This window comes from Melospiza georgiana, chromosome 26, assembly GCF_028018845.1.
Source record: "Melospiza georgiana isolate bMelGeo1 chromosome 26, bMelGeo1.pri, whole genome shotgun sequence".
NCBI classification, from domain to species: domain Eukaryota; kingdom Metazoa; phylum Chordata; class Aves; order Passeriformes; family Passerellidae; genus Melospiza; species Melospiza georgiana.
The window spans coordinates 4,339,643-4,878,499 of record NC_080455.1 but is presented as its reverse complement, the minus strand read 5'-3'; the positions used below and the strand labels follow the sequence as shown (position 1 = coordinate 4,878,499).

At 49.7% G+C, this 538,857-nt stretch overlaps 33 protein-coding genes across 48 annotated transcripts; 16 read left to right on the top strand and 17 right to left on the bottom strand.

The window, feature by feature from the left end:
• The first annotated feature begins 9,432 nt into the window (after positions 1 to 9,432).
• Positions 9,433 to 19,176, top strand: RNF126 (ring finger protein 126). Its single transcript, XM_058040733.1, has 9 exons — positions 9,433 to 9,518; positions 11,884 to 11,942; positions 13,900 to 13,963; positions 15,535 to 15,779; positions 16,888 to 16,956; positions 17,040 to 17,109; positions 17,407 to 17,500; positions 18,006 to 18,121; positions 18,342 to 19,176. The coding sequence occupies exons 1-9, from the start codon at positions 9,444 to 9,446 to the stop codon at positions 18,492 to 18,494; spliced, it is 945 nt and encodes a 314-aa protein (XP_057896716.1). The 5' UTR covers positions 9,433 to 9,443; the 3' UTR covers positions 18,495 to 19,176.
• Positions 19,177 to 21,227: 2,051 nt separating this feature from the next.
• On the bottom strand, positions 21,228 to 25,124 carry FGF22 (fibroblast growth factor 22). Its single transcript, XM_058040734.1, has 3 exons — positions 24,857 to 25,124; positions 21,974 to 22,077; positions 21,228 to 21,779 (listed from the first exon to the last, which is right to left on the bottom strand). The coding sequence occupies exons 2-3, from the start codon at positions 22,001 to 22,003 to the stop codon at positions 21,585 to 21,587; spliced, it is 225 nt and encodes a 74-aa protein (XP_057896717.1). The 5' UTR covers positions 22,004 to 22,077; positions 24,857 to 25,124; the 3' UTR covers positions 21,228 to 21,584.
• A 156-nt stretch (positions 25,125 to 25,280) lies between these two features.
• Positions 25,281 to 41,366, top strand: POLRMT (RNA polymerase mitochondrial). The gene is made up of 21 exons (XM_058040732.1): positions 25,281 to 25,348; positions 25,893 to 25,988; positions 26,692 to 27,305; positions 28,250 to 28,380; positions 29,400 to 29,586; positions 30,009 to 30,158; positions 30,272 to 30,439; positions 30,764 to 30,934; positions 31,695 to 31,934; positions 32,506 to 33,285; positions 33,550 to 33,672; positions 35,281 to 35,403; positions 36,792 to 36,971; positions 37,067 to 37,153; positions 37,424 to 37,537; positions 38,216 to 38,265; positions 38,514 to 38,612; positions 39,148 to 39,220; positions 39,692 to 39,774; positions 40,128 to 40,207; positions 40,770 to 41,366. Exons 1-21 carry the CDS (start codon positions 25,291 to 25,293, stop codon positions 40,817 to 40,819), a joined length of 3,657 nt encoding a protein of 1,218 aa, XP_057896715.1. The 5' UTR covers positions 25,281 to 25,290; the 3' UTR covers positions 40,820 to 41,366.
• Positions 41,367 to 42,741: 1,375 nt separating this feature from the next.
• Positions 42,742 to 53,576, bottom strand: HCN2 (hyperpolarization activated cyclic nucleotide gated potassium and sodium channel 2). The gene is made up of 8 exons (XM_058040803.1): positions 53,107 to 53,576; positions 47,799 to 48,222; positions 47,000 to 47,161; positions 46,191 to 46,409; positions 44,701 to 44,847; positions 44,213 to 44,453; positions 43,903 to 44,067; positions 42,742 to 43,780 (listed from the first exon to the last, which is right to left on the bottom strand). The coding sequence occupies exons 1-8, from the start codon at positions 53,574 to 53,576 to the stop codon at positions 42,828 to 42,830; spliced, it is 2,781 nt and encodes a 926-aa protein (XP_057896786.1). The 3' UTR covers positions 42,742 to 42,827.
• A 1,610-nt stretch (positions 53,577 to 55,186) lies between these two features.
• Positions 55,187 to 73,220, bottom strand: BSG (basigin (Ok blood group)). Of its 2 annotated transcripts, XM_058040939.1 has the most exons (9): positions 73,139 to 73,220; positions 67,919 to 68,266; positions 65,924 to 66,080; positions 63,550 to 63,638; positions 62,603 to 62,730; positions 60,937 to 61,210; positions 56,906 to 56,930; positions 56,118 to 56,186; positions 55,187 to 55,987 (listed from the first exon to the last, which is right to left on the bottom strand). In XM_058040939.1, the coding sequence occupies exons 1-8, from the start codon at positions 73,218 to 73,220 to the stop codon at positions 56,129 to 56,131; spliced, it is 1,161 nt and encodes a 386-aa protein (XP_057896922.1). In that variant the 3' UTR covers positions 55,187 to 55,987; positions 56,118 to 56,128. The 2 variants fall into 2 exon arrangements, with proteins under 2 accessions (XP_057896922.1, XP_057896921.1); XM_058040938.1 differs by lacking the exon at positions 67,919 to 68,266.
• A 3,604-nt stretch (positions 73,221 to 76,824) lies between these two features.
• On the bottom strand, positions 76,825 to 83,129 carry CDC34 (cell division cycle 34, ubiqiutin conjugating enzyme). Its single transcript, XM_058040847.1, has 5 exons — positions 82,913 to 83,129; positions 80,535 to 80,621; positions 79,602 to 79,699; positions 78,627 to 78,761; positions 76,825 to 77,725 (listed from the first exon to the last, which is right to left on the bottom strand). The coding sequence occupies exons 1-5, from the start codon at positions 83,087 to 83,089 to the stop codon at positions 77,515 to 77,517; spliced, it is 708 nt and encodes a 235-aa protein (XP_057896830.1). The 5' UTR covers positions 83,090 to 83,129; the 3' UTR covers positions 76,825 to 77,514.
• A 1,112-nt stretch (positions 83,130 to 84,241) lies between these two features.
• TPGS1 (tubulin polyglutamylase complex subunit 1) lies at positions 84,242 to 85,604 on the bottom strand. Its single transcript, XM_058040933.1, has 2 exons — positions 85,279 to 85,604; positions 84,242 to 85,196 (listed from the first exon to the last, which is right to left on the bottom strand). Exons 1-2 carry the CDS (start codon positions 85,602 to 85,604, stop codon positions 84,668 to 84,670), a joined length of 855 nt encoding a protein of 284 aa, XP_057896916.1. The 3' UTR covers positions 84,242 to 84,667.
• Positions 85,605 to 86,431: 827 nt separating this feature from the next.
• On the bottom strand, positions 86,432 to 89,750 carry MADCAM1 (mucosal vascular addressin cell adhesion molecule 1). The gene is made up of 5 exons (XM_058040949.1): positions 89,693 to 89,750; positions 89,279 to 89,545; positions 88,454 to 88,774; positions 87,703 to 88,248; positions 86,432 to 86,859 (listed from the first exon to the last, which is right to left on the bottom strand). The coding sequence occupies exons 1-5, from the start codon at positions 89,748 to 89,750 to the stop codon at positions 86,747 to 86,749; spliced, it is 1,305 nt and encodes a 434-aa protein (XP_057896932.1). The 3' UTR covers positions 86,432 to 86,746.
• A 2,720-nt stretch (positions 89,751 to 92,470) lies between these two features.
• LOC131093683 (hippocampus abundant transcript 1 protein-like) lies at positions 92,471 to 104,039 on the bottom strand. Its single transcript, XM_058040954.1, has 12 exons — positions 103,886 to 104,039; positions 103,021 to 103,116; positions 101,840 to 101,902; positions 100,770 to 100,897; positions 100,247 to 100,361; positions 99,487 to 99,705; positions 98,541 to 98,654; positions 98,036 to 98,107; positions 97,737 to 97,849; positions 97,534 to 97,631; positions 95,818 to 95,984; positions 92,471 to 95,733 (listed from the first exon to the last, which is right to left on the bottom strand). Exons 1-12 carry the CDS (start codon positions 103,967 to 103,969, stop codon positions 95,524 to 95,526), a joined length of 1,479 nt encoding a protein of 492 aa, XP_057896937.1. The 5' UTR covers positions 103,970 to 104,039; the 3' UTR covers positions 92,471 to 95,523.
• A 2,839-nt stretch (positions 104,040 to 106,878) lies between these two features.
• Positions 106,879 to 113,343, top strand: SHC2 (SHC adaptor protein 2). 2 transcript variants are annotated; one of them, XM_058040788.1, is made up of 13 exons: positions 106,879 to 107,373; positions 107,783 to 107,853; positions 108,272 to 108,332; positions 108,464 to 108,583; positions 108,687 to 108,740; positions 108,879 to 108,930; positions 109,685 to 109,811; positions 109,932 to 110,097; positions 110,175 to 110,241; positions 110,330 to 110,494; positions 110,631 to 110,932; positions 111,957 to 112,095; positions 112,258 to 113,343. In XM_058040788.1, the coding sequence occupies exons 1-12, from the start codon at positions 106,885 to 106,887 to the stop codon at positions 112,083 to 112,085; spliced, it is 1,803 nt and encodes a 600-aa protein (XP_057896771.1). In that variant the 5' UTR covers positions 106,879 to 106,884; the 3' UTR covers positions 112,086 to 112,095; positions 112,258 to 113,343. The 2 variants fall into 2 exon arrangements, with proteins under 2 accessions (XP_057896771.1, XP_057896770.1); XM_058040787.1 differs by having other exon boundaries at positions 111,957 to 113,343.
• A 1,957-nt stretch (positions 113,344 to 115,300) lies between these two features.
• Positions 115,301 to 119,073, top strand: C2CD4C (C2 calcium dependent domain containing 4C). Its single transcript, XM_058040813.1, has 2 exons — positions 115,301 to 115,318; positions 115,639 to 119,073. Exon 2 carries the CDS (start codon positions 115,658 to 115,660, stop codon positions 116,915 to 116,917), a length of 1,260 nt encoding a protein of 419 aa, XP_057896796.1. The 5' UTR covers positions 115,301 to 115,318; positions 115,639 to 115,657; the 3' UTR covers positions 116,918 to 119,073.
• A 21,381-nt stretch (positions 119,074 to 140,454) lies between these two features.
• On the top strand, positions 140,455 to 156,582 carry MIER2 (MIER family member 2). Of its 5 annotated transcripts, XR_009115593.1 has the most exons (14): positions 140,455 to 140,492; positions 145,128 to 145,215; positions 146,283 to 146,431; positions 147,249 to 147,374; positions 147,987 to 148,110; positions 148,759 to 148,868; positions 149,468 to 149,537; positions 150,303 to 150,469; positions 151,330 to 151,411; positions 151,858 to 151,952; positions 152,741 to 152,868; positions 153,850 to 153,986; positions 154,578 to 155,957; positions 156,046 to 156,582. XR_009115593.1 is itself a non-coding variant. In XM_058040772.1 (13 exons), exons 1-13 carry the CDS (start codon positions 140,484 to 140,486, stop codon positions 155,051 to 155,053), a joined length of 1,746 nt encoding a protein of 581 aa, XP_057896755.1. In that variant the 5' UTR covers positions 140,455 to 140,483; the 3' UTR covers positions 155,054 to 156,582. The 5 variants fall into 5 exon arrangements, 4 of the variants coding, with proteins under 4 accessions (XP_057896755.1, XP_057896756.1, XP_057896754.1 ...); XM_058040772.1 differs by having other exon boundaries at positions 150,318 to 150,469; positions 154,578 to 156,582; XM_058040773.1 differs by having other exon boundaries at positions 152,741 to 152,844; positions 154,578 to 156,582.
• A 2,910-nt stretch (positions 156,583 to 159,492) lies between these two features.
• On the top strand, positions 159,493 to 165,320 carry PLPP2 (phospholipid phosphatase 2). Of its 3 annotated transcripts, none has more exons than XM_058040777.1 (6): positions 159,493 to 159,609; positions 161,286 to 161,437; positions 162,141 to 162,418; positions 163,308 to 163,365; positions 163,473 to 163,649; positions 164,277 to 165,320. In XM_058040777.1, exons 2-6 carry the CDS (start codon positions 161,402 to 161,404, stop codon positions 164,412 to 164,414), a joined length of 687 nt encoding a protein of 228 aa, XP_057896760.1. In that variant the 5' UTR covers positions 159,493 to 159,609; positions 161,286 to 161,401; the 3' UTR covers positions 164,415 to 165,320. The 3 variants fall into 3 exon arrangements, with proteins under 3 accessions (XP_057896760.1, XP_057896758.1, XP_057896759.1); XM_058040775.1 differs by having other exon boundaries at positions 159,493 to 159,613; XM_058040776.1 differs by lacking the exon at positions 159,493 to 159,609 and adding an exon at positions 159,967 to 160,044.
• An 8,040-nt stretch (positions 165,321 to 173,360) lies between these two features.
• On the top strand, positions 173,361 to 187,714 carry LOC131093638 (transducin-like enhancer protein 1). 3 transcript variants are annotated; one of them, XR_009115603.1, is made up of 21 exons: positions 173,361 to 173,414; positions 173,696 to 173,816; positions 174,581 to 174,729; positions 175,393 to 175,456; positions 176,082 to 176,126; positions 181,526 to 181,588; positions 181,694 to 181,768; positions 182,199 to 182,394; positions 182,917 to 182,939; positions 183,096 to 183,203; positions 183,333 to 183,377; positions 183,676 to 183,831; positions 184,217 to 184,340; positions 184,424 to 184,602; positions 184,676 to 184,752; positions 185,328 to 185,577; positions 185,778 to 186,025; positions 186,261 to 186,404; positions 186,487 to 186,637; positions 186,921 to 186,997; positions 187,155 to 187,242. XR_009115603.1 is itself a non-coding variant. In XM_058040895.1 (21 exons), the coding sequence occupies exons 2-21, from the start codon at positions 173,793 to 173,795 to the stop codon at positions 187,260 to 187,262; spliced, it is 2,307 nt and encodes a 768-aa protein (XP_057896878.1). In that variant the 5' UTR covers positions 173,361 to 173,414; positions 173,696 to 173,792; the 3' UTR covers positions 187,263 to 187,714. The 3 variants fall into 3 exon arrangements, 2 of the variants coding, with proteins under 2 accessions (XP_057896878.1, XP_057896877.1); XM_058040895.1 differs by having other exon boundaries at positions 184,427 to 184,602; positions 186,257 to 186,404; positions 187,155 to 187,714; XM_058040894.1 differs by having other exon boundaries at positions 186,257 to 186,404; positions 187,155 to 187,714.
• A 651-nt stretch (positions 187,715 to 188,365) lies between these two features.
• TLE2 (TLE family member 2, transcriptional corepressor) lies at positions 188,366 to 204,444 on the bottom strand. The gene is made up of 20 exons (XM_058040752.1): positions 204,353 to 204,444; positions 204,183 to 204,268; positions 203,539 to 203,602; positions 202,468 to 202,512; positions 200,767 to 200,829; positions 200,487 to 200,561; positions 198,794 to 198,977; positions 196,796 to 196,812; positions 195,772 to 195,864; positions 195,427 to 195,471; positions 194,278 to 194,370; positions 193,125 to 193,266; positions 191,975 to 192,117; positions 191,594 to 191,670; positions 190,213 to 190,462; positions 189,765 to 190,012; positions 189,387 to 189,534; positions 189,155 to 189,305; positions 188,964 to 189,040; positions 188,366 to 188,883 (listed from the first exon to the last, which is right to left on the bottom strand). Exons 1-20 carry the CDS (start codon positions 204,374 to 204,376, stop codon positions 188,776 to 188,778), a joined length of 2,133 nt encoding a protein of 710 aa, XP_057896735.1. The 5' UTR covers positions 204,377 to 204,444; the 3' UTR covers positions 188,366 to 188,775.
• A 7,390-nt stretch (positions 204,445 to 211,834) lies between these two features.
• On the bottom strand, positions 211,835 to 219,521 carry TLE5 (TLE family member 5, transcriptional modulator). 2 transcript variants are annotated; one of them, XM_058040750.1, is made up of 7 exons: positions 219,413 to 219,521; positions 219,008 to 219,105; positions 217,555 to 217,618; positions 215,411 to 215,455; positions 214,224 to 214,286; positions 212,712 to 212,786; positions 211,835 to 212,089 (listed from the first exon to the last, which is right to left on the bottom strand). In XM_058040750.1, the coding sequence occupies exons 1-7, from the start codon at positions 219,437 to 219,439 to the stop codon at positions 211,868 to 211,870; spliced, it is 594 nt and encodes a 197-aa protein (XP_057896733.1). In that variant the 5' UTR covers positions 219,440 to 219,521; the 3' UTR covers positions 211,835 to 211,867. The 2 variants fall into 2 exon arrangements, with proteins under 2 accessions (XP_057896733.1, XP_057896734.1); XM_058040751.1 differs by having other exon boundaries at positions 211,835 to 212,086.
• Positions 219,522 to 228,027: 8,506 nt separating this feature from the next.
• Positions 228,028 to 238,832, top strand: GNA11 (G protein subunit alpha 11). Its single transcript, XM_058040746.1, has 7 exons — positions 228,028 to 228,185; positions 232,052 to 232,236; positions 233,258 to 233,412; positions 234,049 to 234,177; positions 236,030 to 236,159; positions 236,881 to 237,034; positions 238,550 to 238,832. Exons 1-7 carry the CDS (start codon positions 228,050 to 228,052, stop codon positions 238,738 to 238,740), a joined length of 1,080 nt encoding a protein of 359 aa, XP_057896729.1. The 5' UTR covers positions 228,028 to 228,049; the 3' UTR covers positions 238,741 to 238,832.
• A 9,813-nt stretch (positions 238,833 to 248,645) lies between these two features.
• Positions 248,646 to 252,729, bottom strand: LOC131093469 (kallikrein-11-like). The gene is made up of 5 exons (XM_058040626.1): positions 252,666 to 252,729; positions 251,825 to 251,969; positions 250,088 to 250,229; positions 249,743 to 249,943; positions 248,646 to 248,783 (listed from the first exon to the last, which is right to left on the bottom strand). Exons 1-5 carry the CDS (start codon positions 252,727 to 252,729, stop codon positions 248,646 to 248,648), a joined length of 690 nt encoding a protein of 229 aa, XP_057896609.1.
• Positions 252,730 to 257,978: 5,249 nt separating this feature from the next.
• Positions 257,979 to 259,807, bottom strand: LOC131093674 (mast cell protease 1A-like). The gene is made up of 5 exons (XM_058040941.1): positions 259,737 to 259,807; positions 259,508 to 259,655; positions 259,167 to 259,302; positions 258,665 to 258,916; positions 257,979 to 258,424 (listed from the first exon to the last, which is right to left on the bottom strand). Exons 1-5 carry the CDS (start codon positions 259,798 to 259,800, stop codon positions 258,290 to 258,292), a joined length of 735 nt encoding a protein of 244 aa, XP_057896924.1. The 5' UTR covers positions 259,801 to 259,807; the 3' UTR covers positions 257,979 to 258,289.
• A 3,644-nt stretch (positions 259,808 to 263,451) lies between these two features.
• On the top strand, positions 263,452 to 264,657 carry S1PR4 (sphingosine-1-phosphate receptor 4). Its single transcript, XM_058040956.1, has one exon. The coding sequence runs from the start codon at positions 263,452 to 263,454 to the stop codon at positions 264,655 to 264,657; it is 1,206 nt and encodes a 401-aa protein (XP_057896939.1).
• Positions 264,658 to 266,114: 1,457 nt separating this feature from the next.
• NCLN (nicalin) lies at positions 266,115 to 281,995 on the top strand. The gene is made up of 15 exons (XM_058040916.1): positions 266,115 to 266,320; positions 269,825 to 270,015; positions 270,862 to 271,006; positions 271,610 to 271,704; positions 271,888 to 271,968; positions 272,246 to 272,349; positions 272,622 to 272,710; positions 272,841 to 272,980; positions 274,480 to 274,658; positions 275,361 to 275,448; positions 275,548 to 275,586; positions 275,679 to 275,842; positions 276,437 to 276,490; positions 276,582 to 276,660; positions 277,746 to 281,995. Exons 1-15 carry the CDS (start codon positions 266,140 to 266,142, stop codon positions 277,803 to 277,805), a joined length of 1,689 nt encoding a protein of 562 aa, XP_057896899.1. The 5' UTR covers positions 266,115 to 266,139; the 3' UTR covers positions 277,806 to 281,995.
• A 5,482-nt stretch (positions 281,996 to 287,477) lies between these two features.
• CELF5 (CUGBP Elav-like family member 5) lies at positions 287,478 to 329,551 on the top strand. 2 transcript variants are annotated; one of them, XM_058040714.1, is made up of 13 exons: positions 287,478 to 287,766; positions 294,480 to 294,562; positions 307,139 to 307,187; positions 316,292 to 316,420; positions 316,974 to 317,053; positions 318,481 to 318,627; positions 324,109 to 324,253; positions 324,797 to 324,943; positions 325,149 to 325,211; positions 325,299 to 325,382; positions 326,378 to 326,521; positions 326,617 to 326,781; positions 327,626 to 329,551. In XM_058040714.1, exons 1-12 carry the CDS (start codon positions 287,478 to 287,480, stop codon positions 326,742 to 326,744), a joined length of 1,488 nt encoding a protein of 495 aa, XP_057896697.1. In that variant the 3' UTR covers positions 326,745 to 326,781; positions 327,626 to 329,551. The 2 variants fall into 2 exon arrangements, with proteins under 2 accessions (XP_057896697.1, XP_057896695.1); XM_058040712.1 differs by having other exon boundaries at positions 307,139 to 307,190.
• A 369-nt stretch (positions 329,552 to 329,920) lies between these two features.
• HSD11B1L (hydroxysteroid 11-beta dehydrogenase 1 like) lies at positions 329,921 to 335,982 on the bottom strand. Of its 2 annotated transcripts, XM_058040716.1 has the most exons (8): positions 335,962 to 335,982; positions 334,981 to 335,289; positions 334,177 to 334,307; positions 333,142 to 333,253; positions 332,691 to 332,782; positions 331,698 to 331,791; positions 330,680 to 330,845; positions 329,921 to 330,506 (listed from the first exon to the last, which is right to left on the bottom strand). In XM_058040716.1, exons 2-8 carry the CDS (start codon positions 335,063 to 335,065, stop codon positions 330,320 to 330,322), a joined length of 867 nt encoding a protein of 288 aa, XP_057896699.1. In that variant the 5' UTR covers positions 335,066 to 335,289; positions 335,962 to 335,982; the 3' UTR covers positions 329,921 to 330,319. The 2 variants fall into 2 exon arrangements, with proteins under 2 accessions (XP_057896699.1, XP_057896698.1); XM_058040715.1 differs by lacking the exon at positions 335,962 to 335,982 and having other exon boundaries at positions 334,981 to 335,743.
• Positions 335,983 to 336,219: 237 nt separating this feature from the next.
• Positions 336,220 to 338,877, top strand: MICOS13 (mitochondrial contact site and cristae organizing system subunit 13). The gene is made up of 4 exons (XM_058040717.1): positions 336,220 to 336,285; positions 337,300 to 337,456; positions 338,187 to 338,238; positions 338,685 to 338,877. The coding sequence occupies exons 1-4, from the start codon at positions 336,257 to 336,259 to the stop codon at positions 338,780 to 338,782; spliced, it is 336 nt and encodes a 111-aa protein (XP_057896700.1). The 5' UTR covers positions 336,220 to 336,256; the 3' UTR covers positions 338,783 to 338,877.
• A 1,878-nt stretch (positions 338,878 to 340,755) lies between these two features.
• On the bottom strand, positions 340,756 to 363,082 carry LOC131093524 (scaffold attachment factor B1-like). The gene is made up of 21 exons (XM_058040711.1): positions 362,762 to 363,082; positions 361,453 to 361,540; positions 360,438 to 360,502; positions 360,148 to 360,354; positions 358,092 to 358,151; positions 357,477 to 357,504; positions 356,072 to 356,576; positions 355,592 to 355,641; positions 352,651 to 352,751; positions 350,077 to 350,226; positions 349,905 to 349,981; positions 348,888 to 349,027; positions 348,513 to 348,604; positions 348,060 to 348,166; positions 345,981 to 346,274; positions 343,998 to 344,135; positions 343,494 to 343,536; positions 342,503 to 342,624; positions 341,526 to 341,638; positions 341,358 to 341,409; positions 340,756 to 341,120 (listed from the first exon to the last, which is right to left on the bottom strand). Exons 1-21 carry the CDS (start codon positions 362,948 to 362,950, stop codon positions 340,991 to 340,993), a joined length of 2,751 nt encoding a protein of 916 aa, XP_057896694.1. The 5' UTR covers positions 362,951 to 363,082; the 3' UTR covers positions 340,756 to 340,990.
• Positions 363,083 to 363,332: 250 nt separating this feature from the next.
• Positions 363,333 to 382,066, top strand: LOC131093557 (scaffold attachment factor B1-like). 3 transcript variants are annotated; one of them, XM_058040765.1, is made up of 21 exons: positions 363,333 to 363,643; positions 365,157 to 365,244; positions 366,236 to 366,300; positions 366,391 to 366,669; positions 367,810 to 367,872; positions 368,694 to 368,721; positions 369,675 to 370,179; positions 370,636 to 370,682; positions 371,082 to 371,182; positions 371,479 to 371,628; positions 371,726 to 371,826; positions 372,287 to 372,423; positions 372,963 to 373,051; positions 373,530 to 373,666; positions 374,267 to 374,560; positions 375,166 to 375,303; positions 376,460 to 376,499; positions 378,631 to 378,743; positions 379,440 to 379,552; positions 379,747 to 379,813; positions 381,137 to 382,066. In XM_058040765.1, exons 1-21 carry the CDS (start codon positions 363,449 to 363,451, stop codon positions 381,780 to 381,782), a joined length of 3,396 nt encoding a protein of 1,131 aa, XP_057896748.1. In that variant the 5' UTR covers positions 363,333 to 363,448; the 3' UTR covers positions 381,783 to 382,066. The 3 variants fall into 3 exon arrangements, 2 of the variants coding, with proteins under 2 accessions (XP_057896748.1, XP_057896749.1); XM_058040766.1 differs by having other exon boundaries at positions 363,334 to 363,643; positions 381,662 to 382,066; XR_009115592.1 differs by lacking the exon at positions 379,440 to 379,552 and having other exon boundaries at positions 363,334 to 363,643; positions 381,137 to 381,158.
• Positions 382,067 to 386,126: 4,060 nt separating this feature from the next.
• Positions 386,127 to 392,654, bottom strand: SLC35E1 (solute carrier family 35 member E1). Its single transcript, XM_058040968.1, has 6 exons — positions 392,255 to 392,654; positions 391,513 to 391,583; positions 391,085 to 391,222; positions 390,210 to 390,335; positions 389,414 to 389,659; positions 386,127 to 387,938 (listed from the first exon to the last, which is right to left on the bottom strand). The coding sequence occupies exons 1-6, from the start codon at positions 392,652 to 392,654 to the stop codon at positions 387,708 to 387,710; spliced, it is 1,212 nt and encodes a 403-aa protein (XP_057896951.1). The 3' UTR covers positions 386,127 to 387,707.
• Positions 392,655 to 393,660: 1,006 nt separating this feature from the next.
• Positions 393,661 to 417,225, bottom strand: MED26 (mediator complex subunit 26). The gene is made up of 3 exons (XM_058040966.1): positions 417,123 to 417,225; positions 399,171 to 399,245; positions 393,661 to 397,921 (listed from the first exon to the last, which is right to left on the bottom strand). Exons 1-3 carry the CDS (start codon positions 417,195 to 417,197, stop codon positions 396,242 to 396,244), a joined length of 1,830 nt encoding a protein of 609 aa, XP_057896949.1. The 5' UTR covers positions 417,198 to 417,225; the 3' UTR covers positions 393,661 to 396,241.
• A 1,984-nt stretch (positions 417,226 to 419,209) lies between these two features.
• On the bottom strand, positions 419,210 to 421,827 carry SMIM7 (small integral membrane protein 7). The gene is made up of 5 exons (XM_058040834.1): positions 421,773 to 421,827; positions 421,062 to 421,103; positions 420,923 to 420,975; positions 420,255 to 420,345; positions 419,210 to 419,853 (listed from the first exon to the last, which is right to left on the bottom strand). The coding sequence occupies exons 1-5, from the start codon at positions 421,796 to 421,798 to the stop codon at positions 419,838 to 419,840; spliced, it is 228 nt and encodes a 75-aa protein (XP_057896817.1). The 5' UTR covers positions 421,799 to 421,827; the 3' UTR covers positions 419,210 to 419,837.
• Positions 421,828 to 421,926: 99 nt separating this feature from the next.
• TMEM38A (transmembrane protein 38A) lies at positions 421,927 to 429,424 on the top strand. Its single transcript, XM_058040967.1, has 6 exons — positions 421,927 to 422,156; positions 424,102 to 424,258; positions 425,174 to 425,358; positions 426,902 to 426,989; positions 427,096 to 427,213; positions 427,459 to 429,424. Exons 1-6 carry the CDS (start codon positions 422,033 to 422,035, stop codon positions 427,672 to 427,674), a joined length of 888 nt encoding a protein of 295 aa, XP_057896950.1. The 5' UTR covers positions 421,927 to 422,032; the 3' UTR covers positions 427,675 to 429,424.
• Positions 429,425 to 446,284: 16,860 nt separating this feature from the next.
• On the top strand, positions 446,285 to 461,570 carry SIN3B (SIN3 transcription regulator family member B). The gene is made up of 19 exons (XM_058040942.1): positions 446,285 to 446,392; positions 446,922 to 447,028; positions 447,909 to 448,062; positions 449,102 to 449,368; positions 449,733 to 449,876; positions 450,084 to 450,206; positions 450,690 to 450,779; positions 451,024 to 451,142; positions 451,764 to 451,971; positions 452,575 to 452,691; positions 453,133 to 453,371; positions 453,831 to 454,014; positions 454,217 to 454,811; positions 455,716 to 455,885; positions 456,678 to 456,851; positions 457,130 to 457,222; positions 457,516 to 457,610; positions 458,017 to 458,221; positions 459,056 to 461,570. Exons 1-19 carry the CDS (start codon positions 446,285 to 446,287, stop codon positions 459,284 to 459,286), a joined length of 3,423 nt encoding a protein of 1,140 aa, XP_057896925.1. The 3' UTR covers positions 459,287 to 461,570.
• Positions 461,571 to 467,089: 5,519 nt separating this feature from the next.
• F2RL3 (F2R like thrombin or trypsin receptor 3) lies at positions 467,090 to 469,506 on the top strand. The gene is made up of 2 exons (XM_058040962.1): positions 467,090 to 467,165; positions 468,437 to 469,506. The coding sequence occupies exons 1-2, from the start codon at positions 467,090 to 467,092 to the stop codon at positions 469,504 to 469,506; spliced, it is 1,146 nt and encodes a 381-aa protein (XP_057896945.1).
• A 4,102-nt stretch (positions 469,507 to 473,608) lies between these two features.
• On the bottom strand, positions 473,609 to 532,490 carry CPAMD8 (C3 and PZP like alpha-2-macroglobulin domain containing 8). The gene is made up of 43 exons (XM_058040625.1): positions 532,393 to 532,490; positions 529,351 to 529,502; positions 528,226 to 528,248; positions 527,184 to 527,349; positions 527,019 to 527,071; positions 525,991 to 526,008; positions 524,947 to 525,001; positions 524,691 to 524,804; positions 523,676 to 523,760; positions 523,294 to 523,402; positions 521,969 to 522,196; positions 521,664 to 521,834; positions 521,183 to 521,311; positions 518,343 to 518,532; positions 516,993 to 517,165; positions 516,744 to 516,893; positions 516,468 to 516,629; positions 513,937 to 514,079; positions 512,965 to 513,030; positions 509,706 to 509,931; positions 508,365 to 508,518; positions 507,688 to 507,830; positions 507,196 to 507,247; positions 505,616 to 505,914; positions 504,279 to 504,504; positions 503,556 to 503,732; positions 501,470 to 501,551; positions 499,535 to 499,691; positions 499,027 to 499,101; positions 496,029 to 496,194; positions 494,599 to 494,685; positions 493,620 to 493,756; positions 493,138 to 493,293; positions 492,708 to 492,770; positions 491,179 to 491,411; positions 487,534 to 487,621; positions 483,561 to 483,635; positions 482,866 to 482,971; positions 482,672 to 482,782; positions 481,443 to 481,658; positions 480,865 to 480,939; positions 475,204 to 475,372; positions 473,609 to 474,075 (listed from the first exon to the last, which is right to left on the bottom strand). Coding segments are annotated over exons 1-43 (5,559 nt in total). The 3' UTR covers positions 473,609 to 474,074.
• Positions 532,491 to 538,857: the final 6,367 nt, after the last annotated feature.

Below are 538,857 nucleotides of genomic sequence, written 5' to 3'. Positions count from 1 at the left end.
CCCCGCGCCTTCCCCACCCATCCTCGCATGAAGCCGGACCTGCCTCCTCCTCCTCCTCCTCCTCCTCCCCGAGCAGCCCCGGCTGGCAGCAGCGGGACGGTGTGGGCTGTCTCATCCACGGCTCCTCTCATCTCTGCTCCCCAAACGCTCCCACAGCTCGCCTGGTACCCAAAATCACTCCCAACACACAGAGGGAAACTGAGGCACCGCCCTGAGCCTTGCCAGGCTAGCAGAGGAAGGAGAATTGTGGGGCCGTACCCCTGTGGCATGCGCTGTCCCTGTCCTCCAGAGATGTCCCCATCACCATGAGGACTGCTCCATCTGGCTCCTGAACCCTTCCCCTGGCTCTCAGGGCCTCCCAGGCTTTGTGGGGCTCCTACAGGACAGGGAAACGGAGCAGAGACCCCAGGGCAAGGCAGAGCAGCTTTGGCTTTGCTCCTTGCTTGGTGCCACCACAAAGACACCACCCACCTGTTGGAAGGTGGGTCAGGATGCACCAGGGACCGTCACCCCGCTCCCGAGGCAGAGCTTTGGGGACACAGCTGGACACAGGGGGCTCTCCAGCCCCCAAGGCCCGTCCAGCTCGCAGGCACGCAGCTGAGGAACGTTTCACCCCGTGCACTGGCCCCAGCTGAGGTCATGTTTTCGGCAGGGCTGAGCTTCAGAGAGGGGCCGCAGGGCCCAGGGGAGCCTGCACCACCCACCCGGCCCTGCAGCAGCCTCCTGGCTCTGAGTGGTGCCAGCACAGCACGAGCAGCTCGGGTTTGGCTCACTTTTGGCGTGGGATGGGGCTGGACACAGCTTTGGTGCTCTGGGGACAGGGGCAGCGTGGGCAATGCACCGACACAGAGCAGTGCCACTGTCCCTGCCACATCTCCGTCCCTCCAGCCAGCAGGCAGGCTCTGAGCGAGGCAGATCTTCGTTTTCTTCTCCACTTACAGCCTCTGAACCCCCAGGAGGGGTTGGCAATGGGAGAGAGGTGGGTTTACCCTGGGTGGCATCGGTGCCACCCGCGGGCACAGGAGCCCTGCAGCACCTCCGGGCACTGTGAGAAGGGACAGTGCTGGGGGGAAGCACAGAGCCAGCAGCTCCTGACCGCCCTGTTCCCGGCCTGCTGCTGGCCCTGGGCTGCTCGTGGCCCTGTCCTGGCTGCCGTGACCCGGGCTGGCTCGGAGCATTGCCCATGTAAGGGCAGAGGGCTGGGGAGCCAAAGCTCCGAGCGGGATGGCCGTGAGCGAGTGGGTGGTGATGCACTCGCTCCCTCACACGCTCCAGGATGCGAGAGCAGCTCGCAGAGGCCAGCCAGGGATTTTCCTCGGCTGCCAGTGGGGTTGCACAACCGCAGGCTCTGCCAGGGAAGGGGTCAGACCTCGCTGCTGCATCTGTAAGGGAGCAGCCAGGATGCTGCTGGAAAGGCAGGAGGAGGCTGGTGGCCAGGAGGGGAGCGGGTCCCAGAGCCAAAGGGTGCTCAGGGTCCTGTTGAGGCTGCCCTGCTGCCAGGAGAACCGTGCTGGGGGCTCTGTCCTGCCTGTGGCTGAAGCAACTTGCCTGTGCTGATCCCATAGTGCTGCTTCTCAAGCAAAGCTGGGAGCAAAATTCTACTCCCAGTCCCACACCCAGGGCGATGCTGTCTCCCTGAAGCCCACGGACACCCCAGGGTGTGAGTGAGCCCCAGCAGCACCCACGGAGTGAGTGGGGTGGGGATCTGGCCTGGGAGCTCTGCAGCACCCAAAGGGAGACAGAGGAACCCCTGGGCCAGGGCTGGGGGTGGCTGAAGCCGCTGGAGAGGGGACAAAGGAGCCCTTTGGAGCACAGTGAATGGTGGCTTCACATCTGACCTTTCCTCTGGGCACTGCTGCCACGCTGGCTCAGGCCGGCAGCAGGATTTCAGCACAAGGTTCACACCCAAACATTCTCCCCCCTCAGTCCCCAGCTGCTGCTGCTGCCGCTGGGCTCCTTTAAGGAGGGAATCTCGCCTCTCTCATCAGTTCAGGCTAATTAAACTCCGCTAAACCAATTAGAGCTGCAATTTGCAACTAGAGGTTCTATTGAGGAGAAGAGCCCAGGGTCAGGGCAGAGGTTTCATAGGTGGATCTGCGGGCAGGTGTTGGCCAGGGCCCTGCCTGTTGCCATTTCCCCGTCAGACAGAGGCGATCCTGGCCCCGTTCCTCCTCTCCTCACCGCACTGGGATGCCTCAGTTTCCCTCCTGCAGGCAGAGATGCTGCCAAACACCACGCTGGGGACAGGGGGGCTCCACAGGGTTACCCATGGGGACAGCACCGAGCCTGGTCACACCCTGGAGAGCGGCCAGGGCCGGGTGTGAGCCCTGACCCGGGGGCGGGATTTTCTCCCGTACGCTCACAGCTCTTCCAGCCCAGCGAATTGACTCAGGGCTTGTTTGGGGAGAGAGTGTCGGGCCGGCACCTTGATGGGCTCACTCCACCCCCAGCGCTGACACCGAGCTGCGCCCCGAGCCCCGCGGCGGCAGCGTCACCGCTCCGTGCCTCAGTTTCCCCATCTGCTGCGGAGAGATAAATGCTCCCTCCGCTTGATCCTGCACTATCTCCCAGGAAGGTTGCAGGGATTAGTTTGCTAATGTTTGCAGGGAGCTTTGAAGATGAAAAGCCGCGAACAAATGCCAAGAAGTGCTGAGCTGGATTCTCCTCGCCGAGTAATCGTTTCATGTTGCTGGGGCACTTCCACGTGTGTGCACGAAGGGAGGCAGGGCAGGAACGCTCAGGGAGGGATGGGAGCCTGGCACACATTCCCAAGACCTGCCCCTCCAGGTCTGATCACCCATCCTGTTTGATTGCTGATCAGATTCTGATCCATACATTCCCAAGACCCGCCCCTCCAGATCTGATCGCCCATTCTGTTTGATTGCCGATCAGATTCTGATCCCTCCTGCTGATGGCCAGAGCCAGACCCCCTCCAGACCCCCTCCCCAGCACGCTGCAGGCTCCCCAGGAAGATCACCCTGGGGGGAGTCACTCCCTCTCCCCTCCTCGGAAATGTCATCTTCTCCAGTGCTGTGGGTGCCCCCAGCGAGAGCCACACCTGCCCAACACCTCTTCTTCCCAAATCTTTGCTCTCAGTGCCAGTCTCAGCTCACTCTCAGCTCTGCCCTGAGCTGATGGGAGATGCTCTGAGCTCTGTCCGTGCTGGGAAATGCCAGTGCTTGGAGGCAGGAGGAGCAAGTGACATGGGAAGGCAGCAACCAGAGCCAGCAAGGTCATTGCATCCCATCCCATGGGTCCCATCCCATCCCATCCCATCCCATCCCATCCCATCCCATCCCATCCCATCCCATCCCATCCCATCCCATCCCATGGATCCCATCCCATCCCATCCCATCCCATCCCATCCCATGGATCCCATCCCATCCCATCCCATCCCATCCCATCCCATCCCATCCCATCCCATCCCATCCCATCCCATCCCATCCCATCCCATCCCATGGATCCCATCCCATCCCATCCCATGGATCCCATCCCATGGGTCCCATCCCATCTCATGGATCCCATCCCATCCCATGGATCTCATCCCATCCCATCCCATGGATCCCATCCCATCCCATGGATCCCATCCCATCCCCTCCCATGGATCCCATCCCATCCCATAGATCCCATCCCATCCCATGGATCCCATCCCATCCCATCCCATCCCATGGATCCCATCCCATGGATCCCATCCCATGGATCCCATCCCATGGGTCCCATCCCATGGGTCCCATCCCATCCCACCCTGCAGAAGCCCCAGCTCATGTCCCTCTCAGCCAGGAGCAGCTCCTGGCTCCACTTCCACCCCTCCTGTCCAATTTCCCACCACCTCAGCCAGCTCCTTACGGGCTGTGATCCTGCTGCCCACATGGCTGAGCCCGGCGGGGTTGGCTTGGCAGTGCCACAGGCTCTGTGTGTGTGTGTGTGTCTGTGTCTGTGTGTGTGTGTCTGTGAGTGTGTGTGTCTGTGTATGTGTCTGTGTGTGTGTGTCTGTGTGTGTGTCTGTGTGTGTTTTTGTGTGTGTCTGTGTGTCTGTGTGTGTTTTTGTGTGTGTGTGTCTGTGTGTGTGTGTCTGTGTGTCTGTGAGTGTTTGTGCGTGTCTGTGTCTGTGTGCCTCTGTGTGTCTGTGTGTGTGTGTCTGTGTGTGTATCTGTGTGTCTCTGTGTGTCTGTGTCTGTGTGTCTGTGTGTGTTTTTGTGTCTGTGTGTCTGAGTGTTTGTGTGTGTCTGTGTGTCTGTGTGCCTCTGTGTGTCTGTGTGTGTGTGTCTGTGTGTGTATCTGTGTGTCTCTGTGTGTCTGTGTGTCTGTGTGTTTTTGTGTGTGTCTGTGTGTCTGTGTGTCTGTGAGTGTCTCTGTGTGTCTGTTTGTGTGTCTGTGAGTGTCTCTGTGTGTCTGTGAGTGTTTGTGAGTGTCTCTGTGTTTGTGTGTTTGTGAGTGTCTCTGTGTGTCTGTGAGTGTCTGTGTGTGTGTTTGTGAGTGTCTCTGTGTATTTGTGAGTGTCTGTGAGTGTCTGTGAGTGTCTGTGTGTGTGTTTGTGTCTCTGTGTGTCTGTGTGTCTGTGAGTGTTTGTGAGTGTCTCTGTGTTTGTGTGTGTCTGTGAGTGTCTGTGTGTGTTTGTTGGTGTTTGTGAGTGTAAACAAGCCGTGACTCAGCGCCGGCGGCCGTGCGGGCTCCCGGCTCCAAGGCTGGGCGAGCCTGCAGGGAAGGGCCGGCAGCCCCGGGAATGTCGGGCAGCCGTGAGGGGCTGAACCGGGTCCAGCCGAGCCAGGAAAACCTCCCGGGTCATTCAACCCTCCTGCTTCCTTGGTGAGGCTGGGGAGAGGCGCTGCTGCAGGAAGCAGCACTGCCTGCTCCGCTGATCTTTGCTCCCGGAGCAAGGTGCTGTTATTGGGGTGGGACGGACAGACAGACAGACGGCCTGGCGGATACTCCCAAACCAACCACACCACGGACCCCATTGGCACTGCAATCCCAGCATCCCAGCCTGCTGGATCCCCGTGCCATGGGCCTCTGAAGGGCAGAGCCACCACAGGTCACATCCTCGCCGGAACCCAACATCTGCCACACAGCCCTTGTCAGCCTCATTGCTTGGCCCGGGCTGGCAGTTGTTAGAAAAGCATGTTTTTCACATTAAAATCTCCCTTGAAGAACAATGGTTTAAACCAAGCATAAAAAAGGAAAGAATCCAAAAAGCAAAAAAAAAAAAAAAAACCAAAAAGAGAGAGAAAGGAAAATTTTTGGTGGAGCCTAAAATCAGCCCCATGGGACCGTGAACTTCCCCTCTGCCTCGGCTGCTCCCAGGGGAAGGTGAACCATTGGGACAGCACAGCTGGGCCAGGGATGGACCACCAAGATGCCAGCAGCCTTTCTGAGGCAGGGAATCAACCATGGAGGGCTGGGACCACCCTCCAGCAGCTTCCCCAGGGGCGCTGAGGATGGGGCTCAGCCTGTGCCGCTGCTCCTGGGTCACCCTGAGCTGCTGGATCCCGGCCAGATGGGATCCAGCCCCACAGCCCCGAGGTGTGAGGCTCCAGGAGATGAGCTGGGGGATGTAAATCTCTCGATCTGTCTGAGCAAATTCAAAGGAGACCGATTCAAATGCGCCGTGACACGACTGGCTCGGGGCGGGCAGACAATCCCCGGCAGTGTCTGCGAGGAATCTCGCAGCTTTCCTTTGAGTGGCCTCCAATTTATTAATTAAAATAGGCAATTATATATATGATGTGGGGTGGAGGGGAGCAGGGAGACCAGCTGCACCAGTTCTTCTCACTTGGCAGGAATTGCTCTGGCTCCAGGAGGTGCTTGTGCTTCCCAGGGCTCAATGGGATGAGCTCGGGGCTGCCCCTGTTCCTCCAGCACCTGGAGAATGTGGGGGGCTTCAGATCCAGCCCCCAATTTCTTTAGAAACACAGGAGGAATCCTTTGGACCCCTGTCACTATAGGATATGAAGTAACTCGATGTGGACACGCAGCTTTTCCAAAGCAAAAAGAAAATTTTTAATTTCTGACTCCAGCATTTATAGATTTTCCAAAAGTGACAGCGGATTGGAGGGTGGCAGTGCCACCTCTCCAATGACACTGGTCAAACCAACAGCCCATCAAATTCCCCCTCCTCCTCCATCAAAGAATGCAAAACAATGAGTTATTTACATAAAGTGTGTGAGAAAGTTCATTACAAGAATGTCAACATCCGAAAGCTTAAAAAAAATTTAAAAAATCAGAGTGACAACACACTGCTCAGCCCAGGTGGGATGGTGGCTCTGAGCTGCTGGAGGAGCCTCCCACCCCTCAAACATTGGGAATTTGCCCCGGGAGATTTTCCCCACACCCCTTTCCCGAGCGGGGTGGCCGATTTGGGAGCGGGCTGTGCCTCAGGATGACTCCATCCCACCTGGGCAGGTGTCACCTCCTCGTCAGCCCTCCCAGCTGAGTTTGCTGCAGTTTTGCCTTTCTGCAGCAACCGTGGGAAAAAATCCCTCACCTGGGTGACTCAAATGTGCTCCTGAGCACACACACAGCTCCCTCAGAGGCAGCAGAGGGAAAGGGGGACAGGGAAATACACCCCAAGCTTGGGATTTTTGTGCCCTTTGTGGGGAGGAATCGTGGCTGGGGCCAAAAGAAGGGGATGGGGCTGTCTCAGCTGCCAGAAAATGGGAATTTCCTCTCTATGATCAGCACGAGCAATGAGGGATGGGCATGATTTTCAGTCCTGACATGGATGCAGACCCCAAAGATGAGTGAGGGGTTTTTGGGGGATCCTCAGCTGCTGGAGGAGGGTGATCCCCTCTCCATGATCAGCACCAGCAATGAGGGATGGGCACAGTTTGCAGGCCTGACACAGAGGGAAACCCCAAGAGATGAGTGAGGGGCTTTGGGGACCCTCAGACCCCAGAAAATGGCAATCTTCTCTCCATGATCAGCACCAGCAATGAGGAATGGGCACAGTTTTTAATCCTGACGTGGAAGGAAACACCAACAGATGAGTGAGGGGATTTTGGGGGACCCTCAGCTGCCAGAAAAGGGTGATCAGCAATGAGGGGTGGGCAGGGGCTGCAGTCCTGACATGGAGGGAAATCCCAAGGGGCTTTGGGGGGACCCTCAGCTGCCAGAAAAGGTTCCCCTCTCCATGATCAGCACCAGCAATGAGGCAGGGGCACAGTTTGCAGTCCTGACATGGATGCAGACCCCAACAGGTGAGTGAGGGGCTTTTGGGGAACTCTCAGCCCCCCGAGAAGGGCAATCCCCTCTCCATGAGCAGCACCAGCAATGAGGACTGGGCAGGGATTGCAGTCCTGACATGGATGCAGACCCCAAAGGGCTTTTGGGGGACCCTCAGCTGCTGGAGAAGGGCAATCCCCTCTCCATGAGCAGCACCAGCAATGAGGGATGGGCAGGGATTGAAGACCCCAACAGATGAGTGAGGGGCTTTTGGGGGACCCTCAACACCCAAAAAATGGCAATTCCCTCTCCACGAGCAGCACCAGCAATGAGGCAGGGGCACGGTTTTTATTCCTGACCCCAACAGATGAGTGAGAGGTTTTTGGGGACCCTCCCCACTGCTGCGCGCCCATTTTCCTCCCCTTATCTCCCTGTGCATCCTCATCCTCTGCCATCTGAGCGCTGCCACGCTCACCTTGCACGGCTCCTGCGTCAGGGAATTCCAGAGGGACAAAGTCAGTGCAGCCGCATCCTTCCCCCCTCCACCATCCCACACCATTTGATCGAGTGCTGACTCGTCCTCCGACGGTGAAACGGGAGGGAAGGAGCTTCCCCAGGGGTGGGAAATGCCCCATCCGGAGCCGCAGGGCTCTGTCTGGCTCTGTCTGGTCCCACCTCCTGAATTACACGAGCAGCAGTTTCCTCATCGCCTGTAAATAAATAAACCTCATCACCCTGTAAATAAATTAATAAATGTGTCCAGCCCCTGTCGCTGCTCTGTTGAGATTTCCAGGGCTCCTGAGCTGCTCCGTAAATCCCTCCCCGGCTGCTCCAAAGCTGGAGAGGCAAAGGCTGGGATGAAGATGCCACCTGCTGGGAGCGGGGCTGGCGAGAAACCCTAAAAATACACAGCCCCGCTGTGCAGAATCCTTAAAATCCCACAGTTCTGTCATTCCAGTCCTGCCCGGCAGCCTCACTATCTCCCCCTCCCCAAAATCTTATAGCTGCAGTGCGTGGATACCCCAAAATCTCCCAAAAAAATCACCCCAAAAAAATCACCCCAAAATCACTCGTATTACGTGGATACCTCGAAATCGCGCCAAAAATCACCCACATAATATGGATACCACAAAATCACCCCAAAAATCACTGATGTCACGTGGATACCCCAAATATCCACAAAATCACCCCCAAAATCTCCCCAAAAATCACCCCAAAATCACCCATATTACGTGGATACCTCAAAATCGCGCCAAAAATCACCCATATAATATGGATACCCCAAAATCATCCCAAAAATCACTGATATCACGTGGATACCCCAAATGTCCACAAAATCACCCCCAAAATCTCCCCAAAAATCACCCCAAAATCACCCATATTACGTGGATACCTCAAAATCGCGCCAAAAATCACCCATATAACGTGGATACCCCAAAATCACCCCAAAAATCACCGATATCACGGAGGATACCCCAAGATCTCCCCAGAATCACCCCAAAAATCATCCACATCACAGGGATACCCCAAAATCTCCCCAAAATCACCGATATCACATGGATACCTCAAAATCTTCCCAAAATCACCCCAAAAATCACCTATATCAAGTGGATACCCCCAAATCACCCCAAAAAATCCCCCATATCAAGTGAATACCCCCAAATCAAGCCATATCACGTAGACACCCCGAAATCTCCCCCCAAAATCACGTGGATACCCCAAAATCACCCCAAAACCCTGGCTTGGCAGTACCACAGAACAGCCCCTGAGCTTTGGGACCCCAGGGATTCCAGTTCCTTTAGGGCTATTGCATCTTGAAGCAGCTCCCGTGATTTTCACCGGGATTTATTTTTCACTCCCCTTTTCCTCTTTTTGGGAGACTCAACCTCTCCCCAGCTCATTTTTTTCCCCTTTTCTTTTAAAAATTAAATTGATATTTTAAAGCTCGGGGTTCCGTGGGGCTGAGAGAGGGATCAGGCCGGGGCGAGGAGGGGGTGCAGGAAGGATTTGGTGGGGGGGGAGCAGGAAGCATTGGGGGGTTCCGGGAATACCGAGGGGTTCCCGGAATCGGGGATCCATCCCGCCACTTCCCTAGCCACGCCCATCTCCTTATATGGGCAAACCACGCCTATTATTTAACATTTAAAAGCCACGTCCTCGTTTAGCCACGCCCCCTCAGCACTTTTTTCCCCTCCGCGTTTCCGCCGCGCGCTGTCCCTTGTCCCCCCTCGGCCGCCGTCGGCGCCGCGGCGCGCGCGGGGGGCGGGGCCGGCGGGTAGGGGAAGATGGCGGAGGCGTCGCCGCAGCCGGGCCGGTTCTTCTGCCATTGCTGCTCGGCCGAGATCGCCCCGCGCCTGCCCGTGAGCGGAGCACCGGGGAGCGCCGCCGGGGAGGGCCGGGAGAGCGGGCAGGGCCGGCTGGCGGCTCCGAGGGGGCGGGCACGTGGGGGGCGAGGCCTGAGGGGCCCAGGGGGGCCTGAGCGGCCGGGGAGGCGGGGGCTGCCCTGAGGGGCTCCGCCCGTGGCTCCGCGGCTCGGGGGCGTTGAGAGGGGCTCGGTAGCGAGGGAACGGGGCTGCGGCGGTGGGAACGGGTCGAGGGGCGGCGGCGGCGCGGCGGGAGCGGCCCTCGGGCCCGGTGAGCCCGATGAGGGAGGCCCGAGGCGGTTCGAGCGCTCCGGGCGCCTCACGGGGAACCGGGCTGGGACGGGAGGCGGTCAGACAACAGCCCCGGTACCGGCTGTGACACCCCCGGCCCGAGCAGCCTGATGCCAGCCGGTACCCGTGAAGCAGCGCGGGGTGTGGGGGTTTTTCGGGGTTTTTCGGGGTTTGGGGTTTCTCCGTGCTCTTTCGAGAGGTTTAATGAACACCATAACAGCCCGGCCGTGGGGGCGGCTGGGGCGCAGGGAGGTGCACGGCAATACGTGGGTAGAAACGCTGTGTAGGCACCTGGGCAGGTGCTTGAATCACGCACCAAAACGCGGTGTGTGAGCGTGGAGCTTGCGCTGGTGTGGGTGGAAAAGGAGTGCGAGGATCTGCTGGATCAGTTGTGCCCCTGCTTGGCTTCCTGAGGTGTTCGGTGTGGTTTGGAGAGTGCTGCTGGTCTCTTTGTCCTGCCCCAAAAGCCATTGCTGGGCGCTGGCACTGAGCTTGAAAAGCCTGTGGGGACAAGCAGAGCTGTCCCTGCCGGGGGTGGCTGCTTTGGGACGTGTTTTTTGTCCTTTTGCCCTCTCCTTTGGGCCAGGGTGGGCCATGCTGGAGCTCCCAGCTGGTGTGGGAGAGTGAGGGCGAACTCACCGAGCTGTGGGGCCAGGAGGTGACACGGGAAATCTGGTTTTTATTTCTGTTCAAACAGCTGGTGCTGGGCTGTGCTCACAGCTGCTTGTGTGCACATCTGGCTGTGCCAGCTCAGGGTTTGGGGGCTCAGATCTGTGAGTTTAGGAGCTGGTTTTGGGCATTTAGGTTTCCTCTCAGGTTTCACTCCCCACCTGCAGGCGCAGTAACCAGCGCTGCCAAAGGAGGGACTCAAACAGCCCGAGAAACAACAAACTTTGACATTTGTGCTGTTCCAGCTGCAGAGGAATGTGCTGATCATAGAGACACACAGACACACTGCAGCTCCCTGGGCAGGGTGCTCAGGCCATGGCCACTCACCCTCGTGCCATGTGTGTCCCTCACCAGTTTGTGCCACAAATGGGGTTTTAATGGGCAGGGGGATTTCATGGGCTACAGCTCCCTGTGCTCACCCAGCAGAGCCTGATCTGATGTCAGTGGTGCAGAGATGGTTGTTCCATCTCAGTCCTGTGTGGGAGAAGGAGCAGCCACCTCTCCCAGGCTCCTCCTGTATCTCCCTGAGCAGACACAGCACGTTCAGGGGGTGCTCCAGGCTGTGCTCATTCCCTTGGGCCTTATCAGGGTTGGCTCTGGGGGCCAGAGGAGCGACCCCAAGGGCTTTATCAGCCTCAGCTCCTTGGGGGAATCCCTCAGTCTGGCTCAGGGCTGTGCCAGTTCCAGCACAGCAGCAAAAGGAAGTGGCAAACATTATTTTTAGAAGCTCTTAAATGCCTTCTGTGCTGAGCCTGGCTGTGCCAGCACAGGGGTTTGGGGTGGTGCGGGGCAAGGGATGGCATTGGCTCTGTGCTGCTTCTTGAAGTGAAGTGAAACAGTTCCATTTCAGGGTGTCCAGAGTCCTGGGCTGGTTGTAGAGGATAAATTCCTCCTCACTTAAAGCCCAGAAATGTGAGGAGGGGCTGCACACTCAGCCTGTGTGTGCTGGCACGCCCAGGGATGGTGACAGCTCTCTGTAGTGAGCTCTGGGTGTGACAGTGTGAGGTCCTGGCTACACAACAACTCAGAGTGTCCCTGTGAGCTGTGACCCTCAGGCTGTGTCAGTGACAGGGACCATTCAGCCTCCCTGAGCACCACCACCTCCCCAAACCCCTGCTGCCATTCCCACGTTGTGTCCTGCTCCTCAAACACGCAGCTGGGCCAAAGTTTGTGGCTTTGTTGTTTCACTTTCACTTCACTGGAGCTGCATCAGCTCTGTCTGTACTGGGGATTCATCAGCATCACCCTCATCGTGCTGAAGCTGAGCTCTGGAAGGGAAATGTTGGGCTTTGGGGTGTCTCTGGCTCTGGGGCTGTTGCATGTGCACCCTCCCACCCTGTCACAGCCTGCAGCTCTGGGCTGCCACCTCCTCCTCTCACCCAGTGTGTGTCTTCTCCTGCAGGACTACATCTGCCCACGGTGTGAGTCTGGTTTCATTGAAGAGCTTCCTGAGGAGCCAAGGTACTGTGCTGCTCCACTGAGCCCACGTTGCTTTGCTCCCTTCCTAGTTCAATGTTTGCTGTAAAATGCACTGTTTTATTGCTTCTGCCCCAGCTTTAGCTCATCTTTCCTCACTTTTGGAATCCAGTGCTTTGTTGGCAGAGTTTGCATCCACAGGCCAATCTGAGCAATGCTGAGGGGTGGAGCAGGAATGGTTTGATTTCAAACAAACATAAAGAAGTGTTAGGGAGGTTTTCTCTGTCCTGTGTGGTGGTTTTGACCTGATCAGAGCAGAGATAACCCCAGAGAGAGGGATCTGGAAATGGTGAGTGCTCCCTTCCCAGTTTAGAGGCAATGTTTGATGTAAAATGCACTGTTTTAGTGCTTCTGCCCCAGCTTTAGCTCATCTTTCCTCACTTTTGGAATCCAGTGCTTTGTTGGCACAGTTTGCATCCACAGGCCAATCTGAGCAATGCTGAGCATCCAATGTCTCTGCTGAGGGGTGGAGCAGGAATGGTTTGATTCCAAACAAACACAAAGAAGTGTTAGGGAGGTTTTCTCTGTCCTGTGTGGTGGCTCTGACCTGATCAGGGCAGAGATAACCCCAGACAGAGGTTTCTATTGCTTCTGCCCCAGCTTTAGCTCAGTTTTTCCTCACTTTTGGATTACAGTGCTTTATTGGCAGAGTTTGCATCCACAGGCCAATCTGAGCAATGCTGAGGGGTGGGACAGGAATGGTTTAATTTCAAACAAATATAAAGAAGTGCTAGGGAGGTTTTCTCTGTCCTGTGTGGTGGCTCTGACCTGATCAGAGCAGAGATAACCCCAGAGAGGTTTCTATTGCTTCTGCCCCAGCTTTAGCTCAGTTTTTCCTCACTTTTGGATTACTGTGCTTTGTTGGCACAATTTGTACCCACAGCCCAATCTGCCATGGCAATACTGAGCATCCAATGTCTCTGCTGAGGGGTGGGACAGGAATGGTTTAATTCCAAACAAACATAAAGAAGTGCTGGGGAGGTTTTCTCTGTCCTGTGTGGTGGCTCTGACCTGATCAGAGCAGAGATAACCCCAGACAGGGATCTGGGAACGGTGAGTGCATGAACACCTCAGTGTAAGCAGTGACTGTGTTGGGAATGAGCAGCAAAACGTTGTGGCTGAGACTTTGGACTCTGCCCTGGAGCAGTGAAGTCCATGTTTCTGTGCTGCTCTGCTGCCACTGGTGGCAGAAGCAGCAGGAATGTTTTAAAATGTTTCACTTTTGTTTGTGAGGCCCCAGCTGTGACTGGCAGTGCAGGGGCCGGGGGCAATGGGTGTTGCTGCCTAATGGTTGTGGTGCATGGCCTGGGGCTTCTGCACTGAGCAGGTGATGGTTGGTTTGATCACCAGCCCTGGAGCCAGAAAATCCATGCTGGCTGATCCTGACTGTTTTGGTGATTCCCTGTGACCTTGGGAGAGTCCCATATTTGCTGAATCTCCGTGGTTTCAGTGCCATGAACTTGGCTCTGAGCAGGAAATGTTCCTGCAGCTCTGAAAGCAGAAGTCTGACAAGAATTAGAGTTTTCCCAACATTCTGAGCTGTTTGGTTGTGTGCTTCTGCAGTAGAGGAGTTTCTTTGATTCAAGATTAGACTTCTGTGTCTCGGGGTCACAGAGATCAGCGTTTGTGCTTTAAGTCTTCCTGGTGCTCTGGAGGATTAGCTGGTGTGTTTGAGATGGATTGTTGGGCAAATCCTCACTTGACATCATGGTTCAGACACTTCTGTGAAGCCTGTGAGCTCTAATAGAGTATGGAGAAGTGGGTGAGGATGTGGGAAAAGGAAAGATTCAGGGAGGGAAAATTGATTGAGGCAATCAGAAAATCAGCAGCTGAGGGAGGACCAGGCTCTGTTGAGCTGCCTCTGCCCTGGGATGGGAGGGGGGGGCAGAAAAGCCTTGGAAGCTGCTGTGAGAAGATTACCAGTGCTCTTCATTCTCCACAGGAATGCTGACAATGAGACCAGCTCCTCCACGTCAGCCCCTGATCAGAGCAGACATCCTTTTGAGGTGAGCAAGTCCTTTCTCTCCTCCACCACCTTCTGCTTTGCTCTTGGATTGAATATTTTTCCAATAGTGCATCGTTTAAACATTTCCCAGCTCATGACAGAACTTGGAAAGGGGGAATTCATATCCTCCACATGCTGCTCCTGCAATCTCCACATCCCATATTTTTGCTGTGTGTGTTCCATGGGACCATCACTCAGCTGATTCCAGTTGTGAGGGGGCTCAGCAGGATTTGGGTGTGTTGCTATGCAGTAGCCTCAGCTTGGAAGCAGCAGTGACACACCGAAGAAAAACCAGGGAAATGTGATTATTTCTGCCTTTGTGTGCAGTTCCAGTGTCTGTTCCTCACTGAGCTGCTGCTGAGGGTGCTGATCCCAGTGTCACCCCAGGCTGTGACATCTGTGTGCCACCTCCTGCTTTTGGGGTCTGTTTGGGAGTGCTTTAGCTGGATGTGACATGGACTCTGCTTAGCAGTTTGTCCTCTAGTGGGAGAATATTCCCTGGTCATTGCCAGGTGTTGCAGAAATGTACTTGCTGTGAGGGGAAACAGAAGAGGACATCAGCCAGTGTGGAAGTGCATCCTATCAGGAATTGCCATTGTGTCAGGAATTGTCCCCTTATGAATCACTTTGATCCAAGCATCCCAGAACTTTTAGGGGCTGTGATTTGGAACTGACCTTCCCCTTTCACTACAAACTATTTACTCCAATCACTCATATTAGAGAAAATATTAGCACACATGTATTTACTCATAGACTTTGGAACTGCTGCTGCAGGTATGTCATGTTCCAGTTAGAAGTGGCCATGAAGAGCAATGTCAGAGTGAGATCAAACAACTTATGGGTGTTTATTGGAATAAGGCTCCCAATATTACCAGTTAGATTGTGCCTGGGCCAGTCTGACCCTCGCTGCTGGGCCAAAGGCAGCAACTGCGGTGTATCACCCCAGAGATACCTTGGCTTGCTGGAGATTGCAGCTGGGCACTGAACAAGTCCAGGCTTGTTAGGAACCCCGTTTACCTCAGGAGGAATAGCTTCAGGCGATGGTGAAGAGAAAAAGGAGAGGATTCTGCTGGAGGGTTTAATGTCCAGAGGTTTATTCCATGGTTACAGAGGTCTGAACGTGAGCAACTGCTCCAACAGAATCCCCCCGCATGGTCTGATGACCTTTTTAAGCTCAGGGACAGGGGGAGGGGACAGGTGAGCACCAACCAGGTGAGAGGGGCAGGGTCTCAGGGGAAGGTGACACCCAGACAGGCCAATGACCCCTGGGCCTGAGGGGCATCCTTTGAACTTGACCAACCACACGACGCCTTGCTGGAATGTTAAGCCTGATTGACAGGACTCACTCAGCATGGGGGCAAGGGGGAAGGGAGAGAGGCATAGGCACACCTGGGGAAGTGACCTGGAAGGCCAAAATGGGACATTACAGCACACCACAACAGGTGTTGGGTCAAGTGTGGCAGACTGCAGGGGCTGGGGTGGAGGTGGCCAGCAGCATCTTTGTCCTGTTCTGAATTTTACTGTCATTCCTGTTGTTACAATCTGTCCTCTGCATTCCCTCCCTCCCTCCAGAACGTGGATCAGCACTTGTTCACCTTGCCCCCGGGCTATGGCCAGTTTGCTTTCGGCTTCTTTGACGACAGCTTTGAGTTTCCCTTCGGGTCCAACGTGCAGCAGGCAGAGGACAACCGGGACTCGGAGAACCGGCGGGAGCGCGAGCACCAGTCCCGGCACCGCTACGGCGCCCGGCAGCCCCGCGCCCGCCTGGCCACGCGCCGGGCCTCGGGCAGGCACGAGGGAGTGCCCACGCTGGAAGGGTGAGGAACATTCTGGAACCTCAGGGGGGATCCTTGGTGTTCCTCACCTTTCCTCCTGGTTTGTTGGAGCGGCATCACAAAGATTTCCAGCGCTGCCGTGGGTGACGTCTGTGTGCCGCCTAAGCGTGTTGGCGGCTCCTGCTTTTGGGGTTTGTTTGGGGTGTTTTAGCTGAGTGGTGACATAGACTGTGCTTAGGAGCTTGTCCTCTAGTGGGAGAATATTCCCTGGTCATTGCCAGGTGTTGCAAAATTGTTGTACTTGAAGAGAACACCAGGCAGTGTGTAAGTGCATCTTGGGAGCCACTTGCCATTGTGTCAGGAATTGTCCCCTTATGAACAAGAAGCTCTTAAAAGAGAGCTCTTAAAAGTTTCAAATATTGAGACTTTATCAGTGGCTGATCACTCCCTAAGCTGCCATTGCAATTTCTGTAGGGTATTTTTGCCATCTGTGTCCCACCTGAGCCTGTTGGGATCTGTTTGGGGTTTTTTAGCTGAGTGGTGACATAGATTGTGCTTAGGAGCTTGTCCTCTAGTGGGAGAATATTCCATGGTCATTGCCAGGTGTTGCAAAATTGTTGTACTTGAAGAGAACAACAGGCACTGTTTGTGTAAGTGCATCTTGGGAGCCACTCACCATCATGTCAGGAATTGTCCCCTTATGAATCAAATATTGAGACTTTATCAGTGGCTGATCATTCCCTAAGCTGCCATTGCAATTGCTGTAGGGTATTTTTGCCATCTGTGTCCCACCTGAGCCTGTTGGGATCTGTTTGGGGTTTTTTAGCTAAGTGGTGACATAGACTGAGCTTAGGAGCTTGTCCTCTAGTGGGAGAATATTCCATGGTCATTGCCAGGTGTTGCAAAATTGTTGTACTTCTGTAAGGGGAAACAGAAGAGAACACCAGACAGTGTGGAAGTGCATCTTGGGAGCCACTCGCCATCATGTCAGGAATTTTCCCCTTATGAATCAAATATTGAAACTTTATCAGTGGCTGATCACTCTCTAAGCTGCCATTGGAATTGCTGTAGGTTATTTTTAATTGCCCCCAACAATGTGACAGCCAGCAAACTTTAATTCTTACACAATCCTGGTTTTCTTACCTTTCAGAATTATCCAGCAGCTGGTCAATGGAATTATTGCACCGACCACAATTCCAAACCTAGGCCTGGGCCCTTGGTGAGTTGGAGGATGTGCTGCTCTCTGTGACAGTGTCTCCTTGGTGCTCCAGGATGAACTCACTTGCTGTCCTTGCTCCTCAGGGGAGTCCTGCACTCAAATCCAATGGACTACGCCTGGGGTGCCAACGGCCTGGATGCGATTATCACACAGGTAAAACTGGGGTTCCCTGCAGCTCCATCCTCCTGTGCAGTGCTGCAGGAGGGGCAGCACCTCTGGGGGTGCAGGGAATGAGGGGCTGGGGGACTGAAATGGGAAAGGATCCGCAGTGGTCACTGCCAGGTGTTGTGAAATTGTTGTACTTGCTGTGAGGGGAAACAGAAAAGAACACCGGACAGTGCTTGTGTAAGTGCATCTAAGTCCAGGTGCCCTGGCTCAGGAAACGAGTGGATTCTGTGTGCTGCTGAGCTCACCTCTCTGTTCTGCCTGCCTGGCTGGTTGTTTTTCCAGTTACTGAATCAGTTTGAAAACACTGGACCGCCGCCAGCGGACAAAGAGAAGATCCAGGCCCTCCCCACCATACAGATCACACAGGAGCACGTAGGTACGTGTCTGCTCCATGGAGTTGTGCACTGGAAGCTCTCTGTAATACTTTCTTGAGACTTAAAATTTGTCTGTTTGTACCTTTGAGGCATAAAACATTTCAAAGCTGAAGGGGCTCTGTTACACTCACACAAAAAAAAGAACAATATAGGTTGGACGGATTTGCTCTGGGGAGGTTTTGAGAAGTTCAGTGTGGACAGAGATGGAAAAGCAGAAGGGAAAGGAAGGATGAGGCATAGCCTGGGCAGTGGGAAGTGGGGTGATGGTGTGAGGACTGCAGAGAACCAAGCATTCATCCTGACAGGAATGGTGTGGGGACTGCAGAGCTCCAAGCTTTCCTCCTGACAGGAATGGTGTGGGGACTGCAGAGCTCCAAGCGTTCCTCCTGACAGGAACAGAGCCATGCTAGGGAAGGGGAGAGGGATGACAAGTCCGGAGTCAGGGGCTTTGCACCTCGTTCTCTCCTCCTTTGCTCAGCTGGGCTTGGCTTTCTGTGTGCCATGCAGATTCCGGGTTGGAGTGCCCTGTGTGCAAGGAAGATTACACAGTCGGGGAGAACGTGCGGCAGTTACCGTGCAATCACCTGTTCCACGACGGCTGCATCGTCCCGTGGCTGGAGCAGGTGAGTGCCTGGGGCCTGCAGCACTGGGGGCTTTGTCTGCTCCTGCTCCCCTCTGTAAATATTTTCCTACCTCCACGATGAGGCCTGAGCACCTGTGGTCAGAGGATGGAGTGTCATCCCAGCCCATTCCTCGAGTGCTGCTCCCCTGTTGTGTTTCTAATCCCGTTTCCCCTATTTCTTGTTTTGTTTTTTTTTTTTTTTTTTTGTCTGCTCCCCAAAGCATGACACGTGTCCCGTCTGCCGGAAAAGTTTAAGTGGACAAAACACTGCCACAAACCCCCCAGGACTCACAGGGATGAACTTCTCGTCATCCTCCTCCTCCTCCTCTTCCTCCAGCTCACCAAGTAATGAAAACTCATCGAACAACTCATGAATCTTAACGCACCCTCTGTCCCCGGGGCCCTTCCACTGTTCCCCTTCCCTCCCTGGGCACCGCGAGCAGCCAAAGGGGCTTCCAGAGCAGAGCGAGGGGAGGGGACGAGGCAGGAGCAGTGCCCCCAGAATTTCCTTTTGATTTCTGAAGACACGGAGCCTCTGGGTCCTTCAGAGATGAGAAGCCTCAAGTTCTGTGATGAAAAAAAGGGGGGAAAAGAGCTCTGTCTGTCAATAAAAACATCCTCTTTGCGTGGACTTTACCCATTGCAGTGCGAGGCTGCTGCGCTCCCCGGCTGGGAACCCCGAGGTGCTGAGCGAGTGGTTGAATCCCGAATGGAAATGTTGTTTGTATGGGTTTGAATTTGAGATCCCTTTCTTTTTATTTCTTTTGCTCCTCCTCCCCCTTGGATACTATCTTTTTTTTCTGCTTTGGAGATTGACGTCTAAAATGGAAGTATAAGGATGCTGCCTCCCCCCCCCGCCCCAGGATCACCAGCTGGGGAGGACCAATAGCTGTCACTGAAACAGGAACTCTCAAGTAGACCCCGGGATCCTTCCCTGTCCCATCTCGAGTCCCTTTTATTTCTCTTTATAACCTCGCCCGCTGATACTCAACACTGAAAGGGGTTTTTATAATCTTAAATTATTACTGTTGTCAATAAATGGACATTTCAGCTCTGCGAGCCATTATGCATGATTTGAGGAAAGCTACAGGGTAAGCTCTGAGGCCACCAAGCTGTCCTGCCTTCGCCAGGGGCAGGCTGGGCCTCTCTGAGCCCTCCTGCGTGCTGGGAGTTGCTGTGGGAGCCACTGCCAGCCTGTGGATCACTGCACAGGTAGCCAAGGATCGCAGCTGGAATCATCCTCGCCTGGTGTTTTCTATTTTTTACACCTTTTTCCCCCCTTACAGTCCTGCCCCCCTCCTCACAGCTGGGGCAGGCTGTTCTGCTGGGCCGACACAGGACTGGGTGTGCAGCAGAACGAGGACCAGCAAATCTCATTGTGACTGAGTAATTACCAGGAAAACAACATTTTGGAGAGAAAAAAAAAAAAATGTATTGCAAAGCTACTTAAAATAGAGCTGATTAAAACAAGGAGAGAGAGAAAAAATATCCAGGTATGTTTGTGACTCAGTTTCTGTGACAGAGCTGGAGCTCGGAGAATGACAAGAATGTCACCAGAGAGGGCAGTGACTCCCTGCCATGTCCCTGCTTCCTGGGCCCTGAGGCATGAGAGGAGAAGCTCTCACCATCATCACTGGGAGCCCCTTCCCCTCACAGGGACTTGAGGTGGTCAGGAGGTTTCCTGGAGGGCTGGGGGTCTCTGATGGTGCCACATTTGGGACTGCTCTGTGCCAGCGGCCAGAGCAGCTAAGGGAGAAGCTGTCCCCATGGGAGAAGTGGGTGGAGGGTTTGGCAGTTTGGGGGTTCCCTGCCTCTCCCTCAGCTTTTGGGGCTGCTGGGGAAGGTGCTTGCTCCTGTAGAGCTTGGGTGTCTCTTCCAAAGCAGCATCACCCCATGGTCTGACTCCCTTCCATGAGCTTCCTGAGAAGAGAGGAACCTCCTTGGGTGTCTCTTCCAAAGCAGCATCACCCCATGGTCTGACTCCCTTCCATGAGCTTCCTGAGAAGAGATGAACCTCCTTGAGGAGAGGGAAGGATGGTTTGGTCTTTCTTGAGCCATTTCAGAGCACAAGAAGTTGGTTTGTTGGAGAAAGTGTCCCCAGCTGTGGGCCAGGGGCTGGCAGGGAGCGACTTGCCCGGACTGTTTTTCTTCCTCAGCTTGGCTGGGCAGTGTGGCGGCGCCTTTCATCTCCCAGGAGGGTTTATCTCAGGACTGGTGTGTCGGGGTTAATGGCTCATCCTCTGCCAGGGGTTGAGCCACAAGCCTGGGCTGCTGAGGTGGGTGGCAGCAAAGAAGGTCCCAGCTGAACCTGCACGTGTCCGTCGGCTGACCCCACACCGAGGAAAGGCTTTGCTGTTTAGTCACCAAAACAAGAAACCTGGAGAATCCTTCCCTCTCCCACTGTTTCAGCTGTGGCAGGGGCATCCTGGCTCCCCCAGGTGTTTGGGGATGGTTTCTCACGTGTGAGCAGCGCCCAGATGGGTTTCAAGTGGGCTGAGCAAAGTCCCGGGTGGGTGCATGGCAGGTGCTGCCCACCTAGCAGGGGCTCACCACAGTCAGCACATGGTTAATACAGAGCTGTTCCCTCTCAGACTCATTTGGAGCTGGTTGGGTCAGAAATGGAACGAGTTTGGTGGTTTTTGCTGGGGCCATTGCTCTGTCTGACGTGACAGTGACCGGGATGCTGGGCCTGGCCTGGTGCAGGGATGTGCCCTGGCCACACGCTGAGGTGCAGGAGCTGTTCCTGGCCATGCTGCCCTCCAGCTGAGGGGCTGCTCCTCACCACTGTCCACTGTCCCAGCTTGTTGGGGATGAGGATGCAGAGCTGGGCTGCAGGACTGGCTGTGGCCAGGGACAGCCCTGGAGCTGTGTCTGCCTGAGGATCTGAGCTGCCTCCTGCTCCCTCCTTTGTGCCACTGAAGCACCGTGGCTGTTCTCCTGCAGGGTGGGCGGGGGTCAGTGAAAAGCTGGATGTGGCAAAGGACCGGCTGGGCTCCCTGCCAGTGGCAGCAGTGACACTGGTGGCTGCAGCCACAACCACACGGGAGCCAATCCCTCCCATGCCAAGCCAAGTTCACCATCAAAGCTCCAAGACCTGCTCCTGTTCCATACCACCAACACAGCTTTAATTGCCATGGAAGCTCGGACACAGACAGCCTGCTGGAACATCCCAGCCCTGCAGAGATGCCATAAGCAGATTCTGGCCCCTGCTCCAGTCGTGTTGCCCACATCAGCCCTGTGCCAGGCTGTCCTGGTTTAGGGCAAATTTGGGAACACTGGGAGAACCACAGCCCTGCACGGCTGAGCCTGGAGCATCTACCTTCCACATCCCTCTGCCGTGCGTTAAAAATAAAGCAATAAATAGCAAAAAATAGATATGTACATAAATAAAATAACTTTTTTTGCTTGTTTTTTTTTTTTTCTTTCTTTCTTCCTACAGGACCGTCTGGAGCTGCCCACGGCGTTCAGCTGACGAGCATGGGGAGGAAGTGTGTGGAGAGGTGCTGCCGGCTTGTCCTGCCCCCTCTCTGTGGCCGGCCCTTGCTGTTGAGCGACAGGAACATGGGGCGGCCGCGGTGCCGCCAGCGCAGCGACGCGTACGTGTTGTAGCCGTTCTCCTCGATGCGCTCCGTGAACTTGCAGTTGGGGCTGAACTCCTTCTGGCAGGAGAGGGAAGGGGGTGAGGAGGGGGTGGCTCTGCTCAGCTGGAGCCCCTCGCACCCCCAAGAGCGAGGCAGGGCAGGACCCTGGCTCCTCCGTGGGTGCAGGTGAAGGAAAGCAGGAGCCTGTGGCGAGCCTGCCCTGAGCCTGTGACTCTGGAGCAGTCCCTGCCAGGAGGCAGCGTCCGACCTACCGAGCCGTAGAGCCTCCCGCGCTTGTTCATGGCCAGGTAGAAGCCGGTGTGCACCGCCCGGATGGCCACGACGCCGACACGAACCGACCGGATCTCGACGATGCCTGCGGGCCAGGGAAGCGCGGCGTGAGCCAGGGAGGGACAGGCGACCTTCCCTGCCCCTGCTGGCTCTGTGGGCACAGTGGCCTCCTTCTAGAGGGAGGGAGTTGCTGCAGCCCAAGCTGGGAGTGGGAGGAGGAACCTCTGATCCAAGCAAGGTTTGATCTTTACTCCTCTCCTCCCCAGGGTCCAGCCACTTCGCAGAAGCGGGAGCGATGCCAAGCACAGCCTCGTGTGTGTCCTGCCCTCCCTGGCAGCTCTGCCCGTTCATCCATCCCCAGCACGGTGCCCCGGGGCCCTGACCCGCCTCCCGCAGGGCCAAGTGGGCATGGGGGTGGCAGCGACAGCACTCATCCTGTTATTGTGGACAAAGGCACACAGCAGAGCTCTGTGGGGCAGGAATAAGCCTGCACAGTGCTGTCCATGGATGCCAAATTTCCTGGTGGAAAGTGAGGACGAGCAGCCCCATTCCCAGCGCTGTGAGCACTGAGGATGAGCCCAGGGGGCGGCCGTGAAGCCACAGCTGGGCTGGCGTGTGTGTGCCCCGACCGCCGAGCTCCGGCTCGGCCGCTAATGGGAAAGGCATGCGGTCAGACCAGCGGCTCTGGCACGGGGAAACACCCAGAGCATCATCGGGGCCTCTGGATTCCTGCACTGCCTCACGCCGGCCGGCCCCGAGCGCCGCTGCCCGCCAGGCACGGAGGGAAGGGGAGAAGGAATGTCCAGCGATGTGGGCAGGGCAGCAGAAAGCGCTGGAGCCGCAGCAGGATCGGCCACTGGGCACCACTGCAGGGCTGGACAGGGTGGGAGGGCACCCTGCAGCCTCTGGGCAAGGGGTTCTCATCAATCTCCTGGCATCGTTGGCATTCCCTGGGCATCACCTGCCTGCGGGAGGCTGGCAGTGGGCAGGGTGGATACAGCACCGGGGCAGCTCCCCCGGGCTTTGCAGCCCTGCTGCCACGGGAAGGACCGACAGGGCACTAACTGAATGTCTGTGAATCCATCCCACTTGATCACTGTGTGAAGCTGCTGCTATTTATAAGGACTTGTGCTTTTCTAAAAATAACCCCCTTCTGTTGCCAGCGCTCTACCGCCCTTTGTTTGCAGGTGCCTGCCCAGTACCTGGCCAGAGCCGGCTCCCAGTGCTCCCAGTCTCACTCAGCCCCAAAGGGGTCTCAGGGAGGATGGGGCAGATGCAGAGCTTGAGGTGGGGGAGTCCTTGAAGATCCCCTGCCACCCCAGAGCTGCCAGTGGGGCTGGTCCAGCAGCTTCTGCGAGGGCTGTGGAGCAGAGCCCAGCCCAGGCGCTCACAGATAAGCAGAGTGAGCCTCGTGTACAGCCCGGAGCTGCTCTGCCTGCCAGCTCCCATGGCCACACCATGGAGGGAACGTGTTGGGGTGCTTTGTGCTGGCACTGTGCCTGCTCGGGACTCCCGACAGCCTCCGACACCGCAGGAGGGTTCCCTGGGCTGGGCTGGGCTGGGCTGCCGTGTCCTGGGGCTGTGCTGGAGCAGGACATGGGCTGGGGGTGCTGCAGCCCTCCTGCCCCAAACCCCAACACCCTGTCAGGACATCTTTTCCAAGGTCCCCCTCCTTGTCCAGCTGCTGTCCTGCCAGCCTGCTGCCCCCATCCGTGTGCCAGGAGCTCAGACCCTGCACCCCGATGGGATACCTGGGCATTTGCAGCCCTGCCACATCCCTGGGGACCCTGTCCCTCTGCCCACCCGGCTGTCTCGAGTCCCAAGCTGCTCTGACAGGGATGTTCTGCTGTCCCACATCGGACAGATGCCCCATTCTGGGACCAGCATCACCGCAAAGCTTCCTGCATCCCCCCTCCTCCTCCTCCTCAGCCTTCATCCCCCGCAGTGTGTTAATGGGGGAACCATCAGATCCTCCAGCCCATGGGGAATGCAGGGCAGGGGGACACCGTGAACCGGCAGGACAAGATGGGACAAAGGACCCCCGAGAGACCCCCTGGAACCCCCCAGCCGCTGGTAGAGCACCGCCGGGTGCCCGGGTAGTGCCCGCCGGTGCCCGCGCCCCTCTTACGGCTCCTACAGGGCAGTGACGGGGGCAGCCGGTGCCGGTGGCGCTCCCGGAGCGCCGGGGGACAGCGGGGACAGCGGGGACCCGCCGCTCTGGCGCTCCCGGAGGAGCGGGCACTGAGATTTCCCCAGAGGGAAGAGCCGCGGGCTCTCCCCGGGCAGGGCATGGAGGGTCCCGTCACCGACCCGAGGCGGCTCCGCCGCAGCCCCAACACCGGCGGGATCGCGCCGTGGGCGGGGGGCGGCCCCAGATCCCGGCTCTCCCCCGTTCCCGTTCCCGTTCCCGGTCCCGTCCGCACTCACTGCCCGGCCGCTCCCTCCAGCGCGTTCCCTCCACGCCGCCGCCGCCGTCGATGCGCAGGAAGAAGCGGGTGGCGGAGAAAAGCCGCCGCCAGCGCACGTCGCCCTCCAGGTGCCCGTAGCTGCGGGGCGGCCGCCGGCCGGTCCCGGTGGCACTGCCCGCTCCCGGTCCCGGCCCCGCCAGCACGGCGAGAGCCCCGGCCAGGCAGGCGGCGATGGCGGCGGGGCCCCCGCGCCTCATGGCAGCGGGCGGCGGGCGACAGGCGGGCGACGGGCCATGGGCCATGGCCACGGCGGCGACCGGCGACCGGCCCCGACGGCGCGAGCGGCCGGGATGGGCGGCCGGGGCGGGGCGGTGGCGGCGAATGGGCGGGGCGGGGACCGGGGCGGTGCCTCCCATTCATAAATCGGCGCCCCGACGGCTGTCCCGGGTCACTTACTGCCCGCCGTCACTCGCCCACCACCGCGGGGACAGCACGGTCCGGTATCCGCCGTCTGCCGCGATGGGCGGGCTCGGGACGAGAGCCGCGGGGAGAGGCGGAGGGCGCGGGGCTGCTGTGGCTCAGCCCCTGCTGAGGGTGGCGTCCATCCGTAGCCCCACCTGAGATGCGCCGAGCTCGGGCCGGAGAGGCGCGGGTCAGCCGGGCTCCACCGTCTTCCCCGGCTCCGCCACCTCCGGGAGCCTCCGCCGCGTCCCGGGCTCCGCGCTCCTCCCGTCCCACCCCGTCGGGGCCGCCGCGGCCGCCAGGGGGCGCAGAGCGCGGCCGCGCTGCACCATGGGAGTTGTAGTCCTGCGCGGCGGGACTCGCGCTCCCGGCGTGCCCCGCGGCGGCGCGGCGCATGCGCGGGGGCGCGCGGCGCGCGTGGCCCGGGGATGTCGCTGCTGAGGCTGCGGGCGGTGCTGAGGGGCCCGGGCGGGCTGAGGGGGCCCGGTGAGCGGGAACGGGCACCGGGGGGACACCGGGGCTCCGAGGAGCATGGGGGGACCGGCGGGGACACCAGGAGAGCGGGACACGGGCGGAGTGTGCGGACGGAGCTGGGCCGGGACGCCCCACGGTGCTGAGCGTTCTGTGGGATACGCCTGGAACATGGGGGGCGCTTTTTGAGTCGTGAGCACCCCAGGGGTAGAGTGGAGGCTGTGGAAGTGCTGGGATGTTGTTGCTCTTTCGGGAGCTCTGGGTCGTGTCCCAGGTATGGGATAGCACCCACATGCTCCGGGGGTCTCGGGGTGCTGCCACCCCATTGACAGCGCTGGGGTTTGTGGTGTCCCTGGGGTCGTGTTCCTTCTGAGCCTCTGGTTCCTGAGGGTGAGGGGTGGCCCTGTCACTCCTGTGCTGCTGCTGGAGCAGCTGAGCTGAGGAACATCCCTCACTCACCCTGTCCATGCTGGGCCCATGAGGCAGAGTGGGGGACATTGAGTGTTTGAGGGTGTGGAGCTTTCTCTGACCCCCCACACCTCTGCGTTCCTCATGGCAGGGATTCCATGGAGAATCTTCAGGAGCTACTCCTCTGCCAGCACCAAGGAGAAGGCGAACAGAAATGTCCCCTGTGAGAGGACAGAGCTGCTGGAAGGTGAGTGCTGGGAGAGATGCAGTGAGCAGACAGCAGGCAGAGCAGCCTGGGCTGTTGCTTTTTCCCTGGCAGTGACACTGCTGGGTTCCAGGGGTGCTGGGGTGGGTTCCTGGGATGCAGGGGTGGGTTCCTAGGATGGGGTTCTGGGATGGGGTGGGTTCCTGGGATGCTGGAATGGGTTCCTGGGATGCTGGGGTGGGTTCAGGGATGCTGGGGTGGGTTCAGAGATGCTGGGATGGGTTCCAGGGATGCTGGGGTGGGTTCTTGGGATGCTGGGGTGGGTTCAGGGGTGCTGGGATGAGTTCCAGGGATGCTGGGGTGGGTTCAGGGATGCTGGGATGGGTTCCAGGGATGCTGGAGTGGGTTCCAGGGATGCTGGGATGGGTTCCAGGGATGCTGGGGTGGGTTCCTGGGATGCAGGGGTGGGTTCCTAGGATGGGGTTCTGGGATGGGGTGGGTTCCTGGCATGCTGGAATGAGTTCCAGGGATCCTGGGGTGCATTCCAGGGGTGCTGAGGTGGGTTCCTGGTGTGCAGGTAGATCTTAGAGAGACAGAGGTTGGTGTCTCTGTTTTGGAGCCAAGAAGAGATGAAGTTCTTGTGTGAACCCTTTTTTTTGAGCACGATGCTGGTGCTTCCAGGGTGAGGACAGGACAGAGATTTTTGCTGTGCCCTGTCTCACATCACCTCTCTGTTTCCCACTAGTGCTGAAGGCTCGAGCCAAGCAGCTGCAGGGCAGTAGCGTCCCAGAGGTGACAGTCAGCAAAGTGGAAGTGGCTGCACTGGACAATGACAAGTTCCAGGAGGCTGTGGTCCCTGGCCCCAAGGAGAAGCAGCCCATTCCCAGGGCACAGGGTGATGGCCTGGCTCAGTCCAGCACCTGGGCCAAAAAGCTGCAGAAGGAGATGTACAGCCAGCAGCCAAAGATGAAGCAGGAGTTGGGCAGTGCTGCCTCCCAGCTGGCTCTGGAGGCCAAGGGAGAGGCCACACCCAAAACAAAAACCACAAAGAGCCCAAAGGTCCCAAAGACAAAAGCAGCCCCTGCCTGGACCCAGAGCTCTGGCAGCCCCCACAACAAGCCCAGGGTGGTGGAGGTGAAGGGAGCTGCGGAGCTGAAGAGGCCTCAGAAGATGCCAAAGGACACGAGCAACCAGCAGGTGCTGCAGCAGACCATCCAGGCCAACCTGGAGTGCTTCCTGTTCCTGCAGCAGGCAGAGGAGGCTGAGAGGTACCTCCTGCTGTGCCACAGCTCCCCCGTGAAGAGGAAGGTGATGGATGTGGGTGCCTTCAACATCGTCATGCGCATCTGGGCCAGGAAGGTACCAAAGCCTGCTGCTCCGGGTGGGAGAGGGGCTGGCTCGTGAGGAGCAGCCTCCAGCTGCTTTGATCTGTGCTGGTCACTGCAGCAAGTGTCCAAGCAGGGCTGCTGGCAAGGGGGACTGAGCTGGCGTGAGGCCACAGATCCCTGTGAGGTGGCTTTGAGAGAGAGGAGTGGGGAAAGGGTAGGTTAGATCTGACTAAATCTGAAAAGTAGAGGGGCGTGGAGCTGTGATTTTGGGGGTGTTTGTGTCGGTGTGCTCAGCCTCCTTTCCCACTGGCTACAGTGTCCACAGCCCCTTTCCTTTCTCAGTGACTGCATGGCCTCCTTTCCTTTCTCCATGTCCACAGCCTCCTTCCTTTCTCAATGTCCACAGCCCCTTTCCCTTCTCAGTGACTGCATGGCCTCCTTTCCTTTCTCAGTGTGCACAGCCTCTTCCCAATGTCCACAGCCTCCTTCCCTTAGTGTCCACAGCCCCTTTCCCTTCTCAGTGTCCACAGCCTCCTTTCCTTTCTCCACATCCACAGCCTCTTTCCTTTCTCAGTGTGCACAACCCCCTTCTCAGTGTCCACAGCCCCTTTCCCTTCTCACTCCTTCCTTTCTCAGTGACCCCAGCCTCCTTTCTTTTCTCAATGTCCACGGCCCCCTTCCCTTCTTGGTGTGCACAGCCTTCTCCCCTTCTCGCTCCTTCCCTTCTCAGTGACTTCCCTTCCCTTCCCTTCCCTTCCCTTCCCTTCCCTTCCCTTCCCTTCCCTTCCCTTCCCTTCCCTTCCCTTCCCTTCCCTTCCCTTCCCTTCCCTTCCCTTCCCTTCCCTTCCCTTCCCTTCCCAAACCTTCCCAAACCTTCCCAAACCTTCCCAAACCTTCCCAAACCTTCCCTTCCCAGTGACCCCAGCCCCCTTTTCCTTCTCAGTGACCCCATTTTCCTTCCCCTCTCTCCTGCAGGGCTCTTTGAACCGCCTGGAGCGATTGTTTTCCATCCTGGAGGCTGCAGGTCTCCAGCCCAACCTGGACTCCTATGCCACGGCCCTGGAGTGTGCAGGAAGGACCCAGTCACCTGCCAAAGCTGTCCTGAGGTAACACCTGCCTCAGGAGCTCCACATGCTGGCACATGCACTGGGTTGGGGTCAGGAAGAGCTGTCCCCTCTGTGTGCCCACCTGGATGCTCTGAGCCACTTCCCATGGCCGGATTTTGGGGTGGGTGGAGCACATTCCCTGCCACCCCCACTGCTGGGGAGTTTGTGTGAGGTTGTGCAGGGAGAGGAGATGTGGAAGGTGAGAACAGGCACTGTTCCCCCCAGAGCTGGGCTGGGAGAGGCCCTCTCCAGTCAGGGATTCCTTGGTTCCACAGCCATCCCAGGCACCTCACTTCTGCTCCCTCAGTTTGCTGCCTAGTGGGAATGGCTTGGCTCCTTGCTTTATTTTATGGCTCCTCTGTTTGTTTTTATGGCCCTTCTGTGGGGTTTGCCCATTTTGGTGGGCTCAGTCACACAGCTGGTTCCTGCAGAGCTCTCCAGAGGAGCTTGGTCAGGAGATTCAGGTAGATTTTATAGAGAATAATGGACAGGAAAGTGTCAGTGCTAAGGATAGCAAGGTAGGATGGTAGATTTCATGGACAGGAAAGTGTCAGTGCTAAAGAGAGCAGCTCAAAGAGCCCTGGAAGATCCCACAGGCTGGGCCTAGGGGCAGTGCCTGAGGCTGGAGGCACAGCCAGCTCCTCTCAGAGGATGGAGAAAGCTTCTGATGCAGTCGTGTGAACCTCAGGGATGTATCACTGCTCTCTGTCCTCTGGCTGCTGACACACTCTAGATGCCTTCAGGGAATATCTCCAGTCAGCTGCCTCTGAGGGGGCTGTGCTGGATGTGTGGAGCCGTGGCAGGGCAGCACAGGCTGTGGGGCTGCCTGTGGGCAGCTGCAGAGGCCTCCCTGCCCAGGAAGCTCTGCAGCAGTGCAGGCTGAGGGATGGACACCTGATCCCTGTAACCTGAGGCTGCTGGTGACCTTGTGGGACAGACAGGCTGTGCTGAGGCAGCTCCTCTACAACATGCTCAGGCCCCTGGGGAAGATCCAGCCTGTCCTGTCTGCCCCTCCTCAGATACCTGCAGCAGCTGAACAGCAGTGGCTTCCATGTGGATGAGCTCTTCCAAAAGTGCCTGTTTGAGGAAGATGAGAAGGAGAAGGTGCTGTTTGCCATCAGGACTGTCCAGCCCAACTACCAGCTGCCTCCTCCACCCAGCCCCAAGATCAGCAAGTCTTCTCTGCTCCAGGACTTCTATTCCAGAGTAAGCCACAGTGCTCAGGGAGGTGTTGAAGGTGGGAGGTGTTGAAGGTGTTCTTAGGTACAGCCCAGGGGAGGGCTAGAAAGAAAAAACCTTTTAACCTGATCTGTGCCCAATAACCCACAGGAAACATTGAATGGATGACATTACTAATATTAATAACTAAGAGGAACAGCAAAGCAGAGGGTTTGCAGGGGGCTGGAGATGGCCTCCATGCATGGGAGGGGGTGCTTGCAGAGGTGCATAACACAAGGAGCAGAGCAGCCTCTGGGATTTGGGTGTGAGAGACCTCTGGGCCCAGAGATCCCAGCGAGGTGCTTTCAACCCAGAATTGTATCACCATTGTTCCTCTTGCAGGGAAGCTGGGAGAATGAGCATGGCTTCTCCTCCCAGTTTTGGCACTGACTGCCTCTCTCCCATGGCAGGAGACGATGGGGGCGTACCCCAAGCTGGATTTCTCCGTGCAGGAGCTGCAGGAGCGCTTCCAGCAGCAGCTGCACATGGAGCTGAAGAACACTGTGACCATCGAGTCCGTGGAGGCAGCCAAGCCCCTGACCCCACAGGCCATCAAAGCGGTAAAGTTTGGGTTTGGGACAGCCCTCAGGAGCTGTGGGTGAGAGCTGAGGCTCCATGAGGTAGAGAGCAGGCTGCTCATGCTGACCAGCTCTCTTCCTTCCTTTTCCTGCAGCGTGAGCTGCTGGGCACGCTGCGCTCGCAGTGGCGCGATGCCATCCTGCAGGCCCTGCACAACTCCAAGCGCAGCATGGCCAGGCCCAAGAGGATGTCCAAGTACAACGTCCTCTACCCCTACCTGTGTCTGCTGCCAGATGAGGAGTATGTGGACATCATGCTGCAGGTAGGAGCCTGCCCTACCCTCCCAGGAGTGGGGCTGGACTGTCAGCATGGGGGTGTCACAGAGCACTAATGTCCCACTTGAGCAGAATTGGGATTTCCTGAGAGGTTTATGAGGTTATTTACTTCAGGCTGTCTGCTCCTTTTGCAGAGCAGCCAGAGAAATCCATGCTCTGTCCTGGTTGTTTTTCTTTCCTCGCCATCTGTTCAGTATCATGGAAATCAGCATCTTTCTGTGCTCCCTGCACAGCACCTTTAACTCCTGCTCTTTGTGCTGTATCTCTCTGTTCCTCCTTCCTAAGACCCTTTTTGCCTTCCCCTTTCCCAGATCCTCAATGACCTGTCTCCACAAGGTGAGTCCCTGGCAGTGCTGGCCAGGGAGCTGGGCTCCAAGGTCTATGACAGGTACATCATCCAGAGGAAGCTGCACAGTGGCCAGCTGGAGAAGGTGCAGCAGATCTATGAGAGCTACATCCAGCTGCTGGCAAAGGACAGCCAGGTAGGAGCCCTTGGGGCCAGGAGTCCATGCAGGAAAGCTCTGGGCTTTGCAGAGCAGGAGAGGACAAGAGGGGAGAAGGGGCCAAGCCTGCTGCTCTGGGTAGGTGAGCAGATTGTTCTCAGAGCTGGGTGCTCGTAGGGGCAGGCAGGGCTGCAGTCTGGGCAGGATGATGTGGGGACAGGGTGTCAGCACTGGGCTGTGGTGCAGTGCCACTGTTCCCATTCTCACTGTTGGGCTCAGCCCACCCTTGTGACAGTGTTCACAGGGGTCTTAGGATGTGGGAAGAGATGAGGATCTGACTCCATGTTTCATAAGGTTTGATTTATTATTTTATGATATATATTATATTAAAACTATACTAAAAGAATAGAAGAAAAGGTTTCATCAGAAGGCTAGCTAAGAATAGAAAGGAATGATAACAAAGGTTTGTGGCTCAGACTCTCTGTCTGAGCCAGCTGACTGTGATTGGCCATTAATTAGAAACAACCACATGAGCCAATCACAGATCCACCTGCTGCGTTCCACAGCAGCAGATAATCAATGTTTGCATTTTGTTCCTGAGGCCTCCCAGCTTCTCAGGAGAAATAATCCTAAGGAAAGGATTTTTCATAAAATGTGTCTGTGACACAGCCTCCTCAGCCCTCCTTCCCCAAACACCTCTATCAGGAAGGACCTTTGGGGACACAAAGATAGGAGATTCCTTCTCAGGGCCATATCTCAGGTAGATTGATCCACTCCAGCTGACTGTATTTTCTCCCAGCCTAAGCAGTACTTGCCACGGGAATACTGGGAGAAGCTGGTGGCAGAAGCAGGCTTTGGGCCTTCCCTCAACCTGAAGTCCTGCACGTGGCCCTGTGTGCTCCTCATGCGCCTGGGCATGCACATGCTGGAGCTCCTGGTGAAGGCTGTGAAGGTGCCCAGGAACATCCTCAATCGTCGCCTGGAGTCCAAGCCTATCCCCGTCCTCTACCACGTCTACTCCTTCTACAGTAACTGGCAGGTGAGCCTCATCCTGGGGGCTCCTGTGCAGGGCCCCCCTTTCTCAAAATCAGACCCTTGCAAGGCTCTTTTGTGTCTTTGCTGCCATTCCTGCTCAGGGATGCTTTAGGAGCCCTTGATTCTTCATTCTCAGAAGGAGGTGAGGCTTTCTGTTCCAGAGTGGATGTAGATTGTTATTGGGATTAGGCTGATAAGAAGGAAGTTTTGACTGTGTTTGTAATTGTGTTCTTGAGGTTGTTGGATAGAAGTGGAAATAGGATGGAGGTGGAGAGGGTTACTAGGGTTAAGAGTATGAATGTGTTTAGGACTGGTGAGAGGTTCATTACTTTCACTTGGCCTTGCACCAAGATGAGTGGCTCCTAAGACCACTGGATTACTATTGTCCTTTGAAAGTAAGGAGACTGAGGTTTTATACTCAGATAGCAGAGTTAGCAGTTCTTGCTGATTTTACCTCTCCTCAGCAGGTGAGAAGGGTTTAACCTTACTTGGCATGATCCTTGTGGGATGTCTGACTGACCACAGGCTCTCCCACACTCCAGCCCTAACCCTCTGCTGCTGATCCTCCTCTCCAGGTCGGGCTGATAAGGCCCCATCCCATCTTCTCCCAGCTCGTGTCGAACGCTGCAGAGACCACGCTGACCTTCAACTCCTCTGCCATGCCCATGCTGTGCCCCCCTGTGCCCTGGACCTCCCCCACTTTTGGTGCCTTTGTCCTCAGTGACACCAAACTGATGCGTTTCATGGATGACACCACCCACCACCAGCTGCTGCTGGAGCAGTGTCCCCTGGTGAACCTGCACCCCGTGCTGGATGCCCTCAACCAGCTGGGCAACTGTGCCTGGAAGATCAACCAGCCAGTGCTGGATATCATCATCTCCATCTTCAATGACAAAGGGGATGAGAAGCTGGACATCCCACCACCCCTCTCTGAGGCTCCCAAGCCTCCCACTCCTCCTGGCAATTCCTCCACCTGGAGCAAATCCTTCAAGCACGAGGTGTTCCTGTGCAAGAAGAAGGCTGCAGAGATGCACAGCCTGCGCATGGATGCTCTCTACAAGCTCTCCATTGCCAACTATGTCAGGGACAAGGTGTTCTGGTTCCCTCACAACATGGATTTCCGTGGCAGGACTTACCCATGCCCACCCTATTTCAACCACCTGGGGAACGATGTCACCAGGGCCATCCTGCTGTTTGCAGAGGGGAGGCCACTGGGCCCCAAGGGACTTGACTGGCTGAAGATCCACCTCATCAACCTGACAGGGCTGAAGAAGAAGAATGCCTTGCAGGAGAGGCTGGAGTATGCCAATGAAATCATGGAGGACATCCTGGACTCGGCTGACCACCCGCTCACGGTACGTGAAGTAAAATAAAATGGAAATCAGAATGGATTTTGTAACAAAAACATTAGGAAAGATGTTTGAGAGGTAAAAAGGGAGAAGGCAAATAACCTAAATTCCTAAATAACCTGTTCCTGTCTGAAAACATGATGGGAAGTGGAGGCATGGTGGGGAGGTGCTGTGCCCAGTGTACCCCAGGTGCTCAGGGGCTCCTGCTTGTGATTTGAGGTGCACAGGAGCATTGCCTGCTCCCACCAGCCTGGCCTTTCTCATTCCCAGGGCAGGAAGTGGTGGATGGACACAGATGAGCCCTGGCAAGCCTTGGCATGCTGTATGGAAATCGCCAAAGCCTCGAGGTCCCCAGACCCTGCAGCCTACATCTCTCACTTCCCAGTTCACCAGGTAGGAGCCTGGCAGATCCTCCTTCCCAGTTCACCAGGTAGGAGCCTGGCAGATCCTCACAGCCTGTGTGAGGCTCAGCAGGGCAGGGAAGGAGCATCCAGGTCTCCAGCTCTGCGATCCCTGCTCCACGTGGCTGGGTTTTCTTAGGAATAGAAATGCAGTGTGGGGCATTTTGGCATGAGAACTCTGGTGATTTGCTGCTGCCTGCAGCCATCCATGAGCTGGAACATCTGAGGGCTGCCTCACTTCCCTTGGCTCGAGCAGAGCCCAGCTGGGAGCTTGCTGGCAGCTGCTGCAGGGTGAGAGCCAGGCCAGTGTCACCTTCTGCAGGCACAGGATCAGGACTGGAAGTTGGCCCAGCAGGGCAACACCTGGCTGGCTGGAATGCTCAGAGCTGTGCTTTGGAGGCCTTTCTCCACTCCTGCTCTGTGCCTGAAGCCAAGCAGCTCTGCAAGAGCCAATATGTTAGGTCTGGAACTCTGAGGAAGGGCACAGGGACAGAGGTGATTGTCCCCCACCTTCAGTGGCCTGTCACAATGTGCCCTGTGCCTGCTCAGGTGCTCCCTGAAGGCACCTGTCCCCCCTGGCTGCACAGCTTTGAGGCTGATAGTGGCCATAGGTGAGGGGTGGCTGCTCCTTTTTCTTTTGAGGAGATCAGGTGGCCATGACTGAGTGAGGAGGGCAGCAATTTTTCTGCCTGGAATATACATGAGACAGTCAGGTCTGATATTTTGATGACAACAAAAGGTCAGGAGAGCAGCTGGGGGCGTGTGGAGGGTGCAGTTTATGAAATATCATCAGCAAGGACTTCTGGAAGGTGCCAGAGTCTCGTTCAGCCTGAGTCATCAGTGCTCAATTAACAGAGCCATCAGGTCCTGGTGCTGCCTTTCCACACTGCAGGGAGTGGGGAGAGAAAGGGGGCCCTGCTTGAGGAACCTGACAGTCCTGGGGTGTCTGGGAGATCCTGAGCACAGGGGGACAGGAACAGCAGCACATCTGTGAGAAACGTCATTGCCAGTGCAGTCTGGGGAGAACCAAGATGTTCCTGCACCATCCTTCAGGTCCTGTCTGTCCCACCTGGGCTGCTCTTGGTTCCAGCAGGGCTGCAAGGGCAGCTGCTGTGGCAGACATTCACTGTGCCTCTGGTGCAGCTTTGGGAAATCTGGATGGGAGCTGGTTTCTGTTTTCAGAGCCAGCTGGGGCTTCCTGGGGGATCTCTGCCTTTTCCTGCCTCTGATCCCACTGCTGAGGTTGTTTTGACTGCTGCCTCTTGGGGCTGCTTTTAGCATCCCAGATATATTCGGTGTTTTCCCAATTTTCTGGTTTTCAGTGTTTCCACAGAGCTCTGATGTCTTTGGAAACCCACAGAGGTTGAGATGTGAGGTTTCTGATTTTAAACCTCCCAGGTCACAGCAGCTGGGGATGGACCCAGGCAGGAAACCTGTCCAGAAGGCAAATGGTCACTGCTGGGAGATGGTCACTGCTCTGAAGAGTGGGGAGGGGAAATAAAAACCACCTGAGGCCGGGGTGGCTGTGCATGGGGAGGGGGCAGATGAGCAGGGCTCTGTCCATGCATTAACCCCTTGTTTCCTGGTGCTCTCCCTGCAGGATGGCTCCTGCAATGGGCTGCAGCACTATGCAGCGCTCGGCCGGGACCTCAGCGGCGCTGCCTCCGTCAACCTGGTGCCCTGTGGGCTCCCTCAGGATGTCTACAGTGCAGTGGCCCAGCAGGTGAGGCTCTGTGGGGACACACAGGGTCCTTTTGGACCTGCCTCCTCCTCTTGGTGTGCACAGGGTGTCATCTCCCAAGGAGAAATGTGGGGGGATGAGTGTGCAGAGAGCTGGGGAGGCATGAGTGGATCTGACTGGAAATCTGTCCTCGTGGAGAAATCCCCTCTGTGTTCTGCTGTCCTCACTAGTCCTGAATGAAGCCTGGGAGAACTAGGCTGAAGAGGTGGAAGAGAGCAAGGGATGCTCCTCATCTCTTGGTTACAGCTGGCTGGCCCATGGGTTGTGAGATTTTTCTTCCTTGAGCTGAGTTGGAAGGAGTGGGTAGAGATTCAGCCTTGGTCCTGCTACAAAGTCTTTGGTTTCTTTGCAAGATGTGATGTGAAATTTGCCACTGGGAGAGTGCTGAGAGGCTCATCCAGGTGGCATTGGACCCTGCATCTCCCATTGGGTCTCAGCAGGTTTTCTCTAGAGAGCAGGAAGAGTTCACGGGGGTGCAGAATTTGCTCAGTTATCATTGGGGGGCAGAGGCAGGAGAACCAAAGCTCTGAGCCACAGTCAAGCTGTGTCCTTGTCCCAGCTGGCACCAAGGGACAGTGCTGAGGCTGCAGGGAACGCTCTGCAGGCACTGTTATCCATGCTGGATCCCTTCAGCAGGTGCCTTCTCTTATCCAGGGTGGTGAAAATGGGCTGAAGGGATCCTGATGGGAGCTTGAGCCAGGCAGTGCCCAGCTGGGAGGGTCTCACCAGCCACAGAGGGTGCTCCAGCCAGCGTGGCTCATGCCAGCCCTGACTCAGAGGCACTCTGAGCCAGGTGGAGGAGTTTCAGAAGTTCCAAAGCAGCAGGGAAGGCTCTGCAGGCACTGTTATCCATGCTGGATCCCTTCAGGAGCTGCTTTCTGTTATGCAGAGTGGGGAAAATGAGCTGCAGGGATCCTGAGGGCAGGCAGTGCCCAGCTGGGAGGGTCCTACAGGCCTGCAGCCAGTGTGGCTCATGCCAGCCCTGACTAGAGGCACTCTGCTCAGGTGGAGGAGTTTCAGAAGAAGTTCCAAGGCAGCAGGGAGGGATCCTGATGGGAGCTTGAGCCAGGCAGTGCCCAGCTGAGAAGGTCCCCAAGCACAGAAGGGGCTCCAGCCAGTGTGGCTCATGCCAGCCCTGACTAGAGGCACTCTGCTCAGGTGGAGGAGTTTCAGAAGAAGTTCTGAAGCAGCAGGGAAGGCTCTGCAGGCACTGGATTCCTTCAGCTGGTGCCTTCTGTTATCCAGGGTGGGGAAAATGGGCTGCAGGGATCCTGATGGCAGCTTGAGCCAGGCGGTGCCCAGCTGGGAGGCTCCTACAGGCCTGCAGCCAGCGTGGCTCATGCCAGCCCTGACTAGAGGCACTCTCTCAGGTGGAGGAGTTTCGGAAGAAGGATGCTGAGAGGGGTTTGAAGATTGCCCAGGTGCTGCAGGGCTTCATCAGCCGCAAGGTGGTGAAGCAGACGGTGATGACGGTCGTGTACGGGGTCACGCGCTACGGCGGCCGCCTGCAGATCGAGAAACGCCTCAAGGAGATCGATGAGTTCCCCGAGGTACCATTGCTGTGTGTCCCCCCTCCCTGGGTCCTGGCACTTTCCTCTTTTTGGCTGTCCCTTTGTATGACCCGTGGCTCCCTGCTCTGTGCCAGGAGTATTTGTGGGAAGCATCTCATTATCTGGTGAAGCAGGTGTTCAACAGCATCAAGGAGATGTTCTCAGCGACTCGAGATATCCAGGTAGGGAGCCTGTTGCCCTTTGTTTCCACTTTTTCTCCTTCCCTGGTCCATTTATGCATAGACAAGGGGATGCTCCATGGGGAGAGATGGTTCTCCTGGCTCCTGGCCCAGAGAGGATCCTCCTGCCCCAGCCCAGAGGTGTGGGATTGTGCCAAACCCCCCAGTAAGCCCTGGGGAGTTCTGTGGCAGGAGTGAGGGTGGCCTGTGCTGGGAGGGGATGGGGTCTCCCAGCTCCACACTAACTCAGCTCCTTCCTCTCCTTTTCTGAAGAACTGGCTGACAGAGAGTGCCAAGCTCATCGCCCAGTCAGGCCGGACAGTGGAGTGGGTCACACCTCTGGGGCTGCCCATCATCCAGCCCTACTATCGCTCCAGGTCCACTGTGGTGAGTGTCCAGGGGCAGGACTGATGGCCCCCACCCTCCCTGTGCCATGGTGGGAGCAGGGAGAGGACAACCTGGGCTCCAGTGGCAGGTTTCATGGTCCCCATCCTCCCTGTGCCATGGTGGGAGCAGGGAGAGGACAACCTGGGCTCCAGTGGCAGGTTTCATGGTCCCCATCCTCCCTGTGCCATGGTGGGAGCAGGGAAAACACAGCCTGGGCTAAGGCCTGGCAGGTTGGCATCACTGGTGGGTGAGCCTGCAGAGCAGGTAGGATCCCCGAGTGCAGGCACATCCTCCAGCCTCATGGCTGCCTGCAGAGCCTGGAGTGTGTGGGTGAGCTGCTGAGGAAGCTCTGTGGCTCCATCCCACTCAGGCAGCTGGGGCACGGGCCGTTCCCCGCTCCGAGAGCCTCCTCAGGGCTCCTGTGACTCAGTCTCAGTGCTGGCACCTCCCACGTGCTGCTGTGCTGACTCACAGCCCCCCCAGCCCAGCTCCTTCCTGGGCCAATTCACCCTGAGAGGGTGAAGGGGTTCAGATGCCTGCCAGAAGCCTCAGGAGGGGAGCTGGGCAAAGTGTCACTGGGCAGTGGCACTGCTGTGGAGCTGGGACACTCTGGAGAGGCACAGGAGGGGGGCAGTGCCCAGCCCAGCAGGGTGACACTGGTGCCCTCTCTCCCCACAGCTGAATTGTGGCATGCAGCGCTTGAGTGTGAAAACCCCCAACAGCAGCCAGTAAGTACAAAGCCATGGCCTGCACCAGCCTGTGCTCTGGGGATAAAGCTTTCCTATCAGGGAAGCTCTCAAAGAGTGCCAGAGCTCCTGTTGTGGCTCCTGAGCTGCAGAAGGACAGAGCAGCAGGGCTTGGGGCTCTTCAGGGCAGCCCCCTCACCCCCAGGCTGGGTGTCACCATCTCTGTGCCACTGCTGTCATCTCTGGCCCTGAAATGCCCCAGCTCCTCTGTGCCCTGCTTTGTCCTGCAGGAAACCTGACACTGTGAAGCAGAAGAATGCCTTTCCCCCCAACTTCATCCACTCTCTGGACTCCACACACATGATGCTCACAGCACTGCACTGCCTCAGGTAGGGAGTGGGCAGCTGGGCTCTCACCTGGCTCAGAACTCTTCTGGAAGAAAATTTTTGGGGCAAAGCATCACATGGGACTGAGGAACCCCTGGTGGGTGGGAATTTGGGGCTCCTGGCAGAGAAGGAAAGGAGGCAGCAGGACAGGGAGATCTTGGAACTGGGAACTCCCTCTGAAAAGCTGCTGTGCAGGGAGTCTCCCTCTTGTGTGGGGATGCTCCTGTCCCAGCCAGAGGTTCTACATGGGGTGGGTCCATCACAGAGGGGTCTCAGCTCTGCTTCATGGCTCCTCTGCCATGGACTCTCCTGGGAGAGAATTTTTGGGGCAAAACATCACATGGGACTGAGGAACCCCTGGTGGGTGGGAATTTGGGGCTCCTGGCAGAGAAGGAAAGGAGGCAGCAGGACAAGGACAGGGAGATCCTGGGATTGGGAACTCCCTCTGAAAAGCTGCTGTGCAGGGGGGTCCCCCTCTTGATTGGGGTCACACAGAGGGGTCCCAGCTCTGCCTCATGGCTCCTCTGCCCCCTCCCAGGAAGGGCCTGACCTTCGTCTCAGTCCACGACTGCTACTGGACTCACGCGCTCACCGTGGATGTCATGAACCAGGTAAAAGTGTCCTCCTGGCTCCCTTGGGAGCAAATCTTGCTGATCTGTGCTCTGTGCCCACGCCAGGCCTCGCCTCCCCTGGGCTTTGCTCCATAGGCTGATTGATTCACCCTGAGGTGAGGTGAGCCTGGGATGTTTGCTGGCGGTCACAGCTGATTTCATGGTACCCGTTCTCCTCCCACTCTGCAGGGAGTGTGTGGGAGAATCTGTGGAAACAGGGAATAAACAGCCCAGAATCCACAGATTCTGGCAGCCAGTGCCCCTGCCCTGCCCTGGGTCCTTCCCAAGGCCTTTTGTGCTAATGAGGGTCGACCTGTGCTTCACACCTCCCCAGGCTGATTCCCTTCACCCTTGTCTGGCAGCTCCCCCTTCCCGCTCCTGCTGCTCTCCCTGCCCCTCACCTCTGACCTGTCACTGGGAGGAGAGAAAACACCTGCTAAGCTGCTCCTCCCTGTTGTCTCCCTGGGTCAGGTCTGTCGGCAGCAGTTTGTGGCTCTGCACAGCGAGAAGATTCTGCAGGATCTGTCTGAGTTCATGCTGGAGAAGTACTGCAGGTATTCCTGACCTGTTGGGTTTTCCCTTCCACCTCACAGGGGTCATGTCCAGGTGCTCACAGATTGTGTCACCTGCCTGGGTGGGGAAGCTGTCCTTCCTTCTTGCTTGACACCCAAATCACCTTCAACAGCTGTGTAAAACCCAAGGGTTCTTCACTCTCTTGCTGCAGAACCAGGGGAGGGTTTGGCAGCCTTAAAGCCTGGCCTGGGCTGCTAGGGCTGAGCTCCTGCTCTCACTCTGGGGTGCCTGGTCTGTTTTGGAAGAGCTGAATGCAATTGTCAGAGGCTGCATTAGGGAGTAGAGGAGGGTGTGCCTGGTTCCAGATAACCTGTGTTTATTTGCTTCCTTCTAGTTCATCCAGCTCCAGCACAGAGCCCATAGCCCACTGGCAGAAGAGACTGAAGGAGCAGCTGTCAAATGTCCCCAGCACAGGTAGGAGCATGGGGCAGGAACATGCACAGCTCAGGAGCATTTTGGAAACAAGGGGAATGAGATGGAGTGGCCCCCAAAACCACCAAAAGGCAAAAAGGCAGAGCTGTCTCCTTGGATCAGGTTTCCTCTCCTGCAGTGCCATGGGGCAGAGCAGTCCAGCATGTCCACATTCCCCTGTAGCATTCCTGTCAGAGCTCCCTGCCATCCTCCCTGCGTCCCTGGGATTTCCCCCAGGCTGACCCAGCTCTTCCCATCCTGCTCTTGTTCTGCTCCCATCTGTTTCCAACCCTGAGCATTTGCTCAGAGATGGGAGCGAGGGCCTGGGCATGGTAATTGCCAGGATCTAGATGATATACATGCAATGGGATTAAGGCAATTAGTTTAACTCCTTCTAATCCCTCAGCCCTGTGTCTGCCAGGCCATCTGGCTCTGCCTGACCTCTCTCTGGAGTGGCTCCATGGGCAGCACAGTGCAGGGGCAGGGATCCTTCATACATTGAACCCACTTCCCTCCCTTTGTCCATCCCCACATCACTCTCTGCCCTCTCCTTTGCTCCCCTCAGGTGAATTCAACCTGAAGCAAGTGATGGATTCCACATATTTCTTCAGCTGAGCCTGGCAGCCCACAGGGCCCTGGGATAGCTCTGGACCTGCAGCCATGGTGGGCACTGGCCTGCAATGCTCTTGTGTCCCACATCTCACAGGGAAGAAGCTGCAGCCTCCAGCCCTGCCTCACTCTGAGGAGCTGGGGCAAACTGGAAGGGGACAGGGGCTCTGCACTGTTTGCTGTCACTGCTGTCCCAGCACAGGGACAGGGCACCAAGCTCTGCAGAGGGCTGCAGCTCTGGGCTGGGGGCAAGAGCCAGGGTGGCTCCCCTCAGCTTCACCCCAGTGCTGTGAGCATGGCCTGGTGCCTGTCCTGGGGTGCTGTCCCTCTTCTTCCCTCTCCATCAGCAGGGTTTCAAATTTGGCAGGGCAGGCAGCTCTTGGCCACAGGGCAGGTGCTGCTCTGTGCTCTGCTCCAGCTCTGGGCACTGTCCTCACTCTCATAGCACAGCTCTGCTCTTCACTCTCTTTTGCAGGGATGAGTTTTGCTGCTGCTCATGGGCTCAGGCAGGGAAAATCACTAACTTGGGGGTCAACGTGTACAATATTGTAAATAAAATGGTTTTTTGAAATATAAGATGGGACCTGTGTCCTCTGAAATCTTTGCCAGGGGCACAGGGAGGTGGGATTGCTGCCTCCCAGTCTGGCCGTGTTCTGCTGACTGGCTGGGCACAGGGTGTCACATTCTGAAAATGCTTTTGTAGCAGAAACATGGAATTGTGCCAGTGCAGCTACAGCGGGAACTGGGCTCTCACAGGGACCAACTGCAGCTTTTCCAGGCAGGACCCTCCCTTTCTCACTGGACTGTGGCTTCCCAGACCTCCTCTCCACCAGGCTGGTGCTGGAGATGTTTGCACCTTGCAGCTGGAGCTGTGCCCCATAACCACAGGCTCACAATCAGCCTGCACCCAGCTTCTTCCAGGCTGCTGCTGGAGCTGGCAGAGCCTTTTCACCTTGTGGCTTTCCTGGCAAAGTCACACGTCTCCAAAGGACAAAGCTGCATCCCACAGCCTGAGCTGGGGCTGTGCCCAATGTTCCGGCTCCTGGGGCGGGCACGAGGAGCAGGAGGCGCGGCGGGGAGGGACGGTGGCGAAGAAGCAGAGCCGGAGTCGTGCGTAGCTCTGTCAGCTGCTGACGTTTATTGCACAGGATGGGCTGGATGGGAAAGTGGACGCTTGGAGTGGGGCCTTGTCCCTGCGGCGGCTCGGCCGCAGGGTGCCGGGGCTGGCACGGGCCCCGCGCTCGCGGTACATTCAATGTGGAAGGCTCCAGAGTGCGAGGCAGCGAGGCACACGTGCACACACACACCTGCACGCACACCCACACACGCACACAACACACGCACAGGCACCTGGAACGCTCGGCAGGTGCTGCCCCAGCCCCAGGGCTCGGGCTCCAGCGCCTGCCTCCGTCCTAACGCTGCCTATGGGGACACGGGGCCGTGCTCACCCCCAGCCCCGGAGTGGGGGACAGTGTGTTCGTGGGTGCTCAAAAGCCTCAGGGCGACCATCCCTCAGACCCTTCCCAACTTACCTCCAGTCCTGGACCATCGCCCCTCGCCTTGGGTCTGTGAGAGGGGCGCAGGGACACGCGCGGCGCCGGGGCTGTGCCGCCAGCCCCAGGGAGGTGTCCTGCGGGTCACACACAGGGATGTGTTCAGGTCATAGATATCATACACAGAGTTGGTCATGGCGAGAATGCAGCTGTGGCTTCTATGGGCAGCCGGGGAGGCCAAGGGGGCAGCGGGACTTCGGGCAACAGGGTCAGACTTTGGTCGGAGACGACACACCCGGGGGGCTCAGCCCGGTGACCCCGCGGTGGGGAGAGGGCCCGGCGGCCCCAGGCCCACCCTCGGCAGCTGCCCCGCTCTGCAGCGGGCGGCAGGAGGGACCGGGGAGCGGGGCTGGCGCCGGGGCGGGGGGCGGCAGCCGGCGGTGCGGCCGTGGCCCTCACCCGGCGGCGCAGGGCGAGCTGAGCTGGGGGGGCTCCCCGCCGCCGCCCCTCCGGCGCGGAGGTCACAAGTTGGAAGACAGCCTGGACTTGGCCGGGTCCGTGTCGGGCGTGCTGGACGCCGAATCCTTGCGGGCCGCCGCCGAGTCCTGCGGCAGGGCGGGCGGCGCTGTCAGCCCCGAGCCCGTGGGCGCCGGGTGGGCCGGGGCCCCCCGTGAGGGCGCCTGGGCCCGCAGCCCGGCCGGAGGGCCCGGGCCCGGCGAGGCGGCGGCCGGGCCGCCTCCGATGGAGGTGCTGGACTCGCGGGCGGACGCCGGGGGGCTCTGGGTGCTGCCGGCCGCCAGCCCGTGGGGCAGCGAGGGCTGCGAGGCCGAGAGGGGCCGCGAATCCTGGCTGAGGCTGCTGGTGTGCAGCGCCTGTGTGCTCTTGTGGGCGGCCAGGCGCTGCGGCGAGCCGGGCGCCGGCTGCTGGCTGAGGGACAGCTGCGAGCCCAGCGGCCCGGGGGCACCTCCGTAGGCGAACGTCCGGCTGGCCAGCGGGCTTTGGGACGGAGGGCTGGCCGCGGCCGCGGCGAAGGCGCTGGTGGAGGCGGGCAGGGCCGTGGGCTGCGCCGGGTCCTGCGAGGGCGAGGGGTTGGCGTGGGGCACGGGGGGCTGCGGCTGCGGCGGGGGGCTCTGCTGCAGCAGCACGGGGGACACGGCGAAGGGGCTGGGCACGGCCTGGGCGTACTGCAAGCGGCGCATCATGCGGGGCGAGCCCAGCGCCATGGAGCCCACCAGCGGGCTGGCCATCTGCGGGCAGAAGCTCATGGCCACGGCTTGCTGGAGGGTGGCGATGGCAGAGGTGACCTGGGGCTGCACGGGGCTGTACATGGCCGTGTGCTGCTGCAGCTCCGCCTGCTGCACCATCTCCCGGTCGTACTTGACGATCTCCTGGATGATCTCGTTCTCCTGGTTGTTGAAGACACCTGAGTTGAGGTCGTGCTGCACTTTGTGGAGCAGGATCGAGTTCTTCTTCCCTACAGAGGGAGAGGAAGCACCGTGAGACCCTGTAGTGGGGCTATGCTGGGTTCCCATGGGGACCACAGCTTTCCTCTATGCCAAGACACGCCTCTTCCCCCCAGGTCCCCCTGTGTCGTACCGATGCGGTCGAGACGGTCGATGGCCACAGTCTCGAAGGCCCGTCTCATCATGGGGTACTCCTCCAGCACCTCGTTGAAGTTGTCCACGGAGAGCGAGTAGAGGCGGCAGTAGGTGTCGGCACGGACGCTGGCCGTGCGCCGGCCGCGGGTCAGCAAGCAGATCTCTGGGGGAAAAAACACCAGGGCCAAGGTCAGAACTCCGCCATCGAGGAGAAAACAGGGCAGGGTGTGAGAACTACCATACACTGGGTGTACAGCAGAGGCGTCCCTGTGACTCACACACCCAGGCTCAGTCCTGCCAGTGCTCACCCCCAAAGTAGGAGCCGTCGGAGAGCTTCATCTCCTTGTTGCCCTTGGTGAGGATGCTGACCACCCCGTGCTGGATGAAGTACATCTTCTTGCCGATGGTGCCCTCTCGGATGATGTAGTCGCCCGGCTGGAACACCTCAAACTTCAGCTTGGTCAGCATGGCCGTGACAAAGTTGGGGTCGGCGTTGGCAAACAGCGGCATGGAGGCCACCAGCTTGCGGCAGTTGAAGTTCACGATTTCCTGTGGGGAAATGGGTGAGCCCAGGAAGCTGGGACGTGTTTCCCCAGGGATATACTCCCCACCCCAGTCTCATGGACACCCTGGCATGCAGATTGTGCATGGACGTGCTCCCACACAGAGTTGCAGAAAGACACGTTTGACCCCAAGCATGTGCATGGCTGGTGGGACCCTCAGCAAGGAGCAGGGAATCCCTTCCCTTGGCAAGGGGATGTAATCCCCATCCTCCTCCCAGCTCCCCTGCCCTCACCTCACGCAGGGGCTCGTTGAGCTCCCCCAGGATGCTATCCTCATCAAACATCTTGCCCTGGTAGCGATGCTCGTAGTAGTCGTGGATCTTCTGGCGGAAATCAGCGGGCAGCTTGTGGAAGGACATGTACTGCTCCACCTGCTTGTACTGTGGGGAGAGCTGCTGTCAGCTGGGACATCCCCATCCACGGGGCTAGTCCCACTCCTGCTCCTGTTCCTGACTGGCAACCTGTCACAGACATCTTTTATGAAAAATCCTTTCCTTAGGACTTTTCCTTCTGAGAAGCTGGGAGGCCTCAGGAACAAAATGTAAACATTGATTATCTGCTGCTGTGAAATGCAACAGGTGCATCTGTGATTGGTCTCATGTGGTTGCTCTTAATTTATGCCCAATCACAGTCAGCTGGCTTGGACAGAGTCTGAGCCACAAGCCTTTGTTATCATTCCTTCTTTTTCTATTCTTAGCTAGCCTTCTGATGAAATCCTTTCTTCTATTCTTTTAGAATAGTTTTAATATATTTTCTTAATATATATGATATATATGACATATATTATATATATAATATATAATATATAATATATAATATATAATATATATAATATATAATATATAATATATAATATATAATATATAATATATAATATATAATATATAATATATAATATATGATATAATATATTATATATAATATATTATATATTATACATATCTTAATATATTTTCTTCTATATGTTTTCTTTTAGTATAGTTTTAATATAACGTATACCATAAAATAATAAATCAAGCCTTTTGAATATATTATATTACCTTACATTACATTATATTACATTACATTACATTATATTATATTATATTATATTATATTATATTATATTATATTATATTATATTATATTATATTATATTATATTATATTATATTATATTATATTATATTATATTATATTATATTTTTTTCTTCTATATATTTTCTTTTAGTATAGTTTTAATATAATATATATCATACAATAACAAATCAAGCCTTTTGACTATATATTATATTTTCTTATATATATATTAATATATTTTCTTCTACATATTTTCTTTCAGTATAGTTTTAATATAATATATATCATACAATAATAAATCAAGCCTTTTGACTATATATTATATTTTCTTATATATATTAATATATTTTCTTCTATATATTTTCTTTTAGTATAGTTTTAATATAATATATATCATACAATAAGAAATCAAGCCTTTTGACTATATATTTTCTTATATATATTAATATATTTTCTTCTATATCTTTTCTTTCTTAATATAATATATATCATACAATAATAAATCAAGCCTTCTGATTAGAGTCAGATCCCCATCTCTTCCCTCATCCCAAGACCCCTGTGAACACGATCACAGGAACCCTCACCCCACACGGGGTGTCTCTTCCTGTCCCCTCTCCCTGCCCAAGAGGGGACAAAGCTGTGGCCCCCACCCAGCCCAGCCCTACCTTCTCCTGGTACTGGCGCCGGGAGGAGTCCAGCGACTGGATGAGGGCGGTGGCGTGGCCGATGAACATGGCGTAGCAGGTGGCCCCCACGATCATGCTCAGCATGGTCAGCCAGATGTCTGTCATGCTCTCGGGCGCCTGCTTCCCGTAGCCGATGCACAGCATGTGGCTCATGGACTTGAAGAGGGCGAAGGAGTACAGCTCGCTCCAGGAGTCGTTCTGCAGCGACAGGGACAATGTCAGCCATGCATGGGTGTGTGTGAGCATTGCTGAAAGGCCTTGGCTCCATCGACAGCCCCGGGTTGTCTCCCAGCGATAGGGATTTGTTGAAAAGCAAAGTTTTCAAACTTCCCAAACTCCCCCGGCGAGGTAGGCAGGGAAGGAAAAGGGTGAGACAGGCAGGGGAGGAAGAGGAGGAAGCCAGGCAGAACAAAGCAGAGATGGAAATTTGATGAAACAGGATGAGACAGACGGGGGAAAAGGGCCATTTGCAGGAGGCTGCAGGGCTGAGAGGCAGCAATTAGAAACAGGAGCCATTATTTATTAATAGCAGCTTTGTGGCTAATGAGCAGGAGAAGGCGGCAGGGGACGGGGCCAAGAGCCCCATGTCAGCAAATTCCTCCCACCCTGCTCCAGGTCCTGTGAGACCTCACCAGGGTGACACCAGCACCTGGGGCCGAGTGCTCTGTGCTCCTCTGCCCTGGCCCATGGGGGATGGCATCTCCTGGGGATGGAGGATGGAGGATGTGGGGATGGATGGGAGCCCTGGGGAGCAGGCAGGAGCACAGTGTGGGGCGCGTGGAACTCACCACCATCCCGTTGATGGACACCCAGCAGTTCTGGGGGAAATCCTGCAGCATGGGCACCAGGAACTGGAGGCAGCCGTCCCAGTGGCACAGCAGCAGCATCATCCCAATGAGGTTGATGATCCTCATCACGGCACTGGCCAGGTCGTACGTCATGTGGAAGATCTGTGGGTGGGTGGCACGGCAGGAGCTGAGCCTGGGGACTGTCCCCCAGCGCCCAGCCCTGCTCAGGGCACCGACCTGCATGGCCTCAGCTGGCAGAGGCTCCTGTGGCTGGCCTGGCTCTGGATTCAAGGTGGTGGCTGAGCTCCACCTGCCTATTTATAGCCGGCGAGTGCCGCCGCGCTGCCGCCCGGACAGCGCTAATGGCAGCGAGCCTTGACGAGGATCAGGGACACACAAACACCCTGGGCACTGAGGAGGGAGCAGGGCAGCTCCCAGGGCATGGCCAGAGCCACGCAGCAAAGCTGAGTCTCCCCTCAAAGCAGGGAGGACCCTCAAAGATGGAAACCCCACAGGGCTGGGGGTCCTGCTGTCCTCCCCGAGCTCCTGGTGGGGTAGGGAGGCAAAGGGGCAGGAGGTGCTGAGGTGGGCAGGGACACGGGGTCCTACAGGGATGGTGTGCCAGTGATGCTGGTACCCATGGTGGGTGCTGTATCACAGCTCAGGGATGCCCCAGACCCTCCAGCGTGGGTCACAGCCACCCACCAGCCCCACAGGTCCTCTGCACCCTGCCAGCTCGTCAGGGAACCCAGCTCCCCCTCTCTGCAGCCACACAGGGGCTCCTGGAGCAGGCCCTCACCTCCTCCCACTGGTGGATGTAGCGGATGAGGCGCGAGAGGCGCAGCAGCCGCAGCAGGCTCAGGATCTTGGTGAATCTGACGATGCGCAGGGCGCGGGCTGTCTTATAGACCTCCGAGTCTATGCCCTTCTCCACAATGAGGAAAACGTAGTCCACGGGGATGGAGGAGACAAAATCCACCACGAACCAGGTCTTGAGGTACTTCTTCTTGATCTTCTCGGGGTCCAGGATGATTTCGGTGTTGTCCTCAATGACAATCCCAGTGCGGAAGTTCAGCACCAGGTCCATCAGGAAGAAGGTGTCAGAGACCACGTTGAACACGATCCAGGGGGCCGTGGTCTCCTCCTTGAAGAAGGTGATGCCCACGGGGATGATGATCAGGTTGCCCACCATGAAGAGCAGCATCGTGAAGTCCCAGTAAAATCTGGGGAGCGAGAAGATGTTTGGGGGAATGTCACCACAGTCCCCTCCGTGCCAAGGGGGCCATGCCCTGCCCTAAGGGACCCGTGCCACCGGGCTACTGTCACTATAATGCCACCTCAGCCACAGGAACCCCCTCCTCTCCCCAGAGACCTCATCCTGCTGCTCCAAACTGCCCCCAGGGTGATCTGGCAGCCAGCAGAGCCCCTGACTGAGGCAGAGGATGGGACTGAAGGCTCCTGCTGGTCTGATTTGGCCCATGACAGCAGATCCCGAGGGAGGGGACAATGATGGCACCACGCACCAGAGGGGGACACGCTCCAGGGGCATCCCACGGGCTGGGGGACCCCCAAACCACCGGGGTGGAGTCAGAATCCGAGAGTCTTGGGAGCAGCTCCCTCTTTCTGCGCTCACAAAGTGGGGACCCAAGGACAGGGCACAGGACAGGGGACAGGACAGAGGACAGGACAGGGGACAGCCGGGGCCACCTCACCCCGGTGCCACCGGACTGGGTCACGGTTCGGGGGTGCCGGGTGGGCTGTGCCCGCAGCGCGGGGGCGGTGCAGGAGCGGCCGCGGCTCCGGTGCAGCGGAGCACGTACGGCTGCAGCGGCGGCAGCCCCGGGCAGACGCGCGGGCGGAGCGGGGACGAGCGGCCGCTCCCACCCCCAGGCTGCGCTGCCCCTCTCCCCCTTTTCCTCACCCCATCCTTCTCCTCCTTTTTCTCCTCTCCCTGCCACCCGTGACCTTTGTGAGCATCTGCAAGGTCACAGCGGCTCTGGCGCGGCAGGACGAGGCGAGGCCGCCTCGGGCCGAGGGGGCAGGACTGGGGGGATGCTCTCGGTGCCACGGACACGGACACGGGACCCTCCTCACCCACACACCCTGCTCAGCCCAGCCGGGAGCGCGGGAGGATGGGCGGGGGTGCCACGGCCACGCTGTGCCCTGCGGGATGGGGAGGATGAGGAGGATCAAGAGGAGACCCCCACGCACACGGGAGGGGGCGGTGGGGCAGATCCTCACGCCCTCCCACCCCCCCCACACTGCGCAGACTAGCGCAGGACCAGAAGGAGCCGAGCATCCCAGCTCCTGACCTTTCTCCAATGACACCTTCCTCATGTGAGGCATCGCCGTGGCAACCGTGAGTGATGTCACTGCTGCAAAACGATGACTTCACACCAGGGCGGTCCCCAGGGTCCCCCCGGCAGAGGAGCCGTGTGCCCCCCTGCACCCCCACACCGAGCTCGGGCTGCCAGCTGCACCCCTGGGCTCCCACAGCCTGCCAGCGATGCTGAAATCAGCATCTGTGGGGCTGGATGTGCCCCTGAACCCCCCGAGAGCTCCCTCTCAGGCTGACCCTGCTGCGCTGCGTGGCTCCCACAGGGGCATTAGCCATGCAAAGCTGCGAAGAACTGAGATTAAATAACCACGCCAGCTGGGCAAAACTCCCCTCTGGCTCCAATCCCTGTGCAATCTGGCTGAGCCAGGGCAGAACTGGGCCTGCAGAGAAAGATAAACTGCTCCTGGTCCCCCCCTTGCACACAGCTGACCCTGTGTGATCGCCCTGGGGTGCAGCGTGCCATGCCAGATCTTGCTTCCTTGCAAGGTTCATGTGCACAGAAAAAAAGATCCAATCCAGGCTGCTAAAAATATCTGCAAACAAATTAATCAGGATCCTCGACACCCCTCCCTCGCTTCTGACCCAGTTGTGTGACAGTGATGATGACAGGAGATGCCCAAAGCCCCTGCAAGAGGCAGCTGCCACCTCCCTGCTCCATCACCCGCCCAAGGCCTGGCTCCGTGGTGCTGCTCTGAGGTGCTGGGCAAGATAAGAGTCAGGTCCAAGCACTAGAGGGGAAAATGCATGCCAGGGTGGTCCCTGTTAACTCCACTGGCAGCACTCAGAGCTCCAGGGATGATCCAAACTCTCCTGTTGGTGCTGATCCCATGGGACAGAGGTTGGACAGAGCTCCTTCAGACCCCCTGAGCCCTTTGGGGCCCAGATGCCAACCAGGTGGGCAGCAGCAGCACGGGATCAGTGAAGGATTGTGCGGGATTGAGGCAGGAGCAGCACTTTGCAAACTGGCACTAAATACATTCTAAAAATGAGATTGCTGTGAGAAGTGGGCTGTGGGGCCAGTGGCAGAACTTTGCCCAAACTGACGAGCAGTGGTGGCCAACACAAAAATCCCAGTACAGTTATAAGGAATGAGTGCTGCCCTCTCCCCTGGAAAAGCCTTTTACCCTGGGGAATGGGGTATAAAAGCTTTGCCAGCTGCTCAAGGACCCAAACCTTCACCATGGCCAGGTCGGTCACAGCCTGTCCTCCCCTTGAGGTGGCTGACGCTGCAGAGGGAGGGGCCCAACAGCCTCACCACGGGGAATGGGAGCACCAGAGCTGCCACACACACCAGGAGCAAGAACGGCTCTGAGCCACGTCCCTGTGCTCAGGAGCCCCCGTGGTGGCACATCCAGGCAGAGGGAAGCATTTAAACCTGGGTGAGGAAGGCTCCAGCCAAGCAACGCCAGGGACGTGCTCTGGATGCATCTTTGCCCCTGATTCACAGCAGAAAATCCTCATTTCACAACAGAAAAATCACCATTAGGGAGAACCTCCTGCTCAGCTCCAACCCCAATCCCTGCCCAGCCTCGTGGAGTAACCCCTGAGCAGTCCCTTGGTGGTCACAGGGTGATGGGCACTGCCACCACCACCAAACCTCCACCACCTCCCAAAGCAATGCCCCAAAAGAAGCAAAAAAACACCCCAGAAAGAAGCAGAAAGCCCAAAAGAAGCAATGAAGGAGCTGGCATGGCTTGGCTGCTCCTCCAGCAGTGGCAAAGTGGGTGACAAACATTGCCCAGCACCCAAAAGGAGGTGGCCCTGCTCCAGCACACACTCACAAGGTCTCTTTGATCAGATCTGCAGCTCAGCATCTCACCAGCCGCCCTGATTGCTTCCTCATCATTCAATATTTATGTAAATAGCAACTTTGGTTCCTGGAGCAAACCTGCCCTGAATTGTGCGTGAACGACGGCAGCACTAGGGCCGTGAGGAGCCAGGATTGCTGAACAACCCTGATTACGAAATGATGTCACAGATGGGGAATGATTTTCTCTAAAGATGGGAAATGCAGGGCAAACACGGCCAGGTCACGCTCCATTATCATCAGTGGATAAATGCCTTTTTTTTTTTTTTTTTTGATTACTTTGAGGCAGGGCAGCATGGCAGGGATGCACTGGTGTCCCCAAGGGGGCACAGCCTGGCTTCCTGAGCCCAGCCTGGCGTGGGCTGATCCTGTTCCTGTGCACGGTTGTGGAGCTGGAGGATGCCATGGCTCTGCCTGCAGCTCCTCCCCACTGGGCAGGGAACTCTCCTACGCCACTTCCAGCATCAAAACACAGGCAGCCACTCTGCCCCAATGGCTTTCCAGTCCTCCTGGCTCCAGGAGGATGAAGCCCGTGCAGGGCAGGACAGGCAGGGTGACTCGCCAAGGTCACCCCAGCACCCACCTGCCTGCTGCAAGCACCGGCCCGGGCGGTGATGCTGCTGCTCTCTGGGGAATCCTCTGAGGCCTCCAGCCCACTGCAGGCCCACCAGAGGGAGATCCCCACTCCTGGCAGCTCTGTGGGCTCTGCCACGGCTCTGCCAGCTCAGAGAAACGGGGCAGGCTCTGCCCCAGTGCAGGAACGGGGGTCACCCCACTCCCAGCCTCCCCCAGCACCTCACAGCTGCTGAGGGTGAGGAGGGGAGAGAGGAAGGGTGAAGTTCTCCTGCTCAGCAGCCCCCAGGATCGCCCTGGCACTGCCACCTCTGCTCTGTCACGGCAGGGACAGTGGAGATCCCTCTGCCACAGTGGCCAGGCAGTGTGAGCAATCTCACCCCAAACCTGCAGCAGAGCCCAGTGCCCAGCCTGTGACATGAGGAGGGGGCTCCCCTGGGTTCCCTTCCAGGGTGGAAGGGCTCAGACCCACCCCAGTGCAGGAAGCCAGCCCTGAGAGGTGCCCAAAGGCCTCCAAGCGCTCCTCTGGAAGATGCCAGAGCAGCCCAGGAGCAGCACAAGGGGGTGAAAGCAGGAGGGGAAGTGAAGGTGCTGCTCCCTGCCCTGAGCCCGTGGCCACCTCACCTGCCTCAGGGAACCCCAGGGGGACCCATCAGTGCCACAGAACCTGAGATCTGTGCGGGTTCCCCACTCAGGCACCCAGCAAACCCTCCCTGAGCCCCCCCAACCTCTCATCAGCACAGCAGCACAACGATGTGGGGCTGAGCCTCTCCAGCCCACGGCCAAAGGCTCCTCCAGCCCTTTTGGGGTCTCTGGAGCAGGGTGCTCCCAGTGCTGGCTCAGCAGCGATGCCAGCTCGGGGTGCCCATCCCTGCAGGATGCCGTGCTGCCTGCCCCAGCCAGCGCAGCCATCCCTGCCGGTGCCTTTCACACGACTCGGGAAGCGTTTGCCACTCCGGAGCTCGCCAGGGAAGGAGATGGAGCTGCAGAGCCTTCCTCCCCGGTTTGGCATTCCCCGCCCGGCAGCCAGGCTGCATTTGGGGGCTCGGGTCCTCCCAGGAGCCCCAGAATCCCCCTCAAAGCGGCGGAACCCCAGGGACAGCACCAGGCCTCGTCGGGGGAGCCTTCCCACCGCTCTGCGAAGCGCAGGGATGGGGACACCGAACCCCAGCGAGCTCCGGGGACACAACCAAGGCCCGCCGGGGCTCGGCAGGGCCGAGCCGGGCCGAACCCGCCCGGGAAGGACAAGGGGACGAGGGGATGCCCTTGCTCGGGCTGCCGGCATCGCTGGGGCCGGGGGTGCCCGGCTCGTCCCCTCCCGCACCCGCCGCGCCTCAAGGTGCCCCCGGCCCCGCAGGATGCGGCCGAAGCCCGCGGGTCCCCCCGCACCTGAAATCGCTGTAGGGGTGGATGATCCAGGCCCCCGCCGACTTGACGCGCTCCTGCTCCCTCTCCACCGCCTTCTGCGAGCCGAACATCCGCAGCGAGAACTTGTTGACGCCGGGCTGGAGCATGGCCCCGAACTGCCGCTGCATGAAGCTGGCCTGGCTCCCGCGCACCTCCTCGGCCGCATCCTCGCTCGCTCCCTCCTCGGCCGCCTTGGCCCCGCCGGGGGACGCCGCTCCGCCGCCGCCGCCGCCGCCTCCGCCGCAGGAGAACGAGACCTTGGGCTCGCGGGGCGGCTCCGGGCCGGGGCTCCGCGGCGCTTCCCCGCGCCGGCACTCGCCGTTCGGGGACCCCTTCCCGCCGCGGGCCCGCGCCCGCCCCGCCGCTCCGCCGCGCTTGGCCCCATCGGCCGCCGCCTCCTCCTCGGCCGCCGCCGCCGCCTCCCCGCCCGCCGCGCCGCGGCCCGCCCGCATCCTCCCGCCGCTGCCGCCGCCACCGAGGCCACCGGCGGCCGAGTGGCGCCCGCCGGCGCGGCGGGGGCGGGCCGGGGCGGGCCGGGGGCGGGCGGCGGGGCCGGGCTGGGCTGGGCTGGGGGCCGGGCGGCTCCGCAGCTCCCCCCGCCGGCACGGCGCTCAGCGGTGGGATCGGTTACCGGGAGCGGACGCCGGGATGGGACATCCACCTCCAGCCCCGACGGCCCCGCAGCTCCCCCCGCCGGCCTTCGGGAGGTGGGATCGGTTACCGGCACCGAGCACCGGGATAGAACAGCCACCGCCCGTCCGACGGCTCCGCAGCCTCCCCCGCCGGTGCGATCGGTTACCGGGAACGGACATCGGGATGGGACATCCAGCTCCCGTCCGACGGCCCCGCAGCCTCCCGCCCCGGTGGGATCGGTTACCGGGAGCGATCACCGGGATGGGTTATCCACCTCCCGCCCCGGTGGGATCGGTTACCGGGAGAGGACACCGGCACGGCACATCCACCTCCCGCCCCGACGGCACAGCACTTCTTAACACTTTCTGTAAATAACTTATTGTTTGACATTTGTCACAGACATCTTTTTATGAAAAATCCTCTCCTTAGGATTTTTTCCTCCTGAGAAGCTGAGAGGCCTCAGGAACAAAATGTAAACAGTGATTATCTGCTGCTGTGGAATGCAACAGGTGCATCTGGGATTGGTCTCATGTTAGTTGTTTGTAATTAACGGTCAATCACAGCCCAGCTGGTCAGACTCTCTGTCCGAGCCACAAGCATTTGTTATCATTCTTTGCTATTCTATTCTTAGCCAGCCTTCTGATGAAATCCTTTCTTCTATTCTTTTAGTATAGTTTTAATGTAATATATATCATAAAATAATAAACCAAGCCTTCTGAAACACGGAGTCAACATTCTCATCTCTTCCCTCATCCTCAGACCCCTGTGAACACCGTCACACCCAAAGGTTTCACACTTTGCTCTCTCCAACCATAAAGGGCAGGAAAAAACCAAATAAACCTAGAAAACCTACTTATCAGATAAGTGTGAGACAGGAACAGCAGGGCCTGGGAGGGCTCCTCGAGGCTGGGGCTGATCCTTGGCCCCACAGAGCTGTGTCCCATACAGTAGAGTGGTTGTTTTACTCTACACATAGAGCAGTTGTTTTATGATGATATTTTAGTCTCTGCCAATAGTTCAGTTCAGAACAGACTGCCATGGAAATGTCATTTAAGCCCAGCAGTGTCCTCCTCACCAAAAGCTGTAACATGAACGTAAATTACTGGAACTCTTAAAAGTCCTGAGTGAATGCAATGGTGTGGATTTGGGAATGGGTGCATCCTAATATTTGCAATATTTGCAATGTTGTTCTCAATCTCTCAACTGATGCTCTAAAATCCTCAACTTAGATTATAATAATTGCTGCCGTGAAACCCAGGCTCTGCAGAGCAGGGAGCATTGTCCCTCCTCTTCCTCCCCCTCCTGAAGGTTTTACAGCCACGAAGCTTCATCTCCTCAGCAATTAAAGAACAGCCAGAACTGGCCCCAAACCCAGACACAGCACCGTGCTCTGCAGCCAGAGGGTCAGACAGAGACCAGAGTCCAGAGGTGGAAAAAAGAGAGAGGAATCATCTTTATTTGTGAAGTGTTAACAGATGGAACAGCTCAATGCTAACCAGCAGTAAAGGTGTTAGACTCCCCTGAGCCCCCGTCTGCTCACAGCCCCCAAATCACAACGGCTCAAGCACAAAGCACAAAGCTGTTAAACCTTAAAATCACCCCCAGCCCCAGCTCAGCCTGCCCCTCCCCACTGCACAGACACCAACAACCCATGGAATAAGTTACAGCAATCATTTGTCCAGCAATCATTTATCCAGCAATCACTTATCCAGCATCCAGCCCCTGGCTGCACTGTAACCAAGAGCAGCTTGGCAGGAGCTGACAGGGATCCCTGGCCAGGGAAAAGGTGCAGCCTTGCTCCTGGTGATGCACTGGGAAAGACACAAAACCCCTTCCTGAACCCTCTCAGGGCATCTCCCCACAGCCACCAAAGCAGCTCCTCCCTCATTCCCATAAGCAGGTGGGACACAGCTGCATTCCCACCCCCCTTCCCCATCACTCTGTACCAACATGAAATAACCTAGGACAGAGACAGTCAAGAGATCTAGACTACCAGGAACAAAGGGTTTTACATTTTACAGGTAGAAAAAAAAACCCTCCCACGACTCTTAAAAAAAAAAAAAAAAAAAAAGTGTATTTTATATTTCTACAACTTAAAAGTTTCCTTAGAAAGTGAAGTAACTGAATCTCAGGGACGCACTAGAATATTCCATGGTGCTATTTTACCAAAAAAAAAAAAAAATTAAAAGAAAATAAAATTGTCCAGATGAGTTCTTCATCTACGCATCACCTGGCAGGAGAGAAAGGAAAGCCAGTTAGATAAAGTGGAGTGGGGTGGCAGAGCTGGGCCAGGAGGGGCTCTGGCTCCTCCCAGGAGCCTCAGCAGGGTCAGACCAGCAGCTCCTGCCCCAGGCACCCACCTGGGCCTCTCTCAGTTGGCGTTCCTCTGGCGGACGTTCTTGTCCTTGTGGTTTGTGGCATTGCTCTTCCTGGGGAGGGAGAAGGGATGTGAGGAAAGGGAGAGCACAGAGTCCCCCCAGCAGCACCCCTGACCCATAAAATGCCCAAGCAGATGGGGAAAATCAGACCCCAGAGCAGGGTCAGACACTGGTGCCACCCCAGGGATGTGTGGGGACATCAAATGAACCATGGGGGGACATCTGCCCACACTGAGGATCATCCCACACTGTCACAGACATCTTTTATGGAAAATCTTTTAAGATTTTTTTCTTCCTGAGAAGCTGAGAGGCTTCAGGAACAAAATGTAAACATGGATTATCTGCTGCTGTGGTATGCAACAAGTCAATCTTTGATTAGCCCATGTTGGGTGTTGGTAATTAATGGCCAATCACAGTCAGCTGGCTCAGACAGAAAGCCTGAGCCACAAACCTCTGTTATCATTCTTTCCTTTTCTATTCTTAGCTAACCTTCAGATGAAACCTTTTCTTCTATTCTTTTAGTATAGTTTTAATGTAATATATATCATAAAATAATAAATCAGCCTTCTGAAACATGGAGTCAACATTCTCATCTCTTCCCTCATCCTCAGACCCCTGTGAACACCACCACACCACACCACACCAGCTTTTATCTTTACATATTTAGCTTTTATCATTGCATAAAGCTTTTATCTTCAGAGCAGATTCCCTGGCTGGGTGAGATGTACCAGTACAAATCTGGCTAAACAGGAACAGGCAAAGGTACTCACAGTGGTGCAGAGCCTCCATCATCATCTTCACATTCAGGACAGCACAGAAAAAAAAAAACAAAATATAAATAGTCAGGGGAAGAGGACATTCAAAGTGACCTCTGCCTGCCCTTAAAGCAGTGGGAAGTGAACTCCAGGCAGCCATTCTCACCATTCAAACCTGGGATCAGCTGCCCTGTGCTCACCCCCAGGACCTGTGATGGCTCCCAGAGCCCAGCACACTCCCAGCAGGTACAGGGGAAGCCAAACAGGATGTTTCAGGACGAGGATTTAAGCAGCAGCAGCAGCAGCAGGAAGCCCTCCCTCCCTCCCCACAACGCTGTGCTACCAAAACAAACACTGCACACCACGTTCTGAGCAGCACAGCTAAGGAAACACCTCTAACAAGCCCTGCAGTCTTTCACCAGCTCCCTGAGGTCTCCTTTGGCTCCTCCATCACCTTTTCTCCAACCCTGGGCACTGGAGCTGCCCATGGCTGGCGAGGGGACAGGGAGGGACACATCTGGAACTGCCTTTACTTACCAGGAGAGGTGGCACCCAGCAGCACAGAAAGGAAGAGTGGACAGGTAACACCAGCAAGGAGATCACCCTAAGACAGGTCAGACTGTCCCCATCCCAGGCCAGATTGTCCCCACCCCATCCCAGCAAGGTCCAGCTCACACAAAGTTCTGGGGGGGAATGTGTTATAGGAGCCTTCTTGAGCTAAATCTAATTAAAGTTCTCAGAGGTCTGTAACACAGCCAAGATAGCTCAGCTGCCTGTGGAGGCACAAAAATCACCAGGATGGCTGCTGTGGCAGTGTTGGGAACAAAAAGGTTTAATAAAAACTAAAAAAGGAGGTCCTTGCTCCTGGTAAAACACCTCACAAAAACCATTAGTTTATTTGTTCACCTCTATTTCTAGTAAACTGCCCAAGCAGGACTTTTTGATGTCTGTCCAATTGGCCACCCTTAAGATTGAGGTGAAGTTCCCCAGGTCTATGAGGTGGCTTTTTTTTCACCTAAATGAGGAGAGAAACTTCTGGACTTCTTTCCTTTTTGAGGGGAAAAAAAATAGTTTTGTGACTCCATCAACAGGAATCACATTCCCTATAGGAACTGGCTCAGACAGGTCTCACTGTCACCCCTCAGGAGGGCAAAGCTACAGAGATTTTGGGGCAGAAAAAAACCCACTTTATACCAGGGAAGTGGGGGCAAAGCCAGAGAGATTTGGGGGCAGAAAAAACCACTTTGTGGGGGCAAAGCTACAGAGATTTTAGGGCAGAAAAAACCACTTTATACCAGGGCAGTGTAAAGCCAGGTGTGGTTACCAAAGGGGTGTGATGCTCTCTTCTCATCTATGAGCATTTGGGAACTTGAGCTCCTCTTGCCAAGGAGCATCAGGACATTTCAGGACATTTATCTGTCTGTCAAAGCATCTCCTACAGCTCTGATCACAGTGTGCTTTTGCTGGGAGATGCAGACACAACATCTTTAGGACATCAGGGGTGTCAGAGAGCAAAACAGCTGCTTGTGGAGCCGCCTCTGGTGGAATTCCAAGCCCTGCAGTCAGGGCAGGGATGTGACATTTTTCCCCTGTGCTGCTCCTGCAGGGGTCCAGGGGCTCTGCAGGGTCCCGGGCAGGAAGGATGCAGAGAATTCACACCGCATTGTTAACAGCATCAGATAAAGGAGCTGACACAATGCAGATCCTCAGCGATAAGGAAAGGGAGGAGCTGCTGCTTCCAGAACAGATTAAAGATAGCACCGGGTCTTTGAGATCCAGGATGTGCTGGATCTGATGACCCAAAACATCCTGAACTGAACACAAGTTTTACAGTCACAGACACAGCTCTCAGCACCACAAAAGCCCTGGTAACTTATTTACAAACCACCTCGTGCAGGGTGGGAGCTGCCAAAGCAAACCCAGCCCTGCAGACACTCGAGGAGAGGAACTGGAGAGACCAAGGGTCAGGCTGACCTGCTCAGAACCCTCTCCTGCTCCAGACACACTGCACACAAACAGTGGCTGAAGCACAGATTGGCTCCTCAAATGCCCTCAAACCACCCCTGCTCTGAGAGAGGGACCTCAGAACCCCCCAAAAGCTGCAAACCACTGATCTTCCCACACTATTGCATTGTGATGTCAGGGTTTACCTCAGAACCTTGGGTCCCACCCCTGATAATTCCCTCCCAGGTGTGTCAGTCCCCTCTCCTTTGCCCTCCCAGCACTGTCTGTCAGTCCTGGAATTCCAGAAGGGATTGGCAGATTCAAAGGATGCCCTCTACCCCTGGGTATGCTGCCCAGAAAAAGGTACCTGGACTACCTGTAACTCGTTGTTTCTACTGTCTCATATTGTCCTAATCCAAATTGTCCATATTATTATTATTCTAACAATATTACTATAGTGTATAACTTATATAAATTATAAAAAAATGTATATACACTATATATACAGCATATAAATTGTCCGAATTATTATTACTCTAACTATATTACTACTTTTATAGTGTATAAATTAGAAAAAAATATATACACTATATATAATATATAAATTGTCCAAATTATTATGACTCTAATTATATTACTATTTTATAGTGTATAAATTATAATATATATACACTCTATATAGTATATAAATTGTCCAAATTATTATCACTCATATTATAATTTATACACTATAAAATAGTAATATAATTAATCTACACTCTATATAGTATATAAATTGTCCAAATTATTATCACTCTAATTATATTACTATTTTTATAGTGTATAAATTATAAAAAAATTATATACACTATATATAGTATATAAATGGTCCAAATTATTATCACTCTAATTCTATTACTATTTTTATAGTGTATAAATTATAAAAAATATAAAATATATATCCAGATTATATACAGTATATAAATTGTTCAAATTATTATCACTCTAATTATATTACTATTTTTATAGTGTATAAATTATAAAAAAATATCTACACTATATATAGTATATAAATGGTCAAAATTATTATTACTCTAATAATATTAATATTTTTAGCGTGTATAAATGATAAAAAATATACATTATATATAGTATATAAGTTGTCCAAATTATTACTCTTATACTATTTTTATAGTATATAATTTATATAAATTTTATATATAGACATATATTAAAATATCGATAAAAATTTATATATGAAAAATTTAAATTTTATAGATAAATATATAATTTCAATATATTTTATAGATACGTAACATATAACTTTTAAATATTTTATAGGTATGCCACATATAATTTTTAATGTATTTTATAGGTATGCCACGTATAATTTTTAATGTATTTTATAGATATGCCACGTATAATTTTTATATATTCTATAGATATGCAGCGTATAGTTTTTATATATTCTATAGATATGCAGCGTATAATTTTTATATATTCTATAGATATGTAGCGTATAGTTTTTATATATTCTATAGATATGTAGCGTATAGTTTTTATATATTCTATAGATATGTAGCGTATAATTTTTATATATTCTATAGATATGCAACATATAATTTTTAATATATTTTATAGGCATATAAATATATAATTTTAAAATATATTTTCATAGGTATATAAATTCTGTATATAAATATAAAAATAAATATAAAAAATACAAAAATAAATACAAAAATAAATACAAAAATAAATACAAAAATAAATACAAAAATAAATACAAAAATAAATACAAAAATAAATACAAAAATAAATACAAAAATAAATACAAAAATAAATACAAAAATAAATACAAAAATAAATACAAAAATAAATACAAAAATAAATACAAAAATAAATACAAAAATAAATACAAAAATAAATACAAAAATAAATACAAAAATAAATACAAAAATAAATACAAAAATAAATACAAAAATAAATACAAAAATAAATACAAAAATAAATACAAAAATAAATACAAAAATAAATACAAAAATAAATACAAAAATAAATAAAACTTTTTATATGTTAAAACCCAAGTGCCCAGCCATTTCTCACCAACCCCATCTCCCTCTTACCGTCAGGAACCTCATCTGGCTTCCTCCTCTTCTCGTAGATGAAGATGATGGTGACCAGGACCAGCACCTCGGCCACGATGCCCAGGAAGGGCCAGAGGGCGGCCAGGCGGCTGCGCACGCGCAGGTTCACGGTGGCATCGCCCGTGCCCAGCGGGTTGGTGGCGTTGCAGAAATAATCCCCCGTGTCCTGCTCGATGTCCAGCTTCAGGATCCTCAGCTCCGTCTTGTTGCCGCTGGACTTGATGATGTACCTGCCAGAGGCGTTCTCCAGGCGCTGCAGGGAGGAGGAATGGGGGGGAAAACGGGGGTTTGTAGGGTTGGGTGTTCACAAAAACTGAAATTAATACTCTGGGTGTTGTGTTAGAAAGTTATGCTGTGTTGTGAAAAATGGTTGGTTCTTCACAGAGATTAAAATGAATATTATATGTGCTATGTTAGAAATTCGGCTCTTCGCAAATATATTATATGTGTTATATTAGAAAGTTATACAATGTGAGAAAAGTGTATTTATATGATTGGCTCTTCACAAATATTCAAATTAATATCATACGTGCTATGTTAGAAAGTTATGCTGTGTTGTGAAAAATGGTTGGCTCTTCAGAAAGATTAAAATGAATATTATATGTGCTATGTTAGAAATTCGGCTCTTCACAATTATTAATATTATATGTGTTACATTAGAAACTTATGCAATTAGAAAAATGTGCATTTATATGATTGGCTCTTCACAGAGATTATAATGAATATTATATGTGCTATGTCTTCACAAATATTAATGTTATATGTGTTATATTAGAAAGTTATGCATTGTGTGAGAAGTGTATTTATATGATTGGATGTTCAAAAATATTTAAATTAATACTGTACGTGCTATGTTAGAAAGTTATGCTGTGAAAAATTATTGGCTCAATTTAAGCTGTGTGAAAAATGTGCATTTTATGATTGGCTCTTCACAAATATTAAAATGAATACTATACATATTACATTATAAAGTTATGCTGTGTGGAAAACGGGTACTATAGGATTGGGTCTCTAAAATATTCAAATTAATATCATATGTGTTTTATTAGAAAGTTACGCTGTATTGTGAAAAATGTGTATTTTATGACTGGCTTTTCATAAATATTAATATTATATGTGTTATATTAGGCAGTTATTCAATGTGAAAAATGTGTATTTATATGATTGGCTCTTTGCAAATATTAAAATGAATATTATATGTGTTATGTTAGACAGTTATGCTGTATTAATTTTCTTAAGTAGCGTGTGTCCTTTTTCATGCTTATTTTGCCCAGAAAATGTCTGTAACTCTTTGTTCTTATTGTCTTGCATTGTCCTAATCGCAATTGTCCAAATTATTATTACTCTAATTATATTACTATTTTTATAACCATTTTATTACTATCAAACTTTCAGTGAATTACCTGGGCGGGACCAATTGGACAGCCCCAGGTCTGAGGTGTCTTTGTACCAAATCTGGAGAGAAATTTCTGGGCTTTTGGCCTTTTCAAGCATTCAAATAATAATTTAGTCACTCCACCAACAGGGAGAACATCAGGGCAGTGCTGAGAAAATCCCCTTTTTCTGGGGAGCACTGAAATTTGGAATAATTCTGGTGCCTCAAGGGCTGGGCAGGAGGGGAGATGGAGAAAATAACAGCGCTTACCCCGTGCCCACTTTTGTGCCAGGACCAGGTGGTGACAGCAGGGAAAGAGGGATTCTTGCAGGTCAGCACCCCTGTGTCCCCCTCATTGCCATGCTCTGACTTCTTGTATGCTGTCACCTGGGGGGGAACTAGGAAAAAAATGAAAAAAAAAATTAAAATTTGGACATCTCATTATAGAAATCACGTATTTGTGCTTGCTGCAGCTCACTTCAACAGAATCAGCTACACCAAAAACCTCCGTCAGGTTGATCCTCTGACTAGTTTGGCATTTTTTTAAAGGAGGGAAGTGCTTCAAATTGCTTCAAGAATGGCTCAAACAGATTTGTGCAGGTTTTATCCCTCTATCCATTATTCCTATGGGAACATAACCACAGAAAGGTGGTTTAATGCCAGATCTCAGGGCTGGGAGCAGCTTTCTCAAGCTGAAAAGACAATTTCTGCTTTAAAATCACCTTTCAAAGCAGAAATTCAGTTCCAAATATTTGTTCCAAATGCACCTTGTTGACCTTTCAAAGGCTTGTGAATGGATGGTGCTGTCAGATATATTTTAATTATAAAGCTAGAAAGCTCTACCAGGACAGGGGATCTTGACCATTATGGAGCAGCATGATGTAAAAATCTTCCCAGGGAGTCTTTGGGTCTGTTAGAAATGGGAATTTCAGTATAAAAGTAATGTATCTGACAGCACACATAATGAGAGCCCAATTTGTCAGAATTTGTTTGATTGTTTGCATCATGAAATACATGAATATGCAACAAGCTATTGCTTTTTAAAGCGTTTTTTAAAACACTTTTTAATTGGTGTTTTGTAAAGGCCTGGTTGCAAATAACTTGTACAATAATTAGTTCTGAAATATAAGCTTTTTTATTTAGTCATCAACCTCCAGCAAAGTGCTCAGGAGGTCACAGCTTCCCCTCAGAGCCCAGGAGCAAAGAGATGAAATTACCAGAAATATTCAGTTGTCCTCTGGTCTGTGGGTTGCCTTCAAAGATGCACTCGTAGATGCCAGAGTGCTCCTCCACCGTCCCCTCAAATCTGCCAAAAAACAGGACTCAGGTAAGTAAAATTTAACTTATCCAGAGATTCTGAGCTCCACACTGAGGGAATCACACACCAAACAGCATCAGCCTCCTCCATAGCAAATTAAATCACTATAGGACACAAAAAAACCATGAGCACACACTGCGGCTCTCAAAGAGAAGAAAAAGGAAGTTTATTTTCTGATTTTAACATTTATAGTTTTTTAAAAGTGACAGTGCCACCTCTCCAATGACACGGGACAAACCAACAGTCCATCAGATTTCTCCTCCATGAAAGAATGCAAAATAAGAAGTTATTTACAGAAAGTGTGTGAGAAAGCTTGTTACAAGAATGTAAACATCAGAAGGCTTAGAAAATCCTTAAAAAATCAGGGTGACACCCCCAGGGCACTGGCACAGGTGTGAGGTGTCCCCATGTCACTGCAGGACATGAGACAACACACAGCTGATCTCAAGGTGAAGAAAATTGAAATTTATTTTCTGACTTCAACATTTACAGTTTTCATTACATTGGAGGGTGACAGTGCCACCTCTCCAATGACCCTGGACAAACCAACAGTCCATCAAATTTCTCCTCCTCCATAAAAGAATGCAAAACAATGAGTTATTTACAGAAAGTGTGTGAGAAAGTTTGCCACGAGAATGTAAACATCAGAAGGCTTAGACAATCTTAAAAAAAAAAAAAAACAGAAAAAAAAATATCCCCCATTCCAGCAGAATATTTATTGTGCACCTACAGCAAGCCAAGCCTCCTCACACACTGAGGGTGGCAGAAGAGGGTTTCATATTCACCACGTCTGACAAGTTCTGATCACTGTTCCAGCTCAGTGAAACACATGGCAAAGATCACCCAGGCCGTGCTGCTTTGGATTGATCCCCTCAGAGAAAAAACCTCACATTCTCCTTCCTGTAAAGCTGCTGCAATGAGATTTAGTGGATTATGCAGCCCTGCAACAAACATCCCATTCTGCTGCTCAGTAATACCCACTCGAGGGAAGGGGCCCACGCTTTGTCCCATGTCTGCACTGGGACAACGAGCTGTTTGTTCACTCTGCCCTGCACGGCTCTCCCCACTTCCAAAAACCACTCAGCTGAGGAATTGAGGTCACACGAGGGAGGCTGGGTTATAAATACTTTAATCCTTGTTCAGCTCCCTGTTGCTATGGGGAGACAGGCACGTCTGCAGTGCCACACAAAGGGATGTGAGGCCTGCACAGCTGCTGGGTCACTGCCAGCCAGCCCTGAGTGTAATCAGAAAGGAAAGCTCACTGCACTGCCACAATAAGGCTGATATTCCTGCGCCCAGCTCCTCCTGGGACTCTGGGAAGGGAAGGCCCACTTAGAAACAACATATCTCACCCTGATTTTTTAAGATTTTCTAAGCCTTTTGATGTTGACATTCTTGCGACAAACTTTCCGTAAATAACTCGTTGTTTTGCATTATTTATAGAGGAGGAGAAATTTGATGGACTGTTGGTTTGACCAGTGTCATTGGAGAGGTGGCACTGTCACTTTTAAAAAATTATAAATGTTAAAGTCAGAAAATAAACTTTGATTTTCTTCACCTTGAGAGCAGCAGTGTGTCGTTTCATGTCCTACAGTAACATAGGGACACCTCACACCTGTGCCAGTGCCCTGGGGGTGCCACCCTGATTTTTTTAGATTTTCTAAGCCTTCTGATGTTTACATTCTTGTAACAAACCTTCTCACACACTTTCTGTAAATAAGTTATTATTATTTTATGGAGGAGAAATCTGATGGACAGTTGGTTTGTCCAGTGTCATTGGAGAGGTGGCACTGTCACCCTGCAATCCACTGGCACATTTAGAAATCCATAAATGTTAAAGTCAGAAAATAAACTTCCCTTTTTTTCACCTTGAAAACAGCAGCGTGTGCTGTTTTGTTTTGTGTCCTACAGTGACAAACATGCACTGGAGCTTCTCACCCCACACACAAGGAGTGAGCAGCTGCTGGCCTGCCCCCTTCAAAGCTCTGGAACACCCAACAGCCAGAGCCCAGCTGAACACCTGCTTAAAACCAGGAAATCTCCTTCTAAGAGGATATTTGTGGCACTAAAAGTGCCCCTTTCTCCTCCTTTTCGCTGCCCACAAAGAAAGGAGAGTGCTGGGCCTCACCACAACTCTGTCAGCCCCACCCCTGCAAGAACTCAGCCCTGGTTCCAGCTGAGGCAAACACCAGCTGCTTTCTGGGATAAAAAAACCTGATTTTTTTTTTTTTTTTTTTTTTGTGCCCAGGTTCTGACCTTGCCCTGACACTCACGTGTAGCTGGTGGAAGCACCAGGCTCGTTGTCCTCCTTCAGGGTCTTCTCCTTGTGAATCCACTTGTGGCCAGTGATGGTGTGTTGTGGTTCAGACATGTTACACCACAGGGTCACCTTGCCATCACCCACGATGAAATTACCAGAGATATCTGGACCTGCATTGATAAAAAATTGGATTTTTAAGTTAACTCGGGGTACAACAGAGCTGACGTGGTGCCCCAAGAACCTGCAATGCAAACCCCACAGAGCTCCTTGTCTCTATTCCCAGCTCCCACTTACCTTCAACACAGCTCCCTACCAGACCTGGCCAGCACCAGGGTGTCCCCAAAGGCAGTGCCCAGCCTTGGGATGGCCCTGCAGCTGCTGCACACCAGGAGCTGCTATGTCCTGCATCGCTGCAACCTCTGCTGTGTCCTGCATCACTGGGTGCGGCCCCAGTGCTCAATAAGCAATGGAAAAGGTCACTCTGAAGGGCAGAGCACGGCTCTGCTGCTGCTGGGAGCCACCACAGAGCTCGGGTGGCAACACCTCCCAGCACCTGAGCAGCTCCAGACACCTGCAGGGAGCACAGAGGGCAGCCAGGAGCCTCTGAGGTGACACAGGATGGTGGGGCAGCCCCAAAGGGTTTGGGGAGAATGGCTCCAGGGAGAGCACAGAGCCACGGCTGCCAAAGGTCCTGGGCCTCCTCCATGAGCCAGGCAGCAGTAAATTATGCAAGCTAAGATGACTCAGGCATTTCTGCTTGCAGGAGGATGTCCGAGAAGGCAGCTGCCATCAGCAGCACCACTGCACAGCCCCGGTGCCACTACAGCCCCTGCCAGGACATTTTGCGTTTTCTCCTATCCAAACTCCACTGCAAGAAGGGTTCTGCTGGAGCTCTGCACTCCATTCCTGCTGAAAATGCAGCTCTCCTAACTGCAGCACTCACAGGGAGACCTCAGAAGGATTTTATCCTCCTCCCAAGTTTCTAGCTCTGGAAGCAGCAACACTCTGTGAGTGGGATCCTGTCACAGACATCTTTTTATGTAAAATCCTTTCCTTAGGATTTTTTCCTCCTGAGAAGCTGAGAGGCCTCAGGAACAAAATGTAAACAATGGTTATCTGCTGCTGTGGAATGCAGCAGGTGCATCTGTGATTGGTCTCGTGGTTGTTTCTAATTAATGGCCAATCATAGTTTGGCTGTCTCGGACTTTGTGTCCGAAGCCACAAGCCTTTGTGTCCGAAGCCACAAGCCTTTGTTATCATTCTTTCTTATTCTATTCTTAGCTAGCCTTCTGATGAAATCCTTCCTTCTATTCTTTTAGTAGTTTGAATATAATATACACCATAAAATAATAAATCAAGCCTTCTGAAACACGGATTCACATCCTCATCTCTTCCCTCATCCTGTGAGCACAGGAACCCAGCCACATCCACAGGACAAGCAACACCACCAACACTCAGGTGTCACACAGACACGGCCATTTCAAAAACGGTTGCATGTCTCAGACCTCAAAAAGCAAGATTTGTGGGGTTTTTTTTCCCCCACCAAGAGTCTGGGTTCACCATAACACGGAAGCGAGCTGAAAGCGGGGCTGCTGCAAGGAGAAGGAGCTGGATGAGCTGCAAGGAAGGGCTGCTGGTCAGTGGTGGTTGGGGAAGAGTCGACCACAGAATGAAGGTTTAATTCTGCAGCCAGGCGCTCAGGGAAGCAGCAACTTCCAGGTTCTTTGGCTCCGGAAAAGGCGCGGGATGGCCGGAGGGCGAAATTTTATCAATCGGGGAGAAGCCACAACCCTTTTTGAGCAGCAGGGTCAAGTCACAGGTAGTGGTGGTGGTGGTGGTTTTGGGGGGACACATCAACACAGGGTGGGAGCCTCTGACTTCTACAGCCGGGGTGGGAGGGTGGGGAGAGCTTTCAGGACACGGGTGAGCACGGGGGTGAGCACGGCGGGAGGACTCGAGACACCGGTGTCCGAGCAAAGTGCCAAGGCCTCGGCGTGTGGCCACTCACGTTCGATGACAAAAACGTTCGCCTGGGAACGGATCCACTTGACTTTGGGGCTCTTCGACAAGTGGTTGCGGTCGGGGTCGTTGCTGGCCCGGCACTCGTACATGCCCGAGTCGTCGGCCGTGAGGTTGGCGATGGAGATGGTGCTGGTGGAGTGCAGGTTGTAGGTGGCGTTGATTTTGACACGGTCCTGCCGTGCGCCATCCCAGAGCTGGGCATGGGTCTCATTGGGGTCGTTGCCCTCAAACCACCACTGGATCTCGGGGATGGGATTGCCAATCGCCTCGCAGTACAGCTCCACGCTGTCCTGAGCCAGTCTCTTTTGAGACAGCGGTGACTTTATAAAGCCAGCTATGAGTTGGAGAGGTATTAGTGCAAAGTGTTAGTGCAAAGCAAGAACTCACCTTCCAGCAGCAAAAAACAACACTCGGTGGCTGAGGAGAGGCTGCAGGGTGTCTGCACGTCAGCGTGCTCATCCCTCCCTCCCCTCCACACTCTGAGCCCTGCCTGGCTCGCTGGCATTCTGCATCTCCACTGCAAAACCAGCACTCAGTGAGTGCCACCATCCAAACTGCAAAACCAGCACTCGGTGGGTGCCACCATCCAAACTGCAAAACCAGCACTGAGTGCCACTATCCAAACCAGCACTCAGTGAGTGCCACCATCCAAACAGTAAAACCAGCACTCCACATGTGCCACCATCCAAACAGCAAAACCAGCACTCAGTGAGTGCCACCATCCAAACCAGCATCCAGTGAGTGCCACCATCCAAACTGCAAAACCAGCACTCCACGTGTGCCACCATCCAAACAGAAAAACTAGCACTCAGTGAGTGCCCCTATCCAAACCAGCACCCAGTGAGTGCCACCATCCAAACTGCAAAACCAGCTCTCAGTGAGTGCCCCTATCCAAACCAGCACTCAGTGGGTGCCACCATCCAAACTGGATGCCCCACCTGCTGTGAGACACAGCCCAAGGCCCCTAAGCATAATAAAAAACACTCAATTTGTGTTTCAATGGCTTATGCAGCCCCCACACTCCCCAGCCTGTGCTGCACAGGTCACATCACCATGGAAGGCTGGGGACAGCAGGACCCTGAGCCCGCTCAGAGCCAGTTTAATTAAGACAACAGCAATGAGAAAAGAGCTTCCCTGTGGCCTCAGGAGGAACGTGTCTGTTCCCCCTCAGTGCACAGCCCCGGGCTGCCTGACTGTAATTGGGAGCTGGCCGGGGTCCAGACCCCCCCTTGCTGAGCCATGGCACAGCCACACGTACCAGCCACAGCCACACGGACCAGCCCACACCCTCCTTCCATCCCTCAGCCCCCAAAATGCCCAGCAGGAACCTCTGAGCACAACCCCGAGCTCAGAACTTTTTTTGGGAGAGGCGAAAATCCTCACAGACCGCAAGATGCCACGAGGCAGGTGAGGAAACGCGTAAATTTGTTGTCATACAAACAGAGAAATCTGATTTTTCATCTCAGGCGAGACCAGCCTGCAGAGCTGAACGGGCAAACAGCAGACCAGAGGCACAGGCAGCAGCTGCAGGCTGGAATTTGGGTGTTTTTCATTCTGCCCTTGCTGGAATCAGCCAGTCCAAAGGTCGGTCCCTATTGGAATTAAATACCTGCCAAACAACCCTGGGGCTCCAGGGCAGCAGCCCCAGCCCCAGGAGCCCTTCCAGGGGTGGGCAGGAAGGGAGGCTCAGCAGCTCCACTTGGGGAAAATGCATCAGGCACAAGCAGAGCTCACTACGTGACCCAGCCCCAGCCAGGTTTCAGATGGAATTGAGATTGAGACACATCCTTCCTGTACTAACAGGCACCCCAAGAACCTTCCAGGAATTAATTTGCTCAGTTAAAAGCGCTTTGTGATTACACACAACCCTCCATGGACATACAGGCAAAGAGGAACTGGGCTTAGGAGAAGTTTTTTTGGTGGGTTTTTAAAGCCTGAAGATGTTTCAACAGGAAATCCTAAGAGGAAGAAATCAGTGTCACAAACCCAAGTTCACTCAAACTCAATAAGCCACAAGTTAGCCCATAAGCTAAGCTTGACTCCTAAAGAAATTAATTCCATATTTTCTTAAGGAAAAAGTAGCTTTTCCTACTAAAGCTATGAAAGTTTTGAAGACTAAGCAAGGCTGAAAGAGAAAGGATCCCTAATTGTGGGGTGACTAAGGCACTCTTAGGAGAAGGCAGACGTGAATTTTAACTGAGTAGGAGGTTCAGGGGTACCCATAGATGTTATGGGATGGGGATATCAGCTGGGTTACACTCCCAGAACCATGTCAGAAAGGGTTTTTCCACAACACAGGGAAGGCAGACACCAATTTATCCAAACAGGAGATTCAGGGGTACCCATAAATGTTATGGGATGGGGCCACCAGCTGGCTTCCACTCCCACAACCACACCAGAAGGGTTTTTTCCACACCACAGCCCTGTGATCAAACACTCCCAAGGGTGCCAACAAGCCCTGGAAGTGCCCCCAGCACTTTGTGTGAGCCCCGTCTGCTCCGAGCGCAGCCCGAATTAAAGCGGGAGCTGGTAAAGATCAAGGGGTTTTACAGCCACAAGGTGATTACTGCACGCTGACAAAATAAGCCCTGCAAGGTTATTTGCTGCCAGTTAGAGGGTGCCTCGTGCAGTTCAAACAGGTTAAAAGGCTCCAGCAAGCAGCAGCAAGCAGCACTCGCATTCCCATGGGATTAATGCCCTCCCTGGGCTCTCTGGGCTGGGGAAAACGTCTGTAGAGCACAAGAGAGAGGAGAACGAGTAGCACAAAACCACTGGGATCGATCAGAGCTGCTGCCACATTTTCCAGAGGGTACAGGCTGCAAGTGGGGCAGTTCAAACAGGTTGGAAAGCTCCAGCAAGCAGCACCACTCACATTGCCATGGGATTAATGCCCTCCCCGTCCCAGGAAATCCCAACCATGGGCTGGGGAAAGTGAATATAGAGCCCAAAACACAGGAGAATGACCAGCACAAAGCCGCTGGGATCGATCAGGGCTGCTGCCACATTTCCCAGAGGCTGAGAGGTTGCAGGTTAAAAGGCTCCAGGCAAGCAGCACTCACATTCCCATGGGATTAATGCCCTCCCTGGGCTCTCTGGGCTGGGGAAAACGCCTGTGGAGCACAAAACACAGGAGAATGACCAGCACAAAGCCGCTGGGATCGATCAGAGCTGCTGCCACGTTTCCCAGAGGGTACAGGCTGCAGATGGGGCTCAGCTCCCAAAGCCCACACGATCCCCATAGATCTGAGCCCGGATGCCTCGCCGGGCACAGCGCGGTATCCGAGCCAGCAGGACAGCAGGGGAGGCAGGCAGAGAGCAGATAACATTCTCCAGAGTCACCTTCAGACTAAAAACAACCTCTCCCCCCGCAGAGGGAGGAGTGCCCGGGGTGTTCACAGCAGCGGGACGTGCTCAGGGTGGCAGAGCCCCGCTGGGTCCACGCTCCTGCCTGGCCTGAGCTTTGTTTTTCGCTTTGGGAAGGGGGTAATTGAGGATCTAACCCTCTTTTTTTTTTTTTTTTTTGCCATTTTAAACAGGTATAAAAGCTGCCCTTAAGCTTTGCACAGCCAGGTCAAAGTCAGGGTTCCTCCCACTGAGGGAGGGCACAGAGTCCAGGCACAAACTGACCCGTGGTCCGTGGGGTGAGCTGCTACCCAGTCTGCTCCATAAAACCAAACCTAAACGTTGCTCAGAGGCCAAACCCCACTCTGCTCCATAAAGTCAAATCTAAATATTGCTCAGAGGCCAAAGCCCATTTTCCAGCTCCTAATCTCCATAAAGCCAAGCCTAAACATTGCTCAGAGGCCAAACCCCACTCTCCAGCCCCCAATCTGCTTCATAAAGCCAAACCTAAATATTGCTCAGAGGCAAAACCCCACTCTCCAGCCCCAAATCTGCTCTATAAAGTCAAACCTAAGCCTATTCAGAGGCCAAACCCCATCCTCTAAACCCCACTGTGCTCCCTGGAGGCACCAGCACGGCTCCACACCAAGCCCAGGCATGGCCAGGCAGGACATGGGCATTACACAACCCAAGGGCCAGCTCGGTTTTTCCAGGGTTTTTCCCACCCAGGGCAGGAATTGCCTCCTCTCCATCCCACTGGTGCCAGTCCCAGGCTGGAGAAACCCTCAGGAAACCCTCGGAGGCACAAAAGGAGCGGGGATGTGGCCAAGCTGGGTAGCTCCAGGTGATAAATGTGAGGTTCAGAAGGAGAATTAAAATGCAATTCTGTAAAAAGAAACTATTAGAGCACACTCTTTCCACGATCCACCCACTCCTCCAGTCTCAAGTTTCGGTTCTACTGGGCTGAATTAAGTGCGAATAGGCTAAAAATTGTTAAAGAATTCAAAACGCCGAGCAGCCAGGACCGGCGACCGAACCGGGGCAGGGGGAGAGCCCGGCCCGGTTCGCCGTGAGCTCCTCCCGAACCTGCGGGGGTGAAAGGGGGAATCCGGGGGGAAGAGCTCTCGGTGCCCACCGGGGCTGCGGCACCACCGGACCCGCTCAGCCCTGCGGGAAGAGCTCTCGGTGCCCACCGGGGGTACGGAGCCACCGGACCCGGGCAGAGCTCTCGGTGCCCACCGGGGGAAGAGCTCTCGGTGCCCACCGGGGGTACGGAGTCACCGGACCCGGGCAGAGCTCTCGGTGCCCACCGGGAGCTGCAGAGCCGCCGCCCCGCACCGGACCCGCCCCGCGGATTATCCTGAGTATCTTTAAGGTTTTTTTTAAAGCCCGGGGGAGTCGTTGCTGCTCCTCAGCCGCGGAAACCGGAGAAGCGGCTGCGGGGAGTAAACTCTTGGCTTTTCCTAAGGAGAAAACAACCCAGCGCGGTCCCGGTCGCCGCTCCGGTTTAAGAGATCACCGGGCACGCGGAGCATCCTCCGCTCGAGCTCCGGGACTGCCCGATGGCAGCACCGAGCCCAGCCCGGCCCGGCCATTCCCGGATAACCCCAGGGCGCCTCCGTTCCCGCGGCCCCGCCCGCCGCGGACGTGCCCCGCCGCAGGCGCCCGCGCCGCCGCTCCTCCCCCCATTCCCGCCGCTCCCGGAGCCGGCCCGGAGCCCACCCGCGGGGCCGCGATCCCGGCCAAGGCCCCTCGGAGCCCCCGCGGGACTCCCCTCGGTCCAACCCCCTCCGCCACCCCGGTCCGCCCGAACGGATCCCCCCCAGCCCGGAGCCATCCCGGCTCGCCCCGGTCCGGTCCGTACTTGTCCCCGCGGCGCCGGCGGCCATCGAGCACAAGACGAGCAGCGCCAGCAGCGCGCGCGTTCCCGCCGCGCCCGCCGCCATCTCCGCACGCGCCCCCGCCGCGCCGCGCGCGCGCTATAACCGCGACCGGGGGCACCGGGGGAGGCGGGGCCACGCCGAGCACCGCCCCCTCGCCCCCTCCTTTCAGCCAATCGCACGGCGCTGCGCCGCTCAAACCCCGCCCACTCCGCGCGGCGCGGCCAATCAGAGAGGAGATCGAACCGAGCGCCTTCTCATCCCTCCTGGCCCCGCGGGCAGAGCCGGTTCGGGCCGGTCCCGCCCGGCCACGCCCACTTACCGGGACAGCCAATGGGAACGCGCATGGGGGCGGGGCTGTGGGTCCCGGGGGTGCCCCCGGTGGGTCCGGGAGCGCGGGGGGACGGACGGGGGGGAGGCGAGCAGGTCCGCACGTGTCCGTGCCTGCCGAGCCGGGGCACGCACGCACCGGGGGCAGCACCGGGACGCGCCCGCCCGCCAGGCCATGTGGCTCCGCGTGGGCAGAGTCACGGGGGAGCCAGCGGGTCCCCGGTGTGAAAGATGCATGTATTTTGATTGGCTTTTCGTGAATTTTAAAAAAGAATATTATATGTGTTGTGTTAGAAAGTGATGCTGTGTTAATTCTCTTAAGTAGTGCGGTAAATACAGTTTTAGGCTATAACAAAATGTTAAAATAGGAACGGTGCTATGTAAGATACTTTTCTTTAAAGAAAGGACTCGCAGTGAGGTAGCAGCCACAGGACACCTCAATCTTTCAAAGAATTTATTGCTCCATTATCAGAAGAAACGAACTTCTTCCCACCTCGAAGGCGCTGATGGGATTCAGATGAAGAAGTCGATGATGACCAGACAGAATCCTGTGTTTGAATGGAATTTATGAATCGTGTATGAGGTGTATGACTATGCAACAGGCTGTTGTTTTAAGGGGTTAATCCTTTGTTAATGGGTGTCCTTTTTCAGGCTTATTTTGCCCAGAAAAAGGTACCCGGACGCCTGTAACTCTTTGTCTCTATTGTCTCATATTATCCTAATCCAAATCGTCCAAATTATTATCACTCCAGTTGCATTACTATTTTTATAACCATTTTATTACTGTTAAACTTTTAAATTTTCAAAAACAAGTGATTGGGCGTTTTTCACCCCGGTGGTTCCCGGCGGTTCCCGGGGGCACAGCGGGACGCGTGGGAAGGGAAGCGGGCGGCGCTTCCTCAGCGCGGGGAGTCCGGCACGGACAATGGGACAATGGGACAGTGGGACAATGGGACGATGGGACGATGGCTGCTGCGGGGACACCGCTACCGGGACAGAGCAGATCCACCCGGCCCTGTCCCACAGCCCCCTCCGGTTCTCGGCACAGCCCCGCTGCCCCCCGAGCTCGGCCGGACCCTCAGAGTTCCTCAGGTTTAGTCCTGTGGCTGCTATCTCGCTGCGAGTCCTTTCTTTAAAAAAGTATAACCTAAAACAGGACAAGAACAGCCGTAAACAGAGGATTAACCCTTAAAAACAACAGCCTGTTGCGTATTCATGCGCATCATACATGATGCATAAATTCCATTCAAACACAGGATTCTGTCTGGGCATCATCAACCTCTTCCTCCAAATCCTAACAGCACCTTCGAGGCGGGAAGAAGTTCATTTCTCCTGATAATGGGGCAATAAATTCTCTTTCTCTGAAAGATTCGGGTGTCCTGTGGCTGCTATCTCAGTGCGAGTCCTTTCTATAGCATAGTTTCTATTTTAACATTTTGTTATAACCCAAAACTATATTTACCACACTACTTAAGAGCATTAATACAGCATCACTTTCTAACACAACACATATAATATTCATTTTAATACTTGCGAAAAGCCAAGCATAAAATAGGCATTTTTCACAGTTTTTAAGCCGTTGCAGAGCACTGGGATAAATCAGCCCGAGGGGCTGAGCAGGCAAAAACCAACAGGGCAGCTGGGCAAAGAGGCCTCTGCAGGACAGCAGATTTGCCTCCACCTCTTCTCCATCCCAGGGGTGAATTCTTGACTGAGTCAGCCGTGGGTTCTGGGCAGGGGGGCAGGAAAAGCCAAAACAATGGGGCCACAGGCGCCAGCCCCCACCAGGGGCTCTGCCAGCTCCTTCCTCCCAGAGCGTTTCTTCCTCACGTCCTGTCCATCCTCATCTGCTGGCCAGGCTCCCCCTGCACTGGGGGGATTTGCAGAAATTTGGGGGGTTTGGTACCCCCAAATGAATCTGGGCAGCATGAGCATCAAACACTGGGGGGATTTGCAGAAATTTGGGGGGTTTGGTGCCCATGGCACCCATGATCTGGGCAGCATGAGCATCAAACACTGGGGGGATTTGCAGAAATTTGGGGGGTATGGTACCCCCAAATGAATCTGGGCAGCATGAGCATCAAACACTGGGGGGATTTGCAGAAATTTGGGGGTTTGGTGCCCATGGCACCCATGATCTGGGCAGCCTCTAGCACCCTGCACTGGGGGGATTTGCAGAAATTTGGGGGGGTTGGTACCCCCAAATGAATCTGGGCAGCATGAGCATCAAACACTGGGGGGATTTGCAGAAATTTGGGGGGTTTGGTGCCCATGGCACCCATGATCTGGGCAGCATGAGCACCCAGCACTGGGGGGATTTGCAGAAATTGGGGGGGTTTGGTGCCCATGGCACCCATGATCTGGACAGCATGAGCACCCAGCACTGGGGGGATTTGCAGAAATTTGGGGGTTTGGTACCCCCAAATGAATCTGGGCAGCATGAGCATCAAACACTGGGGGGATTTGCAGAAATTTGGGGGATTTGGTACCCATGATCTGGGTAGGGAACTGGCCACCACAAAGAGCCAGCACAGGGCACGGCCACGCAGATTTGGGGTGCACACAGCAGCCCCCCAGGAAAGGAAGGAGAGGCTGGCTGTGAGCAAGCAGCCAGGGCTGCTGCTGCTCCGTGCTGGGTGACCTTGGAAGCCGTTTGCCAGGCCTGAATAAAGCGACAATAATCCTATTCACCTTTTAGCCTCATTTCCTAAGGCAATAAAGCACATGCCCTCGCCGCGTGCACTCGCAGGTGTCACTCAAGCCCTGATCCCGTTTGCACGACTCCAGCCCCGGGAAGTTTTGCTCATTACCCCTCTGATGAGCTTTGTGCAGCAGGGGCAGGAGCCCCAGGCAGGCTCTTTGCCAGGGCCTGGCCCTGCCCTGGCTCTGAGGCTGCTCAGCACAGTCTGGGCAGCTCCCTGCAGCCTCCTGAGCTCACATGTCCCAGCCAGTTCCAGTCTGTGGGCTCAGGGCACACCCAAATGGGATCAGAGCAGCCCTGGGCACCCGTGGGGCGCCCTCAGGTACCACAGAGCACAGCCAGGCACTGCCCAGGCAGGTCTGCTGCCTGCAGAGGAGACAGGAGGCAAACACCTTCTGCAGGGGTGGCCCAGGCACAGACTGAGTGCTGGCCAAAGCCCCAGGGCAGAGGCACTGATGTAGCCCAGGAAGGGCAGAGATGTTCAGGCAACCCTGCCCAGACCCTCCTGCCCACTCTGCAAGGTGGAAAGAGGGTTATTGTGAGACCCACAGCTGCCCACTGCTCCATGCCAGCCCATGTCCGACACAAATCCCTTGTAGCCTGCACAGAACCTCACTCGTGCATCACAACCTTTCCCTGGAAGAACTTTATTAAATAGTGTCCAAAAAAAAAAAAAAAAAAACAAACACCAGAAGCAGAAAAACTCAGCATGACCCCATCCCTCCCAGCGAGTTAAAAACCAAAACACCACAAACTGATCATCCCCACATGGTCAGTGCTGGTGGCTGCTGGACAAATCCTCCCTGGTGCCCCTCTCCCTGTGAACACAGCTCCAGCATCAGGGCAGGGAAGGCAAAAGGGTCCTGTGGGACAGCCCAGATGGCTGCAGGGTGAACCCTAAAAGGTGTTGAAAGCCAAGACAGCACTCACATGTTGTTCTCCCACCAAAGCAACCACTCACCACCCCCACAAGTGCCCCAAACTGCTCCTACCCCGTGGGGCTGAAGAGAAGCTGAACAGACCCAAATGAGGGGCAGCCAACACCAGGCCTGGTTGTCACTCCTCAGCCAGGCAAAGCCACCAGCACCTCAATTTCTGTGGCTTTGTGAACACCCCAACACAGCTTCCCCCTCCCTGGAAGTTTGTAAATAAGGGGTTTTATCTTTTCCTACAAAGACAGCCATGGGATTTCCTTTGCAACAGCAGAACAGTCTCCCTGCGAGGTAGAGAGTTAATTTCAGGGCTGACAGATCCTAAATTCAAACCAGTTTGTCCTAGTTGAGGTAAAATTCAGTAGTTTATAGGAAGTTTTGCAATGCCAGAGGGCCATCAAGATTCCTCATTGCCGGAGTCATCCTCATCACCGTAACAGCTCTCTGCTTCCTCCTCCAGCTCATCATCCTCATAATAGTCATCATAAAAGAGGTCTGAGCCCTCATCTGGGGCTGGAGTCTTGGTCTTCACACAGTACTCAGCCAGCGTGGTGGGGACCTTCACTCCATCCCGCTCAGCATCCACCTTGGTGCCCAGCACCTGCTTCCTGCAGGGTGAGAAATGGGGGGTGAGAACAGAGCTGTGCACCCCAGCCCTCCAGAGCCCCTGTCCCACAGGATCCCAGCGCTGGGGAGGAGGAAAGCCTTGTAAATATGATTGCCTGGCAAAAGATTTTGAGAATATGGAAACTATAAGGGAGACTGAAATGAAAGCAAGCTTTGAGATCCCTCAGTTACTGAACAACTGGAAAACAATAGAGTGGCTGACTGAAGGTAATCCCCTTTTGATGGAACAACACCCTCTGCTTGCAGACAGGCCCAAGGGTCAGAGCAGACCCTACAGCTTGGCAGAATGGGCCCAAAGAGGAGTTTTTAGGGTTTAAAATATAACACAGTGTGGTAATGTAGTGATTCTTATAGGCAGTATGCAAATGCTATAGGATTTGTATATTGTACTAGATTGGTTAGTGAGGATCAGAATATTCAACACAGAAGATGATTTATTGTATTGGAACGGGAACCTCCCTCTCTTACCCCTTTTACTCTCTCACCCTCTCATCCTCTCTCCCCCTCTCAGTCCTGCTCTGAGCTGTGGCTGCAGCTCCCAGCAGGGCCCTGCACCCAGGCCCTTTGCAATAAACCTCAAATTCCACGACCAGAAGAAGATTTATTGTATTGTAACAGGAACCTCGTCCTGTTTTACTCTCTCTTTACCCTCTTTACCACGCTCCTGCCTTCTCTCTCTCTACCCCTCTCTCCTCTCGGGCCTGCTCTGAGCTGTGGCTGCAGCTCCCAGCAGGGCCCTGCACCCAGGCCCTTTGCAATAAACCCCAAATTCCATGCCCTGGCTGCAGAGATCTCTCGTCTCCATCCATCCTGACCATCCTACCCCTGACACTCCCACATCCCAGCACAGCCAGGGCTGCCAGGGCTGGGCTCAGCACACACCTGATGATGTCTGTGTACTCCCGGTCCTTCCCTTTGCTCTCCTTCCACTTGCGGTACATCACCGAGGCGTCCACGTTGGCCGGGGAAAACGTGTTGGGCTCATTCAGCAGCGAGATCACACTCAGCAGAATGGTTCTGGTGTGGATAAACATGAGCAGGTCAGGGCTGAGGAGACTCAGCAGCACCCCAGCAGTGCCAGCAGCCCAAAACCTTGTGCTGTGCACAGCAAGAGAGGTCCCAGCAAAGGGGAGCAGGCTGGGCACGGACTCTTGGGCTCATACACTCAGTACATCCCTCTGGGTGTCCAGGGTTGCCAAGGGGGGCTCAGAGACCCTGGCATGCAGCCCAGAGCACCTGGAGATTTGATTTTGACCCCTGGAGCAAGTTGCCAGCTTTGTATGAGGACCTGAAAGTCACACAGGTTTGAATAGTGTAATAACAAAATAATCACAGGGTGAAAAGGTAGATTTTAGGATTTTTGGTATGGGGGTTATGGGGACAAGATGGAGGAACTTGGGTGTGTCCATCCTTTCTCCTTCTTCTTCTTCTGGTTCTCCATTTTCTGCTGTGATGTTGGCACTTTGGGATTGGTTTAGAGTAGAAGTGCACTGTCTAACATAGGTGATAGGTATTGGGAATTAAGTGTAAATATGTTATATGCAGTTTGTAGTATAAAAAGACAACACAGAGAGCGCCTGTGGCTGCCCTGCTGAGCAGACCTCAGCTGGGCAGAAAGAAAATATTATAGATAAGAATTAATAAACAACTTCAAGACTGAAAAGTGAAGAGTCCAGACTCGTTCTTCAGGCACAGGCTGAAGCAAAGACATCCTGCACATCTTGAGGCAGCAATTATCAAACAGCAACCCGAGAATACACAAGCACTGGCTGTTCTTCAGCCAATCCAACAGCCTGAGAGCCTTCTCTAGCCCCCTGGCACCTCCTGTCCCCAGCCTCCCACCCTGCCATCCCTCACCGCACGTTCTGGGTGGGGTTCCAGCGCTCCGAGGGCAGCTCTCCACTCTGAGGGTCATCCACAGGGGGGTGCAGGATGGAGATGCAGACATCACCTGTCTGAAAGCACCAGAGAGACAGAATCCTCAGGAGCTGCTGCCCCAAGGATCTCCTCACTCGCTCTTCCCTTTGGCTGAAGCCAGGTGAGGCGACTGTCACACACATGTTTTATGGAAAATCCTTTCCTTAGGATTTTTTCCTCCTGAGAAGCTGAGAGGCCTCAGGAACAAAATGTAAACAATGATTATCTGCTGCTGTGGAATGCAACAGGTGCATCTGTAATTGGTCTATGTTGGTTATTTCTAATTAATGGCCAATCACAGCCCAGCTGTCCAGACTGTCTGGGTCAGTCACAAGCCTTTGTTATCATTCCTTCTTTTTCTATTCTTAGATAGGATTTAATCAGAAAGCTTTCTTCTATTCTTTTAGTATAGTTTTATATAATACATATCATAAAATAATAAATCAAACCTTCTGAAACATGAAGCCAACATTCTCATCTCTTCCCTCATCCCAAGACCCCTGTGAACCTCACCACAGGTGACCCCAGCCGTCCCTTCAGTCCCATAGGAGGGACACAAAAGTGGACAGGCACCCCATGACTGCCAGCTCTGTCCAGGCCAGGCTGCCCAATGCACATTGCTGGCCCTGCAGCCACTCTTGGCACAGGCACAATGTCCCCAAGCGTGGGAGCCAGCAGGCCTGCAAAGCCTGGCTGACCTGGACGCTGCTCTGGGACAGCAAAATGCTGTCGTGAGCTCATTAGCGATGTTCCCTGTGCCAGGCACCGAGTGCCCAGTGCCAAAGGCTGGCATTTGCACCCAGTGCCATCACAACAGAGGCACACGTGTCCACTGGCTGTCCAAGAGCCTCCTGGCTGTCCCAGGGGACCTACCTCGTAGATATTGGGGTGCCACATCTTGGTGAGGAACCTGAAGGCAGGAGGAGAGTAGGGGTAGTCGATGGGGAAGCGGAGACGAGCCTGCGAGGGAGCAACAAGGAGATGTGAAAACTTGTGAGAAATAAGGGATGGAAACCACAGAGGGAACAACGAGGAGATGTGAAAACTTGTGAGAAATAAGGGATGAAAACCACAGAGGGAACAAGGAGGAGATGTGAAAACTTGTGAGATGTAAGGGATGGAAACCACAGAGGGAACAACAAGGAGATGTGAACACTTGTGAGAAATAAGGGATGGAAATCAGAGAGGGAACAATAAGGAGATGGGAACACCAGCTTGTGAGAAGGAAGGGATGGAAACCACAGAGCCTCTGATAGCTCTGGTAAAAAGGAATCTCTGCCAAGCCCAGCTGGGCACCTGCTGGGACAGAGCCTCTGCACCAGTGTAGAGTGTTTAAAGTGTTAAAATACAGCCCTGGGGGCAGCCTCTCACCACACAGAGTGTTGAGCAAAGGGGCTGTGACCAACAGCAGCTCCTTGCCCCCCATCCTGCCCACACCCCCTGTCCAGCAGGGCCCTCTGGTGCTCTCCAATGCAGAGGAACCAGGGGGAGCTGGTGGTGCTGGCACCCAGCACAAACCCCACAGCAGCACAGAGAGCCATGCAGAAAGGCTGGGGCACCCCCAGAGCTGCTGCCAGGGCCAGACCATGGCTGTGCCACTGGTTGTTTACCCTCCAGAGCCCACAGGAAGGAAGCATCAGGTGTTTGGTGCTCTGATGAACGCACCAAACCTAAAAATAGCCTGTCACTGCTGAGAAGAGACCCAGTCCAAACTGGCCGCAACGCGCAGCTTGGGGGCTAAAAATAAAATCACATGAAGCTCAGGCTGCAGCCCAGGGCTCCAGCAGGGACACTCAGCCAGCACCAGCTCCTCCCACAGCTGCCAAACCCACAGGGCTGAGTTTGGGCAGAGAGGGGCTCCCTGTCCATCTCTGAGTGAAGCCTGAGGGGGCACAGGGACCTAGAGCAACGTCCCCCAGTCCTCAGAGGATTGCCCCAACCCACCAGCACCAGGAATCCAAAAAAAATGTGGGCAGCTTCTCCCTGTGTGGCTGCACAAATTCCCAGGGACTGATTCAGCTTTCAGCTGTTTCCAGGCCCTGGGAGCAAACTTGCAGATCAAGACTCAACACGACAACTCCCTGAACGCTTCTTGCTCCCTCAGTTCATCCAAAAGAAAATCCAGACAGTGGATTCTCTTGTACATGAACTGAGAAAAATCCATGGCACAGGACAGGGGGTGGGAAAAGGAGAAAGTGCAGTGGGGGCTGTGTTGTGTGTGTGTGTGTGGAGTGCAGGGCAGTGACACACAGCCCCGTGCTGGGCTCTGGCCAAACAGCTGAACATGGCAGAATAATCCCCTTTGTTGTGTCAGAGGGGATCAGAACAAAACCAGCCGAGGCAAAGCGATGCCAAAGGGGGCTTGGACAGCAACAACCCCACCCTGTGTGTACAAACAGGCTGGGCAATGCTCTGCCCCTCTGCTCTCCTCTTAGGGCACAGCCTCGCCAGCACTGTGCTGAGTTTGGAAGCTCTCAAGCACAAAACAGGAGCATGAGTGGCTGAAAGGGTGAGAGTTCACAGGGTTTCATGCTAAAATGCTGTGGGGAAAAAAATCCCTGCACTCCAGTGAAGAGACGAAACCCGGCTCTGGAGCGTCAGGAAAACAAACACAGCTAACCCTGGGTGAGTCACCCTGTGCATCCCCACCCTGACAGCAACAGGATGAAAACACAAGGGCTCCACGGAGGAGGGAGCATGAGAAAGAGGAAGAAAACAGCTAGCCCAGGTTGCACAATACCTGGGAAGAGCACACACACATCCTGCCGAGGGGGGGCTGCGCAGTCAGACCAACAAACATCTTTTTCCACCCCAAACCAAGCCACGACACTCTCTCACTAACCCAGCCCCCTGCTCCCACCCTGGGCTGTCTCTGGGGGGACTCGGGGGTCCTTTATCTCTTCCCTGGTCTGGTGGCAATGCCTCAGATCCCCTCCAGGAGAGGGAACCCCAGTGACTGCTGTCCACCCTCAGACCAGGAGGGCAGGGGGGTGGTTGAGCCCCCCATAAGGGGACCCTCGGTAGAAGGAGCCATCTCCCTGCCAGGACCACCTTGAAGCCCCAGCGACCCCCAGGTGCCCAGTGAAAGACCCCACTCACCCCTAAGCCTGGGAGCAGCTCTGTCACGACCCCCACACCCACTCGGGACACCCACATCCCCCTCACAGGGTCTCACCCCTTTCCAAAACTGAGAAACTCCTTCCCATACCACGCTACCACGCAGCACATCCCCCGACACCCCCGCCGCTCACCTTGAAGTATCCGCCCTCGTAGTGCGTGTCCGGGGGTCCGAAGATGGCCACGTCCCAGGTGTACAGGTCCCCCTCGTCCACCAGCCCGACGCGGAACCCCTCCACGGGCTCCTCCTGCAGCCCCTTGAGCTCCAGCAGCAGCGCCTTCTGCGAGCTGGGCACGGCGGGCCGCGCCATGCCGCTCTACCGGGGCTCTCGGCGGCGCCACCGGGGCCACGCGGGGCACGGCGGGGGCTGGAGCGCCGGGAGGGGCGTGGCCTCAGAGGGAAACGCCCCTAGGGTGTAGCTGGCCAATCGGAGCGCGGGGTGGGGCAGGTGGGCGGGACAGGTGGTGGGCGGGGCGGCTCCGCCGGTGCCCCTGAGGGCGCTCCCGGTGGCACCGAGCGAACCCAGCGATGAGGGGGCGCCCCGGGGCTCCCGGTAGCACCGGCCCACCGAGCGTATTCAGGGATGGGCGAACGCCCTGGGACTCTCCCGGTGTCACCGGCCCACCGAGCGAATCTAGCGATGGGCAGGGCGGCTCCGCCGGTGCCCCCGGTGACGCTCCCGGTGTCACCGGCTCACCGAGCGAACCCAACAATGGGCAGGGAGGCTCCCCCGGTGCTCCTGGTGGCGCTCCCCGTGTCACCGGCTCACTGAGCGAACCCAACAATGGGCAGGGCGGCTCCCCCGGTGGTCCCGGTGGCGCTCCCGGTGTCACCGGCTCACCGAGTGAACCCAATAATGGGCAGGGTAGTTCCGCCGGTGCCCCCAGTGACGTTCCCGGTGTCACCGGCTCGCCGAACGAACCCAACAATAGGCAGGGCAGCTCCCCCGGTGCTCCTGGTGGCGCTCCCGGTGTCACCGGCTCACCGAGTGAACCCAATAATGGGCAGGGCAGCTCCCCCGGTGGCACCGGCCCACCGAGCAAATCCAGCAATGGGTGGGGCGGCTCCCCCGGTGCTCCCGGTGGCACCGGCCCACCGAGCAAACCCAGCGATGGGCGGGCGCTCCCCAGCACACAGAGCCCCGGCCAGCCTGCGGGTGTCACCCCTGTGCGACAATCCACAGCAGCAGAGGCTGCTCAGCTTCAGGAATCCCCGGCTCGCAGCCGGCTTTGTGTCACATCCCGTCAGCTGTGCCCGCTGCCAGCCGCAGCCTCACCCAGTCCTGCCCGCGGGGAGCGGAACATCCGCCCCAACACAACATCCCGAGCCCGCGGGGATCCTCCCACCGGCTCTGCCACAATCCTGCACCTGCTGCCGACACCACCCCCAGGGCTCTGGGCACTTCTGCTGCTCATTGTGGCACTTGGTGCTGCCAGGAGGTAAGAAAGTGGCCACTAAAAAATAATAAAAAAAGCTTTAATGTCTTACAGCAAACCAGGAATTGAACAGTATAAATAACGATCAGACAAGTTTAAATAAATAACCCCCGGCCCGACACGCAGCTGGTCCTGGAGGAAGGGGATGTGTCTCACATCCCAAACCACCTCAGCCCTCCCCAGCTGCCCCTGTGCAGCCACAGCCCAGCCCCACACTTTGTTCCTTCTGGGTCACTTCACTGCCCAAAGCAGCTCCACGGGTCACAGCCTCCACATGAGTCCTGGATAATCCCTGAGAGGGATCTCCCAGCTGGGACACGGAGCTGCTGGGCACCATCAGAGCAGGCAGGGAGTGTGAAACTGGGAATCTCTTGCTGGGCTCTCCAGCCAGCTCCCCGTGCTCACCGTCCAGCTCGGAGAGAAGCCCCAGCCAGCGCTGCTCCCACCCTCCATCACTCCACAGGCTTCACCTTGGCTATGAACAGCGCCGTGGCTTTGCTCAGGAACTCCTCCCTGCTCATGGAGGAGCCCATCTTCCTCTCCTGCAGCGCCTGGTCCATGGCCAGCGCCAGCCTGTCGGGGCCCAGCCTGGAGCCCGCCTCCAGGTAGCGGCCGGGCCGCGGGCCGTGCCCGGCTCCCAGCGCGTCCTCCAGCGCCCGCAGCACCGCCTGGCACAGCCGGCTGTCCGCCGAGTCCCCGGCGCCCAGCACGGCGAACAGCGCGTCCGCTTTGGCCGCGAACTCCAGCAGCACGCAGCAGGTGAGGACGCCGTAGCGGAACACGTCGAACGGGACGGCCTCGTGGTCGCGGCACCGGACGCGGCGCAGCAGCTCGGCCGCCGCCTCGGCCGGGGCCGCCCCGCGCTGGCAGATCCGCCTCAGCAGCTCGCTGTAGAGCCGCCCGTCCACGCCCGCCGACCGCCGCCGCCCTCCGCAGCCCAGCACCTCGTAGGCCGCGCCGGTGTTGCTGTCGAAGGCCGTCCTGTCGCGACATGGCACACACACACACAGAGGCGGCCTCGCCCCCCGTCCCCGCCGCCCCCCGCCGCCGCCGCTCGCCGCACCTGTGCGAGTGATGAGCCAGGCACACGTACCACAGCGCCCGGGCCAGGCGCTGCGGCGGCCCCGGGGGTTCCGCCGCCGCCTCCGCCAGTACCAGCCGCTCGAAGTACTCAGCAAGGAAGGACACGGGCTCGGCGGGCCGCGCCTCCAGCACCTTGAGCAGCGCCTCCCGCACCATGGCCGTGACGCCGGCTCGCAGCAGGAACTCCGCCGCGCTGCCCTCCGCCGGCCCGCCGCCCCCCGGCGCTGCCCGCCCCGGTTCCGGCAGCCCGCTACCCCCCGCCGGTACCGGGGCGGCGGCCGCTCGCCGCTTCTCGTACGCCGCCATCTTGGACCGCGCTTCCGCCCGGGCCGGAAGTTTTGATGCCGCCATCTTACAGGCTGGCAGCCAATGGTGGGCAGGAAGGCTGCGAGGGAACGCCGCCATTGGGCGAGGCCGCTGCCGCCATCTTGAGTGTGGGCAGAGGGTCTGCGTTATCAACGCGGCTGGCGCCGCGGCCGCCATGTTTGCTGCGGGCAGGCCGGGGTGCCCTGGGGCCGTGGGACAGGGCCCAAAGGACACTGTGAAAAATGCATGTGTTTTATGATTGGCTTTTCTCAAATATTACAATGAATATTATATGTGTTCTTGTAGAAAGTAATGCTGTATTAATTCTCTTAAGTATTGTGTTAAATATAGTTTTAGGTTATAAAAATTGTTAAAATAGAAACGATGCTATGTGGGATACTTTTTTTAAGAAAAGGACTTGCAGCGAGATAGCAGCCACAGGACACCTAAATCTTTCAGAGAAAAAGAATTTATTGCTTTCTTATCAGAAGAAACGAACTTCTTCCCACCTCGAAGGCGCTGTTGGGATTCGGAGGAAGAAGTTGACACTGACCAGACAGAATCCTGTGTTTGAATGGAATTTATGCATCATGTATGAAGTGTATGAATATGCAACAGGCTATTGCTTTTAAGGGTTAATCCTTTGTTAACTGTGTCCTTTTTCGGGCTCGTGCTGCCCAGAAAAAAGATACCTGGACCATCCATAACTCTTTGTATTTGTTGTCTCATATTGTCTTAATCCAAACTGTCCAAATTATTATCACTCCAATTGTATCACTATTTTTATAACCATTTTATTCCTATTAAAATTTTACAAACAAGTGATTGGGCGTTTTTCACAGACACTTTGCTGAGGGGCCCGAACAGAAACAAGCCCTTTATTGGAGCACCGGTGCTGGGCCCACGCTCCCCCGGGACCTCCATGCTCCCGCCCGTGTGCCGGTACCGGGAGCTCCACGCACCCGGTGATCGGTGCCAGCCCGCGGGGATCCAGTCCTGTGTCACCTGTGCTCATTGTCCTTTCAAACTTTGCCTCCCGCGGCAGCTGCTCCCCTCCTGCTCCTTCAGCGACAACCGGGGATAGCAGGGACACCCTGGAGGGCCAGGGCTGCCACCCGGCTGTCCCTGTCCCGGGACAGCGGCTACCGGGATCGGAACCGCTTCCACAGGCGTCGGGACACGGCAGCGGTGGCGATGAGCCCCAAGAGTGATCCCGCTGTGCCCATGGCGATGGCAGGGCTGGAGCTGAAGGAATCTGCAAAGACACGGTGGGGTTATTGCATGGAAATGCCGAGGGGTGAGCGAGTCACAGAATAATTCACTGAATAATTCACTGAATAATGCACAGAATTCATAGAATAATTCACAGAATAATTCTCAGAATAATTTACATAATTCATAGAATAATTCACAGAATTCATAGAATAATTCACAGAATAATGCACAGAATTCATAGAATAATTCTCAGAATAATTCACAGAATAATTCTCAGAATAATTCACAGAATTCATAGAATAATTCACAGAATTCACTGAATAATTCACTGAATAATTCACAGAATTCATAGAATAATTCACAGAATAATGCACAGAATTCATAGAATAATTCTCAGAATAATTCACAGAATAATTCTCAGAATAATTCACAGAATTCATAGAATAATTCACAGAATTCATAGAATAATTCACAGAATAATGCACAGAATTCATAGAATAATTCTCAGAATAATTCACAGAATAATTCTCAGAATAATTCACAGAATTCATAGAATAATTCACAGAATTCATAGAATAATTCACTGAATAATTCACTGAATTCATAGACTAATTCACAGAATAATTCACAGAATCACTGGGTTGGAATACACCTTCAAGACCCAGTCCAACCCATGCCCCAACACCTCAATTAAACCACGGCACTCCAAGCCCCAAAACAAAGTGCAGCACAAGGTGTGGGGTTTTCTGGTAACTTAATTTCTTGAGGTCTTGGGAAGGTCTGGAGAAGCCTCCTGGACATCCCCCCAACCGTGGCACGGACACGAGGGGCTGCAGCCCACCCCAGCGATAAGCACAGGGGTCCGCAGACCAGCAGCACTCACCATCCACCACCATCACCTCCAGGCTGGCCACCTGTGCGCGGTGGTGGCCCCGCAGGACGCACTGGTAGTGCCCCTGGTGCCAGGGCTCGGCGCTGTCCAGCCGCAGGGCGGAGCTGCTGCCCGCAGACTCCTCCCGGTACTGCCCGAGGGCTGCGGGGGTCCGCAGCCAGCGCACCGTGGCGTTCCCGGTGCACCGAGCGTGGCACTCGATGCGCAGAGCCCTGCCACGCGTCCCGGTGGGTGGCAGCGACCGCATCTGCAGGCTGCAGGCTGGCATTGTCCCCACAGGTGGCTCTGTCGCCGCAGGGAGGGTGCTGGTGGCCACATGTGCCCTGTGGGTGCTTGCCGTGGGGTCCTGGGGCACTGAGGGCTCCGTGGAGGGGGCATTGGTGACAGCAGCCAGATCCTGAGTGGTGCCAGCACTGGGGTCCCGTGTTGTGGTGGGGTCACCTGTGGGGACACCTGGCCCTGGAGGGAGGGCTGTGGTGGCCACGGTGGCTGTGCTGGGGCTCCCCGTGGAGGTGGCCACGGCTGGTGTCACCACAGCTGCAAACACAGCGAGCCTTGGTCACAGGGGAGCTCAGCTCGCTGCAGCCCCGAGGTCCTCCAGCCCCAGAGCAAAGGGGCAGTGCCAGGAGGGACGGGGATGGGAAATTCAGGAACGGTGCAGCTGCTTGGCAGAGCTATTTTGAGGAGCGCAGGGCACCGGGGGACATGCAGGTTGTGGTCCCCAGCCCCTCCTGGCACTCACCCTCAGCCCTTGCCACCAGAGATGCCACCCTGCTGAAGGTCTCCTGCCCGACGCGCAGCGTCACCTCGCACCTGAACTCCACCCCTTCTGCCACCTCTGTGCCCTTCACCGGCAGGCTGGAAACGATGCTACACAGCTCCTCCTCATCAGGATCCTCGCAGTCAGGGTCTGTAAGGTTCTCCAGCACGTGGTGGCCCCGGTACCAGGTGAGGGCCAGCCCAGTGGGGGGGTACACCTGCGTGGCCGTGCAGGTCAGGGTGGCAGGGTGCCCTGGGCGCAGGGTGTGGGGAGATGCCTCCAGGCTCAGCGTGTCTGGGAGGGCTGAAAAGGAGTCAGAGCAGGGTCAGGGGTGATTTTTAGCTCAGGAGGAAAAGGGCTGCCCTGGGGATGCAGGATTGTGCTGGGAGGAGGCAGTGAGGGATGGGCTGGGGAGTTGTGACAGCGTTCACAGGGGTCTGAGGATGAGGGAAGAGATGAGGATCTGACTCCATGTTTCAGAAGGCTTGATTTACTATTTTATGATATATATTATATTAAAACTATACCAAAAGAATAGGAGAAAGGATTTAATCAGAAGGCTAGCTAAGAATAGAATAGCAAAGAATGATAACAAAGGTTTGTGGCTTGGCTCTCTCTGAGCTCTGATTGGCCATTAATTACAAACATCCAAAATGGGCTAATCACAGATGCACCTGTTGCATTCCACAGCAGCAGATAATCAACGTTTACATTTTGTTCCTGAGACCTCTCTCAGCTTCTCAGGAGGAAGAAAATTTCTAAAGAAAAGAATTTCCATAAAAGATGTCTGCGACAGGCAGTGCTTACCATAAACCTTCAGCGTGACACTTTCCTTGTAGTCCTTCCCATGGCATCTGCCCTCGCAGAACGTCGTGCCCTCCATGGCCACCGTGGCGTGCTGGATGTGCAGGATGCTGTGGGTGGAGAAGGAGGAGATGGTGCCCAGGGCTGTGTCCAGCCCCCTCCACTCCACCTTGCCCCCTGCACATGCCAGGGAGCAGTTCAGCTCTGTCGAGCCCCCAAAGGGCACCACGGGCTCCCGAGGTGTCACCACCATCCTGTCAGCAGGGCCACCTGGGCAGGAGGAGAGTGCAGGGTCAGGGGACAGCCACCAGCGCTGGGACAGCCGCGGTTTGGGGACAGGGAGCTCCTGAGGCTGTGGGGTGAAGCGAGGAGAGCAGCTCGGGGGTTTAGGGTGGCTCTCGGCCCCATGGCACTCACCGCTGCAGCCCCACAGCGAGCCGAGGAGGAGGAGGAGGAGGACAGGAGCCGGCTCCATCACCCACAGGGCAGCAGCAGCGCTGGTTTTCCCTTCTTTCATTCCTTCCCCTCTTTCCAGCTGCTGGCCGGGGCTGTCTCCTTCTGGCCGCCGGCTCCAACCTCAGCCCTTCTTAAGCCCCGTAGGAACCGCCCCCAGGAGCAGCGGCCCCAGGATCTCCACAACTTCCCGCCCGAGGGGTATTTCCAGAGGGAGATTTCTGATTTTCTTCCAAGTGCAGCTTTTGCACAACACCCAGCCGAGGGCCAAGCCGGCAGCCCCTCCAAACCCAGGAAAGTCCCTGTCCTGAAGGGTCCCTGTGAAACTGCAGGGCCCTCATCACCCCAGCAGGGAGCCCTGCCAGGCACTTTTAACACCCCAGGATGTGGCTCAGATCCAGCTCTATCCCTGTTTTTTTACAGGGATCACTCCCTCAGAGGCTCTGGCAAACCAAACTTCCCCTGACCCCAAGAGCTGCTAGGGCATTGTGGAAAGGGCCCTGCCAGCCCCTGTCCCAAAAGCAGAGCCAGGATCTGTGGTCAGATCTGTGCTGAGCTGATTATTCCTGTTATTCCTAAAAAAATGGCATTTTCAGGGATGGAATCAGGTGTTCCTGTGAGGCTTTGTACAGATGGAGAAAGTGTCACCACAGAGAAGGTGTTGAGCATCTGCATTATCCAGCATCTGTCCTGAATCTGGCATCACTGGATCTGTCCCTGCTGGGTCTGGCACCACTCCCTCATTCCTGCCCAGCTCCCCATGGAGGAGTGATGGCCAGCCCTGTTGGGGAGCTGATTATTCCTGTTATTCCTCAAAAATGGCATTTTCAGGGATGGAATCAGGTGTTCCTGTGAGGGTTGATCTTGTTCAGATGGAGAAAGCGTCACCACAGAGAAGGTGTTGAACACCTGCATCATCCAGCATCTCTCATGGGTCCCTGCTGGGGTCTGGCATCACTCCCTCGTTCCTGCCCAGCTCCCCATGCAGGGATGAGCCCTGTTCTGCCCCATTCCCACCCTGCCAAAGCTGGGAAAGGTCCCAAAGGGCTGAGGGAGGGACGTGCCCATCTCTGCACCCAGTGCCACCACAGGACTTGGACATTTTGGGACATTTCCCAGCTGGGAACTGCTCTGAGAGGCAGCTCCATGCACTGGGCGTGCCATGCATCATTTTAGAAGGTCATGCCATTAATTCTCTCGAGGGTGCAGGAGGCCTCAGGGCAAGGAAAGTGCTCTGTAAACACTTCCCACCAAATGTGCTCACTCAGCCGAAGCAGGTGATTAATGGAGCTGGGCTTTTTGTTCCTTCCATCCTGTGTTAACAGAGCCACATCCCGGATTTTCCAGCAGCCTCCAGAGCCCCCCTGGCCAACCCTGGGACAAACCATGGCCAGGGCTGCTCCCACACTGCCAGGATCTTCCCAGAAATTTGTTTGGGAACCTTGGGGACACACACAAAAGTGGTGCCAGGGTTTCACTTGCCTCTCCCACAACCCTGATTGTGGCAGTGATGCGATGAGAAAAATCCCTGAATCAATTCTGAATGAGAGCTGAGCATTTAGGGAAGCACCTCATCTTAAAAAGAAGCTTTTTCAGACTTTCCTGGACCTTAAGAAATTAGTAGTTACAAGAACCTTGTGCTGCACCTTCTCTGTTTTGGGGCTTGGAGTGCCACAGAGGGGACAACACAGTGGAAAATGGAGTCAAAACCTGAAAATCCTCCAGTTCCAAGGGCTCAGCCACAGAACCAGGGGACTGGTCCAGCTCAGAATGACGTGGCAGAGCTCCCAGAGCAGCTCTTGCTCACTCTGAGTGGTGAACCCACCATAACCCCTGCTCCACCTCCTGCTTGGTGGAATTCAGACCTTCCCCACAGGAACAGCACCAGGTTGCGTGCACAGGGCACAAGGAGCAAGATTACACACCGGGAGCGTTTTGCAACCCACAGGAAGCCTTTGAAGGAGCGAAGGCAATGCTGCTTTTCCAGACTCGGGGGCCTGAACACCTTTCCTGGAGGCAGATTGTGCTTCCTCCCTCAGGGGCAGGCAAAACTTTGTGCAGAGATGCTGCTCAGGAAACAAAACAGCTCAGTGTGGAGACACAGAGCAGCAAGGGACCAGTGCTGGCTGCAGCACAGGATACCCCCAGAGCCCCTCGGGTTGGGGTCTGTCACCAGAAGGGACAAAGCTTTGCCCCAAGAGCCACCACACCAGTGCAGGATGTTGTTGAAGGTCAACACCTGCCCTCTGTTCTCCAGCCACCACACGTGAGACGAGTCACAGGTTTTCTCTCAATTAAAGATGGAAACAATAAAACAAAAGCTAATTCAGTCTGGAGGAAATGCATACAGAAGCACCAGGCTGCGTAATGGCTCATTTTTCCAGGATACCATCCATCAAGCACCAAGAGCTGGCTTGGAAGTGTTTATATATTTTTTTGGATTATATTAGTCACTTAGGACCATCCTCAGCCGCCACAAAGAGTGTTTAAATGAGTCAGATAAGATCTAAATTAGGCCTGGCTGAAAAATTAAGACAATAGGAGTTGAGATGACTAAAACCAGGCCAGGAGGAGGCTGCAGTGGGGCAGGGACTGCTTCCCATCCTGGGCTGGGGCACGGACTGGTAACCCTCACCCAGCTCTCCCAAATCTATCCCACACCTTAATTCTCAAGGGGAATTTAAATTCTGGGCAGAGGCTGCCTGGTACCACAGGTGATGGAGAGGAATAAGGACAGAGACCTTTGACACAACAGGAAAGCAGCAGTTTAATAAATAATCCATCAGAGGGAGAGATTAGCCAGTTCCAAACACAACCTGAACCAAAATAAATACATTTCATCATTAGCTTAAAAAAAAAAAAAAAAAAAAAAGAGAGACAAACACACGTGATGGTGAACAGTGAGAGAGCAGAGGTGGGGCCAAGTGCCCACGTTTTAAAGATACCACAGCTGTCAACAGCCTTTGGAGTGCAGAAAAAGAATAAAAACAGGGAAGTAAAAAGTTCCTACTTTGCAAAATTAATGGCAGAAGAGAAAGCAATGGTGTAACTCAGGTTTTTAATGCAACGAGATCAGCTGAAACTCACTCGACCTGCCAGGGCTGCCGACAGGCAAATTGAGATGATTTTTGCCTCGTGTTTGGGCATTGCTGTTACCATCCCAGATTTTGAAGTCCCTTGCAGACAAATCCTGGGAATCCCAACATTAAACAGCCAGGCTCAGGCACTGCACAGCAGATCAAGCAGATTTTAAGAAAAAAAAGACTCCTTTTTAAAAAGTTGCTTTTTCATAGAAAGTAACGAGAATTGGCAAAAACCAGCTGAATGCTCCACGCAGCCTTTCCAGCCTCCACGTGGGATGCTGCAGAAGCACCAGCCCTTCAGAACAAGCTGTTCTTCATCTGGCTCTGGTGACTTCAGCTCCAGCACTGCCTGGCCCAGCTCCTGCTCTGTCCCGTGGAGGCAGAGCAGGAGGGAAGGGGAGGCACCGGGCTAAGGCCCCACCAAACCAGGTGAGAGGAACCCCAAGAGGGTAAAAGGGGGATCCCTGCTTGCTCCCTGCACCTCAGAGCCCCTGCTGCCAGCTCTGCACACCAGCACAAGCCACTTTTCTGACGGGGATGGCACCTGTGAGGTCCTGCTGCTGCCTGGTGCTGTGCCCCCCTCCATCCACCCACTGCCATATCCCCACCCCAGCTGCACCAGTGCCATCACTGGTGACCAGTGGCACCAAAACACTCCAGGCCCACCATGTCAGCATCACCAGAAGCTCAGGGGTGAGGGACATGAGCTGGGAAAGAACATTCTGGACAGTTCTGGGGTCTGAGGGGAAGGAGAGGCTGAGAGGCCACAGGCAGCAGCAGTGGTGAGAGGGAATGAGATCAGAAACACATTGGTTTCAATAAACTATAAGGGAGAGGATTTTTAAAAATATATCTCTATATACTTTATATCATATAAATTATGCTCATCTTTTTTGTAACGTGTCGCTGTATCGTACCCGTGAAGCTCTGAGGTAACAATTCTATTTTTACTTCATCTGTGTGTGAGGGAAAATCCTACTTCAGCTCACTTTATCCCATATAAATCATCAGATTGCCAGGACTTGGGAAAAGTCCCGTCTAAAAAAGGCATTTTTGTGAGGAACAGAGGTGGGGGAACTGCTGCCTGGAGGTGCAAGTGACAGGATTTCCTTCAGGATAAAAGCTTGCCATGCACACACAGTATACTGACCATCCCACTCTTGTTTGGGAATTGGGAGTGTCACCACAAGGAGCTTGTGGAAAGGGAAAAATGGAGTCATGGCAGGTCAAGGAAGTTTCTGCTGGCTCTGCTCCTCCCCAGACCTGCAGCCAGATCCATCTCAGCATCCCTCAGTGTCCCAGCTGCTCCCAGCTCTGAGCACAGCAGCTGCCACCAGGCCAGATCAATGCAGAACAAACTGTCAATTCTTTCATTTAAATACCCACCTCTGATGAAATGGCATTTGCAGTCACTGCTGTGCCAGTCACTGCCTCCCTTTTGGCTGCTCTCCCCTGGGGAACCTTCCCCAAACCCACAGAGAGGAGACCCCAGGCAGAGAACAGCCAAGGCAAGACTGGTTTGGCTGCTGCACCCTCAAATCCTTTAACAAAAGATTCCTGAAGTGTCCTTGGTTTGGTCCTTACTTCCCAGAACTGCTCAATGCCACCACTTCTTATTTACTCAAATCAGAACAATTGTTTCCTGCCCTCTGCCACATTTCTATAAACAACCACACGTTCCCTGTTTGCCTCAGCTCCTTTCAGCACCTCCTGCTCTTTCTGAGCACAGCTGAGCCTGCAGCAGAGGCTGCACTTCCACTGTTCCACCAACAAAAGCCTCCACAGCAGGCTCAGAAATGCCACGTGGAATCCAAACCAACACAACCTTCACCATCAGGATCAATCAGGTTGAGAACAAACCAGCTCTGGACGCTCTTTGGGGTTAGCATCAGATGGAAGGAGCCCAGAGGCAAACCAGCATGCTTCACACAATGCTCAAGGCAAACAGACATTTCTGTGACCTTTCTCCCAGGAAACCACTCGTCTCCAAAGTGCTCAGCACAGCCAAGCTGTTTCTCCAACCTGCCAGAGAATTGTATCTCCTAAACAACCCTCACAGCTCCAGGAAAAGATTTCTGAAAATAAATTCTTCTACCTACTGCCAGTGGAGGCAACAGGCAAATGCCACCTCAGAGTGACAAGAAAAAAGAAAACCAAACAAACCACAGCCATTGTGGCCATGCAAGTGTTTGTAATTCGTGGAGTTGCCCTTCTCAGCTGCAACTTCTTCATTTTTCTCCTCTTCATCAGAACATGAAGTCAGCAGATTTAGATTCTTTTGGTCTAAGTCTCACTTGGGGCAGAGAGGAAGCTCAGAGCTGCACCCCCTGTGCCTCACACACCCCCTGTCCCCTCAGGGTGCCACCACAGCAACAGCATGGAGCAAATGCCAGATTTGATTCCAGGGGCAGCTCCCACCAAGGCAGAGGGTTTGGCAGGGCACACAGGGCTCACTCACAAGGGCAGGTTTGCCTTCCAGAACAATCCCTCCAGTGGAGCAGCTCCCTATCTCCCCTCTCCATCAGCACCAGGTGATACAATTCCATTTTTTTGCACCAGCTGGGTGTATTTGGCTCAGAGGGACACCTCATCCCTCCTCAGTAGCTGTTAGTGGCACAGTCTGTGACCTTGGATCCCTCTCCCCTTCCCTGAACTCCTGCTCAGTCCATCCTCGATGCGGAGTCGAGCCTGGGGCAGCTCCCCTGTCCCACCTCACACACTGCTGTCCTCCAGGAGGGGCTCCTTGCCATCTGACCCCCCAGCTGGCGGGCTGTGGGGGTGAGCCTGAGCCCCTGCACTGTGCTTCTTGTGGCTGCCTGACCTCAGGGCCAGGTTGTGTTCGGGAATGAACAGAGCCACCAGCAGCGACAGCAGCACGGAGCACGCCCCGAACAGGAAGGGTGGCCCAGGGATGATGCTGCTCTGGAGAGAGACAGAGAGACAGGAATGATTCAAGCACGAGGGCAAACCCAGCCCAGAAAACAGAGCGAGAAGCTGAGCAGGTACCTCATCCGTAGGGTTGGCCATGTTGGGTTTGGAGGCCTTGCCCAACGTTTCCACCTCGGCCATTTCGTTCAGCTCCACATGGAAGAGATAGAAGACAAAGCCATAGAGTGCTGGCCCCAGGCCATTGCACAGACCCCGAATTCCAGTGATCATCCCCTGCACCACACCTGGGGACAGAGGGAAAACAGGGGAAATGCCTCCAGCTCTCCAAAGAAAGCCAGTTTCTTGTTTAATTCAAGTGAGTTTCCCTTGTTTTATTCCAGGATGCGTATTTAGAAACAAGACCAAGCACTTGGATCTGGGCTGATGTGCAGGGGAGGGGTTTGCAGATGAGCAGCTTCACTCAGTGCCAGGTTCTAGAAAAATCAGTAATGCAGGGCTTGCTGCTTTGCAGGCTGAAATAAGCATGGGCACATCAAGCAATAATTTCCAATGAGCTAGAATTTAATTGAGGACTCAGATGTACTGTGAGGCAGGCAAAATGCAGCAGCCTCCTCTGGGTGTGTGGTGTTGCCCTTCTGAGGCATTTTCATGACTTGGGAGTTCCCCAGTAAAGCACCAGCCGTGGTCAAAGATAAGAATGTGAATATTGCTGTGAGCACAGCTGGCACAGATGTTCCTGCCAACCCCTCCCCTCCTTGTGCCAGCTCCATCAGATGTGTGTCACTGTCATATTTTCCCAAAAAAACTCTTTGCCCAGGATTGGCTCCTGGGAAGCTGAGAAGCTTCAGAGAAAAATGAAAATAATAATTATCTGATTTGCTTCTCCTGTCTTTTGCTGCTTTGGAATGTGGTTTGGACATTGTTAGATTTGCTTCATGTGAATTGTTTTGACTTAATGACCAATCATGGTCAGGACTCTGTCAGGACTCTGTCAGGAGTCACAGGTTTTCATTAGTACCTTTTTTAGCCTTCTGTCTGTATCCTTGCTCTATTCTTAAGTAGAGTTTTAATTTAGTATTCTTAATATAATATATTAAGAATATAATATATAATAAAATATTATATTTTAGAAATTATTTTAATATTATTTATATGTTCAATATTTTCATTTATATTATTTATCTATTTTCTAGATTTTATATATAATAAAATATTTAACAGGATATATTATATTCTAATATATTATTCTAATATAGTATTATATTAGAATATATATTAATATTATATTATAATATATTATATTCTTTATAGATCATAAAATAATAAATCAGCCTCCTAAGAACATGGAGTCAGATTCCTCATTCCTCCCTTTGACAGGGTCTCAGAAAATATTTAGCCTTCTGTCTGTATCCTTTCTCTATCCTTTAGTATAGTTTTAGTTTAGTATTCTTAATATATTATATTTTTAATAGAATATATTCTATTCTAATATATTATTACATTATTATATAATTATATTATTCTAATATATTGTTATAGTATAATACATTATATTCTGATATGTTATTATATTCTTATATTAATATTATAATATTATATATTGTTTTATATTAGAATATTATATATATTATTATTATTATTAGAATATTATACATTATTTTATGATCTATAAAGAATATAATACATCAGAACATAATAAATATTCTAACATATAATATTCTTTATAGATCATAAAATAATAAATCAGCCTCCTAAGAACATGGAGTCAGATTCCTCATTCCTCCCTTCGCCAGGGCCTCAGAAAATCCCCCAGATGTGTCCCCAGGCACTCACCCTGCTGGTCAGGGTCTGTGCTCCTCGACACCATGGCACTGATGGCTGGGAAGGTGATGCTGGACATGGCAGCCACAGCTCCTGCTGCCCACATCATCCTGGGGAGGAAGAGGCAGCTGTGAGGAGCAGCCCTGAGCCCTCACCCTGTGCTGCTGCAGGGTGGGAGAGGCCACAGAGGGACAGAAATGTGGGCAAACCCTCACCAAGGCTGTGATCCAAAGCCATACCAGGCAAGCTGCAGGATCTGGAAGCCCAGGCCCAGCAGGATGGTGTTTTTATTCCCTATGGAGCGCATGAGAATTCCCAACACCACTGTCTGCAAAGAAAAACAGGAGTTTTCAAGGCAGGGGCAAAGAAAGAGGGCAGGAACCTGAGGGATCCTTATGGGATCCCTCCCAATTTTACATCTTTGTTTCAAAAGTCTGTGTTGCCAGAGGAATTCTGACAACTCTCAACTCAGAAATTTTGGACTGCTCAAGCTAACACAGAAATTGCTTCTCACCTGAGCCAGTATAGAGAGAATTCCAACGACACCAATAAAGGCTGCTACAGTCTCTGAGGAAAAACCAATGACCTGTGAAAACATCAAAGAGGGATTTTCAGGCAGATTTGGAACAAGAGCCCCTCTATCAATGTCACTGATGTTTACTGAACTTCCTTCTCAGGGGCCTGCACATTATTAACTGGTCTGACATAGGAATCAAATAGAAGATTTTCCTCTGGCTGAAAAATGGTTTTAAATCACTGCCTGAAGGTGGCACAGCCAGGATGGCCAGGCAGGCACCAGCAAGGAGCCAAGCCAGGCTTGCCCCAGGCAATGCCCAGAGCAGTCAGCACTCACACATTCCTCAGGAGAGCTGGAACAAATCACTATTTCTTACAATTTCACTATTTCTTACAATTATTGGCCAAGAAAAGCCACCTTGGGACAGGTGGCACAACTCTGATTGTATTTATAGAGCTCTGATTGTATTTATTTCCTGCAGCCAGAGCTTTGAGAGACTGACCTGTCTCAGGTAGAGGAAGAAGCTGGAGTACTGGCCGGCCTCAGGAAGGTAGGAGAGAAAAACTGTGATGCAGATGAGCAGCACTGTGGAGTCCTGACCCACCTTCCTCAAGGACTGCAGGGAAAGGGGTGGGGAACAAGAAACAACGTTTTAAAATTTGACTTTATATCAGTGAAAAATCTCCAGGTACAAAACCAGCAAAACCTTAAAAATCAGCAGGACTAAAGCAAAGATTAAGCATTACCAGCACATAGGAAAAGAGAAGTGTTAGATTTTCTACAAATTTTCTACAAATCCATTTCCCACACAGCAGCAGGCTGTGAGCAGCACTGTGGAGTCCTGACCCACCTTCCGCAAGGACTGCAGGGAAAGGGGAGGGAAACAAGAAAAAACGTTTTAAAATTTGAGTTTATATCACTGAAAAAACAGGTACAAAGACAGCCAAATCAAGGACTTAACACCTTAAAATCGACAGGATTAAAGCAAAAATTAAGCATTGCCAGCATATAGGAAAAGAGCAATGTTGGATTTTATACAAATTTTCAAAAAAAATTCTACAAATTTTCTACAAATCCATTTCCCACACAGCAGCAGGCTTTGAGCAGCACTGTGGAGTCCTGACTTACCTTCCTCAAGGACTGCAGGGAAAGGGGTGGGAAACATTTTTAAAAAATGTTTTTAAGTGTTTAAAATGTTTAAATGTTTTAAAATGTTTTGACTTTATATCAGTGAAACATCTCCATATATATAAAATATTTGTATTTTATATATAATATAATTTTATATTACATATAAAATAGAAAGCCAAACCAAGGGCTTAACACCTTAAAAATCAACAGGATTAAAGCAAAAATGAAGCATTACCAGCACACAGGAAAACAGCAGTGCTGGATTTTCTAGAAATTTTGGACAAATGCATTTCCCACACGGCAGCAGGCTCACTCACAGCGAATGGGTCAGCTTGTTCCCAGGAGATTGGGGCTCCCCAAGAGACAGGACGCATCTCCTCAGGCAGGGACTCGGGCACAGCCAGCAGGATGAAGCCAATATCCAGCAGAGCCACCCCTGAAGCCAGCACAACCACCAAGGTGTCACCGTAGGCTTGGGACAGGTACGCGCCGATGGCCGGGCTGGTGACCAGGCTGGCAGCAAACGTGGCTGACACCTGGAAAAATAAAAATTCCCTACAGCTTCTTCTTCCTACAGCACATTTCCTCCTCCTCAGTGAGCCAGGGAAATCTTTTTGGCATCTTTGATGGAAAACCCATTTCCTAGAGCCCATTTCCTAGAGCCCATTTCCTCCTCCCCAATAACCCAAGGAACTCCTTCTGGTATCTTTGATAAATAAGAATTCACAGCTGACAGATTCTCTTGGTGCAGCTGGGCTAAATTCTAGCAAAAAGGGAATCAAAGGTGTCCTAGGAATGCCTGGATGGTGCTGTAAAGCTAAATTGAGGGCAGGATCATAGCAAGCATCACAGGCTGCCCTTCCCTGGTGTGGAAAAGGGAAGGGCCAGGCTGGTTCAGACACAGCCAGCACTAAGAGTGGGCAGGTATCAGTCTCCCCCTCAGAGCTAAACCACAAACATAAGGACAAGGAATCTGTATGATCAGTCAATAATCTCCCACCCTAATTTTATATCTCTCCTACCTTCAAAGCCCCAGATATTTCTGTCAAGAGCCAGGCCAGTGACTCAGCTCCTTACCAGGCCGTACGCCGTGCTGCGCTCATGCTCCTGCGTGATATCAGCAACGTAGGCAAAAATCACGGAGAAGGTGACAGCAAACACTCCAGACATGGAAATGACAGCAAAGTACCACCTGCAAGAGCCCGAGGCACAGTCAGAGAGCAGCCACACCATGGCCCACAGCTGCTGAAGCTGAGCCTCTGCTTTGTTTTGCCTCCAGTCCATCCTGTTCCAGTGCACCAGAACATGGAGTCTTGTCTGGAGACCCCTGAAGTTTTATCATTTATTTTCCCTAAATAATGCTCAGTGTATTATTTCCCAGAAACAATGCACTGAGTGAGGAACAAGCACAGAGGACAGAACAACCCTTAATTCCCAATTAAACCCTCCAGAAGCAGACAAATCAGTCTCTAGGCTGAGCATCCTCCTCCATTCTTGAGATGGATGAGATTCTTCCATCTCACCCTGAAAGGAGCAGCTGCAAACCCTCATCCCTCAGCCCCTCCTCAGACCCCTGGGGCTGCACTGAGGGGGAACTCACCAGGGGCTGATCTTCATCAGGGGAATTGGTGCACACGTGAAGAAGACGGTGAGGAGGAGGAAGGATTTCCTGCCCCAGACATCAGAGAGAGCACCAATCAGTGGGGCACTTAGGAAAGAGAGCAGACCCTGGGATGGACACACAGACAGACCAGAGGACAGAGAAACCCCTCAGTGAGAGCTTCCAACAACATCAGGAGGAAACAACCCATTCCTGATTGCTCCAACGCTGTTACAACAACAGAGCAGTTTAATAAAATCCCCAAAACCAAATCCTGAGCACTCCTGCTCCCTCAGAGCTCTGCTCTGGGCACCCAGGCAGCCCTGCCAGGACCTGGAGAGCTGCTGGCACAGCTCCAGCATGGCAACAGCTGCTGCAGCTCTGGGGAAAGCTTTCCCTTGTGTGTGGAGTATGTGGAGACAGGACAATGAGAAGACAGGGCCATTAAGCACAAATAAAATTATTCAAAGCCTTGCCACGTCTCCCAAGCCTGCAGGGCAGAGCCTTTCAGTGCTGGGGCTGTTTTCCAAGATCCTGTTGGCAGAGACAGTCAAGAATTGTCTGTGCTGCCTAATTCCTCAGTCAGAATTCAGGAATATTCCCTGTTCACAGGGAATATTCACTCAGGAATATTACAGGGAATATTCACTCAGGAATACTGCCTGTTCACAACTGTTGCCTGCAATGCTGCTCTAGTGCAAGAAACTCCCCAGTCCCACAGCACATCCCAGCCTGGAGGTCACTGAGGCCACTTGGTTTTAATTTCTATCACCAATAAATTTAGAAATCACTGATTTTCACTCTGTTATGCTCCAGAGGATGGGCATAGTGCTGATCTCATGCTGGTGAGATTAATTCCAGCTGAAACACTCATTCTGTTGTAACTCCACATTGTCACTGCTGCTTGGTAAAATCAGCTGTCCCATATCTGTGTCCTCCCTTTTGCATCAGGTTTGCCAGAACCCTCCCAAAGTGGCCAAATATTGGCTGGCATCAGCAAATTATATAAATAAATAATGGCTTGTTCTTCTTGCAGATTTAAAGGAAATCCTGGAAGGAATATTCCTCACCTTGACTCCATGAATCAGACCATTCATCAGGAATGTGTGCTGAGGAAAAGTCTGGTGTAAGACCTGCAAAGGAAAACAAACAAAAAGCAAATGAAAAAGTCAGAGCTAGCAACTTCTGCAGAATTTCTGCGAGCCAGAGGACTGGAAGGGCAAAATCCAGGGAAAAGGGGAAATATCCTGCCAACAATGCCTCTATGTGAGGAGCCTTTCCCAGTATGGGAAATCACTGCCTTTAAATGCCTTTAACCATAAAAATAAATGCCTTTAACACTTTGCAGGTGTATAAATCACTCCAGCATGCTCAGAAAGCCTTTCCCCATCACCTGAACTCCCTCTGGTTTTATTTTATGTCACCATATCCCTTCTCTGTGTATCCCTTTGTGCTGTTTGCTTGATTTTATATTAAAATATAAATAATATTTCTATTTTAATATAAATGTAATATTAACATAAATATAATATTGGATATAATATTCGTATTTTAAAATTCTATTTATAAATATATTTTCTATAAATATATAATAGATATTTTTAATAAAATTTATGTTAATAAATATAATTTTAAATATATTTTACCACAGAATCACAGAAATTCAAGGCTGGAAGAGACCTGTAAGATCATCAAGTCCAACCCATGTTCTAACACTTCAACTAGATCATGGCAGCAAGTGCCACTATTATATTATAATATATATTATAATATATATTATAATATTATATATATATCTATTATATTATAATTCTATTAAAAATATATATGAATTATATAAATTATATAAAAAGATAAATTAAATAAATAAAATAAAATTTATATGAAATTATAAATTATATATATAATATATATAATAAATATAAACAATATTCTAATATATAATATATTTATATTTTTATATATAATATATATAGACATTTCTATATAAATATATATTTAACATAAATATACATATGTATTATATATTAAAAATTATATATTATATAATATATAATATACATTATATTATATATTTATATATTAAAATAGATATTTATTTATTTATATTTTATATTTAAATATAGATTTATAGACTAATGTATCTAAATGTATTTTTTGCATAACCAAACCCTCCTTTTCCACAGTTGCCCAGTGAAAGGTGGTGCTAAAACCTTAATTCTCAGGAGAGCTGCCATGGGCACACACTCACCGTGAGCATTGGCGTGGTCAGCAGCCCCCAGGCAAAGAACTCCAGGAAAATCACCACCACTGCATGGTACACACTGGGCTCCCCAATCCCCTGGCGCTGTAAAAACACAGGAAAATAAAAAATAAAAAATGAAAACCTTTCAGCAGCCTCAGAGAGGGCTCACACAGCTGGGGGTGTGGTGGTGATTTCAGGGCTTTCAGAATGAGGGAAGAGATGAGAAGCTTGACTCCATGTTTCTGAAGGTTTATTTATTATTTTATTATATGTATCATATTAAAACTATACTAAAAGAATAGAAGAAAGGATTTCATCCTTGAAAGGAATGGAATGACAATAAAATCTTGTGACTGCTCAGAGAGCCCAAGCCAGCTGACTGTGATTGGCCATTAATTAGAAACAACCACATGAGGCCAATCCCAGATGCACCTGTTGCATTCCACAGCAGCAGATAATCAATGTTTACATTTCATTTTTAAAGCCCCTCAGCTTCTCAGAAGGAAAAACTTTAAAGAAGTGATTTTTAATAAAATATATCTGTGACAGGGGGATCCCGGACACGAGCGGAGGCAGCGAGAGACGCTGCTCTGAAATGATTTTTTCCGTTCACAGCCAGCCCAGGGCGCTTCAATCCACCCTGGCCGGTCGGTGCGGGGTTCCCTGCCCGGTGCCGCTCCGGTTTTGCCGCCCAGGAAGCGGCGCAGACCGGCAGGTGCAGCGCCCATCACGGCATCCTCAGCATCCGCCGCAGCAGCGGGGCCGCTTTGAGGAGCGCGGCCCACCGGGGCCAGCCCGCACCGAGTACCGGGTACCGGCACCGCTCCGGTGCCCGCCATCCCCCCGCCATCCCCCGCAGCCCCGCGCTCACGCCGGCCCCGTCCCGGATCACGATCTTCTTGGCCAGCAGGACGCTGCGGTTGAGCCGCTTCTTCTTCTTCTTCTCGCCGGTCATGGCGCCGCCGGGCCGCTGCCGCTCACCGGCCGCCGCGGCTGCCCCATCCTCCCCGTGGCGGGCCGGGCCGAACCGGAGCGGGCCGCGCTGCGCAGAGGCCGAGCCCGGGCCCGGCACCAGCACCGGACCGGGACCGGCACCGGGCGGGGAGCGCCGGGCCCGGCGCTGAGGGCGGCCGTGCGGAGCGGAGGGGGCGGCTCCGCCCGCTGGCCCCGCCCCCCAACCGGGAACAGCCACTTCCGCCGCGCCGCTCCTCGCGTCTCATTGGCTGCTCCGTAGCTTCGTCGTCGGCCATTTTGGTCTGTGATTGGCTGAACTGGTAAAGGGGGCGGGGATTTCTCGGTGGTTTGGGCGGGGCCGTGACGTCACGGTCCGGCGGTGGCACCGGGAACGGGCGGTGGCACCGGCTGCGACCCAGGGCCCCGGGGAGCCTTGAGGGGCGGCTGCTGCTCCGCCACGGGCACCGCACCCGGCTGGGGCAGGCCGGGGCAACAAGGACACGCGGCCGCCCCGGGGCTGGCGGCACCGGCAGGGCCGCGTCTGTCCCGGCGCGGCTCTCCCGGTACCGAGCTGCTGGCTCTGAACTCAGCTCCGGCATCCCGGCGTGGTGACAGCCAACCACCTTCCCAGGACGATCCCGTCTCATGGATCCCATCCCATCCCATCCCATGGAACAAATCCCATGGATCCCATCCGATTCCATCCCCAAAAATCCCATGGATCCCATTCCATCCCGTTCCATCCTGTCCCATCCCATCCCATGGATCCCATGGATCCCATGGATCCCATCCCATCCCATCCCATCCCATCCCATCCCATCCCATCCCATCCCATGGATCCCATGGATCCCATCCCATCCCATCCCGTCCCATGGATCCCATCCCATCCCATCCCATCCCATCCCATCCCATTCATCCCATCCCATCCCATCCCATCCCATCCCATCCCATCCCATCCCATCCCATCCCATCCCATCCCATCCCATCCCATCCCATCCCATCCCATCCCATCCCATCCCATTCATCCCATCCCATCCCATCCCGTCCCATCCCATCCCATCCCATCCCATCCCATTGATCCCATCCCATCCCATCCCATGGATCCCATCCCAAAGAAAGGACTCACACCAGACAGCAGCCACAGGACACCTAAATCTTTCAGAGAAAAAGAATTTATTGCCCCATTATCAGGAGAAATGAACTTCTTCCCACCTCGAAGCCGCTGTTAGGATTATGAGGAAGAAGGTGATGATGACCAGACAGAATCCAGTATTTGAATGGAATTTATGTATCATGTATGAAGTGTATGAATAAGCAACAGGTTATTGCTTTTAAGGGTTAATCCTTTGTTAACTGTGTCCTTTTTCGGGCTTGTGCCGCCCAGAAAAAGTTACCTGGACTGTGCATAACTCTTTGTTTCTATTGTCTCATATTGTCCTAATCCAAACTGTCCAAATCATTATTACTCTAATTGCATTACTGTTTTTAGAACCATTTTATTAGTATTAAACTTTTAAAATTAAAAAAAAAAACACAAACAAACAAGTGATTGGGCGTTTTTCACAAAAACAAAACCAAGGGGAGCGATCAGAGAGCAGGGAAGCGCTTCCCAACATGGCAACGGCAGATGTAATTCTATTACCTTGATTTATTGATCGCACTTAGAGCAATTACTGGCTCTCACCCCGGCACCTGCCGGGGAGCAGGAGACAGCGAGGATGAGAGGAGACAAAGGCGGCTGTGCCGTCCGGGGCACGGAGAGGCTCCGGTGTTGTTTGTGCCGGCCCCCGGGGAGGCTCCGGTGCTGTTTGTGCCGCTTACCGCGAGGGCTGGGGGGTGTTGGACCAAAAAGCGACCCGAGAAAGCTGAAAACAAGCGCTGAAAGGAGGCTGAGATGCTGCGAGGATGCAGCCCTAACATTAAAACCACTTTGGGGATGGAGGGGATGCAGGGCTGGGGAAAAGTGAGGGAGTTCCAGCACTCCAGTCCTCTGAGCCGCTCGGAAAACGCCGCAGTCCCGGGGCAGGAGCAAGGGCGAACCGCTCGATTGAGGTCAGAAAATCCCTTTAAGGGTTTTATGGGATTTTTCTCCCCCCCTCCCCGCTTGCTGCAGTTACAAGCCGAATAAAAAAAACAAGAAAATGTTTGTGCTGTTCGCTGCCTGAGCCCTCCAGACAGATATAAACAAAAGAGTCAGATCTGGCTGCGGATGAGATCACAGCGAGAGAGACACACACAAGTAGGGCAGCCCGCTTGTGCATCGAAGCCTGGCCGAGCCCTCCCCCGCCTCCTGCCCGGCCAGCCCTGGGCATGCAGAGGTGGAAAGAGCAGAAAATGGCCCCGTTGTGGGCGAGGGCAGCACCGGCCCAGCTAACGCACACCGAGAGCGGCCACAGCCCGCTGGCTCCGGGAGGGGCTCCCGGTCACCCTCCGCTGCCTCATCCCCCATCCCCTCGCTCCCAACGCTTGTGGCAAAGCTGGAAACGCTCAGGGTCAGTCCCACGGTTCGGAGCAGGATGGAGGGCACAGCGTGGGCAGCTCCGGCCCCACGGGCCGTGTCCGCGGGGGCGACCCGGCGTGGATGCTGCTGCGTGCGGGGGATGCTCCGCTGTGTGCGGGGGATGCGGGGCAGGACGGGGATGCTCCGCTGTGCGCGGGGATGCGGGGCAGGACGGGGATGCTCCGCTGTGTGCGGGGGATGCTCCGCCGCTGGGCGGGGATGCGGGGCGGGCCGGGGATGCTCTGGAGGCCTCGGGGGGGGTCAGGGGCGGAGGATGCGGGGCCGGGCGGGCGGCGGAGCAGCGCTCTCACCATGACATCAGCGCGGCGCGGCCCCGGGGGAGCGGGCGGGGGGTGGGAGCCGGCGCGGCGGCGGCGGCGGCGGCGGCGGCAGCGGAGCGGAGCGCGGCCCCGGGCATGCTCCCGGAGCCCAAGTATGATCGCTTCCGCGACGAGCCGCTGACCGCCCCCATGCCGTCGCCGGCCCCCGCGCCGTGCCCCGCGGCGGGCGAGGAGCCCGAGCACGGCACCACCTTCTGCGCGCTGCTGCCGCGGATGCCGCAGTGGAAGTTCCCCGGCTCCAGCGGCTTCCTCGGCCGCGGCCCCGCCGGTGCCTCCCGGGACGCCCCCGCCGCGGCGGCGGAGCCTCCCTCGGGGCTGGCCGCCGTGCTGGGCGCCTGCGAGCCGCTCTGCGCCGCGCCCTGCGCGCTACCGGGCGGCGAGAGGGCGCGGGGAGCGGCGGGGCGGGCGCGGGGCGCGGCGGCGGCACCGGCACCGGCACCGGCGGGGGCCCGGCCCGGCGGGGATGAGTGGAGCCGCAAGGGCAGCTTCATCCGCAAACCGGCGCAGGGCTGGCTGCACCCCGACGAGAGGGTGCTGGGGCCCGGCGTCTCCTACATTGTCCGGGTAAGTCCCGCCGGTGGCGCGGGAGGGCGCGGAGAGCCCCGGGCCCGGGCGTGTGCGGGGCTCGGGGGATCCGGTTCGTCCAGCTGAGCCCTCGCTCGGGTCCCCCGGCACGGCTGGACCGGGGCAGCCCCTCAGGTGCATCACAGCCGTGATGGGGCCGGGCCCCGGGGGCTTGCTGGGCCCTGGAGCCCACGCTGGGACTCCAGCGTGTCCATCCCCTACCAGGCATCACAAGCTGGAGCACACAGATGAGATTTTGGGGTGTTAGCACAGGGTTTGGGAGTGTGATGGGGCATTCTGGGGTAGGGATTGAAAGCTGCTGTGCGATGCCTGGAGCTGCTGTGGAAGATATCCCTGACACCCTCTCCTGTCCCTTTCCTGCCCTGCTGTGCTGCTCTCCCCCCCTCAGTACATGGGGTGCATTGAGGTGCTGCGCTCCATGAGGTCCCTGGACTTCAACACGCGGACACAGGTCACCAGGTAGGGCCCTGCAGTCCCACTGTCCCACATCCCAGTGCCACCCCAAGCCCCTGGTGGCCCTGGATGTTCCCTGGTGTCTCTGGGTGCTCCTCGGTGGCCCTGGATGCTCCTCAGTGTCTCTGGGTGCTCCATCATCCCAGGGCCCTGTGCAGAAAGGGGAGCACAGGCCTGGAAGAGCTGTGCCCTGCACCAGGGACACAGAGGAAGGGCACTGCTGCAGATCAATGGGTGGAAAGAGAAGAAGGGAGGTGGCCCCAGCCGGGATTACGTACCGGGGCCGGGGCCGTGACGTGGGGCAGCGCTGCGGGGACGCTGCAGTGCCCGGGGATGTGGGGCCAGCAGACCCCACAGGGCAATGTGGGGTGGGAAAACAGCTGGGATGTGGAGCAGAGAGCAGGCCAGGCTCTGTCCATTGCAGGGAAGCCATCAACAGACTGTACGAGGCAGTGCCGGGTGTGAAGGGCATCTGGAAGAAGAAGGTGAGTTTCCATTTATCCTGTCCGTCCCTGGGACAAGCCAAGGCTGTGGGGCAGGGAACCAGGGGTGTCTGCTCAGTTTGTGGGCCTGGCCCTGGTGGTTTCATTGCCCCCAGCACCCTCTCCCCTGTCAGGCTCCCAACAAAGCCCTGTTCTCCATCCTGGGCAAGAGCAACCTGCACTTCGCCGGCATGAGCATCGCTGTCAACATCTCCGTGGATGGGCTGAACCTCATGATCCCCACCACGCGCCAGGTGAGCGCTCCTGGGCATCCTGGGCACACATTCCTGCTGCCTGCCAGCCTGGGAGCCGGCAGCCCCTTTGCTGATCCCTCCCTGGGCCGTGTTCTCCATGCAGATCATCGCCAACCACCACATGCAGTCCATCTCCTTCGCCTCCGGCGGGGACATGGTGAGTGACACACACACAGGGTGGTGGGGACAGGTTCTGCCAGCTGAGCTGAGCACAGAGCGGCCTGGCCTGGCTCAGGACGTGGGGCTGGGGCTGAGAGCAGCAGGACATGAGTGCTGGTGTCCCCTCTGTCTGCAGGATACCACGGATTACGTCGCCTACGTGGCCAAGGACCCCATCAACCAGAGAGGTGACACGGCCTGGGGGCTCTGGGGGAGGGATGGAGGCTGGAGGAGGAAATCTGTGACCGTGTTCAGGGCTCTGAGGACGAGGGAAGAGATGGCAATGTTGACTCCACGTTTCAGAAGGCTTGATTTACTATTTTATGATATATATTACATTAAAACTATACTAAAAGAATAGAAGAAAGGATTTCATCAGAAGGCTAGCAAGGAATAGAAAGGAATGGAATGATAATGAAATCTTGTGACTGACCAGAGAGTCTGAGACAGCTGAATTATGGAAAAGGGAAAAGGAATGTTCCTCACATCAATTGTGGTGGTGTTCACAGGGGTCCCAGGATGAGGGAAGAGATGAGGATCTGACTCCATGTTTCAGAAGGCTTGATTTATTATTTTATGATATATATTCTATTAAAACTATACTAAAAGAATAGACTAAAGGATTTCATCAGAATGCTAGCTAAGAATAGAAAAGGACAGAAGAAGAATCATAACAAAGGCTTGTGGCTCAGACTCTCTGTGATTGGCCATTAATTAGAAACAACCAATCACAGATGCACCTGTTGCACTCCACAGCAGCAGATAATCAATGTTTACATTTTGTTCCTGAGGCCTCCCAGCTTCTCAGGAGGAAAAAGCCCTAAGGAAAGGATTTTCCTTAAAAGGTCTCTGTGACAGAGATCCCCCGTGGGCTCAGGGTGGGGGAAACACTCAAACCATCCGTGTGTCTGTGTGTCTGCGTGTCTGTCTGTCTGTCCCCAGCCTGCCACATCCTGGAGTGCTGCGAGGGGCTGGCACAGAGCGTCATCAGCACGGTGGGCCAGGCCTTCGAGCTGCGCTTCAAGCAGTACCTGCACAGCCCCCCCAAGGTGGTGGCACCCCCAGAGAGGTGGGGACCCTGATGCTGCACCCCCCTGTCCCGGGCATGTCCCCCCTGCCTGGGGGTGGCTCTGGGATGCCCTGTCCCTGCAGGGTCACCCTGTCCGCAGCTCACCCATCCCTGCTGCAGGGCGCTGGCTGCAGAGGAGTCAGCCTGGGGCGAGGATGAGGAGGGGGCGGCAGAGCACGATTACTACAACAGCATCCCGGGGAAGGAGCCGCCTCCAGGGGGCCTGGTGGACTCCCGGCTCCGCCACATCCGCGCTCAACCCTGCAGCTCCATCCCCTGCAGCCAGGTGAGCCCCTCAGAGCCTCTGCTGGCCTTGCCCTGGGCGTGCAGAGCCCCCCAATGCTCTTCTGCCTCCTTCCCTAGGGTGGGTCAGCAGCCAGACGAGACCCGAGCAGCCACCTGGGGCCACCCTGGGACGTGGAGAGCCAGGGTGGGTACTGAGCCCTGAGCCGGGGGGGGGTCCCTGTGCCTCTGGGCAGCTCTGGCCAGCAGTGATGGGGTGATGGTTGTCCTCGCAGGCCAGCCCTGCGATGGGTACCTGCAGGCTGACAGCCACGCCCTGGGGCCGCGGGAATACGAGGAGCACATGTACGTGAACACGCAGAGCCTGGACACCTGGGAGCCCGAGCTGGTGGCTCATGGGGCAGCAGAGGAGAGCCCCAAAAAGGATCTGTTTGACATGAGTAAGCCATTGCTCGCTGGGGGAACGGTGCTGGGTCACCCAAAACAGCTCCAGAGGTGCTGAGCTCACCGCAGCGCTCTGTGGGCTGGGGTCTGTGTGCCCTGGGTGTGACACCCCACAACCCCTGCATCCCACAGGGCCCTTCGAGGACGCCCTGAAGCTCCACGAGTGCATTGCAGGGGGTGCCAGCAGCCCCCCCATGGAGGACCAGTGGCCGAGCCCCCCCACAAGGAAAGCCCCCATCGCCCCCACGGAGGAGCAGCTGCGGAAGGAGCCCTGGTACCACGGGAGGATGAGCAGGAGGGATGCCGAGAGGCTGCTGCAGATGGACGGGGATTTCCTGGTGCGGGACAGCCTCACCAACCCCGGGCAGTACGTGCTGACAGGAATGCACAGCGGGCAGCCCAAGCACCTCCTGCTGGTGGATCCCGAGGGAGTGGTGAGGGCTGAGGGCAGGGGATGGGGTGGGCGGTGGGGATGCAGCTATGGGCAGGGATGGGGTGTTGGAAGTGGGTGCTTGTCGCTATAGGGCACAAAACAACGCACACACCACTTCCCTTTTCTTCTCAACGCGAAGAAAATTGAAGTTTGTTTTCTGACTCCAGCTGTGACGGCGTTCACTGGAGTCTTGTGTTGAGGGAAGAGACGAGGATCTGACTCCATGTTTCAGAAGGCTTGGTTTATTATTTTATGATATATGTTACATTAAAACTATACTAAAAGAATAGAAGAAAAGGTTCTCCTCAGAAGGCTAGCTAAGAATAGAATAGCAAAGAATGATAACAAAGGTTTGTGGCTCAGACAGAGAGCCCGAGCCAGCTGGGCTGATTGGCCATTAATTACAAACATCCAACATGAGACCAATCACAGATGCACCTGTTGCATTCCACAGCAGCAGATAATCAATGTTTACATTTTGTTCCTGAGGCCTCTCAGCTTCTCAGGAGGAAAAAATCCTAAGGAGATGATTTTTCATAAAAAGTTGTCTATGACAAATGCCAAACAAGTTATTTACAGAAAGTGTGCGAGGAGGTTTGCTACAAGAAAGTAAACATCAGAAGGCTTAGAAAATCTTAAAAAATCAGGGTGACACCCCCCAGGGCACTGGCACAGGTGTGAGGTGTCCCCATGTCACCATAGGACATGAAACAACACACAGCTGCTCTCAAGGTGAAGAAAAAGTTGGAATCATGTTTTATAATTCCAATATTTATAGTTTTCCAAAAGTGATTTATAGTTTTCCAAAAGTGGATTGGAGGGTGACAGTGCCACCTCTGCAATGACACTGGACAAACCAACAGTCCATCAGATTTCTCTTCCTCTATAAATAACGCAAAACAATGAGTTATTTACGGAAAGCGCGTGAGGAAGTTTGCCGTGAGAATGCAAACATCAGAAAATCTTAAAAAAATCAGGGTGAGAGGCAGCTGTGCTGAGCTGAGGACTGCTGTGCCCTGCTGCAGGTGAGGACCAAGGACGTGCTGTTCGAGAGCATCAGCCACCTCATCAGCCACCACCGGCAGAACGAGCAGCCCATCGTGGCCGCCGAGAGCGAGCTGCACCTGCGCCAGGTCGTGCAGAGGAAGCAGTGACACCACGGGGGTATGTGAGCCCCTGATCTGCTCCCCCGGCTCTGGACTCGCCCCAGGGCAAACCTGGGGTCTCTTCGTGCTCCCCCTCTCCAGTTGTGCCTGGATTTTGAGGTTTGGGGTCAGGCTCCCCGTTTTCCTCCCCAGTGAGGCTGGGTGGTGCCTGAGCCTGCAGGTTCTCCCTTGGGTGCTGCCTGCCTCCATCACCTGCACGGGGTGCCCTGCCCAGCTGGACACACGGAGGTTTAATTCCACACCTACAGGTGAAAAACACTCTTGGGGTGGGAACTGCTCAGCGGCCTCAGCAGGAGGGACAGAGCCTGAAGCCACCTCAGGCAGGGCTGTCCCCACTTGCCCCAGCACTGCAGTGGGGCTGGTGGATGTTGCTGCAGCCCCTGGCTTGGCTCTGCCTGTGGGGCCAGGCACAACCATCTCTTGGACGCTGCTGTTGGATGTTCCTGTTGGGGACGTCCCTTTACAGCTGGATTCTCCCCGGAGTGGCTGCCACAGGATGATGCTCCATGTGTGCCCAAGCCCCTGCAGCCAGGCCAGGGCCAGGATGGAGCTCACGAGGGCTCACGAGGTGTCCCATGGCCAGCTCAGGGTTTTTGCCAGGTTTTTGTGCCATCACAACCCCCTTTTACCCGCCCTGTGTCTGGTGCTGGGCATGGGTTTGTGCTTTGGAATACATTTCTAATTGAACCTGGAGATGAGCAAGGAACACAGGTGGTTCATGCTGGGGACAGGTCTCCATCACCACCAGCTCCTGCCTGGTCTCACCTTGGCCAACCCATCCTGTCCAGTCACACTTATCCCTGTCCCTACGGGTCACCCAGTGTCCCCCATGGGTCACCCAGTGTCCCCCTGGCTCCAGAGTGGCCTTTGGCACCCAGGGCTGGCCCTGCACAGCCTCTCCTCCTCTCACCTGGCACTGGCTCTCCCAACCTGCCTCCACCTGGAGCAGCCACCCCTGGGGTGGCTCTGAGTGGCACAAACCCAGCTGTGACCCACTGTGGGTGACAGCAGAGCCAGAGCTGTGGGTGGGTCTGGCTGTGTCTCCTGTGTCACAGACAATTGGGGGGTCCAGCACCAATCCTGGCTCTGCTCTGCGTCCCCAGCACCCATCCTGGGGAGCAGGGTCACCCCAGCACCCTCAGCCCCTCGCTGGGGATGGCCCCTGCCAGATCTGGCCAGTGCCAGCCGAGCCAATGAATAAAATGAGCCCCTAAATAAAGCCCAGTAATGAATGTGTAATTTTCCATTGATAGCTGGATTCCGCGGGGACGACGCGGCGCTTCCATCTCGGCTGCTATTTTCTGTCGAGGAGTGATGTGTCTGCAGAGATAATTGCACTGTTCCCTCAATAGAGGCAGGGAAAGGCAGTGAGGGCCCCCGACTTTCTTATTTCACAGCTGGAGAACCAACCGAGCTCCTGCGGTTCACCTGCTGGCGGTGCCTCGCCCTGCAGCAGGGGGATGCTGCCCTGGAGGGATGGAGGGCTGGTGGGGAGCTTGTTTCAAGGGTTAAACCACTTTGGTTGAGGTTGATTTGTGGTGCCGATGGGTGCAGGGGGCTCTGTGCCTCAACCCAGAGCTGGGCTGGAGGGCTGCTGCTTCTTCGTCCCCTATGAAGGGAAGGCTGAGGTGTTTTGGGAAGGTTTGGAAGGCACAGAAGAGCAGCTGCAGAGAACGCGGCCTCCTTGGAAATCTCCCTGACCAACCCATCCCCTGCACCTCTCTCAAATGTCTCAGACCACAGACACACCCAGTTCGATTTTTCAGGGCACAAACCCTCTCCCACAGCAGCTCTCCCTCCTCCTTCCCAGCTTCCAGCAGGTGGTAGCACACTGCCAGCTCCACCAGCGATGTCCCCAGCCCTGCCGGCGTCCCCAGCCCTGCCGGTGCTCAGCTCGGAGCCCCCCGTTCCCCTTCCGTGCCCCGCGGGCACCGGCAGAGCTGGCCCGGCCCCGGCGCTCTTTGTTATCTCAGGGGAACTCAACCATTCGTGCTCCGTGTTTACCCGCAGTTTCGCAGGGTGGAGGAAAAGCAAACATCGGCCTTTTGTTCGCCAGCTTCCCCTTCCGTGAGCCTCCTCCTCCTCCTCCCCCGGGTTCCATCTGCCCTCTGCTCCCTGCGGAACCCCAGGGTGATGTCCCCATCGCCACTGCTGTCCCTGGGACACCCCAGCCCTCGGGCGCCCCTTTTTACCAGCTCCGAGCGCGGATGCAGAGGGAGCCGAGGCCGCGCAGCCCCCGCGGAAGGCGCTGGCCACACCGGGCTGTTCTTCCTTCCACCGCCAGCCCTGCACTGCTCGGGGATGATGATGGAGCTTCCTGACGGCACCCACAGGGCAGCAGCCGGGACCCTTCAGTGGCACTGTCCCTGTCCCCAAGGCTGTAAATCCCCGGGGAACGGGCCGTGCCCGATCCTCGGTTGAATCTCCCGACCCCCGCGGCTCCGGGGCTCGCTGTGATGCTCCGTGAACCCTCCCGATGTTTTGTCCCGGTGTCCCCAGCCCCGACCGCATCCCTGGGTTGTGTGACACGGGGGAGTTGGACATGTGGCACTGTCCCATCTCCCGCAGCTCCTCCAGGGCAATATTAAACCACTCGATGAGGCAACAGCTCAGCCCCGAGATGCTGCTGGCTTCATTCAGTGCTCGGAGATCAAGAGGTGGGAGTGGAGAGAGGCAGCACCCAGAGGGGGCACCGGGAGGGGCGGAGCGGGGCTGCTGCCGTCCCGATCCCACTCCTGGCCCCATCCCAAACCCGACACTCCCGTGGTAACGCGGCCGGGTGTCCGGGGCTCGGGTTCCTGCATCTCCCGAGCATCAGCACCCGGGGGCTCACGGCGCCAGTCTCGGAGCCGTTCGGTCCCGGTCCCGGTTCCGGTCCGGCTCGGTCGGGGTCCCGGTCTCTGTCCCGCTAGGTCGGGGTCCCAGTTCCGGTCCCGTTCGGTCCTGGTCCCGCTCGATCCGGGTCCCGGTCCCGGTCCCGTTCCCGTTTCCAGCCCTGGTTGCGGTCCCGGTCCCGGTGCCGCTCGGTCGGGGTCCCAGTCCCGGTCCCGGTTGCCCGGTCCCGGTCCCGTTTCCAGCCCCGCTCGGGCAGAAATGAGGGGGCGCCGCACTCGGAGGATTACGGCGCGGACGGGAGCGGAGCCGCCGCCACCGCCGCCGCCGTATAAAAGCACGTCCGCTCCCGCCCCGCCCGGGCTGCGGCGGCGGCGGCTCCGCTCCAGGTGCGGCGGCTCCTGGCAACGTCCCGCTGGCGGCGGCGCCTCTCGGTCGGTCCGTCCTTCCGTCGGTCCCGGCGTCGCGTCGCGTCTGCCCCGTCCCATCGCATCCCCGTCCCCCGGGTCCCCGCTCCCCGCGGCCGCTTCCTTCGCGCTCCTCCCCGGGCTGGCGCGTCCCCCGGTCCCTCCGGTGCTTGTCCCGTCCCACCCGCCCGCCCGGTCCGCGTCTCTCGGTGCCGCCGGTCGCTCCCGGTGCTTCCGGCTTCGTCCTGCCTCCGCCGGTGCCCGGCCCCCGGTGACAGCGGTGCCCCTCGGGTCTCTTCCAGCCCCGCATCTCGCAGCAACATGTGGCTGCTGGAGCGGCTGCGCGGGGTGGCGGAGAACGGCGGCTCCCGGGGCGCGGGGACGGACGAGTCCTCGCGGGGATCCCGCTACAGCAACGTCCTCACCCCCGACAAGATCCCCGACTTCTTCATCCCGCCCAAGCTGAGCGCGGCTCCCGCCGAGGCCGAGGGCTCCGAGGCGCCCGCGGGGGCCGCTCTGGGCGCCTCGGTGTCGGAGCAGGACCTGGCCAAGCGCAAAGCCCCGCGCAGCCCCCGCCCGTCCGGCCGCTCCCGGTCCCGCACCCGCGGGCGGCACATCATCCAGATCGAGACCGCCGAGGACTGGACCGAGGGCGGCACCAACGTGGACCCGCAGGCACAGACGGCCATGTCGCTGCCCTACGTGCCCAAGGCTCAGACCTCGTACGGCTTCGCCACGCTGATGGAGAGCCCGCACACCCGGCGCAAGGAGTCCCTGTTCCACAGCGAGCACAGCAGCCTGTGCCCCTCGCCCGTCACCTCGCCCGGCGCCCAGCGCAAAGCCAAGCTCAACGGCGACAGCGGCCGCCGGACACCGGCGGATCTCGGCGCCGCCCTGATGCACCCGGGCCGGTATTTCAGCGGCGGAGAGAGCGACACGTGCTCCTCGGCCGAGTCCTCACCCTTCGGCTCGCCGCTGCTGTCGCGCTCCGTGTCCCTGCTGAAGCTCTTCAGCCAGGAGAGCCAGTCCAAGGTGATCAAGCTGAAGCACTCGGTGGCCCGCAACAGCTCGCTGAGCACCGACGACAGCTCCGCCGACACCAGCCCCAGCGCCCAGCGCCGCGCCCGGAGCGCCCCGGCCGGGACGCAGCAGCCGCCGACGGCCGTGCTGCCCCTGGAGCTGCCCGCGGGCCGGGACCGGGACCGGGAGCACAGCCTGCGGCTGAGCCGGGGCGGGAGCCTCCGCCTGGCCGCTGAGTACGACCCCTCCAATGCCCGGCTGCGAGTGCGCCTCGTGTCCGCCGAGGACCTCTACGATGCCCTGGTCGACCTGCGCAGCATCAACTGCTGCGTCTCGCTGTGCCTCAACCCCGGCAAGCTGCAGAAGCAGCGCAGCACCATCGTCAAGAACAGCCGCAACCCCGTCTTCAACGAGGACTTCTTCTTCGATGGGCTGGGCCCCGGGCACGCCAGGAAGATGTCCCTGAAGCTCAAGGTGGTCAACAAGGGCAGCAGCCTTAAGCGGGACACGCTGCTGGGGGAGAAGGAGCTGCCGCTCACCGCCCTGCTCTCCTGCCTGTAGGTACCTGCTGCCAGCCCCGAGGGAGCCCTCCCGCCTGTGGGGCCGGCGCTGTCCCCCAGCCCCGCTGCAGGAGGGTTTGGAAGGGCCCCCTGAGGAGGGCCGGGGTCGTGGCAGAGTGTGGGGGTCCCCAGGAATGGTGCAGAGTGTGGGGGTCCCCAGGAATGGGGCTCTGCCAACTCCAGCCGGCAGCCACAGCCTCTCTGCCCCTGCTCCCTCCCTGCTCCTGCCCCGGGTGCAGCAGAAAACGGGGAGCCTCCAGCCCATTCCCCACCGCCAGGGAGGATGGAAGCACCTGTTGGAGCCTTCCCTCCCTGTGGTCTCCAGCTGCCACCAAGCAGGTTGGAGGTGGGTGAATCTCTGCAGCACACTTAGGGCCACCTCTGAAAGCCCCAGCACCTGTAGTTTGGTGACAGCTTCAATTTAAAAGACAAGTTTCTGCTCTTGGAAACTGCAAAGAAAATACTGCAGAGGTGACCTGAGAGTGGTCAGCCTGGGGGATGAGTCAGGGTTGTGGCTTTTGAGCCTTTCCTGGGCTCGGCCCAGCCCTGTGAGGCTGCAAGGTTGGCTTGGTCTGAGCCCTGCAGCCTCCTGGGCTGCCCTCCCTGCCCACCCCAGCACTGTCCCCACTGCTGACCCCACTGGAAAACTGCTCATGGAGCTTGGGGGGGTTTGTTTTGCCCAAATCCAGGAGGCTGCCTGTGCCTTTCCCACAGGAGGGAGATGCCAGGGGCTGGCACCCCTGCCCTGGGCACAGGCAGTGTCCCAGCAGATGTACCTGCTGACAAAAGCTGAGGTGACAGGAGCGGCCCCACCTGAGTGCAGGTGAGGCTCCAAAACCCTCCATCCCCCCTTGTCTATGAAAGGATCTTCCAAGTGGCAGCAGAGACGTGTCCTGTGGGACCACCAAGCCCCTGTGCCCAGCAGGATCTGACATCCCAAAGCACTGGCCTGGCTTTCAGCTTCCCTCTGGAGCTCGGTGCTGCCGACCCTCCCCATGGCACCGTGTCACCCTGCAGAGTGCCTGGGGACACTGAGGGCGGGGAGGGCCCAGCCGGGGCATTCCTGCGGGCGGATCAAACACTCTGCGTCGTTGTTCGGTGTGGTGTCAGCCTTTGTGTCGGGCTCTGCATGTTTCTGTGCGGGGAGCAGGACACACACACACACACACACGTGTGTCCCCTCTGTGTTAACAGTCCGTGTTCCTTCCTTGTCCTTTTGCAGCAGATGGCAGATCTCAGTGTTGACTATTTATACCCGAGGCTGATCTTTTTCGCAGCAGTTTTATTTTGTCTGTAAATACGTTCCAGGTAACAGAGGCAGAGCCGTTGTTTGCACGGCGGGGCGGGGTGGGGGGGATCCAGGGTGACCGTGGCTGTTTGCTGAGCTTGTGGCTGAAAAGGAGCAGGACACGAGGAGCTGACACGTCCATCCTTCACGGGGAGTTTCCCACTTGAGGTTTCCCTGCACCCCAGCACCAGGGATGGTTCCCCAGCCCCAAAATGCCCTGGGAGGAGGGCTCTGGGGACAGGGAGAGGGGTCACAAACAGGCTCTGGGGTGACCATTGTGCCCCTGAGGAGCTCTGGGGCAGGAAGGGGACCCTACCCAGCTGGCAGCCCCCACACACCTCACCCTGTGCTCCCTGGGGGTGCTGGGGGTACCCTGGAGCTGCTGGGATGGAGGGAAAGGCCGCAGGAAGAGGAGGAGTGGGAGCTGGGATGAAGGCTGTGGTGCTCTGAGAGGTGTGAGGGCTGACATCCCCTCAGAAGAACCGTGTGCCTTTGGTTTTGGGGAGGAGGATGCTGAGAGCAGGAGCCCAGGCTGACCCCAAAGGGAGACCCAAGGGGTTGGGGACCCTCGTCCTGCCCCAGCCCAGCCTGTGCCAGGGCTGGATTTGGGTGTGTGACCATGCATGGAGCCCTGGGATTCACTGCTCTGAGCTGGGCTGGTGGTGTGGCAGCCAGGGCTGTTGCTTGGATGAGTCTCTCTCTGCTGCTGGAGCTGTTTTCTGTTGTCCCTGCTTTGATATTTCTGTGGCTGGATTTAACGATGTATTTTTTTGGAGTGAAAAAAACCCCCATATATTATTACCTGAATGGAATGTTTGTTTACAGATGATTTCCTCTTTTTAGTGCAATAAAGTCATTTCTAAAACAGACGCAGGTGTGGCCCTGGCTCCTGCTTTCCCCAAAGATATTTCCTGGCATTATTCTTCATGGCTCCCTGTGTGCTCCCCTTTCCAAGCAGCTTTCCAGGGGCTCAAGGAGCTTCTGAAACCCTTCCCCATGGGGTGAGGGGAGATGGGGAAAGGTGCTGCTCCTGCTTGAGGTTGGACTCAGGGCTGTGCTGAACCACGGCATTGCCAGCTCACAGCCAGGGCTGTGACACTCTGTGGGTGTCCTTCCTCCTCCTCCTGACCCCTGCAGCCCTCCTCAGCGCTGGAGATGAAGAAAATGGTGATGGTTTTGTTCTTGCCACTCCCCCTGCCCAGCTGACAGCATTCAGGTTGCTTTCTTTTCTCCCCCACCTGCCACTTCCAAATCTGTTCCTAGCCAGATGCTGCTGAAGAAAAAGAGGAGTGTTTGCCTGTTACCTAAATACCATTTTTCTAATTTCCACAATTCTGATAATTTGTCATTTTTTTGGTAGCTACAGAGGCTGGGTGGGAACAGATCTGTTCTCTCACCTCTGGCCCCCACAGGGTTGCTGAAAGCAGCTTGGTGGGTGCTAATAATTTAAGTCATGCTTTTTCTAGAGGTCCAAACCTGCAGCAGTAACAAAAACGAGGCTGATTAAGTTAGTCTGAACCAGAGTGGATGGGGTCAGCCTGAGCACACGAAAATCCCTGGAAAGTGTCCAACACTTGAAGCAGCCAGAGGGGTGGAGAGAGGGGCATCTTGTGGGGGAAGATTTCACTCTGAATTTGTAATTGAGACACCGTGGGAAGGAAATGTGCGTGCCTCGGTGGACCTGGGAGGGCTTGGTCATGCTGAGAGCTGCGAGGAAGAGGATGAGGAATCCTGTGAGGAAGAGTCTGACACATCCCCACTGCACAACGCAGCCGCTGGGGTCGGGTGGGTGCCCAGGTAAAGAGCAGCCAGGTGAAATTCAAGCTCTGCACACCAAGTGATGTCTGAGCCCTGGGAGATTTCCCCTGCACAGGGGTCCTGAGGAATGCGTGACCCAATGTGTGCGGGGAAACTGAGGCAGAGCTGGATGAGGAGGAGCCCTGATCTCCCGAGAGAGGCACTGAGCCTCACCTGGCTGAGAGGCACACACAGGCCACGGCTATTTTTAGCCCTGTGTTCCCTCAGCGCCGAGGACTCAACTTCTGAGAAAATTGCCTGGAGCTCATTTAGCCGTGGCGTGATGGCTGGCGAGCGAGCGAGCGAGCGAGCGAGGGAGGGCAAATTAGGGGTTCAGTTTCATCCAGGGTGTTCTGCAGGGCCGAGGCTGCCAGGAGGGCTCTGCAGCGAGGAGATCAGCGAGATTGTCACTGCTGGGGACACCCTGGCCCTGCTGGGGACACCCTGGTCCCGCTGGGGACACCCTGGGGCTCCCAATGCCGAGGTGTGCGGGGATCAGTTTTGGCTGAGCCGTTTTGCCCTCTCCTCTGGGGGTTTTTTGGGTGCTGTCGAGGCTGGGGGAGCCTGGCGTGCTCCAGCCCAGCCCTTTCCCTCCCCCAACCCCCGACTCCGCTGCCGATTTCCCGTTTCGGTCAGAAAAGCATCTTCCCGTTGCTTGGCAACGCTCGGCCGGTGGCGGGGGGGGGGCTCCGGGCGGGGATGGGGGTGGCCCTGAGGTCGGAGCCAGCTCGGTACCGGTGGTGACTTCGCCACACGGTTCTGGACGCCGGGACCGGGGCGGGGAGGGCGCGGGGAAGCGGCGGGAGCGGTGCGGGTGCAGGGATGGAGCATCGGCCTCCCCCCGGCTGCAGCGCTTTATTGAGAGCATTTGTCTTCCATGGCAGCGTGTCTGCCTGAGAGGGGAGAGCAGAGACTCCCACTGTTACTGGGAGGAAAACAGAACTTAATCGAATCTCGCAGTCTCTTCAGTGGAGAGTGACGCTTCTGAGTTACCCCCGGCACCAAGCAGCCTGTGCTGCTCCTCCAGGGGACACAGAAACCTCCCCAGAGCCCACCGGGGGCTGAGATGCCCTCCAGGTCCTTGTGAGCCCCGAGGCTCTTGGCTCTGTGCTGAAATGCAGCTTGGTGGCAGCAGCTGCCCCAGCAATGCTCCCTCTGCGCTGCTTTTCCATCTGCACTTTGCTCTCCTGCCTTGAGGCTGCCAATCCAACAGGGATCTGGGCTCAGATCGTGAGAGGAGCTCCCGAGCTGGGAGGAAAAAGATGAGGCATCCTCTGAGGAAGAGGGTGACACATCCCCACTGCACAACGCAGCCCCTGGGGTCAGGGGTGCCCAGGTAAAGAGCAGCCAGGTGAAACCCCAGCTCATGCTCCCTCTATTCTGCTTTTCCACCTGCACTTTGCTCTCCTGCTTTGAGGCTGCCAATCCAACAGGGATCTGGGCCCAGACTGTGCCTTCATAACCAGGAAAAGGCAACCAGAGGATGGGAAATGGCAATTTGGTCTCCCCCTCATCGTTAATTCCAGCCCCTGGATCCAGCTTTGAATTGGGGATGGGGTAGGGTGGGTGTACAGAACACGAGGAGCTGCAGTGGGAGAGTGCAGGGATGGATGAGGGTGAGAGCAGCAGGGTGGAGGATCTTTGCAAGAATCCGTGTATTTAGTGGAATACAACAGATCTTCCCTGCCTCTCCTCACCCTCTCTGGTGACCTGCTCCTCGCTAGCTGCCTGGTGGACTCTGAAATTCTGCCTTTAAAATATTTGCAAAATTGCCAAAGCACCAAGAAAGCCTAGGTGGGAGGGAGAAAAAACAGCATAAATAACCGGACAGGAGGATTTGTTAAACACCAGCAGCTGCTGGCAAACACTTCAATATCAGTGCAGCCGGGTGCTGATCCAGGTGGCTTTGGGGGCCAGGGGCTGGTGCCAGCCCAGGAGGGCTGTGGGGCACAGAGGGGCTGTGACCGTGTTCACAGGGGTTTTCAGATTGGGGAAGAGATGAGGATCTGACTCTGTGTTTCAGAAGGCTTGATTTATTATTTTATGATAGATATTACATTAAAACTATACTAAAAGAATAGAAGAAAGGATTTCATCCAAAGGCCTGCTAAGAATAGAAAGGAATGATAACAAAGGAGAGTCCAAGCCAGCTGACTGTGATTGGCCATTAATTAGAAACAAACATGGGACAATCCCAGATGCACCTGTTGCATTCCACAGCAGCAGATAATCATTGTTTACATTTTGTTCCTGAGGCCTCTCAGCTTCTCAGGAGGACAAATCCTAAGGAAAGGATTTTCCATAAAGGATGTCTGTGACAGAGGTCCTGCTGAGGTGGGAGGCACCTGGCTGGACACAGCAGGGCAGGGCTGGGAGATGCTCCAGGTGCAGAATCTCCTCTCTGTGCTTCCCACCCAGATCTCACCTCTGGGGTAAGGGGACATGTCCATCTGCATATCCCCAGAGATTTGGGGGTGTGTTAACCCTGCTCCCCGTGCTGTGGCCGTTCAGGGGAGTGGGCTGTGGTGGGAGGGGGCTCCAGCCTGGCCTGGCACCGCTCCTGCCTGGCAGAAGCACTGTGTCCATGCAGTGATAACCGGGCTGGCATTGCCATGGCAATGAGATAACAACAGCGGCTGCCAGGCGGGAGCAGAGAGGGCAGGGATCTCCAGCAACACTCACCCATGCCTCACACTGGGATCCAGCTCAGGCCTGTCCTCTGTGTCTTGGTTTGGAAAGACAGGAGTCTGCTAAGGAAGGCAGGAGCCTCCCCTGAAATGGAGAATGTAAACCCTCCCCGCCCCTCTGAATTGTTGTAAATTTTAAATTAAGGGGCTCTCAGGCAAAAATATGGGAGCAGGAAATAACAGTTCTTTAATAGGGAAGAAAAAAAAAATAAAAGGATAAAATAAACAATGCAGTACACTAGAACAACACTGACAGAGTCAGAACACAACCTGGCACCCTGTGGCTCAGGGTGTTGGCAGCAGTCCCGTTGGAATTGTGGCTCAGACCTCCTGCAGTGTCAGGGGTGGTTCTGCTGGAGCAGGGATCCTGGAGAAAGGTGTATTCTTCCTCTGAAGATCCAGCGGAAGAAGAGACAGCTGCTGTTCCTCTGGGAAATCCAGTGGAGAAGCTGTGCTGGTGTTCCAGAATCTCCAGATTATATCCTGGTAGGAATGCTTGGCTGGTGTTCCAGAATCTCCAGATTATATCCAGGTAGGAATGCTTGGCTCCTCCCTCTGGGCTCACATCTCCCAATGGGATGCTGTAGTTCTTATCAGCCATGCAGTGACATTCAATAGCTGTTATCAGCAGATGTCCCCTCCGGAGGGAGGAGTGATTGTGGTCACTCAAAAAGAGAGAGATAAGGCAAACTGCCCACCTGACAAAAGATAATCTGCCATACAGATGGTAATAGAAAACATCTTGCAATGCAGTCTGGACCACTGTGACATCCCTGTCCCACCTCTGCATGGCCTGGACAGCACTGAGCACATCTTTGCTGAGGTGAAGCCCTTGGCACCCTTCACACCCAGAGGTTGCACTGAGAAATCCATAAAAACACAGATTTAAACTCTCCAAGCTGTCCATTGCCAGGTTATAATTAATCCCCGTTTGCGTTTCCGTGTCCAATTTCCCTCTCACGGCTCCTGACCCAGACCAATTGTGGCAGGAGGTTTCTGTAGTTGCTAATTGCTAATCTTATCAAGGTGAGAACACTGCAATCAGCCAAAGGTGATCTGCTGCTGGGCCAGCGTTTGCCTCACCTGTGCCAGGGCAGGATGCACAATGCCTGCAGCGCTTGCCAGGGCTGTTCCTTGCCCATCCTGGGCAGGATGGGATCCTCCAGGTGCCCTCACCTTTCCCAGCCCCACATCATAATGAAAAATCCCTAAACAGCCCCAGAGCCTCTGAGGGGGCTCAGACAAACAAGGCACAAACCCTGGGGAGATCCTGCTCCGCGCCGTTTGGGAGCCGAGGCGCTTTTTTGCGGGCAATCTGTTCCCTCCCACTGCCGCTGGCTCCCTGCCCGCCCCACTCCCGGCAGAGGCGGCCGTGGAGAGAGCGGCTCTGGCCACCAGGACAATTCCATGGATGTCCCCAAGTGTCACAGGGCCAGGCTGGGCTGAAGGGGCACAGCTGGCAGAGCCCGGGAGCAGAGAGCAGCCAGGTGTTCCCCAGGTGTTCCCCCAGGTGAACAACGCCAATCACTTGTTTTTAAAATAGTAATAAAATAGTAATAATAGTAATAAAATTTTAATAGTAATAAAATGGTCAGATATAATATGTAGAGATATATAAAGCATATATATAAAATATATTAAATATGTATACATGTATATAAATTTATATGTGTCTATTATTATATATTATGTTATATTATATTATATTATATTATATTATATTATTTATTATTATATATTATTATATATTATATATTATATAATGTATTATATATTATATATTATATATTATATATTATATATCAAATATATCAAATATACCAAACATAGTTAGAGTAATAATGATTTCGACAATTTTCATTAGGACAATATGAGACAATAAAAACAAAGAGTTGCAGACAATCCAGGTACATTTTTCTGGGCAAAATAAGCTCGAAAAAGGACACAGTTAACAGAGGATTAACCCTTAAGAACAACAGCCTGTTGCATATTCGTACAGCTCATATATGATGCATATTAAAAATGCCAATCAGTTGTTTTTAAAATTTAAAAAATTTAATAGTAATAAAATGGTTAGAAAAATAGCAATACAATTAGAGTAATATTTTTTTGGACAATTTGAATTAGGACAATATGAGACAATAAAAACAAAGAGTTACAGACAGTCCAGCTGCCTTTTTCTGGAAAAAATAAACCCAAAAAGGGACACAGTTAACAGAGGATTAGCCCTTAAAAGCAATAACCTCTTGCATAGTCATACAGCTCATACATGATGCATAAATTCCATTCAAACACAGGATTCTGTCTGGTCAGTGTCAGCTTCTTCCTTGAATCCTGACAGCACCTTCCAGGTGGGAAGAAGTTCATTTCTTCTGATAATGGAGCAATAAATTCCCTTTCTCCTAATGATTCAGGTGTCCTGTGGCTGCAAGTCCTTTCTTTAAAAAGATACAACCTAGAAGTACATTTACCACACCACTTAAGGGAATCAACACAGCATCACTTAGTAACACAACACACACAACATTCATTTGAATATTTGCAAAAAGCCAACCACGAAATATTTTTCACACCCCGCATCAGGCAGGTGACTTTCAGATTGGGGCTCCCAGGTTTGTATGGACGCATCACGGGTTTTGGGGGGCAGGAGGGGGCTCGGACAGCCCAGGCGAGCATCGCAGCGCGGGTGGCACCGTCAGGGGGTGGCAGGGGTGGTGGCAGGGTCCCAACCCTCGCCGTGTCCCTGGCGTGGTGTGGCACGGGCGCCTCCCGATGCCTCTGCTCTCTCTCCGCCGCCCCCAGCCGTCTGTCGCTGCTGACACTCGCCGACAGGAATAAACTCCAACACCTACCATATGCTTTGCCACTTCTGCTGCCCGCGCTCACTTGTTGCTATCTATTTTTTCCAGAGCTGGGGCAGCCTCTGCGTGGGGCGGCGCTGCCAGCAGTGGGGAGATGAGCTGAGATGGGGTGCTGGTGTTTATGGCACAGGGGAGGGCAGGGGGTCTGTCTCTGGTGGGCTCAACCCTGCTCTGGGGGCAACTCCTGCTCCCCAGCACTTCCCACATGGGCACCGGCTCTGGTCCTGTCCTACCCCAGCTGCTCTGGCAGTGGGTTTGGGGCTGGTGGAACCACTGGGTCCTTCCTCAGCTGCTCTGGCAGTGGATTTGGGGCTGGTGGAACCACTGGGTCCTTCCTCAGCTGCTCTGGCAGTGGATTTGGGGCTGGTGGAACCACTGGGTCCTTCCTCAGCTGCTCTGGCAGTGGATTTGGTGCTGGTGGAACCACTGGGTCCTTCCTCAGCTGCTCTGGCAGTGGATTTGGTGCTGGTGGAATCAGCTGTGGCAGTGGATTTGGGGCTGGTCGAGCTGTTTTGTCCTGCCCTGGCCCAGTTGCTGTGGCAGTGGATTTGGTGCTGGTGGAGCCAGCTCTGGCCTTGTCCTGCTGTGGCAGTGGATTTGCTGCTGGTGGAACTGTCTGGTCCTTCCCCAGCTATTGTGGCAGTGGATTTGGTGCTGATGGAACCAGCTGGTCCTGCCCCAGCTGCTCTGGCAGTAAATTTGGTGCTGGTGGAATCAGCTGTGACAGTGGGTTTGGTGCTGGAGGAGCCACCTGGTCCTGGCCCAGCTGCTGTCTCGGTGGATTTGGTGTTGATGGGATCAGCTGGTCCTGCCCTGCCCCAGCTGCTGTGCCAGTGGATTTGGTGCTGGTGGAGGCACTTGATCCTTCCTCAGCTGATCTGGCAGTGGATTTGATGCTGGTGGAATGAGCTGGTCCTGCCCCAGCTGCTATGGTGATGGATTTGGTGCTGGTGGAACCACCTGGTCCTGTCCTGTTGTGCCAGTGGATTTGTTGCTGCTGGAGCTGCTCCCTGCCCTGCTCCAACTGCTGTGCCAGTGGATTTGTTGCTGCTGGAGCTGCTCCCTGCCCTGCCCTGGGCCCAGCACTCTGGTGGTGTGACCCTCCCACATCACCCATGCCATGCTGTGCCCAGGCACTGCCCACTGGGTGCTGTCACAGCTCACTGGGCACTGACAATGCTCCTGCTGGGGCACTGCCCCGAGCTCACATCCTGGCCTCCATCCAGCCCACTCATCCCAGCCAGGAGCAGTGCTGTATTGCACTAAATCGTTTATTAATTATTGTTTTGCACTGGGTGATTGGAGATTTGCACTGGGTAGATTTTATATTGCACTGAACAGTTTATGTTACATCTCATGGTTTGTTCTTCCCTGGCCAGGGGCAGGACTGGTTTGTTATTCCCTGGCCAGGAGCAGGACTGGTTTGTTATTCCCTGGCCAGGGGCAGGACACCAAAGGCTGTCCCCTGAGCTGGCACAGGGACAAGAACCAGCAGGATCGTTCTGGGTTCTGGGTTCTGGGTGTGGGATCTGCATCCTCAGGGCTGTCCCCAAGGAAAACCACAGGGAAGGGCACAGTGAGCATCACTCAGTGCAGGGATGGGCACAGCCTCCCCTGGCACGATGGAGATTCAATCTCAGCGTCTCCTCCCCACCGTGAGCTGCTCCGTGTGTTTACCACTCGCACAGCCAGGAAAATTCATCTCCTTTGGGGAGCGAATGCATCTCGGCTCATCCTCCAGGTGCCAGAGCTGCTGATGACGCTGTAAACGATGTAAAATCTTCACAGTTGAGCCTGTCCTGCCCCCTGGCACTGTCACAGCTCCCCGGGACAGGCAGGGATGTGCATGAGCCCCGGGGCATCCCGCATCCCTTTAATTGCACCACGCCGCTTTGATTCCTGGCTTTAATTGCAGCCTAGCGAGGCCCGGGCAGCAGGAGAGGAAAACATCAAGCTTCAAGGGAAACAAATCGGGAGAGGAAAAGAACATTTACTGGTGACTAATAGGTCTGTGGCTCGGTTGTGTGTGTTTGCCTGCCACAGCGCGGGACGGTGCCAGGAGCAGAGGGGATTTCTTCCTTCTTGGCAAGCCCAGCTGAGCGGTGCAGGGCGAGCAAAGAGGATTTTTCTGGGCCCATGCCGTTTCTGGGATATTTTTAACGCCCGTTGCACAAAAGCTGAAACACATCTTGAGCTAAACAGAGAAGATTTTGGCTGTTTTCAAGGCAGGGTTTGGGCTAAACAATCCTGTGGTGGCAGATGGGGACGTTCACACGCTGCGCTGGTCACAGCAGAGGAGATGGAGGCTGGTGAGAGGAAAGGAGGAGAGTTCATGGTGCTGGCACCCGGAGCAGCCACCACCCTCCCCAAAGTGCCACCACCCTCCCCAAATGCCACCACTCTCCGAGTGCCACCAACCTCCCTGAGTGCCACCACCCTCACTGAGTGCCACTGCCATAACCAAGTGCCACCACCCTCCCCAAATGCCACCACCCTTCCCATGTGTCACCTCCCTCCCTGAGTGCCACCACCCTCACCGAGTGCCACCACCCTTACCAAATGCCACCACCCTCCAAATGCCACCACCCTCCCCAAATGTCACCACCCTCCACAAATGTCACCACCCTCCCTGAGTGCCACCACTCTCCAAGTGCCACCACCCTCCACAAATGCCACCACCCTCCCCAAGTGCCACTACCCTCCAAGTGCCACCACCCTCACCAAATGCCACCATCCTCATCAAATGCCACCACCCTCCAAGTGCCACCACTCTCCCCAAGTGCTACCACCTTCACTGAGTGTCACCACCCTCCAAGTGCCACCACCCTTACCAAATGCCACCACCCTCCAAGTGCCACCATCCTCCAAGTATCACCACCCTCTAAGTGCCACCACCCTCCCCGAGTGCCACCACCCTCCAAGTGCCACCACCTCACCAAATGCCACCACCCTCACCAAATGCCACCATCCTCATCAAATGCCACCACCCTCCGAGTACCACCACCCTCACCAAATGCCACCACCCTCCAAGTGCCACCACTCTCCCCAAGTGCCACCACCCTCCAAGTGCCACCACCCTCCCTAAATGCCATCACCCTCCAAGTGCCACCACCCTCTAAGTGCCATCACCCTCCCCAAGTGCCACCACCCTCTCTGAGTGCCACCACTTTGTGTGAGGATGGCACAGGACAGACAGATCCTGGTGCTGGCATCCCTGAGCTCGAGCCCATTTCCCTGGCAGGGCTCTGGGCACTCTGCCTGGCACTCCCTGGGTTTTCCTTGTGCAGCAACCCAGTGTCCCCAAGAGCTGCTCGGGGGTGGCTGAGGTCCCTTTGTGGCTTTGCTGTGCTGGGGAAGATGAAACAGGAAAGCTTTATAAATATGATTGCCTGGCAGAAGATTTTGAGAATATGGAAACTATGAGTGAGACTGAAATAAAAGCAAGGTCTGAGATACTTTAATTACTGAACGACTGGAAAACAATGGTGTGGTAAATCTGTTTTTGATGGAACAATACCCTCTGCTTGCAGACAGGTCCAAGGGTCAGAGCAGACCCTACAGCCTGGCAGAAGGGGCCCAAAGAGGAGTTTTTAGGGTTTAAAATGTAACACACCATGGTAATGTAATGATTCATATAAGCTGTATGGAAATGCTATAGGATTTGTATTTGTACTAGTGAAAATTAATGTTCCTACAGTGAGGGGTGGCAGGGCCAACCCCACAGAATGGGACATGGGGATGAGGATGTCAGCACGGCTCTGTGGTGTTCCCCACGCCCACCTTGGCCCCACAGACATTTGTGTGGCTCCAGCACGGCTGCCTGGGCTGTTCCCCCACAGCAGACAGAGCTGGGATCTCGTTAGTGAGCTCCTGGACTTTGAGCATGTTGGAAAACAGCGCTGGCTAATAAGAGAAAAAGAATGACAGCAAATAAGCCCAGCCACGGGAACATGCCCTTTTCATCCAGCATTTTTTATTCCCCCACGTTCTCCCCCCCTTCCCTTCTTCGCCAGTGGATTGAAGCCACTGTAATAAAATTATTAAATATAAAAAATAATAAAAAAAAAAATAGGATGTAGCCCCCACCTCGATGCGGCAACCATGGAAACTGGATCAAGGGGACACCTGTACATTTCCATTCCGGGCTCCTGCCTGCTGAATATACAGAGGAGCACTAATTAAAACCCCAGTGAGGATGGCAGGTGGAGGGAAGGAGGCAGCCCTGGCAGGGGGGCTCTGTGCTGCAGGGATGGGCCCTGCCAGGTGCCCAGCGAGCCTCAAACACCACCTGATGTTTCCAGCTCCTTCCAGCTCTGGGATGTGGAGCAGGTGCTGGCTGCCCCCCAAAATCTGTGCTAAAAAATTCACCCCAGCCCTGATGCACCCCTGAGTACTGAGAGGCCTTGGGGACCCCATTTCAGCCATGGGGATGATGCTCAGCAGGGCAGGGCAGAGCTGATCCTGTGTGATTTTATAATTTTTAACCATTTCAGCAGGAGGAGGAAGCTGCCCTGATGTGGCACGTGAGCAGCCAGAAGGAAAAAGGCTGTGTTGAACCTGCGGGGTTTATTTTTACCGACAGCAAATGGCAGCGCCTGGAACATTCCCCTCTTTGGAGAGTTAATTTTTACTGAGGCTCAGTTTTAGTCATTGTTGTCTAAATCTGACTCCTCCACACTTATCCCACGGAAAGGCTCCCGCAGCTCAGCCCTCAGGGTTTCAGTGCCCCCAGGGCTGGTGCCCGGTGCCAGCTCCTGCCAGCCCACGGCAGGGATGGATGGATGGGGAAAGATTTTCCTTCCAGCAGAGCAGCATCAGGCCATCCCCTTCCTGCTGGGGGTGAGCAGAGCCCTGAAACCCTCTGATTGCCACGGGAGGGTCTCAAATCACACCCCAAATGTCCTTCCCCACTCTGATTGCCCAGGAGGGTCTCAAATCACTCCCCAAGTGTCCTTCCCCACTCTGATTGTCCAGGCAAGATCTCAAATCAGTCCCCAAATGTCCTTCCCCCATGATTGTCCAGGGAAGGTCTCAAATCACTCCCCAAATGTCCTTCCCCGCTCTGATTGCCCAGGAGGGTCTCAAATCACCCCCCCAAATGTCCTTCCCCCTCTGATTGCCACGGGAGGGTCTAAAATCACTCCCCAAATGTCCTTCCCCCCTCTGACTGCCATGGGACTGTCTCAAATCCCTTCCCAAGTGTCCTTCCCCCCTCTGATTGCCCAGGGACCATCTCAAATCAGTCCCCAAGTGTCCTTTCCCCCTGTGATTGCCATGGGAGGGTCTCAAATCACCCCCCAAATGTCATTCCCCACTCTGATTGCCCATGGACTGTCTCGAATCACCCCCCAAATGTCCTTCCCCACTCTGACTGCCCAGGAGGGTCTAAAATCCCTCCCCAAATGTCCTTCCCCCCATGATTGCCCAGGAAGGTCTCAAATCACTCCCCAAATGTCCTTCCCCCTATGATTGCCCATGGACTGTCTCAAATCCCTCCCCAAGTGTCCTTTCCCCCATGATTGCACAGGAGGGTCTCAAATCATTCCCCAAATGTCCTTCCCCACTCTGATTGTCCAGGGAAGATCTCAAATCACTCCCTGAGTGTCTTTCCCGGCTGGAGCCCGCAGCAGGGCTGGTTCCTGCTGTGTGCCCATCACTGGCTGGGTCTCACGATGGACCGAGGGCTCTCTGGTCACTCTGCCGGGCTGTTTTTTTCAGCAGGCTGCTCATTTTCTCTGCCTGATCTGTGGAGATGACAGAGTGCTGAGAAGGTGACAATCCTCCTCCTCCTCCTCAGCTCTGCCCCACTCAGGACATCCCGGTCTGGCACGGAACAGCCCGGGCACGGCGCCTGGGCTGCTCTGGCTGCACAAACACCGAGGCACGGTGCCAACCAGACCAGCAGCTCCCCGTGGGTAAAGCACCGTGCCGTGGGTCTCCGAGGAAGGGGCTCCCCTCGGGCACAGAGCTCGGGCGCGCAGCTCAACTTTGGGGAGAAGCAAATCCCCGGTTTCCATGGGAACAGCAGGAGGAAAGTTTCTGGGTGGGATTGTGCCAGCCAGGCGAGGCAGCGGGACCCCGGGGCAGCCATCCCCCCCTCTGGTGGCATCCCAGCTGCCCGTGCCCCCAGAGGTGCCCCCTGAGATGAGGAGGGCACCGGGACTCCTTGCCTCCCCCTCGGAGCGGTGTCAGATGTGAGCTGACATTTAGCTCTCGGCTCAGATAACTCTAATCTGCTTTTCTCCTCCTCACGCTCTCCCTGGAGGCAAAAAAAAACCACTGCTGGGAGAGCAGAGGGGGGGACTCTGGAACCTTGGCACAAAGGGGTCTGGATGGTCCAGAGGATCCAGAGGTGTCCCAGCATCACCACGGCCTCCTCAGCCATGCCCTCCCATCAGGACACGAATTCCAGGGGTTGCAGCTCCTTGGGGACATCCCTAAAGCTGCAAGGACAGAGGTACAGCAGCACCCTGGGCATGGCAAAAAGCTCCTAAATACAGGTGGCTGTGTCCCCTGCCAGAGGCTGCAGCTTCTTGGGGACATCTCAAGGAATGCCAGGGGCTGCAGTTCTTTGGGGACATCCCTAAAACTGCAAGGACAGAGGTACAGCAGCACCCTGGGCATGGCAAAAAGCCCCTAAATACAGGTGGCTGTGTGCCCTGCCAGAGGCTGCAGATCCTTGGGGACATCCCAAAGGTGCCAGGATAGAGGTACAGCAGCACCCTGGGCACACAAAAAGTCCCCAAACCCTGGTGGCTGGGTCCCCTGTCAGGGCCTGCAGTTCTCTGGGGACATCCCTAAAGCTGCAAGGACAGAGGTACAGCAGCACCCTGGGCATGGCAAAAAGCTCCTAAATCCAGGTGGCTGTGTCCCATGCCAGGGATGCAGCTCCTTGGGGACATCCCAAGGAATGCCAGGGCCTGCAGCTCCTTGGGGACATCCCAAAGGTGCAAGGACAGAGGCACAGCAGCAAAAAGCCCCTAAATCCAAGTGGCTGTGTCCCCTGCCACACCACAGCACCCATCACCGCCTGCAGAGCCACCCTGGCCTGTGTCTCTCTCTCTCTCTTTCCTGGTGTCTCAGCTCCAATTAGCGAGGCCCCCATTAATTTTTTCCACTTAGCAGCTCCCGTCAGTGTCGAGCCGGCAGCGGGAGGGAGCCGGGGTGGAGGGGAGAGAGGCAGGGAGCTGGGATCAGCCCAGTAATGAGGCACACAGGGGGCTGAGCCTGGCTGGGGAGGGGTCCCTGAAGAGCAAAACCATCTCAGCATCACCCCTGGGCTGTCAAATCTCATAGCTCGAGGCACAGACCAGGTTTGGTGGGGATTTGAGGCATCTTTGGAGGCTCCTGCAGCTGCAGGCAGGGGCTGATCCCCAAAACCCCCAGAGCAAGGGTTAACCCTCAGCACTTGGCCTCTGCCCAGGCCAGCACCGCCCTCCCCCTGCCCACCCCCTCCCCGAGACCCCCGAGACCCCCCCTGGCCGCTGGAGATTGCCTGGAGCAGGGTTAATGATGCATCCACATGGAGCTGACCTTTCCACCTTCCCACCTTCCCAGCTTCACCTGCAACTCCCGTTTCCCTGCCATTATCTGCATGGATGCCTGTGGATTCCATTTCCATATTCATGGCGTTTTAATGACCCTGTAATATCTTTCTGCAATTAAACGTGGAATCTTAAATGTGGAGTCTTAAACGTGGAATCTTAAATGTGGAGTCTTAAATGTGGAGACTTAAATGTGGAGTCTTAAATGTGGAGTCTTTCTATTTTTTTTTTAATTTTTTTCCTCCTTCTGCAGATTAGCATCTGCAAAGGATCATTTGTGGCATTTGAGCAGAGGAAGGGAAGCCTGTTCAGGGGGGGGAGATGGGGTTAATTAAACTTCAGAGCACAGCAGGCTCCGCTGCCAAATATCCTTCTTGCAGTGGGACTGAGGGTGAGGAGGGAGCAGCTCTGGGCAGCTCCTGGGGGTGTTGGATTGCCTTTAAATCGTGCAAGCACACTCCAGGCACACGTGTGCATGCACAGAGCTCCAAATCTGCATCGAGAAGCTCTCTGGTGTCACCCCAGTGCAGCGGGGGCAGCCAGGCTGTCATCAGAGCCCTGGCGAGGCCATTAGAGCTCCTATCGCTCCATCTCCATCCCCGGGGCTAATGGACATCTGTGCCGCTGCACCACCCCCTCCCCGGCACCCTAATTGGGTTTCAGCCCCGAGAGATGGATGGGGACGGGCTCAGAGTGGAGCAGGGAGGAGCAGGAGGGGGCAGAGGCAGCTCTGAGAGCCCCCTCACCCTCCATCCACCTCCTGCCCTTCTTCTCCACCACCCCAAACCCGGTTTGAAGCATCTCCCACGGCCTTGCAGGATGATTGGAGCGGTGTCCAGGGGCTCTCAGCTCCTCCCTGATGGGACTTGGTGACCACAGGCAGCCCCAGCACGCTCAGTGCCTCCCACACCAGCTCCCCGCTGGTTCTTTTGAAGCTGCAGCTGTGAACAATATGCTGTGTGAGGCCCGTGTTTGGCACATTGAATAAAGATGGGGACGAGAAATGCCTTCTCCTGTGGCTGTCTGATGTGAAGGGCAGCACTGAATTCATTAGGAGGGCTGGCAGAGGCCAGGCAGGCAGGGCAGCACAGAGGCTGGTGGCCTCTGAAGGTGCCACCCTGTGCAGTGACACACCATGTGCTGGCCATGCCAAAGCAGCTGTGTGTGCTGGGGGTGGAAAGGAGGGAATTGTTTCTGTTCCTGGGGTTGGAAAGGAGGGAATCATCCCCATTCCAGGTGCTGGAAAGGAGAGAATCATCCCTGTTCCAGGGGCTGGAAAGATGGGCATCATCCCCATTCCAGGGGTTGGAAAAGAGAGCATCAATCCCCTTTCATGGGGCTGGAAAGGAGAGCATCATCCCTGTTGCTGGGGTTGGAAAGGTGAGCACCATCCCTGTTCCAGGGTTTGGAAAAGAGGGAATCATCCTGTTCCTGGGGCTGGAAAGGAGGGAATCATTCCCATTCCAGGGGTTGGAAATATGGGTATCATCCCTGTTTCTGGGGGTGGAAAGGAGGGAATCATTTCCATTCCAGGGGTTGGAAATATGGGTATCATCCTTGTTCCTGGGGTTGGAAAGGAGGGAATCATCCCTGTTCCAGAGGTTGGAAAGGAGGGAATCATCCCCATTCCAGGGGCTGGAAAGGAAGGAATCATCCCTGTTCCTGGGGGTGGAAAGGAGGGAATCATCCCTGTTCCAGAGGTTGGAAAGGAGGGAATCATTCCCATTCCAGGGATTGGAAATATGGGTATCATCCCTGTTCCTGGGGATGGAAAGGAGGGAATCATCCCCATTCCAGGGGTTGGAAAGGAGAGAATCATCCCTGTTCCTGGAGCTGAAAAGGAGAGCATCATCCCCACTCCTGGGGCTGGAAAAAGTCATTGCCCCCATTCCAGAGTCTGGAAAGAAAGGAATCAACCCTGTTCCTGGGGATGGAAAGAAAGAAATCATCCCTGTTCCTGGGGATGGAAAGGAAGGAATCATCCCTGTTCCTGGGGCTGGAAAGGAGGGAATTATCCCCATTCCAGGGGTTGGAAAGGAGAGCATCATCCCTGTTCCTGAGGTTGGAAAAAGGCATTACCCCCATTCCAGGGACTGGAAAGGAGGGCATCAATCATCCCCGTTCCAGGTGCCACCCAACCCTTCCAAACCCTGCTGCTCCAGGATTGCAGCTGTGGTGGGCACGGTGCCTGCACAATCCCACCTTTACCCACACCACAACACTCCCACCCCTCCTGGGTGATCCAGGGCTGTGTGTCAGGACCCAGGGGTGCAGGATTTGGGGCTGGATGCAGCTCCATGTCAGGCAGAAGGTGCAGGATTTGGGGCTGGATGCAGCTCCATGTCAGACAGAAGGTGCAGGATTTGGGGCTGGATGCAGCTCCATGTCAGGCAGAAGGTGCAGGATTTGGGGCTGGATGCAGCTCCATGTCAGACAGAAGGTGCAGGATTTGGGGCTGGATGCAGCTCCATGTCAGGCAGAAGGTGCAGGATTTGGGGCTGGATTCAGCTCCAGGCTGCTCCCTCCTGGTCCTGCCGCCACCTCCCGCTGCTCCAGAAGGATGCAGCATTTTATCATCATCACCCCGTGAGGCTGACAGGCACCAGAATTAACGAGTTCCTCATCAGCACTCCCTCATTTAGCTCCCTCCCTCGGGGTTACACCCCCAGCAAGCACAGAGGGAATGGGGAGGGCGTTGTTTGCAGGGCTGAGAGTGCAGGACACAGGTGAACAAACACACCTGTGTGCCCAGCCAAGGCCTGGAGGGGTTTAAGGTGCCCATCCAGGTGAGGGAAGGGTTCCTGGGATGCCCTGAGCCATGGGGACATGGAGAAACTGCCCTGGCAGAGGGGCATGGGGACCTGGGCATGGCTGGCCTCCACACACCCCTCATCAGGGCTATTAATTATTTCCTCTCATCTGCTATTAATTACTGACACCAGCAAAACCACAGCACATCTGCCAAATGCAGGAGCTTCACCACCTCCAGGATTGACCCCATGGAAGCCAAGGAGCTGTGGGGCAGCAGCAGGACAGGGGGACACTGCCACCAGCAGCCTTTGTGTTGTGTCCCTCAGCAGCAGAGGCTTCGTGTGGCTGTGCTGTCCCCTGGGTGTCCCTCTGGCTGTCACCACACAGCAGAGCACGGAGGGAAAAGACATTCCTGTCCTCTCTATGCTGGCTTTTTTGGAATGGTGACATCCTGAAAAGGATTGGCCATCCCAAGGGGGGGTTTATTTGGCAGCAGAAAAGCTGTGAAACTGCAAGGCCTCCTTGAACTGCTGTCAAAACACATTTTCCTACCTGTGCCCTGCGGTGCCAGCTGGGATTTCAGCACATGGGGTGGCAGCCTGGGCATTGTCTGACCTGCAGGATTCATCCAGAGTGTGCCAGCCCAAGCCTGCAGTGTGGATATCACACCCATTTTTGTGAGCCCTGCAGAGATTGTGATATGAAGCATTTTGATTGTAAATAAATTACATTTGCGCATTGTGATGATTTGAATGGGAAGAGGAAGGGAGGGAGGAGAACAGGATGAGAAAGGAACTCTGTAGCCATGATGCTCACCTTGACCCAGCCATCCCGGGCTCAGAGAACCTGGAAAAGAGCCCTGGAAGCTGCGTTGGGCAGTGACAGGCACGGTGGATCCTGAAACACCAGCTCAGAAGTGTGAACACTCCTCGGAAAGCCTGCACGGGTGTGGGGTTTGGAGTAGCAGAGCTCCATCTAGCATTGGTGAGAACTGATGCTTCACCAAAGCCTTAATTCACAGCTGCTTTGTTGAGCCTTGGAGCTGTTCTGTCTGTCTGTCTGTCTGTCAGCAGCCTCAGACCACCAGAAACACTGAGGTTTTTAGAGTTTTTTAGAGTCTGAGCTTGTCTGTGCCCTCCCACCCTGCAGGACACAGCTCCACTGTGAAAAACGCCCAATCACTTGTTTTTAAAATTGTAAAAGTTTAATAGTAATAAAATGGTTATAAAAATAGTAATACAATTAGAGTAATAATAATTTGGACAATTTGGATTAGGACAATATGAGACAATAGAGACAAAGAGTTATGGACTGTCCAGGTACCTTTTTCTGGGCAAAATAAGCCCGAAAAAGGACACACATTAACAGATGATTAACCTTTAAAAGCAATAGCCTGTTGCATATTCATACACTTCAAACATGGTGCATAAATTTCATTTAAACACAGAATTCTGCCTGGTCAGTGTCAACTTCTTCCTCTTAATCATAACAGCGTCATCCTGCCCAAGCAAGGTGGGAAGAAGTTCATTTCTTCTGATAATGGGGCAATAAATTCTCTTTCTCTGAAAGATTCAGGTGTCCTGTGGCTGCCATCTCCATGAGAGTCCTTTCTTTAGAAAAAAAAAGTATCCTACACAGCACAGTTTCTATTTTAACATTTTGTTATAACCTAAAAGTAGACTTACCACACTACTTAAAAGAATTAATACAGCATCACTTTCTAACACAACACATATAATATTCATTTTAATATTTGTGAAAAGCAAATCGTAAAATACACATTTTTCACTCCCATTTCCCAGGCAGAATCAGTCCTTTAGCAGTACTGACACCTCCTAGCAACACTGCTTTTTAACCCATGTAAACTTTTAAAATCTACAATCTGTTGTGGCTGAGCTGCATAAAAAAAAAAAAAAAAAAAAAAAAAAAAAAAAAAAAAAAAAAAAAAAAAAAGAATTTGCCCTTTGTCTCAGGGCTGCAAAGCTTTTCCAAGAAGGAGAATTGCTTACCAGGCAGGGCACAGGTGGAGGAGAAAAAGGAGGGCAGGATTTAGGGCTAAATCAACCTCAGATTCAGCCAAAGCCACTTCACCCATGTGGGATTTGTTGTCTCTGTCCACAGAGCAGCAATTGTCCGAGAGCTGCTGTGGGAGTGTCCTGACAAATCACTGCCAAACACCTGCAGAGCCTGAACCACCTGGAATTCCACTGCCCTTCAGGCTTTTTGAAAATCTCAGAATACCGAATGTCAGGCGCTAAAAATCTCTGATTTAGGATGATGCCTTCAGCAGCAGGGGTGGGTGATGTGCTGCTTTCAGAGCCTGGGGGGCTGCAGGATGTGTTACCTGGTCATTCTGAGGACAAAAATCGATGTCCTGGGCAATGGAGGTGTCTCCTGCCAGGTGCTTCACTGCTCCCTCAGGGAATTGCAGCTGCTCGAGGAGACTCAGCCTGGAGCTGTCAGTGCAAGCACTAAATGGAGAAGCAGAAACAGGGATTACAACGAGTGGGGATCTCCCCAAATCTTAACCCAAAACCCCAAGCCTTGAGCCAAACCTCAAGCCTCAACCCGTCTGTTTTTCAAACCCTCAGCCTCTCTGTTTTTGTGGTGACAGAACACCCAGATTTTGAGAGCAAGGAGAAATCAGCAGTTTTTGTGAAGCTGGAGACGAGGTTACTCTTTTTTATTGAACAAACAGCATCTGCAAACTGTCAGTCCTTTGAGAAGAGCCAGACAGCTCCAAGCAAGGCAACAAAGGGCTGCTGAAGTGCTTTGGTTCTCAGCTCGAGGGCCACCACCACTTGAGAAGCACTTGATAACACTTTGCTTCCCGAGCTCAGGAGCGTGAGCAAAAACCCAGCATGGAGCCAGCTGCCAGGGTGGAGAGAAAAATCCAGCCTGGAGAGAAAAATCCAGGCTGGAGAGGCTGCTCCAGAGCCTGAGGCTGCTGTGGGCACAGCCAGAGGCAGATCTGGGCACAGGCATTGGCACGAGCTGGGTGATGCCCCACGGGACCCATCAAAAGGTGACAAATGTCCCTGTAAACCAAGTCACTGCACACCCCGAGGATTTTTCATAAAATATGTTTTTTATATATTTTATGAATAATCCTTTTGCCGGGTTTTTTACCTCCTGAAAAGCTGAGAGGCCTCAGGAACAAAATATAAACAATAATTGTCTTCTGCTGCTGCGGAATGCAACAGGTGCATCTGTGATTGGTCTCATGTGGTTGTTTCTACTTGATGTCCAATCACAGGTCCAGCTGTGTTGGGACTCTGGTCAGTCACGAGATTTTATTATCATTCCTTTCTCTCTTTCTTTAGTATAGTTGTAGTATATATCATTTTCTTTTAATATATCATAGAATAATAAATCAGCCTTCTGAAACATGGAGTCAAGATTCTCATCTCTTTCCTTGTCCTGGAGACCCTCAAACAGCACCACAGGGCTCAGCCAGGAGTCCCTGAGGGGCTGTGGGAATGGAGGGGAGCTCCATTCACTTCAGGAATTCCTGGAGATGTGTTCCTTCCCTTTGCTGTGTGAAAAATGCATATTTATACTATTAACTTTTCACAAATATTAAAATTAATATTATATGTGTTGTGTTAGAAAGTTGTGCTGTATTAATTTTCTTAAGTAGTGTGGTAAATGTAGTTTTAGGTTCTAACATAATGTTAAAATAGAAACTATGCTGTGTAGCATACTTTTTTTAAAGAAAGGACTCGCAGTGAGATAGCAGCCACAGGACACCTGAATCTTTCAGAGAAAGAGAATTTATTGCCCCATTATCAGGAGAAACGAACTTCTTCCCACGTCAAAGGCTGTTAAGATTCAGAGGAAGACGTTGACGATGACCAGACAGAATCCTGTGTTTGAATGGAATTTATGCATCGTGTATGAAGTGTATGAATATACAACAGGCTGTTGTTTTTAAGGGTTAATCCTCTCTTAACTGTGTCCTTTTTCAGGCTTATTTTGCCCAGAAAAAGGTACCTGGACAGTCCATAACTCTTTGTCTCTATTGTCTCATATTGTCCTAATCCAAACTGTCCAAATTATTATTACTCTATTTGTATTACTATTTTTATGACCATTTTATTATCTATTAAACTTTTAAAATTTTAAAAACAAGTGACTGGCGTTTTTCACAGGAGTGATCGGTGAGGATCCCTCAGAGTGTTTCCTAGAGGTACAAACTTCGTTATACCGTAAGGCCGGGGGTTGTGAACTCGGTTTTCCTTTGACCTATGCGGTCCCCGCTGTGTCCCTGGGCCCTCGAACCGCCTGTGGGAGCCGGCCCAGGGGAGCGGGACCGGCCCCGCGGGGCCTCACAGCCGCGGTCCCGGCAGCGACCACACGGCCCGGCCGGTACTCAGGGAGCATTGCTGGGGGCACCGGCAGCGTGCAGCCTCCACTCCCTTCCCTCCGTGCCGCTCCGCAGGGACAGACAAGAAAAAACAAGGAGAGACAAAACCAGAGCCCAACCAAACCTGCACCGAGCCCGGCCCGGCGCCGACTGCGGGCCCCGAACCGGAGCCCCTCAGACCGCCCCTGCCCTGGCCCCGCCCCCCGCGGTCCCAGCCAATCAGCGGCCGCCGCCGCATCCGGGGCCCGCGCCCCCTGCCGCTCGCGCTCGGCCATGGCGGAGGTGAGCGCGGAGCCGCCGCTGGGGTCGCGCCGGGCCCGGGGCCGCTCCCGGCCGGGCGGGCGGGAACACCGGGAGCGCCGAGCCGCGCCCGCCCGGGGCCGCCGTCCTGCGGCAGCCAGCGCGGTGATGGGCCGGTGTGGGCTACCGGGGCGGGGGCCCTTGGGCCGGGGGACGCTGAGGCCCTGGGCGGCAGCGGGCCGAGGGGCGGGGGCGGCGGGGCCGGGCACGGGAAGAGGCTCCTGGGCGGGAACGGGCGGCGCCGGCGCGGGGACCCCGCGGCCTGAGGGCGGTGCAGAGGGGCGTGAGGGGCCGGGGGCTGCGGGAAAGGCCCCGGGGGCAGAGCGGAGCGGGAGCACCGGGGCTGCGGCCCGGCAGGACCCGGTTTGGGGTGGCTGGAGCCGGGCTCGGGGGTGCGGAGCTGATGGAGGGGGCTCTGAGGTGAGAGGCGGCCTGAGCAGCGAGGTCGGGATGCTGGGAATGGCAGAGGGTGGGGATGGTGTGAGGAAATGTTGGTTTGGGTGGCCGGGTTGGTTCTCACCACCTTGCCCAGGGGCCAGAAGGCAAAGAGGGACCAGGTGGGGACTCCCCATTGCCTCCACCGTGGCCATGTTGTGTTTGCCTTGGTGTCTTGTGCTGAAATGATTTTGCTCTATTGCTCTTTGAGCTGGTGATGCCCATCGAGCTGTGCCATGTCCCTCAAACATCCTTGACCTGTTGGGATGGTTGTTGTGACACATGCACGCTTCATTTCTGTGGCGTGACCCTCGTGGTGGCCACAACACGGAACAAGGCTTCCAAGGGGAAGACTTTGAGGTACTCTGTGAGTACATCTTGTCCCAGGGCAGGGCTTCTCTTCCAGGATATTTCAGCATTCTGCAGGAGGGCTTCTCTTCCAGGATATTTCAGTGTTCTACATGACAATGGTCTGTTTGCCCACCCACCATGCTTTGGCCTTTGGTGGAACACCAAGCTTGTTGCATTCTTCACTTGTGCCAAAGTGTTGTTTGGGCACGTTTTTGGGTTCAAGTGGTGCCTCAGCACCCTGCCCAGCTCACAGAGCTCAGGGGACATCCAGGAGCTGTCATTGTCTCTTGGGTGAGGTTTGGTACAGGTGTGGTGGGGCCCTGATCTTCTTGGCAGTGCACAAGGTGGGTTGTGTGTGGTGTCATCTGTTCATTCTTTGGTTTTTCAGAGGCAGAACTTGCAGGACAAATCTGTTTCCATCCCTGGCTACATCTGGGGTTTGTGGAAATGGCCCCATGGCCAAGGAGTGTGTACAAAACAGGAAGGTTTCTCACTGAATCTGAAATATTCAGATTTAGACTGGCTCAGGAAACTATGTTAGTTATTGAAGGGTGGCACTGGAAAGGGGAATTTTGGTTTTTCCTCACTTTTTTGCAAGAGTGATTTCAGTCTGGAAGGTTTTTCTCAAGGTAGGCACCATTGGCCTCACACTGGGAAACAGCTTTGTCAGGGCTAAAGCTCAGGCTCTGCCTCTGTGTGTCCTAAATGATGGCTGAGCTTCATTCCATGTGCTCAAAGCCTTGAGTCCACACCTCAGGAAGGAGGGCAGGAGTCACCCAGAAATACAAACATGAGAGTGAGTAGTTACAACCTCAGTGTAACCTCTGAGAGGAAAGTTACTCCTGTGCCCGAGCAGCAGAAGCTGGCAGGAGGAAAGCAGTGCTGGGGATGGGAAAGTGAAATTAAAGGAATTTAATCTCCTTTTTTCCCCCACCAAGATTCAATGTCCCATGGGCACAGGAGCAAATTTCCATGATCACAGTGCAGTGGGAGAATAACTGGAGAATAACCCATGGAATCTCTCACCAGCAGCAAGAGCAGTGACACTGTGGTCTAGAGCTGTTCTCTGTGTTTCTGGTGCATGCCAGGCTCTTGCATTTCAAACATTTCAAACCCAAACATCACACAGGAGGCAGAAGTGTTGGGCTGCACCTACCTCACCTTCAGACCAAGAGTAACTCCACTTCCCATGGCATTGCTAATCAGGGCAATCAGAAATATCAGCTGCATTTTTAACCCAAGCCTTCCTTTCTCTTCTATTCCTCTGGCTCTTGTTTCTTCTGGATTTTGAGTAATCTGAGGGATTTTTCTGTTCCATGTGTGTTCAGCTTTGGGCATGGAATGGGCAATCAAAATATTCTGTCATCAGTTGCATTTTTAAGCCAGGCCTGCCTTTCTCTTCTATTCCTTTGGCTCTTGTTTCTGTGATCTTATGGATTTGTGAGTGATCTGAGGGATTGTTGTGTTCCATGTGTGTTCAGATTTAGCCATGGAATGGGCTGTTTTCTTTGTCTGTCACTTGTTTCTTGTTCCCTCAGCCCAGCAGAGCAGTGCTGGTTATTCCATGGTGATTCCATTGCTCTGGTGCTCTGTTACTGCTTTGGAGCATTAATTCTTGATTATTTATGGAATTGTCACTCTGCTGTAGTGGCCAAACCTCCTCCTTTCAGCACCTGGTTATTAACAGGAGATCTCATTGTTCCTGAGGTATTTCTGAGACCTTTTCAAGCCAGCCCATCCATACCAACAGCTCCAATCTTTGTTTTCAGAATCTTCATTGACCCCCAGGCAAGGAGGTGCCATTGATCATTGCCTGAACAAATCTGAGTTCTGCAGGTTCTCCAGGACCTGGAGGGAGTCAGGGCACACCACACCCCTTCCAAGGAACCGTGTTTGTTTGCTTGGAAGGATTTATCCAAGAGGGTTTTGTGCTTGGTCACATTCCAGCAAAGCCCAACAAAGGCACATTGACACTTTCCTGACTTACAGAGACATTTCCTGGTATGACCATCCTCAAAATGGAGCCTGTCCCCTTCTCCTTTCATCATCCCATAATTTCTCCCTTCTCTTTTTGTGGGCATGGCTGCAGGGCTCTGTTTGGGGGGATTCACTTGGGGCATGGTGGACTGGAGGCATCTTCTTGGTTATTATGGAATTTCCAGTCTGTGTGTTGGTGTCTGAAGGGACTCACTGAGAACTCACAGTCTGTGCTGGCTTTTTGTGGTGAATACTTTGCTTTGTTGTTAGAGGATAGATTTTAATGTGAAGTTTAATTTTAAATTGTGAGAGGCTCCTGTGGAAGGCTGTGAATGCCCTGGTTCCAGCTGAAGAAGTGAGGAGTGCTGGTGCCCAGCTGAGCTTGTTGATGGCTGAGTATCCCACAGAGATGTCACTGGGGACTGGGGGACTGACTCTGGGATTTTCTTCTGCACTCAGGTGCTGTCACTCACCCCAAAGCTTTGCTTGTTCACCTGTTTGCTCCCTGCTAGGCTGAACTTGATCAGCAGCACTTCCAGGCACAGCAGATGTTCTGTCTGGGTTGTTTTCCTCAGCCCCTGCTGCTGCCTGAACTTGTGACCTGGCACCAGATGCCACCTGCAGGTGCCTGTGCTGGGGTTGTGCCTCTCCCACCTCACCTGTGCCACTTCTGGTGCCACCAGGCTCCTTCTCTACTGTCTCTTTGCTGCTGGGTGCAGTGAAGCATCAGGGAGATGTGGCTGGCTGCTCCCTGAAGGGTCAGTCCCTAAAATTGCTGTGCTCAGACACAGTGTGTGTGTTTAAAATGACAGCTGAGGGTACAGGTCCTTAGTTTAAGTGAAGTTGTAAACCACAAAGCTGTGAGATCTCAAACTGGTGTGGGGGTAAGAAGTGAGCAGAGTGTTTCTGGTCCTTCCAGGCTCCTTCTCTGCTGTCTCTTTGCTCCTGGGTGCAGTGAGGCATCAGGGAGAAGCCAGGGTGTTGTGCTGGCTGCTCTCTGAAGGGTCAGTCCCTAAAAATGCTGTGCTCAGGCACAGTGTGTGTGTTTAGAATAACAGCTGAGGGTCTAGATCCTCCTTTTAAGTGAAGATCTGAGATCTCAAACTGGTGTGGGGGTAAGAAGTGAGCAGAGTGCTCCTGGTCCTTCCAGGCTCCTTCTCTCTGCTGTCTGTTTGCTGCTGGGTGCAGTGAGGCATCAGGGAGATGTGGCTGGCTGCTCCCTGAAGGGTCAGTCCCTAAAAATGCTGTCAGACACAGTGTGTGTGTTTAAAATGACAGCTGAGGGTCTAGATCCTCCTTTTCAGTGAAGTTGTAAACCACAAAGGTCTGAGATCTCAAACTGGTTGGGGGGATAAGAAGTGAACAGAGTATTCCTGATCCTTCCAGACTTCTCTGCCTGCTCTGCTGTTTCTTTGCTCCTGGGTGCAGTGGAACATCAGGGAGAAGCCAGGATGTTGTGGCTCCCTGAAGGATCAGTCCCTAAAAATGCTCAGGCACAGTGTGTGTGTTTAAAACAACAGCTAAGGCTTCAGGTCCTTTATTTAATTGAAGATATAAACCACAAAGGTCTGAGATCTCAAACTGGTGGGGGGGATAAGAAATGAACAGAGTGCTGGAGGTAAAATAGATGGAATGGAAACACATGGATTGAGAGAAGGTGGAGAGAGGAGGCCAGGAAAAACTGCTCAGTACCTGCTGAGCTCTTTTGAGCAACAGTTTCTGCCACTGCCCTCTGGGGCTTCTGGTAACTTTTGTTTTGAACTTAAATTGAATTTGCTGGTGGGGTGAGGCGTGTGGAAAGGTGGTGTGTTTTAAGGAGAGCTGTCTCAACCATGTTTTTCTCTTCTCCTGAAGGCCTCTGTTGGCCGGCAGAGCCCCAGGGTGGTTCCATACCCAGCCCGTGGTCTGTGTCCTGGAGAGCCCTCCCTTCAGAGCGCTGCAGGTACCTCCAGCCCCACCTCCCTCTGCCTCCTGCTCTGCTTTCCTGAGGAAACAAAGTTTCTGTGATAATTTCCCTTCTCCTTGCAACATCTCCCCAGCCTGTTGGTTGATTCCCATGCCGTTTGACAGAGGAAGAAAGTGTTAAAGATGCCAAAGATCCTACAGGTGTCCATTTGGCCATTCTTCTTTTTGACTAAGGGGTGATTACCCTTTCCCCCCCAAGTTTTCCTCACTTTTATTCATGTATCCCAAGACCCCTTCCCAGATTTCACAGGATTTATCCTCAGGTGTGGTCATGGCAGGTATGGCAGAAAAGCATCTCATGGGGCTGCAAGGACAGAGAAGGGAGAAAGGGAAATCCATGAAAGTAGGGGATAAAAAGGAATATTTGGCCATTCTTGAGTAAGGAGTGATGCCAAAGCTCCTACAGGTGTCCATTTGGCCACTCTTCTTCTTAACTAAGGGGTGATTACCTTTCCCCCCCATTTTTCCTCCCTTTTATTGATGTATCCCAAGACCCCTTCCCAGATTTCACAGGATTTATCCTCAAATGTCATGGCAGGTAAGACCCTGGCCAAGGTGCAATGGCACTGGCAGCAATCCCAGAAAAGCATCTCATGGGGCTGCAAGGAGGGAGAAGGGAGAGAGGGAACTCCATGAAAGTAGGAGAAAAAAAGGAATATTTGGCCATTCTTGAGTAAGGGGTGATGCCAAAGCTCCTACAGGTGTCCATTTGGCCATTTTAAATTAAGGGGTGATTACCCTAAAAATGCCCCCAGGTGAAGGAGAGGCTGCAATGTGTGCACACATATTGTGAGAATCCAGTGAGGACTGACACACAAATACTCAGAAAAGCTTCAAATTCAGCTTCCAGTCAGTTGTGGGACTCAAATGTGCACAGAACCTTTGTGCTGATGAAGTGAGTGCTGCCAGTTGTGATCTCTGTTCTGCCTAATCTCTTCCTCTGGCTTATCATGGCTGCACACACACAAGGAAGGGATCATCCCTGGCTTTGTTGTTGCATCTCAAGATGTGTTCCAAGTGTCCAACTCCTTCTGATCCCTGCAGTTGTGTCAATGGGCTCAGCTGATCATCGACTGAACCTGGCAGAGATCCTTTCCCAGAACTATGGTGTGAGGGAAGAAAGGGAGGAAGATGATGCTCAGGAGAAGCAGAAATCTTTAGAGGAGCTGGAGAAGAGTTTCAGTGCCTCTCAGGTAAAGGCAGCAGGGGAGGGGAAGGGGAATTACCTGGAGGATTTGGTTGTTTGCTGTGTGAAGCTGTGGGTGGTCCCAGGGAGACCTGAGTGGAACACAAACTGTTCTTGGTGACAGGGAGTGTCTCTTCAAGCCAGGTACAGGGGGTTTGCTGCTCCCCTTCCTCTGCTTAAATACCCTTGTGCTGTCTGGCATTTGTTTGAAATCTAGAATAAAAGATAAAGATATTTTAAAAAATGCTTTGGAGTGAAATGTGACCATGTTCACAGGGGTCTTATGTTGAAGGAAGAGATGAGGATCTGACTCTGTGTTTCAGAAGGCTTGATTTATTATTTTATGATATATATTACATTAAAACTGTACTAAAAGAATGGAAGAAAAGGTTCTTATCAGAAGGCTAGCTAAACTAAGAATAGAAAGGAATGATAACAAAGGTTTGTGGCTTGGACAGAGAGTCTGAGCCAGCTGTGCTGATTGGCCATTAATTACAAACATCCACATGAGACCAATCACAGATCCACCTGTTGCATTAACAGCATATAATCAACGTTTACATTTTGTTCCTGAGGCCTTTCAGCTTCTCAGGAGGAAAAAAAATCCTAAGGAAAGGATTTTTCATAAAAATATATCTGTTACAGTGAAAGTTCCTGGCTTTTCCATACCTTTGAGAGGCACAGGTTACAGTGGGTCCCAGCAGTGTCACCTGAGACTGCTCCGAGCCCCCAGAGGAGCTGAGCTGCCCTGTCTGTGTCCCAGCTGCTGTGCTGCCCTTGTGGTTGTTCTCTTCCTGATGCAGCTTTGTCCTCCTCTTGCTCAGAGCAGTGAAATGCCATTTGAGGAGCTGCTTGCACTGTATGGCTATGAGGCATCAGATCCCATCTCGGAGCAGGACAGTGAGAGCAATGACATCACTCCCAACCTCCCTGACATGACTCTGGATAAGGTGAGAGCAGCTCTCTGCCTGGTGGCTGCACATGGGGTTGAGGTTCCCCCCCATTTCAGAGGGCTTGGAAGGGGCCTGCCATGTTCTGGGGAACACCAGGTGCAGCAATAAGAGTGTGAAGTGTTTAGAGAAGAAGGGACAAAGGATATCTGTTTCAAAATGTAGAAACTGTATGGAGCTTTGGTTACAAGTATTTGTACATTGATGGGGGTGTGTCAAGAGCCAGGGAAAGTTTGTATCCTCTTGTTCTAGCTCAAGTCTATAGAAAGTGGGGTTTTTTGGAGAGGGTTGGGTTTTTTTTTCTTTCTTCCTCCAGGATTTTTGAGTTGTTTGCTATGAGTGCAGCTCTACAGAAGGGGATGCTTGCTCATACTGTCTGCCTTCCATAGGAAGCCACTGATGACACTTGTTAAAGTGCTTCTAGGGAAAATAGTCTGGGTGTGGTGGGAGTGTGAGAGAGAATCTGTCTTTGGACAAGCTGTGGGAGGGTGAAGAGCTCTGTGGATGTGACCAATGCTGGCCAGAAAATGCTTTTACTCTAGTCCTCACTCCCTCTCTTATATATTTTTTTTTTGAATTTAAAAATATTTTTCACTTTCTTGTTGTTAAAAGGAACAAATAGCGAAGGATTTGCTTTCAGGGGAAGAAGAGGAGGAGACACAATCCTCAGCTGATGATCTGACTCCATCCGTCACGTCCCACGATGCTTCGGACTTATTCCCAAACCAGCCTGGCTGTATGTGTCACTAGTTCCTAAGTAGCTGCTGTTCACTTTTACATATGATGTGCAGGGGAGGGTGAGAATGCTTCTCTTAATTTTGTCAGTCTCCTGACATCAGATTTTCCACTTTTCCTCCTAGGGACTGTCTGCATGGCAGAGGCGTTACTGGGCTTTGGGTAGGACAGGACAGAGCGTTGATGAGCAGTGGGATGAGGGGAGAATTTGCTCAGAATACTCAGAGAGAGAGTGGGAATTGTTTTGCTGCCTGCTGTAATTGCAGTCTGAAAGATCAGTACCTCATCTGACACCTCTACAAGTGAATAAATTCAGTAGTAGTAATGGAGTGATGTGTTGTGGCAGTTCCTAAATGTTGGAATATGTGGGAAGCCAAAGCACGTGGCAGGGACTCTGCATGAAGTGATGTTATTTCTTCTGCTGTCTTGCAATAATAAGGAGTCTGAGCTTCCCCAAGTTGGCCATCCATGTGGCAAATGTCCAAATTCTTTTACCTAAAGTGAGAAAATTAAAATATAGGTAAGTTGTCATTGTAGACCATGCTGAAAGGGACTTGAGGACAGAAAATGAAGGGAAGGAGAGGGAATAGAATAAAAAGGAATAGAATAAAAAAAATCCTAACTACAGATCTTTTCCTTTCCCACAAAGCAAACAACTTCCTTGCTGATGAAGACAAAGAGCCATGTTCATCACCATGTGCTTCCTCCATGGCTGAGGACTCAGAGGTGGATTCCATCCCATCCAATGAGTGTAAGAAGGTAAATGACCTGAGTGTATTGGGAAGGGGGACTCTTGAATTGGAAAAATGCATGACACCAAAGCACTGTGTTATTTCCCCAATTGGCTTGCATTTTGTGGGGGACAGTGGCAGATGTGGGTAACAAGAGGGGTTTTTAATACAATCTTGAAATTATCTTCTGATAAGGGAAGTCTGTTGTGCCTTGGTAAATTAAATCTGCAACACTATAAAGGTGAAATGCTGTGCAGTATTCCCAGCAGGATTTACTGAGGGGGAACCACCTTTCTAAAGAGAGGAGCAGGTTTCCAAATTCATCTTGGCTGTGAAGGTTGCAGGAGAACCTCTGCATTGCTTTATTTCCACCCTTAGCTGCTTGCCATAGATCCTTTCCATTAAAACTATGTAAATGCTGAAGGTCCCCACAGTATTATCTGGTTGATAATAAATCTTCTTAGTTACCCTATAAAATAGTCAGGGTTCACCAGAAACAACAGTGACAGAGGGGGCTACCAGTAAATAAATCAGCCTTGTAGTGGTGTAGCCCCTAAATCATGAAGTACAGCCTGCATGGAGCATTTCCCATTTCCATTTTCTCACCTCTCTCTTGTGGGATTTCAGGAGATCATGGTTGGACCTCAGTACCAGGCCACTGTTCCCATCCTCCGTTTGAACAGGCACAGGCAGAAAGGTAAGGCAGCCTCTTCTTTGTGCCTGGGCTGGGCTAGGGCTGCTGGCAGGGGGTTCTGATGGGCTCTGGATCTCCAGTCCTTGCTCTGGATCTCCAGGCTGGGCAGCTTTCAGTGCTCACATTCAGATTTACTGGCTGAGTTAATAGGGATGGGAGCACAGGGACAGAATTAGTGAACCTCACTGAGATCTGGGTTGGTGTGACAGGTTTGCAGGAGGGGGTCTCAGCTGTTGCCAAAGAGAAGGAACACTCATCTGGGGATGCTCTGATTTATTCTGACATCTTCCTTAAGTAGTGAGCACCTCCAGTGCTCCCTGGAGATGATCTGTTTCTGATTTTGGGATGTCTGCAGAGCAGACAGAGGTGCCTTGATTTGCAGATTGTGTCCAATAATGAGTGCAGTATGAGTGCCAGCTTGTTGAGCTTCTGGACAAGAAAGCTAAAACAGTTTTTATTTGCCAGGATTAATTAATCAAAACAGCAATCTTTGAGAATATGATAACAAAAACTTTTGTCAGCCAACCTTTCTGAAACAATGGAAGCAGGCTGAGCCTGTGCCAAAGGCCCTAAAAGAGATATAAAGAGCTTATCTGCCTCCAAAATCAGGAGGGAACAGGCAGTGCCTTGAGAGATGTTTGTCATCTCTGGTGCCAAACTGGAGCAACCAAGCAAAGATTTCCTCCCTCCTCTGTCTTCCCCATGCATGCCCGTGCAGACCACTTCTCAAAAAGCAGCAGAATTCTCTGTTTGATTATCTTATTTCAGTGCTTTTTCTGTTAGCCTATGAGAATGAAGATCAGCTGCTTTGGGACCCAAACATCCTCCCTGAGAGGGAGGTGGAAGAGTTCCTGTACCGAGCTGTGAAGCGCCAGTGGGACGAGCTGGCTGGCAGCAGCCTGCCTGAGGGAGAGGTGGTCAAAGACAACGAGCAGGTGAGCCCAGGGCTTCCTGCAGCCCACACAGACCCAGCAGGTGCTGGCCCAACAGTGTCTTGTTCCCTACAGAGGGCAGAATAAGGTCAAACTCCAGTGATCCTAAGTGAGGGTGTGAAATACGGGTCCCCTCTACCCAAATCTCGTAACCTTTTTGAGATTTATTTCACACCCAAGATAGCTCAGCTACTTTAGAAGGCATAAAATCAGCAGGATGGCTTCTGTGGTAATGTTGGAAACAAAAAGGTTGTAATAAAAGCCAAAATAGCAAAGCTCTTTACAGAGAAAAACCAAGTCAGGGCAAGAGGTTCTTGCTGCTGGTAAAACTCCTCACAAAAGCCATTAGTTTCTTTGTTCTCTTCTTTTTCTAGTAAGTTAGGTGGGACATTTTGGCTTCTGTCCAGTTGAAGTGAAGTCCCCCAAGTCCTATAAGATGTCTTTCCACCTAATTGAGGAGAAAAACTTCTGAGCTTTTTTCCTTTTTAAGGGGACAGTTTTGTCACTCCATCAACAAGGGGCACATTCCTGTAAGGGTGTGTGCCCAGCTGTGCTCTGGGGAGATTGGTTACTCTCCCATTGGGTGGACTGGGAAAGTCAGCAGATCAACCATTTCAGAGCAGCTGTGTTTACTTCAAGCTAGCCAGGTTAGATTCTGGTGGGATTGCATCTGTTGAGTGCCAGGGTTTGTTACCCAATGCCTTAAAAAGTGGGGTAATCTCTGCTGATGGTCAAGGTGGGGTTAGCAGCAAGGTGGCTCCTGGGAAATGGAAATTTTACAAGACAAATGTGAGTCATGAGCGGGCTGGTTTGTGGTGTGTTGCTCAGGTAGGTGCTGGGAGTGATTTCCTTCTGTTCCCCAGGCTTTGTATGAGCTGGTGAAATGCAACTTCAATGCAGAAGAGGCACTGAGGAGGTTACGGTTCAACGTGAAGGTTATCAGAGGTAAGGACCCCCTTTTTTGGGTTCATCATGGCACCTAAAACTCCTTCTAGATTCTGCACATCTCCCCCAACTCTTTGTTTCCATCTCCCCCAACTCTTTGTTTCCATCTCCCCCAACTCTTTGTTTCCATCTCCCCCAACTCTTTGTTTCTATCTCCCCCAACTCTTTGTTTCCATCTCCCCCAACTCTTTGTTTCCATCTCCCCCAACTCTTTGTTTCCATCTCCCCCAACTCTTTGTTTCCATCTCCCCCAACTCTTTGTTTCCATCTCCCCCAACTCTTTGTTTCCATCTCCCCCAACTCTTTGTTTCCATCTCCCCCAACTCTTTGTTTCCATCTCCCCCAACTCTTTCTTTCTTTCCATCTCCCCCAACTCTTTCTTTCTTTCCATCTCCCCCAACTCTTTCTTTCTTTGCATCTCCCCCAACTCTTTCTTTCTGTTGCAGATGAGCTTTGTGCCTGGAGCGAGGAAGAATGTAGAAATTTTGAGCATGGCTTTAGGGTCCATGGGAAAAACTTTCACCTTATCCAAGCCAACAAGGTAAGGCTGCTCCCCCCAGGTGAGGAGCAGGGGAAGGAGGAAGGTGCTTGGGCACCACAGGTGTGTTTTGGGCCTGGGCTGACACAGGGAGTTCAGGATGGCCGAGTTCCAATCCCAGGCTTTGTGTTGACTCATGCCAGCAGGTGATGGGCTGTTCACTGCCCTGCTCTGCCTTATTTTCCAGGTGGGAGAAGTCACAAACACCACTGACCTGCATGAGTGATGTCAGTTAATTACTGATTAGCCCTTTCTGGAGTCTCAAAAGTTCTTTCCAAACTCTCAGCCCTTGCAGTACTTCTGTGAATGAGTGAGTTGAGCATGTGGATGTTTCGTAAAGTCCCCTGGGGTCCTCTAGAATGGCAGATGCTGTTGTAGGGAGAGCTGGGCCCCGGGACATGCTGCTGTGCTGGGAGTTGGCAGAACCAGAGAGTCCAGTTCTACCACTGGTTAATTGTAGGCATGTTGACGCTGGCCAGTGCCAATGGATGCAGGTTTGCTCTCTCTCTGCTAAGTGTGCTGCTGCTGGAAGCACAGGAAAGTCCTGCACGAGTGTGTGTGGCCCACAGGGGTCTGTGCCAGCAGCTGTGTGCTGTGGGGAGTTCCTTTCTCTTGGCCACCTCGGAAACCTCAGTACGTGCTTCTGTTCTGCAGCAATGTGTCCATAGCAATGTAAATCACTGTAATGCACTTCTAACTTTCTGTGCTGGTTAAATGGGAATTTAGCTCCTTGCTCCAGGAGATGCAGAGGATGAGGGTGGGCTGTCCTGACTGGGGGTGTTTCTCCTCAGGTCCGCACGCGGTCGGTGGGCGAGTGCGTGGAGTATTATTACATGTGGAAAAAATCAGAACGTTATGACTACTTCACTCAGCAGACTCGTCTAGGAAGGAAGAAGTACGTCCTCCACCCTGGAGCCACGTGCGTGGAATATTCTCACACTAAAATTAGTAATGTTAACCTCCCCATGAAGATTCCTGCTGCAAAGCACCTCCGCTTAACAGACTGCGCTTTCTTCTCCAGAAGGTTTCTGGGGTGGGAGGATGGAGGGATGCACGGGGAGTTCTCAGAGCACAAACACTCACTTGGTGTGGGGAGGGAAGATAAAAGAACTCTGGACTTTCTCGTCCTTTTCTGTGTGTCAAAAGTAGTTTTGTTCCAAGCACATCCACAAAAGGCTGGGGACAGGGATTCAGAGCTGACTTTGAAAGAACTCTGCTTGATGAGGTTTTGGGAAGGGAGCTTTTTAAATTCCAAAAATGCATTTATTTCTGGTGGTTTGGAACCTGAATTAATTTCCCTTTGAGGCAAATTCTTCCCTTTGAAATGTATGCTAATTACCGAAAGTACTTTTCAAAATACACCTTTTCAAAAAAGTTGAAACGGAAATCTCTTAATAGGTCAAAATGAAATATTGAAGCTGAATCAATTAAAAATATCAGATGAAGGCTTAGAATTTTTTCTTTTAAATTCTGATGCAACACAGGAAAATACCTGAAACCTTAAATCTTCCCAGGGTGGAAAAGCATATTTCTCATCACTTGCTCTTTGCTGGCACACTGAGGACCCACCGCAGTCATTGCATGAAACTGGGTGTTCCCACCCAAACTGGGTGTTTGTTCATGGATTTATTTCCCTTTGGAACAGGCTGAAGCTCACAGAATTGGGGGCAAAGCTCTTTAGGAAGCTGGAGAGTTCATTTTGGTTTATCATGGGCTGGTCTTGGCCATGCTGTTACCTGAGATCACCTCCTCAGGGCTCTGAGAGCAGGGAGGGATGGACATTCATTCCAGCGATGTCTCTACAGTGCCATTGCTTTATTTGTTGATGGGTTTTAGTCCCAGTCACCTTTCTCCTGCCTGCTCAGCACCTGGTGGCAAGGCTCTCTCTGTTTCCCCACAGGGATTTCACTGACAATGACCTGGATGGGGTTGAAGTGGAAAACACAAATCGTTCTCGGAGCTCCCCACCAATTCCCTCTGCAGCTGGCTGCCTGGATGCTCACTTTGGGCAGGATCAGATTGCAATTGAGAGCACAGGTAATTCCTTTTTGTCTGTCTGCTATGGGGTTTTGGTGTCAGCAGGAGTCTTGTTTGTCTCTGCACTTGACCAGGGGTGACTGTAAAAACAGTTCTGGGCTAGGAGGGGTGGCCTAGATCATTCCCCAAACAAAAGGATCACCTGAATGAGCTGCTTCCAAAGCTCTGACACAGACAGCTCCTCCAGAGGCTGGGTTAAGGCCCCAGAAGTGAGGTGCAAGCTGCTTTCACACAGAGCTGGCTGTGAGAAGATCTCCAGGGAGCCCCACATGGGTTCATTCCCTCACTGTCCTCCTGCAGATGAAAGCTTTGTGTTGGCAGCTCCCAGGGGTTGTTGGCACGAGGGGATAGGATTTAGGGTTTGGCTTATCTTGCAGTGTGTCTGTGAGGTTTCCTTTAATTTCCATAGAAACACTGATGGCCTCCCATCTGCTGTGGGCACCTTGCCTTCCCTCGGTGGGGGCTGACGGGGGAATCTTGGTTGCTGTAACAAAGAAACACTTGTGCCACCTAACAAATACCATCTTGGGCGTTGTGGACTCACTTTGAATTTGACTTTTTTTGTTCTTCTCTCCGTCCCCACCTGAGCAGAGCCCCTGAGCGTGGAGAGCACAGCCTGCAGCCTGGGCAGCATCAGTGAGTCAGGGCAGGGCTATGAATGCAGCACCCCCTCGGAGACAAACTGCTCCTTTGACCCCTCGGAGGAGACACCCTCAGGGGCTGTCCCTGTGCCCTGCCCACGTCGCTCTGTCACCCCCTCCGAGCCTGAGCTCTTCGCTTTGCCACCCGCGGCACCAGGACTGGCAGAGAAGCAGGAAACGTTGCAGAACTCTGGTGAGACAATAACCATGGACTTCACTCTCCCTGCAGACATTAATGAGGAGTTGCCTTTAATTGCTGGAGATGTGGATTTGGACAGAGACCCTGAGGCAGTGGTGGCCCCTGCTCAAGTGTCCTTATCGGTCACAGATTTCGGTCTCATCGGCATTGGAGATGTAAATACTTTCCTGACTGCTCATCAGGCTTGCCCAGCACCTGTGGCTCACTCAGAGCCTCTGTCACAGTGAAAGTCTCCAGTCACAAATTTGTCACAGACCCAGCAAGGACTTTGACCTGACTGAGTGAAATTCTGGAACTTCCACTGTCCTGTAGGGACAGCTTGGAGCTGTCGGTCGGAATCCGTCTTTCCATCCTCCTTGATCCAAGGCTACAGTGAAACCAAACACCTTTCTGCTCCAGTGTATCCTGACACAGTTGTGCAAAGTGGTGGCTGGCTTTCCTGAGTGGGGAGGTCCCTCACCCCCCTCCTGTGCTGGCCATGTGTCACCCTGGGTGATGCCAGTCTGCTCAGACAGTCCCTGCCTCGGGATGGGGACGTGTCCCTTGGCCCCAGAGGGACAGTCTGAGGTGCTTTGAGAAGAGAGATGTGTCACCATCATGGTGAGGGTGCAGGCTGGGGGTCTGAGAGCTTGGGAGGGCTGCAGGGCAGTTTCCTGCAGAGATGGGCACGGTGATGCCAAGGGAGGCTGATCCCTCCTCCATGGGCAGCGTGCTGCAGAAGGAGCCACTCACCCTGTCCTCCTCCCAGCAGCCATGGACAGGACAGACACACAGCTGCTGATGGATGGAAACACTGCTGTGAGCAGTGAGTAAGGGGGTCATGCTGCTGACAAGTGCTTTGGATATGCTGGAGGGGGGAAAATAATCTAGGACATCTCCCATCACCTGTGCACAGCCCCTGGGACCACAGCAGGCTCGGGGAAGGGGTGGCCTGGCTGGCAGTGTCACCTTGAGTCCTGCCTGGGACACTATCCCAGGCTTTAGAGAGAGGATTGGGACAAGCTGGGCCTTAAGGACCATGACAGCAGCTGGGCTCTCATGCCAGGAGCTCTGGCAGCAGCCACGTGTTCTGACTCTCCACCAGCTGCAAGTGGGACATGGCCTGGCCCAGCCCTTGGGCAGAAATGTCAGGTTTTGGAAGGGGGTGGCAGCAGCCACGTGTTCTGACTCTCCACCTGGTGGGACATGGCCTGGCCCAGCCCTTGGGCAGAAATGTCAGGTTTTGGAAGGAGATGCTGTGTGTGCAGCAGCATCGTGTGCACTCGAGTCCTTCTCACCTCCCTGTGCAGTGCTGGGCCAGGGAGAATTTCTGTGGGGAGGAACAGGAGGTTCTGGACTCAGAGTGCTGCTGGCCAAGAGCTGCTGCTGCTGCTGCTGGCAGGGGATGACCTGATCTTGTCTGGACTGAAGTGCCAGAGGGTAGAATGCAGGTGAAAACATCTGTAACTTCCCAGTTTGTTCCAGCAGTTTGTCAGCAGAGGGAGGAGGTTGCTCAGCTCCCAGGGTGTCTGGGATGTGGGTGTTAGCACAGTCCCACAGCATCCCTGTGCCACAAAACAGGCTGTGCTGAGAGGAAGGTGTGTCTTCTCTGCCATGGAAGGTGCCAGGTGCTGTGCAGAGCCCCAGCAGCCTGTCCTTGGCTGTGCTGGAGTCCAAAGCTGCTTCAGTTCCCAGGTGTGTTGCAGGTGTGGGGTTGGCCATGGCTCAGTTGTTCCCATTCCCCTTTTCCCATGCAGGGAATTCTCTGTGCTCTGCAGCTGGGAAGGGGCTTGGGTTGAGGGTTTTGGTGAATTTGGGGCTGTGATTTCAGTACATTTGGCAGGTACCTAAACCCAGGAGGCTGCACCTTCCTTTACCTAGCTCTGGGAAGTCGTGCCCAGCCCTGCAGCAGGAGCAGGAAGACAGCATCAATGGGATGTCAGGATTGGAGCTTGTCTCACCTCCTAAGGCCCAGATGTGGTCTGTGTGCTTTGCCAGGGGTTTGCTTTGGTGCCCAGCTCTGTGCTGAGCCCCAGGCATGGCCAGAGGTGCTGAGCAGGGGCCTCCCCCTGTCCTCTGCTGGGAGCAGAGAGCAAACACGAGTGCCTGCTCCACAGTGGAACTGCCCAGGCTGTGATTCCCCTTTCCTGGGGGTGAGAGGAGGCTCCGTGGCTGGAGGGAGAAGAGGAGGCAGGGTGAGAGCTCAGGCAGCCCTCCCAGGGAGGGCCAGGCCTTGGCATCTCCTCCATAGGCTGAGAACATTCTTACTTTTCCTGAAACCATTTTTTCTTTTGGTTTATTTCAAGCCCTAGTGAAAGGAGAGGGGAGCTGGCTGAGGCAGAAATCTCTCGATGTCCTTCAGTGTTGTTTACAGATTTGCATGGGGTCTTTCAACATGAGTGCAGCGCTTTTTCCACATAACTTTGAGAGGGGTGAGAAAGGCTGGGACAGGGAGGGGGTTTGGTTCTGGTTGGTTTTTTTTTTTTTTTTTTGGTTGGGGTTTTCTTTTTTCCTTCTTACAAAGCACATTCACTTTGAGCCGCTCCCAATGCTGGACTCTTTTCTCCCTTGCCCCCCAGCCCTACACTGTGAAGTGACACTGCCTTGAAGACCCCTCACCATTATTTATTTAATTAAAAACCTAATTTGAAAGTGAGTCAGAAGTCTGTCTTCTTTTTAGAGGCCAAGATGCAGCAGTCCAGCGTACAATGATGGCAAAACAAGAACAGAGGTCCCTGCCTCTGCTGTCTGATCCTCTCCTGCCCTCCACAAGCGCTCTCCTCCAGGCAGGGCAGGATTCCCTGTGCCAGGGGTGCCATCCCAGCCTGGGAGGAGGCCCAAAGTTTTCCCTCCCTGTGCTGGAGCTGGAGGGAGCTGTTTGTTCCTCTCACAGGTCCCCCAAATGCCGGTGGCCAGGTCTGAGTTGTTGAAATGCAGGGGTGCCTCCAAACTTCAACCACAACAAGCTCCTAGAGGCAAGTGGAGTGTTCCTGCTGCAACTGCGTTGTGTTTTCCCACCTCAGTCCCTCTGTTCCATCACAGACTCCTTAAATTCTCTTCTCTTGCTTCTGCCTGTCCTGAGGCTGCCCTGAGGGCTCCAGCTCTGCCCAGATACGAGGCAGACTAAGAGGTGGGTACGAGGGTGGGCACAGCCCAGGGCAGGAGGGACAGGAGCGGGTTCCTCCCTTCTTTAAGGCCCCGATGAGCAGCGGGAACCGCGGGTTGGAGTTCGGCTGGGACCGCGATCCCTCCTTGGCATCCTTGGACACCAAACGCTGGTTTCAGCCCTGTGTGACCCGAGGCGGTGAGAGCAGCAGGACCGGATCTCCAGGACACTAAAGACCCCGGGACAGGATTCCGCAGTTCCGCAGGGTCCGGGCTGGATTCCGCAGCTCCGGGGCCGGGTTCGGGCTGGATTCCGAAGTCCTCCGGGATCCGGGGCAGATCCGGGCCGGTTCCGCCGCCCCCGGGATCCGGGGCAGATCCGGGCCGGTTCCCCCGGGCCCGGCTGCAGCGGCGGCTCTCGGACAGCAGAGGGCGACACCGCGCCACGCCCGGGCCCGCCCGCGCCCCCCGGGACCCGCCCGGAGCCACCGGAGCCGCCCGGGCCCCGCGGCACCCCCGGGACCCGCCCGGTCCCGCTCCGCTGTCGCATCTGTGTCCCCACGGGGCCTTTAATCTTCACATCCTCGACACAGCCTGGGCATCCCCCCAGCTCTCCTTCCTCGGGGCTCTCAGTTTGCTTGGGGTCTGCAGGCAGCGTGTGTGGGGCAAATCCTGCCCCAGCCGTGTGCCAGGAACCCCGCGGCACTTCAGGGCAGGGGAAAGCTGTGACAGAGCCGCTCCGTGGTTCTGTTCCCTCTCCTGGAACTCGAGAGTATTCCCAGCTCTCTCGGCTTCCCACAAACAGCCTTGACATTCCGCGCAGGCCGCTCAGCCGCGCTTCAATCACCCGCATTATCAGCCATGGGTGGTTTCTGTGTTATTTGTTTCCTTCCCGACATCCGGCCTGGAGCAAACAGCCGGGATGCGACAGTCCCTGCTCCCAGCGGGGAATTGCTGCGCTCCAGCCCTTGCTCCTGTCCCCATTCTGGGTTTCAGCACGTCCCCAAACCCACCGGGAAGCACCGGGAGCCCCCAGGACGTCGGAGGCTCAGAAAATACAGCCAAATATCTCAGCGGCTGAATCAGCTCGCCCTGTGTGCTCACCCCGGTGTGTGCTGCATCCACAGGCTCCTGGACATCCCTGCTTCCCCTCAGGAACCCATCTCGGACCGAGCCAAGCCGCTTTGTCCAAGACTGTCCCGTCTGTACAAACCCCCGCCAGCGCACCCAGCGCATTTCAGGGGCAGAATTTTCCTTTTTGCCCCTTTTTTTCTCCTCGGGACATAGCCCCGAGGCGGGTGGGACTCGAGCGGCTCCCGAAGCGGCCTCGCTCGCTTTCTTCTCCCCCTTCCCCTCGGTAGGGAGCCGGGCCAGGCGGGGTGGGCACCGGGGGGCTCCGGAGGGCCGAACACCGGAACGGGGCCGGAGGAAACGGCGGGGAGCGAGCGGGGTTTGGCTCCAGAGGGGTCCCGGCCCCACCGAGCCCCACACCTGCCCCGGGCCCGCCGCTGCCGCCCCGCCCCGGCCCTGGGCGGGGGCACCGGGCCCCGCCCCGCCCCGCCCCGCCCGGACTTTACCTCCCGGCCGGGCCCGCGCCGTTCCGGGCCATGTGAGGCGCGGGGCCGGGCCGCGGGGCCGCAGCGGCTGCGGGATGGAGCGCAGGAAGGTCTTCGTGGCGCTCGACGTGCTGTGCCTGGCGGTCGGTGAGGGCTCCGTGCCGCTGCTCTGCCCGCCGCGAGCGGCTCCGGAGCGGCTCCGGTGGGGCTGGGCTGGGGCCGGGTCCGCCGGAGGTACCGCGGCTCCGCGATCCCGCCGCGCTCTGCCCGGTGTCCGCCACCTGCCCGGCGGGGTCCGGTGCTCCGGGCCTCCACCGGGACCCACCGGCGGCGCTGGCGCCTCCCGCCCTACCCCAAGCGGGACCCTCCCGGTTCTCGGGGCCGTTCCCTTTTCCGGGAACGGTCCCAAGGGAGGGTGGGAGCCCGGTGTGTCGCTGTCGGGACGATCCCTCGGCTCGGGCGGCACCGGGACGGCTCCGCCGCCGCCCTGGCCGCCTGCCCGCCGCCGAGCGCGGCGCTCCGCGGGGCCGGTGGGTTCGGAGCGCCCCTTTAGGACCCCCCTGCTCCTTCCAGTGCCGGTAAATGTTTCTAAAAGTGCCGTGCAAGGAAGTAACGAATTAAGACGGACTAAAAATAAAGGCCCGGCTCGGGATCGCGGCTGGAGCTTCCCCGGCTGCGGGGCGGCGGCACAGGCCGGCTCCCGGTTTCCCCTCCCGTGGGCCGGCCGGTGCTTTATATTTTTAGGGGAGCTTTTTTTGGGAGGATGAAATTATCCGGGAGGAAAATTGGTGTCTAATTTGAGCTGAAAATGGACGTCTGAGGTGTGCGGGGAGGGAGGAGAGACTGGGGCCGGTTCCGTGCCCCCGGCGGGGGTGGCGGGGCAGCCCCCGGTGCTTCATCCCCCGCGGTCGCTCCCGTTCGCTCGGTGGGAGCGGGCACGGGCGGGGACAAAGGTGCGGGCTCCCGGGAGACGGAGGAACAAGGGGAGGCGGAAACCACCGGGAAAGGCGGAACTGGGAGAGGAGCCCGGCCTAAGGTGGCCTCCGGGGAGGGGGGGGGGCGCTTCCCTGGGGAGCGTCCTGGGCTCGTCCTTGGCTGTGCCTGAGCAGGGATGGAGCAGGGGCTGGCGCGACTGATATGCCGCACAGAGACCCCAAAACCCCTCTGGGTCTGGGGGTAGTTCCGTCCTGGCTGAGCTCACAGCTGCCCCAGCGTGCTGTGTGGAAAATCCTCCTTGTCCAGGCTGACCCAGCCAGCACAGCCTCTCTGCAGAGCCCGCAGGAGCTGGGGGAGAGGAGAGGCTGGCAGGAGGATGAGGGGAGCAAGCCAAGTGCAGTGAAGTCCTGTTGTGCCTGAGTTGGGTCATGTTCAGCATCTCCCAGTGCCACCTCTCCTGGAGCTGCTGTGGGACCATCTGGGGGCCCTTCCCTGCCGTAAAACACGTTTACAAGACGCCTGTGCTCGTTAATTTTATCAGCTCTGTCTCCCCAGGCTGGGCAGTGTGAGGAGAGGGCACGGGCTCGGTTCTTGTCCCTGCTGTGCCTGGGGAGGAGCGGGGCAGCCCTGGAGGCTCCGTGGGTGCCCGTTTGTGGCTGTCCCCTGTGGTATCTGGGTGCTGCAGGCATCTGGGAGCTCTGATAGGGCCCTATCGCTCTCAGGGCAGTGCGCTGGTGGGTTCAGGTCCTGCTGCCCTGGGTACAGGTGGCTCAGGAATTAATTCTTTGGGGGGATCCCTCCCTGGCATCGAGGAGCAGAGACTTAGGGGTGAGAGATGCGTGCTGGCTGCTGTCCCCAGCCCTCACCTCTGTGTGCCTTGCAGCGTCTCTGCCCTTCATCATCCTCACTCTGGTGAACTCCCCCTACAAGCGAGGCTTCTACTGCAACGATGACTCCATCCGCTACCCCTACAAGGCTGACACCATCACCCACGGCCTCATGGCCGGGGTCACCATCAGCTGCACCGTCATCATCGTAAGGAGCTGCCACCCCTTCCCTCCAGGACAGGGTCAGGTTGTGTCTGGGGGCTCAGCAGAGCCACCTCCAGAGCTCTGGATGGGGCAGCAACACCCTCAGCTGAGCCCTGCTCTGCTTTGGAGGTGGGAGAGGCGCATCCCATGGGATGGAGAGAGGGTCTGTGGGCTCCTGTGCAGGTGGGTGCCAGGGTGGATGCTCTGCCACAAACCCAAAGCATCCTGCACCCCTGGGGAGCTGCTCAATAGCCCCCAGCCCTCACCTCTGCACCCCTGGGAGCTGCTCATTGCGACCGTGTTCACAGGGGTCTCAGGTTGAGGGAAGAGATGAGGATCTGACTTTATGGTTTAGAAGGTTTGATTTAGTATTTTATGATATATATTACATTAAAACTGTACTAAAAGAAGAAAGGATTTCATCAGAAGGCTGGCTAAGAATAGAAAAAGAAAGAAGAATCATAACAAAGGCTTGTGGCTCAGACTCTGTCCAAGCCAGCTGACTCTGATTGGCCATTAATTAGAAACGTCCAACATGGGCTAATCAAAGATCCATCTGTTGCATTCCACAGCAGCAGATAATCAATGTTTACATTTTGTTCTTGAGGCTTCTCAGGAGGAAAAATCCTAAGGAAAGGATTTTTCATTAAAGATGTCTGTGACAGCTCACAGCCCCCAGCCCTCACCTCTCCCCCTGCTCTCTGCAGATCTCATCAGGGGAGGCATACCTGGTCTACACCGAGCGTCTCTACTCCAAATCAGAGTACAACAATTACCTGGCTGCCCTCTACAAGGTGGTTGGCACCTTTCTCTTCGGGGGAGCCATCAGCCAGTCCCTGACTGACCTGGCCAAGTACATGATCGGCCGTCTGAGGCCAAACTTCCTGGCTGTGTGCAACCCTGACTGGTCCAAGGTGAACTGCTCCATCTATGTGCAGCTGGAGAACGTGTGCCAGGGGGAGAGCAGGAATGTCACCGAGTCCAGGTGAGCCAGGGTGACACAGGATGGCTCTCTGCCACCTGCTCACAGTGGCAGCCCCAGGGCAGGAGTCTTGTGGGGACCAGCTGGGGGCTCGCGTGTGGTGGGGTTCACAGGATGAGGGAAGAGACGAGAATGTTGACTCCATGTTTCAGAAGGCTTGATTTTTATTTTATTTATTTTATTGTTTTATTTTGATTTTGATTATTTTATTATATATATGATATTAAAACTATATTATATATAATTTAATATATACATATTATATATGTATATATTCATATAATATATATATTATATATTATATATTATATATTATATATTATAGATATATATGTATATATTATATATACATATATGATAATATATATTAATAATATATAATATGTATTATAATAATATGTATATTATTATAATATATAATATTATATATTATTATAATATATAATATATAATGTATAATATTATTATATAGTATAGTTATATATATGTATATTAATAATATATAATTGAAATATTATATACATATATAATAATATGTGTAATATATACTATATAATATACATTATATTATATTAAAACTATACTAAAAGAATAGAAGGAAGGATTTCATCAGAAGGCTAGCTAAGAATAGAATAGGAATTAATAACAAAGGCTTGTGACTGATTGAGACAGTCTGGACAGCTGGGCTGTGATTGGCCATTAATTAGAAACAACCACATGAGCCAATCACAGAGGCACCTGTTGCATTCCACAGCAGCAGATAATCAATGTTTATCTTTTGTTCCTGAGGCCTCTGGGCTTCTCAGGAGAAAAAATCCTAAGGAAAGGACTTTTCAGTAAATATCATGGCTACACTCACTCATGGCCTGAGCCATCTCTTTTTGCCCCACAGATTGTCCTTCTACTCGGGACACTCCTCCTTTGGGATGTACTGCATGATGTTCCTGGCGGTGAGTGCTGTGCCACGGAGCCCCCACATCTCCCACGCCCCAAATCCCCCATCCCTGGGTGGCTGCTGACCCTGCCCTGGCTGAATCCTCCCTTCTCTGCCCCGCAGCTCTATGTGCAGGCCCGCCTGGTGGGGAAATGGGCCCGGCTGCTTCGTCCCACCATCCAGTTCCTCCTCATCGCCTTCGCCATCTACGTGGGCTACACGCGGGTGTCCGACTACAAACACCACTGGAGCGACGTGCTGGTGGGGCTGCTGCAGGGGGCTCTCATTGCCGTCCTCACCGTGAGTGTCCCTCTGCAGCCTCCTGTCCCTCCTGCCTCTGGGAGCCCCTCAGGAACCCCGGCTGGGGACACTCTCTGTGCCCTGAGGGTGCTGAGAGCAGCCAGGCTGCTCAGAGGAGACACCAGGAGAGGATAAAAGGGCTGACTCTTAGCAGGGGTTAATCCAAGGTTTTATTTGGAGCTCCCACACCTCAGGGGGCTCCTGCTGAGAGCCTCCAGAGAGGTGCCAAGGTTGCATTTAAAGGGAGGTGGAAATCTAAAGTAGATAACATTTACTGACCAGTAAGAAAAATTAAGGTATGGATAATGGGAAATGGACATTTAGGTCAGTGTATGGGGTAACACCTGGGGGGCTGACCCCTGGCCTCTGGGTAATCATTTGATGTCCTGGAGGAAAGTTCTAGATGGAGAGGATGGGATGCTGAGTGATTGACACAGAGCCAGGGTGGGATTTGGGGGTGATCTCGGCAAAGGGAAGGGATCACACAGGTAGAGGGAGGGGGTACATTTGGGAAAAATATGGGGATACAAACCCAAAACTATTACAAAGGATAAAAACCCACTACAACGAGCTCATAAGCTCCTGCCTGGCCCGACCAAGTGTCCCCAAACCATTTTTTTTTTTCAGGTTCACTACGTCTCTGACTTCTTCAAGCAGCGTCCGCCCCGGCAGTGCGAGGAGAAGGACCCGGAGCGCAAACCCAGCCTGCCCCTGACCCTGACTGACCCTGAGCACAATCACTACAGCTACAGGGGAGCCCCGTGAGCCAGCCCTGCCCCTTGCCGTGCTCCTGGCTCTGGGCACAGCTGGCTCTGGGCACAGCTGGCTCTGGGCACAGCTGGCTCTGCCTTCACCACTGGCCCCACGGCTCCGGTGCCTCTGGCTGTCACTGGCCACGGGTGGGACAGCCCTGCCTGCTCCCACGTGCCCATGGTGCTGCCAGCACCCTGCCCATGGGGAGGGGATGTCCCCCCCCTCTGTGCACCTGAGTCACACCCCAAGGCTGCTGTCCCAGCCCTCTGTGAGGAGGGAGGGAGGGGAGGGTGGCACGTGGGGATTTTGGATTTATTGGGCTGGCGGAGCACAACAGCAAACTCCTGGGGTGGGAAGGCTGAGCTTGCCTGGGCCCAGCGTGTGTTGTCCCTGTCAAATGATCCAGCCATAGACAAGTACAAATCCTCACAGGCACAGGGGGAGCAGGAGGGCTAGCTGTAGTGTTTTGGAGAGGATTAAAGCAATCCAGAGCTCTTCTCTGCTCCATTGATTACCTTTAAGAGCAGCCCTGCCTGCCAGCAGCTGCTGAGAGCAGAGGGTGCCTGGGCAGGCTCTTCTCTGGCTGTGCCCAATTCTGCAGTGCTGGGAGCCAGAGCTGTTTGCCCCCTGCCTGCTTCACGCCTGGCTTGGGCAAGGAGCTGCTGCTCCAGCCTTTGTCCCTCCTGCAGCTTCAGCTGATGCTTTAGGGTGTGTGGCGGGGCTAGGGGAGACATTTTCTGTGGTAAAGGAAAATAAAAATGGGGATGTGGAGCTGTCCAAATGTCCTGGGAAAGCGGGGGCAATGGGTACAGAGCAGTCCCATCACTGACATGTGGCACTGCAGTGCTGTGGGTCTCTTTTTAAAGTACATGCATTTTCATTATGATGTTGTTTTTAAATTAGATCATCCTTAAAGAATGTCTGTGTCAGGCCTGTTGTCTTTTTTTTTTCATGGATGCTCCTGGCCTTGGGGTGGATGGGTTTAAGTGTTTGGGGTTTTTATTTCCTACAGAAAGGTGTCTGAAGCCCCTCAGATGTAGGTGGGTGTGATGGTGTTCACAGGGGTTCTTGGATGAACCAGCCAGATCCATCCTGGTGCTGTGTCTCTGCTTCAGCTTGTGCAACTGAAGAACGAGTCTGGACTCTTCACTTTTTGGTCTTGAGGTTGTTTATTAATTCTTATCTATAAAATTTTCTTTCTGCCCAGCCAAGATCTGCTCAGCAGGGCAGCCACAGGCGCTCTCTGTGTTGTCCTTTTATACCACAAACTATGTATTACATATTTACCCTTAATTCCCAATATCTATCACCTATGTTAGACAGTGCACTTCTACTCCAAACCAATCCCAAAGTGCCAACATCACTGCAGAAAATGGAGAACAAGAAGGAGAAAGGGTAGACATGCCCAGATTCCTCCATCTTGTCCCCATGACCCCCATACCAAAAATCCTAAAATCTAGTAACTTCTGTTACTTTCAGGTCCTCGTGCGGAGTTGGCAGCTTGCTCCAGGGGTCAAAATCAAATCCCTGGGTGCTCTGGGCTGTGTGCCAGGGTCTCTGAGCCCCCCAGCAGGGTTCTGGGCACCCAGAGGGATGCACTGAGTCCTGACAGTGCTGCCCTGATCCAGGAGCCTCCTGCACTTCCCAGCCCTGGCGAGGGAGGAGGGAAGGGAAAGCAGGGAGAGGCTCTTGGAAAAAGTGACGCTGTGTGTGCCTGCAGCTCCTTGGCTGGGGGAGGCAGGGAGGGATTTGGGAGCTTGGAGCAGCTGCCCTGTGTCCCTCTGCTGCCCAGGGGCTGGGGCAGGTGACAGCAGGGCCAGGCTGAGGGGTCCTGGGGGCACAGGGAAGGAATGAGGGACAGAGAGGCAGCACCTGGAAGCCTGAGGGTGCCCCCAGTCCCTTTGGGGCGGGATGGGCAGTGCCAGGGTCAGCTCTTGCCCATGCTGAGTGCAGCTCCTGTGTCCTGCTGGGATCAGAGGGAGCCCCGGGCTGGCTGTGTGCTGTTGCTGTGCTTGTGCAGTGTGGGTGACTCCAGTCTAGACAAGCCCTGATCAAAAACAACCTCCCTGCGTGCGGGGAACTCCCTTTCCCTGACGCTGCTTCTCTGTTTTCCTCCAGAGCTTTCTTCCCACCACCACCACCACCACCACTTCCCAGGGTCCTTCCCCCATCCCAGCCCTCCAGGCTGGTTCTTTAATGTCTGTTGGTGTGAAATAAAGCTGGAGGAAGTGCCAGGGTTTGCAAACAAAGCCCTGCAGAGGCTCAGCAGCTCCTGGAGGCACAACCCAGGTTTGGGGAGCTGCCTGCTTGATTTTCCTTTGGTTTATTACGGTGCCCAGCAACTGCCCCAGTTCCTGGCACTGCCTTGACAGCTCCCGTGCCCAGCCAGGAGCGTGCCTGCTCCCTTCCCTGCAGATCTGATTGCGCCCCGTGGATGCAGCTCTGGAAAAACCAGCCAGGCCACAATGCTGCAGCGTGCGGTGCTCCCAGGGGCAGGGCTGGCTCTGCATCCCCGGCTGGCAGCTGTGCCCTGCTCGGGGATGGGCTGGGACCTGACCAAACCCGTGGCATGCCAAGCCACATGTGAGAGCTGCAGGAGCTCCCAAACCCTGTCCAGGCACGGCTGCCTGCTCCAGGTGTGTGTGGTGGTGTTCACAGGGATGGGAGAAGCGATGAGGATCTGGCTCCACGTTTCAGAAGGCTTGTTTATTGTTTTATGATATGTATTACATTCAAACTATACTAAAAGAATAGAAGAAAGGATTTCATCAGAAGGCTAGCAAGGAATAGGAAGGAATGGAATGATAGTAAAAACTTGTGGCTGACCAGAGAGTCCAAGACAGCCGAACTATGGAAAGGGGAAAAGGAATGTTCCTCACTCAGGGTCACCACTTGTAGCGGTGCTCACAGGGGTCCCAGGATGAGGGAAGAGATGAGGATGTGACTCTGTGTTTCAGAAGGCTTGATTTATTATTTTATGATATATATTACATTAAAACTATACTAAAAGAATAGAAGAAAGGATTTAATCAGAAGGCTGGCTGAGAATAGAAAAGGAAAGAAGAAGAATCATAACCAAGGCTTGTGGCTCGGACTCTCTGTGATTGGCCATTAATCAGAAACAATCACATCACACCAATCACAGACCCACCTGTTGCATTCCACAGCAGCAGATAATCATTGTTTACATTTTGTTCCTGAGGCCTCTCAGCTTCTCAGGAGGAAAAATCCTAAGGAAAGGATTTTCCATAGAAGATGCCTGCTGCAGGTGTGCTCCCTGGCCTGTCTCTGCAGGGACAGGGGTGCGGGCAAGGAGCCTGTGCTGGCTGCTCAGCCCCAGAGCTCCTGGGGAAGGCAGAGCAGGTCTCTTGTGTGCTGGGAAATTTGGGATCCATCCTAGACCTGCTCAGTGCTGCTGCAGCTTCCTTCCCTTCCCTGCAGGGTCTGAGCTCCTGGAGAGGCTGGGTTGGGCTCCTGAGGAGCTGAGGGGAAGGGAAGCAGAGTCCAGGGCTGGGATGAGCCCTGCGCGCCTCTTTCCTGCTTCAAGGCTCCAGTTTGTCCAGTTTGACCCTCGCTGGATGGCTCAGAGCTGTCGGGAGCTCCGTCCATCCTGTTTGGCGAGTCCCAGGAAGCCCCTCCGGTGTTCGGGGTGAGCCCTGGGCAATGTGCTGAGCGTCCACCCTGCTCGGGGGGTGACTCAGGAGCTGGGGATGCAGCCGGGAAGGAATCCCTGATTCTGCCGCGGGCTGGAGGCACGGCAGGGACCCGATGAGAGCCGTCCCTGTTCCCCGGCAGCGTCAGCAGCTCCACACGCACACCCAGCGCTCTGCCAGCGCGCCTCCCTTCCAAAATAAGCCGCTCCTGGCAGCGCACAGCCGGGATCTGGCTCGCAGCCCTGCTCTGGAGGGGGCCCGGAGCTGCCTCCCCCAACCTGCGCCTCCTGGCTGCTTCCCACCGTGCCACGCAGCATCCTCAGCATCCTCCCTCCCTCCCTTCTCCCTGGCACACGAGTTCCTCCTCGCTTTTTTGGCTCCTTCCCGCGGCTGAGGGAGGCGGGCGAAGGGGCTGAGCCGCTCAGTGCCTGCAGCAGCCTCCAGGAGCGGGCAGCGGCGCTGCCAGGAAGGATGTTACTCATGCCCCAAACATCCCCCAAACATCCCCCAAACATCCCCCAGACATCCCTGCCCTGGCCGGCGGCCACACCAGCCTGAGGTTGCCCCGGCTCGGGGATGTGCTGGGGGGCAGCGATGCCATCGCGGCCTCGGGTGGGATCGCGCAGCCCCTTTTATCCCCCCCGGGATGTGGGGGGCACCGGGCCAGGACATGCGGAGGTGGCAGCGCTGGCCCGTGGGGGTTTGGGGGGCTCGGAGCGATGGGGACACCAGGGATGGAAGAACCCGGGCTGGGGTCTCGGAGCGGTCACCGGCCAGGAGCGGGCACGGTCCCGTCCCGCCGGGGCGGCAGGGGGCAGCAGGAGCCCGGCGGAGCGGCGAGCGGAGCCCCGGTGACCCGGGCGGAGGAACCCCCGGTACCCCCGGTAGAAGAAGCCCCCGGTGCCCCGGTGCCGGAGGAGGCCCCGGTGGCCGGGCCGGAGGAGGCCCCGGTCCCGGCAGAAGAAGCCCCCGGTGCCATAGGAGCTCCGGTGCTCCGGCTGGAGGAGCCCCTGGTGCCCCGGGTGGAGGAACCCTCGATGCCTCTGCCGGAGAAACCCCCGGTGTCCCGGTTCCCCGGCAGAAGGAGCCCCCGGTGCCCCGGTACCGGAGGAGCCCCCGGTGCCCCGGTTCCCCGGCAGAAGGAGCTCCCGGTTCCCCGGTACCGGAGGAGCCCCCGGTGCCGCCCGCGCTGCCGGGACACTGCCCGGAGCCAGCTGCTCCTCCAGCCTCTCTTCCTCTCCTCCTCCTCCTCCTCTTCCTCCTCCCCCTCTCCTTCAATCGCCGTTTCCGCCCAACTGCGCCGGTCCCGCGGATTCCTTTGATCTCGCTGAGGGAAGAAGGGAGCGATGGAAGAAATGAAATGAAATGAAATGAAATGTGCGCAGGAGGAGGAAAGGGGAGAGGAAAGCACTCTCGGGGGAGGCTGCTCAATGCCGCCTCCTTCTCACCAGAGCAAGAAAGAACCGTGCCCGGCCCGTGCCTGGCCCGGGTCACCTGTGGGGATGCCCCTGGGCAGGGCAAGGCTTGGGTTGGCACCGCTGGCATGCGGGGAGCTGGCAGGCGAGCCCGGGGAAGCAGCCAGAGGCTACGAGCAGCAGTTTTGTTGTGTTCCCTTTGCCAGGGGCGCTCGGAGCTGCCAGGGACGCCTCGCTTGGCAGCCGAGCCCCGGCCCTGCGGGTGCCTGGCTCGTCCCTCCGGCCCTGAGGCAGCTCCGAGGGGTGAGGGGAGGCTCTGAGTCCCTTAATGATGCGCTTTTATCATGGTGTTTCTACGGAACCGGGCTGCCGATGGCTCCGGTGATGGCGGGGATTGCCCCGGTGCCACCGGGAGCTGCTGCCCTTGCTGGGAGCCGGGTGGTGCCAAAGCTGGGCACACACCCTGCTCAGGGCCAGGTCGTGCCAAATCTGAGCCTCTCCCCATCCCTGTGCCCATGCCTGGATGCACAGCCCTGCTGATGGATGGCACTGCCAGGGATGGGATGGGATGCAGTGAGGACAGTGACAGGATTTTCCTCATCAGTGCTGCAATGGTGTTTCCCCACTCCTGGGGATGGCCTAGCCTGTCCCAATCCCATATCCTGAGTGCCACAGGAGTGCCAAAGCTGGGCACACACAATGCTGGGAGCCGGGTGGTGCCAAAGCTGGGTACACACCATGCTGGGAGCCAGGTGGTGCCAAAGCTGGCACACACTGTGCTCAGGGCCAGGTCCTGCCAAATCTGAGCCTCTCCCCACCCCTGTGCCCATGCCTGGATGCACAGCCCTGCTGATGGATGGCACTGCCAGGGATAGGATGGGATGGGATGGGATGGGATGGGATGGGATGGAGGAGCTGCTGGTGAGGACAGTGACAGGATTTTCCTCATCAGTGCTAGAATGGTGTGTCCCCACTCCTGCCAACATCGGGACAGCCCAGCCTGTCCCCAATCCCATATCCTGAGTGCCACAGGAGTGCCAAAGCTGGGCACACACAATGCTGGGAGCCGGGTGGTGCCAAAGCTGGCACACACTGTGCTCAGGGCCAGGTCCTGCCAAATCTGAGCCTCTCCCTGTCCTCTGTGCCCGTGCTGGGATGCACAGCCCTGCTGATGGTGCAATAGGATGCAGGAGCTGCTGGTGAGGACAGTGACAGGATTTTCCTCATCAGTGCTAGAATGGTGTGTCCCCACTCCTGCCAACATCGGGACAGCCCAGCCTGTCCCAATCCCATATCCTGAGTGCCACAGGTGTGCCAAAGCTGGGCACACATCCTGCTAGGAGCCGGGTGGTGCCAAAGCTGGGTGCACACCTTGGTCAGGGCCAGGTTGTGCCAAAGCTGAGCCTCTCCCCACCCCTGTGCCCGTGCTGGGATGCACAGCCCTGCTGATGGTGCAATAGGATGGAGGAGCTGCTGGTGAGGAAGTGACAGGATTTTCCTCATCAGTGCTAGAATGGTGTTTCCCCACTCCTGGGGATGGCCTAGCCTGTCCCTAATCCCATATCCTGAGTGCCACAGGAGTGCCAAAGCTGGGCACACATCCTGCTAGGAGCCGGGTGGTGCCAAAGCTGGGTACACACCTTGGTGGGAGCCAGGTGGTGCCAAAACTGAGCCTCTCCCCACCCCTGTGCCCGTGCCTGGATGCACAGCCCTGCTGATGGTGCAATGGGATGGAGGAGCTGCTGGTGAGGACAGTGACAGGATTTTCCTCATCAGTGCTGCAATGGTGTGTCCCCACCCCTGCCAACATCGGGACAGCCCAGCCCGTCCCTAATCCCATATCCTGAGTGCCTGAGGCCTCCCCAGCTGCTGCAGGGGCTGAAGCTGGAGCAGAGAGATCAGCAGGATCCTGCCAGGGCCCTTGCTGGGGTCCCTGCTCTCTTCTGCCTTGGTCTCTCCACTCAGCCAGGCCCTGGCGTGTCTCTCAGCCCCATGCTGTAATGCTGTAATGCTCTCTCTCCTCTTTATTTTCACAGCAGGGCAGGGGGGATAGGATTCCCAGGCTGGGAGAGAGGTTTAGAGCAGAGATGGTGCCTCAGTCCAGCTCTAAACTGCCTTTTTTTTTTTTTTTAATTTATTTTTTCTATTTTAATATTTTGCCTTAACATGACCTTGGCCAAATTATTTCCCCTCTGCTTGAGATTTATGGGCCTCTTCCAGAAACGATCTGTTCTGTCTACCAAAATAGACATCTTGGTGCTGTTATTACATTTTAAAATATAATAAGGCTTGGGAGAGTGCTCTTCTGCTGCTGCTGCTCTCCCCAGAGCACAAACCCCACTGGCTGCAGGTGTGGGGCAGTGAGAACGGGGGGCAACATCAGATCCAGAGTGGGGCAGAAAATCCTCAGAAAATCCTGGGGCTGCCAGGGAACAGATGGGGCAAACTGGGGCAAAATGGGCAAACGAGCAAAATGGGCAAAATGGGGCCAAACGAGCTGGGATTCCTTGAGGGCAGTCCCTGACTCGGTAAAGGCAGCAGGACCTGGAGGAAGCTGGAAAATCCAGCGCAGCCCATCGCACCCAGCGCTGCTTGGGGCAGGCTCGGGGCGGCCCTTGCACGGTGCTGCTCTGTCTCCGAGGGTTTGCCGAGGTTGTGATTGTTGATTGTTGTTGTTTTTTCTCTTCCAGGGGGCTGGAGGCGAGTTCCTGTCTCTGAGGAGGGGGCTCTGCTGGTCTGTGCTGTGAGGGGATGGAGCTGCGGGGAGCAGGAAAGCGCTGCCGGCCTCCTCCTGGATTGAGGTTAAACACGGGGAGAGGCTCCTCGCAGCTGCTGCTGCTCCGATGTTTTATTTCCTGCTCGGTGTGAGCCCGGATTGACCCGCAGCAGCAGCAGAGAATGTCCCGAGCAAGCACCGACCGCCCTGAAAGGAGTCAAAGCAGCAGAAAATCCATGAGGAAACCCAGAGTGGGTTGGGGAGCCCTGGGAGGAGGTGACAGCGCTGGGATGGGGACACGAGCGTCCCTTTCCCGTTCCGGGTGTGTGCCCATCGCAAGGAGCACGGGGGTGTCAGAGCCCAGGAACTGCCCTGGCCCTGAGCCTTGCCCAGAGCTCTGCCGGGCACAGGGACGCTGCCGCTCGCTCCCGCCATCACCCGGTGCAGGGAATTCCCGGTGCGGCGGGCGGGACCGGCGGCCCGGGCAGGGCTGCGTGGGTGCCGTCGGGTTCCTTTATTTTCTTAATTAATAAAAAACAACAAAGAGGCGGCGTGGGGGGTGGAAGGACACGGAACGAGACATGAGGATTTCTTGTGTTTACTACCGAAAAGCTGCCCGGGACGGCGGGAACTGCGGCTCCGGTGCAACCTCCCGGTTCCGTTTAGCGGGCAAAGCCGCGGCGCGGAGTGCGGGGCTGGAGGGTCCGTGCAGTGCCGGGGATCCCGCGTGGGGCGGCGGGAGCGGCCCGACCCCGATCCCGATCCCTTCTGGTTCCCCTCCGGTCCCGCAAGGGTTAAACCGCGGCTCCGCCCCCTCGTTCTCCGCTCGGCCTCCCTTGATTGACACTCGCGCGCCGGCCGGGTTTGTGCTGACCAATAGGAAGACAGCTCGGCGCGCCCCACGTGGGGACGGCCGCGCTGGGCGCGCTCCCATTGGCTGGCGGCGGGGGCGCCTGCCCGCACGGGCCAGGCCCCACGTGGAGCTGGCGCTCGCGCCCGTTCATTGATCGCGCTCCGCAGAGCGGCGGCCGCGCGGGCGGGGCGGGGCGGGGCGGGGCGGGGCGGGGCGGGGGCTCGGCCCGGCTCGGCTGCGCTCGGCTGGACTCGGCTCTGCCCGGCCCGCCTCGGCTCGGTTCGGCTCTGCTCGGCTGGACTCGGCCCGGCCCGGCCCGCCCCGCCTCAGGGGTGCGCGCCTGGGGCCGGGGCCGGGTCTGGGACCCTCAGCGCGGTGAGTCCCGTCCTGTCCCGTGCTGTCCCGGTTCGGCTCAGTTCGGCTCGGCTCGGTGTCCGCCGGCCGCGGTCCGGCCGCGCTCGGGGCTGGGTGTGCGGCCGGGCCGGTGCCGCCCCGCGGCCGTACCTGCGGCGGGCGGCGCGGGGCCATTGTCTGCGCGGCGCGGGGGGCCGGGGCTGGGCGGCTCCGCCGAGCCCGGGGGGAGCCCCGGGGCCCTCGGTGCCCGCGGGAACGGGGAGGGGGCTGCGGGCGGGCGGTGACCCGCGGTTCTTCTGCAGGGCCTGATCCGGAGCTGGGAGCGGTGTCCCGGGCCTGTCCCGCGCCTGCGGCGGGGCCCGCGCGGCCGGAGGGTGCCGGGCCTGTCCGGTGCCGAGGATGTTCCCGCAGAACAGGCCCCCGGTGAGCCCCGTTCCCTCTCAGCTGTGCCGGCACAGCCCTGCGCCCCCGAGCCCGGTGATGCTCGGTGCTGACCCGCAGCCCGGTGCCGGTACCGGGGGTGATGCTCAGAGCGGTGCCGGTACCGCGGGTCATGCTCGGAGCGGTGCCGGTACCGCGGGTCATGCTCGGTGCCAGTCCCGGTAGCACGGGTGATGCTCGGAGCGGTGCCGGTACCGCCGGTGATGCTCGGTGCTGACCCACAGCCCAGTGCCGGTACCGGGGGTGATGCTCGGTGCCAGTGCCGGTACCGCGGGTCATGCTCGGTGCCAGTGCCGGTACCGCCAGAGTCATGCTCGGTACCGCGGGTGATGCTCGGAGCGGTGCCGGTACCGCCGGAGTCATGCTCGGTACCACGGGTGATGCTCGGAGCGGTGCCGGGGCTCTTCCCCAGGCCGGTCGGGGTTTGTGGGGTGCCCGTAGTGGGATTCACCGGGCTGTGATGGATGGTGGGACGGGCATGGGCAGGCACGGAGCTCAGTGTGTGGTGGCCGCCAGCTCCGTGCCATGCCCGGTGCCACCCGTGGTCATTAATCCCTTCTGGCTCCGTGTCACACCAGTGCTGGTGAAGCCCTTGGTGCCTGGTTGGGAGCAGTTTCCTCTCCAGCAACTCCCTGTGCACCCTCCTGCATGTGGGATGTGCCCTGGCGTGCAGGGATGCCCTGGGGATGTGCCAGCCTTGCTGGGCAGCAGCAGGAGGTGACCCTGGAGGTGCCATCTCTGTCCAGGCCCATCTCCAGGCACCCTCTGCTGCCTCAGGAGCCGCTGTTGCTGCCAGTGCCATCCCCAGCACCCCCCAGTCCCTCAAGCTGACTTACCCAGAGACCTTGGATCGCATCAAGGAGGAATTCCAGTTCCTGCAGAACCAATACCACAGGTGAGAGGCTGCCAGGGCTCACCTGTGTGAGCTGGGCACTTCAGCCAGCAGCAGGCTCCTCCTGGCACTGGGCAGCACCATCCAGGGTGGACTGGTCCCTGCAGAGCATGGCTGTGCCAAGCATCACCTTGGTAGCTTGAAATGAGAGGGGGAAACTCAACCTTTGCCTGCCAAAAGCTCCAAAAGGAGGTGCTGGCTTCCAGTAGCCAGCTCCTGGGCTGAGCCAGAGCCATCTCTGAGACCTGGAGTCCCTCTGATCCGTGAGGTCTCTGCCCAGGATCACCTCCCCATTCCCTTTTCCCTTTTCCCTCTGATCCCTGAGGCTGTCCAGGATCACCTCCCCTTCCCCACACTGTGCAGGTTTAAATGCAGCTGAGCTTTGCAGCTCGCTCCATTTGGGAAGCAGATGCTGGGGAGGGGGTGAGCAGTCCGTGCAAATTGCTCCCTGATGCCCAGATCCCTTTGGTGTCCACCTCCTCTTCATCAGCCCCTTCCTGCCCTCTTTCAGGTGGTTTTTCTTGCCTTGTGCTGGGATTTGGGATTGGGGCTGAGAGGAGGCTGAAGCACTGAGAGGGCTCCTGCTCTGTCCATCCTCTCACTTGGGAGGACCAAGGGGGGGGGATTTGCTCCTTCTCCCTCTCTCTCTCCTCTTTATTTTCACAGCTTGAAGTTAGAATGTGAAAAGCTGGCAACAGAAAAAACAGAAATCCAGCGTCATTATGTCATGGTTAGTGAGCTCCACCTGAAAGGAGAAGGGTGGTGTGGGATCTCCTCTGAACCATCAAAGGCCGTGCAGGGATGCTTTGCCTTCCCTTTGCTTTTGGGTTGTGTGGCCAGGCCCTGAGATTTGGTTTTGTGGCTGTTCCTGTCTGGTTTTCCCCCCAAAAAGATCCGTGGTGTTGGAGCAGTTCTGCCTCAGCTTGTGGTGGCAAATCTGCTCCTTGGGTGGGTTGTCCCAATTTCTGGAGGTGTCCTGGGGGGTCTGTGTCCATCCTGTGGGTGCAGCTGAGTGCCAGAGCCACCTGTGCTGTGCCACAGACCCCTCTGCTGTGTAAGGGCCACCTCTGGTGTGCCACAGACCCCTCTGCTGTGTAAGAGCCACCTCTGCTGTGCCACAGACCCCTTTGCTGTGCCACAGACCCCCTCTGCCATACCAGGGCCACCTCTGGTGTGCCACAGACCCCTCTGCTCCTGGGAAAGGATCTAGGGACCCTGCTGTCCCCATGGCCTGGCCACACCACGCCTGTTTGTGGCCAGGCTGAGCTGCTGTGCCAGCAGCACAGAGGATTTTCTGCTCTGGGAGCTCCCCTGGTCTCCAGAGCTGAGCTGGTGCTGCTTTCTCTCCCTCACAGTACTACGAGATGTCTTATGGCCTCAACATCGAGATGCACAAACAGGTGAGTGTGCCTGGGTTTGGAGCTCTCTCCACCTCCTTTTTCCCAGCTCCCCAGCCCCATTTTGCCACCTGGGCTCTTCAGGGCTGTCCCCACAGTGAAGCTGCTCCCTGCTGCAGCCCAGGGAGCTCAGTGTTTGTGGGGGACGTGTCCTCATCCCTGTGCCCTGGCCTTGGCTGCTTCCTTAGGTCCCCACACAGCTCTGTGCTCTGGTTTTGGGTTCAGAGTGGCCCTGCCTGGGTTGTGGTGCCTCCTTAGGTCCCCACACAGCTCTGTGCTCTGGTTTTGGGCTCAGAGTGGCCCTGCCTGGGCTGTGGTGCCTCCTTAGGTCCCCACACAGCTCTGTGCTCTGGTTTTGGGTTCAGGGTGCCCTGCCTGCAGTGTGGTGCTGTTGTTGTGTCAGGCAGGGAGGGGTGGTGGAGGATTTGTGTTTGCATGGCTGCTCACACCGATTGTGAGTGTTGTGAAGGAGATATTGGTTTATTCCTCAGGACAAGGGAGACTGCAGGGTCAGAACAGGCTGAGGGGCTCTGCATTAACACCTTTCCAAGTGTCTGCTGCCCACTGGCCCAGGGGCCAGGACTGAGGAGCATTCTGAGGAGAAAGGAGGGTTTGTTTTGGGGCTGGGTGCAGGGTGGGCTCTCCAGGGGCTCCGCGCTGCGCATCCTCCCTCGCTGCTTCCCCTCCCTCCCTCCCTTCCTCCCCTGAGCCGAGCTCCGGGTCACACCAGCTGCTCTGAGACAGAAGGTTTCTCCTCATCTATTTTTAAAGAGGCTGCGGAGGAGCCTGGCGAGGAGGCGCCGCCGCCTTCCTGCCCGCCCCGCGCCCGCCGACGCCAACTGTTGCACGGGAGGGCAGAGCTGGCCCTGTCCCCATGCCAGGGCGGGATGTCAGCCGCCCCTGCCAGCTCTGTGCCCGCTGAGAGGGTGTCCTGCCCCTCTGGGATGCCCTCCTTACCCTGGCATCCCTGCTGGTGCTGCTTTTGTGAGGGCAGTTCTGGGGTCGGTTCTGTCCCTGGGACAGTTCTGGGGTCATTTCTGTCTCTGGGACAGTTCTGGGGGTCTCTGGGACAGTTCTGGGGTCGGTTCTGTCCCTGGGACAGTTCTGGGGTTGGTTCTGTCTCTGGGACAGTTCTGGGGTCGGTTCTGTCCCTGGGACAGTTCTGGGGTTGGTTCTGTCTCTGGGACAGTTCTGGGGGTCCCTGGGACAATTCTGGGGTTGGTTCTGTCTCTGGGACAGTTCTGGGGGTCTCTGGGACAGTTCTGGGGGTAATTTCTGTCCCTGGGACAGTTCTGGGGTTGGTTCTGTCTCTGGGACAGTTCTGGGGTCAGTTCTGTCCCTGGCACAGTTCTGGGGCTGGTTCTGTCTCTGGGACAGTTCTGGGGTCGGTTCTGTCTCTGGGACAGTTCTGGGGTCGGTTCTGTCCCTGGGACAGTTCTGGGGTCGGTTCTCTCCCTCAGACCCTTCAGCTTTGGTCTCCTACGGAGGCTGATAAGGGGGTCTGGGTTCAACCCCCACCTCTCAGCCCTGTGCTGGCTCCGTGGTGTTTCCATCGTGGGTCTTGGGGCAGCCTGCCCAGGCTCTGCCCAGCCCTGCAGAGCTGCGAGCTGCTCTCTCCTCTGGCTGCTGCTCCCTCCCCGCGCTCTCGGGCTGTGTTTGCTGCCAGCCCCAGGTGCCGCTGGCCGCCGGCCAGGGAGCTGTCGGCACTTTTAACAAGGGCCCTGAGTCTGCTCTGACAGCCAGCGGCCATTGTGTGAGAGCAGAACGGGCTCAGCGCTGCCCTGGGGGGGATCGGCTCTGTCCCTCCTCCCCTTGCCCCAAACCCTGCCCTGCTCACGGCCACAGGCGGGTCCTGCCTGCCCCAGAGCCCCCATGGCCACGGGCTGAGGCCATGCTGTGGTTTGGCCTCTGTCCTTGCTGTGCTCAGTGTCCCCAGGTGCTCATCGGCAAGAGCCAAGTGTGGGGTTTTGCTCTGCTTTGTTCTGGGGGAAATGGGGCTGAGACCTCCTTGGGAAATGGGGCTGAGGTGTGGGGTTTGCTCTGGGTTTGTATGGAGGGAAATGGGGCTGAGGTGTGGGGTTTTTCTGGGGGGAAATGGGTCTGGGGGCTGGCTGTGCTGTGCTCTGTCCTTGCTATGCTCAGTGTCCCCAGGTGCTCATCACCAAGGGCCAAGATGTGGGGTTTTCTCTGGATTTTTTGGGGAGGAAATGGGTCTTGGGACTGGCTGTCCTTGCTGTGTCCCGTGTCCACAGGTGCTCATCACCAAAGCCAGGATTTGGGGTTTTGTTCTGGGTTTGTTTGGGGGGAAATGGGGCTGAGGCTCCATTGGGAAATGGGACTTTGGTGTGGGGTTTTGTTATGGGTTTTTTGGGGCTGAGGTTTGGGGATTTGGTCTGGGTTCTTTTGGGGGGAAATGGGGCTGGGGGCTGGCTTTGTCCTTGTTGTGCCCTGTGTCCCCAGGGGCTCATCACCGAGAGCCAAGGTTTGGGGTTTTCTCTGGTTTTGTTTGGGTGGAAATGGGGCTGAGGTGTGGGGTTTTTTGGGGGGAAAATGGGGCTGGGGGCTGGCTGTGCTGTACCTCTGTCCTTGCTGTGTACCCTGTCCCCAGGTGCTCATCACCAAGGACCAAGATGTGGGGTTTTCTCTGGATTTTTTTTGGGGGAAATGGGGCTTGGGACTGGCTGTCCTTGCTGTGCCCCATGTCCCCAGGTGCTCATCACCCAGGGCCAAGATGTGGGGTTTTGTTCTGGGTTTGTTTGGGGGGAAATGGGGCTGAGGCTCCATTGGGAAATGGGGCTTTGGTGTGGGGTTTTGTTATGGGTTTTTTGGGGCTGAGGTTTGGGGATTTGGTCTGGGTTCTTTTGGGGGGAAATGGGGCTGGGGGCTGGCTGTGCTGTGCCTCTGTCCTTGCTGTGCCCCCTGTCCCCAGCTGCTCATCACCAAGGGCCAAATGTGGGGGTTTGCTCTGGGTTTTTTTTGGGGGGGGAAATGGGGCTGAGGTGTGGGGTTTGCTCTGGGTTTGTATGGAGGGAAATGGGGCTGAGGTGTGGGGTTTACTCTGGGTTTGTATGGAGGGAAATGGGGCTGAGGTGTGGGGTTTACTCTGGGTTTGTATGGGTGGAAATGGGGCTGAGGTGTGGGGTTTTTTGGGGGGGAAATGGGGCTGGGGGCTGGCTGTGCTGTGCTCTGTCCTTGCTATGCTCAGTGTCCCCAGGTGCTCATCACCAAGGACCAAGATGTGGGGTTTTCTCTGGATTTTTTTGGGGGGAAATGGGGCTTGGGACTGGCTGTCCTTGCTGTGCCCCATGTCCCCAGGTGCTCATCACCAAAGCCAGGATTTGGGGTTTTCTCTGGGGGAAATGGGGCTGGGGTCTGGCAGTGCTGCTGCAGCTCTGCAAGCCGCCCCAGCCTTGGCAGGAGAGGATCAAAACAAGAAGGAGCGGGAGACGTTAATTTATATTTTTTTTATTATTGTTGCTTTGTTTTTGGCGTGGAAAGGGGCCTGTATCTCTCTCTAAAAGCACCTCCCCGAATGTGCCTGGCCTTGGACTCGCTCACCGAGAGCCGGAGGGGAGGCGACGCCGGTGCTGGTGGCTGGGGGGGGGCTGCAAACAGCGCGATCGTTTTTCATGCTGAGAGCGTTAAAGTGCCAGTAAATTGCACATTAACGAGTGCGAGTGAATTGGAGGCAGCTCTCCCCAAGGAGCTGCTGCCCATCAGTGCATTAGGGAAGAGAATCCATCACTGCCGGCCCCGGGAGACAGCTAAATCCTTCCCAGAACTGCCGGCTGCCAAATCTCCTCGCTCCCCCCCTCCTCCTCCTCCTCTTCCTTTCTTTTCTTTCTCTTTTTTTTTTCCTCCCCTCCTCAGAAGGGGAAGTGAGGGCAGGTGCCAGATTTGTTTCTGTGCTTTGGGGCTGGCGGGAGCAGAGCAGCTGCTCTGGAGGGCAGCAGGGAGTGACCCTGGGTGCGTGTGCCCACCCCGGCCGTGCCCCCTCACCCTGGCACTCACCTGGGCATGGCAGATGTGCTCAAGGTCCTGGCAGGGAAATCCAGGGGTCAGTTCTGTCCCTGAGGTGTGCCCAAAGTCCTGGCAGGGAAATCCAGGGGTCAGTTCTGTCCCTGAGGTGTGCCCAAAGTCCTGGCAGGGAAATCCAGGGGTCAGTTCTGTCTCTAGGGTGTGGGAGATGTGCTCACAGGGAAATCCAGGGGTCAGTTCTGTCACTGAGGTGTGCCCAAAGTCCTGGCAGGGAAATCCAGGGTCAGTTCTGTCTCTAGGGTGTGGGAGATGTGCTCACAGGGAAATCCAGGGGTCAGTTCTGTTCCTGGCAGGGGGTGCCATGGGAACATGGGGCTCTGGAAGGTGGCAGGGGATGCCACATAGGAACATAGGGCTCTGTCAGCTGGCAGGACGGTGCCATGGTGCCCCTAGAAGCTGGCAGAGGGATGCCACAGGAACATGGCACAGCACAGCACGACTCTGCTCTCCCTCCACACGCTCGGAGCTCTTGATTGCCGGCGGCACTCGAGTGCTGCAGGAAAACAGCAGCTGGAAGGAAGGAGAGCAGCTCTGCAGGGCTTCCTCCGGGCTGGGAGGGCGGCAAGGGGCGGGTGTGGTGCCACGGGAGGGCAGGGGGAGCCTGCTGGGCTGGGGGCTTGCTCAGGGCTGGCCTCGGTGCCATGGGCCTGGGGGGCTTTGTGTCCCTGCCAGGGAGGAGCTGGAGCCACCCCAGAGCTCTCAGGGTGGGGATGGAGTGTGCTGGGGTTGAAGGAGGTGTTGTGAACAGGAATTGTCACTCAGTTCTGTCCCTGTGTGTGCCCAAGGTCCTGGCAGGGAAATCCAGGGCTCACTTCTGTCCCTGTGTGTGCCCAAGGTCCTGGCAGGGAAATCCAGGGCTCACTTCTGTCCCTGTGTGTGCCCAAGGTCCTCACAGGGAAATCCAGGGCTCACTTCTGTCCCTGTGTGTGCCCAAGGTCCTGGCAGGGACATCCAGGGCTCAGTTCTGTCCCTGTGTGTGCCCAAGGTCCTCACAGGGAAATCCAGGGCTCACTTCTGTCCCTGTGTGTGCCCAAGGGCCTGGCAGGGACATCCAGGGCTCAGTTCTGTCCCTGTGTGTGCCCAAGGTCCTGGCAGGGAAATCCAGGGCTCAGTTCTGTCCCTGTGTGTGCCCAAGGTCCTGGCAGGGACATCCAGGGCTCAGTTCTGTCCCTGTGTGTGCCCAAGGTCCTTGCAGGGACATCCAGGGCTCAGTTCTGTCTCTAGGGCAATGGAGCAGCCCTTGGGCTGGGTGTCAGCACCCTGAGGTTGCCCTCACCCCCACAATGAGGGGGCTCTGCTGGCAGCACGGGGGTCCCTCGGGGTGGCCCTGATGGGCTCTCTGTGTCTCTCTGCTCCCCTGGCAGACGGAGATCGCCAAGCGGCTCAACGTGATCTGCGCCCAGCTCATCCCGTTCCTGTCTCAGGAGGTGGGTGAGCCCTGGGGCCCAGCCGGGTGTGCAGAGCTCCTGTGGGGCCCAGGGGAAGGGAGCAGGCTGGCCCAGGCTGCCCCAGCCCCCGTTGTGTCCCCACAGCACCAGCAGCAGGTGGTGCAGGCTGTGGAGCGAGCGAAGCAGGTGACTATGACCGACCTGAACGCGGCCATCGGGGTACGTGAACCCTCTGCCCGCCTTCCAGGGCCACCCTGGCATGCTGGCACCTCCCGGGCTCCTGCCATCCCTGCCCCTGGTGCAGCTGAATGAGAGGAGGAGAAAGGCAAACCATGGTGGTTTGGGGTGCAGATTTGGGGTGAGGGTGGTGGCTGGGGTTGTGTCACTGTGTCCTGACACCCTGGGTGGATGGGGGCACCACCATCCCCACTCAATATTCCCTGGAGACTGCAGCAGGTCCCACATCCAGCCCAGGGTGGGATGCATGGGGTGGCCCCCAGGACATTATTGGGGACACCCTGAGTGCATGCCCTGCTCCCCCACACCCAGACCCCATTACTGACTGTGCCAGGGCTGCCTCCTGCCCCTCACTTGCCCAGCAGCTGTGCTGGCACAGCCCTTTGACTCTACCCTCCCCTCTCCTCCCCAGCACCAGCTGCAGACCCAGCACCTCTCCCACCACGCTCCCCCCATCCCGCTGACCCCACACCCCTCTGGGATGCAGCCTGCTGGCCTGGCTGGCATCAGCAGTGCCTCGGGGCTGCTGGCACTCTCGGGGGCACTGGGGGCCCAGGCCCAGCTCCTCGCCAAGGATGACAGAGGAGTCCATGACACAGAGCCCAGGGGTGAGTGTGGGGCAGTGTCCTGGTTTGAAAAGTGAGTTTTTTGGCAGTTTGGTGGTCAAACCAATTAATGCTGAGATTTGAATGTTGCCACCTGGTGTGGACATGGATACCATGGCAGGGAGACAGAGTTTGGGGTGGCTGAGGGGATCTGAGTGAACCTGGGAACAGATGGTGCTGACTTGGGGCTCCCTCTGCTCCCTGTGCCCTTCTTCCCTGGGCACTTCCCTGGGCTGGGGGTACCTGGCCATGCCTCAGGGCTGCCAGCTGGGCTGGAGGGGCAGGGGGCTTGGGTGGGAACATCCTCCAGTGAGCAGCACCCTCGTGGGAGGGGGTGAGGTGGGCTGGTGGGGTAGGGTCTGGGACCACCCTGCTGCTGTTGTGCTGCTCTGGCCCTGCTCTGAACACCCCAGCAGCCATGGGTGAAGTGGGTGGCATTCCTGGGGGGCTCTTGGTGGTGACACAGTGTTCTCCTTTCCCTCCTCCTCCTCCTCCTCCTCCTGCTGCTCCTCTGTGTTGCCACAGCGTCAGACCGAGACCCCGGCCCCGTAAGTGCATTTCTCTTCTCTTGCACCATTCTGTGGTGGCACCAGCTGTGCCCAGGACACAGGGCTGTGCTGGGGCACTCCACGCTCCTGGAGGCAGCCCTGCCAGTGCCAGGAGCTGGGCAGAGCATCCCAGCCACTGGCACTGTCCTCACCCAGAGCTCCCTGGCGCTGTCGAACGGGGAGCGCGCGCGAGCCATCGCCGAGTACCTGAGCAGCAGCAGCAAGAAGAGGAAAGTGGAGGAGAAGGATTTTGTTACAGATTATGTGAGCCCAGGGCTGGGGGGCTTGGGGTGACCCCATCCTGCCCTGTGGGGTGAGGAATGGAGCTGCCTGGCAGGCAGGAGTGGGGTGGCTGCAGCTGCTCTGGCTCCAGCTGTGCTCTCTGCATTTCAGGGCAGCGATGCTGACAAAAGTGAGGACAACCTGGTGGTGGATGAGGTGAGTGTGCTGGGACACTGGGAGGGGTCTGGGGTCAGTGTGCTGGGACACTGGGAAGGGTCTGGGGTCAGTGTCCTGGGGCCCTGGGAGGGGTCTGGGGTCAGTTTGGGCTGTCCATCCCCGAGGGTGGCACTTACAAGCTGCTCCAGGCAGAGGTGGCATCACAGGGAGGTGCCAGTGGCAGCAGTGAGCCCCAGGATCCAGGCTGGCAGCCTGGCCCTTGCTTGAGCCACCATAATCTGGTACATCCCTGCTCTCCAGCCTGCTCTGCTCCCTGCTGATTTCCCTCCCTCCCCAGGACCCCTCCTCCCCGCACAGCGTGCACTCCTACTCGTCCCGGGAGAACGGGGTGGAGAAGGCCCCGCTGGGCAGGAAGGAGGCCGTGCCCCTCAGCCCCACCTCCATGGCCTCCTCCAGCAGCACGTCCCCATCTCGGAGCAAGGATGCACCCACGGTATGTGTGACCCACTTGGGGCTGTGCTTGTGTCCTTGCTGGGCTCAGTCACAGAGTGGCCATGGGTCCCCCCACCTCCAAACCCATGGGTCCCCCCACCTCCAAACCCATGGGTCCCCCCACCTCCAAACCCATGGGTCCCACCACCTCCAAACCCATGGGTCCCCCCACCTCCAAACCCATGGGTCCCCCCACCTCCAAACCCATGGGTCCCACCACCTCCAAACCCATGGGTCCCCCCACCACCAAACCCATGTGGCAAAGTGCTGGAGCGGGAGGAAGATCCCACAGACCCTTCAGCACTGCCTGGGCTTGGCTGTCATTGAGAGGGACTCCCTGGCAGGGACGTGGTGCAGATGCCACCTCCCCATTCTGTTCCTGGCAGGTGGAGAAGGCAGGAACCCCCAGCCTGAAGTCCAGCACGCCAACCTCTCAGGGTGACACCCTGCCAGGCTCCAGCAGTGCCCAGTTTCGCCCCACGGCTGCCAAAGTCCCCGTGGACCCTCTGGGTGAGCTTGGCCCCACTGAGGCCTGGGTGGGTGTCCAAGCTCTGTCTGCAGGACCCCATCCCTTCACTCTGCCTCTCCCCCAGCAGCCCTGGGCCTGAGGAATCCTCTGGGAGTGCAGAGCCCCTACTCTGCTGCCTTTGGCTTGGCCCACCCTGCTGTCAACGGGGACGTGGCCGGGAGCGGCGCCTACGCCAGCCTGCACCTCATGTCCCCGCAGCTCAACGGCGCCGCGGCCGCCGGGGGCTACGGGCGCTCGCCCCTGGTGAGTGAGCCCGTCCCCGAGGGGCTGTGGGGGCACAGAGTGACAGCCACCCTCACCCCACTGTCCCCTGCAGGTGGGCTACGACCCGCACCCCCACATGCGCGTCCCGGGGCTGGTGGCCGGAATGCAAGTGGGGAGCTCGGGCAAGCCGTAAGTGGGGATGGGATGGAGGGGATGGGCTGGGGGAGGAGGGGATGTGGTGGCTTCTGGGGGTGAATTTGGGCTCTGTGGACAAGCTGGGGGCAGCAGGGAGCAGAGCCTGGGGGAAAGCTGGGCTGTGGTTGTTGTGTGCCCAGCTGGCATCGCTGGGTGTGTTCTGCTCATGGCTCTGACTCCAAACTGTGCTGCCTGGGTTGGACCTGTGTGGCACCAGCCCCTGTCCATGCAGGATTCTGCTCTGCTCCTCACTGCTCTGCTTCTCACTGCTCTGCTCCCTTCCAGTGCTTTCTCCTTCCATGTCCTGACTCCAAACCGTGCGGTTTGTTGGTGCCATGTGCCCGTGGTGCCTGTTGGACCTGCGTGGCACCAGCCCCTGTCCGTGCAGGATTCTGCTCTGGTTCTTGTTGCTCTGCTTCTCACTGCTCTGCTTCTCACTGCTCTGCTCCCTTCCAGTGCTTTCTCCTTCCATGCCCTCTGCCTCCAGACCATGCTGCCTGTGTTAGACCTGCATGGCACCTGCCCACGCAGGATCCTGCTCTGTTCCTCACTGCTCTGCTCCCTTGCAGTGCCTACTCCTTCCACGTCAGTGCAGACGGGCAGATGCAGCCGGTGCCTTTCCCCCCCGACGCCCTGCTGGGCTCCGGCATCCCCCGGCACGCGCGGCAGCTGCACACGCTGAGCCACGGCGAGGTGGTCTGTGCTGTCACCATCAGCAACTCCACCAGACACGTCTACACCGGGGGCAAGGGCTGCGTCAAGGTCTGGGACGTGGGGCAGCCGGGCACCAAGACGGCCGTGGCTCAGCTCGACTGCCTGGTGAGGAGGAGGAGGAGGAGGAGGATGAGCAGCAATGCCTTTGGGCTGGGGCTGGCAAGGGGAATGTGCCCCTGCTGCAGTGCAGGGCACAGAGGGGCCTTTCCCAGCTGCAGGGGGAGAAGGAGAAGTGTCTCCTGGCAGGCCCTGTGTGCTCACCATGTGCTCCTTGCCTTGCCCTGCTGCCCGTGCCCCCCGTGCAGAACCGTGACAACTACATCCGCTCCTGCAAGCTGCTCCCCGACGGGCGCAGCCTGATCGTGGGGGGGGAGGCCAGCACCCTGTCCATCTGGGACCTGGCAGCCCCCACGCCCCGCATCAAGGCTGAGCTCACCTCCTCTGCCCCCGCCTGCTACGCCCTGGCCATCAGCCCTGACGCCAAAGTCTGCTTCTCCTGCTGCAGCGACGGCAACATCGTGGTGTGGGACCTGCAGAACCAGACCCTGGTCAGGTGAGTTTGGGCCAGGGGCTGCAGGGCAGCACTGCTGGGGACTCCTCTGGCCCAGGACAATTCCCTCATTGTCCCCTGCAGCATGTCCCTGCCTGTCCCTGTGTGTGAGCCTGGCCGTGGCACAGTGCCTGTCCTTGCACTCCTCACTGCTGCCCTGCCCTCGCTCCGTGCTGCAGGTGCTGCCTGTCCTGCCAGCTGTGCCCTCTCCCTCTCCATCCCCCTCTTTCCCAGGCAGTTTCAAGGCCACACAGACGGTGCCAGCTGCATTGACATCTCCAACGATGGCACCAAGCTGTGGACAGGGGGGCTGGACAACACCGTGCGCTGCTGGGACCTGCGGGAGGGCCGGCAGCTGCAGCAGCACGACTTCAGCTCCCAGGTAGGGCTGGAGGCCTCTGGAGCACCCTGGGCCAGCTGGCACCTGCTGCTGGGCCACCCTGTGAGCCTGTGTGTCCCCTCAGATCTTCTCCCTGGGCTACTGCCCCATGGGAGAGTGGCTGGCCGTGGGCATGGAGAGCAGCAACGTGGAGATCCTGCACGTCACCAAACCCGACAAGTACCAGCTGCACCTCCACGAGAGCTGTGTCCTCTCTCTCAAATTCGCCTCCTGTGGTAGGCAAACCTCTCCTGGCTTCCCCCTTGCTCTGCAGCTTCATAGATGCCACCTCTACTTCTGTCTGTGTGTCACAGGGCTCGTTGCACTGGGGACAAGCCAGTGGTAGCCAGCCCTGTCCTGGTGGTGATGGTCAGAGAAGGGGTGTCCGTCCATCCCTTTTGGAACAGTGATGGCAGCCAGAGCCAAACTCCTCTCTGTGTTTCCTTGGCTGCCTCTCTGTTTGTTGGATCTGCTGCTGGCTCTGGTGAGGTGACACGAGGCTGTTTTGTCCCTGCACAGGGAAGTGGTTTGTGAGCACGGGCAAGGACAACCTGCTCAACGCCTGGAGGACGCCCTACGGCGCCAGCATCTTCCAGGTGAGGGCTGGGGGCTCCTGGGCTGAGGCTGCCCAGCACAACCCAGCTCTAATTATGTGCCAGCCCCATAAAGCCACCCCTGCAGCCTCCCCAAGGAATGGCAGGGTTGGGACCTTGCTCTGAGGCTGCTGTTTGTGCTTCCCCCTGTTCTCTGCAGTCCAAGGAAACCTCCTCAGTCCTCAGCTGTGACATCTCCACGGACGACCAGTTCATCGTGACGGGCTCAGGGGACAAGAAAGCCACAGTTTATGAGATCATTTACTGAGCCCCAGAGGTGCCAACTGCAGGACAGGCAGCTGTCCATGGGGATGGACAGGTGGACTCTACCTGCCCTGCTGCTGACTTCCCAAAGAACGTGCAGCCATGGCTGTGGCATCCCAGCTGGAGGAGAGAGGAGAGGGGTGGAGGTGGCCCTGGCACCGTGGCCAGGCATGGTGCAGGCTGCTGCTCGGGGTGGATTTCCTGGGGACTTTCTCCTTGTTTTGTTCTTTGTGGGTTTCTTTCTAAATCTAGACTGTGGGAGTTGGAGATGAGGGGGGGGAGGTCTGGCATTGTTAGGGAGTTTTGTTTGGGTGCTTTTTTTTTTTATTTTTGGTTTTTAAACTTTTTGTTGTGGGGTTTTTATTTGTTTAAGGCTCTGGGCTTGCCAGGGTGGATGGGCTCTGGGTTTCCTTCCCTCTGTGCCTCCCAGGGTGTATTTAATAATAAAAACAAACCAAAAAAAAAAAAAAAAAAAAAAAAGGCAGCTGTGCCCTGTCCTGGGCAGTACCCTCGATGCTATGTGTGGGTGGGATGGAGCCAGGTGGGAAGGGGTGACACCACAGCAGGAACTTTGTCCCTTTTGGTCACAACTTGCTGATCCTTTGCTGTGCTGAGAAGGGTCTGAGGGGGCTCCTCAGTGGGCAGAGCCCATCCCTGGCCCTGCTGGAGCAGCACTGTGGGCACAGCGTGGTGCTGGCTCTGCCGTGCCCCAGTAGAACAGCCTGGGGCTCTGTGGGTGCGGGGGAGAGGCGAGGCCAGCCCTGGAGGAAGTGGTTTGTGAAGGAAATGAGATGTGAGCACTCAGCGCCTGCCTTATCGGTCTGGCCGCCTGCCAGCACTGCCGTGGGCGAGCCGGGCTGCTCCCAGGAGCCCGGGGCTGCCCAGGGCTGCGGTGTGCCAGCTGCTCTGGGCTCCTGCCCCAGCCACAGCTCACCACAGGCACCACAGAGCGCTGCAGGCCAGCAGCCACACCTCTGCCATGCTGGGAGTGGCCTCTCCTGTGCTGCTGGCCAAAATCAGCCCCCCAGGACACCCTTCAGAGCCCAGCCCTTGGCACAGCTGGCAGCACTGGCTGGCAAAGGTCCCTGCTCAGAACGAGCCCAGCCCTTCTTTTGTTCATTTTTATTAGTAAGGGATTGAAAACATAGTTAAATACATTTCTTTACTGATAATTTACAGCTGTTAGTGCAGCAGAAAGTGGGTGCTGTTAAGTCAGTAGCAGTAACCCAGGAGACACAGGCTCTCAGGCTTTGGCCAGCTCCCTGTAGGACAGACAGACAGAACCCAGGCTGTCCAGTCCAGCCCTTGCCCAGCCTCAGAGGATGCCAGGCTGCACCCAGCCCTCAGCTCCTGCAGGAACCAGGGCAGGAGATGGGGCTGGAGCCTTGGTTGGGTGCAGAAAGCAGTTGAGGAGGAGGGAAAGTAGAGCTGCAGGAGGGCAGGTCCAGCACTGGAGGCCTCTGTGAGCCATGGTGGCTTTGGGCAAGGTGTGTCCCCATTGCTGATGGTGACAGCAGTCAGTAAACCACCTCATACACTGTGGCCTTCTTGTCACCAGAGCCCGTCACGATGAATTTGTCGTTGACAGAGATGTCACAGCTCAGGACTGATGAAGACTCCTTAGACTGAGTGAGAGGGCAGGAGGTGAGAGCAGGGCTGCTGCCTGGAGCCACCACAATGCCCCTGCAAAGATTCTTGAGCCCACCTGGAAGATGCTGGCTCCATAGGGCGCCCTCCAGGCGTTGAGCAGGTTGTCCTTCCCCGTGCTCACAAACCACTTCCCTGGGACACGAGACAGAGTGGGTGTCAGCAGCTGGGACACCATTCAGGGGCTGAACCACAGGGATAAATCTGAGGCTATCCACAGCCCAGGCAGAAAAAAGGGCCCTTGCCTACCACAGGAGGCGAATTTGAGAGAGAGGACACAGCTCTCGTGGAGGTGCAGCTGGTACTTGTCGGGTTTGGTGACGTGCAGGATCTCCACGTTGCTGCTCTCCATGCCCACGGCCAGCCACTCTCCCATGGGGCAGTAGCCCAGGGAGAAGATCTGAGGGGACACACAGGCTCACAGGGTGCCCAGCAGCAGGTGCCAGCTGGCCCAGGGTGCTCCAGAGGGCTCCAGCCCTACCTGGGAGCTGAAGTCGTGCTGCTGCAGCTGCCGGCCCTCCCGCAGGTCCCAGCAGCGCACGGTGTTGTCCAGCCCCCCTGTCCACAGCTTGGTGCCATCGTTGGAGATGTCAATGCAGCTGGCACCGTCTGTGTGGCCTTGAAACTGCCTGGGAAAGAGGGGGATGGAGAGGGAGAGGGCACAGCTGGCAGGGCAGGCAGCACCTGCAGCACGGAGCGAGGGCAGGGCAGCAGTGAGGAGTGCAAGGACAGGCACTGTGCCACGGCCAGGCTCACACACAGGGACAGGCAGGGACATGCTGCAGGGGACAATGAGGGAATTGTCCTGGGCCGAGGAGTCCCCAGCAGTGCTGTCCTGCAGCCCCTGGCCCAAACTCACCTGACCAGGGTCTGGTTCTGCAGGTCCCACACCACGATGTTGCCGTCGCTGCAGCAGGAGAAGCAGACTTTGGCGTCGGGGCTGATGGCCAGGGCGTAGCAGGCGGGGGCAGAGGAGGTGAGCTCAGCCTTGATGCGGGGCGTGGGGGCTGCCAGGTCCCAGATGGACAGGGTGCTGGCCTCCCCCCCCACGATCAGGCTGCGCCCGTCGGGGAGCAGCTTGCAGGAGCGGATGTAGTTGTCACGGTTCTGCACAGGGGGCACGGGCAGCAGGGCAAGGCAAGGAGCACATGGTGAGCACACAGGGCCTGCCAGGAGACACTTCTCCTTCTCCCCCTGCAGCTGGGAAAGGCCCCTCTGTGCCCTGCACTGCAGCAGGGGCACATTCCCCTTGCCAGCCCCAGCCCAAAGGCATTGCTGCTCATCCTCCTCCTCCTCCTCCTCCTCACCAGGCAGTCGAGCTGAGCCACGGCCGTCTTGGTGCCCGGCTGCCCCACGTCCCAGACCTTGACGCAGCCCTTGCCCCCGGTGTAGACGTGTCTGGTGGAGTTGCTGATGGTGACAGCACAGACCACCTCGCCGTGGCTCAGCGTGTGCAGCTGCCGCGCGTGCCGGGGGATGCTGGAGCCCAGCAGGGCGTCGGGGGGGAAAGGCACCGGCTGCATCTGCCCGTCTGCACTGACGTGGAAGGAGTAGGCACTGCAAGGGAGGAGAGCAGTGAGGAACAGAGCAGGATCCTGCGTGGGCAGGTGCCATGCAGGTCTAACACAGGCAGCATGGTCTGGAGGCTGAGGGCATGGAAGGAGAAGGCACTGGAAGGGAGCAGAGCAGTGAGAAACAGATTAGTGAGGAACAGAGCAGTGAGAAATAAAACAGGATCGTGCATGGGCAGGTGCCACACAGGTCTAACACAGGCAGGATGGTCTGGAGGCAGAGGGCATGGAAGGAGAAGGTACTAGATGGGAGCAGAGCAGTGAGAAGCAGAGCAAAGGGAAGCAGAGCAGAATCCTGTGTAGACAGGGGCTGGTGCCATGTGGTTCCAACAGGCACCATGGGCACGTGGCACAAACAGCAGCATGTTTTGGAGTCAGAGGGCATGGAAGGAGAAGGCATTGGAAGGGAGCAGAGCAGGATCCTGCATGAACAGGTGCCACACAGGTCCAAAAGAGGCAGCACAGTCTGGAGGCAGAGGACATGGAAGGAGAAGGCACTGGAAGAAAGCAGAATGGTGAGAAACAGCAGAATCCTGAGTGGGCAGGTGCCATGCAGGTCCAACACAGGCAGCACAGTTTGGGGGCATAGCCATGAGCAGATGCCAGCTGGGCACACAACAACCACAGCCCAGCTTTCCTCCAGGCTCTGCTCCCTGCTGCCCCCAGCTTGTCCACAGAGCCCAAATTCACCCCCAGAAGCCACCACATCCCCTCCTCCCCCAGCACAGCCCCCATCCAGCCCAGTTTGGAGTCAGAGCCATGGAAGGAGAAGGCACTAGAAGGGAGCAGAAGAGAGGCCTGAACAAGCCCTGTGTGATGCCAAGGGCAGGAGGTGACCTCTCTGTTAGCCACACTCAAGGCAAGGTGGAATGTGCCCAAGGCAATGTGGAAGGTGCCAAAGCCAAAAGGTGGAGAGTGCCCAAGCCAAAAGGTGGAAGGTGCCCATTATGCCCTGGCTAATTAAAGGTTTAATTACCCAGCTCCAGCTGCCAGGAATGAAATGGCAGAGCTGGATTCAGGATTGGAGAGCAGGTCCCCCTCAGGTGAGCCCTTGGGAGGGAGATGCTCCCAGCTCCCACCTCAGCCCCTTGTCCCCACCCTCCCTGCAGCCACTTACGCTTTCCCTCCAGGGACGGTGGGGAGTGAAGAGGAGAGGGTGGAGGCCCTCAGGTGAGGGTGAGACTCAAATGCCACCTGCACAAAACAAAGGGCACATGAGGAGCAGAGCACAGGACACCAAAGCTGTGCTCTGGCCTTTCCCTGCACACCCTGGGACCAGCCTGGCTCTGTGCAAGCCTCCTCCTCACACAGAGTGACAAAGACCAAAATGTGTTCCCACAAACACCAGTGGAAGGAGCAGAGACTTCTCTCAAGATTCCACCAGCCCCACATCCCACTAACATGTGCAAGGGAGCCTTTCCTATGGCTGCAAGCCCAGATGGTGCCCAGGGCACGGGCAGCAGAGCCAGCACACCCAGACCCCTCCTCAGTGACTCACCAGGGGTGAGCGGCCGTGGAGCAGCGTGCTGCTGGCCTGGGGCACTGCCAGCTGGGTGCCCATGCAGGGGCTGGGGCTGGCGTGGGGCACCATGGCCAGGGAGGACGTGAAGGGGCTGGAGGAGCTCAGGGGGCTGCAGAGAGCTGCACGAGGAGAGAGCCACGGCTTGGCCCTGGTGGCACCCAGGGGAGAGGGGGGGACACCTGGTGACTGCACAGACACCCCCTCCGACCCCACAGGCAAGCCCTGGAGCAGCCAGCTTGTGCAGCCCCACCAAAATGACAACTGAGCAGAGAAAAAGAGATTAAACCCCTGCTGTACCCCAACCACCATACGAGCCCAGCAGGTGTGTGGAAATGGCAGAGGGGCTCCTCTTGGCCATGGTTCATAGCTCTGATCTTGTGGAGCAAAATGGCCCTGCCAGCTCTGCTGGTGGCAGACAGGGCCTGAATCCTCCATCCCATCCCACCAGAGCAGAGCAGAGCAGAGCAGGCCCTGTGCTGTCCTGGACACTCAGTGACCCCCCTGGACACACTGAAACGCCCAGTGCTGTCCTGGACACTCAGTGACACTCCTGGACACTCAGTGACACACCTTGTGCTCTCCTGGACACTCAGTGACCCCCCTGGACACACTGAAACCCCCAATGCTGTCCTGGACACTCAGTGACACTCCTGGACACTCAGTGACACACCTTGTGCTCTCCTGGACACTCAGTGACCCCCCTGGACACACTGAAACCCCCAGTGCTGTCCTGGACACTCAGTGACACTCCTGGACACTCAGTGACACCCCCATGCTACCCCTGACATTCAGTGACAACCCCTGTGCTCTCTTGGACACTGACACCTCTGGACACCCAGTGACCCCCCCCATGCCGTCCCTGTCACTCAGTGACCCCCCTGGACACTCAGTGACCCCCCTGGACACCCAGTGACCCCCCCATGCTGTCCCTGTCACTCAGTGACCCCCCTGGACACTCAGTGACCCCCCTGTCACTCAGTGACCCCCCCATGCTGTCCCTGTCACTCAGTGACCCCCCTGGACACTCAGTGACCCCCCTGTCACTCAGTGACCCCCCCATGCTGTCCCTGTCACTCAGTGACCCCCCTGTCACCCAGTGACCCCCCCTGCTGTCCCTGTCACTCACTGGCGCTGTCGGTGCCCGGTGCCCTGCCCGGGGGTGGCCGGAGCACGGTGGCCGAGCTGGGTCCGGGCCCTGGCGTGAGGGAGCCACGGGCTGGTGAGGAAGAGGAGGGCTTGGAGGTGGCAGCGCTGGCCACTGAGCGGGTCTGTGCAGCAGAGGGAAGAAGAGCAGCTTCAGCTGTGGGAGCAGAGCCTGGGCCAGGATCTTGCACACCTTGGAGGGGAGAAGGAGCTCCTGGATGGAGCTGGACAAGGATTGGCCATCCAGGTCCCCTCTCCTTTGCCCCTCACGTGTCCCTGCTCTCCCCACAGCTGCAAATGCCCCATCCAAGCTTTGAATCACCCCAAACTGCCCCAACCCTGCACTGGGCACATCTGCTGCCCCCTCAAGCAAATTTCCCCTGGCACCAAGAGGATGCCTGGCATGAACTGGCCTCTCCAATCCCCACAGCTATTTCATTCCTTGCCTTTTTTTTTTTTTCTTTTTTTTTTTCTTTTTTTTTTTTTTTTCCCTGCCTGCCTCTCCTATTTCTTCTGCTTTTTTTTCTGTCTGGGGATTTTGTCGACACCAGCAAAGGAGAGGGAAAAAAAAAAAAAAATTAATAACAGAGAAAAGCTCCGTGCTGTGCTGGCAGATTGCTCAGGGCGCTTTGTCTGCTCTAATCCGATTGTGCTGGGGAGCTGCTGCTCGCTGCTGCCCACAGCCCCCAGCTGGCTCCTGACCCCAGATGGGGGGACAGATCACTCGGTCCCTGCGGTGGCTGGGAGGCCAAGGAGTGGCAGAAACATCATCCCTCCCTCCCCCTTGCCACATGCTGATGTTTCAATCTGAGCGCTGGACTGGTGCTTGGCAAGGAAAAAGGGAAAAAAAAAAAAAAAAAAAAAACCAAAAAACCACAGAAGCAGCAAAAAAAAAAAAAAAAAAAAAAAAAAAAAAAAGGAGGAAAAATCAATTGCTGTGAGCAGCTCTGGGGAATCCTGCAGGCAGATGGGTGGAGAGCACTGCAGAGCTGTGCTGTGCCCAGCAGTGCTCGCCCTGCCCCGAGGGCACGGATCTGTCCGCAATGGGCACAAACCCAGCATTCCTATCCGGCTGTTTTTGGCATTCCAGACTGGCCAGAATGAGAAATTCCCACCCCAGCCCCGGGGCTGCTCACCGGGCTCTGCTCCCGGTGCTCCCCGCTGGAACCCCCGACGGACGCGGGGCTCGGGGGGCGGCTCCGGGGGCTGCCGGGCTCCGAGGGCGGCTCCTGGGGGGAGAACAGCGCTGTGGGAAGCAGGAACACCCCCGGGTAGGAGGGCAGGGTCCCTGGGGAGCCACCACCACCCCATCAGTGCCCTCGGTCTGATGAGGAGCATCCGCGCTGCGTTCTGCTCCCCTGGATGAGAAACGGCCTCGGTTTTGCTCTTTGGATAAAATGAGAGGTGACAGCAGCTTCAGAGGACACTGGTGGCCAGGGATGCTTTCACAAGGAGGGATGGGGATCAGCACACACGAGGAGCTGAGACAGGGCTGCCATTTCAGAGGCAAGGCCACCCCTCAGCTCTTGCACTGCCGTTCAACCAGGTCTGTGACATTTTATCAGCACAATGAGCAGATTTCATAAGCCTCATTTGCTGCAGAAATTCCTCCTGATCTTCCTTTCAGGGCTTGCATTTCCTTAGGAAGTGGCACAAAAAGACCTCATATCTTTCTCTCCCCTCTGTCTTCTGAAAAGGGAATAAGCACATCCCCAAAAACATCTTTTCTACCAAGAACAGTGGTGGTGGCTGGGATCAAGATCAAGGTGTGCCTCAGTCAGGAAAGGCTGTACCAGAAGCAGAATGTGGCAGTTCCATGGCAGAAGACTGGAATTCAGTGAGGTGAGTTAAAGCTGAGGCTGCTCAAGGGCCAGGCAGGGCAGGAAGGGGCTCAAGGCCTGGGGCTGGCAGTGCCAGGGTGTGCCATGAGGCTCCTGCCACCTCCACCCACAGGAGCTGCCAGCAGTGAGCCCAGCTCCATGGAGCTCTCATCCCAGCTTATCAGCCTCCCCATATGGGATGCTGCAGCAAAGGGGCTGACGGGGGACTGTGAAGCAGAGCCAAGCCTGTGGCTGGCAAAGCTGAGCCCTGGCTGGCACAGCCCTCCCAGAGCAGTGGGAGTGGAATCAGTCTTGGCTGGCACAACGCACTGGAGCAGGGCTGGCACGTGTTCTGGCTGGCCACAACGAGCTGCAGCCTAAAGAACCCCAAAGCTGGGCAACCAGAGCCCTAAACCCAATCCCTGCAGCTAGAGGAGGATGCCTTGGCAGGCTCTAAGGACTCACCTCATCCACCACCAGGTTGTCATCACTCTTGTCCCCATCGCTGTCCTGTGAGGAGGGAGAAACCCAGGAGGGCTCAGTCAGCACAGGGAGATGCTGGAGCAGGCTCTGTGTTCTGCCCCAGAGTGACCCATTTTCTCCTGTACATCACTCCCAGGACCCATTTTCTCCTGTACATCCCTCCCTGGACCAACACCAGCCAGTTCTGCTGGCAGTGACCCAGCCCAGGGCTGAGGGGCCTCCCTGGGGCTCCCCGTTTGCTTTGTTCTTGCTCCCAGCACAGCAGCCCTGAGCAGCAGGGTGGGCACAGGGCTGCCCAGCCCCCTCCCCAGCCCTTGGGGCACTCACAGAATGCCCAGGCAGCTCCTTCTCCTCCCTCTTCCTCTTCAGCCCTGTGCGCTCCTCGTCGGGCAGGCTCTCGGCAGGGGAAGATGAAACGCTCTGAGGGAGAGGGTAAAAAGGTGAGAGAGCCACTGTGAGGGCAGGCAGCCACCCCTCAGCTCTCAGTGGGGCCAGACCCTGCTCCACTACCACCTCCATCCTGTAAAAGCATCCCCCAGGCTGCTGGGAAGGAGCCCAGAACCCCAAGCTGAGTGAGGGAGACCCAGCCCTGCAGAGACAACAAGCAGAAAATTCCCACTGGAGCTGTGTTGGCTTCACCTCAACCCTGCCAGGAGGTTTTGGAAGCAGAATGGGGCTGAGCAGGAAGAAGAGCCCTCCCCCAGGTGCTGCTGGCAGCTGCAGGGGTGTCACACGTGCCCTGGCATCCCCACACTGGTGACAATGCAGCCAGAGGTGACAGAGATGCCCCATGGCAGGGCTCCCTGCAGCTGACTGCTCCTGGGTGTGCCTGGGCACTGATGGCATCACAAACGCCTCCTCTCCTTCCTCCTCTCCTTCAGATCGATGCCTGCAATTCCCCAGCAGAGATCATTAACCCTTCCTTCCCCTGCCTGGAGCATGGATTGTGCAGAGCTGCTGTGGAGCTTGGGAAGGGACTCTCAGAATCACAGCTCTGGGACTGGGGGGATCCTAAAAGGATCCTCCTAAAAGGGAGGGGGCAGCCAAGGACTGCAGAGGGGCTGAGAGCTCTGAGCCCTGCTCAGAATGATTCCTAAACTGGAAACTCCTTGAAAAGGACAGAGCTGGTTATTTTGGGAGCAGCCCTTGATCTTTAGCTCCTTGCATCAGCAAAGACTGAATTGAGGTGGCCCAGAAGCTGCAGTTACAAAACCCTGATGCAAACACAGCCCACCCAGGCCAGCAAAGCTCACCCAGCAGCCCCATCCCTTCCCAGGAGCCAGTGGCCAGCTTGGAGCACACTGGAGATGCCACCAGGGCCAGCTGAGGCCACTGGCCTGCCACAACTTACCCTGCTTGGGGTCAGCTCTGGATGCAGGCAGCAGCAGGGAGAACATCCCAGGTCCATGTCAGAGCAGAGGGGAGGACAGGGAGAGGTTGTTAATGCCAAGCCTGTGCCACTCATACCCAGGCAGGAAGGACAGAGGGGCACAGCAGGGCAAATCAGGAAACAACAGGACAGATGTTTAGAAAACAAATAAACAAAAAAAAAATCACAACTGATTTCCCAATTTGCCCACCTGAAATGTGGATTTTGTGCTGTCTGAAGGGAGGTCAGCACTTTGGTGCTCCTCAGGGAAGCAGGGGAATCTCTACCCACCCACCTCCTTCCAAGAGCTCTGAAATCCCTTCCCCAGACATGAAAACAGATCCAAAGGCCCCAGGAGGGGAGAGCTGGCCAGCTGAGATCCCCTGAATCACACCCATCCCATTTCCTTAGGAAGCCATGCCTAAAAGCCCTGCTTGGAAACTCTCTGAGGCTCTTTGGACATGAACAGCAAAGCAAGTCCACTTCCCTGAGCCCAGGGAAGGAGTGCCAGGCATTTACTGCAAATCCAAGCCCAGGGAACACATTTACTGCAAACCCAGGCACAGGGCTGTGGGCTGGCCTTCAGCAACCTTCCCTGGCTGATTTTTGCTCCTAAAGATCCACCAGCATTTAGAGAGAATGAGTCCAGGTCTCTGCTGGCAAGGAGAGGCAGGCAGGGATGGGAAGCTGAGGGATTCCTGTAGGCACTGCTCCAAGGCCATGGTCTGGAGTGGGACCAGATGCCTGCCATCAACCCTGTGCACCCCTGGCTCAGCTTGACTCACACCAGCTCTATGGCAGAGCACTGAGGATTAACCCCAGACAGATGGAGCATTTCAGTCTTTTCCTTTTTTTTTTTTTTTTTAATAAGGAATGGCCCTCACCACAGCCAGACACCCAGGCTGAGAGAAGTTCTGGCTGCCTGGGCTCTGAGGGTTAAGCAGGCTCAGCACAGCACAGCCTGCTTTTATTCTCTCTCTCTCTCTCTCTCTGGACTTTGTTTTCCTCCTTTGTGGAAGCCATCCTTAAAGAAACACGGGCAGGATTTGAGCTGCAGACAGCTGTGTGCAGAGGGAGGGGGGGCAGAGCTGCCACCAACAGCTTCCTGCTGCTCTTTTCACCACCTTGAAATCCTGCAGGCCAAGCCAGACCATGAGAACCTGCAGCAAACCCCACCCATGCCTGGCTTTGCTGCTGCTCTGGGGTCCTGACCCAAGTGCATTTCAGTCAGCACCTTCCCCAGGGGAGTGTGCAGGGAAATGTGCAGGGAAATATCACTCCTGCTAAATCTGGCTGCCTGTTCCCAGCCCACAGAGCCTCTCTCCTTGTCCCAGCCTCCTCTCAGCACAACCACTGTGCTCTGAAAAGCTGATTTGAGTTCAGAGCAGCTCCTCCTTTGTGCAACAGGCCAGGAGGAGAGCTGGGCACAGTTACTCATTTGGCCCAGGCCTGCCAGTAGCATTCAGAGCACTGATTTAATGATGATTAAATATTGATGATGTTTGGAAGGCACTCGCTGATCCTGACAGGAGGAGGCACCCATCTGGACTAGGAATTAGTGTAATTTACAGGGCACAGCACACCCAATGAGGCTCTGCTCTCTGAATTCCTTGCCCCAGGCTTGTGGCTGTCACAGTTTCTACCAAGGGCTTGCAACAGAATTTTCCTTAAAAGTCTCATCTTTAAGTATCAGATCTTGGTGTAAAAAGAGAGGATTTCTTTGTGGTGGGGATCTCATGCACTGGAAATACCCAGGGGATCAGGGAGAGCTGTGTGTGGGCACAAACACTTGCCCAGGGCTGCACACACAGCATCACTGCAGAGCAGCCACAAACACAGCCAGCCTCCTGGGGCTGCAGGCATTCCATTCCCTGAATTTGCCATCCCCGGGGGGGATGCAGCAGCCAGGAGCCTCGGCAAAGAGGCAAAACAGCATCCCAGCCTTTCAAGGGTTAACCCAGCTGTGCTTCTTCCCCTTACCTCTGCTCTCCCCATGCTGGGCCACTCTGTGCTCCTTGGCCAGCTGAACCTGAGCCATCAGCGCCCCGGAGAGGGCCAGGAGCCCCGAGCTGGCCGTGCTCAGGCTGGGGGGCTGCGTGCTGGAGGGGCGGGGGACCAGCGGGAGGGGGGCTGCGTGCTGGGAGAGCTGCTGGAGCTGCTGCTGCTGAAAGAGAAAGAGCAAACGCTCCTGGATGTGGATGTGGAGGAGGCAGCCACGGCCCGGCCCTCCCCTCCCCTCCCTGCAGGGTGCAAAGCTCATGGGGTGAGACAGGGATGGGAATGGGGAGGGGGCAGCAGAGCTCTGGGGGCTGCTCAGGCTGGGTCAGAGCCCTGCCCCTTCCCCCGGGGCTGTCTGGGCTCTGCAGGCTCAGCACAGCCTCTTTTATTCTCCCTCTGGACTTTTGTTTTGCTCCCGTTCCCCTTCCACCCTTGAGTCTCTCCCTGCAGAACGACCCCAGGCCATGGCTGTGCCACAGGGCACCCAACACCTTCAGGACACTGTGGATAATCCCTTCTCCTCAGTGGGTGTATTAAAATAGTAAAAACCCTCAAAACAGTAAAAAATGGCTGTTTCAAAATAGTAAAAACCCTTAAAAAGTAAAAACGGGTGTACTAAAATAGTGAAAACCCTTAAATAATAAAAAATGGGTGTGTCAAAATAGTAAAAACCCTTAAATAGTAAAAAATGGGTGTGTCAAAATAGTAAAACCCCTAAAATAGTAAATAATGGGTGTGTCACCTAGTAAAAACCCTTAAATAGTAAAAAATGGGTGTATCAAAATAGTGAAAACCCCTAAATAGTAAAAAATGGGCGTATTAAAATAGTAAAAATCCTTAAATAGTAAAAAATGGGTGTGTCAAATAGTAAAAACCCTTAAACAATAAAAAATGGGTGTGTCAAATAGTAAAAATCCTTAAATAGTAAATAATGGGTGTGTCAAAATAGTAAAAGCCCTTAAATAGTAAAAAATGGGTGTGTCAAAATAGTGAAAACCCTTAAACAATAAAAAATGGGTGTGTCAAATAGTAAAAATCCTTAAATAGTAAATAATGGGTGTGTCAAAATAGTAAAAGCCCTTAAATAGTAAAAAATGGGTGTGTCAAAATAGTAAAACCCCTTAAAAAGTAAAAATGGGTGTACTAAAATAGTGAAAACCCTTAAATATTAAAAAATGGGTGTGTCAAAATAGTAAAACCCCTAAAATAGTAAATAATGAGTGTGTCACCTAGTAAAAACCCTTAAATAGTAAAAAATGGGTGTGTCAAAATAGTAAAACCCCTAAAATAGTAAATAATGGGTGTGTCACCTAGTAAAAACCCTTAAATAGTAAAAAATAAGTGTACTAAAATAGTAAAAACCCTTAAATAGTAAAAAATGGGCGTGTCAAATAGTAAAAACCCTTAAATAATAAAAAGTTGGTGCATCAAAATAATAAAAACCATTAAATGGTACAAATGGGTGTATCAAAATAGTATAAACCCTTAAAAAGTAAAAAACGGAAAACGGGTGTATCAAAATAGTAAAAACCCTTAAATAGTAAATAATGGGTGTATCAAACTAGTAAAAAAATGGGTGCATTAAAAGAGTAAAAATTTCCCCCATCACTGCAAGTCCCAAAGCCCAGGCAGGGAGGAGTTTTTGCCCCCAGGCAGGGCAGGCAGTGCAACTCACCCCGACGATGCTGTTGAGCTCGCCCATGGTCACCTGCTTGGCCCGTTCCACTGCCTGCAGGACCTGCTGCTGGTGCTGGGCAGAAGAAGAGCACAGCGTGGTCACACCCTGCTCCTGCCCCAGGGAGCTCCACACTGCCCCACCCTCCCCTGCACAGCCCCTTCTCCCTCCCCTCCAGCCCAGGCTTGAAGTTTTCCTCCCCAAAACCTCCCGTGGTTCAGGCAGGAGTTGGGTCTGGCTTCTTGGGAAGGGGCAAATCAATCTGCTGAATCCTCCTTACCTCCTGTGTCAGGAAGGGAATGATCTGGGCACAAATGGCACTCAGCCTCTTGACGATCTCTGCCTGAAGGAGGACAGCAGGAATCAGCAGCTATCACCATGGATGGAGGGCTCTGATCCCCATCCTGTCCCCCCCTCCTGCAAACACAAGCTCTGCAGAGGATGAAACTCTCCCCCACCCAGGGAAATTCTCCTGCTGCCTCTGCATCCCTGTGGGATTTCCCAAACTGCTGCCAGGCACAGGGGAGGGAGCCCAGGCCTCAATCCCTGCGTGGCCCCAGGCCAAGGCAAGCTCCAAGCTGTCAGTCCCTGCAGCCCAGCTGCCTTTGCTCAGCCCAAACCCATCCTGGCTTTGCGGGCAGGGACAGAGGGGAGCCGAGCCACAGGAGCTGGCAGGGAGCCCTCCCTGTGCCTTCCCTTCCCAAACATCCAGCTCCAAGCCAGGCAGAGCAAGCAGGATGCAGAGCTGCACAGATTCAGCCCTCTTGGAACGGCACCAGTAAATCCCTCACGGCTCTCTGGTTGTGCCTGCCCTGGTCTGGAGCAGGACTCCACTCCCAGCCTCACCAAACCCTGGGGCAGCTCCCTCTGCTCCTTCAGAGGCACAAAACACCCCCAGAGCTGCCCCTGCCCACGGGGGAATGCAGAAAACCCGGTGCATCCTCCGAGGAGAGGCTCTGTGGTCGCAGACAAACCCACAGCAGGGCAAGCAGCACTTCTGAGGAAAGGGGCTGTGACTTCCAGCCCGGCCTCTCCAAGAGAAAACCCCCACATTTCCTGGGGAGAAACTGTAAATGCAGCCCGAGGCTGGCTGCTCTGAAGGGTTTTATCAGCTCAGGTTTCTGACAATCCCCGCCGGTGCTTGCAGAGGTCAAAGCAGGCTGGGAGCCAAGGGAGAACAAAGGGAACATTTCCCTGCCGTGCCCCAGAGCCAGCAGCACCCTGTGCTCACTCGCAGCTCCCACTGTGCCCACAGATCCTGAGAGCCCCTCCTGCCCAGGCTCCCCCTCCTCAACCCCTTGGCCACCACCTCTCATGGGCAGAACCCCCATCCCCACCCTGGCTTTGGCCACCCCTGGCTCAAATTCCCACTGGATTTTGGGGTGTGTAAGGGTGGCAGGAATGTGGTCCCCAGCAGGCTCCCTGCTAACAAAAGGAGCAAACTCGGAGGGGCTGAGCCAGCTGGAGGGATATGGCAGTTGACTTGCCACTTTGTCAGGCATTGGTCCAAACTAATTTCCCTGGCAGAGAGCCCATGATGACTAGATTGATAAATCTGAAGAGGGAAAGCAAATTAAGGCTGGAACAAAAGGGGAACCAGGGAAGGGTGAAAACACTCCTCTGGCTTTGGGAAAGGAAAAGGGGATTAAGGAAAAAAAAAAAAAAAAAAAAAAAAAGAAAAGAAAGACAATCCATTTGCCTCTGGGCTCTAGCTCCTGCTGTTTCCTCCACGTCCCTCCTTCAAGTGGGGCCCCAGGGAAGCACTGCAGGGAGGCACCAGGGCTCACAGCAGGGCTCTGAGTGCTTCTCTTTGGGACGGGGAACTCAATAACACATCCTGACAACTGCTGCATCCCTCTGCAAGGCAGCCCCTGTGTCACTCAGAGCCATTAGAGCTACAGGGCTCAAGGGAGATCATTTTCCAACAAAGTCTCCAAGCTCAGCCTCTAGCCACCCTCCCTCCCAGCCCCCCTGCACTTACCTGCTTGTGCATTTCAATGTTGAGGCCGTAGGACATCTCGTAGTACTGAGAGGAAAAGCAAAAAGCACAGCACAGCCTGGTTAGGAGCTGTCCAGAGCAGCTGGCCCAGGACCAGCCCGGGGTTTGGCTGCCTGCAGCCCTGAGGAATGGCTGGGACACTGTGCCAGGAGCCTGGGATAAGGCAGGGAGCAGGCACAGGCTGTTTATTTACACCTGCAATTTGTGTAAGCCAGGGGAAACCAGTTCTGCTGCCCCCCCAGATCCTCTCCTGGCTCTTGGAATCTGTTCCAGGATTCACTCACCATGACTCTGACCCCAATCCCCACACCTGGGCAGAAAAGGACACCAGAGGATCTGCTGTCCTCCAGCAAAACCTGTTCCAAAGGCAGGAAAGCACTTCTGGAAATCCCTGTGAGCCTCAGGGATGTGGGGAGGGATCCCAGCTGAGGGGTGAGAGGAACATGCCCTGCAATATCAACACCCAGCCTCACAGGCAGGGCTGTGCTCACCCCTGGGATATTCTTTGCCCAAATTCACATCTTTTTGCCTCTTGGATGGTGCCACTTGGGTCCCCCCTTTCCCCAGAGGGGCCAGTAAGGTCAGGTGATGAAGGAGAAGGAGCTGCTGTGCTGTCCCCCCATCCTCTTCCTCCCAGCAGCTCCTGGCAGGCTCTGAGTGATGGTCAGTCTGTCTGGGGCCTTTTAACCCTTCATTGGCAAGTGCTCCTTCCCCTTCCACCCAAACCACGAGCTCTGGAACATCAGTTCTTAAATATCCACCCCTTGGGAGAAAGAGAGGGAAGAGCTGGGAGCTCTCTTACAAGGCCAGATAGAGGAAGGTTAAAAAAAAAAAAAAAAAAAAAAAAGAGAAACAAAACCTATGGCAGGATTCCCGGGCTCAAGCAGCACTGAGCACCAAGAGAAATGGTGATTAACTCCTTCCTGCCCCACATCTCCCCAGCCTCAAGGTGAGCACTGGGCAGGGCTGAGAGGAGCCCCAGCAGCCAGATGTGTGTGAGGGCAGCAGAAGTGGGGACAGCCCTTCAGGGGACACGGCAGGGGGACAGCTCACCATGACATAATGCCTCTGCATCTCTGTCTTCTCGCTCACCAGCTTCTCACACTCCAGCTTCAGGCTGCAAAGAGGAGCCAGGGCTTCCATTCATGGACCTGCAGCAGCTCCTGCCCCATGCCTGGGGCAAGCCCAGCACATCTCCTGCCTGTCCCTGCGTGCTGCAGGGGTGTCACACACCCACCCTGCCCGGGGCACCTGCAGGGCTGTCACACACCTGTAGCACCCACCCAGAGCTCTGTGCCCTCCTGCCCCTACACCCAGAGGAAATTTGGCTGATCATCCCCTTGGGACCCCCACTCAAGACTGGGCTTCCCCAGCTCTCACTTTCACGCTGTCCCCCAGCCCAAACCCCTCTCTCACCTTGCTCCTTCTGCACAGACGAGGCTCTGTCCCCACCATCCACCCCTCCAGAGCCTGCTCCCAAATCTGATCCTTTTAGGACTCAAGGTTGGGTGCCACCAGCAGAGCAGCAGCTCTGGGGAGCGCCTGGCCCCAAAGCTGCTCCTGTGACAACTCTGATGGCTTCACTCCGTCCTTAAAGAGCAGATTATGGCCCTGAAGGAGCTCTCCACCTCCTTCTTCCCCCGTTATCCCACCGCACTCAGCCCAGCCCATCCCGGTCCCACCGGCCCTGGTCCCACCTGTGGTACTGCGCCTGCAGGAACTGAAACTCCTCCTTGATTCGCTCGCAGATTTCCAGCACCGAGAACTTGAAGGGCTGCCCGGGCTGTAGAGGAGAGACAGCCCGGCTGTGGAGGCTGCGGCTCGGCCCCGCGGCCCGGCCCGGCCCCGCCGCCCCCGCGGCACTTACCGGGTGCCGTCCCTGAGGGAACATCCTGAGGGCTCCCGGCCCCGCCGCTCCCGGGGCGCTGCTGCCGCTGCCGCTCCCCCGGGGCTGCCGGGGCTCGGCGGGGAGCCGGGGTTTGGCCGAGCGGCGCTCCCGGGGTCTCGTTCCGGGGCCGGGGCGGGGCTGAGGCGGCCCCGGTGCGGGGGGGGAGCGGCCGCTCGGCCCCGCGCGCCCCGGCCGCCCGCGCCCGCTTAAGGAGGCGCGTTCCCGCGGGGCTCGGGACACCGGAGCTCCCGCGCCCGCCGAGGCGCCGAGCGACCGCGGCAATGCTGGAGATCGAGGGGAGCTCGGGGAAGGCGCCGGCTCTGGAGATGCCGCTGCTGGTCCCGAACGGAGCCGCTCGGGAGGTGCCCGCCTGCACTGCCGCCCCAGGCCGGGGCTCACCGGGCGCTGCCCCCGGACCCGCCACGCTCGTGTCCCCCAACGCGGTGCGGAGCTTCCCCCGTCCCCAGAGCAGCTCGGTCCCCGGGGAGTGACGCCGGGCGCTGCCACCGCCCCCGACGCTGCGAGCGGAGGTGGCACCGGCCACCGGCGGGGCAGCGCCCGGAGGCGGACATCACAAACAAGTGCAGCCGGACAGTGCCTGCCGGGCCGGGGACCGCAGGACAGCGGGCTCCGGTGTACAGTGGGGCCGGGGTCCCTAGGGACCAGCCCTCAATGTGCCCGGGGCAGCCCCACCGGGAGGAGCGGGCACGGCGGGGCTGCCCCATCCCGTCCCCTCCGCCCGCTCCACCTTAACCGGCCCGCAGCCCGCAGCGGCGGCGCTCGCACCGGCCATTGGCTGCCGCTGCGGGAGCGCCAGCCAATAGCCCTGCGCGGTTCCCACATGGGCTCGTGACGCAAGAAAGCATATCCACCAATGAGAAGCGAGCGGGCGGCCAGAGCCCCCAAAGAGGCGCCGCGGGGCACGCTGGGAGTTGTAGTCAGCCCTTGGCTACGCCCTCACGGCGGCGGCGCCCCGGGCCGGTCCGTGCGGTCCCTGCCGCCGCCGCGGGCCCGGGGAGCGGCTCGGACCGGCTCTGCTGCGGGGGCCCGGCCCAGCACTGAGAGCAGGCGGGGCTCCGACCGCGGGCGGCGCTGGCAGGCGGACTGCGCGGCCCACGAGGCCTTGCGGCTGCCGCCAGCTGCCACTCAAAGTAACGTGGGGCGGCTGAGGCGGGCGGACGCGGAGCCGCCGGGTTCGGGCTCCGCGGGGCTGCTCCGCCCCGGGAACCCACCGAGAGCCCCTTCCCGGTCCCCAGAGACCCCTCCGGCCGCGGCTGCCGTGAAGTGACCGCGCTCGGGGTCGGTAAAAGCGAGTGAGGAGCAACCTTTAAATATTGCAGGACCCAGCTGTACCTGGGCGCTGCGCGAGGTTAAATATTTAATGCCTCACATTTCAGCCTGATATTTTATTCATTGTGTTATTTACGTGCTGCATGGTGGCAGGGACAAGGTGCTGGGCACTGGAGGCTCTCCTTGTTTTTGCCCTCATGGCATCCATCCATCCATCCATCCATCCATCCATCCATCCATCCATCCATCCATCCATCCATCCATCCATCCATCCATCCATCCATCCATCCATCCATCCATCCATCCATCCATCCATCCCAGCCGTTTTTCCCCTTTACCTTTCCCTGGCCACAGGTGTTCACTGACTCAGTGATGGACACCAACTTAAAACCCTCCAAAACTCTCCTTTCTATTCAGTCACATAGATATTTTCTGTATTTACATCATATATCTGCATATTTTAATCCAAATGTAAAGTTTTAAAGGTGTCCCCTCTCCCTCTGTTGCCTTATTGGGAGAGTTGGGGTTTTTTTTTTAAAGTGTATTTTCAAAGGCTGGAAACATTTCAGATCGTGTTTCAAGGGGAAGGATAGACTGGAGGGAGATGTTTTGCAGCGTTTTTCAAAACTCCTTTCTGAAAATCGCCAGTTTTCCTTGGGCAATCTCTGTGCTCCTGCCTCGGGAGAGTGACACAGGTAAAGCTGGTGGAGTGACGGGTGTCACACGCGTCCTGATCAGCCTCCAGCAGAGATTGACACGAGCCCTGGAGCAGCACAGCCTGTAACCCAGAGATTAATTTGTGTTTGGATGGCAGAAAACAGCGGCGCTTAACCCTTGGCACGCCCAGCAGCGAGAGGAGATGGTCCTGCTGCTGTCCCGGGTGTGGGGAATGTGAAAAACGCCCGGGAAATTTAAAAAATTTGAAAAGTTTAATAGTAATAAAATTGTTATTAAAATAGTAATACAGTTAAAGTAATAATAATGTGGACATTTTGGATTAGGACAATATGAGATAATAAAATTTAAGAGTTATGGATGTCCAGGTACCTTTTTCTGGGCAGCACAAGCCCGAAAAAGGACACAGTTAACAGAGGATTAACCCTTAAAAGGAATAACCTGTTGCATATTCATACAGCTCATACATGATGCATAAATTCCATTCAAACACAGGATTCTGTCTGGTCATCGCCGACTTCTTCCTCTGAATCCTAACAGCGCCTTCCAGGTGGGAAGAAGTTCATTTCTCCTGATAATGGGGCAATAAATTCTTTTTCTCTGAACGATTTCAGTGTCCTGTGGCTGCTATTTCCCTGCAAGTATCCTCCATAGCACCGTTTCTATTTTAACATTTTTTTAATAACCCAAAACTATATTTACCACACTACTTAAGAGAATTAATACATCATCACTTTTTAACACAACACAACATAATATCCATTTGAATATTCGCAAAAAGCCAATCATAAAGCACACATTTTTTCACAGGGACCGTGCTGGGCAGTGGGCACAGCCCAGAGATTGCTGTCACCACTGCAGGATGCTCAGCCACAGCTTGGGACTGGTGGTGGCAGAGCCTGGAAGAGCCCCAAGGGATGAAAGTGTTTGAAATCCATGCTGGGATCGAGAGGGAAATGCTCTGAACAGCAGCAGAGGAATCAAACCAGCACAGGGACACCCAGGAGCTCCATCTGAGGCTGGATCCCAGCAGGAGAAGCTGCTGCTGCTGGGGTTTCCTCAGGGATTTTGTGTTTCAGCTCTCCCTGAGTGCCAGCCTGGCACAGGGCAGCTGTGGGTGCTCCAGGGCAGAGCCCACCTCGCTCTGCAGAGACGCCAGGGGTGGCTGTGGCTCACAAACCATCCCATCCTCAGCTTGCCTGCTTGAATGAGCTCAGCACGGAGCGGTTCCTGGCACCCTCAGCCCGTGTGAATCTCCCAGGGCAGCTGGCACAGGCAGGGACCTCATCCTGGCTGGAGTCAGTCCTGGAATGAGCATGAGATGGGAAGGGGAGCTGAGGAAAGGATCTGGCAGCAAAGCAGCGAGATCTGAGCCAAAGCTGTGCTGGAAATTAATATTCTGCAGTTTCCTGAGCTCCCCTTCCAGGACCAAACTGCAGCTCCTCATCCCCGAATCCTCAGTGTCCATCCTCCAAAGCCACATATTTCTGAGCCCTTGGGGACAAGTGTGCCCTCCAGGTGTCCCTGGGTTCCAAACCAGCCAGATCTAAACCAAAGTGTACTGGAAATTAAGATTCCCCAGTTCTCCTGAGCTCCTTTTCCAGGACCAAACTGCAGCTCCTCATCCCCAAAATCCCAGTGTCCACTCTCCAAAGCCACATGTCCCTGAGCCCTTGGGGACAGGTGTCCCCTCCAGGTGTCCCTGGGTTCCAAACCAGTGAGATTTAAGACAAAGCTGCACTGGAAACCAAAATTCCCCAGTTTCCTGAGCTCCACCTCCAGGACCAAACTCGAGCTCCTTATCCCTAAAATCCCAGTGCTGGTGTCCAGCTGGTGGCTTCTCCAAAGCCACACACACATCTGTCCCTGACCCCTGGGGACAGATGTCCCCTTCAAGTGTCCCTGGGTTCAACACCAGTGAGATCTAAGCCAAAGCTGCACTTCCAGGACCAAACTGCAGCTCCTCATCCCCAAAATCCCAATGTCCACTCTCCAAAGCCACATGTCCCTGACCTCTGGGGACAGGTGTCCCCTCCAGGTGTCCCCTCCAGGTGTCCCCGGTTCCAGGGCCGCAGAGGAGCAGTGGGAGCCCTCAGAGCAGCCCAGCTCTGCTCTCTGCCTTCGATCTGATCCCTGTGCTGGCTGCTGTTTGCACTTACCAGCTCTGAGTGGTTTTTAATTATTGATGCCTCCTTTAGCTTTTATCTGGCGCTGCTGCTGCAGCCGGGAAGGGCTCGGCATTCCTGCATTAGCAGCAGCTGGGAAGGGAGCCCTGCTCCTCCTGCATTCCCTTGCCCTTGTTTCAGGCAGGGCTGAAAATGAGGAGGGTGGGAGGCACAGATTCTCCCTCCGGGGCTTCTGCCCTGCAGGAAGGACCCAAAAAAGGTGAAATCCAGTGAAAAATTCCCAGCTGCTCCCTGCATGGGGGAAGGAGGCTGGGTTTGAGCCTCCAGTGCCAGGCAGGTGGAAGGGAGGATGTCACAGATGTATTTTATGAAAAATCCTTTCATTAGGATCTTTCCTCTGAGAAGTTTCAGCTTCTCCACGTTTTGCTGCTTTGGAATGTGATTTGGAGAATTGTTTAACCAGCATGTGAAATTGTTTTTACTTGATGACCAATGACAGCCACCTGTGTCGAGGCTGTGAGCAGTCACAAGATTTTATAATAATTCTTTTCTTTTTAAGTCTTCTAATGAAGTATTTTCTTCTATTCTTTAGAGTAGTTTTAGTGTACCATTTTAATATAATATAATAAATATAATATAATAAATATAATATAATAGTATAGTATAGTATATAATAGTATATAATAGTATATAATAGAATAGTATATAATAGTATATAATAGAATAGTATATAATAGTATATATATATATAACCCCAACTTTATTAATTTACAACTATATGTATATAATAGTATATAATAGAATAGTATATAATAGTATATATATATATATATATAACACCAACTTTATTAACTTACAACTATATGTAAAAAGAAACACACACAGAACTCACAATGAAAACCTTCTAAAACATTCCTCCTCCCCCCCCACCAAATTTCTAACACATCACAGTAAGACAAAACCTTGGATTCTCAATTCAGTTACCACCCCTCAGATAACCAACTCTCCGTCCATCACCACCCTCCAGATAATCAATTCTCAGTTCATCAAGAAGAGAGGAGTCTCTCTTGTACTATAGGCTCCTAAAAAAATCACTTTTCTCTCTCTGTAACCCTCCTCACCTCAGTGCTGGGTGCTCCAGGACTCCCCCAGCACCCGATTCCTCCCCAGAGGAAGGAAATCTTCCCACTCCAAGTGGCCTAAGAGATAGCAGAGGGGAAGATGTTATCGGGGTGGAGCAGGCTCTGAAGCCAGAGGACAGCTCTAATTATCGAGAGCCAATTCCATTACAGCAATCTCAGCCCCAGGGCACCGCGGGCCGGATTTTCCAGAGGGGCCTGAGAGCCACAGAAGCAGTTTATCCTCAGTGCCCAGAGGAAAAATGAATTATGCACAGCAGAGCAGACCTGTGGCAGCCCCAGGGACCTTCCACATGTGTTACCAGAGCGCCTCGGGGGCACTTTGCTCCTTGCTTTTCTTCTGGAGAATCCCCGCTCCCTTTTCACCACCCACCACTTTTCACCTTGAGCTCCTTGGTTCTGGCTTTGCCCGAGCATCCTCCTGGCCCTGGTTCCTGCAGATTGAAGATGTGGCGCTGCCCTCACCTCTGCAGGGGTGTCCCAGAGCCACAAAGGCCACAGGAGCTGCCCCTAGAAGAGAAGGCAGAGGCAGAGCTGTGAATGTGAACCCTGCTCCCAGAGGAACCTCCAGGGATGGAGAGCAGCACATCCAACAGGGAAGGAATAATCTGGGATTTGCTGCACCTCCAGACACCTCCCACACCAGGAAAACTCAGTTCTCCCCTGCTGATTCTGAAGGGACAGGAGGCACAGGGAAGTGTTTTAAAGGCAACAAGAAAGCAACAGCAAGTCATGGTTTTAACCATATTTTAACAGCAAGTCTGTTTTAACCAGCCACAGGGACAGACCCATTCCACCAGCCCCTAGAAGGCAGAGCTGTGAATGTTAACCCTGCTCATCCTGGTTCCCAGAGAAACCTCCAGGGAGGGAAAGCAGCACATCCAACAGGGAAGGAATAATCTGGGATTTGCTAGCACCAGCAGACACCTCCCACACCAGGAAAACTCAGTTCTCCCCAGCTGATTCTGAAGGGACAGGTGACACAGGGAAGTATTTTAAAGTCATCCCAAAGGCAATAAGAAAGCAGCAAGTCATGGTTTTAACCAGCCACAGGGACTGCCCCATTCCATCAGCCCCTACAAGAGAAGGCAGAACTGTGAATGTTAACCCCAAACCCAGAGAATCCTCCAGGGAGGGAGAGCAGCACATCCAAGAGGAAAGGAATAATCTGGGATTTCCTAGCACCTCCAGACACCTCCCACACCAGGAAAAGTCAGTTGTCCCCAGCTGCTTCCCCCGTATGAAAGGACAGGAGACACAGGGAAGTATTTTAAAGCCATCCCAAAGGCAACAAGAAAGCAGCAGCAAGTCACTGTTTTAACCAACCTTCTTATTTCTTTATTTGAAAGGCACAGCTTGTACGTCCTTGATACAGCATTTTCAGTTCCTCTTATTATAGGTCAAGTGATTAAACACAAAAAGCAAAACAAGATCTTTCTAAAGAACTATATACAAACACCAGATTATTATTTATTTTATTTTTTTTTCTTTTTTTACCATTTTTGTTTTTTAAGAAGACACGCTAGCGCACGGAGATAAGAACAGAGAAAGCTGCTGTATCCTCTACACAGGGCAGGGGCACAGGGAGGGGGAGGCTGGGGAAGGCTCTTGGTCTGCCTGCCCCCTCTGCCCAGCCCACCTGGACCCCCCTCCAGCCCAGGGTGAAGCCCCTGGTTGAGAACAGGTACATGCAGAACAGCAAGGCTGTTATTAGGCCTGGTATTAGTGCAGGAGGGACGTGGGGGACACGAGACCAAGAGCACCTGGGGGAGGAAGAGGAGGAGGATGTTCTGGGCCAGGGATCCTAGCAGGGAGTTGTGCAGAACCGTTAGGATCAAGGGGCAATCTTTAAATACCGAGAGGGGGAGCAGCAGGTGGAGGGATGGGGCCACATGGCACCGAGGGACAGCCAGGGGGCAAAAGTGGCCCCAGAGCAGGCAGAGTCTGCTCTGTGAGGAGGAGGAGGAGGAGGGCCAGGGAAGGCAGGCTGGGCACAGGGACAGCACGATTGGCCACACGGGTAACGCTATGGCGCTTTGCATCGCTGTGCAGCAGCCGGGGGCGGCGCTGGGGACAGCCCCAGGCGCTGCCACCCGCCCTCGGGGACGGGCCTTGGCCAGCTGCCACCCAGCGCGGGTCACCACGGCCCTGCTGCACAGCGAGCAGAGAGAGATACTGCATTTTGCACTAACCCGCCCCTCCCTCCCTCCCACCCTCCCTCCCTCCCCCAGCCCAGCCCCTTCCCCCGGCCCCACCGGCGCTCTCTAATCCGATTTCTCGCCGTCATCATCTTGGTGGGCGTCCCCATCGTGGCCGTTCTTGTCCTCCTTGGAGAGGTGAGCCTGAGAGCCCAGGGCTGACAGCGACAGGAGCCCGGTGCCAGCGCTGACAGCGGGCAGAGAGGGAGGCTGGAGCCCCACGGGCAGCGGGGTCAGGGGCAGAGCGAGGGCTTGGAGCTGGGACAGCTGGTGAGCCTGGAGCTGCTGCTGTAGGGAACCATGGACAGACACACAGACACAACGGGGCTTTGTCATTCTGAGTGCACTTGGTTAAAACAGGGGTTTAAACAAACTTGAAGCTCTTTTCCCACCCAACCCTGAGGTGCTGCTGCTGTAGGGAATCATGGACAGACACACAGACATGACAGGGGTATTGTCATTCTGAGTGCACTTGGTTAAAGTAGGGGTTTAAATAAGCTTGAAGCTCTTTTCCCACCCAACCTGAGGTTCTCAGTCCTGCTGCTGTGACAGCCTCAAGGGCAGGCTCAACACTGTGTCCCCAGCAGGACACACAGCCCCTACCCCACAGGACATCTGGCCCCAGGCTCTGGCACGTCCCAAGGCTGCAGATAAAGCCCTCAGCCACAACTCTGACCAAGAGCAGATGGTGTTTTCATGCTGAGTGCCTGCTCTGCTCCTGCTCAAAACCAAAGCTCCTCTGCTGGGGCAGAGCAGGGATCCCTGCACACACCATCAGGCTGCCACCAGCCCTGTGCCAGCCCAGCCTTGCAGCCTCAGCACCAGAGCAGGGTGCCCTGATGTCCCCAGGTGAAGAATTCACATCCCAGAGGCCAGAATTCCCTCCCAGCCCAACCCAACCCTCACGTACACGGATGATGGAGTTCAGTTCTGGTGCTGTGACCTGCTTAGCTCGTTCAATGGCTCCCAAGACTTGCTGCTGATGCTGCCAAGGAAAAAAAAAACAGAAGAATTTGGGGTCACTTGGAGTGCTACAGGGAAGCAGAACAGGGATCAAGTCCACACAGTCAGGCTGGTTACACCTGCACACACCCAGACAAGGAAACACCTTTGTCTCATCCTCTTCCTCACCACAGGGTCAAACAGGTTCCCTCTTATCCCCACCCTTGTCCTGCTCTCCACACACCCACAGATCCTTGGCCAGAAAGCTCCAGGGTGGGCAATGCCTCATCCTGCCACCCTTCACCTACACAAAACAAGCCCTAAAAATCAGAATCCCTTGTGAAACTCCTTGAGACACATCCTGGAGACCAACTTCAGCAGCAGCTGGATGTTCCAAATACAGGCAGAAAAAAAATGGATGGATCATATAATTCAAAATAAATAAAGGAGAACTGTACTTGCTCCTTGAAAAGCATGAGGTCTCTGAAACACCAGGACTGCCCACTGCACTTCAGCAAGGGGATTTTTCTTTTCATTTTGGCAGCAGGACAGGGTTAAGGATTGCATTAAGATGCACAAGATTTAGCTGGGGCTTAGTTATTAGGCAACCCTGATCTGATCAGCAAGAGACTTTGTCTGTCCTAAGAACAGGTGGGTGGGAAAAGCAGAACCTGTGCCCCAAGCCCAGCACTGAGCCCAGGCAAGAACCCTCCAACCCCCAAAGGGCCAGGAGAGCTGCTCAGGGCTCAGCCTCCGTGGGGAGACAGAAAATGCAGCTCTGGAAGTGCTTAATCCTCCCCTGCCTCAGACACAGACTCCCAAGCACCCCCTCCCCCAATTAATTTCTCAGGGGAGTGGGAGGAGCCCATCAGCTGCATTAATTAATGAGGCAGAGGAACCAGATCTCAAAGAGGATGAGAGGAGGTATCCTCCATATGGAGGTATTTTTTTTAAGTGTCCTTCTCCCACAATTACCACCCAAAGCTGCCACTGCTGACGTGGCTGATGGAGAGGGCAGGAGCAGCTTGGTCCCACAAAAGGGAACTGGAGTTCTGGATACTGAGAATTTTACACTTTCTGTGCTGACAGACTCTGACCCCACTGCATTTGACCTGAGAGTGTGGAGAAACCTTCCAAAATTGATTGATAACACTGAGATTATGGGTGTGTAGTTTGATTTGAAGTGTGGAATATCACAGGGTAGAAAACTTAAGAGTTTAGAGTTTTAGAATATAAAACTCTAGAATAAAAATACAACTTTAGAATATAAAACTTCAGAATATATATAGAGCAAGACAGAAGTTTTAGGGTGGATTAAGAGAGCACCACACAGTGCTCCAGGAGCCAACACTGCCCTGAAGGGCTGGGCTGAGGGCAAGCAAGGGTTTGCCAGCCCAGGGGTGCCTGTGCTGCAGGGCTGTGACACTGCAGAGGGACAGCAGCCTCCATGCCAACACACCCCCCCAAACTGGGGACTCACCTCTTGTGAAAGGTAGGGCAGAACCTGTGCACAAATCCCATTTAGCCTCTTGACAATTTCAGCCTAAAAGGGGGGAGAAATAGAAAGGAAAAGTGAGAGAGGTCAGGATTGAGCAGGCACAGCATCAGCTGCCTCACCTTCCCTCCTCCTCTGTGACAAAACCCACCCTCCTGGCAGCACCCTGGTGCCATGGGGATCCCCTTGCCCCCCTGAGGCTTCTCCCTGCATGGTTAAATGAAGGGATGCTGCTGACTGCAAAGAGCAAGGTTTCATTATTCCTCTTCCTCTTCAGGTCCCCAACATTTATTTAATAAATTGGGAGCAACCAGAGAGCAGAGTTCCTGCAGAGCCAGGTGGGGATGTGCTGAATTACATCTGCCATGTGGACAGACAGACACACTCATGGCTGTTCAGCCTCCTCAGGACCCTCACAGCAGCACTGGCACCTTCTGGGCTGTTAAATGTTTTTTTCTCTAAATAGTGAAGCTTTCAGTTCTTTACAAATCACTTTCTAAAGGACTCAAAACAGAGCCAAAGGCTATAGGTACACACCAAAACCAGCTGAGGGGACCCCAAGAGCAGCACAGGGAAGAGATCAGGCTGGGAGATGTTTGTGGGAGGATTTGTGGCTCAGATTCTTCTCCAAGATCCAGGTTTTCCCAGGGAAGCCAGTCTCATGGGCTTAGCAACAAGGGCAATGGGATCAGAAGCACCAAGTGCCTTTGTGAGGAACAGAACTGTGCTAAGAGGCTTAAACTGAGCCAGGACTTTGTGGCTGGAGCTGAAGCCAGATAGAGACAGGCTCAGAGGAGGGCTCATGTTGTTAACACCACAGGTAATTAGTCACTGGGGATAATTAACAACTTAACCACCACTGAGGGTAATCAGCAAACTTATCCATCCAGGCTGCCACAGAGTCTCCAAGCTGAAGCTCCAGACCCTTCCTGGTGCTCAAATACCTGTTCAGGTTCTGGGGAGAACCACAGGGTGCCCAGAGCCCAGGATGGGATCCCATTGTGATCCTGAGATGTGGGGGGCCCTGCATCTCAAAGGAAGCTCTGACATTCTACAGGCTGATGGCATTTCTAGCTCCTGAAAGGCAGCTGAAGTGACAGAGGGAAGCTCAGAGCAGACAGCCCACCTTCCCCAGGAATTGCAGCACTTGGAGATGCTTTTACCCCCCCTACCTGTTTGTGCATTTCAATATTCAGCCCGTAGGACATCTCATAGTACTGCAGAGCAGGAGAGAAGAGAACAAAATGAATTTTAAGTGCTGGGAACCACCACTGAATCCCTGGCAGGGTTTTCTACAAAGGGGAGCAGAGGCAAGCCCCAGGAAACAAAGGCAAGCACAGAGACCCCCTCCAGGTGCTCCCTGCCCACCCTGCTCCAGACTGGAGTTTTGCCCCACAGGATTCCCCTCACAGACACTTTTCCACAGTCTGCACCGAGGTGAGAGTGAGTGATGCTGCATCAAACCTGGAAAAAGGCTCAGGGCTCCAAACTCCCCTAAGCACAGCCAGGAGAGAGAGAGAGGCAGCCTGGCTCTGCGAGCTCTGCCTGGCCAAGGTCCTAAAGCCCACATGACTCCTTCAGCAGCAAATGGGAGAGATCACAACTGGACTTCAGCTAGCAAGTAACACATCCAGCTGCACACAGCTCCAGCTGTTTAGGAAGGAGTTATGTGGAAACCTCCCCCCTCCACACACAAAAACAATCCACCCAGAAAACCCCTGCACAGCAGCAACAGGCAGCTACAGACAATCTATTGCCACAAGCAGCTAATTCCTGACCCCTGGAAGAAGCTGTTAGCAAGCTGATGTTTTGAGAGTTTAGAAACCTCCTCCTGCAGCCTGCCATCCTGATTCTTGCAAAGGGAAAAAAGGAACAATCCACATCTGTGCTCATGTAGCAGAAGATCACCGGCACCCTAGTACGGGCGACGGGGCCCGGCTCGGTATCAGGATGATCTCAGCCTGCTGCGGGCTCTCGAGGCTTCTTTGCATTCTGAAGACCGAGCAGGAAGCAGGAGCCCGTCCCCCAAGCTGCCAATTGTGACTTTATTCAAAAAAAAAAAAAACCAGAGCAGCTGTGGCAGCTTTGCACATTCACAAGAGCCCTCCCCGTGCTGGGGAGCGGCAGCAGGAGCTGCTGTGCCTGCAGAGCCTCCAGCACTGCACCACGAGCAGCAGCCCTTCCCTCTGCTGCTGACAGCAACCTGAATCAATTCTGGCGACTGCCAGCATTAAGGGGGAAAAAAAAAATAAAAGTAAATTTTAAAAAATGTATCTTGGCCACTGCTGGAGATGAGGGTTTCCGTGCAGACTGCACAGGAAGCAATTGTTTACCAGTGAGAACGGGGCAGGCATCCCCATGAGCACACCAGGAAAGCTGTGAGCTCTTCTCCTTGTCCCCAGCCCCAAGCACACCTTGCTCCCCACAGCCTCAGAGTCTGGCCACAACAGCAGAGAAGGGGCCAGCTAGCTTCCCTTATTTCTGCTTTTTTAAGTCTTAACTCTGCTCTGAAGAGCTGCTCTATTAATTTCAACATCTTATCTCTTCTTTCCAGGGCAGGTGCAGCAGCTGGCAAGCAGGAACCAGCTCATCTTCATGGACAGTACTGCAGCCTCCTACCATTAACTCCATGACAGGAAAGGAAGAGACCACAGCCCTGCCTGGCTGTGCCACAAGGGCTCCTGAGGCATTACCTGGCAGGCAAAACCCTCACCCTGCTCACCAGAATGTAGCTGCTTGCTTGGAAAGCCACAGCCAAGCCTGCTGCCCACACGTGGCACCATTCCTCATGCCTGGGACGCACGTGCCAGCACTCAGCACCACGGCTCAGCAAGGCTGTGGGGTCACCACAAGGTGCACAGGGCACAGAAGTTGATTTCTGCTTCGAACTCACAGCTGGCTTGTGGGGTGTTCCAGTTTCACGACTTCTCAGAGTATTGTTTTATCTCCCACCAGGTGTTTTATCCCCAAACACCTGCACTGGCCATGACCTTCCCAGAGTACTGCTTTGTCTCCCACTGGCCACGACCTCCCCAGAGTCCCCAAACTCCTGCACACCAGCACCTTGCATCACCTCCTCAGGTGTGTAAGAGCTGTCACTTCCTTTGAGCCAAGCACCCACCAAGCAATCCATCAAAAAAACTCCCTCCCACCGTGCATTTCAACAACCCCCTGCATGCAGCCAACACAAAACAACCCCATTTTCAGAAAAGAGCCAATTCCAGCCCTGCTGAGAGCCCTGGAGCTCTGGCACAACCCAGGCACAGGCACCTGCTGGTGTTGCCACCCACACACTCTGCTCTGGGCTGCTCCTTACCATGACGTAGTGACGCTGCATCTCCGATTTCTCGCTGGCTAGTTTGTCACATTCCAACTTCAAGCTGAAAAGCCAGAAAACAGTAAGGAAAAAACCACAAACAGGAGGTGAGAGAGTTGATCTCCACAGAGCAGCTGCTTCCTGCACGGCCTCATCCCGGCCAGGCTGGATTCTTGGATATCATTATCTGGATTTTTCAAGGGGCGGCCAGAGCAGAGCCCAGACAGGCTGCGGTGACCACACAGAGCCTTGCTCCCACTTTCTCAGCACACACTCAGGAAAAGGACACAAGGCTATCCCCCAGCAGAGCACTGACCTCCCTGCAGGCAAATCCATTCCACAGGAAGCTGGGGAGAAGCAGAGCTGGCTGCCCAGGGAGGGGTTTGCCTTTCCTCAACAGCTCGCTGGCAGCTGGGGACAGATTCTGGCACAGAACCTGTCTGCAGCACTCAAGAGATGTTCCAATACAACATCAAAACCAAAGCCAGACCCACTTCTGGATGGATGGGGGTGGAAGGGGAGGGGGGGGAGGCCCAAGTGCAGCACATCCCTCCAGAAGCAAGGATTTTTTTTCCTCTCTCCTAGATCCTTCACACCCTTCAGAGAAAGTGCCGCTGCTCCCAGTGTTTTATGAGACTCCAACTCACCAGCCGAGCAACTGCAGCCAGCATGTGCTGTGGTTTTATGTTTCAAACAAGAAACAGCTTCACCTACACAAAACCTGCTCCTTCTTGAGCAGATTAAGTCCAAGGGGGTGGAGCAGCACGGGGGGAAAGCTTCCCTTTCAGCAGGAACCCCTTCTCCCCTGCTGGCACTGCCAAGGCACAGAGACACAAGGAAATGGCCACTTCCCAGCAGTTTTTCTGCCTGCTCCTGCCAAAATGACACCACCACAAACTCACAGGCAGAGCCCGGGCTGGGGGACATTGCAGCCACATGGCACCAATGCACACACCAAAATCAGCACCAGGCTGTGGCAGAGGGCATCACCCAGATAATTTAAACCAAAGGGCTTCGTGTTTATGTCAGACACACACACAGGCAAAGCAACAGATTGTCTCAAGCCAGCTTTTGGGTCAGCAGCACTATTTCCACACACATTCACAGAAAAGTAGATGCTTTTGGATTCTAAGTGCTCCCTGCAGCATTTGCAGTCCAGGAATGGCAGCCAGAGAGAAAAACTGAGGAAAACTCCCAGCAAGAGGCAGGAGGCCTGGCGAGTGTCTGTGCAGTCCTGGCTGAGCAGCACTTGGAGGAAAGACCTTGGCTGGGGAAGGGAATGGGCGTTCTCCTCGCCGGGCTCCCATGTGGACACCACCAACGCCAAAGCTGTCCCAAGCTACACCACCGGCTCCCCTTCCCCAAATCCTCACCCGGTCCCGGGAGCGAAGCAACGAGCGGAAGAACCGGAGCGGTTCCCGTGCACCGGGACGGCCCCGTGGGCAGCACGTACCTGTGGTACTGGGCCTGCAGCAGCTGGAACTCGTCCTTGATGCGGTCGCACGAGTCGGAGGTCGTGAACTTCAGCTGCTGAGGCAGGTGAGAGGAGCCCTTGAACAACAGGAGACAGCGCTGGGGCCGGAGCCGGCGCCCGCCGGGCCCCGAGCCCGCCCCGCTCTCGCCGCCCCGGGGCCCGAGCCCCCGCCGGGGGGCAGCGCCCGTGCCCGGGACGCGCCCAAGGTCACCCGCGGGGCCCCTTCCCCGCCTGCCGCCGCCCCTCGGCACCGGCGGCGGGAGGCGCTCGATCCCCCGGAGCCCGCGGGGCCGAGGGAGGCCGGGCAGCCCCCGGGCAGCCCCCGCGGCCCCGCCGGCGCCCGGCCCCGCCCCGCGGCCGCTCCGGCCCCGGGCCGCGCCGTACCGAGTGCCGGCTTTGTGGAAACATCATGTCAGGTTGCGGCTCGGTCCCCTCACGGAGCGGCCCGCTGCCGCCTGCCGCCCCCGCCGCGGCTCCCCGCGCCGCCGCCGCCTTTGTCCGCGCCGGGTCCGGCCGCCCCGGCCCCGCGGCCGCCCCGCCCCGGCCGCGCCGCTCGCCCCGCGCCGCTCCCGCCGCCGGCGCCTATTGTCTAATGGCGGCTGCGGCTCCGGCTCCGTCCTGCGGCTGCTCGGCACCACCTGCCGCCGCCGCCGCCTCCCCGGCCCGGGCGGGCCCACGGCCGCGCCCGCCCCCGCCGGTCCCCGCCCCCGCCAAGCTGCGCCGCCGGCCGCGAGCACCGGGCTGGGCCCCGCTCCGTGCCCCGCTCCGTGCCCCCACTGTGGCGGGGCATGGGGATGCGGCCCCGTGGTCGGCACGGGCCTTGCCCCGCTGGGCTTTGCTCCCCTCAGCCTCCGGTGCGCGGCCCGCCGGGTATCCCTGCCCGAGCCTCCCGACCCCTCCGGTATCCCTGCCCGAGCTCCCGGCCCTTCCGAGCCCAGGATCCGCTGGGTGTCCCTGCCCGAGCCCCCGGTCCCTCCGGTGTCCCTGCCCGAGCCCCTCAGAGCCCAGGGCTCGCCTGGCCTGAGGCGCATCCGGAGCCCCGGAGCGGCCCTTGCCGGGCACTGAGCTCCTCGCCCTTCCCCAAGCAGAACAGGCATTTTTTAACCCAGAGTTTCGTTTTGCTTTATTTCAGCGTTGCCCTTGGCTAAGCGTGAGGGAAGGCAAAGGAGAAAGGTAATTCGCCTACAAGTGGCCTCCAGAGAAAGCTCTGATCTCCAAACAATACGATATTCTGCTCTGGATGCAAACTTTGGTCCTGAACCTGCTGCCTTGAGCAGACCCTGCAGTTCGTGTCCTGTGGGATCGATTGCATCCCCTCAGAGAGCAGTGAGGTGGGGAATTCAGCCACAGACTTTATTTCTGGAAGGATTTTGTTGCCATGGGGCCAGTTGCAAAGCCACAGTCACAAATGTGCCCGTGCTGGGGTAAGATCAGGTCCTTGGAAGCCATTCGGGCAGGAGCACGGTTGGTACGTGTGAGCACACAGGGAGCTTTCATAAATTTTGGATGTTGTTCCATGTCTATCTTTAAAAATCAGTACATTTTCTGATTAAAAATAAAACCCTACACGTCATGACTCCAGCAATGTGGGCTGGCCTGTTGTGGTATTTATTTTTAAAAAGAACAATATAGCAGCTGAGTTATTGTGACACCTCCTGCATATTGTGCAGTAGCTTTTTCACTTCAACATCTCCATATTAGTGGAAACTGTGACAGCTTCATGCCAAGGATTATTAATAGTGCAGGCAGGCTTTGTGTCCCTGCAGAATAAGGGTTGGAAAACAGGGCAGACAGTCTTCCCCCAGTGGGGTTGGCATGCTGGTCCCCCTTTTTACATGGAGAGAAACTGAGTCACCCAAGCTTGGGCTCTGCATTTCTGCAGAGAAATGCAATTTATAGTCAGGTCCCTGTTGTCCCCTTCCCCTGGTCCTGGAGCAGCACAGGCACCCTGCCCTACCCTTGCAACAGCTTGCAGTCACTCCCTTCCAAGTGGGAAATGAAATGCTCCTTTATTGGCATTGCTGTTGGCTACAAAATGTTCCATTTTATCTTTTTTTTTTTTTTTTTCCCTCCCCTCCCCTCCTCTCTCCTTACATTCTTCCAGGAAACACTCTAATTTATGGTATAATCTTGGCAAATCCCAATCCAGGGGAACACAAACTTGCTTGTGCCTGGTAAATGACTTTTTAATGGGCTTGTTTCCAGCTGGGCAATGCACCTGCATGTGAAGAAGAGGGGATTTGAGCCTGGCCCGGGCTGAGTCAGGGGCTGGATGTGGTCTGGGCACAGAGGAGGTGGCCCCAAACACAGCCTGGTGAGCAGTGGGGGGTTCCCACAGCCCACCTCAGACCTGGCTTGAGAAATGAAGGTTATTCCAGCACAGGAAAGGGAGTTCTGTGTAGGAACTCTCCAATGAACCAACATTTGTCTGCAAAGCTGTTTAAAGGCAATGTGGGGAAACCCCTCACTCTTTCAACATTTTGGCCAGGAATAAAGACAAGCTGGACTCTTGCTACAACCAGGGCATGCAGGTGGGTTTGCAGAAATCCACAGGGGACAGAAAGGGCAGGAACATTTTGCATTTCTAGTGGAGCAAGAAGCTGTCCCAGTCCCTGGCCCCGCTGGAACAATTCATACAGGGATGTCCTAATGAAACCAGAGAAACTTCCTATTAGTTCCTAAAAGGAGCAGTCTAACAAAGCTGCCAAAAATAAATCTGTGTAATGAAGAGCCTTTGTAAATTATTCAGATATTATATCCCACTCCAGCACTGGTTCAAGGAGAGAGGTTGTACAGACATTTTCTGCTCTGAAGCTCTGGACACAAGGTGAAAGCCATGCTGTCATTATTATGAAAATGTAGGCTCTTAGATCCTGCTTTTACCCTGAGAATACTCTCTCTTTTACCTGGAATTAAAGAGGAAGAAATAAAAAAAAAAGGCACAGCAGCAATTCGGGCACTGAGACAAGGAAGGTTTTTTTGCCTTTCTCCACATCCTCAGGGTGTCTGTTGAGGGCCATCACCTCAAGCTGACCACACACAGGACCCTGCAGGGTGTGGGGTGGCTCAGCCAGCAACTCCTTTGCTTCTCATTTTGCTTTGAATGCTGTGCCCTCCTTCCAGTAGAAACAGGGCTGAGACCCACCAAACTCATTAAACTCCAGCTGCCCTGGATCCCCCACCTGCCAAAAACCCCCAATCCCTCCCTGAGCTGCAATCCCCCACTGTTTCCCTGTATTCAGACATTGGTGAGGCATTTCATAAGGGCCAGTGCTGGCATTTTGTAGATTTTTAGCCACAGCCAGCCCATGCCACACAGCAGGGCTGGTTCCTGATTTTTTTTTTTTTTTTTTGGTTTTGCCCAGCCCTGCCAGGTCTGTGCCACCTGGGATGGGATGGGCAGGCCAGGCACTGGACCTTGGCCCCCTGCCACATCCAGGCCACACTGTCCCTCATCATCCCTCCTATCACAGGGATTATTGGCTTTTGATATTAAACTTTCTCTAGATAGCATCACATAATCAGCCAGACACCCGGCAAGGGCTGGGCAGGCCTGGCAGTGATTTACACACAACTTGCCTCTCAAACCCCTCTTTCACATAAGGGGCTGTTTTCCTTCTCTCCCTCACCACTTCCCAACTCTCCCGTTGATGTTAGGAGCTGTGCAGATCTCCCTGCTGCAGAAAAAGGCTGGAATGAGCAGTGGGACTGCACAGAATGAGCAGTGGGGTTCCCAGGGAGCCAGAAGAGGCACAAACATGGCACTGGCAGGGCACAAATGCCACCAGCAGTGCTGTCCCTTGTCCCCATCACCATCCAGCCCCAGCTGCTCCATCCCCTGGCACACCCAGGTGCCCTGATGGGACACAGCAGAATCTCAGTGCCCACATGGGCTGCTAGCAGGCAGGACATTTCTTCTGCTCTGTATGCCCACGGTTCCATGCTCATTTCCTGCTGAAATTGTCTTGCTGCTTGCTCTGAGAGGCAGAAATGAACAGCAGCCCAAATTCCTCGCCTACACCGAGAAGAAAAATGAGAAATTGTCTCTGGATGTGCATAAGGTCCTAGCCAGGAATGGCCTGTAGGCAGCAAGGGCATTTCTCCAAGAGCAGCCTTGGTCCAGGCAGGCTTTTTACAGCTGGTAAAACATTCCTACCCTCTTTGATCCCGTTTTATCAGTGACTTGGAATAATCGGGCTCCATTCCTCATGGTGGCTGCCCCCCACCCCTCCCTTCTGCTGTGGCCTGTGTTTTTGCTGCACACTGATTAGGGGTAATTATCATCCCTTTTACCAGCCAAAGTGCAAGGAACAGTTCACACTCCTTGCAGGAAGCAGGAAAGGGATTTTGCAGCTGAGCCGTGATTAGGAAGCACATGGCAGGGATGCCTGAACCTGCTTGCTCCCTGGGTGGTGTCCCTGAGGCATTTGGTGGGAGATAAGCAGCAAATTTGGAGCTGTGAGACATTCAGGAGGTGCAGGGGAATCCGCTGACCCTTTGGTCGTGAGAAGCTTCCCAGTTTGCAGAAGCAGCAGTGTGTGAAATCTGGATGTGAAACCCAAACTGAGCCTGGAGGGAGCGACTCCAGCGCTGGAATGGGCACAGGAGCAGCTTCCTGAGCAGCCCCAGCTGTGCTGTGGGCATGGCCAGATTCAGGGCTCTCCCCTCCCTCCTCTGCCTCCCTGGCTGGACGAAGGGAGGAGCCAAATACCAATTTTAGGGTCAAAAGGATCAGCCAGGCTCTCCTCCTGCTCCTGTGCGGGATCAGTGTTCATCTGCTGCACTGGAGCTGCAGCAAATGCAATTTGCAGCATTTTCTGAGGTTTGCACAGGGAGGACAGATTGCTACACCTTTTGCAGAAGCAGTGTGTGAATCCCTCTGCATGTGAAACCCAAACTGAGCCTGGAGGGAGCGACTCCAGCGCTGGAATGGGCACAGGAGCAGCTTCCTGAGCAGCCCCAGCTGTGCTGTGGGCATGGCCAGATTCAGGGCTCTCCCCTCCCTCCTCTGCCTCCCTGGCTGGACGAAGGGAGGAGCCAAATACCAATTTTAGGGTCAAAAGGATCAGCCAGGCTCTCCTCCGGCCCTTCTGCAGGGTCAGTGTTCATCTGCTACACTGGAGCTGCAGCAAATGCAGATTTGCAGCATTTTCTGAGATTTGCAGGGAGGACACATTGCTGCACCCTTAAGAGTCTTTCTGTTCTGTGCACTCCTCCAGGTAGGGAGAACATTTCTTCCTGACCTCAATTTATGACAAACACTGAAGCATGAGGCTGGATTGATTGCACAAGGAGATTGTGTCTTAGTAACTTGTGTGAATGCTGCAGCAGCTATGCTAATTCATCATTCCTTTATTTATGAAATCTCTGTGCAGGTTGAGTGCAATTAAATGATGTGTTTTGGGATGGTAGGGGATGAAAGGATCACAGAAAATGTAGGTTTGTTATCCTAGTTTACTGTGCACTGAGCCCACCTACAACACCATGACAAACCAGATGTGAAACATAAGGTTTAAAAAAAACTAATGCAGCAATTGCTGTCACGGGCTGCATTTGTCAGTGCTGTTTGATCTCAGTGCCTTTCCTCCTCTGTTCAGAGAGCTCCAATCTCGTGGCATCTTCCTGTGACAGGCAATTGAAGAACTTGTAAAAATTAATTTTGGGGGAGGATGAAACATTTGCCACGTGCTCTGCAGCTGGGTCCCTGGTCCCCATCAGGCCAGACACATTCCTGCTTTGAATATCACAAGAGAAGGAGGCTCTGCAAGCACTCTGGGCAACCTGTGCTGTGTCAGCAGCACAGAAAAGTTCTTCCTCATGTTCAAGGTGGAACTTGTGCATCAGCTTCTGCTCATTGTCCTGTTGCTCAGCAGCTGAGCAGAAATTGCTCCATCCCCTGGCAGTTCCCTTCAGATATTTATGGGAATTGGTAAAATTGGTAAAATCCCCGCTTGGTCCTCTCCAGGCTGAGCTGTGTGGCAGCAGCTCTTTGGCCACAGAGACAAACAGATAAATTTCCCAGGTATTATTTTGGGAAAGTCTGTGAGCAGATCAGAGAAAAAAAATTAGAAGCAATTCTTAAATTGTTGTACCTGGTATTGTGAACAGGTGGAATGGGTTATGGAGATTTGTTTATCAAAGGGTGGTTTCCTAATTAACTAATGGTGATGGTGTTTTAAATTCTTCCTCATGTTCAAGGTAGAACTTGCTGTGCATCAGCTTCTGCTCATTGTCCTATTGCTGAGCAGAAACTGCTCCATCCTCTGGCAGTTCCCTTCAGATATTTATGGGAAAATTGGTAAAATTGGTAAAATCCCCTCCTGGTCTTCTCCAGGCTGAGCACAACCAGCTCCCTCAGCCTAGCAGTGTGGCAGCAGCCACGAGTTTCAAAAAGTTTCTCTCTTTGGCCCCAGAGAGAAACAGATAAATTTCCCAGGTATTATTTTGGGAAAGTCTGTGAGCAGATCAGAGAAAAAAAATTAGAAACAACTCTTAAATTGTTGTAGCTGGTATTGTGAACAGGTGGAATGGGTTATGGAGATTTGTTTATCAAAGGGTGGTTTCCTAATTAACTAATGGTGATGGTGTTTTAATTAAAGGACCAATCAAGCACACCTGTATCATAACTGTCTCTAAAAGAACAATGGGTTTTTAAATAAGGATTATTATTGATCAGCCCTCTGTGAATCATGGAGTTGATGCTAATTATCACCAGGGGACATTGCCATGGTATGGCAGGGTCACCTCCCTGACCTGCTGGCAATGCCAACTCAAAACCAGGGAAGAAATGGGGCCAAAATGGAGAAAAGGGATGGGATTGGGATGTGTCTGAATCTCCACAGGATGTTCCTCTCTGCAAACAAATGGGGGAGACCTCTGGGCTCAGCTTTAGCTGCTCCAAATGTGGGCCATGGGAACAGCTGCTCTGGAAGTGGCCTGGCACGTTCAGGATCAGCTTTCTGCAGGAACAGGGACGTGGAGCCCAGGGAACTGCACAGCACGCTGGTGACAGAGCTGAGGGAAATCTCAAATCTCCTGGGAAGCCTCTGAGCACCAAAACTTTTCCATTAGGGCAGAAAGGGAGGGAGTGGATGGGCTGTTGTTGCTTGCAGACTGGCAGTTCTGGCATTCTTAAATCACACTTTGATCAGGACTCATCAAAACTCAACATCTGTGGACCCAAACTTCCCATCAGCAGGAGCCAAGCGGGTGCTCCAGAGGCTGGATGCAAATTTTATTTCTCCTTTTCTTTTGGCAAACTGTGGAAATTTCCTCAGGATCTGCTGGCCTTTAGATCTTCATCCTGCTTAAGAGAAGGCAACCAAAACAAACTTTGAACACACAGAGCAGCCCAGCAATCCCAGCTTGGGGCTCTTTAGCAGCCCCAGAGTGTCACCTGTGTCACCCTCAGTCGCCTTTAGGACTGTCCAGGAGTTCCAAAGGGCAACAGGAGACAGGGAGCAGCCACTGTAGTTGGGATCCTGGGTGTCTGCTGAGTAATTTCCAGCTGCCAAAGCAAAATAAACATGAGGCCTTTGCCAGAGGTGTGTGATGAGGGAGGAACAGTTCTCCTGGCTGTTCCCTGGGAGGGGAATAAGAGAATGGAACAAAGGGAGGTCAGTATTGCTGCTGTTAAAAGCCAAACTATGAAAAAAAAGTTAGAAATTTATTTTAACTGAGGCAAATAACTAATTGGAATAGCACAGGGTTAAGGGAGAATTTAAGTGGAAAATAGAACCTGCTGTTTGTGAGTATCTTGTGTTTCTGTCTCAGGCAAACTGCTAAAAGGTAAGGACTGGCAAACCACTGCATGATCCTGGCTGGTAAAAAGGAAGGCAGGTGTGGAACAGCTCCGTGGTGCTTTTTTGGACCTTCAAAAGATTGTTTAGATATAGACCTCAGGGTAAGAGGTATGCGAGAGAGGGGAGTGTGTGTGTGTGGAGAGTCCAGGTGAAGCTGCTCTGCTTGGGGCATGGTCTCACAGGGCACGGGGGATGCTCTGACAGGTGAGGCTGCCCTGGAGCGCAAGAACCAACCAAGGCTGTGCCATGAGGGGATGCATCAGGCTGGAGGAGCTGCTACAGGTCAGCCAGGTAGGAAGCAATGAGGAGACCCGTGATGAAGGCAGCCCTGGGACGCTGTGTGGAGAGCTCGGGAGGGGCACCGAGAGCTCTGCCGGGACACGGCCGGAGCCGGGAGCACAGGGTCGGCCCGTGAGGCCTCAGCCTCTCGCTGCTCGGCCCTGAGGGCTGGGCTGGGCCGGCGGGGTCTGCGGGCTGAGCCGCACCCGTCCCTCACAGCTCGGGCCCGGCCCGCTCCGGGCACCGCGGCAGCCCCGGGCCCGCCCTGTGCCGTCATCCCAGCGGCCTCCAAGGCCCCACCCGCCGGCGTGGCCCAACCGCGGCCCCGTAGCGGGCGAGGGGAGACGGCGGCTCCGCGCTGGGCCCGGCCGCGCCCGGTCACGGGAGGCTCCGCTCCCATCCCGGCCCGCCCCGCCATGGGCGCCCGGTCCGCCACCTTCCCACAATGCCCGGCGGCCCCGCCCCGCTCCAGGAACGCGCGTCCGTGCGCCCCCCTCCCCCGCGACCGGCCAACCAAACCCTGCGCTCCCATTGGCTGCGGTGCCGCGTCCCTCCCGTCCGGGCCCGCCCCGTTGCTCGCCGCGCTCTCCCATTGGCCCCGGCCGCTGTCAGTCAGCGCTTGTTTTCGGCGGCAGCGGGTTGGGTTGCGCCGGCTCGTCGGTGTCTCGGCGGAGCCGTGCGGAGGGAGCGGCGGCGCAGCCGGGCGAGAGCGGCGCGGGGGCGGCGGCGGCGGCGGCGCTGGCGCTGGGCCCGGCCGCAGCACTCGGGGCCGGGGCGAGGCCGGGCCGGGCCGGCGCCGCGCAGGGCGGGAGGGTGGGGAGGGAAGGGGGCGCGGGACGCGGGACCGGGCCGGGCCGGGCGCTGCCGGCCGTGCGGAGAACGGTGGTCGGTGCCGGGGGGGTGGGGGGGTGGGCGGGGGCGTCCCGGCCGCGGCGCGACCATGACTCTGGAGTCCATGATGGCCTGTTGCCTGAGCGACGAGGTGAAGGAGTCGAAGCGCATCAACGCCGAGATCGAGAAGCAGCTGCGGAGGGACAAGCGCGACGCTCGCCGCGAGCTGAAGCTGCTGCTGCTGGGTGAGTGAGGGAGCGAGTCCGTGCGGAGCGCGGCGCCGGTCCCGCCTCAGCGGCTGCCGCGGGGCCCGGCCCGGGGCTCGGCAGGTCCGGGTGGCCGGGCCGGGCGGGGAGCGGGTGTGGCGGGGAAGCGGCGGGAGCCATCCCCGCCTCAAGCCCGGCGCTCGGGGCCGCTCCCGAGCCGTGCGGGGCGGCCGCCTCATTGGCTGCCCTTTGTTTGATTTTGTGATGCGTTCGCTGTCAAAATGGGTTTTGACACGAGCAGGAACTAAGCGGCTGGAATTCCTGGTGCTGAGGGCGGGCACGCACGAATTTGTGAATTTGTCTCGGGGAGAGGTTTCTCAGCAGTGCGCTGGGCTCGGGTGGCGTGTGGGAATCCGCTGGTGGATTTGGTGTAATTGTAATTTGGTGCTTTTCAGGATGTGTGGAAAAACGGGCCTGCAGCTCCTAAAGGCAGAGTTTCCCCTGGGGCAAGGGCCGGGCAGGGCGGTGTGGAGGTTCTGTCAGGGACAGACATTCCCCTGTTAGTGGGAATGCACAGTGAGGAGATGCCCGTGGTGTTCGGAGGTGCAGATCACCTGTGCAGCCCTGAGAATCTAGGTCTGAGGCTGGAAACAGGAGTTTCATCTGTGCCGTGCTCAGATGAGTTTCCAGGGATGGGTAATCTGCTGCAAACTGAGGCTTGCAGGCGTGAGTTTGGTGTTCGTGCCTAGGTAGCCCCAAAATTTGAGCTGAAGTTTCAGTTTTCGTGCGTGCCGTGATTTAGCGTTGCTTGTGTGTCGGATATATCCTGCTTTGTGTCATGAATATTGTATTATCTTGAGACGAAATCTGAAGCGGATCTGATGGATCTGTTGACAAGCCATTAAGGTCCAGCTGAGGAAGGAGGCTGACCCTTGTGGAAAAAAAAAAAAAAAAAAATACTTTGCAGAAGTGGGGGGAGACTCTGTGTGCCCAGCCCCTTGGAGGGCTCCAGTACCAACACTGATACCTGGTGATAAATGTCAAATAAACCCCAGGGCTTTCCTTTTCACCCCAAACCCTTCACAATTAATGTATTGCTATTTGTGTGAAAGGTAAAATTGAGGGCTTTTTCTGCTCTTTGGAGATGCTGTGGCAGTTTCTGTAAGGCTTCTTGTCCCTCACTCTCATGCTTCCCTAAAAGCAGTCCCACAGAAGCAGCTGTGTCAAAATAGGTTGTCGCTATAGGATGGATCTGGGTTAAGAAGATCCCACTGGATCTAAATATTTCACTTTAGAAAGAATTCAAATTGCTCAAGAATCCTTTCTGCTTTTCTAAAAGATACAGATTCTGCATCAGATTAAAAAAAAACAAAAAACATGTAGAAGGTGGTTATTAATGGATAAGCAACATTTTAGGTATAGACAATTTTTGCAGGATGCTTTTCACTGGTCACAGCGCATTGCCCACCTTCAGCTGGCCCAGGTAACTTGTGTTCTCTCTCCCTGTGTTCTCTGTTTTATGCAGTTCTTATATTTACAAATATTAATGATTGGCTCAATGAGAGGGCTTTCCCAAAACCTCCAAAATTTTGAGTGTGTGGAGGGAGTTTCCACCTTGTAGAAACTGTTACGTTTTTCTTGTCACTACATCTGGTGACAGTTACTTTGTTGAAGCCTAAAACAGGAAATTAAGGTGAAGAATAACAGTGCTAATCAATGATGAACCTGTTAATAAGAAATTCAAGGTGTTGGACGTTGACATCTGGTACAAAGTAGGAATTTGTCTTTTTACTGGGTGGGGAGGATGTTTTGTACAAAAATTATTTGTGATTAAGCATGGGATATTGTTGACTGAGCAATGTATTTACTGGGGGATCATGAGGAAGTTGCTGTAAACTCTGCTGCTTTCATATATTGGAAGAAGAAGTGATGAATTCAGCTTATCCCCTGTCATATTAAAAAGGATTTTGTGCCCTGAGAGTTGTAAATCTTGCCCACCAGAGCTTGTCACCTGCTGGTGTAGTGCTGTGCCTCAGGGAGAGCAAAAGGCAACTTTCAAAAAACCCAAAACCAAACCAAAAACCCACCATCAATGAGCAAAACCAACCCCCAAAACCAAAAAAGGGCAGTGATGGAGTGACAGGAAGAATTTGTGTTTGAACCCATAAGTCCTGAGGCAAGCAAAGGTCTGGTGTTGAGGTTTCTTTTATATTTTCATTGTTGAAATGCTTTGAAGCACCACCTTTTTTTTTTTTTTTTTTTCCTCTCAGTTTTGGTCACTGTGGTAAAAGACAAGGAAGTATTTCTCACCACAGTGACAGAAACCACAAAAGATCTGAGTTTCCAGTTTTTCCCCCACTTGGGGTTCACCTTTGTGTTCAAGATGGAGATAGTTTGCTGCAATTTGGTAGTGTCTATAATATTAATTTCTGACTGCTGAGGTGATTTCTGTCAGTTCTTGCTGTTCATTTCAACATAGTTGGGTGCTTGTTGCTTTTTATCTGGGCATTTTTTATTTGTTTGCCTTTTAACCTAGCAAGATAAAATGAGTAACTGAGTATCTACATGGGAGTATTAATTGTGTATTGGGATGAATGAGATCCTGTCTGAATCCATCTCTTCCTTAGTGTGAGGAGGATCTGGTGGTGCCTTTAGGGCTCTGCCAACATTTTAACTCCAGGTCAAAAGGATTTGTATCACTCACACGATATATTTTGACTTTTTGATCTGTGTAGTCAGGTGAGCTGGGCCACTGTGTTAGAGAGGTGTGGGTATTTTATCAATATCCTGCATAATGATAACAAATTTTAGAAGATGGAGCAGAAGCAGTCCACAGAAATGTAGTGGTGTCCATTTAGGCTGCTGAAATGGTAGTGGTGTCCATTTAGGCTGCTGAAACGTGGCGTTGAGCTGATCCCAAGTGAGACCTGGCCTGGCTGTCCCCTCACGGGGCGGTGTCGCCAGGGGTTGAATTGTGAATTCAGCAATCCTCTCTGACTGCCTGTCCACCCTCTGATGGCGTTTTCCCCTCCTGCTCACCCTGTTAGAAAGCTCCTCCTGTCCTTTGGTATCATCTGGTGGCCTTCACATGCCGAGTGACACTCCTGCGCGGGGCCATAAATGTAGGAGTGGAAAGGACCTGCCCGAGTGACGGTGCAGGAAGCGCTGCCCTGCGCGGCGTCCTGCCCTCCCATCTGCTCCCAGGCCGGCAGTAAAACCTGCAAGAGGAGGAGGAGAAGGAAGCAGTGGCCTCGCAGAGCAGCCTGCAGCCCGTGGGGACCCAGGCACGGCACCGACAGCTGGAGCAGTGGCCTACTCTGCTCTCCCTGCCAGACGCCATTTTTAACTCTCTCCCCTCCACAGCAATCCTGCCACAGGGAGCAGAAATTTGGGCTGCAAGGGCTACACATGTGCTGCCTGCCTTCTTCAGAGTTTCTTCAGCTCACTTCTCTTTTGGAGTTGATTTATTTTGTTCCTGTTGCGTTCGCTTCTTCCCTTCCCGCGTAGAAAACGTTTTGTGCCAGTTTAGAACGAAACAAAATTTGCTGCTTGCTGGGCTCCTCCTGACCATTCACTGCTGGGTTTGTAGCACTTTTCCTGCCTTGAGAGTGTGTCCAGGCCCTTCCTGGCTGTTGTAGCATCTTGCTGGAGTATCTGGGAATAGGTCAGGTGTGACGGGCAAGGGCCCCTTGACGCAGGACGTGTGGGAGTGGCTGTAATGTGAGATTTGGAATAAGTACCAGAGCTACTTTTGAAGGCTGCTGCAAAGGACAAGGTGTCTTCCTTCCAGGCTGCCTTTTAAGTGACAAAAAGAGGGTTGTGTGCTTGGGTGTAGTGATAAGAGCTTTTATCTGTGGTGGATTTTGCTGCTGGTGGCTCTTAATTCCCTTTTTTGCATCCTGTAGGCACTGGGGAGAGTGGGAAGAGCACGTTCATTAAGCAAATGCGTATAATTCATGGCTCAGGCTACTCTGAAGAGGACAAAAAAGGCTTCACCAAGCTGGTGTACCAAAACATCTTCACTGCCATGCAGTCTATGATAAGAGCCATGGAAACCCTGAAGATTCTGTACAAATATGAACAGAACAAGGTAAGTTGGTCAGTTTTTGGACAAATCTTTAGTCAGTGAGGATTTTGAGTTTTTGTTTCTTTGTGTTTTTCTGCATTGCAACCTCAACATCCCTGAACTCTTTTCTATAAACTTTTTATGGCATTTTCTTGATACCCAACTCCTTTTACTCGGTTGTGTTAAGGGACAGAAGAATTTTGCATGGTTGGTGCATGATGTGCCTAGTGAGTTGTGGGATAGGAAGGGATAGGAGAGGTGTTATTTTTACTCATTTCAAGGATTCAGAGTTATTAAATATGTTTCTTTTCATGTGCTCCTTTTTTTATTGCAACTTGACGCTGGCAAAATCCATGCTGGACCCAAAAGACACAGACCTGTGCTGGTGGTTACCCCTGTTTCTGCAATGCTTCTGTTTTTCTGATAGCTACTGACCAAGGCTACAAACCTTTCTTGAAGAATTTTGGTCTCAACCACAGAAACATGCTGATTTTAGGACCAGGAATTAATTTTAGACAGATCTGATCTAAATTATTTTCTCTTTTTGAGGGGGAGGACAGTGAGAGTGAGGGCATGCCAGGAAAATAGATTTTTTTTAGCATATTTTGCTTTTTTTAATCCTTAGTATCCTTAATATTTTGAAGTTGTGTTTTATCTGACCTATCACAGAATGTCTTGGAGCTTTGAATTTTGAATATTTAATTTTGAGTAATTATTTGTAGGGATTAGATGGTGCCTCTTTCCTGTCTGTGGTGAGAACAGGCTGAGTGTGAGAAATCTTTCCCTGTGCTTTATGTGAGGCATGGTGGAGGGGTTCTGATAAATAAAATCTGCCAGATTTTGCTTGCTGTAACCTGTGCAGAACCTCACTTTCTTTTTTATTTATTGGGGGCATTGGAAAAAGCCCCTAGGTATGAATAATCACCTCACAAACACCACAAGCTATGGTTGTTACTTTGCTTAGCCATTGTAGGGTTTTTATACCCCCCAGTTTTGGGGTTTATTTTAAATTTTTCTCTCTTTTCTTCTTCTTTTCAATCTCCAGGCCAATGCAGTGCTGATCAGAGAAGTGGATGTAGAAAAGGTCATGACATTTGAGCAGCCATATGTAAGTGCAATTAAAACATTGTGGAATGACCCTGGAATACAAGAGTGTTATGACAGGAGAAGAGAATATCAACTTTCTGACTCAGCTAAATAGTAAGTACACAATCACTGGCATGCTTGTGGTGGGAGTGATGCTCCAACAAATTTATTTATTTATTTATGAAAGTCCAGAGTTTATTTCCTTATTATTTGCTGCTTTTCCTGGGAGTCTGAGGTGTTCATGCATCTGCTTCAGGATGTACCTGAGGCCAGAATCTCCACATTATTCCATCTGTATTGATCCTGGCTCTTGGGCAGCAGGAGAGCTGCTCCTTCTCATCAAGTTTGCCATGTGTAACTCAGATTTTATTAATTACAAATCCATTAAGTTTGGCAATGTGCAGAGGGTGTTTCTACATTTATAAGTAGAAAACCTCAGATGAGACTTGATCCTGAAACATAAAGCATCTAAACTTCCTCTGTTGTAAAGATTGTGTTCCCCACTCCTATACAGAGTGGATAAAGATGTTTGTAGTGGATCTGGCTGGTGAATTACTGTTCCCCAAAAATATTTTCTAATTACTTTCCACATCATATTTAAAATAATTCAGACAACTTCTGCCTTTCTCATTACTCTACAGAAAGACTTCACGTAGCAATTTGTCCATCTGTATCTTTATATGCTGCAACCTAAGGTAGTTTTTTTTTCCTTTTTCCTTTGTTATTTTTTTTCCACTGTCCTGTTTGCAGCTATCTCAGCGATGTGGATCGTATTGCCACCCCAGGATATCTACCAACTCAGCAAGATGTGCTACGGGTTAGAGTCCCTACAACCGGGATCATAGAGTACCCCTTTGACCTAGAGAACATTATCTTCAGGTACTGAGGTGTCCTCGTCTTACAGCTCAGCAGGGAGATGGTTTCAGGAAGGATAAATTGGGGCTTGCTTCAAGTGTGGGTGTGTGGTGCTCTGATTGGGGTGGTCTGATGTTGTGGAAACTCAGAAAACTCAAAAAATTTACAACTCAACCTGCTTTTGAATCAGTGACACTTCACAACCCAGGGAGCCATCTTGGTGTCCTTCCTGGGAAGGATTGCACTGTTGAAATTGTGATTTTTGAGGCAACTCAGCAAGATGTGCCACAGGTTAGAGTCCCTACAACTGGGATCATAGAGTACCCCTTTGACCTAGAGAACATTATCTTCAGGTACTGGAGGTGTCTTCATTTTACAGCTCAGCAGGGACATGGTTTCAGGAAGGATAACTTTGGGCTTGTTTCAGTGGATATGTGATGGGTGCTGCTCTGATTGGGGTGGTCTGATGTTTTGGAAACTCAGAAAACTCAAAAAATTTACAACTCAACCTACTTTTGAATCAGTGACACTTCCAAACCCAGGGAACCATCTTGGTGTCCTTCCTGGGAAAGATTGCACTGCTGAAATTGTGATTTTTGAGGCAACTCAGCAAGATGTGCCACAGGTTAGAGTCCCTACAACCAGGATTATAGAATATCCCTTTGACCTAGAGAATATTATCTTCAGGTACTGGAGGTGTCTTCATTTTACAGCTCAGCAGGGACATTGTTTCAGGAAGGATAACTTTGGGCTTGTTTCAGTGGATATGTGATGGGTGCTGCTCTAATTGGGGTGGTCTGATGTTGTGGAAACTCAGAAAACTCAAAATTCACAACTCAAAATTCAGAACTCAACTTGCTTTTGAATCAGTGACACTTCCAAACCCAGGGAACCATCTTGGTGTCCTTCCTGGGAAGGATTGCTCTGCTGAAATTGTGATTTGTGAGGCAGCTGAGGGATGTGTTGAAGGCTGAAGCCACCAAGGGCTGGCACTTTTTGTGCAGAAATTCTTCTTTGTACACAGCACCTGCTTTGAGAGCTGATTTTCTGTGCCCACCTTGTGCTCTCAGGGTGGCACCAAAAGTTGCTGCAGCAAGAGGATCTTTGCAAGCTTAAACCAGAAACTGAGCCTGGCATGACCAGGCTGAACCCAGCAATATTCCTGTGTTTCTCTCTGCCCTTCCCCACCACACTGTGGCATTGCCAGAGAGGAATAAAGGAACCTGCATCCCCTCTCTTAAACCATTTAGTTACAGAAATGCAGAATTCTCCTCTCCCTGTTCTGTTTTGCTGAGTAGAAAAACAGCAAAAAAAAAAAAAAAAAACAAAAAAAACAAACAACTGGGAGTAGGTGTAGGATTTTCTCAAAGGTGAACCACGTGTGGCACTTCAGGTGAGTGCCAGAATAACTTTAGTGTACAGGTGAGACTTGAAATTGAGAGGCTGAAGTGCTTGACTGTTAAACAGCACATTCCAATAAAAGTGTAACAACTAAAGAAAGATTTGGGTGGGGGAGAAGCTTTGAGGCAAGCAGGTGCTTTAATTAAAAATAAAAATAGTTTGCTCACGTGACAGAGCACAGCTTTGAAGGACTTGTCTTTTCAGACTCAGGGCTGCTGCTGCTGAGCAAACCAGAGCAGAATGCAACAAAAATGGTGAAGGGTGAATTTGGCATCACTCACCTGTGGCCATTCTTTCAGTTTGCTGTATTTCTGGACCATATTTTGTAAATTTGATGGTTTTGTAAATTTGAAACAGGCAGATGCTGTCACACCCCTGTGCCAGTTAACAGGAATGGTAAAAAACCAAATGAATTCTCATTGTTTGCTGCTCCTTTGCTACCTCTGTGATATTCTTATTTACTTCTCTTCTTTAGAATGGTGGATGTTGGAGGTCAGAGATCAGAACGAAGGAAGTGGATCCATTGCTTTGAAAATGTGACTTCCATCATGTTTTTAGTAGCACTTAGTGAATATGACCAAGTTCTGGTGGAATCTGATAATGAGGTGAGCCAAAGAGTGGGAACTCTGCAGAAGGAAGAAAGGGAAAGAGGGAGGAATTTCTTTGTATTTCCTCAAAGGCTGGTACCCAGCTGCTTGGTGCCAAGTTGGATTAGCTGCTCTTATTGGTTTTGGCCTTCAGTTCTTGTTGCAAAGGGAACATGAGCCTCCACAGGTCATGATGTCCCTGAGGATGGAAAAAGCAGAGGGCATTCAAATCATCTGGACTTGTCAAGTGAAAAATGAAATTATCTGCAGTTTCCAAGTCCCCTGTGCCATGCACTGTGCTCCCAAATCACCCCTTTCCCTCCTGCACTGAGTTACTTCAGGCTTTGCTGTCCTGGGAGCTGCTGTCTGCACTCTTTGAAGGTGCAAATCTGAATTTTAGCACTTGCTAATAGATCAAAACCATGCTGTTAGATAAAAATAGTTGCTCTTTTTCTAGTAGACAAAATATGCTCACAAGGTACCATTGGACAGTGCTCTCACATGATTGTTAAAGCATAAAATGACTTTTAAATCTTTTGATGTGAAAAGCTTGGCAAATAAATGAACCTCGAGTCCCTCAGATTTTGCATTTCCTTTCCATTTACTGATCCAGCTTGAACCAGAATCTACCTGGGGCCAAAATATTTTGTGTATAATGTTTGAGATGCTGAATTCCTTCAGCAAAAAAGGGATTTTAGTGCTCCTCTGTGCAAACAGGGTTTTGTTTTTCTGCTTTCAGAACCGGATGGAAGAGAGTAAAGCTCTCTTTCGAACCATTATAACTTATCCATGGTTCCAAAACTCTTCTGTTATCCTCTTTCTCAACAAGAAAGATTTGTTGGAAGACAAGATCCTGTATTCCCACCTTGTTGACTATTTCCCAGAGTTTGATGGTGAGTGGATTTTAAGAGGGAACACTTGGTGGGGTGGAGGTGATTTGGTTAAAATTTATTTATTTTTTAAAGAACACTCAGAAGTGGAAAAAGCATTAATTGGAGAAAAAATGCCTACAGCAATAAGAAAACATCACAAAAATTATCTTAATTGTGCATAGAGAAGTGGAATCTGGTAAGATGATGAAATAATGAGCCTCTCCTAAATGAAGAATTATCCCCTCCAATGTGCACAATGGAAGTCTAACTTCTACATAAAACCAGTTTCATACCTATGACAATTTCCTGATATTCTGGATCTTTTAACCCTCTAGTTAAGAGGTGATTTCAGTCTTTGTTTTGAGAAACCAACTGGTCAAGTTGTTTAAATGATGGTGCTAAAACCAAAATCTTCTGCAGCTTGAAATTCTTATTAGCTTATTAGCAGAAATCCATCTGCTGTTGTGGGGAAATAATATCTATGTGAAACAGAGAATTTCCCATCTGAAACAAAACTCCTTAGCCAAAATATTATTCCAGGCTCTTCAGCTGAGTGCATTTAAAGCTGGTTGGTAACACATCTGTACAGGGCTGAAAATAAAATCAAAGTGGTGGAGGATAAATCAGGCAATACTCTTCTTGCCATGCTCTAATTCTGCAATTATTTGCTTAAAAAATATGAAGTAAAGGAAGAATTACCATCTTGCAAACAGCTTTTACTATTTAGAGGACCAGTGGAATTGTGTTGGTGTGTCCTCCCACATCTGGAGTTCCTGCTTGGAGCTCAAGTTTTTTCCAGCAGGTTGGGAATGGGTGAAGAGCTGCTTCCCAAACAGGGGATGGAGTTTGTTGGGTTCCAAACTTCAGATGGAGCTTTAACAGCTGGAGACACATCCCAGCTTCCAGGGCTGTCCTGTGCTTCCATTTTACCCTGCAAGCAGCTCCTTCAAGGATGCAGCATGGCCTGTCAGTGGGAGCTTGCCCATCAGATTTCCTCTCAAGAGATGGTATTTGCCATACAACAACAGCAGTGAAAGAAATTGTACTAGGTGATTATTTTCTGGGGACTTGTCAGCAATGTGAATTAAAAGCTGGCCAAAATCTGCATTTTTAGCTCCTGTGAGGTGACCATCTGGATCAGACTGACTGTGTTTTGACTGGCAGTAACTCTTATTTCCAAAATTCACACTTGTGTTATTCAGACTGTGAGATCCACCTGTATAATAGGAAGAAATGTAGACCCCATTTCCATGGGAGAGCATTTAGGGGTGTCTGTCCAATATCTGCCACTGTTTCCCAGTGGATGCTCCCACCCTGGGCCTGAATTCCAAAGCAGGGTCTGAACTGACCCATCAAAACTGCAAAATGCCCAGGGATTTGGTTAAACACCTGAAAACCATAAGGCACTTCACCTCCTGGAGCTTTGATCCCATAAATAATCTTAATTTCACCTTTAAAGCTCTGTAACCCTTAGGACAAAATTGCTGCTGGATGTGGGGGAGTGAAGGCATTCACTGGTGTCTCTGTTTGCTGCAGGCCCACAGAGGGATGCCCAGGCAGCCCGTGAGTTCATCCTCAAGATGTTTGTGGATTTAAATCCCGACAGTGATAAAATCATCTATTCCCATTTCACATGTGCCACAGACACAGAGAACATCCGTTTCGTCTTTGCAGCTGTCAAGGACACCATCCTACAGCTCAACCTGAAGGAATACAACCTGGTTTGACCTGCTCTGCTCTTGCCCCTTGAGAGGCTTCTTTGTGAAGAAAAGACAAAAAAAAAAAAAAAAACAAAAAACAAAACAAAAAAAAAAAGAAATTTTAAATATGACAGGATAAAAAAAAAAAGTTTTAATTTTTGATGATGTAATGATTGCAAATTGTCTGATCTGTGGAGTGGCAAGTGCTCGGTGTAACCCTGGAGTCTCATGTCTCTGTCCACAGAGTAGTTGATTTCATATTTTTAACAAATTGCTTTTATGTCACAGTTAACGGGGATATGCCTCATTTCTTCAGCACCTTGCTTACTTCTTAATTTTTGCCAAGCAGCTAAGGCAGCCTCATCTTGATCTTTCCTTTGTTGCTAAGCCACTTTTATTTTTTTTTTTCATTTTATTTTTTCCCCCCTTTCATTCCCGTGGTAAATGTAGAGAAAAACAAAAAATCCCCAACACTTTCCAGCTGAGATTGTGAATTCACTGGACTGTGGGAGTGCAGAATGCTACTGGTCCCTTTGCCTTGTGCTATAGGGTGCCTCTGGTGTAATTAATTTGCTAATCCTGCTTCCTTCCCTTCCTATTTTCCCTTTCCTTCCCCAGGACACGCTCCATGGTTCACTGTGATGAAATGTTGGGGAGGAGCAATTGCTCTCCAACTATTGTGCAAAAAAAAAAGAAAAAGGCAAAACAAACAAACAAAAAAAAAAGCCATCACTTTTCCATTCTTTATATGTTCTGAGTAATTTTTTGTTATCAATTATAAAAGGTATGGAGACTGTGATTTTTTCTTTTTTTAAATTATTGATGTTCTATACATAGTTTGCTATGTGTTGCTGTATTTTGTTCATGGACTACAAATGATGGAAGCTCTTGGAGCAATAGCTGCTGAGCCTGGGGAAGTGCCTGACTGTAATTGTTCTTTTTTTTATTTCATTTTTATTTCACCTTTATTTCATTTTTTTATTTTTTTTTCCCCACACACACACACACAAACACATCCCACCCACACCACAAGCACGTGGCCATGTGTGCACAAGGCTCAGTCTGCAGAGAGGAACTGTTTTTGTTGGGAAGAGTTTTTGACATCAATGAGCAAACTTCTCTATGCAGCAGTTACCAAAAGCACACTGAGTGATTGTGGCATTCCAACATCAGACTTTGCCTGCATTGAAAACCTTAATCTTGTGCCATCCTCTAGGTCTTTTCTTGCTGCCTAATAGCAATCAAGCCTTGTTTTAATTGCATTTTGTGCCAGTGTGTGAATGACTTTGTAAGAATTCCTCAGCCTTGCAGAGTTGGAGAGGACCAGAGCTGGAGGGTGAGAGGCTCTGCCAGGATTGTTCCTTTTGGAGCTTGAGGATGGCTCTTGGGGAGGGAGTTCTGTCCCTCCTGTTGATGCATTCCCCTCTTTGGAGGATTTGCACCCATCCTTGCTGCAGGGTGGTAGCAGTGGTTAATGAATTAATTAATTAATTGTTAGCAGTGGCTGCTGCAGAATGCAGAGAGCCCTGCCCTGGCTGCACTTGGTGCAGCAGGAGAGGAGGAGAGAGGCAGCAGCACCAGTTTGAAGGCAGAACAGATGAAGTTATGAATTCTCAGTGCCACCTGAATCTCCACTGAGCAGGAGGAGAAGCCTTTGCACATAGGAGAGCTTTAAAAAGCTTTTTTTTGCAGGAGCTGAGGCAAATCAAGGTGCTGAAAGGACAGGACAGAGGCAGCAGCACCAGTTTGAAGGCAGAGTGGATGAAATTGTGGATTCTCAATGCCACTGAATCTCCACTGAGCAGGAGGGAGAAGCCTTTGCACATAGGAGAGTTTGGTTTTGCAGGAGCTGAGGCAAATCAAGGTGCTGAAAGGACAGCACAGAGGCAGCAGCACCAGCTGGAAAGCAGAATAGATGAAATTGTGGATTCTCAATGCCACTGAATCTCCACTGAGCAGGAGGAGAGTTGGATTTTGCAGGAGCTGAGGCAAATCAAGGTGCTGCTGCCAGCCTGGAGGAAGAAGTGCATTGGCAAGGCAGGGAGAGAGAGAGGGAAGCAGGAGGTGAGACCCACTGGGTGTGTGTCAGTCACTGATGCTCCTGTTTCAATTCCAACAAGAAGAATTGGGTCCAAATTCTCTGGATCAACCAGATTGCCCCCTCGAAGGCTGCCAGTAGAAAAAAAAAAAAGCCAAAACGAGCTGCACTGTTGGAGGGGGCTGTTGATATTTTGTCTCTTTTGTAGACAGAGCACTACATCAGTGTTTTGCACAACGTTGTAAGAGTAAATCTAACTGTCTGAGATGCTTAAGATGCTTTGATCTAGAACACTAAATCATGGAGGGACATGATTTTGAATCATTCTGTTGCTAGTTCCCTCATTTTCCAGAAGCCTCTGTGTGCTCAGAGTGCTACAGAGCAAAGCAAGCTCTGCTCCAGGTGATTCCAGAGCTCGAGGTGGAACAGTAGCCATGGGACCAACAGCAGAAGAGCCAGTCTGAGGGAAACATAGCATCTCTTTAGACTAGCCATGCTCTGGACTGCATTTAATCCTTGGGAGGAATGAGGAGGGATTCCCATGTGTCAGACAGCTTTGCATCAATTTTACTGCTTTTTTTTTTTTTTTTTTTTTTTTTTTGGTTTTTTTTTGTTTTCATCTTTATGCCAAAATGATCCAGTTTGTAGAAATTGTCTTATAAAGAGGAATTTATAATCATCTTAATGTATTCTATGTGCTGTTCCTCTGAAGCAGACAGCAGAACCAACCTCTTCTGCTTCTGTGATCCTTTTGTAAATGGTTCACACTACAGCTGTTGCCAGCAATGAGCCTGGCACTGAGATACACAGGTTCTTGGAAAATAACTTCCCAGAAGTTTCTCTTTTCCAAGGTGAATGATGGTGGTACTTCCACTTGAATCAGAAACTTTTTTTTTTTTTTTTTTTTTGTCTGGTTTTGTACCTTCCCCTTTCTTTAAGAGCTGCTGCCCTGGCACAGGAGGAGGGATCTTGGCATCTGTCTCTTGCAGAGTGACTCTGCATGGTGGGAAGCTGTGTGCACAAGGATTTGGGAAATGTGAAATGTGCTGCACCTTGTGGGGCACCTCCTGCTTGTGTTGGCCTGAGGAGTGGCTCAGGGCAGGGAGGGGAGGGGAGGGCTGAGCTTTGCTCAGTGGCTCTTGTTGAGTTGTGAAACCTCCTCCTGGACTGGGGTAGGAATGGGTCAGAGCTGTACCTGTCACCTGGAGTTGTCTGTGGCTGTTATCATGTGTGAGAAGATTGCAGTGTTATCAGCACGTGCTTTCCTTAGTGAGCAGCTGCTCGTGTGCCTCCAGCTTGGCCAGTGCAGTGTTCCTGCACAGCTGGCTCCTGTCTCTGTTGGCTGGCAAATGCAAAAGTGCCAAACCTTAAAAACCAAATTTGCCTGTATCAACCTTTCTGAAAGCGAGGCCTGTCAGAGCTCTCTGCAGGCTGAGAGTGACTTTCAGAAGGAAGGTAAAAATTGGGTTGTTGTAGGGAATCCAGAGCCTGAGGAGTTGGGTCTCCTTGCCAACCTCTGCTCCTTGTGCACTTTTAACCTTTGTTCTGTCGAAGAAACCAACATACTTGGAACTAGTTTGAAACTTGAAGCCAGTGAGCAGAGGAGCATCCCTTTTCCTTCACCATCCCATGTGGATTTGGCTACCTGGTGAGCAAAAGCCCCTTCCAGCTGCAGCGTGTCAGCTCCTGCCCTTCCTCCCTCCCTTCTCCTCCACTTGGATTCTTTGGTCTCTTGTTGTTGCTTCCTAGCAATGTTGGCCTTGCGTTCAACTATGGTTTTTCTTCATGTGTTTTATTGGTTTAAAAAAAAAAAAAAAAAAAGACAAAAAATACTTAAAAAAAACAAACAAACAGAAAAAAAAAAAAAAAAAGACCAAAAAAAAAAAAAAAAAAGTACTTCCAGAGTGTGCTGACCATTGTATTGTCCTGTACAGAGCCCAGGTCGTTAGAGTCCAGCAGAGATAAAGTGTGTTATGCAGCACCCAGTTTTTTAAGAGTATGGTTTGTGCCAATGCCCCTTCTTTTAGTAGTGCCAGAGACTCTTTACAAGTGCCAATGTGGTGGAAATTATTTGGTTATACTTGTATATTATAGGATCCTGATTTAAGACAATTTAAACATTATCCTATTTAAAAAGAATACTATATAAAATGCTGTTTTTAAACCTTGTCATTTGCAATGCATGTATTGTTGTGCGTGTTGGGGGGCGGGGAGGGAAGAGGGTAGGGGAAAGGAGTTTCTGAATAAGATGCCCAGTGTCAGGATCTATTCAGACTCCAAACTGTCTCATTCCAGTCCAGGAGTGGGATTGTTTCTTGGAATGATCCCACTCTGACTGCTGGGCAACTCACGCTTATTACAGAAATATCTGATGGAAATTGATTTTCATATCTTTCTCCTGAAATAAACTCTCTGTTTGAAATTGGAATAAATTTTGTTCCTAAAAGCCGTGTGGTGGTTGTGTGTGTGTTTCTTCTCTCCTCTTCCTCCCTGGTACCCTGTGGGATCTGCAGCTCTGCCTCCTGTCAGAAAATCAGGATTCTCAGGCATAGAAACAAAGCATGTTTTGGTAAATAAAAGATATAATAGCCCATAATTACATATAATGCATTTTACCATTAACTCTGAAATGTGAGCAGGGTCTGGTTGGGGGTTTAAGGCACAGGGATGCAATGGTGGCATCTTGGTTTGAAGTTTTCCAGGATTTTGGAGCAGGATTGCTGAGGGTTGGTGTTTGCTGCTGCCTCTTGCAGTGCTGTCAGCCCCTTGCAGGCACAATTCCAAGCAGGAAATCTTGCTGCCAACAGCAGGAATGTTGGTGGGACCAGAACTGCTTCCAGTCTTGTCTGTTAGAAACAGAAATATAAAACATGGCTTAAAATCGTCCCTGACTGTGAAAACTAAAACTTCCACAGAGAGATTTCCTGAGATGGAGTTTATAGAGCTTAATTCCTTTTCTCTGGGCTCATTCTCCAGGAATGCTGCACTAAATCAGCTGGGAGTGGGTAGAGATGGCCAATTTCCTCTCTGTAAAGGTTTCCTGTGTTTTCAGGAAGCTGCAGCTGAGGATGTTCTGCTCCCTCCAAGGTCACTTAGCCCAGGTGAAGCTGCAGCTCCTGAGACGTTTTGTTGGCTCCCACCAGGAAGGGAACAATGGTGTGGTGGCCAGAGCACTGGCAAGGGTTTAAATTGTCATTTTTCTAGCTTTTTGGGTGAGTTTTTGTTGCTTTTCTGAGAGGCTCTGTCCCGTCAGCAGCTGGGGAGCAGCGTCAGTGTTTGTGTCCTCAGTCATGTGTTGTGTTCTCTGCAAAGAGCCAAATCTGCTCTGTTTAAATAAACCAAAGCAACAAGTTGAGGGGGAAAAAAAATGAAGTTTTAACACCCAGTATTTCCAGCTGGGGGAAAATCCTGGGTGTCAAAGGGCTTTTGCAGCCTCAGGTGTGAGTGGGGCCGTTCCTGGAGCAGCCCAGGGAAGGAGGCAGCTGAGGGAACAGCAGGCTCACACTTGCTGCTTTCCCAAGGACCACTCCAGCCCTGGGGCCTTGTGAAGGGTGACCTGAACAGACCCTGGACAGAGCTAAAGAATAAAACACAAAAAATAAAAATAGGGATTTATTCAGAGGCCACAATGGATCCACCTTGGGCAGCACAACCCAAAATGGCCACAAAATGGACAACACATCACAGGATCTCTCACTTTGATCAGTTCTGCTCCATTTGCATATTGGAGTTCATTGTCCCATTCCAGCTTTACCCCGTGCAGTCCCATCCTTGTTTTTCTCTCTCCAGCCCACGTTGTTTGTGCTCTTGGGGCTGAGATTTGGATCATTTGTCCTTGGTGCCCAGCTGGAGCAGGAATTGTTTTGTCTCCCTGCTCTGAGCTCACCATCCCCTCATGTGAACCCAGACCCACACACTAAAGCAGCACAGAATGTGAAAAATAGAAAAACTCAAACCTGAGGTATCACCAAAGGCTGAGAGTGGCAGGTGAGGACCCTCCTGCTCTCCCTCTTGGCTAATGGAGCAAAATTGCCATGAATGTGTTTGTAACATGGAACTGATGATAGTGGGAAGAAATCCTTCCCTGGGAGGGTTGGGAGGAGCTGGAATAGAATTCAGAATTCCCAGAGCAGCTGTGGCTGCCCCTGGATCCCTGGCAGTGCCCAAGGCCAGGCTGGACAGGGCTGGGAGCAGAATAGGAAGAGAAATAGAAATAAGGATAGAATAGAATCTGAAAACTATAAAAAACCAAAACCTGAGGCACCAGCCCAAGCTGGAAAAAGCTTCCCCAGCAGCACAGAGAGCTCCTCCTCACCTCCAGCTCTGCAGTCAGGCTGAAGCTCTCAGCTCCTCCCGTGCCCATCCTGCAGGGAGAGGTCTGGGAACATGGGAGGCTGTGTCCTGAGGCTCCTCCAGTGCCTGGATAATTCCTTTGGCCTCCAGCCTGCCCCAGAGGGAGGGACTCAGCCGAGAAAGCTGCCAGGGCTGGGCTGTGGGCCAGGGGAGTGTCCTGAGAAGGTGAGCTGGCCCAGGGACTGCTGCAGATCACTTCAAACCTGGCCACTGGATGTCCCTGCCCTACCAGAGCAGCTCCTTGGGGTTGTGCTCATGGGCAAAGCATGAAGGAAATAAATTTGTTTTTTATTTTTCATATTAAAAAAATCCCATGTGCAAGAAAAAGGGAAAAGAAGAGAGAATTTGGGATTGTCCTTGGACAACCATCATCCTCCTCTTTCCTTTGAGCTTTCCTTCTGGGGAAGAGAGGGAAACATCTGTCCAGCATAAGAGTAAAATGCCACGTGGAATTTATAAAGCAGGAATATAAAGCCTCCCTCCTGCGCCCCAGGTTTGTCCCCTGTGTTTTCCTGGTCCCACGCAGGGCTCAGGAGCAGCCTGGCCTGTGCAATGGCAGCTGCTGGTGGAACATTTCTGTCAAGAGTTTCTTGAGCCCTGGGCTCAGCCCGGGCTTATCCCACCCCAAGCTGTTTCCTGTGTGCTCTCCCAGTGACACCAGTTTGGTATAATTGTCCTGGAGCTGCTTTATCTCCTGCCATGCAGCCTGACCAGGAAGTCCAGCCTAGTTTAATTTTTGTACCATTCTCCACCACTGTGGCTGGAGAACTCATGGCTTTAGAAGAGTTTTTGTGGCTGAAATGTGTGACAAAACCTCCACATTTGGGCTGTGTGGAGCTTCTGGGTAAGCCCAGCTGCTGAGCTGGGTGAGGATGTGGCTGCTCAGGGACCTCAGCTCTGCCCAGGGCTGTTCCCTGTCCTGAAGCTGCTCCTGGAGCTGCTCCTCCTTCATCTCAGGGGAGCATCTGTAGCTCCTGGCCATGGAAAGAAATGATGGAGCTCCCCAAGGACAGGTCCCTCCTGCTCTGCTGGTTCCATCCTCCCTCCCAGTGAGTCAGGAATTTGGGCTCCAGCTGCCCAAGAGGTGACACAGGAGGAGCACTGGGAATAGAATAGAATAGAATAGAATAGAATAGAATAGAATAGAATAGAATAGAATAGAATAGAATAGAATAGAATAGAATAGAATAGAATAGAATAGAATTAGAAATGAAATAGCATAAGAATAGAATTAGAATAGAATGGAATGGAATTTAATGGAATAGAATAAGTTCTTCTGGGCGGGATTTGGCAGGCTCAGAAAAAGAAGAAATCTCAATATCAGGTTTGCAACCCTTGATTCAGAGCAGGTTAAATGATGTAAAGAACCCTGGGGGTTGAATAGAGTAGAATAGAAATAGAAATAGAAATAGAAATAGAAATAAATAGGATAGGATAGGATAGGATAGAATAGAATAGAATAGAATAGAATAGAATAGAATAGAATAGAATAGAATAGAATAGAATAGAATAGAATTAGAATTAGAATAGATTCTTCTGGGCAGGATTTGGCAGCCTCAGGAAAAAGAAATCTCTTCTCAATATCATCTTTGCAACCCTTGATTCAGAGCAGATTAAATGATGTAAAGAACCCTGGGGGTTGAATAGAGTAGAATAGAAATAGAAATAGAAATAGAAATAGAAATAGAAATAGAAATAGAAATAGAAATAGAAATAGAAATAGAAATAGAAATGAATAGGATAGGATAGAATAGGATAGAATAGAAATAGAAATAGAATGGAATAGAATGGAATAGAATAGAATAGAATAGAATAGAATAGAATAGAATAGAATAGAATAGAATAGAATAGAATAGAATAGAATAGAATAGAATAGAATAGAATAGAATAGAATAGAAATAGAATAGATTCTTCTGGGCAGGATTTGGCAGGCTCAGAAAAAGAAGAAATCTCAATATCAGCTTTGCAACCCTTGATTCAGAGCAGATTAAATGGTGTAAAGAACCCTGGGGATAAGAGGAGCCTTTCCTCAGCTCAGCCATGAATTTGTTTCCAAACTGGAGGAGGTGAATTTTGTTGGATCAGTTTGGAAGTTGTTTAGAGACAGGACCCTGAAGAACAAACCCTGTTGCCAACCCAAAGAGGGCACTCTGGGCATGGAAAACTCAGCAGAAATGTGCTCGAGGTGCTTTCCTTGTGCAACACCACCCACAGCAAAAACCACACTGATAACTCTGCTCAGCTGCAGCTTTTCTTGGTCAGGTGAGTGACCTGGGGACTTTTAGACATTTTGAATTATAAGGTTTGGAAAATATTTGGAGTCTTCACATCTTTGTCCTTGTGTTTTGTGTCCAGTGCTGCCACAGATGTTGGAATGGCCTCTGACAAGTCACCTTTGGGCAGAGGTGAGCACAAGGAAAGGCAAACACTCCCCAGAAATGTTTCTGTAAATGAAATCCCAAACATCTAACGGAAGTGTTTGAGCTCCTCTCGCTTGGTCTCTTTCCAAATTCTCCAGATTAATTTCCTCAGGTTGCAATATGTTTAAGCTCTATTGTAGAAAAGGCAGGGTTTATATATTTTTGTCTTAAAAACCACAACCAGAAATAAAATATTTCCTGACTTGTCAGGCCGTGGCGGGGCTGTGAGGTTCCTCTCTTTGCTGCCAGCATCACTAAAAAGATGACTCAGGGTGCCACAATGAGCACTGCGAGTGCCAGAGGTGCCCTGGGGGGAAGGAAGGTGCTGATTTGGCAGCCAGAGGTGGGATGGGGTAGAATTGAGAGGGGGGAGAGGATGGGAGAGACAAAATCCCACCCAAGGACCAGCTTGGAGATCCCTGGAGGGAGTGAAGAGAGTCCGATCTGAAATCCAGACTGGAGCTCTGTTCTGGAGGTTTAGAGGGCAGAAAATGGAGAAATGGAGGTCGCTGGTTTGGGGTAGAGATCTCCAGTTTGGGATTCAGCTCTTGGAGCTGTGGCTTTCTCCTGAGCTGCTCAGCACTGGAGCCAGGGCCCCAGAGAAATCCAAACAGCACCGGGAAAATGCTTGGAAATGCTGATGAGATTTATTGGTTTTATGTGTTCTCCCAACACTGGGGCTGCAGAGGAGGGGAGAAAGGAGGCAGCAGGATTCAGAAGTTGGGAGAGCAGCCGTGAAGCACTGGGGAGTGTCCTTGGAGCCCAAAATGGGGCAGAGGACACCCAGACATGCCACAAATGGCAGAAATTGCAGGCTGCTCTCTGCATCCCTCTGATCTCCTCATGCAGGGCTTGGAACCCCCCAGACACCCCCTGAGCTGCTGGCACCTCTCTGGGGCTGTGCTGCTGCTCCTCTCCACAGCTGGAGCCACCAAGGGCACAGCAGGGCAGGAGCCCAGGGCACAAACCCAGCCCAGGCAGCTCCTCTGTGCCAGCCCCAGCACGGGCAGAGCTCGCAGAGAAACCCCTGCCACATCCACCAGGAGCAGGGCAGATGTTCCCAGGGAGAAAGGGAATAAAAGCTGGTGAGGATGGGGCTCTGCAGGGTGAGCTCTGCAGCATCACAAGGATTTCATGACACTGTGGACCCAGGGCAGGTAAGGAGCAATGTGGGTGTAGAAGCCAGGCCAGTTGTTGTGCCTGTAGGAGAAGATGCCAAAGGCTTTGTTGTTGCAGACCAGAGGATCCCCAGCATCACCCTGTGAAGAGGAGGAGAGAGATAAATCAGGGCTGGGTGGTGGAGCTGCAGGGAAGGAGGGAGGGAGGGAGGGAGGCTGCAAATTCAGGGCAGGATTTGCCCAGCAGAGCCGGGACTGCAGTGGGTGAGGATAACAGAATCCCAAAATCCCAGAATCACTGAGAATCAGAATCCCAGAGTCCCACAATCACTGAGAATCAGAATCTCAGAATCACAGAATCCCAGAATCACTGAGAATCAGAATCCCAGATTCCCACAATCACTGAGAATCAGAATCTCAGAATCACAGAATCCCAGAGGATCAGAATCCCAGAATCACTGAGAATCAGAATCCCAGAATCCCAGAATTCCAGAATAATGAGGTTGGAAAAGACCTCTAAGATCATCAACTAACACCTCAACCCGACTATAGCACCAAGTGCCATGTCCACTCTTTTTCTAAACACATCCAGAGATGATGATTCCACCACCTCCTTGGGAAGAGCATCCCAGTGCTTGATTATTCTTTTGGTGAAAAATTTCTTCCTAATATCCAATATCCACTGTGTCCTCTGGTTCTGTCAGTGCTGCCTGGTGGAAGAGACCCAACCCCACCTGTCCCAACCTCCCTTCAGGAAGGTGTAGAGAGCAATAAGGTGACCTCTAAGAGAGCAATAAGGTGACCTCTAAGAGAGCAATAAGGTCACCTCTGAGCCTCCTTTTCTCCAGGCAACTCTGCTCCCACAAGGGGCTGGTGGTCGCAGCTTTGTTTGGGAGCAATAAACCTCCATTTCTGCCTTTCTGCTGGCTCCAGACACAAAAGTCCCTCAGACCAACACTGAGGCTCAGGGTGAATCATGGCTGGGACTCCCAGCTCCTCCTGTGCCATGGGAGAGCACAAGGATCCACACGGATCCTGTTGTCAGCGCCTTGCCCCAGCTCAAGCCTCCCCTCCCTGAGCACACTGACCTTTCCAGGTACCTTGGAGGACGAGCTCTGCCCACAAATGAGGTTGTCAGCAAGGCCTGGGTAGTGGTTGAGGCAGTCCCTCGGCCTGGTGATGGTGACAGTGGCCGTCCTGTACCCCCAGCCAGCCAGGCTGCACTCGGTGCCGCCCCGAATTTTGGATTTCTCCAAGGAAATGGGCCTGACGTGGCCATTGCTGCTGGCGTTGCCATTCAGCTGGGTGAGGGCACAAAAAAAAAAAAAAAAAAAACAGAGATAAAAAGAGAAAAAAGAGAAGAGAAAACACAGAGATGAGTGTTTGCCCTGTGATCCACCATGCCCTGGTGCCCCAGGGCTGCAGCTCAGGGTGCTCATGGTTACCTTCAGCAGGAGGATGTCCTTGCCCTCCTTGGGGCTGGTAAAGCCTGGGTAGCTGTGGTACTCCTTCACCTGGAAGGTTTGCCAGCTTCCCTCTCTCCTCTGCAGGCTTTGGGCTCCCAGGATGACACTCAGAGGTTTGTGCCTGGTGACATCGAGCACAGGGGTGTCACCAGCCTGTCCCTGTCCCACCTGGGGACACTGAGGTTCATCCCCCAGGGCATGGCCAGGACAGCCCAATTGCACAATGCAGTGTAAATAGATATTCCCCATGCACAAAATATATTATATCATTATGTAAATATATATATCTATATATATAATATAAATATATGTATTTATATATTATATTATAAATATATATTTATATAACAATAATATATGATATATATAATACATAATACATAATATATAATATATATTATATATTATATAATATATAATAGGTATTATATATTATATATTATATATTATATATTATATATTATATATTATATATTATATATTATATATAAAATAAAATATATAAAAATAAATTAGATAAAATATAAAAGATATAATATATAAAACATAAAATAACATAAAATAAAAATAACATAATAGAATAGAATATATTTATATTCTTTAAAAATGATATATATAATATATAAATATATTATATATATCATTTTTAAAGAAGAATTGGTGGAACCAAGGAGCTCTACCAATGAATGTGCCCAGCCAAGAGGCAGAGCAAGGGCTCCTTTATCTCCTTAATCTCTCCTTTTTCTCCTTTATTTCTGCTTTATCTCCTTTATCCCTCCTTTATCTCCTTTATCTCAGTGCCCAGACCTCAAGCTGGCCACATTTGTTCCAATACTCTCCTTATTCTGGGCTCCACAGGTCCCATGGAAGTTCAAGGATTTCTAAATCAGGATATTTCTTTCTAAACCATTTATCATTTATTTCTAAATAAGAATATTTATTTCTAAATCATTTATCATTTATTTCTAAATCAGGATATTTATTTCTAAATCAGCCCTGGGCTATGTGGGAGCCACACCTGGAAAAATCCTCCTGTCCATCCATACCCCAGCCAGAGGGGTGGAAAAGGGCTGGGCAAGGAACTGGAATATTTTTAGGAACAGAGGAATGGATTTCATAGGGAATAATTCTGCCAGCAGAGATTTTGATGGCAGGAAGGACAAAGCCTGACAGCGAGGGGAGAAACCACCCTGAGCTTCCATTGCTGCCAGCTGGGGGAAACAAAACGAGTCATGGCGGGGGAAAAATCAGGGAAAATACCTGAGGGTGGGCTGGGAGAGAAATGGGGCTCAGGGCTGGGGATGGAAATGGGGCTCAGGGCTGTCCCAGGGGGGTCCCCAGGAAAATGGGGCTCAGGGCTGTCCCCAGGGAAATGGGGCTCAGGGCTGTCCCCAAGGCTGTCCCCAGAGAAATAGGACTCAGAGTTGTCCCCAGGGCTGTCCCCAAGCTCTCCCCAGGGCTGGGAGGGAGATGGGGCTCAGGTCTGTCCCCAAACTGTTCCCAAGATGTCCCCAAGCCTGTCCCCAGGCAAATGGGGCTCAGAGCTGTCCCCAGGGCTGTCCCCAGGGCTGGGAGGGAGATGGGGCTCAGGGCAGTCCCTATCCCCAATCTGTCCCCAGGGTTTTCCTGCCATCCCAGACGTTCCCAGCTGTTGGCTGAGCTGCCTCCAGCTGTGACCCCTCCCCAGAGGAGCAGAGCCCTCAGTGCAGGACTCACTGGAGGCACTGAGCCGCTGTCATCACCCAGGCTGGAGCCACCAGGAAGCCCCCACAGCTCTGGTTGTCCTTGCCCTGCAGAAGGGCCACGTAGGGAGCAGGCTGTGTCCTGGCTTCTCCTCTCTCCCTCCACCTCCAGGGGTAACCTGCAACGGATGGGGATGGGAATGAGGATTTTGGAGGGCACAGAGATGAGATTTATCCATCCCCAACCCACTCTGACACCAGCAAGGGGGATTATTTACAGACACGAACGAGACAGAGCTGCTGTGGAACGTGCCTTGAGCTGTTTTATTTCCCAGCATCAGTCTCATTACATGGTTATGACAATGGAAAGATGCTAGCAGCTCACAATCTAGGCAGCAGGCCAGAAAACTTAATGTTACAACTCACTTTATAAGCTTCTTGACCAATCACACAAAGCAAAAGCACATTGACAGTATTTATATCTGTAGAGTATATATTCTATATTGACAGTGGTTCTATCCAATCACTATAAGCACAGGCACCTTTGGTTAAACAATGCTTGCTTATTTCAAATACAATACTTACTTGTAAGCCTTCAAACACAACGCACAGAGCTCCATTATTAATCTTTAACCTTCCTAATTTCTCACTAGATAAACTTTTCTGTAGCTTAGAGAGTTATTCTAGACAAGCGTTAATACACAGACCATTGTTCTATTCATCCTTGCTTTTCTACAGTTTAAACAGTTTCTCTGCTGAACCTATCTCATGGCTGCTGCTTAGCTCTAATGCAGCTCTGCTGTATCTGAAGCCCGCCTTTTGCAGCTTTCCACAAAACCCTCTGATTTTATAAATTCCCACCCCACTCTACTTACTGCTGCTGGCTGGGGAGCACATCACCAGCACGAGGGGCAGCAGGAGGCTCTGCAGGTGCTCCATCCCAGCCTGCTGTGGGTCCCTTCGGGCTTCTGGGGTCTCACCCCGCTCCCAGCAGGGTTTTATAGCCCGACACCAGACTCCAGGAAACCACAGGAGGCAGACTCATCTGAAGAATCTCTCCACAAGTTGCATGTCTCAGCAGTGCGAGAGGGGAATTCAGTCAGTTCTGGCTTTGGGCACCAGCCCACCTCCATCATGGGCTGATCTGAGGGATCTGACGTCCTTCTAGAGCCAGTTTTAGAACGTTGTGTTTGTTCTGGAAGCTGTGGGCAATGCACCCACCCTCACCTCTTCGACTTCCAGTGAGCTCTTCCTTTGCAGCTTCTCTTCTTGGAAAGCCTCTTGATTTTTATCAGGAGCCCCACATGAGCATGATTTATTTCACCTGATGCATCACTTCCATCCGTTCTAATGATGCCTTGTGAAACCAGACAGAGTTAATTAATTCATTTATTTATTAGGAGGCCTCAGTGGATCCACATTGGGCAGCACAAGGGCCCAGCCAGGGCTGAGCCCGAGATGAACCAAAACAGTCACAAAATGAACCCAAGATGGACCAAAATGGTCACAAAATGAACCCAAGATGAACCAAAATGGTCACAAAAATGGACAACAGATCATGGGGTCTCACATTTCTATAAATTCTGCTCCATTTGCATCTTGCAGTTAATTGTCCAATTACAGCCCCAGCCCATGCAGGGCTGCACCCAAGATAAAACCCAAAAAGTCACAGAAATGGACAACAGGTCATGGTGTCTCTCACTTTTATAAGTTCTGCTCCATTTTTATATTGGAGTTAATTGTCCAGTTCCAGCTCCAGCCCACGCAGTCCCATCCTTCTTGTTTTTCTCTGTTGTTTGTGCTCTTGGGGCTGAGATTTGGATCATTTGTCCTTGGTGCCCAGCTGGAGCAGGAATTGTTTTGTCTCCCTGCTCTGAGCTCACCATCCCCTCATGTGAACCCAGACCCACACACAAACTAAAATACATTTTAGTGTGTACCTGATTTACCGTCTGTAAATAAAATACACACCAAAGCAGCACAGAACCTGAGAAATACAAAAACTCAAACCTGAGGCATCACTAAAGGCTGTGAATGGCAGGTGAGGACCCTCCTGCTATCCCTCACTCTTGGCTAATGGAGGAAAATTGGCATGAATGTGTTTGTAACATGGTTCTGATGACACTGGGAAAAAATCCTTCCCTGGGATGGAATTCAGAATTCCCAGAGCAGCTGTGGCTGCCCCTGGATCCCTGGCAGTGCCCAAGGCCAGGCTGGATGGGCTTGGAGCAGCCTGGGATGGTGAAAGTGTGCAGGGATGGAATGAGATGATCCCTAAGGTCCCTTCCAGCCCAAATTCTGGGATTTTCCAGAAAAATCCAACCTTGAGCATCCCCAGCTCACCTGTGACGAAGCAGGGCTGATGTTTCCTCGCTGCCCTCACTGCCAGTAAATCAGTTTCCCCCTCAGCCTCCTGTGCCAAGTGGGCAAACCCCAGTTTGTATTTACAAGCTGCCATTCTCGTGCAAAGCCTGCAGCAGCTGGAGCTTCAAGGAAAACCCTGAGACGTGACAGAGATTCATGCAGCACAGATAAGCAGCTGCAGCCTGTTCACTTGCAGATTTGTGAGCCGATAGCAGCTCTGAGCAGCAGCCCAAACATGGACCCTTCTGCTGGAGGCACAGCTGACTCAGTTTCCCTCCATCCCAGGCAAGAATCTGGAGGATTCGTGAGCAGAAATCCGAACTGGGCTGTGGGAACCTCCTCCTGAACAGTGGGAAAGGCCCTGAGAGCAGGGCAGGCACCCTTTCCCCTGCACTGCAGAATGGTTTTGTATATTTAAAATTCCCCGCTGGTTTTTCCCACCACAAACCAACCCACAAAGTCTCCCCCCTGACATCACAGAACATCCTCACCCCTGCCAGGGACATCTGCACTCACTCATTCATCAGAGCTAATTAAGGGAACGCTAATTGTGGAATTTTTTTTTTTTTTTTTTTAGGGTATGTAGTAATAATCAAATGAGCATTGTTGTTATTAAGGTTAAATTGTTGTTGTAAGTTTGAATATTTTAATGGCAAAATTGATGAGATTGTTGTTTGTGGTAAGGAATAGTTAAGGTAATGTTGGCAATGAGAGTATTGGTTATAAAGTTAAATTTTTTTGTGAAAAATTCTAATTGTGGAACTTTTTATTTTTTAGGGCATGTAGTACAATTGAACAAGGTTAAATTGTTGTTGTAAAGTTTGAATATTTTGATGGTAAAATTGATGAGATTATTGTTTGTGGTTAGGATTTTTTAAGGGAATGAGGGTATTCGTTATAGCATTTTTTGGGTGAAAAATCCTGTTTGCTGAACTTTTTTTTGGGTATGTAGTAATAATTGAATGAATATTGTTGTTATTAAGGTTAAATTGTCGTTGTAAGTTTGAATATTTTAATGGTAAAATTGATGAGATTGTTGTTTGTGGTTAGGAATTGCTGAGGTAATGTTGGCAATGAGAGTATTAGTTATAGCATTTTTTTTGGTGAAAAATTCTAATTGTGGAACTTTTTTTAGGCTATGTAGTAATAATTGAATCAGTATTATTGTTATTAAGGTAAAATTGTTCTTGTAAAGTTTGAATATTTTAATGGTATAATGTTGGCAATGAGAGTATTAGTTATAGCATTTTTTTTTCTGAAAAATTCTAATTCGTGGAACTGTTTTTTTAGGGTATGTAGTAATAATCAAATGAGTATTGTTGTTATTAAGGTTAAATTGTTGTTGTAAGTTTGAATATTTTAATGGTAAAATTGATGAGATTGTTGTTTGTGGTTAGGAATTGCTAAGGTAATATAGGCAATGAGAGTATTAGTTATAGCATTTTTTTTTGTGAAAAATTCTAATTGTGGAACATTTTTGGGTATGTAATAATGATTGAATGAGTATTATTGTTATTAAGGTTAAATTGTTGTTGTAAAGTTTGAATATTTTAATAGTAAAATTTGTGAGATTGTGATTAGGAACTGTTAAGCTAATGTTGGCAATGAGAGTATTAGTTATAGTATATTTCTTTTGGTGAAAAATATTGGAAGAGAAGTGTGATTGGAATACATATTTTAAAATATGATTCAGTGTGTTGTCGAATTGCATTTTATAACTTTAGTAATATATTGAATAAAGATTGGTGATTAATTTTAGGGTAAAACAACTTCATTTAATCTCTGTCTCCATCACCTCCCCCTGGGAACTCTTGGCTCTCTGTGCACTCAAGAGAAACCACCAGAAAGGAGCTGGAAAGAAGGAGATGGGAGGAAATTCAGACTGCAATGTCTGAAAACAGCCCTTGAGCATCCTCTGAGGGGAGAACTCATCTTTGGGCATCACCCAAAGCTGCAGGGAGAGGTTTGGGTTACCAGGGGATAAGGATGTGCCCAGCGCCAGCCAGGTCTGGTCCCTGCAGGGAGGAGAGGAGGATGTGGCTTTGGGGTCAGGCACTTCTGTGAACCCAGGTCCTTCAAAACCCTTTCAGTTCAAGCCTTTCTGTGCTTCTACCCCCAGGAAAGGGGATGGATTGTGTCTGCAAAGCCTGGGAGCAGGGGATGTGTGACAGCTGGGATTTGGGCCGTGCCTCCTCTCTGGGATCCTAAAGCCCTGACCTGGTGGTTTAACAGCCACTGCCCACACCCAAGGGCTCAGGACACAGAAAATCCAGCTCCCTGCAGCCAGTGGAGCCTCTTGCAGCTCAGAGAGACCAGCCTGCTGTGCCCTGTCAGGACCAGGACATTCCTCTGGCTGCCCTGGGTGATTAGAGACCCAGGCAAGGGGCTCAGAGACCCTGACATGGGGTCAAAACCACCTGTGCCTTCCATTTTTGCCCATGGAAAAAATTACCGGCTTTGTGTGAAGAGTTACAAGCCGCAAAAGTTTGAGTAGAATCATGGTTAATTTGTCACAGGGTGAAAAAGCAGAATTTTAGGGATTTAGATTGAGGGTTCAAGAGGCAAGATGGAGGAATCTGGGTGTGTCCTGTCCTTCTTCTCCTTCTTCTTGTCCTCCATCTTCTGCTGGGATGGTGACACTTCTGAATTGGTTTAGAGTGGAGGCAGACTGTCTAACATAGGTGATAGGTATTGGAGAATTATTGTAAATGAAGTACACATAGTTTTTAGTATAAAAAGTTAACACCACCCCAAGGACAGGCACTGTGTCTCAACCCAACCTGCTGGACAGATCTCAGCAGGCTGGAGAAAGAATGGAATAAATAAGAGAAAATAAACAACTTTGAGAAGCAGAACCGAGGAATCTCAACTTCTTCTTTTGTCACAGGGCTGGGGAAAAAAGACTTTTAATACCTCAGGGGTCATCTCAACCACAGAAAACCCAAGAGTGCCCTGTGACCTTTCTGTGCAGCTGCTCTGTGCCCTGGGGTGCTGAGAGGGAGCAGAGATGGAACCCTCAGAGCCCTGGGCACTGCTGGTGCCCACAGCCCTGCTGCCCATGCTCCCAGGAGGGTGGCACCACACTGGAGTTGGTGAAGGGATCTGTGCCCATCATCCTGCCCATTTCTACCTGGGCAGTTTTACTCCTCATCAGTAATTGCAGCTTCTTCAAGTCAGGTCCCATAAGTTCTTGCAGGTCTGTTACTCAACCAAGATAGCTCAGCTACTTTTAGGGGCATAAAGTCAGCAGGATGGCTGCTGTGGCAGTGTTGGGAACAAAAAGGTTTAATAAAAGGCAAAATAACAAACAGAGGAAAACTGAGCTAGGTGCAAGAGGTTCTTGCTCCTGGTAAAACACCTCACAAAAGTGATTAGTTTTAGTTTCTTTGTTCTCTTCTTTTTCTAGTAAATTGCCCAAGCAGGATTTTTTGGCTTCTGCCTAATTAGCTATCCTTAAATTTGAAGTGAAATTCCCCAGGCCTATGAGGTTTTTTCACCTAATGGAAGAGAGAAACTTCCGGGCTTCTTTCCTTTTTGAGGGAACAAAAGATACTTTTGTCACTCCATCAATAGGAGGCACATTCCCATACTCATCACCCCAAGAAGGACAAATCCAGCTCTTATTTCTGATTCTGCCACAGATTGAGGATGCAGAGCTGTGATTTCTGCACCTCTCAGGTGCAGCAGCCAGAGCCTCCCTCCTGTTAAATGTAATTTAAAGATCTAAACATTAAACATGTGATTTAAACATTTAAACATTAATCATGCGATTTAAACACTTCTCTCTGTGGCAAGGCCACAAAAAACACACAACACACGCTGGGAGGGGCAGCTTTGAGTTTACTCGAAGTGCAAGCAGGGTTCAAGCAGGAACAGGGTTATCTCTGAAGGAAGTGGGGTTTCTTGTGGCACAGCCTCTTTTTGTGCCATCTGGGGCCATCTCTGCTCCTGCCAGGGGGGACAGACAGGCAGACAGGGACAGACAGCAGCCCCAGAACCCAGTGAAGGTGCCCTGAGCAAGTAATTTGGGTTCCTGAGGAGACAGCAGGGAGTTGAGCCTTCAGCAGGGGCAGGAAGGAAGATTTGCAGTGTCCCGGGCACAGCAGAGCTGGAGAAATGCTCCCACTGACTGCCATTACTTATTCATGACTTTCCTGATCCAGGGCAGGTAGTTGGAGATGCGGGCGTAGACCCCGGGTGGGGAATCATGGCCAAAGGAAACAATTCCTTGTGCCACCTTATTGCACACCAGGGGCCCACCAGAATCTCCCTGGGGAGAGATAAAGTTCATTTTAGAGACAACAGATATTTTTTTTTTCTTGCCTGTGGTAACAGATTTGCTCCCTCCCTGCCCTGGGGCTCCATTCCTGCCCCATTTCCCAACTGGGCTGAGCTCTACCCCTGTGGCTGGTGCCAGGACATCCAGAGAGGCAAACCCTGTGCTCAAACACTTGTCACCTGCCCTGGGAGCTGCCCCAGCTCCCAGAACATCCCCTGTGCCCTCTCCTACCTGGCTGGAATCCCTCAGCTGGTGGAAGCTGCCAGCACAGATCATGCCAGAATTCAGGTTTGGGTAGAAGAGGCTGCATTTCCTGCGGCTGTAGATGGACACCTGGGTCTCAAAGAGCTTGCTGGTGGGCCTGTCCTCGTCGATCAGACCCCAGCCTGCAATCATGCACTTGGTGCCCGTGGGGAGGTCACTGCCAGTCCTGGGCAGAGGGATGGGCTGCACGTATTCATTGAGAGTGACCCTTGATGTCAGCTAGAAGGGGTTCAGAGAGGGCTGTGAGCGGGATATTTGCTCTGCAGAGGCAGGCAGGGTCTAGCAGGCTCTGCCAGCTGCTGTGAGAGCCACACGAGGCTCCAACCCCTGCCCATGGCTCCTTCCCAGATCCCTCCCAACCTCCAGCACCTGGGGCAGGAGCAGCTTTGGGGAACGAGCCCCCAAACAGGACAAGCTCTACCCAGCCCCTGGTGTCCCCCAGCCCCTCTGCACCCTCAGAACTCCTTGCCTGCAGCAGCATGATGTCGTTTGCATTGGTGATGGGGTTGTACTCAGGGTGCTCGTAGTACTTGAGCACTCCTCGGACCTGCTGGGATTTTTCTGGTTCAAAGATGTTGTGAGCCCCCAGGATGACTGTGGTGTTCCTGGCCATGGCAGAAGGGGGAGGAAAGGGGAAATCAGGCTGGGGAAAGGGGAAATCAGGCTGGTAGTCACTCACTCCCTCCCTCATTTGATATAACTCATTTTACAGGCAGGTGCAGAGAGGGACCTGCTCCAAAATCACTCCAGGGAAAGAACTCCCACTCTAGGGGAGAAAAAAAGGGATAAAACCCCTGTATCAATACTCACCCCAGGCAGTGTGCAGCTGACATCACCCAGTCAGGGGCCACCAGGAAGCCCCCACAGAACCCCTGCTCTACTATCTTCAGGTATGCCATGTAGGGGTGCGAGTGGGGCCGTGCCTCGTGGCCCCCCACAATCTCACCCCGTAGAGAACCTGCAAAAAAACCCAGCCTAATATGAGCCAGGGGCTTCTGAAACCCCCCCAAAGCAGCCCCAAAGCACAGCCCTGACTCACTGGCATTGGCCCAGGGGCAGCAGAGCAGCAGAAACAGGGCTGGCACTGTCCAAAGCTGGCACATCTTTTCCCACTTGGGTGCAATCCTGAGTTTGCCCCTAGCCAGGAGCTGCTTTTATAGCCTGCAGGCAGCTGTGCCCAGCAGCCAGGAAACCATGTGCAAAGGGCTGATTGGGTTAATCAGGGCATCTCTGGCCTGGCCAGCTCAGTGCCCACGTCCCCCTGACTGGCACTGATGGGTGATATAGCCCAGGGTGGAAATGCCAGGGCAGATAGAACCTGGCACAGCACAGTCACAGCCTCAGGGGGTGCTGGAAGCAAGATTAGAAGTGATTTTGAGGTGTGATTTCATAATTCTCCCACACTTTCTCTTTAATGTTTTCTTGCCCTGAGGAAATGTAAGGTTCTAGAAAAAAGCCACTTTAAAAAATCATCAGAAAAACTTGGCCATTTAAAGTTGTGAATGTGCTCCTGAGGAGACAATCCTGAAATTTGGTCTTTCATATCCTTGTTTTCCTTTGAGAAATGCTCTGCAGAGCCTCTTTTCTTACAGAGATTCACCATCACCCATTTAAATGAAAGGGCAAACAGCTCAGCTGGTTTTGAGCGCTGTGAAAAGTCAAATCTGCAGAGTTTGGGTCAGCCCAGATCAGAGGGGCTCTCTTGGCTCTTCTTGGCTCCTCTGGGGGCAGAAGACCGGGGACTGGGATGTGGGAAATGCTCTGTGCATTTAGTAGAAGAGACCAAAGCGGGGAAGTGCAACCACTCAACTGCCAGGAGTGCTCAGTCATTTTTAAACCAAATCTACTCCACCCTTCCTGGAGCACAAAAACACCTGCAAGTGGATGCCATGGGCTGTGCTGGGGCCATGCAGCCTGACACTGAGCTCTCCACAGAGCTGAACCCATGGTTTGGTATTTTAAATCTTAATATCTGAAAGCACGAGCTTTAATCAGGACTGTGCAGCAGCACAGCAGGAAAACCTCAAGAGGAATCATCGATGTTTTATCTTGTGTTTGTAATTTGCTCTTTTTGCCCGGCAGTTACTTGTGGCTGCCCCACAATCTGTGGGTGGAAACCTTCCTGGGAGCAGCAGCCCCAGGACAGGAGGGACAGGCCATGGGCACAGGGAGCTGAGCTGCTCTCCTGCTCCTCTCTGAGTGCAGACAAGCTCCTCTCTCTGAGGCCAAGGTGTTTTGGCTTTCCTGTTGACTTCTGGAGGGTGCCAGGGATGCTGAGGTGCCTCATCCATCAATACCTGCTTTAGGCACGGAGCTGGAGAGGTCCAGAGGGCTTCAGGTGTCCCCTGTGTGTCCCCTGACCCTTCCCAGCCCAGCACAAGGAGCCACCAGGCAGTTTCAGACAGTTTCTGGCAGTGTCAAGCAGTTTCAGGCAGATTCTGGCTCTGATCTGAAGGGAAAATACGAGAAATGTCGCAGGAGGGGGTGTCCATCCTCTGCCCCACTTGGCTTCAAAGAAAGAACATCTGAACTGGGATGTCAGCAGGGGAGAAAGGCCAAGATCCAGCTCAGGCTGTGGCTGCAGAGAGCAATGGGGATGAGACAGAGCAGGAATTCTTCTTCACGTGGGGGCTCAGACCCCATTAATCCTCAGTCATGAGCTGGGGTCTCCTTGCATTGGATGTGTTTGTGGAAAGGGCATTTTTTAGGAAGATTTTTCCTTGTTTTGCTGGTCCAGAGAAGCAGAACACCAAGGGTGAGGGGGTCAAGCTCTCCCAGCAGCTCACCTGCCTCGGGCAATAGAGTTTGTCTGCCCCAGTCCCATCCTCTCCACAGATCTCTCAGGAATCCCTGAGACTCAAACATTGCCAGCTCTTGGAGAAGCTACTTAGAGCCCCAGGAACATTGCACTGTTGGACAATACCCTTTTCCTGACCCAGACCCAGAGACCCAGAACTTTCTATCCAGTCCTAAAACTCAACAAATCCATTTCCTTAAACCAAACCCTAAAAACTCCCTACAAATCCACTTCCCACATTCCACCAGCTCTGTCCTGAACAGACCCATGAGCTGGAGGTTCCCCCTGAGGAAAAAGCAAAGCTCACAGGGGTGATGTGCCGGGGTCTCACTGACCCTTTGGATTCCAGATTTGGGGACAATTTGGGGGTGATCTCCTGGTGCTGAACGTGCAGCCCTGCACTCGTGGCTCGGCCTTCCTGCTGATTTCCTCCCCTTCAATCTGGGGTCATCTGCTGACCTTATCAGCGTGACTTTCTTTCCACTCTGCTGATAGGAAAGGCCAAAGCCTCAGCTGAAAGGGTGAGGGTGGAGGATGGAGCCCTCAGCTTTTGATGAGAACCACTCTTGCTTGCACGTGGCTTTCTGCAGGAGCCACCTTTGCATTTTCCTGTTGTCTGAGCTGCCATCCAGGCTGGGATCAGTCCATGGGCTCCCTGGACAGCTCCCTGCTCTTTCCTCTCATCTTGGTGACATTTCCATGGCTCCCTGGCAGTCTGGAGTGAGAGCCCAAGGACTCTGAGACCCTGAGTTAAAGGGTGCTCTGCTTTTCTTTCATCTCTGCCACTCTGCAGCTGATTTGGGTGGGGTCCACCCTGCACAGAAATGTGGTTGATGGTGTAACTTCCCCTTTTTTACTTTGGTAGGTAGAAGCTTCACTTATTTTGCACGAGGAGCTGTCCCCACTACCTGCACCGTGCTGGGCCTCAGATGAGGAGCTGGAGAGCATTGCTGAACCTCCCTAGGGCAGCAAGAGCCTCCCACAAGCCATGGCAGGTGAGTGCAAAGGCAAATTCACATCCACAGCTGGGAACAGCACGTTCCAAGGCTCTTCTATTGAGTTTTGCAAATATAAGGAATTAGGCCAATGCTGGAAATGAACATTTCAGCCATGCTCTGGTTCCTTGGTTCTCCTCTCAGCACCTTGTGCCCCCTCAAAGGTGGGAAGCAGCAGCTTTTTGCCTCCTTCCCTGCCTGTGGGAGGATCCTCACCCATCCCTACCAGGTGTTTGGTGAGTTGAAGGTGTAGTTGCAGTGTCAGGGCACGTGCTCAGCTTGGAGCAGCTGGATTGCTTTGGAGTGGAGGCACCCCACAGGTGCCAGAAGCTGCACAGACAGGATGGATGTGCCTGAATGTGCTCTGAGAGAGTGGCAGGAGCTGGGCCCATGGAGTGACAGCATGGATCGTCCTCCTGAAGAGGGAAGAGGGATGATCTGAGCACAGGGCAGTTGAGGAACAGGCAGTGGCTCTCCGCCAGGCTCTGCAAGCAAAGCACTTTGTGTCTCGAGCTGTCTGGGTGCTCTTACCAGCACTGGGATCTGTTCAGGCTCCCAGACCCCACCCATCTAGGCGTTGTCCCTGTTTGACACAGCTTGCTCCAACCCTGGCACGTTTCTTCACCCATGTCACACCTTCACAACCACAGCAAAGCTCAGAATAACCAGACCCTTACCAAGAAATGATGACAGTTGTTAGAAGAGATGTCAATAGTGGCAGTCACAACAGGAAATTTTATTAAACAACAGGAAGCCCATGCTCATGGGTGGACTTACAAAACACCTCACCCTCCTCTCCCCTTGCTCTTTCAGTGCTGCAGTGCTGGCAGACAGGGCTCTGACTCTCCCCTCTGCTGAGCAGGGCTGGCTGCAGCCCTCCAACAGAGGATCTGCTCTGCCCCAAGCCTCACCTGACCCTTCCTGCATCGAGCACCCGCTGAGTGCAGACCCAGGCTCAGAAGATGGCTCCTCCAGTGCTGGGCTGGCTGGTGAATCGCTCCCTCCTCCTTCCCCTGGACTCTGCTCACCTGCTCACCTCCAAAGCCTCCTGCCTGCAGCTGGCTGCCACCGGGAACATCAACATCATCCTGCAGCACTACAACTTCTCGGGCAAGCTCAGCAAGCGCCACTCCGCCGACGAGGGCATGGGGCCTCTGCGCACGGCCTTCGCCGTCATCAGCTGCCTCATCATCGTGGAGAACCTGCTGGTGCTGCTGGCCGTGCTGCGCTGCCTGCGGGGCCGCCGCTGGGTCTACTCCTGCATCGCCAGCATCACCCTCAGCGACCTCCTGGCGGGCATCGCCTACCTCTGCAACCTCTGCCTGTCGGGCAGCAAGACCTTCCAGCTGTCCCCTCAGCTCTGGTTCCTCAGGGAGGGCATCCTCTTCGTGGCCTTGGCGGCCTCCACCTTCAGCCTGCTGGTGACGGCGGTGGAGCGCTACGGCGCCATGGTGAGGCCCATCGCGGAGAGCGAGGCCAGCAAGACGCTGCGGCTGCGCGGCCTCATCGCGGCCTGCTGGCTGCTGGCCTTCGCCATCGGCCTGCTGCCCATGCTGGGGTGGAACTGCCTTTGTGATTTCCAGGCCTGCTCCGTGCTCCTGCCGCTCTACTCCAAGAATTATATCCTGTTCTCCGTGGTGATGTTCAGCGTGATCCTCCTGGGGATCATCGGGCTCTACATCTCCATCTTCCTGCTGGTGCAGGCCAGCTCCAGGCAAAGCTGCTCGCGGAATGGCCGCCGGCGCTCGCTGCGCTTGCTGAAGACGGTGCTGATGATCCTGGGGGCTTTCATCGTGTGCTGGAGCCCTCTCTTTGTGCTGCTGCTCTTGGATGTGTTCTGTGACACCGGGGCCTGCAACCACCTGCGCAGCCTGGACTGGACCCTGGCTCTGGCACTGCTCAACTCAGGGGTCAACCCCGTCATTTACTCGCTACGCAGCGTGGAGGTTCGCCGGGCCGTGGGCAGCCTGCTGAGCTGCTGCTGTGTCAGGGCTGGGCTCTGCAGGCCTGGCAGCTGCGTGACCATCTCGGACATCAACTCTGGTTCCTCCACGGAGAGCTCCCTGCGCTGCCGGGACAGCTTCCGAGGCCCCACGGCCAAGAGCGCTCAGCCCAGGGCGCCTCTGTCCAGCAACTCCAGCATGATGAGCAATCTGCCCAGCCTGTGAGGGGAAAAGAGGTGCCAGACAGCCCCCAGGAGCTCATGGGGCTGCTCCTGGCCTGGCAGGGCTGTAGCAAGGCTGAGCAGTTGTGAACTGCACCATCAGACTGATGCAGCACAGGGACAGGAATTGCTCCTTGAATTGAGTGAAAGACACAGGGACATTTTGGGATGGATGCTGTGCTGGGACAGCTGCAGTGCTCAGGTTCTCTGTGTGAGCTTTGGGTGTGCAGAGGTGCTGTAGCTGCACACCTGAGGATGTTTTGCCCCATAGGGTGGATTTTCCCAACCGGGTGGCCCTTCCAAGACTTTGGAATCCTTTTGGATCTTCTGTGATGGGCACAGCTGGCGGGAAGGAATGCAAACTTGATGTCCTGCCCAACCTGAGGATGGCAGAGAGCTGCAGCCACAGCCCAGACTCTCCCCAGGGTGCAGACTGGGCACTGAGCCAGGACAAATGCTGTGACGGAGCTGCAGTGACAGGGCTGGCACTGGCATGGACACAAGGAGGGACTGGGGAGCCTGGTGCCATCCTGGGCCTGAAGACACAGCCAGTTTGTGCCTCAGATCCCTGCTCTTCTGTTCTCCCATGTGGGGAATAACCAGAGCAGCACCCAAATGCCTCCTCTCACAGTGCCAGAAGGACACAGAAGCACTGGGGACTCACAGTGCTGGCCCAGCCCCTCTGCAGGAGCTGAGAGTGCAGCTCATTTGTTTTGCATAATAAATCAGGGTGATCAGAAAGCCTTGGGGTGATTTGCTTTGATTTTTTTCCTCTGGAGGCCAGGTACTGCCGGGGGATGTTTTTGTAGTCTGGGGACAGCTGGAGCTGCCCTCCTGTTCTTGGGACAGGGGGATTGCCCTGCTCAGGAGGCAACAGGTCCTGTTCACCCCATCGTATCCTGTCCTGTCCCATTCATCCCATCCCGCTCCATCCTGTTCATCCCATCCCATGGATCCAATCCCATCCCATCCCATCCCATCCCATCCCATCCCATCCCATCCCATCCCATCCCATCCCATCCCATCCCATCCCATCCCATGGATCCCATCCCATCCCATCCCATCCCATCCCATCCCATCCCATCCCATCCCATCCCATCCCATCCCATCCCATCCCATCCCATCCCATCCCATCCCATGGATCCCATCCCATCCTATAGATCCTGCCCCATCCCATTAATCCCATCCCATGGATCCCATCTAATGGATCCCATTCCATCCCATCCCATGGATCACATCCCATCCCATGGATCCCATTTCATCCCATTATCCCATCCCATCCGCTGGGGGGCGCTCGGGAGCTCCAGGCCGGGATGAGGGCGCCCCCTGCAGGCCAAGCCGTGGCGGCACCGCGGCCCGCACGGAGCTACCGCGACTACAACTCCCAGCGCCCCTCGCGGCGGCGAACGAACTACGGGTCCCGGTGCGCGGCGCGGGGCGCGCCGTGCGTGCCGAGCAGGCCGCAGTGCGGGCCGGGGCCGCGGCGATGCTGGAGGAGGCGGGCGAGGTGCTGGAGTCGGTGCTCAAGGCCTCATGCCTCCCGATCAGCGTCCTGCTCTTCGTGCCCGCCGTGCTCCTGCTGCTGGGGCCGCCGCCTGCCGCCGAGGCCGCGCACGAGTTCACGGTCTACCGCATGCAGCAGTATGAGCTGGGCGGGCAGCCCTACGGTGAGGAACGGCTCGGCCCGGCCGGGCCCGGTGCTGCCGGCAGCGGCTCCCTCAGGGCTGGTGGGGCCGTGGGAAGGGAGCCGCGAGCCCGGGGAGAACCCAGGGTAGGGCGGCCAGGCCTAGGGGAGGGCTCGGGGGGTTTGGGAGGCGACAGCGGCCGGGCCCAGGCGCGGAGAGGCCGCGGGAGGGCCCCGGGTCCGGCCGGGTCTCAGTGCCCAGAGGGCCCCGGGTCCGGCCGGGTCTCAGTGCCCAGAGGGCCCCGCTGGCCGGGTCTCACTGCCCGGGCTCGGTACGAGCGGGAGAGGGGCTGGAGCTCCATGGAGGTGACCCAGAGGTAGCCAAGGAGCCCCGGTCTGTGGGCTCTGTGTTCTGGGCTCCTGCATTGTGGTAAACTCGGGTGTGAGCTCAGCTTTCTCCTTTTGCCTTTGAGTCTTTTATTGACAGGTTAGTTCCTCTTTGCTCTTCATCCTCCTCATCCTCAGCTCTGTGTTGCTCCAGTGGCTCCATTTCAGAGCCAGTCCCCCCCCGTGTTACAGCTGACCTTTACTTCCTCCTTTCTCCCACTTGCAGCCTGCTGGTTGTGCAACACCTTTCTCTGGGTCAGAGACACGCCCTGTGCTGGAGTCCTTGAGGTGCTGCAGCCCTCAGCCTCCTCCCCTGTGTGCCCACAAACCCAGAACCAAAGGTTGTTTCTGGATCATCTGTAAAGATTTTATTCCAGGCCAGGGCACGTGTTCTGTTTGTGAATGACTCTTCCTGTAGATTTAACAATTAACAGCCTCACTTTTAATGTGTGCTGTCCATGAGACACCACCTCTCATTCTTTCAGACCTTAGTAAGCTCAAATATACGAGATATGAATTGCAGCTGTGCCTGTGTACTTCTTAAACACTTCATGCTTCTGCTGGCTTCTAAATAAATGAAATTAATTCTGGGTTCTTCCATCACAGTTTCTCAGAAGGTGTCCACACCTTGAGGGTTCTGACAGCCTCAGGAGCTCCAGGGCAGGCCCTGCATGGGGGTAGGACTCTCTTTGCTCAGGTGCTGGGAGCTGTTTGCTGACAGCCTTAGCAGGGATCTGATTCAGCTGCCTTTCACTTTGCTTGCCTGAATGTCCCCTCTACCCAAGTGCTCACAATTTTGTGACCTCTTGAAAAGCCAGGTGTTATTTTTTTAAGATGCTTCCAGTTTACTTTTTCTGCTGTTTCTTTTCCTGGAGCCTTTTAGCGTGGTGGGCTGTTTCCTTTGTTCCTTCCTGCTGCTGTTCCTGTTCCCTGTGTGTTCTGAGATGTCTTTCAGGATAAAAGCTGCATTTCAGAGCAGTCTAAATTGGAAGGGACCCACAAGAAATCCAGCTCTCAAAGGGAGTTACCCACAGAGGGATCAAACCCATAACCTTGGTGTTACTAGCACCATGCTCTGACCAACTGAGCTCATTTGTTGTTCCAGATTCTTGTATTTTTGTTTCCAAAAATACCAAGTAACAGGTTGCTGCTCAGCCTCCTCTTGCAGAGGGAAGAGTTTTTTGTCAGCATCACTCATGGAGCAATTTAAGAACAAGCTTGGACTTCCTCTGATACTGATAGAATGAGAATTCTTTGGTTTGGAAATGAGTGATTTACATTTACACACAGCTCTCTGTAGAGAAACTACAGAAAATGAACCTGTCAGGAGAATACTGTTGTGTCTGCCCTGTTTAGATGTCAGAGAGAGCAGAACTTCAGGTGCACATCATTCCTGTGGGAATGGTGGAGGGATTATCCTCATTTTGAATTGTTTTTCTCTGGTTGGAGTGGTGGTGCTGTTAATATTTGTTTGTTTAGTGTCAGAGCTCTGTGGGGAGAATTCACATTGTGCCTGGCCTGTTTCTGGGTGTGTGGCCCTCACTGATAATGTGCAGGGGAAATGCAGATTTTTCTTGTTTAGGTGTTTCTGTGACCAAACTAATGTTAGAGTTAAGCTAAACCAGGTTTAAATGTAGTTCTTAGCAATGCTGCTGTCTGTCCCAGAACAATGAGCTCTCCAGTGGAGGTGCCAGAATTATAGAAGAATAAATTGACTTATAAATTATAGGGTGGGTTTGACCCTCTCTAATTTCACAAGATGTCCTTTTGGCCCTCCCTTGGGGAATGCAGCAGCTTCTGGCAAGCTTGCTGTGCTCCCAGGGGATTGCATTTCCAGTGGGGGATTTGATCTGCTGCAACTGAGAGCAGGAGAGGGCGAGCCCTGAGGAGCAGCCTGCTCTTCCAGAACCTTCTTTGGGGTTACCTGGGGCACTCTGGTGTCCTCAGGGTGACAGGGGCCAGGCTGGTGTCCTCAGGGTGACATGGGGCAGGCTGTTATCCCTTCATCAGGGGCTTCTGCAGCTCAATCCTCCAGCTGGGGGAGGCTCTGGAGAGGCCAGGCTGTGTCCAGGTGTGTTGATTATCAAGTGCAGGTGAGCAGACAGGTAAGCTGAGTGTTGTGTTGAGGATTTAGCCTGGAAGGTGAAGCTCTGGGGTGTGGAACAAGGGGCCAGGCAGGATTTAGGCTGGAAAGTGAAGCTGTGGGTTGTGGAACAAGGAGGGTCTGGCAGGATTTAGACTGGAAGGTGAAGCTGTGGGGTGTGGAACAAGGGGCCAGGCAGGATTTAGGCTGGAAAATGAAGCTGTGGGGTGTGGAACAAGGGGAGTCTGGCAGGATTTAGACTGAGAATTGCAGCTGTAGGACATGGAGCAAGAGGTCTGGCAAGATTTAGACTGGAAGGTGAGGCTGTGGGGTGTGGAACAAGGAGGGTCTGGCAGGATTTAGACTAGAAGGTAAAGTTATGGGGTATGGAAGAAGGGGGATCTGGCAGGATTTAAACTGGAAAGTGAAGCTGTGGGGTGTGGAACAAGGGGTCTGGCAGCATTTAGGTTGGAAGGTGAAGTTGTAGGGTGTGGAACAAGGGTTCTGTCAGAGTATAGAACTGGAAGGTGAAGGTGTGGGGTGTGGAACAAGGGATCTGGAAAGATTTAGACTGAAAGGTGAGGCTGTGGTGTGCAACAAAGGGGGTCTGGCAGGACTTGGGCTGGAAGGTGAAGCTCTGGGGTGTGGAACAAGGAGGGTTTGGTAGGATTTAGACTGGAAAGTTGCAGCTGTGGGACATGGAGCAAGAGGTCTGGTTGGATTTAGACTGGAAGGTGAGGCTGTGGGGTGTGGAACAAGGGGTCTGGCAGGATTTAGGCTGGAAGGTGAAGCTGTGGGGTGTGGAACAAGGAGGGTCTGGCAGGATTTAGACTGGAAGGTGAAGCTGTGGGGTGTGGAACAAGGAGGGTCTGGCAGGCTGTGGCTGCACAGGAAAACCCACAGACACCTCTGCCCCATCTCTGACAAGGACAAGGAGGCGAACTCATCTTTCTGCAGCTTCTGGCCTCTCTGCAGCCCACCAGGCTGCCCCCAGGAGTGTTGTGAGCAGGAGGCAGGCTGGATCAAGGGGGTTGGGATGCAGTTCCTTATGTGCCCTCCTGCTTTCCCTGCTGGCAGGCACCAGGAGCGCCGTGCTCAACACGGAGGCGCGCACCGTGGAGGCGGACGTGCTGAGCCGCCGCTGCGTCATGATGAGGCTGGTGGACTTTTCCTACGAGCAGTACCAGAAGGCTCTGCGCCAGTCAGCTGGGGCTGTGGTCATCATCCTGCCAAAATCCATCTCCTCTGTCCCCCAGGATGTGGTGAGGGTAAGCAAAAAAGTTTTCTTTCCCTTTCTTTCCCTTCCCCATGGGAGGTGTGTTGAAGGGAAGCTTGGTTGCTGCAGGGTTGGAAGATTGTGTTCTAATTTTAAAACTTCTCTCTCTCTGCTTTGGTTGTTGATTTTTTTCTTGACACCTCTCTGTGGTGGTGTTTGCAGGGGTCCCAGGATGAGGGAAGAGATGAGAATGTTGACTCCATGTTTCAGAAGGCTGATCTATTATTTTATGATATATAGTATATTAAAAGAAAATGATATATTGGAACTCTACGAAAAGAATAGAAGAAAGGATTTCGTCAGAAGGCATGAAAGGAATAGAAATGAATGATAATAAAATCTGTGACTGACCAGGGAGTCTGAGACAGCAGGAAAAGGGAAAAGCAATGTTCCTCACTCAGGGTCACCAATTGTGGTGGTGTTCACAGGGGTCCCAGGATGAGGGAAGAGATGAGAACCTTGACTCCATGTTTCAGAAGGCTTGATTTATTATTTTATTATATATATTATATCAAAACTATACTAACAGAATAGAAGAAAGGATTTCATCAGAAGCCTAGCAAGGAATAGAAAATAATGAAATAATAATAAAATCTTGTGACTGACCAGATAGTCTGAGACAGCTGGACTGTGACTGGCCATTAATTAAAAACAACCACATGAGACCAATCAAAGATGCACCTGTTGCCCTCCACAGCAGCAGATAATCATTGTTTACATTTCATTTCTGAGGCTTCTCAGGAGAAAAAATCTTAACAAAAATATCTTTCATAAAATATCACAGGGACACCTCTTGTGTTTAGCAGATGTTAAGTTTGTGTCTCCCTTAAATCTTCAGCAATTCATGGAGATAGAGCCAGAAATGCTTGCTATGGAAACCATTGTGCCAGTCTACTTTGCAGTGGAGGATGAGGAGCTGCTGTCTATCTATGAACAAACACGAGCTGCTTCTGCATCACAGGGTTCTGCCTCAGCTGCAGAAGGTGAGTTCTAGCAAGGAGAAACAAGTTTTGAGGAAGACAGGGCTGTTCCCACCCCTGGGAGGAGTCTGCACCATGAACCAGTGTTCTGTCACCTTTGTGTTTATTCTGTCTTTGTCAAAGTGTTTAGAGATTCAGTGGAAGAAAAGCACAGTATAAGAAAGCAATACTTGACTATATTTGGATATGCAGTTGCAGGAAGTTCTCAGTTTCACCCTGTTTCAAGTAAGGTAGAAATCAAAACTAGGTTAAATCAACATAAATGTTAAGTTATGATGGTGTGTTGGTAGAAGCTGAAACTTATTGTCTGACCACAAGTCAGTTTGATACTTCCATGTAAATAATATGACTGTCTTTATTTATCTGCTGTTTATGACTAATTTTAGCACTACTGGGGAAAAGTTTTTGACCAGCCAAAAAACTGGGATTTTAGTACAGACTGAAAAAGCACCAAGATTCTGTGTCATTGCATAAACACCAGTGACAACTGAGAGGCCTTCAATGGTTTAAAGCTGTTCTCTCCAAAGCTCAGTTAGCAGGGGAAAGGAAGGGATGAAACATCCCCAGGTGTACATTGTGGGGTTTTTTTTGGTGTTTTTGTTTCAGTTCTGCTGCACACAGCAACTGCCAATGGCTTCCAGATGGTGACCAGTGGGGCTCAAAGCAAAGCTATCAATGACTGGCTCATCCCCAGTGTGGAGGTGAGTTGTGGATGGATGAGGTGACTTCTTTTATTGGGATTTTATCAGGGGAGTCTCAGCCAGGTATCTGAAGTCCTCACAGCTGAGGCCACAGCAGACTCAGCAGGAATGTAGAAGTCAGTCTGTCCTTGTACAGACACACAGGAGGTGATGGGGACTGACCATTCTCTCTTTCCTCTGCAGGGAAGGCTGACAGGGCTGGGTGGAGAAGACCTGCCCACTGTTGTGATAGTTGCCCACTATGATTCCTTTGGAGTGGCTCCAGTGAGTATTTTTTCCCTGGAACTCTCTGTTTCTGTCCTTTTCCCCTCTGCCTTAAGGCTGTGGGGCAGTTTCTGTGTCTTTCCTTGGCCTTAAGGCTGTGGGGCAGTTTCTGTGTCTTTCCTTGGCCTTAAGGCTGTGGGGCAGTTTCTGTGTCTTTCCTTGGCCTTAAGGCTGTGGGGCAGTTACAAGTGGAGCCCAGTGCTGTCCTGCAGCTGTTCTGATGGCTGAGAGCCAGTGCAGCTTTGTCACCTTGTGTCTGTCCCACCTCACCCTGCAGTGGCTGTCCCACGGGGCTGACTCCAATGGCAGTGGGATCTCAGTGCTGCTGGAACTGGCCAGGCTGTTCTCTCGGCTCTACACCTACAGGAGGACCCATGCTGGGTGAGAAACTGCTCTGTTTGGGGTTTCATCTATGTAGCTGACACGTGGAGGGGATGATGTGGGGAGCAGATTCCATCCTCAAGCACTGGGAGCTCCCCAGTTTTAATTTCTCCTGAGTATGTGCCATGTGGGAAGTAGGGATGGCCAGTTTCCTTTGTGGTTGTGATTTCACCACACCTCCAAGTGCAGGAATTCCTGAGTGCAATTCCAGTTCCTGAGTGCAGGAATTCTTGGAGTGCAGCATGCTAACCTTTTTCTTCTTTGATGGGCAGGTATAACTTGCTGTTCTTTGCATCTGGAGGTGGCAAGTTTAATTATCAAGGAACTAAGAGGTGGCTGGAGGATAATTTGGACCACACTGGTGAGTAAGGGGCTGGTTCTGTTGAAAGTTTATAATTAATCAGCTCTCCTGTGAGAATCCTTGCGTTTTTAGGGAGGTGGAAATCCCAGCACAAGATGTAGCAATAAAAATTTGGATTTTTCTGTTCCAGATTCCAGCCTGCTGCAGGACAATGTAGCATTTGTGCTCTGCCTTGACACCCTGGGCAGAGGCAATAGCCTTCATCTTCATGTCTCAAAGCCTCCCAAGGAGGGCACCTTGCAGCATGCATTTCTGAGAGAACTGGAGATGGTAAGGAAAAATTCCTGGGAATTTGGGACTTACTATACAGCTCTCCATGAGAGGAAGGAAGATATGAAGAAAGGTGTTATTAAATAATTCATGTATTAAATAATTCATGTATTGTTTAGCATCACTTGATTTGAGGTGCAGACAGATCCTCATGCCACAGTCCCAAGTGAAGCAGATCTACAAATGCTACCCTGTACAGATATTAAAACAGCTCTTTTTGACCTGAAAATAATAATAATAATAATAATAATAATAATAATAATAATAATAATAATAATAATAATAATAATAATAATAATAATAATAATAGTAGTAGTAATAATAGTAATAATAGTAATAATAATAATCCAGCTTTAATAATAACAACAATAACAACAAACCAGCTTTAATAATATCACTAACTGCACCTTATGTTGTGGAGCACACAGAAGTGAGTGTAGGCAGGCAGGCCAGTGCAGGGTGGGACTCTGCAATAGTTCATGTGTTATTTGGGATTACACAATTTGAGGTGCAGACAGATCCTCATGCCACAGTTTCAAATGAAGCAGACTAGATCTGCAAATGCTACCCTGTACAGACATTAAAACAGCTCCTTTTGACCTGAAAATAATAATAAACCAGCTTTAATAATATCAATAACTGCACCTTATTCTGGAGCACACAGAGGTGGATGTAGGCAGGCAGGGCAGTGCAGGGTGGGACTCTGCAATAATTCATGTATTATTTAGAATCACTTGATTTGAGGTACAGACAGATCCTCATGCCACAGTCCCAAGTGAAGCAGATCTACAAATGCTACCCTGTACAGACATTAAAACAGCTCTTTTTGACATGAAAATAATAATAATAATAATAATAATAATAATAATAATAATAATAATAATAATAATAATAATAATAATAATAATAATAATAATAATAATAACAACTAATCAGCTTTAATAATATCAATAACTGCACCTTATGTTGTGGAGCACACAGGAGTGGGTGTAGGCAGGCAGGGCAAAGCAGGGTGGGACTCTGCAATAATTCATGTATTATTTAGCATCACTTGAAGTGCATACAAATCCTCATGCCACAGTCCCAAGTGAAGCAGACTAGATCTGCAGATTTTACCCTGTGCAGACATTAAAACAGCTCTTTTGGACCTAAAAATCCAGCTTTAATAATATCAATAACTGTTCCTTATGTTCTGGAGCACACAGAAGTGGGTGTAGGCAGACGGGGCAGTGCAGGGTGGGACTCTGCAATAATTCATGTATTATTTAGCATCACTTGAAGTGCAGACAAATCCTCATGCCACAGTCTGTACAGACATTAAAACAGCTCTTTTTGCCCTGAAAATCCATCTTTAATAATATCAATAACTGCACCTTATGTTCTGGAGCACACAGAAGCGAGTGTAGGCAGACAGGACAGTGCAGGGTGGGACTCTGCAGTGGGGCAGCACCCCTGAATGTGATTTCACCACACCCTGAATGGTTTCCCTTTGTCCTCAGGTTGTTGCCAACCAGTTCCCAGAGGTGAAGTTCTCCATGGTGCACAAGAAGATCAACCTGGCAGAGGACATGCTGGCGTGGGAGCACGAGCGCTTCGCCATCCGGCGCCTGCCCGCGTTCACCATCTCCCACCTGGAGAGCCACAGGGACAGCCTGCGCAACAGCATCATGGACAGGAGGTGAGGGGCTCCAAATCCAGCCAAAATCCAGCCCAAAAACCTGGCCTCACAACTGTTTGTGCTGTTCTGGTGGTCAGGGTGTAGCTGGAAAATGGTGGAGTTGGGCTCTGGGTTCAGGCTCTCCCACCTGGAGAGCCACAGGGACAGCCTGCGCAACAGCATCATGGACAGGAGGTGAGGGGCTCCAAATCCAGCCAAAATCCAGTCCAAAAACCTGGCCTCACAACTGTTTGTGCTGTTCTGGTGGTCAGGGTGTAGCTGGAAAATGGTGGAGTTGGGCTCTGGGTGCAGGCTCTCCCACCTGGAGAGCCACAGGGACAGCCTGCGCAACAGCATCATGGACAGGAGGTGAGGGGCTCCAAATCCAGCCCAAAAACCTGGCCTCACAACTGTTTGTGCTGTTCTGGTGGTCAGGGTGTAGCTGGGAAATGGTGGAGTTGGGCTCTGGGTTCAGGCTCTCCCACCTGGAGAGCCACAGGGACAGCCTGCGCAACAGCATCATGGACAGGAGGTGAGGGGCTCCAAATCCAGCCAAAATCCAGTCCAAAAACCTGGCCTCACAACTGTTTGTGCTGTTCTGGTGGTCAGGGTGTAGCTGGAAAATGGTGGAGTTGGGCTCTGGGTTCAGGCTCAGTGAAAAGTGGGTGTTTGTGGAAGAAGCTGGTGCCATTGGCAGGTTCATGATTCCCTCTTCTGCTTTAGGACACGAATAGACACTAAAGCACTGACCAGGAATACTCAGATCATTGCTGAGGCTTTGACAAGGGTCATCTACAATCTAACAGAAAAGGTAAGAGGTGCTCACTGTGGCAGTGCTGGCCAGACTTGTCCTGCCCAGGCAAGCTCAACAACAACCTGGGTTATTTCTTTTTTCCATTTTCCCTTGCAGGGAGCACCTGCAGATATGCAGATCTTCACAGATCAGATGGTAAGCACAGTGCATTATTTTTATAACCTAGATTCTGGGAGAAAGCTCTGATGTGTGATTGACTCCCTTTCTCTGGTGGTATTTTTTTGCAGGAAATCCAGCAGGAGCAGCTGGAATCAGTGATGGACTGGCTGAGCAGCCAGCCCAGGGCTGCCCAGCTGATTGATAAGGACAGCACCTTCCTCAACACCTTAGAATATTACATGGGACGTTACCTGAAGGATGTCAAGCAGCACCATGTGAAGGCAGACAAACGGTGAGAAAAGACATGAAAAACCAGCCAGGACATGCAAACTGGCTTCCCCCTGGACAGAATTTTGTCTCTGAGCTGCAGCTTTCCTGGTTTCTTGACATGCAGCTTTGGTCTTTTCTGCTCTCCTGTCAGTTTTGGTTCATGCTTGGTGTTCTCCCAGAGAAAGCTGCTTGTGATTCTTCACAGCACAGGAACAAGGCACAGCAGCTCCCTCTGTCTGAAAAGCTTGGTTTTAAACTGTTTTGGTTCCACTATTCCCACTCTGAGAGCTGGAGAAGGTTAATTTTTGGTTAATTACAAAAAGGCAGCTTCCATCCTGCTGAACCTGCTCAGGCTGAAGCTGTTTTGGTGAACAGAGGGAGGAATCTTTCATGTTCAGCCTCTTTGGAGACAGCTGAACACCAGCATGAGTTCTGAATTGTGTCCTGGGGCTTCTGAGAGCAGGAAAACAAAGTCCTGATAACTAAAACCAGCTCAAAACTAGTGTGGGGGGTGGTCATGCTTGCCTGGTTGGGTGAACTTGGGAACAGCTCTGAGCTGTCCTGACTGCAGGGTCAAGAAATGCAGCAAAATCTGAAAAATTTCTCCTTTGCACAGGGACCCTGAGTTTGTTTTCTATGACCAGCTGAAGCAGGTGATGAATGCATACAGGTATGGAATTCCTTTGGGCAGGCTGTGCTGTTGTCTCAGCCCCTGGCAGGAACTGCTGCAGCAATTTCATGTTCCCTTTTCCTTATTCCAGGGTCAAGCCAGCAATCTTTGACCTGCTCCTGGCTGTCTGTATTGCAGCCTACCTTGGTGTTGCCTATGTTGCAGTGCAGGTAAGAGACACTGATGGATTATTTTCCTTCTAAAACAAGTTAGATCCAGAAATTCACACAGTGCCAGCACTAAAGCTGGAATAATAATGTCACTTACCTGTGCTGTAGGCAATCTCTTGCCATTCTAATGCAAACCTGGTTTTTAGAGCTGTTTCTTGTACTCAAGGACATGCATAACTCACTTGTTAACCTATTTTGGCTCCAAACTGAAAATTTACAACAAATTTTACCTTGGTAATTTAAAGATTTGTAGCTTGTACTATTAGGAAATATCTGAACTTGGGATACAGCTTAGAAATGCATCTTCAGAGTTCTGCTTTCTTTTTTCAATGAAACCAGAAATAATACAGCCAAATTAAATGTAATTTTTGTGTCAGTGTTAACCAAGACAGTGTGAGCAAGGCTTTGTTCCTGCCTGGGTTCATGAAAGGAAAGCTTTTTAGGTCACTCTCAATTTTGATCACTTTGTGTGTCTATTATTTGTTTAGGGAAACCACAAGCATTTAAAACATACTTTGATTTCTATTAGCAATCTTTGTTAGTTCTGTTATTTGAATTTGAAATTATTTGAAGCCTGGGTCTTATTACATCTGTCAAATATCAAATCAAAATACAATCAACCCCAGCAAAATCAAAAGAGGAATTAAGTAAATTTCTAAGTCACTGGGGAAAGAGAGGATCCAGTTAAAGAATTGTGACTTTCTGGAATCTCTGTTTGCCTGGTTCATTTTTACCTTCCTGGATCTGCTGGCAGCAGTGTTTCTATAGAGACCAGGAACCTGCATGTGTTGAAGTCTCCTCGCCTTCAGAAGGAACAGAATTGCATTAAAAATAAAAATTTCAAAAATCTTTAACACATCTTCACAATGAGGTGGTACAGACCTGCACAAACACTTCTGTAAGCCATCATTTTCTGTATAACTTGGCTTCCTTGTCATAATTCCTCATCCATCAAGTCCCACTCCATCTCCAGGATGAGTGGTTGATGCAAACAAGGCACTGCATTTACTGCTATTGTTTTAAGCCTTCTGCCAAGCTGTGTGTTCAGAACTGTCATGGTGACTTTTTTTCCCTTCTGTTTGCAGCACTTTGGTCTCCTTTACAAGTTGATACAGAGATTATCCCTTAAAACCAAGCAGCAGTGAAGCACCAAGTCCCCCACCCAGCAGCACTGAGCCATCGGTGAGCCCATTGGGAACCTTCTGCCTTCCACTGAGCCCTGCTGCTCCTTTCCCTTTGTCTCCTCTTTGCTACTGTACAGAGGGGAGGAAGGCATAAAGAAAATGAAATTTTAACTCCTGTGCACCTCTGAAGTGCTTTTCTTCACCTTCTTCCCCTGACTTGCACCATGTCTGGTTTTTCCTTTGCATTTTGGTGAGGGAGAGGCTGAGAGACTTCAGCAATTCCTGCAGTTTTGATTTTTGAGCAGCTTCTCTTGAGTGTCACCCAAAGTCCAGCACCTTCATGGACACTGTCACACAGCCAACCTGGAAACTGAAACTACAGCATCTCTGCCCAGCAAACAAGGACTTGGAGCAGTTTTTAAAAAGAAAAAAAAAAACAAAAAGTGCACATGCAAATTAAAGAGAATGCAATTAGCATGTTTCCTTATGGCACCTCTTCCTTGAGTTCACTGCCTGGCTTCAGGGAGTTGTGCTGAGCAAGCAGTGTCTGCAGCAAGCACCTTCTTGCATTTTATTCAAACTCTGCCCCTTTTAGGGGGATCTTGAGTGTTTTTACAGGATGAGGGAAGATTTAAGATGGGTTTCTGGCGTCAGGGTTCTGCCAGGAACAGGTTCTGTCCTGTCTCTCTTGCAGGATGCATTTTGCTGCGTATATGATTTCTCTGGAGGTTTTTGCTCCTTGAACAGTTCACAGCTGTCACCACTCTGTGCTAAACTCTTGCTTGATTTTTGAGGGGTGTTCCCTTCTCCAGCTGCTGCAGGATCATGTTCTGTGCTGCTCCATGTACTTACACAAGCTGGTTTTGTTGATAACAAGAGAAGAGCAGCTCAGACATGGAAATTTTATTGAAATATTACAAGCCCTAAGCTAGTTGTAGATCTAGAAGATAACCCTGAGCACTGTCCTGCCACCCAGCAAGTTTTGAGTCCTTTTCTGTAACCTCTTCCGTGTACCTGAGGTCTCTTCACATGCCACAGTGACAATTTTTTATAAATTTAAGCTACTACTTGTAATTAAAGCAGCATATCTTAGGCTGAAAAGCTATTTTTGAATTGAGGTGGACCTTTTTTCTTTGGAATGCAAGGAAAATTCCAGCTGTGGATTCCTGTCTGCTGGTTAGAAAAGGGATTGTTGTGGCCAGTCACTGTCCTTTGGATGGGCACCAAAGCCATGATTTCCATCCTCCTTTGTTTATTTTAATCTCCTTCTTGGAGTATTCTTATCCCATGATTTGTCTTTTTTGCTACTTTAAATATGTAGCAATTTGTTCTTTAAAGGATCTTGTGTTTTCCAGGAAAGGCTGCTGGTGTCAGTGGCTCACCATGGTGCCAGCATGGTGCCAAGCACTCCAGAACCATCAGCCACCCAGGGAAATCTGCCTTTTCCTCATCTTCTGAGTGCTCATTTGAAATGTGTCTCTCTGCCTTTTCCTCATCTTCTGAGTGCTCATCTGAAATGTGTCTCTCTGCATGCCTGAGGTGCTCGTGGCACTCCTCTGCCAAATGAATTTATAATGACTTCAGAAGTTGCTGGAGTGGCTGCAAGGCAAGCCTTGATTGTTTTCCACTGGTTTTTTATGCTCTGCCCATAGAGACTGCATCTGCTGTGCCCTGGGGAGCTGCAGGCCCTGGGCTGGGTGGGTTTAGAGCACACATGGTGCAGTCAAGAACTCTGTAGGCTCTGAATATTTAAGAGTAGTTTGAGTCCTCCAGCTGCAGCATCAGTTTCTGGTGTGTTACACTGAAGGAGGTGCTGTTCCCTCCAGTCTAGCAGATTATTTCACTAGTCTCAATGCTTACTTTGCTGAGAAAAATAGAAAATTAATATCAGCAATGCTGCTGCAGCTTGAGTTGATGTGTGTAAAATTTGGCAGTAATGGGCACGAGTGAACAGAACAGACCTGGAGCTTGTTCCTTGCTGTGGAAGCTGCCAGCCTTCAGTCTTCCAGGTGAGAAACTCAAAGTTCACAGTGAAAAACTTCCACCCAGTGTGTTTAGCACAAAGAAGACACTTTTAGCTCTGTGTGGTGTCAGCAGTGAACTGTTAACACTCCTGATGCAGTGCCAGAAGCCAGTGGAAACAACCTAAAAAAAAAATAATGAGGAGAGTTCATAAACCTGAGGGGCAGTTGGGATGGTTCATTGCTCTCTCCCACACAATATTAGTTTGTCCTGCAATCCTTTTCTATCTCTCTCCCTGGCTGCCATAAAAAGTAGTTTTTACAACAGATCAAAGAGTTTTTGCTTTTGATCAAAGTACATGTGCACTGAAACATAAATGCTCAAATCTGAGATAGTCAAATCCCAACTTCCTTATAGCTGGAGCAGAGTGCCCATCCTGGGATTGAGTTTAAATCCCAATTTCCTCATGGCTGGAGCAGAGTGCCCATCCTGGGATTGAGTTTAAATCCCAATTTCCTCATGGCTGGAGCAGAGTGCCCATCCTGGGATTGAGTTTAAATCCCAATTTCCTCATGGCTGGAGCAGAGTGCCCATCCTGGGATTGAGTTTAAATCCCAATTTCCTCATGGCTGGAGCAGTGTGCCCATCCTGGAATTAAATTTAGTTCCCACATTTTTGTTTCCTTGGTAAGTCAAGAGAGAAGCTTGCAAGGAGCCCCTGGAGCTGATCTGCACTGCAGCATAACTGATCAATTCAGTCACCAACACAAAGGCAGAAATCCAACAGGTGTTGTGATAAAATAAAAGTTCTCCACAACATTGCAGAAGAGCTCTGTGTAGCTGATTCTTGTTGCCCTTATTTTTACATATCCTTTTTTGTTGAGGAGTTTGCCTGGCCTGTAAGGCAGAGCATGGAAAGGATTTTATCCACATCCACACACAAGTGGCTGGCAGTTGATACTCCTAGCCAGAAATCCATTTTCTTTGCTATTTATCTGACTTCACCTGTTGTCCTGCTGCTGTCAGAGTCTGCAGCTCACAAAAAAATTGGTTTTCCAGCAGGTTTTAACTGAAGCTGTTAATTCCTTTTGTCCACTTCCACCTGCATGGGCACTATTGGGAATTGTTTGGGAGTAATTTGGATTATTGTAGTTCATCTCCCACATGAGAGGGGTTGGTTTATTGTTGGGAGAGAAGTAATGCTGTGCAATATGAACTCCACTCCTCTACTCAGTGCAGAGAAAATCCTGAAGCCAGAATGGAATTAGGTCTCACTATCTGTGGCTGGAAGTCACCACAATCTATTCAGACATTCAAAACCACAGCTATACCCAAAATTGGGTTTTGAGGGTGTTTTGTTTGTTTTAAATCTCATGCTCTTACATTGTTCATGGCCCAAGCTCAAATCCCAGGCTGCTCCTTAAACCCCATGTTTAAGCTGGATTTTACATTTTATTTGGTCTTGACTCACCAATCTGAAATGCTGGGGCTGCTCCTGGATGTCTCAGAAAATTGGGCAGAATTTTTGAGTGTAGACTCCTGCTTGCTCACTTTAATCTGTTTAGTTTCTATTTGTAGTTACTGCATAGCAACTCCAAGGTTATATTCTGGAATATTTGCAGCTCAGGAAAATGATTTGATTTATCTAGCAATGTTAACTCAATTATTTATCTCTTGTGTGCCCTGAAGAACAAATGTATATTGAGGTGAATATTTAAAAGCTAATAGAAAATTCAATGCAGTTGATTTACATATTTTAGGACTGTAAATGTAATAATATTTAAGTATTTTAACTTTGGGGTTTTTTTTTTTATTTGTTTGTCCCTTTTTCCCTTGGAAAATAAACCAAGTGAATAGGATTGATGGATAGATTTGTCAGAGAACTATTTGCTCACAAAAAATGGAATCTCCTTGCATTATTTGGAGGAATAGACACCTCTACAAAATGGGAGAAAATCTATGTATTTAAAAGCTTCATCCTGTCTAGTCAAAATAGTATGACAGAAAACATTTACACACTCCAAGCATGATTCCAGCACCTTGAGGTGAGCAAATTCCTGTTTATTCTGAAGGTTTGTGCTCATGTGAAGCAATTAAAGATTCTATGCAAAACAGCTTTGGTACTGTGAAAAACTGGTTACCTCAGCAGGCAGCACTGTGTGCTCATGGAGATTGTTGTGCCTCTGTCCTTACCCAATGCCTGTTTGAACACTGAACTATTTATTCCAATTATAATCAGCATTGCAAGAGATCTGTTCCCTGAGTTTGTCCGAGGTGTGGAGTGGCAGAAGAGGAGAGCTGGATGTGCACTCACCCTGGTGCTGAGTTCAGCATCAGAACCCTGAGGGATTCTCCTTGGGAAACCCAGAACCAGCAGCATGTGGGGCTGTGTGGTGTCCCCACAGTGACACAGGCAGCCTTTTGTCACTGTTTAATAAGAAATGACACAATCATCAGAAAGCTGAGTGGCCTAAAATGTGTTGTCTTTACTTTGAACCACTTCTTTTATATGCTGATCAATACAGCTGGACCTGATTGGTCATTTAATCCATACATTTCACCTGATTGGAAATCAGAAATCCTCAAAATACGTTTGAGGAATGGCTGAGGGAGCTGGGGGTGCTCAGCCTGGAGAAAGGGAGACTCAGGGGTGCCCTCATCATTCTCACAGCTCCTGAAAGGTGCCTGTGCTCAGCTGGGGCTGGGCTCTGTCTGCAGGAACTGACAGAACCAGAGCACACAGCCTCAAGCTGCACCAAGGGAAATACAGGTTGGATATTAGGAAAAGGTTTTTTACAGAAAGGATGATAAAGTTCTGCAATGGCTGCCTGGGCAGGTGGTGCAGTCCCCATCCCTGGGTGTGTTTAACAAGGCCTGGATGTGGCACTGGGTGCCAGGGTTCAGCTGAGGGGTTGGGGCTGGATTGGATTTGATCTTGGAGGTCTCTCCCAACCCAGTGATTCTGGGATTGGCTAATTAACAAGACACCCTTCTCTGCAGGTTGCTGTTGGATTTCCCTTTTAGGAGAGTGCTCTGTGGTGGTTTTTCCTCATGGTGTGTTCCCAAACACTCCTGCTCTACAGCAGCACTCAGGCAGCAGTCTACTCCAGGTCATGGGAAGGGCACACTAGAATATGAATCATTCAAAGGAACTGCTAATTAGGAGGCCTGTTAAATAGAGGGGAAGTTAAAGAATATCCCTTTCCCTGTGGCAGAGAAAAATGACAAACTACAGAAAGAGTGGAGAGAGGATATTTTATGCTCAAGCCCTAAATGGATCCCACTCTGCAATCAGCTGCAGCAAGCACAGCCTCCCTCAGCAAGGCTTTTCCAGACCTTACAACAGCTTGCGTCTTCCATCTATTTTTGGTTTTTCTCTTGCCCTGGTTTCCATAGTATCTGAATGCTTCATGCTCTTAAATATATCTGACACTTCCAGCACCTTGCTGAAGTAGGAGGTACAAAGGGCTTTGCTCTTTGGAGCTGCTGGAGCTGGAATAGCCTGGGGATGTGTGGAAGATGTGGGGTGGAGTCCTGAGTGCAAAATGTGCTTTTCTAGAGGCTGGGTTTGTCATAGCAGGAGAAAAGAAATCCTCATAAAACTTCTGAAAAAAAATATGTGAAGGGCTCAGTGGTGTAGTGCTGGGAGCAGGGGTGGAGATGATGTGGTGATTGCCACATTCTCCTCTAATCCTCTCTGCTTTATTCAGATGCCACATTTATTTCTCTCAGGTTATGGGAACATGAGGGCAACAAGGTTGTGTCCTGAAGCCAGGTTGTTAATGTTGTGAGCTTATTCCTGTGGAATATTTTTAATAGAATATATAATAATATATTTCAATATATTTATAATAATATAATATAATATAATATAATATAATATAATATAATATAATATTATATTATATTATATTATATTATATTATATTATATTATATTATATTATATTATATTATATTATATTATATTATTATATTAATCTAATATTAATATATTAATCTAATCTAATATAATATAATATAATATAATAATATCTTAATACAGTGTAATGGGGAGTAATGGGAAGATAGAGAATTTACCAAAAAGAAAGAGATGAGTGAGAAGCAGAGGATGTAGGGATGACCCCAAGATTCTAGGAATGCTCACTCCTTTTATTTTTAAGGAATACCCAGATGACAGCATGTGACAGAAATTACCATCTCTGTGATCCAGGAGTGTTTGGGGAGCAGGGGGAGAAGCCAGATGAAATCAGCAGAGCTCAATATCTTTGCTGATTAAAACCAGGTCCAAACTGAACTCAATCAGCTTAATTGAGTGTTGCAGGATTGTAGAGCTGAGGGAATTTCCATTATTTGGGAAAGGACAGCTCTGTGCCATTCTTTCCTGACCAACTTCCTTTCAAGCATTGGAATAAACTGCACACAACCCAAACTTCTTCCACAAGGTGGTGTGTTTTTATTTGTTTATTTGGGTTTTGTTTTGTTTTTGAAATCAATCCTCACAGAACAGCTGCTTTTAATATCTGCACAAAGATATCTGGAATCTGTGATGGTCACTTTCAGTTCACCCACTGTGACAACTCAGGTCAAAAAAATCCTCAAACCTCAAAACTGAGTTAATTTTTGGGTTCTTGCAAAGTTAAAATGTTAAAACTCCCTAACTCTGGTAAAACAGATATTCAGTGAAAGCTAAACAGCAAGGTCTTGGTGGACAAGAGAGGATAAAAGCTGATGGCAAGTTAAATCCTTTTACACAGGATATTTTTCTCTTAGGCTGGCAGCCTGGCTGCAGAATCTTTTACACCAGACAAGAAGCAATCATATTAGAGGAATAACTTTTATCTCCCCAAGATACTGTCTTATTGCTTGGATATTTCCTGCCAGGACTGTCTTACCTACTCCTTTGGCTTTTCTGCTTGGTAAGGAAAGGCAGATTGTTTTAAAGGACCTTTTTTTTCCCCTCCCTCTTTTTTTTTTTTTTTTTTTTTTTTTTTTTTTCCTGGGCTGTGGTGAGGATTTTCTGCCTTAAATGGTGTCTCCTAGGTGATGTGGAAATTCAGAGCTCCAGCTCGTATTTTCTATTTTCTCCATCCCTCACTGCATTTAGGAGCTGGAAGGACTAGGCAGGGGCTCCTAAGGAAAAATGCACCTGGCTGCTCCTGCACCCTTTGTTTGAGCCCTTGAGACTGGACCTCTTCACCTTTCTTCTTAAGCTGCCCCATCTAAATGCAAATATTCATATTCCATAAGAAATTGAATCCAAATTCATATTCCAGGCAAGTCTAGATGTGTGTAAGGAAAATATTTTGGGTGTTTTTCACTAGCACACATCTCTGCAAAAGAGAAATTTGTTGGGTACACAACATGGTTTTCTTCTAACAGTTCTTTTTTTGAAGGAGCATCTCAGGTTTGGGCAGAATCTGTTCCCTCACCCCCTGGGAATTGTGCATCTGAACTCTGTTGTGTTCTTCCAAGCATTCTTGTATAGACTGCATGACAGATGCAACATGTTTCTTCTCCCTCTGCACAGGTGACCTCTCATTTCCCTTTTTCTCTGTTTTGGTGCTAAGATTCCTTTTCTCTTCCCCTTAATCTTGTTACTCTGGTATATAATTCACTGTCTGGCTCTGCAAACCCCAGGTGCTGATTGACAGCTGTTCTGTTTTTCATTTACCAGCAGCATTTTCGTGTCTGTTGTTCTTTACTGCAGTCAGGGTGGTTTTAGTATGTCCATTCATGGACTCCAAAAGAGACTGGATTTATCTTTCCTTCTAAACAGACATTTTCTACCCGAGGCACTGAGTCCCTTGAGCTGTAACAAAAGCCTAGAGCAGCTTGTGCTGCAGCAGCTGATGAGAAAAAGCAAGCTAGGCATGCAAAGGTGCCTGAAAACTTGACTTGCTTAGGTGTGATTCATCCAAGGTGAGGATTGCTGCTGTTGCCATAAAGCTTTCTTGTTTTAAACATTGCCTTCTCTGCTTGCAGCTGTTAAAAAAGAGAACAGCTTGACTTGCCATAGGCTTCCCAGCTGATGCATCTGTGCCTTCCAAAGAGATGGCAGAACCCTGGCAGCCTCTGCAGGATATGTCAACAGAAAGTTTGACCAGTGTGGGGGGGTTTAGGGTGAATTTTAGGGGTGATAACACCGTCAAACACAAGACAGCCCTCCAACCTTGCAGCATCCCTGGGTTGCAAGGTTGTAGGATTGGGATCCCTCTTTTTCCTAACCCGCCTTTTCCTGCTGTAAGTATCTCCTGGTGAAGGGGCCTTGGTAAAATCACACCTGAGAGATCTGGGTAGGGTTTGAGGTTCTGGCATACGGGGAGAGGATAGGATGAAGGATGGGATTTGGGAAGCAGGCTGGAGAATGCTGAGTTGGGCTGCAGAGGAGCACAGAGCTGTGGCTGCCCTGGTTATGTTGTGCTGTGTAGTAGGGTCACCTCTCCACTCTCTGCTGCCCTCCCTGAGCAGGATCCAGGGCAGGAGAAAAGGGAAAGGCAGAAAGCTCTCAGCAGAGACTACACAAGGGGAAGCAAGGCCAGGCTGTGCCTGCACCAGGTCCTTTCACAGGCACAGCCTGGCATTGCTCAGAGGAGCCGAGCACCTGACTCTGCCACAGCTCTCTCCGCAAACAACCCAGCCAAACCCCCTCCCTCCTCCCAGCGTTCATCCTCAGGGACACTGGGGCAGCATGACAGGCTGAAATGTGTGCTGTGACGACAAAAGCCGTGCACGCTGCTGCGGAGGGAATGCTCTGTAGGAGATGCAGGCAGCGTGTGGCTGTGGGCGGCGGAGCGGGGCTGGGCTGCGTCCCTGCGGCTCCCGATGGAGCCTCGGCTGTGCCTCAGCGTCAGCCTGGCGTGACAGAGGTGGGGCACAGAGGTGACACAGCCCCGAGGCCACCTGAGCACTGACATCCCCTCAGTGCCTCACAGCATCTGGCAGAGCTGGCGGAAAGCGGTGGGAGAGCGATGCAGAGCCTCCCTCACACCATGAGGGAGAGCCGGTCCCCTCAGCAATAATGGCTGCTCCAACATGGATACACAACCTGACCATCTGGCACGGTCTGACACAGAACCGGGCTGGGGATCCTCCACCCCAGTAAGGAGGGAGCTGAGCCGCTCGGAAGAAAGGGGACTTTCCCTAGAAAGGCAGGGACAGACAGACAGACAGAGAAGCCTGACTGGGGTTGTAGAGCTGGGGCCGTGTGTGGCTTCCCCTTCCAGCTCAGCCCCCTCCAGCCCCCGTGCTCGCTGCTGGGTCACGGCTGCGTTACAAAATTTTCAGCTTTAAATAATCTCTTCGCCTCCAGACCCTTGTGCTGAGGCACCAAGAAAATGGGCCGCATGCTAATTTCTGACACGGATGTGGAGCGGCTCTGCCTTCCTGGGTGCTCTGAGCTCTCCCTTGCTCCCAGGGCCCTCAGCGCTCCTGGGCCCTAAAAACACAACGGGGACGGGCATCGCAGCGATCACTGCCGCCTTGTTGCCCTCACCACCCTCTTGTCCCAGCCGGTCTGGAGTGACCCTCCCGGGTCGCTCCCGGGGGTCTCCGGTGCCGTCCCCGCTGCCCCCCGTTCGTGAGGGGCCGCGGCGGCGCGGGGCCCGGCAGGGGGCGCTGTGGCGCAGCTCTTTGTGGCGCCGCGGCGGCGGCGCTGGCGGCGGGGCCGTTCCCGCCGCGCTGCCTCCCCCGCCCGCCCGCCCGCCCGCCCGCAGCCGCGCCGGGCGCGGGGCATGGCCAGACTCACCGAGGGCGAGGCGAGGAGGCAGCCGCCGCCGCTCCCGCCAGCGCCGCAGCCGCCCCCGCCGCCGCCGCCGCGCCGAGCCTCCCCCATGAGCAGCAGCGGCGGCGCGGAGCCCCCGGCGCAGCCCGACAGCATGAAGGACCTGGATGCCATCAAGCTCTTCGTGGGGCAGATCCCGCGCAACCTGGAGGAGAAGGACCTCAAGCCGCTCTTCGAGCAGTTCGGCAAGATCTACGAGCTCACCGTGCTCAAGGACCGCTACACCGGCATGCACAAGGGTGAGCGCGGCGCGGCGCGCACAAAGGGGCGGCGGGCCCCGGGTCGCTCCACGCGTGACCCACCGCGGTGTGCTGCTCTCCCACAGCCCCGCGTCCCTCAGCGGGGACTGGCAGCCCCGATCCGCTACCCGGGAACGCGTCCGCATCCCCAGCGCCCACGGGCGGGGTCTCCATCCCCGCGGCGGAGCCCCTCGGCCCCTCCGGCAGCCCCGGGCCTGTGGCCCCGTGTGGGGTGCGGTGACAAAGGCGGCGATGGGCAGCGCGGGCCGGGCCGAGGCTGCCGCGGAGCGCGGGGGCCGCAGCGGGACCGACCCTCGCTGGGCCACCCCCGAGGGGGCTCACACCGAGCCCGGGCACGGCTTCGGCGCTGCGGTTCTAAAATCCGTGCAACAAAGAATATTGGCCGCGAACGTGCTGCTGTCAGTGGCGTGTGGGGTAGGTGAGGGGCCTTGGTGATGGCACACGGGGAGATGAGGGGTCTCCCTTCGCTGAAGGGGGATCTTTAATGGGTGCTGAAAAGTTTGAGGAGGCTCCTTTAGCCTCGCTTATTGTTGTGTTTTTATGCTGAAGAGGTGCCGCGTTCGGCGTGGCGGCTCCCTTCAGTGGAGCGGCTCTACCCCACCCCAGCAGGTGTTTGGGATCTTGTGACCAGCGCGGCTCCAGCCAGGAAAGGAACTCACGGAGTTGTTTGCTGGAGGATGCCGGGGGTGATGGCAGCATCGCTCCCTGGCGCAGGTAGAACAACCTGCAGGGAGCCGACAGTGAGTGCCTTGAGAGCTGTCGGTGCTCAGCATGGGCTGCTGTGCCCTAAAATGATCTGTGGTGGGGCCATGTGTTGGTGCATGCTGGAGGGAGTGTGCAGCGCTTAAGTCGTGATGCTTCAGATTTAGGAGGAAGGGTAGGAAAAATCCAGTGCCTTGGCAACATGAACCATTCTAGACTGAACAGAAAGGGAAGAGGACAAGAAAAAAACAAGTGTATTTTCAAACAAAAGGCCAAATCTAACTCTCCAGCACAAAAGGAAAGCACTTTCTCATTGAAGCCCGTGGGGGCTGGGCTGGCATGAATTTAGCTGAAGAAGTGTGTCTGGTTGTGAGTGAAAAACGAGGATGCCATGTGCTTGTGTGCAAGGAACTGCATCCAAACCTGCTGCCAGGGGATGGTGAGTTGCAAGGTTTCAAACCCAGCAAGGAAGAGAATGGGCCCAAGGCAAGAGACAATTGCACATTTCATTCCAGTTGACATCTTAAATATAGACTGTGTGGTCTGAGGTCAGCTTCCAAGCAGGAGACAAATTCTAGGGATCTGCTTAGGTATGGAAATTAGAGGGGGCAGCAGTGGTATTCGCCAGATGTGTGTGATATTAACTTGCTGTTAAAAGCAGGATTTCTGCAGCAAAATAAATACATCCTTTTGGTTCTAACATTTTATTTGAGTGAATGTGGGTGTTGTTGGTCAGGGGTTCTGTCCAGAAGAGGCTGTTGAGGTGTGAGGTTCTCTCGTGGTTGTTGTGGGGTTATTTCCACATCTCTCCAGTTCCCTGTGCCCCTCCCTGTCCTGTTTTGTACCAAGTGAGAGGCTGGGATTCCTTTCCTGGTGCCATGAGTTTGCATGCAGATCCTCAGCCTGTTTTGGAACAGCCTCTCCAGAGAAGTCATCCCTTGACAAGGAAGTGTGTGGGGGTTTATCGTGCAGCCAGGGAACGGATCCACGATCCAGCCCACCCTGGTGCCTGCTCACTCTCATTTACCAGCTCTGGCTGCAGTGCTCCATGCTCATCCTGGTGAGGAGCTGCTGCTGGCATCTGCAGGCCTGCAAGGTGCCAGGCCTGACCCAGGAGCTGCAGTGTCACAGCACTGTCACAGCCCCCCAAACTGGGGACACTTTGGCTGCACTGAACACAAGCCACCTTTCTGGGGCAGTTCTAACAGCAGACTCAGTTTTCTCTCCCCACCTTCCTGATCTGCAGTGAGATCCAATTGACAGCTCACATGCAGCTTCCATCTGCTTTTTTTTCCCTTTTTCTCCCCAAAGGGGAGGAAGCAGTTGTGTGAGAAGCCAGCACTGCTGGTGAAGCCCAGCATGCCCTCTTGTATTCCCTTGCAGGAATATGGAGCTGAGCAGCCACCTCTGCCTCCAGGGAGGAAGAAAGGGTGGAAAAGGCCTGCCAGGGGCTGGAGGATGTGACTTGGGCTGCAGCTCCTCTGTGGGTGCTGAGAATGGATTAATTTGGTGGAGACAGAGGAGAATCTTAGAGATTTAAAAATATGAGCCCTGCTATTTTCATGGTTTTGTCAGTACCTGGCTAGTCATGTCTCAGCAACCTGGCTACTGGTAGCTGATACTGTTCCAGCCTAATATTATTCATGAGGCAGTTTTTCTATTTATGTTAATCACAGATCCATTTGCATGTTAATGGCAGTGTTTGTCTCAAAGCTAATATTTTCATGGGAAGGGAGGGGAGGTGTTTGAACAGGCTTTTGGAATGGGTCAGGGGAGGCTGAGTGGGCAGAATCAAGTGGAAATTTTTTGGCCTTGTGTTCCAGGATTAGGCAGAAGGCACTTCCTTCACAAGTGTCAACTGGATGGGTTTCCTAGGAGTGCTCATGGTGGGGAAAGTGGAGCCATTAAGGAGTGTGAGGTGCCAGAATGAATTGCAGGGGAATATTCAGCAGGGGCAGGAGCAGCCCTCTCCCAGTGTGTGGACAGATAGGTGCCTTTTCCAGAGGGATACAGAAGGATACAACACCACCCTCAGCCCAAGTTGCCTCCCTGGCAGCCCAGTTTTGACTCAGCTTCTGCAGCCTTGTAGATTAGCTCCCCACTGACTCCTCACTTCCCCTGCTGGAGTGTTTAATGTGATTTCTGATGCTAAGCAGAATCTCGAGATCCCTCCCTCCTGCACACCAGCAGCCTTTTCTTGCTCAAGGCTTTAGACTGCTGATGTGTGGAGTAATATTTAGGATCTGAAGGGACTGTAAATTCCAGAGTCAATGTGTAGTTTGTAGGGAGGATCAGGCACTGAATATGTATTTTATTTTTATGCAGTCTCTTTCAAGTGAAACTAGGCTGGGTTCTGCCTTCAGGGAGCTGGAAACCCTCTTGGAGCCCATGGAAGGAGGGTGGTACCACCAACACTGGTTTCCTGATAGATTTGAAGGCCAGGTCACCAAAGCCTCAAACAGCAGGTGGAATTGGGTATCTGTGTTTGAGGCTTTGGTGACCAGGCCTTCAAATCTGTTAGAAACAGATTAGAGAGGTTATAGAGTCTGGTCTCTCTGGTTGGACAACACTGGTGGGACATAGAGGGATTTTTGGCAGAATGATGGTGGCCTGGCTTTGCAGACAGACCTGGCTTTGCAGACAGGCCTGGCTTTGCAGGCAGTGCTCTGGGTGCTGTCCTGCATCCCCCCTGTGACACAGAGGGATTTTTGGCAGAATGATGGTGATGTGGCTTTGCAGACAGACCTGGCTTTGCAGGCAGTGCTCTGGGTGCTGTCCTGCATCCCTGTGACATGGAGGGATTTTTGGCAGAATGATGGTGATGTGGCTTTGCAGACAGACCTGGCTTTGCAGACAGTGCTCTGGGTGCTGTCCTGCATCCCTGTGCTGGGAATGGGTCATTGGCACTGCCTGGAACCTTCCAGGCTGACACTTCTGAACACCCTGAGCACTTTCTAACACCACATCCTCTGTCTCAGCAGGCACAGCTGACTTGGTGTGAGAAGTGCCCAAAGGGGCCTGAGCCTGTCTGAGCTGGCTGTTAAATAAAGCAGGGAATGTGGAAGTGAGAAAGCCCAGTGAGAGTGACAGGCCCTCTGCACCTCTGCACATCTCTTCAGATCCTTGGGTGGCTCTGTCCAACTCAAAGTTTTAGGAGCCCAAAGAACCCATGGAGGACAGGGTGAGCAGAATCCTGTCCCTGCATCCCAGGAGTAGCTGCACAAGAGATAATGGCTCTTCAGGAAGGAAGTTTATTTTCCCCAAATATTTATTTGCACAATTAGAGCGCAGTGTTTCTGCCACACCTTTTCCTCTATTTCTGACCAGGGCTTTGCAAAGAGAATGGAATTGATAATCTCCAAAACACCTGGTTGTGGAAGGCAGTAATCATATTTTCCAACATCTTTATCTCCCTACTTTCCAGAGCCACTACAGCTTCCCAGGTTGCTGCAGTTGGGGAAGTAGGAATGAGAGGAATGTCCTCAAGGCTTAGAGACAAGGAGAGCAGTGGACCAGGCTGTCCTGCACCTGCAGCCCCAGTCCAGACAGGACTTTAGAGGCTGCCTGAGTGCTGCTCCATGCTTGGGTGAGGAGAAGGAGCACAAGTGGCTTCTGCTGAGCAAATCCCCACACCCTTGGAAAGCAGAGCAGCATTGGGGATTGCATTTGGGTTGGAGTTGGAATGAGGCATCTTCAGGCCCCACAGTTACAGGGTGTTTCTCTGGAAGCTGCTGCCTCTTGGTACCTGAGCTGCTAAAAGGTGAGCAATGTTTCTGCCTTTGATGTAGGGAAGGATCAGAGGGCTCTAGGGAGGGGATTCAGGGCACTTTTTCATTGCTGCTGGTGGACCCAGGTGTTGCTGGCCTTTCCAAACCCCTGATCTGGCACATAACAGTTCCCTGTGTGAGGAGTGTCTCTCCTTTATCCCACTAAATGATGTGCCTTTGTCCAATTCTCATTTTCAGCTTGTCCTCCCATGGACTGGGGTTTTTGGGGGGGCTTTCCCTCAGTTTTGCCATTGCTGAGCACAGGAATATGGCAATCAAGGATGGGGTTTGCATGCTTCATGTGGACATAACTGTGCTTCTGTCCTGAGTTTTCTGAGGTTGATGGCTGGTGCTCCTGAGGCAAGAATAGTGCCTTCACTGCACGTGGGCATAGTACCAATGCATTGAAGCTTTTAGTGGAATAAATTGCTTATTCCCAAGTGCTGACTTGGGAGTTTTGTGAGCTAAACCTGGCCCAAATTATCTTATAATTCTGAGTCTTGTATGACTTGCAAAGTAGCAGCCTGGAGCAGCAGGTGGAATTGGGTATCTGTGTTTGAGGCTTTGGTGACCAGGCCTTCAAATCTGTCAGAAATAGATTATAGAGTTTGGTCTCTCTGGTTAAAGAGCTGCTTTTGGGGTTTGATGTCAGGGCAGTTTATGGTGAGAGTGAAAGCTGAAGGGAGCTTTCAGAGCCAGCTGCCTTTGCCAGGAGCAGTGAATCACCTGCATTCTTCCTGAACTCACTACATTTGTTAAATTATAACAATTTATAATTTATAATGAGGTCGTTATAATTTTAATTATAACAACCAAACCTGTAGGTCCCACGTTTGACTTTGGTGCAGCGTTCAAAATCTGTGCAATAAGGAGCTTTAATGAGCTCTCAGAGATACTTAGTGCTTGTGTGCTGTTTCTGGAAGGTTTTTTCCCCTAGCAAGAGGTGTGAGGACAGATGTGAGTGTGAGGACAGATGTGAGTGTGAGGACAGATGTGAGTGTGAGGACAGATGTGATGTGCTTACCTGCAGCACTTTCTTGGAGCTGGGATGGAAGAACAGGATAATGGTGTTGCTGTGGTTGGGATTGTCCTGAGGAGCTGGCCTCAAAGTTTGTGTACCTGGAGTCCCACTGGGGTGGAGGGGAGAGGTCCAGACAGTCCCTGCACCCACCTTTGGGTGCAGCTCATGGAGAGCTGAAGCTTTGGGGTACCCCAAGCCAGGCACAAGAATGTGGAGGCAGAAAAATGAGCTTTTCTGACCATAACAGTGCATCTGCAGCCCCAGCACAACAGTGAGGACAGGGAGGTTCATCTGCCAGCCAGAGGGACTCATCCTGCCTTTGCCTGGGATGTGAAATGCCACTGTGGATAGGAGGGGCACAAGTGAGGGGGTCAGATGCATTCTGAGTCTATTCTCCAGTGCTCTGCCTACCCTCATCTGAAACAACTCAAGTGACAGAGCTCCAGGCACTTCCCTGGGGAGATCATTCCACAGCCTAAATCTCTTTCTGCTAGGAAATGTTTCTTGATAACCAGCCAGATTTTTTCCTTTGCTTATTCTTAGCATCAGAGCACCCAAAGATGATCCCTCTTCTTCCTGGAGGGGCTACAACTCCTCCCCCTCCTCCCTTGGCTCCAGCTTTCCTCTGAGGTGTTGAGTCATATCTTGACTAAGAATGTCAGGATCTGGCCTTTTCTCTTCTCTGTGCTTTTTTATCTGGCTTCTTAGGCTGGCCCTTGCAGAATGCAGGATGCTCTGCTGGGCTCTGTATTGTCCTTGTGTACTTTGGTGGGTGTTTGTGTGCATCACACAGGGCCAGGCCTCTCCTGCCACAGCTCCCTGATTTGTCATCAATCTGGATCATGGAGCTTTTGTGTAAGCCTAAAATCCCAGGTATTTCTCTTCCTTCCTTGCTGCTTTTCTTCTTCGTGCTGGTCCTTTCTTCTGTCCTGATCCTTGTGTTTGGGGCTGTTTGTGCCTCAGACAGGATTAGTTTTCCTTTTGCTCCCCCTTGTTCAACACCTGTGTCAAGCCCCTTTATTCACTGGGACCCTTTTCCAGCTCTTAACAGACTTGAGATGTGGCCTGCAAATCCTTTCACGTTGTTTCTTTGTCCTTTTTTTTTTCCCCCCGGAGCTTTAGACACATCCAAATTATGTAACATTTGTGTTGATGTTCCTCTGCAAGTGCCTGTCTGAGTTGACACTGTGTATCTGCTGCAGGTTGTGCATTCCTCACATACTGTGCCAGAGACTCTGCCATCAAAGCCCAGACAGCCCTGCATGAGCAGAAGACTTTGCCAGGGGTAAGTCCCAGTGAATTGTGTGAATTGCCTGCAGTTGATGCTGTGGGCAGGATAATGGGGAATTTTCAGGGGAGGGAATGAGGGAGAGAAGTGGCTGAGATCAGTTTCCCTGCTTGTGGAAGAGAAGGGTGTTTGTTTCAGGGATAAGGGAGTGGAAGCACAGCACTGCTCCTCAGAGCTGCTGCTTTTCTGCTTTTTTCCTGTTTCTGTGCTGCTCTTTGCTCTCTGGGGTGTGTCAGGACTCCTTCAGCTTTCTATCCCTGTGGGCTTTGGGGTGAAGTGTGTGGGTGCACAGTGGGCACTGCTGAAAAACTCACAGGAGATAAGACACCAGAGCCTTTTTGCAGGTGTGCAGAACCTCCTGGTGCATCCAATTCCACTCTGCCATTGCCCTGCAGGGTGCCTGGATGGGGCTCTGATGCAGTGGCTGAATTGGATCAGCCTCTCAAAAATAAAAAGACTTGCCACAAGCCATTGTTTGGAAGAGAAATGAGATATTTGTAGGTGAGACAAGGACTGCTGGTCTGTTCCTGGCTCTTGCTGGTTTGGGAGCAGAGTTCAGTGGGATTTGAGGGAGGCTGGGCCCTGTGGAACAGGTCCCTCCTCTGCCTCCCTGGGAGCTGCTGGGGAGCTGGAAGGAGTTCTGGATTGTTGCCCTTCCCATTTTGGTGTGATTGAAGAGCTTTGACTGGGCAGTTCCCTTGCTGTACTGAGGGGGTTGATCAAGCACATTGAAAGGATTCATTTGGAGGTGAGTAGGAGGAGGAGTTGGGTACTTATAGATAGAAGCTCACAGGAGGCCCTGAGTGCTCAAGGCAACAGAATAATTAATGTAAACCAGGGGTCTCTGGAGGGTGGTTAGGAATTCTTAACCATAACATTTTTTCTTTAACCCATACAGGTCCAAAGAGCTTCTCTCACCTCTCCCAGCTGCCCTCAAGACCTCCACACATACACACATCATTTTCTATATTTGTTTATCTCTGCTTTTTTGGCATGGGCTGGAAAATGCATGTGACTTAATTATCACTTAACAAGGTCCTTATCTCAGGCCAGCCAAGGGGGAAGAGTACAAATAACCAGCACAAATGTGCCTGAGATATTTTTGTGTGATGGGAAATGGTTGGATTTTTAAACGAAAGCAGTGTGTTGGATTTTTAAACTAAACCTCATGTGTTGGTCCAGGGCAGAGCTGACAGTTCTATAAGAACAAGTCAAAGGATGGAGGAGCAGTTGAGAAGAGTCATGGTACAGTGCTGTTCATGCAGTGGGGAAGTCAGATGTGTCTCTGAAAAATTATTCATGGGAGTTTTGGTGGATTCAAGGCAATCTCAGGTTTGCTACAGTTCTACATGGGGGATTTGTTGCTTGTTTCACTGTGTTCTCTGCTGTCTGTGCTCTCAGGGGTTGTAAAAGCTGTGTGGAGCAGTGTTTAAAGCAGCAATTTATCTATGATGTGGTGATCTAAAGGCTTTTTATGTTAAGGGAGGTGTAAGACACTGCCTGGGAACAGTAAGAGATCTCTGGTAGGTGAGTACTTTTGAACATCCTTGTCTGGAGACAGTTAATGAGCAGTGTGGTGTAATTATGTTTCAGGATTAGGATGAAGATGAGCTGTGCTGCATTTGGAGCTATTTTCAGGCTGCCACTTCATCACATTTAGTTTCTCTTTTGTTCAGTCCCTCAGTGACCAAGAAGGCACAATTCTCTCTCTCTTTTTGGGCATGTGGAGATGGTTGCTTGCCATGGCCATGGGCTGGGTGAGCTGAGGTGACTTTCAGCCATGGTTTGGTGGTGTTTGTGTAGCATCACCTGTTCTTGTGGGCAGCACTTTGGAAATGAATCACAGACAGCAGAGCCAGGCAGTTCTTCCCTCTTGTAGGAACAAGGATGTAAAATTTCATCTCTGTTTATTCACATCTGGATCATCTTCTGGTGATCTCTGGGGCAAAGCCCATCCATCCCCAGGAGTTCAGCCAGGCCCCAGCACAGGGCAAGGGCACAGAATGTTCTGACCACACCACTGAGATTTCAGTCAATGGGCCACACTCTGATTTCTTGTGCATTTTACCCATATCCTTTCTCTGCATTGCACATAGCAGGAAAAGAAAGAAAGCTGAAGGGTTATGAAGTGTAGGGTGACACAAACTGTCACCTGAGTGCATGACAGGAGGTTTAGAGACATCAAGGGATCCAACTGGCAGAGGAAAGATCTTGTGCTGATCCTACACTTGCTGTTGTACCACCAAGCAGCCACAGATGCCACAAGAACCAAAATACCTTCCTTTGTTTGCCTCAATGCAGAGAGCTGTGCTTGAACTCAACACTTCCTGAGCCTGAATAGAGACAAATGAGATTTTTGGTCCAGACTGAGGATTTGGTAAGGACAGTATGGAAATGCTCTGATGTGGTTTCTGAGATGCTCAGGCTGTGATCAGGCATCTGGAGCAGCATTTCTGGGTTCTGTTCCAGGCTGTCACTGGGTAGGTCTGGGCTCACAGAGGTGTTGCTGGGATCCTCCAGGTCTGGTGCCAGCAATGTCAGCCCACCTGCAGGGCCATGAGTGCAGTGTAGCTTACCTAGGCTTTTATCTATAGTTATATTTATATTTTAGGTTTTCCACATAAGTCTGTAGGAATCACTGTTGTCTGTATTTATTCTTGTGGCATTTGGGGCAAGTTCTCTTTGTATGAGGTCAAAATTCTGTTTTGTTTCTGTATTGAGTGCAGTTGGATGTATGGTAACTGAATGGAGTTTAAACTCTAAAAAGCTCATTTGTTAACAGTAAGGCTCAGCATCTTATTCTGAGGTAGACAGAACTTTGGCTTTTACATTCTTTTATATGGTCCAATGTGCTCAGGGTGTAAAGGAGCAAGACTCTGATAGAATCATCATGTTGGGAAGGCCTCTGAGATTATTGAATCCAACATTAACCCAGCCCTGCCAAGTGCACTGAACCATGTCCTTAAGTGCCACATTTGATGGTGACTCAACCAGTCTCACCTGTACATATTGTATTATCTAACACACCTGTGCTGCCCTCAGAGCTGCTGAATTGTTGAAATCAGGCCTTCAAGGCTATTTCCTAAATTTGGTGCCCTCTCCAGCTGCCAGCCAGCCCAGCAGTGCAGTGTTTCACCTTCTCCCCACTGCCTGGCACGCTCCTCCCTGCCTCACTGAAATGATATTATATCTCAATAACCCATGCCTTTGATTCGTGATTGTGCCTTCACTTTGCTGAGTTCTGAAAGGAATTGGAGAGGTTATTAATGACACACAGTGATCACACAGCAAGTTAAAGCCTCTTGCTAAGTGAAATTTGAGGGAAAAGCATGCAGCTTTTCAATATTTCGCAGAAACGCTCTATGTCTCTTTTCATTTGCAGCCAGACAGTTGCAAATTACATAAAATTGCTCCTGAAGAAGAAGAGGAAGAAGAATAGAGGGAGGAAGTGGAGGGGGGGGAGGTTTAAAAAAATAATTCTTTTGGCAAGGTACAGTTCCAGTTTTATTTCTATGCAGAACAAAGAAAGGCCTGCTGAAAGGTAGGCAAGTAAGTGGCAGAAATTGGTATTGATCCAAGCTGGGAATAAGGGCAGTTTAAGAGCAGTGATGAGGGTACTGAAATGTGGCCACATCATAGGGAGAACTCATGGATGCAGGGACACAGGAATGGAAAATTACAGAGAGCAGCAGCATGAGAGCAGACACAGGCTCTGGGAATGCACCAGGGGTTGAGATGCTGCAGCACTAATTCAGGTGGTTGGGCACCAGCATCGTGCAGAGAGCCAGCAGAGCTGGAGCAGGGGGCTGTGTCCTGTGTGCTGCCAGCAGCAAGGGCTCACCTGGGCCATCTGGCAGCATCCACAGCCCGTGGTGGCAGCAGGGAGCACAGGAGGCACTTTGGTGGAGAGGGCAGAGCATCTCATTCTCCCCTCCCCTCTCATTTCTGCCATACTGGTGTGAAACCAGCCTGGACCAGTATTTCTGAAAGTTTTTAGTGGTCTAAATGTTTGGTGAGGTTTGAAGCTGTGCCCTGCTCATTAATCTTTGCAGCTTGAAGCCTTGAACAGGGCAGGGTGGAGATGTTTTTCCCATGTCCATGCTGCAGGTTTGAGAGACAATGCCATTGCTGAGAGCCATGCAGCATTATCAGTTAGAAATACAGAGAAATACATTTCCAGGCTATCTCATGGAAATGGCAGCACCAGGACATGAAGGTGCTGGGCTAAAGCAGCCTCTGGTCAAGAAACAGCAGAAATGTCTGTTCAGTGCAGAGAGAATTGAAAATACTCGTGCTGTTGAGGGTTTGGCTGAGGTTTGAAGCTGGACCCTGCTGATTAATCTTTACAACTTGAACCCTTGAGCAGGGCAGGGTGGAGATGTTTTTCCCATGTCCATGCTGCAGGTTTGAGAGACAATCCCATTGCTGAGAGCCACGCAGCATTATCAGTTAGCCTTGGCTAATGCTCTTTGTATTTCTATCTCATGGAAATGGCAGCACCAGGACATGAAGGTGCTGGGCTAAAGCAGCCCAGAAGCAGCAGCAGAAGTTCAGTGCCTGAACTTCAGCCTGTTCAGTGCAGAGAGAATTGAAAATACTTGTGCTGTTGAGGGTTTGACTTGAGGGGCTGAGAACTCTCAGTGAGGCAAAGCCCCAGTGAAGTGCCTGCACTGAAGATGAAGCTGCCAAGGCAGACATTGCCTCCTGTTCCCTGTGGACCTGGAAGAACAGTGAAATTAAAGATCAGCACCCATTCCCACATGCTGCCCAAGTGGACACACATGCAGGCTCTGTCCTGTGCACAAGGGCTCTTCCTTTCTCCAGAGGAATTGCTGCCCTTGGCACAGCCAGGCCCTGGCATCTCCTTGCAGCACAAAGCTTTGACTTTTGCCTCTCAGAGCTGGCTCTTCCCTGCTGGTCTCACTTTGCTGTGCTGCTGAACTCACCTGTACCTGCACACCAGCCCACAGGCACCCCCTCCTGGGTGAGGCTCCACATTTCCCCCTCTCTGGGGTCATTTGGGGTGTGAGCCTGCACACAGCTTTGTGAACATGATGGAGATGGGATCACAGGATAATTTATGGTGCAAGAGACCCCTGGGGTCTGTGCTCAAACCCACTCAAAGCAGGGCTGACTACACCACATCACTGAGGGCCTTCTCCAAATGAGATTTTACTGTCTCCAGGGGCATCCTGCAGTCACCTGGGGCCTCTTTTCTTGTCTGCCAGCACCCCTAAAGGGAAACAGCTTCTCTCATATCAGCCCAGAGCAGGCTCAGGGGATTTATGTGGGGTTTGGGGTGGGTTTTCCCGTGGGTGTGTCAGTATCCACGGAGGTTTTGCTCTGCTGGGATTGTCAGTGTTAGTGGTTGCCAAGGGAACTGGCACAGCCACTCTGTGTGTGCAGGCAGAGGGTCCCTGTGCCTCCCCCCTCTGTTACATCACCAGAAATGGCTTTTCCTGGCCACTGTCATTACCTGCCATGGGGCAGGAGAAGGGAAGGTGCAGCAGTGAACCTGCCAGCACAGCCAGGATAGCTTTCTGCAGGCTCTGCAGAGCTGCTGAGTCCATCAGCTCAGACACTGCTGCCCCAGGCTCTTCCCTTCCCCTTCCCCTTCCCTGCTTTTTTGGGGTTTTTGGAGGCTGCACCTTGTGCACAGGAAACCCCTGAAGGTGCTCCCTGGACCAGTGGGGAAGGCTCAGGATGCTGGGGGTCCTTTCCAGTGGATCAAAGCCAGCTGATGTGTGCTCCCAGCTTTTCCCTCTGCAGCTTTCTTGCACAATTTGGTGACCCATCTTACTGCTGCTTTTTGCAGGCCTTAAGCCCTGAGCATTCCTTGGGGCAATTTCCTTGACAAATGTGACAATCCTGGGCAAGTCTCTAAAGCAAGATGCTGCAGCTGACACAGGACTGTGGGTCTGAGCAATTCCTTGACAAATGTGACAATCTTGGGCAAATATCTGAAGCAGGATGCTGCAGCTGACACAGGACTGTGGGTCTGAGCACTGGCCATGCCAGGTCCATGGCTTTCTCAAGTCCAGAACAATCTGTTTTTGTGGTCTTGATGAACTTTCTAGAGGAGTTTTTGGGGTTTTCAGTGTCATCAGTCCTTCAGCAATCTTCCTTGCTTGTGCATAAAGATGTAGCTGAGCCATGCAGGCAGAAGCTGTGTGGTTTGTACTCTGGGATTCACATCCTGCTTCTGCCACAGACTTTGTGCATGATCTTCATCACCACATGCCTCAGTTCCTCCACCTGGAACACACACTGCTCATAATTATCCTTGTCTCCTCCATAGCAGGATTGAATGAGGTGAATTCATAAGCAGCCTGTAGAGCTGTGCCAGAACTTGGTGCTGATGTTGCTCATGTTTCTGTATTAGACAACCCCTCTTTCTCAGGGAAGGATGGTTCTCCTGGACAGGACTGAGGCACACTGAGATGGCAGAGGGAAGATGCAAGCAGGACACTTGAGCACTGAGACTGCCACTAATCCATTCCCAATCAGAAACAGAATCCAAATGAACAAATTAGCATTTAGATTTATGAGCTCTGCCCACTTAGAAGTGATTATGATCATTCAGGCAGGGCATTTTGAACTGGCCAGAGGAGGACAAGCCCACAATTTGTAAAAGGAAGAGCCTAAGACCTAATTCTGCCAGTGGCCTTGGATGCCTTTTGGTCTTTGCCATCCCAGAGGAGCCAGCCTGCATTGTGTGCTTTGTACACTCTGCTTGTGACCCTCTTACACTCTGAGGTTCCCCTGCATTGCACCTTAGGGGCTATTTTACATCACTTCCTTGTAATTAATAGAGAGGCTTGCCCTGCTGTCTCAGGGGGCTTTTTCCTTCCATCCAGCTTTTGCAGTTTGAAAGCTGAAGAAGGGGGAATCTGGGAATCTTCTCCTTGAAGAACAGGGCTGTCAGATTGCTGAGCTGACTGCCAGCTCATGCTGGGCACTGATTGAGCATGGGGAGCCAGTTCACCTCCACAAGTCTTTATTTGGGGTGTGGTGAGAGAAGTGGTGCATTTTGGCTTTGGTGAAACCATAGCAAAGCTTCCTGTGACTTCAGGAGTGCCAGGATGTTTGATGCCAGGTTCTTGTGCTACAAAGGTGGGGAGCATTTCCTCAAAAGCAGAGGGGAAGGGTTCCCTGCTTCTCTGTGCTGCCCAGTCCTGGGATTTGGGTTTGATGTAATCCAGACACTTTCCCCAAGGCCTCTTAGCCTTTCCCCTTTCCTGGAAGTCTCTGGGCTGCAGTGGCATGGGTTGGACTCCATGATCTTAAAGGTCTCTTCCAACCTAGAAATTCTGTGATTCTGTGACCCTCCCTGTGGGTGTCTCCTCTCTGTTCTCAGAGGGCTGCACAGGACATGGCTGCTGTGTGATGCTCCTGAGCTTGGCTGCCTTTGCTTCCCTCCAGGAATCCCCCCAGAAATCCAGCAAGGCTCCTGAGAGGGGCAATGGTGCAGGCAGAGAAACCTCAGTGAGAGCTGAGAGCAGGGACAGCTGTGTTGTGCATCCAGCCAGGAGGGAAATGTGAGGGAAAAGCTGGAGCAGGAGCTTTGCTGCCCATCTGGTGCCCAGTGCTGCTGCAGAGGATTTCCTGAGTGCAGTGGGTCATGGAGCTGCCAGCCCTTGCAGTGCCAGCAGCAGTGGGTGAGGAGGACCCTGAGGTGTGAGGGACAGGGGACATTTGGCCCTTGGTGTCCTGACAGCATGTGCTAAATGTTAATGTGATATTCTTAAGAAATGAAGACTAATAATGCTCAGCTGAATAATTGAACAGGGGAAGGCAAAGCTCAGCTTGTGAGGCAGGTGCAGGCTCATGAATCATTTGCTGGAATTCTCCATCCTACACATGTGCTCACCTCTGTGTTCCTGTGTGGTAAAAGGCATCCATGTCCTTCCACTCTGGGAATTTAGGGCAGGCACATCCTGACTGCTGGGTATATACAAATACAATTTTCTTATTCAGGTGTGCTCTCTGATTACTGAGCTGGGTGTGTAAAAATACAGTTTTCTTATTCAGGTGTGCTCTCTGATTGCTGTGCAGCCTCAGGTGATGACTGGAGGCCAGGAGAATTTGTACTTCCAGAAGTGGGTCCTCCACTGCTGTTCCTCTCTTTCTCCCTCAAATGGGAGAGGTAAAACTTGACCATTCCTACTGTGTGTCCTGCAGGGGACAGAGCTCTTTGTCTGAGACCTGTACGCAGAATTTAGGGACAGTGCTTAAGGCCTTAAGTTGGTTTAGTTAAAGCTGCTGTGGACTCCCTGTGTTAGAGAGGCCTTTGATAATTTTTTCATCTTTGGTGGCAACATGAGAGTGGTGATGGAAGCCTCTTGTGTGCAAGGAGGAACAGGGCTCCTTCTGCCTCAGATGAGAGACAAATCTGCCAGACAATCCTGCTGCTCTTCTCCAAGCCTCAGCATCTGCACAAATTTCTTGTATCTCGTTTCCTTCTCTTTCCCTTTATCTTCCAGAGCAGATAAAGACCAGCTCAGAGCCTCTGGAAATGGGCAGGGCTTGATCTGTCATGGGCAGGGGAAAGTCTTTCAATGCCCACCCCAGGGGCTGTTTCAGGTGGGCAGGAGAGGAGCTGTGGCCATATCTGGGGGTGCAGGGCAGCCCTGATTCCTCTTGTATTCCCAATCAGGAGCTGCCTCTGGGTTTGCACCATTGCTGTGCTGGCACTGCCACCACTGCCCGGGCATCGTGGGCACATCACCTCACGGGGTCAGTGACCCTGAGGGATGCCACTGAAATCCTCCCCCAGGATTCCAGCTTTGGTGGGGTCACGTCCCTGGGGTGTGGGGGAAAGGCCAGGGATGGACAGATGGGGAGAGGGGGCCCCTTCCCCAGAGATGATATCAAAATGTCTCTTTTGTGCAAAGCACAGGGAATGCCCCCAAGAGCTGGTTTCCATGGCAACTGCAAATGTCAGGTTCCATGTGGTGAATAACCGTTTCCATGACAACACCTCCTTTATCCTAGGTGCTGGGAGCTGGAGTGACAGCCCTGCTGGGGGAGGGGACAGGGAGATGGCCTCAGGTACTTAACCTCCCCCCATCCTCCCCTCAGCCCCTGCAGCCCCGGCAGGGAGGTGCTGGCTGTGTGTGCCCTGCATTTCCACAGCATCCCTGCTGCCCCTCCTACCCCCACACGGCTCTGGGGCTTTGGCTTCCTCACAGGAGCTGAGAGCTGAGTCTGTGCCTCACCTCCCTCCCCATCAGCTCAGCTGGTTTTGCATCCTGGCTAGAAACAAAACCGTTCCTTGGTGCTGGGGGAATCCATGTCCTGGATGTGACGTGGCCAGCTGCCTCTGCTGGCTCTGCAGGGAGCTCTCTCTGTTCTGAGCACACATCTGGGCTGCCTGCCCTCTCCCACTCAGCCTCTGCCAGCCTCAGCTTGCACAGGCAGCGTGCCAGGGCCCGTGAGCACTGGCAGCAGCCTCTCAGCAAGGAAATCTGAGGCTTTGTGCAGCAATCCCTGACCTCAGGCTCCTGAATCACTGCCCCACGTCCCACTCAGCTCAGCAAAGGGGTGCTGGGCCCTCAGCAGCTCCTGGTGACTTCCAGTGCTGCAAATGCTGGGGCCACATGGCAGTAGGACATCAGGAGCTCTGCAGATCCCTGCAGCTGAGCAAGGGTGGGGAAAGGACCTGGGTAGGATTGGTGGGGGTAGGATGGTCAGGACAGACAGACACGAGAGATCTCTGCAGCCAGGGCATGGAACTTGGGGTTTATTGCAAAGGGCCTGGGTGCAGGGCCCTGCTGGGAGCTGCCAGGCACAGCTCAGAGCAGGCCCGAGAGGAGAGAGGGAGAGAGAGGATGAGAGGGTGAGAGAGAAAAGCATAAGAGAATAAAAGGGGTAAGAGAGTCACAGGTAAGAGCTAAGAGAGCAAAGTTCCTGTTCCAATACAATAAATCATCTGTGTTGAATATTCTGATTCTCACTATCCAATCTAGTACAGGATACAAATCCTACAGCATTTCCATACAGCCTATAAGAATCACTACATTACCACACTGTGTTACATTTTAAACCCTTAAAACTCCTCTTTGGTTCCCTTCTGCCAAGCTGTAGGGTCTGCTCAGACCCTTGGGCCTGTCTGCAAGCAGAGGGTGTTGTTCCATCAAAAGGGGATTACCTTCAGCCAGCCACACCATTGTTTTCCAGTTGTTCAGTAACTGAGGTATCTCAAAGCTTGCTTTCATTTCCATCTCACTTATAGTTTCCATATTCTCAAAATTTTTGCCAGGCAATCATATTTATAAGGCTTTCCTGTTTCATCTTCCCCAACAGACCTGCAGCTCTGTCTCTTCCCTAAATGATTCAGCAGCTCTTGGGGCTGTTTTTGTCAAGGTGCAGCATGGCAGCAGCTGGGCCTTCCTTTGGGGAGCTGCCAGCCCATCCCTGGGGCCATTTTCAGCAGCCCCATGGTCAATCCTTGAGGCAGGAATGGTGTGGGTCTTCTCCAGCCTCTGCTTATCCTGCCTGGGCTCCTTCAGCCAGAGGAAAACAGCTTCAGAGCCCCCAGCTGCCAGGCTGTGTGCCATGCCAGGCCATGCCAGCCGCCACCTCCTGGTTGGCATCTCTGCCCTGTGAACTGCAGAGCCACCTCACAGGCTTCCTCCAGCTCTTGGGGATGTGGAGACTGACAAGCCTTCCACATATTTCATGCTGGCTTTTAAACACATCTCACTTGGTGACTTTTATGGCTTGATTTCATTTTCTGTTTGCTGTTTTTCCTCAGGGGTTTCCTAAAAGAGGGAGCAGGCTGTGTCTGGACCTGCAGCTCGTGTGCAGGCCTTGCCTGCAACATTCTGATTGTTTTTTTATTATGAATGTCACTGATTCAGGTCACTGTCAGCCCCTGTGAGTGATGCTGAGAGCCATGGAGTGAGATGTGCTGTGAATGTGGAAATCTGCCCTGTGCACCATTCCTTGGAGGATATTCTGGTGCACTTGGATCCTGCTAGCTGGGAAAGGAGGCTACAGCTTGTCAGCTGCCTGTCTGGGCAGCACAGGACACACAGCCCTGCCAGCAGATGAGTTTTGCCCTGCTTTTCAAAGCAGACACTTAAAGCTGTGTGTTCCTAAATGCAGCTCTTCTGTCTCACCTGGAGAGTCCCCAAACCATGTGAGCTAAGCTACCCTTGAGGCTTGTTTGTGCTTGGATTATTGCTGCTGACACTAATGGCTGCAAGAGAAGGAAAAACCTCTTCTCCACACCCAAACAAGAGGAGTTTTGCCACTTTCAACCTGAGCATTTCCTCTGAGGGCTGGAGATGAGAGATGTTGGAGAGCAGCCCTGCCCTTCTCAAGAGCTTCTCTGGTGTCTGTGTGAGGGCTGGGAAGGGGGAGACAGCACAGCCCTGCTTGGCCTGCTGCTCCTGGACAAGTTCTCAAGAGCTTCTCTGGTGCACAGAGCTGTCAGTGTGAGGGCTGGGGAAGGGTGGACAGACAGCTCTGCTTACCCTACTGCTCCTGGCCAAGTTCTCAAGAGCTTCTCTGGTGCACAGAGCTGTCAGTGTGAGGGCTCTGGAAGGGGGGACACCACAGCCCTGCTTGCTGTGCTGCTCCTGGACAAGTTCTCAAGAGCTTCTGTGGTGCACAGAGCTGTCTGTGCAAGGGCTAGGGAAGGGGGAATGGCACAGCCCTGCTTGCCCTGCTGCTCCTGGCCACGTTCTTAAGTTCTCAAGAGCTTCTGTGGTGCACAGAGCTGTCAGTGTGAGGGCTGGGGAAGGGTGGACAGACAGCCCTGCTTGCTGTGCTGCTCCTGGACAAGTCCTCAAGAGCTTCTCTGGTATCTGTGTGAGGGCTGGGGAAGTGGGAATGGCACAGCCCTTCTTGCCCTGCTGCTCCTGGCCACGTTCTCAAGTTCTCAAGAGCTTCTGTGGTGCACAGAGCTGTCTGTGTGAGGGCTGGGGAAGGGGGAATGGCACAGCCCTGCTTGCTGTGCTGCTTCTGGACAAGTCCTCAAGAGCTTCTCTGGTATCTGTGTGAGGGCTGGGGAATGGGAGACAGACAGCCCTGCTTGCTATGCTGCTCCTGGCCAAGTTCTCAAGAGCTTCTGTGGTGCACAGAGCTGTCTGTGTGAGGGCTGGGGAAGGATGGACAGACAGCCCTGCTTGCCCTGCTGCTCCTGGCCACGTTCACAGGCAGTGTCCCCTCCCTGCTGCAAGGACAGTCCGTGGTGGCTCAGTGGGTGACGTGGCCGTGCCTGCACTGAGTCAGGGCACACACAGGAAGAGCTCCCAGGCACAGCCTCACCTCAGGCCACTGCTCAGGCTCCAGTCACATGGTGCTGAGCTGCTTCCTCAGAGTCCTGCCTGTGCTGAGGAGGCAGAGCTTTGTGCATGGTGGGCATTTCCAGGAGAGCTGAACGGGGAAAAGCGCCAGGTTCCTTTTGGAATAAAATGCTCCCTTCTTCAAGGGTACTGCTGGCCATCACAGTGTCTTGGTTTCCCTTCTGCCTCTCCCCTTCCTGTGCCCTGTTGCCAGTGCCCTCAGCAGCCTGTGCTGGGCACTGGGCCAAGCAATAACCTCTGCATTTCTGTTCCCTTGCAGATGGCACGCCCGATCCAGGTGAAGCCTGCGGACAGCGAGAGCCGTGGAGGTAGTTGTCATCTCTCCTTGTTTCTCCTTTGGTGGCCCTGGGCTTGTGAGGGAGACCAGGAAATGAGACACAGGGTCCTGGCTCTGTGTGAGGAGGGGTCTGTGTGTGGCAGAGAGATGGGGGCAGGAGGGCAGTGCAGGGACACAGCAGGTGCTGAGGGTGATGGTGTGGCTGCCCCCTCCTCGCTTTCCTGTAGGAGCATCAGGGGGGTAGGATGGACAGAGATGAGAGATCTCTGCAGCCAGGTTGTGGAACTTGGGTTTATTGCAAAGGGCCTGGGTGCAGGGCCCTGCTGGGAGCTGCAGCCACAGCTCAGAGCAGGACTGAGAGAAGAGAGGGGGAGAGAGTAAGGGAGTAAAAAAGGTAAGAGAGCAAAAGGGTAAGAGAGCGAAGTTCCCGTTCCAATACCATAAATCTTCTTCTGTGTTGAATATTCTGATTCTCACTAACCAATGTAGTACAAGATACAAATCCTACAGCATTTCCATACAGCCTATAAGAATCATTATATTACCATTACTGTGTTACATTTTAAACCCTAAAAACTCCTCTTTGGGCCCTTTCTGCCAAGCTGTAGGGTCTGCTCTGCCCCTTGGGCCTGCCTGCAAGCAGAGGGTGTTGTTCCATCCAAAGGGGATTACCTTCAGCCAGCCACACCATTGTTTTCCAGTTGTTCACTAACTGAGGGATCTCAGAGCTTGCTTTCATTTCAATCTCACTTACAGTTTCTATATTCTGAAAATCTTTTGCCAGGCAATCATATTTATAAGGCTTTCCTGGTTCATCTTCCCCAACACTTTGGGTGCCATCAGCCTGGCAATGTCCCCAGGACATTACTGTGTGGCACTGAGGCTCCTGCAGCCTTTGGGAAGAGATTCCTTCATTCCTACACCTGCCCAGCCCACTAAGAGGCAGATCCCTGCAGCAGCACTGGCTTTTTAATGTGTTCAGCTCACTGGTGTGCAGCTGATTCTCCTGTCTGCAGCTCCCTCCACTGCCTCCCCCATCACTGCTGAGCTGCCTCAGTCCTGCAGCAGCCCCCAGCACATTGTCAAGGCCAAAATGCTGTTGCAGAAAAGATCACATGATGGGGAAATAATGTCTGAAGGGAAAGGATTCTGAGATGGAGGTGCTGTCAGCCTGCAGGGGACAGCTTGGGCAGAGCAGCATTTGCTGAGAAGTTCAGAGCTGGGAACAAGAGAAGCTGGTAATTTAATGGGGAGCTCTCAGCAGCTCAAATGCCTCCTCCAGGTGGAGAAGGTTTGCAACTTCAGCCCTTTCCAAATCCATTAACTCATTTTGCCTCTTTTCCTTGCTTTACTGATCTATTTCTTCTCCTTTTCTCTCCATGCCTTGTGCTGTTGGTGCTGCCCCTGAAAGCAGTTTAGTAGAGGCCAGGGGAGGGTTTGTGTGCTGCTGTTTGTGCTGTGGGACAGCATTTTATTTCGATTTCAAAGGTTTTTATTTTACATTCCCAAACAGTTTGTAGTGACTGTCACTGCCAAGAACATGAGATATATTTTATAATATTTTGTGTGAATGTTTGTATTTCTGGTTGTGTGATATTCAAAAACCAGGGGGCTGATTTGGAAACAAGCTTTTGGCCAAGGAAATCTCTAAGTTTATGAAAAGTACCACATTCCCTAATGGTTACAAATGTCAGAACACCAACTCTGCTTCCCATGGACAAGAACAGAAACCTTTGGGCTCTGAGCACCTCCCTGCAGGCTCCTTGCAGCTCCCACAGGACAAACTGGAATTTTTCCTGAGGCAGGAGCAGCACCCTCTGTTTGTCTGGGACAGGTTTCTCTCCTGATATATTTCTGTCCTGATGCTCCACTTGTCAGAGAAGTGAGTGAACAACTTTGCAGATATGGGAAGAGGAATATCCCTACAGCACTAAGCCCACATTGGCAGGAGGTGAAACAAAGATTTGGGGAAGGGCAGAACTGTATGGATTAGGAATTTATCAAGGAATAGTAGGAATTTATCAAGGAGTATCTGCATGCATCACTGAGGCACAGCTCTGCATTACCATTGAAGGGAACCTCCTTTGTACTCACCAGACACTGACATTTCTCAAGTGAAGCACCCTGAATTAAGAACACGAAGTTGGAACACCAGAATTTCTTTCTTGGTCTGAGAGATGCTCATTTTTCTGCCAAAGGGGCAGTTTTGGCCAAGCCCTGCAGGAGCTGTGTGGGAATATGTGGATGCTCAATGAAGAAATTCCTGACAGAAAAGTTGTTTCCTGCATTAGTTCAGAGTGGGATTTGTGATGCTGGGCCAGCTTTTCCTGGTGTGAGTCTGGAGTGCCAGGAGGAAAGGGCAGAGAGGTTTTTGTGCTTTTCTGGAGCTCTGGGATGCAGGGATGGGCATGAGGGCACCCCAAGCCTCCAGCACCACCCAGGGACAAGGAAACTCTCTGTGCTTCCAAGGAGATTTGCTGCATCCCATCCACACCAGGAACTGCCTTCCCTCCCTCCCTGATCCTGCCCAGATATCTGAATTCTATGGAAATTCTATGAATTCTATCTGCTGCCCAGATAACCTGAATTCTATGGAAATTCTATGAATTCTATCTGCTGCCCAGACAACCTGAATTCTATTGAAATTCTCTGAATTTTATCTGCTGCCCAGATAACCTGAATTCTATGGAAATTCTGTGAATTCTATCTGCTGCCCAGATAACCTGAATTCTATGGAGGATTTGTTTCCTGCGTGGAAAAGTTGTTTCCTGCATTAGTTCAGAGTGGGATTTGTGATGCTGGGCCAGCTTTTCCTGGAGTGAGTCTGGGGTGCCAGGAGGAAAGGGCAGAGGGGTTTTTGTGCTTATCTGGAGCTCTGGGATGCAGGGATGGGCATGAGGGCACCCCAAGCCTTCAGCACTGCCCAGGGACAAGGAAACTCTCTCTTCTTCCAAGATTTGCTGCATCCCATCCACACCAGGAGCTGCCTTCCCTCCCTCCCTGATCTTGGCTTTGTGGGAGCTGTGTCCTGTGCTTGTTTGCTCTCTCTTGGTCCCAGAATTCAGCCTCCACCCCTGGGTTGTTCCCTGCTACCTCCATCAGCAGCTCTGAGCTCGGTGCTGGCTCCTCCTGCTGCCCAGAGCACGTTTCCATGGGAACTCGACAGTCAGAGCTCACAGTGAATTTCCCTGCTCGCTGGACAGCTCGGGAAATTGCCAATCAGAGGGTGAAAAGCTGGAGATGTAGGGAAAGTGAAGGGGAAAACAGCAGGATGAGAGGGGAGAGGAGAGCTTCCAGTGCTGCAGGAATCCCTGTGGGGAGCTGGAGAACCATGGAGGTGATGACTGAGAGTGCCAGAGGGTTTGGGATCAGCCCTGAGAGTGCCAGAGGGTTTGGTATCATCTCTGAGACTGCCAGAGGGTCCCTGAGAGTGCCAAAGGGTTTGGGATCAGCCCTGAGAGTGCCAGAGGGTTTGGGATCAGCCCTGAGAGTGCCAGAGGGTTTGGGATCAGCCCTGAGAGTGCCAAAGGGTTTGGGATGTGCCCTGAGAGTGCCAGAGGGTTTGGGATGAGCCCTGAGAGTGCCAGAGGGTTTGGGATGAGCCCTGAGAGTGCCAGAGGGTTTGGTATCATCTCTGAGACTGCCAGAGGGTCCCTGAGAGTGCCAAAGGGTTTGGGATCAGCCCTGAGAGTGCCAGAGGGTTTGGGATCAGCCCTGAGAGTGCCAGAGGGTTTGGGATCAGCTCTGAGAGTTCCAAAGGGTCCCTGAGAGTGCCAGAGGGTTTGGGATCAGCTCTGAGAGTGCCAGAGGGTTTGGGATCAGCTCTGAGAGTTCCAAAGGGTTTGGGATCATCCCTGAGAGTGCCAGAGGGTTTGGGATCATCCCTGAGAGTGCCAGAGGGATTTGGATCAGCTCTGAGAGTTCCAAAGGGTCCCTGAGAGTGCCAGAGGGTTTGGGATCAGCTCTGAGAGTTCCAAGGGGTCCCTGAGAGTGCCAGAGGGTTTGGGATCAGCTCTGAGAGTGCCAGAGGGTTTGGGATCAGCTCTGAGAGTTCCAAAGGGTTTGGGATCAGCCCTGAGAGTTCCAAAGGGTTTGGGATCAGCCCTGAGAGTGCCAGAGGGTTTGGGATGAGCCCTGAGAGTGCCAAAGGGTTTGGGATCATCCCTGAGAGTGCCAGAGGGTTTGGGATCATCCCTGAGAGTGCCAGAGGGATTTGGATCAGCTCTGAGAGTGCCAGAGGGTCCCTGAGAATGCCAGCAGATTTGGGATCATCCCTGAGAGTGCCAGAGGGTTTGGGAACAGCCCCTGAGAGCCCGGGGATTTGGGAACAGCTCTGAGAGTGCCAAAGGGTTTAGGATCAGCCCTGAGAGTTCCAAAGGGTCCCTCAGAGTGCCAGAGGGCTTGGGATGAGCCCTGAGAGTGCCAGAGGGTTTGGGATGGGTGGTTTTAGGATCACAGCTCAGGTAGAAGGAAGGGTTTGCAGCATTCCAGCCCTGCTGGGAGGGATGAGTCAGCCTGGAAGCCGTGGGAGAACAGCCCTGCTTGGAAGCTGACAGGATCCAGAGGATCCCTGATCATGGCTTGGGCTCCAGGATGCAGGGATGTAGGGGTCAGCAGCAGAAAATCCCTTTCAGAGGTCCCCAGCTGCTGCAGAGGCATCCAAAGGGAACAGGCTGGATCATTTTGCTTCATGTGATCTTCAGAACCAGGCTCTATGAAGCAGGATTCCCTGTGGAAAAAAATCTTATGTTATCAGTGATTTAATTCCCTTTACTATTGCTCTTCTTGGTATTCAGAAAATATTCCAAACCCATAGGTGTGTGCATTTATATTTGTATTATTTCTGTATTTATATTTAGAGCTTGAGTCCCCTGAGGTGTCACAGTTTTAACCTGTGCTGCACAGCACATAGGAAGACTGGCTTTTTAAATTTTTTTTCCCTTCCAAATTCCAAAAAGGAAAGCTGAAATTCCACATCCAAAAGGTTCTGTCAGTGAGCCTGAGACAGCAGAAGAATCTGTAAGCTGCAGGGATGGGAGCAGTCACTGTTTCAGTGGACTTTCCCCACAGGGCAAGGTGGAAGGGTTTTAGGATCACAGGATAAAGAAAAATGCTTTTGTTTCAACAGAAATGGTGTGAGGAATAAACCACAGGAATTACCCAGGAAATCTGAAGGAGAAAATAATGAGTAACTTGTAATTTGATGTTGATTTGAGTGCAAGGTGTAAGATAAGACATCTCAACACCCCCTGCCCCAGCCAGCCAGGAGTGCCTGAAGAAAAAGGCAAAACCATCAGGTGCATTTCTGGCTGTCACATCTCAGCCCACAGTTTTTTCAAAGAACAGAGGATTATTTCACAGCACCTTAAGTCAGTGCAAGAATTTCCCAGTGTATTTCTCCCCTGTGCTGATGACTTTTTAAGGAACTCTCCATGTTTGCCACCCAAAGGCAGCAGCATGTCTGAATAAAGGCCTGACTGCAGCTGCAGTGGAGATTTGGGGGAGTTTTAGCGGACTTTTCCCACAGGGCAGGATAAAGAAAAATGCTTTTGATTCAACAGAAATGGTGTGAGGAAGAAACCACAGGAATTACCCAGGAAATCTGAAGGAGAAAATAATGAGTAACTTGTAATTTGATGTTGATTTGAGTGCAAGGATAACTCAAAACATCTCAACACCCCCTGCCCCAACCAGCCAGGGGTCCCTGAAGAGAAAGGCAAAACCATCAGGTGATCAGGTGCATTTCTGGCTGTCACATCTCAGCCCACAGTTTTTTCAAAGAACAGAGGATTATTTCACAGCACCTAAAGTCAGTGCAAGTATTTCCCAATGTATTTCTCCCCTTTATTGATGATTTTTTAAAGGAGCTCTCCATGTTTGCCACCCAAAGGCTGCAGAATATCCATAAAGGCCTGGCTGCAGCTGCAATGGAGATTCAAGGTGGAGGAAGGAGGAACCTCCCAGACCTTCAGTGTCCCTGCCATGGCCAAACTGGGCTCACATCTGACACCTCAGTCACACCACAGAGCTGCTGCTCCTTTAGTTTCCATGCTCCTCTTCACTGCCCAGTCAATCTCTTCCTGTCCAGCCCCTTTTTTTTTCACCTTCTCTGTTCCAATCTGATTTTTCACCTTCTCTGTGTGCTGTTTTCAGCCCTCCTGAGCTGGCCCTTGTGGGGCAGGTGCTGTCTCCCTGCTCAGAAGGCAGCTGAGCAGCAGCTGTGAACTCCTTTTTGAACTTTATGGACTCCTGTGCCTTGGCTGGGGATTATTGGGCATCACCAATTTGAATGGACCCAATCAGCTGAAATAATGTCTGCAAAGGCAGCCAGTGCCATGCAGGTGCAGGGAGGAATGTGGAAAGAATCACAAGGAAAACAGAAGGGGATGAAATTCCCATGGGTGTAGGTGTAGTTACCCAGGGATTCATGAAAATGGGAAACCTGGCCTTTAAAAAAATATGCAAAGCCAAATATTTCAGCCACTTCTAGTTATAAAAGTCAGGAGTATCTGCTTGGGAGTGGGTTAAAAGACACTTTTAACACCTCATGGCACATGTCTGCCTGGGGCTACAGGGGAGCTGTGCCATGCTGGGGCTCTGGGGCAGGGTGAGGTGGTGTCTGCATGCTGGGTGAGTGTGCCTGGCTGCACATTGCTCTTGTTCATGAGGAATTTCCTTCTGGAAGGCATCCCAGGGGTTTGGGGTGTCCAAGTGTGTTCCAGCAGGGCTGTGTGAGTCCCATTAATGCTGCTTTTCTGTGAAGGACCCATGGCACTGGTAGGTGTGTGCTGAGTGTGTCTGTACCTGGGGAGCAGCAGGGAAGGTTCCTCCCTTCCTTACCTGGGTGGGACAATCACCTGGGCCAAGGGGAGCAGGGCAGGGGTGTCACAGATATATTTTATGGAAAATCCTTTCCTTAGGATTTTTCCTCTTGAGAAGCTGAGAGGCCTCAGGAACAAAATGTAAACATTGATTATCTGCTGCTGTGGAATGCAACAGGTGCATCTGTGATTGGTCTCATGTGGTTGTTTCTAATTAATGGCCAATCACAGTCAGCTGGCTTGGACTCTCTGAGACACAAACCTTTGTTATCCATTCCTTTTTTTTCTATTCTTAGCTTAGCCAGCCTTCTGATGAAATCCTTTCTTCTATTCTTTAGTATAGATATAATATATATATAATATATAATATATAATATATAATATATATTATATATTATATAATATATAATATATAATATATATTATATATTATATATTATATATTATATATTATATATTATATATTATATATTATATATTATATATTATATATTATATATTATATATTATATATTATATATAATGTATAGTATATAATATATATTATATAGTGTATATAAAACCATAATATATAATATAATATAATATAATATAATATAATATAATATAATATAATATAATATAATATAATATAATATAATATAATATAATATAATATAATATAATAGTATGGTATAGTATATAATAGTATATAATATAATAGTATATAATATAATTAATATTATATAATAGTACAGTATAGTATATAATAGTATATAATAGTATATAATATAATTAATATTATATAATAGTACAGTATAGTATATAATATAATAGTATATAATAGTATAGTATAGTATATAATATATATAATGAAATAACTATAATCCTATATAATATGTATAATTTTTATATATAGTATATATTATAACATAACACATATAATTAATATATAAAATAAATATAGAATGTATATAATAAAATAAGAAATCAAGCCTTCTGAAGCATGGAGTCAGATCCTCAGCTCCTCCCTCATGCTCAAACCCCAGTGAACACGGTCACACAGGGGCTGTGTGGATGTGTCATGTGCCATCCTTGCCTGGCATCCCTCCCCAGCACCCCCTGGAGCTGCAGTGCTGCTGTAGCTCCCAGACCTGTTGTTTTTCAGGTCAGTGCACTCTGAGGCAGAGAGCAGCTCCCTTGCTGTTGCCCCTGTCACATTGCATTGCTGTGTGTGGCGCCAGCCCCTCTGATCCTGTCGCTAACAATAAGGAATCCTCTGGCACTGCAGCTCCTGACACGACCCTCCTGTGGGTCCTGTCTCCCCACCCACATCTGGGCCACTGGGGGAGGGTTAGCTCTGTTTGCTGGCTGAAACTGAGCCTGGGATGGAGTTTGAGCTGGGATTTTTCAGTTTTGTGCTGTTTTACTGCTGTTCACATCAGGCTGGGGAGGATGCTTGCTCCAAACACTGCTGTGGTTGTGTTTGTGCTTGGCTGGGCAGCACCAGGCATGGGATGGGCTCCTGTGGGTGCTGAGGTGGGGAAAGAGTGGGAGAAAGCACTCTACAATATCCTTGCATCCACACTTACCCATCCCAACAAAACCATAATCCTCACTCTGTCTTTGAGGAGGAGCCCAGGAGGAGGCTGAGCTCAAAGTCCTGGATTTGGTCGCTCTTCCATCTCCCTGCCAGTGTGACATGGGTACACAGGGAGAGAGAGGAACAGCGACCATGGAGCTGATCTGTAGGATTTGGATGATCCCACAGTGAGGCAGATTGGGACCCAGGTTTATATTATTATTTATATTGGGACCCAGGTTTATGCCAGAATTTATCCCAGGCTTTGGGAGGCAGCTGGTTAGGCTGGAGTGGGGAAGGGCAGATGGAAATCAGGGTGCTTGGTTACATGGCAGCCAAGGAAATGGTGGCTTGGAGAGAAGGAAAAGGAAACAGAAGTAAAAGATCGTGGTGTGTTACCTAAGGCACCTGTTGGACTTCACCTGCTGATCAATAGAAATGGGATTGCCCAGACAGATTTTCTTACTATCATTTCTTTTGGATTATTCAAAGGAAAAAGCTAATGAATGAAATGATTAATCCTTTGTTTTCCATTGGGGAGGGTAGGACAGGGGAAGCCACACAAACCCTTGAAGGTGTGAGGAGCTTGGGCAAACCCTGCATTTCCACCCCAGAAGCATTTCAGCCAACAGCAAACCATTTCCATGGCAGGCATGTTTCTAACAGCAGGCTGTTCTGTGCACAAGTGTTCCTCTCCTCCTGCCCTGGACTGCAAGCCTCATAGCAGGTTGATGTTTCTGTGTTTGCCCCTAGGGGACAGGAAGCTCTTTGTGGGCATGTTAAATAAGCAGCAGTCTGAGGATGACGTGCTCCGGCTCTTTGAACCGTTTGGGGTCATTGATGAATGCACGGTGCTCCGTGGACCTGATGGGAACAGCAAAGGTGTGAACCCACCCTCTGTGTGTCCTGCCCTTTGTCCCTGCCCTGGGTGCTGCTCACCAGCCTCAGCTCCCCCCTGGGGCACCCTGGATTTAGGGGAACCCATAAACCAGGCAGGAATAGGGAGCAGGGCAGGATCCCTGTGCTGCCAGGAGGGGTTGGGGAAGGTGGGCAGAGCCTGAGGGAGCAGGAGGGAGGCAGAGCAGGATGAGTAGCTGAGCTGTCACTGCTCTGTCCTGAGCCTGTCCTGTCCAGCTGGGGCTGCAGGTTGAAGTGTTTGTACTCAGTCCACAGAGAATTTGGGGAAGAGGTGATCAGGGGCAAGGGTGGAGATGGTGTCATCATCTGCAGAATATTTCATTGAAGTAATAATTTGAGACCCTTCCTCTTTTTTCCAGGCTAGAGGACTTGGGATGAGGCATCCTTTTTGTTCCCTGCTTCCTTGGGGTGGCTTTCCTTTGCCTTACCTGAGATACATACACTGTCTCTTGAGTGATGCCACTTTCACAGCACTCCTGTCACTGCAATCTCCTGTGCTCTTTCTGTCCCTTTCCAGGCTGTGCTTTTGTAAAGTTCTCATCTCACACAGAGGCTCAGGCAGCAATCCACGCCCTCCATGGCAGCCAGACAATGCCCGTGAGTATAAGGCCAGGGGACCTTCCCTCTTCCTCATCCTTGTCCCATTTCCCTGTTCCAGGCACCTCCCCACACTCTCCAAAAAACCCCAACAGGTTCAGCAGCAGTGTTTGGTGTGGCTGGGAGCTCTGTGTGTGTGTGTGTGTGTGCTCTCTCAGTGACCACCCTGTCCCCTGGGCTGCTCTTTGTGCCTGTGTTCCTCCACACTGGGAGGGACAGCACTCACAGCTGTAAAAGCTGAATAAAAAGAGAACCAAAGATCAGGTCATGATTTTGTATTGGAAGCAGCCACCTGTTCAAAACTGAGCAGGGTGACAGCTGACAGTTCAGCCAACATGGGTGCTCAGGGCTCCAGTGTGTGAGCTCTCCTTGGCTGCTCTGATTCAGGCAGCACAGGAGACCCCTGGGGTGGGCTGGGTGTGGGTGGGAACCCTTTGTGCCTGTGTGGGGTTGTGTGGCTGGAGCTGTGCAAGTGGGGCTGCAGCTGTGGCCTCATCTCTGGCAACCTGCAAACTGAGTTTGGGGCACCTCAGGGACAGGACAGTGCATTGCTGCAGCCAGGGAATTCCCAGCTGCCAGGAGCTGCCCTGGCAATGTCCAACCTGAATTTGGGGCACCTCAGGGACAGGACAGTGCATTGCTGCAGCCAGGGAATTCCCAGGAGCTGCTCTGGCAGTGTCCAACCTGAATTTGGGGCACCTGATGGACAGGACAGTGTCCTGCTGCAGCCAGGGAATACCCAGGAGCTGCTCTGGCAATGTCCAACCTGAATTTGGGGCATCTTATGGACAGTACAGTGTCCTGCTGCAGCCAGGGAATTCCCAGGAGCTGCTCTGGCTGCACCAACCTCAATTTGGGATACCTGATGGACAGTACGGTGTCCTGCTGCAGCCAGGGAATTCCCAGGAGCTGCTCTGGCAATGTCCAACCTGAATTTGGGGCACCTCAGGGACAGGACAGTGCATTGCTGCAGCCAGGGAATTCCCAGGAGCTGCTCTGGCAATGTCCAACCTGAATTTGGGGCACCTGATGGACAGGACAGCTGCAGCCAGGGAATTCCCAGCTGCCAAGAGCTGCTTTGCCTGTCCAGCCAAGCTCATGGTGGTGCCTGTGGCCATCGATGCCCTGGGTGTTCCTGGCTGCAGCATCACCTGGTGAGCACAGCCAGGGATTTGTGCATCCTTAGGCAGCTGTGTGAGGCTCAGGGTGTGAGAGGGAAGGGATGGATGGACAGACAGATGGGGGAAAGGCACAGCCCAGGTTCCAGGCAGCTCCCCAGCACTTCCACACCAATATTTGCTCTTCTGCTCCTCTTCCCACTCCTTTCTGCTGCCTGTCCTGCCCCGTCCTCCCTTGCCTGACCGCTCTGGCTGTCCCACGCCTCTTCCTTCTCTCCTGCCTCCTCTGTCTCCTCTCTCTGTGCCTAGGGTGCCTCCTCCAGTCTAGTGGTGAAGTTTGCTGACACAGATAAGGAGAGGACCCTGCGCCGTATGCAGCAAATGGTGGGGCAGCTGGGCATTCTCACTCCATCTCTCTCCCTGCCGTTCAGCCCATACAGCGCCTATGCGCAGGCTGTGAGTATCCACGGGGAAAGGGGGGATTGCAGCCCCTGGGAGAGCTCCCCAGCAGCTGGCTGCCTCCTTTCAGCACTCACTGCCTCCTTTCAGCACTCAGCTGCCTCGTCTTGCAGAGTTTTTGTGTGGTTTTGCTGCTGGAAATGGAGGGAGGGGCAAGGGAACAGCAAAGGTTTTGTCGTGGTTTGGAAAGACAGGAGTCTGCTAAGGAAGGCAGGAGCCTCCCCTGGAATGGAGAATGTAAACCCTGCCCACCCCTCTGAATTGTTGTAAATTTTAAATTAAGGGGCTCTCAGGTAAAAAATATGGGACCAGGAAATAACAGTTCTTTAATAGGAAAGGAAAATAAAAGGATAAAATAAACAATGCAGTAAACTAGAACAACACTGACAGAGTCAGAACCCAACCTGACACCCTGTGGGTCAGGGTGTTGGCAGCAGTGCCATTGGAATTGTGGCTGCAGCCCTCCTGCAGTGTCAGGGGTGGCTCTGCTGGAGCAAGGGGATCTGTAGGGAAGGATGTGCTCTTCCTCTGAAGATCCAGTGGAAGAAGCAGCTGCTGCTCCTCTGGGGAATCCAGTGCAGAAGCTGTGCTGGTGTTTCAGAATCTCCAGATTATATCCAGGCAGGAATGCTTGGCTGGTGTTCCAGAATCTCCAGATTATATCCAGGCAGGAATGCTTGGCTCCTCCTCTGGGCTCACATCTCCCAATGGGATGCTGTAGTTCTTATCAGCCATGCAGTGACATTCAATAGCTGTTATCAGCAGATGTCCCCTCCCGAGGGAGGTGTGATTGTGGTCACTCAGAGAGAGATAAGGCAAACTGCCCACTTGACAAAAGACAACTGCCATACAGATGGTAATGGAAAACATCTTGCATTGCAGTCTGGAACAGGTGTGAACCCTGGGATCTCTCCTCCAGAAGGGAGAGCAAAGATGGGGATGCCACAAGAGGAGAAAGAGTCAGGTGTGAGGTCAGTGCCTCAGGAGAACCAAACCCAGTGGAAAATAAAAGGAAGGGGAAAAATCCCCAAAAAGTGGGAGACAGGCTGAGTCTTGAGTCAAGGGGAAAGCCAAAACAGAGTCACAGAGCAGGAAGGCTGCTTGGGAGAGCTGGGGCCTCCTCAAAGTGAGCCTGGGATTTCTCTGATGTTGTTGGAGGTGTTTGGAACAGGTCAGTCATGACCCACTTCCTTTGTGGCTTGTTATGAGGAGAGCTCAGAGCATTGGTTCCTGCAATACCAACCTGGGAACCCTTCCTCTGTGTGACACAAATGTGTCTCTGGGTTTGGAGCAGCAGGAGAGCTCTGGAGCCAGCTTCAGGAGTTCATTTCTCTGCTGAAATTCCCTGGAAGTTCCCCCAGTGCTGTCCTTGGCTCCCAGGGTCTCTCCCTTGGCCAGTGGGAGTTTGGAGGGTGCTGGAGAGGGAGCAGAGAGCCAGAGGTGTTTCAGCAGCCTGGCTGTGCTCTGGGATTTAGTGAGAGACTCTCCTTGCCCTGGAGGAGGGTGGCAATGGCCATTGATGTTCCAGGTAGGTCCCAAACTCAGCAAGTCCCAGATCAGCTGTGCTGCAGCATTGTCTGAGCCTCCTTGGTGACTGTCACTTTCACTCTGCTGCCAAGGGTAAAGCCCATGGGAGAAGGCTCAGAAATTGCTCAGGGAATGAGAGATTCTTGTGCTGACAAAGAAGTCAAAAGTAGATATTGTTACTGAAAGTAATTTCCTAGGGGGGAGTGCAAATAAACCTGGTTTTGTGTATGTGGACACCTCTGGCTTCAGCAGCTCCTTGCTGTGCCTTCCTTTCATTCACAAGGCAGAGGAGGAGCTGCATCTCAATTGTTGGCTCAATCCTCAAAGATCCCCCAGAAATTGCCAAATGCATTTTAAGTGTGTGGCAAGAATATGGATGAGAAAAAAAGGAAATGCATATGAGGCCCTACAACTTGGGGGAAAGTCTCAAGCCAAACCAAGAATTGATCCCACACAGATTATTTGAAGGGCCCTTTGTCACCAGGCACCACCTTTTGCCAGGATCCTTTTCTGTCCAGCCCAGGAGCCAGCTGCAGCTGAGGGCAGAGTTGTGGCCACCATGAGATGATGATCCTGGTGTCCCAGAGATGGCCCAGACGTGGGCATGGTGTGGTGCTGAGGGCAGGGAGGGACCACACAGTGAGGTTTTGGTGCCAGGAGCTGCTTTAGCAGCTTGAGCTCCAGGCTGTGAAAGGAGCAAGGGCAGTGAGAGCTTCCAGACTCAGCCTTTCAGTCCTCAGGAACCCTGAGCCAAGGTCTAAGCTGTGCCTCCTTGCTTGTCTGCATCTTCTTTCTCCTCAGCTGTGTCTGTTGCTGTGTTTCTCTCTGATTCTTCACTGGCCTTCCCTCTGTGACTCTGTTTTGGCTTCCCCCTTGACTCAAGACTCAGCCTGTCTCCCACTTTTTGGGGATTTTTTTCCTTCTTTTTCTTTTACTTTCCACTGGGTTTGGTTCTGTTTTTTTCCCTGAAGCACTGACCTCTCACTGACTCTTTCTCCTTTTGTGCCATCCCCATCTTTGGTCTCCTTTCTGGAGGAGAGAACACAAAATGCCACCATCAGAGGGAGAAGGGAATCAGCCCTTTGAATTCCACCTGACATCTCTGAAAGTGGGGGCTAAAATAGAGGAATTTCCATGCTGAATCTCCTTATGGCTCCTCAAAATGCTCTGCCATGGGCAGCCCTTGGCAGCTGGGAGTCCTGGTGAGGGGGAAACCCAAAATCCTTCATGCCTTCCTCATTCTGGGCTTGGAGGAGGAAATGCTGCAGCCAGGGTCCCTCCAGGGCTGGGAAATGCAGCTGAGAATTCTGGATTCTGAGCATTCTGGATTTTGAGCATTCTGGAATTCTGGATTCTGACCCTTCTGACCATTCTGGATGTGGCTGAAGCACACTGACAGGAGCAAGAGCTGCTGGGGTGAGCATCTGAAGCACCACAGTTCTTGTAGCCAGAATTTCATCCCCAGCAGTTCTTGTAGCCATAATTTCATGCACAACATTTCTTGTAGCCATAATTTCATCCCCAGCAGTTCTTGTAGCCATAATTTCATACACAACATTTCTTGTAGCCATAATTTCATCCCCAGCAGTTTCCTCTCCCCTGTCCCCACAGGGTTTGTTGAGTTACCAAACCAAAGTGGTCCCCAAAGGTTTAGGAAGAAATTTGGAGCCTGGGTTTGGTTTTGTTTTGTTTTCAGTTTTCTGTTTTAAATTTTTGTTACTAGCCTTCTTCTTCAAAATCTAAATCAAACTTGAAATAATCATACACTAAGTTCAGTCTGAAGTTATTCAGATCTATGCAAATATGCAAAATAAGGTGCTTAAAATGTCAAACAGGGTATGTGAGCTGAAACTGCATGGAAAGGTCTCATCTGGGAAGTACAACTGGCCAAGCACCTGAAATCAGTTTATTTCAGTGCTTAAATCAGGTTTTGATCCCAAAAAATGATCATTTCCTTCTGCAAATGAGTTCATTTTATTCAACAAGTCAGTTCAGGTGGACTTAGGGAAATGTTTGGGAGCTGAAAAAAAAATTATCAACAAAAAAGAGGCCTGAAGTCTTAAAAAAGAAACTAGAGCAATTTACTAAGTGCTTATAATGCTTGAATATTTCTTGTATATCATAAATCAATTAGTTCCAAATACAAAACATAATTTGTTCACACCCTCCCTCCTTTTATTTCTGCTCTTATGGTTCATTATGATAATTTTCTGTAAGTGAAGAGAACAATTCCAGAGTGGCAATTTGGTGCTGCTGTAGCCTTGGTCCAGCCAGAGTGTGGCACAGAAATGAGAAAAGAGAAGATCAATGTTCACATAGTGAGTGGGAGATGTGGTGGTTCCTGCACTCTGGAGAGGGACAGGAGCAGGAATCCCCCAGGTGTGACTGCAGCCCTGGCTTGGGGGCTCCAGGAGTGAGTCCAGGGGAGGTTTGGGGGTGCACAGAGAGGTGGCACCAGGGTTTGGTGGCACAGGAGTGACCCCTGTGCTGTCCCCCTGCCCCAGAGCCCTGCACTGGGATGGGCCTGGCAGCTCCCACCCATCCCCAAAAGGGCTCCATCCAATTTCACCCCATGGCTGGGCTTGTTCCAGCTTCCAGAGGCAGCCCTGCCATGAAATTCCTCTTCTCTTTGTGCTGAAGCCACGATCAGCTGCTGGGTGAGGAGATTGGGAGGTTTAGCTGGCCACAAACCTCTCAGAGTTACCAGATCCTCCAGCTGAGCTCTGGCCCAGCTGCCTTTCTGGGCAGGGTGGGTTCCTGGAGAGCTCTGTGCTTGTGTGGCAATGCCAGCAAGATTTTTTGGTGTTTCCTTGGGTTTTGCCCCCTGTTCAGGAAGATTTTTTGGTGTTTCCTTGGGTTTTGCCCCCTGTTCAGGAAGATTTTTTGGTGTTTCCGTGGGTTTTGCCCCCTGTTCAGGAAGATTTTTTGGTGTTTCCTTGGGTTTTGCCCCCTGTTCAGGAAGATTTTTTGGTGTTTCCTTGGGTTTTGCCCCCTGTGTCAGCCCTCAGCTCCTCCTGAGGAGCTCAGGTTTCCTGAGAGCCATGAGGGCCTTCCCTGCTCTTCTTGCTCGGTGTGAGGGCAGAGCTGATAAAGGGCTGGATAATTTTGCATCCAGAGCTAAGCCATTTTTGCCACTGCACTCTGAGGGCATCTTATGCTCCCACTGATGGTCAAATAGGACCAGAGGATTTTTTTTTTTTCTTCTCTTAACCCTTCTCCCACCCTTCCTTCTGTACTGTGCATCTCTACCTTGGCACGAGGAGCTGATGTCCCCCGGCCCCAGGGTGCAGGGCAGTGCCAGGGGACAGCCTGAACTCAGGGCTCCTGGGCTCTGAGGGCAAAGCAGGGCACCAGAACTGGGCCTGGCACAGAGCCCTGCCCATGCCAGAGCAGGATCTGCTCACGGAGGCTGGGCAGAAGCAGAGGGACCTGGGCAAAGCTGTGTTAGTGAATGTGCCACTGTCCTGGCAGAAGTGACAGGGAGAGTGACAGTGCACATGGGGAAGTGCTGCTGGTGCCAGGGGCACAGCCCTGAGCTGTTCCCTGCCCTCTGCAGGAGCTCTCAGAGCCCCAGGGGCCTGTCCTGCTGCCCTGCCCAGCTGAGTGAGCCACAGCCCCTCCGAGAGGGTGAGCATGGGGGTGCCCAGCTGTGACCCTGGCATCTGGGCTGTGTGCCCTGCCTGCAGCACAGGGTGGCTCTCAGGGGTGGCTCTCACTGTCCCACGCTGGCAGGGACAGCAGCTGTGTGAGAACAGAGCTGCAGGGACCTCGTGGGCCTGGCAGTGCCAGGGGAGCACAGGCAGCACTGCCACCCAGCAGTGGCTTCGGGGGAAGCTCCAGGGCAGGTGGCAGCACCCGGGGGAGGTGCCAGCCAGGCTGCTGTGCCCAGCCTCCCCCAGCTGTGCAGGGCCTGGCACAGGGAGGCCCTGACTGCCCGCTCCTGCCTTGCAGCTGATGCAGCAGCAGACCACGGTTCTCTCCACGTCCCACGGCAGCTACCTGAGCCCGGGCGTCGCCTTCTCGCCGTGCCACATCCAGCAGATCGGCGCCGTCAGTCTCAACGGGCTGCCGGCCACTCCCATGGCACCAGCGTCAGGTGAGGCTCCCCCAGCTGGGAGCTCCAGCACTCACAGGGTCCCCTCAGGGCAGAGGATTCTGCAGCTCCAGCTCAGCAGCTGCTTCAGCTCGCTGCTTTCCAGCAGTGCAGCCTCTGCTCTGCACAAATTCCTGCGATCCTCTGACAGCCTCACGTGTTCAGCGCATCCTCTTGCCCCGTGGCTGTGCATTCTTGCTGCAGCTTTTGTAAAAACCTGGGTTCTCAGCATTGCACTTGGCTGTTCATGAATAATCAGTGTTGGGTTCAAACCCTGTCAGAGCAGGCTCATGTCCTGCCAGGTGCTGAGCAAACCCAGATCAGAGATGTTCCCCCACCCAAAGCTCTGACAGCACTCAGTTCTTCTCACACTCTTCCCACCAGTGCTGCCTCTTCATTTAGTGAAGGCTCCAGCACCAGTCTGTCGTCTCCATGTGCCAAATACAAGAGTTAATGGCTTCAGACACAGCAGTCTTGGCAGAAGGGGGGAGCAGGGACTCTGTGGGACCTTGATTTCATGGGCTGTCCTCTCTCCTTGTCCTGCAGGGCTACATTCACCACCTCTCCTGGGAACAGCAGCCATGCCAGGCCTGGTGGCTCCCATTTCCAATGGATTCACTGGAGTGGTACCATTCCCAAATGGGCATCCAACCTTGGAAACAGTTTACACCAATGGCCTTGTGCCATATTCAGGTATTGAGAGCAGTGAAAAAACCCCACCTGAGGAACTGCAATTAGCTCCTCTTTTCTGCATTCCCCACATTTTTGTAGCTCCTTCCCAGCCAGGCACTGAGACTCATTTGGGGGTGAGGGTGGGAAACAACACTAACACAGAAACACAAACACACAGAATGCATGAGTGATTCCTTTGCTGTCCTGATTGTGTTTTTCTCTGCAGCCCAGAGCCCTTCAGTAGCAGAGACTTTGCACCCAGCCTTCACAGGAGTTCAGCAGTATGCAGGTACCAGCTTCCCTTGTCTCCCTCAGCCCTTTGTGTGGCTGACCAGATCCTCAGGTAAATGCTTTGTTCTGTCTCCTTGGGCTACAGCTGTGTATCCAACCACCACCATCACCCCCATTGCACAGAGCATCCCCCAGCAGCCTCCCATCCTGCAGCAGCAGCAGAGAGAAGGTGAGGATCACCCTGGGAATAATGGGGTGGCCAGAGGTGTGGGTGGGATTTGTGGAGCTCATCTGCTGCACAACAGAGCCAATGGAAAGGAGACAGCACTGATTTTTGTCCACTGATATTTAATGCTGGAGCTGGGGTATGGAAACAGCAACGTGTCTGCAGTGAGTGGGAAGGATCACAGGGTGTTTCCTGACCTCACATCTGGCCAGGTGCAGAGGGGCAGGAGGCCCTGGAACACCTTCCATGCCAAAGGGGATGGGAATCAGCACCTTCCCTGTGCAAAGAGCAGGGACAGGCTCAAAGAGAACCTTCCCTGTGCAGAGCACTCATCCCCTCTTTGCTGGTGCCAGAACCACAGTGCAGCCAGTCAAACCAGCCTCTGCAGGGTGCTCTCCTCTCTTTTCAGCCTTCATAGCCTACTGAATTTATTTTCAACTTCAAAACTGGCTTGAATAGAATTTGGAGGCAAAGGCATTGTCTCTCTGCACCTGGTTGGTAGAGCACGTGCCAGCAAGGGAGCAGCAAGTGAAGGAGTGGACAGCACCAGGTCCATAAATTGGGAGTGTGGCAATCCAGGAGGTTTCCAGTTAAGGCTGTGGCCTCTGGGCTGAAGGCAGCAGCTGTCACACAGCAGTGTCTGCCACTCTCCAAGGACTGGGACAGCTCTGAGCTCTCACCTCAGCTGATTTCCTTCCAGCAAAACAGCACCCAGACACTCACAGAGTTCCTACACCCTGTGTTGGAGCTGGGCAAGCTTTGAAAGAGAATCTGCTCTCCAGAAACTCTAATTTTGTATAGAGTCTCCCAGTCTCTCTTTGAGAGCCCTCAGATCCCTTGATGGACCAGTGGCAGGGACAAGCAAGGGGAGGTCAGAGCAGAGGGAGGCAGGGCTTGGGCTCTCCTCCAGTGCTGAGCTGTGAGTTGAGCCCATTTCTCTTCCCCTGCCCTTTGGGGGCTTTCTGTTTTGTCCTCCTCCATCACCCCCATACCTGCAGGTCCTGAAGGCTGCAATCTCTTCATCTACCATCTCCCCCAGGAGTTTGGAGACAACGAGCTGATGCAGATGTTCCTGCCCTTTGGCAATATCATCTCCTCAAAAGTGTTCATGGACCGTGCCACCAACCAGAGCAAGTGTTTTGGTAAGTGCAGGCAGGGACAGCATGATCAGTGACAGTGACACACTGGGCATGGCACCAACAGTGCCACTGTCACCCATCCTGTGTCCTTCCTTCAGGTTTTGTGAGCTTTGACAACCCATCCAGTGCACAGACTGCAATCCAGGCCATGAATGGCTTCCAGATTGGCATGAAGCGCTTGAAGGTGCAGCTAAAACGGCCCAAGGATGCCAACCACCCCTACTGACAGCAGGGAGCCAGCAGGAGTCACTTCTGCAGCACAGGTACAGTGTCCCCAGCAGGGCACAGCTCTGCCAGCTGCTCCCTGCAGGGTGGGAGCCCAGGAGTGGAGGCAGGGACAGCTGGTGGGGCACAGGGTGATGATGGCCAGGTTCAGCAATCATCAAAACAATCAATCAATCAGGGAAATCTGTGGCTGTGGGGCAAGCCCAAAGCCAAGCCAGGAAGATCAGGGTCAGGTCTGAGGAAGGTGAGGAGGGTCAGAGTTCAGTGATTGCCAGGCAGGTCTGTAATTATCATAATAAACATGGAGGTGGGAAGCCAGTGCAGGGGTTGGAGCCCAGGTGATGAGATCCATGGACAGCACAGGTCCTTGGGCAGGTGGGACTGGCACTTCCACCCTGTGTCAGACAGAGGGTGATGGCACAGGGCTCTGAGGAGACTCCTGGAGCTGTGGGCACTGTGGACAGACACTGCTGGGGCTGGTCAAGTTCATCAAGGCCTGTGAGTGCCCTGACAGGCAGATGGTTCCATTGCCCTGTTTGTGCTCTAAGCAAGGTTTTTCTGTGCTGTCCAACTGCTCCCAAAAAGCTTTTGACTGCCTAAAAAGGTATTAAACCCCAGTGGTTAGTCTGCAAACTGTGCTTTCTGGGGTGAGAAGAGACAATTCCATGCTTCACAGGGATCACAGAAAAGCAGAGAGAAGGTGAGACCCTTGAAGGGCTGCTGTCCAAGAGCCAACTCCTGCCAGCCTACAGATGGGGAGCAGGGCAGGGCTGATCTGATCTGGGTCAGAGTCCTCCATGTTTAAGCAGCAGCTCAGAGCCTGAGGTTTGCACAGATGCCCTCCTAATCTCCCAATTCCCTCCCTCCTCCATTTCTGTTCAGGTGAAGGGAAAGTCCAGAGGAAGAATTTCTGCTTCAGGTTGATTTTCAGAGAGGCCAGTAAATTTATCGACTCTTTTGACACCACCCCTTTCCTTCCTCGGCTTCCCACCTTTCCCACCCCATCTTCCTCCTCCCCTCCTCTCCAAGACATGCAATTAAAGAGAAGGCTCAATATCTGCCCAGGAGGAAGATTCTTGCCACGCCTGGACTCGCATTTTTGCTGCTAACGTGGTGCAAAGCAAAGGGACCAGCAAACCAGCAGCCCCTGGGACACGCAGCTCTTCCTTGGGGTGTGGCTGGAGAACATGGACCAAGCAAACCCATGGTGTGTCTCTAGGTTACTGCAGTGATGTGTGGAAATTTATTTCCCTCCCTCCCTCCCTCCTGCTCTGTTTCTGGCCCTTTCATAGATAACTATAAATATATACAGTCTCTATTTTTTTTTTAAACTAGCTCACAGGACCAAACTTTTCCATTCAGAGAGTGACTGCTTGCAAGAGGTGTTGGAAATTGAGGGGTTTGCCTTTGCAACAGTGTCTTCTCAGCATGCACTGCAGATAGGCCTGAACATTTTGGAGAGAGGGAGCTGGGGGTGGGTTGGGGAGAGAAAAAGAGAGAGAGAGAGAGAGAGGGAGAGAGAGAGGGAGAGGGAGAGCACATCTCGAGAGTAAGAATAAGGAGAAATACATTCCTGCAGGATTAGGGCAGTCAGCTGCTCAGCTTGAGTCACTCATCCACCTTAGCACCAGCCTGGTTCAGGATCTGGAGAGCTCTGTCCTACCTTTCCAAGGGCTCCTGCAGACCAAGCTCCTGGGATGTGGTGCCAGCCCCTGCCCTGAGCACGCTGTGATCAGGCTGAAAGCACAGCAAACCAGTCCCTAACAGAGAGGAGCTGCACTGCCTCCCCACACATGGCACAGATCGTGGTGCACAGCTCTCCATGGCAACTGCATTTTCCTGGTGAAGGCAGGAGGAGATGAGAGAGTGAGCAGATGCAGAGGAGGCTCCCAGGGCTGCACACTGCCTCCCTGTGTCGATACCAGCACTGGGCAGTGGGCAGGTCTCATTCCAGGTGACACAGGACGTTTTCTCCCTCTGAATTCAGCAGCTTTCCCCAGCAGATGCAAGGAAAACAGGATGAAAGAGGGTTCCATTGTGGGATTTCCCCCCCAGCACCCCCTCCAAGAGACAGATTTTACATTATGCAGCATATACATATATATATACACATATATATATGTAGGGACAGCTCTATATGCTATATACACAAACTCTAAAGCACAGAATGTAGTTCAGAACTCGATTTTAAAAAGATCCCCTGGGAGTGGGGAGTGTGTCATCCTGCCAAGGCACAGCCCTTGAACAGTTTGGAACAGTCTCTTCAAGTTTCTACAAAAGGAAGGAAAGGAAAGCAAGGCAGAACAGACCAACAAACCCCAGAGTGATAAGGAATGAACGATTTCAATAGTCAGAGTTTGATAAGGTACCACAAGCATTGTGTGTGTGTGAGGGTGTGTGAGCACATTGAAATAGGGACAAGAGAGTTGGTGGGGCAAAGTTGGTGCAATTGATACTGAAGTGAGCTATGGGGATTTTGGAGAATCTCGGCCAACTCTCATTCTCCTCCAGTTTGCCCTTTGTTCAGGTGTTTGTGGCACAGTCCTTTAAGTACCTTCAGATCTCCTCAACCACCCTTCTGTGTCTGATGCTGAGAGTTTATGAGAGGTGAATGAAGCTGTGAGAGTCTGTGTGTTTCTATAGTCCATGTTTACTTATTGTAAATACCATTTTTATACTTAACATCTATTATGTATGTGATTTGTATAATGTACTTTATTTCTGCTACAAGTAATTTCATGAAGTTTAAACTTAGTCTAATTTTGAACAAAACAAAAAAAAAAGAAAAAAAGAAAAAATATGAACAAATGCAAAATGGGGGAAAAAAAAGGACTTTGGGAATCCTAGGTCAAGCTGGTTTAAAACAAGCATTTACAGTTTCTTCCATCACAGTTACTGATGTGACTGTACAATGTTACAGGTGCGATACAAGCTTTGTCAATGTCAAATTCCTCACTCTGGTCAAAAAAAATCCTAAATTTATTTAATAAAAGTTTTACTTGCTAAGTAACTGGGGCTCTACTTCATGTTGTTAGTTGTACCTGCTTTTAGGTAGTGCTTACACTTAAAGACATTGCCAGACCCCTGGGCTAATTGAACAGTTCACATGGGCTCAGCAAACAGCCCTTGGCCCACAGAATATTTCATCACAGAGGAAGTATCAACACATAACACCAAGACATTAAAAACTTGTTTAATTAAAATAGAGATAAAAATTCTACTTAGAGGAAGCAAGAGGGTTCATGGGATCCAAAATGAAGTGGAGGAGGACGTGCAGCCATTCCAGGACATCCTGTGCAGACACACAGGGGTTAAACTGGGGCTGGATGCAGTCAGAGCACACAGGTGAGGCTGAAGGAGGAGGGAGATGGGAGGAAGGCTGAGGCAGAGTTGGGAGAAATCTCTGACTGATGGGTAGCAGCAGCAGAACCATGGTTGAAGCAGGATGAGAGACCACGAGTCACGTTAGGAAAATGGGATTTTGCCAGCGCTGCTGCCCTGCTCCTGATTGACAGCAGTGCTTAGTGGGATGGCAGGAATGGGATTACAGGGCTGTAGGACGAGACTGGGCACCCCTCAGGGGCTGCTGTAGTTATAGAAAGTCCGCAGCACCTGGTTCCCGCTGCTGGGGAACAGAGCCCAGAGGCAGCAGAGCGGCCGCAGCCACCGCGGGTAGAAAATCTCGGGTGCCCGAGCGGCTCCGCCCCGGACGATGGCGAGCGCGGCCTCGGGAGCGGGGGAGGCGCTGAGCAGCACTTTGCCCCTGCAAAACGGGCACAGGGTCACACACCTGACCCCACAGCTCCTGTTCCACAGTGAACACCCACTGTGCGTGCCCAGGCAGGTGCACTCTCCCCACACCCCCTCAGACAGAGCTGCTGTGCATTTTTTTGCACGTTTTCAAGAAGAGATGAGTTCCTGCAGACAAACACACACCTGGTGTACTCCAGTGCTGACTCGGTGTCAATCAGGCCCAGGATGCACAGGGTGACTGACACATCTCTGCTCCGCATGATGAGCTCGTGGCGCAGCGAGCTGAAGAATCCATCCAGGGCAAACTTGGTGGCAGAGTAAGAAGTGGTGAAGGGAGTGGGCAATTTCCCTGGAAAGGGAAAAGGGAGAATGGAAAACCCCAGGATAGTGGGTGTAAGGAGGATCCATGGAGAAGGAATCTGGGAAAAGATGGAGGCTTTGTCATACTGTATCTCAACTCCTGTTCAGGTGAGTCTCCCTTTCTGTAATTATATTAAAATACATATTACTATAGTCATATATATTATTACATTATTAAATATATATATAATTATATATAATAATATAGTAATATATATTATATTATATATTATATATTATATATTATATATTATATATTATATATTATATATTATATATTATATATTATATATATAGTAATATATATAATATAGTAATATATATTATATATATGCACACATATACACCTATACATATGTATATATATACATACATATATAATAATATATATTATATATATTATATATAATATAGTAATATATATTATATATATAGTAAAATACATATGACTATAGTAATATATATTACTATATTATTAAATATATATTTTTATATATTTAATAATATAGTAATATATTATATTATGTATAATATAGTATATGTATTCATATACATATGTATATATATATACATATACACATACATATGCATATGTATATATATACATACATATACATATATAATATATAATATACATAATATATATAATATAGTAATATATATAATAAAATATATACTACTATAGTAATAATATATATTATCTATTTATTATAATATTATTATATGCTATAAAAAGCACAGTTTGAAAATGTTTAGGAGTAGAACAACAGAGAAATATGAACAGTATTGGGAATCATTGTTTCCACAAGGCCAGCACTTAACTCCAGGTAAAGTCACCAACCTGTGAGGGATGAAACAACCACCAGAGCACCTCTGTTCTTCTCCAGGGTGGGAAGAGCTGCTGTTGCAAGAGCCACATAACTCAAAAAATTCACCTGGAATGATAAATGTAGACATGGAAAAAGCAAGAGGGTTTGGAAGCATGAGCCAAGAAAGTCAATAGAGTGGTCAGAAACGGAAATGAGCGTGGTTTGGAATTGCCTTTTCAAACATCAAGTGAGAGAAATCATCTCTAAGGATGGGGGCAAACATTGCACCCATGAGTCTTTCAGATTCCAGAAAAAGCAGTGAAGAAGATCCAGAGCAAAGGTTTCTCCTGGGCTTTAACATACAGATTTCCTAACAAGGTACAACTGGCTGTCCCTGCTTTTTCTTTATGCTTTTCTTTACTCTGCAATCCCTGACAAAGACACCAGTCTCAGTTTGCTCCCCTTCTAAGTTTCTCTTGACTGAGCTCAGACTACGAGGCACAAAATTCAGCATCTCTTCAGAGCTTGACTGCTCTCTTAAATTATATTAATGTCTTCCCTATGTTCCTAAGTTCTCACTCTCCTCAACCTGACCTGCCACACAGACCTCGGTGGGTCAGAGAAAGAATTTTATAGATAAGAATCAATAAACAACCTTGAGAACAAAACCAGAAGAGTTCTGACTCCTTCTTTGACTGCCAGGTTGGGAAAAGAGACTTTCTAATGCATCTTGGGGTCAACTCTGACCAGCACAAGTCCCAAAATCCCAGGAGAAGCCAGGGGAGTTACAGGGGAGCTGGGAAGTTGCAGGGGAGCTGGGAAGTTGAGGGGAGCTGGGAAGCTCAGGGGACCCAGGAAGTTGAGGGGACCGAGGAAGTTGAGGGGACCCAGGGAGCTCAGGGGCCCAGGGAGTTGAGGGGACCCAGGGAGCTCAGGGGACCCAAGGAGCTCAGGGGGCCCAGGGAGTTGAGGGGACCCAGGGAGCTCAGGGGACCCAGGAAGCTCAGGGACCCAGGGAGCCTCACCTGCAGCAGCCAGCGCGTGTACTCCACATCCCCAGCCCACTCCTGGAAGCGGTTGGTGCCGATGTGGTTCAGCACCAGGTAATCCAGGCCCCCTTGGAGAGCAGAAAGAGCAGTGACACAAGGAGCTCTTCCATCCCTGAGCATCAATGCCAGGAGGGCTCCAACACTTCCTCAGAAGGATGGAAGTGCTTTACCATGAAGGCAGGTTAAATATGCTCATCTGGGAGCAGCTTTGGCTGCTCCTCAGGGGTAGAACTGAAAGGAAAACTGTTTGACTTTGACAGTAACTCCCTGAAATGATGTTTCAGCATGATTCAGGTGCAGAACTCAGCTCTGGTGGTACATCTATGTCCTTTACACCTTTCTCAGTTCAGGGAACTGAAGAAGGAAGCTCCTACCAGAATGAGAACTCTGCACAGCCCTGAAAGCCAGAGATGCTCAGGATGCTTACCCAGCTTTTGGACAGCAAACTGCACCACCCTTTCAGGCTCTGAAGGGGAAGACATATCTGCAGGGATGTAAAATGTTTTCTTTGCTCCGAGTGTCAGGCATTTCTCCATCACCTTGTAAAAGAACACACCCCAAAGATTAATATGTGAAAAAAGATTGGGGGAAAGGGCATCTTAAAGCACAAACTACAGTCAGTGAGAGTCAGTTCTGGACAGAGACACACTTTATTTTAAAGTTTATTATTGTTTGGGCCATGGAGAGCTCATTCTGCATCCAGACTTTGAATCTGCACCCTGCAAAGAGACACCTCTATTTTACTGTCTGCTTAAACAATCTACCTGGGACAGGATCAAGATTCACTGGAAAAAAACTCCCATCTTCTTCAGGAGAAATCTTCTGGAACAAGGATTTACATTAAATTCTTCTCTTTTTTCCAGAATAACTGAAAAAGAATTCATCTTTCATAGTTCCTTTGCTATGCTGAGTGTGTGAATGTGCCTGACAATGATATGCAGTTTTGAAATAATGCCTTCCAGTCATTAGGAATTATTATTATGCTCACTGTCCCCAGCTCACCTTTGGCACCATTTCACAGTGAAGAACTTTCCTTGGAAGTCACAAATCCCCACAATTAAAGAGTTCCCCTTTCTAAATATTGCCCCATTTCATAAAGATGAAGAAGTCTCATCTGTTGGACTTGGTCAAAAAGCATTTAACCTACAAAAAGTCTTGAGTTTTTAACAAAACAGCTACAAATAGAACAATTTGGACTCTGAAAAGTTGCACAATATTTTTTGTACATTTTCCTAATGTCCAGCCTGAACTTTCCCTGATGCAGCTTCACAGAATCCCCTCATATAAATAAATATTCAGGCAGTTAAAGCTCAGGCAGTGTTTTTGCATCTTCTTCTCTTCTGGGTTCATGCTTGACAGTTCTGAAGGAAAATCTATCATGCTGACAACTCTTTTTTTTTTGTTGGTTTGGTAAAAGCCTGAATCTCTCATGTGTTCCCCCATACAAGGATGAGGTTCTTACCTTCTGCAGCACAGCTTCCCTCCTGGCAGTCAACACAATCTCAGCACCAAATCTGGCATAGTGATATGCTATCTGCTCTCCAATCCCAGCACTGGCTCCAGTCACGAGAACACGGGCACCAGACAGGCTCTCTTTTTATGGGAAAGAGAAGAAAAGACACAGGAATAAGTGAAGAAAGCAGCAGAGGAGCTGCCCTTAACTACTGGCAGAGCTTTAAAGAAGAAAGATGCACCTGAGTGCTCAAAAATTCTTGGTGCTTCTCCAGAACTAGAATAGGCAGGACTGGTGATGCAATGACATGATGAATGCCAGCTAGCTGTGTCACAGGGTCTAGATTTTGATTGCTAGACCAAAATCATTCAAGAGCCAAGTTCCTGAAGTTGTTTTTCGCCTTCTGAGAAGCTATACAGAAACCAGAACCAGGCTATGTGCCTTCTGCAAATCATTTTTTTGCCATCAGTCTGGAGGCACATCAGCCCCCTTGTGCCAGGCACTGCACACCTCTAGAGAGGGTTCTTGAATTTGCACCAAGGAATTTACAACCAAAACATAAAAAGAGCAAGGCAGTAACAAAGTGCCATTTTTTCTCCCACAGAGACAGCAGGATCCCTGCTCTTAGATAATTTCATCTTTCTCTTTGTTTCAAGTTTCTCTTTGTTTCTGGGAATGAAACATTGCTTTGGGACCACCAACTCTAGTAAGACTATGGGCAGGAATGAGACCATCAGTCCAAATTTGGAAACTCAACCTCTTCCCTTGTGTGACTTACATTTCAGCTTGAAATCATCCCCCTGGCGAGCCTACCTGGGTTAAAGTCGTCTTTCCAGAAGAAAGCTATGAGCCCAGCTACAACTCCTGTAGCACAAAGCACTTTTCCAATTGCCTTCATACCCCTCCAAGCTGTGAGGAACAAAGTGAAGTCTTGAAGCTGAGCACTTCAACCAAAATAACACCGTGTTCTCCTTCCTCTGATGCCTGGAGCCAGCCTGGGAGAGGCTTTTGTAGAACCGAAAGCCCACCTGAAGGGTCTTTCCCCTGAGAGCTACAGCCACCTTGGTCAAGAATAAAAAGGATTTTTCACCGGCAATTGCCACAGCCCTCTGCACTCAGAGCCTACAGGAGAAAAAAAACCCTCGTGTCTAATCTTAGAGAGCTCTTAATTCATTAAAGACTAACGACAGCTGGCAGCAGTGACCCCAAAGCAGCGGGATCTCGGGAGGGAGGCGGCGGCAGAGCCCACAGGACGGAGCCGTGTCTGGATGAGAAGAGCAGCGGGATGAGCTGCTCCGCCACCACGCCGCGACACAGCGCGACAAAACACACAGCGGCGGGGACAGCGCCACAAAGGCGCAGGAGCCGCGTTCGGCCCCCTCACGCCCCTCAAGACCTGCCCAGCCCCTTCAGCCTTGCCTGGCCCCTCACTCAGCTCGGCTCGGCTCGGCTCAGCCCTGCCCAGCCTGGCCCCTTCACATCCTCGACCCTGCCTGGCCCCTCACGCTCCTCCCGCCCTCAAGTCCTGCCCGGCACCCTCACAGCCTCAGCCCTGCCCGGCTCCTTCAACCCTGCCCGGCCCCCTCACGCCCCTCAAGTCCTGCCCAGCCTCTTCAGCTCTGCCCGGCCCCCTCACACCCTCGATTCGGCTCGGCTCGGCCCTGCCTGTCCCTCTCGCCCCTCACGTCTTCAGCCCTGTCCGTCCCTGTCATGCCCCCCAAGCCCATCCAAGCCCAGCCCAGCCCAGCCCAGCCCAGCCCTGCCCTGCCCGGCCCGGCCCGGCCCCCTCAATACCCCTCACTCCCTCAGCCCTGTCCGTCCTTGTCACGCCCCTCATGCCCTCCAGCCCTGCCCTGCCCGGCCCGGCCCCCTCACGCCCTCAGCCCCGCCGTCCCCTTCAAGCCCTGCCTGGCCCCCTCACGCCCCTCACGCCCTGCCCGGCCCTGCTCAGCTCTGTTCTGTTCTACCCTGCCCGTCCCTCTCGAGCCCCTCACGCCCTTCCCGGCCCCCTCCCGTCCCTCACGCCCCTCACGCCGGCGGCGCGGGCGGGGCCTCGCGCGCACGTGACGGTTCCGGCCCCGCCGCCGCCATGGCCGCCCGGCTGCTGCCCGCTGCCAAGTGAGTCCCGCAGGCCCTGCCCGCCCTCCCGGCCCGGCCCTCCCGCACCCTCCGCACGGCGCTTACCCCCGGTACTCCCTGCCCGCCCCTCAGTGCTCAGTGCCCGGGCTGTCCCCGGCCCGTCCCCAGGCCCGCGGCCTCCCCGTCCCTCGGCTCTGCTCGCCTCGCTCCGCGCCCTTGGCCTCGCCTGCCCCCGCGGCTCCCCGAGCGTGTCTGCACCGGCCGGGAGGGCCCCGCCGCTCTCTGCGGGCACGGACACGTAACAAAGCCGGGAGTAGCTCGGAGCATGTGAATACACGACTTTAAAAATTGGTTCTCTCTTCTCAGCTCTCTTGTATCTGTCCTACATCCTACTACTGCAGTACCGCTGTCTGCCAAGTTTTCGGTTGTCCCCTTGTACAGCTTTTGCTGTTTTCTTAAAGGGAAAACATCTCTCTGTGAATCTGGGAAAATCAGTCACTTCCATCTCTTATTTATAATAGAAATGCCAATAAATGCCAAATATTCCCTTCCCATCTTCCCTTTTGTAGGTTGTCATCACAGCTGTAAAACTGGTGACTGCACATCGTGCAGGGAAACGTTAAAAGCCGTGGCCAGGTGTTGACTGGGCTGTAATGAGCTTAACAAGATATTGGTGTCTGTCAGATTTATTAGATAAATATCAGATTTATCAGGAAGAATTAACATAGATGGCTTGCTCACTGCAGAATCCTTGAGTTGCTTTTAGCAGAGGAATGTGCCAGGGATTCTCAGGCTTTAAAAAGTGGCACATGCTCTTGAAGAACTTGACGCTTTCTCATTTTTAAATTGAAAACCATCACTGATAAAAATGTGAATTAGAAGTAGTTTCAAGGGGATGACAGGGAATAGTTGTCCTGGGGAGGCAAGGAACATAGGAAGGTGTTTTTCTGCTGATTTTTACTTACAGTAACACATGAGGCAGTCCCAACCACTGAGAGAGCTGCACTGATGGTCAGAACAAGAACTGAACTGTTGTGCTTTCAATTCTTTCAGGTTTCTGGTCAAAGGAGGCCTGGCTGGAGCTGCTGTGTACGTGGCATACGACCAGGGGCTGCTGGGCAGTGGCATAGAAGGTGCTGAAGCCCTGAAAAAAGCTCAAGAAACGCTGCCTCCAGCTATCCAAGAGTGGACAGATTACCTGGGCTGGGAGGTGAGGGCTGCTCAGGTGATCCCTGCAGCACAAACACCTTCTCTGAATCAGGGGGAGAAGATATGGGGCTGATATTCTTGATTCCAGTGAGGCTGGCAGGAGTTTTACTGCTAAAACTGGGTTTCACATGGCAAATATTTTGAAGAGGATTGAAATGGAAGGCGAATAAAATGCTAAATTTGGGGCAGAGATATTGCTCACAGATGTTATTTCAAAGGAAAGGGGTAAGCAGAGGGTCAAGGGGGGGACTGCAAACATGCTCTGGGAGATAATTCACTGTGCAGTTTTCTTCTGAAGGATCCTACTTGTTTTTAAGAAAAACAATGAAAATATTATCCTCCCAATTTTTCACACTGCTAACAGTTCAAGTTGAATTTAAATTGCTTGAAGAGGCCCCTCCTCTGTGAGTGGTTCTTAGTTTTAAAAATCCTCAGAAAATAAGAAACCTTTGCTTAAAGTTTGAGAAAATTTTTCATATTACAAACTAACAGAGACAGCCATTGAGATGCTTTTTCAGGAGCACCTAAATAGTATGTTTTACTTTTTGCACCTACTTTATATTGCAGGAAAAGGCAAAACCCAGACTTTAAACATCATGTCTGGTCCCTTTTGAGGCTTATGGCACCTAAGTATTTTTGAGATCTGAGGTCAAGAGGCTTTGCCAAGGTGATGTGAATTCCCAGTGAAACCACTCAAGTGCTGATATTTTGTTCTCTCTCTTTCTTTCTAGCTCCCAGCCACTCCAAAAATTGACTTTTCCCTCTCTGCTTCCTGGAATAAAGGTAAAATAACTACTCAGTAACTGAGTCTGGGCTCAGTTTTTCAGAAGGGATGAGCATTCCCATTGTTATTAGAATTTTAGACATTTTTGTTTGAAGGGCAAACCTATAAATACCAAGTAATTAATACCTATACTAGGTTATAAATACCTAGTAATATATAGGTTTTATGGTGCAGGAAAGAATCTTCATGTAATTGTGGGGAAACACAATCCACAAATAACTGTGACATGTCCAGCATCACCCAAGGAGTCTGTAGCAAGGCCAGAAATAAAACAGGAATTAAACAAAGAGCTGAGCTCAGTCCTGTAATTGTCTTAGCTCATGACAGACGCTGAGGTTGGAATTTCTGTGTCACAAATGCTCAGGGCTTAAAGAGATCTGTTTGAAATTGGGAAATTTGGCTTGGATGATGATTTTGGGGTAATTTTTCTCTGCTTTGCTTGCAGGGGTGCACACAGTCATGGGTGCCTTGTCTGCAGCTCCCAGCAGGGCCTGTGAGTACACAGTGGAAGGCTGGAAATATGTGAAGGATCTCATGAAATGAACACGTTCTCCAGAGCTCAGGATTCTCTCCATCTCCACCTCTGGAGGGCAGCTCAGCCGTGTAAGGGCTACAATAAAAGACTTTGGTGGAACTTTCATTTGTATTTGGGTTGGTTTTAGCCTGCAGAGTGGAATTTTTAGCCTGCTTTGTCTTAGCACTGATCCAAGGCTCCAGGAATCAGATAGTTGTGATGAAGTGCTGAGAACAGCTTCTGTTCTAAAGCTTGGAAATAAAATAATTATTCTGAAGCTGAATTAATCTTGAAGATAAATGCAATCTAATTCAAACCAAGCCAACAAGAGTTTAAAAAAAAAAAAAAAACTCCAAGGTAACAGTAAAAGATGATGGCCTGGGAGGATGATACATAACTGAGCAAAGTTTATCTGCATGAAACCTTTTGTTAGCTTGCACCATGGCCCAGTTGGCAGACTGTGCACATTTTCATTTTAATGTGCATGAAAACTTTCACAAGGTCACTTTTCAGTCACAGGTTTTGATTTTTCCTGCAATATAAAGTAGGTGCAAAAGGTGGAACATATTATTGAGGTGCTCCTGTCACTTTTCACAGGCAAATATAAGGAGAACACCACTTGTAAAATAAAGTTTCAAATTGTTTCTGTGTTTTTAACCCTCTTTGATAGGATTGTTGTAATTTAGAATGTGCCAAAACACAGCTGCAGAACAGGGAACAGCAGGATGAGTCCTTACTCAAATCAGGAAGCAAATATAGAACATGAGGATGAAGAAGGATTTGCAGTTTTGTTTCCTTTTTTAACAAATAGATAAATGATGAAGCCAACTGCCCAGAGATTTCAGAGGATTTGGCTGAGATGCAAATGGCTTTAAAAAGTGCTTAAGTTAATTCCTGAAGGATGGGTCCATCAGCAGCTCTTAAACCTGATGGTGCAGATCCTTCAAGCTCAGTAAACCCTGGAGTTGTGTCCTGCAGGTGCCAGATGCTTCACAGCACCCCAGAACCCAGATGACCTCTATCAATGCCCCATTTCTTCTCTAAATTTGCAATGTCCACTGCTCCTGAAGCAGCACAGCTTTGGTTCCAGGTCTGTTCCCCCTTCTCTGAGGAAATCCTGACATTCATCTGGAGAGTTTTCCTCTCTCTGGCTTTGCTACAAACCAAATGGAACCACTTGGAGCAAAGCATGTACAAACAGAATACTGCACTTGAGTTCTCCATGCTTTTCAGGATCTTCTGTACCACTTCTATGCCCTTTGATGATTGCTCTCCACAGCTTTATCATCGTGCTTTTTCCATTGATGAATGAAAAAAAATCTTCATGCAACTCATTAAAAACCCCTTCTCTAAAGATGGAAAAACCCCAGTGACCCTACAAATGAAAGTAACAGCAGTTTTTTTCTTCTTGGGTCATAAAAGCCATTTTAGGGTAAGGCTAAGGTCATGTTGCTGCAGAGATGTCTGCATAAAGACAAACTACAACATGGATATGATAAAGCAAGAGATCATTTGCACCAATCTTGATTATGTCAGTTCCTTAACATAAAATTATGCCAAAGCACAGCCAGTGGCTGCTTCTAAGAAAATTATGGACTGCTAGGTGAAATTATAATATTGGTGGAGTTTTGGACTACCCTGATCTATCAGAAGCTAAATAAAAACACCTCTGGGCTGTCTCTGACAGAAATTGTGCTGCTATCACAGAATTTAACTCCTTTTTCAGACATTATATTGCACATGACACCAGATGAAAAGAATTCTTCACTCCTTGCCCTACAAGCTCCTGTGGCAATTTTGCAGTGGCAGGGCATCAAACTTTGGCAGCTGTGATCCACAAACGTTCTCTCATGGGTTGGTAACTGACAGCTGTGGTAAAACACAATATTTCACTATTTCTGGAAGTGCAAAGGGACACCTCTAAGGCATTTTGACACTTCATCTTTGAAACAATGTTAAGCTGAAGAAATCTGTTTGACAGGAACTGCTGAAACAAAGCAAGTAACTGTAAACTGGCGTTTATTTATGGAAAATGGAATGCTTCATTAACAAACATTTTTAAATGGGATATGAACAACACCTTACAAAACAAATGAGTTCACATTGGATTGAGTGACATAATATGGCAGCAGCTTAAAAAAAATTACACTTACAGTAGCCCATAAGTTACAATTAATGGTAACCCTGGGGTAACAGATTTGTTTCACTTGCCACCTTGCATTAAAAACCAAACCCAGTCAGTAGCGACGGTTGAACCGAGGATCATTCGGTCTGTTTGCCCTTTCCTGGCCAGCAAATCCTTCTCCTTGCATTCCTCCTCCGTGCATGATCTGACTCTGATTGCCACCCTGCATGAAACTGCCACGCCTGCAAAGGGATTCAGACATTTCAGTATTCTCATGCTGGTACTCAGGTTGCTAGAATGGGTGTTCTATTTGTTTTCATTCTTCCATAAATTGCATTACATAAAAACCATGGGGATATTTACTTATTCATTGATATTTAAGTAACAAATTAGATAACTGATACTCCCTTTGTCAATTTAAATAGAAGAAATGTCCCTTAACAGGAAAACAAACACTTTGCTCCTTTTATAGTTCTTACCCTGACATGCCTCCACGATGCATCACATGGCCAGGTCTGCCTCTACCGCCACCTAAAAAAGTTCAAACAATCCCTTTATATCCACAGCAAGAGTTTTAAAAACTTCAAGGATAATGTCTGAATTTTCTTTTTCACACAGCACAGCTAAGGAGCTGTGCAGAGCCATACCTTGCCATCTCTCATGATCCCGTCCTATCATCCCTCCATCCACGCTGCTCTGCCAGGAACGATCTTGGTGCCCCTCAAACTTCCGACTGTGATCTCCCCAGTCACGTCCATCCCTGTGAACACAGGAAATTCCCATCTTGTCACACGAGCCAGAGCACATGGAAGAGTTTTTATGTTTGAATCTAAGTCACAAACTTACACAAATGTTGTATCAAGGCTCATGTGAATCTTATAATATTTACATTGTTATCTTTTAAGTAAAATCTCAGAAAAATTTTTCTGCTCGAACCAACTAAGACAATGAGTAAAAAAGATATTGGGGGAGAACCACTATCCTGAAATTAGCAAGGTTTATAGGAATGCTAGTTAAAATTTGTCACAGACTCATTTTATGAAAAATTCCTTTTTTAGGATTTTTCCTCCTGAGAAGCTGAGAGGCCTCAGGAACAAAATGTAAACAATGGTTATCTGCTGCTGTGGAATGCAACAGGTGCATCTGTGATTGGTCTCATGTGGTTGTTTCTAGTTATTGGCCAATCACAGTCAGCTGGCTCAGACACAGAGTCCGAGTCACAAACCTTTGTTATTCTTTCCTTTTCTATTCTTAGCAGCCTTCTGATGAAATCCTTTCTTCTATTCTTTTAGTATAGTTTTAATATAATATATATCATAAAATAATAAATCAAGCCTTTTGAAACATGGAGTCAACATTCTCATCTCTTCCCTCATCCTAAGACCCCTGTGAACACCATGACAAAAATTAATGGAAAGCATTATGACTTTAAGATGTGAAGTTATTAAAAAGATCAGGCGAGCGCATGTTTAGATGCACAAGCCATCAAATATCTGCAGTCCATCCAACACACCTTTGGTGAAAGCTGGAAAAAAAAAAAATACCATCTTCCAAAAACTTTGACATGTGGGAACACTCCTTAGGTGCAGGAGAAGAGCTTTGAAGAGGTGTTGGCAGCACTAACCGTGACTGTGGGGGGATCCCTCTGCTCTCACTCATCCTCCTGTCGGAGCCGTAGCTGCCCCAGCTCTCCCGCGAGTCCCGCGAGTGCCGGTCGGGGCCTCCGTGGCGCTCGTCTGGGTAGTGCTGGAAGGGACAGAGCTGTCACACACCTGCAACTGCTCCATCTCACCCTCATCTGGGAGGGGAGGGACCTCCTGACAGCTGCTCAGGGTCAGCCAGCTCCAGGCTTTCCCAGGGGGTTTTGAAGATCTCCCCAGCTAGAGATATCACAGGCTCTCCATGCAGCCTGCTCCAGAGCTCCCAGTTAAAGGGGACTGGAAGCCTCTTCAGATGGAACTGTGTTCCAGTTTGTGGCACCTTGTTACATCTTATCCACATCCTCCCTCCCATCAGTTATTGATGCACATTGGGAACATCAGCCCAGGACTTTGCATTTCCTGCTCTTGACCTCCAGGATATTCCCATCAGCCCAACTCTCCAGCCTACCCAGGTCCCTCCAAACCACACAGTAAAGGCCACTGAGGATTCTATGACTCCATAAAATTCACCTGTCACTGCTTGAATGAGCCCTGAAAGTCTTTTCCCCAGCCCTCAACCACAAACATCTCTACAATTCAGTTATAACCATGTAACCCTATAGAGTGAATTTGCTTTGTACCTTTGCCTCTTCTAAGCAATCTTTTGGAATAGTGTATTTTGACACAACTCACTTGCTTTGATTTCTATCAGAATAACGATATCTTTTATAATAAACAAATACTCAAATTTAATTTAATCTTATTGAAAACAATCTGATTACTCCAACATATTTTGGTAGATATAATGTAATTCTCAACTACTGAAATGTAATCTGACACACACACACTATAGAAAACCAGGTTATAAGATGTAAAGATATTTCTGTAGCTCTATAAAACTTTCTATGCTTTCACTATACAAAAGCAGGTTATAAGATGTAAAGATATTTCTGTAGCTCTATAAAAGCAACTCACTTGTCCATCCCGATCTCCCATAATTGTTCTGGATCCATCTCTCCTAAAAACAGACAATTAGAATCAGACTGTGATAGTAAAACCCACAGCAATCTATAAAAATCCATTTATTTAACAACATAGATGAAAAATCCTGCTCTCACATCGTGCCATATTATCCACAAAAGGCATAAACAGCAAATATGGAAAACATGCCACATTTTGGATTTCTGGGAAACAGAGTTAGTCCTAATGTATAAACCAAAACTTCTTGTTAAAATTCTAGGTGCGTACAATACTATTTTTCAGAATCCTATGAATGTGTGAAACAGATTAGAAAAAAACTCTGACCAAGCCTGGGAGAAGCTTTAACTCATGGCACAGTACAGATCTTTTCATGGTTTTAGAAGAGAAATTCCACAGCCATTTGAAAAATAAAATGCAAACTAAGTATAGAAGCAAAATGTGACATGAAATACATATTTGTATTTTGCTGTCAGGCAGCAGCAGAGGTGAGACACCAACCTGTCTATTGAGTGCTCCTGGTAACGGCCACGGTCCCTGTGATCGAAGTCATGGAAGCGATCCTGGCGGCTGAAGTCTGAGTGGTACCTGTCATTCATGGCCATTCGTTTTGCCTCTGTCCAGTATGGATCATCCCTCCTGAAACAAAGAACAGACTCATTTCAGCTCACAGAATAAATTCCTGTGGCTGCATTTCTCCCCACAGAGAAAAGCAAGGCACAACTTCCCAAGGATATTTTCTGGGAATCGCAGCGAGGAACCTCAGAGAAAGAAAAAACAATTCTTATCTCAATTGCTGCTCCTCTTGTTGTGCACAAGTGGAATGTATTGTGGAAGAGAGTTTACCTGAAGGGAATTGGTAATGGATTCTGGTGTGTTTGGATTCATGAATCCAGGTGTGTGTGTTTGGACTGTTGGCTGGAAGTCATGAGATTTGGTGCAGTTGAGTGCTTGTGCAGATTCAGTCTAGATGTAGTGAAATGTAGTATAATAAAGTCATTAATTAGCCTTCTGATATCAATGGAGTCAGATGTGTCACTTCTCCCTGCCACAAGGGTATCTTTGATATTCAATAAATGCCTTTTGATATTGTTCCTCCTTCCAAACTCAAAAAAGGGAAATTAGCTTCAAAAGGGTGTCAAAAAACCTGGGCTATTAAACACAACCATCTCAATGCAACCAAAAATTGCTGAGAGCACTTGTATGGCTTTTTCCAGTCTGTGCAGATGAGACAGAATCTGGCAGTGCCATTTCCCACTGGCATCATGAGGATTTGGTGGCTTTACCAGTTGTAGTGTGTTTTATACTTTGTAATAATTTTATTTTTGTATCCCTGTATCTTTCCCAAATGGTTTACCCCAGACTGTACCCCCTTTACCTGTGTAATCCCTTCCCTTTGCTGAGATCATCCCCAAATCCCCACCCTGGCTCTGTGTCAATCACTCAGCATCCCATCCTCTCCATCTAGAAGTTTTGGTCCAGGATGTTGAGTGATCAGCCAGAGGCCAGGGGTCAACCCCCATAAACTGACCTAAATGTCCATTTCCCAGTATTCATCCTTTATTAGGGTTAATAAAATGTTATCTATTTTAGGTTTCCATCTCCCTTTAAATGTAACCTTGGCACCTCTCCCGGGGCTCTCAGCAGGAGCCCCCTGAGGTGCAGGGGCTCCTCCAGAGCTCCTAGAATAAACCTTGGATTAACCCCTGCTAAGAGTAGACCCCTTCATCTTCTCCGTTTTTCCAGTGTCTCTTGTGCTGCAGGTGATCAGCCTGGCTGCCTTTGGTACCCTTGGGGGCATGAGAGAGTGTCTCCCCTGTGTTGTAGTGTGCTGTAATGTCCCATTTTGGACTTCCAGGTCATTCCCCCAGGTGTGCCTATACCTCTCTCCCTTCCCCCTTGTCCCCATGCTGAGTGAGTCCTGTCAATCAGGCTGAACATTCCAGCAAGGCATCGTGTGGTTGGTTAAGTTCAAAGGATGCCCCTCAGGCCCAGGGGTCATTGGCCTTTCTGGGTGTCATCTTCCCCTGAGACCCTGCCCCTCTCACCTGGTTGGTGCTCACCTGTACCTCCCCTCCCCCTGTCCCTGAGCTTAAAAGGTGAATCGAGCCATGCGGGGGGATTCTGTTGGAGCAGTTGCTCACGTTCAGACCTCTGTAACCATGGAATAAACCTCTGGACATTAAACCCTCCAGCAGAATCCTCTCCTTTTTCTCTTCACCATTGCCTGAAATCTTCCTCCTGAGGTAAACGGGGTTCCTAACAAGCCTGGACTTGTTCAGTGCCCAGCTGCAACCTCTAGCAAGCCAAGGTATCTCTGGGGTGACACACCGCAGTTGCTGCCTTAGGCTCAGCAGCAAGGGTCAGACTGGCCCAGGCACAATCTAACTGGTAATATTGGGAGCCGTATTCCAATACCCCTGCTGTTCACTGTCTTGGGGCTGGCTCGGGTTCCCTCAGTAGCAGTGAGAGCAGCACATTCACCTGCCATCTATGTCATAGGGTCTCCTCATGGCGGATCTCCGCTCCTGCTCGTAGCGCAGCTGCTCGTGCTGCCGCCGCAGCTCCTCCCTCTCGCGCTGGATCCGGTCCTGCTCCCGCCTCCTCTCGTGCTCGATGTGCATCCTCTCCCTCTCCAGCCTCTCCCTCTCCATCCGTTCCCGCTCCAGGCGCTGCCGTTCGATCTCCAGCCTCTCCCGAGCGATCTCCAGCCTCTCCCTCTCCTCGCGCTCGCGGATGGTCTGGAGGTGCTGCTGCCGCTCCCGGCGCTCGCGGGTGCTGTGGAGCAGAGACAGAAGTGACACAGGCAATGCTTCAGTGTTGTGGTGTGCTGTAATGTCCCATTTTGGACTTCCAGGTCACTTCCCCAGGTGTGCCTATACCTCTCTCCCTTCCCCCTTGCCCCCATGCTGAGTGAGTCCTGTCCATCAGGCTGAACATTCCAGCAAGGCAGTTGTGTGGTTGGTCAAGTTCAAAGGATGCCCCTCAGGCCTGGGGGTCATTGGCCTGACTGGGTGTCATCTTCCCCTGAGACCCTGCCCCTCTCACCTGGTTGGTGGCTCACCTGTACCTCCCCTCCCCCTGTCCCTGAGCTTAAAAGGTGAATGAGACCATGTGGGGGGATTCTGTTGGAGCAGCTCCTCACGTTCAGACCTCTGTAACCATGGAATAAACCTCTGGACATTAAACCCTCCAGCAGAATCCTCTCCTTTTTCTCTTCACCATCGCCTGAAATCTTCCTCCTGAGGTAAACGGGGTTCCTAACAAGCCTGGATTTGTTCAGTGCCCAGCTGCAATCTCCAGCAAGCCAAGGTATCTCTGGGGTGACACACCGCAGTTGCTGCCTTTGGCCCAGCAGCAAGGGTCAGACTGGCCCAGGCACAATCTAACTGGTAATACTGGGAGCCTTATTCCAATATTCAGCAAAGAAAGGAAGTCAAAAGAGTGCTAAAAATTAAAATTACAGTGGCTGCAAACTTGCATCATCCCCTTGAAATTAACACACGTGGAGGGAAGATACAATGTACACAAATTTATTTAGAGACTGATCAAATGACTCCTACAAAACCCATCCCCAGGGGGGAATACTCTATATGGTCAGGAGAATCTAAACCCAAATGCCAAAAATACTGCTATATAGCCAGGAGAATCTGAATCTAAATGCTCACAAATACTTCTGTGGATCAGGAGAATCTGAATCCAAATGCTCACAAATATTTCTATATGGTCAGGAGAATCTGAATCCAAATGCCTACAAAGACTTCTATGGATCAGGAGAATTTGAATCTAAATGCACACAAACACTTCTATAGGATCAGGACAATCTGAATCCAAATGCCCAAAAATACTGCTATATGGTCAGGAGAATCTGAATTCAAATACCCACAAAATATTTCTATATGGTCAGGAGAATCTAAGTCCAAATGCTCACAAATACTTCTATGGATCAGGAGAATCTGAACCCAAATGCCCACAAATACTTCTGTATGGTCAGAAGAATCTGAATTCAAATACCCACAAAATATTTCTATATGGTCACAAGAGTCTGAATTCAAATGCTCACAGTTAATTTCTTACATTGAAATAAAGTATTTGTGAAGAGTATTTTATTTTTGTGAAGGAAGGCAGGATGGTATGGTGGAAAATGATTCCTGAGTTAAAGCTCATGAATTTAACTAGGAGGGAGAAACTTTTTCCTCCTCAATAAATATAACAAAACCATTTTCCTCCTCTTCAATCTGACTACTTTTAGGTGAGAAATAGAAGTTTTGTAATGTGTGGAGAACATGGAATCCAGGTCACAGTTCTAACAAGGAATTTGAAGGATGGAAACTATCACCTTTAAACATTATGAAACCTATTAAGAATATGAAAACAAAGAAAAAGCCCCATCAAAAATAATTAAATAACTAAATTAAGTTCCATAGATACTGATAAAAATAGAACAAAATTACAAGTGAGGAAAAGAAACTGAAGGCATTTTTCTTTGTTTCATTTGATTAGAAGTGAAAATTGTATCTATTTTAGGGATAAACCCCCACACAATGTCAGTGCTGCTCTTACCGGCGCTGCTCTGCCTCCCTCATTTTCCTCTGTGCTTTGATTTTGTCAAAGGGGACAATCCCTTGTCTCTCTCTGCTCTCTGATTTGCGGTCCTGGCTCTTAACACTCTGTATTTAAAAGAGAAACTTCAATTTATTAAAGGAAAACCACCACAAACAATCCTCTGAGCTCTGTTTCCATTTGTACAGTTCACATCTCAAAGCTTGGTCACGGTTTTTTTCCAAAAGTTATTTTTTATCATTACGATGTATTAATACAGTGATACCTTGCCCCATTTGTTTGGCAGGATTTGAGTGCTGTACAAGCCAAATCAGAGGGATTTAATGAATTAAAACCATGTTTTAGAAACTCTAATTGGACAAACTGGCAAGACAAGTGTGGGTTGTACAGAGCCTGGCAGTATTCAGGATCTGTTTCTAAGGAAAATGTTTTCCATGCAGAAGCATCACTTACTCTGTCCTTTGATGTAGTAGAGGTTTTCACACTAATAACAGGTTCTCCTTTGGATTTATCCATGACTACTGTTCTCTCTGTTCCTTTACTTCCTAAATAAATCAGAAGTGGAAAGAAAGGAATTTTATGACCTTCACCATTCATTGCTACACCATGCTCTCTAAAATGTGAAAATTGGCATTTAACTCTCTCTTCAAAATCAATTTTTTCACTCCACCCAATCCAGGCACCTCTTTTAACGTTAAACATCTCCCCTTACTCATCCTGGATTTCCACCCAAGTATCTGAAACAATCCCAGTATCTTTAGAAAGAACTACCTACAATTAAATATTCCTACATCAACATATGTGTATAAAAACCAACAACCCAATTACCTGATTTAATAGTTTTAGACTGATCTGATGAACCAGACTTCTGGTCATCTTTATCTTTTTTTTCCTTTTCATCTTTATCTTCTGTTTTTTTAGAATCATCTTTTTGGTCAGATTTCTCATCTCTTTTAGCACCACCAGGTCTGTGGATAGATATTGATAAAGATTAGATTAATACAGACTAAGAGAAAAAAAAATTCAAGGGAAATGCCAGCAACAAAGTAGAATTCTGATGTGATAACAATCATAATTAGATTTCCAAATATTTCCTCCCACAACTTCCTGCACCATAAAACAAGATATTCAGACTATCCAAGTAGTCAACAAACTGGGCCAGGATTCAGAATCTCAACTGGAAGCATGAGGACAAATTCACACCACTTTGTGCTTAATACCCAGAGTTTCTTACACAACATGACAATGAACCATTTATTGTCAGGCAACTGGGTGAAATAATAGCAAAAAATTCTCAGCAAATAGCATTTAACAGAAGTTATGCCTCAAGAAGATAATTCAAGGCAAAGTTCTCAGTGTTTAATTTACTCTCTTAGGGCCTCTTTCAGCAATGCTAGAGAGGAAGAGCACAGAGCTCAAGAGGAACATGATCTGGGAACAGATCTTGGACAATTCTGTTTTAACTGTCTGGGACCTGGAGGAAACCCTGTTCCAGTGAGACAGGAGGTAATGAGGAAATAGTGACACACAGATCAAAATTCTCATTTCTTTCCTACAGATTTAAGACATGAAAGCCCCACAATCATTACTAAACCTCAAATATGGCTAAATTAAAAATTAAAATTTAAAGGTGTGCTTGAAAATGCAACCTTCCAATGCCTACTTTAAAGCACACAATAGGAACATTTTAATTTAGGCACTGAACATCAAGTCTGTCTTGTAGTAAAAGCTGCACTCCTTTTATCAATTTTTGCCACAGAAATTCTTACTGTAATTTAACTTTTCTCTGACATCAACACAGACTGAAGCAAAACACCTTTGGTAGGAGAATTTTTAACACAGTACCTCTCACTGACTGTTTCTCTCTTTGCTTCACTCTCTTTTTTTTCACTTGTCTTCTTCCCAGCGGGTTCATTTTTGGCCTGAAATTTATTTTGCACATCATCAGCTGAGAATGTGGCCTCGATCATTTGCACAATCTGCTGGGAATTCAGCATCTCTGAGGCCCAGTACTCACTTTTTCCACAGAAATGATCTTGCCATGCAGCTCTGTCTTGTGCAGGTGGGTGATGCACTTGGTGGCCTCCTCAGCTGTGGACATGGTGACAAAGCCGTAGCAGCGAGCGCCGGGACTGCGAGCGTTGGTCACCACCTTGGCCCCCACCACCTTCCCAAACAAAAAAATGGAATTATTCTCCCTGAGACAGGTCCCCAAGGTTAAACAGCACCAACTGCAAGCTCCATTTCTGCTTTTTTAATTCCTGGCCACTAACCAGGCAGGAAAGTTCTGGTTTTGCATTGCTTGGAGCCAACCATGCTTCTGTTACCACTGGAATGCTACAAAAGCTGAACCAAGAGGTGGGAGCTAAAATTTAATTCTTTTCCAGGGAAAGACCTCCTAGCTGACAATAAATTTGTTTTAAAAGGCATCTAACCTTGCATTAATAACATCACATTGCTTTAGTATAAAACAGTAAATATCAATACATATTTTAAAGCAGATTTTCACATTAATACTCAGCTGCTAAGTACCCAAAAATTGGAATTACTCTCCCTGGGACAAGTCCCCAAGGTTAAACAGCACCAACTGCAAACTCCACTTCTGCTTTTTTAACTCCTGGCCACTACCAGGCAGGAAAGTTCCTGTTTTGAGACTCTGATTTTGATTCTGCTTAACAAGGATGCAATGCTTGGAGACAACCATGCTTCTGTTACCACTTCAATGCTACAAAAGCTGAACCAAGAGGTGGGAGCTATAGACTGAATTCTTTTCCAGAGAAAGACCTCCCAGGTGGCAATAAATTTGTTTTAAAAGACATCTAACTTTACATCAACAACATCACTTTGCTTTAGTATGAAATAGTAAATATCAATACAAATTTTTAAGCAGATTTCCACATTAATGCTCAGCTGCTAAGTGCCTAAAAAAAATGAAATTACTCTCCCTGGTGCAAAGTCTCCAAGGTTAAACAGCACCAACTACAAGCTCCATTTCTGCTTTTTTAATTCCTGGCCACTACCAGGCAGGAAAGTTCTGGTTTTGGGAGGTTAACAAATATAAAGGTGCAATGCTTGGAGCCAACCATGCTTCTGTAATCACTGGAATGCTACAAAAGCTGAACCAAGAGGTGGGAGCTATAGATTGAATTCTTGTCCAGAGAAAGACAATAAAATCGTCAATAAAATTTGTGACAAGTGACAATAAAATTTATTTAAAAGGCATCTAAACTTTACATCATTTTGCTTTAGTATAAAATAGTAAATAACAATACAAATTTTTAAGCAGATTTCCACATTAATGCTCAGCTGCTAAGTGCCACCTTCCCTCCAAAAAATGTTTATGTGTTTCTGCTGAGGCAGATCAACAATGTTTCTGCAATCTTTAAGAAACATGAAGTTTCCCCAAAAACTAGAGCTTGAAAAATCACCCAAATGGTGTTTATATATGCTCAGATATTCAGGACAGCTCACTCTGTAATACAGAAATCAATCATATTTCAGGAGAGATGTTTTAAAGTACAGCTGAATAAAGAACCTACTTCTGAGCATTTGCTTTATTGCACAAGTACATCTACTTCCAGGAAGCTCTGCCTCTGTTAACACCCTAAAGAAAATAACAATATTTTATTTAAATGACTCAATGTACCATGACATCTATCAGAGCCAAATGCTAGGTTGGCTGTTGTTTAGCTTTTAATTAAATTTAAAGTTTTGTGGCACTTCTCCATGACCAACATTTTAGGTTACCAGATGGAATTCTAAGCAAATCAATGCAACTATAGCATTACAAGGAGCTTTAAAAAGGTTTTACCAGTCCCATGACATTCAAACTCCAAGCTGTGCTACAACCAATCAATTTTTGAACCTATTTGTAAAATCATATTTAAGTTCCAGAGTATTTTTATCAGTAAAACATCCAATGGTTGATTGCCAGCACACACAATTTGCTTTTATTACAATCTGCTGGTAGTAATCTGTAAATAGGATTCAGAGGTCTGACAAAAATCCTCACTGATGGTTCTGATATCAGCTTTTTATTGAACTCTTTCAATTTTCCAGTTGATATTGACATTTTGTCTGTCCTTAACAGCAACTGCACAACCAAACACGTCCCCATATCCCAAACTACCCAAACAAGAGTTTTTCAAAGGAACTGCCAACTCCTGATAAATTAAAATTTAAGTTACTAAGGCAATTTCTAAGATATTCCCCAGTAATTCTGTCTCAACATCTACTGCATATTTTACTTATTCCTAAGGAAATCTTTAATAAGCATTTCATTCAATTGCCTGAGAATTTTCAGGTGAAAATACCACACTGCAGCACAGAAGTGTGTGTATAGTTACTGACTATTTCAAATGGAATTTTATATTTATTTTATTTTATATATTCTGGGCAACAGAATAAAAAACCTCCAGTCATTCCATGTGTATTTTTCCTTGATATCTCACAGTATTTTTGGTCATTAGAATCTTTTCATGGGTACTTTCAGTGATGAGAGTTTTAGAAGTTTTATTAACAGTTCCAAATAAACTTGTGCAAACAAACCACACACCAAAAGAAAAACACACCAACAAAAATAACTCCTTACCTTCCCATATTTGCTAAACAGATTCTTCAGATCTGTAGCTCTGGTGGTGGAAGCCAATCCACTCACCCAAAAGTTTCTACCAGAACTGCTAGCACTGCGACCTAGGTGGGAAAACAAACAGAAAAACCAAAACATACCCCAAATCCTAATTATTGGGATTAATTACTTGAATTGTTACGTGAATTAAAACGGAGCAGGATCACAAATTTTTAATTTTTTTAAATCACAGAGCAAGAAATGCATTGTGTGATATTCTCCTCCCATGATTTGCTTTGCTGAAGGTAAGGAGCAGTACAAAGTGCAAAAATTTGGGTGGAACTATGAGTTTTCATATAGAAATATTATATATCATTCTTCAGGAAAGCAACTGGATTAGGGCACCTCTGAATTAATGAGGCCCTTAAAAACATGCCAGGATAAATCCAAGTAATTTCCAGAACACAGAGGAGTTGTGGGAACTGTGTCTGCACCCCACATGTGCTCATGTCTTTTTATATTAACTAATTTTTATCTTATTTTTATCCTAACTCCAAGGGAATGCTGATGCAGAATTCCCCTCAAAGAAAAATAGTCACCACCAAGAAACCAAGGGAATTTCTCTTTCTGCCCACACAGGTCCTCAGCTGGGATTCAGTCTGACCTTAGGAAAGACCTGGCCTAGGAATTTAGGAAATCAGACCTGGCCTGCTTAAACCATGCAAGAATTGCAGAAAACCCCTGGCCAATTCTGCAGCTCAGCTACAAAGGTGATTTAATAAATGCTGATGAATTTGCCAAGTCTGAACACCCACCATGAAGTGATTAAAGATGAACTGCAGCCCAAGGTTCAGTGTTTGCATGAAGCACTCACACAAGGATTGTTTCCAGTCTCCTCTGAAATGTCTGTCCTGTCCTTCTGTCAGTCTGGGCAGCTCCAAGGCCTCAGTGAATGAGTTTCAATCCAACTCCCTGTTTCTATATTTCTGTTTTGGGTTTTTTTTAGTGATAAATGGAATTTTACAGAAGTCATTTTTCCCAGAACCTTTCCAAAATGTTATTTTATTTGGGTGCCTTTCCATCTTCTACAACCTGATAATTTCAGTCACTAGCACAAGTAACTGAGAACACAGTTAATATTAAATTTATATTAAGAATTTATATTTATTAATTAATATTTAAACAGGTTTCCTAGGGAAGAATGCAGTGATTTGTATCAATCTCTTACAAAATACCCAAAAAGAGGTGGTTTTTTTGTATAAAGGTGAGTACACTTGTGCCATCATTTATCATCTCAGAAGTGCATGCACACAAACACATGGGAGATGCATTGTGCTGGTATTTTAAAAAGCTGAGCCAAAGGCTTTGATGCTTTTACTCCACACATTTCTACAATTTAAAAATTACTGTCTGTAGTTACTCTGGCACCAGAATCCTGAAGGAAGTGCTCATTTTTCTTTTTTTCTGCTATTTTACCAATGCATTTTTAAAGGATTTTTAAAACTATCAATCCTTTTTGATTAAAGATTGATCAGTCTTAATGTCAGGTTTTGCCCTCCCACAAGACTTAAAAGTGCAGAACCATTGCAGGAGCACTTTTTAAAGACAAAGAAATACTGGGACTTGAAAATATTTAACTTTGAACCAAGAACAATGCAGGTATTGGGAGTGAACCATCAACACTGGAGAAATCTTTCAGATGTGCATCCATCAACAGCCAAACCCAGCAGGGCAAGCTCATAAATTTATTTTTCTGCACTCTTGTTGACAAGACAGTTTTCAGAATTCTTGCATGGAATATGGAAAACTCTTCATCCTAAATAAAACCCTTTCATACACGTGGGAAATAGCAATGATGAGTCACACCTGACTTGTACATACTATTTTAGGTTCCTTCAGGCTCAGTCACTTTGTGGAGAATGTTACACTCAAGCAGTTCCCTCTCACTGTTGTTCATCAAGCCAGAACATGAATAAAACAAATATTGTGGAGCACAGAGGAATGCAGAAGCAAGGTGGTTTCAGACACCTAAATTCCTGAAGGCTGCTCTGAAAGCAAACTCATGGAAGGGTGTTCTCAGTTCACAAAAATAATGCACTCAAGTCCTCAGGTAAAGGACAGCATGCACAGAAAACTCCTTGAAATATTCTGAAATAAGAGAACTTGAGATTACAGACTGGAAACAAGAGGTAAATTGACCCTAACAAGGGAGGGCCAGCAGCTTGTGCAAACAGGCATAACCCAGGATCCTGGAAAAAGCAGCTGACAGGGAGGTGAGTCTGGGTTGTAAAACCCAATTAAAACCAATCCAATTCCTCCTCACAATGAGCTTCTTGATTTTTATAGGAATTGCTGGAACTTCCATATTTTAAAGTGCTGAAGTCCTGCCAGCAGCATGTAAGAGAACAGTGCTGCAAAGACTCAGCTGCTTGGTTATTAAAAGCAAGAAGTATGAAGGTATCTGTCACTGATCAAAATATATTCTTCTTGTTTATGATGCCTATTTGCACCATAGATAGGATCTGTGTGGACAGAAGTTTAATAAAACCAATATAATTTCAAGGCAACATTAAGCTGTAATATTTGTGGCATTTAAATGTGAATACTGGATCTCAAATTACTTCAGCAAAACAGAAAATGGGAAAGAGAATTCCAAGTCTATAGTAAAGCAAACAATTGCAAAAGGTTCCTAACAACTGTTAGTGGGCATCTCCAGTGCCAAAAAAACATAATTGCCATGTATTAACATTGACCTTTAAAAATCAAGATACAAACACAACAGTGTTTGCATAAAAGGAAAATACTTATTTAGACATTACTAAGAAAATGCAGAAAGAGGTGAATTTATGCTATTTAACAGCTGCATTGATTGCAACCAATTTCTACTGAATAACTCATCCAAGACAAGCAGCCCAAGCAGCCATCCAAGCAACCATTCAAGTTCTACATCTAAAAACAAACATACCTTTCTCATCTTTTGAGATTATCTTTGTATCTCTGTCCTCCTCAACAGGGCTAAAGACAAAACACCACATTATTCAAGTCAGAAAGAAAAGTGACTAAATATAAACTATGAAAAAAGCTAAAATTAAATACCTACCAGAAAATATGTTGCAAACGAAAACACACCTTTGTATACTGGATTTAAGAAATCTGACAAGAAATAACGAAGTCAGATTCTTAAACAGACTTACATTAAGAAGATGATTACAAATAAGACTAATTTGGGAAAACAACCTTTGAAGGTTGAGGAAGGAAAGAAATCAAACCCACTGCGTTTAAAAAAAATAAAAAATATCAGCACATGGAGAAATAAAAGAGACCTTTAGGAATAGGCTACAATTTCATCAGTCTCGGAGGCCAATTGAAGGAAACAGCTTATTCGCATCACTTAAGGACCAATGATAAAAGATAGCATCTGGTCTAGAACGGAGAAAAAACAAACCTCTTTTTCTGATCACCGCCCTCACTGGCTGAGGACTCTTTAGTGGCAGGGGAAGATTCCTCTGAATTAGCTTTGTCTTCTGCTCTCTTGCCATCTTCTTTGCTATCTCTGGCTTCGGCACCTGCGCCTTTCTCCGCTGCCTCCCCACTAGAGGCTTCCAGGCCTTGGGAGCGTTTGCTACTCTGATCGCTTAGGGTCTCTACCACTACACCTTCAGAGTCCGGGGCCTCTTCCTCGGGGCTCTGTTCACTTGTCTCCCCTTTTGCTACCACTAAACGCTTTGCTTCCTTCCTTGCCAAAGCTTGGGCCGATTTGCTGTCCAAAGCTAAAGCATCTTCCTCCAGCTGAGCGGCAGCGAGAGCGTCCTCTTCCTCAGCCAGCCTCTTGCCTGGCCCCGCGTTACTGGCTTCCTGCGCACGCGGCCGCTCCGCTTCGGGAGGTTGTTCTTCGTTAAGTAGCTCAGATTTACAAGTTTCCCCCAAAATGTCGAGTATTTTCTCATTTTCTACGGATTTAACAGGAATAGAATGGCACAAGATTTAATCACCAGGGAAATACAGCAAATCACAAATGTGGAACTGGCATGGCTGCCACACTAACACCAAGAGAACTGCTAAGCTACACAGAGATTGGAAAACCCTAGTGTACACAGTGTTACGCCTACCACGCTAACTGCTCTCTCACACCCTGACAAATCAGCCCTAGCACCTCAACAGCCAAGAAAAATGCCCCCACAGATTTAACAAAAAACTTCAGGCTCAGCCTTCATATTCTTCAGCAAATCGTTCAGCTCTGTTTCTTCTCTAGTTAGCTTCCAGAGTCCGAGATGCTTAACTGAACGTATCAAGGCACTGAGAGTTCAATTTTTAAATTTCTGTGAAATTCTTTTAGCAGAGACAGTCCAACATGAGAACTGGGCATCTTCTGATGGTGCATGAGTGTGTTTGCAGTCCAGAAAGGGAAAAGTATCTGTATGAAATTTCCATGAAGAAACTCTCTTCTTTCTTCTGTATCCAGTAACTAATCTTTAAACTTTAATGCCCTACAATATCTTTTTACTGCTTTCACTGCTCTCTACATAGTTACAGAGTTAAGGTGTGTGCAATATCACAAGATCTGTTTACAAGTAGAATATTTAGCTTTTATAACTGTGATTAAACTTCTCTAAATCCACTTATGTAGTTTAACAGGTTTTTAAACCATTTCATTTCACTGGAAGTATTTCAAGCATCACTTCACAGATCTGGGGATATGATTGGGTTTCCAATCTCTATGACCCTGCATGATCTGGATTGTCCATTATAAAAATAATGCAAATTATGTTTGTTTGCTTGGGTTTTTTAATAGTTAATGGTTTAAAAAGTATTAGTTGAAAAGACAGGAATATGTTTTTTTTTAACAGTACCTGGCTCCAAGTGTAGCTTCTCCATTTTCTGTTTAGGAAAAAAAGACCACAGAATGAGGATTTTATAAAATGCCTTTTCTAACACAGAATAATAACAATTCCCTACTCAATCCCAAAATTGAAAACTAAATAAATTCATTTATCACATTTAGCTCTTTTTCTCACCATCCACTGGAAAGGAGTATTTTATATAAGGAGTATTTTATATTTTCTTTTCTGGCACATTAAAGTCACATAAAATATAAGCCATAACTGCATTCTCCAAAATAAATCTGAATTATAAAAAGACCAATAGAGTATCTTTATGTACCACCACTCCAACTACAGAGTAAAAAACAAACCCAGCTACTACTTCATAAAGTCATGGGAGAGAGAAATCAACAGTACAAGACCCTTTTTATCTGCCAGAAAGTGAAGGAAATCTTGAGAGCTGACTGAAAAGCAGGAAAAAACCACAGGGCACCCTCAATTCACACACTGTGCTGAGCAAGGTCTTGGATTCTGGTACAATTTCATTTTCATTATGGTCAATTTTGGTTTTTTGCAGTATGAGAACTCAGTAAATATTAATACTACAACATACAGCCATGAAATAGAGCTACATTTTCAGTTTACCTTCATTTCAATTAAATCTGAAGAGGCTTCTAAATTGTTTTCAATTTCATCATAATCTTCCTAAAAGAGTAAGAAAGGAACGAAAGTATTTCTTACCAAAAGCAGCTTAAGGAGAATACATCTGTATTTAATTTTCCCTTTCAAGAAAACCAGAAATATTTTAATCCCAATTGCTACTTCAGAGTGTGACCCAGAAATGAGGAGCAATGTGTGAACATACCTGATATCTAAATATCTTTCTCCAATTACTTTTCATTTTAATTTCAACAGGACATTGTCTATTTCAAAGTTATTCTTAGGGTCTTATCTCACATTTCTGTGGTTACTGAACATGTTTTTTTTTTTTCACTTTCCCACTTTTTAACTTTAATTTCTAAATGAAAAAAAGTTAAAAATTAAGCTGACTTAGGTTTACACTCTTCCAAAATGAAAACATACCCCAAAAATCTTTTTTTGTTTAATGAGGGGAGGGTAAGATGCAATTAAAACTCATCCATTACATGAAGTTAATTTATAGAATATCACAAAATTAATTTCAGGTGAAGGGGATGCTGTTGCCACTGTGTTCAGTCCCATGAAAGGGGAGATTCTCTCCGAGCCTTTGAGTTTGTTTGGTCTGTTGGGGCACTGAAATCCCTGCAAGAGGGGAGACTCAGTGGTAAATTGCAGCTGCTAAGCCTCAGAGCAGCTTTCAGCCAAAGGAAAAGACAGAAGATTTCTTGTTGTTGACCCAGCTCTGTGCCAAGAGTCACCTCAGATGTCACACTGGTGTCACCCACCTCCAAAGCGTGCCCACCCTCACTGATGTAAAATCAGAGTCACACAAGCTCCACCTGAATGTAAAAATAGTATAAAAGTCAGTTAGAAGTGGGGAGAAGTTAAGGAAGGCTCCACTGCCACAGTCTGAACCTGTCTTTTCCCCTTTAGGGATGTCTGGTGGGTAAGAATTGTACTCTAAGTGTGATGAATGATGAACTCCAGCCAGCTTCTGTAAGGAATTAAAGCTGGTTAATATGGGGGGCTGTTCTGCAGACAGATACCACCAGCAATCCTGGAACCTTTACCTGTTGTAATTTTTTTATTATATTAATGCTGTTATTCCATAAAGGGATCAGTGTGAGTCCTTCAGGGCACCACCAGTGCCTGCAGTGAGTAACAGCTGAGGAGAGCTGGGACAGGGGTCTGGACTGTGTCAACCTCCCCAGGGCACTGGAACCACTCTCTGCTCCAGGGCACTCCCAGTGAGGGGTGCCCAGAACAGGATGCTGATTTTGGGGGTCTTGGCTTTCCTGAGGCACTGACAGACCCATCAAACACAAAGGCTTGGAGAAAATCTCCTTTTTCAGGTGACAGAAGGTAAATGATAAAAAGTTGAAGCAGATATGCAGACTCCAAAGAAAGAATATGTTGTGTAATGAGTGAACAACCTAAAATAAATTAAAACAAACCCACAAGGATCCAAGAAGGATAATATTTGGGGAGTGAATGTGACACATGGATAATCCAGTCTGTCTGCAAATGACATTGCAAACTGCTCTCAAAACCAAGTCAAAGTGACAATATCAGAACAGGGTAACATAAGAAGTTCTTCTTTTATCAATCTGTATGAGAAAACAGAGCAGCTTCCTTAAACCAGAGCATTATTTCTGCAGAAATAATATCCAAATTACCCAAGTTGAAAATTTCTTTTTCTCTCTCCCTATATATATATATATAAATACCTGGATGGCTGGCTGTATGCACATATACACTTTAACACATATAACATACAGACAGAAGAGGGAATACAGAAACTAATATAGCATTTTCAATTCCAGGCTCCTTTCACAACAAGCAAAGCTGCAAGGTAAGGAAGATGGTGATTTGTCTACTGAGAACATTTCAAGCCTCAAGAATATTTACCATTTGTAAGAGTAGGACATGAGAGCTGTGAATGGGAAATAGAATCCAGACCACATTCATGTCCTGTATTCTACTGGACTGAAATCCTTTCTTCATGTGCCCATATCTCTATCAAATATCTTCTGAAAAATTACAAAGACCTCTCCTCACTCACCTCATTTTCTGTCAGCTGATCAGGAAGCTCTTTCATTTCTGCTTCCACATTATCTTTGTTATCAGACAGGGAATCGAGAATATTGTCAGGACTGTAATCTTCCCCACAGTCCACAGCACTGCTGTTATCTATCTCAGCTTCATCCAGCACACTGATATCCATCATGTCAATGTCCTGCAAGGTGTCCAGGTTTGCTTCAATATCCTCCTACCCAGAGAAAAGGGTAAATGTGTGTTTATTGCAGGTCACACAATGCACATTCTTAGTAAGTGCAATCATCATTCACTTACCTGCCCATCTCTGGAGTTTTCTTCTAGACCATTGTCTTCCACACCTTCCTCTTCTGGCTTTCTTCCTACAAACAGCAGCACTACAGTGAGATGTAGCACTACATTTTGTACTTTGTTTAAGCTTTTGTGAATTATCTGTTACAAAAAGTAATCCTTGAAAAAGCTGATTCAAAGTCTGGGTCTGTATGGATGTAACTGAGGCCCCCTTGCCACCCCACAAAGCACACAGCATGAACTACCAGCAGTATTTTGTTTTTAAATGCTACAGTATTTTTCTAAAGCTACAGTCTCATTGCACAACACTTCAATACCTAAAAAGACACAACAACCTCGGGGTAATCCATTTAAGAGTAACACCTTAAGATTGTTATGAAAACACCTCCCTTAATTAAACGGATTTCAGAATTAAGTGTTCACTTTCAAGATCTTGGACATACAAATTACATTTATGCACATCTGTCACCTCCATCTCATACTGCTATTCAAAGACAACAGCTCTTTTTCTATTTTTAGCCTCTCTGTCTTAAAAAAAAGCAGCTTAATAATCTGTTTCTCATCAAAAAATACTTTAAGAACAAGTTATCAGCAACTCAAGTAAACCACGTGTAAAATGGCATGTGCAACATTTAATATTTTGAAGCAATATATAGTTAAATATAATTAAAGTTTACAAATTATAGAGGCTTCCATAAAGCTTATGCTGCAGCTGCTTGCTCTGTACTTGACACAATTCTACTCATGGTCACAAATACAGCAACACCTGCAATTTACAGTTTCATCTTTGAGTTTTAAAACTTCCTAATAAGACACAGGTTTAAAGTTGTTATTGCTCATTAATGCAAGAGAGTTTTACCATTTCCCACTCCATTCCACAAATGGAGTTTCCACCATTCCCACAAGGTAAAAAGCAATTTTTTTTTTTCAAATTAAACTAATTCAACGGGAGAAAACAAGTTTGTATGCCAAGTTCTAGCACCATGCAAACAGCAGAAGTGCAAGTATCCACACACTGTACCTTTGCTAGTTCTTTTTGGCATTCTCTTTGTGGTCAGCTCTGAGGCCACAGGAATTTCATCAGGATCTCCTCCTTCCTCCTCAATGGCCTGTTGGAGACACCAGATGATATCCAGTATGATTTGCTGCTGTGCATTTGTAATGGCTTTGGATGGGGCAGTTAATTCCCTTCACAGCAGCTGACAGAGGGCTATGGTTGGAGTTTGTGCTGATAACAGAGTTATGTGGTGCTTGGCTTCCTGCTAGGGTTTAACCACAACTGCATTTTTTTAGGATTTTTTTAAAGAGAAACATTGGTGTCCCTCCCTAGCTCAGGTCATACAGCCAGGCAGCTGTATCACCTGTCAGAAATGCTAAATAATAGGGTGTAACACATCCCCACAGGCAAATCAAGCTAGAGCTGGGGAGCTTTAGCAAAGCTCCCTGCTCTGCAGATAAACATATTAACAGTATAAAACTGGGAGAGACTCTCACAGGAGCTCAGGAGAATGAGGTTTTTTTTAATATGCAGGCTTGTTAGACCCCTTAAAAGAGCCAAGGCTGAGTGTGCTGTTCTGGCCTCATGGAAGTCTGTGGGAACACATTCCAGAGAGGTCAGAGAGATGGAACAGGGTCAAGTGTAGCGGTGCCAAGCATCAGGGCAGAAACTGATGCACAGAAAGTTCTACCTCAATAGGAGCATAAAATTCTTTACAGTGCAAGTAAGCATGCACTGGAATAGATTGCCCAGGGAGGGTGTGCAGTCTCTGTCACCGGACATACTCAAGACGAAATCCTGTACCATGGGTTCTAGGACAAAATCCTGCTGGAGCAGACGACCCAGTGCGATCCCTTCCCAGCTTACCGATTCTGCGAACGGCTCAGAGAATGGGTACGGGGAAGAGGCCCGTGTGTGTGTGTCGGGGCAACCGGAGAGTAAAGCGGGGAAGGACGCGCGGACACCGGGGTCAGGCGGTGACGGACAGGCCGAGGCCATCTCACATTGCACTCAGCGCAACCCGAGCCGCGCTCAGAGCAGCGATGGAGAACAGGCGCCCACACCACAGAGCGGTGCCACAAAACAGCGCGAAGGCAGCGGAGGCAGCAAAGGGGACAGGCCAACAACACCCCGCGGGTGCCCGCAGCAGCAGCAGCGGAGCCGCCCTCCCCTCAGCGCCGGACCCGCTCTTCTCAGCCCTCAGCGCCGGCCCCGCTCTCCTCAGGGTCCCGGACCCGACTGCGCACGCGCCGAGAGCGCCACAGACAAAGGACCCGGATGGCCGCACGCCGCTCTCCCCCCCCCCGCTTCCCCCGCCGCGCTTCGTCCTCACCTTCCTGAGCCGCTCCATGAGGACGCTCTTGTTGCCGCCGCTGTCCAGGTTACGCCGCTTGAGCTCAGCCCGCAGGTCGATGACTCGCAGCTCGCTCAGCCGCCGGGTTTCAGGTTCCGAGCCAAAAGCCGCGGCCCCACCAAGGGATGTGAAATCCCCCAGTCCGGCCGCTGATTGACTCTCCGCCATCAAGGCCCCTTCGATATTTGGCCTCGAGCCCGAACGCGCAGGAGAACACAGCGCAACCCAGCAGCGAACCTGGAGATCACGGCACAAAATGGTGGGGAGCGAGACGCGCCGAGGGGAGGGGGAAACAAAGCGCGCTGTGCGCATGCGCGAGCGGGACTGAGCGGGCGGGGCCTGGCGGGAGAATCGCCCCGCGCAGGCGCAAAAGGCGTCGCCCGCGTCCAAGGACGGCTCGCGAGCTCTCGCGCATGCGCGGGAGAGGGGACCGGGGGCCGGCCGGCCGCGTGATGTAATCGCCGCTCCGGAGTTGGCGGCGCCGCGGCGCGAGTGGCCCGCCCGGGTCCCGGTGCGCATGCGCGCTGCGCCTCCCTCCCTTTCCCGCCCCCTCGCTCTCCCCTGCGCCCCGGGTCTCCTCCATTTTGTGCTGCGGCGGCAGCTGCGGCTCTCCCGCCTCGCCTTCTCCCCGCCTCGCCCCGCACGAACGAGTCCGAACCGCGGCCCATGGCGGAGAGTCACTCACCGGCCGGGCTGGCGGAGGCTGCGTCCCTGGCTGGGCCTGGCGTCCCCGGTTCGGAGTCGGAAAGCCGGCGGCGGCCGCTGAGCGAGCTGCGCGTGATCGACCTGCGGGCCGAGCTCAGGCAGCGCAACCTGGACAGCGGCGGCAACAAGAGCGTCCTCATGGAGCGCCTGAGGAAGGTGAGGGCGCTGGGGCTGCCTCGGGGTGCGTGGAGCGGCTGCGACCCCGGCCCGGCGGCACCGCTGAGGAAAATGGCGCCAAAGAGCGCTCGGCGCCCTGAGGGGATCGGTGCGAGCGCTCGGGGCCCTGAGGGGATCGGTGCGAGCGCTCGGCGCCCTGAGGGGATCGGTGCGAGCGCTCGGCCCTCTGAGGGGATCGGTGCGAGCGCTCGGGGCCCTGAGGGGATCGGTGCGAGCCTTCGGGGCCCTGAGGGGATCGGTGCGAGCCTTCGGGGCCCTGAGGGGATCGGTGCGAGCCTTCGGGGCCCTGAGGGGATCGGTGCGAGCCTTCGGGGCCCTGAGGGGATCGGTGCGAGTGCTCGGGGCCCTGAGGGGATCGGTGCGAGCGTTCGGCGCCCTGAGGGGATCGGTGCGAGCGCCCGGCGCCCTGAGGGGATCGGTGCGAGCCTTCGGGGCCCGGCGGGATCGGTGCGAGCGCCCGGCGCCCTGAGGGGATCGGTGCGAGCGTTTGGGCCCCGGCTGGGCTGGGCTGGGCTGGGCCGGCCCGGGCTCACCCTGTGACCGCTGCTGCTGTCACCGAGTGTCACCGAGCCCGCTCCGGTCCCAGCGCACGGTATTTCCAGCTTCGTGCACCACAGGGTTCTGCTGTTCTCTGAGCTGCTGGATTTACGGTTCTGTGCACTGTCTGTCGGGATTTTTGCTGCGTTTTTCTGGTAGTGTAGCTGGTAGCCCTTTCACTGTATCCTCATCACACCGCTGAGTGTGTTAATCCCATGAGGAATCCCTTCTCTGATCTCCTTGCTGTGTCTCTGAGCCGAGGTTTTTTTACCCTGTCAAAACAACCCGTGTGTCTGTGCTCAGTTCCAAATGCTCGTCACTTTCAAGATCTTGGCCATGCAAATCGCATTTATACACATCTGTCACCCCCAAACTCGTACTGCTATTTAACAACAACAGCTCTTTTTCTATTTTAGCCACTCTATCTTAAAAGAAGCGGCTTAATAATCTGTTTCTCATCAGAAAGCATTTTTAAGAACTTTAAGAGTTATCAGCAACTCAAGCCACGTGTAAAGTGGCATGTACAACATTTAAAATTTTGAAGCAACATATAGTTAATTATAGTTTACATATAACTGAAATACAATTATAGAGGCTTTCCATGGAGCTTATGCTGCAGCTGCTTGCTCTGTACTTGATACAATTCTCCTCATGGTCACAAATACAGAAACACCTGCATGTTACAGTTTCATCTGTAAGATTGATGATAAACAATTCCAAATGCTATAGGATTGGCCTTTTTTGCTGACAGTTTTCCCATAACCTTACACCAACATGTCACTGCCTTCTCCCTGCTTGTTGCTTTGCTCTGGTGGTTTTTTGTTTGTGTATCCAAGTTGCTGATTCATGGTTTGGAATTTTTTAGCCTCTGGTGTGCAGCTCTTAAACTCAACAAAAATGTACAAATGAAATTTTTAATGTCTATTTTTATATCTTTCTCTTTTGCCCCTATTAGGCTATTGAGGAGGAAGGAGGGAATCCTGATGAAATTCCAGTGGTTTCAGAAAATATCATGAAGAAAACTCCAAAAAGAACCAACAAAGGTAGTTAGAGAGACTTTTTATTACTGGATTTGGTTTACACAAAATGTAAATTTGTGAGATGAGACTCAACTGTTTTGCCAGCTAATTTGTTTTATTTTTATCATTACCTCTGATTTGGAATGATGGTGCAATTGCTAAAATGCAGGCTGAAATGTGAAATCTTGAATGCCACAACTCTGGGTGAAGGAGATCTTTTAAATCTTATTGATTTCCAAGTCTCAGAAAAACACCTGATGTCTGTTACAGCACCTTTAATGTGGGGATGGAAATAGATGAAATATTCCTCTTGGCTCTAAAATCCTTCTCACTTTTCAGTTGTGATGTGCTTGTAGTTTTTGAGGAAAATAAAATTCATAAAAGGTCAAACAGCTGCTTAGGTCTGAGTTTGAGGAGTTGCTCCTTGCTGCTGAAGCTGGTGTAGTGTTTTTAGTGATTTCAGTAATTCCATTAATTGGGATAATTCACACCCAGCTGGTGGGCAGAGCATTGCAGTGAAGCCCACAGGTAAAGTGGGGTTGTTTCAGTATTTTGTGTTGTGTTTTTGAGGGAAATAAAATTCATAAAAGGTCAAACAGCTGCTCTGACTTTGAGGAGTTGCTCCTTGGTGCTGAGGCTGGTGTAGTGTTTTCAGTAATTCATTAATTGGGATAATTCCCATAATGCCCATCTGGTGGGCAGAGCACTGCAGTGAAACCCCCAGCCAGAGTGGGGTTATTTCAGTATTTTATGATGTGTTTTGTTTGGTTGGTTTATTTTTCTTCTCATAAGTGTTGAGGTAATAAATTGCTGCAATCTGAGCTGAGCCCAATGTTCTGGGGAGGTCACAGAGCTTGAGCTGCTGCCAGGTGCTGGACTGTGACTTGTTTGTCACTTACTGGGTGCTCACAAACAGGGCAAAAACTGAAGGAAGCACCAACTCTGATGCAAAAGCAAAGCTTGAGGGGTGCAGTTATAATTTCTGCTCTCATTCTAATGATGATGATGTTGTTAGGACGTAGAGCAGATGAAGAAGGAGTGGAGGACAATGGCCTGGAGGAGGATTCTGGAGATGGACAGGTACAGGGGCTGCCTCTGGAGGGGATGATGGTGGCAAGTGGCTCTCAAGTCACCCTGACTGTGACAATGTCCTTTTTCTTCTTTTCACAGGATGATATTGAAGCAAGTTTGGACACCTTGCAGGACATTGACATGATGGATATCAGTGTGTTAGATGAAGCTGAGATAGACAATGGCAATGCAGTAGATTGTGGAGATGATTACAGTGCCCATAATATTCTTGACTCACTGTCTGATAGCAAAGAAAATGTTGATGCAGAAGTGAAAGAATTTCCAGATCAACCTACAGAGTTTGCTGTAGGTAACTTGGAGGCATCCCCACAATTTTCAGAAATGAAAGAAGAATCAAGAGAAATACCAATAGTGATGGTATGCATCTCTTTTGTGTGTGGAATCAGGGTTTTCTTTTTAAAATTTATTTATTTCTGGGTTAAATAGCAAAATGCTAAAGCTAAAAGAGTACTTGGGAAAAGAGCTAAAGAGTACTTGAGAAAATTTGGAGCTGTACTGGTTCTTTTGGTCGTTGCATTTCTTTTTACATATTTGTGGAAATATGTGTCTTAATTTTTAAAATACCTGAACGTTGTTTGTACATATGTGATTGTATTAATAGCAGTTTACAGAGTGTTTGTTTTTAATCATGCTTTGAACTCTGCTTCTCCTTATTATTTATAATGTATATATTATTCCTATTTTCATATTTTACAGAACATGTGAGGCATACAAATAGTTTAGCTTACTTTATCCTCAGCTGAACAGCACAATTCAGGGAATTATATTCAATGTTATTTTTCTGCTAAGATTGGGTGTTGCAGTTATTCAGTTGCTGAAAATGTTATTATGTTGACTTTCTGTGTTTATCTGGCTGTTGACACTGGGCTAGAGGATAATCCCTATCCCCTTGAGATAAATCAAGTGCTTTATCTCCTGAAATGTACAACAAAGCATTTGAAAAAATTCTTTCTGCCCCATCTAATGGGGGAGTATTGCTCTTTGTTGTGTGTCCACATTGACTACAAGGTTCAGAAGTTATGTATTTTTTTTCTAAAGCTGCAGAAATAAGTTTGGCCTCCTGTCCCCAGGCATATCCTTGTCCTACACAAATCAAATGGAAATACTCAGAAAAAAAGGGGGTTTTTTTTGAGTGAGTAAATATCTTGAGGCCAGGTCAGCTCCCATCATCTGCTTTCATCAGTGAAAGAAATAATTACGAAGTCCTGTAGGTTTTTTTGACTCTGTTGTTGCTGTAAATGACAGGGATAAAAATCAGATTTTGCTGTTGGAATCCCTATACTTAAAAGATTTTTGTGAGCTTACCATCATGGTTAAGAAATAATGAGAGATTTTATTCAGTTAGTGGTGGTTATCACTCAGTTTTTATCATTATTGGTTGTTTTGGGTGCTGGGTAACAGCTGTCAGTGCAAATACAAATCTTCATTTTCTCACTCAGATTTCACTCAAAATATTCCTTTATAAATAACAAGGTGTCTCCTGTTTATTTTTTAAAGGTAGAGTTTGAAGATGTTGGGAACAGTTTAGATGCTTCTTCATCAGATTTAACCATAATAAAGGTAAATGGTAGCCAGTTTTTCTTTACAAACAAAAAAAGCATAAAATACACAATATAGTACTGTATGCTGAAACTGTGTGTGTATAGTGGATGCATTCTTCCTCTGGAAAAAATGGGAATTAATACCTTTGGATTTATTCATAGAAACAAAGATTCCTTTATCAGATCATATATGTATATAAATATGTATATACATATATAAAATATATTTATGATGTATGTATCACAGTGAGTTTGGTGGTAGATTGGACTCCTTTTATCTGATATAAATACCAGCTCAGTGCCTTCCATTGTGTTTAACTTCCATTAAAAATGTACATATCCCAGGGTGAGAAGAAAGCTGGAACTGTCTATTCCTGAAATGCTGCCCTTGTTTCCAGATCACTCCTGGTAGGTTAAGAGCACCAGCTCCAGGTGAAGCTGGTGTTTCTGTTGATGCTGTTTTCAGAAATGAGACTTCAAAACACACAGGGTAAAGAAGGGTAACATGAAGATAATCTTTCCTTTATTCTGCTTGCATTTATTGATTTATTTATCCATGTGAATGTGTAACATGTGTTCAACAGGTGGCTGAATTTGAGAGGTTTTAAAGTTTTCACAGACTTCATACATAAAGTTTGAGGGTGTTAAAAACTCATCTTAAATTTTTCTTCTGAGAAATTTGTTTGAATTTCAATGTTTTCAAAGCTGAAATAGGCTAAATTATAGTAATGCTTTTACTGAATAATTTCTTGTAATGGGCTGATAAAAAATGTTATTCAGATTAGCATCTTGCTTATAAAATAATGATATTTCTCCTTTTAAAAATCTTTTTCACTACAGGAGCTTGAAGAGTTACCTTTGGAGCCAGGTACTGTTTGCTTTTGTTTGGTTACTTTGATTTATTTTTTTTTTTAAATGAAAAAAAAAATTCCTGGATATTTAAACAGTTTCATTCTTCATTTAGGCTTTTTGCGTCCCTGTTTGGTTTCTTTTGGTTCTTTTTTTTAATGCATTACTGTAGTGTACGTTATTATGATGGAAAATCCAGGTCATGCAGGGTCATAGAGATTGGAAACCCAGTCATATCACCAGATCTGTGAATAACCACCCTTGGAAAACTTGTTTAATGCCATGAAATGGTTCCCTAGAGCTGTTACTGCAGAGTGAAGTTAAGGAACGAGCCTTAAAGATGTAAAGGTTCTGAAAACAGATCTTGTGATATCACACTGTACAGTGGTTCTGTGAATAAATATAAATACAGGAGTGTAGGCAGTGCAAAGCTCTGGTGCAGAACAGAAATTCAGGAGTGACTGGACTTCAGAAGAAGGAGCACGCTGCCATCAGGAATTTGCTACAGATCTCACTCGCTGTCTGGACTGCATACACACTCAGAACCGTCAGAAGATGCCCAGTTCTCATGTTGGACTGTCTCTGCTAAAAGAACTCAACAGAAATTTGGAAAATTGAACTCTCAGTGCCTTGATACGTTCAGTTAAGCATCTCGGACTCTGGAAGCTAACTAGAGAAGAAACAGAGCTGAACGATTTGCTGAAGAATATGAAGGCTGAGCCTGAAGTTTTTTGTTAAATCTGTGGGGGCATTTTTCTTGGCTGTTGAGGTGCTAGGGCTGATTTGTCAGGGTGTGAGAGAGCAGTTAGCGTGGTAGGCGTAACACTGTGTACACTAGGGTTTTCCAATCTCTGTGTAGCTTAGCAGTTCTCTTGGTGTTAGTGTGGCAGCCATGCCAGTTCCACATTTGTGATTTGCTGTATTTCCCTGGTGATTAAATCTTGTGCCATTCTATTCCTGTTAAATCCGTAGAAAATGAGAAAATACTCGACATTTTGGGGGAAACTTGTAAATCTGAGCTACTTAACGAAGAACAACCTCCCGAAGCGGAGCGGCCGCGTGCGCAGGAAGCCAGTAACGCGGGGCCAGGCAAGAGGCTGGCTGAGGAAGAGGACGCTCTCGCTGCCGCTCAGCTGGAGGAAGATGCTTTAGCTTTGGACAGCAAATCGGCCCAAGCTTTGGCAAGGAAGGAAGCAAAGCGTTTAGTGGTAGCAAAAGGGGAGACAAGTGAACAGAGCCCCGAGGAAGAGGCCCCGGACTCTGAAGGTGTAGTGGTAGAGACCCTAAGCGATCAGAGTAGCAAACGCTCCCAAGGCCTGGAAGCCTCTAGTGGGGAGGCAGCGGAGAAAGGCGCAGGTGCCGAAGCCAGAGATAGCAAAGAAGATGGCAAGAGAGCAGAAGACAAAGCTAATTCAGAGGAATCTTCCCCTGCCACTAAAGAGTCCTCAGCCAGTGAGGGCGGTGATCAGAAAAAGAGGTTTGTTTTTTCTCCGTTCTAGACCAGATGCTATCTTTTATCATTGGTCCTTAAGTGATGCGAATAAGCTGTTTCCTTCAATTGGCCTCCGAGACTGATGAAATTGTAGCCTATTCCTAAAGGTCTCTTTTATTTCTCCATGTGTAGATATATTTTTTTTTTTCTTAAGAACAGTGGGTTTGATTTCTTTCCTTCCTCAACCTTCAAAGGTTGTTTTCCCAAATTACTCTTATTTCTGTCATCTAATGTGCTGGTTTGGCCAGGAAGAAATGGGAAACAGAATTGTCCGTTTAGGGGTACAAATCCCTATTTCCTGTCACTCTTCTAGAAAATTGCCAATAATAGTGTTTATTTTGGAACTAATTTACTGGTAGGTATCCAATTTTAGTTGTGCTGTCTAGAATTAATGGTCTTTTTGCATATGATCTCTTGAGTAATGTGGTGTTTTGTCTTTAGCCCTGTTGAAGACAAAGATACAAAGGCAGTCACAAAAGATGAGAAAGGTAGGTGCATGTTTGGGGGTTTTTTGGTTTTTTTATTTTCAAAGGACTTGGAGTGAAAAAGAGGACTGTTAATTCAGTGAACCCTCAATGCAGTTGTAACACAGCCCTTCAAACTATAACTAAAATACCAGTTCTTTGTAACTTCTGTAACATTATTAACAAACAGAGTTGAGTTTTAAATAAGTATTTTTTTGTGATTTAACATTTGATACTTTGTAATTTTCCTTAAAGTAATTGAAGTGCAGGAAGAAAATCTGTAGCTACAAACTTTTTAAGAGTTTCAAATGTACATTTACTATGGAGAGTTTTATGAAGGAAAAATGTGGAGGAGTTAGGGTTCTGAATTTTGTTCTCCTGCATTTGTGTTTCATGTGGTCTTTTATGTTTTTTGTGCCTCAGGCCGTGTGGGAAGTGGTTCTGGCAGAAATTTGTGGGTTAGTGGACTTTCCTCCTCTACTAGAGCTACAGATTTGAAGAACCTTTTCAGCAAGTATGGAAAGGTATGTAGTGGATATGTAAATTAACAAACCAGAAAGTGGTAGTTATTTTTATTCAATTTTATTTTGTTTTTTACAATCCCACTCACCCTTCTCTGTGTATATCTGCCTTAAGCTACTGCCCTGCTCAGCAACTTGAAGATGAATTTTCTGAGCTGCATTATTGAAGGGGGCATTGATTGAACTAAATGGCTTTTAGAAGTCCTTTCCCATCCAAATCTTTCTAAGAAATGGTCATTAAGTTAGAATTTATTTAGTGACAGACCTGCAAACACAGAATATTTTGTTTTTTCCCAAAGGTGGTTGGTGCAAAAGTGGTGACAAATGCTCGCAGCCCTGGCGCTCGCTGCTATGGCTTTGTGACAATGTCAACTTCTGAGGAGGCCACCAAGTGCATTAATCACCTCCACAGAACAGAGCTGCATGGTAAAATGATTTCTGTGGAAAAGGTAAGTGGCAGCTACTTCATGACATTGTAAGAAAATAAAATCATGAAGTTTTAATCTCTGTCTCTGACTATGGAATTCTTTCTGGCTGAATTTCTAGGCAAAAAATGAACCAGCAGGAAAAAAGCCTTCTGACAAAAAGGAAGGTGAAACAAGGAAGGAAAAAGACAGGCACCATTCTGCAGAGTCCAAATCTGAGAAGTAAAGTGTTGTTTTGTATTTTATGATACTTAAAGACCACTTATTTCAAATTCAGCCAGGTGACCAAGTTGAACAGTAACTGTAATAAATCTTGGTTTAATGTTTTATCCTGCACTTGAAATAGGAATAATGCTTGGAAAATGGATGTTTTACAGTAGTAAGGGCATCTAAACTGGCTCTCTGTCCAGAAATAAAAAGCTCTTTAGTGTTAGTATAAAAACTTGTTAGCTATATAAGGAGATACTAAATCAAATTATTTATACATAAACCATTATTTTTACCAGTCATTTGTCCTCTGTTTTGACTCTATCTTGGACTCTTCTTTTAACTGACAAATATTTCTAGGATTTAGTCAATCTTTCTGGTAGACTGTATGGTTAGGGAGTGATACTTCCAACATTGGTTTTTCAAGTGGTTTGTTGCTTTTGAAAGAGGCATTTTGCTTTCCTGCTTTTTGTAGATCTGTTGGTATTAAGAAGGAGGAGAAGATTGACAAAAAAGAGGATGCTAAGAAATCAGAAAAAGATGAAAAAGAAGGAAAAGAAAAGGATGAACAAAAGACTGGATCTTCTGATAGATCCAGGGCAAGCAAATCAGGTGATGCTGGCTGTCTTTCAGAAATGTTTTCAAGGATACTTGTACATTATTAGATGTGATCGATAATTCAGTAAAAAGGAACTTACTTAGTAAAACTGGCACAAACATCAGAAAACACCTTGAAAATTTTTACTTCAATTTCTAATAACTTAAAACAGTTTCCATAATTCTTATGGAATTGTCACTGGGTTTAGACCTGACACTGTGTGTGGTTTGTGTCCTTTTTTGGGCTTTTTTTTTTTTTTTTTCAACTGTGGCAAATAATGTATTTTCTGGACAGAATAATTAAATTAAATTTGTATTCTTTTAGCTGTCATCCCTGCCAGAAAATACTGCTGTAATTTTTGATAAATTTACTGCTTCCATCCTCATGTTGGCCAAATCTTGGCAAGCTATTTAAATCATTAATAAGTTCCATAAGTTATTAAAAACCTCATTAAAATAACTTTTTACTATTTAGTGTCCTCACAGTTTTGAATCTTGCAAGAATTGCTGAATGTCTTTTGTACCATTTATTTTGGCTCTGTTTTGTTTTCTAGCAAGTCGAGGAACAGAGAGGACAGTGGTAATGGATAAATCTAAAGGAGAGCCAGTAATTAGTGTGAAAACCTCTGCATCAAAAGAGAGGGTAAGGCCAACTTGCAGAGAAGCTTTTGTGTAAAAACAGGTGCCAAATAGGTTTATGTGCTCAGAGATGAAGGGGTACAATTTGGTACAATTATCCTTTTGGAAAGGCCTCAGGGCTTTAATGATGTGGCAGAGGGGAAATGCTTCTGTTTCACCTTTTTTATACTTTTCTACTGCTGACCTAGTGGAAGAAGTCGAGTTGCAGTATGAAAATGGTGTTAGGATGATGTGTTTCCCTGAGCTTGGAATGTTATTGGTGTGTGTTGTTTGAAATCACTGCAAGTCAGGTTGTGTTCCTTTAGTATTTATTTGTAATATTTAGAAGTTCTGCTCAAATTTGGGGTACTTTTCCCTGGAATTCCACTGTTTTTACCTCTGGGAAAGGCATGGCAGCCTGTTTTGTTCAGGTTGACATAGCGTAGGTAATTGCCTAGGAAATGCACCGTGTTCAGCTCGTGCCTTGTTCTGATTCATCTCAGAGCACAAAGAGCCAGGACCGCAAATCGGAGAGCAAGGAAAAGCAGGATATTTTATCCTTTGATAAAATCAAGGAGCAGCGAGAACGGGAACGGCAGAGGCAGAGGGAGAGAGAAATCAGGGAGACGGAGAGGCGCCGGTGAGTTCCCAGCACCTCTGAACTTTAAATGACATTTTTTACCTCTTACCTGTACCTTTAACTCCCTTACCTTTCTCTGTTTTTGTTCAAAGCAGTGCTGTGCTGATTCTCCAACAGTGACATCTCAGATTGATTTCAGACTAATTACTATTTCAGATTGGTTTAATACTAATTACTGCTAGGACAGACATAATGCCAAGTGATGGAGGATTTTACTGCTGAAATCAATGCTCTCATGAGACTTCCATAGATGCTTTCAGGCTTTGTCTTCCACTTGACTGGATTTCAATTTCCTTGATTTTTTCCCCTGAAGCTTGTAAATACTTTTTGTGCATCAGATTTGTCTTAGGACTTGCTGTACTCTCTGAAAGCTTTTTCAGACCTGACTTAAGAGTAGATACTGTGTTACTTAAGCAAAGGTGAAAATTTCTGCATCTGTCATTTGTATGGAGTTTTTTATTTTCCCTTAAGCTTAATTGCAAAGAAGGGGGAGAACATAACAAGGGGAAAACGAAACAAGAAACACAACCTAAAGCAAAGAAGCAGTAAAGCTTGGACTGAAGAATCTCAATTAAAAACTAAATATCTCTTTTAAATTAGAGAGAGAGAGAGGCGAGACCGGGAGCAACGCCTCGCAGCCATCCACGAGCGCGATGAGAGACAGAGGCTGCAGAGGGAGCGGGAGCGGCTGGAATTCCAACGGCAGCGCCTGGACAGAGAGCGCCTGGAGAGGGAGAGGCTGGAGAGGGAGAGGATGCACATAGAGCAGGAGAGGAGACGGGAGCAGGAGAGAATCCAGAGGGAGAGGGAGGAGCTGCGGCGGCAGCAGGAGCAGCTGCGCTACGAGCAGGAGCGGAGATCCGCCATGAGGAGGCCTTATGATCCTGATAGCAGGTGAGGAGCAGGGCAGTGGGCCTCCAGACTCCTCAGCCACATCCCCTTGGGGAGCCTGTGGGAATGGGGAGCACTCTGGATAAAGCAGTCATGGGAGCTCACAGCTAAAAGACCCTTTAGGTGCTGCTTCTAACACTAATAAAATTTGAAGAGCAAATACTGTGCTTGTCCACTTGTAAGCCTTGTTCAAGTCTACTCTTCTTTCCCAGAGAGGGATGACCAAGAGTAGTAACAACACAGAGTTGTTACTTTTTTGAGTAATAGAGAGTAGAATAGTAATAATAGAGTAGTAGAGTTGTGCTAATAGAGTAGTAGTAGTAGAGTGGTACGATTAGAGTTAATAGAGTAGTACTAATAGAGTTAATAGAATAGTAGAGTTGTTTGTATTAACTCTAAATGGTAAGGGAAAAAATACTCATTCTCTTCTCACATCACCACGTACTAAAATTAAGCTATTTTTGGTAAACCAAATTTTCTCTGAAACCAAAATGCGACTCGTGCTTAACACACGTAGATTTTTAATTCCTGGGTTGGATGAGGTTTGAGAGAGCAGGAAAGGGGAGGTGTTTCTGGGGCTGCTGCTGATGTGAGCCCTGTGTGTGCAGGAGGGATGACCCCTACTGGTCCGAGGCCAAGCGCCTGGCGCTGGATGACCGCTACCACTCGGACTTCGGCCGCCAGGATCGCTTCCACGACTTCGACCACCGCGACCGCGGCCGCTACCAGGAGCACTGCTTGGACAGGTTGGCAAGGCACTGCCTCTTCTTCTCCTTCCTGTGCCTTCAGAGAAATTTGGTGTCTTGTTTTGGCTTGATTTGGTGTCTTCTTGGTGTCAGCAGAGTAAAAGGAATCACTCCTGTGCATTTCTCGTGTCTGATTGCACATGTGCTTGTAATCCTTTGTTTCCGTGGGTTAGGGACTATGGAAAGAGGGCGACCCACGTGGTAGGGAGGAATGATGAGGAGGACTCCATCTTACCAGAAGGCTAATCAATTACTTTATTATACTATATTATTCTCTACTATACTACATTACATCTAAACTGAATCTGCCAGACACTCAACTGCCCGGAATCTCATGACTGTCAGCCCACAGTCCTGACACACACACACACCTCTGGCCCTGACAGGCCAAGGAACCAAAACACCATCACTGTGGGTAAACTATATCCATATTGCATTCTGCTTTGGCACAACACAGGGACAGCAAATAAGATTAGAATTGGTTTTTCTTTCTCTGAGGTTCAGAGAATGTGAATGTTAGAAATATTCTCTGGAAGAACTGTGCCTTGCTTTTCTCTGTGAAGAGAAATGTGGCTACAAGGGACATAGAGGCTGCATAAAGATTATAAGCCAAGTCCTAGTGCAGTCTGCCATGATGTTGATGGAGATACAACAGCTCCTCTCAAGCTGTATGGAAGTCTGCTTTATGAATCCCTAAGACTTAGCCTTTTCCTATTGCTTTAAAACTTTCCCTGTTTTCATCTTTGCAGCCTGGCTAATGCAGGTTTTTAGCACCACAGAATGGAAAATACTTTCTCCATGGTGCCATTGAGATTTCTGTTTGCTCTCAAGGGATCTCTGGTGAAAACTGTGCTGTTTGTTTTTTGCTTGTAACTCTTTTCTGACACTGGTAGATTCACTCAGTGTTCTCCCTTGGTGTCACTGAGTACCTGGCCATCCTCAGTGCTGTCTTTTTTACCCATATTACAGTGATAGGTGTTAGTTTTATCTCTTTTTATGCGATGAAATAAGAACTCTTTTGAGTTATCTTGCCACTGAACATTAGCATCCAGATTTACAGCCTAATGAAAGTTAACTTTTCATGTGTTATTTCATGCAGACCCTGGAATTAGAATAACAATGTTGATTCAACTGGAACTTTTCTTTTTTGTTCCAGGAGAGACTGTGCAAGGGGAATTCCAGATCGAGATGGACAGGTATGTTACAACCAAATTACTGCTTCAGTTAAAAACCAAACCAAGCTGACCCCAAAGCAGAAAGGACACAGTGTGCACACAACACAAACACAATCCTTTCACCTGAGATACTTGAGCAGAACTAATTTTGTGTGCTAATAAGGATAAAGTAAATCATTAGGTTACCTGCTTTCTGGGGTGGTAGCCTGAGATACAGGCAAGGGGAAACCTCTGAGTGATGGGAGCATCTTTTCAGGCTGATGTGTGGTAGTAAAAGCTTTTTCATTGACCATCTTAGGTGTTAAGAGAGAGCTGCTGTACTTACTTTGCTGGCAATGGATGCCTTCTCTCACATTTATCTAAGTGAAACAAGGCTGTAAAAGGACAGGTGTGAAAATCAATGCCACAATGGGATTCAAAACCTTTCATTTCTGAAGAGAGGTAGGAAGTGAGCAGATATTCTATACAAAAATTTAAAATCTGAAGCCAAGAACATAAACCTTAAAAAACCTTAGCAAACAAAAAAGATCTCTCCCACCAGCGAAAAATAAACATCTGGAATGAGCCATGCCCTACAACAGAACCTTGAAAAAATGAGACAGCTATAAATTTTTTACCAAAAAGCCAAATTTTTGCAATCCTAGAATGTTGGGAAGGATGAAAGTTTGACAAGAAAATCTCACAGATATGTATACTTAGCAGAAAGATTTTTAAATGTAGAGTCTGATGAAGGAATAGAGATGGAAGCAAGTTTTGATATAGAAGAAAAGAATTGCTGAGCCAGTCTTACTGGATAACCAAGGAGGCAAAGGGTGTGTTAGTTAGGAGGGGTTTTTATGGCTTAGAGCAAAGGATAAATCCACCTCAAAGATGTTTTTACTGAGCAGAAAGATAGCACAGGCAAACAAGTCAGCAAAGTTGCAAGTAGAAAAAAAGTCTCAGAATTTTCCACTGCAAGAAAACTGAAAAACAACTTCTAGATCAAACTGTAATGTACTAACTTTTAGTGATTGGAGAATAGTAACATGAATATGGTAATTTCAGTAGTTATGATGGGCTATAGATAATAGTTAAGGTATAGATTGGTTGTACTGTATTAAGATGCTCAGCAAAGAAAAGTATATAATGCATTGTGACCAAAAGAAAAGTCTATAATGCATTGGTAACCTAAACTAAGGGTCTCCAGGCCTGCCTGCTGCTGGAGCTGACAGCTGTAGGCACAGCTCTGTCACCCACCACCCTGGACTGCTGTAATGTCTCAGATACAATAAACTGCATTTTGAACAGCTGCCTGGAGTCCTGCATCTCTCATTTAGGCTCTTAAAGTGGCACCCAACGTGGGGCACCATTAGCAAGAGCCTGAATGAGGGATGCAGGTCTGCTGGCCTGGCTGCAGATGGAGCTGACAGCTGTAGGCACAAGCTCTGTCACCCATGACCCTGTAATGTCATATATGTAATAAACTGCATTTTGAAGAGCTGCCTGGAGTCCCACATCTCTCATTTAGGCTCTTACAGTGGCGCCCAACGTGGGGCCCCATTAGCAAGAGCCTGAATGAGGGATGTGGGACTCCAGGCCTGCCTGCAGCTTGGGCTTACAACTGCAGGCACAGGCTCTGTCACCCACAACCCTGGACTGCTGTAATGTCTTGGATACAATAAACTGCATTTTGAAGTGCTGCCTGGAGTCCCACATCTCTGATTTAGGCTCTTACAGTGGTACCCAAGTGGGGCACCATTAGCAAGAGCCTGAATAAGGGATGCAGGTCTGCTGGCCTGTCTGCAGCTGGAGCTGACAGATGTGGGCACAGCTCTGTCACCCACAATCCTGGATTGCTGTAACCTCTTGGATACAATAAACTGCATTTTGAAGAGCCCCTGGAGTCCCACATCTCTCATTTAGGCTCTTACAGTGGCGCCCAACGTGCGGTGCCATCAAAAAGAGCCTGAATGAGGGCTGTGGGTCTCCAGGCCTGGCTGCAGCTTGGGCTGATAGATGTGGGCTCAGGCTCTGTCACCCACAACCCTGGACTGCTGTAATGTCTTGGATGCATTTTAAAGAGCCACCTAGAGTCCCACACCCCTCATTTAGGCTCTTACACTAGCAGAAAACCTTTGTTGGTGTTTGTGACTGTGTCCTGCTTGCCTTGCAGCACTACCCCGACGAGCGGCACGGGGGCCCCGAGCGGCACTCCCGGGACAGCTGGGGGGGCTACGGCTCCGACAGGAGGATGAGTGAGGGAAGAGGGATCCCCCCACAGACCCGGTTAGTGCCTCCCACAGCAGGGAAGTGATTTGGGGTTCTTCACATCTCCTCAGTGAGCCTTTGGAGGGTGACAGCACAAGGAGCTTGACAAGTGTGAATCCTCTCTCCAGATATTTGAGCATCTGCAGGAGCAGGGAATTGCCACGTGAAGCTCTGTAGTGAGTAAAGAGCTGCTCAGTTAGCTCAGCTCCTGACTGTGCTTCTCCTGTAAATAACTTTCATTTCTACAGATGAGATTCAGTCTGTTTCTACAGTAAGGGCTACACAACTCTCATTCATGGCCAGTGGTCAGGTTTTAAAGGAAATTGAGTGAAAAGTCTGCAGTGGTGGGGTAGAGAACTTGGACTCACCTGAATTGTAGTGGTTTCTCTTTAAACCAGTGAATCAAGCTGGGCTTATTCCAGCTGCATGATTTTTAGACAGAGGAGTGGCAGCCAATGAATTGATCCATGCCTGAGTATTTCAGTCCATTGCAATATCCGTGATGTCTCTGGATGAAAAAAGCCCAGTTTTGTTGTGTGAAGGATGCTGTTCAGCATTGTCTGTCATTGTTTCTCTTTGAGTGGTTGGGTGGCTACAGCTGTAGCTTGATTAACCATTTAACACACTTTGGCATGGGGTATGGTGTTTGGCTTTACCCTGTGCTGCTCAGTGGGTAGGGGACATACCTAGAAGATGTTCTTTTATTTTTTTAAGAGATGGACGTGACTGGGGAGATCATGGTCGAAAGTTAGAGGGGCATCAAGATCGTACATGGCAGGGAAATGTGGATGGAGGAGTGATGGGACGGGATCATGAGAGATGGCAAGGTACACTTGCTGCTTACCAGTGTGATTGTGGTTCTTTTCTGTGAATTACTGCTGCTGAACCTTCTAGTGGTAGTTAAATTACTGAGAAATCAAATGAAATTCTGGGAACAAGGTGACATTTGTATTAGGGAAACACAAAAACTTGTCTTTTTCTTTTTTTTTTTTCTTTCCCTTTTTTTCTCTTTTTGAATTAGGTGGTGATAGAAGCATGCCTGGTCAGTCAGGACCAGGCCATGGGATGACTCGAGGAGGGACATCAGGGTAAGAACCTCTGTCAGAATGTTTATAATGCTTTTATAATACTTTGGTCTGTATAAGCCTGGATTGGCAAGGGGGAAGAAAAACCCCAACAAATTAAAGAAACACCTTTCAGAGTGTAGGAATATACCCCCTGTTGATGGAGTGACTAAATTATTCTTTGTCTGCTTAAAAAGGCAAAAAGCCCAGAAGTTTCTCCCCATGACTGTAGATCAATCACTTTATTGTACTAATACTAAATTCTGCTCTTCAGAAAAACCCATCACCCTTGCCACACAGTCCAACACAGCTTTGATGTAATTAGTCAATCCCTCCAGACACCATTCAGTGTCCAAGTAAGAAATCACCCTTTGCTAAATAAATCTCCTTAACCAATTCCACATATGCACAACATATGTGCAGCAAGTGATAAAAATTGTTTCTCATTTTCTCTGAGCTTTCTCAGGAAAAGCCTCCAAACACCATCCCCAGAGTCCAGTTAAGAAATCACCCTTTGCTAAACAAATCTCCTTAACTGGACTGTGGTGATGGTGTTTGGAGGGTGTTCCTGGGGATCTGTGAGAAAGCTCAGGGAAAATGAGGAACAATTCTTACCTTCCCTTGCTGCACCTGTTGTTGTGCACATGTGGGATGGGTTAAGGGGATTTATTTAGCCAAGGGTGATTTCTTAACACCCTTTTCTTACTCACCCTCTGATTTCTTAATCACCCTTTGCTAAACAAATCTCCATAACCCATTCCACATCTGCACCAAGATAAGAATTGGATCTCATTTTCCCTGAGCTGTCTCAGCTCCCCAGGAGCGCCCTGGCAGGGAGCTCTGTCTGTCTGTCTGTCCGTCCAGAGGTGTGTGATGCCCCGGCAATGAGCTGTGTCTGTCTGTCTGTCTGTTCAGAGGTGTGTGATGCCCCGGCAATGAGCTGTGTCTGTCTGTCTGTCTGTCTGTCCAGAGGTGTGTGATGCCCTGGCAGCGAGCTGTGTCTGTCTGTCTGTCTGTTCAGTGCTGCCCTGGCAGTGAGCTCTGTCTGTCTGTGTGTCTGTCTGTCTGCTCAGTGCTGCCCTGCTGTCGTTGCAGGTGTGGAGCTTTCTCTGGGAGCCTCTGTCTGTGTGTCTGTCTGTGTGTCTGTCTGTGTGTCTGTCTGTGTGTCTGTCTGTGTGTCTGTCTGTGTGTCTGTCTGTGTGTCCGTCTGCTCAGCGCTGCCCTGCTGTCGTTGCAGGTGCGGAGCTTTCTCCGGGAGCCTCTGTCTGTCTGTGTGTCTGTCTGTGTGTCTGTCTGTCTGTGTGTCTGTCTGTCTGTCTGCTCAGCGCTGCCCTGCTGTCGTTGCAGGCGCGGAGCTTTCTCCGGGAGCCTCTGTCTGTCTGTGTGTCTGTCTGTCTGTCTGTCTGTCTGTCTGTGTGTCTGCTCAGCGCTGCCCTGCTGTCGTTGCAGGCGCGGAGTTTTCTCTGGGAGCCTCTGTGTGTCTGTGTGTCTGTCTGTCTGTCTGTCTGCTCAGCGCTGCCCTGCTGTCGTTGCAGGCGCGGAGTTTTCTCCGGGAGCCTCTGTGTGTGTGTCTGTCTGTCTGTCTGTGTGTCTGTCTGCTCAGCGCTGCCTGCTGTCGTTGCAGGCGCAGAGCTTTCTCCGGGAGCCTCTGTCTGTCTGTGTGTCTGTCTGTGTGTGTGTCTGTCTGTCTGTCTGTCTGTCTCTCTGCTCAGCGCTGCCCTGCTGTCGTTGCAGGCGCGGAGCTTTCTCCGGGAACCTCTGTCTGTCTGTGTGTCTGTCTGTCTGTGTGTCTGTGTGTGTGTCTGTCTGTGTGTCTGTCTGTGTGTCTGTGTGTCTGTCTCTCTGCTCAGCGCTGCCCTGCTGTCGTTGCAGGCGCGGAGCTTTCTCCGGGAGCCAGGGCCCGGCCGTGCAGGGCCAGGCTGTGCCCGGGGTGTTTGCAGGCGCCCAGAGGAGCCCCAGGCTGGGTGAGCCGCGCTTCAGCCGCCGCTACTGACGCCTCCCGTGCCCCAGGGGGGGTTTAATGCCCCCCGACCGTGGCTGGGAGTTTTATTATTAACCCAGGGTCACCTTGAGGTTGTGATTCTAAAAATGCCAGACTGCTGCTGTGCTGTAGCCAAATCCTGTGTCAACTTTGGTTTGGGGTTGGTTTGGTTTGGTTTTATTTTTTTGTTTGTTTGTTTGTAATGAACATGGTGTTGGTCAGACATCGCTTTTAAGTTTCTGTAAGTGAAACATTCCATTTTTCAGAAATAATAAAATTGGTTTATGGCTACTGGTTTTTGGTTTTGGAGTCTTTGTCTCTTTAATGTCTTTGAAACCTCTCACAAGGTCCACGATCTGCTTTTAGCACTGTGAGATTTGAAGAGAAGTGATAGATCTGAGGCCTGGCAGACTCTGCCTGTCTTTAATTATTTCCTTTGTGCCGATATTCTTTCCACATTTCCATTTTAGTTTTCTGTCATTACAGGGTTAGAAAAAGGAGGAGGAAGAATGAAAGCTGTGAGAAAGGGGAAGGAGAGAGAGGATGAAGAAGAAGGAAGGAGGCCTGAAAAGTAGGATTGAGTTCAGTCTAGGGCTCAGTGCTCACCTTGTTCACCTCCCTCTGATGCTGATAGCCTGCTCTGTTCATTGCTTTGCACCTTCAGCATAAAAACCTAAAAGCCAAACATGAGAATGCTTGAGAATTCAATGAGAATTTCTTCCATCCCCCTCTGGCTTCCTGTTCCTATGTTTTAATTCCTTGCTTTAAAATTTCTTATTCATACACATACTGAAAAATAATATTAATTTATAGAATACCTGAGGGTTTCTCCAAATAACCCTGTTCATCTGTATAATACACAGAAATTTTAGAAGGTAAGGAATTCTGAGTACAGATACATATAGCTCTTAAACATACAAATATCACTTTTATATATATATATGTAAAAATTAAGCATACACACCTTGAATTTGTTAGAAAATCGATTCTGTGAGGAGGAAATCGAGCTTTCTGTATTTATTTTTTCCAGTCTAACAAACTGGAGTCTGAAATTTTGGCTCCATTTCAGTCGCTGCTGTCGCCGCCTGGCGGTGACCGGGAGGAACTGCAGCGTCCTGAGGGCTCGCTCGCTGCGCCGCCCTGCGGCTGAAGGTGGAACTGCAGGGCAGGGCCGGGGGTGACACCGGGGACTCGCTGGTGGCACTGGCACAGTGACATCAGGGATTCACTGCTGTCTCTAGCACAGTGATACTGGGGAATTGCTGCTGTCCCCAGCACAGTGACACCACGGACTCACTGGTGTCCCCTGGCACAGTGATATCAAGAACTTTCTGCTGTGCCCTGGCACAATGACACCAGGGACTCACTAGTGTCCCCCAGCACAGTGGCACTGGGTATTTACTGCTGTGCCCAGCATGGTGACATCAGGAGCTTGCTGCTGTCCCCTGCACAGTGACACTGGGGGCTTGCTGGTTTCCCCAGCACTGTGACATCAGGGATTTGCTTGTGTCCCCAGCACAGTGACATCAGGAATTTTATGCTTTCCCCAGAACTGTGATACCAGGGACTCAATGGTGCCCCCAGCACAGTGACACCAGGGATTCACTGCTGCCCCCCAACACAGTGACATCAACGATTTGCTAGTGGCCCCAGCACAGTGACACCAGGAATTTTCTGCTGTCCTCAGCACAGTGACATCAGGGACTCACTGGTGTCCCCATCCCAGTGACACTGGGGGCTCACTGCTGTCCCCAGCATAGTGACATTGGGGATTTACTGTTGTCCCCATCCCACTGACACTGAGGGCTCACTGGTGTCCCCAGCATGGTGACATCAGGAATTTTCTGCTCTCCCCAGCACAGTGACATTGGGGATTCACTGCTCTCCCCAACACAATGACACCAGGGACTCACCAGTGTCCCCAGCCCAGTGACACTGGGGATTTACTACAGAGGGATCCACCAAAGCCATCTGAGCTCCTGGTGAGGGCAGGGAGGAGCCCCAGGAGCTGCAGTCCCAGTGTGACCATTTTGTCCCAGTGTGAATATTTTGTCCCAGTGTCACAGCTCCCTTTTGTTCCAAAGGAATCCCAGCAGGATCTACAGGGACCTGAGTGACATCCAGAATGTCACAGAACAACTAAACAGGAAAACAACACCAAAGAGTTCATTTGCTGAAGGGCAGGACTCACACAGAAGGACTGTGGGGTTGGTTTGGGTTTTTTGGGAAACTCACCCATATTCCCATCAATTTATAGGAGATTAATATAAAATAACAGCAAAAAAAGCTGGGTACCCCTTGGATATCTGCACCACCTGTCACTTCAGGGTTAACAAATTCCTTTCACTGCCCTGAACATCACCACAAAGAGATTTCAGAATTATTTTTAACAGCTCACAGCATGACCCAGAAATTTAAGCCTTGAAAAAACAAAATTTTCCCTTTATTTATATTGCACCTGTTTCACAAAGAGCCACATGGCAGAAACTCCTTCTGCTGCAAAATGCTGCATCAGAAAAAAAATGGGTTTGAACAGATTAGAAAGGAAAACTGAGCTTTGGAAATCATCATGAGTTGACCCCAAAATACCAGCACTATTTTTACAAATCACTGTGCACTTACAAAGCCTAAGTCTTGCCTCAATTTTATTTAGCATTCAGTTATTTAAAAACCACAAGAATTTTACCAGATGATAAAGATCCTCTTACCAAAATTGAACCTGCAAGGGGAATATTTTTAAAGGTCACCAAATACTCTTTGGAACCATCAACAGAACACCCACATGGAGTGGGGAGAGGTTTTCTTATTTCCACAACTACCCAGGGCTTCTTGGGGAAGAAGTTTTTCAATATTGTTGTGTATTTCTGTGTCAAAAATGCATAGTAAAAATCAAAATATCTCAAGAAGTCCAGTTCTAACCCTGGTTTCAGCATTTGTGAGTGATCACATCCACCCAGCTCCTCAGCAGTGCCCATTATGACACTCCCAGAGCTTCCTGCAAGGAGTGAACCCAAACCCTTGGCTTTGATTTAATAACAGGGTCATTGTACACATTGTGCAGACTTTGCCCTCTTTATTCCAGCTTTTCTGTCCTTCCCCCAGCCCTGTGTACAGAGCCAAACACACCCCTCATTTACAAACCAAACATCCCACTTGGCCAAACAAAAAACCTCGCAGAGCTCCAAGATTCAAATGTTTATTACAGCAATGCCAGGAAGTGCCTTTCCCTCAGTGTGGGCAATATTGCTTAAGGACTGGGATTTGGGATCCAGCAAATCCACCTTGTGGAACCTGACAGGTTTAATGTCCCCCTGCACCACACCCAGCCCTCCCTGCTGCCCACAGGCCTGGAGCAGATTCATTCCTGAGCCCTAAAAAGATCCTTTATCCTCCTGGGAAATCCTCATTTGGGGCCAGACTGGAATTTGGGACAGTTCTGAACAGGAAACCTTCAGCTGCTGCCAAGATTACAGAAAAAACTGAGCTTAAATCTTCTCTGGGAAGTGTGCAGGGCATGCTCACTGTGAAAGCATTTGCCAGAAGAGGTTTGGTTATGTTCTTTAAAAGGAAACAAATCTGAATATATTTAATAAAACCTCTGGTCTGGTTTGTATTTACTCCCTGTGGCAGCTGAGGTTGTAGGAACCTGGCACAGCAGAGGATGGAGAGATGAACTCAGAGGATCCCTGCACGTCCCCACTGCCACTTTTTCCTGGTATTTTACCCTCTGTGATTAAAGAAGAATCATCTTTTTCTAACAGGGAAACTGAGGCACAAAGACACCATTCAGGGTTTGCAGGATTCACCAGGTCCCAGCCTTTGAGAGCAGCTGGAAAATTTCAGCCCTTTCTGAAATCTCAGCCTCAAATCAGTCTCTGTAAAGTCAGCACCAAATCCAGAGTTCACCAAATCCAGAGTCAGCACCAAATCCAAATCCAGAGTCAGCACCAAATCCTTTTTACTTTCAGGTAAAAGCATTGAAATGTTGGCAAATGAGCCCTAGAAATCCACAATTTGGCATTTTCCCCATATTCAAAAGAAGTAATTATACACTCATTAATACTGGAACGGGCAAAAGATATTTCACCTGAAGGAAAGATTTCCTCATGACTTTGTTCAGATTTATTTAGATTTTCTACCAAAATCCCAAATTCTCAGCTGCCATTAACACTGAACTCCAGTCAAGGCAAGAAGTTCTGCTCACACCCAGCAGCAGCAGCATTTTTAACCCATTTTTAAGTTTCAGAAGGACCATTTCCTCTTTTGGACTCTGGTGGAATAATAAAAACCTCACTCCTCTCACATGCTGTTCATGTAACTACCACCCCAGCAGCCAAAAGAATAAGATCAGCTTGATTTTGCACTTAAAAATAAATTCTTTATTGTCCAGAAAGGAGCCAAATCATCATCTCACATCATGGAAATGGTCATTTGAAAGCAATAAATAAGAGGAGTGTTCTGGGACACACCCTGGGTTTTGCCCCTGGTGTCTGGTACCTCTCTGGTTAAAAGCATAAAAGTTATGCTATCAAAGTCTCACTGTACAACAGTCTGGGAAGGAAAGAAGGCCCCTAAAATCTTTTACTAAAGCAAGGACAGAAAATTCTGATTCAGTGAAACCCAAGTTCCAAGTTGGGTCTCACTTCATTCCAAGGAATTTCATTCAAAGGAAGGAAAGCCAAGGTTCATCCCTTCCATGCACAAATCTGTACCTGACACACACAATCACCTTGTCTAGAATTTATTCTGAATCAGTTTTCAGCCATAAATTATCTATTTACTGCTGATTCAAACAGTTTTTCAGTTTTTCTTTCATTTCCTATTTGAGCCAGGGGAGTTGCAGGAACAGCACAGGATACAAAATTTAATTTCTTTCAGCAGGAAGTGGAAGTCAGCCTAAATCCACACAGCTACTCCAACAGCAGTGATTAAGAAATTTAAAAAACCCAAATTAGGGGCTAAAAAGATTTAAGAAACAATTAATAATGATGATTGTTCAAATCAATGCATTGAAAAGATATATATGAGAGCATAAAAGTGAGAACAAAACACCTTCCACCTTTCAATTTCTAAAGCAACAAAACAGGTTTGAAAGAACAGGTGTGAAGCAAGTAAAAAAATAAAATCATATTATTCCAAACACTTTTTATTGAAGGAGTTTCCTGCATGGCCAGGGGATAGCAATGTCTGGACTACATGATTCAGAAAACAATGATGATTTTAGGTTGGGCTTGGCTGTTCTCTGCCACGAGCTGTGATTTGGAGAACTGTGTGTTTTTCCTGAAGCAGTTCTGGGAGAAATCAATCCTTCCACTGCCTGCTCCTGCAGAAACACCTCTGCTTTCTCATCCAGGGCTGGAGGCAGAGGCACAGCAGTTGTGAATATCCACAAGGAGTTGCACAAGATGCTGGAGATGAACTCGACCTTACCTGCCTGCAGCTGATCCTCCCCAGGCAAATCCTGATCAGCACAAACACCCCTTGCTTTCACTTCTTCCTGAAAGCTTCATTAAAAGGATCATTGAACCGTTGTTAGAGAACAAGTTAAAGGTGACATTACCAGCATGGAAAGGAGATACTGGCCAGAATTCAGCTGCCAAGAGAACAAGGAGCTGGCAGAGTCTGAAAGGAGCAGTGGCAGATGTTCCACTGTGCAGTGTCACTCCCACCTCAGCAGGATCTGCTCTGTGGGGTTGGTTCCAGTGTCAGCTCTGGTTTAAAGCTGTTCCAGGTCTGGCTGTCCCAGGTTTAAAGCTGTTCCAGGTCTGGCTGTCCCAGGTTTAAAGCTCAGCCCAGCAGCTCCTGCACCACTCCCCTGCCCTGCCCTGCAAGCTGCACACCTCAATGGCTCCGTGACATTCATGGATGTACTGGAAGAGTTCTGATAATGCTGGGGACACTTTGATATCACAGTCTGTACCTTTGTGCCAGGAGATCCTAAATATCAAACCTATTGAGGTTGTAGGCTGTGGGGTAGCTCTGCCTGCTGAACTGGAAGTGCTCTGTGAGGACGTTGCTGCGCAGGAAGTCCCCATGCTGGCCAAAGGCTGCGAGTCCATTCTGGGACTTCTCAGCAGCATTTCGGTGCCTTTCCAAGTTCACCAGGTCTCCAGTGGTCACTGGGAGAAGCTGCTGCTTCTTTGCCTCTTGGTTTGCATCGTATTTTGTCTGGGAAAGGAAAGGAAAGTTTGTCACAGAACCATTCAGGCTGGGCAAATATCACTGGCTTGGGGTTGGTGTACAAATCACAAATGGGATGGGGATGCTGGGGACATTTCCCAACTGTTTTATTTTCCAGCATCAGCCTCATTACAGGGTTATGGCAATGGGGAGATGCCAGCAGCTCACATCCCAGGCAGCAGACAAAGAACCTAATGTTACTTGTCACTTAGAAGTCACTTAATGTCACTTAAAAGTTTTTTGACCAATCACACAAAGCAAGAATTTTACTGACAGCATTTATATCTGTATAGTATATATTCTATAGAATAGAATAGTATAGATTGACAGTATTTATATGTATCATATATATTCTTATAGTATATATTCTATACTGACAGTAGTTCTATTCAGTCACTATAATAACACCTACCTTTGGTTAAAACAATTCTTGCTTATTTCAAATACAATACCTGCTTGTAAGCCTTCAAACACAATGCACAGAGCTCCATTATGAAGCTTAAAACTTCCAAATATCTCACTAATATACTAATATTACTTAGTAATAATCAGTATTAATTTATTAATATTTACTTTAATAATCAGTATTAGTTAATATTACTTTAATAATTAATATTATCTCAATAATTAATTAATATTACTTTATTAATCAGTAATATTACTCTAATAATATTACTTATAACTAGAACTTCATAATATCTCCCTAGATATACTTTTCTGTAGTTTAGGGAGTTATTCTATCCAAGCATTAATACACAAACCATTGCTCTAGTTGTCCTTACTTTCTACTTCTCCTAGAACTTTTCTGCTGACAAATCTTAAGGCTAATGTTTACCTCTAATTGCAGTTCTGCTGTCTCTAAAACCTCCCTTTTGCAGCTTTCCCAAAACCCTCTGATTTTAAAGATTCCCACAGGAAAATCTGAGATCATCAAGTCCAAGCTCTGCCCTATCCCTGTGGCACTGAGTGCCACATCCAGGCCTTCCTTGGACACCTCCAGGGATGGACACTCCAAACCTCCCTGGGCAGCTCCTTCCAAACCCTCACAACCCTTCAGTGCAGGCAGATTTCCTTAGATATCACCTAAGATTCCACCCAGACATATTCCCATACCCAGAAAAAAGCAGCCAGCCCTACAGCCCTACTGTCACATCACTTTTTTTTGTTACAGCCTTAAAATATCAGTGGCTTCTAATGAAAGCCTCACTCCTCTCGCATGCCAAACTTTTGCTCAAGAGATTCTGAGTTACCTCCCTTTTCAAAAAGTGCTTAAGATCAAAATTTAATTGTGTGAGAGGCCCAGCAGCTGCTGTGACCCAAACCCTGCACCTGGGCCATGCTCATCCCCCCTGTACAATGGAACTTTGTGCCTTTTGTGTTGCCTATTTTTGCTCAGCTTGTGCAAACAATAACTCAAAGCTGCAGGACTGCTCCAGCTGTGTTTCCTGGTGAAGAAACCTCACCTTGTTGTAGAGGAAGACCCCCAGGATTGCTGTCATCATGCCCAGGACGTTGGTGCTGGTGACGGGGTTGCGCAGCATGATCAGGGACACGGTGATCACCATGATCCTCTTGGTGGCATTGGCCACCGAGTAACTCAGGGGGCTGATCAGGTTCAGGATGCTGAAGGCAATCACATTCTGGGCAAAATTACAGAACCCACTGATTATAAGCAGCATCAAGGTCCAGGACCAATGGGACATGGAGCTCTGTGGAAAAGCAAACAGCAGGAGGAAAAAAAAAATTATCTCGGGTTTCAGGTAACAACACAAACACAGCCTGAGGCACTTTTAGCTGCCACTGGAGCAGGAATGTCTGCACTGAGCTCTGAAGAGGCCCCCAAGCTCTTTGCTTTATGCAACTCCCAGCTCAGAGAAACCAGAGGAGGACATTGGGAGTGTTTGTTCCTGCCTCCAGCTCCCAAATCCTGATATTTATGATGTGCATGAACTGCCTCTGCTAACCCTGACAGGAATAATAACAATATCAATAATAATAATAATAAATAATAATAATAATAATAATAATAATAATAATAATAATAATAATAATAATAATAATAATAATAATAATAATAATAATATTGTTCTCACAATAAACACTTTGTTAACTGCTGTGAAACAATTTGCAGGTGTTTCACAATACTTCCTTCCACACCGAAACACTTCAGAGCACTTTTCTGGTTGGGTGCTGAAGTTTGGTTTATCTTTTAAAATTTTCTTTCATAACAGCAAACAGTTCTCCAAATTCTGCACTTACCAAGTCATTCTCTACCAAGAAGGAAGAAAGATCCACCAGGACCCAGGTTGGGATCATGAAGAACACAGCATGGCAGCCAAGGATGTTTAGCAACCGAAGGTGGTGAATTCTGGAATCCCTTAACACCTGCCAAGAGCCATTATGGAACAGCAATCAGGAAACAAACTGCTCCAGGGGACAGGTAATTAGGAAAATAAATAAATATCCTTATAATATTAATTTTCTATTAGGGTAGCAAAAGAAAAATTGATGTGTTTTTGAAAAATAATGGTTTTTTGAGTGGTGGCTCTTAGTACCAACAAGATATTAATATTAATAGATATAATTTATATAATATATCGTAACATAATATAACAATATAACATAACATAACATAACATAACATAATATAATATAATATAATATAATATAATATAATATAATATAATATAATATAATATGTATTATATAATTATAATATATATTAATTTATATAATATATATTGATAGCTCTACAAAACAGAAACCATTTTGTAACTAAATAAAGCAAACCACACATTTTAATTTTGTTACTGTGGTTTCAAGGAGTGCCCAGTGTTGACAGTGACTTGCTCAGCACAGAGGAATTATTTGATATAACAAGATACATTAATTTGAGCACTATTGAATTGCCCACCAGAAAAAAAAAATCCACATTGAAGAGTAAAGAAAGGGCTCAGGATAAACTCAGAGTAACAGCTTCAACAGGTAGGAAGAGCTGCAGGGAACACACAAAATAACAACCAACCCTCTGGGCTTGTCTGATTGCAAAGCCAACAAAAAAAATCCGTTTATGTGACTGAAATGACAGCCTGTCCTGCTGAAGGGTGACACCAGAGCTGGGAACAGAGCTGTACCTTCTTTGAGAAGATGTTCTGAAGAGAAAAGCACAGCGTAGCAGCAAGGGCACTGATGAGTCCCCACATGTCAAAGGACAGCTCTGTGACCGTGGCCAGCAGGACACCAGTGATGATGGGGATCAGGGACAGGTACACCTGCGGCAGGGACAGAGGGGTAAATTCCATCTGCTAAGAATTTTCCACCAGTTTATACATCCTGCTGATCTAGGGATCAACCATTTTACTACTGCAGCTCAAGGAAATTTGACTGCAGTAGACACTGACAACTCCAGTGCATCAAACAGCATCACCCTGGTCATTGTTCACTCACAACAAAAGGAAAAGGGATTTTAAAAATCTAATTCTAGTCACAAAATCTATCCAAAGCCAGCACAGCCTCCCCCAAGCAGCACCAAGAGAAGAAACCTCAGCAAACCTGTTCGCACCTTCGTCGTCTGCTTCTCCTTCATGATGATCCGTGACAGCAGAACCACCCAGATGGGCATGGTGGCTTTCACTGGGGACAGCAAGAAAACATCACTGGGGACTGGGACAGCTCCAGCAACCACCTCAAGCACAGGGATGGAGCCCAGCCCAGGATGGGTGCTCAATCCCTGTCACTGTCCTGGCACTTGTACCAGCGGGACCTTGGTGCTCTGGGCACCCACAGGGCACACACTGGGGCACTGCCCCTGGATCTGCTGCCAGCACCCACTGGGGACATACAGCACACACAGTGAGCACTGGGACACTGCACTGGGTGCCAACAGCACACACTGGGCACTGGGACACTGCAATGGGCACAGGGTGGGTACTGTGACACCACACTGGGCACCGGGACACTGCACTGGATATTCACAACACAGAGAGAGTACTGGGACACTGCAATGGATAGCTGCAGGAGCACAGAGAAGGTACTGGGACACCGCACTGGGCACCTGTGCGAGCACACACTGGGTATTGGGACACTGCCCTGGACACCCACAGTGGGTACCGGGACACTGCACCAGGTGCCCACACGAGCACACACCGGGTTTCAGGTCACACCCCCGGGCATGAATCCACTCTGACCCCCAGGGCACCCCCCGAGCACCTCCCTACGAGCACAGCCAGCACTGGGACATCCAGTGCAGCTCCTTCCGAGCACAGCCGGCACCGGGACACCCCCGGGACACCCGCATCCCTCACCTGTGTGCGCGTAGGACACGGGCACCCTCCAGAGCGAGACGTGCGCGGACACGGAGGCGAAGTACTTGCCGAAGGCGAGCGGGAGGATGTAGCGGGGGTAGGCGCGGGGCGGCAGCTGCGCGGGCCCGGCGGGCGGGACGCGCCAGGCGCGGAGCAGCGGCGGCAGGAGCCCGCACAGCCCCAGGATGTGGAACAGCGACACGGTGACGGGCCGCGGGAAGCCGCCCAGCAGCAGCTTGTTCACCACGTTCCCGCCGGCGCTCAGCCCGTACCAGGCGAGGCACAGCGCCGACACCCGCGCCCCCTCCCGCAGCGCCGGCCCGCGCCCGCCCCGCGCCGCGCCCGCCCCGGGCCCGCCACCGGCCCCGGCGCCGCCCGGAGCCGCCAGCGGCGCCGCCATCGCTCCGCAGCCGCCGCCGAACGTCAGCAGCGCGGCCCCGGCGCGTCGCTTCCTGGGGCGGGGCGGCCGCGGGGCCGCGGCGGGGTCCGGGCGTCACTTCCTCCGTTCCTCCGGCGCTTGGCTTCCTCCGCCCCGCCCGGCCCGGGCTCGGCCCGGCCCCGCGGGATCCCCATGCCCTCCGTGCCGGCCCCGCATGGCCACGGAGCCCCAGGGCTTGCCATGAGCCGGGCGCGGCCCCGCGGGCTCCCCGCGCTCTCGGTACCGGCCCCTCACAGCCGCGGGACCCCCAAGGGTTGCCGTGAGCCCGGCCCAGCCCCTCACGGTCCCGGGAGCCTCAGGGGTTGCCGTGAGCCGGGCCTGGCCCCGCGGGGTCCCCGTGCCCTTGGTACCGGCCCCGCACAGGGCGATGGAGCCCCGGGGGTTGCTGTCAGCCAGGGCCGGCCCCGCACGGTGCCCGCACCCTCGGTGCCGGCTCCGGGGCGATGGAGCCCCAGGGGTTGCCCTGAGCCGGGGCCGGCCCCTCACGGCCCCGGGAGCCCCAGGGGTTGCCGTGACCCGGGACAGCGCTCAGGGAGCGGAGCCGCCTCCAGGGAGGCCGTGCCGGCCCTTGGAGCGCCGGGCAGCGGCAGGGCAGGGACGGAGCGAAGGTCGCGGGCTCGCAGGCACCGACACCAGCGCTCCCGACCTTTAAAACTGAGGCGAGGAAGGCCGGGGTAAAGGATGGGTGAGTACCTGGCAGGCAGGAGGGGGTGTTGGAGAGCCCGGTTCGTCCATGCACCCTGTCAAGAGACTTCTGCAGAATTAATTTGGCCATAGAAACACGGATTTTAGGTGATAGCAACTCCCCAGAGATTTGCTGATGAGCCATTTCGTGTCATCCCGTCACAAGGAAGAAATGGCAGTGTTTTAACTTCAGGTTTTAGGATTAGAAGGAGAAATTTTGCAAGAGAGGTAGAAGGCAGTAGCAGAGAAACTGAGTCATGCACAAATGAGAGTACACAGCAGGTACGCACATGGTAAACTTCATTTGAACTTGTTTACAAAATTGACAAAAAAATATCACCTTGTAAACTTATTCACATTTGTTGGAGCTCACAGAACTGGTTATACTGGCATGCTGAAATAAAGATTGTCAAGCCTCATCTCACCCTGGAGGACACACAAGTGAGTTGACCCCTTACAGCAGCAACAAACTCAGCAAGGAACAAGATTTAAAGCTTGCATTGGGAGGGAATTTCTCCAGCAGTTTTTGTACCACCAGGGAAAGGGCTGGGTCTGATTCCTGATGCTTCTTCCCCAAACAGAGGAGCACCAGCACAGGCAGTTTGGGTGGAATCTGAAAGCTGTGATGAGCTTTGGGTATCACCTCACCCAGTGCAGTCAAGGGCCATCAATTGCATCAGAAATGGAAGCAGTGGAGAAAAAGATGGAATTTATCAAGTAATACTTTGTCATTTCCTGAATTCAAAGGCCTCCAAGGAGCACGGACCCTGTTCCTAAATGGGACCATTCAGGGAAGGAGGGAGGAAGGGCAGGGGGAGATAAGATGCACAGTACTTTTTTACATAAACAAAACTTAAGCATTTCCAAAATGACCAGCAGCTTAGCCCTCTGCCATCCAATCTGAGCTGCAGGACAGGAGCTCTAAACCACACTGCTCAACCTCAGCAACTGCAGAAGGACAAAATGGAAGTAAACTGAAAATATACTTGGATGCATTTTTTGGTAACCACTTCTCGTTTCACTCTCAGACTTCAGATTTCAGAAATGGAAGCACACAGACATTGTTATTTCTGAGATACCCACACATTTCAGTAACAGTCAGATCATAAATGATGAACAAGAATGACTTAAAAATAAAACCAGACTTCATCAGTTGTATTCCAGGGAATGAACCAACACCATGCAGGCCTGGCCAGGAGCATCTTCCTTTGAAAAATCAAGGAAGAGCTTCACTCTACCCTCAAAGGCAGGACAGCTCCTGCCAGGGCTCACCTCCAGCACAGATGAGTTAACAGAGTTAACATCACTAAACCCAGGAATATTTTTGGTATAGTGTCCCCTCCCCAACCCCCTGAACAGAAGCCCAACAGTGGGGACTGCATCAAACAACACAGTCCCAAATATTAAAGCAATTACAGTTAATAGAAATAATCCTTCACTTTCCACACCCCAGGCTGCTTCAGAAAGCACTGTAACAAACAGGAATAAAACATTACAAAGATGAAATCTGATCTCTTTAGACTTTGAGGTACATTATCAGCAGTTGGGTTATCAGTCTCCAGAGTTAAAACAGATCCACCCTGTGTGACTGGACAGCACAGCGAGGTTCTTGGAAGACATTCCTGTTCTCCCTGGGGCAGTGTCCAAGGGATTCAGCTCCACCTCCCTGCTCTGAGGGGTCCCTGGTGCCAGGGCTCCCCTGGCTGGGCTGAACTGAGCAGACTCAAGGGGAAAAACAAGTGGAGTGTGTATATAAATAATTCACAAACTGGTTTGTGCAAATTTTTTTTATTTCCACATTTATATCACAACGTGTCCACTTAAAGGACCAAATAGCAAAGTTGCTCCCTTCTGCATCCCAGGAACACAGAAGTCTAGTTACTGTACATTCACTAAGGCTCTTTGTTTTTGCAAATTGCGTTTATGATGGATATCCATAAGGCAAACAATATCTAAAGGAATGGTAACAAGTATATTTCCAGCATACAAACAGGCTTCCTTTTTCCCTCTCACAGTACAGTTACAAACTTGTAGCACCCTCATTACATTTAGATTCTAGAAAAGGTGATTTTTTTTTCTTTTTTTTTTTTTTCTTTTTGTCTTTTTGTTTTTTTTGTCTTTTTCTTTTTTACCTATAAGTTTGCAGGAAGGGAAAAGGAGGAAAAATATTTGGCTGGTGGTGGTGGGATCAAAAAATATCGTTAAACATCTAGTTTTTGCAGCATTTCTCAGAGACTGGATTTAAACTGAAACCAGACTAAAATATGTGGATGCCTATGGAATGTTGAGCTGAAGCTGGTGGCCCAGCCTGCAGTGCAACACCTGCTGTTTAAAACCCAATCTCCGTACCACATGACTCTTAAATAACTCAATCATGTTTCAGAGATGTGATAGAAATAAAACTACAGTTTTTGCACATTGTCTCTCGAATATCTCACTGCCAAATAAAAACCCAAATCAAGTCAAATAAATAGATGCATATTTTGTTAAGGTAACTTCCACAATTTTTTTTTTCTCTGTACCTGCCTGTAATAAGATTCCGGCATTCACAAAGTGCTGGAAATCCTCTTCACTTCTTGGGGACTAACACTTTTTATAGCTGGCTCGCTATAAGAGTTTTAAACTCAACTGATCAAACCTTCGTATGCCTTCCTTTTGCAATTGTTAGTAAACTGGTAGCAGCATTTCACAAAAAAAGGAGAATTTAAAGGAACGAGCTGGAAAAGGCCCAGCTCCCTCCCCCCCCTCTGCTCGTGGGGCCTGTTTGTCCAGGACAGGAGGCTCTCTCTCCAGCTGGAAGTGGCATCAGTGTCTGCCAGTTCTGCTAAGTGCAGGTGGAAAAAGCGTGCTTAGCAGGACTGCTCTCAGTCTAGGCAGACGTAAGGCAGGATGTTCAATCTCCCATCATCCCCGTGTGGATCTAAGGATATGCACTGTGTCCAATCATACCAGTTACCCTGTGTGTCATAACAACCGTTCACGCCCGGCCAGTTGTGGTCACGTATTCTGTCGAGGTCATCGCCCGTGACCTCTCTGGTGACCCCAGGCAAGTCTGTAGGTTTGCTGTTAGGAGCTAGAACGTGAGTCTTTCTAGCCTCTTTTCTAGTGCTTTCCTCCTGCTTTAAATACTCAGACATGAAGTAGTGAGCTCCTGGAGTCTGTACTCCTGATGAAGACAGCAAGCTACTCTGTCTGTTTAAATATGACTGAATGATTTCATTTCTGGACAACTCTTTCCAGTTCGTTTGTTCAAAGGGGCTTTGCAGGTTGGGTTTTTGCTCCTGCTTTTCCGTTTCTGTCCTGTGCTGTTCAGTTAGTGCAGGGATTTCTACCTGCAAAGGATCTTTCGGTGTTAAAGGTTTTATCTGTCCTGTCATGGGATCAAAAGTGAGTTTTCTCTCTTTTAACCTTACAGGTTTCACACCCCCTTCTATCACGTGCCCATCCAAGTTGACTGTATAGTCTCTGGGTCGGTACCTTTTCTTCTTTTTGCTATCAGACCCTGAAGCAGCATCATCACTGTCCATTCTGGAAGTGTCCTGTGGGAAGCCCACGTGTGATTCCCCGGGGTGGCCTTTGCAGCCGGGAGCCGTGTGCTGCTGAAGTGTCCCTGCTGTGTGCCTGTGCTGGCCCTCGGGGGCTCCCTGCTGCTCCTGCCAGTGCTGTGCCCCCTCGGGGGCCGCCTGAGCAGGGAACTCCAGTCTCTTGGCTGGCATGGGAGGTGTGGATGGTTGCATCAGGGATGGAGGCGGCGACGGCACCGGCGCGGCGTCCGCGAACTGAGACCTTTGAGATGGACTGGGCATCGAATCCTTTGGTGAGTACGTGGTGTGCTGCCGAGCAAACGTATCATGCCTAACGTTCCTGGGGCTAAAGGAGGAGCAGCGTGGGCTCTTGGGCTGGTGGGGGCCCGTGGCTTCTTCTGATTTATCATGCTGCTGAAGCACTGCAGTCTTTAGTAACGAGGAAGTGCTTGAAGGTTTTACAAGTCCTGGAGAACTGGTGTGAGGTTTTACAGCGTTTACTGGGATCTTATTGTGTTTATCGTTTTCACTGAGATCTGTCCTGCTGCTTTCAGGCCCTGCGTGTAGGTTTATGTCTACAGGACTAGGAAAATTTTCAGGACTACCTCCAATCCCATTGGTTGGAGGGGGTGAAGAGTTTTGTAATACTTCATGACTAGCTTTGGAGACCTTTGGGGGAGGTGGGCCCTGATGCCCGTCCCTGTGATCACCTTTCCTTTTCCTATTTCCCAGTTTCTCTGTTTTTGGAGAATTGAGTTTCTGGATATCATTCCTGCTTTTCAGTTCGCTGATGGGCTTGGCGCCGGGCACAGCAGGGAGTTGGGAGTCTGGTTTGCAGTTGTGGGCACCTCCATTTGCTGATCCTGGCGGGTTGGGCAGCCCCCTTGGCACTGGCTCGTTCTGGGTTACGGGTTCTATCAACTTCTGCCAATTCCTCAGCAATTTCTTGGCACGTTTGGCAAGTTCCTCATTGGATGTCTTCTTCCTCACCTCATTGATAAGCCTCCCGAGTCTGGTTTCCTACAAAGACAGACAAGGTGCTTTACAAACATCATTCCAAGCAAAATTCTTAAGGAATGGCTCTGCTTTGTAATGCTGAGAAACACCTGGTTAAAAACACTAAACATCCAAGGGTTGAATTAATCTTTTTGGAAAGGATTAGTCCAGTGCTCTGCCACATGAAACTGACTGTAGGTTTCAAGTCAGGCTGTCTTTATTCCCTGGTAAAAGCAGGAGAGCTGGGAAAAACATCAGAAAGGAATTCTTTAATGAGAAAACCTCTAAGAACAAGGGTGCAGGTTCAGATTCGAGGGGAAATGCAGCACCCAAAGGTGTGTGTTTATCACAAGGAAAGTAAAAGATCTGCAGAGAGAGCCAAGAGAAAAGAATTCCAGGATCTTTGCCTGTTACAGCAACTTGTTAACAATTAAAGTTTCCATTTGACAAACCTGACTACCAGGTGTGAGTTGTGTCCTACCTCTTTCCTCCACCTCTCTCCTCTCCCTTCACTCTCCAGCCTTGTGGAAATGTATGAAAAAATAAATTAAACAACATTCCCAGGGAGTCCCAAGGTGGTTTCGTGAGCGGAAGGAAATGTTTGATTGTTCCCAGAGCACATTTGAAAACAAAGAACTGTTCCACAAGTCAAGATTTCTTAAGGAAAGTACTTCAAAGGAGAACACAGACCAGACTGTGAGAGAAATATGCAACCTGTTGTCATAGATATGTTGAAATACAGGTGGAGTTGTAATTAAGCAACAGTTAAAAGCAAGAACACCGCTAATTTCAATACAAAGAGTGAAAAAGAAATATCTAATTCAGCCATAAAAGTTCCTTGGGGTGTTTCTACAAGTGACCAGTGAGAGTTCAGCTCTCCTTACACCTGACCTCACCACAAATATCAGGCCTTGAAACCTGCTGAACTGCATTTAAGATTAATTTTCCTATTTCAGATTTTAGGTGCTTTGTCACCAAATGTCCACAAAGGTGACCAGAAGTGCAGGGTGATATTGCTGAGTGCAACAGAATTAATCAGTGGCAAGTGATGATTAATGTAGTGCCCTGCACAAACAGGAACTGTGCTGCCCAGAATACTGATCTGGGCCCAGAAAGGATCCCTGTGTTCAGCTAGATGACAAAATAATATCTTAATTGTGAATCCTTTGCAATCCATCTATTGTGTTTCCAGAAAAAGCTCTGATGGGAATGAGAAAGGCAAGGAAAAGTCCTTTTATAAATATAAAAAAATCATGTTTAGAGGGTGACATACCTCAAGTGCCTCTTTGGTAATGGGATATTTCTCCAGGCTGGAGATCACTTCCAGCACTGCCACCATGTTATGGATCTGCAACAAGGAAGACAAAGTCACTTCATGTTTCATGTACTGGTCTTAGTTAACAAATGTAATTTAAGACCTTCCACTTTATAATTGCTGGAAGCCTTAATCACAAACTGCTATCAGACTGTCTGGCTTTAGGGAGCTGATTGTTCAAGGAATAGGGACAAGGACACTTTTACTGACCTAGTTGGAAACTGCAGGAGCTGTAACAACCACACTCTTATGTAAAACCCAAGGAAACAGATGCAATAAAACTGAGAAACAAAGTTCTGAGACCCCTGTGCAAAGCATCAATTAATAACTGGGCACACCTAAGGGGAGCAAGAGCAGGAGCAGCAGTGGGAAATGTGGAGTTGAATCCTTCAGACCTCACTGCAGACCGACCCAGGCCTCTGCTCTGCAGTTCCATTCCCAGAATCACTTTTCCTGATGGCAAATCCCCCTTTTCCTGCTCTGCACACAGCAGTCCCAGCCTGCAGGTCCCTCCTTGGGCCAGGGCTGTGCCCAGCAGGTGTCCCCAGACCATCAGCCACCCCTGGCTGGGGCTGGACACGGGCAGGAGAATTGCACAATCCCCTGAGGAGGTGAGGATCAGCTTCTCTGATCACATCCTCAGCACATGTGTGATTTCCATGGTTTCCCCATCAGAAACCACACACTGCATGTTTTAGGGGTAAACATGGCACTGCTGGGTTGGATTCTTTAATCTTGGAGAGCTTTTCCAACCCACACCAGTTTATGATCCTATAGAGAGATCTTTGTTTCCATTACCTGATGTTAAGAGAGCTGAAAGCTGGAATTTCTAATTCACCTTTGGAGACAGATTTAAAAGATAAGCAAAGGAAAACTTGAATCACAGTCTCATTTATTGCTTAATTGCATTTATGACTCAACTGGATGTGAAGTGCATGGGAGAAAAATCTCTCAGCAAGAACCTCTGCAGGGATCCTACATCATCCTGAAACCTCATCAGGAGCATCATCACCATCATCATCATCACCAGGCAGCTCTGCCCTCCCAGCACAACTCTTCCTCTTAAAACACTGATTTGTGTAAGAATTGGTTTTTCCAAGTCAGTTCTACCCCTCCACTAAAATCCCACAGGAACACCAGGAGCTGAAATCTCCTCCCTTCAGAAAACCTTGGGCTCACACCATATTTTATCCATCCCTTTAGGACTGTTAAATGCTATTTAGGAGTTTTGTGTTATTTAGCAGATACCTGGTTAGTGATCAAACACTTGTCCTGATTTTTAGATTCACTTTTATCAAATTTATATTTAAAGTCCATGCAGGCTTTGAATGATTCCAACTCCTATAGGGCATAAAACCAACTCCAGGCCCAAGATGAATTAATTTGTCCTGGTTCTTTCTTTATTCTGCAGATATTTAAAGCCCAGCCATGAGATCAGGCCTGGTAAAACTCTGCTTAACTTTTAGAGCACCTATTCTGATATATTTTAGTTCTTATTATTTCACTTCAGTGCTCTGACTTTCTTCCATGTTTTGACCCTTGCCCTGCCCTCAGAGCCCAGGAAGGACAATTTAGCACCACAGTTTAAGCAACACACAACATCAGGGTTGGTTTTTTCAGTTTTTAGAACCAGAGCCCTCAGAACAGTTAAAGCTCAATTCTGGGAGTTTCCAGACAAATATTTTTAAACTTGCAAAACAATACTCCCCTTCCCACCACATATTTTAGACCATGAATTACCAGAGTGAAAAAGGCTCTGTTGCACACACCATTAACTGCTACATTAGTTTTGCAGTTACTGGTAATCCCCAAATATTCATTATCTAAATGATGGCAAAAATAAGGGTCATTGGCCTATCAGAAGGTGAGGATGGGGAAAGTGATACCAAATATTCATTATGTAAAAGAAAAACTGATGGCAAAAAAAAAAAAAAGGTCATTGGCCTATCAGAAGGTGAGGATGAGGAAAGTGATACCAAATATTCATTATCTATATAAAAATCTGATGGTAAAAAAGAGTCACTGGCCTATGAGAAGGTGAATATGAGGAAAATGATGCATCCACGTGCACACACAGCTCAGGGAATTCCCAGTGCCAGCCCACAGCAGAGGATGCCCCTGGCCCAGCCCAGCTGCACTGCCAGGCTGGGATTCCCTCCCTGCTCTGGGCACACGTGGTGCCAATTCCAGGCAGGGAAAGTGGCCTTGCACCCTCAGCTCCTGCTGGAACACAAACCACCCCTCGTGGATTCCTCACACATTTGTAACCGATTGAGAACGCGCTGTCACGGAGCAACTGCTGAGCAGAGCACGAACATCTCACACCCAGACAACTGCCAGCAGCTCCTCTCCTTTTCTCTCTTTTTTTTTGATCTGTAGGGAAGCTTAATTCTTTGAAAATAAATATATAAAATGTTCGAGCACGTTTAACAACTCGTCCTCCCTTCCCCTTGTGTGGTTTTTTCAGAATGTTTCATCCAAAGTGCCATAAAGAGGAGCTTATAGTAAAAATCATATTTGATTCTTTTAAAATAACACAGATTATGAAATTTCTTGTAGTGCAGTTAAATAGTGACAGAAACAAGAGGACCTCCTAAAACACCTCAAATATCACCTGCTCACAGCAGCACACCCATCCTGCACACCAATTCACCTTAAACCAACTGTAACAATAAAATTCACGCATTGTCATATAACCAAAGTGACAATGATGTTACCAAACCTGCTTTGAGCAGCACCAGAAATGATCATTTATTAACACAAAGGGCTACTGAAGATGCTTATTGGGAACAGAACAGACAGGTAAAGTGCCAGGGAGCAGAGCAGGACAGGGAATTCAGCAGCCCCAGGTCAGCAAGTCAGGAATTTGCATTTTAGTTCATATTTGTGCTCACACTGCAACCCCTTAGTACCCCCCAAAACAAGTTCCAGGACCCCCGTTTAGGATCTTGCAGCAAACAGCTCAAAGTAATTGATAAGGAATTGATAAGGTGTTCCAAATTCTCCCATGCTGAGAGCACTGAGGGCACACACACTAATTCACTCCAAAGTTTACTGAGAACATCTGCTTTGAGTCATCCACGATAATCCTTTCCAGCCAACCCTAATGACAGGCACAGAAAACAAATCTTATTTATTCCATGCAAGGCTCCTTAAGTGATCCAGCCATTCAGCCATACTATTGCTGAGATCTTTTCCAAGTTAAGCACTGAATGCTTTTACTCCAGCCTCAGACAAAAGCAGCGGTTTCTGAACTCTCAGGAAAAGATCAAGAAGCTTAATTTTCTTTTTTTAACTGCCATCTTAATCTTATTTCAGCATTTATAAAGCAGGAGTAAGTCAGTGACTAATTTCAGGGTGTTACAGAGCAGTTCTGAGGGGCTTTGGGGAAGGTTGAGCTGTTTCCTCCCAGTTTCATTTCCACAGGAAATCTGAAAGCAGCAGCAAGTTCAGCATCCAAACAAGCTCTGCCACCACTTCCAGGTGCTGGGATGTGTTTTCTGTGGGATGTTTGATTCCCTTCCTTTGCTGACACACCAGCCCAGACCCCAAAAACAACATGAGCACCCCCAGAACACCTTCCTGTCCTGCCTGCACACACAGCACAGCCTGCACTCTCTCATGCAGCCTCAAAAACAAATGTTACAGAAACTTTCTATTGCAGACACTCAGATAAAACAATAATTTCCTTTTTTTTTTTAATATTTCACAGGGATGTTTCCAAAGATCTTTGCAAGCCTGACTAGACTGTGATTAATGACAAACCAGCTTTGAGTTACCTGGAGCAGAAGGAGCAGCTCTTTATGTGCACATGAAAAACTCAATCACAATTCCAAAAAAACCTTGCTCATGCAGATCCCTGCCTTTCAGGTAGAAACGCTCTTTTCAACCACAAAATTCAAAAGGCATCATTTAATACAGTAACATCATCCTTCTGAGTCACATCAGAGCCTTCACAAGTTTCTAAAGGATATTTAAACTTGGCCTGGAGTTGCCCATCACTGACAATCCTCTAAAACCAAAGTGTGGCACCATCAATCCTCCTGAAATCACAGCTCACAACAATCCCAGCCTGACTCCACCATGGGCATGGTGAGCAGAGCACACAGCTATCACAACACACTGCTTTGCAGAGAATGGATTTCCCATCATACTCAACTACTTCATCAAAATATCCATAAATATTCCAAATTTTGATGGTTTCAGAGAAAGTTCTGCAACACCGTCCCACCTGTAGCACCAAAGCAGTGTGACAGAAGCAAGCAGAGAAGTGGAGACACTGTGGGAGACTGAACAGATCTTTTTTCTTCCTACAAACACAAATCCAGGTGTCCATTGCCAAGCTGGAGTTTCTGGTGACAGCAGGGTCCAGAGAGAAGTTCACAGGAGCATTTTTTGTCTTCCCCCTGCTCCAGGGCAGAGAATCTCCTCAGGGAGGGCAGGAAAATGTTCAAGAACATCCCAGGTTGAAGGGGAATTTTGCTGAGGTGGCCAGGGATCTTTTTCTTCCTACAAACACAAATCCAGGTGTCCATTGCCAAGCTGGAGTTTTTGGTGGCAGTAGGCTCCAGACAGAAGTTCACAGGAACATTTTTTGTCTTTCCCCTGCTCCAGGGCAGTGAATCTCCTCAGGGAGGGCAGGAAAATGTTCAAGAACATCCCAGGTTGCAGGTGAATATTGCTGGGGAGGCAGAGCTGATTGTCAGAGGTGCAGTGCCTGCTCCAGGGGTGATGGCATCACTGCTGTCCCTTTCTTGGAGCTCTCAGTGTCACCTGCAGCAGCTCCTGCCCCACATCAGGGTCCCCCTCACCTTGCCCCAACACTGCTTTTGTACAAAACCCACTTCACAATAATCTAAAATATGGAATATGAAGTGAGAAGAGAAAAGTTGCTATTCACAGCAGGCTTTATTTAAATGTGACAACAGCAATACAGCAGTGCAGAGTTTATTTAGCATTTTGTGTAGGAACTATGAGACACCAGACACTGATAATACACACAGCAACAGAAAATTGTCATGTCATTTGTTCAAAGGGACAGACCAAACACACCAAGTTAGAATTCAGGTTACAACCTGCTGGTATTTAGTTCAGTTCCCTTGCAGCTGATCTATTAACAGTTCCCCCCAGCCCCAGTGTGACATGATGTTGTCTAAAGATAGGGAACACCAGATACTATTCACAGACACAACATACCAAAAAGATGACCATGCACTACTTTGCTCACATTATTGAAAATGTCTGAAAGTCAATTTGCCAAGCAAAGATCCAATATTAACCAGTACACAAAAAATATTCTTAAAGGTGGAAGGCAGTTTTCTAATGGTATCTAGTAAAACACTAAATAATACTTTGTTCACATTGTTGAAAATGTCTGAAAGTCAGTTTGCCAAAGATCCAATATTAACCAGTACACAAAAAATATTCTTAAATCTGGAAAGCAGTTTTCTAATGGTATTTGGTAAAACACTAAATACTACTTTACTCACATTGAAAATGTCTGAAAGTCAGTTTGCCAAGCAAAGATCCAATATTAACCAGTACACAAAAATATTCTTAAAGGTGGAGGCCAGTTTTCTAATGGTATTTGGTAAAACATATCTTTAAACATGAAGGAATCAATTATTTGGGTTGAAAATAAGTCAATAATTCATCCACTTGGAGAATCTTCTATGACAGAGAAATTCATGCTTTGAAAACTGCTCAGAAATTTGTGCTGCAAAGCAAGGGGTAGATAAAATGCTCCTTGAGCACCAAGAGGAGTCCAAAGAGTGAGCAGGCACAGGAAACATCATCTGTACCTCCAGATCTAAAACTCCCAGGTCTACTTTAAAGAATCAAACCAATCTACATATATTTTATTCGTACTGAGACTTAATTTAATGGCAAATTAACATAATACAGATACTTTCCTGTATATGCTTTACAAAGGCAGGATCAGCAAATGAGAGGAAAGTCAGAAATACAATTCTGCAGTGTGAAGGAACCAGTGGACCTGAAATATTTCCCTGAGCAGTGCCCATGCACATCCCTGAGCTGGGCAGACACCAGAGCAGCCAAGGGAGCACAAAGCCCAGTTTGCCCTGGCACTCACCAAGGGCCTCCAGACACCAATCCCAGCAGCTGGGAGTGCCAGGAACAGCTCTGCAGGGAGAAATTCTCTCTCCCCATCCCCAGGGAGGCACCCAAAGCTCAGCAGGAACAAACTCCAGACAGGGGAACCACCCAACAAAAGGAGAATCCACTGGAGGAGGAGGTACAGGAGGTAGTAAAAAGTAAAATACAAACTATGAACACCAGGCACACCCCCAGCTCCCTGTGCCAGAGGAAAATGTCTTGAAGGCAAACAGAAAACAGCAACAGTGAAACACTTTTCTCCATTCACGTTTATTAGCCAGGAACTGAAAGACATTTTTGTTACTACAGAAAGAAAAACCTGTTGGTTTCAACAGTTACTAAACATTTTGTATAACACCATAGGAAACGTGCCTACAGTGCCAGCCCTGAGCTGCAGATTTACAAAGATTCACTGCAATGTGATTCTTTTTCCACACTCCACAACAAACCCACTCCACCAAACTGAGGCTGGACAAATAAAAATTCATTAGTCTGATTTTAGCCAAAGAGGCTCCATGAAATATCATTTAATTGGTAAAAATTCCTGCTGAAGGAACAGAGCAAAAATCAGGGAGCAAAACCCCAGGCAGCCACTGCCACTCCTGGTGGCATCCACCACACCAAACTGCAAGCAAGATAATTTAGTGTTGTTTTCCAAGTTCAAATGAATGGCAGAGGAATCAAATTCAGCTAGAATTACATTTTTATATCAAACTGCAACAGTGCAAGAACATACACCAAGTGCAGGTCAGAGGACAGCAGGATAACCATGCTTTGAAAACAGGGTTAATAACATAAAGTTGAAGTTTTCATTTCATACCACATTGAAAAAAAAAATAGGAAAGACACACATGAAGCTTGAAATAAACCTTCCTCTGCATTATTAGTCATAATAAAGAAATGTTAATCAACTGTTTTTATGCTCACTGGCCTAATTTGCAACAAGACAAATACTGATTGCACACAGAAATAACCAGTGAGCTGCCAGTGCACTCAAATAATCTCTCCACAGTCTCCTGAGCCACGATGGAGCTTTAAGAACAGATTAGACAAGTCCAGAAGCTGTTCCAGAAAGGTGATGGACCACACAAAGTCCCTTCCAGCCATGCCAGGGGACACTGAAGGAGCACAATCACATCACACCATTTCAATCTACTCCACACTAAACTCAGAGCAGCGATTCAGAATTGTCCTCTCAAAAAGAGGATAATTGTTTTGTAAAAGACCTAAAAATTCATCACTTCCAACCTCACTGCCCAGCACTGTGCTCCATGTGATCCCAAAAATGCCCAAAGTTTGTCCCCACTCAGGTTCTGTCACCATTTCAGCCACCTCAGACTCACCCTCAAGCGCCTCAACCCTACATCCAACGATGCTACACCTTCCTTTTCTACAGGAAAATCATTTCTCCTCCTCTTCCTCCTGTACAGAAACTTCAACCAGACAAATCTTGCGAGTTACTATTTATTATGAGCCACGAACTGAAGTCCAAAATGATTGCTTCAAAATTTAGAGAGCCATAAAATGAGGTTGCTGTGCAAGCAAAGTCACGGGGACGACTGGTGCTACTTCAACGAGACAGAAATGCAGTTGGGTGATTCTTCAGGCAGAATAATACAGAATATGGAGAAAATCCAGCCTTAAATTGTGCCCTTCTGATTCATCTTGTGCCTTTCTGTTTAAGGAACTCACCTGAACTCACTGCTGGTACCTCCCCTTACTTTACCCATCCCTTAAAGTATCTACCCAGATACTTAAATATTCATTAAATAAATATTTATTAAATATTAATTAAATTATATTTATTAAAATATAATTTATTCTTATATATTAAATATTATTTAATAATTTCATTGATATGTATTAAATATTATTAACCCCTTTATTTATATTTATTAAATATTATTTTACTCACCCCTTAAAGTACCTACTCATATACTTAAATATTTATTAAATAAATATTTAATATTTATTAAATGGTATTTATTAAAATATAATTTATTTTTACTTATTAAATATTATTTGTTAATTTTATTAATATTTATTAAGTAATATTTTACCCACCCCTTTTATTGATATTTATTAAATATTATTTTGCCCATCCCTTAAAGTATCTACCTAGATACTTAACTATTTATTAAAGATTTATTAAATATTCATTAAATTATAATTCAATAAATATAATTAACAAATATTCAATATTTATTAAAGTATAATTTATTTATATTAATTTAATATTATTTAATAATTTTATTGATGTTTATTACTCATCCATTTATTTATATTTATTAAATATTGTTATTAGCCCCTTTATTGATACTTATTAAATATTATTTTACCCATCCCTTAAAGCTGCTAACAGAGAGCAGTTTATAGCTGAGTGCAATTCAGAAAGGCCCTACTAATGTCCCCACAACACGGAATTTTCACTCTTTTTAAAAAGTAAAACCATTTATCACCATCCCAGTGTACTTTAAATGCTGCAGGCCAACTTTCCTCAAATTTCTAGGCAAGTTTCTCAGCTGATTCCTTAAATGATAGAGAAGGCTGAGGTGAACACAATGTAGAATTCTTTGTGGAATATAATAATTTATCACACTGAAATGCAAGATGCTCATGTGACTGCTCATGAGAGTTTAGACCTGGTGAGTTTGTTCACAAAACCTGAGAAAAAATAGTGTTACAAACTGAGAAAGTTTGTGGAGAAGTCACTGTATCCTTCCAACAACTGTTACCAATAGTGAATTCTTGTCAGCACCCACCATAAACAAATTTTATGGATATGGAACAAAAAAACTGAAATCAATTTACACATCTCCTAGAATTACTGCTCTGCAAACTCTGGATTAAACACTGCTGCCAGTCAGATATTTCCAAATATCTCTGTTCCCTGAGGGCTGTGTCACCTCAGGACAATGTCACCTGCCAGGAAAGCAAAGCCCCCCAGGAATCTCTGGAGGATTTTTGGCCATTCCAGCCACTGGCACAATCCTCAGCAGCTCCTTGGAAACAAAATGCCTTTTCTACCTTGGCTGGGGGATAAAGGAAGGTGGGCATGGAGCATTCTCAGCTCAGGGTTTATAAAAGCAGCTCCACTCAAGCCAACTGCCCTGTGTGGTCATGGCAGGAGCAAGGAACCCAGGATTCAGCAGCATTTTTCAATATTTAAACACAGAACATGGAATTGTGGAATCCCAGACTGGTTTGGGTTGGAAAGGACATTAAAACCCATCTCATTCCATCCCCCTGCCATGGGCAGGAGCATCTTCCACTGTCCCAGGCTGGTCCAACCTGGCCTTGAGTACTTCCAGGGATGGGGAAGCTCCAACCTGGCCTGCTTATTTCTAACCTAGTGGCAAAAACCTCTCAATTTCCAGTCCAGAAAGCCTCAGTGAGGTTGAAGCCCCTTGGCAGCCTGTCTTGAAAAGTCCAGCAAAGAGAATAAGAAAGTCAGAACCCCAAAGCCCAAATTTTGACAAACTCCTCCCCAAAGACAAGGGACACTGAGTTTTCCAGGATGCAGCCAGGCTCCTGAGCAGTGTAAGCACAGGGGTTCAAACCAAATCAATCCAAATCCATCCAAATCCATGAGCTGCAGGCACCCAATTTCACAAAGAAATCTGAAACATCACCCCTTGCATCTTCTCCTCCACCTCACTGTGTTCAACTATTCAAGAATCAATTGTGGTTTGTCCAAGGATTAAATACAATATTGGGTTATTATTTTTTCCTGGAACTTTCAGGATGCCAAATTATATAGAGAAAAGTCCAGCAAAGAGAATACAGAAGTCAAAACCCCAAAGCCCCAATTTTGACAGACAAACTCCTCCTCAAAGGGACACTGAGTTTTCCAAGACACAGCCAGGCTCCTGAGCAGTGTAAGCACAGGGGTTGAATCCAAATAAATCCAAATCCATGAGCTGCAGGCACCCAATTTCACAAAGAAATCTGAAACATCACCCCTTGCATCTTCTCCTCCACCTCATCGTGCTCAACTCTATTCAAGAATCAACTGTGGTTTCTCCAAGGATTAAATACTGGAATTTATATAATATTTCTCCATGGATTAAATATTGGAATATTATTTTTTCCTGGAACTTTCAGGATGCCAAGTTACATAGAGAAAAGTCCAGCAAAGGGAATAAGAAGTCAAACCCCCAAAGCTCCTATTTTGACAGACAAACTCCTCCTCACAAGACAAGGGACACTGAGTTTTCCAGGATGTAGCCAGGCTCCTGGCACCCAATTTCACAAAGAAATCTGAAACATCACCTCTTGCATCTTCTCCTCCACCTCACTGAGTTCAACTCTATTCAAGAATCAACTTTCTCCAAGCATTAAATACTGAAATAATACTTTTTCCTGGAATTTTCAGGATGACAAGTTCCACAGAGACATTCCCTGTCCTTGCCTGCTGCAGTTAATTTACAGAGCACGAGGAGTGTTTTGTACTGACCTGCTCAGAAAGTGATGCCTTGAGTTACAGACATTTGTAGATGTGCTGCAAATTTGTTCACCAAAGACAATTTATGACTGTGCATCACCACCTGGAAAAAAAACTCCATGTTCCTCTACCTTCCACAGCTTTATACTCTTTAAAAAAATACAAATCAAAGCCTCCAGATCTGTACTATAACTGTGATACTCTGCAAGCTGATCCTGCATGGAAACTGTGTGAGAAAGCAGCTCACAGAAGCACTGGCTGTCACTCTGAGACAAGACTTCCACCTCTGCAGTCGTCTCCACAGCTCCAAGTTTGAAAACACGCCCAGCTGAGCGTGTCCCTGAATCCCTTGGATGCAGGATCCCTCCTCCCCAGCTGCTGGCTTAGAAACTGTTCACTAAAACACAGCTAATTGTGCTTTACTTCCAGTGACTCCTCAGCAGAAATTGCTGCCACTGACTGTTTGGACATGCTGAAAATTGTACACTTTGATATTAACAATCACACTCGGGCATGCATGGCTGCCCTGTGAAAGCCGTGCCCCTGAAAACACCAATTCTCTGCAGAGTTTGAGCAGATTGCACCTCAAATTAAAGCAATTTGCTGGCACTTAAATATTATTCCAAACACCAAAAGCATGAATTACCCTCAGAAAGAGTAATTTAGCTGTTAGAAGACTGAGTAAACAAACCTACATTTACATTAAATTGAATATGAGGTACTTACTTACCTTTACCTTAAATTATTTCTTTAAAAACCAAGTGTAAAAGTGGGGCCACATCCTACCACATTACACAGACCTAAGGAGTATATTTGGTGTTATCAGCACATAACTGGTGAGAAGAGATAGCAGCAAAATATTATCAGCCAAAACAGACATGTTTTTATGTAAAAAAAACTACACTGAAGTAGTAATTTAATAGTAAGTTAATTTTAACTCCAAGCCTAATGTATTGGAGTAACTATGCCTTAAAAGCAGTGAATCTTGACTAACATCAAACTTCTGCAGCAGACAGAATCAATTCCTCCTTCCCCTTTCCTGAAACTTTTGTGGTTCCTGAAAAAAAAAGAAACCCTAATTGTCACCTGCAGCAGCTTCTTGAAGAAACTGGGAAAGGATCTCAGAGGGAGAGAAAGCTTCAGCTGCAGTGGAGCTGCTTCCATCAGGAGCCAGAGGTGCCAGGATGACAGTGCTGATGTGTCATGTGGCCACAGCAAAACCCCAAAAAGAGGCAACCGTGCACAGCTTACCACCCCTAAACTGGGCTCACCTCGACTTATCAGACAAAACCCCCCAAAAGGACAAATTGGAATTCCCAGCCCAGCCCCAGAGTTCTGAGACAGCCTGAGCTGAAAGTTTTCCTGTTTCCCAAGGCACAGGTTGGGTCCCTCTGCACATGGGAGCTTTGGAGAGTTTTCCTCTGGTCCCTGCTGGTGCCAGGCTCCAGTGGCCTGGCAGGAGGAGCTGATCCAGGATCCCATGCCCATCCCATGCCCATCCCATCCAGGATGGCTGCTCAGCTCAGCTCCCTGCTCCCTTGCCATCAAGGTGTGCCAAGGTGCACTCAAACGGCCTCACACAGGGTCCAGAACATCCCAAATCACAGCAGCACCAAGCACAGGTCCTCTGCTCTCTGGGAAATTTGTTCCAGCACATCTCTCCTGCAAGGACCCTGTTCCAAGCTGTGGCTCCTGGTGACTGCCAGAGGTTATTCCCTGTATTTATATTCCCTACAAAAAGTTGGTGCTTCCATTCAGGAGCTGTTTCGTGGCTACACCAATAAAAATGTGCTCATGAGTTCTTTCCCTGCAGCCTCTGAGCATTCAGGGTTTGTTTCCCACCAAGGGCCCACATACAGCACGTGCAGATGGGTGCTTGCTGCAAAGTTTTATAATTTGGATTTTAAAAGCTTTTTGATGATGCAGTCTGACAACGTGAGGGGGCTCAAGCTGCTCTAGGACAGCCTGAGCTGCCACCACCTCTGTCACCTCTCCTTGCCACACAATTCCCCCTCTCTGAGCCCAGGAGGAGCTGGGCCATGGGAAGGGGTCCCTGAGGAGCCCTTGGCCAGGTGAGTTCCTTGGCTGGGTCAGCACAAAGGAGGGGACAGGAACAGCTGGAGGTGTGGATGTGATCCCAGCAGCTCTCCCAGCTCTACTGGCAGCTTCAGGGATTCAAGCCAAATCAATCCAATTTTTGAGCATTTGGAGCATTGTCCACACAGCCTCTAGTGGAAGGTGGTGGTTTACTCTTGAGTTGCAGAGCTCACTCATGACTTACACTCAGGAGCATCCTCCTGGCTGGCTGTGAAGATGTTTCCCAGTTATTCCAGGACACATTCAGAGCCCCTGTATTGCTGCATGCCCACAAACACAGGATAATTCCAGACATCTGTGAGCCACACACAAGTGACAGCAACAAAAAAAAGGCTCTGCAAGTGAAACTTGACCATAAGGCAGCCACTGTCACCTCAAAAAACCCAGACAGGCGTGGTTGACTTTTCCAGGTGACAACACCTCCCTCCTGCCAGCTCCCAAGGCAGCAGGGAAGCACCCAGGAAGCAGCAGCATTCCACTCCTCATGGGATCACACTCTGGGCTGGGCTGGAAGGGACCTTAAAGCCCATCCCATCCCATTCCATTCCCCTCCCACACCTTCCCCTGTCCCAGGTTGCCCCAAGCCCTGTCCAACCTGACCTTGGGCATTTCCAGGGATCCAGAGCCTCCCCACCCTCACAGGATGCTCTTTTCTGCTTCCAAACTCACTTAAACACTTTTGGACCCAATCCTGCTGCCAAAACTATTTGTGATGCACCAGAAGTTTTATCAAATAATTGAGTTACATCAAAAACTAGCTAGGAAAAGATCTATATATTGCCTTTTTTCTTCTTTAAATCCTGATCAATTCCTCAGTTCAGTTCACCACACCATCCTGTGCACATAAAATGGGTGTGTGTAGCAGGAATAAGAAGTGGGTGTTATTTAAATTGTCACTGCTGCCGAAACAAACACTCAAATTAGAGCTTCAGAGCAAATGACTACTGCCATCATCACTGCAACCTGGGGAGTTTCAAGGAATTAACAACTGAAAAGCAGTCTGGCATTCCCCTTGCTTTGACCTCTCTGATATCTCTGTTCACTCAGATTTTGTCTCAGCAGCCTCAAAGTTCAGAATGGTCTCACTGCTACAAGGGGCACTGTGTAAATCAGAAGTTTTTACATCTCCAACTCCTCTCAAGAAGTGACAGCCTGCACTGCCACTAAACCAAATAAGCTGTTTGTTTCAGAAAGAAGTGGACAAGCAATATTCAAACCAACTGCATCACCACCCCCACACAGTGAATTCAAGTGAATCCAAGTGTTTATAATAAAGAGCATTAAGAAATACAGATCTCAGTTAAAGTTATTATTAAAAACCTGAATGCAATGGGACTCTCTCCATCAGGCCCAAATCTTTATCTGAAACTAAAGCTTGACATGATAACACTTTTAGACCTTGCACATTAAGAAATGCTCCCCAAGCCCCTGCATTTTGTCACACACCTGGAACAACCTGCTGCCCTCCTGCACAAAATGTGAGGCTGCTCCAAACGAGAGGAGCTGCAAGTGAGGAAAGGGACAAAGAGGGCAAGAGGTACAACAGGTTCTCTGCACCTCCCTCCAAACTGCTAAGCTCATTAGGGCTCACAGAAAAGGATAAAGCTCAAGCAAGAGCCATTCCTAGTCTACTTTCGCCCACACAGAACACTTCTGCACCCAAAGAAATCGCTGGGACCCTCAGAAGTGAAGCAGCAGCTTCCCCTGCTTTCTACACTTATTTATTATTTTATTACATTTATTTTATTACACCTTCTTAAGACACTACTGGAAAGCACCTGTACTGCTGGTGAGGGGGGTTTTGCCCCCACAGCCAACAGAGTAAACAGCCTTTAAAGCATCTTTAACCATGCAATCTGTGCCAGCTGGGAGATCAGCCCATGCCAATGCACCACCCAACATATTCCAACACACAGGCTAATTAATTATTAATAATTGAGGCCATGGACCACTGCTGAAGGTCCTGAGGTACTGCATGAAGCACAGGCTGAGTTAGAGCCAAGCCCAAGCTCACAGGGAGCACACAATGCAGGCTCTCACTCAAACCAAAGCTGGGTTTGTGTCACAGAGGGGTACTAATGGCAAATAATGAAGTTATTATCTAATATTTAAAAACAGGAACAGATTGCTACATATTCAGCATGAGGAACCATTTAATTGCAAGCACAATTCTAGCAGCTGGCTGGAAACTACAGGCTTGTGCACAGAGCAAAAAAAAAATCAACATTTCTCATTACTCCTGACTTTTATCAGGGAATAAACTCCCCCAGCAGCACAGAGCACGAGTTACCAAGGCAAAGGGGTTCTGAAGGGGTGGTTTCTCAGCCTTGTTCCCACCAGAATCAAGGAACATCTCCCCTGTGAGACCTCACAGAACAGAACTCCTGCTCTCCTCCACCTCCTGCTATGTTCTCCCAGAATCCTTGGAAGGAAAGTGATGCTGGTACTCAGTGCTTAGGTCATGGAGCAGAAGTGGTTTGCCCATATGTTTCCTCGAGGAGAAAAGGCTGAATAAATGAAGACACAATACCAGACATCCCGGGTGGCTTCTAGGATGATGTAAGTTCTTTTAAAAATAGCTTATTTCTTATAGGTCTCCTTTGAAATAGTTCAGAATTTACACAGGTAACCTCTAAGTGTGAGAAACTAAGTTATAAATACATTCTGCAGCAATTACTAGAGGAGGTTCAAGTGCTAAACATGTGTAAATTCAATATTGCTCCCGAGTCAGCAGGGCTGTATGGAGCAGCTGGAGATGAACAATCAGCACAGGAGATGATTTCCTGAGGCCAGCAGGTTCTGCAAGCTTGGGGAAACCATTCTTTTGACCAGTTCAACCCAACAGAGGTAGAGAAACTTATGTCCTATTTTTTTTTTCACCTGTGAGTCGACCAAGATCCAACTAACCACTCAGAATAAATATCCACAATGGCCAGCTTGTGTTAGGGGATGTGTTAGGGAATTTAAGTCAAGCTTAAATTTACAGACTCTACAGTAAAGCACCATGAAGAACCAAGCATCTCCTCCCTCCTCAGCCCCATAGAACTGGACTGGTTTTGCCCACCTGAGCTTTCACCTTCTCCAGAAACACACACACTGAAAAACTTGAATTAAATCTAGGCCTCAAAGCTTGACCTTCTTGGTAAATGAGGAAGTCAGTGGCGACAATGTCTGCTGTAGGTTTGAACACAAGTAATGCTGTCAGGAGAGGATTCTGAGAGCCAGCAGAAAGCAGCTGGAGCTTTCCATGAGTCCCTGCAGGCACAGCAGCTCATGGCTGCACTGACTCTCCCTGCAGGAAAACAGCACAGCAGCTCCTTGTACTCTCATGATGGTGCCCAACTTGTGATTAAACTCAAAATCTGCTTTTTGAGCGTGTTCAAAATGTAAGTTTTTCTTCCCTCTGTGCCAGTGACGTGCCAGGTAGTGAACAGTCAACACCACCACATATTCCATGTGCTCTGGAGCCAAGAGCTCTCAGCCTGTACAATGAACCTCAGCTCCACCACCTCTGCTCTCCTCCAAGAAAAGGTTAAACTGGAAGACAGACCCTGCCTACAGGCACTTTGCAACAATGGGCTGATTTTTCTGCCACCGATTATTGCCCTGGATAAGTATCAAGTATGTAGAATTATAATTTAACATACATCACTCCTAAACTTAAGGGGCTACTGACCTGTTGGGAGCAGGGAGCTGCCTGGTTATTTTGGGTCCTCTCACAACACAACAGCGTCCTGAAACATCAGCGTGTGGAGAAAGGGAAGAGTATCCATCACAAAATTGACTTCCTGGCTGCTTAGCTCTGCACAGCCACAGTGTCTGACAAAGTAACACCAGAATTAGGGTAACCACTGCAGCTGACAGTTCTCAAGTCAAAAGACACCACAGATCTGCTAGAATTTTATTAAAGTAGGTTGGCACTCGGTCTCACGTATAGAGTGAAAAATCTGCAGCCACAGAAAGAGAGCTCAGAGCAAACAGGATTCATGGAGTGCACTAACTGACATTTCAGCAAGATCCACGTTAAAGTACTGCAAACTCAGACAACGCTGACATTTAACAGCTCACAATTACCACCAGGATTTGTTACTGTTACTCCAATGTGTAACACTGCAGCTCCCCTCAGATGCCCAGCCCAGGGAGTTCTACAGAACCTACAAGGCCAGAGCGATTTTTCTTCCCCATGACACAGACAGGCTGCTCCGGGAGGGGTTCCAAATGACAATAACTTTATTGGCTACTTTGGCACTTTGATGCAGGTCTATCACAAAAAAGCACTTGTTCAGACAGGAGCAGGTATGACTTTGATGGAACCCAAGCACCATTTCACCCTAAAATAACACGTACACATTCAGCCTGATGCACCAGAGGCTGCCTCCACAAACTGCAGATGGCCAAGACAGACCCACCTCGGCATCCTGCGGCAGTGAATGTTGATCTAAGACTCAAAAACTGGACAGGTTGAGGGCCCTGCAGTCCTCTCACAGTAATAAACACCTAAGCGGAGAACTGCTCGGATGAGCCAAAAAACCCTTAAAAGGAGCAAATGATCCTTTGGATAACCGCCGCTTAAGGCCACTTACAGGTAAAATACACGCTGACTTCTGTGCTTACACCACATCCCAGAAGGAGCCCATAAGCTCATTACGGCGCTGCAGGAAGGGATAAAAGCGAAGACCGAGGCTGCTCGGTGCTGGAGCAGCTCCAGAGCCCCGCAGCCACCGCCGGAGCCCTCCCGGCGTCCCCGCAGCCCGGGGTGCCCCCGGTCGCGGCCGGAGCGGCCGCAGGGCCCGAGGAACAGGTGGGCGCCCCGGAAGGTCCCGGCGAGCGGCGGCGGGGCCGGCCCAGAGCCCCCTGCAGGCCGCGCCCGAGCCGCGGCCTGGCGTGGGGAGGCGGCCGGGCCGCCCGCCGCATGGCCGGGCAACACCGGCCGGGCCCGGGGCGCCGAGCGGCGGCGGGGCGGGGGCGGCCGCGGCCCCGGGCGGGCGGGGAGCGGCCTCCGGAGCCCCCAGCGGGGCGGCCCTGAGCTCCCGGCCCGGGGGGCGCGGGCGGGAGGCGCCGCCGGCTGCGGGACCCCGGGAGGACGGCGCGCCGGGAGCTCCGCGCTACCGCCCGCGGAGGAGGCTCCGCGGCGGCCGGGGCGGCCCCGGCGGGAGCCCCGGAGGCCCCGGGAGGGGGAGAAAGGCGTCGCGGCGGGAGCGGCGGGCGGGGGTCGGCCCGGAGCGGCGGGGGCCCGCGGGGCCCGTACTCACGTTGCTCTGCGGGTCGATGGCCTGCAGCAGCCGGTCCCTGATCTGCTGCGGGGACGGGGCCGGAGCCGCTGTCATTGCCTGGGCGAAGCGGGGCGGCTGCGGCTGCGGCCGGGGCGGGCGGGCGGCGGGGCCGGGCCGGGCCGGGGCGGCGGCGGCGGCGGCTCCTCACTCGCCGGCGGCGGCGGCCTCGGGGAGCCGGAGGAGCATGTTCGCTCCCCGCGGGGCGGGGGCGGCGCGGGGGGCCGGGGGGAGCGGGCGAGCCCAGCGCTCCGCTCCGCTCCGCTCCGCTCGGGCCGAACGCGGGGCGCGCTGGGGGCAGGGCCGGCGCCGCGCGCGGCTCCCTGGGACGCGCCCGACGCCGTGACGTGCGCGCGCCGCGCCCCGGCCCCCGCCCGCCTGCCCGCACCGCCGGGGGCGCGCACCGCGCGTGCGCGGGGGAGGGCGGGCGGCGGCGGGAACGCGCGTGCGCCGTCCGGGGAGAGGGGCGGGGCTGGGGCGCCGTGAGGGGGGAAAGGGGGACACGGGGAGAGGGGGACGCGGGGGTGATGGTGGGGGACATGGGGACAGCGAACGGGGACCCCTGAAGAGGACATGGGGACAGCGAACAGGGACCTCTGAGGGGAGAGGGGGGGCATTGGGACAGTGAACGGGGACCCTGGAGGGGATAGGAGCGATGCTGTGGGACATGGGACAGCGAACAGGCACCCCTGAGGGGACGGGGCGATGCTGGGGGACATGGGGATCGCGAACGGGGACCTCTGAGGGGACAGGGGGGACATGGGGACAGTGAACAGAGACCCCTGAGGGGACAGGGGTGATGCTGGGGGACATTGGGGACAGCGAACTGGCACCACTGAGGGGACACTGGGGACAGCAAACGGGGACCCCCGAGGGGACAGGGAGGACACGGGGACAGCGAACGGGGACCCCTGAGGGGACAGGGGCCATGCTGGAGGACATGGGGGCAGCAGGAAGCAGCTGGAGGAGAGGGCGCTGCCACGGGGAGCCGTGAGGGGAAGAGTGGACCCCACCAAGCACCCAGCGGAGAGAAATAAATAATGGAAATAAATAACGGGAATAAACCCCCCCGCAGGCCAGGAAGGTGAGGGGTGTTGTGCTCAGCAAAGCACGTAGAAGTGGTTCACAGCATTTAAGAGCAGCTCAAAATTGACTTATGATTTCGTTATTTTAAGCAGCTGCTTCAAAGCTGAATCACAACTTTTGCACAACTGGAGTCTTGTGGGGCCAGCACGCTCTGGAGCCGCACGGTGTGTGCAGGGTGATAAAACTGTTTGAATTCCTTTAGCAGTGGAACTCTCTGTCATCATGAAGTCATCATTTATCTAAGGAGAATAAAAAAAGCTGAGCCCAGGGCTGTCCAGCAGGTCACACACACAGTGATGCCACATCCACCCTTCTCTTCACACTTGGTTTAATGAAGGTTAGGCACTAAAATGTTTCCCAAGAATTATACTGGTTAAATCCCTGTATTGTATTTGGCAGTACACTTTTTTCTTTTTGTCTCATTCTAAAGAATCAGGAAAGGGTTAAAATATACCAAAATTACAGGCAATGAATATGTTTAAATTTAACCAAAGGTTGTACATATTTCTGGATGGCTCAAACCACACTTGAAGGAACCTGTCTGTACATTTCTCTGGGTTCATTACAGCCTCCTCAAATGACACTTCCCCTGTCATGTTTCATTAAGGTGAAAACTTCAGTTCAACCAAGAAGGTGACTCAAGTAAAACGCTGCAGGTGTCCAACACTTGCATCTCACAATCAGGAAAAATTCAAAATACTCCCTAAAACCTGTGCCAGGGAATCATTTAAATCAGATTTCTCCTCAACAGTTGAAGAAACTGAAGCTGTGGAAGTCCCACTAACAGTTTACAGTTTGATTTAAAAGATTCTCAGTACTTCACTCTTAAATGATCTTGGTGATTCTGGGGAAAAACTGTTGGTCAGAAAGTTAATATAAATAACACAAGACTCCAGACAGATCACAGGAATAGCTTCAATTTCCCAAAATACACCAATACAGAATCAATTTCTCCTGTAACAGAATGAACATGACATCAAATATATATTTTACCCTTAAATAGAACTTTATTCAACCAAATCCAAGATTATTCCAAAATTATCTCTTAACATTGGCTTGGAGAATTATTTTTGCCATTTTTCCCCATTCAAAATCCCTTACATATTGCTTAGGAAAAAAAAATCTTTGAAATATTAATTTAAAAAGCATTTTTTTCTGGAAAAACAGGGAGAAAGTGAGAATGGAATTTTTTTTTCCTTGAATATTCCTTTTTAACACCTCCAACAAAACAAATGGAATAGTGAGAAGTTACAAGAACACTCTGCTCAACTTTTACACAAAACTGAGAACTCAGGACTGTGACTTGGACAGGGGGAACTCGAGCTGGCACAGCCCCAGCTGGGACTGGCAAGGCAATGGTTTAAAACTGGCTTCAATTCTCCTCTGCTCTCAACTCAGAGCTTAGAAAACCAAGTCAAAATTCTCTTTGAGTGAAGCTGAGATAATTTGTGTGAAGGTTGTGGCTCCAAGCCCTGGCAGAGCAGGAACCTGGAGGGGACGAGCGCGTCCCAGCTCCCCATGGAGCTGCAGCTGGAGAGCAGCAGGACCTTTTACTTCTAGAAAAGTTTGTTGCCAGCCAAAAGTCTCCTCCAATGTGTCCATGAGTGGCTTTCAAGATCCAAATAACCTGGGGGATACAAAAAAATAAAATAAAAAAAGAGGTGAGAAACAGCCACACCAGTGCAAGGCTGATTTACTTGGTGGGTTTCCACCCCACCCCAAAATGAAAAACCCCCCCAATTTAAATCCCCCAATTTAAACCCAGGTGATTTTTGTTTTGAGTAACCCCCAAAAAACAACGTTCAGCATGAGGCTGAATGGCTCAGGTGCTGGCACAGGTGGTTTTCATGCACTACAGATGCTCACGTTAGCATAAAAAACCCCATGAGATCAACCCACATTTGAAAATTGAAATAAAGAAGTGAAAAAGAATTGTGGAAAAATCGAGTGGGAGAGACAGAGGTGAAAAGAGATGTATGTGCAAGAAAAGTGCCAATAAGTGAGAAGATGCTGCACAGGGTTACTCACACAATCATGCAGAACATCATGAAGATATTCCACAGGGCAATGAAGATTCGGAAATACCTGAGACTCAGCAAGAACTCTCTGATATTGTCACCTAGAATCCAAGAGGAGAAGCTTTTGATATGAAAAACACACCTGAAAAGTCACATTTTCAGCTCTGCCTGAAAATCACAAGCAACTCTGAGAGGGGAAAACAAAATTAAAAAACACGACAAAAAGTTTGGATTGAAATCTGAGGTTGTAGGTGAAGGATGGATGCTCTGTTTGGTGCAACTTTGTAAGGAGACGTGGGAAAACTACAAAAAAATTATAAAAAAGGGGTCACACTGTGAAAAAGGGAAGACCTAAAAAGGCTTTTTGGGATTTTTAACCAGCAAACAGAGCTACAAGGGAGCAACACTGGTGGATCCACGTGGAAATGGCAATCAGGGAGTGAGCAGAGCGTTACCTCATAGCATAGGTACCTACAAGTCAAAAATACTGAAAGAAATGTGCTTTTCGTGTGTTTCTTCTCATTTCAGTTTACAATTAATAAACCAGTTATTCCACTCCCACAGCAGTTCACATCCAACAAAAATGGGTGGAAAATCTGTGGTTTGGCCAAGGATTTCCTCTAGAAAATCCCGTTCCTGTGCGTGTCCCGTGCCCGGCTCCCGCATCCCCTCCGTTACCGGTCGTGGGTTCCCTCTGCTCCTCTCCGAATCCCTCCGTGTCCCTCCTCCTCCTGCGGGGCACAGGGGTCGTGTCAGGCAGGTGAACCCCCAAAAAAACCCTCCACGTTCCCCTGCCCGCCCTTCCCCGTTCGCTCACAGCCTGAAGTTGAGCACGGCACCGGCGTTCACCAGCAGCGTCCTGCGAGAGAGACGGGGATGGAGAGAGGACGGGGAAAAAGGGTCGGGGAAGGGGAATGAGGATGGAGAAGGGGGGGTTGGGGACGGTGGAAGGGGAACGAAGAAAGAGAAGAAGGAAACACGGGAAAATAGGGAGAGAGAGAAGGGGATGGAGGACGGCGATGGAGAACGGGAGAAGGGTCGGGGATAGTGAAAGAGGTCGGGGAAGGGGAACGGGGAAGGAAGTCGGGGATGGAGAGGGGCAAGGAGAGGAGATGGGGATGGGGAAAAAAGGTCGGGGATGGGGAATGAGGAGTTGGGGAGGGAGGAAGGGGGACGAGGAAAGGGGGAAGAACGAAACGGGCACGGGAAAAGAGGGAGAGAGGGAGTGAGGACGGGGAAACGGGTAGGGAGGGGGAACGGAGATGGAGAATGGGAAAAAGGTCGGGGATGGTGAAAGAGGTCAAGGCAGGGGAACGGGGAAAGGGTAAGGATGGGAGAGAAGGGGAAAAGACAGGAAAAGTGAGACGGGGAAATGGAGTGAGGCCGGGGAAGCGGGTCGGGAAGGGAGAACGGGGATGTGAAGGGTCGGGAAGGGGGAAAGGGGCCGAGAAGCGGGACGGGAACAGGGTCAGGCACAGCCGGGCCAGGCTAACCCGGCCGAGCCGCTCCCGGTTCCCGGCCCCGGTACCCGCAGAGGAGCAGGTCCCCGATCATGGCTCCGGCGGCGGCTCCGGGGGCCGGGGGGAAGCGGAAGGGGCGGGCGCTGCCCGGGCCGGCGGCGCCTGCGCTCCCCGCGGCGGCTCCGCAGCGGCGGCGGCTCCGCGCCCGGACACGGCGGGGAGCGAGCGGCCCGGGCCGGGCAGCGCCGCCCGCATCCCCCGCACGGAGCTGCCGGGCCGGGGCAGGGAACCGAGAACCGGGGACTGAGAGCCGCGCTCCGGGGCCGCGATGGATCTGGCGGAGGCGCTGCCCCTCGGGGAGCTGGCGGCCGCCTTCGCCGCGCTGCCGGTGTTCCCGCTCTTCGACACCGCCTACTTCATCATCTCCGTCCTCTACCTCAAGTACGAGCCCGGTGAGTGCGGCCCTTGGCCGGGGGGCCCCGGGGGGAGCTCCGGTACCGGCACAGAGCCCGCACCAACAGGTCCTGCCACCTGCCCGTGCCTCTCCTGTGCCGCCTGTCACAGGCGGTGTCACAGCTGCGACACCTGTGCCTAAATATGAAGCAGGAAAAACCCCCGCGAACCCGTGACTCTGATTTTGAGCAATAATCCTGGGTTTTATTTGAGGCTGGATTCCGGCAGCATTGGGGTGTTTCAGTTCGGTCACTTGGCTGCCGCCCCAGGACTCAGAGTTGCGTTTCTGGCCAATCCCTTGGCTTGAATATTTTTGTGGCAGCACCTTCCTCCTATTTATATACGAAACGGCTGGAAGTAAAACCTTGGTTTTTTCCCACCCTCTGGACCATGCCCTGAGCTGTTCTCAGGAACCATAACTGACCTTGCTTTGTTTGTTCTCTTGGGCTTATCTTGCACAGATCGATAGACCCGTGCCTTGGCTTTCACCTTCTGCCTTTGTCACGGCCTGGCTGTGCCTCGCTTTCCCAAACGCCCCTTTCCCTCTGTTTTTGACAATGTGTGCACTCCTCATGCTCTGTTTTGAGCAGTTTCCCGGTGATTGCACAGTGACTGAAGGGAAATCCACCCCTGAGCTCAGGAGTGATTTTCAAACCTCATGTTGTGTGACCTCCGAGCCGTACAATCCACACGCTGTTCCCCTTAAACTCCTGTAAACAAGCGCTGCCTTTCCAGCCCTGATCGCTCCCAGCTGCCTTCCAGCATGGAGCCCTGAACCGAACAATTCACAGGCAGCCCTCACAAAAATAGCTTTTAAACATATGCAAGCCCAGCAATCCGCTTGGGACTGGATAAGGCCGGGGTGTGCTTTTCCCCAGATTCCTGCAGTGCTCCCATCCCGCAGCTATGGGCTGCGGATCAGTGTCAGGACAGAACCGTCCTGTTTCCCCCTTGGAGACAGCATGGCTTCGTGGAGCCAAGGAAAAACAAGTGTTGCTAAATTTAAGCCTCAAGCTAAACCTCAGGTTCCTATAGAACCAGTTTCATGTCCCTGCTGTTGCAGCTGTCTCGCTGCCGCTGTGTTTTCAGCTGGTTCAAATGTCCCCGAGGATGGAAGAGCCTGGGCACTCACAGCTTTGGCTCATGCTGATCCTCTTACTGCTGTTTAAGGGGTACCAGGTAATCGTGTTGATATAACATTTTTAGTGTTTTCGCTCTTTGTCCGCTCACTGAACTGTTTTGTATCTGAAAAAAAAAAAAATCACAAAAAATTCTGGAGTATTTTAAGGTGGTGAAAGAACTTCCCAGAATTGATATTATTGGGAGGTTTCCCTGAAAAAGTACAAAGGTGGACGAAAATTGCTACAGGAATTTAAAAAAAGGCCATAGCAGATTGTGGGAGGAGACCACAAAGTATTTCCAGACTAGCACAGGAGTGGGGTAGAACCCTCAAATCCTCTTCTCTCAAATAAAGATTAAGAATTCCTGTTCTATTTTTGCAGGTTATCTTATGAATGAAAGAGCTGAACAGATTGTTCATGAATTCTTGAGGGCACCTAGGTTGAAGCAGTGGAGAGAATGGTACCAGTATGCATTTTATTTTTAGACTGTAAAAAGACACTGATTTCAAGGGGAAAAAATGTTCTTTATGGTAGCAGAATGAAGGAGAGAATCTCTCAGCCAGTTCATAAACTTCTAATGACTATTCGTGTGAGATCTTTGGGGGATCTGCAGGCTGTGGTCAGTTCTTGGTGTCTCTGGTGCTTGTTTGGGTTTCACTTTTATATTTTGTTTTACAAGCGCTTCTCTTTGAGTTGCTTTGTGGGAGAACACGCACCTCCAGCTTCTCTCTTCCTGGGTCTTGAAGTTCCTGCTTCTCTCTGAGATGGCCTTGAGGGTCCCTTTCACCACTGGTGACTCCAAGATTCCCAATTTTTTCCACAGGAGCCGTGGAGATGTCCCGGAGGAGCCCTTTTGCCTCCTGGCTCTGTGCCATGCTCCACTGCTTTGGGAGCTACATCCTGGCTGACCTGCTGCTGGGAGAGGCTCCCATTGCCTACTTCAGCCACAACTCCAGTGTCATCCTGGCCACAGCAGTGTGGTGAGTGCCCTGCAGCCCTCCTGGTGTGGAGGGGGGAGATGTTCTCCCTGTGGGACACAGCTCTGATCCCACTGGGATTAACTGGGGACACCAGAGGTGGGCTGAGGCTGCCTTTGAGGCACTCCTGGCTCTGGTTCCCAGTTTCCCTGCCCAGTTGCCTAATGCTGTGATTATCTGGGCTGGGGCACTTCTATTCATAGCAGGTGCTGCTGAGCCAGGAGCAGCAGCACCCACGGGTCCCACACGGGGCAAGGGATGGCACGTCCTGGAGGTTTGGGGGCATTTTATTTGTTGTGTTGGTGAAATGTGCACAAATGGAGCTTTAATTTCCCCAGTGTGTGTGGGCTGTAGGTGCTTTTGCCTGGCAGAATGAGCATTGTTGGGAAATATTGTGAATGAGGTTTTCATAAATAGAAGTCTCGGAATAAATCCCTCAGCCATCTAGTTCTCTATACTAGGGAAAATCAGCCATCTAGTTTTCTATACTTGGGAAATATCTTCTTTCAGGGCTGAAAAATATGGCAGTCTTTGGAAAAAGGAGTGTTTGAAATCTGTCCTCTGTCTGTAATATAATTTCAGTATATGTAGCTTCTTGTTCTCTATGAGCTGATGCTTCTGGACCATACAAGACACAAACTTCAAAAAGATTCTGAATTAAAATTATTGGGTTTTATTCAAGATGGAGTGTTAGTAGTGAGGGCTCTCTGAGTTACTGAGCGCTCACTCAGCTCTTGCTGTAGAGAGGCTTTATTGCATGATGGTTTCCTTCCAGGATTAGCCATGAAATCAGGAAATATTTTATTTTTAGATTTTCCCCTCACCCGCCACAACTCAATCCGCCACACTCCGCAGACATCCCAGATCAGAACAAACCCGTGGGGTGTTTTTTTTTGTTTTTTTTTTTTTTTTTTGCAGGTACCTGATATTCTTCTGCCCCATGAACCTCTTCTACAAGTGTGTCAGCTTCCTGCCCGTGAAGCTGATCCTGGTGGCCATGAAGGAGGTGGTGCGGGTGCGCAAGATCTCGGCCGGGGTGCACCACGCCCACCACCTGTACCACCACGGCTGGTTCGTCATGATGGCCACGGGGTGGCTCAAAGGTGACACCTGGGATGGTGTGGGGACAGCTCAGGGGGAGCAGCAGAGAGGGTGTTGTGTTTTCTGGGGTGCCCCGGTGGTGGAAGGAATGCGGAATCTGAATCCGTGTTCTTAGGAGGCTGATAAGTTATATTATGTCGTGTCATAATAATATCATATTTATGTATTATTATATATTATTATAATATAGAATAATATAATATGGTATAATATAGTATAATATGGTATAATATAGTATAATATAATATAATATAATATAATATAACATAATATAATATAACATAATATAATATAACATAATATAATATAATATAATATAATATAATATAATATAATATAATATAATATAATATAATATAATATAATATAATATAATATAATATAATATAATATAATATAATATAATATAATATAATATAATATAATATGATATAATATAATATGATATAATATAATATCGTGTATAATATACATTACAATTGTAATATGATATAATTATTGTATATAAATTATTCTATATTATATATAATTATCATATATGTAATAATTATATTATATATATTAATATATATTATGTATATTATATATATTATATTAATTATATATAATATAGAGTATATTAAATATATTCTATATTATATATAATTATTATATATAAATTATTATAATCTATAATATTGCATTATTTATTATATAATATAATTTTAATAGATATATTATAGTATAGTTATTATATTACTATGGTATCTAATATCTATATTATATATAATATATATTACAATGATAATGTAGTATGTTATTATATTACATTGTATTGTGTTATATTATATTTACTATAATATATAATATAACTATATGGAATTATAATATAACATAATTGTTATAATATATAGTATCTATATAATATATATATTACAATTAGAATAGAATGGAAAATAATAGAATTATTATATTATATTTATTATATTATAGAATGCTATACTAAAAGTATACTAAAGAATAGAGAAAGGATACAGACAGAATGATCATGAAAATCTGTGACCCCTTTCAGAGTCCCAATGCAGCTGTACCATGATTGGTCATTAAGCAAAAACAATTCACATGAAACCCATCAAACATTTATCTGTTGGTAAACAATGTCCAAACCACATTCCAAAGCAGCAAAACACAGGAGAAGCAAAGGAGGTAATATTGTTTTCATTTTTCTCTGAGGCTGCTCAACTTCCCAGGAGAAGAAATCCTGGCTAAGGGATTTTTCAGAAAATATGGCAGTGACAGGTGTGGGCTCAGGTTCTCACCGTGCAGGTGTTTGTGCTGCCTCTGACCTCACCTGTGTCTTTTCAGGGGGTTCTGCCAGTCAGTTTGCCTTTAAGGTTGTGTTTGGAGCAAGCACTTGAGCATCAGTGACTGCAAGAGGCAAATGCCTTTTCCCTGAGTCAGGATCCACTTGGTGGAAAGTCAGGGAGGCGTTTGCCCTGCTCTGTTGGCTTAGGCTGACTTCTGCCTGTGGCAGCTCCAGCTCTGACAGCTTTCTCTCTCTCCCAGGTTCTGGTGTGGCCTTGATGTCAAACTTTGAGCAGCTGCTGCGTGGGGTCTGGAAGCCTGAAACAAATGAAATTCTTCATATGTCCTTGTAAGTCAGCAGCCTGGAAATTCCCAGCCAGGTGAAGAATGAAATGAAAGAACCACTCAGGGCTGGGTGCAAACCTCTCAGAAAATCTCCTTTTTTTCTCTTGCAGCCCTACAAAGGCCAGTCTGTATGGCACAGTCCTCTTCACCCTGCAGCAGACCCACTGGCTCCCCATCTCTGAAGCCAACCTCATCTTCTTTTTCAGCATGTTCATGATAGTCTGCAAGGTAAGTTTACAGCAGCAAATGACAGAACCTAAAGTGGGAATATTCACCTTCCTGAGCCACTGCAGGATTCACTGTCTGTAGGACCTGCTCAGGAAATTCAATGCTGAATCCTCCCATCACACAAGCAGCTCCTTGTGCCTGGAGTCATGCAGCAGCAGGGAGGTTCTGTGGGGTGAGGAGGATGCTCACAGGTCAGAATTTCCCTGCTCTGTGTGATCTCTGAGTGTTCCTTTTTTGCCTGGCAGGTTTTCATGACGGCCACTCACTCCCACGCCTCACCCTTTGCTCCTCTGGAGAACCTCATCTGCCCTGTCCTCTTTGGCCCTGTCTCCAGTGGCCACCCAAGCCACCACCACGACCACCACGAGGTTTCCCACCCTCCTCCTCCTCCTCCTCCTGCCAAGTCCAAAGAGGAGCTGAACGAAGGCACCAGGAAAAGGAAGGCAAAAAAAGCTGAGTAAAAAAAGCGACGGCGCAGAAAATAGGCCAAGAAAATTCTTCCAGAGCTGAGTCTCAGAGCCACCTGTGACCTCCTTTATGCTCCAGTCCGTCTCTCTCAGACTCCCAGAGGAGAGGTGGAAGCCAGGACACTGCCAGCTGGGTCCCTGAATTTCATTTTTGCTCTCTGTGCTGCTGCTTGCTTCTTGGTCTCTGCCTCTCTCTATTCTGATCAGGTTTTCAGGGATTTGGAGGTTTGTGCCAGGGTGGGGAGTGGGTGCCACTTCCCAAACTGGCACCAAATCTGATGCAGCATTTTCAATTGATGTAAAATCTTTCACTGTGTTTATTTATGAATGGTTTGTGCTCCTGCAACTCTTAAGTTCCTTGGAATTTTCACTGACCTTTTCAGTGTCTGCCAAAGCAACAAACTGTTGAGGCACAATGTGAAAATCAGGTTTCATACTCAAGGAAATTGAATGTTCTGGTATGAGCCTGCTCTGGTTTATCCCAGCTCCCACAGCTGCCATATGTCCAAGCAATGTGACATTTTAAATGCAATAATGACATGGCCTTTGAGCCAAACCCTGTTCACCTCAGTTCCCTCTCATTCTGATGGTCAGGACATTGATTTGCTCAGCCAGGTCTGCTTGCAGGAGCTCTGAAGCTGTGAAGTGCTGCCAGTGCCAGTGTTGGCACTGTCACCATGCTGGGCTGTGTGTGGCATTGCTGAGTCCCACCCCAACCTCAAAACCTTGAACCAGGGGAGAAGCATGGCTCTGGTTTGTTTGTGATCCTCTGGGATGCAGGAAGAGTGTGTGTGAGTGTAAGTATTTATTATTATTTATTTGTAATTGCCAGGGCACCTAAGGCAAGGACCTGAATTTGGCCTTTTTTTTTGGAACTTTTAGTTGTGGCCCTGAGCCCACAGCTGGTTTGGTGATCCTGGAGTGCTCCAGGACATCCTGAACACTCCCTGGGGGCAGGAAAAACCTTTCCTACATTCTTAAATTCACATTAAAAGGCTGAAGCAGGGCATTTCACACCAGCTGATGAAAAACTACCTTAAAGGACTGATAAAAATCAGCTGAAAATCCCGATTACCTTCTGCAGGTCCCCTGGGGCCAAATTGCTGGGCTGTGGATGCAGCTTGTGCCCTGTGAGTGAAGAACCTGAACTGCCCTGCATGGCTCAGGAGGGCTCTGTCAGCTCATTTGTGTTACACTGGCTTTTAGAGTAGTCCAAAGCTGTTCTTATCACTGACTTTCTTCTTATCAACGGCATCTTCCAAGGGCTGGCATCACCCCAGGGGCAGTGGCAAGCCTGGGGATGCAGCACTGGGCATTTTCCATCCCTGGCACTGAGGTTTTTGCTGCTGTTTCCATTGCAGCTGGGAATGGAAACAGGATTGGAGAGAAAAGAGGGTTTGTGTGTGTGTGTGTGTGTGTGTGTCCCTGTTCAAAACTGCTGATGGTTAATTAATTAAAGATAAGAAACCCTCCCTGTGTGCAAGCAGGGGAAAAAGCCAGGAGGAAAGTTCAAATGTGTGGGTTTGGGGTTTGACAGTGCCTTAATGTTGTGAGTTTCCCTCCCCTTGAGCAGAGAGCAGGAATTCTGCTTTCAGCTCTGTCTGCTCCTGCAGGTGCTGCTCTGCTGGAGCCTGGTGTGTCACGAGCATGCACGAGGCTGAAATAAATGTTCTATGAGGTGTCTGATCCAAGGGGAATTTTGTTTTATAAAAGCTGTCAACAAATAAAAAAATTGTGAAGTGAACTCTGATTGTCCAGTGGCACCTGAGGAAATCTCTGTGTTTGTTTGCTTTTTACCCTTCCCAGCCACGCAGGAGCTCTGTGGCACCAGGACCTGGGGACAAAATGATTCTGGTTGAAGGAGGAGATAAGAATGAATGTCCTGCAGCTGTGTCTGCAACTGTTAGGAATGGAAATAACAGGGTAAAAGGTGTTTGTGGTGTTCTCAGAGCAGATAGCTTCAGATTTCAGGGATTGGAAATTTAAGAATAAGAATAAATATAAATTAGAAATTTCCTTATTCCCTTGAAAAGCTCCTTGAAAATGCCCTTGAAATTTCCTTATTCCCTTAAAAATTCCCTTGAGAATTTCCTTGAAAATTCCTTATTCCTTGAAAAAGGAATTGCCTCCCTTGTTGTTCATACCAGTTGTCTGTATTTTTCCTTTTGTCACTGTAAGAGGGAGGAGGGCATTCACCTGTGACTGGTAAATACACACACACACACACACACACACACACAGAGTTCCAGCAGATTTATGTGGAGTATCAGTATTGAAAACTGGGAAAAAATCAAAATTCTCTGCAGAAGTGAATATTTAGCGTGGTGCTGTAGCTGCTGCTCTGCTCTCTGAGTGCAGTCTTTGCTCTTCAGAGTATCTGGATTCTGAATAAAATTGAACGGAGTCCAATCACAGCTTCTAATCAAACACAAAGAGAAGAAATATTCCAAAGGAGGTTAAAATTTAAGCTCTGAACGCCTTCAGAGTACCCAACAGGAGCAGGATTAATTTAGAGAATACAACAGCCACAGAGGAATCACAAATTCCATTTGGTGAAGCCTTTCCCAGTGAGGGAAATGGAACTTGTCTTGAATTTCCATGGCTCAGCACTGCCAGGCTGGTGCAATTCCAGCCTGCTGCCCTTCATCCCAAGGAGCAAAAATGGGATTTGGAAAAGCTGCACAATTGTGGGGGACACAGAGCTGCTCCAGCACCTCACAGAGCTGCTCCAGCACCTCTGGAAACCCCACCTGCCCCTTCCAGACCCTTCCTTCCTTCAGGATCTGCTCCAAACAGAAAAAGAATGGGAATGGGGTGTTTCTAAAGGGATGGAATAATTTATTTGCACAGCTCAGAGGTGGAATGATGAGGAAATCATGACACAGCCAATTGACCCAAACAAGAATCTGCAAAACCTGTTTATATTTTGAAGGGTCTCCTCTTCTCTTCTCTTCTCTTCTCTTCTCTTCTCTTCTCTTCTCTTCTCTTCTCTTCTCTTCTCTTCTCTTCTCTTCTCTTCTCTTCTCTTCTCTTCTCTTCTCTTCTCTTCTCTTCTCTTCTCTTCTCTTCTCTTCTCTTCTCTTCTCTTCTCTTCTCTTCTCTTCTCTTCTCTTCTCTTCTTCTCTTCTCTTCTCTCTCTTCTCTTCTCTTCTCTTCTCTTCTCTTCTCTTCTCTTCCCTTCCCTTCCCTTCCCTTCCCTTCCCTTCCCTTCCCTTCCCTTCCCTTCCCTTCCCTTCCCTTCCCTTCCCTTCCCTTCCCTTCCCTTCCCTTCCCTTCCCTTCCCTTCCCTTCCCTTCCCTTCCCTTCCCTTCCTTCCCTTCCCTTCCCTTCCCTTCCCTTCCCCACAGATTTAACTCTTAGAATGTTCATAAACACTCCTTAATTTAGACCAGATGAGAGTGTAAATTGCATTTAAACTAAGAAAACCAGCTCAGAAAAGAATGGGTCACAATAATTCAGGTGGTTTAACCCTGTGACATTCCGGTCAGGGTTATTTTGTGAATATGTGAACAGGCTGATGAGAGCAGGTTTTTCCCATCCTCTGAAGAATCCCACCTTGTGGGAATAAATCATTTTTGATTAATTGTTCCTCCACAGAACATTCCCAGCTCCCAGGACAGGAGCCTGGCAGGGCTCAGCCTTGCAGGGACAGACGTCATTCCCTCCAGAGATGTCCTGATCTGATAACTTCTGATACGGACTCCAGTGAGACCCGGCTAAATTTAGCAGTAGGTTTAATCCTCAAAGAGGCCCTGGGTGCCTGCTGGGAAAAGCAAATGTTTCAGTTGCTGTTTCAGCATTTCATGTGGATTGACAGGTTTCCCTTTTCCTGTCGCAGAGCCAAACTCGGTGCCTGCAGCTTTTCCACGGTGGCAGATCAGCTCCACAGATAGGGAAAGCTCCACAGGCCTTGTGTGTTTGTAATTTAAAACAAAAAGAAAAAAAAAAAAAAACAACAAACAAACCCAGGGGATCAATTTACACAGAGCATTAATAATTCCTCACAGTAAATGAAGTAACAAAAAGAGGAGGACAAAGGGAAGAATTTCAGAAAGGGCAAAGCTAGTGCAAGAGCACCAAGCCAGAGCAACCAGTGTTCTTGGTTTCCACTTTTCCTTTTGCTATTATGCCAATATTTACATTATTGCATGCTTTGTCCAAAGAATAAACGAATTATATAATGCAGCAAAGCAGAAAGACCCAGAGGATAAAGGTGGAAGTTACCTTGGCAGCCTCCTGAGCTCTACAGAAGTTTTCCCTTTTATCACTTGCCAGGTGATCAGCTGCCAAATGCCTGCTCCTTCCTGCAGCCTGTTCATGGTGCTTTAAGGGCACAAAAAAAGCATTAAAAATTAGAGCTTGGTGTGTTTCAGCTTTTTCTGGCCCTTAGCTATGATTCTGTGTTTTATGGTTCTTGTGCTGTTCTTTGAAGGGTGTGAAAAACGCCAATCGCTTGTTTTTAAAATTTTAAAAGTTTGATAGTAGTAAAATGGTTAAAAAATAGTAATGCAATTAGAGTAATAACAATTTGGACAATTTGAATTAGGACAATATGAGACAATAAAAACAAAGAGTTACACACAGTCTGGGTACCTTTTTCTGGGCAAAATAAAGACACAGTTCACAGACGATTAACCCTTAAAAGCAATAACCTGTTGCATATTCATACATCTCATACATGATGCATAAATTCCATTCAAACACAGGATTCTGTCTGGTCATCCTCAGCTTCTTCCTCTGAATCCCAACAGCGCCTTCGAGGTGGGAAGAAGTTTGTTTCTTCTGATAAGAGGGCAATAAATTCTTTTTCTCTGAAAGACTTAGTGTCCTGTGGCTGCTATCTCGCTGGAAGTCCTTTCCTTTAAACAAAGCATCTTACACAGCACAGTTTCTATTTTAACAATTTTTATAACCTAAAACTATATTTAACACAGTACTCAAGTGAATTAATACAGCACTACTTTCTAACACAACACATATAATATTCATTTGAATATTTGCGAAAAGCCAATCATAAAATACATGCATTTTTCACAGAGGGTGTAAATGGTCCCTGTGAGGATGCTAAGGAAGGTAAATCTGGGATAAAATGGCATTTCCTATGGCCTTAAATTTTAATTCTTTGTCCAAATAACGAGAAATCAGAATATACATCTATACAAGAGTTCCCAGAAAGGTCTCAAGGGGAGTTTGGATTTAGTGTGAGCTGCTTCCACCCAGGAATGTTGCCCGATTGATAAGTGACACAAAACTCGGATAAGTTTTGTGGGTGTTTTATTAAGGGCCCGGGGAGCCGGTGGATTAATGTCCCAAGTCCGAGCCCCCAATTTCACGTATGGGTGCTTCCCTTTTTATACATGCGATTCACAACAAGGTCTCCAAGAAACAGTTCCCCTTGCCTAGCCACAGACCCCTTGTGATACATTCCTTAGTCCACAAAAAAATCATTAATCTTCTGCTTATCTTATTCTAAGAGCATTGTATGCTGCCTCCAGACAGGTTAGCATTCTTACTTTCCTACACTAGTTTAAATATTTATTAAATCCCTAAGACTACCTGCTAGGTTACACACAAAACCCAACACGCACTTTCAACGGCTGCAAAACTGCTTTTAACAAACCAATTCACGCACAACTCGTAACTAAACTATAATTAAACATTTTGCTAAATTTCATTTCTTTTCCAACAGGAAAACAGGACACAGACAAGGCAAACGACTCAGAGCAGAGAAATCCCACTGCTGATACCAAACGCTCTGTACAGTGTGTTGATATTTTCCTCTTTAGGATGCTCTCAGCATTGCCCCCAAGGCATCTGGTTCACCCTGCGGTGCCCAACAAGGAAACGCCAATTGAAGGGGCTGGAATTTCATCAGACACCACCACACCCACAAAATCACCTCCCAGCCGAGGATTCCATCCTGCTCCGAAAGCATCAGGCTGTGAAGGAGCTGATGGGGGCTGGAGGCACCGGGAGCGAGCAGAGAACGAGAAATCTCCCCTCCATCCTGCCCACGCTGCCGTCCCGAGTCACAGCTGCTCCTCACTTCACCTCTGCGGTGACATCTGCCACAAAAAGATGTTGATGGTGCGAAGATCAACACTCAGGAGCACCTCGGAGTCTGGGCTGTCTTTCACACTTGCGCATTTGCATCTTTCACGCGTTACCCTTAGCAAAAAAAAAAAAAAAAAAAAAAAAAAAAGCCGTTTATATTTCCTTATCTGCTTCCTTTGCTTGCCAAAAGCGAATCTGGGAGGGATTTTTTTTTATTTTTTATTTTATTTAAGGAGCTTGTGAATGTCAGGGAGGATCGGTGTGAGACAGAGATTCCATCTTAGCCTTAGGGTACAGGTAGGCTATAGCCCTGGAATGCAGGAAAACAGGTCCGAGATGTTCGGAGGCTTCAACATTTTTATAGCCCGAGGAAATCCAGAATGTGCCCGGAAAAGATTTCCTCGTCTGATTTTGCTCGGTTTTGATTTGCAAATTACAGCGAGCTCCCCCAAAACTCAGCATTCCAAACTGCTGCTGCCCCGTGATCCCAGCTGTGAAAACTGTGCATTTGATGATTGGCTTTTGGCAAAAATTCAATTAATATTATATGTGTTGTGTTAGAAAGTGATGCTGTATTAACTCTCTTAAGTAGTGTGGTAAATAGAGTTAAAAGTGATAAAAAATGTTAAAATAGAAACGATGCTATGTAAGATACTTCTTTTTTTAAAGAAAGGACTCGCACTGAGATAGCAGCCACAGGACACCTGAATCTTTCAGAGAAAGGGAATTTATTGCCCCATTATCAGGAGAAACAAACTTCTTCCCACCTTGCTCAGCCATGAAGATGCCATTAAGATTATGAGGAAGAATTGAAGATGACCAGACAGAATCCTGTGTTTGAATGGAATTTATGTATCATGTATGAGATGTATGAATATGCAACAGGTTACTGCTTTTTGAAGTTAATCCTCTGTTAATGCGTGTCCTTTTTCAGGCTTATTTTGCCCAGAAAGAGGTGCCCAGACTGTCCCTAAGTCTTTGTTTCTATTGTCTCATATTGTCCTAATTCAAATTGTCAAAATTATTATTACTCTAATTGTATTACTATTTTTATAACCATTTTATTACTATTAAACTTTTAAAATTTTAAAAACAAGTGATTGGTGCATTTTTCACACCAGCCCTGGTGCTCCTCAGAGGAATCACAAGTTCCTGGCAGCTGCAGCATCCCTCAGGAAAGGGAATTTTCTTCTCTCCTTCTGATTTCTGTCTTGCTGGGCTCTTTGCTAGTGATTACATTTTTATTCTCTACATTTTCCCAATGGAGCTGGCAGCTCTTGGCATTCCCAAAAAAAAGCTCTGCAGGCTTGGGGACCTCTGTGCCACTGATTTTCTTTGTGTGTGTGACAAGAATTGGTGAAAATGGCAGGGGGATGCAGCAGGAGAAGCAGGGAAAGCATCCCAGGTTTTGATGCCTTGAAATGCAGCCTAAAAATCCATTTTCAGAGTGCTAGTGTTGGCTTAAATTAGATTTAGAATAATGTAGGCTAAACCCCAATGTAGGCTCTGTGCTGTCTGTAAGGCTCCCTGCCCGTTTGATTTATGACAGATTAAGATGTTGGTTAATCTCCTCTTATTTGGGTAGATGACTGTGGAGATTAATCAAGTATTGTCTGCAAAAGGAGCCCATAAATGCAGATTACTAATTTTTCATTAATTATTCCTCTGTATGCCAGAGGGATCCAGCCAGGGATAGACAGCAGCCCCTGAATCTCATTTCATGGGAGAACCAGGAAAAGCACAGCAGCTGATATTGGTTGTCTCTCACATGCTCAGTTCAGTTGCCCGAAAGAGGCAAAAATCCACAGAAATTATAGATTATTTTTTGGTTTTGGGATTTTGTTATGTTAGGAAAATGAATCCACAAACAGCAGAGGTTTATGTCCAAAAAGGAGACAGAGGAGTCCTTTGACTTTATTCAAATAAAGGGAGAGGCCATGGGGCACTCCAATGGGATCTCTCAGATTTTTGGAGGATGCAGCCTCCTTTTTATCCCAATTTCCTTATCTCTTTCCCCATTTCTGAGGTACTGGAGAAGTTCAGACTTCCTGATACTCTTGATACCAAAGATTTCCCTCTAATCTATAACCCTCCCTTTCAATTTTTAATTCTTACAGAATTTAGGGGTTTTGCTTCTCCATTGTTTCTTTCATCTTTCAATGTCTAATTTAATTTCATCAGCAAACCTAAAGTTTATTTGTAAAAGCAAATATCTCTTTTTCCATTCATCAATCAGTGGAATCCTTCCCATTGTTTTTTTTATCTCCCAGTGCTGGTTTTATCTACCAGCAGGCCCACAGCTTGTTTGGAAAGACAAATCTGCAATTCCTCTCAATCAGAAGGTCCCTTTTTATCCAGTTTTTTTTTTGTCCTTTTTGTGAATAATGCGTATTTTATGATTGACTTTTTGCAAATATTAAAATGAATATTATATGTTAGAAAGTGATGTTGTATTAATTCTCTTAAGTAGTGTGGTAAATATAGTTTTGGGTTATAACAAAATGTTAAAATAGAAACGATGTTATGTAAGATACTTTATTAAAGAAAGGAATTGCAGCGAGATAGCAGCCACAGGACACCTGAATCTTTCAGAGAAAGAGAATTTATTGCCCCATTATCAGGAGAAACGAACTTCTTCCCACCTTGCTCACCCATGAAGATTCAGAGGAAGAAATTGACGCTGCCCAGACAGAATCCTGTGTTTGAATGGAATTTATGCATAATGTATGAGCTGTATGAATATGCAACAGGCTGTTGTTTTTAAGGGTTAATCCTCTGTTAACTGTGTCCTTTTTCGGGCTTATTTTGCCCAGAAAGAGGTACCCAGACTGTCCATAACTCTTTGTTCTTATTGTCTCATATTATCCTAATCCAAATTGTCCACATTATTATTACTCTAATTAAATTGCTATTTTTATAACCATCTTATTATCATTAAACTTTAAAAATTAAAAAAATAAATGATTGGCGTTTTTTTTTTTTCATTTTGCATCCTTCATTTGCATTAAGGTCTAAGGCTCCTGATTGGCCCATTACTGTTCTGTCCGGGGTGGTGCACTTTAATTAGGTCTGTTATGGTACACTGAATTCCTTATTTTTCATTACTACTCTTTCCCAAAATCCTGGACAACACAAGCTGCACTCCCATCCAGCCCTGGAACAGCAAGAAGTGTTTGTGCAGAACTTCTCCTCTTGGACAATGCCCAAACATTTCCCACTTCCTCTGCCCACTGGGACGCAGTTGCCAGACTGAGCTCCTAAAGTGGCAACTGGCAGTGGGCAGCAGTGACTCAGATTTTCGGGAATTACAAAACTCAGCTTCTCCCCGGTGGAAATCATTCCCTCAGACTCCATTTTAAATAAGAAAGGCTCTGAGTTGCATAAAAATGCCTCCCAAGGAGGTGTTCACAGGGGTCTTAGGATGAGGGAAGAGACAAGGATCTGACTCCATGTTTCAGAAGGCTTGATTTATAATTTTATTATATATAAATATAATATATTATATATAATATATCATTATGCATATTACATATCATATATTACATATTACATCTGTATTATATATTATATATTACATAGTATATATTATGTATTATATATTATATATAATAATATATATTATATTATTATATATAATACATTGTATATATTTTATATTTTATTTAATTATATATTATTTATTATGTCACATATATTTATTATATATTATATTATGCAATACATAATATAATATGTAATATGTAATATGTAATATGTAATATATAATATATAATATATAATATATAATATATAATATATAATATATAATATATAATATATAATATATAATATATATAATATATGATATATGATATAGGATATAGGATATATTAAATATTATATAAAATTTTAAATTATATAAAAATATTTTCTATATTATGATATATATTATATTAAAAGTTATATTAAATTTACTCTTTTATTATATTTATTAGATTAAAAATTAAATATATGAATATTTAGTATATTCTTCTATACTAAAAGAATAGAAGAAAAGATTTCATCAGAAGGCTGGCTAAGCTAAGAATAGAAAAAGGAAGAATGAATAACAAAAGCTTCTGGCTGGGACAGAGAGTCCAAGCCAGCTGACTGTGATTGGCCATTAATTAGTAACAACCACATGAGCCAATCACAGATGCACCTGTTGCATTTCACAGCAGCAGATAATCAATGTTTACATTTTGTTCCTGAGGTCTCTCAGCTTCTCAGGAGGAAAAATGATTTTTCATAAAATGTGTCAGTGACAGGAAGCCCAGCAGGGTCTCCTGCAGGGAGGTGAAGCTGCTCTTTGGGCAGGGAGGGCTCAGCCCAGTTTTTGCAGTTTCTCTTTGCAGAGTAGTTGGAGCTGCAGCCTCTGGGAGGAATCCATGAGAACTGCAGAGGGGCTGAAATTTAAGGTTGAACTCGGTGATTTTGGAGATCTTTTCCAACCTTAATGATTCTATGATTGGTCGCCGTGTAAGGACACAGCGTTGGGTTTCAACAACACCTTTCAAGGTGTGTTGGACCTCAGCCATTTTCGGGATGAAGGATGTAACATGTGATCGGATTTTCACTAAAAGACAATAACCTAAACCCACTCCCTCTCACTGCAAGGTTTGGAATTCCTGTGGGCTGGAGTGTAAAGCGACACAAGAATTTCCTTTAACTCCTGCAGTGTTGCTGAGAGCTGGTGAATTATTCCAGGGCTTTGTGCTGAGCCTGGTCCCTGTGGGACAGCAGGACAGACACAATTCCCACCCCAGGGAGCTCTTTCCTCTCTGGCTGGCACAGGCCCCACCAGGGATCACTTTGCACTCAGCCCAGTCCCAAAGAAAGCTGAGACAGAGCCATTCCCCTTCCTAATTTTAGCACTCCCTCTTGTACCACTTTATCACATGATTCTGTATGACCATGAACGTTTACATAATTCTGGGGAGAAATTATACCAGCTCTGAAGTAATTTTAATCTCATATGACAAAACACACCTTTATATTTGTTGTATAAAAATATTATTTATTTATATTCCATTTATTTGGGAAATTCCCTTTATTTATACTTAAAAATACAGATTTACTTATTTTCCCTTTATTTAGGAAATTACCCTTAATTATATAAAAACACAGATTTATTTATATTCCCTTTATTTGGGAAATTCCTTTTATTTATAAAAATATTACAGATTTATTTATATTCCCTTCATTTGGGAATTCCCCTTTATTTGTATAAAAAATACAGATTTATTTATATTCCCTTTATTTAGGAGATTCCCTTTATTTATATAAAATATATTTATATAGTTATATTGACATTTATTTATATATATATTCCCTTTATTTATATATATTATAAATATTTATATTTACAATATTTAAATATATATAACAATAAATAATACTATATTTATTATATTCATATTAAAATACAAATTTATTTATATTCCCTTTATTTGGGAAATTCCCCTTATTTATATTAAAAATATAGATCTGTTTATATTCCCTTTATTTAAGGGATCCCCTTTATTTATATAAAAATATATTCATAGTTATATTTATATTTACATTTATTTTATATATATTCCCTTTATTTATATACTATAATATATTCTGTATTATATTTCTAGATATCGATATAATATTTCTATCATATATTTCTATATTACAATATATTCTATATTATATTTCTATATTATTCTATATTCTATATAGAATATATAGTAATATATGAATGTCATATATTTATATATTATTATATATTATATATATTTTAATTTTGCATGTATGAAAAGCATCCATGAACATAATCTTGTGTATCAGTGAACAGGCTGCTGGGTGAGGGCTCTCATGCATGAATATGCTCAATTTATTTCTATTTGCTTTGTCTTCTTAATTTATCTGAATTTTCCCCAGCTGGCTGTTTGATTTAATTCAGTGAATGCATCACTTAAAAGGTGTCACACAGATTTTTCTGGAAAAGTGGGAATCTCTCTTGTAAAAGGCACAGCAGGGGAAGCAGTGGAGGAATTTCAGCCTCCACTGTGTATGAAAAGCTTCCTTGGGAGCAGAGTTGCCTTTTATTAGGGCTGTTTCTCACTGCTGAGCTGGCCAGCAGCAGTGTGGGGGTTTGAAATCAGCTGCAGGCTTTGCTGCAGCAAGGTGTAAGAAATGTGGTTTTCTGGATCAATGCTGTTGTGCTGTGTTCTGTAGCCAAGCAATCCAAAATGGCTCAATCCAGAGTTTTCATGTTCTTTTTTTAATCATAGAATCCCGGATTGGTTTGGGTTGGGAGGGACCTTAAAACTCATCCAAGGTGTGGGAATCCAGGACATCCCCTGGCTGTCCTGAACTGCCAATGCCCTGCCAGGGGGCTCAGAGACCCTGGCACAGAGCCCAAAACACCTGTGGGTTTGATTGTTACCAACCTTGAAGATCAGCAAGCCACAACAATTTAAGTAGAATAATAGTGAAGTTATCACAGGGTGGAAAAGTAGATTTTAGGGTTTTTGGTATGGGGGTTCAGGGGAGGGTATGGGGGTTCCAGGGAGGGAACTGGGCATGTCCAGCCTTTCTCCTTCTTCTTCTTGGCCTCCATCTTCTGCTGTGATGGTGGCACAAGTTGGGAATGGTAAATATCAATAATGGCCAGAGCAACGAGCTCCAGTGGTGTCAGAATTCAGGACATCTCTCTGGCTGTCCTGGATGGCCAAGATCCCTGCCAGGGGGCTCAGAGACCCTGGCACAGAGCCCAAACCACCTGTGGGTTTGATTATGACCCATGGAGGAAATTACCAACCTTATAGGAAGATCTGCAAGCCACAACAGTTTAAGCAGAATATTAGTGAAGTTATCACGGGGTGAAAAAGTAGATTTTGGGGTTTTTGGTATGGGGGTTCAGGGGGCAAGATGGAGGAATCTGGGCATGTCCAGCCTTTCTCCTTCTTCTTCTTCTTGGCCTCCATCTTCTGCTGTGATGTTGGCACTTTTAGATTGGTTTAGAGTAGAAGCTCACTGTCTAACATAGGTGATAGGTATTGGGAAGGAGTTGTAAACATTGTACAGGTAGTTTTTAGTTGTGGTTTTGTGAGGGTCCCCAGGATGAGGTGAGAGATGAGAATTGACTCCAAGTTCTCAGAAGGCTGATTATTCTATTCTATTCTATTCTATTCTATTCTATTCTATTCTATTCTATTCTATTCTATTCTATTCTATTCTATTCTATTCTATTCTATTCTATTCTATTCTATTCTATTCTATTCTATTCTATTCTATTCTATTCTTTTCCATTCCATTCCATTCCATTCCATTCCTAGACTAAAGAAAGAGAAAGGAGACATCAGAAGGCTTAAACAAGAATGAATAATAAAAACTCGTGACTGACCAGAGTCCCAGCACAGCTGGACTGGGATTGGCCATTAATTAAAAACAATTCACATGCTGGGTAAACAATTTTTCAAATCCCGTTCCAGAGGAGCAAAACATGGAGAAGCTGAGGCTTCTCATTTTGCCAAGAGAGGAAATCCTGGTGAAGGGACTTTCATAAAATATCATGGTGACACTCATGGATTTTCCATCTCCTCAGAAGTCAAATACTGCTGTACCAATTTTCTAGAACCTTTGAATAAAATGTATTTGTATGATTGAGTTGTCTGGATTTCAAGGCTGAGGTGTCTTGATTGAGGTGGTTCATCACCTTCAAACACCTGGACATGAGGGTTATAGAATCTTTTCATTTCTCTATTCAACTGGAAAAAAATGCCATGTATAAATTGCACTGGATATACTTCAGGGGTAATTTAATCCTAATTAGACTAATTTGCACAAAATGTCTACCATAAAAGAGGCTATTAAAACATGAGGGATCATTCTGTGGCAGTGTAAAGGCTTGAAATGTTGCAGCTGCAGTCATGAGGTTCCTCGTCCTGAAAGACCAAGCTGTTTAGTGGGTCGTCCATGGTCCAAAACCCCCAGGTTTTTCACAGGAAAAATCCTTAGCAAGAGATTTTTAATATTTCAGTTTCTTGCAGAGTTCTGGCAATCAGAGTTGCATGTCCTTGTTCACATTGGAATGGGATTATCTTTAAGGTCTCTTCCAACCCGAGCCATTCTGTGATTCCCTGATGTTCAGACTCATTTAAATATCCAACTTAATTTTCCCCATATCCCTGTGTTTTACATTAGTGGTGACTCCACACTGCTGAGGTTTGCTCAGTAACCAGGGAAAAACCACAAATCCCCCTCGCAGAGAAGCAGAAATGGAAATGCCATAGCAACCAGCAGGGACAGAGCAGGGTGGCACTGCAGGCTGGCACCAGCTCCCTGCTTCTGTCTGCAACCCTCTGCTCACTCCTAAACCCTGAGAGCTCCCCAGCCCTGCTCAGTGCACTTTGGTGACAGCCATGAAGAGAAATCTTCATGATTTCTCATCATCTTCATGATTTCTCATGAAATAATCTTCATGATTTCTCATTTTCTTCATGATCTCTCTCCAGCTCATTTCACTTTGCACACCACAGAAATGCAGCTCTGGCTGCTTTCATGGGCTCACCAGAGCCAGGTCCTAAAAGGTTTTTTCTGTCTCTGCCCTCTCAGGGATGAGGATAATCCACACAGAAATGTTGGCCAGGCTTCTTGCCTCGGTGCTTTCCTAGCTGGAGCTCTTGGGGCAGCTGCTGCAGGGTCTGTCCCTACCCCGTGCTGATCCCATTCTGGATTTCTCAGGGTTGTGTGTAGGATCCCACTTATCCTCAAAGGCAGGATCATTCCTGGGGCAGATACAGCCTAAAAATATTTCTAATTATCCACCTGTTATGAATGGTGGATAATTAACCCCATAAACACAATAAACAGGAAGGAAGAATTTTTTGTGTTGTTCTGAGGAAGAACAGACAATCCTGTGCCCCTCATCCACAGGAAGGTGATGTAGGGATTGTTCTTTGGGATGCAAATCCTGGATAATAAACCTGGCTCTGCCAGAAATCAAATTCCAGATGTGCAGACTGTGATCCATGGCAGCAGAAGCAGCACAGGTTCCTTTTTCAAACCCTTCCACACACCTCAGCTATCACATAAAAGAGGGGCTCACAAAATGAGGGATTTTCTCTGCAAGAAACACGAAAATAAATTTGGAGGAGAAAAGCCCTCTCCTCAAAGCTAGGATCATTCCTCGGGCAGATACAGCCCAAAAATATTTCTAATTACCCATCTGTTATGAATGAGATGCAAGAAACACAATAAACAGGAAGGAAGAATTGATTGTGTTCATCTGAGGAGCACAGAAACCAGTCAAGCACATGGCAACCAAGAGGCAGGAGCAGCAGTTTGCCACAGCACAGGATGATTTAGTCCTTGCAGATCCACAGGTCCACCCACACCACCAGATCCCTGATTTCCTTGGAAATCACAGTCCCTGTGCCCCTCATCCACAGGAAGGTGATGTGAGGATGAAAATCCTGGATAATAAACCTGGCTGTGCCAGAAATCAAATTCCAGATGTGCAGACTGCCATCCATGGCAGCAAAAACAGCACAACCCTTCGCACACCTCACCTCTCAGAAAATGAGGGATTTTCTCTGCAAGAAACACAAAAATAAATTAGGAGGAGAAAAGCCCTGTTTGTGTAGGACCCAGCGTGCAGACAAAGGCAGGAGGAAGGTGCTGTGCCTTTGTGCTGGCCATGCCTCGGCCCCATTGGCAGCTGCTTCCACAAATGAGGGGAAAGTGGGTCACTCAGTCGTCAGGACAACAGCAGCACACACTGACCTAGATATGGCTGCAGGAACCTCATCGTGCTCCTGGCACAGACCTCGGGGTTCACACAGGACCGGGGGAAACACAGCACAGAAACGAGCTCAAAAATGTCATTTTCCTCTCCCTCCCCTCTGTTTCACAGCGATGGCACTTGGTGCTGGTGCCAGCTGCTGGTGGCAGCTTCCTGGGATGGCTTCTCTGCAGGATCCTTCTCCAGCAGAGCCACCCCTGACACTGCAGGAGGGCTGAGCCACAATTCCAATGGGGCTGCTGCCAACACAGGGTGTCAGGCTGGGTTCTGACTATGTCAGTGTTAGTTTAGTTTATCTTTTCATTTTCTTCCCTATTAAAGAATTGTTATTCCTGCTCCCATATTTTTGCCTGAGAGCCCCTTAATTTAAAATTTATAGTAATTTAAAGGGAGGGGGTGTGGTCATGTTCACAGGGGTCTCAGGATGACTCCATTTCAGAAGACTGATTTATTATTTTATGATATATATATTAACGGAAAATGAAATATTAAAATTATACTAAAGAACAGAAGGATTTCATCAGAAGGCTAGAAAAGGAACGACAATAAAATCTTGTGACTTCTCACAGCCTCAACACAGGTGGCTGCCAGTGGTCATCAAGTAAAGACAATTCACATGCTGGGGAAACAATTCTCCAAAGCAGCAAAACATGGGGAAGCTGAAGCTTCCCAGCTTCTCAGGAGAGAAGATCCTAATGAAAGGATTTTTCAGAAAATATGCCTGTGACAAGGGGGTTTACCTTCTCCATTTCAGGGGAGGCTCCTGCCCTCCTTAGCAGAAACCTGACTTTCCAAAGCAAGGCAGGCCCCCAGAGGGATTCAGTCCTTCAGGGGATGCCTTTGGAAGGTCACAGAGCTCCTGCCTGGCAGCAGCAGCCAGTGGAGCCCAGGGTGCCCTGGAGCTCTGTCAGCATCAGCAGCAACTTGAGCTGAGCTATTCTGAGGCACCAGGAGCTGAGTGTCAATGGTTAATCGACATCCAGTTCCCAAGAGAACACCCAAATCCTGACTAACTGACAGGCACAAGCTTTTCCCAGCACCCAGGGCTGCTTTGGGAGCAGCCTTGCAGCTGGATTCACCATCCAGGTGCTGGTGCTGAGAAGTCTGCTCTGACAGAAAACAAAACTCACAGGAGTTCTTAATCTGCAGCTGGTTCTGCTCATGTCACCACATGGCATGACCAGGGAAGAAGATGAGACTTCTCAAGTTAATAACACTAAGAGAAAAAGAAATTGGGCCAGTTCAGGAGAATCCTGGAGGAAAAAAAATCAGCATTTTTTTTTTCTTTTTTCACCTGACAACACAAGGATATCTCTGAGCTACTCCTTTCCACAGATGGAATAAAGGATTTTACTCTGTCCTACCAGGCTCTTCCCTGCACAGCTATGAGTGCTTCATAACATAAGAACGTTCACCACACCACCCTTCCAGCATCACTCCTGTAAAAATCTGTATTTATTACCTCTATTCTTAAGCACAGAATAACCACTGAAAATTATAAAATATCTCCACTTCAACCTATTATTTACCAGCACAACAACCTAATGCCTTTTTCAGCCCACATCTCTCCTGAAAGGCCTTTGCAGTGCCTGCTTCTCCAAAGATGATTAAATAGTTGTAAGCTGGGTCAACGAATCAATCCATCACAGTCTGGGATGTGGAAAGCAGTAACTGTGAAAGAAAAAGTCTGTATTAATTTAATCCTTCCTGTATGAAGGGGAATGGGTCACAGGGCAGCAGTTTGTGAACAGAACAGGGGATGGAATATCAAATCCAGAGGCAGAAAAACATTCTGGATTGAAATACCAGCAGCAAGTTTAAAGGCAAAGCAAGAAAGGCTTCCGCACTTCTCTATGATGCAAATCATGGGCAATGCTTTAAGGAAAAACAAACCACATGGCTTGTTTTATCCCCTCTCCTCCTTGCTCTTCACATTACTCAGTTTTACTGAGTTCAAATTGCCTGCTGACAGGGATCGCTGGGGAAGTGACATATTTTAAGCTCACATTTATCCTGATTTATCCTGCTACCCTCAGAGCAACCCTTGAGCTCAGGGCACACCAGTGAGGGGCTCCCCGGGCTACCCAAAACCCCCTCATGATTCTCCCAAATCCCCTCATGGCCCTTCCAAGCCCGGTTGCTCCACAACCCCGGCTCTTCCAGCCCCTGGGGCTCGCTCCCCCAGCCCTCATTCCTCAAGCTCCCCTCAGGCCCCACCAGCCCTCCCGGGCTCCTCCAGCCCCGTCTGAACCCCTCCAACACCCGCCGGCTCCCTCAGCCCCGCAGCATCAGACGCGGTTCCTCCAGCCCTGGCAGTTCCAGTTCTCAGCCGGCGGCTCCTGCAGACTTCGTGGGATCCTGCAGCCCCCTCAGGCTCCCGCAGCCCCCAGGGCTCCTCCGCGGGCGCTGTTCCCCCTCAGCCCCGGGCTCCTCCGCGGGCGTTGTTCCCCCTCCCCAGCCCCGCCGCGGTCCCGCCGCGGTCCCGCCGCTCCCTCAGGCGCTCCCTGAGGCGCCGCTCCCGCCCCGGCGCTCGAACGGCCGGAAGCCTCACTGGGGGCGTGGTCTGTCACAAACGAGGGCGTGGCCTGCTGGACAGGGGCGTGGCTACACAGCGTGGGCGGTAAGGAGGTGTGGTTTATCAGGGGGCGTGGCCAATCAGAGGGCGGAGACGCGACGGGGCGTGGTCTGTGCCGTGCGCGCTGACGCAGCGGCCGCGCGCGCCGCCGGGGCCGCGCTCGCCCGCCCGAACCCAACATGGCGGCGGGGGGCGGCGGCGGCGGCCGCGGGGCCGGCGGGGGCAGCGCCCCGCGCTGGGGCGGCGGCGGCGGCCGGGCCGCGCCGCACGAGAAGCTGCCGGTGCACGTGAGTGCGGGGGCCGCCCCGGCGGCCGCCATCGCCCCTTCCCCACCCTCCCCGCCCCCGCGAATGGCCGCTCCGAGCCCCCCCGGGACAGCCCCGCCCGCCCCCGCCGTGACCTGCCCTGTGCCGGCCGCGGTGCCGAGCTCGTCCCCCGGGGCTTGTCCCTCACCTGCCGGTATCGGGGGGTGTCCCGGGGGCTTGTCCTCATCGCGCCGGGGGCTTCCCCGCCCTCCTCCGCTGCTTCCGTGGGGTCCCCTGGGGCCGCATCCTCTCCCCCCGGTACCGTGTCGTGTTCCCCCGGTACCGTGAGGGCTCCCCGGGCCTGTTCCCCCCTGCCCTGGGCCATACCGCTCTCCCCGGCCCTGCTGTTCTCTCTGGTACCGCGGTCATCCTCCCCAGGGACGTGTTCCCGGCTCCCGGTACCGTGCCGTGACACCCCCGAGCCCGGGCGGCCACCGGGGCCTCTCCGGTACCGAGTGCCCTTCCCGGGGCCGGTTCCCCTGCCTGGGCTCACCGTGTTCTCCCCCCACAGGTGGAGGATGCCCTTTCCTACCTGGACCAGGTGAAGATTCGCTTTGGCAGCGACCCCGCCACCTACAACGGCTTCCTGGAGATCATGAAGGAGTTCAAGAGCCAGAGGTAAAGCCGAGCTCCTGCAGCCCTGGGTGCTCCAGGGAGCTCCTCAGCCTTTCCCAGACCCCCAGAACATCCTGAGCTGGGAGGGACCCTCAGGGATCAAATCCAGCCACCCCAACACCCCCACCTGAGCACCCCTGGGAGCTCCTGCAGCTCTGGCAGCCTTGGCACCATTCCCTGGGAAGCCTGGGCAGTGCCCAGCACCCCTGGGTGGAAGAACCTTGCCCTGAGCTCCATGCCAAGGCCTGGCACAGCTCCAGCTCTTCTCCCACGTCTCAGCCTTTGTGGGGTCTGTGCAGAGCCCCCCCAGCTTCACCCCATCATTCCCCCTCTGCCCTGTCCCACAGTGTTGCAGTCCTGTGAAGCTGGAGTATTTCTGCCCATCCCATAATTTTCCCGAGGTGAAATCCACAGGAGAAAGCAAATCTGCTTTTGCTTTCCACTCTGAAACACAGATCTGGGAAATAAGTGAGGCAGCCTGAGCAGAACCTGTGATCTGCCAGCCCTGGAGGTGCTGTCTGTCTGTCCTGCCCCTTTGCCAACCTGCACACTCATCTCTACTTTCCATGGATAACATTCCCAGGGTGAAGCTGCAGTGGTCATTCCCTCTAATTAGGCTAATGTTTTTTTAAAGAATTGCATCTTTCATTTACCAGATACTTCCCATTTCTCTTGGTATTTTCTGGATTTAATTTGTGTTTCTGATTTGGATAACAAAGTAACAAACCCCTGTCAGTGCTCATTCCCTCCAATTGAACTATTTTTTTTTTTAAAGAATTGCATCCTTAAGTTACCAGATACTTCCCATTCCTCTTGGCATTTTCTGGGCTTAATTTGTGTTTCTGATGTGGATAAAAAAGTAACAAACCCCTCTCAATTTTAGCATTGACACACCTGGAGTCATCCGACGTGTTTCTCAGCTTTTCCATGAGCATCCTGACCTCATTGTAGGATTCAATGCATTTCTCCCTCTGGGCTACAGGATAGAAATTCCAAAGAATGGGAAATTAAGTATACAGTCACCTTTGAATAGTCAGGTAGGTCCCAGAGCTCTTATTCTCTAAATAAACTCTTCTGTGTGTCACTGGACATGTCTGCACAGTTTAGGCTGTGCAGATTTATGTGGAGTGCACATTGCTGATGCTTTTCAAACCTGTGATAATGGGTGTAGTATAAATTTAAATGTTTATTCAAAGAATCACATAGTGGAAGGGGCCTTAAAGATCACCTAGTTCTAATCCCTGATTTATTCTCAAACCAGGTAGTTTGACTTACACAGGAATGATGATTCTGCATGGAAACACCAAATATTTCAGTTGTGTTTGGAAACTGAAATTTAACAATATCAAGCCAATTACTGAAATTGTGATTGGCTTGATATTGTTAAATTTATTCCCAATATGGGTTGTGGGTAGTGGCAAATTTCAAAGGGTGATCCTGGAAGAATTGCACTTCCAGTCTACCACTGAGAAACCAGGAAATTTGTTTAGGAAGCAGGCAAAAGAGCTGTGAAATCATTGAGTTGTTTATGTTGGGAAAGGTCTTTAAGATCATAGAGTCCCCATCAGGTTCTGTTGGTGTGAAACACTTGCTGGGATACAGATGGGTGTTACCCCTGCTTGTTTTTTGTTATTATTGAGTGGTTGTGGAGCTGAAATAGAGCCATAAACTGAATTCTGCTGATAAACTTGTGGTTTAACTCCAGCTAGCAGCAGGAACTACCTTTTAAATCTCAGCTCCCTCAGATCTCTGTGTTGTTTAGGAATTAACACCTAAAGGGAGTTATGTTTAATATCGCCCTTAAAACTGGCAGCTCCTCTGCAGTAACCAGTGGGAGCAGCAGAACCTGCAGGGGTGTTTGGTGCAGCCTCAAATCAGGGAGGACTTCAGGCATTATTTTAACAGGTGGAGTTAATAAACCTGGCAGGGAAATTGGCTGGTGACTGAAATAATTTCTCTTCCTTCTTCACGTGACAGTATTTCTGAGCTGGACACCTTGCCAGCGCCGCTGCTGGCTTGTTGTTGAGCTGATCCCTGATCTTTTTCCAACCCATCTCGTGTGTCCTGTGCCCCCAGGTGCCCCCAGAGCCCGTTCCCAGTGCACTCCCTGGCAGTGGGCTGGTGTTGCACTACTCCCAGGAGAACTCCCACAACCACAGCGACTGCTCCGAGGAGTTCCGGCAGCAGCAGCTTCCCTACAAAGAAGATAAATCCCAAATCCCCTTGGAATCTGATTCTGTGGAGTTCAATAATGCCATCAGTTATGTGAATAAGATCAAAACACGTTTCCTTGACCATCCAGAGATTTACAGATCTTTTCTAGAAATCCTTCACACTTACCAGGTAAAAAGTCTCCTGTGTTAGAGGCAGTGGGTTGGCACTGGAGCTGTTGGAGTTGTGGTTATCAAATTTAATCTCTGCCTGTTGAGCAGACTGAGAGTTCCAAGCACTCGTCTTCATAGATATTCACAGGAAATGACAAAAAATGTGAGAACTGTGGGGTGTAAAGAGGTTGTAGGGAGACCTGTCTTTACTCATCTCCAGCTGATTTTGTGATCCTGTGTGTGTGAAGAGGCCCTGTAAGAACGTGGAGCTGCCTCCGAATCCTTTCAAGTTCTGTGGCATTCATGTTTTTGGCTCAGGATGAATTTTCTGGCAGAGTGAGGGATCTTTTGACTCTGTTGACCATCTGTGTGTATCTTTTCAGAAGGAGCAGCTGAACACCAAGGGCCGACCCTTCCGGGGCATGTCGGAGGAGGAAGTGTTCACTGAAGTGGCCAATCTGTTCCGGGGACAGGAGGATCTGCTCTCAGAGTTTGGACAGTTCCTCCCAGAGGCAAAAAGGTCTTTGGTATGTGCTGAGAGCAGGGCAGGATATTGAATGCTCTTTCTGCATGTAGAATATGAAAAACATGGAAATCATTCAGCCAGTAATGAACGTTGCTCCTCTTCATTGTTTGGATTTTCTCAGAACAGGTGACTTAACCACATGCTCTGTGTCCTGTTAGGACTCTTTATTTGAGAGGAGAATGTTGAAATCATTATTTATGTACTTCAGTTCACAGGAAATGGACCATGTGAAGTGAACAGTGTCCAGAAAACCGAGCATGAGAAGAATCTGGAGCACAGCAAGAAGCGATCCAGGCCGCTGCTGCTGCGTCCTGTTTCTGGCCCAGCAAAGGTATCTTCCAGCAAGTAAAAACTCATAAAAACCTCATATTAATTGTGCTTACTAATTGCTGAGCTAAAGGTGTAATGAGCAGTGTCTTTGATGTATGTAGGTGTATGAGAAACAAAATTTTGAGTTATTTTAATTGCTGTAGAAAAAGGGAATTTTTAATGCTTGCTTTAATGTGTGTGGTAACACGTTTGATACTAAATATCACAAGCTTCTGTGCTAAGTATTGGCCCTGGAAAGGGACAATTTATTTCTTCTATGCAGAATCTCAAGTGATTCTCTTTTTTTGTTGTTTCTTCTTGGCTGGGAGACATTTGACAGAGATTGCTGTGAGGATGTGACACAGCAATGCCAGATCACTGCTGGGGAAATAGAGGGAAATACAGGGTCTCAGCCTTTGCAGGGAGCTGTTCTGTGTCAACAGAGTGGAATTTGATGGCATTTGAGTCACAACATTTTAAATATAATTGCTTGTTCTTTTAACAGAAGAAAATGAAGCTGCGAGGTACCAAAGATCTGTCAGTTGCAACAGTGGGGAAATATGGGACACTGCAAGAGTTTTCCTTCTTTGACAAGGTCAGCATTTGTCCTTTTCTCACTTTCTCTGGACTTATCTTCAGCCTTTTACATGGTTGTTAAGTTGTTGGTTTTCTGTACAATTTATGTGTCAGCACTTAAGACATTCCCTGGCTTTTCAGGTATAGAAAAACCAACAAAAATTAAAATAAGTGGGTTTGGAAGATGAATAGACTGATGATGAATAATTTTCTCAATACAAGTGGCATTCAGGGGCTGTGATCATCTCTCCAAACTGCTGCAGGTGCGCAGGGTGCTCAAGAGTCAGGAGGTCTATGAAAATTTTCTCCGTTGCATTGCTCTCTTCAACCAGGAGTTGGTCTCTGGCTCTGAGTTGCTCCAGCTTGTTACACCCTTTTTAGGGTAAGTTACTAACTTACTTATCTGCCCTTTACTTTGTAGATCCTACTCTGTTATTTTTTGGGCACATTGTGAATGTTTCGGATTTAATTTAGAAGTATCTCCTGGGTAGCAGGCAAAAAAAATGAAATTTAATCCAAAATGAGGAGGAATAAAATCTGAACCTTTAAATTTATCTATACAGCTCTTAATGAGTATTGTGAAAAGGATATTTTCTTCTGTCTGTTCACACTCCCCATTTAATATCTCAAAGTGTAATAAAGGTATAAACATGAAATCTGAGAACAGGGCTGTGAGAAGGATAAACAGCTCCAGCTCTGCTCTGAGCCTCCTGAGCTGTTTGGCTCGCAGAGAAGAGGGAGAATCAAATGGCAAGGATCAGTTTCTCCTCAGGCACTTAAGGGGGAGTGTTTGTGTGGTGAAGGGAAATAATTTTCCTACCTTAAGTAAAAAAAAAAACAAACCCTAGAGCAATTCAGAGAGAATGATAACAGAGGTGAGATGGAGAAAGATTTCTCCCTGCACTGCTGAGTTTGTTGAGATATTTCTGCCTCCCTTTTATGACATGCATTAACCACCCTAAAACTGTCACACTAAAATAACAAAATACTTATGTTTTTGAAGGAAATTCCCAGAACTCTTTGCACAGTTCAAGTCCTTCCTTGGGGTGAAAGAACTTTCCTTTGCTTCTCCTCTGAGCGACCGCTCCGGGGACGGAATGAGCCGGGAAATCGATTACGCCTCCTGCAAACGCATCGGATCCAGTTACAGAGCTCTCCCAAAAACCTACCAGCAGCCAAAGTGCAGTGGGAGAACAGCCATTTGCAAGGAGGTACTCTGGGATCAGGCTCTTCAATCCCTGAACACACACAAAAATCAGAGTGGGGCGGTTTGTGCCACAGCTGCTGCATGTGGGGTCCCCTTTTTGGTGATAATTCAATTTATTCAGCCAATTTATTGAAATAATACCCACATTTCACTTATTTTATCTAAACCTTTCTCAAATCACATCTCTTAATAGCTTTTGAGTCTGTGTGCAGACAGAAATTTATTCCTATAGACAGAAAAGAATATTGAATATCCTGGAATTAATTTTCTATCAGTGGGCCAGTATTGGCTTTGGGGACAATTTTTTCTCTGGAAGAGCCCCATGAGGCAGTGGCTGAGGTGCCATTCCTGCTGTTGTGGGGAGCTCTGTCTCCTTTATTTACAGCTGCTGATCACAGTTTGTGAGGTGATAGTGAAGGTGTTGAGTTTTCTGAACAGGGCCCTGTAGTTCCACACAGACCTCAAATCTGGGGAGCAGTGACCTGGGAATTAGGCCTGGAATATCCTACAGAACCTCAGGAAAGAATTGTGGAAAATACAAGAGAGAAAACCCCATGAGACCAGCTCTGGGCTCACAAGGCTCAATGTCATGTCTGCACTGTTGCAGGTGTTAAATGATACCTGGGTTTCATTTCCATCCTGGTCTGAAGATTCCACTTTTGTCAGCTCCAAGAAGACTCCATATGAGGAGCAGCTGCACCGCTGCGAGGACGAGCGCTTTGAGGTACCTCTGCTGCTGAGCCCCCTCTCTGCTCCCTCAGAAAGCAAAACCTCTGGATTTTACTGAATTAATGAATGGCCAATTCCTGAAAGTTCTGTTGGTGTTTGTTGGTTTGAGGTGGAGTTTGGTGCGGAGTCTAATAGTTCTTCCTAGGCTTGAATCCAGTTCTTCCTAGACTTGAAAGTTCTGTTGGCGTTTGTTGGTTTGAGATGGAGTTTGGTGTGCTGTGCTTGGAGTCTAATAGTTTTTCCTAGGCATGAATCCAGTTCTAAATTGCATGTGACCTTTGGGAGAGCTGGCAGAGGTTTGGTTTCCAGTAAAAACCTTTCTGCTGCTTCCTGGCTCCACCCTGTGGGGCTGGAACACCTTCCACAAAGCTGAGCTGCTGCTCTCCGTGTTCCTGCTCTGCCTGTTCTGACACTGATTTTTGGCAACTCTCAACAGCTGGATGTTGTCCTGGAGACCAATTTAGCCACAATCCGTGTGCTGGAGAGTGTGCAGAAGAAACTGTCCCGCCTGAGCCAGGAGGACCAGGAGAAATTTCGCCTGGATGATTGTTTGGGAGGAACCTCAGAGGTGATCCAGCGCCGGGCCATCTACCGCATCTACGGCGACAAAGCGCCCGAGATCATCGAGAGTCTGAAGAAAAACCCAGTTACTGCTGTCCCTGTGGTTCTTAAGAGGTAATTCTCATTGTGTTGGGTTCTTTAAGAAGATGAAAAAGGATTTTTTAAACAATAAAATGTGAGGAATAGCCTCAAGCTTCGCTTCTGGTTGGACATCAGGGGGAATTTCTTCATGGAAGTGTTTCTAAACATTGTAAGGGAGGTGGTGGAGTCCCCATCCCTGGAGCTGTTCAAAAACCAACTGGACATGGCACTTGGTGCTCTGGTCTGGTTGACAAAGAAGTGATTGATCAAAGGTTGGACTTGATGATTTCAGAGGTCTTCTCCAACCTAAATGGTTTTGTGATTCTCTAGGTGTCATCATCACTGCTGGTGCTTTCTCAAATGTATTTATTGCTTCCAGGAATCAATTCCAGTTTTCCACTGAAAACTTCTTGCTGCACCACAATTGGCTGCATTAAAATGTTTTGGGTGTGTTTCTGTGTCTGTCTGAACTGACATTGTTCATTTATGCAGGTTGAAAGCAAAAGAGGAAGAATGGAGGGAGGCCCAGCAGGGCTTCAACAAGATTTGGAGGGAGCAGTATGAGAAGGCCTATTTGAAATCCCTGGACCACCAGGCTGTCAACTTCAAGCAGAATGACACCAAAGCTCTGCGCTCCAAGAGCTTGCTGAATGAAATTGAGAGTGTTTATGACGAGGTGGGTGTGACAGGAGACGAGCCCTCCTGCATTTCCTGCCTTGCTGGTGTGACCCAGATGTGTCCATAACATCTGGGACCATGTGGAATTGTTGGAAATTGGGTCAAAAACAGCTGTGCCAAGCAGAGGCTTATTCCTCCTGGCAGGAATGCTCTTGAGCATGGATTGGAGGGATCTTTATGTGTTTTTCTCTTGATTACAGCATCAGGAGCAGCATTCAGAGGGGAGGAGTTCATCCACAAATGAGCCTCATCTTATCTTCATCTATGAAGACAAGCAGATTTTGGAAGATGCAGCATCTCTTATCAGCTATTACGTGAAAAGGCAGCCCACCATCCAAAAGGAGGATCAGGCAACCATCAGGCAGATTGTGCATCACTTCATACCCGAGCTGTTCTTCTCTCAGCCACCTGAACACAACATTTCTGAGGAATCAACAGATGAGGACAGAGAAAACCACCAGGGGCAGAACCTGGATACTCCTGAGCTGAGGAAAAAACACGTGCCTGGGCCTCCAAGCAGTCCTTTGGAGACCAAAGCAACCTTCTGTGATGTGACAGCTGCTGAGCCCCACAACACCCTGGATGATGTTTACAGCCTCTTCTTTGTCAATAATAATTGGTATTTCTTCCTACGCCTTCACCAGACTCTGTGCTCCAGGCTCCTCAAGATTTATCGCCAGGCCCAGAAGCAGCTTCTGGAATATAGGACTGAGAAAGAGAGAGAGAAGCTCCTCTGTGAAGGGAGGAAAGAAAAAACCAATGATCCAGCCATGGAGCTAAGACTCAAACAACCAAGTAAGAATAATGCAGGGCTTAGTTCATTCATAATGCTCTGGGTGCTCCATTGTGTGTGTCTGAGTCACCAGGGCCAGCAATGTGAGGGGTGTGGAGGTGCAATCCTCTGCTGTGTTGGTGATTTGTGGACACAGCTCCTTCAGCAGGGCACTCAGGGTGTCACAGGCTGCTTCACAGAGACTTCCTGAACACTGTGATCAGCTGTTCCCAGGTACCTCACTGTAGGAATCCGTTACTTTGATTTACAATGTAAACAGCCCCACAAAGAAATAGTTATTGCCCTGGGCAGGCCTGGAAATGCATGAGGAAAACTGTCCCAGCCTGTCAGGGCAGCTGGCAGGGATCTGCCTGTCTGTCATGTCACTCTCCTGTCTGTCATGTCACTCTCCTGTCTGTCATGTCTCTCTCTGCCCTGCGTTTTGTGGTTCTTGAGCAGTGCTGCTGTGGTGGTGTTCTCAGGGGTCCCAGGACGAGGGAAGAGATGAGGATCTTGACTCCATGGTTCAGAAGGCTGATTTATTATTTTATGATATATATTATATTGAAATGATATATTAAAACGATACTAAAAGAATAGAAGAAAGGATTTTATCAGAAGGCTAGCATGGAATAGAAGGAAATGGAATGATAATAAAATCTTGTGACTGACCAGAGAGATTGGCCATTAATTAGAAACAGCCACAAGAGACCAATCAAAGATGCACCTGTTGCATTCCACAGCAGTACATAATTATTGTTTACATTTCATTTCTGAGGCCTCTCAGCTTCTCAGGAGAAAAAGATCCTAGCAAAAGGATTTTTCATAAAATATGTGACATAAAATCTGTGACATGCTGCCTCTTGCACTGCTTGACTTCACTCTGCCTGTTCTGTGTGTGGAATGAACTCCCTTTCCCCATGCCAGGTGAGGTGGAGCTGGAGGAATACTACCCAGCCTTCCTGGACATGGTGAGGAGCCTTCTGGATGGGAACATTGACCCCACTCAGTACGAGGACACCCTGAGGGAGATGTTCACCATCCACGCCTACATCGGCTTCACCATGGACAAGCTGGTGCAGAACATCGTGCGCCAGGTGAGCCTGGGCTGGGCAGGGCTGGGCATCTCCCCTCACACACTGCCAGCCTTCTCCCAGTGCCCTGCAGAGCAGTGGACGCTGAGCTCAGAGCAAATCCAGAGAAAAGTTAAATCTGACAGGGAAACGCCTCAGCAGAAGTTTAGGGAGAGAATTCGGCTTCTATACAAAAACCGTCTTAGGGGATTTACCTTCCCCGATGTTTTTTTGAGTTCCAGTCTTTTCAAAATTTTGCCATGCTCAAAATGCATCTGTCATTTTGATTTTTTAAGATTTTCTAATGTTTACTGTCTTGTAACAAACTTTCTCACGCACTTTCTGTAAATAACTTATTGTTTTGCATTCTTTATAGAAGAAGAAAAATTTGATAGATGTTTGTCCAGTGTCATTGGAGAGGTGGCACTTTCACTCTCCAATCCAGTGACACTTTTGGAAAACTATAAATGTTAAAATCAGAAAATAAATTTCCCTTTTTTCACCTTGAGAGCAGCACTTATGTTATTTTGTGTCCTATAGTGACATACATCTAAGGCAACACAAAAAATGTCAGATCCTTCTTACTCAAATCTGTCTTCCAGCTGTAGATTTATAGTTAAGGCACATCAGCCCCTCACTCTTCTCTCTTCCTTTTATTGTAAAGTCATGAAAAAGAGAGTGAAATACGGGAAATCTTTGGAGTTTGCTGCTTCAGCTGAGTGTGATGCCATGCTGAATTTCACACTCCTTTATGACACACTGGAGTTAACTCTTGGCCCAGGTTTGCTGACTGAATTCCCCCTTTTTTAATGGAAGCTTCACCATCTAGTGAGCGATGACATCTGCCTGAAGGTGGTGGAGCTCTACCTGAATGAGAGGAAGCGAGGAGCTGCTGGGGGGAATCTGTCATCCCGCTGTGTCCGGGCAGCAAAGGAGACCAGCTACCAGTGGAAGGCTGAACGGTGCATGGCTGATGAGAACTGCTTCAAGGTGAGACCTTGCTGCCAGGGAACTTCACAAAATCACTGAAAACCTTCAGGGAATCTCTCAGGTGACGTTTCACCTGGGAGAGGTTGGGTTTAGAAGCTTCACGGTGAGAGAGTGAGCAATATGGAGAGAAGGTACCAAAATCAGAGCCCAGGCAGTGAGGGGACATTGTGGCACTGCTGCTTCTCTCCTAACTTCTGTTTGTTGTCCAAATCACTTGTGAATATGCAGCATTTTATTGTGAACCCCTGTGGCAAATATTTTCTGTAACTTTATCCCAGGTCATGTTTCTCCAGAGGAAAGGACAGGTGATCATGACCATTGAGCTGCTGGATACAGAAGAAACCCAGACAGAAGATCCTGTGGAGGTCCAGGTAACACCACAGTGACCATGGAGTCTGGGTACCACAGAGCAGATGTCTAAAAATGAGGAAAACTCGTTTCCCTGCTTCATTCCAAACTGTGAGGCTTTCCCAGGAGGACAAGTTTGTCTGGAGGGTGGGCAGAAGACTTGTGGGGCTGTGGCCATTGACAGAAATGGTGCTTTAGCAAAAGAGTAGCAACCTAAATCAGCCTCAGAATAATCTGCTTGGAAATAAACAGGTTTTTTGAGGTGAAGTTTGTCCTGATGAAGTGAAATCTCACTGGAATTGTCTCCCTTGTGTAGCACCTGGCAAACTACATGGAGCAGTACGTTGGGGTGGAAGGAGCTCCCAACACCCAGAACGATGGCTTCCTCCTGAAACCGGTCTTTCTGCAAAGGTGAGCTGCTCCCTGCCCTGAGCCACACCTGCTGCCTCCTCCCTGCCCCTGTGCCAGGGGTTTGGGTGCTGTGCCAGCTCTGGGGGAATGTACTCACCTCTGAGGGGCTGCTCCAGGCAGTGAGCTGCATGGGAATGCTGACAGAGAGATTTACGATCACTGCACTGAGGTTTGTTCATGGAACTGTGTTTGGAATGGAGCAGGATGCACTCAGGATGGGATTCTGGGTCTACTTTGTTCCCATTTCACTAAGTATTTGTCAGAGGATACAGAGGAAGCTCCCGGAGAGAGCCTGAAATACAAAACGTGCAAATACAAGTCCCACACTTGTGCTGCGAGCCCTGTCAGCCGAGGAGGGCACTCCAGCAGGTGTGACACATGCTTTGTCATCCTTGTTTTGCTGCAGGAACCTGAAGAAGTTTCGCAAGTGGCAGTGCAAGCAGGTGAGGGCCCTGCGCAGCGAGGTCAAGAGCTCCTGGAAGCGCCTGATCGGGGTGGAGAGCGCCTGCAACGTCGACTGCCGCTTCAAACTCAACACCCACAAGATGATGTTCATCATGAACTCTGAGGATTACATGTACAGGAGGGGAGCTCTCTGCAGAGCCAAGCAGGTACACACATCTCCCTTTTGCTCCCACTGCAGCCCAGGTGGTAGCAGAGGTTGGGGGGTGTGATGGTGGTCACAGGGGTCTTAGGATGAGGGAAGAGATGTGGGTCTGAATCCATGTTACAGAAGGCTTGATTTATTATTTTATTATATATATTACATTAAAACTACACTAAAAGAATAGAAGGAAAAGTTTCATCTCAGAAGGCTAGCTAAGCTAAGAATAGAAAAGAAAGAATGATAACAAAGGCAGCTGCCTCAGACTCTGTCCGAGTCAGCTCTGCTGTGATTGGCCATTAATTACAAACATCCACATGAGACCTATGACAGATCCACCTGTTGCATTCCACAGCAGCAGATAACCATTGTTTACATTTTGTTTCTGAAGCCTCTCAGCTTCTCAGGAGGAAAAAATCTTAAGGAAAGGAATTTCATAAAAAGATGTCTGTGACAGGGGTGGGAGGCAGAATGTAGGTATCAATAATTCCAATTCCACAATACCAATTGCAGGAATTGTGGCTGAATTCCTGCAAGCTGCACCCAAAAGTTACTACTCTGTGTTGGGTGTAACACAGAAGAGAGCTGGTAAATGCTCTGTACTTTGGATTAGCTTAGCAGCCTTTTCTTTACATGCAAATTACAAGTGGGAGTGGCAGCCATTAGGAAATAGGGGTGGTTAAACGGTCTGTGGTTTCCTGTTTCCGTTTGTGCTGTTCCCAAAGCATTGCACACCTCAGGTAGAACTGAGGGCTTTGGCTCCAAAGCATTGCACACCTCAGGTAGAGCTCAGGGCTTTGGCTTTCCCTCTCAGTGATCTTTACTGCCCTGCTCCTCCCAGGTCCAGCCCGTGGTGCTGCTGAAGCACCACCAGCAGTTCGAGGAGTGGCACAACCGGTGGCTGGAGGAGAACGTGTCCATGGAGGCCGTGGATGTGGTTCAAGACTGGCTCATGGGGGATGAGGATGAGGAGATGGTGCCCTGCAAAACCACCTGTGAGACAGTGAATGTCCATGGGGTGCCAGTGAACAGATACAGAGTGCAGTACAGCCGCCGTCCTGCTTCACCCTGAGCACCCAGAGATGCAGAGCTCTGCTGGTGAAGCACATTTACCATGAGAATAGTGGTGGGAATGCAATGTATGTATTAATGATATTTATCCAAACAGCATTTTACTTTGGATTATCATGTATTTTCCATATGGCATAGACTTGTCTCCTTGCAGTGTAATCCTCCAGCCATCATGAAGAGACTTTGAAAAGCTTTTATGGGAAGGGGGCTCTTGGCATTGCCACACACTTTGGAGCAGTTTCCTGGCTTTAGGAAAGCCACTGCTGACCAGCTCAGTGAGGGGGTGAACTACCACTGGTGGCTTTGTTGGAGAGGTGGAGCTGGGCTGGTGTTTGAGCAGATGCTGGCAGCTGCTTCCACTTCCAAGGGTTTGATATTCCTTATCTTCCTGACTTTGTGCTGTGTTGGAGCCTGCAGAACTCTTCACTGTACCCTGGGGCTTTGTTATCCCTGCGACCCAACAAGGCAACAAATGACTCTTGTTCCTGGTGCTCTGGTGAGAAAAATGCCAAAACTGACACGGGGATGGCCAGCACTCAAGGCTCTGACTCTCCTTCATCAACCAAGTGTTCAGGAGCATGAACTGAGGGAAGAACCCTGAGCTGTGGTGCTGGGATGGGAGTGATGCTCAGCCAGAGATCCTCCTGCTGAAATCCAGAAATCCACTGCTTTGGGAGCTGAGGAGCTGCTGCAGACTCTGCCTTCCAGAATTTCCATGGGGAGGAGCGTCCATTGCGAGGTCTGGCCTGGTTTTTGGGTTTGTGTTTTGCATGTTGGAGGGCAGCTCCGGCGCTGGGCGTTTCCCTGCCCTGCCCCCGGCGCTCGGGGCTGCAGCACATCGGTGCCATCGGCAGATGGAGCTCCCGGAGCACGGCTGGGAGCTGAGACCCAGCCCAGGGGCTCTGCTGTTCCTGCTGGGTCAGCACAGGCGCTGGGTTGGCAGGGACACACGGGAATCTGCGAGGAGCAGAGGGAGATCCAGCCACAACCATCCTAGAGAGCATCCATACTGCTATTGAAGCTTTTTTTGCCATGAAGCCTAACACAGCCTGCCCTGATCCCTGCAGAACACTACATCTGACTTTATCTAGTGAGAAATCAAGGAAATTTACCGGTGTTTGTCCTGCAGCCCCACTGTGACTTCTTCACTCCTGTTTTTCAGTGGCCAAGGGCAAGCACGCTGTCTGTGGAGTGTATTACAAAATTAACATTTTTGAGGCATACCCAGCCTCCTTTCAGCTTTGCTTCCAACTTTTCCCTGGCTTTTGGGGCAATAACCCCCCCCCCTACCCCTGAAACTTTCTGTGGCTTTGATTTTTAGGTTATGATTTCTGCCAGACCTAAGGAGCAGCCTGTAGGATTTGTCCTGGGTTATTTCCACTGTACGACATTTGGTTTCACAATTGTCTCACTTGACAGTAGAAAAATTGGCCTTTGGGGTATGTTTAATAGAAAACTGTCCCAAGTCTTTGTCTTTTTTTGCAAAATAATCTGTGGGAGGGAAGGAGGGAGGCCACTCTCTGGCATTCGTGGCCACTTGCACAACCACTGCCAGCAGAGACTTTGCAAGAGCCCCTGTTCTCCTGGGCTGGGTTTCTGCTAAACTTTGGTTCCTGAAATGATCTGAAGGTTCTCCCCCTGCCCTCCTTGCAGTGAAAAAGAGACCACGAGGCTCTGCAGGGGCTGGGGGGAGCAGGGGGACAATCCCAGTGCCAAGCACAGTGTCCCCCTTTCCCTTCCAGCCAGCTTACCAAATCACACCTCAGCCCTGCTCACCTCTCTGCTGTCTCCCAGTGGAGATGACAATTGTGCCAAATTTTATGGTTTTATGATACAGAAAACTGTTTACTAGAAAATAGGTGGCAACTTGTGGCTTAAAATGCATTTGATTCCAGGTGTCCCAAGGTGGGCAGCACACCTGGGCACCGTCCTGTTCCATCACCCATTCTAAGTGTACTTCAGGTATTTTTATCCTTATTTTGTAAACCTTAATTTATAATCTGAACTGATTAAGCAAGACTTTTGCCCTTTTACAGTGCTATTGTCTCAAAGCTGAGAGTAGCAAAGGATGTGAAGGGAATATCAGGCAGGTTTGAGAGGGGCTTGTTCATGTCTGAGGGTTTCAGCTGTGTAACTGCACGACCTTGAGTCAAGAGTTTGTTCTTCCATTTGTTTGAAGGATTCTTTGCTTTTGGGCTTGTAATTGCTTTGCCAGCTCCTTGAATGTAGTTTTTTTTATATTTATTTGCACATTCAAGTAAAATAAAATATTGATTTTAAAAGTCTGCAGCTGTCACTGTTTTATATTTCATTCCAACTAATTTAAACTTTGTGACAACCCCCAGAATTGATTGTTTTTTGCCTGAAAGTGGATTTTAAATGGGAGAAAAACGCAATGGAAAGGTTGAAGGCTGCAGGGTGTGCTGATGCAGCTGTGTGTCAGCAGATGCTGTGTGAGGGTGTGAGCAGTGCACTGCTGATGGAAAAGGGAAATAAATTCCCTGCAAGCAGAGATCCCACGCAGGAGCTGGGGCTGCACTCACCAAAACCCCTCCTGCAGCAGGGAGCCCAGGGGGTGGCAGAGTTGCTCCACCAGAGAGCTCTCAAAGCAAACACTGGAAGGGCTGCAGCTGTGCCAGGCCTTGGCATGGAGCTCAGGGCAAGGTTCTGCCCCCCGAGGCTGCTGGGCACTGCCCAGGCTGCCCAGGGAATGGTGCCAAGGCTGCCAGAGCTGCAGGAGAGTTTGGACACAGAATTCACAGAATCACTGGGTTGGGAGAGACCTTCAAGATCAAATGCAACCCAACCCCAACCCCTCAGCTGAACCCTGGCACCCAGTGCCACATCCAGGCTTTGTTAAACACACCCAGGGATGGGGACTGCACCACCTGCCCAGGCAGCCATTGCAGAACTTTATCACCCTTTCTGTAAAAACCTTTTATCCTGATATCCAACCTATATTTTTTTTCCTAATATCCTAATTAGGTTTTTCCGAATATCCTACCTATAGGATAGGATCTCACCAACTTCCTAATACCCGAACTACATTTTTTTCCTGATATCCAACCTGTATTTCCCTTGGCGCAGCTCGAGGCTGTGTGCTCTGGTTCTGTCAGTGCTGCTGCAGACAGAGCCCAGCCCCAGCTGAGCACAGGCACCTTTCAGGAGCTGTGAGAGCGATGGGGGCACCCCTGAGTCTCCTTTTCTCCAGGCTGAGCACCCCCAGCTCCCTCAGCGGTTCCTCACAGGGTTTGTGTTCCCAGCCCCTCACTGACAGAGCCCTCAGGGGTGTCAGGGTGGGGTTTTTGGGATGTCTGTGCAGGGACAGGGCTGGATTTGATCCCTGAGGGTCCCTCCCAGCTCTGTGACCTTTTCAGCTTTTCCCAGCCCAGGCTCAGAGCTGTGTCACAAAGATGCAGGGCCAGGGGCTGGATTTGATCCTTGTGGGATCCTTCCAGCTCTGGAGCTGTGTCCTGCCCGGCAGTGACTCCTTGCAGCCTGGTTCCTGCCCAGCAGCACCTCTGAGGTGAGGCACAGCCCCAGGAGCCCCTCAGGGAACACCAGCAGGGCTCAGGAGAAGGGGCTCATCCCCGTTCCCAACCCCACCAGCACATCTGCTACAGGTTAAGGCAACACAACTGCAACCATGAAAATAACCCTCCACCCGCCTTTCCCTCAGCCTCCCCAAATTCCTGGCTAATAACATGTTTAAGTGTGTTCCCTGTGAGCTCCGCAGGACAAATGAATGAGTGGATTTTGCAAATGAAGCTGCAGTGATGTGACCCAGAGCTGATAGGAGTTTCCTTGACATCATCCCCAACACTTCCGTTGCCATAACAAAAGGCAGCTCTGCTCTCTGGGCAGCCCCCTGCTCAGTCACAGGGAAACAAAGTGTTGTTCTCCCCAGAACAACCCTCTGTGCACAGAATAATTGGATTAAAATGGCGGTGGGGGGGCGGTCTCAGAGGACACAGCCCACTTTTGCACTTTGCAAGTCTTCTCTTGGTCCTCTCACAAAGGGGATGTTCCCTGAGCTGCACAGCCAGGTGTGACATGAGAGCTCTTGGAGTTCTCAGTGGACAGCAGCAAACAGCTTAAAAACGTCCTTCAGGTTTGCAGGATGGGATAGGTACAAATGGTTTGCACAATTAAACCCAGAGTTGTTAAACCTGAGTTCAGCATTTAACATTATAGGATGTTTTTTAATTGTTTCCTCATCACAGGGATGCACTGGGAGAGTTGGGGTTCTCTCATCAGTGAGAGAGTCTGGTGAGCAAACACAAATTGAGGTTTTCTTCATGTTTTAACCATTCCTCTGGATTAGAACTAACTAATTCAATTTACAGACTAAATTAAAATCTGGCAACTCCTTACCTGTGCTAAAGAGAAGTTAACTAAACTCCTAGTTAACTAAACCCCTAACCTGTGCTAAAGAGGATTCATTCTTCATAAAGAATGAATCCAAAGGGTCCTGATGCTGAGAAGGAATGATGATGATGATGATGATGATGATGATGATGATGATGATGATGATGATGATGATGATGCTGAGGCTGTGTCAGACCAGGTGTCACTATTTTACTGAGAAAGGCCCTTCCAAAAGCTATTCCAGAGCACTGAGCTGTAGGGGTGTTAATAAGCTTCAAATTTTCCAGGAAAATGTCTTCACATGGACTTTTATGGTGTGAAGTGACAACTGCCAGCAGGCAGAAAAGCAGCTCTGAGAAGCCTCCCTGAGCAGGGTGAGGCTGAGGAGAAAGTCTGGGATCACCCAGGGTGGGATCCCAGAGGATCAGGAGAGATGCGGGATGAGCAGGAGGAGAGGAGAGCATTCCCTGGAGCCATGGAGAGTCTCAGGATGGCCCAGGGAGAAGGAGGGGACCTGTGTCAGAGATTTTAGGGCACCTTGAATGTGCAGAACCTGCAGAATCAGCTCCAAGCTGCTGCTCAGGAACCCCCTGGAGCTGCCACAGTGAATCCCATCCTTTACCCACCACAGTTTGCTCTTCCAAGCCTCCAAGATGTGTGGGACAGGCCAGGTGGGGTTTGCACCCTCCCTCTGAGCTCTGAAATCCCCAGCCTGATTTCCAGCATTACATCTTTTGGCTTCAGAGCCACGGAATGGAAGAGCCCCTGCTCCCGGGAGATGATCTATTGCACAATGAATTACTTTAAAACCAAATTGTTACCCCACAGGGCAGGGATCACACGACTTAAAGAGATGTTAACAAGCCGTGACAAACCTCTGGCATCAGAATTTTCAGGCAAGCTGTTCTGCATCTAAGGCAGTCACTAAAGATCACACAGCATCTGAAAAATGAAGGATACAGAGATGAGTAACCCCTCTCTGCTCCACTCCAGAGACCTGCCCATAGGAAGCAGGGCTGTGATTTGCACACTATCTGAACCTGATTATGGCTAATTTTTTGCATACAGAGCATGGAAAGGATCCTGGCTGAGGCATGGAAAATATGTGGCCACATGAGTCATTCTGCAATGGTTCATAAATCCTGAGAGAATCACAAAAGCAAAACATCTAACATTGCATCTTCCCTCTCCCTGCCAGTGCAACTCCACCTCTTGACACGCTCGGCACAGGGATGTGGGAATATGGTGAAAGCAGAGGAAATAGGATCATTTTCTCCTTGGAATAGAAGAATCTCATCAAACAGCAGCCAGGCTCAGATTTGCAACCTTCACAGAAGAGGCCATTCATGAGGAGAGGAGAAAGAAACGAGCTGCTCCTCCTCGCCTTGCCAAACCAAATTTACAGTTCCTACTGCCTGGGCTCCAGCTCCTGTCCTTCCTTCCTTCCCTGCAGAGCACAGCCCAAAGCCCAGCACCCTCCTGCCCCACTGACCCACACCACACTGGGGCTCTGACACAGGAGATGGGAGAGGATTTAGGTGTCAGGACTCAGTGCATCCCTCTGGGTGTCCAGAGTTGCCCAGAACCCTGCTGGGGGGCTCAGAGACCCTGGCACACAGCCCAGAGCACCTGGGGATTTGATTGTGACCTCTGGAGCAAGCTACCAGCTTTGTATGAGGACCTGAAAGTCACAGAAATTTAAATAGTATAATAATAAAATGATCACGGGGTGAAAATGTAGATTTTAGGATTTTTGGTATGGGGGTTATGGGGACAGGATGGAGGAACTTGGGTGTGTCCTGCCTTTCTTCTTCTTCTTCTTCTTCTTCTTCTTCTTCTTCTTCTTCTTCTTCTTCTTCTTCTTCTTCTTCTTCTTCTTCTTCTTCTTCTTCTTCTTCTTCTTCTTCTTCTTCTTCTTCTTCTTCTTCTTCTTCTTCTTCTCCATTTTCTGCAGTGATGTTGGCACCTTGGGATTGGTTTAGAGTAGAAGTGCACTGTCTAACACAGGTGATGGGTATTGGGAATTAAGTGTAAATATGTTATAGGTAGTTTGTAGTATAAAAGGACAACACAGAGAGTGCCCTGTGGCTGCCCTGGTGAACAGAAAGTAAAATTTTATAGATAAGAATTAATAAATGACTTCAAGAGTGAAAAGTGAAGAGTCCAGACTCGTTATTCAGACACACAGGCTGAAACAGAGACACCCTGCACATCTCAGGGCAGCAATTAACAACCATCTACCCAAGAGATTTAGGAGCTTCCCAGAGCAGAGCACAGGAGGGACCTGCCTGGGGGTTGGAGCAGGTGGAACCTGGCAGGAAAGGGTCTTAAGGCTCATTTAGCCTCTGCCAGGCCCTGTTCCAGCATCATCTGGGTTGTCTGCAGCTCCCTGCGCTGCTCTGGGTTCTTATCCCAGGCACAGTGGGGATTGTGCAGGGTGGGACTGCTCAGCTGTGGGGAAAAGCAGCTTTTTGTGGGGCAGGAGTGGCTGGAGCTCCCCATTATCTCCCCACCAGCAGGGACTTCCTGAGTGCCCTTTGCAGGCCCCTTTCCTGCTGCTTGGAGCTGCTCTCCCTGTCCCAGTGCTTTATCAGAGGAAGCAAAGCTTCTCCTCTCTGGGCCACCCACCCTTGGTGTGTCATGGTGCTCCTGCTGCTGCTTTCCAGTGCAAAGTCCTCCAAAAACCAGAGGGCTTTTAACCATCCCCTGCAGTAAAAGGTGCAGGAGCTTGGTGCTGTTTAGCCAGGAATCAAAGGGAATTTAAAGGATAAAATGGAATAAAGGGGAATAAAAGGGAATAAAAGGGAATAAAGGGGAATAAAAGGGAATAAAGGGGAACTCAGAAGGGCCCAGCCTGTCCTGAAGGCTGCAAGGCTGACACTAAAACCCTTCCACTGCCAGAACACGAGTCCTGCAGGAGCCCCCTGGAATCACTGGCAGATCTGTGTGGTCTGCAGCTTTGATGTCTGGGATATCTCCCTGTTTGTAGTACCAGCAAATGCTGTGACTCAGGCTTGAGGAAAAGACTTCAGCTCACCCACAGAGCCACTCAGGTCTCTGCAGTGGAGAATGCTCAGCATTTCCATGGGCTGAGCTGCATGGGTTCTGTTTACGTGCAGACCAAACCCCACATTTGTTATTTCCAGGAATATTCCGGAGCAGGAAGGAGACCCAGATGAGTCACTTGAGCCACCATCTCACTCTGAGGGTGAAGTGCAGCCCTAAAACACTTCAGGCCTGGGTGGACAAGCCCCTCCCAGTCCCAGTCTGACGCTGGGGGTGTCCAGTGGTGCCAGCCCCTCCATCCCCTCATCCTTCCGAGGGTTAAGGAGCAGCAGGAGCAGGAAATGCGTAAGCAGGGTCCCTCTGCTGCTGCTGCTGCTGCTGTTGCTGCTGCTCCCACACAGCTCTGGGCTCTGCCAGACCCTGCACTGCCATGGGCACCCTTGGGATCAGGCAGCTCCTGCTCTGCTGGGCCCTCTGGGGACTCTGCCTGGCCTCAGACTATGATGGTGAGTGTCTGCTTTGGGTCAAAGCTGCCTCTTGTTAAAGTGCTGGGTGTTTGGAGCTTTGTAAAAGCCCTGAAGTCCCTTTTTGTAATGGGTTCACATGGGAGGATGCTCTGATAGAGCTTCGTGTGGCTCTTGTTGAACAGAGGTGATACAGCAGAGAAAGAAGGTGGGGTGGAAGAAACTAGAAAGAGAAAGGAAAAAGAGAGGAGTAGTATACCAGAAAGGACTCAAAAGCTAAATCTTCAGCTAATTATACACCCAGAGCCACAACTTTACACTGGAGTGGGTCCAGAACTACAGATTGTTGTGAAAGCCCAGCAGAGGAATTGTTCTCTGGGTTCCCAGGCCTGTTCATGAATTTACAAAGAAATTGTTCCCTGGATTCCCAGGAATGTTCATGGCTGAACAAGGGAATTTCTCTCTGAATTCTGAGGCCTGTTCATGGCTGAACAAGGGAATTTCTCTCTGGATTCCCAGGCCTGTTCATGGCTGTACAGAGGAATTGTTCTCTGGATTCCCAGGCCTGTTCATGGCTGTACAGAGGAATTGTTCTCTGGATTCCCAGGCCTGTTCATGGTTGTACACGGGAATTTCTCTCTGGATCCCTAGGCCTGCTGAGAGCTGTAGAGCATCACAGTCCACTGTGAGCTGTGGGAAACCACAGGGCAAAGGAATCAGGGCTGTTCTCAGAGAGGTGGCTGAGGGTGGCTCCTGCACGCCTAACTCTGCCAGCTTTTTGTGCCTGTCACTCAACAGCCTTTCCAGAATATTCCCAGTTGTAGGGACACAACAGAAAAGACAAAGAGCAGCCTTTGGGGTGAGCTGTGTGCTCAGAGTGTGTAACAGGCTGAGTGAGGAATAGGCTGAGTGAGGAACAGACTGAGTGAGGTAAAGTCTGAGTGAGGAATGGGCTGAGCGAGGAACAAGCTGAGTGAGGAACACAGGCTGAGGAATAGGCTGAGTATGGAATAGGCTGAGTAAGGAACAAGCTGAGTAAGGAATAGGCTGAGTGAGGAACAAGCTGAGTGAGGAACACAGGCTGAGGAATAGGCTGAGTATGGAATAGGCTGAGTAAGGAACAAGCTGAGTAAGGAATAGGCTGAGTGAGGAACAAGCTGTGTGAAGAACAGACTGAATAGGAACAGGTTGAGTGAGGAACAGGCTGAGTGTGTAGCAGTCTGAGTGTGTAACACGCTGAGCGAGTAACATCCTGAGTGAGTAACAGGCTGAGTGTGTAACATCCTGAGTAACAGGCCTCCTTCCCCTCCCAGATTACTCCCAGAACAGCACCAGCGATCAGCCCAGCACTCCAGAGGTCACCCCTTGTCCCCGAGCCATCCCGGGGGACCAGGCCATGGTCAACAACGTCACCTACCTGCTGATCCCCGAGGCCACCCGTGCCCAGCTGGGCAGTGCCATCACGGTGCGCCTCATCCCGTGTCTGTATGTCCTGGTGCTGCTGCTGGGGCTGCCCTCCAACGCCCTGGCCCTGTGGGTGCTGGCCACGCGGGCCGAGCGCCCGGCGCCCACCGTGTTCCTGATGAACCTGGCCACGGCCGACCTGCTGCTCATCTCCGTGCTGCCCTTCAAGATCTCCTATTATTTCCTGGGCAACCACTGGCCCTTCGGGGAAGGGCTGTGCCGCCTCACCACGGCGCTGTTCTACGGGAACATGTACTGCTCCGTGCTGCTGCTCAGCTGCATCAGCGTGGATCGCTACCTGGCCGTGGCTCACCCCTTCTCCTCCCGCGCTTTCCGCACTCCCACCTTGGCCGCCAGCACCTGTGCCGGGGTCTGGCTCTGCTCCGCCGCCCTCACGCTGCCCCTGACCCTGCAGCAGCAATCCTACCCGCTGCTCGGGGCAGGCCTCACGCTGTGCCACGACGTGCTGCCCAGGCATGACGACGATGGGTTTTACTTTTATTATTTCGTGGTGTTGATCTCCTGCGCCTTCCTGCTGCCGCTGGTGCTGCTGGTGCTGAGCTCGGGCGCGGTGCTGCGCGTCCTCCTGCGAGGGGGAGGCCGCTACGGCCACGCCGCCAAGCTCACGGCCCTCATGGTGGTCACTCTTGTGGTTTTTTATGCTCCCAGCAACATCCTGCTGCTGCTTCACTACTCCAGCCCCTGCTCCAGGCTGCACGGCCAGCTGTACCTCAGCTACATGGTCAGCCTGGCCCTCAGCACCTTCAATAGCTGTGCTGATCCCTTTGTGTATTATTACGTGTCGGAGGATTTTCGGGAAAAGGTAAAGAGGAGAGTGTTCAGGGGCAGCAAAAAAACCACCACGTCCCTAAAGACCTCCAAGGAAACGCTGCCCCGTTCCAAGAACTCGCTGGTGTGAGCCTCCAGGGCACTCATCATGCACACAGAGGGGATAAGAGGAATTCAGCACTGGAATTCCACAAGTTTCACCCAGAACAGCGTTTTGGGGCCAAGTGCTTTTCCCTGTTTGCACAGATAAGAATGAATAATGCCAGGCTGTGGGGTTCTTTGCCCAGACAAGAGGCTGAGTGCTGGACACATCCGTCCTGCACTGGGACACTGCCTGCAGCTTCTCAGCTGCTCACACACCACCAGGGAGGTTCCTCAGATGGGTCTGGTGTTCCTCCAGAACTCTCCCTGCTAGTTCTGCTCCTGGCTTGTTCTCCGTCCTTAAATGCATATTCCCTTCCCCTAAAACTGAAGAAGACCCATCATTGCAGCCCCAGATTTCTAAATGTATCAAAAGCTACTCTCCTGAACTAAAGCAGTCTGTCAAAAGAGTGCAGAACACTGGCTTGTGTAGCAAAAACATTCTTGGCTTGATTTGTCAGCAATGTCAGCCCACTGTTGGTAAAAGGTGTAAAAATCCTCTTCACTCATCCCTGTTTTTGCAAATCACCCTTGGCATCCATCATTCCTTTCAGGCAAAGGTTGTGTTAATGGATTTTGTGAAAAAATGATGTCTGATGAAGGGAAATAGTAAAGTAGGAATGGAGTAAAGCCTCTGGTACTCCACGCTCCCTTTGAGCAATGTCACCCACAGCCAAAAGCTGGCTCTGATCAAAGAGGTGCTCAGGTTTGTTGTTTGTTGGAACCTGCTGCAAATCTGACAAAATGCAGCCTGCTCATCTCTCAGACACAACTGGGGCACAGCTCTGAGAGCAGCCAGGTAGAAATGAGCAATAAACCTCTTTAGAGCTCCTTAATTCTTTCGTTTTCCCAGCACAGGCTTGACAACATAAAGTGTGAATACGAGGCAGAGAGGATTGTCTTAAAATCAGTTTTTAATAAAATATTTATCAGAATCTAAAACAAACACTTTTCTGGACTCAGACTTGCTAAGATGTGTGTGAACAAACCAACAACTGGTCAGAGAGCTGTTTGTGTGTACCTGTGGGGGCAAAAGGCAGGGGAAACACAAAGCTGGGCTCCAGGTGCTGGGCACTCACTCAGAAACAGCAGAGACTTAAAAAAAACCCCAAACCCAAACCCAAAGCCAGGCTGGGAGAGGTTTTCTAAAGAGTTTCTCTATTCACAATAATGAAAACCAGGTTATTGTGCATTAAATGTCAACAGTCAGTGTGAGCAAAGCAAGTGCTGGTGTGTCAGGGATGTTCTTCAAGCAAGCTGAACATTCTTGTGGTATTTGCTTTCTACTGAGGCTGATTAAGAAGGAGGGGAAGAGGCAAGACCAAAACACAGGACAAGAAAGAACAAGGGGGACTATTGCTTTAAAATAAATACCATGGTAATGATTACTCTGCATAATGTACAGTTACAAATATATAAATATTCATTTCCTTGAAAGGATTGCAAGCATCAATCACTGATAACTAGCACTGCTGCAGCTGTTCAGTCACAGAACTCGGTGGAAGAAGCAATTTCTGTGTCTTACAAACCCACTGGCACTTTTCTCCTTTTGCAGTGAGGGACCATCAGGAAAAGGAAAGGAGAAATATCTCTGATAGAGGGAGGCAAAGTCTTTAAACCAGAAATAACCCAAAGCAGCAGCAGCAGCAGCTGCTGGCCTTGCTGGCTTTGGCTTTCCAGCACCCAGCTGGTCTTTTCCTTGGTGGAAAAATAAAAAAATAAAACCAATCTTTCTGTCTAAACTGCCTGGCTGAGGTACATAAAATGGGAGCCTGAGATGTCCTTGTGCTCTCAGGGACAGGAGGGAGACTGAGCAGAGCTGGGTCTAAGCCTGTGAGTGGCTTTGAATCTGTTCCGCTGTGCTGCTCAGGGATCCAGTCCTACAGCTTCTGTATTCCAAGCAGGATGTTGAACAATGGAGAAAAAATAATCTATGATTTTTTCCCCCCTAGATAAGAGTGAATGATGGTTACAAGAAACATGAATAGCAAATGTGGGACAGGGGAAAGCTCTGGACCCTCAGCTGGGGTGGAGAAGGGAGCAGAGACCTCCTTTATTCCTGTGATGGGGGGAAAAGGCAACCACAGCGGTGGAACTGCAGGTTCCTTGACTCATTTCCTTCAATAAAATCACCTTTTTTCTTTTTTAGCCACAAAGAGGAGCTGGTTTGGTGCAGCAAGAGCAGGGGAGGCAGAGGCTGCCAAGAGCAGAGGGACTGGAAGTGCCAAGGCTGGGGGTGAAGTGAGGATCCAGAAATCCTGTCCCATCCCCTCCCACACACTGCCCTGCTCTGTCTGGCTCTGAGGACACTAAAGCTGCTCTGCCTTTGCCTTCTGAGGGTCCAGGGCTCTCTGGCTTCCCTTTGAATTGTAAAACAGAAGCCAGACTCCTCTGCCTCCAGCACTGGCACAGAGATCTCTCAGACAAGGCCCTGATTGATGGGCTGGCACCACCAGCAGGAATTATTTACCTGGCAGCAGCAGGGGGATGTCTGCAGCTGGAATTAGGACATTACATGTCCCACAGCCCGAGGGAAGTGAAGAAAGCCAGGTTTGATTCTTGGCAGGAGCTCCCTACCCTCATCTCCTCATCTCCAGGAGGAGATCTGAGTGCCCAAAGATCTGTGAGAGGACCAATACATTTCAAATTACTTCAAATATCTCTCCACTGGGTGTACAATGGGTGAGAGAGAGGAGAGGAACACCAGAAAGGGACTGAGGACTGAGCACAGGTCCCAGCTCCTGGATGAAGGCAACCACAGCCATCACCAGGGTGACCAAATGCCTCATCCTTCAACTCTCAGCACCAAACAGCTGCAGCCTGAACCAGCAAACAAGCAGGGCTTGTATTGTGCAGTTTTGAGTTTTATAAAAGGAAAAAAAAAAAAAAAAAGAAAAGAAAATAAAAAAGGAATCTTGTTGCAGCTCACAGTAGGCCTGTTATTTACCCAGGGATAAATATTGACCCAGTCCTGTGTGTGTACACAATAGCCTGCCAGGACAGTTGCTTGCAGGAGGTGGAATTTTAGTTTAAAGGCATTAATTTACCTGCCAGGCAGGAATGCAGCTGCCAGGGTGAGGGCAGGATCTGCCCCTGCACACCCTGGACCCTCATCCCAGCAGGATCCCCATGAGGGGAGGCTGGCACAGCTGCCAACTTCTGAGGCAGCTCAGAAATTTCTGGGAACTTCAAGAGCCAGACCTTCATCATGTCAACTGCATTCTGCAAATGTCTGGCCCCAGACAAAAAGGACTGGAAACTACACATGCCCAACCTCTGGGACACCTCCTGGTTGTCCCCATGTGGACATTTTTCTGGAATAAACTTGCCTTTATTCTGGAATGGAATGTCTATACTGGGATATATTCTTGTCATGGTTCCTGTGTAAACAAGCCTTAAAAATGAATGGAACTGGGCTTTTTTTTTTTTTTTTCTGTTTCCATTCACCAATAAACACCCTCAAAAAGGAGTTTCCACCCTGCTCTGGGTCCTGGTAACAATAGAAGTGGGAAGATAAAATATTAACACTATTTTGCAAGAGGCAATTGCATGTAACTCCTCCAAAGAGAACAATGCTGCTCCAGGCAGGAAGGGAAACTCAAAAAATCTTGGCTCCTGCACTTTTGGGAACACAAAGCTTTTCTTTTTAAGTTTTGCCACGTTGCTTGGGGCAGGTCAGACCGAGGGAGTCCAGCCTGTGACACCAGGGATTGGTACTGGCCAGGGAGCACCAGGACCAGAACATGCTGTGCTGGATGCCAGTGGGAGCAAAATAAAAGGGGTTGGTGAAGTCAGGCAAATATTTAAAAAAGGGCTGTGCCTGAGCCAGGTTCATTTTCAGGGGCTGAGAAGGCTGCAAGCAGCCCCTGTCAGCACATAGTGCAACACAAAGAGGGCTCCCCCACCTCAGCCCTGCCTCTGCTCAGGCTGCAAACAGCAGCAGACATGAAACCTTTCAGCCCTGGCAGTGGATTTCAGTTTTCTCAGGTTAAATGCACCTCCCTGAATAGTGGAGCTACAGGCAAGTGTTTCTTTCCTGATGGGCTGGGGGAGATGAGCAGCCTCTTGCTATGTTATAATTGGCAAAACACACTGATTTTTTATTATTATAATTTGAGAAAAAAAACTTCTCAGCCATCTTTCCTCAAACAGCAGTTCAGCTAAGCACAAGGCCTGGACTTAGCTTCTAAGTGTAGCTAGGAAATGGCATTTGCAGAAAATCCTGATAGCAGAGAAAACACTTGGAAATGCTCTATCAAAGTTTGAATTCCAGCCCCTATTTTTCTCACCTAGAGGGCACACAGCATATTGGTCTCTCACCACTGGGAGGGCTCCAAAGAGGATGCACAAGAAGGCAGGAAAATGGACAGGAAAATAACTCTGAGTGTCCCCCTTAGAGCTCCAGATCTGCCCCGTGGGGCAGCAAAGGCTACAGTTCTGAGGGCATCAGCAAGTAGTCATCATTCAGGTTCTGTTCTGCAGCAGGTCATCATCTGGAGGAGCAAACTCATACAGGAGTCGATTCTGAGCCTCTTCTCTGGATTTAAATTATGTATTTCTGTGGGGAAGAGAACACAAGGAGGAAAAGTCACCTTGCTGTGATGCATCTTCGTGAGATATTGCTAAGCCTGGGAAAGCTGAAAAGGTCACAGAGCTGGGAGGGACCCTCAGGGATCAAATCCAGCCCTGTCCCTGCACAGATCCCCCAAAAACCCTACCCTGACACCCCTGAGGGCTCTGTCAGTGAGGGGCTGGGAACACAAACCCTGTGAGGAACAGCTGAGGGAGCTGGGGGTGCTCAGCCTGGAGAAAAGGAGACTCAGGGGTGCCCTTATCACCCTCTACATCCCCCTGAAAGGTGCCTGTGCTCAGCTGGGGCTGGGCTCTGTCTGCAGCAGCACTGACAGAACCAGAGCACACAGCCTCGAGCTGCATCAAGGGAAATACAGGTTGGATATTAGGAAAAAAATCTAGGTTGGATATTAGGAAAAAAATATACATTGGATATCAGGAAGTTGGTGAGATCCTATCCTATAGGTAAGCTATTAGGAAAAACCTAATTAGGATATTGGGAAAAAATATAGGTTGGATACTGGGAAAAATTTATCATTCTTTCAGTTTTTAATGGAAAGGATGATGAAGTTCTGGAATGGCTGCCCGGGGAGGTGGTGCAGTCCCCATCCCCGGGTGTGTTTAACAAAGCCTGGATGTGGCACTGGGTGCCAGGGTTCAGTTGAGGGGTTGGGGCTGGGTTGGACTCGATGATCTTGGAGGTCTCTTCCAACCCAGTGATTCTGTGAACTATGTGAATTGTGTGAATTCTGTGTCCAAATTCTCCTGGAGCTCTGGCAGCCTTGGCACCATTCCCTGGGCAGCCTGGGCAGTGCCCAGCAGCCTCAGGGGGCAGAACCTTGCCCTGAGCTCCAGGCCAAGGCCTGGCACAGCTGCAGCCCTTGCTGGGCTCCTGTCCCTGTCACTCCAAAGCAAGATCCATGTCCATTCCCCCTCCCCACCTTCCCTGGGCTCCTCTGCTCCAGCCGAACACACCCAGTGACAGATCACTCCATCCCCTTGGGGATGAAACCACTGAGGTCCCAGAGCCTTTTCCAGCTGCCCCTTTCCCTTTTTGGGGAACTGACCAGCACAAGGACACCACAGGTGGCTCAGAGCTCTGATGTGGACTCACCATTCTGCTGGGGTGGCCTCAGCCTGGCTGCTGTCCCCTGCCCTGGAGGTGCTGGCCGTGCTCAGCTCTGCTGCCAGCTCGAACGCGTCGCCCTCCACGGCGAAGGCGTCGGGGTCGTACTCGTAGGAGTAGTAGGACAGGTCTGAGTGCAGGGGGGGCCCCTCCTCGGCTGCTGGGGGAACCAGAGCTGCAGGAGCTGCAGGAGCAGGGCAGGGCAGCAGCAGGAAGGGGTTTTAGTCAAGGACACCAGGGCATTTCATTGTGATTTCAGGGTTTACCCCCAAAACCTTGGGTCGCTCCCTGATAATTCCCTCCCAGGTGTGTCAGTCACCTCTCCTTTCCCCTCCCAGCACTGTCTGCCAATTCTGGAATTCCAGAAGGGTATGGAATTGGCAGATTCAAAGGTGATGGCAGATTAAAGGATGCTCTCTACCCCTGTGTAGCCATGATATTTTCTGAAATATCCTTTCCTTAAGATTTTATTCCAATACCAGGGAAGGTATTGGTGGGGTTCATAGGGGAGGGGAGAAGCTGCTGCAAAAGGAGTTTTCTATTTCCCAGTCTGAGAAATTGGAATAAAATGAAAGGAAAGAGGGGGAAGAAAGAGAGGGGAAATAAGGAAGAAAAGGGAAAACAAAGGGGGAAGGCAAATAAAGGTGGGAAGAGGGGGAAACAAGGAGAGGAAATGAGAAATCAAGGGGGGGAAGAAGAAGAAACAAGGGGGAAAAGAAGGAGAGAAAGGTGAAACAAGGGGAGAAAGAAGAAACAAGGGGAGAAAGAAGGAGAAACAAGGGGGAAAAGGGAAATAAAGGGAGGCAAAGGGCAATGTAGTTTGAAAAATGTCTCCTTTTCCAGCATGGAATTAACTGAGGTGCTGAAGTTCAAGCCCATCAGCCTGAGAGCTGCACACAGTGAGATAAAAGTGTCATGCAGAGGGCAGATGGCACAGGGGGTTCACTCTGCACCCTGAAAATCTCCCCTCACCAGGCACCTCAGGTAAGGAGAGCCCCATCTCTATGGGGACATGTCCTGTGTGCCCTCAGCTGTGCCTCATTCCATAAAACAAGTGACAAAGCTGCAGGGACACCCTGAGGGAACAGCTCACCTGGTCACTGATCAGTGCAGGCAGCCAATTTTCTTTTGGGGAAGGTTTTGAGGCCAGGAAGCCACAGCAGAGCCATGGACTCCAGCCTGGATGAGGAGCTGAGGCACCTCTGCCCCAGCACAGTCACACAGCACTGAAATCTCCATCACTTTGTGTAGGGACAGCCCAGCACAGGCAGGAGCAGGAATTTCTCCTTTTCCCACTCCCTGCAGCCTGTGCTGGTCCCTCTCACCAGGCTGTGCCTCTGTGCTCCCTACCCAGAGGGCAAAACTGCAAGATAAAGGGCAATGTAGTTTGAAAAAGTTCCCCTTTTTGAGCACTGAGGTGCTGAAGTTCAAACCCATCAGATAAAACTTCCAGGAACAGCAGCAGATTTGTGTTTCCTAAAGTGCTCCTCGAGCCAGCTCAGCTGTCCATCCTTCCTGTGTACACTGCTTTAATCCAAACCAAAGCGAGCTCTGAGGCAGAATTATTGCAGGGGAGGAAAAATCCCCAGCCTGCCCAAAGCTGGCTTGATTTAAAGAGAACACTCATCAAGGCCTTTGAAAATGTTTGTTCTCTAGAAAGAAAATATCTGAAGGATCTTCCCTGTTGCCTCCCACATCCTCCCAGCTCTGGGCAGGGGAGTCAGGCTCTGTTCCCTCCTTCTTGGCCTCCTCCCTGGGAGAACCTGCCAGAGCATGAGCTCCTTCTATGAATGGGTGATTGCTGGGATGGGATGAACATCACAGGCCTGACTCTTCCCAGGAATTCAGCTCTGGAGCCCAAGCAAAGAGCACAGGCCGAGGTTTCCTGCTGCACACAAACCACTGCCCCAGCCCCAAATGTTTGTGCCACGGCCAATGTTTGCTGAGCAGGGATGGGGGGAGAGGGAAAACCAGCCCTGTGCCAGCTCAGTCAACCCTGAAAGAGCTGCAGCCCTGTGGGGAACACACCAGCCAGGGAATTTTGGGGATGATTCCACCTGGAAGCAGAGCTCAGGCTGATGCTCCTGGTAGGAGCTGGTGTGGGTGATGGCATTTAATTAAAAAAAAAAAAAAAATCCACAAACAAAACACCACCACCAAACAAAAGTGTCATAATTCCACAGAGAACTTTCTCCCAGTTCCAGCCATTGGCCCTTTCTGATTGTTGGAGAAGAATTGTACAAAGAGCATGGCTGTGGGGAGAGGCAGGGGGCCAGAGAGCTGAGCCTGGGGGGGTTCCTGCTCTGATACCCCAGCACTGCTGCCCCACACACCTGGATGTTGTTTTCCACCAAATCCATGCAGAATCACAGCAGTGATGGCAAAATATTGTCCTACAACATCAGTGGCTGTGCCTTGAGTGCCTTTGGCACAGATTTATCTTGCAGTTTTACTCTGGACAGGGAGCACAGAGGCACAGCCTGGTGAGAGGGACCTGCACAGGCTGCAGGGAGTGGGAAAAGGAGAAATTCCTGCTCCTGCCTGTGCTGGGCTGTCCCTACACAAAGTGATGGAGATTTCAGTGCTGTGTGACTGTGCTGGGGCAGAGGTGCCTCAGCTCCTCATCCAGGCTGGAGTCCATGGCTCTGCTGTGGCTTCCTGGTCTCAAAACCTTCCCCAAAAGAAAATTGGCTACCTGCACTGATCAGTGACCGGGTGAGCTGTTCCCTCAGGGTGTCCCTGCAGCTTTGTCACTTGTTTTATGGAATGAGGCACAGCTGAGGGCACACAGGACATGTCCCCATAGAGATGGGGCTCTCCTTACCTGAGGTGCCTGGTGAGAGGAGAGATTTTCAGGGTGCAGAGTGAATCCCCTGTGCCATCTGCCCCCTTTTATCTCACTGTGTGCAGAAGAACAGCAGAGTTAGTGATGTGTGGGAGCAATCAAGGCACCACTGCATCACAGAGACACCATCAGAGCTACAGGGGATCCCACAGGCTCCAAAATCCACCCAGATCCTGGTGGCCAAGGAGTGACAAGGACCTCAGGAAAGGCACAGCCAGAAACTCAGGGAGATCCCAGTCAGTAATTCAGCTCCTTCTCAAGGGTTTTCTATCCAAACAAATATTGCAGCAGGCTGTGAAGGCACACGAGCACACCCAGAGCTGGGCCCACTCATCACAATCCTGTCCCACCCTTTTGAGACTCAGCAATTCACCTGAGAAGGAACAGCTGAGGAAGGGGATTCACACAGGAGTTATTACAGCTGAGTCCTGTCACCCTGCACACTTCCCTGGCAATCAGAGCATCTACAGATGCAAAGAGGATCCCACCCATCTGCTCAAAAAAAGCTTTAAGGTCAAACCTCAGCCGTTCTGCCTCTCTGCAGACTTTGGGAAGGCATTTTAAAATGTTCTGACAACAGCAACAGAGCTGCATCCTGACCTTTCAGGGCCATCTCTGTTCAATTACTCATCTTGAACAGCTGGAATTTATTCCTGCAAACCCACTGGCGTGTGTGGAACTTCACTGTGGGTCCAGAGGGAACCCCAACACATCCTGTAATTCCCACTGATGGCTGGGAGGCTGCTTGCTCCTCAATTAAAGAATTCAATTAAAGCACCAGCCCAAGCTGAGCTGCATGGCAAACTCAGGAGGCTCCCAGACAACACAAACACCACGTGCCTCCCTGAAAACCCAGCATTTCCTGCAGATTAACACACCCAGATGGTTTCACACCAACCTGCCCTAAGCTTGATTCGGCTCCTGGAGTTTTGCAGCCCTTTAGGAAGTCCCAGATTTAGGCACGGCTCAGCAGAGCCCCTGCTGGAGCACCTGAGCCGACTTAACCCCATCACATGCTCCAGCAGCCCAGGAGAGGCTGCCTGAGGAGGGGCTCATTCATCTGCTGCTCTTTGATTCATGTCCCGTGTGCTTGACCTGAGAGGAGCCCTGAGGATTAATGAAAATCACATGCTGGGCTCTTTTCCTGGGGTGGGATTTAGTCAGTTTGATTCCTGAATGCTCATTCTGCCATGGCTGCTCCCAGCTCAGCATCCTCCTGCCAGGAAATTTGGGCACTCCCAGATGCCAGGACAAAGCCAAGTGCTTGTGCTTTGACAAAAAATCCCTATGGCACTCAAGTTTGTCCATCTAAAATCTGAATTAAAATGCCATACAAAATAATCAGATTTTCCCCTTTAGCTCCTTCTGAGCCAGCACTGTTTCTGCCAATTCAGAACAAAAAGGATTTTCACAGAAGGATTTTCCTTTTACTTCAATACAGATTATTTCAAAAACTCTGTTCTAAACATTTTTTTTGATTGTGGATTACCATCAAGTTCCATCATTTCTTTCCCCCAGGTAATCATATCAAATTTTTATTTGAAAATTATGTAATGGCAGCCCCATTTTTGTAGACCTTGGTGTGGCCTCACATTCCAGCAGTGCCCAAATGAAACACTTTGGGAATGCTGCTTGAAAGGGTTCAGATTGCAAATTTTCCATGCTGAGCACATGGCATGTGTATAGAATAAAGGGCAATAAGATATAAATATATTCACAACAAGCCCAGGAAAAAAAAAAGGGGGAGGAAAATAGTAGAGATATTAAATACTAAGACTGAATGACCATTAGAAAATGTGATAATGGAATATTCACCACATTTTTGCACCTTAATAAGAAAACTGTCCATCAGCTGCTGTCCAGAAAGTAAAGAGCAGATTGGTGTCTCCTTTTGGACATTTGTTAGTCTGACTCTGGTGCACAAGGAGGACATGAGGAGCCACAAAGCTCCTGAATTTAATTCTTCTCCTGAAGACTTGAACTGGTTTTACCAATTTGTTGGGAGAGTTGGAGGCCAGGGGAAAATTAATGAGTGGAAAGCAGCCAGGAAAAAAATCTAGACCAGTTTATTTACTAGAAACAGCATGAAACAAGCTATTCTATTGACCCTCCACTGCTTCTTGGTGAGATTTATTGTGAGCCATGAGCGAGTTCGACACGAGCCTTGGAAAAAAGTGCATGAACATAAGCACCAAATAAAATGAGCAGCCAAATTCCTGGCTACTCCATCCACTGACCTTAACATTTTTGTTCATTAAGGCTCTTTATTCCAAACAGAGAGAACCAAGGCTGCCAGCCCCATTTTTGCACAGAACTGCAGGGACAAAGTTAATCCACCTGGATTTGAGTCCTTGCAGTGGTTTGGGCTCTTGTCAGTTGTTTGTTGGAACACATTACATCAGCCTGGCTTTCAATGGGATCTTTCCAGCTTAATAGTGGAAGAAAAGATCACAGAGAGTGTGTTGTTCAAACACAGCAAGGCTGAGAAAATAGGAGGGTCAGTTGTCCACTCCTACAAATAATTATCTAAATCCTGCAGGTGCTGAGCTGGGCAGGATTCCTGCATGATTTCCTGGAAGGAAAAGTAGGAGAGCTGTCTGCTACTGCATACCTCTCATCCCCAGCTTCCCTGACCTCTTCACTTTTTTCTGATTTCTGAATATTCTATCTTTTGTATAAGATGGAGAAATTTAGCATCTTTATTTAAAATGTGATTGAGAGCCACTTGTACTTAGTACAGAGATAGGACAAACTTTAACTCTATTTAAGAAAACCTTTGGATAAATGCAAAAGTATTGCATTACCTGCTGGGGTCTGGGGAACACTGGGCTGCTCAGCTGTGTGGGAGTGTGCCTCCCTTTCTTCTGGCAAGTTCTTGGCTGCAAATACAAAGAAAAATAAACTCATTTGTCACATAATTCGTTAATAATGCCTCTTTAGTAAAGGTTTGCATTTCCAGAGGTGAAGTAATCAGTTCCCTGATATACTACACACCTTGAAAGCCCATGCAGAATCTCCAAAGCTTGCTTTAATTTTGGACTTAATTTTTATCCAGGAATATTCACTTCAGATCAAACAGTATCACCCATTTTCTCTTCAATTCATTCTGACTGGTAAAACATGTATCCATGAGAACAGAAATCCAGTTTTTCCAGTATTTTGTAAAGTTGTTTTAGTTAAGGTGTAAAACAAGCTGAAAAGCAGCTGCCGTTATCCCTTAATCTATGTACTATGAACAGCAAAATAATAGCACAGAGCAAGTTCTGAATCAGAGAACTCTGAATCCCTACCACACGTATGGAATATTAATTCGCTCGAATGACGATTTGTGACATCCAGCAGCTGAACTGTGACAAAAAAAAGGGAAGGGAACGAAACCTACAGGCAGAAGAACACTGAGACATGGGCATCTGCTCTATCCTGGTGTTGTTCCTGCAGGATGCCACCTCCATCTGGCAGTGGTTGGGGTAGATGAGGCCGTCGGAGGCGCACACGGGCTCGCCGTCGTAGCCGCAGTCCCGCGAGCACAGGCACTGCTCGAAGTGCTCGTCCTCCAGGCAGCCAAAGATGTTGTTGCAAGGGCCAGAGTGGACAAAGCCTGGGGGTTAAACAATTCCCAGTCAGTTTTGCACAGCACGGGGAGGGTGGAATGGAAATAGTTCACTGATCGTTAAATTTTGTGTTGAATTCTCAAGGATTTCTAAGAGGGATGTACAAATTTATAGAGTTAAAAGCTCTGGGAACAAAGTTGCCTTTTTGAAGGAGCCATGGTGCAACAGCTTCCTGACTTGGGATAAAGCAACTGGTTTTTGGCCACAGAGCACAGAAAGGAACAACAGTTTCTGGGGCAAGTTATTCCTTTCATGGATGTATGAAATTGTTCACTCTTCCTACAGATAATTGTGGAACTCCACTGCAAAGTATTGGAGAGAAAGAAAACCAAATTACATGGTGAGGATTTTTTACCTCCTTGTTTACTGAACACACCTCCCCTTGTGCAGGTTCTTCTAGCATTAGACATTTTTTCTTGCCTCTGAAGCAAATCACAGTCACTCTGGTGCCTGAAGAGCACTGCTCTGTTTGTCCTGACTTTAACACTGCCAAACCCCCAAATCTTTGTGAAATTTCCACTAACACAGAGAGGGAAACACAACATTTGTCTAAATAGAATTGATAATATTATATAATATGATATAATAATATATACTTTTATATATTCATATATAAATATAATAAAATTATATTATTTTATTATACTAACACAGAGCACGAAACACAACATTTGTCTGAATATAATTTATAATATTATATAATAATATATAATTTTATATATTTATATAAAATATAATATAAACGTGATGTTATTTTATTGTACTAACACAGAGAGCAAAGCAAACCATTTGTCTAAATATAATTTATAACATTATATAATATTATAAATCATATAATAAATAATATATATGACAAAAATGTAATAATACAAATAATATTATACAATTTTATACATTTATATATAAATATATTTATAACTCAGAATATAAATGTCCTGAGTTCAGAACAGTTGTGGGTCCTATTTTTCCTAAAGATCTGTGTGGTTTTGGGGTAACTCACCAACCCACTGGCTGGCTGAGCTTTCCACCTCATTGCAGGTCGGGCCATCACAGAGCTCCCTGGCCAGGGGGCTGTTCTCACTCACATTGTAGAAACGAGTGGCTTCAAAAGCTGCAGCAAGGAGGAGAAATCACAGCTGAGCCCCCTGCCTGGAGATCTGATCAATCAGGGATCAGAGGGGAACAGGCACCAACCTGGCTCGTAGTAATCGTACACCTTGATGGGAACTGGGGCTGTTTTCCCCACTATGTGCTCTCTGAAAGCTTGGAACTTCACACAGGTCATGCACTGGCTGGGAATCTGTGAGAAATGGGGTAAAAGACTCAAAAACTACGCTTGAAAATGAACACAGCACACGTCCCGAACGCCAAGCACAAAGACACCTCCAATATCCCAAGAACAGAGACAATGAATAAAAACAAAACAGGGTGAACCAAACCTGGATGCTTTGCTGACCTTTAAAACACATTTTTGCCACAGACACTCCAGCTGTGTTCCCTGGCTTGCCCACAACCACAGACAATTCCTTGCTGCTGATCAAGCCAAGAGAGATCTCACCTTCCACTCTCAGGTCTGTGCTGAGATTTAAATTATTCTGCATTTAGCACTGCTAGTTGGACCTGAAAATCAGATTATTTCAAGGCAAAAATCTAAGTGATATCCACCCAAAACTACTCCATGGGGTGAAGAAAGTCACCTGCCTCTGTTATACTTTGGTTTCCAAGCAAAACCACAACCCTACCTGCAGCAAAAGAAACTCAAGCAAAAATCACTTAAAGCTGCAGGGTGATCCTCACCCCTGAGGGATCCCAACCCTGCCTGTGCCTCATTCCCTGCTCATTTGCCTCTCATTAAAATCCAACATAATTATAAGAAACAAAGCCATTACCTCATCAAAATAAAACAGGACTTTTCTTCCATCCACTTCATATCTTTTTAACCCAATTTGCTTGTTCATCAATAACTGTGGGCAAAAAAAAATATTAAAAATCATCGTGTTCAGTTTAATCTCATTTTATAGAAAACAGGTAGAAATGAGGGAATAAGATTTCACGCTACTTAGAAAACTCATCAGACACTAAACTCCAGGGATTTCTTCTGCTGGAAAATGGAGTTTCCATAAGAGAGGAAAAATGCAAAGGGATTGAAATTGCTGTCACATGACAGAAAGGGAAAAGCCACTTCTGTGTCCTGCTGAGGAATTCTTGCAAGAGAAGGAAAATGCAAAGGGATTGAAGTTGCTGTCACATGACAGAGGGGGAAAAGCCACTTCTGAGTCCTGCTGAGGAATTCTTGCAAGGTGCATCAGCTGAGGGCTCTTCCTTATCCCCCTGGGACTCTGCTGCTGCCTCATCCATGATCTCACCCAGCAGCTCCCAGATTGTTTTCAGTGCCAAGGCTCCAGCAAGACCCCAGAGACCCAAAACCACTCAATGAAGGCTCTTATTTATTTTACACCCCTCAGACCACCAGGAAATCTCCCTGGGTATTGCAGGTCCCCTCCTCCCAGCAGCTGAAAAATTCAAAACATTCTTCTGCCAGGAAAATTAATCCTCCCATTTGAGAAGAGCAGCCATTTGAAAGAGCCCCAGGCACCCTCCCTTTGACAAATGGGGTCAGGCCAGGCCTCTGCTCCTCAGCTTCTCTCCCTTCCAGGCCCCAAATTTGGAATTTGGGGTCTGCATTGTACCAGGCAGGCCCACAGACCCCCTTCTTTTTATATTTTTATCTTTTTATGCTTTTTATCTGCACACCATCTAAAGGCACTTCCCACATCTCCAAAACTTCATTTTCAATTTTCCAAAAGTTCCTCCCATGATTTCTGCCCTTGGAACATCTCAACACTGTGATTGTCCTGCCTGATCAAGCATTACTATTTTGATAATTTGTATTAAAATGCATCTGGCATGTGGAAAATACCTAAAACTGAAGCTGGGGAGGATGAGGGTTTGTGGAAAAGGATTTTTGTGTTTTAATCAAAGTTTGGAGAGCAAAGATAGGGCCAGAGCACTCTATTCTATAATTCTATTCTCTAAACTGTCCCATTACTTCAACCTCTGTTAGACAACCCCATTTTTAAACATATTCTTGTGGGGGTATTTTGTGAGTTTGTTTGGGTTTTTGTGGGTTTTAGGGGGTTTGTTTTTGGTTTGTGGTGTTTTTGTTTTGGTTTGGTTTTAATGTTCTTAAGTTACTTTGAGATCATAGGCTAAAATCTCTACAGAAATCGGAACAAAATTATAATTCTCACTATTTTCATAATTATTACTAATTAATTTAATAATTATTATGTATAATAACGTAATATAAATATATATTATGATATATAATAATGTATAATTATTATATATCGAACTTAAATTACTTAGAGATCGCAGGCTAAAATCTCTACAGAAATGAGAACAAATTATGATAGCAATTATTACCATCATAATTATTATAATAATTTTTACTAATAAATATGTTAATATTTATTACTATAATTATAATTTAGATTGACACAAAACAAGCAGCACTGCTTCTTTCTGAACACTGAAATTTGCCCAAACCTGCCACCAGCAGAGTGCTCCAGCTTGTAACCCCTGCTCCTCCTGTAACAAGCCAAGCACCATCTCTTTAAGCCCCCCACAACATGGGAAGGGCCAATTTAATTTGTCCTTATAATTTTAGGGCCCTGCTGGTGGCTGTTATCCCTCAGCAGCCCATGGCTGCAGACAGGACTTTTATGAGGGCCTGGAGACGCTGGCGCCACCGGGAACTGCTGGGCTCAGCTAAAAGTGCATTTTTCTGCTGGGGTTTGATCTATCCCAGCCCAGGGTGACCTCCTGACCCTGTCGACATCCAGCATTATTAGGAGGATTTGTGGTGGGCTGTGCACAGAGCCCTCATTAAGCACAGCTGCCCTGGGGCTGCACGTGGGGCTGCTCCCGGCCTGGGCTGAGGGAAAATCACAAAATGCCAAAAAAATGCCAGAAAATGCTGATTTACAGCCCAGCCCCTCCACAGCAGGGCAGGGAAAAGGCAGCAGGGACAAAGGTGGGACTTGGCTCTGCTCAAGGTGGGGTCCAAAGTACACGGTGAGGCTTCAGGGGGTGAATTTTGTTTGATAGCCATGAAGAAATCCCAAAAAGGGATGGTTGGAAGGGACCTTAAAACTCACCCCATGCCACCCCTGCCATGGCAGGGACACCTTCCACTGTCCCAGGCTCCTCCAAGCCCTGTCCAGCCTGGCCTTGGGCACTGCCAGGGATCCAGGGGCAGCCCCAGCTGCTCTGAGAATTCCATCCCAGCCCCTCCCCACCCTCCCAGGGAACAATTCCTTCCAAATATCCCACAGAAATCTCCCCTTTTCCAGTGGGAGCCATTCCCTGGGTCCTGTCCCTCCAAGCCTTGTCCCCAGTCCCTCTCCTGGAGCCCCTTTAGGGCCCTCAGGGGGCTCTGAGGTGTCCCTGGAGCCTTCTCACCTGCCAGGGAGCAATTCCTGCCCAATATCCCATCTAAATATGTTTTTTTCCCATCTAAATGGGATTTTTTGCCATCTAAATCTCACTTTTTCAGTGGGACCCATTCCCTGTGTCCTGTCCCTCCATGCCTTCTCCCCAGTCCCTCTCCAGCTCTCCTGGAGCCCCTTTTAGGCCCAAAGGCTCTCAAGGCTGCAAAAATTTTACACCTCTTCAGTTAAACAGTCCTTAAAAAAATAAATCTTTGCAGCATAAGAACCCCAGCAGTGAATGCAACGTTCCACAAAATGTAATGAGTTGTAATGAATGGAATACTCCCACAAATATAGAGCAAAGCTCAGGATTTCAGTTCATCTGCCCTGAAGGGCTGGCTGGGCACGAGGCACATTCTGTCCACCTCAGCTTGGCTGCAAGAAACTCCATGTTCTCCCAGAGAGAAGGAAAAAAAAATAATAAAAAGGGCAAAAAATTCCAAGACACAGAGCCTCCAAAGAAATGGGATCCAGATGTTGGAGATAACACAGCTCACTAAGCAGCCATAAACAGCTCCTGTTAGAGCACATTTGCACCTCAGCTTTTCCAAGGGCTCTCAGTTAATTACTGTGCACTGGCTCAGGAAAGCCTTGGCTTGGCCAGGCTGGGTTTGCTCAGCCTGCTCTGTTGCCTCATTTCAGAGAGATTTTTTGACAAGTGGAATCTCTTCCTTCCCTTTCCCAATTTTAATTGCATCTTTTCAGTGCTCTGACACTCAATGGGCTCTTCTTGCACCTCAGAGGGAACGCCTCCCAGGCAGAGATCCACATCCAAACACGGCACCCCCATCCCAGTGATCCCATCCCATCCCACTGATACTATTGATCCTATCCCATCCCATTGATCCCATCCCACCCCATTGATTCCATCCCAGTGATCCCATTGATCCCATCCAATCCCGTCTGACTGATCCCATCCCACCACACTGATCCCATCCCATTGATTCCATCCCATCCCATTGATTCCATGCCATTGATCCTATCCCATCCCATTGATCCCATCCCATCACATTCATCTTATTGATCCTATCCCATCCCATCCCACCGATCCTATCCCCATGGATCCCACTGATCCCATCCCATGGATCCTACCCCATCCTATTGATCCCATCAATCCCATCCCACTGATCCTATTCCATGGATCGTATCCCAATCACATCCCATCGATCCCATCCCATGGGTCCTACCCCATTCTATTGATCCCATCTCATCCCATGGATCTTATCCCATTCTATTGATCCCATCCCATCCCATGGATCCTACTGATCCCATCCGAATCCCATCCCACTGATTCCATCCAAATCCCATCCTATTGATCCCATCCCATTGATCCCACCCAATCCCACCCCATTCCAATCCCATCCCTTACCTGCTCCAGGCTCTCAATATCTGCCCGAAACCCCGAGAACAGAGGCACTTCCAACACAGCCATGTTTGAGGATCCAGAGTGCAGCCATCTTCCCATGGGAACAAAAAGAGAGAAAATGGGAACAAACTCAAGATCCATGGACAACTCAGAATGGAGAAACCAACTCCAGAATTAAAAAAAAAAAAAAAAAAAAATTAAAAAGCTCTCCTTGTTGAAGTGCTTGGGGAAAGCCACAGGCCACAAGTTGGTTTTTAAAAATCCTCTTTTCTGCTTTTATTTAACAAAATGATGCCCAGCTCACAGGGGGTGGGAGATGTCCTGGAACACGGATGCAGAAAAGCAGAGGGATGCAGCCACCTGTGGGGCTGATCGCTTTATGTTTCAATTAATCACTGAGAAAATACACTTGGGAAGGAAATAAACCCCTGGAGCAGAAGAAACTTCTGTTCCACCCTGAGAGAAGGGCTGTGGATGGACTGTGGTGGGAGAGGGATGCTAATTTCCAACACCAGGCAAGGTCATTCAGTCCCGGGCTTTCATAAATGCCTGTTTCACCCCTGGCACTGAGAAAAGGGCTTTTGCTAATGAATCAGCAAAGTGGTGTTAAATCACTGTCTGTATCATCCTCTAGAGCATAACTGAAAACTCAGAAAAAATCTCTGAAACTGAGTTGTTATAAATGTGCACAAAACCCCCACACAGAAAGGTGTGGAGAGAAGGGCTGTTGGGGCAAAATCTCAATTTTGCCACACCCCAGCCCAAGGCTCACAGTAGCATGAGGTGGCTCTGGGTGAGGCACTCAGGGTTCCCAGAGCCATTAAACCTCCTCAATTCCCATCTAACTCCATGCTCCTCTTGGTAATGGGCATCAAAACATGCAAGAGCATGCAAAGTGTATTCAAACAGAGCCACAGTCCCAAATAAATCATCCAGGATCACTCAATTCCCAAATAAATTATCCAGGATCCCTCAATTCCCAAATAAATCATCCAGGATCCCTCAATTCCCAAATAAATCATCCAGGATCCCTCAACTCCCATCTAACTCCATGTTCCTCTTGGTAATGGGAACAAAAAGATGCAAGAGCATGCAAAGTGTATTCAAACAGAGCCACAGTCCCAAATAAATAATTCAGGATCCCTCTGCCTGCATCTCCCCAGCCTCTGTTACACATCACAGCTCTGTTTTCCACCCTGGGCTCTCCCTAACCCTTCAGCAGTGCCCCAGGGATGTCACTGGCCATGACAACACTTCATCACATCCTGAGAACACCCCCAGCTCCAAAATAGCTCACTTGTCATCCTCAGCTGCACTCCTCTCCTCACACTGCCCCAGCAAGATGATGATGATGGAGCTGAGAGCATCATTACAGGGAGAAAGGGAGGAAAGGAAGATTTCATTTGCTTTTGTTTCCTTTCCAAGCAATCCATCTCCCTGCACTGGGCTTCCTCTCAAATTTCTGCCTCAGCTGCAGCAATTCCCAGGGCAGGAGTTTTCAGAGCTATCAGCAGAGAGGTTGTGCTGATGCAGGGCAGCCTCCTCAGCATCTGACAGCACTGTGGAATTTGAGCCTCTCCCCAAAACAGGCTGAGGGCTCGGGCAGGGGGAGAGGAGGTTGGCACAGTGACACTTGGGGGCAGTGCCTGTGCCACAACACAGCCCTCTGGGCCAGGGGCAAGTTTGGGCCAAGGAAAACAAATCCTAGCTTTTCCTGGGGCCCTGCAGCTCTGCAATCCCTGTGTGCCCTTGCCTCTGCAGGAAGGAAGGGACAGAAGCTGATAGGGGAGCCAGAGTTTCCCATTAAGCTCTGATAAGGCAGCCACAATTTTCCATTTCCATCTGAGGCACTCTCTGGAGCTCTCCTGTTGGAGGGAAGCAGCACCTGCCCTGCTCCTGGTCACAAACATGAAATTAGTTCTGAATTTCTTGGGAATTGTTTCTCCTGTTGCACAGCAGGATGCTGTGAGCCCTCTTTATTTCCTCTGGTTGTGGCTTTGTCTCTCTTGGGTCAAATTCCCAATAACCTCCCTAAAAATCCAAATGTTTTCTAAAGAGGTCAGCAATCCCTGATGACTACAGCAGTACCAAGGTGTTTGAGCAAAACTTGTAAGTGGATTTAATACAAGTCAGAAACTATTCTTGCTGCTGTTTGTCTACAGCCAAGCTGCAAGAACTGTGAATTTCTAATAAAGGACTTTTTAAAATAAAAGACTTCTCATGCCTTCTGATGATGGAGTCTCTGTATCACCTTTGAGTGTCCCCGACACCCCTTCAGTGACAATGCACACCAAGACCAGCAAACCAAACATTCTGTGGGGGGCAGGAACAGCATTTCCTACCTGGTGCAGGTCTCCAAGATATATACACTATAAGTAATACATATATATACAAACTATATTATGTATAAATATATAATATTTATATAAAGAGGAGGCCAATAGTCAATTTCTGCCTTTTTTTTTCTTTTGAGAAAAAAGAAAATTGTTTCTTTAAGAACTGTGGATTTCTAATAAAGGACTTCTTAAAATAAAGGACTTTTCATGCCGTCTGATGATGGAGTCTCTGTATCACCTTTGAGTGTCCCCGACACCCCTTCAGTGACAATGCACACCAAGACCAGCAAACCAAACATTCTGTGGGGGGGCAGGAATGGCATTTCCTACCTGGTGCAGGTCTCCAGGATATATACACTCTATATAATATGAATATATATTTACAAACTATATTATGTATATATATAAATATATAATATTTATATAAAGAGGAGGGCAATAGTAAATTTCTGCCTTTTTTTTTCTTTTGACAAAAAAAGAAAATTGTTTCTCTAAGAACTGTGGATTTCTAATAAAGGACTTCTTAAAATAAAGGACTTTTCATGCCGTCTGATGATGGAGTCTCTGTATCACCTTTGAGTGTCCCCGACACCCCTTCAGTGACAATGCACACCAAGACCAGCAAACCAAACATTCTGTGGGGGGCAGGAACAGCATTTCCTACCTGATGCAGGTCTCCAGGATATATACACTATAAATAATACATATATTTACAAACTGTATTATGTATAAATATATAATATTTATATAAAGAGGAGGCCAATAGTCAATTTCTGCCTTTTTTTTTCTTTTGACAAAAAAAGAAAATTGTTTCTCTAAGAACTGTGGATTTCTAATAAAGGACTTCTTAAAATAAAGGACTTTTCATGCCGTCTGATGATGGAGTCTCTGTATCACCTTTGAGTGTCCCCGATACCCCTTCAGTGACAATGCACACCAAGACCAGCAAACCAAACATTCTGTGGGGGGCAGGAATGGCATTTCCTACCTGGTGCAGGTCTCCAGGATATACACACTATAAATAATACAAATGTTTACAAACTGTATTATGTATAAATATATAATATTTATATAAAGAGGAGGCCAATCGTCAATTTCTGCCTTTTTTTTTCTTTTGAGAAAAAAGAAAATTGTATCTCTAAAAACTGTGGATTTCTAATAAAGGACTTTTTAAAATAAAGGACTTTTCATGCCGTGTGATGATGGAGTCTCTGTATCACCTTTGAGTGTCCCCGACACCCCTTCAGTGACAATGCACACCAAGACCAGCAAACCAAACATTCTGTGGGGGGGCAGGAACAGCATTTCCCACCTGGTGCAGGTCTCCAGGATGACTTTGTACTCTCGGTGGTCCTGGTCAGAGGCCGGGTCCTCGTCGTCCCCCAGGGCCCTGTCCCTGTGCAGGGCTCCGGGGCGACGCTCAGCGCCCGAGCGCAGCGGGGCCGGGGCTGGCAGGGGCTGCTCTGCCTTGGGCTCCTTCAGGTTCACCAGCAGCTGGAAGGCTGGCTTGGCTATGGGGTCAGGCACGTTGTAAGTGACATCGATCTGCAGCGGGAAAAGGTGAAAAAAAAATCTAATCAGGGTGGGTTATTACAGCTCCAATGTAATCTGTCACAGATATCTTTTATGAGAAATCCTTTCCTTAGGATTTTGGATTTTTTTTCTCCTGAGAAGCTGGGATGCCTCAGGAACAAAATGTAAACATTGGTTATCTGCTGCTGTGGAATGCAGCAGGTGGATTTGTGATTGGTCCCATAGAGCCACAAGCCTTTATTTATTTATTATTATCATTCCTTTTTTTCCTATTCTTAGCTAGCCTTCTGATGAAACCTTTTCTACTATTCTCTTAGTATAGTTTTAATATAATATATATAATAAAATAATAAATCAAGCCTTCTGAAACACGGAGTCAGATCCTCATCTCTTCCCTCAACCTGAGACCCCTGTGAACACGGTCACAGTAACCCAATGTAATGTTGACACAAAAAAGTGTCCACAAACACCCAGCATAGACACAAGATCTCCTCAGAGGGAGAGGCAACAGAGGCTTTTGCACATGTGGCAATCACATATCCTCTGAACACAGAGAGACATAGTTCTCTCCCAGGATTTTCCTGGGAAGCTGTGAGAAAGTTCAGAGAAGAGAATGAGAAACAATTCCTATCTCCATTTGCTGCACCTGTTGTTGTGCATATGTGTTATGGAGATTGTTTACCAAAGGGTGATTTCTTAATTGGACACTGGATGGTGTTTGAATTGATTGACCAATTAACTTAAAACTGTATCAGACAATCTGTAAAGGTTATGAGTTTCTTAATAGTGTAGTATAATATAACTTAATAAAGCAATTGATCAGGTGATTTCTTAATTGGACACTGGATGATGTTTGTATTGATTGACCAATTAACTTAAAACTATATCAGACAATCTATAAAGGTTATGAGTTTCTTAATTGTATAGTATAGTATAATATAGTATAGCTTAATAAAGCAATTGATCAGCCTTCCACAATTATGGAGTCAATGATAATTATTGGAGTCATGGAGTCAATGTTAATTATTGGAGTCATGGAGTCAATGTTAATTATTCCCCATTCAGGGGGAATTGTTGTTACACTAACACACAGTTCTGTCTCTATCTAAGCTCTACCAGAGCTTACATAGACATCTTCACATTCACTTCCCAAATTAAAGCAACACCAAGAGTTACAGAATTATTTTGAGAGAAATCCCAAGTGTAAGTCCTTCCTCGCTGCAAAGTGGGATTAGAAAAGCAGCAATCAGGCTGTGAGGTTAGAGATCATCTGCTGCCATGCCTTCTCCAGCCCCATGACAAACTCACCTGCATCAGACAGCATCCTTCACCCTTGGCACTCACAAACAGCCCTGTTGGAATACTGGGGATCTGGGGAGAATGCACAAGACAAGACATGGCACTCAGAATGGAAATGAACATTAAATTTAGCTCTGTTCTGTACAAAACACCTTTATAAAGGACATGCAGAAGTGAAGTGAGCGTGGCTGAGTCTCTTCACCACCTGCACTTACAACAGCAGAGACAAACGGCAGCACAAAATCAACATCAGGCATTGGTCATGGTGAAAAATGCCTTTAATTAGGAGTGCTGCCTCCTTCCCAGCAGAATCCAGGCACAAACCCACAGAAAGTCCCACAGTGCTTAACTTCTGTTTTTCCCATCACTGATCCAAGTCCTCATTCAGAACCCAGCTCACCTGATTGCTTTAAAAACCTCCCTGCACAAAACCACCTACCACTGCAGTCTGAAGGACTTTTTTATTCATCTTGTTAAGCTCAAAGGTCTCCTGGTAGTCCAGGTTTGTGGAAGCCAAGGAAATGGTCAGGTTGACTCCTCCAACATAAGAAAGGATGGCATATTCAGCCAGAGCCTGCAGGGCCACACAGGTGTCCTGGGGGCCAGAAGAGGGAGAAATCAGAATAGTGAAAAAGGAGCATAGCAAACTTCCAAACAGCTCCAGCTGGCAGAATCTCCCTTATTAATTCATATGGCAATAGAAACATCAGGTTTTGCTCACTTTTCCTATCAAAGGCACCTGTGAGGACAAACTCTGGGTTCCTTTATATTACCAGTATGAAGAGGAAGCTGCAAAGAGCCATGGAAAGTTTTCCTTCTTACCAGAGCACAAATAATTTCTGTCAGGAAGATGGAAACTCCACATTCCTGAATCAATTGCCAATGCATCCATCCCAGGTACCTTTTCCAGAGGCTGCCCACCTGAGTAGAGGAGAATCCTCCCAGTGCATTCCTCTGCTGGGAGAGCCACTTGACCACAGGGAGTGCAGAGGCCACGTCTCCCAGCAGCGTGTAGGTCAGAAGGGCATAAGATGTCATTTCCACCTCTGCAGAAACAACTGAAAGAGGGGTGAATTAAAAAAAAAAAATCAAAATACCACCAGGTCTAGAGATAGTTCTATGAATATTTATGAACTTAACAATAATTCTAAAAAGTTAAGCATCTGTAGAAGTAAAAAGGGAAGTTAAAATGTTTGCACCCAAGGTGCTTCACCTCCCTAAAACATCTTTGCTTTCAACAAAAGCTTCCCTTCAGGCAATAGATAACCAATAATTAAGATATTTCCACAATAAACTCCTTTTTCTTGACTGCATCCCACTCTCCCACTCCAGTTCTACTCTGCTGCTGCCCACACTGTTGTCCTGCCCTAGAGATTTTCATACAATATCCTGTCAGATCCCTCCTGAGCATTGCTGCACCAAAATCACATCCAAAGAGTCAATGGCTTTAAGTGGCTTGAAAATTCCAACATCATTCACTTTCTGTGGTTTGACAGCCAAAGTGTAGAAAAATCAGCTGAAGAGTCAGTGAATCCTTAGGTTCATTTGAAAATACATAGATAAACAGCTCTAAAATTAAACATATTTGAATTCCCACAGATTTCCATTTTGAATTATTACTCCCTGACAGAAGAGTGAGAACCACTTGGGATTCTGTCTTTATAAAACTGGAGTGAAAGCTGATGAGACATCTGGGGCTAAAAAACCTGTCCTGTCTGAACCACATCTTGCTCTGTCTCTCATTTATTCTTTCAGCATCATGTTACCTGCCTTTCTGAGCTCTTCTTTTCTCTGAACCCTTCCCTGACAGTTTCAGAATACCTTATATTTTAGAAACAATTCCCTGCAGGCAGGCGTGGCAGCCCCTTCCCTTTTCTCTGCCCTGCAGGTTCCCAATTACCTGATTGAGAGAGTCCATCATTAAACCCCATGAAGGTGTCTTCATCAGTGACAAGGGTTCCTGTGAGGCTCCAGTGGGTAAATCCATCTGGGAGAAGAGGGCAGAGGGACAGGGCTGTTATCAGAGCAGTCAAATCCCACTTTTGCTCCCTGCCGGGAGCTCCCTGTGCCTCTTTTTGGACACCAGTGCCTGGGCAAGGAGCTCCTTTGGAATGACAGAGAAAATTCGATGTAATCCAATGACAGAGGTAATTCAGTGTAATCCAATTCAATGAAATCCAATCCAATAATTCAAAAAAATCAGGTGATTCTTTAATTTTGGATTAAAACACACCACCAGGGAATGTGAGGTGTTACAGGGCATTGCAGAGCCTCTGAACAACTTGAAATCATTCCAGTGGTTAGAGAATTGAACTGAACACCAGGGCTGTGGCTCTGATCTCTGTGTGGGACACTCACTCATTAATTGGTCCCCTACAATTCAGAATATTCTCTGATTTTGCTGCACTTGCCTTCCTTCAGCATCAGCCACATGTGTGGATCCCTCTCCAAAGAAAACCAGGAGCACCCTTGCCTTACAAAGCCAAACTGTGCCACCTTGGGTTTGTATGAAAATCTTGCCTCTTTATATTTCTTTTTATATTTCTTTATATTTCTTTTCTAACGTATTGAAAAAAATCCAGATTTAGTGTTTGTCCTCTTGGTGTTCCTGTTCTGATAGTGTTTAAAGGATCCTACCAAGGGTCTGATCCTAAGGAGGGCACAAAGGAGCTTCATGGCAGCCCAAATGTGCTTGTGAAAGGAAACTGATGATTTCCACATGAACACAAATGTTATCACTTTAGAGAGATGGGATTGTTCTTCATTTTTTTTCCAAAATCAGCCTCTTTCAGTGAAACTGTCAGTGAGGAATCCTTGATCCTCCAGATCCCATCTTGTCCAGCAGCTCAGATGATCCAGGCTGTGCTTGGATGGTGTGGGGACAAAATAGCGAAGAAAACAGGAACACAACAAACTCCCAAACAGTGAATCTCCCTTGTTAACTCATTTGGCAAAAAAGGTTTTCCTCCCTTTTCCTCTCAAAGGAAACTCTGATGATTTCCATGTGAACACAAATGTTATCGCTTCAGAGAGATGGGATTGTTCTTCATTTTTTTTTTCTCCAAAATCAGCCTCTTTCAGTGAAACTACAGAACCTGTCAGTGAGGAATCCCTCATCCCCCATCCTGTCCAGCAGCTCAGATGATCCAGGCTGTGTTTGGATGGTGTGGGGGCAGAATAGTGAAGAACACAGGAACACAACAAACTCCCAAACAACTCTGCTCACCTTCAGCTGGCACAATCTCCCTTATCAATTCATATGGCACAGAACCCATCAGGTTTTGCCCCTTTTTCCCATCCCAGGCCCCTGTGAGGCCAAGCAGCTCCTACCTTGGGTGATGGCCATGCTGTTCATCCTGCGCAGCGTGGCAGCAGCGCTGGGGCTGTGCAGCAGGGTCAGGGCGTAGGCGCTCAGGGCAGTGGTGTAGGGATCCTCTGCTGAGTACAGGTTGGACTCCAGGAAGTGTTTTGCTTTTTCTACAGCTGTTCTTTCTTCCTACATTCACAGGGGAAAGAGGCCCAGGTAGATGTACCGGTCTCAGGAGTTGGGATTGCTTTATTACTTGTTACATTTAAAAAAAAAAAAGGCAACTTGTAGCATTCACATTCTCTGAAAAAATCCCCTTATTTCTTTCTCCTGGGAAGCTAAGAAGCCATAGAGAAAAGGAAAACAATTCTTATCTCATTTGCTTCTCCTGTGTTTTGCTCATGTGGAATGTGTTTGGGGATTGTTTCATTGGATTCTGTTGTGAATTGTTTTCACTCATTGGCCAATCAGTGCCAAGCTGTGTTGGGACTCTGCAGAGAGCCACAAGTTTTTAATTATCTTTTTAGCATTCTGTAAGTATCCTTTCTGTATTCTTAATATAGTGTTCTTTAATATAAAATAGTATTATAAAGTAATAATATTCTTTAATATAATACAGTATTACAATGGTATGTATTCTAAATATAGTATAATTTTATATATTACACTGTACAATATATATTATACTATTATATATTATAATATAATATATATTATATAGTAAGTAATAATATTCTTTAATATAATATGGTATTATAATAGTATGTATTCTAAATATAGTATAATATTATATATTATACTATATAATATATATTATACTATTATATATTATAATATAATATATATTATATAGTAAGTAATAATATTCTTTAATATAATATGGTATTATAATAGTATGTACTATAAATATAGTATAATATTATATATTATACTATATAATACATATAATATTATAATATAATATATGTTATAGTAACTAATAATGTTCTTTAATATAATATAGTATTATAATATAGTATTGTAATATAGTATTATAAAGTAATTATACTCTTTATAGTATTATATTCTTTAATACAATATGCTAATGATATTCTTTAATATAATATAGTACTATAAAATAATAAATTCGCATTCTGGGAACATGGCCTCGGATTCACCATTGCTGCCTTGGTCGGGACATTTCTCAGCAAATACAATAGCAACCAAACAAAAACCAACAACAAAATCCAAACAAAAATCCACACAATCAACTCAGAAAGATACATTTTGCTCTCTGCAGAACAGCAGGGACACTTTGAGAACACATTGGACACCCTGAGAAATGCCATGCATCAAAAATTCCAAAAAAAAAAAAAAAAAAAAGGTGCAACAAGCAGAGTAAGAATGATTTAGGCTAACAAAGAAAAGCCAGGCATCAAAAATTCCAAAAAAAAGTGCCAACAGCAGAGTGAGAATGATTTAGGCTAACTTTTAGACACACTTTTCCCTCCCTAAAGCTGGAGAAATTGTGTGCCCTGCAAGGCAGCAGATGAGCAGGGCAGGGTGAGCTCTGTGCTGGAGCTTTGATTGTGCTCCTGACACGTCTGGCAGACGCCAGAGGATAATAAAGGCCAAGGTTCCCAGGGGTCCCTGCAGCCAACAAACATGTTTTATTAACTCCCCCAATGACCTCACCGTGCAGGAACGTGGCTCTGATAATTTATAGAAACAATTTAATTGGACTTGATGTAATTTGGTTTCCTTTGATTTCCCTGTGGCGCTAACCTTGCCCTTCCTCATTTCCTAGCTAAGATCATTAAGAACACTCACAAATCTCCTCTAGGAAAAGCATTAGAATGCTCAGAAACTGCACTGCTGGGGCTGCCCTGCCACACAGAGCATCACATCCCTGCTCACAGGGAGGCAGGAAGCTCCTCTGGGAGCTCTGCAGGGTTTTCTCAATTTTTAATAAGGTTGAAAGCTTCCACTCCAACAAGGATAAGGGCTTAGGGGGGCATCTGCCTGCAGCAGCAGTTCTGTTTTATTTTACTCTTCAGGCTCCACAGGGATGGGTGAGGAGTGCTGAGGTTATCAGAGGTCCTGAATGGGCACTGGCTGCTCTGACACTCCACAAACCCACAGGGTTGTGCTGAATGGGCCCTTTGGTGTGAGAGCAGATCTCCAGAAGATGCTGCAGCATCCCCTGCACCTCCTTTTTTCACCTCCCAGGCCACCCCTGCCCTCTCCCTTGGCTGAAGGGCAGGGGAACATCTGCAAGGGAGCATCTTCCCAGTCCTGGTCACTGGGAATGTGCCACCACAATCTTATCTAAACATCTCCATCCCAGTGAAGCTGCATGCTGGCAGAAACACATCAGAGGGCAGGAGCACTGTGTTAGCAGGAGTTTTAAGGAGGAATCCCAAAACCACCAGTTGTACTGGAAATTTGGGGGGTTTTTTTCCAGTGGAATTGGCTGTTCCTACATAGCTGCTTCTCTTTTTTGCAGTGTTCCTGCAAAGAACAGCAACATTTTCCTCCAGAGCCCTGAATCCAGCTCAGAGCAGGAGCTCAGCTCTCCAAAGGCTCTGTAATCTGACAGCAGTAGCATTTTGGCCACTGCAGCCAAGCCAGACCACAAGAGCTCTCTGGATCCCCAAGTTAAACTGCTTTTAGCACCAAGCCAGGATTTCTGAGTCCCTGCAGGCAAGAGAAGAGCAGGATCAGCACAGGCTGCACTCACAGCTTGGAGCTAAGAGGCAGAAAAACTCTTTTTGCAGTAATTTCTGGGAGAGGTTGAGGGATGGGGCTGCAGGGGGATTGTTTTGCTCTGCTGGAATAATCATGAGCTGATGGTTGGAGGGTGGGAGACCACCTTGAACAACTTCAGAACAGATTCTTTAACTTCAGAACAGCCCCAAGGCTTTCCAGCAGCCTCCCCTTCCCTGGATGCTGTCAGAGAGCACAGAACCTCTGAAGGCAAACAGCAGCAAAATGAAGATTTTATAAAGAAAGGATAGAGAGAAATTTTGGAGCTTTTGTTACCTCAGAAGTGACACCTGTTTCCAGAAGAGATGCAACCACATAAGCTGTCAGGGAGATCTTCCCATGGATCCCACCCTGGAAGGGCAAACAACACAAACACTGGATGAAAACTACAGAAAAGACACTGGGGAAAAAAACAGAATTTGAAGCAATCCAAAGGATGTGTAAGAGCTGGAGGAGAAGCTGAAGCATCACCAAATTTCTTTTCTTTGCACACAAGGAGTACAAAATTTAGGAACTCAAGCCCACATTGGTTGGAGCCAACTGTCCCAGGCCTGAGGACTCATTTAATGCAGGATTTTTTAAGATTTCACACCTTGATTTCCATCCTCTGAGGACACCCCACAAACACATTCTGATAGACCTTTCTGAACTGAAATTCCTCTGATTCTCCCTGCAGCATCCCAGCCTTTCAAGTGCAAAATTCACATTCAAACTGCACCACTTCATGCCCTGATAATAACTTTTAAAATGTCCTTGCTGCAAAGTGATCCTGGGTGGTTTTTACCTGAATATCCTTGTTTAGTATCCTGCCCATAGCAGGGAAAGAACCATCTTCTTTCTGGTGCTGGATGATCCAGTCTTTGGCAGCTGTGAGCTCTTTGGGATCAATGAAAATAAACCCACGGGACTGAGCAAAGGACTTGAGGACAAAAGCTGTTAACCTGGAAAAATGAATTAATCATCTTGACTGAAAAAAACCAAATTCAGATTGAAGTGTCTGTAAGGAAAAAATTATATTCTTAGAAAGCACAAATTGAAAAAGATCTTGTTGGGAAACACTAAATATTGTTGTTAAAACCTCAATAACAATAAATTATTGAGGTTTAATAATTATTAAATTAATAATTTAATAATTATTAAATTAATAATTTATTAATGGGACATAAAATCACCTGAACACTGTCCAGGCTTTGGATAAGAAAAGGATTAAAGGTCCACAAACTAAATTGAAATGTAGAACTCAAAGGTGTATTTGTCTTAATTATGGCACACTCTGAAATATAGTTCTTTTTTATCCCAAATTATTCAAGTTTTTAAGCAAAGAATCAATATTTTAAAATTAAGAATTAATATATTTCTCATAAGAAATCCAGGTCCTTTCCTCAAGCCTGAAGCTGTGTTACACTTTATACAGAATTAAGACTTCAGAAAGCACCAGAAATGTTTTTGGAATTCTAAACCTCTGACAGCAAGAGTGAGCACTGGCCAGCTTGGGGGGACTGAGTCATTGCATTTACAGGCCCCTGAGGAATGGGAGGGTAGCAAACTCTGCTGCCTGGCAGGGGATTTTTGGAGTGTTGAGTAATTCTGTGTCACCACATTTCACATCCAGGGACTGGGACATGCTGGGGCTGAGGTGGAAGTTCCCTGTGTTATAGATACATATTGTAATATTGGCTTTTTGCAAATATTAAAATGGATTTTGTATGTGTGGTGTTAAAATTGTTGTAAAGACACACTTTTTATTTCTCTTGTTAATTAAGTTTAGACATAGTAGTAAAATAGCTGACATAAATATGCTTATGTTAAAATGCCTGCTTAGATGGGGTAAGATCCAACAAAAATATAAGATAAATAAAAATATAAGATAAGATTCAATAATAATATAAATGAAGACACCTGCTACAGAAATGCCAACAATCAGCACTCACTGACTGAAGGCAGTGAAGACCAAAGCCCAAAACTAAAAATGATAATTAAAAAAAAGACTAAAACCACAGCCAAGGAATTCACATACTCTAAATAAGTAGAACCAAGGAGGAGCCATGCTAAACAGTTCATAGAATATACAAACTAGTTTAGGGAAAAAGTTTATGAATATACAACAAACTGATGTCAGAGAAAATGAATTTAAGGATTTTCTCCAAAGATCACAGTGCACAAATCCAAAGATCACAAAGATCAAAGACGAACACATCCTATTGGTACAAGGATGTCTCTGAGGGATTTTGGGTTGGTTTTGGTTGGTTTTTTACCTGACAGAAGCCTCTGCTTCAGGTCAAACCCCCTTCCCTAATGGAATCAGGTGCTTAATTACCCCTTAATTGCTACTCCAATTGCAGATATGATCCTTAACCACAGCTTTGTGCCTGAAACCTGCACTAATTAACAGATTTAACTCTCCTAACTGCTCCTGAGTCCTGAATTACACCAGCTAATGCAGTCAGAGCACTCAGCAGCACTGTACAGCAACTCCATAGAATATCATTGGATATTTCTGAGTATTGTTGCATTATTTCTGCTCTCCACTGTGTGTGATACCATGAGAGAAGCAGGAAAATGACTTCTCTTTCCCAGCCCAGTGTATTTTTCTTGTTTTGCAAGCACTTAGAACTTTTTAAACTCAGTTTGAGCTCAGTTTTAACTAGTTTGGGCTCAGTTTTAAGTAGTTTGAGCTCAGTTTTAACTAGTTTGAGCTCAGTTTTGAACAGGCACTCACCACATGCTCCCTGAGGAGTCCCTCTCCCCAAAAGCACTGTAGGAGCCATCCTGCCTCTTGTAGGTCAGCTGGCGCTGGTAGCCTGCAAAGAATTGGGGAAAAGCAAAGAAATTGAAAAGAACTGGGAACTTCAAAACCTCCTCACACAGAGAAAAATGAGTGTTTAAAGTGAATGAAGGCTCAGAACATCTGGAACATGTGTAAGGGATTCTGCTGCCCCGAGGCTGCTTCTTATTCTGTGTATGTATCTGTGAGTGAGAGCCAGCTCTGTGTGCACTTTGTCCAGAAATCTGCTCAGGGAAACATCTGGGACCCTGCAAATGCTAAAAATCTGACACTTCTCTGGGAAAAAAAAAAAAAAAGCATTATCAAAAGGTTTTTACTTAATCATGCAGCCACTCTCTTTCCATTTTACTTCCATTTACAAATGAAAAAGGTTTTGCCTGTGACATTACAGCTGGGTTCTGGCTTTTCCCAAAGCTGTTGCTTGGAACAGCTTTAGGTAACATAAAAACAAAAAACAGCTGTGGCCTCAATGCATGTGAACACCTCCAAGGCTTGCTTTAGACATCATTATTATAATAATTAGGTGAATAATTAAGGTGAATGCTGAAGATAAGAACTCCCTCCTGGAACATCTTCTGAGGCTGTAAATGAAAAAAAAAATTTGTTCTTTCTACTAGGAAAATGATTTATCAGACCTTTTTGTCTATAGCCATGCTCATCCCAAAAAAATGAATTGTATAAAATGTGTATTCATCCAGTTTTCCCCTGTTCACTTGTTTGGTTTTTATTTTTGTGGGAAAGTATTAAAAATACTGACTGGTTTAGCCCAGGCCACTTCAAAAGAAGAGGGAATTATTGGCATTTATTATCAGCACTTTCCATGATGGATGCTCGAGGGATGAAGAAGTTTTCTGGCTTGGTAAATCACAAAAGCAATTCTGGAGTGAGCATTTCCCATCCAAACCTTACACTTGGCAGGGCTCCAGTGAACACAGAAGGGTTTAAAACTCTTGGGGGTTTCTTCTGTAAGGGTTAATTAGCAAACAGGGTTTGGAGCCAAAAACCTGGAAGGTTTGCAGATTCATAAAAAGAAACAAAAGCAAATGATGTTGCAAAGGAAACACTGACTCGGGCCATTAACAAATTCCCTTTGCCTCACTGCTCCCAGCAAGCCCAGAAAATTCCAAGTGAAATAAGTGGAGCCAGGCAGAGGAAGCAGAGCTGGGCTTTTGCTGCTGAACACAAGAAATATCTCACATATTACATTTTATATTTATATTTTCAGAGGAGAACCACCTAACCCTGTCACCTCTGATTTCATGACATGACTATTGTCTGACTCATACACAAGAGAGCTTTGTCCCTTTGGGTCACTCTGGGTTTTTAATGATCTCTGAATTCTTGCTTGTCCTGAGAATTATTGCACTTAGTTATAAAACTGTTTTGCATGTGGCTCTTCCCAAAACAAATGCTGAGGAAAACAGTGCAGAAAAAAAAAAAAAAAAAAGGAAAAAATGAAAACAAAAAAAGGTTGGTTTGAGTTGCTTGGTAAAGTAGGACAGGACACTGAAAGGACAGATAACCTAGAGCCATGTAATGAAGAATTTTAACTACTTTGGATACTAAATTTTGATTTTTGGTATATTATTCTATTATTAAGAAAATATATATATTCTATTACTAAGAAAATACTATTAAAAAAAAAAGTCCAGAAAAGAGCCTTAATTCTAGTATCTAAAGGTTTGAAAAGACAATTTATGAATAAGGCAAAACCCCCTAAATATACAGATTTTCAGTAAATTTCATTTTCCTTTACTTTCTAAAATGTTTAAACATAGAAATCAGCTAAGGAAAAAGAGATAGAGATAAAGATAAATCAGTAAATATCTGAACTAGGAGTTACTGAAGACAACCAGACTAACATCTTGCCATCAAAATCTGTCAGACTGTGAGATTAGCCTGCAAGAAATGATGAATCCTCATCGCTTGGGCTATTCTTGATTATAAAAAGTGACATGCAAAGCAAAACTATGAATTGAAAGCCTTTTCTCCACCTGTAAATTTAATTGTGTTGAGTTACCTTGAACGAGGTAATCTGTGGCCTCAGCCTCCACCTCGTGGCTGAGCTGCTTGGTTTTCTGCAGGTATTTCAGGACAAAGACATTGGGGGCAAAGTGGATCATGTTCTGCTCCCCACAGCCAAAGGGCAACCTCAGCAGGTTGTCCAGGTTGTTCAGGGTGGGACCCATCACATCTCCTGATGAGAAAGAGGGGAATTGTTCAGGATCAGGTAATTTAAGGTTTTCCTTTGGTGTTTTGTGGTTATCCCCCACCTCACTGCACTAATATCTCCTGGCTACCCCAAGGCAGCTTAAATAAACTGTGACAAATGGGAAGTCCTTCAGCTGTTAAGTCCTAGCCCTTTGATTTCTTGTTGGATTAAAGAAATTCCCCATTTCAGCCTCTGATTATGCATGACTTCCCAGTTTAGACCAGTTTAAAACACAGCACAATTTGTGATGAGGATGACAATGAGAAAAACACCACGAGCAGTAACAGACAGTGCCCCTGCCAAGCCCCTCACCAACTTCAAGCCACTGACAACCCAAACAGGCTTCAAACAAATGCCAAAAAACCCCAAGGAATGATCTACCCCAAAAATTAAGCTGTAATAAACCTTTTAAAGTGCCTGTGACTATCTTATCTGCTGTGCATTACTCAAGAACTGGTCAGAATTAACAGCTGGAGCATCTGTTGACATTTGGGAGGGGGTACCTAAGTGATACCTCCTGATTATTGATACCTATTATTGAAGCCGTAGCTCTTTCTGATCCTGGAATTATGTTGTGGGGAACTCCAAGAGTAAATGCTTCATTGTGATTTTCATCAGTCTCTTCTTTTCTCCAAATTTTAAACTCTCCCATTGACCCCCAGCCTGTGGAAAAGCCAATGTACTTCACCTCAAGCTGTTTGGGGACTGTCCACTCCACAATTATAGATTCGTTTAGCACCCGAGTACCGTGGCCAACCTGAAAGAGACAAGAGACCATGGAGATCCAAGAGGCCACACAGGGGGAGATCCAGGAGGTCACACAGGTGGAGCCACTGTGCCTGGTGTGCTGGGACACCTCCCAGCCCAGAGAGGTGCAGAAATACCTCTCTCCTTCCCACCCACAAAACAATCCAAGGGAGTTCAGTGGGAAATCCGCAGGCTTGGCCTGCAAGGTTTCATCACTAAAAATGTTGAGGACTCATGGAAGAGGTTTTAAGTGAGCTCTGTAAGCCAGAGAGAAGTTTGAGAACAGGATCCATGTTACCCCTGAAAGAATTTTCCACCAAGGTCACTGACATAGAAACCAAGAAAGAAAGAAGGGGAAAGAAGAGAAACCTGCAACTATTCCAATAAACACTTTGTCTTTTGTAATCAATGAGTAAAGTGTAAACTTATGAACTTAGTAAGAGGGTATAAAAAGCATGCATGCTAGAATAAAACCAGTTTGAAGCCTTCTGAAAATGGCAATAAAACAATAAGGCAATATGGAAAATAAGACAATGGCAAAAAGACAACACATTGCTGTGACGGTGTTCACAGGGGTCTGAGGAAGAGGGAAGAGATGACTCCATGCTTCAGAAGGCTTGATTTATTTATTTTATGGTATATATTATACTAAAACTATACTAAAAGAATAGAAGAAAGGATTTAATCAGAAGAATAGACAAGGAAGAATGATAACAAAAGCTTGTGTCTTGGACAGAGAGTCTGAGCCAGCTGACTGTGATTGGCCATTAATTACAAACAACCACATAAGACCAATCACAGATGCACCTGTTGCATTCCACAGCAGCAGATAATCAATGTTTCCATTTTGTTCCTGAGGCCTCCCAGCTTCTCAGGAGAAAAAATCCTAAGGAAAGGATTTTTCAGAAAATACCATGGCTACACATTGCTTTGCATTGTCTCCATCTCAAGCAGGACTGAGGTCCTGAGAACATATTGGTGGCAAAAGCAGATTTGGTGTGATCACAACAGCCTGATCAGGGCTTTAGAGGGAAAAGGCAACAGGAATGGAGCTCAAGGAGAAACTGCTCCGTGTGTGCCCAAACTCTGTTCACAAAGAGACTCCCAGAAGAACTCAGTACCTGGATAACTCCATTTTTCCAGCTGATCCAGAAGCTGCGGAACTCATCCCAGGAGAGGATGCCAGGCGTGTCCCTGCTGGCCACTGGCTCTCCCATTTTGCTGGAGGAGATCCAGGTCCTGGAGTTCTGCTGTCCCCCGATGACGATCTCGGCCATCTCGGCCATGTCGTGGGGGCCCGAGGACAGGGCCAGGTGGGCGTCGTTGTGAGCCTTCACTGCCAGCTCAAAGTGCCTCATCTGGGCTGGCTTCTGCAGGTACTGGTACTCGTACTTGTTAGGGGTGGAAATGTGTATTTTCTCTAGTCAGAAAAACAAGGGGATGTTGTAAGAGTTGGAGCTCAGCTTAGAGGCGGTGACTGAAATTCGAGCAGAGCTTTGCTAAGCACGTGGGGTTTTTTTCCAGCTTCTTTTAGAGTATTAATGTTGGGAAGGATGAAAGTTTGACAAGAAAGTCTCACAGGTATGTGTGCTTAGCAGAAAGATTTTTAAATGTAGGGTCTGATGAAGGAATAGAGATGGAAGCAAGTTTTGATATAGAAGAAAAGAATTGCTGAGCCAGTCTTACTGGATAACCAAGGAGGCAAAGGGTGTGTTAGTTAGAAGGGGTTTTTATGGCTTAGAACAAAGGATAAACCCACCTCAAACTAGTTAGAAGGGGTTTTTATGGCTTAGAACAAAGGGTAAACCCACCTCAAACTAGTTAGAAGGGGTTTTTATGGCTTAGAACAAAGGATAAACCCACCTCAAACTAGTTAGAAGGGGTTTTTATGGCTTAGAACAAAGGATAAACCCACCTCAAACTAGTTAGAAGGGGTTTTTATGGCTTAGAACAAAGGATAAACCCACCTCAAACTAACACACCCTTTGCCTCCTTGGTTATCCAGTAAGACTGGCTCAGCAATTCTTTTCTTCTATATCAAAACTTGCTTCCATCTCTATTCCTTCATCAGACCCTACATTTAAAAATCTTTCTGCTAAGCACACGTATCTGTGAGACTTTCTTGTCAAACTTTCATCCTACCCAACATCTCCCCTGTTCTGATGAACAACATATTAAAATACACATGGCTGTTTCTTCTCATTGTTTATTTTTACCCCCTTCAAGGCAGAAAAATCCTTCAAACTGCTCAGCTGAATTTCTTCTGAGCTCAGCAAGTGATTTTTCAGTTCTAATTTAGTGGTCAAAAGCATCTCTGTTCAGCTAGTGGAGGCAGCTCTGAGCTATCCAAAGCTCTGGCAGAAAGGACAGACTGATTCCAGAACTGAACCTTAAAGCACCAGCTGAAAATAAAGCACAGTCCCAGTTACTGTCCACAGTGCTGAATACTGAAACTGTTCCATAAAGTAAAGGAATTTAATGGCCATTTCCAGAAATCACTTGGGCAGTTAGAGCAAATTCATAATTAGCCAGCCAGGTAAGAAAGACTCTTTATTTACAAGTTTTTCCTACAGACCAGAACTCATCAATCACAGAGAAATGGAAACAAAGATTTTTTTTTTTTTTTTTTTTAAGTAGCCAAATGCTTCTTTTAAAAACTGATTCAAACAAACTGAACATCTCATTCAAATAATGAACTTACCATTTGGGCAGAAGAACACACTGTAGGTGTATTCTCTGGACAGTCCCTCTGGCTATAGAAAGACAGAAATCCATGCATAAACCACAGGGCTTGGATTAGCAGGAACAGATCCCAGTTTGACTTGGAAAACACAGAAATTATTTTAATGCTGTGCAGTGCTTTATATCCTTTATAGAAAAGTGATGGCACTGTGTTTTGTTAGTTAGAGCAGTGCCAGAACTTTCCCTTTTATCATATTTCTTAGATTAACAGGGCAAGCTTATCCCATAAAACATCCACTGCTTTTTCTCCTGAACAGTGTTGAAGATTCACCAGAGGAGCTCAAATGGGCTCTTTCTGTACAAGAACCACTAAATCTGATTATTTCCAACCCTCTAACACACCATAAAACACCTTGAGGGTGAATCACCTTGAGGACCATTATAAACCTGCTCAGGTTTGATTTCACAGTTTCCCAGGCATTTTTATTTTCCTAAACTGGTGTTTTCTCACCTCAATAATGACACTGCTGCGAACATAATCCACCCCCACAGGGCTCCTTTTGTCCAGGTAAGAATCCTCTGAGTGTTTGCCATTCTTCAGGCTCTGCATCCCCTCCTGGCAGCAGTTGGTGCCACCATAGGCAAAAGCTTTTGCTAAGAAACAGAAGGGAAAAGCAGCTGAGATTTTGAGATATAAACACCTCTAGAAGTTAAAAAGATCCAAATTAATTAGAAGCAGCTGATTAACAAGTGCTGTAATTACCTCTCTCATATTCCCTTTACCCATATTTGAGTGGTCACATTTAAAATTAGGCAATATTTGAACAACCATAGGGCAACAGAAGCTCTTCCCTAATTTTTGGTTTCTGGTTTTCACTGGGATTATTTGCACAGAATTTGTTGTTATTTTTTTTTTGTTTAAAAATTTCCACTGATCTCTTCAGGGAAATGAAACAGGCCCAACCTTGATATCACAACAAAAAAAAAAAAATGATGACCAGAGAATGTCCTGATGTTTGATTTTACATTCTGTGCATCACAGGCAGGGGATTTGTTCCTACAACAAATGAGGTGGAAAAGCCAAGCTGGCAGCAAGTGGAATGAATGAACTGGGGCAATGGGGAAATCAGAATTTTCTCCTGAAAGAGGAAGGAAAACAAACACTTGTAAAGCTGTTTTGGGTTGTACCAGTGATGTTGCTCAGGCCCAGCTCGTTGAAGGACAGGACGATGGAGGTGGGCTTGGCCTCCCCTGGGGCCACACATTTCTTCCTGGTCAGGTGGTGCTTCCCAGGGTGCCCCACAAACTTGATGCCTTTTGGGACAGAAATCTTCACGTGGACCTGTGAAAGATTTGGAATTGTCATTTATTGGAAATAACATCAGCCACAATATCAGTCACGAAGCCAAACTGGGCTGTGCGAATGAAGAATTCCGTGGGTTTCCTATCATAACAATCACAGAATGAAGATTTCTATAATCTTCAAATCTTTGAAGATTATTCATTCTTCAAAGTTTCTAGCCATGGATTTGACTGAGAGCAGGGCTTTCAGCTCAGCAATTCTACAAGTGTTTCTGGGAGATGGTACTGGAGCTGGGGAGTGTGAGAAGGGAGACGAAATTCCTTGGGACAAAAATTCCTTCAAAATGAAAAATTTTTAGCAGCTTTTTGATTATGAAGGAAATGCTTTTTGGTTCAGCACGAGATCCCAAGCTGGGGAACGTCTTTCAAATGTCTTTTCCCTGTCTTTTTCAATATTTGCTTTTCTGAAATGCTGCAGGACACTTCAGCCTACCACAGGCGTTTCAAACCAAAACCAAACCAAGCGATGACATTTATTTGAGTTGGAAAAAAGCAATATTTATCTTCTCAAAGCATTTCTGCTGAGTTTACCCTTCTGTCAGCCTGCCACCCTCTCTCCTGTGACAGGTAGATCACTCACCAGCCATGGTGAGGAGTTACAACTGAGGAAGGGGTGGAATTTGCAGAACACCCCAACAAGGGAAGAGATGAGAATCTTGACTCCATGTTTCAGAAGGCTGATTTATTATTTTATTATATATATTATATTAAAAGAAAATTAGATATTAAAACTATACTAAAAGAATAGAAGAAAGGATTTAATCAGAAGGAATAGAATTGAATGGAATGATAATAAAATCTTGTGACTGACCAGAGAGTCTGAGACCGCTGGACTGTGATTGGCCATTAATTAAAAAAAAACCACATGAGATCAATCATAGCTCTACCTGTTGCATTCCACAGCAGCAGATGATTATTGTTTAAAATAATTAAGATTATTTTCATTAATCTTAATTAATTAAATAGTAGTTATTTAAATTAATTTTATCATTATTGTTTAAAATAATTTATATTAATTATTGTCATTAATTTTAGTTAATTAAATATTAATAATTTAATTATTTATATAATTGTTTAAAATAATTGTTTCTGAGGCCTCTCAGCTTCTCAGGAGAAAAAGATCCTAAATAAAGGAATTGTTAGTGGCAGGGGAGGGCTGAACTTTACCTCCACACACAGGGGCAGGTAGTTGTAGACAGTGAGGGGGATCTTGGTCTGCTCCCCCCTGATGACGTGGTAGGGCAGGGTGAAGTCGATGAAGAAGGGTTTGAAGGTCCTCAGCTCTGCCTGGCTGGCAATGCCCAGCCCCTTGTCCTCAGACAGAGCCACAGCCTCTGTGATCCACGTGGTGATGGAGTCAGGCACCTCCACCTGCAGCTGGGCTTCCCCTGAGCTGCGTGAAAAATGCACATTTTATGATTGGCTTTTTGCAAATATTAAAATGAATATTATAATATTATATGTTATAATGTTGTATATTATAATATTACACATTATAATATTAATTATACTATATAACAGATTATACTATTAATTATAATGTATATTCTATATATAATATATATTCTATACATAATACTATAATATATAGTCTATATATAACTTAATACATTCTAGATATGTTTATATATTACATATAATAGATACATAGAATATATATTATATATATATATTACATTTCACAAATATTAAAATGAATATTATGTTAGAAAGTGATGCTGTATTAATTCTCTTAAGTAGTGTGTTAAATATCGTTTTAGGTTACAACAAAATGTTAACATAGAAACAATGCTATGTAGGATACTTTTTTTGTAAAGAAAGGACCTGCAGCCATGGGACACCTGATTCTTTCAGGGAAAGAGCATTTATTGCTCCATTATCAGGAGAAATGAACTTCTTCCCACCTTGCTCAGTTAGGATTATGAAGAAGAAGTTGACTCTGACCAGACAGAATCCTGTGTTTGAATGGAATTTATGAGGATTGAAATTAGTAATTAAAAATCAAGTCTTCGCATATTTAGATTTCCTATGCATGGCACAAAGGGATATATCATCACCCTGGTATCCTCTTCCATGCTTTATAATAATAAAAATTCAGATTTGCTCTTCGGATTTTGCTGTTTCCCTCCCGCAAAGCAGCTTTGGCCCTGCCTGGAACAGAAAACATTTCCTCTAACACAAAAGCTGTTTCGTGGCTCAGCTGGCAGGGTGATGGGTGCAGGTGTGAGCACACCCCAAGGTTGTTTCCTCACAAGTCCTTATTTATTCCCCAGAGCCTGACACACATGGACAATGAGAACAGGAGATCTCCAGAAGAAATGTCCAGCATGACATGGTGTCCTCATGACGCACACCCAGAGCTGCACTGCCACTGATTTTCAGATTGTTCTCACTTGAGAAAAGCACCTTGGATTTGCTTTTATCCTCTAAAAAAATGAATTCCCAGTGAGGCTGAAGGTGCTGCTCCTGGCAGGGGACCCATCTTTGTGTTTGTATTACAAAGGGAAAGGATTAAAACAATAAAAAGTGGAGATCAGTGTGAACAATAAAAAGTGGAGATCAGTGTGAGCAGTAAAAAGTGGAGATCCCTGTGCTTTTTGTCATTCAGCCACACTCCAAGCACTGCCTGGTGAATTTGGCTCCCTCAGCTCAAACTGCAGAGGGAAAAGCCTTGGGAAATGCACTTGGATCATAAAAACATGGAATGGGTTGGGTTGGAGGGATCTTAAAGCCCATCCAGTGCCACCCCTGACATTGCAGGGACACCTCCCACTGCTCCAGAGAAGCTTCCAAGCAATGGAAATGGTCACACAACCCCAGGATGGTTTGGGTTGGAAGATCTCAAAGTCCATCCAGTGGCACCCCTGCCCATCCACTGCTCCACAGAAGCTGCCAAGCAATGGAAATGTTCACAGAATTTCAGGTTGGAAGGGACTTTAAAGGCCATTGAGTTCCACCCCTACCATGGCAGGGACACTTTCCACTGCTCCAGAGGAACTTCCAAGCAATAGAAATGGTCACTCAGGATGGTTCAAGCTGGAAGGGACCTTAAAGGCCCTCAAGTTCCACTCCTGCCATGGCAGGGACACCTTCCACTGCTCCAGAGAAGCTGCCAAGCAATGGAAATGTTCACAAAATCCCAGGATGGCTCAGGCTGGAAGGATCTCAAAGCCCATCCATCCCACCCCAGCCATGGCAGGGACACCTTCACCATCCCAGGCTGCTCCAAATCCCACCCAGCCTGGCCTTGGGCACTGCCAGGGATCCAGGGGCACCCACCCTGTGCCAGGGCTCCATAGAAAAATTTTTCCCCCAATATCCCACTAAACCAACTAAAATCTCCAAGTTATTTAACCCATTTTCAGCAGGCACTGGTGCCCACCCAGTTTGCATTTGCAGCTGCCCTGATGCTGAGCCCTGAGGAGCAGCAGGGAGGGAGGCAGGGCTGGCACAATTCCAGCCTGTTTAACCGGACAATTTGTTGCAGCTGATGTTCTTTCCACTGGGATTTCAGCCCATAACCAGCATTAACATTATTTTCACACATGAGGGCACTTACTCTTCTGGGCACAGGGCCAAAGTACACACTCATTTCCAGCCATTAGACCCTCCAGCCAGGCTCTAGGAATTTTTAGAATTGGTTTGGGAAGTTGACATTAGGCTTTTGTTTCTTTTTTTTTTTTAATTTTTTTTTTTTAGGATTGTATATTATAAATTATAGAAGGAAAAAAAAATAAATTCTTCCTGTTCAAGAGAGTGGAAATGAAAGGAATGCTCCACCTCAGTTGTTTCTAATGAAATGAAGTAGAGAAAACGCAATCTGCAACTTTTTATTCCACACTCTCCCACTTATAATTAACTGCCCTGGCTTGCTGAGGCCCAAATGGGCACTTCTGGAATTCTTTGTGTATTTCTACAAAGCATATTTCATGCTCAATTGAACAGATTTGAATACACTTGCTCCAAGTTCCTGTCAAATTTAATTTACAACCATTTATTGAGGATGAAGTTTACTTGCAAAACCTGGAGAAGCTTTTTAATAATTGCTTCAAATTATCCTAGATGTGCTGTTGTGTTATAGATTTATTATCTCTTTAATTTATTTTTTTAGTTCCAACTGTACCCAGAGGAAATCAGGATTTGAGAGGAGGCAGATTTTGGTCTGGGGGAGATGTTCTTGCAGGAGATGACAGAGAAAGTGAAAATTTGATAAGCAATCAACAGAGAATCAATGTGGGCACAACTGAAATGTTTAGTTTGAAGTAAGGGAACACTTCAGGACCAGAGGAAATGCTGCAAAGATTGAAATAGTAATAAAGAAAACCAACAAAAATGGGGAGAAAAAAAAATTAAAAATCAGAAAATGCCATAATTAGATTTTAAAGAGCTCTGTTTACAACCTTCTGGGTATGATTAATGCCAATACCTGACATTGAGGCAGTGCCAAATCCACGTCTCAGGGAAGAAGGTTCTTTTCCTCTTCTCTGCTCTGCTAGAACAAGAAATAAATCCTCCAAATTGATTCTTTTAATAAGATATTTCCAGCAGTCAGTGATAAATCAGAGTTATCAGCTGACTCTGGCTCACACGACCAAAACTCTGCCTGGTGCAGACTCATTAAGGAGCGAATAACACAAATTAAGTGGTTTTGAAACAATTCCTTTGTGTGCACACCCACTCTGCAGGCAAGAATCCAAAAAATAGTACAAGGAAGATAACCTTTGAAACCAGCAGAAATAATGGAATTTTAAATAAAACTGGTTTGTGATCCAAATTCTTTTACCAAAGGTAATCAAGGGGAAGAAATGCAGCATGTGACTTCCAGCAATGACATCCTTATCCATCCCTGCTCTTTGAATTGTCCTGATTTCTAATATTTGAACAATTTACATCAGCTTTTTATACCTGTTATACTGCATTATACCTATTATACTCCATTATCTATTTCCTAACTAATCCCAGAATTTCCTCTGCTAACAGAGGCTTTTAGGAAATTCAGGATGCAGAGGGAAGGCCCATCCTCATCACTTCTGGTATTTCACAGCCTTTCTTTCATGCAAATCCTCATTCTGCTCATTTTGACCACCAGCTGAATGGTCCAAATCCTGAGCAATGAGTGGCTCTGCAAAAACAGCCATAGCTTGCAAATATTCCAAGAAATTCACAGCAAATTGCAAAGAAATATTCTTCAAAATGATAATTTAGCACTCTTTGCATGTGTCAGAATTAAATTAAATTTAACAAAGCAGTGCCAGTTTTTGGTTTTTATATCTACCAAGCCATTTAAAGAATTTCCCCATCACTGCCTTGCCTAAACCTGAGATGGAGAAAGCTGAGAATAGAGAAAAAAACCAGCCAGGAACATAAAAAACAATAGTTATTAAACCCCAAAAGTTACCTTGGTGCTATTTTGGAATGCATGGTGGCCACCAAGGTGCCAGTGTGTGGCTGGAAGGCTGGGACAGCCTCATCTGTGTACATCCCTCCATTCTGCCTGTGGTTCAGGCTGACTATGTCAGTCATCACCACCAAGCCAGTTTCCTAGACAGTGACAAATCAACAGCACAAAACAAAAACCAGCAAGGAAAAAAAAGAAGAAATAAATAAAAAAGAATTAAAGAAAAATAATTAAATTTTATTAATGAATTGATTTTTTTAAATAGAATCCCTTAATAATATTTTAATATTTGCCAGGGAAATCTCAATGGAATCTTGAGGATTTTTTTAAAGCTTTGTGTAAAATGATTGTTAATGTGAAGGTGCATAGGCTTTATGAGAAAGCTTGGAAAATATTTGTATTAAACATTAATAATAATTATTAATATTAATAATATTTAATGTTTATATTAAATAATATTAAATATAATAAAATATTTTAAATATATAAATATTTAAATATAAATTTATACTATTTATATAATAGCATAATATATAAATATATACTACTAATATAACTATATATAAACTAACTATATATAACTACATATATAGTTAAATATAGTTAGTTTAACTAACTAACTATATATATAACTATTATATAAATATATTTAAATATAAACATATACTATTTAAATATAAATACATACTATTTAAATATAAATATATACTATTGTCTGTTTGGAAAATACATTTAAATCAGTATATACCATTACTAGGCAAGTGTGACATGTAAAAAAATCTTATTTTTCCCCTAGAATAAAACGCCACAGCTTTTTACCCTTCCTAAAATCTCCCAGTGTGCTCTGCTGCAGTGAGCAGGCTGCTCCCTCATCAGGCATCACCAGTTCTGCCCTGCCAGGAATGCCAAGCAAAATGAAAAATGCCCTCACAGGAAAGCTCCCAGCTCTAAATTCCCTTTTTCACGAGAGGCAGCAGCTCCCAGCAGCACTGGAGGATGAGCTTTGTTCCCTGCACACACCAGGTGTGCAGCCCTGCATTCACACACGCCAGCTCCCACAAAAATGAACTTTTCCCCAAGATTTTCAGCTCTCAGTAAGGACAAAAAAAAAGCTGCCTCAGAGAAGAAAAACCCTCGGAGCCCAGGGGGAGAAGCAGCAGTGGGCAAAAAGAGAGAAGGGAGGCTGGTTATGGGGCTGGAAATCACCCTACAAACATGAAAGCACACAAGACAGAAGGAGGACAGTCATGGGGCTGAAAATTGCCCTGAAACATGAAAAGCACAAATGATAAGAGAAGCTGGTTCTGGAGCTGAAAACCCCCTTGCAAACATGAAAACACAAGGGAGACCCTCCAGAGAGGAGGGAGGATGGTTATGGAGATGAAAATGCCTCTGAAAACATGAAAGCACAGGACAGAGAAGGGAGGCTGGTTATGGGGCTGAAAAATCACTCTACAAACATGAAAGCAGAGAAAAGAGAAGGGAGGGTGGAGCTGAAAATGCCCCTGAACACAAGAAAGCAGAAAAGGGAGGCTGGTTAAGGGGCTGAAAATGCACTGCAAAAACGTGAAAGCTCAGAAGAGAGACACTGCAGAGAGAATGGAGGGTGGTTATGGGGCTGAAAATCACCCTACAAACATGAAAACACACAAGGGAGACTCTGCAGAGGGGAAGGAGGCTGCTTCTGGAGCTGAAAATGCCTCTGAAAACATGGAAGCAGAAAAGAGAGGAGAGGCTGGTTCTGGAGCTGAAAATCACCCTACAAACATGAAAGCAGAAAGTAGAGAAGGGAGGGTGGTTAAGGGGCTGAAAATGCCTTGCAAACATGAAAACAGAGAAGGGGGGCTGGTTCTGGAGTGCCCCTGCAAACATGAAAAGCACAGGAGAGAGAAGGGAGGCTGGTTATGGGGCTGAAAAATCACTCTACAAACATCAAAGCACCAAAGAGACTCTGAAGAGAAGGGAGGCTGGTTCTGAAGGTGAAAGCACTCTGGAAACGTGAAAGTACAGAAAAGAGAGAAGGGAGGATTTCAGAACCATCAGAAGGTTCTGGAGCTGAAAACCATCCTACAAACATGAAAGCACACAAGAGAAACACTGCAGAGAGAAGGGAGGCTGGTTATGGGGCTGAAAATGCCCCTGCAGACATGAATGCAGAAAAGAGAGAAGGGAGGTTGGTTATAGGGGCTGAAAATGCCCTTGCAAACAAGAAAGCAGAGAAGAGAGGGTGGTTATAGGGCTGAAAAATCACTCTACAAACATGAAAGCACCAAAGAGGCTCTGCAGAGAAGGGAGGCTCATTCTGGAGCTGAAAACCCCCCCTGCAGACATGAACGCAGAAAAGAGAGAAGGGAGGCTGGTTATGGGGCTGAAAATGAAAACATGAACGCTCAGGAGACAGAGGGGAGGCCGGTTATGGGGCTGCAAACGTGAAAGCAGAAAATAGAGAAGGGAGGGTGGCTATGGGGCTGAAAACCCCCCCTGTGAACATGCAAACACAAAAGCCAGAAGGGGAGGGTGGCTCTGCCTACTGTGAAGGCGAAGCGAGCGTCCTTGGTGATGTCCCAGTGCCAGGGGAACACCGAGGAGCGGCGGCGCCTGCGGGAGGACATGCCGGGCCACCAGAAGTGCCCTTCCTCCTTGGGAGCCCCAAAAGCATCAGACACATCGTACTCTGCCAGCTCCTGGAACACCTGCAGGGAAAGGGAAAGGGAAAGGGCATGGGCCGCTCTCCTTGGCTGCTCCCTCCAGCCTGGGGAGGATCACAGGGCTCAGGAGAGAGCATCAGAGCTGGAAGCCCACCCTACCTGGCTGGCTGTCAGCTGGAAGCCTGGTTTGAGCAGGTAGACGCTCTTGTCCACCGTGGCCAGGCAGACACAGCTCCCTTTGGCAGCTCTGACCTTGATGTTCACAACGTCACCAGGCCTGGTCTCGTTGGCCGAGAGCGCCACGGCGACCTGGGAAGGGAAATGCCATTAAATCCAGTGATTGTCCCAAAAACCAGTGACTGCCCCAAAAACCAGAGCAGTGAAACACCAGCCCTCCCTGTCCTGTACCTGGTTCTCAAAGGAGGAGGTGACAGGGACCTGCAGGCTGTCCGTGACCCCCTCTCCGTTCTCCCTGACGTAGTACACCAGGAGCCGAGCCAGGGGAGCCATGGAGTGAACGACAGAGAACCTCAGGAAGGTCACACACACCTCAACCTCTGCTGCAGGAGTGCTGGGAGGTGCTGAAATAGGAATTGTGGAGAGAAAAAAATAGTTTTATTTATCCAAGTCATTCCCTTCCTGCCCCCTCCTAATGCTGACAGGCACAGAACTCTCCATCCAGGACTTGCATTCTTCCCTTTTTCCTGCTGCACACCTTCTTGAGTTCACAATATTTGCCTTTTCCTTCTCGTTGTGGAAGGTAATTAGCACTCTTATTTAATGAGCAGCATGGAGAAGGTGGGGAGGGAAGGATTGCTCTGTGATTTTCCAGCCATGAAATCAAGGAAACACACAGTTAAGCTATCAAGCCATAGAAAATAAACAGAAAATGTTATCTATTCTTGGAGAATGCTGATGAGAGAAAAGGAACAAGCTTGAAAAAGGATTGTGCAGTCTGTAGAGGAGAGAATCACTGGAGCTGTTAAATAGAATCACAGAGTGGTTTAGGCTGAAGGGGACCTTTAAAGATCCTCTAATTTTGTGGACAAGGATGTGTTTCATCAGACCAGGCTGCCCAAAGCCCCACAGAACCTGGCCTTGAACTCATCCAGCGACAGAGCAAACTGTGAATGCAACAGCTCAGAACAAACCTTCAGCGCAGGGAATCATCACAAATCCTAAATTACTGATTGCTTGGTGGATACTGGAGGAAGGTTCCTGTTCCTCTTTCCCCAACTCCCACAGTGGTTACCAGCACAATCAGACTTTTCCTTTGGCAGGTGTTCTGTCCATCTTCCCAACCCCACCATTTTTCACTCCCCAAATCCACCAGATTTGTGTGTTTCTGTTACTCCTTGTGCAAGCCAGGAGTTCCCATTTCATTTCCCTTCCCCCTGTGGGCTCTGTGATCTCCTTTATCAGCCCATTTAATTTTCTCTTCCCATCTAACATCCTCTCCTCAGTTTAAACTCAACCAATTTAACCAACTGCCCCAGCCCTGCCCTACACTTCCCTGCCACTCCACTCCAAGCAAATATTAGAGTTTTGTCATCTGAGAAAGAATTCAGAAAGACCAAAGAAAACTTTTCAAGAGTTACCCTTTTTGGAGAAAACTTTTATATCCCCGAGGGCAATGGATTCCACTATTTTTCTTGCACAAATTTCTTTAAGGAGCATCGCTTTAACAAAAAGGGTGTGAGAAGGTTTTTTTTATTTTTGCTGAAAATAGGAGTGAGCTGCATTTCTGGTGCTGGCTACCTGTTCCTGGGAAGTGTGTGAGGTCAATGTTCCTCTCCAGGGCTGTGGTGGCTCTTTTGCTCCTCTGCTGGGTGACGTTGCTGGGCTGCAGCCCCGACAGGACAATGTTCCCCCTTGATGCCACCTCGTAATGGAGAGTGAAGTTGCAAGGACAGGTGGATTTCACTGCAATCCAGGCCTCCTCTCCCACCTGCAGGCAAGGACAGAAAAGCCAAAGATTTGTTCAGTTCTGAGTTTTGGGCTGATAAAGGACAGGATCCTGCTTGGGTTCCAGGCCACAGGAGGTGAGAGTCCTCTCCTAACAAACTGATGAATTGAGAAGTTAATAAATAACAATAATAGTAATAGTAGTAGTAATGATAATAAAATAATAATAATAATAATAATAATAATAATAATAATAATAATAATAATAATAATAATAATAATAATAATAATAATAATAATAATAATAACAATAATAATAATAATATCATAATAAAAATAAAATAAAAATATTATTTACTACTAATAAAATAATGTAAAGTAATAATAAATTAAGAATAATTATAAAAAATAAAGAATTCAAAATAAAAAATAAAAATAATTAATAAAATAAATTAATAAATAATAAAGTAATGTAATAAAAATTAATAATCAATAATAGCAATAAAAATAATAAAATATTAATATGCTATAAAGTGAATAAAATAATAAAGATAATATCAGTAATAAATAATAAAAGTAATAAATAATATAAGTAATAATAAACAATAAAATTTTATAATTATAACAACAATAAAATTTTAATAATGAAATTAATAATAATAATAACAATAACAATTATTATTATGATAATGATGTATTAATACATTAGCGCTGCTCTCAGGGGCTTTTTCCACACTAAAAAGGAGCCTGTGTTCACTGCAAATCTACAGGAGACTGAGCTGGGGGTTGTGTGCATTAATGGAACAATAAAGGAATCTCTGGAATTCTGAAGTTAAGCCTTTTGGCACAGAGCAGCTGTCAGAATTGGTTGAATTTTAGACACCCCTTCAGTAGCCCAGCCCACAAAAGGAAAGAGTTGGGTTGGGGGTGGGAGGAGATGTGTGTTTGATAGTCTTTGCAATTTAATTGTAATTATATCCATGTGGTAAACACCAATTCAAACATCACCATGAAATGACTGGGAAGAGATCTGAGGGAAAATGCTGCCAAATGACACGAAGCCTTGATAACCATTTGTAAGTTGGGCACTCAGGGAGGTGTCAAACACACAAATAAATGAGAAGAAATCTGCTTTATTTTAGTGTGGTGACTTTATTATAGTCAATAGGCTCCAGAGCAGCACTGAAACCGCACCCAGAGGGGCTCAGGGAGTGCTGAACACCCCCAGCACAAAATCCCCCAAATTCCCAACAGAACAGACTCCAGCCATGGGATTGGTCCCCCTGAGGAGCAGCAGGCTCTCCTAGGAACACAAACTCCTTCCTTTTGGGGTCTGAGCAATGGCTGACACCTGTAGGATCCTACACCAGCAGCATTCCTTCAGCACCTTCCCCTCCTGCCATTTAAATCAGAGCAGTTCCCAAATAAAACCACTGAATCTTAGAAAATCCCCAAAGAAATGCTCTGAAAAACTTCTCTTTTTTCAGCTCCAAGTGTTCTCCCTTGCAGAATTCACACATGGCACCAAGAAAAAGGGGTAGAACTGGAACACAAGGAGCTGCTGATGCTGAAACACACTGAGAATGCCACAGAGTCCAAGAGGTGCCTCGTGACACCAAATATTTGAAGTATTAAGAATTCCCCAGTGCAAATGATGAAACAATTCATTAAAAAAATGAATGTAGCTAATTGGAACACCCAGTAAGAGCTGGCAATGCATGGGAATGGTTCCCACATCAGCTGGTCACCCAGCTCCAAGCTTTCCCACAGAAGAATTAGTTCTAATCAGGTTATAATAAGAACAATGTGTTCAGATTAGCAGTGTATAATCCCCTTTCCATACCTCAGGAAACTTGTAAAAGATTAATTAGCCATTAAACTTCCATGAAATGCAAGGATAAAAAAAAAATAAAAGCTCTTATTTGGATACAAAGAATCTGAAACCAACCTCACAGACCTGCTGATAACAAATCTCAGTGTGTTTATGGCCAAACCCCTTTTTTTTTTTTCCCCACTGAGCACTATGCAGACCTTCAGAATATTTTCTTGGGTAAGAAGAAACCCTGAACAGCTCTCAGAAAAATTATGCAAACAGAAGTCATAATTAAATCAGATTTTTTCTCTAGGAGAGGAATCACAACAGCTTTTATAGGGCAGGATTACATTTTTAGAGAGGCTCCTACAGAATCTACCAAAGAAAACAAGGCAATCCTGTTCAGAGCTCAATAACTGGAGGACTGAACAGATCCAGCTGAGATTTAAGCTGGAAGTTCCAGTGAGACTACACAGCCTTAATTTTGGTCCTTAGCAATTCAGCCACTCCCACTAACATCACTCCCAATCATTTTCAGCAAGCAATCCGTGTCTGAGCATTACTGGAGGCACAGAACACACATTCAAATGTGAAATTATCGAGTTTTCCATGCCTACACCCATTCTGTCTGAACAGAAAGGGTTGGATTTGTGGATTGGTGCACAGAGCACCCAGGGAATTGTGCTTAGCACCTTGTGGAGCCCACATTCAACAATTATTTGGTGGCTCCAGTGCAGCTTCTTCTTCCTTTGTAGTGGAAACAGCTCAAGATCCCAGAATCAGGAATGTCCAGAAATATTTAATTAGAACAAAGTGCTTTAAGCCAAGCAACGCAGTGGATTTGATTTAATTTCCATGCTGGAAGGTGCAGCCAACATACCTGGAAAGGTTTATCTGGTGCCTGGAGCTGGATGTGGCACTTGCTGGGTGAGTACCAGCTGCTGATGGACAAATAGTTGGGCAGATATTGATCCCCAGAGGGTTTCCCATCAATTGCTGTCACTTTGGTCTTTAAAAAATGGAAAAAAAACTTACATCAATGCTATGAATAGAAAGCTCATTTTGTTCTTTTTTAATCTCTCCTCTCCCGTTTTATACCTTTCAACACTTGACATCTTCACTCCCCTAATTTTGCCCCCTACCACCACATTAAGGTGCATTTGGAGGAGCATCTTTTCATGCTGGTTACCAACATCAGTTCTCTTGGCAGCAGGAAACAAACCAGTGTTTGCTGTGTTGAAATCCAGAAGCTGGAGCTAAAAGGCACCGATTTCCTGTTTGCAGCACTGGTTTATAAAGTGCAGGTTTGACAAGATTAGTTCCATTAAAGCCTGCTAATCCCATAAGGAGCTTTTACCCACCTCCAGCCAGACATATTGGGCAGCTGTGGGGATGGAGGGGATCTCAAACTCCACCAGGCCATTCCTTGAGACCAGTTCACTTGTGTAAACGTTGTCCTTTGGTGTGAGCTCAGCTTTAATTCGGATGGTGACTCTGTCAGCTGGGCTTCCATCGGGGTAGGTGACCTCTACCTGCACAGTGGGGCATTTATAGAACAATTAGCTTTAAATCAGCAAATTCCAGGTGGGGAAAGCTACTGGAGTCAAATTAAATCAGCCATATTAGTACACAAAACCATGAAAAATAGGATTATTCCTAATCTCACCTTGCCTTTGTAAGGCAGCCCAGGTTTGAACTGTTTCCTGGTGTCCTTGGAGTATTTGATGTCAATCAGCTGCTTCTGGACAGGTGTGGAGTCATCAAAGGTCACCTGCTTGCTGCCATCAGAGCTGATCACCGTGGCCCAGATGTTGACAGTGCCTCGGAAGTGCTCGGGGACATCGGCTGGCATCATGTCCCTGACACACACCTCGAACTGGGCCGAGCCATCGATCTGGGGCGGGCACACAGGGGACGGGGTTGGACACCACACAGGGCACGGCAAACACGGCTAAAGCACAGGCACACGGGGCGGGGTGTGCAGCAGGGGTTTGGAAGGGTTAGGATGGAGAGGAAAAGGGAAAAAGGAAAGGGAAGGGAAAAGGAAAGGGAAGGGAAAAAGGTGTGGGAATGTTCCTCACTGGGGGTCACCAATTGTAGCAATGTTCACAGGGGTCCCAGGATGAGGGAAGAGATAAGAATCTTTACTCCATGTTTCAGAAGGCTGATTTATTATTTTATGATATATATTATATTAAAAGAAAATTATAAACTATACTAAAAGACTAGAAGAAAGGATTTCATCAGAGGGCTAGCAAGGAATGGAATGATAATAAAATCTTATGACTGACCAGACAGTCCAACACAGCCAGACTTCGATTGGGCATTAATTAAAAACAACCACATGAGACCAATCAAAGATGCACCTGTTGCATTCCACAGCAGCAGATAATTATTGTTTACATTTCATTTCTGAGGCCTCTCAGCTTTTTTCTTTTATGAAAGGATTTTTCATAAAATAGGTCCACGACAAAAAGGAAGGGGAAAAGGAAAGGAAGAGGGAAAAGGAAAGGGGAAGGGTGCTTCATTTTCCTCCCTTAGCCATGGGCTGTACTAACTCTGTCACCTCAGGCTCTTGCTCTCCTCAGCCCCATAATCTTAAAACAGATTAAAATTATACCCACAAATTCCCATCTCACCAAATTCCAGAATATCCTGAGCTGGGAGGGACCCACAGGGACATCAGTGCAGCCCCTGTCCCTGCACAGCCACCCCAACAACCCCACCCTGAGCAGCCCTGGGAGCTCCTGCAGCTCTGGCAGCCTTGGCACCATTCCCTGGGCAGCCTGGGCAGTGCCCAGAACCCTCTGGGAAAAGAGTTTCTTCCTAATATCAAGAATAATAAATATATAATGTAAAAATAAGCAACGGCCTCAGTTATATTTACTCCTTTTTCTGATCTCCCATCAGCAACAAAACAGAGCTGTGGGATAAATGTGTAAGAAGACAGATCAGGCATTTTATCACAGGTGAGTCCATGGTCTCCCTCACCTGGGTGGTCTTGAGGACAGGGTGTCCCACTTCATGTCTGTAGTAGCCAACACCATTTATTGTCATATTGACAATTAACTTCCCTGTCACTGGTTTGCCAAATGTGTATCTGAAATGCAAAGGAGATGATTAATAACTGCCAGCTGGTTTCTGTTCTTCTAGTTGTATAAAGACAATTATCATGTCACCTGCACATCTAGAAAACATTACCACAGGAAGTTTTCCAGATTGTTATTTTTACCATGTTTTTGAAGACTCTTACATCAGAAAGCTGATGATGATGATTAGAAATCATCTGAAAAGCGTGCAGCAGGTGGGATCCAAGCTCCAGCGCCTGCACTACAACCCACAGCAGTGAAACCTGGTTTGGGAATGTTCCTACCTGGCATGGACAGTTCCTTTCTCACACAGGGAAAGGTCCCGGATGTAGCGCGGGGGATCGATCAGCAGCTCAAACTTTGGCAACACTGCAAGGAAAAGAAATAAAGCAGAACCTTTCCAAGCAGATCTCATTGCCCAGCTTATAGAAAGTCCCCAGAGCTCTGACAGGAGCTGGTTCGGATTTATCAGGGTAACACCCAGTAGAGGGTCAATAAATTAGGATGGAGATGGGGCTGTGTGTTCTGTTCCCATCTGTCAGAGCTGGGGCAGTTCTCTGCTGTTCTTGGGGCAGTTTTTTCTTTATCTCTCCCACAGCCAACCCTCCCTCCAGGAGATCTCTGCTGTCCATGGCCACTGAATGTCCCTGCAGGGCTGAGCCAATCCCAGCATCCCATGGGGAGATGCTCCGCCCAGGGGAGGAGCCAAGCATTCCTGCCTGGGCACAATCTGAGGTTTGGGACACCAGCACAGCCTTTCCACTGGATTCCCAGAGGAACAGCTGCCTTTTCCACTGGATCTTCAGAGGAAAACTCCACCCTGCTGCAGCAGAGCCACAGCTGGCACTGCAGGAGGGCTGAGCCCCCATGGGATGGAACTGTGCCACCTCCCTGACACACAGAGGGCAGGGACTGCTCTGACTCTGGCAGTGGTCTGTTTTCTTTTTTTTGTGCCATTGCATTTGTATTTTTATTTATCCTGTTATTCCTATTCCCATATCTTTGCCTGAAAGCCTTTTAATTTCAAAATTATAATAATTCAGAAGGAAGGGGTTTGCATTTTCCATTTCAGGGGAGGCTCCTGCCTTCCTTAACAGACACCTGTCTGTTCAAAACAGGACAATCAAAACAGCAACAAACCAAAATCACCTTGGCAAGGTAACCTCAGCAAAGCTCCCAATTAACATCCCTGAAACACATGGCTCGAAGGAATTTCTCCTCATGGTATTTTAAATCTCAAATGAAAGCATTTCTCAGTGTTCTGTTCTTCCAAATGCACCTGGGTTAGAGTAAACTCACCATATTTCTGCACCTCAAAGGATTTGTTGTAGGTGTGCCCCTGCATCTCAGCAAAGATGAGCCATTCCCCAAACACTGGCTGATCAGACAGGGGAAAAGTCATATTGACAATGCCTGAAAAAAGAAAACAACATTCTCTGAGCTCTGTCACTCTCCAGCCCCTGCCAAGCCTCACTGAACACCACTCAGTGGAAGCAGAAGCAAAGGCAAATCACAGCACACAGAGGGGAAAAAAAATAAATAATCTGGAACTTACCACAACAAAATGGCTTCAGGTTATTCCATTCTATCATCCGAGACCCCCGGGGATCCTGCAGGGAGGTTTAGGGGTGAGAAATGAGCACCACTCATGACTTTAACTCAATTTAACTCAGTTTGCAACAAAGAACTTCCTTCTATAATACACACACCTCACTGACAGCTCAAATGTAACCAAAACCTGTCAAAAATGTCCCAAAAATACCTTACAGCAGGGGTATTTGCTTTCTGGAGTTATTTAAGAGCTCTGCTCCTGTAAATAATGCGCACAAATAAATGCTGTCAAGCAGATTTTTCCCCTGCCTTAAAATACCACCCCTGGATGGGATGAACTGACCTCATTCCTAAAGGGAGCTGTACAAGCAGAAAGACAAATTTTGGATGAAAAAACCCAGGTGAAATGAACCCTGCTGGTTTTGTCAGCATTAAGTCTTCAACAAGAGTCAGTCCTTCTGCTTTCTAACAGGTAAACACATTAAAAAACAACAAAAAAACCCAAAACAAAACAACAACAACAAAAAAATCTACAAAAACCCACAAAAAACCAAAAACCAACCAACAAGACAAAAAAAATCACCAAAAAACAAAACAAAAAAAAACCCCACCCCAAAACAGCGCCCAAAAAACACCCCCAAAAAAACCCTTAAGCACAGAGGGAACATCTCATTCCCCTCATAAGGAAAAGGACAGCAGAACCCTTTCCTTTCCATGAATTTCTACTCTCCACTATCCATGTTTGGGTGCAAGGATTGGAGTGAAAAGAAGGGAGGAGAAATGGGGCTGTCACAGTTATAAATCCCAGTAAACCAAGCCAGCTCTTCTCAGGCTGAAAAATGGGAATTAACTTCTGAAAGTGAAGCAGAAAACGAGGATATTTGCTGGTGATGGCAAAAAACCAAAGGCACAGAGATCAGATAGAGACACAGGGATAGAGAATTTCATTGGTTAGGGGTGGGAATGGCAATAATGGACAGGAAAAGCAGAAATTTGTTCCTTTAAATGCTACACAGGACAGGTGCTAGAAGGGCACACAGATACTCACCACCACATAAGCTTCAATCTGAAAGAAAAAAGCAAAATAAAAGGATTTATGAAACAACATCTCTGCTTTTTGTGATGAAGTGTTGAGTCAACATAAGCAAAGTGTGAGACCCAAAGCGACAGAGTTTGAACGTCTTTGTTAAGAGTAGCCTGAGAAACACACATTTAATTCAGAGATCTATCTGGAAAAGTGACAATTTACATATCTGTGCATCATCTAAATAATGTGAAAATCTCTAAAAAATTCTTGTCTCTGGTCTGGCAGAGCTGCCTCCTATTTGCCTCCAAATAGGCACTCCAGAAATTTGTATTCACCTCCAATGGGAGCATGACCAAGTGAAAAACGCTTAAATTACAAATTGTAAAAATTACAATTTACAAATAAATTACAAATTGCAAATAAAAATTAGAAATAAAACAAGCCGTCACAAGCTATGCCCAAACAGCTTAAAAATCCAACTCTGTTTCTTTATAAGTGTATTGGTGAGCAACCACAAGGCTGAGCTTCCAGCACAGGGCAGACTGTGCCTGCTGAATTGTTTTGGTCTAAAAAGAACCTTTTATATATCATATCATAATATACATTATATATTAATATATTAACATTATATATATACTTTTTATTTTTATAATATTCATATAATATATATAATTGTTATAGAATATATTATTTTTATTCTATATATTTATTTTTACATATATTTATATTATATACATTATACAATATATATTTATTTATAATAATATAATATCTATTATTTATATATTTATAATATAAATATATTATTATATATTTCATCCTTTTTATTATTGTATTATTATATATAAATATAATATATATTATATATTAAATACATACTATATGATAATATATTATTATATACTTAATATATTATATTTTTATTTATTATATATAATAAAAATAATTCTATTTTATATAATTCTCAAATGTTCACATATTTGAATAAAATGTAGGCTACCAAGTATTCCATCATATGGCACAGTGTAAAAAAAAACAGATTTCTTTACCCTGTCATTGACTGGCCTCAGGTCAGAAGTCACCATGAAGAGATTTATCAACACTGAAAAAGGAAAAGAGGGAAATTATCAGTCATCAGAGCTTAGTCTGAACAAATGAGCTCATCCTAAAACTCCCCTTGAAAGCACCTGGCAAGTTATCCAGGATGATTTTACCTTTCTGCTTGGGTTTGTAGACAGGTTTGTCAGTCTGGATGAACACTGAGGAGCCCTTGCTGTCGATGGTGACTGTGGTGTAGTTGTGGAAGATGTGCCCTTCCTCTGCCAGGTGCCTGTTGCCCCAAACCTTCAGGTGAGCTTGTCCACGGAGCCCTGGAGGCACCTGAACACCACACCAGGAGGTGAGGAACACACAGAAAAACCTCTGAGAATATCACTGACATTGAAGTGAGCAAGAAGAGGCACCTGCTGTCTTTTGGTGTCAATCTGTGTTAGTAGTGAAAGGAAAATTAAGGACATACTAGGTTTTCTACAATATATAAACCTCAAAGGAGGTAAATTCATGCTGAAACATGGCAGGAAATTCTCTTCTGCCCTTTATCACTCAAGCAGAGTGATGGTTGATCCATGATCCACACATGCAGCTCCCAGTACAGGTGTGTTATGTGGGGAAACCAACCCAACAGAGGGAAAAAACCCCAATGAGCAACACCAAAAAGTCCCCAAAGCAAAAAGTGCATGCATGTACATGTTCAACCAGCTGCTCAGAAAAACAAGTACTTTAAAATTACTTCAGAATAAAAGTGACAAAATAAAAAACCTGATACCATTCCTGATGCACATAACTGAATATTTTGTTCCACCACCTCCCTTTAACGTCCCAAAGATGACAAGCCCAAAATAAGTCCTAAGTTAGGAAACTCTACCAAACCAAAACACTTTTAAGGGCTTGTTCTTCTAGTCCAGCTCCCTTTTGCCAACATTTGAAGTCATAACCCCACACAGAATTCTGTACTGCCATTCTTATAAAATAACCCCAACACAGAAGCCACTGATTTTCTGTAGTGGTGTAAAAGTGGGCTGTGATGGGTTGAGCTTTGTTGTTTTCACTCTCCATTTTTCCTCTGGTGAAGGCAGTGTCCTACTCAGTGTGTGCCCCACAATGTGGCATTTATTTGTGCCAGAGATCAATGCTTGATGTGGCTGAGGAAGTCTCTTACATGCTCACCAAATACATATTAAAATTATTGATACTCACCTTCAGCTTAATTGTTCCTTTATCTAAAATATGAGAGAGAAAGCAAGAGTTATTCTCAAGGTAAGGCATTAAGATTTAAGATATTTGCAGTTGAGTGAAGGAAGACCTCACGCCACAGAGCTGCTCTCTGCAGTTGTGATTTTACCCGAAATAATTTTCCTGCACTGTCTGCAGGGTAAGTCAGACCCAGAAGAGCTCTTCAAAATAAACCTGGTCCACATTTATTTACAACTTCTGCCCAAGTTAAATTGCAAAGTGCTCTGCTGAATTGTTTTGCTCTAAAAAGGACCCGGCCTCTTTTGGGACTTATACAATTCTCAAAACAAACACTCATGGGATCTGTTTGGATTGATGGACCCAGCCATACCTAGGAGCTCTCTGGAGCATTTGCTGCCCACATGTGTCAGCATCACCCCCTTTGAATTGCTTTGCAATTGTCAGCCACTCTCAAATCATCAAGGGGAGGACACAGCCAGAGAAAATCTGTTCCAAGAAATGGAATGGCTTTAATAAAACTCCCAGTTTTAACACACAGAAGGGTTTAAACATGAGGGTTAAAGAGCCTGATTGCCTTGACTACACTGCAGCTTCCACCACTAGTGACAGTGGCACCACAGGGCTACTGCAATTCACTTTCACCACTGTAAAGTCACTCAGCATTAAGCTGGATATCATCAGATCACATTGATTTTACTCACAGGACAGAGGTATCTGGCTTGGATTTTAAAGATTTATCCAGCTATACAAACATTACCACCTCAGTCCTAAAGATGGGGAGACTGTGTTCCCAGCACTCATTTTGGAGAGAAGAAATTGATGATGATGATGATGTAGATTTTTGATTTTTCTCAAAATTAAACTTTTAAAAACTCACTGATAAATATTCAGGCATAAAAGGAAGTGTAATCACTATAAAACTCTAGAATATCAGTTATACTGGGTCCCTGGATGTCTTGGTGTTCCAAAGTTATCAAAGTGTTCGAGATCAAAACCACATTAACACAGAGAAGGCGCAGCAGCAGCAAATCCATTTGTTTGATGCCATTATCACCCAAAGCAATTCTTTAGGAGATACCAAGGTGCTCCCCCAGCACCTCAGCTCATCCATCAGAGCTCAGAGCTCACCCAGGACTGTCCCATGGCTCCGTGACACCGTCTCTCCCTTGACCACCAGCTGGATCTGCACCGTGGTCTCCTTGGCAGAGTTGAAGATGGTCACACTTATGGCTTCCTCCACCCCAGAGCGGAAAACAGAAGGTGCTGCAATCAAATAACCCCTGAGGAGCACAATTGGAAGTGGTCAGTCAAGACACAGCCACAAGGAATGGCTCCATTTGTGAGGCACTTCTTGTGTAGCAAAAGGAAAAGAACTCTGTGGTGTATTTCCTCCTGTAGGGCCACATTTGTTGTCACCAGCAGTCTAAGCCTGTATCTAATGTATAAATATAATTTAATGTATAATTATCTAAGCCTGTATCTAATGAATCTAATTAATTAAATTATAAGACAATTTAATGTATTATTATCTAAGCCGGTACCTAATGTATAAATATAATTTAATGTATAATTATCTAAGCCTGTATCTAATTGTATAAATTAACAGATCCTAAGTGGCTACAAATGGCTTGCAAATCCTTAGGATTTAAATAAAAGCAGCAATATATCCATGTTTATTGCACATATAATAATAAATTCATATTCAAGTGAATAAATTCATATTCAAGTGAATAAATTAATAAAACCCCATTCATTTATCTACAATGTATCTAATTGCATAAATGAACAAACAGAGCCTAAGTGGCTACAAATGGCTTGCATATCCTTAGGATTTAAATAAAACCAGTAATATATCCATGTTTATTGCATCTATAATAATAAATTCACATTAAAGCAAATAAATGGATATTCAAGTGAATAAATTAATGAAACCCCATTCATTTATCTACTATACGAAACAAACTAAATGTACAACCATAAAAGAGTTAAACTTCATGAAGGAATAAGGAGGTACCTGAACTTCTCAGAGCTTCATAACCAAGGCTTTCTTTTAAACAATTTTAATATTTTTAACTCAATCACATGGCTCCATTTTCATAGTTCAGCTTCACACAGGAGGAGTGAAGGGACTCAGATTTTTGGAGCTTTCTAAATGCCAGGCCCGAGGCATTAACACACCTGACCTTGCAGTTTCTGCAGAAGCAGCCCAGAAACTGCAGCTCCAAAACGGAGCTCGAATTCCCATCTCTGCCACCACATTCTTGTTCAAACAATTAGATCCTGCAAGCTTACAAAAGGCATTATTTTAGGAGGCTTTAAAGCCACCCAAAACGACCTCCCATCGATGCTGCAATGTGAGAGTTTCTGAATGGAATCTGCACCACTCCTCTCTGGATGGCACCGTGCCATGAACTTGTCAGCTAAAAGCATTGCAGGCTCTGAGCCCTTTGATGCACTGGGCTGGAAGCAACACATTTATATTCTCTTCATGACACACCTTTCTGGGGTTTTTTCCCTACCCAAAAGGATTTTTTTTTTTAAAACAAGAGGCAATTCCTCAGATGCCTTTTCAAGCCAAATTTCTCAGCCCGTGCCTTTCTGCAGTCCCATGAGTCAGGTCGCTTTAGCTCATGATTAATTATCACTTTGGGATGAGGATGATGGTGTTTTACAGCCCCCAAGTAATCTTTTATCAAATTCCAAGCCCATGTTCCTCTCTCAGCAGGCCTCATTGCCATGGAGATCCCATTACCCCCAAAGGAAGTTCAGAACTCTGTGGCATTCGAGTTAAATTGCACGGGGTACTCGCACATTCAAAACCTTATGGCTGCCAGGTTTGAAAATTCATCAGAATGGCAATAAATAACAATAAAAAGTTACTACTGAGCCTGAAATGCTGGGTGAGAGAGATAGCTGATCTAGCTGCAGAGGGAGAAAGAGTACCAGCTGCATTCAGGATGAAATGATCAGATTTAAACTGTCATGAGCCCAGCACTGCAGTGCCATATGTGAAGCACATGTATTCACATTGTTCCCAATTGCTGAAACTCCTTCTGAAGTATCAGTCCCTTGATACAACCATTTAAATCCCTTAATAAGTGGCATTTGAAAATTAAATATTGGATTTGGCAACCAAAGAGTTAACTTGACAGGGACTGGACAGATCCTTTAAGCACTTTTAACTAACACCTCTGTCAGGTTACGCCAAAACTTGGCAGGACGTGAAATATTTTCTAGTAAGCAAGTGAGAATAAGTTCTCCATGGCACTCAGTTAATGCAGCTGTTCACGATGCTGTCGGGCGATAATAAGGCAGGGATAAAGAACAAAGCAAACCTTAATCAGAATTAACGCAAACACGCTGGAAAAGAGCTGCGGATTCAGTTCCTAACAGTGCGGGGAAACTTCTCTGACTTTCTCCCCGGCTGATCTTTCCCACAAAAAAAGCCCACAAAAATCTTCACACGCTGCTCGGGAGCGCCCAGCGCTACCTTCAACCACCCCCAGCACCGCAGCAGGCGGATTCCTTAAATACCTGCCGGCAGATAAAAGCTCCGCTCCCGGAGCAGCTGCGGGCAGGTATCGCACGGGAGCTCCCTCCTCCTCCTCTCGGTTCGCTCTGCCCGCGCTCCGGACACCGGGGACAGCCGGGGACAACGAGGGACAGCCGGGGACCGTGGGGCAGAGCCGGGGACCACCGGGGACAGCGGGGAAGAGTCGGGCAGAGCCGGGGACACCGGGGGAGAGCTGGGCAGAACTGGGGACGACTGGGGACAGCGGGAAAGAACCGGGCAGAGCCGGGGACCACCGGGGACAGCGGGGAAGAGTCGGGCAGAGCCGGGCGCACCGGGGGAGAGCCGGGGACACCGGGGGAGAGCCGGGGACACCGGGGGAGAGCCGGGCAGAACTGGGGACGACTGGGGACGACCGGGGACAGCGGGAAAGAACCGGGCAGAGCCGGGGACCACCGGGAAGAGCGGAGGAGACCGGGGAAGAGCCGAGGACAGCGAGGGGCCACCGGGCAGAGCCAGGGACCGCCGGGCAGCGCCGAGCTCCATCCGAGACCCCTCCGGCCGCTCCACGGGCTTCGTTCCGCGGTCGTGACCGGGCAGAGCCGCTTCTCCCCCGCCACCCAGCCCGGGGATGCTCCCGCAGAGTCGCCGGTACTTACTGGCGCTGGCGGGGCTGGGCAGCGCTCAGGCTGCAGAGAACGAGCAGGACAAGCAGCAGCAGCAGCGCCGGGGCTCGGCGGGGCTCGCAGCCGGACATGGTGCCGCGGAGCCCGGGCCACGGCGCCGTGCGCGGGCAGCTGGAGCCTTTTGTTCGCGGCGAGCGCAGCCCGAGGCTCCGCCGCCCCGCGCCCGGGCTCCGCTCCCCGGTGCCTCTGGCCGCCGCCCCCGCCGCGTCCCCGCCCCCGGGCCGCCCCCTCCTGGCCCCGGTGCCCGCTCGGCTCCGGCCCCGGCTCTTTGTCTGCGGCTCCCCCGCCCGCTCCTGACAGCGCCGCCGGGGACGGGGCGAGGGGAGGCGGCCGCGCCCCGCCCGGCCCCAGGTGCGCCGGGCCCGGCCCGCGGCTCCGCCCGCCCCGCACGGCTCTGCCCAGCCCCGATAGCCCCGGCAGCGCTGCTCGGCGCCTCGCCTGCCTCCTGAGCTGCACAGATGGCAGCTGAGAGAGCCGAAGGGAGCAGGGCCGGGGCACGGTCCAGTCCCTGTGCGCTCAGGACTCCGTGGAGTTCTGCCCCGGAGCTGCTTTCCCACCCAGATTCCAGCGCTGACTGATTGATGCTCGTCCGTCCTCCTCGCTCCCTAGGCCCGAATCTGCCCCTCTCCATCCCTCTGTCCTGGGGATTGGGCTTGGGACAGGAGAAGGAGCCCTCAGTGAGCCAGCCCAAGGGCAGAGCTCGCACAAACCGGGAAAAGCAAACCCAGGGCGACAGCAGAGAGCCTCGGTGACAGAACAAATGCCATCTCCTCTACACAGAGATATCCAGGAATGATTCCTCTGGTCCCTGCTGGAGAAATCCCAGGCACATCAGGGCTTCAGAGGGGGATTCTTGCCCCAGTAATAAATGGAAACCCTCAATGTAGTTTGAATCATATTTCTCCACCTGGCTTACACACACAAAGAGTGCTTAGATTTTTATCTCGTGTGAAACTGACGCTCATTTTGATGTCTTCTCTTAAAAGTAAAGTCACTAACTCAACAGCTTTTTGACAAATTCAGATTATCTTGAATAGTGGCTAACACTGTGAGATGTGGCTACATTTTTCTACTTGAATCTATCCTAAACCAGCACGGTCTCATTTTTGTGGAGAGGCAGAACAAACCTAGAAAAAGAACAAACCCTTTTTGACAAATGAGACAAGATGGGACTCTAGAAGGACAGGGGTCACTTCCCAAGGAAATAATGAGCTAGGAACTAAGAGAAGGAATTTATTAGAAAGTACATTAAAGTGGAATTGTTTAGGTTTTGTTTGTTTGGGGAATTTTTTTTTTTTTTTTTTGAGACAAACTGAAACAAGCAAAGAAAAATATCTGGTAATTCCAAATTGTTTTCCAGTTTCTTCCTGTTCTGAGCCACAAACCCAGAGCCCTGCCTGCCTCAGTGTTTCCCTTTCTGCAGAGCAGCCTTACTGAGCCAGCCTCTCCTCAGGGTGACACTTCAGGGGATGTTGGGATCCTTTCTTTAAAGATTAAAGGAGGCAAAATGAAAATGAGGCACCTTTGCTGTTCCCATGGCATGACACAGATCAGGTATGTTTTGGCTGAAACAGCACCATGCTTTCAAAAATATTAATTCATGAATTACTTCTACACTCAATCCATATCTTTCTAGAGCAAACCATAAATGACTCGTTACAGACTTGTACATGAGATCTATGGGGAATGTACCAAAAAACCCCACAAAATGCCACTAAACACCCATCCTGCCAGCCACAGGAAGAGCTTTGAAAAATCTCTGGGTAAGGACTTTGAATAAGCAACAGGATTCAGCAATGGATTGATGCAGGCAGCAAAGTGCAGTTCTAAAATGGAGCTCCATCACCTTCAGAGCAACACACAAATGTGTATTTCTACATCTCAAAAAGCACAGAGAGAAATCACCCTTATGTGGAATACAGCCCTTCTGAATTGCACATTCTTTTAAATGAGAGATTTCTCCTAATTTGAAGATTTTCCATTTGATATTTACTGACTACAAGAAATCTCAGGCAATTACGGCCTCTGAAGACTCCAAACCATCTTCTAATTATGAAGGTATGTGCAATCCTGTAAATAAGGCTGGAATAAAAAAAAAAAAAAAAAAGGAGGCTTTAGATATAATTTCAAACTATTTACTTTCTGAAATGGAATTTTCTGTGCTTGCCAAAATGAATCCCATTCAGTGTGATGCAACAGGTGTTGGAATTCCAGCAGCCGCCTGCAACCCACATCTGGTAATGGTTAGGAGTTAAAAGGAAGTTCTGTAAGAACTGCTCATGTATAAAAACTATTCATCAGTCACATCTATGGGCCATATTCACCCACCCGCTTGCTCTGCGCATAGCTCAGATTTTTATTTCGTTTACAGAAAACGTAATTCTGCTCCTCATAAAGTCTCAGGAATCTCAGGCACTTGGGAGCATGTGGGGGATTGGTGTTGGCCCTGCTGGTGGCAGAAAGGTGAGGGAGGGACAGGGGTTTAGGGAACACGGTGTGAATCCATCTGTGTTGGTTCTGGCTGGATCCAAATTCACACCCTGATCACTTCTCATCATTGCCCTGCAGGAGAAAGAATCCTCCCCCATGTCCCATATACCTCATGAAAAAAACCTGTGCAATGTGAAAATTATCAGACAGGGATTTGTCAAGCAAAAAAATAATAATAATTTCCAAGTGCTGCCACTCACAGCTGGGAATCCTTCTGCTTTTCCCCCCTCCTCAACTGCCAGATTGAACTCAGTCAGACAACTCACAGGAAACAGTGGTAGGACAAATCATCAATAATTAGTCCTTGCTAACTGCCTCAGCATGGGTGGTGTCACTCACTTGTCACTCAGGTATAAAAGGTAATTCTCACTTGCTTAAATATTTTAATGCATGTAAATTCTGCATAAAAGACTGTACTAAACCCTAGGCTATTAATTATTGAGTTTTGTATTAACTCTTGCCCACACTAGATTTCAGTAGAAGGTGGGTGAAAAATAAAAAAGTCATCAATTTCCAGAATGATTTCTCCCCCTTTCCCAGTGCAAAAACATTCACCTCAGTCATTGCACAGCACCAGACAGGAACAAGGCCTTAGTTAATTTTTACAGCATTATATTCATGGTAAAAAAGCCACACCTATTCTTTAACTCTGAGTTTTGTTCTCCCTTCATGTTTCTGTGACAGCCAAACAGAGATAGCAAAAGCAGAAACTGATAAACTGCAAAGTGTCCCAGGCTTTGCCACACTCCTGCACCTCCCAGCACTGGGGAAAATGATTTAACATCAGTCCAGACAGTGGCAGAAACCAGACTGATCCTGCCCCCCAGGAATACAAACATCTCTAGAAGAAATTATAAAGAAAGGATAATTAAAGAGCACTTTTCAACTAAGACTGTAATCTAAGTAGCATGTAACAGGATAATGATATTGAGAACATGATTATTAAATAGTTCTGTCAAAAATGGTTATTATTCATCTATAGAGCAGGAGAGTCTGATCTTTCACAGTAATATAACATTTTAATTTCTGACAAAGTGACTGAAATAGTACTAAGAAAGCATTCAAATGGAGGATTTTGAATGATTTAGAAGGATGTGCTTATCAGAAGGGGCTGTCATTCAGATTTTAGTCAGAAATAATTTCCCAATTCTCTTCTCAGCTCCTACAGGACTGGTGAAATAAAATTTGTGTATAGTCTGACTGAACAGCAGAGCCACCTCCCATTTGCAAGAGATATTAAACAAAGGGATTAAGTTTTTAAATCCTACCGTCTCCAAGCATACATTGTCTATATAAATTTAAAAATTAGTTATATCTAGGGGCAACCATGACATAGAAAATTAAAGATCTTGAATTAGCAGGAAACTCAGATTTTCCATATACATTATGACAGAAATGTTTTAAAAAGAAACTGATCAGAGGCATTTGAGCCCACTCTGCAGACCTCGTGCTGGCTGTACAGACCACACACAAATGCAGCGGAAGAAACAACCTAAAATAATTTCTGTGAGTTGAACAGGAATGCTCCCATAATCACTGGAAATGCTCTTAATTGGTGTGGCTCAGTGGTGCATTTCAGAGCTGTTAGATCTTCTGCCCCTCTGGAACTCTTTTCATGTCCTGGCAATCCCAGCCCAGCCAGCAGTTTGTTTATCATATTCAGGATGAATTTCCGGATCTCCAACAAAGTGGTATTTACTCCGAGGCAGGGAAGACTGCAGTAATCCAATAAGTTCTCATTAGCCTAAAATGCAAAAACATCTGCTGGGGTCATGAGCTGCTTTGCTGTTGATGAGCACAGGCTCAGCTCCCTTTGCAGCTCATGTGAACAAAGAGTTGAGGGTTTGGGGGACAAAGGAACCTCGGGGGTTTCCAGAGCTGCAGCTGCACCCCAGAGCACCCCAGGCAAAGGGGGATCCTGCATTACCTTGACCCCAGAGCCCCCATTGCAAGGAGCACAGGAATTACAGCAAAAAATGCCTTGACTCAGCCCTCCTGAGCTGGTGGTCACAGAATGTGGCCACAGCACCCAGGCAGGGCAAGCTGCAGGGCAAACCCAGCCTAAAATCTCTTCTTAAACAACCAAGAGTTTTGCAAGGGACAAATACTTCCATTTCTTGCTTCCCCTTTCCTCCCAGGCTCTCACCCACCTGGCTCAATTCACAACTGCTTTGAGTTTTTGGAGGAAGAAAAAGAAAAATCCCTCCAAAAATAACGCAGGAATGTTAACAACTGGTCGAGAACTTCCAGTCTAAAAGATGAATAAATAGGCAATAAGTACTGCACAAGTTCAAACAAAACAAAATTAAATCTCCATTGATAGGAGTTACAGTAAGGAGAACATCATTAATTCCACAGGGAAAAAAAAAAAAAAAGACACATAACCTGAATAAAAAGAGCCCTTAATTTGTTTAGGATTCCAACCGATTTAGAGCATGTGACATTGTCAGAAAATAAGTGGAAAACACAAAATAAGTGGTGTCACATCTGTTTAGCTCCTGCTCCAGTGATTCTGCAGTTCTTTGTTGTTGTTTGTACAGTGCTAAATGACAGCAGCCAATTCAAGGTGGAGGAGCCTAAAACACTTCTGCAAAGAGCCAAAACAAGACCACTTAGAAAGAACAGAAAATAGAAGAAACAGTCTCAGTTCAAAGCAGTTTAACACCCAGTCCTGGAGAGGCCGAGCTGCTTTAGCTAACACTTGTTGTACCATTTGTACACAGAATTACCCAAGCGCTGCGTTTAAAGAAGGGCCAGAACGCTGAAATCGACGCCTGTGATTCTTGTGGAACAATGAGCGCACATCCCCGGGCACAGAATTGCTGAGGAGCAGCAGCTTGGCTGCAGCCCCAGGACTGCCTTCGGCCTCGGGGGAGGATGAGGAGGGCAGCGAGTGCCGCCTGCAGCAGCGGGGCTGAACCCCCGCAGGATTTACAGCCTTGAATTGAGCCCCTCCCCGGGGCAGAGCAGCAGCATTCCTGTGCTCTGCAGAGCGAAAATCTGCATTGCTGCTGCTTAAGGAAAACGTTTGGGTGTAGGTAGAGCAGCCTTGGTTTTTCACAATTTTCTAAGCCTTCTGATGTTTAGATTTTTGTAACAAACTTTTTGACGCACTTTCTGTAAATAACTCATTGTGTTGCATTCTTTTATGGAAGAAATGTGATGGACTGTTTGTTTGTCCAGTGGCACTGTCACCCTCCAATCCACTGCCACTTTTAGCAATCTATAAATGTTAGAATCAGAAAATAAACTTCTCTTTTTTACCTTAAGAACAGCAGTGTGTGTGTGTCATGTTATTTTGTGTCCTACAGTAACAGGTAGACACATCCAACAACATCTTAAGGGCAGAAAGTCACTTGACCACACAGAATGGGTTTAAACTTAAGTATTTATGGGTTAAATTTAAGTATTTAGGTATTTATTTAAGTGTATTAAGTATTATTAATGTAAGTTTAAATTTAAGTAAATGTAAGTACTTTAAAATAAATACTTTTTCAGACAATCAGGAAGGTGTACCAGTAAGGAATCCTCTGAAAGACATTCTGATGCGCCTGTGCTGAGATATTAGAATCCAGACACTACAATATTGATTTTTATTTTATCCCTCCCCTCCTATATTTAAGATGACTCTTCCCAGCTTTCAGTCTCAGAATTGACACACTGATCAGAAAGAGGTTAAAGGTGTGAGGACACCCAGCTCAGCAATAATCCAAACCAGTTTCATCACGTTGGAGCCTTTCTACCCACATCTCCACCCACCAAAACCAACCAGCCCGAACATTTGCAGCCAAGCTGACTTTGCTGGGCAAAGTTCCCCATCCAGTGGCCAAATCCATGGATGCAGCTGATGCTCCTGCACCACCCACACTGCAGAGCTGGATTGCAGCCACACAGGTGAACTGCCAGGTGCAGATTGTGAGGAAAAAAGAAATAACAGCTGGGTATCCT

Excerpts from the sequence above, each read along its gene's own strand:
- RNF126 (XM_058040733.1), top strand. The coding sequence starts at position 9,444 with ATGGCGGAGGCGTCGCCGCAGCCGGGCCGGTTCTTCTGCCATTGCTGC. Across the intron at positions 15,780-16,887 it reads GGAGTGCCCACGCTGGAAGG|AATTATCCAGCAGCTGGTCA; the intron begins GTGAGGAACATT and ends CTTACCTTTCAG. Across the intron at positions 17,110-17,406 it reads TGGATGCGATTATCACACAG|TTACTGAATCAGTTTGAAAA; the intron begins GTAAAACTGGGG and ends TTGTTTTTCCAG.
- FGF22 (XM_058040734.1), bottom strand. The coding sequence starts at position 22,003 with ATGAACAAGCGCGGGAGGCTCTACGGCTCG. Across the intron at positions 21,780-21,973 it reads GCGGGAGGCTCTACGGCTCG|AAGGAGTTCAGCCCCAACTG; the intron begins GTAGGTCGGACG and ends CTCTCCTGCCAG.
- POLRMT (XM_058040732.1), top strand. The coding sequence starts at position 25,291 with ATGTCGCTGCTGAGGCTGCGGGCGGTGCTGAGGGGCCCGGGCGGGCTG. Across the intron at positions 28,381-29,399 it reads CCTGCCAAAGCTGTCCTGAG|ATACCTGCAGCAGCTGAACA; the intron begins GTAACACCTGCC and ends GCCCCTCCTCAG. Across the intron at positions 40,208-40,769 it reads GTCAAATGTCCCCAGCACAG|GTGAATTCAACCTGAAGCAA; the intron begins GTAGGAGCATGG and ends TGCTCCCCTCAG.
- HCN2 (XM_058040803.1), bottom strand. The coding sequence starts at position 53,576 with ATGCGGGCGGGCCGCGGCGCGGCGGGCGGGGAGGCGGCGGCGGCGGCC. Across the intron at positions 47,162-47,798 it reads ACATCCACCAGTGGGAGGAG|ATCTTCCACATGACGTACGA; the intron begins GTGAGGGCCTGC and ends ACCCACCCACAG. Across the intron at positions 43,781-43,902 it reads CGACCGTCTCGACCGCATCG|GGAAGAAGAACTCGATCCTG; the intron begins GTACGACACAGG and ends CTCCCTCTGTAG.
- BSG (XM_058040939.1), bottom strand. The coding sequence starts at position 73,220 with ATGGCGGCGGGCGCGGCGGGAACGCGCGCGCTGCTGGCGCTGCTCGTC. Across the intron at positions 61,211-62,602 it reads GGCACAAAAGTGGGCACGGG|CGCCTGGAGAACGCCTCTGG; the intron begins GTAAGCGCTGTT and ends TCCTCCCTGCAG. Across the intron at positions 56,931-60,936 it reads GCCAGATGAGGTTCCTGACG|ATGATGATGGAGGCTCTGCA; the intron begins GTAAGAGGGAGA and ends CTGAATGTGAAG.
- CDC34 (XM_058040847.1), bottom strand. The coding sequence starts at position 83,089 with ATGGCGCGGCCCGCCGTGCCCAGCTCGCAGAAGGCGCTGCTGCTGGAG. Across the intron at positions 80,622-82,912 it reads ACGAGGGCGGATACTTCAAG|GCTCGTCTCCGCTTCCCCAT; the intron begins GTGAGCGGCGGG and ends GCTCCCTCGCAG. Across the intron at positions 77,726-78,626 it reads GAGTACACAGACATCATCAG|GAAGCAGGTGCTGGGCACCA; the intron begins GTGTGTGCTGAG and ends CTCACCCTGCAG.
- TPGS1 (XM_058040933.1), bottom strand. The coding sequence starts at position 85,604 with ATGGCGGCGTACGAGAAGCGGCGAGCGGCCGCCGCCCCGGTACCGGCG. Across the intron at positions 85,197-85,278 it reads CTGGCTCATCACTCGCACAG|GACGGCCTTCGACAGCAACA; the intron begins GTGCGGCGAGCG and ends ATGTCGCGACAG.
- MADCAM1 (XM_058040949.1), bottom strand. The coding sequence starts at position 89,750 with ATGGAGCCGGCTCCTGTCCTCCTCCTCCTCCTCCTCGGCTCGCTGTGG. Across the intron at positions 89,546-89,692 it reads CTCGCTGTGGGGCTGCAGCG|GTGGCCCTGCTGACAGGATG; the intron begins GTGAGTGCCATG and ends CCTCCTGCCCAG. Across the intron at positions 88,775-89,278 it reads TGTCACGCTGAAGGTTTATG|CCCTCCCAGACACGCTGAGC; the intron begins GTAAGCACTGCC and ends ACTCCTTTTCAG.
- LOC131093683 (XM_058040954.1), bottom strand. The coding sequence starts at position 103,969 with ATGACCGGCGAGAAGAAGAAGAAGAAGCGGCTCAACCGCAGCGTCCTG. Across the intron at positions 103,117-103,885 it reads TGATCCGGGACGGGGCCGGC|CGCCAGGGGATTGGGGAGCC; the intron begins GTGAGCGCGGGG and ends GTGTTTTTACAG. Across the intron at positions 95,985-97,533 it reads CACAGACCCTGACCAGCAGG|GTGTGGTGCAGGGGATGATC; the intron begins GTGAGTGCCTGG and ends CTCTGTCCCCAG.
- SHC2 (XM_058040788.1), top strand. The coding sequence starts at position 106,885 with ATGCTCCCGGAGCCCAAGTATGATCGCTTCCGCGACGAGCCGCTGACC. Across the intron at positions 108,333-108,463 it reads AGGGCATCTGGAAGAAGAAG|GCTCCCAACAAAGCCCTGTT; the intron begins GTGAGTTTCCAT and ends CTCCCCTGTCAG. Across the intron at positions 110,933-111,956 it reads TGGTGGATCCCGAGGGAGTG|GTGAGGACCAAGGACGTGCT; the intron begins GTGAGGGCTGAG and ends GCCCTGCTGCAG.
- C2CD4C (XM_058040813.1), top strand. The coding sequence starts at position 115,658 with ATGTGGCTGCTGGAGCGGCTGCGCGGGGTGGCGGAGAACGGCGGCTCC.
- MIER2 (XM_058040771.1), top strand. Across the intron at positions 147,375-147,986 it reads CTGACATGACTCTGGATAAG|GAACAAATAGCGAAGGATTT; the intron begins GTGAGAGCAGCT and ends TGTTGTTAAAAG. Across the intron at positions 148,869-149,467 it reads CATCCAATGAGTGTAAGAAG|GAGATCATGGTTGGACCTCA; the intron begins GTAAATGACCTG and ends GTGGGATTTCAG.
- PLPP2 (XM_058040775.1), top strand. The coding sequence starts at position 159,562 with ATGGAGCGCAGGAAGGTCTTCGTGGCGCTCGACGTGCTGTGCCTGGCG. Across the intron at positions 161,438-162,140 it reads TCAGCTGCACCGTCATCATC|ATCTCATCAGGGGAGGCATA; the intron begins GTAAGGAGCTGC and ends TGCTCTCTGCAG. Across the intron at positions 163,366-163,472 it reads ACTGCATGATGTTCCTGGCG|CTCTATGTGCAGGCCCGCCT; the intron begins GTGAGTGCTGTG and ends TCTGCCCCGCAG.
- LOC131093638 (XM_058040894.1), top strand. The coding sequence starts at position 173,793 with ATGTTCCCGCAGAACAGGCCCCCG. Across the intron at positions 181,769-182,198 it reads ACCTGAACGCGGCCATCGGG|CACCAGCTGCAGACCCAGCA; the intron begins GTACGTGAACCC and ends TCTCCTCCCCAG. Across the intron at positions 184,753-185,327 it reads GTGGGGAGCTCGGGCAAGCC|TGCCTACTCCTTCCACGTCA; the intron begins GTAAGTGGGGAT and ends GCTCCCTTGCAG.
- TLE2 (XM_058040752.1), bottom strand. The coding sequence starts at position 204,376 with ATGTTCCCTCAGGGACGGCACCCG. Across the intron at positions 191,671-191,974 it reads TCCACGGCCGCTCACCCCTG|GTGGCATTTGAGTCTCACCC; the intron begins GTGAGTCACTGA and ends TGTTTTGTGCAG. Across the intron at positions 189,041-189,154 it reads TCTCAAATTCGCCTCCTGTG|GGAAGTGGTTTGTGAGCACG; the intron begins GTAGGCAAGGGC and ends CTCGTGTCCCAG.
- TLE5 (XM_058040750.1), bottom strand. The coding sequence starts at position 219,439 with ATGATGTTTCCACAAAGCCGGCACTCG. Across the intron at positions 219,106-219,412 it reads TTCCACAAAGCCGGCACTCG|GGCTCCTCTCACCTGCCTCA; the intron begins GTACGGCGCGGC and ends CTGTTGTTCAAG. Across the intron at positions 217,619-219,007 it reads CTGCAGGCCCAGTACCACAG|CTTGAAGTTGGAATGTGACA; the intron begins GTACGTGCTGCC and ends CTGGCTTTTCAG.
- GNA11 (XM_058040746.1), top strand. The coding sequence starts at position 228,050 with ATGACTCTGGAGTCCATGATGGCCTGTTGCCTGAGCGACGAGGTGAAG. Across the intron at positions 233,413-234,048 it reads CTTTCTGACTCAGCTAAATA|CTATCTCAGCGATGTGGATC; the intron begins GTAAGTACACAA and ends TCCTGTTTGCAG. Across the intron at positions 234,178-236,029 it reads CTAGAGAACATTATCTTCAG|AATGGTGGATGTTGGAGGTC; the intron begins GTACTGAGGTGT and ends TCTCTTCTTTAG.
- LOC131093469 (XM_058040626.1), bottom strand. The coding sequence starts at position 252,729 with ATGGAGCACCTGCAGAGCCTCCTGCTGCCCCTCGTGCTGGTGATGTGC. Across the intron at positions 250,230-251,824 it reads ACAGCGGCTCAGTGCCTCCA|GCACAAACCTCTGAGTGTCA; the intron begins GTGAGTCCTGCA and ends CGATGTCACCAG. Across the intron at positions 249,944-250,087 it reads AGGACATCCTCCTGCTGAAG|CTGAATGGCAACGCCAGCAG; the intron begins GTAACCATGAGC and ends GCCCTCACCCAG.
- LOC131093674 (XM_058040941.1), bottom strand. The coding sequence starts at position 259,800 with ATGTGCCAGCTTTGGACAGTGCCAGCCCTGTTTCTGCTGCTCTGCTGC. Across the intron at positions 259,656-259,736 it reads CTGCCCCTGGGCCAATGCCA|GTTCTCTACGGGGTGAGATT; the intron begins GTGAGTCAGGGC and ends GTTTTTTTGCAG. Across the intron at positions 258,917-259,166 it reads ACGACATCATGCTGCTGCAG|CTGACATCAAGGGTCACTCT; the intron begins GCAAGGAGTTCT and ends AACCCCTTCTAG.
- S1PR4 (XM_058040956.1), top strand. The coding sequence starts at position 263,452 with ATGGCTCCTCCAGTGCTGGGCTGGCTGGTGAATCGCTCCCTCCTCCTT.
- NCLN (XM_058040916.1), top strand. The coding sequence starts at position 266,140 with ATGCTGGAGGAGGCGGGCGAGGTGCTGGAGTCGGTGCTCAAGGCCTCA. Across the intron at positions 271,007-271,609 it reads TTCTGCCTCAGCTGCAGAAG|TTCTGCTGCACACAGCAACT; the intron begins GTGAGTTCTAGC and ends TTTTTGTTTCAG. Across the intron at positions 274,659-275,360 it reads AACAGCATCATGGACAGGAG|GACACGAATAGACACTAAAG; the intron begins GTGAGGGGCTCC and ends CTTCTGCTTTAG.
- CELF5 (XM_058040712.1), top strand. The coding sequence starts at position 287,478 with ATGGCCAGACTCACCGAGGGCGAGGCGAGGAGGCAGCCGCCGCCGCTC. Across the intron at positions 318,628-324,108 it reads ACAGCGCCTATGCGCAGGCT|CTGATGCAGCAGCAGACCAC; the intron begins GTGAGTATCCAC and ends CCTGCCTTGCAG. Across the intron at positions 325,383-326,377 it reads GCAGCAGCAGCAGAGAGAAG|GTCCTGAAGGCTGCAATCTC; the intron begins GTGAGGATCACC and ends CCATACCTGCAG.
- HSD11B1L (XM_058040716.1), bottom strand. The coding sequence starts at position 335,065 with ATGAAGGCAATTGGAAAAGTGCTTTGTGCTACAGGAGTTGTAGCTGGG. Across the intron at positions 332,783-333,141 it reads GTTTGCTGTCCAAAAGCTGG|GGGGCCTGGATTACCTGGTG; the intron begins GTAAGCATCCTG and ends CTGCTCTCCAAG. Across the intron at positions 331,792-332,690 it reads ACACGCGCTGGCTGCTGCAG|GTGAATTTTTTGAGTTATGT; the intron begins GTGAGGCTCCCT and ends TTATCATTCCAG.
- MICOS13 (XM_058040717.1), top strand. The coding sequence starts at position 336,257 with ATGGCCGCCCGGCTGCTGCCCGCTGCCAA. Across the intron at positions 336,286-337,299 it reads CGGCTGCTGCCCGCTGCCAA|GTTTCTGGTCAAAGGAGGCC; the intron begins GTGAGTCCCGCA and ends CAATTCTTTCAG. Across the intron at positions 338,239-338,684 it reads CTCTGCTTCCTGGAATAAAG|GGGTGCACACAGTCATGGGT; the intron begins GTAAAATAACTA and ends CTTTGCTTGCAG.
- LOC131093524 (XM_058040711.1), bottom strand. The coding sequence starts at position 362,950 with ATGGCGGAGAGTCAATCAGCGGCCGGACTGGGGGATTTCACATCCCTT. Across the intron at positions 355,642-356,071 it reads GGCGGTGATCAGAAAAAGAG|CCCTGTTGAGGAGGACAGAG; the intron begins GTTTGTTTTTTC and ends TTTTGTCTTTAG. Across the intron at positions 341,410-341,525 it reads GGATCATGAGAGATGGCAAG|GTGGCGGTAGAGGCAGACCT; the intron begins GTATGGCTCTGC and ends GAACTTTTTTAG.
- LOC131093557 (XM_058040765.1), top strand. The coding sequence starts at position 363,449 with ATGGCGGAGAGTCACTCACCGGCCGGGCTGGCGGAGGCTGCGTCCCTG. Across the intron at positions 363,644-365,156 it reads TCATGGAGCGCCTGAGGAAG|GCTATTGAGGAGGAAGGAGG; the intron begins GTGAGGGCGCTG and ends TGCCCCTATTAG. Across the intron at positions 379,553-379,746 it reads GGATCATGAGAGATGGCAAG|GTGGTGATAGAAGCATGCCT; the intron begins GTACACTTGCTG and ends TTTTTGAATTAG.
- SLC35E1 (XM_058040968.1), bottom strand. The coding sequence starts at position 392,654 with ATGGCGGCGCCGCTGGCGGCTCCGGGCGGCGCCGGGGCCGGTGGCGGG. Across the intron at positions 390,336-391,084 it reads AGAACATCTTCTCAAAGAAG|GTGTTAAGGGATTCCAGAAT; the intron begins GTACAGCTCTGT and ends GGCTCTTGGCAG. Across the intron at positions 387,939-389,413 it reads GGGTCTTCCTCTACAACAAG|ACAAAATACGATGCAAACCA; the intron begins GTGAGGTTTCTT and ends TTCCTTTCCCAG.
- MED26 (XM_058040966.1), bottom strand. The coding sequence starts at position 417,197 with ATGACAGCGGCTCCGGCCCCGTCCCCGCAGCAGATCAGGGACCGGCTG. Across the intron at positions 399,246-417,122 it reads CCATCGACCCGCAGAGCAAC|ATCCATAACATGGTGGCAGT; the intron begins GTGAGTACGGGC and ends TCCTTGTTGCAG. Across the intron at positions 397,922-399,170 it reads TTACCAAAGAGGCACTTGAG|GAAACCAGACTCGGGAGGCT; the intron begins GTATGTCACCCT and ends CTGTCTTTGTAG.
- SMIM7 (XM_058040834.1), bottom strand. The coding sequence starts at position 421,798 with ATGATCGGGGACCTGCTCCTCTGCGG. Across the intron at positions 421,104-421,772 it reads GGGGACCTGCTCCTCTGCGG|GACGCTGCTGGTGAACGCCG; the intron begins GTACCGGGGCCG and ends TCTCTCTCGCAG. Across the intron at positions 420,346-420,922 it reads GCAGAGGGAACCCACGACCG|GTGACAATATCAGAGAGTTC; the intron begins GTAACGGAGGGG and ends CTTGGATTCTAG.
- TMEM38A (XM_058040967.1), top strand. The coding sequence starts at position 422,033 with ATGGATCTGGCGGAGGCGCTGCCCCTCGGGGAGCTGGCGGCCGCCTTC. Across the intron at positions 424,259-425,173 it reads ATCCTGGCCACAGCAGTGTG|GTACCTGATATTCTTCTGCC; the intron begins GTGAGTGCCCTG and ends TTTTTTTTGCAG. Across the intron at positions 425,359-426,901 it reads GGCCACGGGGTGGCTCAAAG|GTTCTGGTGTGGCCTTGATG; the intron begins GTGACACCTGGG and ends TCTCTCTCCCAG.
- SIN3B (XM_058040942.1), top strand. The coding sequence starts at position 446,285 with ATGGCGGCGGGGGGCGGCGGCGGCGGCCGCGGGGCCGGCGGGGGCAGC. Across the intron at positions 454,015-454,216 it reads TTGAGAGTGTTTATGACGAG|CATCAGGAGCAGCATTCAGA; the intron begins GTGGGTGTGACA and ends TCTTGATTACAG. Across the intron at positions 455,886-456,677 it reads TGCAGAACATCGTGCGCCAG|CTTCACCATCTAGTGAGCGA; the intron begins GTGAGCCTGGGC and ends TTTTAATGGAAG.
- F2RL3 (XM_058040962.1), top strand. The coding sequence starts at position 467,090 with ATGGGCACCCTTGGGATCAGGCAGCTCCTGCTCTGCTGGGCCCTCTGG. Across the intron at positions 467,166-468,436 it reads CCTGGCCTCAGACTATGATG|ATTACTCCCAGAACAGCACC; the intron begins GTGAGTGTCTGC and ends TTCCCCTCCCAG.
- CPAMD8 (XM_058040625.1), bottom strand. The coding sequence starts at position 532,490 with ATGTCCGGCTGCGAGCCCCGCCGAGCCCCGGCGCTGCTGCTGCTGCTT. Across the intron at positions 528,249-529,350 it reads GAGCCATGGGACAGTCCTGG|ATAAAGGAACAATTAAGCTG; the intron begins GTGAGCTCTGAG and ends CTCATATTTTAG. Across the intron at positions 518,533-521,182 it reads CACCAGATAAACCTTTCCAG|GTGGGAGAGGAGGCCTGGAT; the intron begins GTATGTTGGCTG and ends CCTTGCCTGCAG.